Genomic DNA, 576716 nt, shown 5'->3' with positions numbered 1-576716 from the left:
GTTCTTTTAAGAAGCTGGAGGAACTTTAAATTACCTAGAGGGAAATGAGGGGGGGGTATGAAAAATGGTGGAATGAGACCAACATCATTACCCTGTGTACATGTATGATTACACGAATGGTATGAGTCTGCATCATGCACAACCATAGAAACAAAAAGATGTACCCCATTTGTGTGCAATGAATCAAAATGCAGTCAGTAAAAAAAAAAAAAAGAAAAAAAAAAAAAAGAAAAAAAGAAGCTAAGCTCCAAACAGGGGTTTAGAACAGAAGAGAGTGTGCAGAGCAGACTAGACAGGCAGAAATAAATTTAGGAAATTGATTAAGCCTCTTTGATTTCATTTTGAAGAGTTTGTAGTCCTAGAATTTTCATACTCCAGATCCAAGAGAAGTCAAAATGGGGAAATGGGAGGAGATATGACAAAATCAAAGAGGAAAACGTTCCAGGCTGAAATACAAGAGGAAGTTTCACACCTCTTTAAGGGGGTGAAATCTGCATCCATTTGGTTCCTCAGTCTCTGCTACACCACACAGACTGTTAATGATCATGCACCTGTTCTCCTCTGGGAGGCTATTTATGCTCTACCAGAGAACAAGTGGCACTGAGGTGGCCATGTGGCAAAACTAGAATTAAAGCTCAGGCTTACTTCTTGTATCTGCACAAGCAAGGACCAATCCTTTGGGGGAAATTTCAGGGGCATTCCCTTCCATGTCTGATAACAAAACCTCTTCAATACTGGACTGTTACAATTAAAACAACTCCTATGGAGAGGACAGGGTTGTATAATTTTTTTTTAAAAAGGTCTGTATGTGGAGTTATTTGTTCTGGTTATGAATCTTGACCTATTACTTAATACTGTGCTGACCTTTGTCAAGTCAGTTACTTTCTTGGAAATTTAAATTTACCACCCCTAATTTGAAAACATTTATATTTTATATCTTGATCCCTTCTAAGGATTAATGGGATGACCAAAGGAGATGGTATATTTGTTGACAATCTATAAATAATGACATACCTTAGGCATATTGGTGGTCAAACCAGGTGACCTCTGTTAAAAAATATTTTCTGGCTCCGGTGGCACACTAGCTTACTATTTGCCCAAACCTCTAAATTGGTCATGCATCTTTTAATTGTGAGGAGCAACAGTGGTCTCCAATGATATTAAGCAAGTAGATGAAGTACTGCAAATCTCTTGGAGGCTTCAGAATTGATAGGAGATTAAAAGACCAGGCTTGGAAAAATGGACAGAAGCCAAGAGTTTAGCATCAGGGAGTAGTACAGCCATGTTTTCTTAGCAGAAGCAGCGTGTGCAGAATTTTGTCACCATCACTATTGTAGGACAGGCCTTTGCTATTGAAGGGGCAACCTCCCTGCCCCTTTCACCCCCTTGTCAATTAATGAAAATGTTCCTAGTACATCTGCTGCTATAAATGAATCCAAGCAGTACTAGTCCTTTGGTGCAACACATCAGGGTTCAAAGCCCTGGACAGGAGCATTTTATTGGCTTACCCTGGTCACATACCAATTGATATGGCTGGCTTCCACTATTTGTGGGGAGGGGAGGATCTGAGACCCTTAGTTTCTATAGAAGGATGCAGGAAACTGCTATTATCAAGACTATCTAGGCTGGAGAATGCAAGTGTTTAGTTTAAATTTATTATTTGCAACTTATTGATTACTGCATCAAGGGAAAATAAAAACAATAAGGCTTGATGTGAATTCAGGATGGTGAAATATCAACCAAGGACTGCTGGGAAAGAAAGGAAAGCTGAAAGACCAGGGGCTAGGATGGATCAAGTTTTTAAAAAACACACAAAAAAAGAAAGGATGGTAAACATTACTTTGTTTCACGATTTTTTTCCCCTCCCAGACCTCCTTAACCAACACTGGAAAATTTCTGATACAAAAATCTAAAATTTTCCTTAAGTTGCACAATTCAGCGTATTAGATGCATGAGGTGGAAAGAACTGTAGAGTTCCAGCTCCACCATTCTGTGAAGAAACTGAGACTGTGTTGATGTGAATACACAGGTCCCAGTGCAAGTGAAGGGCAAACCCAAGAAAACAGCCCACTCTTCCAGACTCTAGTCTTGTGTTATTTTTATAGCACCACACAGCATCTCTTTCCTACAACTGTCTTTAAAATTTTTTGCTGGCAGATAAAGGGACAAACATGAAATATCTTAATTAGAAAATATGCTCATCAGTATTTACTGATACAGTCCAGCTGGGCCACTGAATTCTGAATTCACCTATAACTCCAGTATGTCCAGGCATGGATAAAGTTGCAGTCATTGTGAATTAATACCTGGATCAAGAAATGACAAGGAAACCTTTGTGATTATCCTAGGAAGAAGAGCTTTATTTAATTAAATCAATACTTATAGAATACTCACTATGCTCAGGGTCAGATGGGTATTAAAAAATGAGCAAAAAGTGTTTCTTAACCTCAAAGGTCTCACATCATGAGTGAAGAAGACAAGTCAGAAATACAATTCAAAATGAACTTAAAATGATAGGCAATGTACTAATTATAAGCTGTGGGATTTCTCAGGAGAACAATCATCTAATACCATGATCTTCTTCCATGCTGAAGACTTCTACTACTTGGGCAGATGTGGTTCTCTAGGTCCTCTGAGCAGCTAGGAGGGTCAGAGCTTGTTTTGCGGCCATAGGACCAGTTATGGCCAAGAGGCTACAAGGACAAACGATATGTATCACTACCTCGCTGGAGTTTTAACTATAGTTGCGGCTTGCTTCTTTCACTGTGGTGACAGTGAGTCCATCAGTCTCAGATAGTGCAGTTGCAAAAAACTGGATTCCCTGTGAGCCTGCATGATTGAGTTAATGCACAAATGTCAGTCTGTAAACTCTCCTGGGCCCATCCTCTATACCCAGAGAGCACAAGGAAAACCTTTGTTGGTTTATATCACAGATAATTTTGGGTTTGTTTGTTATAGCATTAGGTAGCTTACCTTGATGAATACATCTTCATCTTGGAAGGAAAAGAGGACATGTACGTGAAAAATATAAATATGTATTTGTAACAAATACAGTCAATAATTAAAATATTGCTTTAATAAATAAGTATATAATTAAAATAGTAAGTATATTTAGTAGCTTAAATGTGTCAATAATTTAAATATATACATCAATACAAATAAATTTCAGCCATGCGTCATTTATTCTAGTGAACAATTCAGTGCTTATAAAATGAGGTGTCTGTTGAAAGCCCAGATTGTCCCTGGTCTTCTCTTTCTTTAACTTTATCTATTTCTGTGCACTCTGATTTTTTTTTTTTTTTTTTTTTTTTTACTTTTTCTCCTCTTTTCAATACCACCTGATGTCTGGTCACAGAGTCAAGTCTTTTACAGAATTCATCCAACTCTGATTATAGTCTGAAAGGTTTGAAATCAAGGGCACAAAGCAAGCAAATATGGACTGTTTGGGATACATGAGTGGAGAAATACAGAAAATGTCAGGATTCCTAATTGTATCTTAAAGGACAATAAATAAATAAGTAAAAAGAATCACAGAACGTTGTTGAAAGGAACATTCATTTAAAAGACAAAACATTTCCCTTGTGGGAAAAGTAAGCAGTACAGATAGTTAAATTTTTTGCAAAAATTTTATTTTCTTTTACTCTTTTCTGTTTTTCCTTTTGGCAAGGTGGTAATGGGGGTGGGGTGGGAGGATTGTTGGAGGATATGTAGCCAAGGAAATCAAAAGTGATCATTCTAGCCAGTTATACTCTCCAAGAAATGTGAAATCACTCCAAGTTAAAGAGCATCTAATACTGCCTGAGTCTATTGAAATTCTTCCAGAGTACATCCAGATTCAGCTTCCCAAGTTCCATCGCTCTATTGGTGCCGTCAAGTGGAGCAATTGCAAATCATAAAATCTACAGGAACACTGAAGCACTTTTTTCAAATATAAAAATGTGTCACAAATAGATTTATCCACTTGGAAATATGTGACACCAGCAGGTCATTTTTTCCCTTCATACACCATTACCAGTCCTTTGGCCTTGTTATTTTGCAACTTCCTTGGTTTCTTGTCAACTCTCTTGATTGCATCCAAGGGAAACTTGGAGAGGTACTTAAAATAGAAATAACTGGGAAACGCTAGGACATTCTGCTTTTCTTAATGCCAGCACTTAACCTTTGTTGATGTAACGTTTTCTTTGCAAATAGTGCAAATTGGAAATTTCCCTAGGATCACAATCCAGCCCTCCCGAGAGCCAAATTCAGTCTCAAAGTTGCTGTTCTCCAGTATAATGATATTTATTCAGTCCCAGCTCATTTCCTACTTTTCTGTTGAAATATTCTCCTCACAGCATTACCTAATAATGCAGTCATTTGGACCATGCACTATTTGGTTCTGAATTTTGGATTTCTGCAGGAAACATAAATATTTGCCCATGGTTGGTATGTGGGGCATTGATCAAATGCTTTGCTCTGTAATCTGGCTTGACCTTCCACTTCTCCTAGAGACACGTGTAAATTTCTCCCAAATTCCTTCATTTTGTTTCACCTGCTGGGAATGGTGTTTACATACAACAATACTGTAAGAACCTATTGAGAAAGCCTCTGTGCTGTCGTTAATGTGTTTTCATTTTCCTGCAGAGGAGGTTTTTATTGTGTAGTCCTCCACTGACACCCTATTCATGCTTTCTATTATCCCTCTAGCTTTGTCTTGGGCTAAACACATTCTCTCTCTCTTTTTTCTCCTCCAAGTGATTATTTGCATGAAGATTTGCATTTAAATGGATGTGGAAAGTACATTAACAACACCTACACTAACCATGTAAAAGCTGCACAGTATTTGTTGCTGCCAGATATGAATGGGGGAAAAATTCAATGAACGTTTTGTAAGGCGAGTCCTCAGGTAACTGCGTTTTAGACACAAAGACACTTCATTAGATTGTATTTAATACTGATTATGCATATAGAAGTATACGAATACAAATGCCCAATTCCCAAAAGGGAAGCTGTGAAATTCTGCTGCTTTGGTGTGCTCACTACAGGAACCAAACATACTTCAACATTTTCATTGAATCCAAAGGTTCCTCAGTAGGTTGAGTGCACACTCCAGGGTTGGTCCTTTTTGACCCTTGTGTCTTTGCTAATATAATAAAGAAGGAAAGGGAGACAGGATTAAAATAAACTGCATTTTCTACCAACCACTTAGGGATTTTTTCTTGAGCAGCTCAAACAATAAATATTTTGCAAGAAGGTTAGATATCACAAAGAGGAAGGGGCAGGGAAGAGTGAAAGGGAACAGAGAAAGAATAGGAATAGAGAGAAGAATGCTCACTGAAATGTTAGATGTCTATCAAGTTTTTAATTGAAGAAAAAATGGAAAGATGAGGGAAAGGCAAAAAAAAAAAAAAAACAATAAAAGAAAGAAAAATGGTAAAAGAAAAAGGAAGGCTAAAAAGCTGACACAGTGGCTCACACCTGTAATCCCAGCAACTCCAAAGGCTGAGGTGGAGGATCACAAGTTCTAGACCAGTTTCGAAAATATAGTGAGACTCCCCATATCAAAATAAAAATTTAAAAAAGCATGCTAAAACGTAATGCAAATCAGATAAGTCTTCATGTAGAAGATGAAGAGAGATGGCAAGGAGGGAAGGAGGGGAGAGGAGAGGAGAGGGAGAGAGAGAGAAAGAGAAGAAAAATTCAAGAAAGACTGCAAAAGAACTTTTGCACTTATATAAAGTGCAAAGCAAGAACCCTGGGTTATCATTCAGTATTATGAGAGAGAAAATTAAATTGGTCTTAGCAAAAGGATTCTATTAAGGGATAATATCTTCCCTTTTATTGTTAATTATTTTATGTTTACAATAGTCAGTGTAAATGTATATTATTTTTACAGTAACACATGGCTTAGCATAAATAATTTACCCAGGATATATGGCTAATTTCTAATTAACTTCCAGCTCTGCTAGTTTGCTTTAGATTAAAGCCCTTTCTCTTACTAACAAGTCCTTGAAGGGGAGCAGACAACCTAATTACAGGCATTCATTGTGGAATATTTATATTTAGCAATTTAAAAAGGTAATATCAAACGAGAAATGTAGTGGAAAATAAAGTGGAAGTGGAAAAGGTTGCAGTGGAGGGAGGAAAATTTATTGTTTGTCTTTGTATTTTTATGTCTGAATAAGAAAAAAAAAATAAGAGGCCAGAGAAATATATCAGCAGGCTGAATGCAATACGGCACTAGTACCTCTGTGTCCCCAAATACAATTATTGTTTATTGCTTAAAAACAATTTCCATAGGCTGTATGCACTAAAGAGAAATCCATAAACATCAGAAACAAGTCTCTAACAAGTCTTCATTGTTTATATGGATGAAAAAAATCCATATTTCCCTTCCCGTTAATCCAGAATGGACCAGAATAAAGCAAATTCACTGCATCCAATGAGATTTGTAATGCAACAGTAGAAGAATCTGATTTCACACATTATGGTTAGGGTCCTCCATATCCCAGCCATAACAAGAGTAATAAATAAAGTCTACTCTAAAACCAGGCATATAGCCTGAGTAATTGACTTGCTGTCTGCATGAGACGCAATGATTTCTGCATGCAAGAGGCTAACCTGAGTCAGAAGCCTTGCAGAAATTCACCATGGGAATGTTCTGGCATAAACACTCCTTGGTGCATATAGCCTCCTCCTCAGGGCTGACACTTCTTTAAAAAGCAACAGAATGAGATCAGGTTCTTGCTTTATACCTGCATCATTGTAATTGACACAACAGAGGAAAGCCCTCTCCCCCTGGGGCTTTATATCTTGAACTAATCTGAGTCACCTTTGGACTTGTGGTACCACAGCTCTGAATTCATTGAGGTTTAGATAAGTGTTGTGTATTAGTCTTAATGTGCATTTACAATACATGGTGTAATTGCTCCTTTGGAGCTGTTAATGCATTTTTATAGCCAAAAAACAATTTCCCGCATACTGTATGTATTAAGGAGAAATGTCTGCCGGAAGATTTATGTTGAGAATGTACAAAAACAAAGTAAAACATCCTAGCGTGTGCATTTGTCTTGTTAAAGACTATGCACTTGGGTGTATTTGTTCTTCAAAGAGTGTGAGGAACATCAAACACTTTCTTTGTCATTCCTGAGCCTAGCTTCAGAGCTTCCCTGGTCCTTTTCTATTTCACTCTGTATCTTCAGTATATAAGACTATCTAGGGAACAAGTTAGAAAATATAGAGCAAAGAGGTTTATGTGATAATGGTTAAAGAGAGGAGTTTTAAATTCAGCCCAGCAGAGGTGGTCCAAAGTCATATGAACAAAGACAGGAAGAGAATTCTGGAATGTGAACATCATGGTACCAAGGAATACAGGGTCAGACATAAAGTGCTTTCCCCTTCTTTTCCTAATGATTCTTTAATGGTACTGTATAATTTTTATCAAAATAGGGGTAAGTAAGTGTCCTGACTATTTCTCTGCTTTGCCTGCTAATCCTGATTCTTTTTCTGCACTGCTCTCTGCCCCATGGGGCTGCCTGTCTTATGCCTGCACCACTGGGCTCCTTTGCCAGCTGACTTCCAATTGGATTTGGCTAATGGGAGGCACTGGCAGGTGATCAGAGAATTGGGGTCATTTCTTGTTTGCTTCCTCCCTGCCCTGGTGCTGTGTCACTGGCATGCTTCCCTCCATGATCACAGGTCCTGCCAAGGGCCCCTCCAGGGTTCCAATTCTCTCTGTTGGCAACACAGGGTGGGAAAGACTTCTCATTGTGCTAGTCTCTGGGTGCTCATCCCTTGTTAATTCCCCTCATCCCCCTGTAATCAATCACTTTATTAAAATATATATTTCTTGGGAGTAGATGCATAGGCAAGTGAAAGGGTTCCCTAAATGCTCAAGTCAATTTACGTACATGGTAGATCCTGGAAATGAAATCTTATTCTCCTAGCTTATTCTGAGGCTACCTGCTTTATGGCTGGGGGATGGAATACTCTCTGGAATTTGCCTGAGTCATATGCTTATCCCAGAACTGGAGGAAGTGAGGACATTTCTTTTAAAAGTAGATAGAGAAGTAGACATGAGCAAGGGAAGGGGGAGAGAGAACAGGACCCACTCCATATTGAGTGATGAAAGAGTGCTGCACCTTAATGACAGAAAGCCCTGCCCACAAATCTTCTCCTTCATAGCCAGGTAGACCTTCTTAACAAGCAAGGAACAAGGTACAACCTGCCTGAGGGACTTTCCAGCTTGTGCACACACTGAGGCACTGTCATTTGGGGGACTCCAGTTTACTGTAATATCATTTACAACACCCTGGGGATTTCACTAAGGTACAGAGAGAAAATTCTCCAACATGGCAGAATCAGCACAGGCATACTAAGCCAGAGTGGGAACTTGTTGTAACTGCCCCAAACACATAACATGTGAGGCAGGAGGTTTCCAGACCAAATATAAAAACTTCCTACCGGGAAAACCCCAGGCCACTTCTTCTCTTGGGAGGGCCTGCTCCATGGTCTCTGGAGTGTACTTTCACTTCACTAAATAAACTCTTTATGCATATTCACTTCATGTCTCCAGACCAAATATTTCTTTTGAGAAGACAAGAAATGAGGAATATATTGATTGGGAACTGTTCTACTAAATCCAAAGAAGGCGGTTTCTTGAAGGATAAAATGGGGCTGGTGGCAAAGAGGTAACAAGAGATGCATCCTTTATGTTCTAAACTGTTCTCAGAAATAATGTATTGCTGGGGGCAGGAATGATACAGGAAGACCATGTGTGTGTGAAACAGAAGAAACCTGTGAGCAGTTCATACTCAACACACCTGTGACCTTCCTAACTACCTTTTACCACCTGCCTGTGGTCCATGGCTAACTACCTATGAAAACAACTGTGTATGTCTCGTTTCTCCTTCTATGGCAAAATGAAGATAATGGATTTTTGGAAAGAGCACTGAATATATTAACTTATGTCCAGTGAATGCTTGATCAATTTTAATGATCCCACTTATGAATGGGAGGGAAAGATAAGAGATGCAAAGCTTTTCTGAAAAAGAAAACATCTGGCTTGGCAATGTGATGTCAAGTCCAAATCCAGTTCAGGCACTCATTTGTGGACCCTTGGATGTTCTCACAAAAACCTGGGGCTCCTGGTTTTTTTTCTCTGGAAAGTGAGGAGGAAGCTAGAAGTTAGAGAGAGGAGAGGTCCTCTTTTATCCTTTCTTATGACACTTTCATAAATAGTTCAACAGACTTGGGCAGAAGGGAATCAGTAGGCCTTGGATTTACTTTTTGGTTTTACTTCATTACTCAAGAAAGAGATTATATATTTCCTTACAATATTTGCAACCTGAACATTTCTTGCAGGAAAAATAGTTTGGAAGACATGATCATTCCAGTGTCCAAACTCCATCTGAGGCCAGGGGAAGAAGTTGGGGAGGTGATGGTTTCTTGTCATTTCTTACTCGCCACCATGGCTCCATAACTTCTTTGTCTTGTTATGGTTGAGAACTTCCAAGTCCTGATAGAATTTTCTTAACTTTCTGCCTTAATAGATAATTTTGTTCAAAGGTTTTGAGGGCCTAACAAAGGTAGATGTTTTTACAAAAAAAAAAAAAAAAAAAAAAAAAAAAAATTTAAATTTGTGCCTTTTCCTATTTGATCTTGACAGAAAATAATGTTGGTAAATGTTCCCCCTATGCATGAGGGACAGGACTTTGCTAAGAAGCTTTAGGGCTTGTTGGCAGCTACTCTCCAAATATAGCTCCCTCCCCAGGAAAACATAACGTCCAGAGCTAGAGTCCTTGCACAGTCCCCACACCTGGAATCCCAGCTCTCTGATAGAATGAGGCAGAAGTGCTGCTGCCTGAATATTAAAAACCATTCAGAAGTCTTGGAGATTTTGCCACGATCTCTTGAGATGCTTTCTCTGGGGCCGGCCAGCCCCAACTAAGAAGTTGGACTGTCCTAGAAGGAAGCCCAAGCTGGCCATAGGGAGAAGCTTCATGGAGAGAGGTATTTTTAATGTTGAGTAACCTCCGCCCCACTGTACAGCTATCTGAGAAATGCAGCCATCTTAGTTGGCCTGCCAAGTCTGGAAGGTAGAGGGCCCCATCTGCTACCCACTTCCCACTGTGTGAGCGAACATAAGTGCACCCACCTGAGAGACTCACCCACTGAGCTCCATCAGCTCCCAAACTACAAGAGAGAATAATAAATTGTTCACAGCCACTATATTTTGGCATGATTTGTTGTATAGTAATAGATTTTTGAAACAGGGCTCATAGTAGATGAGTGGATGGCTCCATGGGGCCAAAAAGACCCATGAGGGTGGGGAAACTTAGTGTCATTTTGATTTGCTCTACTGGTTGTGGTTGTAAAGAATGAAAGGACACCCTGAAGACTGGACTGTTTCATCTGTTGGTCCTTGTGTTCATGGTGGAGTCCTCCATCCTTTTCTGTTATTTCCTCACCCTCACCTCACTCTTGAACTCCATATATATTTATTATTATTATATTATTATTAAATTACAAGCAGTTTTTCTCTGTGTGGTGTCTCTGACCCCAATCTATTCTTAATCTGTCTGGTTGTATGCTTGTGCTATAAGGGTATTTTGGGGTCTATTGAGAAATTAGTTGGGACCTGGGGTTGTGGCTCAGTGGTTGAGCGCTTGCCTAGGAGTGTGAAGCACTGGGTTCAATCCTCAGCACCACATAAAACTAAATGAATAAAATAAAGGTTTATCAACATCTAAAAAAATTAAAAAAAAGAAATTAGTTGCTTAAAATTTATATATAATAATATATATTCATCAACAATATTACATGCTTCCATAAATGGGCAAGGTAGGTTGGGAGGGGAGTTAAGAAACAGGCAATTAACTACAGACTTTATAGGAAAACATTGTTCAGTTAAGAGAGATGCTAAAATTGCTCTACAAAATTAACATAAACCCTCTACGCCCTTTCCTCACTGTGAAGAGACCACATGATGAGTCCTGAGGATGCAGTGAGGCATAAAATACAACCTCTCTCCTTGATGAATTTAGAAATCGGTTGGAGAGATGATGATGATGGTGATATTAAGAACAGTATTTACTGAGCATGTTTTAGGTGCTTCATAAGCACTTTACATGTATTTATTCATTAAATCCTCATACCAATCTATTAAGTACATAATATTGAGATTAGATAAGAAAAACTGAAGAAGAGAGATATGTAACTCATGATCATGCAGCTAATAAGTTGTGAAAGAGTAGAAAACAACTACACAGTGTTGCCACACGTATAGAAAAACATGTGTTTGGTACTTTTTTGGTATGAGTTAGTATAAGCTTTATGCATTTTATTCTTCGTCACTCAAAGTGTGGTCCTGGGTTCGACGACATCAGCATCCCCTGAGATCTTGTTAGAAATGGAGAATTTCAACCGTCACCCTAGACTTACCTAATCAGAATCTGTGTTTTAACAAGATCCCCAGGTAATTCGAATGCACATTAAAGTTTGAGAAACATCAATCTAGAAAGTAAATGCTAAAAGACTTCTAAGGAAGAAGTTATCACTGTGACCTTCAAAGTGGCGGGAATTGATTTCCTGCCTAGGGAAGTGGGTGGCAAGATTATATGAAGAGGGGACTCATTTTGCTAATTAAGAAGTGATCATGTGAAATGAAAATATGAAAAGTGGTCTTTTAATGTATTTAAAACAAATCCAAAAAATGTGATTAGGTCAGAGAGACATGTTGACTCATTATAATGGCAGACTCTGAGGGGTCAGGCCATGGTTTATACTATCTCCTAAACTCCTTCTGTGACCACCCTCAATAACCCTAGCACGTATACTGTGTCAGCTTGGCCCGGGAAGATGGATGGTCATCCAAGTGGTCATTTGGCTGTATTTGGTGACCTGAGACTAGCTGCCACAGCTTTCTATACAGTAGGAAATGTACTTCGTTGCTTTGAAAAAAAATCACTTCAATCTCGCAAGAAATTTGACTAGGTCATAAATTTACAAGAGACAAGAAAGCATTACATGTGACATTACTGATCAAAGAATGAGATCAGTAAATCTTTGGGTGTGGGAGCAAGTAATAGAGAAGGGGAAGAAGCAGAGGGAGTGAGAAAAGCCACATAACATAACTTGCTGTCTTGACTTTGTATGTGGTTTTGAAATAACTTAAAGAACTGGGACAGATTTTTGAGATAGTTATTAGCAGAAGGTGTGTGGGGGAGAGAAAGCTTAAAAGGATAAGACAAGAGAATCAAGGGGAAGTATATTTTCACTTGTGTATAAAAAACAAATTCACAGACAGATGCTATCTAGAAGTTAACTTGAGACCAAGATAAATAAGTCAATTCTGTGAAGTACAGAGGGGGAAAAAAAATTCTGATCATCCTTTACAAACCCAATAGAGAAAACTTGGTTAAAAAAAAAAAAAACAGTCATATGGGAATACAGATGTCACAGGATTTATGTTGCCTATTGGAGCAGCAAGTGTAATAATAAGGGTTAGTTCTATGAGCAAAAACTGGGACCAGAGAAATAAGGACTGAGATGGCAGGAGGATGTTCACAAATATGTGGGTGACAGTGTTGAAGGTCACATTCTGCTCCACAAACACACCTCATGGAAGAAAACAGGGGCCTCTCACCCAGACAGATGGTTGAAAATCTGGCTTTTGTCCTTTTCCTGCCTTTCTGAACCTTTGCTTTCTTATCTATACAATGACAATAATCTTATTAATCCTACAAGGCTGTTCTGGAAATTCAGTGAATACCAAAGATCTAATCTCTGCATGTTCAATTTATCACCATGTCCTATTTATTTATCCTCTTAATATCTCTTGAATTCATTTACTTTTTTTCCCCACCATTATTTCAAGACACCAAGGACAAAGTTCTTTGTCCAGAACTACTGTAATAACTTCCTTAGTGATCTTCCTGTATTGACCCTCTTGCTTCCTTCCAGACTATTCACATTATAGACAGGGAACTTTTCAAAACACGGTCTGGCCCTGCGTACCACTTCAACACTGTCTTTTGCAACTCTTGGCCTTCTTCCAGTTCACTGAAACTCATTTTATTGCTTGGTTCATATCTGTTTCCATCACTAGAAGTTTAGCTTCACAAGCCCAGAGTCTTACAACTATATCAGCCAGATAAACACCTGCTGCTCATTCAGTGTTCCCAACCAAGTGACTATGACTGCTTAGTAAAATATATCTATCTCTGTGTTCCCTGCCAAGATAACGTATCTCAAAGTCCCATAGGAAAATAGTGGTAGGAGGCTCTCTACTGGTCCCTGGTTGCTGGACCCACCCATCACACACTTGTAGCATAGGGGAAGTGGCCACATAAGTGCTTCACCTTTGAAAACATTCTGTGTCCAGATGCTGTGACCCAGGAAGAAGGTCAGCTGAGGAATTAGGAAAGATATACAATACCTTATGTTAGAATAAATCTGAGTAATAGCAATTTTACTATTTCACGCCCCATTTTTTATAACATCAAATATTTTCCAGCATTCATTGATTTCTTCTTTCTTATAGTCCTTAAGGTAGAAAATAAAAACAAGAGCACAAAATTCACACACACATACACACTCACACACACAAGATCACAAACTACAATCACATAAAATATTACATCTTCAAATATTTAGAGACTTTCAGAAATAGCTTAATTGTTTGATCCATTCTTAATTTTTACTCTATACTTTATGTCTTCTTATTCCCACTTGGAAATAGCCTGTCACTTTAATATTGGCTTTCTCACATTTCAAAATTATCCTATGTAATCTAATCTCTGGAAGTTTAGCTTTTGCAGTTGTTAATAATAATATGATATGATTAATTTCCAAAGACTCTCATTAGTAATACTATTCATTTCAAATCCTCATTAACCTGTCAGATAAGAGCTTTGGATTCTCCACTGCTAGAATCAGGGCAGCTTCCAATAAGCTTTAATTACTTGGAGTGAAGTGTTGCATGTTATCTTTCAGAGTGTTTGTATGTTCAGGGATTGATAACACTTGGCTCAAATTTGGTATTAGATACATATTTTCTGGAATCTGTTGGGTGGTGGCACTATTTATAAAATAGGTGAAAGTGAGATGGTAACAGAAGAAAAAAGTCTGATTTTTCTGAATGCTCCGCCTAGCCCTTTCTGTTGGGGTGAAATCTCTTATTATAACAGCCTTAGTTATGCCACACATGTGTAGTCATAGATGTTAGAAATGTGGCACCTTCCATTTCTCAACTGGTTAGATTTTAATACCGTATGTGGGTCAGCATGGTAGCTCCATAGAGTTCTAGACTCTACAATGTTGCAGAGACAGAGCGAAGTAGTTTTGGTTTTCCTTTTCAGCTCTGAGAGGGTCTAACGCTAGGGTTGCATATTTAGGACTGCTAGCATTTGGGCCTGCTGTGTTTGGTGAAGTCTTCTGAGAATGTACAGTGTTTTAGTCAGCTATTTCGCTGCTGTTACTAAATGACCCAACCAGCACAACTGTAAAGGAGGAAAGGTTTATTTGAGGGCTCATGGTTTTGGAGGTTTTAGTCCATGGAAGGTTGGCTCCATTCCTTGGGGCTCAAGGTGAGGCTGGACATCATGGCAGGAGAGGGTGATGGCAGAAAGCAGCTTACATCATGGTGATCAGGAAAGAGAAAGAGAGAGTCAGTCTCCACTCTCCAGATATAAAATATATATCCCAAAGCCATGCCCCAATTCCAATCTCTTTCAGCCACACCCTACTAATTCAATTACTACTCAGTTAATCCCATCAGGGGGATTAAATCACTGATTGAGTGAAGACTCTCACAACCCAATCATTTCTCCTTCGAACCTTCTTGCATTGTCTTACATGTGAGCTTTTAGGGGACACCTCACATCTAAACCATAACACACAGAATGCAGTCATCTATCCCAAGATACTTCTTTAGGAAAGAGAATTTCTAGAAGATGCATGACTTTATAGTACCAAGTGGGAGGCTATACCTAGACTGAGTTTAATAATTTTGGGAACAATATTTTTCAACAATATAAATGGAGATATATACCATTGTTACATAAGTGAACTGATCTAGCACTGGTTTTAATTTTCATACCCGAGGTAATCCATGGCCAAGTACTAATTCAGGGCCCAAACAAACCAGGGCAATAGACTTTTTGTACTAGGGGCTGCATAGAATGCATCAGGTAGAGCTGGGATGGTTTATTTAGATTTCAAAAAGGATGCTTTCTGAGAAGCAGTGTGTTCTCATTATTGTACTTTTGAAAGAGTTCTCTTTACAGATGAATTACATACTACTAAAATAGGTTTATTATACTAAATTTAGAATATATAAATGAGAAGAAAGGACAGAAAGAATCATCTCTACCTTTGCTATTCTTTCAATCACTCCCTTATTTCTTCCCTTCCCTTCCCTCTTTCTTTCTTGTACTGGGGTTTGAACCCAAAAGTGCTTTGCCATTGGGTTACACTCCCTGTTCTTTTCATTTTTTTCATTTTCAGAGAGGGTCTTCCAATGTTGCTTTGGGCCTTACTTAATTTCAGAGACTGGCTGAAACTTGTGATCCTCCTGCATCAGCCTCCTGTGTCCTTGGGATTATAGGTGAACAACTTCCCTATCTCTTTCTTCATTTAAGTGTGTATGTGTGTGTGTGTGTGTGTGTGTGTGTGTGTGTGTGTGTAATAGTTTGTATGCATGCACAAACAGGCAAAGCGAAATCACAAAATTATATATATTCAGAAAAAAGATGTGCTCTTGTTTTTTTATAACTGATCTTATCTTCCCCTTGAGATCTTACACACTGCCAGTGGGAATAAAAAACAAATTTCAGTTGAGTTCAAATAAATTCAGTATGATCTGATGCAAACATTTAAAATGTCTCTAGATAACTCAGTCTTTTCTTATTTGACTCAAGTAAAATTCAGGTTCTTGAAGTTCTCTTCCTCTCCCTTTTCCCCAGGATGGCATTTGGGTAAATGACCTGGTGGCAATTGGAGGATGGGGTCTCTGGGTCTTTGCTGCAGTACCTGCTCCTTACATTGGAGATCTCAGAGGTGCAGTAGGTCCTAGGTGGCATTGCAGACCATGAGTGGCTGTCACTAGGTCTCACCATCACTCTGGTTCCCTGTACTTCCTGCATACACCTTGGGGAGCCAGGAGCTCTGTTCACGTGCCATACTGGGAATCTTGCTGAGCTGGGTGGGTTCTATCTCTGAGCCTATAGCAAAAAGATGGAGGAGGTTCGAATGTACAAGAATAGTATGACAAGTCAGCTTGGGATTTAGAAATTACTTTCAAGTATCACTCGGAGTGAGAAATGAGGGGTCTAACAATTAAGCTCAGTTGAATCATCTTTTCTGGAAAGGCTTCATTCTACTTTGTAAATTCCACATCACCTTCCTTGCCCTCTCATCTGGGTCAAGATTTGCTCTCATAGAATGTTGCCAGGGCAACAATGCCTGTGGCTTTTCAAGGTATTTCAGGAGTGACTGAAGAGCTCTCTCCATCTGCTGGTGAAGTTACTTGGGGATAAGAGAGAGGCCTTATGTCAATTTGTTTCTTATTAAGATCACATTAATAAGCATCACTCATGTAAATCTCACAAGCAAACAGTAATTCTGGGGTTTGTGCTTCTGTATTTCCAAACAGAATTTTCCTTCTCCCTATCTATGCTTCACGACAACTCAACTCTCAAAGGACAAATAGGTTAATTCACTTTACTTTCACTGTGTTCACTGAAAGTCACAATTTGGCTTGGTTTAGTGACCAGTGAAGACAGCTGGAGAACTGTGGATTCGTTAGGAATTCAGTTGTGCATCAGATTGTATGATACCTGGTGTAAAGGAGGTATCGTTCGACAGGTACCCAGAAGATCTGAGATTAACATCAGGGTGTCACCCCCAGATCAGGATGGATGAGTAGGGGTGGAGGAGGCTGGAGATCCCTGGTGCTCTGTACTCAACCTGGAAGGAACAAATTGCAGGAATCAGTTCTTATCTGGGGCCAACTGTCCATGGAGTGGTTTGGAATTGATGCTAGTGGCACAGGTTGGATAGGGTGGGGATAAAAATGGAACAACCTTGTAGGTGTCTCTCTGTCGGAAGGAGATAGACTCAGGCTCTTCATGGTGTTTGGATTTGAAGGATAAATGAAGAATTTGACCTCCATTTTGCATTTGTGAGTGAAATTACTTTTGTAACATGCCCCTATTTCCTCAAGGAAACAAATCTTTATTAATATGCTTACAAAATATAGTACATAGTCATGAGCAGGCTGAACTTGATAGTAGAAATGCCAGACAAGGAGAGGGAAGCTTATGGCTTTCTGACTTTGACATTAATCGGGTCGTCTTGATTACACAGCACAGCAATGAGAAGCTTGATTAAATGAGTTTAGTTCATTGATGTCTTTAAATAGCTGAATATGTAATTTGCAATTTTACCAACTCGGTTACCTGTAGGTTACCATGGTAATAAAGTATATGCTAAAATGACATTTGACATTAATTTTATTATTTTAATTTACAATCAGTGAAACAATAGCACTTCCCTACCAATGCACTTCATTTTGAGGTAACCAAGGAAGAATAAATGTACTCACATTCTCAGAGTAGTTATGAATTATGGCATATTAAAGAGGAAAAGGTTAAGACCAATTCATCCATCATCCAAATTAAGCTTGGGTTAAATGGGTTCTCTTGAAATAGGTATCTATCTGGCCTTCTAACCTGTGGATGGGTGGTATTTGGTACAGAGACAAGTTACATTCAAATCCACACTACTAAATGTGTTATAATGGGATGAGAACATCTGGGCTCTTTGAGTTGCATTTCAACATAAGATTAAAGTGCACTTGCACTTCGTTGGCAACCTATAGCTGTGAAAAATAGGCCTTGGTTGAATTTTTAATGGTTTAAGTAACATTCTAGGAATAATATTCTCATGCATAATGGAAACATAAGGAATCTTTTTCAATGGTAGATTTGTGGCCGAAAGATGACATCATGAGAGATAACATGAAAGTGTTTTTTTCTTTGTTATAAGGGCTACTAACAATATAGATTGCCAAAGGTGGGCATGAAAAAGGACCTAGAACTTTTGTGCTATTTAGGAAATGACTCACATGGACACACTTTCTCCTGAGCCTGAAGTCACCATGGGTTTTACCATGAGTCTGGTGGGTTTGTCCTGAGTCCTATGAAGACAGTGCTGCATCCTGGCTCCCATTCTTGTCTCTGTTCTTGACCACATCTTACTCTAAGGATGTCCATGTTGTTTCCTTCTCTTTCAGTTCCTTTAAAAATTTGTTGAGAATTTATTTTTTCTTTTTCAAATCATCTCAAATTATTATCATGGTTTCTTTTGCTTTTGGCAAATAAAGGAAACTAATGTCCTATCAGAAGGACTTGCATTTTTCCACGGTTTTCTGCAATGGTACATGTATTTTTTTAATTTTGGAGATGAAGAGGCATAAGAAACATTTTAAATGTAGCTGATACATTTTAATAATTTTTATTTCTTTCCTTTTTTTTTTGGCAGTACTGGGGATCAAGCCTAGGGTCTTGCACATGTTAGGCAAGCTCTCTACCACTGAGTTATATTCCTAGCTCTAATACATTGTTTCGTTAGGCAGGTACAGAAATATTCTTAAAAATAGATACTGTTTTTTAAAGGTAAATGTAATCCCTGTAAGCCTTGAATACTGATAGAGAACATAGAATCCACCTCTTCTTCCTTAAATGTAAAATTTATCTCAGAAACCAACCAAGAGAAAACTGAACTCAGAATACCCCAATAATCTTAAAATTATTTATTGAGAAGTTAATTCAAATTTTGCCATCAAATGCTCACTTGGATTATTTTTTTATCTAACCACTTAGATTGCTAACGGTAAATAATCAAGCAAAAAAATTAATTAGAAGTCATAGGGAAAGAATGATATTAAAAGGTAGAAAATAAATGTATCCATCAACTAATGGAAATAAAACCAATAAGCACTGAAAACAGTAAAGAAAGCATTAATTCAGGCGGTGCCCTTTCAGTTTGCCTTAGGAATCATGAGTAGCAATTTGAAATCCTGTTTTTCTCCTGGGAAGAAGTGCTGCCTAGAATATGATATAAACTATACTGATCAAATAAAGAGGAGAGCCTCAGGCTAAAACAGAGAGAAAGAAGTTACAACAAAGAAAAACAGCTAGTTGTATGAAATGACACATTTATACACCAGCGAAGTAAAATTAGAAATCTCCCCCCACATAAATGTTATATCAGCTGTAGAAGAAAAATAGCTATATCACAGAGACCAGACTTGAAAAAGAGGATAACATAAAATAGAAGATTATTTCAAATAGTTCCCAGAGTATGCCTCTTTAATATCTATCTTTCTATCTATCTGATAAATCTATATATATAAACTAAATATATATAAATAAGTACATATTCATAAATTAGATTTTGATCATGATAAAATAATATTAATTTAATTCTGTTAAATGATGTAGAGAGTTATTTGAAATAAACTGAATGCTTTAGGAGAAATGTAATGATAAAATAATATGAAAAGATACATATTGGAACAAAAAACTTTTTCATGTGTATAGATTATTAAATTTAAACAGGGATTTGACATTCTCTTTCTTCTTTGGAAATGTAAAGCTCTTGATTCAGGCAAAATGGTACCCTATGGCTTGTGTGATCCTCACCGAAAAGCTTAGAAAAGTGTAACTAATGACAAAATGAAATATTGCAGGGCATGCTTGGGACGTGATGAATTTGTTATTGCCGAGTTCCCATTAGAAATTCAATGTCATCTATTAGGAAGGGCAGCATGCCTCGGTTTATGCAGTAGATGGATTCTGAAAGGCAACAGATAAGTAAAATTTTTGTAAATTAAATCAGTGGGCTTGTCATTTGTGGTTCATCATTTTGTAAAACCAGAGTCCATTTGTAATGTCAATGATGGGGCCTAAAATATCTAATTGATTAGATTTTCTAAATCAGATTTTATTAAAGTAAAGCATAAAAATATTGCTGAAAGCAGTTTAAATGTCTGTAAGGATACTAGAACGACCAAGAGGAAAGACAATTATAGGAAATCATGAATGATTCACATCATAGTCAATAAAATGTAAACACTGTTTTAGGAGTGTTTAATCTGCGCATACTAGCAATCACTTTTCTTTATTCCCTTCTTCAAGTCACACTCTTTTGATTCTCAGTTCATATTTTGATCTATTTGACAGCATGTTTACAGTTTAGCACTCCTTCTTGCTGGAATCACAAGCAAGACCCTGCCCTCTGCTACTATTCTTCTGTCTCATTGACTCCTCCTCTTCTTTTCTGGTGGACTTTCACCTCTGGAGTGTCCTAGGGCTTAGTCCTCCACTTAGACTCTATTTGGTCTCATGCACCTGATTATCTCTTTGAGCCTCATGACTTTAAATACCACATATATATGAGCTACACTTTTATGTTGACTATGTAAATGTAAATACTATGTATATGTGAATTCCAGGCTCATACATGCAGCTATATCCTCAACATCTCCATTGAAATGTCTAATAAGCATCCCATGCTTAATACATGTGTGAAACTGAATGTCCAATTACCATGAAATGACATACTTGTTCCTTGATATCATTCCATTTCTATAATTAAAAATTCCATCCTATTATCTACTCAAGCTTCAAACCTAGAGTGTTACTTAAATTGTCTTTTATTCTCACATACCACACATAACCCACCAGCAGAGTTCCACCACTACTAATGGCAACCTGACCTACCCCACTTCCTTGGATTACTGCAGTGGCCTCTTCATACACCTGTTACCTGCTTACAGTTGGTTCCCCCTAGAGCACTCAGTGCTTCTTTTAAAATGCAAACAAGAACAAATCACTTGTCTACTCAAATTCTTCCAACCACTTCCGGTGTCACTCAAAGTAAAAGAGGAAGTCCTCATATCAACCTCTACTGGATCTGACTGCTTTACCTCTCTGGCTATTCCTTACTTCTGGATCTGCCTCCTACACTCTGCTGCTGCCACAGCCTCCTTCATGTCGTACCTGAATCACTCCCACTTCAGAGCTTCTGCCCCCTGGGCCTTCACCACTCTTCACTCAGATACTCACCTTATTTCATCCATTCCATCTTGATGCCAGTGTCATCTTTTCCCATCTTTTCCAGGAGGTTTCCTCCATCCACTCAATTTAAATTGCAGCTCCCATTCCTGTGCTTCCTCTTCTTTCCTTGTCATTCTCCATGGTGTCACCACAATATGATGTACATTTTTTTTTCTCAAACTCTAATTTTTCCTATTCTGACGTACATTCCATAAAGAAAGAAATTATTGCCTTTTTTGTTCCCTGCTATGTCCTCAGCACCCAGAGAAGTGCTTGACATATGTAGAGGGGTTTGGTTAGTATTCGTTGAATTAGTGATTAAGTGTACAACAGTCCTGGGCTTACCTTGAAGATATGAAGAATATAGCCTAGATGTACATTCTATTGTAATATTTGAACATTGCAACTAGCTGAATTAATAATCTGAATTTGGGACTAAGATTTATGTAGTGGAATGTACCATTGATGTAGGTGGACTGAAGACTTTTCAAGGAAAATAGATGCAAAATCAGGAACTGGATAAGGTATTTGGTGACTTATCCAACAGTGCTTCCCCCTTTTTCTTGGTAAAAGACCTCTGATTTTATGAACAGTTGTGTAAATCCCAATCAGCCCCAGAATGAATCATGACTGAGTTGAGGCAATCATGAAAATGCCATTCCTTTTTGGCCAGTGACTAACAAGGACAGTTCTTAGTCAATGTGATGTAAGAAGTTTCCGGGGAAATTTTTCTTCACTCATAAAATAGCAGATGGTACACAGGAGCTGTCTGTATTTACCCTCCTTCCTTTTTTGCTTTGTTGCATTTTGAAGATGTGACGCTTGGAGTTGGAACAATCAGTTTGTAACCTTGAAGGAAGCATCACCAACTTCCTGAGGATTCCTGAGCAGAAACATAGGCTGAGATGAAATCCTTGTCCACATTGTCACTGCCAGCCAACCTCAGAACAACTGTCTGCAGACTTCCTGGTAAATAAAGTAATGATTGTTTATATTGCTTAAGCCACTCTTCTGTGAGTACTCTTTTTCCTGTAGCTAAATAAAAAATGACCTGTGGCTAAAAATAAGCCTTACTGATACAGAGGACTTCAAAAAGTGAAGATACAGACAACATGAATTTGTATAAACCTCAATTGCAATGGTTTATTCAAAGAAAGCAAACACAAGGCTATTCTAGAGAAAGAATTCTTGGAATTGTTTAAAATCTTGATGTCTACAGGGTGATGAACTTGCCCCTGGGTTCTACACTGGTTTTAGTTTCCCCTATGGAATATAAAATATCACAAAGAGGTGTATTAAGTAGTGTTCCACTCTCCTCCATGTTCTAGCCTCCATTACCCCCGCCCCCAATATAATGGTGAGGAGTACAGTCCATCAGCAGGGGTGGTGCCTGACCCGAGTCTGCCTCCTAACTCTTCTGTACTCAGAAGTGAATGGCCTTTCTTCATCCACGTAGGGAAGCTCTGCACTTTACACAGCTATAACAGTGGCCACCCTCTCCTTAGTAGAAATTCTATTTCCCATTATTCTTCCTCTTTGAGTCAGCTCCAAATCCTCTGGCTTCAATAAAATGACTCTGCTCTAACATTTTCTTTACAGCGTTGAGCCATTGTTCATGCTCAATTAAGGATGATGACGAATAATGCAACTAACCATAATTAGTAGACTGAAAGAAAACGATGTCTAAAAAAACAGTAGGGAACTTCCCAGGAGAGTTTGGTTCCTATTTCGACTGGCCGTATGAAAACTGTAGTGAAAGTCTCATCCACCTGGGATGCAGTGGGTCTGGACAAATAGCAAGAATAGATGACAGTGGGGAATTCTGCAATAGTGAGGTAATGAGCTGAAAGACCCAATGGTTTTTTATTCTATTTAATTTCAAAGGTTTAATTTTCACCATTACCAAATGGTGATTATTACATCCCCTAATGACCATAGCACTGACCTAGATACTACCATTTAGAGGTATAACATTTCGGTGTGCAATTTGAGTTGCCCTTGATTTTATTTATGGGAAAATAGCATCTGGCAAAATATTCTGGATAAAGAATCATCTTGCTTCTCTTCCTTTTTCTCTTGCTGCCTACTATGAACAGAATGCCCTGGTCTCTTCCATTGATTCTGCTACTTGAATCCTTCCTGCTCAGAACTTCACCCTACCAGAAGCCTTTTCAGATCCTTCATCCTTTATGAGAATTGTTTCTTCTTCTGAGTTCCCAAAGATTGTTTTATTCTCCCATTCCTAATCTAACAACTTTTGAAAAAGATGCTGTATTACTTATATACAATAAAATGTACATACTTTAGGAGTTCAGTTTGATGAATTTTAAATATAACCGTTAATGAAATTCAGATCTAGAACATTTCCTGAAGGGAAGTTTCTCTGGTCTCAGCTCTGGCTTCTGACACCATAGACCAGCTTTGCCTGAGTTTTATCTTCATGTAAATCAGTGGTTTTCACCTGAGAGGTGATTTTATTTCCCAGGGTACATTGGGCAATCTTTGGAAGCATCTTTGGTTTTCACAATGGTTGTGAGTCCTCTTGATAATCTGGTAGGAGGAACTGGGGATGCAACTACATGTCCAACAGTGCACAGGATAATTTCCCATGTCAAAGAGATTTTTGGCTGAAAATGTTAATAGAACTGAGGTTGAGAAGCCCTGATATAAATAAATTCTTGTAGTATGTACTTCTTTGGGTTTGACTTCTTTTACTCAACATTATGTTTGTGAGACTCATCCATGTTTCTGTATAAACCAATAGTTCTTATTTGTCACTGTGTAGTATTCTACTGTATAAAAAATGAGAATAAAGATGTTTATTTACTCACTCTACTGTTGATCAATATCCCAAAGTCACCTACAAATATGGCACTTTGAATACTTATTTCATTGCTAGATCTATTTGACTAGATTGAAGGAAATCAGCATGGGAAGTGAGTTTAGGTGCCAGATACCTAGACTTACCCCTTGGCTAAATGTCATCATAGCCATGAGATCTTGGTGGCAAGTTGCTTAACCTCCCTGTACCTCATAACTATGATCAGAGATAATGATACCTATTTGTATGGTTATTAAGAGGGTTAAATAAGTAAATATATTTAGCATACTTATAATAATGCTGAATTCACTGTGTTTAAAAAATGTTGGACTATGTGCCCACTTGGTTCATTGATCTTCATTACTGATTAAAAAAGGTTTTGTGTAATAAACAATTACTGGTGAACAGGGTGAAAAAGAAAGACTCATTTGGACATTTATCCAGGTTGGAAAAGGAACTTATGTTTAGGAAAGTATCACTAATGAACTATATCCTTCCCATTAGGGCTATATCTGATAATTGAAAGATCTTTAGATAAATCACCATTACATACATCTTAAAATATAACAAGTTTCAGGAACAGTGTTAGTCAATTATTTGTCGCTGTGACCAAAACATGTGACCAGAACAACTTGAGGAAAAGGTGTTTTGTTTTTTTGTTTTTGTTTTTGTTTTATTTTGGCTCATGGTTTCAGAGGTTCAGTCCATGATCTGTCTACTCCATGGCTGTGGGTTCAAGCTGAGACAGAGAACATCATGGTGGAAGGGTGCAGTAAGGAAAGCTGCTTAGTTCATGACAGTCAGGAAGCAGAGAGCTTTAGTGCAAGGAGCCAGTGGTAACATGATTCCCAAGGGCACATCCCTAGGAACATAGTTCCTCCAGTCACACCTTACTTGCCTACAGTTACCACCTATTAATCCATTCAAATTATTACTCTAACAAATGAATTAATGCACTAAATAGGTTAATGCTCTCATAACCTAAGCATCTCACCTCTGAACATTCCTGCATTTTCTCACATTTGAGTTTTAGGGGACACCTCATATCAAAACCATAACAGGAACTTTAAAAGCTGTCTAAAGAGGAGAATTCAATGTTAAGATTTTACATCTATTTCAAATAGTGTAAAGACTAATCAGAACTTTAGTCAAGATTTTTATGAAACCTTTCTTGGGGTTGGGACATAAATAAATCTAACCCTTCTTGAACATGAGAAATAGTGACACATGGGGGGAAATAGCTGAAACTATTTTAGATGTTAACTTTAAAGTTTCTAGAAAGAAATTATATTAAAAGAAACAAATGATTTGGTTGAATAAGGAGATTATTGAGTGACATTTCTAAATCTGATTTATTTTTTAAATAGTTTTGGAGGAAAATATAATGTTTTATTCCTTCTTTATGTGTTACCTATATTCAGGAAGAAATTAAATGCTTGGTTCTATAACATCCTTTTTTTGGTTCCGCACACTGTAGTCATTTTGACAATTAAGGCTGCATAGCTGGTCTGACCTGGTTCTAAGAAACAATTCAATGCATAATACAGATTGTTTATAAAATATTTTGCTTCATTGTAATTATAATCCTTCTGTGTAAGTGTAGATAGTGGTCAAAAGGTGAACTTAGTGAATACCATCTACTACCTACAAATTCTGGAAGGACCTCCAAACTATAGTCTCTCTAGAAAAGGTCTTTCCTAGGAAAATCTGTGGATATAGACTTTTTTCATTCAGTAATGGTTTCAGGGCTTGTGATGTTGTCTCTGAGCAAAGTTGACTTTTCACAGCAAGTGATTTTCTATAGATGTCAGTCATTACAAAAGTGGAGAATGAGCAAGCTTTTCCCTATGGGACTGAGTGATAATGTTTAAATGATTGAGAAAACATTTGGAATCTGGTCTGTTGTTGGAAGAGCCAGGTGAATTCTGGCTGGGAGCTATCACCTGGTGGAGCCAGGTGAAGCCACCTTGGTGCTTCACAGAGGCCACGAGCAGTGGATTGCAGCTGTGACCACAGAAGCATCCCTCACTATGAAATTGCTCATGTGGCTTCTCCTTTGCTCACACAGTTATTCCACAATGAGCGACCATGTAATGGGGGAAGGGGGACTTTACAAAAAATGTAGACTATTAAAACCAGTTTGTACTGTGAAGAAAGCACAATTTCTTATTTGGTACATGGAAGAAATCAGGAGGAGACAGACTATTCCATATAATCCCCATTCCCATGTGAAGTACTCCCCCGCCCCAACATTCTCCAGTATCACTTGATCAATGACAGACAAATTTGGCAAAACTTGTGGGAATCACTTGCTGATGCTTTTGAGACAGTTTAGGGTACAGCAGAAAGCTATTGCCTCCTGACATACAGATTCTTTCTTCCAGACATGACGAGACTGCTAAAGAGAAAACTGACAGTTACTCACAGACGCCCAAAGCTGAGACCTTATTCCAGCAGAGGTTTGATTAGGAGAACTGCCAACCAAAGTGACCAAGTTCTATTTTACAGAAGAAAGAACAGAGCAACAGTGAAGACACAGAAGGAAAGGAGGTCAATGTGCTTTTCCTTAAAGAAAAAACAAAAACAGAAACAAAAAGCTTGGGTCTGGTTTCAAGTGGATAACAGTTAAAGATGTCTCAAATCCACATGATAATTTACCCTGGAAAGTTAAAGGAAGAATAGCCATTGATTCATTTCATTTCTTTTTCTTTTTTCTCTCTCTTTTTTTTTTTTTTTTCCAGGTATCTCTACTGAGTGCTATTACCCTTGGAACTGAACTTACTTGGATTTGGTCGATGTGCATAAATATTGGTGAATATTAGGTTCTCCTGAGGACTATCCTTCCCTTTGAAGTTGAAGGTCAGGGAGGCCTGCATATCCCTATCCTCCAGCCTCACCTTCAGGATGCCTGTTGCAATGAAGCAGAATCCACCAATCAAACAGACCTTTTTCAGTCAGCAGCCCTGCCATTAGCTCTGAAGAGTTTTCCTTTAGCTTTGAAGAACTCTCTCTCTCTCCCAAGCCTCTCCCCCAGGTACATGGCTAGTTTCCAGCATGCAAAAGGCTCATTTCTGGGAATCCAGACCTTCCAGTGTGTTTGCAGTCTTCTCTTCTGACAAGCAGCTCTCTCCTTATGGAAATGTGTGGCAGGAGGGAGACTTGGGCCTCTAGACAAGAAGTGGTGAGGGTAGTTGATCATCCTATGTTCACTTAAGAGCCATGAATCCTTTCATATCACTCCCAAACCATTTTAAATCTTAAACCTTACACATCCCTTATATTGCTAACATTCTCATGGTAGGAAAGCAGCAGGAACAGGCGTTGATGCTGTTGAGGATTCATTTATTCCCACACATATCACATCATACCACGCACATTAAAATGTTTCAACATGACTCACCACAAATGTTGCACAGGCCCACTGTGTGCCAGGCATACTGTTCTCATGATTATTCTTAAGAATAGCATTCTTTGCAAATATGCTAAAGCTGCTTTTGTGTATTTTCATCTTTTAAAAAGCCCTATGAGCAATACTGGTCATGTTTTATTTATTTTTTAGCTATATATTTCACATTTCATTGCATATTCTACTCTTCAACTTTTTTATTAATATATTTTAATTGTACATATCAACGGAGTTCAGAGTGATACTTCCATATATGCATACAGTGTGCACTGATCAAATGGAACCACACTTTTCCCACCCCCACCTCCGTCCCAATCTCTAGAATCACTGTTCTGCTTTCAGGTGGACTTTTTAAACTTCTGCCTATGAGAGAGACCATGTAGTTCTTGTCTTTCTATGTCTGGCTTATTTCTGTTAACACAGTGTCTTCCAGTTTCATCCATTTTTCTGCAAATGACAGAATATCATTCTTCTTTATGACTAAATATTACTTCACTGTGTATTTATACAATATTTGCCCTACTCATTTATCTGTTGATGGGAACCTAGGCTGATTTCATATCTTAGCTATTGTGGATAATAGCTACAATACATGTGGGGTTGCAGGTATGTCTTTGGTATGACAATTTTATTTCCCTTTGTACATAACCCTGGAATGGCATACCTATATCCTATGGTGGATCATTTTTAGTTTTGGGGGACTTTTTATGTAGTTTCCCATAATGGCTGAACTAATTTACATTCCCACTTACTCTCTCCACATTCCTCCTAGCATTTTATTTTGTTGTTGTTGATAATAACCAAGCTCAAATGGAGCTAGATAGTACCACATTGTGGTTTTTGATTTGAGTTTCCTATTTATTAAAGATATTGTACTTTACCACATGTTTGGTTTTGGTGACTTGGTTGAAGATCAGCTGACTGCAGATATATGGATTTATTTCTGGATTCTCTATTCTGCTCCATTGGTCAAGTGTCTATTTTTATGCCTGTATCATGCTCTTTTGGTTACTATGATTTGTAGCATATTTTGAGGTTGGGTATTTTGAAACCTGTAGTTTTTTTTATCATCTTTTTATTAGAAAATGTGGCAAACTCCTCAAAAAGAAGGTTTAGGGCCCAACTAAAGGAAGGTAGCAGTGCAGTAGCCAGTCTTCTAGGTGGCCCTAGTGATCCTGCCTCCTGTTTCTCATGCTTTTCAGTAGTCCCCTCCATTGGACTCTTTTCTTCTTAGTGCTGGGGATTGAACCTGAGGGTTTAGCAGACACTCTAATACTGAGCTACCTCTTCAGTTATTTGAATTCTTTATTTTAAGACAGGGTCTTGGTAAATGCCCAGACTGGCCCTGGAATTGTGATCCTACTGCCTTAGCCTTGTGAGTAGTTGGAAATAAAGGGGGCACCACTGCTCCTGGGTCCACAGTACCCTTGTATAGAACCAGTGTTGTTCTTCACAACCAATAGAAATAGTGGAAGTGATGGTGTGTGATGTAAAGCTAGGTCACAAATGACGTCAATTTTTCATGCTTTCTCCTATGGCAATTGCTTTGAGGGAGCTACCACCCAAGCATCCAATAGGGATGTCTATGTGTCAAGGCACTGTGGCCTGCTGCCAGCCACTAGTATCAACTTCCCAGTCTGTGTATGTTGTTTGCATGCAGATTCTTCAGCTCCAGTCAGGGCTTAACATGACTGCAGGTTTGGCAGATGTGTTAACTACCACCTTGTGAAAAATTTCAAGCTAGACCATTCTCGAATTCATGACCCACAGAAACTCTGAGCTAATAAATGATCATTATTTAAGCCACTAAATTTTGAGGCAATCTGTCATGCAACAGTGGATAATGGACACAATTAGAGTTCTTAGGACCCTCAGGAACTCTTTGGTGACTGATTTCCTTTTTAATAAAAGCATCCAGTCTGAGGACAACTATGATATTCATAACTCCAAAAACTTCAGGTAAAGCTTCAGACACATTGTTTCATGTAGTCTCATTTAACCCATATAACAGCTCTATGAGGTGGATATTCTTTATTACTACGTTTTATGATGAAGAAATTGGAGTACAGAAAATTCCAAGTTCATTCACATAGGGTTTGCTAATGCAAGGCTGGTGATCTTAACCTCCAGTGCTACATGACCTCACTGTCTAACTCTATTTCCACTCTAGTTATTTTATATGAAATTTTAATTTGTTTTCACCTTTCTCTAAATAAGATACAAAGTGAGTTATATACACACAGGTATTGTCTGAAACTGGAGTAACATAACAAACTGGGCTTCTGTGAAATCTGAGCCCATGACATAGCATCTGTGATGCATGTAACCATTCCCTAGTAAAGCAAACCAGGTGGGCAGGAAATATATTTCTAATCTTTAGACTTTCAGTTAAGTTGCCTAAAAATAGTTTTGCTTATACTAAGCAAAAAATTAAGTTTTCTAGAAAGTATCATTTCAATACATTCACAGAACTATCAGTCAACTTTATTTTGACCCTGCAAAGCAGAATTTATCACACAATCAGAAATTTTTTTCATGTCTTAGACAAAGATAGTACTGATTTCTTCTTTAGTTATAAACTCTTCTCATAATTTTTGCTTTGCTTTATTAATCATTGTTATCTTTCTTATACACCATATAGCTAAGGTGTATAAATGTGCCTTAACACCGCCCCCAACCCCCACACACTTTTTCATGCTGGGTATTGAATCAAGGCCTTGTATGTACTAGGCAAAACTCTACCACTGAGCTATATCCCTAGATTTTAAGCACATAATTTAAAAAAAAAATCCTTGTAAATACCTCTATAAAGTCAATACTAATGCTATACTCAATATGAGTATAGATGAGAAAAATGATGGTCATGGAGATGATGCTGTTGCCCAACAGCACCCAGGACAGCTTGTGAGTGGCAGATGTGGGATTTGAACCCACAACTGAGTAAACCCAGATTTTGTGCTTTTTCCCACTATTACTCCTGCCTCACTCTGAAAGAATTGACAATAAATACTGAACATATAAGAACCAAATAGTCAAATAGAGCAGAAACCCACTACAAATAGCTTTGAGATTCAGATGTAATTGTGGAGTTAAAGGGTTTCCATGGTGGAGGGCAAACTGTCTATACTCAGCTAAAGCAAAACCAGTAACATGGAACTAGTTTTGCTATACGAGGAGTTTTAGGGCTCACTTTCACTTTACTCTAAAAAGGGAATGAGCACTGGAACATGTAGATTTCCTCTGTAACCAAATGACCTCAGGTTGTAATTCATCTGCCTTTTATTTAAAAATGAAGTCCCAGGCAGATGGGGTACATTTGGCCACAGACGTACTTAATGTTAGAGTTGGGACTGGAATGTGAGTTTGCAGGTGCTAAAGCTGGTGGCATTTGCATCACACACATGTCTTCCTTGTAGACTATTTTACACCTAGAAAATAATGATTTTGGGAAATACGGGCCTAATATGTATGCCTTTTTATTTTATTATTTTATTTTTTAATGTTGGAAACTAACAGCTATTTTAGATGTAGATCACACATGTCTGAATCTACTACAGTTTCTGCCAGAACATTCTTTGACTTTTTCCCCCCATAAAGTCATTCTCTCTGAGTCTATAGTTATTAGATCCTGAGGGTAATAAACATATCAATATTTATGGAGGTAAAGTATAGTTTATTTAGTTTTCCCAGAAATAGACTTGAATGTGATTTTCCCCCAACTCATCTTGCACGGTTTCATTTGGACTTACTGTTATTGACACTTGAATAACTCACGGCACACTAAAAGTGGCCCTACTAGGTTTCTTGTGGGAGAAATGAACTTCGCAGGCAAACTTCTCCTGAGAGTCCAGCTGTGACATACTTCAGAGGAGTGAAAATGTAGTTAGAGAATCCTTTTAAAGGAGAGCAAAGTAGAGGAGTTTGGCAAAATTTATCATAAGGGTAGATTATAGCTAGACTAGTTCTCCAGAAACATGGGGATGAAAAAAATCAACATGAGTAACAATAACTTAACACGACTTCCTTAGAATCAGGGATAAATGCAAATTAAATAGCAACTGATCTTTAATGATTTATTCTTCTATTGTATGTTCTTTTTCCAACTTTCATACTACTTTAATTCAGTTTTTTTTCCTTGACTACTTACACAATTATAGAATAGACACATCCAGTTTAATCCAGTATAACACACTTCTGACACCTTTTTTACAATAGGAATAAAGATCTTTCAAATGTGTACAAATAATATTGAGCCTCTAAAAATGTAGCTTCATACATTGTGACTGTGACATACTTTTTGCAAAATGACAAGACTTTGACAATAGTACATGAAATACACTTTGCATGAAGAATAAGTTCCAGAATGGGTCAGAAACTGTTCCCTCTGGACAGTAGTGTGTTTAGAAGCTGGAATAATTAAGTCATTAATTAATATGACTTTGTTTATCAACTTCCTGCTCAGGCATGCTGTGCCACATGTAACCCACCTGCAGTGGCATTGAGTGTATTTCAGATTTGGCAGCTGTCTCCTTCTCCCTGCCCAATTGTGGACCTTTCTCCTAACATGTGCAGAAAGATAACGAAGGAAGTATCCCCTAAATATTCCACAGTTCTGATCAGTAGCCAGAAACCTGGCTAGTCCTTCTCTGTGATTTGTGTATTCTTTGTGTTGGGCTCAAGGACATGATGAAAATCATTTTTATACAGCAAGAAAGGATGGGTCATAAGAGTTAGGGTCCTGATGTCCTCCATACTGCAATCCTGTAGGATGGCAAAGACTGAAATGGGTTAATGATCTGCAACTAGTAACTAGCTATTTTAATTTGTATTGGCAAGAAAGGCAATAATCAAATGACTCCTATGGGGATGAATTATAATGATGTTAGCAATAAGCCTTCAAGTGAATTATACTAATTAATTTCTGTAGGTCAGCATTATCCATCACCTCCATCATAAAAGACAGCAAAGTCTCAATCCCAGAACCAAAGTTGCATATCAAAAGCTTTTGAGTGGGCATCCAGGGATTGGAATTCATAACTTTGCTTTCCAAATGGGATTAGAGTTTACAGAATCAGGACAATGCCCAAGGGGTTAGCTCTTTTCCTTCCCTGTAGAGGTCCTGCTCATGGGAGAGGAGGAGCAATACCTGGAGGACACAGTGAAGAAGCTGTGACTGCTGTCTTGGCTGTACTTGTGCTGCAAATAAACAAACTTCAGTCCAGAAGGCTCTCTAGTGTACAACTTTAAAGGCATGGAATTCACACACACAATGGCAATTCAATAGTCGACTGCCCAGTAGGATTGCTCTTTAAAACTTAAAATAAGATTGAACTTTCTATAAGAGGAAGCAGTTCTACCCAAGAAATTGGCTTCACTCGGCCTTTTGAGAAAGAGCTAATGCAAGTCTCTAGAGAATGTATTGTCTCATAACATTGTATTATGTTAGTATAAATGGGTAAAAAGATTGTGTAGGAAAGAGAATTGAGATTTTAGTCTTTCTTGTAACATATCTTTGTTTTATATTGCATATAATTGATGTGTACCACATGATGTTTTGGTATACATAATGAAACAGTTATATAATATATCCAAAATCTCACATATTTACCCATTTAAAAAATTTGTGGTAAGAGCATCTAAATTCCAGTATTCAGTACAATATTAGTAACAGCACTCCTCATGCTGTGCACTGGATAGATGTCTAGACTTATTCATCCTACATAACCACAGTTTTGTACCTTTGACTTACATCCCTGCATTACCTCATGTCCCTCTCCCTAGCCTTCTCTTCCTCTCCCTCCCAGGCTCCTGGTAACACCATCCTTCTACTCTGGTTTTATGTATTCAAGTTTGTTTGTTTGTTTTTTAATCACGAAGAGGTCCTACATATAAGTGAGATCATGCAGTATTTGTTTTTCTGTGCCTGGCCTATTTCACGTAGTATAACATCCTCCAATTTCATCTATATTGTAGAAAATGACAAGAATCTCTGTTAAAGCTAAAATTCCATTTTATGTCGACATTCCAATTCTTTATTCATTCGTCCATCAACGCTGGATGGTTCCATAGTTTGGCTATTGTGGATAAAGTTCAATGAATATTAGAGGGCAGTTATCTCATCAAAGTGTAGATTGCATTTCTTTTGAGTCTCTATTCACAAGTGGAATCACTGGGTGATGTGGTAGTTCTATTTTACATTTTTTGAGGAACCTCTCTGCTACTTTCCATAATGGTTGTACCCGTTCACATTCCCACCAAAAATGCATAAGGATTTACTTTCCTCAACATCCTTGAAAACACTATTTATCTTGTCTCTTTTTGAGAACAGTCATATTAACAGATAAGATGTGATATCATGTTACAGTTTTGATTTGTATTTCCTTGATAATTAGTCACAGTGAGCATCTTTTCATACATCCATTGGCTATGTGTATGCTTTCTTTGGAGAAATGTTGGCTCAGTTGCTTTGTCCATTTTAAAATTTGACCTTTGGTTATTTTGCTATTGAGTTGAATGATTTCCTTATATATTGTAGATGTTAACCTCACATTGGCTATGTGGTTCACAAACGTTTTCTCTCATTTTGTAGGCTGCCTTTTCATTTTTCTGATTGTTTCTTTGCTATTTAGAAGCTTTTTAGTTTGCTATAGTACGATTTTTTAAAAATGATTTTGCCCAAGTTTTAATGCAATATCCCCCCAAAAAACCACTGCTAAAACCAATGTCAAATTGTTTTCCCCTTGTGTTTCCTTCTAGAGGTTCTCTAGTTTCAGACTTGATATTTTGGTCTTTAATTCACTAAAAAACGGCATTTTAGTGTGTGATATAAGAACCTGATTTCATTCTTATTCATGTGGATATTCAATTTTCCCAGCATCACTTATTTAAGAGATGGTATCTCCCACTGGGTCTTATTGGTTCTCTTGTTGAAAATTTTTGCCTAGATAGGCTTCAGTTTATTTCTGGATTTTCTATCTGTGTCCTTGGTCTATGTATCTGTTCTTATGCTAGTACCATACTCTTTTAATTACAATAGCTTTGTAGCATAATTGGAAATCAAGAAGTACAATGCCTCCAATTTCCTTAAAATTGTTGTGGCTCTTTGGGGTTGCTTATGGTTCTGTGTAAAATTTAGAACTTATTTTTCTAGTTATGTGAAGAATGTCATTGGAATTTTTTAGGGATTATGTTGAATCTGTAGATCACATTGAATAGTATGGACATTTTAACAGTATTAATTCTTCTAATCCAACACAGGATATCTTCCTATTTATTTGTGTAGTTTTCAATTTCTTTCATCAGTTTGTTAGAGTTTTCACTGACCAGCTCTTTTACCTCCTCAGTTAAATTTTTTACTAAGTATTTCATTCTTTTCAGTGTTTATTTAAATGGGATTTTTTTCCATTTCTTCTTTGAATAGATTGTTATTTTTGTAAAGAAATGCAACCAATTTTTGTTATGTTGCTTTTATATCTTGCAACATTACTGCATTTGCTTATTAGTCCTAAGAGTTTTTTTTTTTTTTTTTTTTAATAGAGCCTTTAGGGTTTTCATGCCATCTGCAAATAGTTGTTCTTCCCTCTGCAAACAATTATTTTTTCTTTATGATTTGATTGTCTTTTATTTATTTATAGATTTATTTTTTCTTGTCTGATTGCTTTTGCTAGTGTTTACAACATTATGTTCAATAGATGCTTTGTACCTGATCTTAGAAGAAAAACTGAGGTTTCCCTCATTGGTTATGATATTATTTGTGAGTTTGGAATATATGGCCTTAATCATGTTGAGGAAATTTCTTTCAGTATACATACATTCATGTGTGGTTTTATCAAGAAATGACACTGATCTTCACCAAATACCTTTTCTGCATCTACTAAGATAATCATGCAGTTTTTATCTTCCATTCTGTTTATGTGGTATATCACATTTAATGAGAAGCATATGTTAAAGTAACTTTGAATTCCAGGGATAAGTCTCAGTTGGACATGCACTGGTATCAGTACTGTTGAAGCCTGTAGGTGTTTGTGGCAGTGAGGAGGGCAGCAGGAATCCCTCTGCTTACCCTTTTCCCATAGAGATTGACTGAGGGTTGGGCAACATGGGAAAGGTGTTTCCTACCCTTTTCTGTGCAAATTTCCTTTTTTCTCTTCTCCACAAGGTTTTTGCTACTCCTTTGCTATACTGTGCTTAGCTCCCTCCCTATTTTAATTGGCATGTAATAGTTGTTTCCTTTTTTCTATGGAGAAGACAACCTAGTTTGTCATCTTGCTGATGTTATTCTTCAGAATTAATTCTTTAAGTGCTAAGACATTGACCATTTGGTCTTATTAATCCCAAACAGGTTGTACAGACACATTTACAGTTTTTCTGCCATTTGAAAGGGCATGTATGGTAATAAAACTTATTTGAACAAGATGGAAAACTGCTAATACTGGAAGACTTTCATGTCATATTAGCTCAGGAATTCAACTTCTAGCCATATTGTCTCTAGGACAGATATTCTTGGGACCACAATAGCATAATGTATTTAAAATGTTGCACAATTTTCAAATCGAAAGCCACTATGTTCATACACTCCCTTCCCTGGGAGTACTTGAAACCATTTGCTATGAATAGTGCAAGTGCTCATGTAAAAGCCCTGTAACTTTCTGCTTGGCCATCTATCTCTAGGAGTTTGATAGCATTTTATTCCTCAGTGACCATCAGCTTTCTTTGGAGAACAGTACTTGATGTTACTTTGCAACCAATTGCAAGATAAAGGCATATAATTCATGAGTAAGTTGACTCTCCATTTTGATAATAGGGCTACTTCGGACAGTTGGCTTGAACTTTTATATATGATATTCAGATTTAAATAGTTATTTCTCTTATGTAAAACTTTCATCAACTCTTCCTGGGACATTGATCAATTTTAGTACTTTTCTGTCTCTCTAGAACTGCAGTATTTTTGGACTACTGTCAAAAAAGGCTCTATTGCAATCCTAAGGGCTATATTCAAGGTCATGTGACTGTTTACTGCTTCAATAAAAAGGAGCTTATAAATGCAAAATGCTGCTCACTATTTATTCATCTCATGTATTCATGTAATGCTTGTTGGCTTACTGTGGTGTTTGCTTGATATGTATTCCACAGAACACCTTTTGTTTCTGCAAAACTGCACATTATATCATTTTTGCATTTGACACTGACCTTCTTCTAAAGAAATGTTCTAATAAGAAAGGGAAGATGCAAATGCTACAGTGAGGAGCTACTAACTCTTGCAAATTTTCTTAACTCACTGAAACGTAAGGAGATTTTTAGAGGGCACACTGACCTTGACTAGTGAGGAATCCAACAGCAAAAACTGTTAAACTGTAGTTTATTGCCAAATCTTATTGTATTTTCTAGTTTGCTCGGTTGTTTTCATGTGAGGTTCCTTACTACCCAGCAGAGATACGTCATGTTTACACATGTGAAGCCCCAAACAACCATGGGGAAAACCGACATATTTATTCTTTCTCCCATGATAAATTGAGACTAGTGACTTTAAGGTTACTTCCTTCTGTTTTCAAGACTTTGGATTTGAAGATTAAAAGAGTGATTTCTCTAAATTCAGCAACATCAGACTGCATTTGGGAAGTTCTGCTCACTCATTCACATAATTAATCCCCAGAGATTTGAAGTTTTTACCTTATCTCTGGTATCAGTATGAGATTTGGGACAAAACAGATCTCAGTTTGAGTCTGGCTCCATTGCTGCTGAGTTTGTATGAAATTCATAGGTCATTGTCCTCATCTAAACTGGTAATGTGTGTGTATACAACAAAAACTCAGTAAATGTTGTTTCCTTTCTCAATTTCTTTTTCTTTTAGAAAGGATAAAGTAACTCTTTTTTCATGTTCATTCACATCTCTGAAGTAGTACTAGTCATAACAATATGAATGGAAATTTTCAAGCAATAGAAAAGTAATATTAATGTCTTTTTCAAATCTAATGCCAGAAGCCAAATCAAATGGACGTGAGGTACCTCAGGTATCAGGTGGCGCTAAGAGACCAAAAGCCCAGAATTTATATCTGGGTTCTTCTACACACTAGTTGGGTGACATCTACCAATCCAAGTCTTGATTTCCTCCTTTATGGGAGGGGGATTTTTTTAAAAAAAGAAATTCTAGTAACAACAGCCTTAAAAGTTATGAAGATTAAATTGGGTCATGTGCTAGGCATGTTTAGCATAGAACAGGGGCTCAGACACACTCTGCTCAGCACACCTAGATGCTTGCTTTTTGCCCAGGATTCTGATGGGTTATGGTTTTGAGGATTATAGGTAGAGACTCAGTGATTCAATGTCACAAAATTTAGCCATACGGGTAAAGATGGGGTCAACACCAGGGAAAGCATTTATTATCATTTGTTCACTAAATTTATGCCACTTTTTTTTTTTTTCCCCCAAGTTCAGGCTGCCAGCTTGAGTCAATAGTGGATGTCATGTCCCAGGTCTGGGTGGCTCCACTTCATCAACCTAGAAAGGATGCTTAGGAAGAGGGAGATTTGTTTTCTCTGTTAATTGCTTGAAGATGAAACTCAGTTTTAAATGACACCAATGTGAGCCACAGCGTTTGTTAGCATCTCTTGAATCTTTAGTTTGGATACCTCGAGGGCCTTACTGAGAAGCTGTGGGCTTGCCTGCAGGGACACAGGGTCAGTGTGCATAAAACAGCAGTGACCTGTGGGCTAATGATGAAGGTGAACCTCCGCCATGTTCTAAACATGTTCTCTCTCTCCAAAGGTAAATACTGCTTGGCACTGAAGGAATGACTCTTAGGAGTTCAGCTGCAGCAGAGCTCAGAGTGGTGACTGTATAGAGATCTGGGGACAAGGGAACTTGTGTTGTTCTGTGAACAATGGACTGACAGAGTGCTTATTTTTAACCATTTCCAGAGGCGAGCAACAGAGTCACATGGGAGATTTATTTCTTTTACAACAGAAGTCAATTGGGCATGACACTAATGTATTGTTTCAAGAAAAGTCTAACTCAACTAAATCGAGACTCAGTAGGAAATTTAAAGAGAAGCAATTTCTGTTATCGGTTTTAATGAATACCATTAAGTGATAACCAAAAAGAGAGAAGAAGAAAAAAAAAAAAAAAGATTAGGGATTGCTCAGAAAACATCCTTCCCACTCTTCTAAATTATCATGACAACACAATCTTCAGCTGTGAAGTTAATTTCCTCCGTAATTACATTCTATTTAGAGGTGTGATTGCTTAGAAACACCCTCCTGGCGAGGGAGCTTTTCTATTCTAGTGAGGGATGAAGAAGAAGGGGTCCCCAGCACCATGTGGCAAGTATTTATTTTCTATTTTACCCTTGGGCACTTGCCCATCGGGGTGCCTTTGGAGTTCCTCCTGTCCCCGTGGCTGCCTCTCATCCTGAGAGCAGCGGGCAGAAGGATTTGTGTTGGAGAGACTCTCAGGAGAAATCTTCATCAGCTGGATATGAATGGTACTTGCCTTGAGTTCTAGGGGCTCTCCCAAGACACTCAAAACTTCCCCTGTCCCCAGGATTGCATGAAGGAGGGTTGAATGGGCCCTGGCCTTGCTATTACCGTTGTGTAGGTGAGAGGGCTGTGTACTTAGAAATGTTCTTTACCACAAAAGTAATGCCAGTCTCCTTCGGCTTATAGGAAGCAGTCATATCTTTGCAAGCCTGATTGTTCTACGAGCTGAATGAATATATTTTAACATTTTCATCAGCCCAAATCCTTGTTCATAACCATTTCTCTCACAGTCCATGGAGTCAACGGGCGTGTGGGGGTGGTGGAGAAGCAAAATAACTACAATCCAGGCTGGCTGTTTTTGAACTGGTCACGAGGCCTTCACCCTAAGGACTAAACAATGAACAAAAAAGCTAGGGCAAGATACTTTGTTATGATGTAGGCCAATTTCCTATTTTCCAACCACAAGAAAAACAAAACACAAACAAAAAAAGAAAAGAAATGAGGCCCAGAGGATTCTGATAAATGATTCTAAGAGATGAGTCCCAAGGTCCTCTCCCAGGTTTCACGCAAGATCAGAGAGTGTTCACCGCAGTCCTGAGTCCGGCTCGGGAGCCTCTAATTCTATTACTGCCTCATCCAGGCACATTATTTTTGCTCATTAACGAGATGGCATCATAATGGAGCATGCAGCAGCCAGAGTGATTAGCAAAGCGCCTCCTTCCATTCTTCAAAATGTCATCAACACACTGGTCAGGAAACAAACTCATTTTCTGACTCTGCCATGATTTGCAGGGTTTCAGGCACTGATGATAGCTTGTCTGCTTGGTTTAAAAGAGCTCCTGATATAACAGAACCTGACACTGTTTACTTCAGCCTATTATGCCTGCTGCATTCACTGAATGCTTCACTGGAGAAGAAAAATCGAAAGAAGGCTATTCATTGTAATGCCAGCTGCTTTTTAAAAAAGGAAATCAATTTTTGCTTGAGCTCAGAATGTACTCCGCAGGTCCAGAGTGACCTACCACTTTTGATGTCAACAACAAAAGGATCTGCCTGAATTTTCCACCACAATCGCCCAACAGCTCAAAGAACATTGAAAATCCTAGATTAGTTTCATTTTAGTTTATGTTCAAATTGGTATCCACTCATCCCAACAATATCACAAAATACAAAGGCCTGGGTGACAGCCCCTGCTCAGCAAGGCTAGGGGAACTCTGGGCTTTGCCTTCTCTGCCGAGTTTGTTATAAATTACTTGGCAGGACCATTTTATGACGGAAATAATTAGTTATGTTTAGTATTTATAGCTAGTATCATGATGCCTTTCTGCACTGCTAATTAATTATTTTATGGCCAGTATGTTTCAAATGCAATTAGTTAGGTATGGCAATGATCATAATATTTTGCATATTCATGACAACATTCTGCCTATTTACAGCAAAACTTGGGTGTCAAAATCAGTTATTTTCCTTTTGTTATTAGGCAGAATAATTACAGGAAACAATAACAATGATCTCTTGCATGTGAATAACATTTTACAACTGAGCACCTCCATTCATGTCCCCCCAAGCTTGCACCCCTGTGGTTTCTCATAGGGAAATGGAAACTCCATATGGTGACAAGTTTTGGCTGGGTCTTTAGCCAGCTTGAAGGTCACCAATGGAGGCTTTTGCTCTTTTTACATGTAGTTGGGGCCTTATTTGGGACAGTGGAATGGGTTGTTTGCTAAAAAGGGTGTGCTGAGAAAGAGCATATTTGGGCTGAATAAAAACACGAAGGAGTCAGTTGGTCCTCTGTTGTTTTGAACAAAGCCCCCAATTTTTTCTTCATTATTACTGTTATTATCTTTATAGTAGGCATGGAGTTTCCTCTAAACAAACAGAAGAAAAGTCTCCTTAGTTTTTCTGCAGTGCGGGGGCTCAGAAGACAGATTGAGTTATTGCTTAACCCGACTCTGTATCCAGCAGGCACACTGCCTCGTGTCGAACTATTGAGCACTTCTTAAATCCTGAGAGTCTAGAAATAGTATTGCCCTGTAAAGTCTGGGAATGTTCTCAATTAGCTTGAGACAAGATCAATGACATATGCTCTCTTCCAGATCTGTGCCTATTTCTCTTTATTTTAAGCCTCCCTGACTAGTCATAATCCTCCGTTTCCTTTTCTCCATATGTCTCTGCAAAGTGCTGAAATGGCAAAAATCAAGAAAAATATTGACCACTGATAACTGAGATTTAGTTAAGAATTTCCTTTTATGGTACAGGGTGTGAAGGCTTGGAAAATAGGAATGGGACTTGGAAATGAGATATTTACATCTTTCTAGCTTTTGCTTCCCCCAAACTGGACTACTAAAGGAAAAAAAAAAAAAAAATTAAAGAAAGAAAAAGTGGTTTATGATTTTATATTTTTAAAAAATCCCTTTGTTGGAAACTGCACATACATGTGGACTCCATGACCTCAGTTTGCCATATTTCTCTCCCCAAAGGACATGAAATTCTTCCTTTCCTCTCACCATATTCTCTCCTGTTTTTAATTCAAGCCATTTCCATTCATTGGGTTTGTTGCAGACATGAAGAGCAAACTGGCTTTGAAGTTAATAATCATTATTTTCTCATTTCTTGGGATAAAGGCAGAAGGAATCCCTTTAGCATTCCCTCAGAAACCATTCTTTATCCCTTTAATCATCTTTGTCACGTCTCTGAACTTATTCCAGTTTTACCACATCTGCATGTTACAAGTTTGAGTTCTCAGTGTTCCTAAGCACACCCAAACTCCATTCTCAAAACATCTGCCTGTATACAGGACCAAGTCTAGAATCAATTTTTCTGTTTTAACAACTTTGGTACAGGCTAGTTGTTTTGTTGCCTTTGAAAAAAACCAAAGATAACAAAAACCAAAAGCTAAACCAAAACAGAAAATCCTGCAGGGAAGAAATACTTTTAAGGCGAACAGCCAATTGGGGAATGGTAACTTTCCCCTGTGACCTCAAAGATGGGCTTCCTTCCAGTTTGAGCCTTGAAATTCCAACCAGGCCAAGGCACAGGGTCTAGAAAGCTTGCGTTGAGAGCACCGGTGAGTGGAGGCTGGATCATTCCAAGTGATCTCTGAGAGTTTTGTTCCACTGTGGAGCCAGCTTGGGAGGGTTGAGAGTATAGTAACCACAACTGTTACTGTGTCAGGAGATTCTTTAGTATCTGCAAGACAAACTGAGAAAGCAGAGCAAGAAAAGGGAGAAGAAATTTCATAAGAGATAGGCATTACATGAATGCTTGGAGGCAGATTCAAATAATCCATCCTTGATAACTAATGATCTTTTTGATTTACAGAGTTACAGATTCTACCTCAACAAACTCCTCTGTTCCCTAACTAGGTATGTCTAAGGCTTTCAGTGACCTTCTCCAGCTCCTCCCTTTTAACACTACTATATTCTTTAGGTTAGGGGTCCCAAGTACTTCAGGGACATTTTGAAAAATTGAAAAGTGACTGATACCTGTTGAATACTAGAATTCCTTTTCCTGTAAGAATTCCTGCCAGCTTACTCTCCATAGCCCCAACTGTAGTTGCAGATGTTCCCTTTCTGAGAGAAATTCAAAATACAAACATATTGTAGTCCTGATGAGCTATTCATATTTTTTTTTTGTCATCAAAGAGTAGCATAAAAAGAATAATGCCGGCACCGTGCTTTTAGTAATTGAGAGCCTAATCAATTCCACATTGTAATTGCCCCTGTCATCTGTTTACACACCTTTCATCGGCTCACAATCCTGCTCCTGAAAGGCAGGCTTGCTGCAGCCTTGCAGGTTGGGAAACATCTGTATTCCCACTCTCTGAGCATAGCGTAAAGGTTACGTTGGAAGAGAAACATCAATAACGTTTTTTCCAAACAGGTTTTGTACTCATTTAATTCATAATTGTGAAATATTAGTGCTGGGCATCACTTTCTGCCCAAATGGAAAGGTTTCTTGTTCTTGATTTGTATACAACAGTTGATATATTGAGACAACTTGAAAGATTTTAGTAGATGTATTATTAGTTTACGTTATGCTAATGTAGTTTTGAAAAATTTGCAGGCCAGTTGTCATCAAACTGAATAATTCCACATAGTCCAAGTTAAGCTTTACATTTTTAAGGGTTTCTTTTTCTTCAATTATAATTTTCACACCTCTTATATTTCTAGAAACTCCACAGGCATCACTAATATATTTCCATGAAGATTGACTTGTAGCAGCCTTCTATAGGGATTAGAGCTGACATCTGTGTAACAGTGCCTGAGAGAAAAAAAATATTAATATAGTCCCTGCTATATGATGATAGACATTAGAAAGTCATTAACAAACCAATTTCTGAAATAGAAGCTGACACCATATTGGGCATTCTGATCTTGGTCTTGACCCAGCAGTGTGATCTGGAACCAAGACAAGATTGCCAAAGAACTATAAACAACCGATTTAAGGAGCTTTTTTTTTTTTCCTTCTTTACTCTCTTCAGGTACGAGATATGAATGAAATTTGAGAAAGCTGTGTGTGGATTTTCTGGCTTTCTTGTTTTAACTCCTAACTGTTTTCACAGGCCAACTCCCCTCCCCAAAATATATATTTCATTTTCCTTGGGAAAAGAGGATTAAGAGTAGAAAACTCATTACACGTTTTTTTGTACTTCAATTAATCTGAAATGCATAAAAATGTAGCAAAGTCAAGTGAAAAAGAGAAGCATAGTTAATCTCCTTTGTCCCTAGGCCCTGCTGGTTATTCCCAGAGATGATCCACTTTGTGCTGCTGGTTGGTGTGTCTGCTGGATGCTGCACATCACATCCAGATGTAGCATCTTCAACTTTAATGAGGGCAGGTCAGACTGGCTTATCCTGCAGTTCTTCAGTAGATGTTCCTTCAACTCTTCCAAACTTTAAAAGCTTACAAATACCATTTTAATCAATGCACATGCTTTTAGTCTTGTGTCATCAAGACTAAAAGTATTTATTTTACATACTTTCCCATCAACAAATACACACGAGTGTCTATTACTTGCAAGCCATGAGCGTGATATCTACCACAGAACACAAAGATGCCTCACGCCTGCCCTATTCTTTCAAATTGCTTGTTACCCAGGAGTCAAAAGCTAAATAATTAAATATGTAGTTACCCGGATCTCTCTAGATCAATCTCCTATTTTATAAAATTCCATTTTCTATTATCATAAAGTTGTTTGACTTATTTTGTCAGGTGATCGCCACCTTTGGTTTTATCTATATAAATCTTCTGTGATTGTGTTTGTATTACCATTTTGATTGCATAATTGCCCTTTGAGAAAGTAGAAGTTTAAAAGAGGTACGATCAGCAATTTTGAGAGGAATGAAAGGGTGATTAGTCTCCCTGTTTCACAGGTGAAGAAGTTAAATATCAAAACTCAAAATGAAAGGTCCAGTTGGATACAAATGGACTGTGGCCTCTGGATGCACACACCAGGACAATTTCCCTTCCTCTCGTGGATTGGACAGAAACAAACATTCCAGTAGTGATTGCTTGCAGGCCATGCTAAAGGTACCAGAGCAATTCCCAGCACTGTGATTTCACCACACAGTGTAAACAGATGGCCATGTTTCAGAGGACCAGCTGAATGCTTCAATCTGTCCGTTACAGCCATGAGGGTAGGCAGACCATTTCTGAGTCAGACTGCAGGCCAGAGTGCCATCGCTGCTGTTTGATCATTTTAGATTTAGGGACTTGCAAAGAAAATACCCTTTAGCCTTTTTTGTAATTTAGAAAAGATCTTTAGAAAGTAGGGAGCAGGAAAGTGTCTTTTTTGTTGTTTTTGTCATCTCCATCAACTAAGAATGCGTTTTTCATAAAAGAATTGTGCAAGTGTCCTTTTGTCCTGATCCAATTGTTAGAAATTAATTTCCTATGTTTTCAGGGCAACAATGACCTTGACCTAACGGAAGCCTTTGCTCTTTACGTGCATACAGAGTCATGAAAATCATGCAATTTCGTATTGATACCCCTCACAACATCCATCCAGGGGAATCCATCCAGTTTGGAGTAGTTCAATTTGAAAGGGATTTAATGGCTGCAAACTGTATTTGTAAACTAGTTCTTTCCACCACATCTAACAATTTCATGAAGTAATTGTTAGCAGAAACAAAATCTGTATTTATTAATGTTTATTGTTTTTCAGCTGAAATTAATTTTCAAAGCATACTTTTGAGTGCCATTTACATTCAAAAATAAATACAGCAGATGTGTTATTAGGCCAGCTTCAGGATATTCCAGGAGGCCTAACATGCCAACATTTCCTGCATGAAGGCAAATGAGTAAAGCTCCGGAGGCCTTGGCTCTGCAGAACTAATGTTTTATCTAATCCACTGCTTGAATGAGACATGAACAGATTTTTGCTTTGCTACAATACTGGCAATTAGCAAAGTCTCCCTAAGTCTAGTTCCATTTAGTATAAAGTAAATAATATTTATGATTTGGCCATTTCTGATATATTCCCGTGGCTTCTAAAATTGAAAGAATGAATTAAAACAAGCTGTTGCATAGAGCAAGCACCATAAATGATTTTCCAAAGAGTGGAGGATTTGGGGGTGAAATCTGATGTTTCCTATACCTAAGCAGGGACTTATGCAAACTAATATCCATGGGAGGTCTGCTTCATGTTGTTCTTCAAAACCTCCAGGAAGAACCATGTGTATTTTTAACTACAGGGAACTGACATGTAATGATATAATTTTCAATCCTTTTTTCTGGCCTCATTGCATAGGACCTGTTAGAAGGTTTCTGTCTCCACTTATCTTTGGTATATTTCTAAAAATAAAATGGGCATCTTGTTAAAAGATGCCAAAATGTCCATTTTATTGCAAAAGTCTTCCTTTCCACCTAGAAAATGAATCTAGATGCAGGTTCTCAAATTGCCAACCTTCCTCAACTGAAAAAGGTGACAAGGTGAATTAATTTCCCCTCCTTCAAAATAAAGCTTTCTGCACATCATTGTCTGCTATGACTGGGCCCCACCTCCTGGGCTGGGAGGTCATTCTTCATGATGGGGAGACACCTATAATACCTCCATTCCACCAGAGTTGTCCACCTTCATAAAGTGTCAAAGGCATTGCCGTGAGACTTTTCTAGCTGCTTCTGTTTTGATGCCCAGCTTGTGTTTTGAAAAGAATTTTCCAGTCTCAAATATTCCAAGATGCTTTTTGATTTTCTCTTTTACAAGATGGGGTTTGAATGTTTAGAAACAAAGTGTTGGAATGGTAGAGACCTTTAAATGAGGCAAAAAAAAAGAGTGATAAGCTAAGGAATGGTTTAAGATTTAGGTTTGCTAAGTTTCAGGAGCACGCTTTTTTCCATGTGATGTTGTACAGGAACATTCCTCACTTCAGTGACTTTTAAATGTTGATGTTATTCCCCAGCAAACATTCAAAGTTGGTTTTGTTTTTCTTGCCTAACTGACGATTATAGGGTTCATGTGAAATCTCTATCCTTGGACAATTTCTTCGTGTTTCTGGGTACAGAACAGTAATTGTGGAGTGTCTGCTGGCTCAGGAGTTATGTGTCGTTCTGACGCTCTGACTTAATTCGCTCCTCCACCCTACAGGCAGTGGTACCCCGCAGGGAAAGGTAGGAAAGTCAGGCAGAGAAAGGCTACTTCATGAGGCTCTCGTGGGGACTCAGACGACTGACTGCCTGAATTCATCTTTAAGGCAAAAGGAAAAAAGCCTCTTTCAATATGAAAATTTGTATGACTCCAGATTAGTGTATCTCCTAAAATGTAGGGTGTGTGTCTGTGAGTATGTGTGTGTGTGTGCCTCAGTCTTCCTAGTCACAAACTGTGCCAATAGCTGATGAATTGTTGTAAAGAGTAAATATACCTTGAAGCATCAACTCTAATACCTGTCATGTAATAAGGATTAAATAAATATTAGTTGATATTGAACTGCAAAGTCTTATACACAAAACTCCTTTAAATGGAGAATTTTATATTTTAAAAGTGGCATGGTTCCCTTTTAATGCTGTTGGCAGTATAAAATATGAACGGTCTAAATATTTAATGTTACTATCTTTACCTTTGAAATGAAAGGAACAGAAAGAATGTAAAATATTAGGGTAACTGAGGGTATGTGGTCACAAAAGCAAGAGAATCTGATTTGTTTTGTTTTGATTACAAAAGCAGAAGCAGGCGAGTTGTTTAAAAGGGATAGCAGTATTCAAAGGCATTGATCTTTGTTATTTATTTTTCAAATAATTTAAGACTGTCCAAGCTGTTTATCTTTCTTAGTTCTACATTGCTTGTTCTCAAAGTGGGGTCTTCTGATGCCAGGGAGTCCCAGGACCCTTTTAAGGAGTCTGTGAAGTCAAAACTCTTTTTGTAAAAATGCGGATACTTCATATGCACTTTTTTTCCACTCTACTAATACCCATCCTGATTCTAGAAAAGCAGCAGTGAATAAAAGTGCCTTAGTATAGTCATGGGGACAGCACCAAACAGTGCCAGTAGTGACAGAATCATTTCTGCATACTTGTAGTTAAACAAAAACAAAAGCAAGGCCAGTTTCTCCTGAGAATGAAAGAGTAAACTTATTTTTCTTAAATTAAATCTTGACTCTGAACACATGTCATTTAATGTTCAGTGTGACTAAAGTATTCATAGAGTGCTTTAGCTGCTGAGGTACGGCAGTTCTTGACAGAAAAGCACTGTGCCATTGCGGAGCTGGAGCCTGAACTCTCTGCTTTCTTCCTGAAGCACCATTTTTACTTGAAGAATGTCTGACATTCAAACAGTGGTTATTCAGATTTGAGCTTTTGGCAGGCATTTCGTCAAACATGAATGAAGTGAGCTGGTTACTTCAGGAAAAATGACTGATGGTGCTCATTGCCAATGATAGAATTTGAGCTTTCAAGCAAAAAAATGAAAAATTTAGAAAGTTTGTATTTGCCATGATGGGCTTGACAGCTTCTGGAACCTTAAAGACATTTCTGGTAATATTGATGGTGATATTAACAAATGTGATTATTTGATATTGTGTCACGAAATATGTCAACCTTTGGGAGATCTGCATAACTTAGGAAACAAAAACTTTCCAAAGGACCAATGCATCTGACAGCATCATGCGTGATGAAGATTCATTAAAACTGCCAGCTAGACCAATGGCTTTTAATGCAACAGAGTATAAAAAGCTCACTTATATAGTTTCAGATTGCTTATTACAATTAATTGCTTATTGCAACTAAAACACATCAGCCATTATTTTTTGGTGTGATATTAAAGAAGAGTATTGACAATTATGTGAAAAAGTCACTAAAATACTTTTCCCTTCTCTTTTTTCATTTATTAAAAAAATTTTTTAGTTGTAGATGAACATAATACCTTTATTTTGTTTATTTACTTTTATGTGGTGCTGAGGATTGAACCCAGTGCCTCATGCATGCTAGGCAAGAGCTTTACCACTGAGCTACAATCCCAGCCCCTCCCTTTTCAACTACATATCTGTGAGTGACCAGATTGTCTTCATATTCTTCAACCAATAAACCAAATTGCAACTGACTGAGACAGAAATAGACATGAGGATACATCTGCCTTCTATTATACCAGACATGAAAGTGATTTGCAAAAACTTAAAACATGCGACTCTTCTATTTTTAAAAACAGTTATTTTCATTTAAAATATTTGTTGACATTTAGTTGGTATATTATTATAATTTTAAAATAAGTTGACAAAAATACTTGTAAAACTTTCTAGTTTTTGTTTCTAATCAGATAAATATTAACAGGTGTAACCCACAAAAGCAAATACTTTCTGGAGACCTCAATAATTTGTTCAGAGTGTAAAGTGTAGAAGATTCAGAGACCCAAAAGGATGAAAACACAGAGAGTTGAAAAAGTTTACAAAAGTATTCAAGTTTTGCATATGTAATTTTTACTCTTATGGCCTCATTCATCCAGGGCAAAGGCATTCATTCCTGGAATCAATTAAAAATGGGAAATGTTATAGTTTATGGTGCCCAATACTCTTTCCCAATTCCTCCCCAAATCTGAAGTTCAAGAGAACACACTAACAGATTGTAAACTCCACACAAGAAAGTTCGAGCATAATGAGTGAGGGACTGGTGTTCTGGTTAGTGTACCTTGAGTGATGGATGGTATAGTAAAGGAATATTTTGAGTCCCCGCCCCCACAGTTTTTTTTTTTTTTTTTTTAGTACCAGGGATTAACCTAGAGGTGCTAACCACTGAGCAACATCCCTAGTCCTTATATTTATTTATTTATTTATTGCTGTTATTTATTTATTTAGCTAAGTTGTTAAAGCTGGCCTAGGACTTGTGGTCCTCCTGCCTCAGCTTCCGGAGTTGCTGGGCTTACAGGTGTCAGCCACGATACCAGGCCAAATTTAACTTTCTAGTTTTGTACTTTCTTGTTGTAATGTGCATTATTTTCATGATTTTTGTTGCTTTTGTTATTCTTAAAATGTTTTATTTTTAATTTGAAAATTTCAAAAACTGACAGAAGTTCTGAAATTCTTTTCTAAAGTATACATATATAGGACAGAAAAACAAGGCAGAAAAATGTTTCTCATGCTGGTCAAGATATTTGGTTACATTTTTAGCAAAGCAATGACAAATTCGAAGTATTTAGATCTTTGGACTTCAAATAGTTGCCTAGGTAGGATTTTGGCTCTTTGATTTTGTTTTGCACAGATATTCTAAATAAGCAGTTTATTTATATAAGTTATTACTAAGCCTAACTCTATGTTTTTAACCATAATGTTGAACATGAACCATTGTAAAATGTGGAGGAAAAATATGTTGAATCTAATGAAATTCCAAATCATGTGCATTTCCATTCTTGAAAAAATAGTGCTTGCGTACTAACCATGTAATTGGTCTAGGCAACTATGCGGACACTTTGTGCTTCTCCCAAATTTGTGTGTTAAAGACCCAACCCTGAACGTGACTGTATTTGGAGATAACACCTGAGCAGATAAAGGTTAAATGAAGTCTTAAAATGGGGCTTTACTCCAGTAGGGCTGGTGTCCTGGTACTAAGAGGTAGAAACAGTCACAGTGATGCTCGACTGTGGTCCCAGCGATTTGGGAAGTTGAGGCAAGAGAATCAGTTGTGTCCTGGAGTTAAAGTCCAGCCTGAGCAATGTAGTGAGACCCTTTCTCAAAAAGGAAGGGAAAGAGAGGGTCCAGAGATTTCTTTAAGCCCTGTGAGGATATGGCAAGAGGACTGCTGTCTGGAAGCCAGGAAGAGAGTGTTCAGCAGCAACGTGACCATGCTGGCACCCGAGTTTTGGACTTTCCAACCTCAGAACTGTGAGAAATACACTTGTGTTGTTTAAGCTAGCTAGTTTGTGGTATTTTGTTTTGGCAACAAAGCTAACGTATTCACCTCTGTCTGTCCACATTTGTGGGAGCATTGTAGCTTTAAGAGTAATGAAAACAAGGTCTTCCTGGATTTTGTTTATGTTCTGCATCTCAGAACCAGTGAAGCAAAAATGTTAGTGCTGGAGCGATCTGCTGCCACTGACTGGTTCATCTTCAGAATGGATAGAGTTACTCCTTATGGGGCCTGAGCAGTCCATTCCCTTTTAGTATCATAAGTGCTAATGAATAAAGTTATCACTGTACAATATTATCATTACTATCTTAAAGATGAAAAAACTGACTTGCCAAGAGTCACATTGTTATGGTTTGGATGTGAGGTGACCCCCAAAAGCTCACATGCAAGACAAGGCAGGAAGGTTCAGAGGAGAAATGCTTGGGTTCTAAGAGTCTTAACCCAATCAGTGAATTAATCCCTGATGGAGATTAATTGAAGTGGTAGGGTGTGGCTGGAGGAGCTTGAAATTGGGGCATGGCTTTGTGGTATGTATTTTGTATCTGGAGAGTGGAGTCCCTGCTTCCTGGTGATGAAAGCTGCTTTCCTCTGCCACAGTCTTCCACCGTGATATTCTGCCTCACCTTGAGCCCCAAGGAATGAAACTTCTATTGACTAAGACCTCTGAAACCGTAAGCCCTCAAATAAACTTTTCCTCCTTTAAAATTGTTCTGGTCAGATCATTTAGTGTCAGCAGCAAAAACTTGACTAAAACATACAGAGACTTAAACTACAAATCCACCAATCAGTCTATGCTACACCACCATTCAGTTTCAAAATTCTGTCCTGAGACATTTTATTGAGATGATTTGCATCTCCCTAAAAAGCTCTGATCCCAGGAAAGTTTTGTGCTAAGCAAGGGGACCACAGAGGCTGAGTGAAGTTAAATTGACCTGGATACATGAAGCATTCTAAAGGTGGTGTTATGTGGGGTTATAGTCACTTACAGGAACCAACCTGGAGCCAGTGGGCTACCACAGCTGAGTCAGCAAAGGTAACTGCTGAGGTGGAGAGAGAGAGCAGTTGGTGCAGTGTTTAGGGGGTGATGAATATCAGTCAAGGTCCTGGCAGGAATAGCACTCTTGGGCTGGGTGTTTGGTGAGAATTTTTTCAAGGACATGGACAGGGCTCTCGGAAACTAAGGTTTCAAAAATTAAGGAAGTTGTAGCACCCCCAAGGGATATTAAGAGGGCAGATCCATTTTAACCTGGGGGGCCTGAAAAGGAAAGGGAGGGAGCAGTTCCAGAAAAATTCAGAGAATGTATGGAAAAGCTCTGACGGGAGGTTTGAGTGCCTGTGGAGATCAGTGTCCACAGTGATCCTTCTTCTCTTCACACCCTCTGCAAAGTAGAGCTCACCCCAAAGCTCCAAGTTGTGCCTAACCCAAGCAAAAGGCAAAGGGCAAGGGAGTGTCCTCAAGTAGCCTGCTGCACACACGGTGGACGCAGTGCAGTACGGATGTAGGTGGGCGGGTGGAATCATCAGCCCCTCCTCATCCCTCAGCACCCTGGGTTCTGGCCCACCCTTGCCCTCCTGCTCCTGCGCACCACCCACTCTGCTCGCTACAGTGGCCTCCAGCTATTAGCCATTTGTGCTACACTGTACCTGGCACTGTTCTTCCTCAGATCATTCTCCATCTTCTCAGAGACTTTTGTCTACCCCAGAGTTTCTGCTCTACCTGCTGTTCCCCATTTTCCCCATGTGAGGCCCCACCACTCTTTCCTTACTACCCTGTTTGATTTTCTTCATGTACTTCCTGGTTTCCTAGGTGGTTAATGCCTTCTCCTTGACCACCCCCATCCATAGGAAGCTCCGTAAGCATAGGGCCCGTCTGTCTTCTTCCCTGCTCTATCTCCAAGCCCTGGACAGAGTGGCTGGCTTGGAGCAAGCTCTCCAAGTATGCTTGTTGGATCACTGAAAGAGTGAATGAATGAATAAACGATTGGGATGTTCTGAGTGTGCAAAGTGAAGCATGACCTCATAAGTAAGAGGCTGGGAAGTAGCAAAAGATAAGGTGGCTGAGGGTACTGGGCTGAGAGATGTGGAATTCTGTGGTAGAGAATGTCAAATTGTGTCTTTAGGCTGTCGTGGCTGAATTTCCTGGCCCAGAATTACACTGAGCAAAGCCATTATTGAACCCAGCATTTCAGCAGTGTTGTCCTTTGTTGCCTGTTAGAAAGCATAAACTGGAGGACTTGATAAGTGGCTGCAAATGCTCTTGTTTTCCGTGAGAATCTTGGAAACATCAGGAACAAAGTCAATTTAATGCCTCTTTTGAGAAAGTCTGACAGGGTAGGTAATGCATTTACATTGTTTTTCATACTGCATGATTTAACTCTCCATACTGTGCCTGTATTAAAGAGAGTTTATGATCTTAGTCTGTTGGACCAGAATTTTAAATATTTTCATTAAATTAAATTTCTTATTCACTTCATGGGTCAAGAGGATCCAGGATGCCCCATTAACTGATAGAAGCGGTAATCATGAATTCTATCATTTTTGTCAAGCCAAGCTTCTCTCAACAGTTTGCATTTCTGTTGTGCAAAGAAATCTTCCTCTACCTTCTCACTCCTCACCATCCTGCCTTTACGTTTAGCTTTTTCAGGAGTATTTCTGAATTATTTTGTAATTCACAGAAAACCTGTTTTCCTTTAGACATAGCTGAACCATGAATTTTGGTATTCTTGTCCCATTTAAGACAAGTAAAGAACTTACAGTGAATGCTTTGATTGACTGAGAATTACTGAATGGCTTGACAGTGCTGGGAGCTGTGCTGGGCACTGAACTTCATGAAGAACAAGGTTGACCTGGCTTAGGCCTCACGGAACTTCTTGGGGGTGGGGGACGAAATTTTAAAAACCAAGGAAATGGAAGATAAATAAAAGATTTGTGAGTTGTATAAGATAGAGTTTGCCCATGGGCCCTGCTTTAGGTGGAGTGCTCAAGGGGTCCCTTTCTGAGCGGCGGTCTAAAGGGTGGACAGGAAAACCAGGCAGGGTGGGGCCCTCTGGGCAGAGGAAGAGGACCGAGTCCCTGAGTCAGGGAGGAAACACTGAGCATATTTGTGGCAGTGAAAGTAGGCCAGCAGGGGTGAGTCACAGTGAATTAGGGAAGAGTGGCTTGTGGCAGAGTTGGAAAGAAATACAGAGCCCTGAAGGCCTTGCTGGGGATGCTTGGCTTCCGCCTAACTCTGGTGGGGTGCTTGTGATGGTGTTTAAGCTGGTGTGGTATGATATCATTCCCATTTCAAGACACTGGCTCATCTGTGGTGAGTGGATCAGAGTCAGCAAGTGTGGCAGAGGGTAAATCAAACCAGTTAGGAGGCTGTAGCCACAGGACGCAGGAGACTTAAATGGTGGTAAAGGATATGGAGAGAAGTGGACAGATTCATGATAAATTTCAGAGCCAGAGTTAAGCAGAACTGCTGATGAATTATGTACGTGTGGAAAAGAAAAATGAATAACACTTTTAGGTCTGTGGAGAGAGGACATTATCTTGTATTGGTGGGAACACTAGTCCTTGAATTAGGTCTGGATTTTTCTCCCATCTTGAAGTGGCAGCTCCTTCCTGAGATGTTTCTTTTCATCCTTGTTAATAATTGCAACCATGCTTCTGTAATCATGCTTGGTTAGCAACTATGGCAGGAACCAGAGCTGCTGAAGAAAGAGGCAGAAATCAAGGTTACTTGCATGAGAAAGTCTTGAAAACTGAAAGTGTGTACTGTATAAAAGATACTGAGAACAAGGGGGCAATGCTTAGCTTTCAGAGAGGACACCACAGAGCCCACACCAGAGTTAAATAAACCCTGCTCGTCTACATCTCCAAGTGCTGCTTGTCTCTTTCCAGTACCATAATTTCCATATTTTCCATAACAATCTGAAATTCTTAGTTGCTTGACCATGGCAAAGTTAACCTCCCTGTGTCTTGGTTTTCCTCTCCAAAACGGGCCAGATACAAATGTCTACCCCACAGGAATGTGGTGAGCCCTGAGCTGTGCAGCAGGTCAGTTGCTTTCTGGCACACAGAAAGCGTGGTTGACTGTCAGGATTAATGGTTCTTGCTGAAACAGGAAGGCTGAGTAGGCACTGCAAGGTTAGGAGATGGTTTTGAGGGGAACCATCACGAGTTCTGTTGTTGACACAGTTTGAATTGTTCATTGGAAATACAATGAAAACATCAGTTACCCAGATGAACATAAGTCTGGAGTGCAGGGAAGATGAAAACTCACAATTTGAAATCATCAGCATGAAGTTGATTTTTGAAACACATGTAAATGGATCTCATTTGGGTATGGAGGTTAGGTCCAGGGTTAATACCTGAGCTCAGACAGAGGAGTAGAATTCAGTAAGTGAGATTGGAAAAAAAATATCTAATGTAGGAAGGAAAACATGTGGGAACATAAGGCAAGAACGAGAGAGTACGTGTCTCTATTTGGAGTACTGTTGAGGGTCAAGAAAGGTGTCCTTTGGGTTTGGCAGCATGGAGATCACTTGTCACCTGGACAAGGACAGTTTCAGTGCAGCTGAGTGAAGTGGATAAGGTGGAGTGTTGAGAATATGTTAGGGATGAGGAAGTAAAGAGGGTTCTTATAGACAACTTTTAAGAGGTCTTACTTAAAAAGATGGTGGAGGGGCTGAGCAGCCATGGGGAAACAGATGTTCAGTGCCGTTTGTTTTGTTTCTACAAATGGGCAGCTAGAATGGCATTTTCTATTGCAAGGTGGAAGGTTGGTGATGCAGGGGAGGTAGAGGATGACTGAAGGAGGGAAACCCTTGAGAAATGCTAAGGTCCAGAGCAAGCAGGGAGACATTGGCCTTTAACAATAGGAGGCTTAATGCTCAGGAAAAGAAAAACAATATAATGTAATTGTGGGCTTGGGGTTTTCAGGTGAACAGTTTGTGTGTACTTTCTATTTTCTTAATGAAGTATGAAGTAAAATTGTCAGTTGAGAATGAGGACAAAAAGGAGTTGTGGAAACTTCCAGACAAGGGAATGGCATGAAATAGGCATCCCAGGAAGTGGGTAAAAGTGCTCAAGAAAAAGAATAGAATTGCTGGCTGCTGGAGTCCCTATTTGAGGTTTGAGATACTGAATTTAAAAAAGGGCCGCTATGCTTGATTACACAATCTTCTCTTGTAAGATTCGGTGGCTGGGACTCATGTACTATAAAATATAAGGTTATTCGTGTGGCCTTTAAATTCAGGGACTGAATGAAATTAAGAATGCGCTAGACTAATAGCGAGAGTTGCATTAATGGAGGCAGCCCTTAAAATTTTAAGGAACAATGACTGTCCTTTCATCATCCTGACCTGCTACAAATGCCGCTTCCAAAATGAAACAGATACCAAACAGAGATTGGAGACTATTTATTTACAATGTACTCTGAGCAAATGGAAAGCTAGACCCACAGTCATTGGCACATGGTATCATACTGAAGAGGCACTGTGCTTCCAGGAACATTGAACTGGTCCCGTGGTACAAAAGGAGGCCAAGGTGGTGATACATATATTGAAGATGCCAAGGAGAAATGCCCCAATCAGTTATTTCCATATTAGCCTTTTTGCAAACTGGAAGTTACTGCATAATTGTAATAAAACGACTGAGCTTGCTTTTAATTTTCTTGAAACTTCCCAATGACTCTTGGCTTAGTTTTATGGCAATGTACAAGGAGGAACACATATGCATGAAAGTACATGAGGGTGGTTAGTTTCCACTTTGGCGAAACTAAAGCATCTGTTCTCAACATCAGTTCTTTCCACATATGCACAAAAACAGATAGATCCAGTTGGCTTTGAGAACAGGCCGAGTTTCTAAATATGTTCTCTTCTCAGGTTACCTGTTCAGAGAGCTTTTCTAAACCAGGACCGTGTAACCCTAGTCTGAATGTGTTCTAATTGTCTCTATCCATTATAAGCAGGCAAATTCTTGCTCCTGAGGGTACGTGCACTGTGAGAGACCTTTATTTGATACAACAGCCATTATAAGCTGTAGCTTTGAAATGGGATCCATATGAATCTAAAGTGGACTAGAGCAATGATTTCTACCTGTTGGGAAATATAAGATCCCATGTTGTGAAAGGAGAGGGAATTTCATAAAGAGGCTCTGTTACAAAAACCTTAAGGGTCAGTAGAAATTAGTTTTGTTTGGAGACTTTTCTGATATACCTGATAGAACGAGAGAAATCCTTGTGGGTTGTTAGTCATGACAGTAACTACGAGGCCAGGGCAAAGGACCCTACTGAAGCATAAAGTTGTGCATACAAAGGGCTGCAAGAAACACCCATGGAAAGGCTTCTTCACTGGGTCTCTTCCCATCTGTGGAAAGAACAGAATCCAAACCTCTCCTTTTCTACCATGGTCCTTTGTCCTGGGTAACAAGGCAGCCAGTGTGTACACAGGCAAATATTTTACATTAAGCCTAGTAGCAGACCTGAATTCAGAATGTTTGTGAGATCTTGAGCTCACTTTCAACTGAGAGTTTGTGGGTTGCAGTGTAGCTCAAGTGAGCCGTGCAGATTTGGATGTCGATTTTGGGGATGTGTTGCTCAGTGATTTTCAGCTCTGTGACTTGTCCCTGGTTGGTTTGTCCCTCAACAGTTTCCTCTTGTGCTTCCCTTAGTAGCACCTCAAATGTCTCATCTCAGAAACTTCTGTTTCACAGAGAAAACATTGATTATGAACTCCTCCAGTTTCCTAACTTCTGATCTATAAGTCATCTTTATGAGCCCCATTCTAAAGACCCTCCCTAGGGCTGTTTCTCTTCTGGTTTATTGAGCTGGGCCTCATCCTCACACACTTTAGGCCCTTAAAAATTGTGCTTCATTTTTTATCCCCTTGGTTCCTTTATCAGTTTTCAGCTTCCTGTCTCCTTCCTCTCACAAAATTATCAAGCCCCCCTCCTTTCTATTTATAAAACAGTCTGCCATTTTGCAACAATTTTTTTTTCTTTCTTGGAGGTACCAGGGATTGAACTCAGAGGCATTCAACCACTGAGCCACATCCTCAGCCCTATTTTATATTTTATTTAGAGACAGGATCTCACTGAGTTGCTTAGTACCTCTCTGTTGCTGAGACTGGCTTTGAACTCACAATCCTCCTGACTCAGCCTCCAGAACCGCTGGGATTATAGGTGTGTACTACCATGCCCGACTGTAATGAGGTTCTTAAATTTAAGAGGTAGGAACATCCTAGATTCTTTTTCCCCAAATCTACTTCATCAGGAAATGCTCACTCTCTCTGCCTTCTTTCTTTAGGCACTTCCCTAATTTGGGCCTCATCATCTCTAATTAGAAACATGTCTTCTAGTCTCTTCTCTGTCCTTAAGTCTGTACTTCACGAAACAGACGGAGGTGGGGACAGGCAGTTTCCTAAACCATGGTCATCAGTTTGTGCTTTTCCAGTCTAGAGCTTTAGTATCACTGGGGAAACTGGTGAGACATGCAAATTCTCTGGTCCCAGCCCATACCTACTGAATAGAGACACTGGGGGTGAAGCTCGTTACGATTTAACAAACTCTGAGGTGATTCTGATGGTCTAAGGTTTGAGAATTACTGTTCTCCAAGGTAAATAAGGTACTATGAACCTGGAATGGGAAATAGATGCTGGGAGGTGCCGTTGTCTCCTGCAGCCTTTTTGGTCAACAAAAGCTCTCTGAGGACCTTGTTTGTAAGGGCTGCATCTCCAGGTGAAAACCAGGCTTGTGGTTTCTTGAATGAATGCCTGAGTATGACCAGTGCTTGGCTGTTCCAGGGGCAGAATTGAGGTTAGTTTCTTTTCTTTCTTAGTTTTTTTCCAATGAGTTGTAGAGGTTTGCTCATGCTGGGAAGCAACAGGCTATCACTTGGACTTCTGAGAACAAATGACCTTTGTTGGCTGGGAGCTGTGTTCTCTCTGTAAAGCTTTCTGACAGCACAATCCCTGGAACCATGACCCTAGTGCTCTAACCTTCTGTGGCTCTGTCCCTTGTCACAGTTAATTCTGACCTCGCTTGCTAGATGGCATTTGAGTGGGAATTAAGGGTTAAGAAGGAATTTGGTAAGTGAGGGGAAGGAAATTTCAGACTGAAGGAATGTTATAAACAAAGACCAGAGGGATAAAATTACAAAACATTTTGTGCCACCAACAAAAAGAGAATGGTGTGGGTTGATGGCAAGAAATGAGACTGAAAAAGTAGTTTGGAATCAGTTCTGAAGGGCCTGCTAAGGAATTTGGACTCTATTTGAGAGATCACATAATGGAAAAATAAGAGTCATAGTGTTAGAAGTGTTATATCATGTGTTGGTATCTCAGGGATTATCTCTATATCATTTTATTTCCCAGCCAAAGACATGAATAGACATCCAATCTGTGCATCGGTACATTCAGAGCTGAGTTGAATAGGCTGATAAATCTGCCTGACCCCTTGCCTGGGGAACTGAGTTACAGCTACATACATATCAGCACACTGGGAAACACTAAGAGATCGGCTTTGACTAAGCTGCAGATGTCTGATTTGCTTTGGAGGTGTTGACACTGGTGATCCAGGTGTGGGAATCTTTAGCGGTGACATATTAGCTCAGGGACATGAGGACTGAAGACAGCCATGTGGCTGTGGGAAAGCACCTTAAATGAGACTAGTTTCTTCTGGAACATTATCTCCCCCCTGTTTTTGCTCACCCACCTTGACATCTCTTACTAAGGGATGGTTTTGTTCGACTAGAGTGACGACTGTGACTTATTAAAGAAAAGAACGATTAGGTTCCTATTACACACCTGGTTTTGAACAGGCACCAAGACATCTCCCTTCTGATGGGGAGCACGCTAACCTTTTTAAGTGCCTGAGAAGCTAACTATCCCTAGGTGATCAGTGTGATCCTCAGTCATTAGTTTAGCCTCTGGCTGTTTTGATTTCTGAGTGATAATAAAGAACTCAATGAAGAAGCCACTGAAGAACCAGCCCAAGCACACAGAGGAACTTCAAATGCCTGCCTCTGGTTAAAATGGATTTATCTGATCAGTTTAAAAGATTTGCTGCCCAGATCTGGCTTAAAAGTCTAAGACAAAGATTTAACAAGGAGGAGAAAGGAGAGAAGGTAGCACAAGATTTTTTTTTTTTTTTTTAAATTAATGTCAGTTTTTCTTGTTGCTTAATTTTCCATCATTATATGTTGGGAGATGAAAGAAAGAAGCAAGTCATCCTTTGACTTCTACTGCAAGACATCTCTGCCTCAACTGATAATAATAATAATAAAAAAAAAAAGCCGGATGGTATGAAGCCCTAGAAATGCAGCTCAATCACTCCCTGCAATTACTGTGTCTTATTGATAACTTGCAGCTCTATCCAGCAAATGCCATCTCTAGAACAAAGCCTGTCACAGATCAGACTGAATCCATTAAAAAGCTTTGATTAACATGTCCCTGGGGTGTGCTGTGGAAACTTTTTACGCCAAATGACAGCCTATTGCTGCTGCTTCTGAATTGTCCTCCTGAAACACTCTTGTGTTTTAATCTAGTGCACAGTTTAAATTAAAAAACGGCAATGACTTTGTGTGACCTAAATACGATTCACTTCAATTCAGGGTGGAATTTATCAACTGTTAACAGATTAAGTGTTCAGAGAAGCAACAATTAACCTTATTGTGTGTGACTAATTCTAATTATAAATAAATAAATATTATAAATATACACACAGTTATATATACATATACATTATATGTATGTTGTGGATATAATCTCTGGTTCTTTCGTTTATTCCTAAACAAGTCCCAGAGGAAGGGTCATGGTTAATAAGCTTAATTTAGTGCATAGGAAGCTTTGTGTTCATCCTTAGAGGAAAACAAATTTGTTTGTATTTGTGGAGCACAATAGTCACCACCCTCCCACCAGAGTGCTTTTGTATTGGCTTCTGAAATGGATGCTGTCATGAATTGCAGCCTTTTGAAGCAAAGATAAAGCTTAGTCTTCCAAATGTGGAGTTATTAGAGGCTGGGACCTGCTAATCATCTGTACAAATAACTCCCTTCCATCCTAGGGGGATATTCAGTCTTGAATGTCTGAGGTGTGCATGTGCTTTGTGTGTGTGTGTGTGTGTGTGTGTTTGTGTTGCTATCACACACTCTCCTAAAATACAAGTGTGGAATAGCTACATTTTGAGACCGTCATGAACTATGTTATATGGTATCAAATGATTCTCTTAGATGCCACAATAGGACATGGCGAAAACCACCTACAGAGGGAGGGCAGCTTCCTCCCTCTCTTCACAGTGCTTTATTATTCTTGATGCTAGGAATCGAACCCAGGACCTCACACAGGCGGAGGATGCCCTCCTCCACCGAGCTACATCCCCAGCCCTTTTCACCATATTTGAAGTCTCTGAAACTGGTATAAGACAAAGGTGGTTTTGTTGGCAGGATCCTTATGGCAAATTTATTATTGGTAGCCATGAATTATGGCCAAAGGTGAAAAGAAATTAAACTTGCACAGATGGAGGCATATGAATTGGAGAATATGCAGGGGCTCTGGGGCCCCTGTGCTGCCATCTCAGTGAATGGAGACAGCCTTCACTCTCCCAGCACTGAGGACTCTCCTTGAAGGCTCCCAGCTCACCGCGGACTGTGAGCACGTGGTACTGTCACCTTTCTTCAGAGGAACTTCAAATCTCTGCCTCTGGTTATGTGAGCTACATGGCTAAAGAGGGAGATGGAGGGATCCTAGGGTGAGGGACAGTTTTGATCACTTTTTTTAAAAGAATTTTCTAATTAATTTGGGATGGACAAAAATGTAATGGCCTGCACTGTGAAGCACTGGCTCCTAGTGGTTGGAACAGGCAGGTGATTGTACCAAGTGGGAGGGGCAGTGACATGATTTGTGAGACCCAACAGGTCTGATGCTCTGAAAAGTAAGCCAGTTAACTCAGTGATGAACCAAAAATGTGATATTTTCTTTCTTGGGAATTGAAAACATTTCTCTAGAATCTCACTAGAAAAGAAGCTTCTTGAAGGTGTGTATGATTGTACCTGGTTCATGGCTGCATGCCTTGCTTTTAGAACACTGTAAACACATAGTTAAACACTCACATGCATGTGTTGAATGAAGGAACGACTAGTCTATAATACTTTTATTTGCGTTGACTTCTCCTGAAAGAGCATCTCATGATCTATTTTTATCAAAATGAGCAATTCAAGCTAGGTGGCGGCATAGGCCTGGATTCCCAGAGACTCTAGAGGCTGAGGCAGGAGCATCTCTAGTTTGAGGCTAGCCTGGGAAGCTCAGTGAGACCTTGTTTCAAGTAAATAAATGAATAAAAAGGGCTGGGGTGTAGTTCACTGATAGAGTTCCCCTGAGCTTAATCACCAATAAGGGGCAGGGGCCCTGGGTGAGGGGGCCACTGTGCTTGTTTCTTTCTCTAGGGTTATATCATCATAGAGTGTCAGGCATCCTAATAGCTCATAGGCACATCCTTGTTACCCTTGGACATCTGCTGGTAGATATTCACTAGGAAAAGAACAAATTCAGTTTTGACAAAAGAAGACCTTCAGCAACTGAAGGGCTTCCATCTATGGGTTTAAATACCACTGGGGAGTCCAGCACTTTATATTTAGTCTCTGTTCTGTTACACACCTCTATTAATAGATCATCTCTGGCAACTTAGGATAAACTGGAGTCAATATATTAGAATAAATAGAATAGTGACTGGATCTTTCAATCAGGCTGGATTCTAATCTGCTTAACTCTGACTGACTGCCTGCTCACCAATCTACAGCACCATTTGCCCTCAAAAATTACAGCAGCTGATGGGAGCCAAGCATGAGGCTGCTTGGGAAGAGCCTCCTTGGAGAAGAATAGATAGATGCAAAACAATAGACCTTGCATTTGCAAAACAGAATATCATCCTCAGTTCCAAAGGTTTCCAGATACTAATATTCTTCTGAATGTTTTATATTTGGCTTTGAAAATCTGTTTTTACCCTTGGATCTGGTATTGTACTTCTACTACTTTCCAGTCAAGAAAGGAGTCCAAAGAGGGAAAAATAAGATGTAGCAAAACAGTCCAAGGGTATTCTTCATTCCAGGGAAGAACTGGAGGGAAATGCAGGTATTCCTAATAGTGAATTTTTTTAAAATAAATGATTTTCTATAATGTGATCATATTCTAGATGATTATTAAAAAGATAAGTAATGATATAGAAAAATCTTTAAGAGAAGAAGTGCTTACTAAGCAAGAAAATATAAAACATAGGTTTATAATGGTAAGTTACAATGATACATATTTTTAAAGGGCAAAGGAGAAGGACATTGATAAACATTCTAGAAGTAAGTTTTTATGGAAGCAGAGAAGAGCAGCAATGCCTGCAATCATTGACCCAGTATTATTTCCCAGCACTTGCACGAATGTTCTCATGGTAAGCGGGTGTGCTATTATCATCTCCATCTTATGCAGAGAGAGACTGCCCTTCAGAGGGGTCTAGTAACATACCCAGGAAAACAGTAAAGAATTGAATGTTTATTTCATTGTTTTTCTCTGTAAAGTTGCTTTAAGATGAAATTTTAAAAGTAACATTGATGTCAATGCTTCCAACATTAGTAGATCACGAGTTAGCATTTATGTTTCATTGACCCACTTGAGGCAAATAGAAAATGATGCTGACGAGTATATTTAATTTCCAGTTGGGAGAAAAGGAAGGATGTGAGCCAATGTGGTAGATAAAAATCTTTCTCTGGCAGTGTAACTTTTTTTCCTCCTGGGTGTGGAACACAAGGAAGTGAACTGTGGTGCAAATGCATTTTCTGATGCCCTTTGGGCTACAGGATGCAGGTTCATTTTGGAGGATGTGGTTAATAGCAATAGTTTTAAGTATTAGATTTTGTTGCAAACTTGGAGTTGAAAAATGAATAAGCACCTGATCTTTCAATCACTACTTCTAGCTGTTAGACCCACCCAATTTAGAAAATCAGACTTTTAAGTCTAGATATCTATAAATATTCATTCCCTACAAGGGAATCTCTCTCCACATCTCTCTGCTCTCCACATTACTTTTCACAAGTCAAGCAAAAGATGTTCCTAATGTCTTGTCTTAAAATTTGTCTTAATATCGACAAGCATCCTTGGTCATGAAAATTCTCTCCAAACCTGTTTGATATACCCAATTGTTTCATATATTGCTAACATGCAAAAAATCATTTTTTCCTAAGCAACATATTAAGGCCATGGCTCTATGCCACATATCTCAGGGAATCATATTAATTATTAATGCATATTTTATTACATTGACATTTAGTATAATGCAGATACAGAGTTTATTCTATGAATAGTCACTTTGGAAGACCAGTTGGCCCAAAAGCTTGTTCAGGCTACCGGAAGGGTTTGGGCATTGGAAGTCAGCTCTCAGTTGGGGTCCTGGTTCTGCAGCTTACCATCAGTATAATACTGCACAAATTGCTTTAGTATTTGCAACCTAATTTGCCTCTGCCTTAGGAGGATTCGAAATGTGTCACATGTATGTGAAGAACCTGGGACAATAAATTCTACTTGTTATTTATAATAATAGTACAGCTTGTTGCAGAGGCTTTCAAAGTGCAATTCCCAGACCAGCAGCATCCACATTATGTGTTTTAAAAAGAGGAAATTCTTGGGGTTTAAGCCAGACCTATTGAATCCGAAATACTAGAGATGGAGCCCAGTCATTATATTTTAATAAGCCCTGGGGTTCTAGGGCCTGCTGAAGTTTGAGAACTGTTGGTAAAATGTTTAAGTATAGAGACCTCATCTAGAACATGGGTAATGAACACTTCTCTTTCATAGGTGTGTTTGTCAGCTTTTGCACCACCATGACCAAAATACCTGACAAGAACCACTTAGAGGAAGAAAAGTTTATTGGGCAGTCATGGTTTCAGAGGTCTCAGTTCATGGAGAGTGGATTCCATTGCTCTGGGCCCAAGGTGAGGCTGCACATCCTGGGGGAAGGGCATGGGGGAGGAAAGCTGCTCTCTTTATGGCAGCAATGGTGTCAGGAAGCAGAGAGAGAGGGAAAGAAAGAGCTGCAGGAAGAACATCCCTTCCAGGGCATGTTCCCAGTGACCTACCTCCTCCAGTTATCACTTGACTATAGTTACCACCTGTTCAGTCCTTTTAAACTAGGATCAACTGATTAGATTACAGTTCTCATAGTATTATTTTACCTCTGAGTATGACTGAATAAATGCAAGAATTTGGGGGGGACATGTCATATCCAAACTACAACAATAGCATAGTTGTTAAGAGCTTGTAATAGGGTTTAGCCCTTAATTTATGTATTAGATAAATGTCAGTATCTTTTGTATCTGAGAACCAGAGAATTTATATGCTAGAAAGAATATCAGTCAAATATTCTTAGATAGGCAAAATATAATAGTTGCTAGGTGCATAGACTTGTAACTCGGACAACTTGTTTTAACAGTCACATAAAAGCCATTGGTTTGGGGAAACTCTCTCTAGTGCTCCATGTTCTTATCTGTAAAATGGGGATTGTAATAGTATGTATCTCATGTAGTCATGATGGAACTATGACATGTTTAATGGGTGTTGACAGATATTCTCTTGACCAAACTAGCTGGGCTCCACTGAGCCCTCTACTCAACTAGGCCTGACCTAGTACTTCCAACCTCATCCTAGTAGAGTCCAGATTCAATAAGACACTGGCTATCTGATCACCTTCAATATCTGATCAAATTCTTTTTTATTTTATTTTTTTGTGGTGCTGAGAATCGAAACTGCCATTTATACCATTCGTCCCTCTGTCAAATTTTTGGTCTTCTACCATTCTCCAGGTGATGTCCAACCATTCTGGCCTGTCTCCAGTCAGAATCCTGTCACGTCAGTTTAGACAGAATTCCTTCTTACTCTGTTATTTCCTCTTAGTAATCCCTCCTCAGAATCCCCCACTTTTTCTTACTATGCTAGGAGTGGTCCAATCTTCCCCAACTGCTGCAAAATCTGTAGCAGTAGTAACTACATCTTCCACACTGTCCTGAATAACCATTTTAATTCTGTCAGAAGTTTTCTTTAACAGTGTCTTGGATGAACATATTATTTGTTAAGAATTATTCTTCAGATAGAAGTCATCTAATTGAATGGCAAATGCTCACTCAATATTTTCATATGTCTTAAAATTATCATGGATAATTATCCCATCACACATTCTTGCTTACTCTTGAAACTTCAGTACAATTCTGTAACTTTTTTTTTACTTTAGGTTCACAAAATGTCCTATGACTTTCAATGAGATTAAAGTGAATCTTATTTGATGTTCCATGTTAAAAACAGTGCCAGTGTGCTTGTGCCTCAGAAATAGGTATAACCAGCAGATGCTGCCCTGGATGAGAGGGTTCCTGCTTCTGCACACCTTTTGACAAGGACAACTCCAGGTAACAGTAACATGGCTGTATTCACAGCCAGGCCTTACCCAAGTTCATATTCTCAGGTGATACTTTATTATTCTTGAAGACTGAGATCCCTAAGGTGGGCTGAAAAGCATTTTACCAAAGACTCTCTAAAAGGAAGGTGTACATGCTTAACAAAACTGCCCTTGCTAGTCCCTATTACCTTCCTTCAGCAGGTGTAAAGCTTTATTCTCTGTATTCCTTTCTAGTGCAGCCGCCTGGCTCTAAGCCTTCTTTGTTTCTACCCAGATGCCAGCTTCTAGTTAACTATTCTTTTTTTTAAGCTACCAACCATCTGGAGGAAAACTGATTGGGGCTAGGGTCATTTTTGTACCTTATAAAATTGCTGTGTAGGTAAAAGGATTTGTCAAACCCACGAATGACCCTTCTCAGATCTCAAAGGCACTTCTGATTGGCAAAAGGCTCCTTCGTGGAAAAGCCAAGTCAAGGAGAGGTAGTAACAGAGGTAAAGAGGAGCTTGCTCAAGCTACAAAATGGGTTGAGAAATATAGATCTGCCCAATTATAATTCAAACAAAAACAAGTGAGAAACTGTAGTCGGTTGAGGCACTCTTGGCCCAGCATCTGGGCTTTGCATGCATGCATGCATAATTAAGTTTCAGGCAGCTGCAGGCTTCCACAGTGCACAGGGCGGGCAGGATATCATAATACACAGTAGGTTGCATATCAATGGAACTCTTTTTAAATTCACATGAAGCCTAAGATAAAAAGACATCAGCAAAAATTAAACAGCATTCAAAACGTCAGTGAATTGTGATACAGGCCACCAGGAAAACAATGGAAACCGACCTGGTTTCCCCGCATTGTTCTGTTTCCTCTACACAAATAGATGAGAGCAACAGTGCTGACTTTGTTTTAAAATATACACACTCATTAGATCAAAGGGATCAATGCACATTTAAGCAACTTTCAAGGCATCACAGGAAGAGCGAAATAGTCTGCTTTATTTTGAAAGACAGCAGAGAAAAATCACACACAAGCATTGAGGTATTGTGATATGCAGATGGTTAGCTTTCAGGAGAATTAAATATTCATGGAAGATAAAAATCTCTCCCATTGTATTTTGAATGTATATGAGGCACAATGCCCTCTGTGTTCACATAACAGACAGACCCTGTTCTCTGCACACACAGTTCTGTGCACAAGGACGGCTCAAATCACATCCCCTGATGTCACCCTCGCTCAGTCCAGGCAGGCCCTTACACAGTCGGACTGCCCTGTGGTAGCCGGTGACATCACCCAGAGAACTTTGTCACTGTGGCACTTTTATGTCCTTGGATACACAGTCGATGGCAAAAGACCCTCAGCTGGGTTTTGTTTACTAATTGCCCCAGGCCTTCACTGAATCCAGAGTGCCCAGGCCACAAGAACTCTTTCAGCACCCAGCCAGGTCCTGGGAGGCCTCTGAAGTTCCTGGACACAATACAGTTGCGTTTGCTTCTCTTACTCACCAGGTGCAGCCCTGTACTCTTCCCACTATCTGCTGTTCCATTGCATACCTTTGTTTGACAGGGAATCAAAGGGATTTCTCAGGGGCCTTTAATCTGATTAACCATACACGGGTGACGAGTAGAAGGGTCGAGATGCTCCAGGACAAGGAAGCATTGTTGCTCAGGGCTGCATTTGTCATCTCTGAAACTCCACACCCTCCTCTCCCTGTTCTCTCCCAGCTTCTCCTCTTCCCCACCCCATGTGCCAACTCAGACAGAAAACAGGATTCAAAGAGGAGCTTTTGTTGAGGAGGAATGATGAAAAAGATGTGTTTGCTCCTTACGGGCTGTGGAAATAAAGAATTTATTAGTCATAGATCAGCCAGATGAATGAAAACTAAACCTGCTTAAGAGAAGGCATTAAGAAGGTGGGAACAATAAATATTCCCTTGGATTTCAATTTGATTCTGAATTTAGTTAATTTTAATCCGATTAGGAAACAGACTCTACCTATTGCATTCTTTGGAGTCATCTTCTCTTAAACTATGTAATTATCTTTGCTTCTTTTTTCCCATACTTTCAGACCACGTCCTCTGTAGAAGATGAGTCATTAAAGAATGATAAAGGCAGAATAGTCTCCGAATTCTGGTGGCTCAAGTGATTATATTTGCACGTGAGCTACTTATTTGATTGGTTTCAGTACGCCGTCTTAGTTCATTGCTGTTTTTTGTTACTGCCACAGTTCTCAAATAAATTTCATCTTATTATCCAACTTAAATTTGAAAACATTTGTTTTCTAGGTGTTGTTTTGGTATCCATATTTTAAATACAAGCATAACTAACTGTGCTTACATTACTGGACATCAAGATATATATAGGATATGCAGGAATCTTATCTAACTTCCTCCTTCCCACCTCTGATTTTGGTAAGAAGTAATGCTTCCATAATGGGACTTTTCATTTTTTTCATTTAAATATTCTCTAAAGACTTGGTTTAAATAGGAATCAAAAAGTTTTATTCCAGTGAGTGAACAATGCAATGAAGTAGATATAGGGATCAAAGAGATGACAGAAAGCTTAGTCTGATACCCCCAAATAAACAGCTATTGAATGGAATCAGCCTCCTCAGAGGAGGCACATGGGGCTCAGTGGGTCAAAAGGCGAAGGAGGCAGTGAAGAGGGCATTTCCTTAGGGAAAGTGTGAATAGGCTCCCTCTCCCCCAGCTTTATTGAAATATGATTGACAAGTAAAAATCGTATGTATTTAACATATGTAACATGATGTTTTGATATGCATGTAAATTATGAAATTATCACCATAATCAAGCTAACAACTCCATCATCTCACCCAGTTAGTTACCTTTGATTTTTTTTCTGATAAGAACACTTGAGATCTACTCTCATAGCAAATTTCAAGCACACAGTTCTTTCTAACTAATCATAGTCAAGGTGCTGGGCACCAGGTCTCCCCAATTTACACATTCTATAACTGAAGGTGTGTAATCTTTACCAACATCTCTCCTCCTGACCTCCCATCTTCTGTAAACAACAGTCTACTCTCTGTTCCTTCATGTTTGACTTTTTAAAAACTTCTAGTTATAAGCCAGATCATGCCGTATTTATCTTTCTGTGCCTGCTTTAATTCACTTACATAATATCCTTCAGATTCATTCAGGTTGTTGCAAATGGCAGAATTTCTTCCTTTCTTAAAACTGACTTAATATTCCATGCTGGTGTATGTGTATGGGAGGGTATAATATATAGAATAACATATATATATCACATTTTTTTTATGTCCTCATCTTCTCATCTGTTGTAGGGCATTTAGGTCATTTGTGAATAATACTACAATGAACATGGAAATGCAAGTATTTCACTGAGATGTGATTTTATTTCTTTGGATATAGACTCAGAAGCAGGATTATTGGATCATATGGGAGTTCTATTTTTAATTTTTTGAGGTAACTCCATACTCTCTTCCATAATGGTTGTACTAATTTACATTACCGCCAACAGTGTGCCAAGGATCACTTTTCTCCCTCACCAACGCCTAACTTTTGCCTTTTTGATTAGACCATTTTGAGAGGACCAAGGTGATATCTTATTGTGGTTTTGATGAACATTTCCCTAACAATTAGTAATATTGAGCACCTTGTTCATATATCTGTTGGTCATTTGTGTGTCTTCTTTTGAAACATACAAATGTCTCAAATGTCAGTTTAGCAAAGGGGAATGGAGGGAAGGGAGAGGGAATAGGAATAGGAAAGGCAGTAGAATTAATCAGACATAACTTTTCTATGTGTATACATGAATACAAGATCAGTTAACTCCACATCATGTTCTACGACAAGAATGGGATTCTAATTAGAATAAGTTATACTCCATATATGTATAATATGTCAAAATACATTTTACTATCATGTATATATAAAAAGAACAAATTTTAAAATGTCTATTTAGGTCTATTGTACAATATTGCTTGAGAGTTTTTTTTTGCTTGTTTTTTGGGTTGTATGAGTTCCTTATTATTTGCTATGAACCTCTTTTTGGTTATATAGTTTGCAAATATTTTCTTCCATTTCCCATAGGTTGCCCTGATAATTGTTTTGTTGTTGTGAAAAAGCTTTTTCATTTGATGCAAACCCAATTCTTTATTTTTGTTTCTGCTGCCTGTGCTTTTAGAGTCCAATTCATAACATCATTGTCAAGGTCAATGCCAAAGAGCTTTTCTCCTATGTTTTTTTCTAGGCGTTTTTGTGGTTTGGGTCTTATATTTAGGTCTTTAATCAATTTTAAATATTTTTTTGTGTGTGTACAGTCTAAGATATGGGTCTAATTTCATTCTTCTGCATATGGATATCTAGTTTTCCCAAAAGGACTTATTGAAGAAACAATTTTTCTCCCTCACTGTGTGTTCTTGGCACCTTCGTTGGAAGTGAGTTGACCGTATAGACTTGGGTTTCTTTTGTTGTCGGTTTGGGTTTATTTCTAGGCTCTTTATTCGATTCCATTGGTCTATGTGTTTATTTTTTCTGATACCATACTGTCTTGATTCCTAAACTTTGCACCATAACTTGAGATCTGGAAGTGTGATGTCTCCAGTTGTATTTTTCTTGGCTATTTGGGGTCACATAAATTTTAGGACTGATTTTTCTATTTCTCTGAAAAATGAATTGGAACTTTGATAGGGACCACATTGAATCTGTGGATTGCTTAGGTAGTAAGACTATTTTAAAACTATTAATTCTTCCAATCCATGAACACAAGACCTGTTTCCTTTTATGTGTCTTCTTCAATTTCTGTCATTAATATCATCGCTTTTAGCATACAGATCTTTTACTTACCTTGTTCATTTCATTCCTAAGTATTTATATTTTGATGTTATTTTAAATGGGATTATTTTCTTAATTTCTTTTTTTCTTTGAATAGTTTATTGTTAGGGTATAAAAATGCCACTGGTTTTTTATTTGTTGATTTTGTAGCCTGCAACTTTATTGAATTCATTTATTAGTTTAAACTGTGTGTTTGTTTATTTAGGGAACATCTGACATTTTTTACTTGTGATAAAATATGAGCTTTCAGGGAAAAGAAGCATTTTGGAAAATTATATCTGCCACCATAATATATGCATTTATTTATTTTTGTGATGTCTTTAGGATTTTCTATATGTAAGATTATGTTGCCTATAAGCAGACACAATTTTAATTTTCCTTTCCAGTTTGGATGCAACTCATTTCTTTTTATTGCCTAACAGAGAAATTTTATGATTTCTTCCAAATACTGCATACTCCTATCAATCCACCAAACCACATATTACTTATTTTTTTTAACAAGAGGAAATGGTGATTATTTATACCTTTGCATTTGACCAGTTGCTGTCAAAGGCCTCAAGTCTCTGGGGAGAGGAAGAAACCTAGCTTGGACAACAATCACACTGTCTATTTACAAGCATAATATAGTGCCATCAATTTTAACAGCACTTTGGGAAACAAAGCAAAACAAACAGAAAAACCTCTCACCTTGCTCCCTGCTGTCCTCCTTCCAAGCCCACACACAGCCTTTTGACAGCTCAGCTGTGTGATTTTTGGATCTTCCTTACAAGGATGTTTCAAAAGAGATAAGTGACAAGAATCAATGCACATCATCTTAATTACCAAACACAGTTTACTTTATTGTAAGCCATTTAGCTCCCAATGATTAAGACAAATGCGCCATCCTTACACTAAGGCTGGGTCTACTTTTCCACAACAGGCAGAAATACTATTTTAGGAATTCTAACATTCCCAAACTGACTTTTCTTTTGAAGACATCCAGAATTATAAGGAGAATTGCCTCAGATATGTAAACCCTACTTCTTTGTAAATATCCTAGTGTCCTCTCTGTATCTTCTTCTCCTTGGTATTATATTTCTATAACCCACAGATGGTTGTGGTATGACCTTTGGAAGTCTCCATAGGTCTCCTCTGGCTATTTTTGTAAAGATATTTTTCAAAATGTCTACATTTTTAAATTAGGGAGTAAGACACCCTGATTGTAGAGCAATACAAAATAAAATATCTGAAATACATAGATACAGATATAGACACCACTGTGTAAAGGCTTCTTCAGCATCTGGGAGTCTTTGGGGATTTGACAAGTCATAGACAGGAGCCCAGCATCATGTCAGGGGACTAGAGGTCTGCATAAGCATCCAATGAGCTATTCTCCCAAGGTGGCAACCTGGGGACATTCAGGCACTTTCCTGGGAAGTGAGGTGGGAGGCATTTGCATCTTCTACAACCCAAATTCTACTAATTTTATATCCTAATTTTTTTTTTTTTTTTTACAACTTGAGACCTCTCATCCACTATCTGGACCCTCAAATCTACTTTGTCAGCTAGATGACCTCTGTATATACAGGTCTGGCTTCCTCAGATCCCTATGAAATCCCTCAGTAACTGACTGTCTCCTGCAGGAAGGTAACCAAGCCACATGTTTGCTCTCCACTCCTCATTGGCTTCCTCTTCTGTCAATGCCACCTTGAAGTCCCACTAATGAGGATGCTTGGATTATGCTGCCCTTCTGACTGGACCTTCTTCACCAATCCTGCCAGGCTTGCTCCTGCTCATCCTGTAACACTACCTTGCCTGGGACATCTTTTCTGTTTCCTCAGCTCTCCAGAGGGTACAGGCACTGCGCTATTTCCCCATAATCCTTTGTGCATCTCTCCATTGTTACTGCTTGGATAGATGAAATTCCACTTGGAGCTAGGGTTTTGGTCCTGTCTAGCACATTGCCTGGAAAGGCAATGCTTGATGAATTCCCAGTTATTTCCACCTGCAAGAGGAAAGGGCTAAATTGGAAGGAGAAGGAAGGAAGGAGCTGGAGGGGTTCAGGAAAAATTACCCTCAAACATGGCACCTAGGCATATTAAAGAAATTGGCAGAAGCAGGAAGGCCATTTTCACCTTCCCCAGCCCCTCTTCACTGAAGCAGGTCATAAAACCTAGGAATAATTTTTCTGAACTTCCCCTGAAATAGATCATAAGACCCTCATACAAGAGATGCCCTCCTTATCCCAGGAGGAGGACTATTCTTATTTCTGAAGAGCAAGGGTCATAGAACAGAATCAGGACAAACAGGACTAAGCTCCTCCAGTTCATTACTATTAGCTTCTCCCTCCTAGGCCTGCCACATATATATCTCCACACTGCTCACATTTATCAAACCTGACATAAACATGTGCAAGTGGAATCATTTCCTCAGGTCTTTATTTCTTTATGAAGACTCCTGTGTCACACAAAACTTATTAAATGAATCTACATGCTTTTGTCTTGTTAATGTGTCTTTTGTAATAGAGATCTCTACCATGAACTTAGGATACCTGAGTCCATAAGGTGTGCTGAGACCAAACACTTGAGAGACAATAGACCTTTGCTCAGAGAAACTGGCCCCAGTCAGACCTGAGGCCTGGAAAGACCACTTTGCCTATTCTGTAGAGATTTTGAGGAATAGGTTGCTTTCCTCTTTTCCATTTGCAGAAAGGAGACAGAATTGAAACCAAGACATTACTATCAGTTCACTTTGTGTGTGTATGTGTGAGTGTGCACGCTTTAAGACTCCAATACCACTAGAGTGTTGCTACCTTTGTCCCACTGAACTCTGGAGCAGCAGCCATTGGAGACTGCTACAAAATCACATTTTTTTCAATGGCTAACTTTCTTGCCTTCTTTAGTCTTTTGTAAAATGAATTTGAGCAATGTACATCCCACCAGGAAAATCTACTTTTTAGGAGAAATATTACATGCAAATATGGCCATGAAAATTAGATTCTTTGGTCTATCTAATCTAAATCCTTTTCACTTAAACTGAATTCCAGAGAGTTACAGAGGAAAGGAGCCTAAGGAATCATCTAATCTAATCACTCAATTTTACAAACATGCGAAAATTAAGAGCATAAACTCTGGGGCCAGACTACCTGGGTTTATCTTCTGGTACAAGATTGCTGTGTGATCATGGGCAGATTATTTAACCTCCCTGTGTCACCTTCCTCAAAGTAAAATGGGTATAAAAAGAGTGTCTACTTCATAGACTTCATAGTGTTGTTTGGAGGATTCAATAGATTAATAGCAAATATTTGATAATGTTTGCTATTATAGTTGTTTTCTACCTTTTATGGTAAATTAACCAGGACTAAAATCCAGATTTCCAGTTCCTATCCAAAGTAATTTTAGCAGCTTCTCATTTCCCTAATCCACCTAATTTTCTGCTTTTCTTACTTCTAGAGGAGTGGTTAAAACATGTTTCCCCTCACTTTAGTCCCAGGACTTCTATATCAGGGCCATGGATATGACACATATGCACTTTTCTCTTTCCCTTTCTCTCTCTCTCTGGTCTATTTCTGCCCATCTCTCTCTTCAATTCAATTGATGCCAGCACTACAGAGATGCCCTAGACCAGAAGAGCACTTGTAAGGTACGATGGCTTTGAGGAAACATGAAATTCAAATTCTTAAAATCATACAGACAGGGAGTGATATTGGCCAAATTATATCGTTACATTGTGTGGATGTGCAAATATGTAACAACAAATCCCATCATTATATACAACTACCAATAAAAAATTTGAAAAGAAAAAAAAATATACACAGAAGTATGGCTGAGAACCGTCCTTCAGCGCAGGCCCACAGGTTTTAGGATTAGACTCCCACAGTGCCTTGGGTCAAGGTCCACCCCCTGCTTTGCACACCTGGACCACCCATGCTGAGACCCCAGCCCTCACTGACGTTCCCACATCAGTGAGGCATGACCAGGACCAGGGCCCTTGAAACTAGTCCTACTTCAGGGCTCATGGCTCTCAGGTTCAGAAATCAGAGGAACTGTGTCAAATCTGGGATATTTGTCACCAGCCTCTGAATGCAGTTAACCCTAGTTAGCTTTTTGAGCATGCTTGCTGGGTGGTCTGGGACAATCTTATTTATACTCATTGCTCTGGCATAGTTTAAACAGGGCATTCTTTTACCTGCAGAAGTGCCACCTATCCATCGTACAAGGCCATGCACCCTCCTCAATCATGTATCTTCTGCAATTTATGCTTTTTACACCTTTACAAGTGCATTTTCTGCACAGTCTCCCTTCCTTGTTTATGTAGGAATTCCCTTAACTTCCCCTTTTCCACTTCCTCTCCTGCCCTCTGGTGCCCATTGTGCTGTGAATGACCCTCCCACCCTCTCAGCCTTCCTGGCAAGCTGCTTCTCTGACACACATGCTTCCAGGATGCCTGGGCTGAGATCAGCTTGTTCCTGTGTCAAAAAGCTACCACCCTCCAAAATCTTAGACCTTATTCTCAGGGGAGCTCAACAGTCCATCCACCCCAGTCCTTCCTGGAGTGAGGATGGAGGTAGCTGGTACTTGCTCACATTTAGAAATTTTGGCTTCTGTTAGTCTTGTGAAACCTGTGTGGTAAAGAATTGGATCATTCTTTTGCTCAACTTCTGGAAGATGTGTCATGTCAGAGCTCTCAGGAACGTCTTTGTTCAGGGCAGAGACTGACCACAGCAGATCTCAGGCTAGGACCGGACTCACTCACTCAGCATAGGGCTAGGGTGGACATACTGTGGGAAGAGGTAGTGATGTTGTTAGCCTGAGACCATGTGGGCAATGAGTCCATCTGTCAGTCAAGCCTGCATAATGGATCTCTTAAAATAAATAAATAAATAAACCTGGGCATCTTAGCATGGATGAGTTTTTCTGGCTTTGCCATGTTGCCAATACTCTTGTGCTTATTGCCAAACCTTGATGTCTTGATCACTCAGGGAGTCAACGGCAGCTTCCGATTCAGGACCCTCCAATACCCTGCCTTACTCATCTCATTCCCGAGCTGATTTTTGACCTATTTCCTTTCCCTGTAACCATGAGTATAACTCCTTTCAGTGAGTTTAGGTTTGAAATTCTTCTAATGAGTTATTGAAACTAGGGGTTGTTTTTAAGAGTGCTGTCAACTGGCAGTTGTCAGAAGTGAGGGCTGTCTTGGAAGGAGTCCGTGCTTTCTAACTTGCCCAGCTTAGTTAACTCCAGGCAGGGGTCACCTTTACATCTCTCCATTTTCCTGGGAGATGGGACACGTTCCATTCCTCTGGCTCAGAAGGCTTTGGCTCCTTTCCCAGGCAGAGTTGCCAGGGGAGGGATGTGAAATCCTCCCCTGGCAACATGATGCCTTACTCTTTTTGACAACAACGTCTGAGTCTCATTTCTTAGGCCCAGTCAAATTTTCCCTTGCTTCTGTGCCTGGATGATGAAAACATGTGACCCTTTCAGAGTTGGCACTAGAATCTCTTTTCAAGGCATTTAGGAAATACCTTGATAACCTGAAGCAGGATGTGAGAGGAAGGAAAAAGATGATCTGTATAATATGAGAAAAATAATTATTTTTACCCTTTAAAGGCAAGGGGTGGCAAGGTGTGGTAGTATGCACCTTTAATCCCAATGACTCGGGAGGCTGAGGCAGGAGAATCAAAGGATGAGGCCAGCCTCAGCAACTCAAAAAATAAATTAATTAATTAAAAGGACTGGGGATGTGGTTCAATGGCAGAGTGCTCCTCGGTTCAATTTCTAGTACTGCAGGGTGGGGGTAGAGAAAGAGGAGTTGGTGAGTGAAGATGAGAAAGAAAGGAGAAGCACCCTCAGACAGGGGAGAGGACAGGATTAATGAAAGAAGTGCCAACAGAAGGACTGAGGACTGTGAATTCTTATGCTCTGGATCCCCTTGTAGTCTTTCTTCCTGCCTGCGTATTCCACACTTCCAGGTGACATGCGCCTACTTTTAGAAGCTTACTCCCATTGTGAGAGGGAGCCTGGGCATCTCAACTGACAGACGGGAGCAGCCCTGGGCGGCAGATGCCCTGGAGTCAGCAGAGGTCCTGCAATTTGCAGAAGCCTCACAGAGAACGCTGGATGCCGGAGAATGCACCTTGAAGCAGTAAGGTAATTGCACCTTGGCTCTCCCGGATGGAGCTGCAGGGTGACAGTTTTGTTACATAGATCATTTTCTATCTCACCGTCACAGAACACTGACCACGTGTTTGGCATTGTGCTAAGAGGTTTGCTCACATGGAGCAGGCTCTGTGAGCTCCACTTTATAGTAGAGGAACACGCCGGGCAAATTCACAGCTGGCCTAGCTCCTTCTTCACACATCCCATGGGTTCCGAGTTGCTTATATGTTAAATCTCAATTACTTAGGTGGCCACTGAGACCCTGTGGGATGTGACCCAGCTGGCCTCTCTGGCCTGACTTCTCACCTCTCCAATCCTGGCGCTGCCTCCCCCAGCCTATTGGACACTAGAGTTTAGAGACACTGCCTCTGGGTCCTAAAACCATTGCTTCCTCCTCCTGCCCTACCCTTCCCCTCCCTATTGGCCTGGATAACTCCAACTCTTCTATCTCCCAGATGCTGTCACCATCTCCCTAAGTGTCACTAATACCCACCTGTAGCCATGGTCACCACCTGGTACTGAGGGGCCACGAAGTTCTCCCTGGCTGGGATGGACAGAGAGAACACACTCTGAGAGGGCCCAAGGCAGCTGCATTCAAGTTAGCAAAATATTGATTGTGAAGGAGGGTAAGGTGGTAAGATGGGGCAGTTTTTTTTTTTTTTTTTTCCTAGTTGAGCTGTTAGAAGTTGATAGGAGAAAGCTAGAATTTGGTTATGTTGACTCTCGGGGAACAAACAATAGAGCGGTCAAGCAATGGGCAAAAGTCAAGAGCTGGGAAGTGGATCTCAGACTGCCTACACTCATCCACACAAGAAAGTTCTGCCAGCATCATTTCCTCACCCACTCACTCGGCTTTTTTTTTTTTTAAATTCTTCTCTTATTTATCCTTCTAATTTCTAACACTTTAAATCTACTTAGATTTTTAGATTCCTTACCTGGAACATTAGTGGTTATGAGAAATAGACTAATAGCCCCCAGATATGTCCACATCCTAATCCCTGGAAATAGTGAACATATTTGGTTACATGGCAAAGAAGAGTTAAGCTGCCAATCAGATGACCTCAGCATAGGGGTATTACCTGGGTCTCCTCTGGGGCTTAATGTAATCACAGGTTCCTTAAAGTGGAAGAGTGAGGCAAAAGAGGTTAGAGCCAGAGGGCAATGTGACTAAGGAAGGAGAGATAGAAAGATGTAGTCTTGTGTCATGAAAGCTGCTAAATGTGTAGGAATTTGTTATAGCAGCAATAGAAACCTGATATCATGCCAACTACGGAAATGCCTATGAAAAATTCCTCTTTGTGGACCTGGTATTTAGGAACCTAGGATCTGAGGCTGCCTAGGTTCAACCCTTGGCCCTTGAGATTTTGATTAAACCCCTGTAGCAATATTTTGCCACTTGAGTTAATGTATCTAATGCGCTTAAAATGGTTCCCTAAGGCTCCAGTAAATTATTGTTATTGTTAATATTATTTTTTATATTCCTCTGCTCATTATGCCACCCTAGCCAGGATCTGTTTTAATTTGCAAATAGTATGTGTATTTAGTAAGCATTTACTTTATGTTATATACATAGAAATATTTAAAACCTAGTATCCTAAATAGGAGGTCTGGGTTTAAACCCTAGCTTTGCATAATATTCTTGGCATTGGTGTATTGGAAGAGCTCTCTTTGAGACCCTGAAAAAAAAAAAATTAAAGCTAAGCACATAGAACAAGCTAAAAATGCACAAGAGGTGCAATTAAATCAGGTGGAACCTGGCATTTCACACAATTAGCTGATTGCCAGTGAGGAGATGGGTTTTGATTTTTCTCAAGTTGAGCTGCTAGGATGGTGGAGTTAGAAAACCGGGGTAGGTATTCTTTAGCCCTTTTATAAAGTATGGTAAGGCAAAGAGTTTGTTTAAAAACATACTGAAAGATTGGGTCAGACTGAGTTTGTTTAGAAGCTCATTTGACAAAAAAAGCAAAGACTTTTTAAAGTCCAATTGAAGTTTTTCGATATTTCTATCTACGGATGCAAAGAATATTTGCATTGGTATACTGAATGGTTTTATACTTTATTTGCAAGTCCAGCTGACGGTTTCCAATGCAAATCAGAGTATTTGTACTTGCAAAAGGTACCCACCTGCATTCGGAGGATGACAGACTGGAAGGTTAGAGTCTAATGTGCATTTATATTTGAATTACCTTCTCCTTGGTCTCGCTTCCTACAGCCTTTCTGCTTGTCCTAATTCTCTTTCAAACACTGTTTATATTCCAAGATGAAACACCTGTGTCTGCTTCGCCTGCTCCATTCTCTCCCACCTTTTCCTGCTTCAACTTCATCCCGTTAATGGCAGAGTCTAGACACAGCATAATTTCCACACCTCATCTGTGCCCATCCTTCCTCTCCCTACTTCCCTGTCCTGCTTCTTACCTCAGTTCTTGTCTAAACCATGACCATAGCCTTCCCACTGTGCTCCCTTTCAGCCACTCCCCCTTCTAATGTTTTCTCTATTTAATCTTTTTCCTGAAGTGCATTTTTGTTATTATCATTTCAACTTGACAACACTTTAATGTCTCTTGCTGGCGACTCAATTAAATATAAATCCCTGATCCCAGCATTCAAGACTTCGTCCATTCCCAGTGCATATCTGAGGTTGCTTCTCCATCAGCTCTGAGGCTACTTGGGCACATGAATCTTCCTCCTTCCGAAATGGCTTTCTCAGTTCCCCTTTTGCTTTTTGAAGTGCTATGATTTAACCAAATTTAAATAACATTTCTTGCTTCTCCCTGGTTACCTCTATGCATATTTATTGTATAATTTTATAGAATATTTGTTTTACATCACCCATGTACTTGCATTTCCCCCTAGTGTAAGTTTTTGGAGGACAGTTTCTATACATGTGCCAAATCCATGAATATTTCCTACCTTTGGCACACTACTTTGAATATGGCAATGATCTAAAGGTATTTTATAAATTAGGTTCAATAATATGTGAGGTACCGTGACAAACAGAAAGTTATGTAGTCCATTTTCAGAACACAGTATTTAGCTTTAATTGGATCCAATTGTAGTTGTTTTGATTATAGCCCTCCCCTTTACCCATCCTGATTTTAAAATTAGCTAATCATGTAGATTGTAACCCTGGGCTCCTCCAATCAGGGTGAAGGGCAACACTACGTTAGGGTTAAAAGTAAGTGGACTGCCCACCCAGGTGTGCTTGTTAGCCAGGTTGGATAGCATGCCCTCCTGGCAGGAGTAAAGGTTGCCTTGCCTACCCATTTTTAAGTACGACTTTGATTTCTTGCAGCACCTTGGTATTTCTAACAGGGATTCTTTTCTTTCTTTTAGAAAAATGCAGACAGAAGTTCATGAAATACAAATTTTAACATGAAAGTCCATAAAATAAGTAAGAATGGCATGTTTTGGCATCCCTGAGCTGTATTCTGAATCATGGGTGGAAGAGATTTATAGTTGTTCTCAGCATCCATTCTCACATGCACACAACCCTAGTAAATGTTTGGGCCTAAAATGAAATGACTTTATTTTTGGAGAGGCTGCAAGGTAAAAGGGTCTCCAGATAAACAGTTTAAGATTGCCCTCTGCAAAAGTTACCTAAGTAACAAATGAACCTAAAACTTAATGCCTTAAAAAACAGTAAACATTTATTATCTCACATAGCTTTTGTGATCCAGAATCTGGGAGTGGCTTAGCTGGATGATTTTGGCTCAAGTCTCTTGTGAGATGTGGTGAAGATGGTAGCTGTGGTTGCCGTCACGGGAAGACTAACTTAGTGCTGGTTGTGAGCAAGGGCTTTGTTTTCTCACCACGTGGTCTCCTCTATTGGGCCCTCTAAGTATCCACTGGCATGGTAGCTGGTTTCCTCCAGAATGGGTGATTCAAGGGAAATGTGAGGGGATTGGAAGAGAAAGGAGGAGGCAGAGAGAGAAAGAGAGGGAGATGGTGAAGGACAACAAAAATAAGGTGGCAATACGTTTTATGATTTGACTTCAGAATACATACACCATCATTTTTTCTTATGCTAGCCTGTTATTTATGTTGTCAGTCCCTTATCAAATTGGGGAAAAAGTGCACAAGGGCATGCATATCAGGAGGTAAGGATTACTAGGAACCATCTTGGAGGCCGGCTACCATACCTTAGCAATTATTGGACAGTTATGTCTTTGGGACCCCTGCGAAAAGAAAGGTGTGCTATCTTCCCTTTAATTTCACATTGTTTAGTAAGATCTAAGGGAATAGTTCCCAGAGATGGATGTATAGGCTTGTTCTTCTGGAAAACAGTCTTACTTTCTTTTCCCCAAATCAGAGATGCATACTTAGGGGGACCTTGATTCCTGGAACTCTCAGTCACCTTTCCAACAATGCAGTTGCCTCATAATAAGTTCACAGCCAACAGTGTGCTTTGGATAAGAATTTGATGGAACATTGTAAAATAGGTCCTGAGGCTGCCAGAATGTCCCAAGTACTTTTGACTTTTTTTTTTTTTTTTTTTTTGGTAGGGCTGATTTCTTCCGAATGGAAGGTATTTCTTTTGCTCTCTTTGGAAACAAATTCTTTTAATAAGGCTCTGGATTGGTTTCAGTTATTTACTCTGCACTCTCTCAGCTGCAAGTTGATGATTAGATACATTCCATTTCAGTGACACATGCATTTGAAAGGATTCATGCTTCTAATCATAAAAAGATAAAATTTTTTTTTCTTTCATAACATCTGGAGTCTGATGAATAATTACTATAATTAAACAAGAGGCCATTGTATATTTGGGTATTTTTTGAGCTTCAAATGCCTCTCTGTGTGCAAGATTCACGTTGCGCACTCTTTGTTCTAAAGCATTCTAGTGTGGAGCGCTCACGATCCACTGAGGAGCCTTACTGGCTGGCATTAAAAGTAGGTCATCAAGGCCTAATCTGAATCCTGCCTATTCAGATTCAGGGTTTCTCCAAAACCCTTAATAAGTAAGCCCACTGCTGCATCCAGGATTCCACACCCTGGCTTCCCATACCTTAGGGTGTGGAGGGACCGAGAGTGGACTGGTGCCTTGAAGAGCTATGAGTTCCCTCTCCTCCTTTCCATCACTTTTACTGATTTGGTGATACCATACCCCCAGGTAATACCATGTCCATGGGTATGAAGACAATTAGGAAATATTTGAGAGAGAGCAATGTAAAATAAGAAATTGAAACAACCTGCAGTCAGATTTGTAGTGCAGGTGTGGCACCTTGTATTTTCTAGTTGCCAGTTTCCCACCAGATGACACTAGCCCTGTTGCAATCCCCTCCCCCATCATACCCCCAGGTTGACTTCCCTTGGCATTTAGAACGTGTTCCCTTCTTTACAGAATCCTGGCACTTTGCTAGGAAAGCTGATCTTGGTGCTGGGTCTGTAATCCAAGAACTTGCATCTACCTGTGAACTTGATACACAGCTTTGTGAAAGAAGCCATAGAAACAAACCTAATTACCTAGAGTCCAGGGAGAATCTGGAAACACTGAAATCTTCATGTTTCTATGAGTTCAACATTTGTTAAGCTTTATTGTTGTTTATTGATTGACTGATACGTGAAAAATTACAAAGAATTCTGGAGGCTTTTATGAAGAACTGCTTTGTATTTCCTAAAATCCTTAAATACCTTGTGCATAGTAAATGCTCAATAAATTCTTACCAATTGATTATGATAAATTCTAAATAGGCTGTCATTTGATATTTGCATTTGACCTATTAAATTATGACTCCAGAAGCAGAAATAACTGGAAGGGGAATAGTATTAAGTAAAGCAGGATCAAATTAAGTTTTTTTAAATTGTTACTTTTTATTGTGGTAAAATAGAATAAAATTCCCATTTTGAACTGTTCAGCTTAATGGTATCAAATACTTTCATAATGTGTCACTGCCACCACCACCGCTCCGTGATTTTTTTCCACCTTGTAAAACTAGAACTCTGTGCCCATTATAAATACCATGTCCAGGGGTATGAAGACACTTAGGGAAATATTTGAGAGAGAGCAATGTAAAACATTGCTCCCCATCTTCCTCTACCCGACCCTCTGGCAACCACTCTTCTACTTTCTGATTTATCATTTAGATTATTCTAAGTACCTTGTATATGGGGAATTGTTTAGTATCTTGTTGTTTTGTGACGGGCTCATTTTCCTTAACATAATGTCTTCAAAGTTCATCCACATTGTAGCATGTGTCAGAATTTCCCTCCTTTTTTAAGACTGAATAAATCAAATTAAATTTTGATTTATTAACTTTACAAAATTGGGATGATCATTATAGAAAATCCTTCATCAATCTGTATTAATGTTCAAGTGAATATTTACTACTCTGTAGAATATAATGTTGAGCATATTACAAGGAAATGCATGATAGAAATATTTTTTGATGTACAAACATGGTAACCATGGCATTTGAAGAATTTAGGGCACAATCACACCCAGGAATAAAAGGCTAACGAGCATCTTCACCTCTTCTCACTCACTCTGAAGAGGTTTCATGGAAGTCATGAGGATTCACCACTGGAGGTAATGGAGTGGAATGTTGTACTTTAGTAATTTATAATTTTGTTTTTTCCTAAAATTATCCAAGTGAGGTTAATTAATTCATACACACCCTAATCAGGAGAAATATGCCTGAATGATAAACATTTTGGAAACTATGGCAAACAAGTTATACCTATTCTTAACGCAGAAAGAAAATATATTTTCATATATACTGTACATATTAATACTGCATATATATCCATATTAGATTTTCATGGGAAAAGAACTATGGCTTATATATCATCTTGGAGAAAAATCCAGGTGAAAACACATTGTCTCTTGTAAAGTGTTACTAGCATGAGATGGCAGAGTCCCGAATGAGTGGGGATTCTTTGATCCCCACAATGTAGCAGATGATGAGCTCTCATAAGAACCCCAACTACCTAAATCTCTAGGGTCAATAACTCTAGCTCTAACTCTCAGATTTCAGCAAGCTGAGCTATTTATCCCAATGAGCACATCAGAGTAAAGACCAAACATAAAGGAATTATGAAATACGTGATTTTAATCCTGCATTTGATTGTATCAGCACAATCTTTGTAATAACATGCTTTTGTCACAGAGATGTGTGTGTTTTCATTCTAACCCAAACAAAGAACTTTACTTAACCTCTTCTTGTTCCCTAACTGGTAAGGCCATTGTACTTGATTTAGTTTGATAAAATTGACTGAAACAATGCTCTTGAGACATCATGACAACCAAGATGACAGGAGTCAATCTTGCAGTTGAATTCCAACTTTCTGTGCAAAATCCTCACTCCACCTGCTACTAAAATAGAAATAATGTCAAGGGCTGGATTCTGGGCTTAGGTGCCCATCACATGCCCCACTGAGCATGCCAACGCTCTCTACCTCGTTCCTTTTACAGTAGTCTTAACCCCAAACAACCAACCTAGGGTTCATGGCCACCAAAGTCCAGTGAAAGAGGACTTAGCAAAACGCCTTCTTTCAGATTTAGCAATGGGAAAAAAATAACTTACAGATCTTCCTCTAATGAGCCAATCCATGCTTACATAAATCTTTCTTGTATTTCATTCAACCTTCAATGTAAGTCTATTTTTTATTAGTATTCTCAAAATCCAAAAAGAAAAAGTCAGAAATAGGTTATTTTCCACTGTGCTTGGGTTAGGGTTGATCCTAGCATTACTGTAGGCAAATAATGAGGGAAAAATGTACTCTCCTATAGTTGTACAATTATGATAAGACGATGAGCTGTCCTCAGAGATCATGGTTTCCCAAACCATAATCTTATTCGATAATTATTCTTTTTTATCTGGAGCTGTTTTGATGGTTATTATTTTTGATCAGGAGGTAATGAAAAATGTCCTCAAGAAAAACAACAAAAACAATAAAAATCAACAAAACAAAACTACCCTCAAAGCCAACTGTGTATTCTTTCTTTCCTGGTGGGGAAGCATATGAGGGTGTGGACAAGCACATCCTCCAGACCCAGGGATTTGATGGATAACCATGAGTGAGGTGAAACCAAACTTTTTATGAGAGAAAAGCTGAGAATAAATGAGATGATGGTACAGGGAGGGAAGCACCTGAATTGAAAGCGTTGTCTTCTTTGCTAACTACCAGTCATCCATTGAACAAAAAATCCAGTAACAATTCTTATCTATGAAGAATGAGACATTCACATAACATCCCACTATGAGTACCAAGAGAGCAAATCTCCCTAAGAACTCAGCCATTTCAATGGATGATTGTCACGCTGACTTGTGACCTGGCTTGGGTGAAGACCGTAGGCATCTTGGCAGTTCACGATTTGGTTCTTTTAAAATCATTGCTATGGTTTTGGCCATATGCTAAAGGCCTGCTCCCCAGGGTGGTGTAGGGAGGTAGTGGGACTTTAGGAGGTGGGGTCTAATGAAGGTCTTTAGGACATTGGGACGTGCCCTTGAGGAGGATGGTGAGATACTGGTCTTCTTTCTTTCTGTTTCACTTCCTTTCTGTGAAATCAGCTGTATTACTGTGCCATATGCTTCCATTGATGATATGCTGCATCACTCGAAAAAAGGGCACCAAACCATCCTAGACTGAAACCTCTAAAACCATGAGCCAAAATAAACTTTTCTCTTTAAAAGCTGATAATCTCAGGTATTTGTTATGGCAATGAAAACTGACTAAACAGACATATGCTTTGCATATGTGCTCATTTATTTTGAAGAGAGTCTGAAGTTGGTATATAAGAAAGATGGAGGGGGAACGCTAGGGAACTCTGTATCTACTTTCATGTCTCCAGTCATTCATCTCCACTGGACTTGGACACTCCACTCAGCAAGGCCCTCACCATAGATCCTTAGCTCACTCTTCTTGGAAGTCAGACTTAAAAAATGCCTCGTGGTATCTCAGACCCACCCCAGTATACCACTCCTTCCTAATAAGCAACATGGTGAATATGAGTTTCTCTATCTCATGATATTTCCATGACTTTCTTAATACCTCTTACAGAACAGTGCCCTAGGCAGCAGCCTGCCTGATCCACTCTAAATTCAGCTTTGCTTCTGCCAAAATGTTTCCTAGAAAAGATAATCTTGTATACCAGGTGTTTCCTGCTTCCAAGACCAAAAAGTTGTTATTTGGTTATACATGTATTTCAAGGGTAGAGAAGGAAATTGATCAAAAGCTTTTAAAACTTTAGTCCTTCAATTAAGAAATGAATGCCTTCTGTTTTCTCTTTTCTTTTTTAAAATTCTCTTTTTATTTACCTTCATTTTAAATATGTCCCCCAACTGGGAAAGTCAGTTGAACAGGGCATAAGACTCCACTTACTGAAACACATAAACAGGAGGAAGGGTGTTATTAGTCAAGAAAAGAAGGTGTAATTAACTTTTATTTCAACATTAATTATAAGGACATAGGTGAACCTGAGAACCATTTCCTGGATATACAATTTCTAGCTATATATTAGCCTTAAGAACACTTTATTATTATCAACCAAAAAATTGAAAAGACTTGGGCATTTGTAATGAGGTAATTTTCCTAGATTTATTATTTTATTTCCAATGAAATGGAATCAATTTGATTCAGTAACATTTAAAGGCATTTGACAAAAATTTGTCCAACTTTTGTGGTATTGTAATATTCAAACTATTATTTTGTGGCTAAAAATCTTTTTATTAATTTCAATTATGAATTTGTACTATTTTATTTTTAAATTAAAAATCTGCACAGATATTAATATATATGAAATCTAAGTTGTGGCTATGTAAGTTTTTATTAACTCATTTTCTGTACTTCTTTTAAGTATGTTTGACAGACTTCACTACAAATAATAATAAATTAGTGATTTGAAAAAGTAGAATAATTCTCCATTTGAAATCTATTTTTCTTTAGATATATAACAACCACAATTCTCAAATAAAGGCCTTGATTTTTACTTTAAATAAAACTAATTTTCAGATATACTTTAGTATTTCATATAATTCCCTTTTATGTTTTTAATTAAGCTGATAAAGTACTTCCTAAGTTGATATATTTATTTAGTTCTATTATAAGTTATTGTAGCATTTACCTCAAGATTTTAGGGAAGCACATATATTAAAATTTAAACTGTTATTGCCCTTTCTGGGTAGTCAGAGACAGCAATGATCAGTTTCTTTGCTAGGTTTGTGGCCCTAGCCACCATGCTGGATTGAAGAAGCTGATGTGTCAAGAGTCAAGAGACTGAGAGGGTGGGCAGGAGCAGAGTGGTCTGATCAGTTAGCAAAATGACTGCAATAGCAGGATTGATTATTGGCTATGAAATAGATACTATTTTAGGTGAAGAAGGTATAAAAGTTCTTGATTTCGGGGAATGAATATTTCTCGTAAACAAACAAAAACAATGATTTTCATCACAAAGAATATAACACTGGGCCTTGTCAGAGTGGCTGACATGACAGAATGTGTAGTGTGTGTGTGTGTGGGGGGGGGGGGCCTGGGGTTAATCCCATTCAAAATAGGGAAGAGGTATTTTTTCTTTCCATTTTCTTCATTTCCTTGTTTTCTTTCCAAAGAAAGGTCCAAACACTGATTTGGGATGCAAAAAGATTTATTCCCTTTAGAAGCCAGGGGCCACTCTGTGGGTGAAGGTGGAAAAGGGGGAAGGAGCGGGAGATGGGTTGAATCTCTACACTGCTGAAATTTTTATGCTGGTTACAAATTAGTTTTCTGACTGTTGCATGCATTCTCAAGTCACCAGAGTAAAATAGTAGTACAACCCAAGTGCCTGTATACCTACATATACACTCCCTGAGGAATAAAAATTAAGATATTTCATCTAACTGAAGTGTTTTCTATAGTTAAAAATTACAAATGAAAATAAATGGGAGAATGGCAGTCATTAAAAAGTTTTTAAAATGCTTAGTCTTTGAAAAGTGGTTTAAAATAATAATTTAAAAAAGTCTTTCAGGCCTTTGATGATAATCAGTCAGCTCATGTAGCAGGAAAGCCTGTGCTTAGACTCATTATCATAGCTAGTTAGGTCCGTGCACGCACGGTCTCAGGGTTCCACGCGCTGGTTCCCACCAGGGCAAGAGAGATTAATGCAGGGCAGCGTCTGCACTTCAGGTCATTACTGCAATTAGACTTGTTCTCGTCAGGCTCTATTTGGAAAGGATTAATGTTTTAATGTTTATAGACTGCTACCATGATTTTATTGTGGGCTCTGAGCCACAAGTTACTGAATCAGAGTTTCCCTGGAAAATATTCTTCTTCCCCTCATCTCAAGAAAGCAGGTAGAGGAAGCAGAGCTGTAGGCAGGAGCGTCATTGTGGCACGGGGAGGGTCTCCTCCTGGCAGTGCTGGGTCATCCGATCAGAACACTTCATAACCACACAGACAGGGCCAATAAAGCAAGGAGCTACCTCTCCCCATGCCCATGAGAGCTTCTGTTGAAATCCATTAATCCCCTCCAAGGAAGGGCAGGTAGAGACAATGACAGCACTGAGGTGTGGGCAGACGAAATGTGACCGGCAGCTCTGTTCTGTTTACCTCTGGGGAAGCTTAGGAACTTAACTTAGGCAGCTTTCCTCAGGCACCACAAAGGATCTGAGAAACCTCAACAAATTTAGAGGTTGATTGTGAATATTTGGGTTTCTCTTTAGTCACATTAGAAGGTTCACATTGTTTAATTTGAAAACTCAATGACCCTTGCAAGCTTTTTAAAAACAAAATTCTCTTTACACCTGTGTTCTTAATAGCAATCAGATAAAGGCACTCCCTTCCAGAACCCACGTACAATTTCAAAAGGAAAATGACATAATCTGGGATTAAATAAAACCTGAATAAACACATTTTAACAGCTCACTGAGATTTAAGTACATGTCTTCTGTTCACCCAAGTATAGTTAATTTTAGCAAAAATAAATGTACCAGGGGCTCAGGCCTGAGTCAATTTAGAAATGAGGGCAGTTCTGTTGAGGCGTCTTCCAGGTTTCACCTTGGGTGCTGGCTCCCTCTTGCTGGACAAGACTGCCAGCACCTTTTCCTATCCACCTTCCCTCCTCCCAGGTTGGTTTGCACACCTGTCTTCCAACCCTGGCTCCTATTTAGCCGTTCCCCACCTGCTGCCCGCCTCTTTGCTCAGTCATTACCTAACAGTTCACCTTTGAACAGCTAACAATACACAGAGGAATCTAAGGAGTGAAGTTCAGGACAGAGAGAAAGGAGGGGGGGGGGGAGAATACAGTAGAACAGGGAGGTTGGCAGTGGTCTGGAACTTCAGAGATGATGCCCCATCTCCTGCCTCGTCAGACCCACCTGCTAGTGGCAAGCAGACCCTGACCCGTCACCTTTTCATTCCCATTCCTACCACAGATCTTACTTTTACTATAGAGCTCACTGTCCCTTTTTACCTACACAATCTTCAGAAACCTGGAAAGAGTTAAAAACAAGCAATTAGTAGTCTAAATAACTGAAAGTCATACTTTAAAAATAGGTCTTTCTGACCCCAAGTGTGCTTTCCCCAAGTGTGCTTTTCCATACATGAATAGCATCACTGTCACCTGGGAGCTGGTTACAAAAGCAGACTCTTGTTGGGTGTGGTGGCACAGGCCTGTAATCCCAGAGGCTTGGGAGGCTGAGGCAGGAGGATCACAAATTCAAGGTCAAACTCAGTAATTTAGCCAGGCGATAAGCAATTCAGCAGGACCCTGTCTCTAAATAAAATATAAAAAGGACTGGGGATATGTCTCAGTAGTTAAGCACCCCTGGATTCAATCCCCAGTACAAAAGAAGAAAAAAGAGGAGAAAGAGGACGGGGAGGAGGAGGAGAAGAAGAAGAAAAAATAACAAACTCTCGGACTGAGTTCACACACATGGGATCAGAATACAAGATCCCAGGTAATTCCTAAACACATGAATCTGAGAGACACAGCCATCCCTGGCAATGCTACCCATTAAGGATTTGAATTATGGGTTCTTTCTTGGTAATGGAATATGCTATGGGGACATGCTAAGGGGTGTGTCATTACCAGAGAGTGTTACAGTGACACATTTGGAGGGAGGTGTGGGCTGCAGATAATATAGATTTATTTCAAGTCTGGAGATTGTTTGTAGTTGGAGAAGAGAATTTTGGGGATGTTGTAGTATATAAATGAACAACAAAAGAAAAAGGAAAGAATTATTTAGAGATCCAGGTATGGACTTAATTTTGCCTTTCTGGTATTAGAGAAATCTGAGTCATTAACATGAGTTAAATTTGAAAGCACATTTCTGATGGCAGCACCAAGCCTGGATCTGACAATGTCAATCACTGCTTGGACTTTGGAGTTACAAAGGATGCACTTGCAGAACACCATTCAGGTTCAAGACTATGTTACTGTTACAATTCTGTGAAATATCCCACAAGAAAAGGTTAGTTTTTGGTTAAGCTAGACAGATGACAACAGTGGGGTCCAGGACCCTGTTTCGGTGGGCTGCACCACCCTGGCTCTGGCATCTATTTGAGACAAAAGAAGGCTGTGTTGTGCTTTGATCATTTGCTGGCTGTGTTGCTTCACGCCAGCATCACCAGGACAAATTCTTCTTGTGTTTTATAAGATACCTAACAGTAAACTATAGAACTGGGCTTAACCTACTCTGTTCATCACCACAAGTATACTTAAGCATTTTTGGAAAAAATAATTTACAATTCAAAAACATACATTATTAAAATATGACTTTTTAAAAGCATTCCTTAAAAAACTTTGTGAAAATACAATGGTTGAATAGCTCTTGGGAACTCTATTTGGTAGAGAAATGTCAAGTTGAAGAAATTTCTTCATTTCGCCTTAAAAAAATTAATCTATCCTCGTGACAGATTGTATTTTTAAAAAGGTGTCCAAAAACATTTCTCATCTCATGTGTTTTTCCTAAAATGTGCCACTGACATTCTTTCCAACAAACATTGGGTTCTATGTTGCTTCCCTTTGACATTAGGCAGACTTTGATGACTGTGTTGGCCAATGTACTATGTGGAAAGAATTCCATGTGAATTCCAAAGCTAGGTCATAAAAGACAATTTCAATTCTACCTTACTTGTTGTAATACTAACTCTTTAGCTTTAAGCCTCTAAGTAAAAAGTTGTACTGTGAGAGCATCTAAAGTAGCCCAGAGAGAGACAGAACATGGAGAGGGTTGGAGACAGAAAGAGAGAGGAAGAGACAGAGACACACACACACACAAAGAGAGAGGGAAAAGCGAAGAAGCCGGCTAAGCTCTGGACAGTCCAGTTGTTCCAAATCCATCACAGAGAGACATTAAGTTAGAACCACTCAGTCTAATGCATAACACACAGAAACCGTGAAAGAAGATAAAATAATGGCACCTCTATGAAGTCATCAAGTGACTACAAGTATTTTATTTATTCTTGTGTAACAATATTTTGTGCTTTCATGCCAATTTGCTGCTATGGTATCTAAGAAAATGGCATCGTCCAAATGATAAGGAAGATTGTGGGAAGCTATCCTTATCTAGCAGAATCTGATGAGATGGAGCCACAGGACACAGAGGCCTGACTTCTGGGAACTGGCAGACATAGAGGCCTGTCCCAGATTACAGGGGAGTATGTGGCACTGTGGGACTGGTTCCCTGCCTGGTTGTATAATAGTTTCCCTGAGCAAATTGGCTCCCCTAACTCCACCCCACCCTCTTCATCACAGACGAAGCCCCTCCCCTCTGGGCCCCTTTACCAGTATGACTATAAATAAACAGGGAGTAGTTGGGCTACTCCCTGTTGTTAGAGGCCAGAGCTGGTATGGCCCGACCCATCACAACCTCTCTCATTTAAAAAGAGCATTGGCTCTAGTGTGTTTATTGATTAGATAAGTTTATGGGTGATTGATTGATTGATAGCCAACATCACCTTCTGGCAGTTAACCCTTCTCTTGTCCACATGGGACGTGGCAGAAACCCCCACAGAAGATCTTTAAAGAAGAGCAGGATTGTTGTAATATGGCCAGGCAAGGAAGCACTATGGAAGAAGGTGACGTGGAAATCACTTACGTGGGGATGACTTTCAGTGGGACAGATAGAAGGGGAATTAGGTTACAGAAAAAAGGAGGGCCTGTATTGTAGAGGTTATTAAACGGCATGCTGGGCTTTGGCTTCCATCTGTGTACAAGGAGAACTGATTGACGCTTAGTTTCCTGTAAATGGGTGGGGGTTGGGTGGGTAGTGGTGCTGACCTAATTGCTATGTGGCACTTTCAATTGTGCACAATGTGAAGTGTGTCTGCTGAACTTCATGTGAATTCCGTCTAACTACAATACCAAAGCAGAAAACATGCTTAGTCTTCATAATTTGTTTCTTACGTGGGAAGAGTGCGTGCTCACACTTTATAAAGCAGAGGGAATATTGCTCACAGCTGTATTTGGTCCACTCATACTCCAGAGATTTCACTATTTTTTCTATTTTTATAACCATCTTTGTCACCTTCACTTCTTTCCTTTATTCCCCCTTTTGATTCAGCTGCAGCCGTATCCAATAAAACACAGTGACAGATAGATGGATCTTACAGAAAATCTGCTGATTGCTCTCTCTCTAAACCTCAAATGTAAACAATAGAGGGACATTTGTTTCTCCGTCATGTTTCTTTTTGTACATAAGGATGAAATCAACATTAGGAAAAACATAATAATTTGTGGTTCCCCCCTGGTTGATGTTTTGGTAGCCATTCTCCCTCAAAAAGATTGCAGCAAAAAGGAACTTTTATGTTTTGCCTATCTATTGCACTGTGAAAAGGATTTCTATCTTTCTAATTTTTAAATGTCTTAGAAATCAAAATCCTAGCTACTGAAATTTGCTGTGTCCTTCTGGATCCCTGTGATTCTATGAAATAATGTGGCTGGACTATGACACCAAAAGGACACATTAGAATTGTTATATATGGGATATTCTGGAATCTGCTGAGTTCTTGGTGTGAGAAAATCTAAATGTGAAATGTTTTATTATTTTGAAAACATCCAGGATCTTGACAAAATGGATGAAGTTCAGCACTGTACTTATCTCTCTTTCCCATCTCCCTTTTTAAATAACTCAACCAATAATTGAGATAGAAATGAAAAAGATCTTGAAACTCACCACACCATGGATAATTTCTAAGTTAATTTTGGTTGTACGTACATGCTTATACCCTGGTAAAGATCTGTTAGCTCTACCTGGACACCAGTGTTTGTTTCCCTTTCTGAATATAACATTCATATTTGTACTTTCCACAGCTGGAAAACACATTCCTCGGTCAGTAATGTGAGGCACAGAAATTATGCCTATGTAGTCAAAAGCAGGCAAGCAACTCAGGTCCCTTGTGAAGTCAGAGGACAAGGATCCAAACAGCATTACAGATGGATAATTTAGGCACCATGTGGTCCCTTGGGGTTTGTACTGCTGGAAAACATTTCCAGCCCCAAGTAATAAAAATGACAGACAGTCACTCAGCCAACATGGAATTGTATCCTGTCATCTTTACTCAGGAAAATCTCCCTCTGAAGTCAGTAGAGGTTTTAGACTGAAAACAGCCCATAGTATATGCCCGTTTAAGTGAAGACAATGGAATTAATGTTTAACTGAGCAACTCAAATGGCATGTCTGAGAAATTATGAAAATGTTATTATTTCCCTTAAAAGTGCATCATCTCATTGCTAGGTATCATGGTAGCCACCAATTTGTCTCTGAGGATGCATTTGACTGGCTTAGTCTTAGAGTTCCTCTGGGAAAATAGCTTTTCTTTTCTTGGCAAAAAGTCTATTTAGAACCTCATTCTATCATCAAGTTCTGGCTAGTTGATGGCAGTATGAAGTGCCCAACAGGGATGTAGAAATAATACTCTTCACTTAATACTCTGAGGATTTTTGCTTAAGTACTTACACCAGTATTGAATTCATATTGCAATGAGTGTGGTGGTTGGAACACAAATGTTATTTTCATGGAGGAAAGAGAAAACAAGAGCATCCACAGGAGAGTTGCTGGAAAGACTGAGAGCCAGACCCACGCTGCTGATTTGTAATCTAAATATAGAAGAGGGTTTTTCTTCTCCTTCTTTTCTAACACACAGGCATGACAACATCCTTCAAATAGGCGTGGTACCAACTATATAGAGAGAATCATAATCTTTTGTAATATCACTGTTTATTCATTCTCAAAATAGGAAGCTATTCTTATTTAAGTATAATTTTTTCTTTTAATTTCTTGTTTTCTTTTCATAGCTCTTTAAGTTGAAGACCAGAGGATTGATTTCAACCCCCTCAGTAATCTTAACAAATTTCAGATATATTTCTATGTCTCCCACAATGTCCAACACATTTGTAGAGTGAATGTGTGCTCCATATCTTGGGTGAGAGTGGATTTGATAAAGGTAAGATGCATGTGACTATTTCTTTGATGCCTTAGGTTTCAGTATAAAGTGGTTGTTATAATACTAAAAGTAAAATGACACTAATGTATACAACCATGGAGAAATGTGACCAAGATGCAAATGTACTGTTGTCAAACTTCTGTTAGTACTAGTTTGCTTTTTCCTTGAGATTCTCTTAACTTCTACTTCTCCCCTTGGTATATGGTATATTTTCTCCTTCCAACCTTTCTCTCTCTCTCTCTCTCTCTCTCCCCTCTCTCTCTCTCTCTCTCTCTCTCTCTCTCTCTCTCTTTCCCCCCCCTCTCTCTCTCTCTCTCTCTCTCTCTCTCTCCCCCCTCTCTCGCTCTCTCTCTCTCTTTCCTTCATGCAAAGTTCAGTGATTTCCATCAGGGTTTGGTTGGATGACAGGCATGGATGTGTCCCCTCTCCTCTGCCTTACTGATGGACAGTGCATATTCAGATGCCAGCTCTTGGTAGCAGAGAGATGAACTGGAATACAGGCAGCCCAAGAGATGGTTCTCACTTTACTACTCCTTCCCTGCCTTGCACTACTGCTGACTTTCGTTTTTCTAGTCCTCTGACAGTATCACAGGATTCTGAGATGAGTTCAACTAATCTTTTGCTCAGATTTTTCTCTCTGTACCTGTGTCAGCTCATTCTAGTCCTGCCAAATCCTTTATAAAGCACCAACAATTTGCTAAGCTGCCTAGAAATTTTTTGTTGACATTATAGGTACTGTCTTTTCTGCATCAGATTAATATTGTGGTGGATTTGCATCCACAATAGACAGCAAGGGACAAACATGGGTTGTTAGCTGAAATGCTCTCAAAGAGCAAACAGCCACAGATATCGACCTTGACTGAAACTATAAGATTTGGGGATTAAATATCAAAACAGATCTCTCTGAATCTCTTTCACCTGTAACATGATGGAGATTTGTCCAGTTTCCTTTTGAAAACCAAAGGCTCCCAGATAAATGACTTGCCATTATGTCCTAATGCACTTGATTCTGGTGGCTTAAATTCAAGTCAGAATCCAAGTGTAAAAACAACGTGAGTTAATAGAGCAGATACCTCTGCTCCTCAGTTCTTGCTTTGAGAAGCAGAGTGAGACAGAGTACAGACACTAGATACCACTGTACTTGGTGCCACCGGGTGCTTCTTTCCCTGCCAGCACACTGTAATTAAAGAAGAGAGACATCAACGTGGAACCAGATCCGAGGCGCTGTCCAGTTGAAAAGGTCACCGCTGCAAATGAGCAATTAGTGCTCCCTGCTGCTGCAGAGGCTTTGGCATCGGGAAGAGCCAGGGAAACACAATGCCTGGATAAACCAGCTTTGTAATCTGCTTGTCACAAGTTCAGTCGTCAGAGGTCTGCCCTGAATCTGAGAGGATAATGCTTGTCTGGATTGGGGGGGGGCGGGGATCAGATTTTTAAAATGCAACCATCCACAGAAGAGAGCAAAGGGACATCTCCCACGCTGGCAGCAAGGGTGTCTAGGACAAAGCATGGGGTCTGTGGCTGTGAAATCTCATCGTAAACCTTAAATATTTGGGAGCTGCTTTCTCTGGCAGCCTGAGAGCTCAGCACAAAGCTTTGTTGCTTACTAAATGGGAATTTGAAAAAATGGTTACGAATGCCAAGGTTAAATTGACTGTGTTATTAGCACTTTCTCTAAGAATCAGTTGCTTTATTAGGGATTGTTCTTCAGAGCATTTAAAGCCCAAAACCTCTCTGGGTGGGATAATAAATAGGGGAAGGATTGGAAGTGGTGACAGGCAGAGAGGAGGGCTTGCTGATGGAGGATGAGTGAGTAGGATTGAGTACAGAAGGAGGGGGTGATGGAAAGAGGAGCAGAAAGTGGAAAAGTCTCCCTAAACTGCTCTTGACTGGCACCCTGGGACTTCTTGATCTTCCTACCTGTGCCAAACCTGTGGTTCAGCAAACAGACAGGACTTTCAGGAACCCCCCTGGAGTCAGGGGTTTGACCTTGAAGGCAGGTGACCCACTCTAGACTGTTAGAAACTTCATTTCTTTGCCAGGTGCAGTCAAATCCAGAGGAAGAAATAAGACAAATCTCATCTTATCAGCCCCAAAGGCAAGCTTTTGTTTTATGTTACAGACAAAGCCCTGAAATTGCACTTGACAAGAGAGGTTGCAAATAGTGCATCATCTAAGGTTTTGACACATGTATCAAGATTCCCCCCTTTGTGTTGTAAGGTAAGCTTTCAGATTGTAAGGTAAGATGATCAAGCCCTCTTTGTCTAATACAGAGAGGGAGGTGCTGCCTCTCCCCATCCTTTTCCCTTCAGGGTGTCTCCTTCCAGTCATAATAAGCTCTGCTCCATAGACTCAGTTTTCATCCTACAGTACAGGTTCATGGTTCTGAGTTTTAGCACTATAAACAAATACCTCCAAGACTGGTTTAGAAGTTCCTTATGATGTGCAGTAGTTCATCTCAGGGGAGGACATTTTAATTGTCATTCTACTTCTCCGTATAAACTGGTATGAAATTGTGCCTACACTTTGTCCACATTTTCATATGGGTAAATCTACAATGCCTCCTCTCTCTCATCTATGCCGGAATGAAAAGGTCTTTTGTTGGCAGGTTTATTTTATTTCCCTGACAGTGGTCAAGAGGATGGGAGGTATGATGAGAAAGTAGAGCTGGTCAGGAGGTCACAGGTCACTGGGGCAGCAGGGGCAGGAGGGCAATTCAGGTGCCAGAGCAGGAGGGAGTGTGAACTAGGATGGCAACTTGTGATTTCTACCAGTGCTGTTCCTTCTGCCCATCCCTGAATGGGATTAAGTTAGAGGCTTCCATTGCTCACTTAGCCTCCAACTCTCAAAATGCATTTTCCTAATGTATTCGGGTTTTTGACTTCCATTTATCTGTTCTTATTATGCAACTTGTCTGAGCCCTGTGGAGGCTGGGATGGCAGTTGGTGCTAATTCTTGGCACTGAAAGCTGCTTTTCTTCTCAGGGGCTCAACTTATTTCACAGAGACATTTTATCATCAAGTTCTGAGTTGACAGCACAGTTACCATCACTCAATAGAAACTAAGTTTATAAGCTTGTAATTAGTGCTTAATATTTGATATTTACACAGAGCTTTACAAAGCTCATGACAGTCTACAAAAAGGAAAGCAAAGTAAACCAAACCAAACCAAACAAACAAACAAATGTTAGAACAAGGGAATGGAAGAGCATTGTGTAAAATCTGAAGGACTCATGTATGGAAGATCCCTTTCGTCTGCAGGATCGATGGAAATTTTTACCTGATCATTGAAATATTTCTGGGGCATATTTTTGTTTTCTTTAATTTGCTCATTGCTAATTCATCATTTGGAATTCATTAATTCTATTATTCTAGTAGTAACATAATTACTATTTCCAAGTTAGGTTGAATGTAGATTATGACCATAGATTCTCAGGCTGCTTTCAGCCCAGGATACCAGAATACTCACTCTCTTTCCCTTCCTCTTTCTCCCTTTTTTTTTCTGTTCTTTATTCTGGTATAGTTTTTTGTTGTTGTTACTGTTGTTCAATCTGTTTTAATATTTAAATTCATAATAATATAAAACTATTTCTCACTATAAGGTTACTGATAAAGACACACACCCTGTCCTGGGACCCATCTCTTAAGTCAAATTCCCTCTACTCCTCACTGTTATTTCTAGATTGGTGTAAGTCCTTTGGAACACTTTCCCTAAATGTATATGTGTGTATATATGTGTGATGTGTTTGCATGCACAAAGAGAATATTTGTTCGTGAATTTTTAAAATAATAATAATAATAACTAACATTTCTTGAGTTCTCATTGTGTGTCAGGTACTATCCTAAGAATGTAAAATGTAGTCCCTATAACAGCACTTTGAGGTTAACTATTATTTGCATTGTATTTTATTTAGGAGAAGACTTAGGAACCCAGACAGGTAACTTTCTCACAGTAAATAGCAGAGTTAGAATTCACAACTCTGTTGATACTTCTAGATACTAAACTCTATTACTTTTCAAGATAAATGATCTTTTAGTAGGAATTGTACTCTGTCCAAGCGACAATGTTTGGGGGAGTTTTTCAAAAATGCCCATGCATTCCAAATTGCCTTATTCATATAAATTGTGTAGTTGTTCAGTTTATGGATGACCATACTGATTTTATCTAGCCCATTCTCCATTGCTCAAAATTTAGGTTATCACTAGTTACTTTTTTCTTCCATTTTCTTTACCAATTTTTTATTATAGTAAAATACATATAACATGAAAATTACCATCTTAACCATTTTTGATTAAACACTTCGGTGATGTTAAGTACCTTCATGATGATATTCTACCATAACTACCATTCAAATCCATTCTCTCCATTAAATAATAACTTTAATTTCCTTCTTCCCCTAGCCCTTGGCCTCCACTATGCTACTTTATGAGTCTGACTACTTTAGATTTTTATATATCTAGTTATTAGTATTTATCTTTTTGTAACTAGTTCATTTCACTTAGTGCTATGCCCTCAAGATTTATTCATGCTATAACATGTAGAATTTCTTTTCTTTTTAAGACTGGATGACATTCCACTTGATACATACACCAATCTTTGCCTATCTATTCATCCATCAATGGATGAATTGGGTCTTTCCATATTTTATCTATGGTGAATGATGTTGGTGTGAATATGGATATACACATATCTCCTTGAAACTCTCAATTACTTTGGGCATATATTCAAAAGCAGAATTGCTGGATTATATGGTAATTATATTATTACTATTTTGAGGAACTGCTTTGTTGTTTTCTACAGCAGATTTGTACCATGTTACATTTGAATAGTGCACAAGAGTTCCAATTTCTCTTCCTGAGCGTTAGGTAGTATTTCTTGTAGTTTTGATTATCATTTACCTAGTAATTAGTGACACAGAGAATCCTTTCAAGTGATTATTGACCACTTGTATGTCAGCTTTGGAAAATTGTATACTCAAGTCCTTGGACAATTTTCGAATTAGGTTTTCTGGTTTTGTTGTTGTTGTTATTATTGTTTTTTTTTTTTTTATCCTGTTTGAGTTTTAGGTGTTCTCTACATATTCTGGATATTAATCCATTATCAGACATATGATTTTAAAATCTTCTATCCCTTTCTTTGTGTTGATTTTTCACTCTCTTAATAGTTTCATTTGTTGCACAATTAATTTTTTTTTATGAAGTCTACTTTTTTTCTTTTGTGGCCTATGTCTTTGATGTCATTCCAATAAATCATTGACAAATACGATGTTGTGAAACTTTTGTTCTAAGAGCTCTTCTAAGTCTTTTATATTTTATGCTTTATATTTAGATAATTGATCCATTTGAATTAATTTTTGTATTTGGTGCTACATAAGGGTCCAATTTCATTCTTCTGTAGGTATGTATCCACTTTTTCAACCCCTATTTGTTGAAAAACTGCTGCATTGAGTAGTCTTGGCACCCTTGTCAAAATTATTTGACCATATATGAGAGGGCTTATTCCTGTGATTTCTATTCTGTTAAATTGGTCTAAATGTCTGTTTTTATGCCAGTATCACATTGCTTTGATTATTATTATTTGTGCTGAGTTTGGAAATCTGGAAGTGTTACTCCTCTAGCTTTGTTCCTCTTTTTCAAGATCATTTTGATTATTTAGGAGGCTTTGAGATCTCATAAGAATTTTAGCATGGGTTTTTCTATTTTTCCAAAACACATTTTTGCAATTTTGTTAGGGATTGCTTTGAATCTGTAGAACACTTTGTGTAGGATGGATATCTAACCAATATTAAGTCATTAACATGGATTGGACGAATTAAAATTATTTAACGTATTAGAATTAGAAAGTATTTACATTAATTTGTCTTTTGAAATTTCTTTGAGCAAAGTTTCATATTTTTCATTGGTAAAAAATTTACTGCCTTGGTTAGATTAATTATGATATGCTATTTTCATAATTTTCAGATTATTGATTCTTATGATTACAAGTGGATTAGTTTCATAATTTTCAAATTATTGATTCTAACTATGTAAATATATAAATGCAAATTATTTTTTGTGTTGACTTTATATCCTGCTACTTTCCTGAATTCATTTATTAATTTTAACTTTTTGGTGAACTCTTCAGGGTTTTGTAACATATAAGATAATATCATATGTAAAGAGAGATAATTTTAATTCTTCATTTCTAATTTAGATCCCCCCCCTTTTCCTTGTGTAATTGCTCTGGCTAGAACTTCTATATTGAATAGAAGTAGGAAAAGTGGCATCTTTCTCTTGTTCCTGATCTTAAGCCAAAAAAGCTTCCAATCTTTTACCATTGAGTATGTTGTTCCCTATGAGTTTTTTATATATGACTTTTATTATGTTGAGGTAGTATTCTTCTATTACTACTTTGTTGAATGTTTTTATCATGACAAGTTGTTAAATTTCATCAGATACTTTTTTTGTGTCAATCCAGATGACCATGTGAGTTTTTCTCCCTTTGTTCTGTTAATGTGTGGAGTATTGAAATAACTCAGAAATATTGCAGGTTCAGTTTCTAATTTTAATAATGTTGTTTCTCAGAGAATAAAGAAGCCCAAAGAGAAGCAGAGAATGATAGAGTAGTCAGAATACACATAGAATTTATTAAATTTACATGGGTGTGGTTCATGGTACCCCACAGCGGATATAATAGTAAAACCAAAGATCACTGGAAAAGATTATTAAAGCAGATATAATAATAAAAAATTGAGATATTTTGAGCATTACTAAAAAAGGAGAAACAGATGTGAAGTAAGCATATGTTGTTGGGAAAAGAACATTGATAGACTTGCTTGATGCTAGCTTGCCACAACTGTTAAATTTGTAAAAATCACAATTATCTGTGAAGAGCAATAAAGCAAAGTAAAAATAAAATGAGGTATGTCCATATTACATTGATCAAATTTCCTAGGTTGAATTATCCTTGCATTCCAGTAATAAATCTTGATTATACGTTATAATCCTTTTAATATGCTGCTGAGTTTAATATGCTTGTATTTTGTTGAGGATTTTAAAATCAATTGTCATAAAGGGCATTGGTCTGTACTTTCCCTGTAGTGTCTTTTTCTGGCTTTGATAACAGGGTAATACTGACCTTATAGAATGATTTAGAAAGTATTCTCTACTTTGTAACTTTTGGAAAAAGTTGAGAAGGATTGGTATTAGCTCTTTTTTAAATGTTTGATGGAATTTATCAGTGAAACTGTCAGGTTCAGGATTTTACTTTGTTGGGAGATTTTTGATTATTGATTTGATTTCCTTCTAATTATAGATTTATTCAGATTTTCAATGTCTTCATGATTTAATCTTGGTAGATTTTGTGTTTCTAGGAATTTGTCCATTTAATCTAGGTTATCCAATTTATTGGTGTATGATTGCTCATGGAACTCTCTTATAATCTTTTTTTATTTCTATAGAAATAAAATATCAGAAGTAATATCCTCACTTTTATTGATTTTAGTAATTTGAATCTGCCCTTTTTTTCCTTGCCCATCTAGTTAAAAGTTTGTCTATTTAGTTGATCATTTCAAAGAATCAACTTTTGTCCCTCCTTTTTATGGAGGTGCTCATACTCAAACTCTAGGCCTTGTGCATGTTAGGCAAGGGCTCCACCATTGAGCCACACTCCCCAGCTCCCAAGAATCAACTTGGCAATGGGCTCAGGAGTAGGGAAGTACTATATGAAGAGCAGGCAGTACTATATGAAGAGCTGAAACAGACCAAAATTAACAATGATTTATGGTCCAAGTCTTCTTATGGAGTTTGCAAGCCTTTAATACAATCTAAGTTTTAAATTGTTTTGCCAGACAGATTCTACCAGAGCAGTTGTCTAGCTGTGAACATAGATTCCTGATGATCCCTATTCTACCACCTTCTCAGAATCCTGGTTGTTATTAGTTTTTTTTTTTTTTTTTTTAACCATAAATATTTGCACTAAATAAAGGCATGTTCCTACTTTCATGAATATAAGTATATATATTTCTCAATGACATAGAAAAAAGTAGAATTTCTGAATTGATAAGTGTATGTGTGTATTTCTCTCTCTCTCTATATATATATATCTGCAAGTTGCTTCAAAGGTTGCTCTCATTTACACTTCAAACAAACATTGTATGAGAGTACATATGTCTCTTTCATTTTGTCAACATTTTATATTATTGATGTTTAAAATTTTGCCAATTAGATGAGAGAAAATGATCTATATTGTTTAAATTTGCATTTTTTTCATATGCTTGTTGGTCATATTTTCCCACTTCGATTTTATTTTTATATTTTGCTATTGTGGGAAGCCATTCTAAATTTTAGTGCGACAAAGGTTTTTCCAGGCCATTCCATCTGGGAGTGCAGATGGAGTCACTTTAACAGCAAAACCCCATGCCAAGCACAATGCCTAGAACATAATCATAAATAATAGTTGACTGAAAAGAGGATCCAAATTTTACTGACTGCTGACACTGTCTACTTCAGTAGGATCTTTAACTTCATTAAAATTATCTTCCCTCAAGCATATATAAGCGTACATAATATTCTTAGGGTCCATTTCACTCTGGTCAAAAATATTCTTGTTGAGCTGACAGTGCCACAGCTTTGTTGATCATCTTAAATTCTGGTGACCACATCACCACTTTGTCCACTCTTCAATTCCGGGTCCTTTCTGCACCTCCAAGCACATTGTCCCTTCTGGTTGTCTTTTCTGACGATTGGGACTGCTGCATTGGATGCTCTGTGCCGTAGTCTTGAGATAATACATTAGGAGGAAAGAACAACTCATTGGTTTTCATCTTTTAGTTAGAGGTATCTCTTACATTCTAATTCTTTAAAAGTTTAGAGAAAAGGTTTATTTTTTCAGTGTTTCACTACAATCTTAATCTCTATCACTCTTTTTGTGTCTATCTCCCTTTTAAAGTAAGAAATTAAATGTACTTTATTTTTTCCTTCTGGGATCCCCTTTTTTTTTTGCCCTCAGAATAACCTCAGCTCTGTGAAAATAAACCTTCCTCAGATCTGTGTTACCCATTCATCAAACAACTTCAGACATGGCTGAATGCCAGCATTAGCCAGTGGTGGGCTTCTAAGTCTTGCTGTCTCCCTGACTCCCTGTAACCCCATGCTTTGAGATGTCAGAAAATACAATTATTAATAAAAATAATTATTTAATCAGAGGCAAAAAGCTTAGGATCAAGGCAATAATATTGGAATATTTGTATAAGAAAAAGTTTTGTACCTATTTTAAAACAAGTTTTCCATATGAAAGATTTCTCAATTTATTTGTCAAACATTATATGGTGCTTGTTATAGCATGGAACTAACCTGTAAACACATAGCCATACAGGGATGACAAAAGGTTAAAAAGAGTATAGCAAAGCATAGCTTGTATTCTGATGATCTGGAGAATGGAGAATGTCCCAGGAGTCATAGGTGGGTGAGGAATCATAAGGGAGGTCAAGAAAAGTCTCATTGTCAAGGTGATGCTTCAAATAAAGGACACTTTTTTTTTTAATATGAATGGTTGAGGTCAAACTTTAGCCAAGCTGATTGATGGTAATTCAAAATAAAATTGACATATAGCCTAGAACTAAAGCAAAACAGCTTTTAATAAAATTGAGGGGGGCGATCCAAGATGGCGGACTAGAGGGTGACTGCATCTCCAGTTGCTCCAGAACCCAGGATTCAAGAAGTGGAGGCATTGAGAGACTCAGACTAAACTAGAGCCTCGGGGTGAGTCTCTCCCACTCGGTGAAGCGCTGCCTGGGCGGCAGGCCCGGATTCAGATGGCAGGCCCAGATTCGGGTGGCTTACTAGAGTAGGGCAGAGCAGCTAGAGCCCTCCTCAGGCAGCACTGCGCACTCCGATGGTGAGCTCTCCCACAGGGCCAGATTCTCCAGCATCTCAGAGCAGGCCCCCCAGTGAGAGCCTTTCTGCACAGAACCAAGCTTCAAGTCCCTGAACCAGTGCGGTGAGTTCCTGCCAGCAGGTTGCTTCAGGGATCAGGACAGGGCAGCCAGGAACTTCCCCAAGCAGCCCGCAGACCGGCCCCCTCTGGCGGGAAGCGCCTTTCCAGGCTAGCTTCTCGGAGCAGACCACCCAGTGAGAGCCTTTCAACACAGAGCCAGCCACAAGTCCCCAAGCCAGCGGTGACCTCCGGCCCACAAGCAGCCTCTGAGACTAGGGCAAGGCAGCCAGAGACCTCTCCAGGTGGACCTGACCCCCGGCCACCCTGGCCGCAGGCTTTTTCCACAGGGCGATCCAAAATGGCGTAATAGAGGATGACTGCATCTTCAGTCACTCCAGAACCCAGGATTCAAGAAGGGGAGGCATTGAGAGACTAGGACTAAAATAGAGCCTCGGGGTGAGTCTCCTCCACCCTGTGAAGCGCTGCCCGGGCAGCAGGCCCGGATTGGGGTGGCTTATTAGAGTAGGGTAGAGCAGCTAGAGTCCTCCCCAGGCAGCCCTGCACACTCCAGTGGTGGGCTCCTCCCACAGGGCCAGATTTTCCAGCATCTCAGAGCAGGCCCCCCAGTGACAGCTGCCTGCACAGAACCATGTTTCAAGTCCCTGAACCAGGGCGGCGAGTTCCTGCCCGCAGGTTGCTTCAAGGACCAGGACAGGGCAGCCAGGAACTTCCCCAAGCAGCCAACAGCCCGGCCTGCTCTGGCGGGAAGCGCCTTTCCAGGCTAGCTTCTCGGAGCAGACCCCCCAGTGAGAGCCTTTCCACACAGAGCCAGCTCCAAGTCCTGGAACCAGTAGAAGACTAGCTTTCCTTGGAAGCACTGCATTATCAAATTACTCCAAGACTTCAGGCTACTGAAGGCAGGAAGGTGATACACTGGAAATCTACAGGGACAATATAAGCCAATAGAAGAATTCTGCAATATCACAAGTCCCACTAACATCTGACCAATATGAGAAAACAAGGGAAGAAAATGTCCCAAACAAACCTAGATACTATATCAATAAAACCCAATGATGGCACAGCAGAAGAAATGTCAGAAAGGGAGTTCAGAATGTACATAATTAAACAATCAGGGAAGCAAACGAGGAGATGAAAGAGCAAATGCAGGCATTAAATGATCGCACCAATGGAACAGTTAAAGGAGAAAATACCGGAAGCAGAGATGATTTCAATAGTTAGAGATATTGAAAAAAAACCGAACAGAAATCCTTGAAAATGAAGGAAACAATAACCAAGTTAAAAACTCCATAGAAAGCATAATCAATAGGATAGAACACCTGGAGACAGAACCTCAGATATTGAAGACAAAATATTTAATCTTGAAAACAAAGTTGACCAAACAGAAAAGATGGTAAGAAATCATGAACAGAATCTACAAGAATTATGGGATATCATGAAAAGGCCAAATTTAAGAATTATTGAGATTGAGGAAGGCTTAGAGAAACAAACCAAAGGAATGAACAATCTGTTCAATGAAATAATATCAGAAAATTTCTCAAATCTGAAGAATGAAACGGAAAATCAAGTACAAGAGGCTTACAGGACTCCAAATAAACAAAATTATAACAGACCCACACCAAGGCACATTATTATGAAAATACTTAACATACAAAATAAAGACAGAATTTTAAAAGACGCAAGAGAAAAAAAATTACATTCGGAGGGAAACCAATAAGAATATCAGCAGATTTTTCAATACAGACCCTAAAAGCTAGAAGGGCCTGGAACAACATTTACCAAGCCCTGAAAAAAAACGGATGCCAACCAAGAATCTTATATCCAGCAAAACTTACTTTCAGATTTGACGATGAAATAAGATCCTTCCATGATAAACAAAGCTAAAGGAATTTACAAAAAAAAAAAAAAGCCAGCATTGCAGAACATTCTCAGCAAAATATTCCATGAGGAAGAGATGAAAAACAACAATGCAAATCAGCAACAGGAGGAACTAGTCTAAAGGAATAGCCAAATAAAGGGGAAACCAAACCATGTCAAAAAACAAAAATGAGTCAAATGACCAGGAATACAAATCATATCACAATAATAAGCCTGAATGTTAATGGCCTGAACTCATCAGTCAAAGACATAGACTGGCAGAATGGATTAAAAAGAAAATCCAACAATTGCTGCCTGCAAGAGACTCATCTCATAGAAAGAGGTACCCATAGACTAAAGGTGAAAGGATGGGAAAAAACATACCAAGCACATGGACACAGCAAAAAAAGCTGCAGTATCCATCCTCATTTCAGATAATGTGGACTTCAAGCCAAAACTAGTCAGAAGGGATAAAGAAGGACATTACATACTGCTTAAGGGAAGCATAAATCAGCAAGACATAACAAATAAAAATCTATGCCCCGAACATTGGCTCATCCATGTACGTCAAACAAATCCTCCTCAAATCCAGAAATCAAATAGACCACAACACAATAATACTAGGGCGATTTAACACACCTCTCTCACAGCTGGATAGATCGTCCAAACAAAAATTGAATAAAGAAACCATAGATCTCATAACACAATCAACAATTTAGACTTAACCGACTTATATAGAATATACCATCCAAAAAAGAACGAATACACTTTCTTCTCAGCAGCACATGGATCCTTCTCTAAAATAGACCATGTCTTATGCCACAAAGCTCCTGTTAGCAAATACAAGAAGATAGAGATACTACCTTGTACTCTATCAGATCATAATGGATTGAAATTAGAAATAAATGACAGAATAAAAAACAGAAACATCTCCAATACCTGGAGATTAAATAATACACTATTATATGATGAATGGATAACAGAAGACATCAGGAGGGAAATAAAAAAATTCTCCGAAATAAACGAGAACAAAGACACATCATATCAAAATCTCTGGGACACTATGAAAGCAGTACTTAGAGGAAGATTTATTTCATGGGGTGCATTCAACAAAAGAAGTAGAAATCTACAAATAACGACTTAACATTACAGCTCAAGCCCTAGAAAAAGAAGAATAGACCAACACCAAAAGTAGTAGAAGACAGGAAATAGTTAAAATCAGAGCTGAAATCAACGAAATTGAAACAAAAGAAACAATAGGAAAAATTAACAATAATAGTTGCTTCTTTGAAAAATAAACAAAATTGATAGACCAGTAGCCACACTAACAAAGAGAAGAGGGAGAAAACTCAAATTATTAAAATTCGGAATGAACAAGGAAATATCACAACAGACACAAGTGAAATACAAAACATAATTAGAAGCTATTTTGAAAATCTATACTCCAACAAAACAGAAACCTCAAGACATCAACAAGTTTCTAGAGACATATGTATTACCTAAACTGAAGGAGGAGGACTTACACAACTTAAATAAATCAATTTCAAGCAATGAAATAGAAGAGGTCATCAAAAGCCTACCAACAAAGAAAGTCCGGACCAGATGGGTTCTCAGCCGAGTTATCACAAACCTTTAAAGAGAGCTCATTCCAATACTCTCAAAGTATTCCATGAAATAGAAGAGGAGGAACCCTCCCAAACTCATTCTATGAAGCCAATATCATCCTGATACCTAAACCAGACAGAGACCCATCGAGGAAAGAAAATTTCAGACAATATCCTTAATGAACATTGATGCAAAAATTCTCAACAAAATTTTAGCAAATCGCATACAAAAATATATTAAATAGATAGTGCACCATGATCAAGTTGGTTTCATCATCCCAGGGACGCAGGTTGGTCAACATCAGGAAATCAATAAACGTAATTCACCATATTAATAGACTTAAAGTCAAGAATCACATGATTATTTCAATAGATGCAGAAAAAGCATTTGATAAAATACAGCACCCTTCATGCTCAAAACCCTAGAAAAAATAGGGATAGTGGGAACATTCCTTAACATTGTAAAGGCCATTTATGCTAAGCCCATGGCTAATATCATTCTAAATGGTGAAAAACTGAAAGCATTCCCCCTAAAAACTGGAACAAGGCAGGGATGCCCTCTTTCACCACTTCTATTCAACATCGTTCTTGAGACTCTGGCCAGAGCAATTAGACAAACCAAAGAAATTAAAGGGATACGAATTGGAAAAGAAGAACTCAAACTATCCCTGTTTGCTGATGACATGATTATATATTTAGAGGAACCTGGAAATTCCACCAGAAAACTCATAGAACTCATAAGTGAATTCAGTAAAGTAGCAAGTTACAAGATCAATGCTCATAAATCCAATGCATTTTTATACATAAGTGATGAATCTTCAGAAAGAGAAATTAGGAAAACTACTCCATTCACAATATCCTCGAAAAAAATAAAATACTTGGGAATCAATCTCACAAAAGAGGTGAAAGACCTCTACAATGAGAACTACAGAACACTAAAGAAAGAAATTAAAGAAAACCTTAGAAGATAGAAAGATCTTCCATGTTCTTGGATAGGCAGAATTAATATTGTCAAAATGGTCATACTATCAAAAGTGCTATACAGATTCAATGCAATTCCGATTAAAATCCCAATGGTGTACCTTACAGAAATAGAGCAAGCAATTATGAAATTCATCTGGAAGAATAAGAAACCCAGAATAGCTAAAGCAATCCTCAGTAGAAAGAGCGAAGCAGGGGGTATTGCAATACCAGATCTTCAACTCTATTACAAAGCAATAGTAACAAAAACGGCATGGTATTGGTACCAAAATAGACAGGTAGATCAATGGTACAGAATAGAGGACATGAACACAACCCAAATAAATACAATTTCTCATACTAGACAAAGGTGCCAAAAATCTGCAATGGAGAAAAAATTGCCTCTTCAACAAAATGGTGCTGGGAGAACTGGAAATCCATATGCAACAGAATGAAACTAAACCCCTATCTCTCAGCCTGCACAGAACTCAACTCAAAATGGATCAAGGACCTCAGAATCAGACCAGAGACCCTGCATCTTATAGAAGAAAAAGTAGGTCCAAATCTTCACCTTGTTGGCTTAGGATCAGACTTCCTTAACAGGACTCCCATAGCACAAGAAATAAAAGCTAGAATCAACCACTGGGATAGATTCAAACTAAAAAGCTTCTCTCAGCAAAGGAAACTATCAGTAATGTGAAGAGAGAGCCTACAGAGTGGGAGAATATCTTGCCACTCATACTTCAGATAGAGCGCTAATTTCCAGAATCTATAAAGAACTCGAAAAACTCTACACCAAGAATACAAATAATCCAATCAACAAATGGGCTACGAAAGAACAGACACTTCACAGAAGAAGATGTACAAGCAATCAACAGATATATGAAAAAATGTTCAACATCTCTAGTAATAAGAGAAATGCAAATCAAAACTACCCTAAGATTTCATCTCACCCCAATTAGAATGGCGATTATCAAGAACACAAGCACCATAGGTGTTGGCGAGGATGTGGGGAAAAAGGTACACTCATACATTGCTGGTGGGGTTGCAAATTAGTGCAGCCACTCTGGAAAGCAGTATGGAGATTCCTCAGAAAGCTTGGAATGGAACCACCATTTGACCCAGCTATCCCACTCCTTGGCCTATACCCAAAGGACTTAAAATCAGCATACTACAGAGATACAGCCACATCAATGTTCATAACTGCTCAATTCACCATAGCCAGATTGTGGAACCAACCTAGATGCCCTTCAGTTGATGAATGGATAAAGAAACTGTGGCATATATATGCAATGGAATATTCCTCTGTCATGAAGAATGATAAAATTATGGCATTTGCAGGCAAATGGATGAAATTGGAGGATATCATGCTAAGTGAGATAAGCCAATCTCAAAAAACTAAAGGACGAATGACCTTGCTGATAAGCGAATGAGGACATATAAGGGGGGGGGTAGGAGGGGTTAGCATTAGGGTTAGGGTTAGGTTTAGGGTTAGGGATAAGGAGGGTGGTAAGAATGGAGGAGGAAGGACTGTATATAGGGAAAAGAGGGGTTGGAGGGGTGGGGGGGAAGGGAAAAAAAATAACAGAATGAATCAAACAACATTGCCATATGTAGATTTATGATTTTAATTAAAATTAAAAAAAAGAATCTATAAGGAAAACATGTTGAAATAACAGAGATAAAAGATGTAATAAGGACGTGCAGTTGAGTGATATTGGCCAAATTATCTTGTTATATTATGTGTATCTATAAATGTAAACTATAATGCACACAAAAAAGTGGAAAAATAAATATTAAAAAAATAAAAATAAAATAAAAATGAGTACATTTTGCAAAAGTATAAATTCATAAGTTTTATAAATATTCTTTCATAATAGGAAATATTGTGGTAAAATGAATAGAATGGACTTTGAAAAGCCCTTAAATCACATTTTACTTTGAAAGAAATTTGTCATGATAGAAAAGAAGGAATCAGTGCTATTCATCTGGCATAAAAATTGGCCTATGGTTTTATAGTCAAATAGTCCGTCTTTAAATTTGTATATTCTATATCCTTAAGTGTATATTCTATATTCTCAATGAATATAATGAGCTTTAAAGACAATAAAAAAATGATTTAGATGAAGTCTTTCTGACTTTCTGTCCTTAGCTTCTTAATAAATTATATTTTTAGATGAGATTCTCATAAATAGAAGGTGAAAAGAAGGAATTTCCAAGAGTTTTGTGATAGTTTGTCTTGTTTTGAAGGTCAAAGTATAAATTGTGCTATGTTTATCTGAAATTTTAAGAAACAACTTGAAACCTAAATTGTTCTTTTCATTTTGATGTTCATAAATGAACCTAGGAGTAAGGAGGGTGAGGAGGAGCAGTTAAAATAAGTGAAAATAATATTTATTGGAGAGATATGTGTGTTATAGGCAATGCTTATTTACTGTTACAAGAAAAGTAAGGAGCACATACTGTGTATTAGGCAGTGTGCTAGAGGAAGGGCATGAAAATATTTTTTCTTTTTAAGGAATTTATAATCTATGTCAGGAGACATAGACCCAATGTATAATTAATGCAATAGAATAGGTAGTCTTTTACTCCTATAGACAAAATGTTTGATAAGACAATGTTAGGATGGGAATTATTTACCTCACCTTGGGGACCCAAGGAGATTTTATATTAGTATTTTATTTGCCTTAAAAAAGGGCAATTATAATACCGGAAAAAAATAAAGAAAACTACAACAAAGTGGAATGATGTGTTGTTAGTAATGATTTTTTTAGAAAAGCCCATTTGACTTAGTGTCTAATTCACTCAATCTTTCTCCTTTGAATGGTACAAAGATTCTGACCCTGGACATGTGAAGAAAGAAATATGAACCTAACACATTTCTAAACTTGGTAGTGAACACTGTTTTTTTGTGTTATAAAATTCCAAACACTTTGAATTGGATTTCAGCTTTTTTTTCTAGTTAAATCCTCATCTTCAAGTTAAATTAGAATGCTCAAAGAATATAAATATTTATGTGGGTTTGTCTCTGTCTTCTATTCTGTACCATTGGTCTACCTGACTATTTTGGTGCCAATACCATACCATTTTTGTTACTATCACTCTGTAATATAGTTTAGTCTGGTATTGTGATGCCTCCTGCTTCACTCTTCCTGCTCAGGATTGCTTTGGCTATTTGAGGTCTCTTATCTTCACAGATGAAGTTCATGATTGTTTTCTCTATTTCTATGAGGATGTCATTGGGATTTTAATTGGAATTGCATTGAATCTGAATAGTGCCTTTGGTAGTATGGCCATTTTGACAATATTAATTCTGCCTATCCAAGAAAATGGGAGATCTTTCCATCTTCTAAAGTTTTCATTAATTTCTTTCTTAGTATTCTGTAGTTTTCATTGTAGAGGTCTTTCACCTCTTTTGTTAGATTAATTCCTAAGTATTTTTTTTTTTTTTTTGAGGCTACTGTGAATGAAGTGGTTTTCCTAATTTCTCTTTCAGAGGATTCATTACCTATGAATAGAAATGCATTAGATTTATGTGCATTGATTTTATATCCTGCTACTTTGATGAATTCATTTTATTAGTTCTAGAAGTTTTCTGGTGGAGTTTTTTGGATCCTCTAAATATAGAATCATGTTGTCGGCAAATAGTGATAGCTTGAGTTCTTCTTTTCTATTCAATCCCTTAAATTTCTTTGATCTCTCTGATTGCTCTGGCTAGTGTTTTCAAGGGTGATATTTGAATAAAAGTGGTAAAAGAGGGTATCCCTGCCTTGTTCCAGTTTTAGAGGGAATGCTTTCAGTTTCTCCATTGAATGATTTGGTGGGGGGCTTAGTATAGATAGCCCTTACAATGTTGAGGTATGTTCCTACTATCCCTATTTTTTCTAGTGTTTTGAGCATGTTTTGTGCTGTATTTTATCAAACATTTTCTCAGCATCTATTGAAATAATCTATGATTCTTAACTTTAGAGACACAGAGACATACCCACCTAAGTACAGTTTATCATACTAGACAAAAGTGCCAAAAAACATACAGTGGAGGAAAGATAGCCTGTTCAACAAATGGTTTTGGGAAAACTGGAACTCTACATGCAGTAAAGTGAAATTAAACACCTTTCTCTCACCCTGCACAAAACTCAACTCAAAATGGATCAAGGACCTAGAAACTAGAACTGAGATCCTGCACAAACAGAAGAAATGAAGGCCCCAAATCTTCATCACGTTGGCTTAGGACCAGACTTCCTTAACAAGACTCCCAAAGCACAAGAAATGAAAGCAAGGATCAAAAAATGAGATGGATTAAAACTAAAAAGCTTTTTCTCAGCAAAGGATACAATCAAGAATGTGAAGAGAGAGCCTGCAGAGTGGGAGAAAATCTTTTCCACACACACACTTCAGATAGAGCACTACATCCAAAATTTTTAAAGAACTTACAAAACTTTAAACCAAAAATACAAAGAACCCAATCAATGATTGGCCAAGGACTGGGCAGACACTTTACAGAAGAAGATATACAGGTGATTAACTAATATGTGAAAAAGTGTTCAGCATTTCTAGTAATGAGAGAAATGAAGTTAAAACCACCCTAGATTTCATGAATGGCTATTAACAGGAACACAAGCAATAATAAGTGTTGGCATGGATGTGGGGGAAAAAGGCACACTTGTACATTGCTGGTAGAGTTTGCAAATTGGTACAGCCACTCCATAAGCAATATGGAAATTTCTTGGAAAGCTTGGAATGGACCCACCTTTTGACTCAGTTATTCTACTCCTCTGTTTATATTCAAGGAACTTAAAATCATCATACTACAGTGATGCAGCCACAACAATGTTCATAGTAGCTCAATTCACAATAGCTAGACTGTGGAACCAACCTAGATGCCCTTCAATAGATAAATAGATAAAGAAACGGTGGCATACATATACACAGTAGAATATTATTCAGTCATAAGAAGAATAAAATCATGGCATTTGCAGGTAAATGGATGGAATTAGAGAATGTCATGCTAAGTGAAATAAACCAATCCCAAAAAACGAAGGGCCGAATGTTTTCTTTCTTAAGTGAATGATGATACATAATGAGGGTTGGGTGGGGAGTAAGAGAGGAGTAGAAGAACTTTGGATTACATAGAGGGAAAAGAGAGGGGGAGGGGTATGAAAGATGGTGGAATGAGACAGACATCATTGCCCTGTGTACATGTATGATTATGCAAATGGTATAAATCTACATCATGCATAACCATAGAAACAAAAATTTGTACCCCACTTGTGTATGATGAATCAAAATGCAGTCCGTTAAAAAAATAGAATAGAAATAACTTCTGTATAATTTATTATTTAGACTTGATTAACTAAAAACAAAAAGATTAAGGTGATTATCTCTGGGAAGCGGGACCCTTTGGGAGAGGGATGGGAGACAATGAGAGGGGGACAATTGTCCTGTAAATTCTATAGTATTAGATTTTTAAATATGGTGTGTGTATTACTGTGGTTTTGTTTCTAAGCAAGCATCATTAAAATCCTGACAGTTTATCAAAATAGTTCAATGCAAAGAAACAATTATTGAAAATCACCATCCTTAGCTGTGTGAAATCTACAGATCTAATGAGTAGTTTCATTTTCCACTGTGTGCTTCCAATAGTACTGTATATGGTACTTATCCTCACTCATGGTAGGACACTTCCTGTGCCATGTGGTCTTGTGCATTTAGTATTTCAGAGTCATGCCCTTTGGCCCCATTCCCTCTTTTTTGTTTTGTTTTGTTTTGTTTTTTTCAACCTAAGGCAGGTAGAAGGGAGGGAATTGAAGAAACATGACTAGTAGCCATTTATCCAGAAGATAAATGGTTATGAGTACTTTTGCCACTAATTATGCTAATCCAATCTGTAATCCAATCACTATTTTCTAGATGACAGAGGACCTTAATGCCAAAGGAGCTGTAGTCTATTTTCTCCCTTCTCCCAATAGGTCAATTATTCTTTTTTTTTTTTTCCCCTTGAGGTAAAAGAATAACTTTCCCTGGAACTTGTAAGAATTCTGAAATGCACACTACCCACAGGATCAGCCAAAGTATTATCGCTCCATTAGAACTGGCTGAGATCATAATTACCTAAGAAATGACACTTCATCTCCAGGTTCCTGGACGTCAGCAACTCAGGCACCTCAGATCATTTTGGAGTTAAGGTTGATATATCCTGCCCTTTATTTTCCCTCTGAATTTCTGCGACTTGGGAATTTCTGTGATCCCAAATCCTGAGGAATCCACAGAGCTTGGTCTTAGAGTTAGTTATGTGGAAGTGAAAACCCAACCATTTGGAACTAATATATTATTGTAGTATCCATAAGAAAGGTAGCATGAAAATTTCTTAGTTTTAAAGAGCATGAAAACTTCTCACACTTCAATTCCTGAAATAACACCATACACACAGGGAAAATTAGAAAGGACTAGGAGGTCTCTTATCACTTCGGTGGTTGCTACATATAGAAATTCAGGAATATAACCACAAATATAAAGCACACCTTTTGTACATTAGTTAGACTCAAAGTTGCAGGCACCATGAATATGAAATGAATAGGAGGCAAATAATCTCTCCCAAATTACTGATTTCAAGGAGGTTTTCCCCTCCCCCCGCCCCCCCCCCCGATTTTCTGTCACTGAATTGGCCTTGTTTGAAAGATCCTGATTTGCATTTATGTGTGTGTGTGTTGTGTGTGTGTGTGTGTGTGTCTGTGTAGGGCAGGTGTCTCGATTAGCTTTCTTACATAATCAATACCATTCTGACAGGAGGTGGCTCTAGCATACAGACTTCATTGTTACAGGGGCTTATCAGGAACTTCCCTTGGTCTCTAAGACATTCGGAGAATGCTATCAGTGATTTTTCATCCCTATGGGGATGTGGAAGACTGTCAAAACACATTTGGAGTCAAGCCTGGTGAATAGATGGTGATGCTAAATCTTGGAAACAGAATGTTTAGAAAAATGATAGGAAAAAAAAAGTCCTAAAACTTTGTTTTTTTTTTAGTGATGGGCATTTTGCAATAAATAGAATATATAACACCACAAGGTGACTAGCCATGAGACTTAAATTTGTTCTGTGTGGAAGCTAGAGAGAGGCAATCAGAGGCAGCCTCTGAGAAATTGCCAGGTGGATGGCAATGTTATTTATACAGATGAATAACTTGGGAACTTCCACAATACCCTCTTCAGATAAATGGAGGACATTATTCCTGAGATTCAGCCTTCTGGCTCCTTCTCTGCAGTTCCCAACTCCCAAGTAATCACCCAGTGTTCACAGCAACGTCATTAACCTGGGAAGTGAAAAGAGGAAATCTGACCTACTTCAACTTCTTAGATTCTTAGTTTGTCGGATATGCAAGCAGCAGAGATACAGAAAAGGACTAACAAAGCCAGCAAATCATGGATATTGCCTCTTGGTCATCCCTTTTCTCCTTAAATAAAGTAGAATTTACTTATTTTCTGAGACCTTTATGTGTTCTGTAATTACTTGTAAAACTCTTAAGGAAGTAATGCAGAATTGGAATATTTCAATGAATCTCTTCTTATAATATCAAAATTTTTCTTTCAGAAAAGAACTCTCAAGAAAAAGATATTAATACTTCTTCTTTTACCGCAATTCTGAACCCTCAAAATCACATCCTACAAATTACTTCCTTTGTTTTTCAGGACATTTTATTTTGCTTTGGCAAGGTTTGTCTTACTTATTAAGAATAGTTGTTAGTGTAAAAATATTAACTCTGGTCTTGCTATGCAACAGGGAAAGAGATACAGAAACGAACTACAAAAAGTGCTAACAAATCTCAAAGCTAGAGGAAGAAAACTCACTAAAGGAAGTCACAGTGAAGAAAGTCATCACTTTTGACCTGAAGTCTAGACAGTGTACTAGTTGCTGTTCAACCTTCACTTGAAGAACTATTTAGGGAGCTGGGCGGCATAGTTCAGTGGTAGAGCACTTAACTAGTTTATATATATACTCCCCCCCCCCAACATTTCCCTGTATAAAATAACATCAGATTTTAGTACATAGGAGTTTCAAATGAAAAGTTTTACCTACAAATTTTTATGTAAATTTATGAAATGGCAATAATTTATAAAATACATTTTACCTATGTGGTGTCTTTTTTACTATAAGAGGGCCTTGAAAAGATGGTGACAAGGAGAAATTTTAAGTCTGCATGAATTCTACAAGTGCATGTCTCTTCTCTCATGTCTGTTCTTTCAGTGTGTATAGCTCAATTATTTTGTGAAGGTTCTTTCTTCTAAATTGAGAATTATTATAGGGTAGTAAAGCATGCACTATCATGACTTGCATATTTTCTCACCTTCTATTAAATATTTGCTCCAAGAGAGGAGCCTAAGAGTGATGCTGGAACTAGAGTTTAATATTTTAGTAATGGTATTGGTGAATTCCTGTGCTTTGGGATGATTTCTCAGTGCTATGATTTTAAGCTGAATTATTTTCTTTTGGCATCAAAAGTTGATGAAGACCTTAAATATCATTTCAGACAAATTATGTATTTAGTGATTTTAAATTCCAAATGAATATTACTGGTTTATTTTTTATTAATTTTTATTGGTTCTTTTTAGTTACATGTGACAGTAGAATCCATTTTGTCCTAAGTATACAAACATGGAATATATCTTATTCTAATTTGGACCCCAGTACCTCTCCTTCCCCTTCTGTGACCCCACTCCCTGCTCCCTTCCCTCTCTTGATCTCTCTGCCATTTACCCATAGTTATTTTTTTAATGAATTTCTTGTGTATGTACACGATGGTGAGATTCACAGTGGTGTATTCATATATGTGCACAGGAAAGTTATATGAAATTCATTCCATTGTCTTTCCTACTCCCAACTCCTCCCTTTCCTTTATTCCCTTTTGTAATGATGTCAACAAATCTTGTAATGGTCAATTAATTTTGTGATGCTTAAAATTAGTCCTTACATAGGTAAAGAAAAACTCTGAAATTCTCTGCAATTACTCAGAGGAATAACTCCCAGATAGTTGCTGCTCATGCCATGCCTAATTTTTTATTATTGTCAGAACGTCTTTTGGGAAATGGGCATGTGCATTTTTGTTTTGAGAAAGGCATTTTCTTTTACACTGATGATGGACTTAAGTATCCTTCCTCTAAAAGGCAACAAGTATAGGTGGCATCAAAGCCAATTTGCCATTACTTTCAATATTTCCAAATGTAAATATGTCACTCTGTTGTGCTCTGACTCCATTAACATTGCTGTAGTATATTAAAGAATGTTTTTACATCTAGATCCCTATATGCTAAAAGGGAAATCTTGAAAGATGCCCATGATATTAGTCACATAAATGCTAGCAAAAGAGTGTGGGTGTTTCTAATTAACTTTTCTTCCTTTTGCTGCTTTATGAGGAACAGATGAGACAGTGACACCTCAATTCAGTGAAAAGAACACCGGATGTGAAGCCAAAAGACTCAGGCCTGGGGACATTTTCTTGCTGGTATTTAAACTCTTTGAGTCTATTTTTTTTTTTTTCTCATTTAAAATTAGAACAATATCTGGCCTACTAATGTTGAACTATTGTTGGAGTGAAATTGGGTACAAACTGATAAAATGCATTGTGTAACCATTGTATAACTATTGGTGTGTATTAGTTACATACCTTTAATTACAAGCCATCGAAATGAATTGTGGCTAACTAAGGCTAGAAGGAATTTATTTGGAAGGATACCAGAGACTGAAAGGACTTCCAGAAGCCCTGAAGATATTGGGGATGTGACAAGAAAATAGACAACTTGAGAGGCAAAGTAGCAGGATATTCCAGACACCTCAATGACAACTGTTCATGAGGATGAAGTGAGCTCCATTCATTTCCAGGTTGTTTTACTCTATATTCGGCTTTAAATACTGGGCATCTGGTTGACTGAAATGGAGTTTTATACTTATCCCTTGAGTAAGGAAGGCCACAGTCCCCATTTTCTGTATTACTAACTACGTCTAATGGGAAAGAATAAGTTCTTGAAAGAAAAAGAACTAATAGAAAAAGAATGGATGTTGAACTATCCAAAAATCCACAGATAAAAAGTTGGCATTCCTTACTTCCCTTGTTTGAGATATAAGATCTATACATAGTCAGTGACTCTAAGCCTCTGCACCTTGTGCTGTGATCTAAATGTTCATGCTCATCTGTTGAAATCCTAACATCCAGAGTGATGGTATTAGCAGGTGAGGTCTTCAGGCAGTGATGAGTCATGAGGGTGGGGCCTCATAAGCAGGATCAGTGCCCTTGTTAAGAAAGCTTAAGTTTGCTTCTTCCACCACGTGAGAACATGGTGAGATGACATCAACTATGAATCACGAAGTGGGTTCTCAAACTGCTGGTACTTGATCTTAGACATCTGAGCTTCTAGAACTTAAGAAATAAATTTTGATTTCTGAAACTACCCAGTGTATGGTATTCTGTTATATTGCTAAAAGGGATTAAGACAATATTCTGAAATCAACATTACTTATGTCCTTGATTTAGGATTTAAATTTGTATATCCCAATATAATGATTCTGAGCCCTTGTTACTTGTAAACAAGAGGATGCTGTATTTTTTCTTCTTGATGTTTCATGTAACAACACCCTCACACAGCAGTAATTATGACTCAGACCAAATCAGACCATAGCTCAAGCAGAGAAAAGTGTCTGAGATTTGGCTCAGACTATTGAGGATCCTTGTTTGAAACTAATGTTGATACTGATTGTGACCCTGTTGAAATCCAGGTTCAACTACTCTATGTTGACCTCCTTGTGTACTGCCTGAATTTGGGAATTGGCCTGGTATCCACCATAGATTTGTGTACCTGTGTGCTGAAGAAACATGTTGTCTATCATTAAAAGACCCTGTCCCAACATTAGGTTTTTCTCTGTGTGTAGGGTGGAAGAGGGATCCTGCATCCCCTGTCTCTGAAATCCTTCAGGGCTTGAACATGATGATGTGATTAGAGGATTTCTTGTTAGTCATCTATTGTGCCTATACTACCCACTTCCTCTGATCACAGTGAAGGAAAGTAGGGAGTAAAGGAAGTCACTCCCACTTTGTTTCAATGCACAGTCTTGTGTGCTATCCTAGTAAAAGTGAGTTTGTTTTTTCCCATAGGGAAGCACAATTTTTAAAAGTTATTTAATACAAGAATATTTACTTAAAGACTCAGAGGTAAGTATAAGAATGATGTATGCTAACTTATATGTCTATGCCACTTCTTCAGATGGGAGAGTAATCTTGTTTTGAATAAAAAAATGAGTCAGAGAAAAATGGGGTACTGTTAAGGGTTGGATATGAGGTGTCCCCCAAAGTTCATGAGTAAAACAATGCAGGAATGTTCAGTGGTAAAATGATTAGATTATGAGAGTCTTATCCTCATTAGTGAATTAATCCACTCATGGATTAACTGGGTAGTAACTATAGGGTGTGATTGGACAAAAGAAATCACTAGCGGTGGGAATTTGGGTTTATATTTTGTCCCTGGTGAGCAGAGCTCTTCTCTCTCTACTTCCTGGCTACCATGTCCTGAGCTGTTGTCCTTACACAACCCTTCCATCATGGTGTTCTGCTTTTATTCTGGGTCCAGAGTAGGGAAGTAGGACAACCATGGACTGAACTTCTGAAACCATGAGCCAAAATAAAGTTATCCTCCTTTAATTGTTCTTCTCAGTTGCAAAAGTTGACTAAAACAGGTACTTAAAGACTGAAATGCAGCTAGGGAAATATGACTGGTCAGTTTGCTGAGGCCAGAGCCACATGTATCTTGTTACCTTCTCTGCTCCAATCTGAAGTCCTTCCCTTTTCATTTTCAGTAAAATTTGCCGATTCTGTTTATTTCATCATGGGAAAAGCTCATCCTTCCATGACTTCCTGAAGTTACCTGAGTTTTTAGACCAAATAAAGAAGAAAAATGATAGTGGCAGAGTGGCTGTGGAAGGACAGAAGAGGGAGAAAGGTGAATTTGAGATAAAAATCTAGATAAAATTGGAAAAAGTAAGTATGAAGAGTAGTTTCAAACTGTTGGGGCAAGGTCAAGAGAAATTTTTGGCAAAGAAATATACCCTGTTCCTCTTACCATTTCAAGATAAGCTCCCATGGCCTTTGAGTAGAGACAAAGTTGCCACAGGGAAGGCTTGTTCCCTGTCCTCCTGGGCTGATCTCACACATCAAGTCACTTGCACAGAGGATGAGAACTCTGTATTCAGATGAGTCCTATGGGACATGCAGGAAGACTGGAAATGACCAGAGAAGCTAGTTCTTACTTTGCATTAGGTTAAGTTGCTCCATTTTAGGACTTTTAGTAAAGGTCAAGTGGTTTCAGTTTGTGACAAGAGCAGTGTATGAGCTCATGTCCTTACTCAAGTTTTCTTTTGACCAAAGAAATTCAGTGGATATAAACTCAAGAAATGATGATACCAGGCCTTTTCATAATGCATAACCACAAAGAAATACTTCCAAGGATGCCACAAATGGTTTGTTTGAAAAATTTCCTCTCCAAATGTCAACTGGATCAATGTTTGCTATGAAATCAGAACACATGAGAGTAATCAGATCTTCTGGGAAGATGATAGTTTGGAATTCTTACTTTCCAAAACATTTCCCAATTTCATGTGTGGTTTTCCCTGAGAACTCTATATCCTATGGCATCTCTATCTAGTTATAAATGCCTCCAGGCTATATTCTACAGCTCAGTCGCATGCTGTCCAACAAAAGTTATGTTCATTTATAATACATCTCAACTATTTGGCAAGGGCTTATCAATATGCTTTGGTTTATCAAACAGAACGATTAACATCTAGTTTGTGCATTTACTTTTTTCTTTAACACAGATGTACTTTTTCCCCCCAAATCAAGACATCTTGTTCAAATATTTTTACTCAACTTTGGATGATGTTTCAGAAAAGGTAGAAACGAGGACCTGTGAGATATTTTTGGTGAGATCTAATGAGTCAAATAAAGAACAACATACAGAAATACCTTGTTGTTTTTCAACACATGGAAAAATATGGTCGGAGAATTAAAGGAAAGTACTTGAAACACACTTGTTTTCTGTTTGCTAGCCAATCTTGGCAATAGCCACAATTGTTTACATGGGGAACATGAGTCAGCCTAATTTAACATGATGTCAGTGTGTTTTGGAATAAAAAAATATGTGTGGCAAATATGATGAAATTATGCTCTGGCACTAGAATCAAATGTCAGAGCTGAGAGGGTGTCCAACTCCATCCTTTCATTTAAGAAATGAGAAAATTGGGGCTAAACCATTGAAATGACTTGCCTAAGATCAAATAGCTAGTCATTTGCAGGACTCAAATGAATCTGATCTCATAATCTGCATCTATTCTTCTGAATCTGATTTCATAATCTGCATCTATTCTTCTTTCTGCCTTACAGAGATGGGGATGTGTTTTCTCTGGTCTTTCTCCTCACCTTTAAGTTACCACTTTGAATACCTACTTCAAAGTAGGAGACAAAGTATACCAGAATATACATGAAAGCTTGAAAATTAACACCAAGTGGCTAAATGACTGCCCGGTCCCTACACTTCTGCTTCTCCTCCATTACCCTGGAAAAAATAAACTCTTCGGGAAAATAGGGACTATTCATGTTTTCTCTGAAAGTTCCATCATGATTCTGTGACTGAATTTGGCCTGAATGAGAATCCATTTCTATAAGAAGAAAATAGACCTTCGAGGAAGGGCAAAATTAGAGATCAGGCAGATGGCATTAAACTCTTCTAAAGGGAAACTGAATCTTTTGGAAAAATATGCTTGAAGGAAATAATTTGTTTGTGTCCTGACATATATGGAGGAGAGAATGATTTCTACAGAAGTTTTGGTCATAGCCAGTAAGATTTGCATTTCTATGGCCAATAGCAGGTGTCGGAAAGATCTGGATTCAAACCTGGCTCTGTCTCACAAATGTGCTTTTAAACTTGAGTCCCCATTTCCTTATCTAAAAGATGAACAAAGTAATAGTTGATCTCATCGTATTTAGTAAGCTCATGGCATTGTGGTAAGTAAGACTCCTTTGTACAGGCAGAGCACATTAAATATGACATATGAAGTCTTAGGACACCAGGAAGTATAAGTCTATTCCTCTACCTTGTTGCCTCTGAGCTGAGCTGGTGACTGCCTTTGACGCTGAAAGTAGCAGAAGTGATGCTGTGCGTCTACTGTTTTTATGGAGCACTGGGACTTACCACACACACAGAACAAATGCAAAAAACAAAACAAAAAAAGCACCACAAACCCACCAACAACAATTTAGACTATATAAAACAAACAAACAAACAAACAAACACAACAGGGTCTAACCTCCAATGGGTTGGTGAGCAGCCAGACACAAGAATGAGGTTTTCATAGACCTTCCAGCCCAGCCAAACCTCCGGTTGAATGTAGCTGTGTGTGACAGCCCAGGTGAAAAAGCTACATGTGCATGCATGGCCACATTCACACTTTGGTAGGGTGAACACATGCTCACTTGGTAAGCTGAGTTTGTGAGGTGCCCCAATTCAGTTTTACTTTGGATTTCCCCTAAGGTTGCTTTTTTTTTTGGCAGTCTAAGACCCTATGTCTGTCACTTCCCCCATCTGTATGGTTGGGACACTGAGTATTATTTCTGCTAGTTGCATTGTGCCTTAAAATTTGGGGTATATAGAAGCATTTTGGCCCATTTATAATTTCAGTCAGAGTTGCTGCCACTGATGGTTATACAGCTCGTAAAATACTGTACAAATTAAGAAAAATATTACATGAAGTTGGGGTTCCTTTTGCTAAGTCCCATAAAGACACCAAATTTGACAGAATTGCAGTTCAACCTCAGCACAGAGCAAATATTTAGTAAATGTGAGCAATTTTTATTATCAATAAGTACCAGATAATAGCAATTGACATAGTACTTTGTAAGTTATGAAGTAGACTCAACAACTTTATCTTAATCCTCATAATAACCCCACAGGGAAGTTGCTTTTTCCATCTTATGAAAAATTAAGCCTAATGTTACTGACTTTTAAAAATCCTTTAAAAAAGTTGGAAGCAGGCTCATACTGTGTTCTTTTGATGCCATTTAGTTTCTATGTCCCTGCTTCCACATAAGTGGCATATAAATACATCACTGGTGGTAGTGTGTTAAAGCTCAGTATTAAATAGTAAGTCGATTATGGATTGGATTTCAACTTTTCCTAGTTGGTTAATATGATGTCTACACCCCTAATGTCCTTGCTTTGAGATGACTAAGTTATTCCTGATGAATTTCTCATTTTTCCCCATTGGAGAATGATGTGTTACAGATTGTCATAAAGGTGTGGCCCAAAAGGACCTTCAGTAGCTGTCTTAATTCTGTACATTATATATTGACTATTAGTCATCTTGAAAGCCCAAAGCAGCCAGAAAAAGATATTCTCAGGACCAGGTTTCTAGTGCGTGTCATGAAATGTTTTCTACAATACATGAAGATAGTTTTCTATCAGGGAAGTTCAAATCAAAACCTCCAGAAAATACTACTTCACGACCCTAGGATGGCTGTATACCAAGGGACAGATAATAGCAAGCATTAGCAAGATGTGGAAAAATTAGAATCTTCCTGAAAATTTAGAGTGATTCAGACACTTTGAAAAATAGTCTGGGGGTTCCCCCCAAAGCTAAAAATAATGCAGGGGGAACTGCTCGGTGGTAGAGTGCTTGCCTAGCATACATGAAGCCCTGGGTTCCATCTCCAGCACCACAGGAAAAAAATGCTAAAAACAGAGTTTCCATATAACCCAACAATTCCACCTTAAGTATATACACAAGAAAATTGAAAATATGTGTTCATGTTAAATTTTGACATGAATTATCACAGCACCATTGCTCATAATAGCTAAAAAAAAAAAAAAAAGGAAACAATTCAAATGCCCATCAAATCAAATCATGAGTGGATAAGTAAAATGTGGTATATCCAGACAATGAAATATTATTTGACCATAAAAAGGAATAAAGTCTGATAAATACTACAAAACTAATGGACCTGGAAAACATTATGCTAAGTGAAAGAAAGCAGACACCAAAAACCTACATATTGTTTGATTCCATTTATATAAAATATCCCGAGAAGACAAATCTATAGAGACAAATCCATAGAGACCGAGATTAGTGGTTGCCTGGGGGAGCAGGAGAACAGCAGAATGGGAAGCAATGGCATCTTTCTTTTTGAGGAGGTGAAAATGATCTAGAATCCACTGTGCTGATGAATGTAAACCTCTGAAAATGATAAAAGTCATTGAATCATAACATGTTAAATCGATGAATGTATGTGTATTTTAATAAGTTGCAAAAAGAAAGAAGAGAGACTAAGGATCTCTTAGATATTGGTTCAGTATCTTAGCATGCCAAAAGTCAATCTGGTATGAATGGTATTAATAAGTTAAAGAAGATAAATAAAAAGGGAGTGATCTACCCAAAATTTAGAAAATAGACTTTCAAGCCAAAAACATGGGAAGTTTTTCTTCATTATGAGGCAGGAAAACTGTCACTGGGGACTGGGGTGTGACCTCTGGTCACTGAGGATGCTGTTCCTTCCTCTGGCTGCTCTAGATTGCTGTCAATTCCATTCAACACTCATCCTGATGGTCAGATTCTTGTTCCCCAAACTGCAGGACTCTGTGGATAGAGGTGGTGCTGTTGAGAATCTCGCTAGCAGATTTTTCATTATTTATTATAAATGGGTATTTAGGCCTCTGCATGGGCAGTGGGGGAAGGTGGGTCTGAGAAAGAGGGAAAGAACTAATATTCATTCAGTTTGGCTAATATATCTAAGACGCTGTACCAGGACCGCTGTCTCCCTTTGAATTCTCACAGTGATCCTACATGGTAGGTGTCATTATTTTCAATTTAGAGTTGAACAATTGATGCTGAAAGACAAGCATGGTTTACCTAGCCCACAATGGGCCTCAGCAGAATAGAAAATGGGTCTCTTTCTCACCAAAGCCAGTGACTCTCATGTCCATTAGCATGATTCAAAATCCCCCATTCAGACAAACACAGGGATTTGACAAGCAAGAGTTTGGGGCCTACAGAATTAAGAAAGGACAAAGCACTACACCAAAATTAAAATAGTACTGACTTGCCTTTAACAAGCTCGGATTTGACTAATCCTATTTACCTTTAGTTAAAGGGATCGGGTCATGTCCTGCTGCCTGGAGACAGGGACCCAAGGGAATCCTGCTGACCAACTTGACTTGCTGAGCACATCTGATGTGCTTTGAAGATGGCCAAAGCACTGGCCCATACAGCTACATGCATCCCAGCCTCTGAGTGTCCCCCTGCTGCTTTATGCAACAGGACTCCAGGCAGCTGCTCTGAGCTTGGAGGTCAGGCGAACGGAGGCTGAGGACAGGACATAAGGACACCTGCCTCTTGCATGTGAAGATGGAACAAATGACAGCATTTGTTGCGTTGAATCTGAGCAGCCTGGGCAGCATGTGTGAGCGCCTCACAAGCTCTGTTTTCTTCATGAGCATGGGTCCCTCTTTTCATATCTGGAGCAGGGAACAGATGTTTCATCAAAAGACACATTTAAAATAAAGATAATTATGCAGTAAGAGGCTTAATTACACTCAGCTTATTCAGGTCCACTTAATTGCCTGACAGCCCGAGTGCCTCCCACTTATTTGCAGCAGAGGCTCTTGTGTTTTGCTGGTTTATCAAATCCTTTGATGGCTCGAGGAAGATGTTATTGACTTAGCAATTCAGAAAATATCAATTCCTTATATACAGCTGGTGGAGGAAAATGTAAATATTTTTAACAAGCAATAAAGAGTCATCATTTTCCTGGAGGTGGCTTATGGTGTCCTATAAATGATTAATAACTGGAATGACTTAGAGAGGTAAGCCTGAACTAGATATTTCATCTTTAGTTGTCTCTTGGTCATATTTGCAACCTTTCTGTCATATTAAAATTCCAGGGAGAAAGTGATTTGCTAATTTAAAGAAGCCATTTGGATCATGTGGCAATAAGGCAACTGACCAAAAAAAAAAAAAAAAAAAATTGGTTTTATAGTACTATTTCCATCTCTCTTAACTTTAAAGGCATAGGTGAGTTCTGCTTCAGACTGATGTCCTATCTCCTTTTTTTCCTCCTGTGCATTACAAATCTGTTTGAAGCAATAGTTTTTACTTACTGCCTCGATTTCCTTTAGCAATTCATTTTTGCCACAAACCTTGTAACCTGACTCCTCTTCACATCAGTGTTCTGAAGAAAGAAAGAAAAAATTAAATTCTGCTTCTTTCTAATCTTTATTCTGCAGTCTGCAGCGTTCATGTCAACTCTTCTACAAGGGCTCCCAGGATATTGCACCCTATGAGATTTACCTCTGTCAGTAGGATTCTATCAGGAAGCAGATGGCACTTTCACACTGAGTAATTGAAAGAAGCATAATGAAGGAACAAAGATGGGGCGAGACTTCCATGTTTACTGCAGCACCATTCACAATAGACATGCTATGGAATCAAGCTAGGTGTCAATGAATGGATGAATGGATAGAGAAAATGTGGTGCATGTATATAATGGAATACTATTCAGCTACAAAAAAAGAATGGGACCCTTTCATTTGCCACAATATGGATGAACCTGGAGGACATTATGTTAAGTGAAATAAATCAGGCCCAGAAGGACAAATACCCCATGTTCTTACTTATAAGTGGAAACTAAAAAAGTTGATCTCATAGAAAAAGAGAGTAGCATAGTGGTTATGAGAGCCTGGGAGAGTTAGGGGAGGGAAGATGGTTAATGGTATGGTGATGCAGTTGGATAGAAGGAGGGATTTCTAATGTTCCATTGCACAGTTGCCTAACTATGATTTACAACAATTAACTGCATTTTTCAAAATAACTGATAGGATTTTAAATGTTCCTAGTATAAATAAATGATAAATGTCTGAAGGGATAAACATGCCAATTATTCTGATTTGTTGATCATTACACAATTTATAGATATATATGTATTGAAATACCACACTGTATCCCATAAATTTGTACAATTATTATTTAGCAAAAAAAAAAAAAAAATAGAGAAGATAGGGCAGAATATGGAGGTTAGCAAGGGAGCGGGCAGGACGCTGGAACAAGAGCTAGGCGGTGTCCACCCTTAGGGATTCCTCCCCACTGCTGTATGGGAGGGGTGCCTGACAGGAGCTATGGATTCAGCAAGGGAAGCAGGTATCCCAGAGCAACTCAGTAGAGAAAGAGCCAGGGAAATAAATGGCCACCTTCATTCTCTGCTCAACCATGATCTTGACCAGTGCTTTCCTCTGGTCAAATCAGTCCCAATGCCAGAGGAAAGGATCTCAGTCTCACCTACTGTCACTTCTATCACCCTCTCTGAAGGTATACTTTTCCAAAAGGTTCTGCTGCCCATCTTCTCCTCATCCTGGACAATTTTACCTAGTCCTTTGCTTTAAATATCACCTCTCTGTTGATGATGTGTAAGTTCTTATGTTTAAGTCTTTCTTCCCTAAGTTCCATTTGCTGGGTGTTCTCATATTAAATAAGTGATTAATTCCTTCATTTTAGCATATTCAAATGAAAATCATCCTTCCTTGAATTCAGCCCCCCTGTGAATTAATCTTGTGGTTTGATGTTCTTCTCTCACACACTGAGGGTAGAATATCATCCACCTTTCCTTACTTACAGCCAGGCCATTGCCTACTAAGCTTGGTAGCTTCCATCTCTGAGTGCTCTGCAGTCTTCCTTCCTCCTCCTTCAGCACTATGGGCAAGGCCCATAGGTCGTGTTCACCTATTTTTCTTATGTGTGCTCCAATAACCTCCTAACTTCTACTCTTTTTTTTTTTTAATTTAGCTTTTAATTTTTTGCAGACTGCATTTTGATTCATTGTATGCAAATAGGGTACATCATTTCATTTCTATGGTTTACACAATGTAGTTTCATACCATTGGTGTAATCATACATGCACATAGGGTAATGATATCTGTTTCATTCCACCATTTTTCATACCCTCCACCCTCTCATTTCCTTGTTCATATTCTAAAGTTCCCCCATTCTTCTCTCACTCCCCATCCCCCACCCCTGTTATATATCATTCTCCACTTACCAGGGAAAACATTTGATCTTTGGTTTTTTGGGATTGGCTTATTTCACTTAGCATGATATTCTCCAATTCCATCCATTTATTTGCAAATGCCATAATATTATTCTTCTTTATGGCTGAATAGTATTCCATTGTGTATATATACCAGAGTTTCTTTATTCACTCATCTGTCGAAAGGCACTACTCTTTAACTTTAATATTGTATCCTCCATGTTGCTTCTGAAGTTATATTTTTTTTAAAAGTTTACATTTTACCTAACTCTTAAGTAAAAGCTTTCTTAACATTACCTACAGGACAAAGCTTAGTAGCTTAGGGTGGTTTTCATAAATCTCACCATTGGAGTCCCAACCTTGCCTTCTATCGTCATAGCTTAGTATGTATTCTGTTTAGTAATTCATACTTTATACCTCTCCTGCTTTGATCAGGCTAGATCTTCTGTCTTCTCTATTCCTTTCATTAAGATAGACAAAAACAAACACGAATGTGGGAAGTGATCCATGTTACATGCCGAGAAATCAAGCAGCTCTGTAGGGACTGGAGAGAACACACAGGTGTAAGTTTTTATTCAGGTCCTGTGGATTATTGCCACATGGGAATGAAAGCCTTTGTTTTTACATCTTATTTTAGAAGAGATCCTGAATATTTGAATATTTTTCTATGAAGCTTTTATGGGTGTATCTTTAAGCGACAAACAATCATGAGAGATTATTATTTGTCCAGGATTTACTTGTATTAGAGTCTGACAATTCAGAGCAAGAGAATCATCAGTATACATATCAGGCATTCCTTGAGGAGAATAAGTTTTACTTTCCAGTGGGACTCAATGGCCACATTCCATGAATCAATTGACACACACACATACACACATATACATGTACATCGCATTCCTGCTTCCTGAGAGATTTGGGAAGTCCATCATTTTTCCCAACCTACCATGATAAAAGCATCTAACCATGGAGACCCAACGCTTATTGCTTAAGAGAGAATGCAGTGTACTTCTGAAGTGGTGGAGTGGTGGGAGGTTTGCTGTTTCAGCAAGGTGGAATGAGTGCAGGACTGACCTCAGATTCCCAGTCACAGGATGGTCAAGTTTGACAGTTTTATCAGTCTGAATGGTCAGTGCTATAGGCTTTTGTATACACTCTCCCCTGATTCTCTCCGTTCTGCATTCTCCCCTGATTACCTGAGTAGAATGGTTTAATACCTTGACTTGAGCATTGGGGGAAGTTTTCAGGAAAGTTCATGATAAATTTTTCAGAAATTTAGAATCCCACCACGTCTTGGCATTTTGCAAGGCTAGAGCTTTGCCAAAACTCACAGAGTGGTAACTAGTTACTACAGTGGATGGGGATATTAGATGTGTGCATTCATATTCTGCTTTCAAGGTCTCTTGTGGGCACTTGAAAACTGTATGTATCACCAGGTAGGGACAACAGTGCCAGTGCCTTGGTCAGGCCAGGTGCCTGGTGCTGACCAATCTGTGAGATGGCAAGCATCCTAAAATAATAACCAAGGCCACTGGTGGAGACAACCTCTTACTCCCTCCCAACTCCTATAATCCTCCTGACATTCGTGTGCCAGACTTCATCTTAGATTCTGCATCCTCTGGCTTCTGTAGTTCTGATGGAGCATGTGCTTTCTTACATGCCATACTCTATGTCTTGAACTTCACCTTCCCTCCCTTCTCCCCACATTCATGATGACTTTCACAACCCTCCTCACAAAGCAAGATATCCATCTCCTTGCAGTACTGATATTCCTAATCTCAGATGCTTGCTGCAAGTTCATACCCAGATCATGAGAGCACAGATAAAATTCCTTCATGTCTGCAAACGTGTTTGTCTCCAGCTTCAGAACGAGGGCTGAAAGACGCAACTTTACTGACCCCCCCCCCCCCCCAGGATTCTATGTTCCCACTCATTGTGCGAATCACCTCCAGACACTACCAAATCTGTGCAGAACAACTGGGCAATCCACCCTTCTAACTCTTCCTTCATGTCAGTTTAGTTGGCGTCTCCTGTAGAAGTTACAGACTGCTCAAAAGAACCTAAATGACATATTCTCATAATTCTAAAAAAACATGTAAAACATAAATTTCCTGTCACTGAATCTCAGGAGAGTTCATTGAATAAGATATGGCTTCTGAGTTTGTTCTCAAGAAGTATCTGCATGTACTCAGAACTCTGGATTAGTCCCTGGGGCCTAATCTTTCCTTTAAGTTTGTCTTTCGTGAATGGTCTTCTAAGCCCTCAAGTTCCAGATCTCAGCTCCAAGGATCTGTGAATTATTTGACTCCATCTTAGATTGTATAAATACAGCCAACCATGCGTTCTACCTCTCGAGGGGGGACGAGACAGCACAGCCTGCTCCAGGCTTGCACTCTGCTTACCTGCAGGAGATGGTTCCTGCTATCCTTTCCCACAGAATGCTCAAGCGGCTTGGCTCTCCACCTCTTCAACAGGAGACCTCAACCCTAGAAAGTCCTATATCCCCTCCTTATCCACTGAAATCCTAGGCCATGTTTCATGACCTAGTTCAAATGACCACTTGCTTTGTGAAGTTTTCCCTGGCCACCCAGACAGATTAATGGATTCTTCTTCTGAGGCCCCTTAGGGATCTGCAGCAGGGGAGGGAGAGGACAGGTGTCCAATTGTATAAAGACTTCACAATGTAACCGATCTTGTGCCAATCAGAAATCTTGTGTAGTGTCCCTACATTGTGAGTTAGTACTTTTAACAACATTTGCAGGTCAGTAAGATATAGCCCTAAGAAGAACATTTTATAACTTGCTTAAGATCTTGTAGATATCAAGTGGCAGAACCACAATTCATATGTAAGTCTCTTTTGGATGAAAAATATGTTTCCCTCCATAACATATTGTCTCCCAGTTTATTCTGTGGGTTCAGTTTACATCAGTGTTGCGAAGTTACTTACTTCAGGGGTTAAATGAGAAATACAGCTGTGTGAAGTTGTCAGACATAAGTCCCCAGAACCTGAGTTGCAGAATGCATGACATATAATATTCAAATTACAAACTCAACAAAGTGTGTACCAAATTTTCCTACAAGCTAAAAATTTATAAACATTCATTAAATCCCTGATTCTATGATGAAAGTGTAAGATCTTCAGGTACAGGCCTGCAAACTACTGATCTTAAAAAACTTAATGGCATCTAAATATGTCCTCTTTGAAAAGTAGAGATGCCCAAAAGATGTCCATCCACTAAAAATAAGAAAGTTAAAACTTATCTTTCATCTTCAAATTGATAGTCATTTTGTTTCTATAGACTGTCTACCCCATAAACAGGTAAGTTAAAATTATAAAATGGTTTTGATTACAACCCTCACACACACACACACACACACACACACACACACACACACACTTTCCTTCATTTAGAATTTAGAAATAAGAGATGAGATATCAAGGCAAGAAATTAGATTGGTTTAATTCCTTGTCATTGGCCTAAAAAAATCACACACACATACAAAATTCACACAACAGATGTTTTGTTTCCCAGTGGCCCTTAAGAGTGGCCTGCTAATAGGACAGTATGGTTTACCACAGAGGTACATTTTGTTTACTACCCACAAGCTCTGCTTTAAATGAGGGCATTACACAGTGAAGGCTTGAATGAGACTCAGGTGTGCCTGCTAAGTGTACCTGTGAGAACAATGGCTCTGGCCAGTTCCTCGTTCTAGAGGTTACCCCATCCTCACTAGCCCATACATCAATCTAATTGGCCTCCAGGAGAATCCCAGTCTGTGGTTTTCGAACTACAGAAAATGAAGAGAATTGCTTCAAGGAAGCCAAGATACAAAAACACTGTCAATTATGTTGGTTTTCTGACAAGGAAGATTTATAGGTAATCTTATTTTATAAAATTATAAAGCCTCCAAGCTAAAAATAAGTACCTGAACCCAAACCAGAGGATTGAAAAGATTATGTCATCATTCCAGAATGTGTTTGCCTTCATATTCTATTATTGTAGATTTTGTGTGCATTAACGCATATTAATTTTCTCTCTATGAAGTTTAACTTGCCCTTAAAATAGCAGGCCCTAGTTAAAACAGAGTTATCAAATATATTGTAAAGTAGCAGCAGGATATCTTAAAGTCATTAAAGGTAATGACTTTAAACCCATGCTCATGAACATGCTTCATTTGAGCAAATGTTCATGAATTGCAGAAAACTTTCCCAATGAACTTAAAGTTTTAAAATCATTTACTATCATCCTACAGTACATTAACTACTCTTTTAAAGACCAGACACAAAGATCAATTATTTGTGATTGGAAAATCTTAAAAACTGCTTTCCCTACATTTTAGTGCAATTAGCACATCCTTTGAATCAAGTTTGTGATAGTTTGTCCAGATTTCCTCAAATAAAGTTAATTTTAGACAGTCTACTAACATAATATACAGGACAATCTGTTTTTAACAATTATTGTCTAGTTTTATATTCCTGTATTTTAGCTCACACATTGGATTTCTCAATAAATCAAAGACTGTCTCAGTCTTTATCAATAGTACTTGAGATGTGGGCTGGAGTTGTGGCTCAGTGGTAGAGCACTTGCTTGGCATGTGTGAGTCCCTGATTTTGACCTCAGAGCTATGAATAATAATAAATAAATACATTGCATACATATATACATACATACATACATAAATAAAGATCCAACAACTAAAAAATATTTTAAAAAATACTTGAGACACTTAAAGTCTCTGTTGATCTTTGGAAAATTTGGTGGGGGAAGGGGTACTGAGGATTGAACCCAGGGGTGCTTACCACTGAGTACATACCTAGTCCTTTTTATTTTTATTTTGAAACAGGGTCTTTCTAAGTTGCTGAAAGTCTTGCTAAATATCTGAGTCTGGCCTCCAACATGGAACCTGAGATCCTTTTGCCTCCGCCTCCTAAATTGCTGGGCTTACAGGTGTGAGCCTCAATGCCTGGCTAATCTTTGGAGTTTGATCCCCTTTGACCTCATTTCCTGATCCTAAAATATAGCTCTCCCAACTTTATTCTATTATTGCAGTTATATAACATTTTTGGTTGTTAATATTCAGTGTTTCCATTATTATGATCATGTAAATGTATAAGTAGGTAAATATGATCACATATACCATGAAGTCTATATTATATTATATTTAATATATTTGAAATCCTTTTTATTTTTCCTGAAGCTACGAAGTTTATTATTTTAACTGGACATACACTCCCCAACTCATTCCTTGCCACTTCTCATAATTATAATTACTCACCTGACCCCTAAAGGAATTATTTTCTGTGATCCTATAGCCATACTAGTTCTTTCTGAAGGGAACTTTTAAACTCCTTTAAATCCGGTTTTAACATATCAGTTTGTCAGTTCTTATTTGTTTCTGTCTTAGAAATTTCCTTTCTGAAATCTTCCATCCTCTTCCTCTGATGTGTGCTTCTTGTTCTCAAGCTGTTGTCTGGGAACTTCTGCTCCAGGAAATGGTAGATTACAAAAATGCCCAATATTCCAATTCTATAGGCCTTTGCAATGAGACTTTGCAGCTCCTCTATAACAACTGAAATTCTCTATGCCTTCTCTTGAATCATAGCTGATGTTGTTATTTGCTTTGGCCAATAGCATGCAGTGCAAGTGACATTGTGTTGTTTGACTTCCTCTGAGAACACTTTCTTTCTCTCTTTTCTCTCTCTCTCTCTCCCCTGCTTCCCCTTGCCATGACTGGAGGATATATAACCATATAGACCAAAGATGACCCACCCTGACTGAGGCTGAGGTTGTCCTAGCCTAGGTAACCCCTAGTAAACCTGGAAGCTTATCATAGACACATGTACCATCCAGAAAGATAAGGACTGCCCAGGTGAGCCTCTTTTGACCTGCCAACCATGCAGATATGGAACTAAATAAATGATTGCTACTTTAAACTGTTATGTTTTGGCATGATGGTGCAAAATCTAGTATGACTCATCCAGGAACAGGCCAGATGGGAAAAGGAAAAATGGCATCTTGAGGATGTTGTAATAGTATTGGTCCTCCTTAGGCCCAGGGGCACAGGATTTTAAGCACTCCAAAAGTTTGGTTAAAAAATATGTTTAAGAATTTAAAAAGTATGTTTAAAAGTATTCTGCATCTAATAATCACCCCTTTACAGTGTAGAATCTGGTGTATTTTAATGTATCCATGACCACTAATTTCAGAGCATTGTTTTCACTTCTAAAGCTACTCTGTATACATTAGCAACTCACTCCCCATCTCCTTCCCTCCCAACCCTCTAGGAAGCACTAATTCTGTTCTCTATGAATTTGCTTATTCTGAATATTTCATATGAATTAAATCATACAACATTTGGTCTTTGATGTTTGGCTTCTTTCATATGGCATTTAGTTTTAGCTCTTACATTTGGATCTTGATTCATTTGAGTCAACTTTTACATATGGTGTGAGGTAGAGGGTCCAACTGCAATCTTCCACAAGTGAACATCCAGTTGAAAGTGTTCTAGTTGAATATACTCAATGTGTAGGTACAATCGTTCCCTAGGCAATTCTAATACAAGAGGCAGAGGTTGCAACAAAAGCTGACCAGGGCTTTCTCACAAGATGCTGTGCAATCTTTATTACTACACAGTGCTCATCTGCAAGCAGCAACCCAGTTCCAGGAGCTCAGAAGATGGCAAGTGCAAGTGAAACTCAGTTGTGAAATGCATTGGATGGAAAGTGTGTGCAACTTGAAGAATGCCTTCTGACTGGGTTTGCATCATTTCACATTTCTAAGCCTTGCAACCAGGCTGCAATATCTCAAATGCCATTCTGAGAAATGAGACAACAAGTTAAGAGAGATCACCCAGAGAAATGGTGAATGGATGGAGTTGATTAATGTGTTGCTGGGAGATTTCACCCTGTTGATTTTAAGTTCATAGCTTGTGGATTCTAGAAAATAAGCATCAACTTGGTGGTGATGCTGAACCAAGGATTTTTCATCTATTCTCTTCCCTTCAGACATCATTGAATCTTTGCTGGATGGGCTCTGGAAACCCTTAGAAATGGGTTTTCTGAATTTACTTTTCCTGCAGTAATCGTTTCCAAAGCTGGAGATTGTCTTGTTTTCTCAATTTAGTGCTTGTGGCCAGGGCTAGAGTAATCTTATGTATTATAATGAATTGATTCAGGATCTTAGGAAAGGGATGTATATAGAGAAGTAGCACTGAACTGATATTGTTTTTGATGAACAGAAGGAACCACATTCATCTCAAGGGGAGAAAACCCAGAATGAAGCTGTTGATGGAAACTCAGTTTTACTGAGATATCAAGAAATGGAGGAACTTTAGATTATATAGAGGGAAATGAGAGTGGAGAGGGGGCAGGGGTATGAAAGTTGGTAGAATGAGGCTGACATCATTACCCTATGTACATGTATGATTACAGGAATGGTGTGAATCTACATCATGCACAACCATAGAAATGAAAATTTGTACCCCATTTGTGTACAATGAATCAAAATGCAGCTAGTAAAAAATAAATAAATAAATAACGAAAAAAGAAAGAAATTCCTCATCGAAAACAGGAAAAAAAAAAACTCAATTAGGGAGGATGGATTTTGAACTTTGAGAATTTCTGACTACAGATTGTGAACTGGCTAGGACAAGAAAAACTGATCTTTAACTTTCATGCTTTTGGACTTTAACTTGCAAAGGGCAGAATAATTTGATTTGCACTTACGTTTGGCATGTTATGTCTTTGAATTTTAATATGATAATGGGAGTGTGTTTATATTAAAATCTGAACCAGTTCTGCATTGTTGACATTTTATTATTGGAATATCTTTATGCATTTTTATGGGATATTTTAATGTTGTCACTTAATCTCATTGCTGAAGGTCTCATATATTGTGTCAAACAACACCCCTGGACATTATTTAGGGTGGGAAATTGGATAGTGAATGGATTTTAGACCTTGGATGCAGAGGGTCCCTGAAGTTATTTTAATTACTTCATTACTCAAACTGGTTTTAGAGCATTCCGGTGGGGAAAAACGTCTATTTCTTCCTAATTGTCTCAGGAGGATACTTGAAGAAATGGTATTATGGGAATGATGTCGGGAAAGGCTGTCCTGATGTACCCCTTTGCTCACCTGCTCCTCTCCATCCCCAAGTGACCATACATTTCATGGTTAAGTCCAATGCATTAAGAAAGAAAAAATCAGAGTTAGGGAATTTTATGCAGAAAAACTTCTATTCCAAGGGTTTCTGTCCATGTGGAGGGATCTCATCACAGTAACTTTCTACCCCACTCCTTCTCCACTTTTGTTCGTTCCACAGGGAGGGCTGAGACTTCTCACTGCGTGGTGCTTGCTTTCTCAAAGGCAGAATCCAAATAGCAGGCACTCTAAGAATCTTGGGCAGAAACTGCAAGGTGTATGATAAAGTAGCCTCAGAGGCTCCAGAATGGTATGCCTGCTGTACTCTGCTCATTAAACAAGTCTCCAAAGCCAGCCTAGGTTCAAAGAGAGGGGAATTAGATTGCAGCTTTTGATGTAAGGAGCAGCATGCTTGTCCAGGCAGGTAGGAATGGATGGCAGCCTTCTCTGGAGATTACCTACCACACATTTATACCTTCTTCCATGATTTTACTTTCAACTAGTCTGGGTTTCATAACACTGACATGTTTCTTATAAGACGTATAAAATTAGTCTTGATTGTTTAATCCAAACTAATAATCTCTTTTAACAGGTATGTTTAGTTCATTTACATTTAATGTCATTATTGATAGAGTTGCATTTAAGTCTCCCATTTTGATGTTTTATATTTAATCCATTTGTTCTTAATTCAAATTTTCCTCCTTTTTGTCTTCTCTCAAGTGAATTGCATTTGAGTTTGTGTTCTGTTTTGTCTTATGCATTATCTTTATAATTTTTTGTGTTAGATTTGTATTATGTAATTGTTTTAGAGTTTATGGTATGAATTATTAAAATGTTATCTATTTCTACTACTATATATATATGACAAATACCACATTCATTACTAGTCTTTGCTGTAGACAGTGTTTTAAAGATATCATATATTTATAGATGCGTATATGTACTATAGGTGGATATATTGTATTAAATAGTCATATGTATATTACATATAATTATGTGTGTACATTACATAAAATACTACATAATATAAATAAGCATATGATATATTATTGTATAAAGAAATAACGTATAATGTGAATATGTGTGATTCATAGTATATTAAACCCTCAAGGGACATCTCTGTTAGCTCTCTTCCGTCCTGCTTTTGGTGTATGACTCCTGGACTCCTAGAACTCACAGAGAAGACTCGTGGAGAAGATATAGTAGGTAGTTGGAGCCTTGCTGTGTCTGGAGCACCTTCAGATTGCAATCTGTCATGAGTGCCACATGAAGCTGCTTAAAGTTCATTAGAAGTTGGTTTACTAAGACTTTGGTGGATTTATCTTCCTTCTGCTGCTTTGGCAGACATGAGAGCAATGGTAAGACTTACTTTCTTGCAAAGAGTTCCTTGTTCTGTGGAGCTTAGTTCATTTGGGTTTCTTTGGAATTTTTTTCATTAAAAATATGACTTTTCCAGTCTTTTTTGTTAGGATGAATGCAAAAAAAAATCTGTAATTCTTTACTTTCTTAAAATTATAGTATGTCATTAAAATTGTTCTACTTTGTTATTGGTTATTGTTATCTTGCTACTTTCCGCCAAGTGAATTAGAACAGAGTTTTACAAATTCTTTTCAAGTTATGAGGCTTTATCTTTATGGTTCCCTCAACCCTAGACTATGTTTGACTTACTTCATGTTTATCCCTCAGATTTCATATTAAATATATTTTCTCATGAGAGGTTTCCTCTAATAATCCTTTTATTTCTTTTCTAATTGTAAATCGTTCTCTTCTCGAATCTCAGCAGTTGTCATAGTGATAGGAATAACACCCTGTGATTAATGTAACCTGCAGGAAATAGGGGCAGCTAGAGGATTCTTAGGATAGTAGTTGACTGTGTGTCTGCCTGCCTTGCCTTCCTTTGTTGTCTTCCACAAATAGTGGCCCCTGTTCCTTTGGGGAAAAGCCTGCCTTGCATTTTATGTAGACCCGAGTGGCTATTATCCTACAGCAGTGCCTCTCTGTTACCCAGGGTGGGAGGGTAGGAGATAAAGGTTGAGCCAACCACAGCACCCTGCTCTTATCACTAGTGTAGGGATTATTCAAGCTTCCTGGTTGCAAACAGTATTCCAACTTAAAGATGCTTCATCAAAACAGGGCATGTGTTTTTTTTATATAACTGGTAAGTACAAGGACTGTTTAAAAAATTGAACCACAGCATTTTTTTCTTTTTCTTTTCTTTTCTTTTTTTCTTTGATACCAAGGATTGAACCCAGGGGTGCTCAATCACTGAGTCACATCCTCACGTCTTTTTATTTTGAGAGAGGCTCTTGCTAAGTTGCTTATAGCCTAAGTTGCTAAGACTGGACTTAAAATTGTGATCCTCCCTGCAATCCTCCCAAATTCCTGGAATTTTAGTGTGTGCCACCGTGCCCAGCCATGAGCATTTTTTTTAAATATGTGGGAATTCTCACTTAATAATAAAATCACTTCTATTTTTCTGTTCTTCTACTCTTTTGGATATTTCCTAAGAGGTTTCTTAAGATCTAGTTTCATTACTAGTGCCTTAACAATTGGCCAATATCCTACAGTTAAATTGTTTCTCACCTTCATGTGGGGATAACACTTTGTATTCTAAGTGGGAAATGCCATAATGACTAACAAAAATCAGATTAGTATGGAGAAGACATATCAATGCCAAAAGTCATGTCTTTAATTAATTTCAGATTGTCTAGTTTTAGGGATACATAATCAACATAATATAGACTGTATAGTTTGAACATTCCCTACCCCAAAATCTGAAATTTGGAGTGCTCCAAAATTTGAAACATCTTGGGTGTCAACATAATGCCAGAGTGGAAAATTTCATACCTGACCTCATACAACAGATTGCAGTCAAAATAAGCTGCACTGAAAACATTGTATAAGATTATCTTCAGGCTATTGTACAAGGTATACATGAAACATACATGGATTTCATGAGTAGACTTAGGTCTGATTCCCATGATATCTCATAATATATGTGCAATGTTTCAAAATCTGAAAAAATCTGAAATATGTATAGATTTATTTATCTTCCTTTTTCTTTCCTTTTTTTTTTCGAATTAGGTTGCCTATAAAAACTTCTATTAGAATAAGGGAGACAATAAAAATAAATATAATGGTAGTTTATTAGGACATTACAGGCCAACGAAGAGGCCCTGAAATGTTCTAGTGTCTTCTGAGGGTGGGCCAGTTTCCATTAAAGTCATTTAGTGGAAGGGAATTCCCCAGGATGAGAATCTGGCTAAGCCTGACAGGCTCTGGGGCAGGTAGTAACCTCTCCAGGGCTCTTCATTTGGTGGGTTGTGATGATAACACCAGCTCTGAGTACAGGAGATTTTCATTTGATGAGTGGTCTGAACATCTACTTAGTGGTTATAAAATATCTGCTGCTGAAAGCCACAGAGCATTGATAAACAGATCCTGGACAGCTGAGTTATTGCAATCTACTTAACATGAGGAGAACAAATTATGAGTCAAATGTTCCTGTTTAATAACCTTACTCAGGGCAGAAAGCCGCTCAAGGCTGGCGTTAACCCTGCATGCACTGTGTCTGGCCAGGATCCCAGAAAGGGTCGTGCAGGCACTGAAGCGGTTCAGGTGGATTTTCCATTAGGACGAAGGTACACAGAGAGGAAATTTAAAAAGGTCCATCTGGTGAAGGAAATAAACAATTTGTAAAACTGCTGTATGCTATTGAATACACTACCTAGACTCCCTCTGTGACTTACATTTCATCTCCCTTAGGTTGCCTGTGTTTAGGCTTATTACATCTTGTCTTCAGCCTCATATTGTATTCTTTGACGATATTGGGGGAAGGGAAGGACTATTTGTCTGTTCTCTATTAGTCATTTGAACCAAGGTCAATCATCTCAGCCCAAGTACTATAAATACTTCTGTTGAAACCCGACTCCTCCACTTCCAACATTATGGTTTTCTTTAACACGGTGCAGAAAGGGATGGCTTCATCTCATTCACCGGAAACAGATTAGGGATACATGAAGGAATTTAAAATGATGTTTGTTTCCTAACCAGCTCCAAAACATACACTTTGAAGTATATGTATAGGGCTTATGTAGGAGGAGTCAAACTATTTCTATTGGGAAGAGGAGAAACAATTTCTTTGTTTCTCATGACTTGAAAATTGTTCCAAAAATTTTGCTTGATTGGGACTGGAGAGGGAAGTCGCACTTGTCTTAGCTGGATGGGGATGTCACATTTCTGTCCTGTATTTTCACTCCATTCATGAGCACTCCAGTGCATGCTCCCTCCCCCTCCTCCAGCAACAAGCACACACATACACACAAAAGCACATGCGTGCACCCTGACCCGGGCTGGGACGGCTCCTGAGTCTTTTACTCCTACAAGTCATTTTTCATTCTTTATTTGAATCCAAGGTTGGTTTTGCTGCCAGAAATTTACCTGCAAAATCCAAAGACTCTGCAAGCATAGAGTTGGAAAATAGAGGTATGCACAATATATGTTTTTAAAAAAATACCCAGAATCAAATTAAGGCCCCACAGTATTTTTTTTTTTTTCTTTTGGCATACTCCCAATAGCTTCAAATTGGTTTTCCCGAGCCAAGAATTTCCTTAAATGAAATGCACCATGCTCGGAAGGCTTTTAAGACCTCTTCACCTTAAAGTGCAAACCTCTGAATGGGGCCCTAGAAAGCAGAGTCTAGATTTGGCATGCCACTTAAACCATGATTAGTAGAGAGTATCAGCATGCTAGAAATAGCTGTATTTGTGAACCTCCTGTTCTTCAGTTCTTGACTGCCAGCCAAGCCTCAAATCAATCCCAGAGAATGAAAACTAAGATAATGAGAAAATGGACTTTTCATGCCAAAACTCAGGAAAGCATCTCATTCTCCATATGCTGACTTTGGGCCACATGAAACAGAGAGCAGTGACCCTGGCCTGCTGGTCCTGTCTTCAAGACAGGTTGCTATGTCATTATAGACATACCCCTCTATTCTTTAGGTCTCAGTTTTCTTCACAGGAAGCCAAGGACCAGTTGTGCTCTCTCTCTCTCATGTGGAATAAAATGCATTCCTCATACCTGTGCACTTGGTGATTTCAATCAACTAAGGCATTTTGGGGAGGAAGGATTTTTAGTAGTGCCAGATATTCAGCTTAACTCCTGCTCTGCATTAGCATGAGGCAGTCTTTTTTTTTTTTTTTTCTTTCCATTGAAATATATTCTTGTGCCTTATTTGACAAGCTGTTGTAAAGTGCTTAGAAAGATCTCTTTTGTTTTCAGGCTGTGCTTGCTTGGGTCTGAATCTGAGCTGGATGGAAAGGGACACACTTTTCCCTTTTCTTGCCTATGTAGCCGGGTGGGTGTTTTCTTACTGCTGCTATTTGTTATGAAGCATCAGCCATAAATCAGTACTCATTTCCCATTTTCTTCTTATTGATGGAATTGCTGTAGGAAAACAGCTTGTCTCCCAAGCTCCTGGAGCCCTGCAGGACTGAAAACTGCATACAATAAAAGTTGTTTTGACAGAAAACTGACCAAACATGACAATGGACAGAGGGGGAAGACAGAAGGAAGGAAAGGGGGTGTACATGTTTGTCTGTTTTGAACTGAGGCAGCTCTCTCTCTTTTTTCTTTGTTAAATTACTTTTTCATATGAAGGACACAAAGGGAACAGCCCCTACTGGCAGCCAGAAGGCAGAAAACAAACCCTTTGAAATTTCTAATTTGTTTATAGATGGTCCTCCAGGAGCCGGCTGGAAAATAATTTTGTCTGCCAGAGACAGCGAACAGCTACCCGAGGGTGTTGTGGAGAAAAAAACGACTCTCCAGTTTTGGTCCTTGAATGTCTTATTGTTCAGCACTCAGCAGTTGTTCTGAAATTACTCATCTGGCAGAGAAGAAAATGAAAGAAAAATCCCTCCTCTACTCTCTGGCCTGAGTTTCTAGGAAAAACGATTTAAAAAAAAAAAAACACAAACATTATTTTGATTTGGCTTTAAACCATGTGTCAATTAATTTTAGAGTTACATAAAGGTTTATTGCTCTTGTCCCCTGATATGTCTTTTTCCCTCCAGCGGGGACATTTGTGATATACCTCCCAGATCAGCCACTCCCACTGTTCAGGAGGTGTTCTCCCTCTGTGATATGCTAACAAATTGAGTTGCTTTTCTAGATAATGTCAGGGATACTCTGGGCCTCTCACTCTTCAAGCCTCAACTGAGGGCTTTCTGCATGTGGATAAAATGTGGTTTAGAGGTAGTCAGGGAGCCCCTCTATTCTTTAATGTAAGAGGTTTTCTAGAAGTTTGCCTTTCTAAAGGTTTCTAGAAATTTTGCTCTTGTGAAATGTTTTCTCCAATTTATGGTGACATTGTGAGTTATCTTTGCAACTGGTACACAGATTTCACAGAAATTTAGATCTCTCACATGGAGGAGATTGTTTTGGACAATCCTGTTATTTTATGGATTGGAGAATTGAGCCCCCGTGTCTTGGCAGAGGACAGGAGAGTTTCAGCTATTCCTTCCATTCTCAAGGCACTGTGGGAAGTCATTTTATGTAACGTGTTGATTTTACATGAATGTCTCTTAACCTGTGGATTAGGCTCCTCCCTGAGAGCCCAGGCAAGGGCTGGCTGGTTGCCTTCTAAATCTAGAAGAGGAATCCAAGTAGGCCCTCCAGCTGTCTGCTACTCTGAGCCTACGCCTGTGATGCTGAAAACTGGGAAGATTATGCAACTCCGAGGATGAGTGAAACAGCTTTCCAATCTCTGAAGTCTGTAGCCCTGTAGGGCTCTCCACGCTACCCGATGAGCCTTCTCTGTTTTCCTTACACACTCTTTTTGCTCAAGCTTCTATTCTGCTTCAACTTCCTGTTCTGCCACCTTCTAACTCTGGTTGGATGACCTCACTTTCTGTGTTACAGGAAAAACCGAAGCCATCTGCCGAGGTCTCCTTTGAACTCTGACCTCTGCACCCATATACTTGAATCTCTATCCTTCCTGTTGTGCTTCACATTTCTGAGGAATATTTATCCCTTCTCCCAAAGAGATGTCCTCTCTCCAGGGCTCTTTATCACAATTATTTGTGCTTTTACAGAGGTCTTACTCTATTAGTTGTTCTTCTTTCTTATGGCTTCAATTTTGCTGTCTGTAGTTATTTTTTGCCATTCTACCCTTAAGCCACTCCCACAGACCCCCTGCCTCCCTACTGCATTCTTTTTCTCATTTTCTTCAGAACAAACCTTCCTGAAACAAGAAGTCTATATGTGCTACTTTAATCTTTTCAGCTCTCACTCTTCAACCCCAAATAATCTGGATTTTGCTCATGCTACTCTCCTAAACCTACACTTTCTCCCAAGTTCCTGCTTTCAGTGGAAGGCATTGGAGCTGAGTCCTGAGAATCCTCTGGACCTCTTTCCCTCACCTATGCTTTCCCCGCTGGGCCTCAAGATAGTTCATATGACCCAAACTATTTCTCAAACCCATATAATCTCCTGTCATACCTTTATCCCTCTGACGGTGCTCTCCTGCTTAGATCGCTCCATGGACTTATTTTCCCTAAATTACTCATAATTCATTTTCCACACTGTAGCCAAAGTGATGGTCCTAAAATGAAAGTCTGTTTAAGTCACTGTCCTGTTTGAACAGCTTTTCATCACCCTGAATGGATGATGCTGTGACTCCTGTGGGATTCCTGATCTGGCCTCTGCTCTTGTACTCAGTTTCACCTTATGTTTGCCCAACCTGCTCACTGCAGTCTGAATATGGTGAGTTTCTCTCATTCCCTCCAACATGTCGTCCTTTCTCTTTCACTCCTTCTGTAGGTTATTGAACACGAATTGTACGAGATGTTCACCTGAAGGCCTTTACGTGCCTGTAAGTTATTCTTTCTTCGCTCCTTTATTCACCATGCCTTCAGGGTTGCTAAATCTCACTAGTCGTCCTAGACTACCCTGAGGATTTCTTTCCCAACATCCTCCACGGGATTTGTTCCTGCTCTAGGCTTCTAAGACACCTGCGTTTCTTTCCCAGCACTGTTCTCTGCTCTCTTGTAAGAGCTTGTTCAGTTACCAGTCTTCCACAATAGATTTTATAGGTATAAGAGGACACATCTCAGCTGCATTGTGTACTACTATTTCTATTATCTAGACCAAAAAAAGAAGTGGTTTATTAAATATTTACTGAATAAATAGATAAATAAATATTTATAAAGTTTGGGGCCAGAGATGCATTTCAGTTGTACAGCATTTGCCAAACATGCATGATCCTGGATTCAACCCCAACACCAAAAAGTTTGGGGATAAAATGTGCACTGTTATAAACAGTATCACCATTCAACTAAATAATAATATTAAATAATAAGTTATGATAATAAAGTAATACCAGCATGCCTGTCACCCAGAGAATAAAAGAAAGTTGCTTTTAAATTTCATCCTTTTATTCTGAAGAATTTAGAACATGCCTAGAAAGACTTGGCACCAGGGAAAGGTGAGATAAAGTAATTTGTTGGCGTAGCACAGTTATAAATGTCTACAGAATGTTTCAAACTAGTGCCACATTGACTAATGCAAACGGAGCCACAGCAAAAAGTATCCCTACTCTTCTTCAGTGCTGGAAGATATAGAGCCCCTGATAGCACTTTTGTGGGCGATATGTCCAGACTCTCCCTCAGGCCTGTAGAGAATGGAAACAAATAAGAGAAAGGTGGATACGAAGCGCAGAGGTTTAGAGTGATTGTTAAAGGTCAGCAAACTCTAACATTTTTATTCCTAAAGCTTAATTTCAAAGCTAAATGAGCTATTGCATACCCAACTTCAGATAAAAGATAAAGCAACAGTCATGTCAAGTTTGCTAAATGCAAGGAGTTTTTACTAGTATAAAAATCACCTGGAGGAGCAAGAATAAAGAGTGACAGAAAATGACTTCATAACAGCACAGAGTTAATGAGCACAGGAGTAAAAGGCCTAGGGCTAAAAGGCAAAACTTAATATTTGTGTAAAAGATAGCATGGTCGTCATTAATAAGACTGATAATGCATGGTCAATGGCATCAGAGCTAGCAAAGCAGTGGATTCCACACGATTGTTCTATTAGGTTATTTATAATCTGTGTGACTATTGTAAAATAGCCCTTAGAAATATTCACATATCAAATCTAATCGCAGATCAGATCTAATAAGAACTATACTGTTTATTGAGTTTTATAATATGCCATAAACTGTGCTAAGACCTGAGAAGCATTATTGGATTTAGTCTTCACATCAACCATGGACTAAATATTATTATTCCCATTTCACATCCTGATGTAGGCCATATGTAGTGGAGACGGGATTATGATTGTGTAGCCTATGTTCTGAACACCTGAGCTATCCATTCACTCTCCTTTGCTCAACCATTAAGGAAATACTTGGTGCACATTTAATTCTCAAATTAAAGATCCTTTTCAAATCAGACACTCCATGTTTCACTAAAACAAACGCAAAGCTTGTGAAAAGTTCCTTTCTTGATGTGACATGTGGAGTGGGCATGATGGAATGGTTGTAAGTATGAAAAAAGAAAGTGGAATGTGAACTCTAAGTTTCCTTCCCACCCTAAAATTATGAGTCTTTAATTAGATTAATTTTTTTGTACTTGGGAGATCCACTTATCCTAAAGGGTAGTCTTAAAAATTTACCATAACTTTAAAAATACTGGCCAATATTACAAGTGGACCTCTATTAGTATATCTTATATGGATAATACTTTAAGCAAGCAACTGAAAAAATGCTTTTGGAGAGACCTCTGTGTGTTTAATTTACTAATAGGCATTTAAAAATGAAGTCCAACAAGAATAATAGACAGATACACCACAAAATGTCATGCAAAGTATTAAGTTCCATGCGAAGTTCTGTAGCAGGAATTTGGTAAACTGACCATCCCATCATCTTTTCTCCTTCCTCTGTTGACAAAAATTATTTTTTCTCAAGGGAATCCATTCTGACTGTGGGCATGAGTTGCACAAATCACCAGGGTGAGCCCAAGTCTGACACTCAGCTATCCAGAGAGAAAGTACTCCACTCTCACATCTCTCCCCTTCCAAATTCTTTCAGAAGTGGGCCTGTGGTTCAAAACAAACCAATGACATCCTCTGTCTTAGGAACCTGAATCATTGACTGAGTGGCATGAAGGTAGAGAACAATAGTAGTTCCATTTTGCTGAGAGCACTCTGGAGAGACAGCATATTATTGTCTACCACTAAGATCCTGAAACTGTCCTTTCTGAGGCCTGACAGTCCAATTCCTCCTACCAATATGGGAAACTTTGAGTTCATCAATAAATTTCTTTTGTGTAATTGTACCTCCCTTCCTCCTCTCTCTCTCATATCTTTTTTTCTTTACCCTCCCTTTCTTCCTTCCTTTCTATTTTTCTGTTATCTTTGTTGTATATTTGCTAAAGTCTGCTTTTGTTGCTCATAACCAACAGAATCTAACAGCACAAAAATTGGTGTCAGGAGTGGGGTGTAGCCAGTAACCATGGCAGTCAGGCAGAATGAGGAATGTCCCATTTCTACTTGTTCAATGACAGCAAAGAAGCTTTTATAATGTCTTTCTTGTTTCTTGATAGAGAAATATGCCTACTAAAACTAATTTTGGAAATATGAAGATCTCAAATTGTTGGTTATTTTTTACATTAATAAATTCATATTTTAGAAGTTTTAGGTTCACAGCAAAACAGAGAAGAAGGCATAGTTTTTATATACTCCCTGTCTTGTGCAGGTATAACCTCCCCCTACAGATTAATTTTAAAAGTTTTCAATAAGATCTTAAAAGAAAGGTTACCTCCTAAGGTTAAAGTTGGGCCATCTGACAGTAGAAAGACAAAGAGAGAGCTCTACTGAGAGAACACTTGAAATTGAGGGCTACAGGGATGGACTGTCACAGAGGCTCAACTAAGAGATGGAAGCAGAAAGATAACTCTAACCCTAACCCAGATTTAGAGACCACATCTTGTCAAATCCTCTGACCTAACTTACTAGTCTTTGAGTTTTTTTAAAAAGTTAATTGTGCAATGGTCAAGTGAAGTTTTGAGTTACTTATTTTCATGACCCCTGTGTCTATAGTCTGCTATCCCCTAAAATTTAATCCCATGGCAAGAATTGGAATGCTATGCCAATAAAACCTCAGGGAAAGAAGTGATGCTCATGAAGAGCAATGGACAAGAGTGGTCCTTTCAGAGGAGTCAACCAGAAGTAATTATATTAATCGACCTACAGGCCACTTCACTGCCTAGGTAGGGAATGTTTGCAATCCCTGTCTGGCAGGATATGATGTAAGTTTTAGAGTAGTAACTATGGTATTGTAGGTGGTTTCTACATGGTAGTCTTGCTTAACTGCCCCTACTCTAGCTTAAGTATATGAAGATGGTTAACTTTTAGGCTGCTAAAAAATTAAGAGCCTCTTTTGCTTTGACTGAGATCAGATACCTGATCATGAAATTGGCCAGAGTAATTGGGAAAATTTTTGGATTATCTTTTGACTGTTAGTAGAAGAGTACATGATGAAGGTTACTTGAAATGGTTTGTAGGTTATTTGAGACGTATGTGAATGTGATCCAGATGAGTGGAATGTACTGGACAAGAGTAGAGACAGATTTTGAAGGAAGGGTTTTCCAGTCAGAGTAAAGGAAAAGGCACTTGTGTGGAGGAAACGGACTGATGGAGGTGGAGAAGAGAGAAGACATTCCCACAATTTGATATTTGAGTCTATGAAATGAATGGACAATAGGTAGATTAATAGAGGGGAAAAAAGGCATACAAATTTATTACATACAGGACAATAAAGCACAACAGGGAAAGAAAAGTGAATACCAAATTTTGAAAAGTCAGTGAGATTTAGAAACTTCTTTACCTTCTTCATGAGGGTGAGACATAGAAAACATAGGAGAAAATTATTTGGGGAAAAATGAATAGGACTCTTAGAAGAATAGGTGGTAGTTGGGGACAATGTTTGTTTGAGCATATCAGTTTCTAGCTTCCTCTCTTGTGACTCAAGTTAACTTTCCCCAATTGAAGAAAACATCAGGAAGGAAACTGAGGACCACTCAGTTTCTTTTGGGCAGTAGTCTTTAATCAGATTATGGGAGTGCAGAGAAAGCTTCTCCCTGCCTTTGTTGATTTTCAAATGCCTTCAGATCAAAGTAATCAGTATTCTGAAGCAGTTATTTTAGAGTGGCATTTCCTAAACTACTTCAGAAGGGAGACTAACAAGAATATGCATGATTTTGAGATAAGGAGAGAGAAAAGGCAACCCCTAGTAAATGGAGACCCAAATCTATGAGCATGACTAGCCATACTTATCTCTTTGGTTAGATGAACAAAACCTCCAGTGCATGCTTATATCAGATCAACTAGAAGAAAAGCAGAATCAATTTAAATGGCACCAGATTCAGAATCCCACACATTGCACCCACAACTGATTGATGGCTAGACTACCTAACCAAGAAGAAACATTCTGATTTCCAAATAGCAAGTGATTGACATGAGACTGAATTCTCACAAAAGCTTGTGTGGGAACCTGAACATTTCTTCCCTGGAAAATCATATAAATAGTTAGAGAGCTCATCTCTGGATGCATTACTTGTCTTCCCTGTGAGGTGAGGAGGCTCTGTACCTGCCTTTGGGGTATGCACACATTTGCTGTCCTTTAATAAGTCTTTGCTTATGTGTTGCTTTCAAAACATCTTAAGATTCTTTCCAGAGGTGTCTCAAGAACTCCTTTAGACCAAGTTGAAATATCATTACCCCCTTGAACCTCCTTGTACCCCTATCTGACCACAATATCAAGGGCATGGACATTCCAAACATTAGTATGTAGGGTGGAGAAATGGAGCACAATTATTGTGAGAATGTTAGAAGCTATATTACGAAAATCCTGTTGGTTGTCTAGGTGGTTCTAGTAGCATCTAACTTTGAGGGGTATTGAAGTAGAAGAGTAACAGGATGGAAGAATCAGCTTTTTTTTTTTTTTTTTTTTTTTTTTTTTTTTTGCGGTGCTGGGGATTGAACCCAGGGCCTTGTGCATGTGAGGCAAGCACTCTACCAACTGAGCTATATCCCTGGCCCGGAAGAATCAGCTTTGACAGTCAGCTTGTGGTCAGGGGAAGAGCACAGTTTCAAGGTCCAAATGCCTGGAAATAAATCCTGGCTCTGTTACTTAGTCTCTATTTGACTTTGGGTGAATCTTTAATCATTTTGTGCCTCAGTTTCTTCATCTGTAAATAGAGGGTGAGACAAAGAGCACTTAATTTGTGGGTTTGCTATGAAGATTAGATAAGCCAATGTAAAATATCCATGTAAAAGTTTGATACATGGCCTGTGTAACTCTACATCATGTCCAATCAGAAGAATGAGAAGTTATACTCCATTTATGTATGTCAAATGCATTCTACTGTCATGTATGACTAATTAGAATAAATTTTATAAAAGTTTTTAAAAGTTTGATCTGTGGCAATGGCTCAATAGAGATGTGATCTGTGATTTAGAAATGAATTCTGTGAAGAGAATCGAAGATTTGGGGGAGGATAGAAGGAAAACCACTGATCATTTGCAAGTATTATCCCTTTAATAAGGGGTCTCTCAACTTGTTAACTGTGCCCTAATTGAGAACTCCTAAGAGAGTAGGATGTAGGACTAACATGTTGGTTAGGATAACAGGAACAGGGGAAAAGAGCAGGCTCAGGGAATGTGATGTCACTCAGGAAACTTGGGCAATGCTTCTTGGTTGGGGGTGGGAATTGGGTGGCCAGGGAGTGGGCTGAGATCACTGTGGATAAGGGAAAATGGCTGTGGTCAGGGAGAGGGACTTCAAAATCCAGTAACCAATAGGAAAAGCTTGCCTAGAAATGGCCTTGATGGTAGCAAATCAGGGAAAAGTCTTTGAAGATGTAAGGGATAACTCTTCAATTGAAACTGCAGGCAAGGGTCTACAGCAGGCCAAAGCAATAGCTCTGAGGCTAAGGGGCCAGATCATTCAGTTAACACCACAGTGAGAAATTCCACAGGACCCTTGATAATCGCAAATAGTCAGGGATTCTGTTTGATACCCTGTCACCCAGAACTCAAGTTTAGCAAATGCTTTAGCCCCCAGATGTCAGTAGCAGGTTGGGTAAAGCCCCTGACGGCCACTGTCAGGCTTGAGTCATAGCAGAGAAAAATCTCAATGTACAGAAAGATGGGGGGGGCGGGGGTGCGAGGGAAAGCAAGGAAGAAAGGAACATGTAAACATAGAAAAAGAGAAAGTGAGAAAGAGGAAAAAGAAGAAAGGAGTTTTATATGGTGAGAGTGGATGAGTAACACAAACACTAGAAACATTCTCTTAAAGATCATTTTTCTACTCTGCTGGGTTGGGGGCCATTCTGGGGGAATGTGGTAAAACCAGATAATTTCACCAATAAGACAATTTTCATTTTCCTGCTGCCCTCATTTAAATTATTGCCTAGGGCTGGGGTTGTGGCTGTCATAGAGAGCTTGTCTAGTACCTGTGAGGCACTGGGTTAGATCCTAAGAACCACATATAAATAAATAAAATAAAGATATTATGTCCATTTACAACTTTTATATATATATATATATTTAAAAAAATAAAAATAAATTACCGCCTATCTTGACATTATAGTTGGAATATATGAATGTGTATGTGTGTGTGTGTGTGTGTGTGTGTGTGTGTGTGCATACTTTCATTATATATTAAAAAAAATCAACATTCACCTTCCATTTGCTGCAAAAGCTGAACCTACCCCCAGATACTGCAGGCAGTCATTGGAGCCTTTCCTAGTCATTGAAAACTAGAGTCTCTGCAGACTTCCATGCTTGCACCACAGCTTCTAGAGGTCTGGCTAATAGCAGTTGCTCAAAAAATGCTAAAAAAGTGTCAACTATTTGCTACAACTTAAAACACCATAGTAGCTAACTGAAGGAGAAAAAAAAAAATAGTGGTTGTACTTACCTGGGTTTGAGCAGTCGCTTCATCAGCTGCAGCTCTGTGATCTGGGACAAGTCACTTTACAGCTGCAGCTCTGTGATCTGGGACCAGTCACTTTACATCTATAATCCTTAGTTTCTCCATCTGTAACATAGGGATAATAGCAACACTGAATCCTCAGGTTCTTGCTGAAGATAAAATGAGTTGATGTATAGTTTGTGGTATCAAGTAAGTGTTTAGTATATGTTTGCTGATTGCAAACCAAAGTCTTCCTTTTCCAACTTCTTAAATTGTGGCCAACCACAGTTGAAAGGAAAGTGAGAATGTGAGGAACAGACTTCTGCAACTACTAGCTGTCTGATCCTAAACAAGCTGTTTATTTAAAACCATTAAGTTCCAAGTTTACAATTTTGCAAATAATAAATATTTCAAAATTGCTATAAGTGGCCCAATATAAGTTTTTAGAGATGCTCCAAAACTAGGACAATGGGACAGAATGGGTTTAAAATTCACCTTGGATAATCTTTTGTGCTGGATTAATGTGGTGTTCTCCCTGTCTAGAAAGAATGTGGCATAGAGCATGCATGCAGTGATCATTTGTTGAATCAAAATATCTGTAATTGTTAATGTTTTTTGGATACTTGCTATGCACCAGATGCTATTCTGAGTGCTTGATGTTGGCTAATTCATTGAATTCTCACAATAAGCCTGTAAAATATTTAAGGTTATCATTTTCACTTCATAAAAGAAAAAATACAGATAAAGAGATGGAAGAAATTCAGTGAAATCATATAGCTAGAAAAGACCAGAACCAAGACTTCTCCTAGATAGTCTATGCCTAGACATATAAGGTCCTAAACACAATGGAATACTGAGCAGCAGTGGATATTGTAATTGCCTGTTCAGTCCCTCCTTCTACCACATTTGGGTAACTACTCACATTTTTATTCAGTATTTCAATCTCCCATGTGAAGTCCTTGTGCTTTGGAAAAAGTGGCCAGCTGGTCAAATTTCAATGAATAAAGATTATCTTATTCCCAGAACAAGGGTAGTCTCCAGAATACCCAAAATAGAAGTATCAAAATTAGTATATTAACATTGATTCATTACTTTGATCTTATCCTCAAATCACATTCCAGTTTTGCCAATTGTCTCAATCATGATATTTATAGCAAAATAATCTAGTTTAAAATTTTGCATTGCATTTTGTTTTCCTGCTTCTCAGCCACTTTCAATCTGAAACAGTCCCTCAGTCCTTTACTTTCATGTTCAGGACACTTTAGAAGATGACATGCTAATTACTTTATAGAATAGCCCTTGATTGGAAGTTTGTCTGGTGTTTATTCGTGATGAGATCTAGGTTGTACCTCTTTGGCAGGGGTGTCACAGAGATGAAATTGTGTTCTTGTCCTTGCATCCATTAATGGCATCTTGTCTCCTCATCTTAATTGGTTTCCACTCCTCCCTGTGGGTCATTGCTCACCTAGCAGGGATGCTCTCCCCACCTGGTTAGGCTTTGCTGCTCTACTTAGCACTCCATTCTGGGCTCGCCTCCCTGTCTTTGCTCAGGTATCATTCCTCCTAAACTGAACTATGTGGAATGGAAAGGAAGACAAGATGACAGGGAGGAAGAAGAAATGTAAATTCCCAGGTTTGAACCCTACCCCACTTCTTATTTTTTCAATAATAATAACTAACTGATTCTCTTTGGGCCGTAAGCCAGAGTAATAATCAGTTGATTATTTTTATTACAGTGACATGGGATGCTGAGGCAGGAGAATTGCAAGTTTGAAGTCAGCTTTAGCAGCTCAGCAATATCCTGTCTCAAAGTAAAAAAATAAAAATGGCCAGTGTGTGGTTCCATGGTAGAGCACCACTGAATTAAATCTCTAGTACCATACAAAACTAAAAAGACACAATAAAGAAAAAAAACCTAAAATTAAATAACAGATAGATCAGTAGAACAGAGGGAAGGGAATGGGGAGAGGGAGGAGGAGAGGGAAAGGGGATGCACTGGGGACTAAATTAGAACAAACTGTAGTCCATGCTTTTATAATTATGACAAAAGGAATCCTAATGTTATATAAAAATAAAAAGAACCACTAAAAAGGTAAAATAAATAAAATTAAAAGTGAAAAAATAAAATGAAAAACAATTATATATAAAGTTCATGATAAATGGTAGGTAAACAATAAATGAAAGCTATTATTGTGATGCTGATAAAATTGTGCAAAAAGCATTGGGCTTTGAGTCATAAGACCTGAGTTAAACCTAAGATATATCTGTGTTACATTGGACAGGACCCTTGGGTTAATGAAGTGCCAGTTTCCTTATACACAAAGCAGGGATAACTCTTACTCTATGAATTGCTGTTAAGATAGTTTTATGTGGAGGTATGGGGATGGGAAGGACAGTAGAATGAATCAGACATTATTACCCTATGTACATATATGATTGTATGACCAGTGGGATTCTACATCATGTAGACCCAGAAAAATGAGAAATTATATGCCAATATATGATGTATCAAAGTGCATTCTACTATCATGTACAACTAATTAAAACAAATAAAAAGTTTTAAAAAGATACTGTTATGTGTACCCACCCCAACAAAAAGATATGTCAAAGTCCTAGCTCCCAAGATTCATAATGTGATGGCCCTTGGAAATAGGATTATTGTGCCTACAATTAACTAAATTAAAATGAGGTCATACTGGAGTCAGATGGACCCTTGATTTACTATGACTGGTGTTCATATCAGAAAAGACTATGAGAATATGCAGAGATGAGAAGAATCAGTGTGAAGATGCAGCGACTGGATATATAGAACTACTAGTCAGTTATCACTAGAACATAGGAGAGAGGTGTGGAACAGATTTTCCCTCATATCCTGTGAAGGAATCAATATTATTTATACCTTTATTTTAGACTTCTAGCATCCAGAACTGCATGAGAAAAAGAATTGCTATTTTAAGCCACCAAATTTATCATGGAAGCTTTAGAAAACTAATACAATTTTTTTAAAATTTAAAGATGTATATTATATAAGTGATTATTATCATATCTTTCAAACTTCGCCATTGAACATGCAATAATTCATTGAAAAATTCCAATCCTTTCAAAAGCTCTTTTATTTGTTGCTTATAAAAGTGCTGGAAACAACTTAGAAGATTAGGAACAGCCCAAAAGATGACCTCATTCTTTTTTATAGCCTGTGACACAAAATTGACCCCCCTAGGCCAATCATAAAAAAATAATAATAATAACTTCTTCATCTTTAGGATATTCCTAAAAGTTTAGACCTAGGTGATATTATCCAGACAGGATCACCTTTAGTTCTAAGGAATGCACCATTTTCCTGGCTCAAAATGGTGTTTTTGAACTTCCAGAAAAAACACTAATAGGAAACTTTTATTGTACTATGACTTGGCATCAGACATCTGTCCAAGTACTTTAAACATATTATCTCATTTAATCTCCACAGCAATCTTAAATGATAGGTACTACTGAGTGTTATTATTTTTATAACTTAGAAAACAGAAGCACAGAGAAATAAAGTAACATGCCTCAAGCTGGGTTTCAATCCAGGAATCTGGATCAACAACATGTTCTCAAAACACCACTCTAAATTGCCTCTTATAATCATTTCTGAAAATTAATTTTACCCAGAAACATGGTTGTATGTTAAATCATAATGTCTCAATTTATATAAAATAGCCATTTTGAAAGGTAACAATAGAGTAAGTGACACAATTAAATATAAATGCACAATTTATATGTATTTATATTTATATGTTATACATTAAAGAGTAGAAATATAGAGATGTTATGCAATGATGATTAAGGATATATGTATATGCACATATGTAACAATTGAAAATTTTTGAGTTATGCAAGCTGATCAAATAATGTGCTTGGAATAGTGTACCCTTTCGAATTATTTCTTTTAAAAATTAGTGGGTGGACATGCAAATGCTCAATACAGCTTTATAAAAGTGGAGAAAAGCATTTTGTTTTACTAATATTACAGTATTGATAGTGTAGGAGAAGAAAAAATACCTTTTCCTCACCCATCTTAGATCTATGGCTGAGAGGCCCCAAAAACAAAAGACAGATCAACCAGGGAAAAGCACATGAATTTATTTAATATGAATTTTAAATGACATAGGAAGCTTCTTAAGGAAAAGAGGAGCTGAAGAAACACTTAAATTTATGTATTTTTATGAAGAGTGTATAGTTGTGAGGAGATATGATTGGATAAAGGGGGGGTATAAACTAATGGTAATGGTAATAAACTGGGGGGAAGGTAGAAAGGTCTATTCAGATTTTTCTTTGTGATCCTTTTTTTTGTTTTTGTTTTTGGAGATAAGACTTTCCTTTCCTTGGGGTACAGAGAGGGTACTTCTCTCATGAGGTCTGATGACCTGCTTCTTAGGAAAGTCAGAAGATTCTTCCTCAGTTTTATGACCTGCTTCGGGGGTTCAGAGAGGGTGTTGATTGCCTCTGCAATCCTCATGTAGCAAACTGCCATATTTGGGGTAGTGTCCTGAATCCCATTAACAGGAAGTGTGATAAGACAAATTTTCACCAAGGAATACTGTAGAAAGAGGAGCCTGAAATTCTGATTCCCTCGGGAGAATGTGCTTGTATCTAGGAGGGGACAGGTGACCCCAGTGGGATTCCAGATTTAGAATGAGGAAGATTCTGAGTGGATGTACTTATCAAATGGCTTAAGTTCATCCCCAGCGTACTCCAGTGACAGAATAGATGGCAACCACCAAAGGCTACTGAGATTATACAGTTCAGTGAAAGCCAGTGTGAACATCAGTCAATGACTATAGAGGGGATGTCTTTTTCCTAGTGAACTGCTGTGGGAAGTTCCTTTTAAAATATCCTCTTGGAGAAGAAAATAAACTAAAGAGGAAAAGAAAAATGAGTTGGAGAAAGTCTTGAATTTGTCAATATACCTGAAAATAAAAGCATCTAGAAGAACTAAAGTTATTTCTTAAACTGGAAATATGAATTCTGCCATTTGTTAGTATGGACGATAGGGAGCAAAGAAGTTGAGTTACTGTGTTAGATAACTTTCCATTACTATAACAAAATACCTGTGATAACCAACTTAAACAGAGGAAAGGTATATTTTGGCTCATGGTTTCAGAGATTTCAGTCTATGGTTTCTTGATCCCCTTGCCTTTGGGCCTGTCATAACATAGTATATCATGTCAGGGAGCATGTGGTAGAGGCCTGTGTGCCTCATGGAAGCCAGAAGTAAAGAAAAGCATGAAGGAGTTAGAATCCCAAATATCCCCTTCAAGAGCATACCCATAGTGACCTACCTTCTTTCCACTATGCTCCACTTCTTAAGGATTCCACCACCTACCAATAGTGTCACAGGCTAGTGACCAAGCCTTAAACACACAGGTCTTTGGAGGACATTTGAGATCCAAACTATAAAAGCTAAAGACACCAAAGTTTACACTTTTGCCCACTGAGTTTATGGTGATGAAAATTGCTTTTGCTACATTAATTACCAAGTAAATGTTCTTGAGCTACTTTATTTTTGAGCATCACATTTGTGCTTGGTTTGTGTTCATTGAACTGGGAGTTTATTAAATTATATTACTAGCTGAGATTTACCAATTAGAAAATCACCTGTGTGAAGTAGTGAACACATTCTACCTTCCACTGAGAAAGGAAAAGCCAAAGAGACAGATATTGATTGACAGAGGTCTTAGGGTATCTTATGTTTTGATCTGAAATGTTTTGGAAGGGCTCATGTGTTGCCTACTGCAGTGGTGCACACCTGCAATCCCAGAGGCTTGGGAGGATGGTGCAGGATGATCCTGAGTTGGAGGTCAGCCTCAGCAATTTGATGAGATCTTCAGCAACTTAGCGAGAATGTCTCAAAATAAAAAATAAAAAATATTAGGATGTGACTCAGTAGTAATGAACCCGTAGTTTAAATCTTCGGTACAGAAATAAAAAAGAAAGAGAGAGAGAGAGAGAGAGCTCATGTATTGAAGGCTTGGTCCCCAGTACAGCACTGTTCAGAGGTGGGGCTTTTTGGAGGTAACTGTATCATGGGGCTCTGACCTCATCAAGGAATGACTAACACATTGAGGAATTCATAGCTTAGTGGGGTATTGGGAGCAAGCAGAAACTTCAGGAGGCAGGGCTTATTAAGAGGAAGTAGGTTACTCTTGAAGAGTATATTTTGTCCCCTACCTGTTCCTCTCTCTGCTTCCCAGTTGCCATGAGGTAAGCAACTCTGCTCCACCACATACTACTCATCACGGTATTCTATCTCACTACAGTCCAGAAATGATGAAGCCAAGTGATCAAGGACTGAGATCTCTGAAATGAGCCAAAATAAATACTTCCTCCTTTTAAGTTGATTTCTCTCAGGTATTTTGTCACAGCAATGGAGAGCTGACTAATATGGAGAGGAAGATCCTCTGCGTTCATTGTAGTCACCTCATAACCTTCCTGGTTCTGTTGCCTCTGAGCACTTTGCCTTTTAATAATCCCTCCACCCATGCTATGTATTCAAAAGTGTGCAGCAGTTCATGAATACATGTTATAATCTCTTGTTGTGATTCCTGGGTTGATGAAAACCCAGGGGCACTGCCTCTTCATCATTATTTCTTACAAGTTTAAAGTGTATTTTTTGTTACACAATTTTACAAAAACATTTTTCTTGCACAGGCTAGAGTACCTGTGTCCTTTGAAGAGCCTGGGGGTGGCTCTAAAATTTATCTTGAATTTTTGTTAGAGGTAAATTATACTCTTCATGATTTCTCCTTAACTTACTCCTTAGTACTTTTTCTAGTGAAAGTCTTTTTAATATAGAATGAATTTGTGCATAATAATTATGTTTCTTTGCTTCTGTACTGAACTACTCAGGTCACCCAATTTTCCTTTCTAAATTGCTTCTGGTGATTGCCTTGATCATACTCTTACTCTGCTGCTTCACAAAATCTTTCCTTTTGAGATACACAGAGCTTAGTCTATCAGCTCAGTATTTCTTGTAGCCAAAAATAAAAGCTTATTTCTATTGTCTGCCAAACAGGGGAAGGTGTTTTTACCCATGAGGAGAATTTGCAAATTCCCTTTCCTCAATTGTACCATTGATTTAACCACACACAATGTTTTAAGATATAGATTTTTAGTAGCATCTCTTCATTTGATTTCTCATAGCATACTTTATGACTCACTTGCTTTGGAAAAGATTTCAAGCACAGAGGTCAAAATGACTGTGCCTCTTACAACAGAAAATGCATCTAATAAAAATCAAACTGCCTTCTACTTTGTCAAGTAATTATATAATAGGCTTTTCCTCTAACATTAAAACCAATGATCTGTTTTAGTTTTGAAATTTTAGCCAATCTGGAAATGGTATTTATTAACCACTACCATGTGTTAGGTATTTGTCTCTGTGCTTTATCTGTATTAATTTAATCTGCACAGCCTTCTAAGGAAGGGAAGATTATTAGCACTGTTCTACCAATGGTATCCCTGAGGCTAAGAGAGGTTAAATCAGTTATCTAAGTTCTTGGAGTAAGTGACAGAGACAAGATTTGGACTTGGGCAGTCTGGTTCCAGGCCACTACTTTACATTCTGCTGTAAACACATACACTGTGTTGACTGCTTCTCAAGAGCTGTGGATCAGTTCTCAGCCATGGCATCAGACATGCCCCCTTTCCAAGCTGCTACTTTCTGAAGCCACATCTGCTTGTCATTGATATCAGATGCATTATTATCTAGCTCCATGAAACTTTCTTATTGAGTTGATTTAGAATTAAGTAGTGCATCTTTGAGGGAAGTTCACCCAGTAGAGAACTTTATTTGGACATGTCTCTTTGCATTGGTTTATGTTTTAGCAATAGAGATGCATTCTAATTCCACACAATAAGTTTTTGTTGTTTTTATTGTTGTTGTTTTATCCAAAAGTCAGTTCTATTGCTGGACATATTTTTGGATGGCCTGGTCCATACATTTTACCCATTTTTAGTTTTAGTGATAAGTCCAGTACCTTAAACAAAGGTGCATCCATTTTCCTGATGAATGAAACAGTGGAACTGACCGCAAGAAACCTCCCAATGGTCAAAAGCAAATTTGACAGTAGCAACAAGTTAAATTTCAAAAAGGAGATGATTTTAAGTGTTTTGGAAGGGAATTTTTTTGGGGGGGAGTGGGGGTACCAGGGATTGAACTCAGGGGCACTCAGCCACTGAGACACATCCCCAGCCCTATTTTGTATTTTACTTAGAGACAGTCTCACTGAGTTGCTTAGCACTTCTCTTTTGCTGAGACTGACTTTGAACTCTAGATCCTCCTGCCTCAGCCTCCAGAGCCACTGGGATTCCAGGCATGCACCACCAAACCCAGCTGAAAGGGATTTTTTATTGATTAAAGCTGTGACCTCTTTTTCAGCACTTTTTAATGGTAAAAATAGTATTTTACCAATATAGAAAGGATTAGGTCATTTTTTTTTCTTTTTTTTTCCCCCCACTTATTCAAGTTTAAAGAAGTCAGATTTAAGTTATAAGATTAAGATGAGAAATAAAGAACAAATACCAATTAAAACAAGTTTTCATAGTCTGATGCTGTGTTTGAAAATTACACCTTATGAAAATTACATAATCAAGGTAAAGGAAAAATAACCAAGAAAATTGCTTGGTTTTGAAGTGATAGTACAGGAGAATGGCTCTTGAGTAAAGAATTGTGAAATGGTGTCCTACAAAATGTCAGTTCTTTCCATCCTCCTCTCTAGATCAGAATGTGACGAAAGTTTAAGACCTTCGGTGTGGTTAATTTTACATGTCAACTTCAATGGGCCATGGATGCCCAGGCATCTGGTTAAACATGGTTTCTGAATATGTCTGACGGTGTTTCTGAAGGAGAGTAACATTTGAACTGGTGAATTGAGTAATGCAGATTGTCTTCCCCAGTGTGCGTCAGTCTCCTCCAACCAGTTGGAGCCCAAATAGAACAAAACATGGGAGAAGGTTCAATTTTCTTTCTGTGACTGTCTGAGACTATCTGTTCTTTGGTGGGATTTAGCACCACTGTGCTACTGGTTCTCTGACCTTTATACTTGAACTAGAGTTCACGCCACCAACTTTTTTGGGTCTCCAATGTTTCGACTTGAGCGCAGAGGACTGCTCATGCTCAGAGACCAAGCGAGGTCTCACCCTTCCAAGACCTGCCTAGAATTCATGACTAGATCAATGAGAGGTCATGATGAATAGGCCAAAAGCCTGGTCTGTCTTTACCACCTATAGATGAACAAAATACCCAAAAAATTTAGGGCCAAATTCTGTGTTTGTAACCTTAAATAATGAAAGCGTACATCTAACTACTGCAGAAAAATTCTTAGTGTCAGATAGCCACATGTGTATAATAAGAAATAAAATACAACATAGTTGCACATATTTCAGCAATATCCTAAAAATAATTTTCCATCTGCCCTTTTTCATCTTCCCTACACACACATACTGTTAATTTAAACAGAAGTATAACCAAAGATTTGTTGTGCAATTTCTACAAAATAAGAGAATAATTGAGGTATTCAGTTTAGGCCAGAGGGTTTATACCCATATACCTGAATACATGTGTCTAAAGGTGGAGATAGTCATATATTAACTAATTTTTAAAAAATCAGTGAGAAATGTGATGTTTTAGAAACTGTGAAACCAAAAAGAATGTGGCTTAAAAAAAAACAAAACAAAACTCTTTCTGCCTTGCTGAACCACAACAGCACGTCACTTCAGAGTCACTGGGGCAAATCACACCATGTCATTATGTCATGGATCATAATGAAGCACAGAGGCTGATTGAACCAACAGGCCTCAATGCTAATCTCCATGCCAGACTGGAGGCTTGAAAAGTTTTCTGATGGGGATAAAAGAGAAGAGATTGAAAGCTGAAGTTAATGATTAAAGTCAAATGAACCCCATAGGTGAAATTATTTCAATAGCAACATGTCTCATAGCTAAAGTTTTGATGATTAATAAAACGAATAGAGCAGGTCAGAAATTCCCAGGCCACCTCAGGTCACTGAGGAGAAGGGTCAATCAATGCACAGCAGGATCTCCAACTGCCTGGGGGCTAGGCTAGAGATGCATGGGGAAGTGGGGATATGGGTCATTGCAAAGGAAATGGTTCTTTCTCACCCCTTAAAACTGGAAAAAGTAGAAATATATGAATCTTTTCTTCATGTCCTATTTATTTTTTAAGTTTAAGAAATACTTCAAAGAGAATTTTTACAAAGAAGGATAAATAACATGCAGAAAAGTTTTCATCAGCATTTACCATATATGGCCAGTTTAAAGAATTTTGTTTTAGTTCTCGTCATTTTTTTCCTGAACATAAAAGTAACATGTGACTATTGTTGAAAATATTAAAAAATATACTGAGGAAAAGAAGCTAACAATGACATGTCTGAGTTTAGTAATAACTACTAATATTTAAGTGTATTATCTTTTTATTTTTCTTCCATATATCCAGATTTTTTCCATAGCTAAAACTGTATGTGGACATATAATTATAAACATTTTAATGGCACTATTATATTTCACCATATTTATTGGCCACAGTACATGTATCTGTTCTTATTGTATGGACATTTTTTTTCTTTTTTGTTATTATTTAATTCTATGATGGATTTCTTGGAACTAAGATCCTTGCTCACATTTCTGATAATAATTTAATGATTTATATTAAGAATTTTTTTTTTCACTTATGCTTCTCTTTAGGGAAAAATAGAGAGGGCTCTCAAAAAGTATATGTCACATCTTCTAAAAGTGGAACCATTTGTGGGAAAATTCCTGACTTTATCATGATTTACTGGTGAATGCATAAGATATACACTGGGTAATTTGAAAAAATCTTTCTTCCTCCTGCTTCCTCCACCACCCATAGGAAGGTGCAGAGTCAGCCTAGTGGTCCATGTGAAACTTTGTGGAGTTGTGGGTACTGTGATTGGTGATTCATTGCTTTCAGCATTATAGAAATGCAACCCTTTAGGACTGAGTAACACATTCCATAGATATTCCCACAGTTAGATAAATGATACCTTAGGAAAGTTATAAATTTCTATCACTTGATTTCAACTGGAGAATATAATACCACAATGCTGACTCCCCCAAACTCATTCAGATCACAAACAATGATAGACTTTCCATCTGATTTGACATGGCAGCTGAATCTTCTGTATCCATTTCTGACTCCACAAGACTGTCAATCTCACCACTGAATAATATAAGACCTGCATTTGCCAAGTCTCTTGCTAACATGCCAGATGGAGGAAAACTGCCACCATATCCAATTTGTAAGCTTGAGTCTGATCAGAAAAAAAAAAAAAAAAAAAAATCATTACTCTCGTGGCCAAGAATGGAAAGAACTATGTGATGATCCATGAATGTTGAATTTATGGAGAAGGAAAAGAAGAGGGATATTTAGGTTGACAATATAATCCACCTACTGCTGGACAAGGTTAATACTTACAAACCATATTAATGCTACATTTTATGAAAATCGAGTGTGCTCTAGAAAGTACTTCTCAACTCTGCAAAATTGCTATAGTCCTAAAACCATTTGACAAGCGAGCTTTCTAAAGATATGCTGAACACTTGGTCAGGGAAAAGTTAAATACATTATAGATGAGGGAATTAACCTGATCAGAGTGTAAATATTTTAGAATGTAAATTTGCACAGGTAATACTAAGTTTGTTTCCATATTCCTGTTTAGAGCTGGCAAAAAGTTGTACATTTTAAGGCACCATATTTACTATGTAATGATAATGAACAGAGAGAACAGCAATAATATTTTGAATTTCTATAGGATCTTATAGCAATGAAGTGCTCATATCCATTATTTTATTTGGATGGTACACACAACATTTTTAAAAACCCTCAAGGTAGACAGAAATAAGACTTCCGTATGAGGAAACTGAGGCTCAGATGTAATTCATATACAGCATTTCACAGTCAGTAAGAGATGAGCCTGGGACAGACACCCATGTTTTCTCATTTCATATCTTTTTACCACACTTGTGCAAAATCGTTAAGTTTAGCACTAAGGAACTCAATTTGGAACTCTCTCACAAGGGCCTTGAAGATGATACTTTCCTGCCTATGGCTTAAAGAATTGCAGAACAGAAATGGCCCATTCAACCATAGATGGTTTAAATTAGCATTTTGATGGTTAATAATCAGCAGAAGAAACAACTCCAAAATGCTCGTAGGAGGAGTTTTGTGGTTTGGGTTCTGTGACCATTACCATATTTCCTGTTCCAGCATTCCTTTCCCTCTATATTTAACCTTTATTTCCCACTTAATGTGCTTTTAAGCTAAGAATAAAGTCAGTGAAAGTGTCACTCAATGGTGCCACCCTACTGGTGGGGTTAGAGAAACAATGTGGATTTTGGGTTTGGGTTTTCAGTAATCTTAGAGGGATCAACTTAGAGGGAAATTGGTAAAGATTAATGGAATAACAGAAGTGGAAGTATACTGAAGTTAGAGCAGTGAGTACACATTATTGTGCTGTTGTGACTGGCATGCTATTTTTAAAGGATGTTCTTTCTGTGAGGATGCATGTGTACCTGCATCTGTATGTCTTTGTACACATGCATGTCACCAAAGCAGTGCCTAATAGCTGACCTAGCTCTATTTTTATTCCATCTTGCCTTCCTGATCTTTTCCTTTTTTTTTTTTTCACTTCTTCTGAGTCATTTATTCTCCTCTGCATTCACATTGGATTTCAAAAACAAGAGATCTGATGAATAAACATCTTGTGACAAGAATCAAAACTATACCCTAGACACGAGCAACTTTCTTATTATGACAAGGACCCACCCACAACAAATCTTTAGATGAGGATCAACTAGGCCACACATGATCAAGCTCACCTGCTTTGACAACTGTGCAATCTCTCAACTGCCTTCCTTGTAGAAAATATCAAAATCATTGAAAGCTCCTCAAAGACAGAGCTAAGGATGTGGGTCCTCCCGGTATTCCCATTGTGGCTACACTAATTAAAGCTCCTTTCTTGTTTTTCATCATGGTTTTTCGATTTGGCTTTTGAGGCAACTGGCCCGATCTGATGTGTTGGGTCCCCAAAGTCAGGCCTGTGGCCTAGGACTCTAGTAACATTACCGTGTGTATATGTGTATAATGCCTCCATGCATGTATCACTGTATTAGATGTGTATATGTGTGCATGTGCGTAGTGCATGTTTATAGGTATGTACATGTGTTGGTATTTATATTGCATGCTAAAATGTTTGGATAATTGATTAGACCTATGAATTGATGACCCAAAATGACCTCATGAGACATTTTTATTTTCTTTCACACAAATTATCTTTATAACATTTGACACTGTGAGTAAAATTAACATTTGTACATGCACTAAAAATAAATAATGAAAAATTTCCCTGGACTTTAGTCCTCTTGAAAGCCTTTGCCAAAAATGAGAGAGAAGATCTTAGGTAACATGTTTGCATCTGAGAATATTCTGTGTGACCTGATCACCAATTTGCTAATTGTGTTTCTGCAGAGTTTGTGTCAAAGACATAGTTTTGTGTCCTTGGTTCTGCTGAGTGGATGTACAGTTGCTCTGTGAAGAGTCTGCAATTTTTGTCTTTGTCACACCTTCATCTCTTAATAGATGATCTGGGAGGTTGGAGGATACATTCCAGATTTCACCACCTTGGTTTCCATCATGGAAGGCTCCAAGTTTCCTTCCAATGTGGTGTTTCTTGTGCTAACTTGTGCTGGCACACCTCAACCCCTCTTCTCTGCTCCTGGTCATAGAAGGTGTCATTCTTTGTTGTCATGTTTCACTACTAGGTTCTTTGTACCATACAGGTAGGGCTATCGTATTCAGGCCTGGTACATGGTAGAGGCCACTGACTGAACACTGGCCTGAAGGCAGGAATGAATCAATAGCAGGTGACTGGGGAGAGCTCCCAGGATCTAATGCAAATGCTGAGTGTGAAGAATAAGTCCTGGAGGTGGAATCCTTCTGGTCTGCTGACGAGGCAAACAAAGCCAATTTTTCGAATAACTACACTGTAAATAATATTAGTGGCACAATTGAGTGGAGAAATGAGACAGCCCATGTTAAAAAAAAAAAAAAAAACACAACTCTTCTCTCTATATGAAGTTTCAGGTTATTTTACTGACTATAAAGTTCTTTTAGACACTTTTCAATGAAGAAAGGGAGAATATGTTATTATATAGGCATAAAAGCAGGATGAGGGACTTTGAAAAAAAGAAAAGCAATTGAAATTCCATATAGAATATATTTTAAAAGGCTAATGAATGTACAGTGTCATATATTTGGGAGTAAAGTGACCATGAAAGGGAAAGAAGGGAGGCAGATATACTCTTGTTTGTACCAATAAAATGTAAATGCATGTGATTTCCCTATGAACATCATCATATTGGATTTGTAGGGCACTGTTTTCCAGAATTTAAAACACAACAATTCATAGAGAGAAACTGTTCCTCTGGCAACCAAACCTGAAAAAAAAAAATTAGGATGAAAAGCAAATACACATGAACAGAAACATTCCTTTTCAACTTACATACTAGAAATTAAAGCAATATTCTTTTAAACTATTAGCAAGAAATGCCTTGCCTATTTACCACCTGCATTTTTCCAATAATTTATAATTAGAACCCAGTGGTAAGTATTGATTTCCAATTGATGGATATCATCTGTGCCCTAGTAAACTGACAGACCTTCAGAAATCTATCCGGGGAGACCTTTAGAATACACGACATGAGTTAAATATATTTTATTTAACACCAGAGGAAATTTGCATTTCATCTCTCAGGCTTTTATGAAGCTGCTGTAAATGATTTAGCTTAGCTTTTAGATTTCAGAGCCATTTCATTTCAATTTGGGCACACTCTTGTATAATTCTTAGCCTTTGTTCAACCAAATGTAGACTACTGACATTTAGCATGTGGAATAACATGTCAAAAATATGGGATGCTTAAATTCACGGTTTGTGGATTTAGTAAAGATGTGAAATAAAGCCTTTGATGCGTGTAAAAATCACAGTAAAATGTAAGTGAAACCTAATTGTAAAATGTAAATGAGGTCTAATTGTTTACCATGCTCTTGTAACTGGAATCCTGCTGGGTAATCTGCCGCAGCATCCCTCAGGATGCCACATTCAGTGAAGTCCAGGGAGGCTGAGCATCACAAATGCTAGCATTGCCTCTGAGAAGGTGGGTGGGGCTTGCCTTCCAGCAGGAAGAGCTCCTTTTTATATGGTTGGCATCCTATTCACTGGCTGGCCACTGAGAATAGGAAAGGTTAGCTTTTAAGATAGGAAGCAAAGAATTAGTGTCCTTATATGATTGCTCTAAAGGAACTGAGGTGCCTGGTCTAATGCATTATTTTATAAGCACCTTTTCTAATCTGAGAAAAAAAAATCAGGCAGAGAAGTTCTCATCATTAGATAACAGGCATTACTAATGTGTCAATTTACCGTCACTTTCATATAGATTTGTATAGCAGAACTGGGTAGTATTCAAAATTTGTTCTTTTATCACTCCCCACCCCAATTTTTCAGAAAGACAGCAACTTACACACAGGTTTAAAGGTTTAACACAAAGTGGAGGCTCTTAAGCATTTCTATGTGGATTTTGTTTGTTTTCTGGGGGGAAAAAGATCCTATTAGCAGGTTCATTTGTATAATAATCATTCATTAAAATAGACTCCATGGCAATGAAATACTGTACTTGAATTCCAGCACAAAGCCTTTAAAAAGCTAAAATGTCAAAACAATAAAACTAATTAAGGCAACAAAATAGCTTTTCCCAGCTTAATGACAAGCTGGTCCAAAAACACACTTCAATGGTTTTTCTTTCCTCCAGAGACACTTTAAGTAAAGCAAGGATAGAATTTTACATAATCATTATCCAGCCCAGCCTCATCTAGGAACCCAGCCCAACTGAACTGTCTGGCAGAGGGGTCACATGTCAACTTTGGCTAGCGGCCCTCCCTTCCTCCTCCTCTCCCTCCCTCCTCATCTTCTACAGTTATGAGGGTTTACCAGGCTGTAGGTGCAGCAGAGGGGTAGCAAACTAAGCCAGCTGTGGATACTGAAGTCAAGCAGCTGATCCCCTGGAAGGAGAGACCAACAAATAAATAGCTCTAATCCAGGAGGAGAAGTAATATTTCAGTTTTACAGAAGAGGTGCACAGAACTCCTAGAATCCCCTTCCTCAGAGACTGGATTCAAATTTTATCAATTGTCCCAGGAGAGTCCTTTGTAGCATAGGATTCAATCCAGGATCACTGGCTGCTCCAAGTTGTCTCCTTGCTCCAGTCTCTTTGATCTGGACCATTTCCTCAGTCTTTCTTCGATTTTCACGATCTTATCATTTTGAAGAGTAGGTTGGTTTTTTTATAGGATGTGATCCAATTTCAGACTGTCTTCCAGTCTGATATCTCCTCATGAATAAGTTGAACGTCCCTAACTTAAAAATTCAAAATCTGAAATATTCCAAAGTCAGAAACTTTTGAGTGCCAAAATGGTGTCACAAGTGGAAAATTCCACACATGTGACTGGTTACTGTCAAAATACAGGTGTACTGAAAATTTTATACAGAATTACCTTCAAGCTATGGGAATAAGGTGTATATGAAACAGTAATGAATACTATGTTTGGACTTGGATACTGTCCCCAAAATGATTTATTATGTGTATGCAAATATTCCAAAATCTGAATAAAAACCAAATCTGCAACATTTCTGGTACCAGGCATTTTGGACTAAAGATTCTCACCCTGTAATATGCATTTGATTCTGGACTATCCCAGACACTATGTTCTTATTATTGCATCCTATTGAGAGAAACATGATGTCTATTTCCCCAATTATAGGTGGTATTTACATTTATCATTTGATTTAGATAATGTCTGCTAGGGTTTTCTAATGTAAATGATTTTTTTTAATTTATAGATTAATGAATATATGGGGGTAGATACTTTAAGACCATATAAAATTCTGTTCCTTACCCATGTTTGCCTATAGCCCTAACATCCATTGATGTTTTCTACCTGAAGTATTAATATGATGATTGCCAAGAGTTGGGTTTTTCATGTTCTTATTTCTTTTGTAGTTATTTTTATCTTTACTAGTAAACTTTCTGTTATATGGAACAAGTTTTCTTATTATTGTGCCCTATTATGTATTTATATTTGTGTTGACTCATAGATTCCAATTTCCTGGGTAATCCTATTATTTAATGGCTTTTAATTCTTTGGGTTATAAAATTAGGTTATAGTCAATCAGTTGTAATCCAGCAAGATGTCATCCTATTATTATTGGTAGTATTACTTATTTATGCTCAGTTTTTCCTCAGATTCCTCCAGTAGAAACTCTCACAATCTTGCTTCAATGTGTTTAGATTTGTCCCAGTAGTCCTGAGCATGTCCTTGTTTTCTTGTACCATACATTATTTCAGACTCTTCTTGTGCTATGACAATCATCCATTTTTCCAAGAAGCCCTGGAATATTTAGAGAAGTGTTTGGAAATTAAGATTTAGGCTACTGGAGTGTTAGTGCCCCCTCATCCTCTCTGTGCAGAGTCAGGAGTACATGCAAATATCATACACATTCAAATGAATACAAACACAATTGTGCTCTTTTACAAATACATTTATATTATAGGGGAGAAAAGAAAATGTTTCTTTTATCTACCTTACCTTCCCTAACAAAGGCTAACAAAAGACTGCTTGTTAAGAGAAATACAAACAAATTCATAAATACATGCATTATGCAAATGCACAGGGTCACTTGGAGATGAGCAGACCTGCAATTAGACAGGTAGTTTAAACATGGCCTTATTTAGTACCTTAAGAGAAGAACCCTAAATTTGCAAAGGTTAAGAACTTTGAGCATCCAGGTTGGCAGATTGTGGAAAGGCAAATACTTGGGTGAGCTAATGAGAGGCAAGGCTGGTTGGTTAGTAAGATTTGCCAAATAAGTTCCTCTGGTGCTGTCCCTAATCTGAGAAGGTCTAGAATTGTTGGTGATTAACTTCCGTCCTTCCTGCCAGAGAGGGGAAGAAAGACACCTCCATAAACGTCAGTCCTACTTTTAGTTCAATTGGTAAAGGACAGAAAGTTTTTCTTGTATCTGCTCCTTCTCAACTGCCTTCAGCTCAAACTAATCTTTATGCCAAAGTAGCATATTTGGGGGTGGGACAGGTTCTGTTACCTTGCAGCGTTTATCTACATATGTTAAATTCGCACTGATACCTCCAATTCCACACCAGTACCACGATGTTCTTTCTAGTCCTCTTTTTTCCATAATTATATCTCTCTTTCCCGAAAAGGAGAAAGTGGATGCACATTTGCACTTTCTTCCTCTCTCTCCCTCTCTCTCTCATTGGGGATTGAACCTAGGGCCTCATGCATGCTAGGAAAACGCTTTCCCACTGAGTGACACTATCTCCAACCCCACAGTTTTTAACCTCACCATTTAAACAGTCTCTGACACTATTCCTGTGCACACACTCCACCCACCCAGTGCAGGCTGGAATTTGTTTATCCTGGTTACCTGCTTGTTCAGGTCTGCTTTATGCCTTTTTGACAAAAGAAGGAAAGAAGAATCAAAGGAAGGGAAGTATGAAGGAAGGGAAGGAGATATTTTTTAAAGATTTATTTATAATTTTTGGTATTTGTAGGTTCTTAAACTTGACCCTTGAATGTTTCGTGTGTAGACATGCTTCAGTTTTAAGTAGACTTGACATTGATTTGATAGGTTGTTGTTTATACAAGACCAGTATTTATTTACAGAGTAGTCACTGAACTGGCTTTCCATAATTCACTGGTATATTCTCATAGATAATAGACACTCAGGAGCTCATGGGATACTGAGACCCTTCTCATCTCTTCTTGTTCTAGTCCATAATATCAATAATATTTTGTGGATAGCAAACAACTAATTTTTTTTTGCTAATGCTACTCATAAATTGATACATAAATTCCAAATAAAAACTACTGTCATTATTAGAATGAAATTCCCAAGAATCAGTGGTCTCTCAGGTTCAGCATTAGTGTCTCAACCGGGAGGTAAAGAAGACATCACTGAGGAGGTATTCGAGCTGGATCTTGAGGAGAACTTGTGATATTCCTGCTTTAGCCTCCCAAGTCACTGAGATTACAGGTTTGTGTCACTGTGCCAAGGTAGAATTAATTTCTTAGAGCATTAGTTTCAAAAAATGCTTGAGAGTCAAGTAAATTTGGTAAATGTTTCATCTTTTCGGCTTACTTTAGAGAATCATAAGAGGTTCTGAGAAGTTGCTACAGTTAGGATCTCGACTGTCTCCCTGAGACTCATGTGTTGAAATCTTGGTCTCCAAGGTGGTGTTTTGGGGAGGTGGTGGAACCTTTGTGAGGTGGGACATACTGGGAGCACTTTGGGTCATTAGGGTGTGCACTTGGAGAGGACTATGGGACCCTGGTTCCTTCTTTTCTTTTTGCTTCTTGGCTGTGAGGGGATCAGTCTTATTCTGCTACATATTCTCACCATGATGGCTGTCTCTCCACAGGTCCAAAGTAATAGGGCAAACCAATAACAGATGGAAACTCCAGAACTGTGAGCTAAAATGAACTTTAAAAATTTTTTTTTCTACCAGGGGTTGAACTCAGAGGTAGTAGACCATGGAGCCACATCCCCAGTTCTATTTGGTATTTTATTTAGAGATAGGGTCTCATTGAGTTGCTTAGCACCTTGCTTTTGCTGAGTCTGATTTGAACTTGTGATCCTCCTGCCTCAGCCTCCCAGCTGCTGGGATTACAAGCATGTGCCACCTCACCCAGCTCAACCTTTTCTCTTTATAGGTTGATTCTCTCAAACATTTTGGTATAGTTATAGAAAGCTAAATAACATCGAGTCCTTTGTTGACAAAAGACATTTTTTTTTTTTTTTTTTTTTTTTTTTTTTTTTTTTTTTTTTTTTGGCAGTTCTGGGGATTGAACCCAGGGCCTTATGCTTGAGAGGCAAGCTCTCTACCAACTGAGCTATATCCCCAGCCCTGTTTGACATTTTAATTTAATTTTCCTATACTTGTTTGCTTACATGTATGCTTATTAATCAGTAAACATCTTATTTAGAATTATGGGAAAGGAACCATTAAAAATGAAAAACAGAAAAGTGGGGGAGACTTGAGTATTCCAGGTTGGGTGGAAAAATGTGATAGGAAGCAGTGATACATAAGACTGAAAGTACGAGAATCAAATGACAAATGTATTGATTGCAGGCACCTTGTTTTGAACTTTACTCAAAATAATGCAAAACAATGCATATTAGATAATTATGTTTCCACACTTTATATTTCAGACATAGATTTAAGGAGAAGTAACATTTATTGTGTGTCCCTACATCTTAGCAACACACACACACACACAAATATGTTACTAGTCCCACAGAACAGAGTTTACACCATACATTACTAGTACTCTACTTTTCTATTGTGTTTAGCAACATGATTTTACTACTTTAAGAAAGTCTTTCCCAGGTAAACAACTTGATTGTTCATTACAGAAACAATAGAAAATATCAGTAGTTTACAAAGCTCCAAGGTTCTTTAAATTCCTTGCCTCAAAGATCCTTACCTTGCTATTTTCACCAATCCTAAACTCTTATTTCATGATTCTTATACAGTTCTATTCTGGCCAACATATCGAAAGACCTAATATAAGCCCAATTTCCAATTATTAATAAATTTCAACCTTGCCTTCAGGGGAGAAGTGGTGGGGGCTGATTCGTTTCCATTTCCACCTCTGAGGTACTACCAAAGTACTGTTGAGGCAGAATTCTCCCCTGCTGTGGTAAACAACAAATTTGGCTCTGTCTATCAACAAAGTTTTAGGGTGATAACTAAAGAGCTGGCCTCTTACTTCTTCCTTTCCCTTCCTTCTTTCCATTTGTCTATAATTTTTATCATTTTTAAACTGTAATCTTCCAACATTCTTAAACTGCTAAATAAAGAGGTAGTTATTGGAGGGAATTTTGTAGCAATATGACTCAGTAAAGGTTTAGAGCTCTGAGTTAGTATTATTTTTAGCTACAATATCGGCCTCAGTTTAGCTAGCATTCTCATTTTGTGTTTAAGAAAAAATAAAGAGTATGATTTGGTGGGGCGTAAGAAATACTACCTGAAAAGATGACCCTTTGGCATGCTGAATATTTTAAGATGAAAGAATCTGAGAAACCCACAGAAGCAGGAAGGTCTCCCTACCAATCTCCTGCCCCTCTCCTGAGGAAGGCCTTAAAAATGGAAACTCATCGCTTCCTTCACGGGAGACCCTGAAGCAAGCCATAACTTTTAGGAAAGTGATTCTCTGGCTTTCTCCTTCCTTCCTCCCCTGAGGATCCTCATGTGACAAGTCTTTATAACTTATACATGTATTTAATTTTTTTTTTTTTTTTTTGGCCAGTTTACTGCTGGTAGTTGATATTTTCTGATACTCAGAATCTCTAGATTTTTTTGTATTTAAATCCATGATCATTTTATTCTAGATTTTTCTTTTGCTTTATTTATTTGTTTAGAATAATTTTTATATCCTAAAATTAGTGGATTATCTATATTGGTTTTGTTTGTTTGGGGGAGTTTGTTCTACTGAAACTCTAAATTTCAGTAAAAATTAGAAAGATGTATTAGCTTAAAAAGATCTTAAATCAAACGAATATTACTACAAAGGATAATAAGATAAACAATAGCATTTTGGAGTTAGGTAGAAATTTCCAACTCATTCAACTCAATTTAACCAACATTGATTTCATGTCAGCTACATAATAGTTGTTTTGATGGATATTCCAAGCCAGTGGTTCTTGGCCTTGTCTGCCCACCGGAATCCCATTGAAAGCAGTCAGTCAAGCTGTTGCTTGGGCCCTCCCTCCAGGGGTTCTGGGTAAGCACCAGGCATGGATATTTTGGAAAGTACAGCTCCTAAGTCCTTCCAGCATGCAACCACTGCTGAGAACCAGTGAAGTAGTCCAATCTTTTTCTTTTCTAGAAGTAGAAGCTAAGGCTGAGGGATGACTCAGGATATTGGAGTTTGGGTAAACTTTCAGGAGACTTGATTGCTGGCCTAGCTTGCTTTCCACTACACCTCAGTTGTTCTTTTAATCAGAAGATTGTGAATGAAATGCCTGAGGACAGTTTTCACTATCTCTGAAGGCTGCCTCTTTCCTCTTATCCTGGTAGACAGTTGGTTTCATGTTTCTATTACAGATGCTCCTTGACTTATGAAGGAGCATGTCTCAATAAACCCATTTCAATTATAAATTGAAAATTTGATAAATTAAAAATGTACTTAACATACCTATTCTACTGAACATGTTAGTGTAGCCACACATAGCTCTGTAGAACACTCGTTGTTCACCCTTGTGGCCACATGGCTGACTGGGAACAGGGGCTCACTGCTTTTGCCCAGTACCACAAGAGTCATACTATATATGTACCAGTCTGGGAAAAGATCGAAATTCAAAATTTGAAATATAATTTCCACCAAGTGCATGCTGCCTTTACACCATCTTACTGTCAAAAAATTATGTAAATGGAACTACCATTTGTATTCTTTTTCTGATTTCTTCTGCTGCTGTTATAACGAGCATGTCAATGTCTTCATTTAATATTCACTTCTCACCCTCTTCAGGTAAGTTGAGAGACTTAAAGAGTCATATATTTATTGGACATTTCCACTAATACTTGAAGGTCTGCCTTACCTTTCCCACTTAGCGGTTCACATTGGACTGAAAAAGACCCTGGGATAGAAAACAGATGGATGAATGAAGAAGAAATGGAACAAGATATATGGTGAGACAACAGAAGAACCAGAAAACAACAGAAGGACCCAGTCCCCTCTATGGAGGGATCGTGTTCATGGATGACAAGCTTAGAAGATGGCAAAACCCTCTTAAACCCCAGGAGGAAGGAAATGTTTGCTTGAGCAGAGGGGAGCAGTAGAAATGATTTATGAAACTCAGATGTCTGATAAACTTTATTAATGATAGGGTAATGCTCTGCATTTTCTGAGGCTCCCTGATCACTAGTACAGTGTCTTGGGTCATCTAAGCCTCTACTTTAGAAATAAAGATAGCTCTGAGAAAGCAACTTTGCAAATGAGCTTTAGCTGACTACTTCCACTTCTAAATAGGTGAAAATACACTTAAGCATAAATTTTTAGCCAACCAGATGTGGGTGCTATTGTGTTAACTATTAAAATCCCAGTACTGAGACCTGTGTTTGGCACATAAAGTTGGAACTCAATAAATTATTTAATGAATGGATGAATACCAGGTCTGAGTCATAAACTTAAATTGGCATGGGGTCAGGCAGACAACGTATGTGAATTGATCAGGATGGATGGAGGATGAGAAAGAAAGCTGGGTTTCAAAGCATCATAACTACATATAATTATTTGTCAATTAAAGAGAAACATTTAAATAAAAAAAGAAAAAGAAATGGGTTCTATGGAAAACTGGACATCTATTTTTTTTAATTAATATGTTGTGCCAGTCAAGCAAAGTATGGAAAACAAATTTATGATCTCTGTACCTAGTTACCATAGTATTTGAAATTTTTTCTTGGGTTTAGATTTTAGTGAACCAAGCCCCTTATAATACTCATTTCTCCACACTACAAGGATTTCCACATGTTGCTTAGATCATAAAACACCAACATTTCAGAACTAGATGAGGTCTGAGGGATGACAGGTACAATTTCATTTTTGATCCTAAGGAAGCTGTTGTCCTGAGGGGTTAGGTGACATGTGTGGATGAAACAACCTGGTAAAGAAGAAGCTAATTCTGGGACCAGGGGACCGAAATCCCAGTCTGGCATCATTGCTCCTGGATCACGCTGACTGTGCACTTTATGGAAAAAGCTTTATTGCATTAATTCTCTAAATGATCATTGCTTAACTGGAACCAAGCCTGCCTTTATTTTAATTGAGATTTTATTTTCGCCTGCCTGGAGCAAGAAGAGCATTATGGTATTTTAAATGAGAAGCAAGGAATTACCTGCACTTCAAATATTAGCAGTTATATTCTGCTAAGGACGCATGTGGACTATCTATTAGAAACATGTCGTAGGTAAACCAGAAACATTTCATACTAATTGTTATAAGCGTATTATCCATCAAAATGTAAATTTCCCAAAGTGGGCTTTATGCGGATCATAATTTCCTTTATTACAAAATGGCCTTGAAAACTCTGGCTGGCTCCTTGTCCTTATGTAAAACCTCCATTTCCTGTGGTGCCTCCAATTTATTTTTTCACAGCTTTAACAGCTTTCACACTGTGATTTTCTATATCTGTTGCAAATGTTCAACAATTTACAGAGAGAATTTTAGTCCATGGCTTTCTGCTTTTAGCTTTTCATGTATAAAGATTAAAGAATGAATGTGCAATCAGCAGATATATAGAAAACATCTCCTGCTCGAATAAAATAGATGGTTCAACTTCTGAAACCCCAGTGGAATTTATAATATCTACCTACAGCACTTCCTCTCTTTTGTATTGCGCCTTCTGATAAATAGGTTCCCAGAAGAGACAATTTGGGAAGCTAGAAAGTACTTTATTTTTCTTTATAGCATGACATAGCATTGTCCAGGCCTTGCGGGTGGGAGGAACATCGGAAACAGAAAGGCAGAAAGACACCGAAGGGTGATAGTGACTGACAAATCAAAAGAAAGTTTACGCTGCCTAATGCAAACCTTAAAGGCTAATGCTCTTTTGGAAAATAGCACAGAATTGGAGATTACATCTAGAATATTGATTATCAGCTGTTACTACCTCAGGACTTAAAAACACAATGTGATCATGTCCATGTTAATACATTTAGTTAGAAGCCAGTTCTTATGGTATACAATTGTAACGTGATGTGTGAGAGTGTAGGTGAGTGTGTGGGGGGCATTATTTATTTTTTTTTAGTAAAAATGCTAGCATTTGAAAAAAAGGTTTTCTTTGAGGTTCGATCTATAAAAGCAGAGCTAACACAGAGGGAAGAGGCATATTCCGTCATTCCAGTCAGCTCTGACTTATCCATAGGAGGTATTATGAGTACCTATCGGGCTGCAGGGGCATCACTCACATGAGACCTCAAATCCAATCTGTCTGTCTCTGATCTACCTGACCTAAGGCTTTCTTAGAAACAAGACCTAGTATCTCAGAAATGTATTAACATAAAACACTTTTATTTACATCTTTATTTTGTACCATTTTATTCTGAGGGAAACTGATGGAAATTTGCACACTGCCTCGGGAGTGCTAACCCAGCTCTGGGCCAGCACATGCATTTGAAGAGCCATTGTCACTGCCAGGTTACTCATGAGACAATATGCACAGTGTGCTGGGTTAGTAGGACCAGTGAGGACGAAGCAGGAGTGTCATGAGCTGAATTGTGTTGTCCTGGATTCATATGTCAAAGTTCCATATCCAGGACCTCAGAATGTAGTGGACTGTATGGGGACGGCCATTAAAGAGGTGCACCAAGGTAAAATAATGTCATTAGGGTGAGCCTTACTTTAACATCACAGATATCCTTATGACAAAAAGAGACCAAGGTAAAATAATGTCATTAGGGTGAGCCTTACTTTAACATCACAGATATCCTTATGACAAAAAGAGACAAGGACACAGACACACACAGAGAGGAAGGACTGCGTGAAGTCACAGGGAGAAAGAAGAGGACCAAGTACAAGCCCAGGTGCAAGGAAAACCTGCTGTACCTTGACCTCAGACTGACCTCCAGAACTGTAGGGAATTAAATTTCTCTTGTTTAAGCCACTCTTTCTATGGCACTCTATTATGCAATGCTAGCAAACAAATACATAGAATTTTAAGGCTATATTAGTTTAATTTTAAAGAATGCATTTATATGCCATTTGACCTTTTACTAGGCTTCTCATATCTAGCCTCTCTCTTGTGTTCCTACTGACATACACTTCTAAAGACCATCTTCATTTTTGATTAGAATACAATTTCCATTATCACCTAGGGTTTGTAATTCTTAAGCTAATCCGTTCCACTACTAGTTCTCCTAATAAATGAAGTTGCTGCTGCTCCAGTACCATTGTGGCTCCGTCACCTCCAGATTGAAATCTAAACAACTTCAACTGCAATCTGGGTTGGCTGTCATCTGAGTACACTTGGCCCATCCCTCCTAATTCCCATAGCTCTATCCCTTTATGCAGTTCCTCAATAATCCTTAGATATCCCTGTGTGATATTCCAAGGTGATATTCCTTGAACCTGGAAGGCCTCTCTCCTATTGCTATTTATTTGCTGTCAATCTATCTCCTTCAAATGACACTCTGCTGTGGTTTGCATATGTTTTCCCAAAGTTCATGTGTTGGAAACCTAATCCCCAAAATAATGTATTGATGGCATTGGAGGAGGGTCTCTGGGAAGTAATTAGAATTAGATGGGGTCATGAGAGTGGGACCTCATGATGGCACTGGTGACTTTCTTTCCTTTCCTTCTTTCTTTCTTTCTTTCTTTCTTTTTTTTTTTGGTACAGGGATTAAATCCATGGCTGCTTAACCACTGAGCTACATTCCCTGCCCTTTTTTGTATGTTTTATTTAGAGACAGGGTCTTCCTGAGTTGTTTACGACTATGCTAAGTTGCTGAGGCTGGCTTCGAACTCGCAATCATACTGCCTCAGCCTCCCAAGACAGCATTGGTGACTTTCCAAGAAGAGGAGGAGACACCAAATCTTGCTTGTTCCTGTTCTCTTACTGTGTGATTGATGCCTTTTGTCATCTTATGAAACAGCCAAGATGCCGTCACAAGTGCAGCCCCCTGACCGTGTACTTTTCAGTATCAAGAACTGTAAAGAAATATTTTTTTCTTTATATAGCAACACGAAATGGACAAGGAAATTCACCTTCCTTCAAGTTTCCCCCACGTGCCCATGTCAGAAAGAATTACTCTTTATTTTTCCCATAATATTTGTTTTATTCTATCTTTATGTGAATGAGAAAATATCTGTCTTTATGTGGATGAGAAAATAAAATAAAATTATTAAGTATTCATGGGCAGGTTTTGTGTTAGTAGTATTTGTAAACTCAGAGCCAAGTATAGGGTCTGTGTCCAATACAGGTTTATCACTGAATAATAATTTCCGGGAACTTACAGAGTCAGTCAGAAATCAGGATGACAAAGGGAGCCACTTCTGTGGGGCAATTCCAGAAGTGCACTGTAGGACCATCCCTGTCTAGAAACAGCTGCCCCGCCAGCCTGACATCTCCTTGTTCTTTCCTTCGGTCCCACCTTGAATTTTCTCTTGTGACTTTTCTATGGTGTAGCAGAAGTAGAGATAATGTCTCTAGCAACTCTCCATGAAAATGCCATGAAAATACATGATATAAGAAATGTGCAGGGAGCACTTTTTGATTCTGATACACAACCGTGAGTATGGTCATCAAGGAAGGCCTTGTGGGCAGTGCCCTTGGCCCAGGATACACAGGACAGGCAAATGACAATGGGGAGAGCAAAGTATTAGGCTGAGAGGTGGGGAGGGAGAGGAGAGGAGTCAGTCATGTACTAGGAACCATAGCAACAACAATAATGGCGACATTTTTGTTCTTTACTTTTTACTCTTCAGCAGATATTGTTCTAAGCACTTTGTACGCACAAATCTATTTTGTTCTCATGCCAATTCTATGAGAATAAGATCAGGCACAAGTGGCTAGTGGGTATCTGCAGCTCACCTTGGGGCTTGGGCCTAGGACAGGTAGGCAATCTTGTTTTGGGCTGAGAAGAACCTTAGCAGAAAAGTGATAGAGGGAATGGCTGAGGGAGGTAAAGAGAGTTTGTGAGAAAATTCTCAGTGTCTTATGAACCACATCTCCCCCACCTTTCCCATCTAGTCCCTGGTACTATAAGTGTGGGACATCATATGGGAACATAAAATAGAGGAGTAAAGGAATTATCAGAATTATATATATTTCATAGTCCCATGATTCCTGAGAGTGCATACTTATAAACCAATTTAAAAAGTGCAGAAATCATATTGACTAAAACTATTCTGAAAGTGAAATTTTTAAATTGGGTGTTGAGGCAGTGCCCAGTGAACAGTGATCTATACCCTGTTGCTCATATTATGGTCCACAGATCAGCTATGTCAGCTTCCTCTCAAGTGTTCATGAGAAATGCAGAATGTGAGGCTTTATCCAATCTATTGAATCAGAATCTCCATTAAAACTTTTTTCTTCTTTAATTTTCTGCAGTGCTAGGGATTGAACTCAGAACCCTGAGCATGGCAGGCAAGCACTCTTATCACTGAGCTTTACCCCCCCAGTCCCAGAATCTACATTTCAACAAGATCTATAAGCAAAGAAAACTAAAATCTGAGAATCACTGATTTGTAACATCATATAAGAAACATTTTTCCAGGGAAGGACTCTGGTTGCTGGAGAAAATGGGTGATGGTTTTTCTACCTAAGAGAAAGAGTTTAAGACCTTGGACCTATGGTTTGAGCTTTTGGTATCACTATCCAATGTCTTCAAGGTGGGGCAGTTAGCAGAAGCTTCCTTTTAGGACATTCTTGAGTCATGTCACTGTTATGTATCTTCCCATGAGTTTGGAGCAGGAAAGACTTGAATCCACTGTTTCCCAGCTACCCACTACATATATGTCTCTTCACTCAGCTCTGCTCCCTGGATCTGAAAGTAAGAGGAGAGAGGAAGAATGATGAGAGAAGCTGATTCTTTTTCTTGGATTATTTTATTTCTGACTCACCCCAGAGTAAAAAAAAAAAACTCCAGGAAAAAAATGAAGAAAACTTGATTAACAAATCCAACTTCTTTTCAAAACTCAATACACCAAAGCTTGGAAAATATGGTGGCAGTTTTCTATCACCACTATCATTTCCACTATCTTTTACTACGAATCTGATATAGACAAATAGATTCCTAATCACTTTAACTGGTGACTTCTCATTCTTACCATAACCTATGAAAAGATGTTGTCATCCTCAAATGTCTGATGTAAAAACTTAGATTCAAGGAATAAATAAATATTAGTGCCAGGGATGAGGTTTTAATACAGGACTTAGTTCAAAGCCCATATAATTTATCTTAAGCTGTATTTCTGCTCACCCACCAATCCTTCTCCCTTTGCTTATAATGTCCTGTTGAATAGTCACAGGAAGGACTGCTTCTCCTTCTGAGACCTCGGTTTTTCTCATCTGTGAACCCAACCTGATAGAGTGGATGCTCTTTGCGATACTTTCAAGGCCTACGTTTCTAAAATTTACTGAAAAGACAACCCCACAAGTCAACCCCAGTTCAAAAAATTCATTGTTAAATATAACAAACGAACACAACAGCATGAGGGTCGTCTAGGCTCACATGGAAAAATGGCAATTCCTCTGTTGCATCTCCTTCTCTTTTTCATTCTTTTCCTCTGCTCTGTGCACTAAGTCCGGCACCATGCCTACAGCGATGACAGGGTAAGAGTTTTGGTCCACACAACAGGGCTCAACAGAGAAGTGGAGGGAGGGTTAGAGAGGAAGGTGCAGAGCGGCAGTAGAGGAGTCGGAGATTCGCACTTGCCCTAGTCCTTTAGCGACTTAAAAAGTTGAAACCTATTCATATGATATTTTCTGAAAATGGAAAAGAAATGAGATGGTAAGAATCATGTGTGAGAAGTGGAATGTGCTCCCAAATGGATATTTCCTATATCATGGTTATTCTTCCCAGTTATAAAGCAGGGCTATCCTCCTTCTTTGTTATCAATCCAAAGTATGAAGCACAACTCTTGTCAAAAAAGTCAACACATATTGCTGATAGAATTTTCCTCCAGAGGAAAGACTGTTACCAGTTACATTACTGATAGAAGAACATGGAAGGAAAAAAAAAAAAAAAAAACATTTTAAGATTTAACGTATATTAAAATTTAGAGGGTTGAATTGAGAAAAAAAAAACACAGTGTTTTAACACAGAAACAAAGCTGAACTTGGAAACTGTTGGAAAAAGCAAGACTCAACCTATGCAGACAGTAAACATGGTGTATATCAATGCTTTCTAGTAATATATTGTCCTACAGAGAGCCTTTGATTCTCCAAGCCAAACACTAAGAATACTTAAGCCCAATATATCATGTTAGCAGAAATGCAAAATAAAGCCTATATTGGATCAGATAAGAGTTGTTGCCTCCCTTTCTAATGAGAAGCCAGAGTACAATTAATGAAAGCTATGTAAATGTGCTTCAGGCTGTTAAGATTACAAAGAGAGTTCAGGGCTGGGGATAAAGAATAGGGAGAATAGGATCTACAATCAATTACAGAGAAGGTCCTCCTATCTCGGACAGGCACACACATTTTGATATCTCATCAGGGAACCAATTGCATCCAGACGCCTTTTGGAAGAAAGATGTAGGAACATGCTCCCTCCTATTTGGGGAATGATACAAGGGGGCTATTTTTGAATGATTAATTAAAGGGAATCAATCTTCATTGCTTTGCTACTGACGTGAAAAGCGCCATGCCTGTGCAATAATCGCATGCAATTATTCAACTACCCCTTTGGCAAGGACAACGTAATTAGTCCTGGTGGTGTCGAGAGATTCTCTTTATTCCCAACAAATTGGCAGTTTTAATCAAGTGTTGCTGGAAATTTATCATAACACAGGGAAAACAATAGGTGAAGGTGCAGGGCCCCAAGCTGTGTGACTCCTATCTACAATGGTACAAATTTACAATGCTAACAACATGATAAATACTACCATTCCATGAATGTGTTGATTATAATTTCATATCAGCACCCAGTCTTGGAGGTTCTTATTTGTTTAGCGACACAGATATAACCTTTCCTGTGCTGTCTTGCATTTGCTGAGGAAGCTGAGGTGAACCCTGGTGCTGAGGCCTGCAACTTGAAAGGTTTAAAGTTTCAAAGGACAGGGGAGACCTCTAGGAATGTTCACCTAGTCCAGTCGCAGGAGTCTGGGGTCTGCCCAGAGAAACAGAGAAGGCAAACAGCAAGCTCATCTCATCCTATTTTGTGATTTCCTCAGGAAGGACTTCAGCTTGGGGCCATTTTCCAGGTGTCCAAGGTTCAGCTTTTCTTCACTCTCTGTTTTCCTTCTGTTCATGTATTTTTGTGCTGCCTACAATCTTTACTTAAACATACTGTCTGAGCTGGGCGTTGTAGTGCACGCCTGTAATTCCAGTGGCTCTGGAGGCTGAGGCAGGATGAACACAAGTTCAAAGTCAGCCTCGGCAACTTAGCAAGGCCCTAAGCAACTTAGTGAGACCCTGTCTCCAAATGAAAAATAAAGAAAAGGCTGGGGATATGGCTCAGTGGTTAAGTGCTCTTGGTTTCAATCCCTGATACCAATAATAATAATAATAATAGTTGATATTTATCAAGTAAATTACTTATATGCCAGGCGTTGCAATAAACAACATATTCATGTTTTCTAATGGAATCATCTGCAATACATTACATAAAGGATCTTACTGTTGTTTTTATCACCCCTCATTTTGCAGATGGGGAAATGGAGGCTTGGAAGATATAGACCAGTAGAATAAGGATCACAGCACCAGGTAGCCACTGAGGTCTGCAGGCCTAACCATCGTCCTGGACACCTCCTGCCCCTCTGGCATGACTGATGTGTTCTGCAGTCTTTTAGGATATTCCTTTTACTCTTATTAGATTAGCAAGAAAAAAAGGCAGACTTACTTTATATGCTTTGACTTGATTTAGAATACCACTGCTTGCATTATTTCTGCCTTCTTTTCCCAAGAAGAAATGATCTCTAGTACCTCTGAGGTTTGTAGACTTCATGGCATGCTTTTCTACCTGGTGTATACTTGTGTATTTGTGGGAGAGGTGAGTAGGAGCTGGAGCGGGTAGGTATACAAAAAGCCAGAAAGTCTCCAACTCACCTCATTATAAAGATAACCTAGAGTCCTTGCTAAACATCAGACTCCCAGTTGAGATCCACCAGGGTAGATTCCCCAGGGATGGATGGGCCTGTGAACTGTTAGGAAATGACCCTGGGAAGAGCCTCTGATTGTGCCCAAATAAGGAGGAATATCTCCATGTGTGCTCCCTCTAGGGATTAGTGATATGGAATTTTAATCCTTAAGTGGTAAAGCATTTCCCCTAGCCAAATAATTTAGGGAAATATGGATTAAATGATATTTAACAAGTTTCTTCTAAGAGACTTATTTAATATGCAGTGAGAATTTCAAGAAGGGATTGAGGTGTTGAAGTATTTTTCTAAGCTTTTAGCCATGGTGCAATCTCTTCAAGGAATATATCTAAGACTAGGATTTGAAGAACCTACCCTTGGGAGATCCAGTTCCAAAGGATCTAAATGAATATAAGAATCACCAAGAAATTTCAACTGCCAGCTTGAATAGTTATGAAGTCGTTTAGAGGCATAATCACCAGTATCTCTTCCCTGAAATGTGCTTAAAACAATTTCTAGAAAACATTTATAAAGAAACAGTGCCCAACTTATTCAGGAGTTAGAGGAGGTTCTGAATTACTTATTTCAGGTAAGCTCAAGAATGTAGTCTTTATCCCATGGGGGATTTTAACAGCATCCCCTTAGACCCATGTTGGAATGGTCCTTGGGAAACAAAATCACCATTCCACTTTTCTTTTTCTATTTCTGCCATCATAGTAGCAGCATAGGCTTAGGGATAAAAGTGGTTATTTAAAGGCTGTTCTGGCACTCAGGAGGGGTCTGGGATCCTAGGTTGAAAGGGTTGGAGAGCATATCTCATAAATCAAAGGATGTAAGCCCAAATCCCATTGCTTAAAGTGGAGCCCTCTTCCAAACAAAACCTAAAACCTCCAAGAAGTCATGATCAGCACAGTTAACACTGAAGCTGCTGATTTCTGGCCTTTGCAAAACACAGTATAGTTAAAGGAGGTTTCAGGAAAGAACACATCAAGAACTCACCCCCAAACCCAGCAAAGCTCATTGGTGGACAGGCCTTGTCAGATGCTGCCCTGATCTCACTTTCACTCCTTTGTTCTACTTGTTGCAAGGAGGAACATCTGGCTCAGGGCCTGGAAAGCAGACTCCATCCTCCTATTGCACCTGCCCCAGGAGGAGAAGGAGAAATGCTTTACCGACAAAAGGTGGGATTTTCAGAGTCTCATTCCTGCCCATTAAAGCAGCTTGTTTGATCCCTTCAAAGCTCAAGATCAAAGAGAGGCTTTTCCGGAGCTGCCAACCCATAAAGCTACAGGCAGAGAGAAGGACCTCTTTGTTTTTACACAGCCAGGTGGACTCACCATTCCAGTTCCCAGCCGAGGAGGGGCCCTGAGTAGGTGGGAGGGTTTTCTCACATCTGCCTACTGCCATTGGATACTGAACCTTCCCAGGAAAACAGGAGCCAGTCCAGCAAGATTTTGGCAAATCAGCCCCATGATTTGGCAAAGTATCCTGTAATACCCGTCTCTCCTAGTATTCACCTGGAGCACAGATTACCAGCATTTATTTTATTTCCTAATCCCAAAGGCATAACTAGATATTTCTGTGCCCAGCAAAACCTCCCAGCACCTTCTCTCCCTCAGTAATTTTCAAAACCCAATCATGAGAAAACAATACTGTAGTTTTAAGTGTATTTAAAAATCTCCATTTTATGTGGTGCTTGCTGGCTTTGACTATAATGTACAAAGTAGGGAAATGAACTTGGACTCGTTTTTTCTGAGAAAGTGTGATGAGAGAATTCTGAACCCCCTCAGCCCGCCACTGCCTCCCTGCCAAGGAGCAGAGACCTCTTGGCCCTGGGCCAGTGCCACATGCTGGCCCTGGCTACAGCTCAAAGATAGAGGGTTTTTTTTGTTTAGTTTAGTTTTGTTTTGTTTTGTTTTTTTCTGGTAGAGAGGCAGCCAAATTGTGACTTCCTCTGGCAAGGGCTCCATGGTACTGTAGAAGATTTTTCTTTAAAAATATTAACTTCCTCACACACACAAACATTTCTAAGCATATTTAGCAAAGTCCTCCCAGTCATTGGAAGATGCGCAGGACTGTAGAGAAATTAACAGTGGGTTGTTTCTAACAGATGACACTTCCAAAACATAGAACCTATAGGAAGAGATATGCCCAAGTGAGAGATGCCCAAAGCAATTAGGGAGTACAGGGAGAAGAGAGAGAACTACTCTCTTTATTCCTGAAAATAAGGATAGAAACTAGATAAGCCAAGGCCCAGGAAACAGGATCATGAGTTTCGGGAGGCCTAGTAGACCAGGGTGCAGCACACCAAGGTTACTATTGGTCTGAGGGTTATCATGCCTTGGGACAATTATGTTTTTTCCATAGGGGGAAAAAAAATCTTCATGAAACTAAAACAGGGTTGGGTTATTGATTCTATATGCAAAAGTCTGCAGAAGCTTTTTTTCTTCTTGAAGCTAGGACTCTTTTCCAGCTTCAGTGTATGAGGTCAGCTGGAGGAAGGCCAGAATCTCAAGGCCAGGGTAGTAGGAACAGGGTTTTATGCAGAAAGCCCTGAAGAGATTCACTTGGCAGAAAAGAGGAAAGGTACATTCACTGTGAGGGTCAGCTGCAGTTGGACCTCTGAAAAGTGGCATTATCCATTCACCTGGAGGGTCAGGCAGAAGCCTGAGTGAGCAATAGGGACTCCGCTTTCTGAAATGAGACAAGACCGTGAGGAAGTGAGTTTGGTGAGCCACATAGAAGGCGGGGGAAGCCAGTTGCTTCAGTGTACCTACATGGGTAGAATGCCAATCTGTAAAGGAGCCAAGTAATCAGTCACTGGCTCTTTCTGGGCTTCACCTGGTCAGTTGATCTGTGCCCATTTTCTGGTTTAACTTTTGCTAAGTGGAGAGAGAATGAAGTGCCCAGAATGTATCCTTCTGTAACTTTCTGCATCTAGGAGACACAGAGAAAGAAGTAGCAAAGGTAAATATTCAGACAATGAGATATAAAGAAGGCCTTCTATCAGCAAGGAGAGATTAAGCTAGAATTCCAAGAGGCCAAGTTCCAGGTTGGGCTATGAACCTGACTCTTGTAGCCTGGGTTGGAGAACAACAGAGTTAAGCACCTCACCTCACCAACGTCCTGGCATCGCAAGAAAGTAGCAAAGGACTTTCCCAAAAATAGAACTCTCTTGGGTCTCATTTTTCTGTCAATTGGAGGTAACGCATTAGCAGATTGTGAACCAAAGTTCAGCCATTGGGTTATAGATGTGTTGGCAATCACATATTTTTGGTGAGGGTGCAGATTTAGGGGAGGCCTCTAACATTTCCTGGTTCTAACATTTCTAATTTGAGGAAAGATTCTATGTCCTCTAAAACATTATAGTTCTGTCTCATAGAAAGTAATGAAAAAATATCATCCTCCCCCGTTGTTAAATGAAGGGAGTCAGAGTCTTGAAGTTCAAAGGCACCTCAGTTCATTTGTTTAATCAGACTGCTATGGGGAAATTGAGGCCCAGAGAAAATAATTGACTTGTTCAGAACCAAGGCCATAGGCGATGCATCAGAATTGTGGTAACATGAAATACTGAGATGAAGGAGGTCATTTTGATTGTATGGTCACTTGGTAAACTGGGAAGGGGCCACTCAGGAGCAGCAGACAAAGCCATAAACTCAACAAAAAATAGAAACCCCATCTCCAGCTTCACCATGGCATACCACGCTTAACCGAGCCCTTCACACATAACAGGAGCTCAAGGAAAATGTTTGCCTGTCACCTGCACATCACCCTTGAGCACTGTCTGTGGATTCCACTTTCAAACATGTTCTCATTACAACTACTTCTCACTAGCTTCACCGCCAACCCTCTGGACTCAGCCAGAGTTGTTCCTTTCCTGGATTATTGGGACAATCTCTACATTAGTCAGGTGTCCATCATTCCCACCTCCTCCATGGAATCTGTTCTTCCCATCATGTCCAGAATAACCCCTTGAAAAGGTGAGGCGGATGATGTTCGTCTTGTGTTCCCAGCTCTCCCTTAGCCTCCCCACCGTAACACACACATCACTAACTCTGGCTGCATGCCCTCCCCATCTCCCCCCTCTGCTCAGCCACATGGAACCCCTTGCCATTCCTCCAACAGCCAGGCATTCTACCCCACAGGGCCCTGGTAATTGCTATTTTATCTGCCAGCATCCTTTTTCCCTGGCTACACACTGGCTTGCTGCATTTGCAGGCCTCTCTCAGACCTGTGTTCAAACATCATTTCTGGGTGAGTAAGCATCCTCTCTAAGTCACACCCAGCCCCCTGTTTCTCCCATCTCACTTCTCTGCTTTATTATTGGCCTTAGCACTTATTAGACTTTTAGTCTAAGTTAAAAGAGTATTGTTTATCTTCCACTAGAATGTACACAACACAATGTTAGTTATTTTTGTTCGTTTTATTATAACCTTATGGACTACAAAATATTTGGTCCATAGCAGATACTGGAAAAAAAAAATACACACACATAAGATTGTTAGCCCTTTGGCCACAAGTTTAGTTTGACAAAATACAGAATCCTATCATATATCAGGCAAATATGTCTTATAGCCTTGAGTAGCTATGATTATCACATCAACATTTCTAGCACTTGCCTACTCCCCTCTCTTGTGTGCTGCCAGTCCTACCTCCTATTGTGGTTGTTGTTGTTGTTGTTATTATTATTATTATTTTACCAGGGTTTGAACCCAGGAGAACTTAACCACTGAGTCACATCCCCAGCTTTGTTATTTTTCATTTTGAAACAGGTTCTTCATAAGTTGCTTAGGGCCTCACTGAGTTACTGAGGTTGGCTTTGAACTTGTGATCATGCTGCATCAGCCTCCTGAGCTGCTGGGATTACAGGCATGTGCTACTGTGCCCAGTCCTCCTATTTTATGTTTTAGTAAACCTCAGCCCTTGTGGTTTCTGGGAAACACCATGAAAATTCCATGTCTTTGTTCAGGATGTTCCCTCCATCTCAGTTGCCTTCTCCCTTTCTCCCATTTTCCTCCTTGTTTCCAATCTTTCTTCCTACTCCCTTTCTCCTGCTAAAACATGCTAATTCTTTAAAATTCAACTCAGCCATAAACTTTGGCAGTTCATTTGGGTTGCAACAATCCATCAATCTTGAGTTAGATGCTACTGTTCTCCACTTCTACAGTAGCAACTCAGGAAAAAATTAGAAAAAAAAAATGCTAAGTTGCACTCAGGATGAAAGATAAAGTCACTTTCTAGACTGTAGGGACTGATGCTGGCCCCTGTTCTCATTTCTCACCATGCATCCTGCAAATGCTAGACTTCTTTAGGGTCTTCAAATTCTTCCTATATTCCAAACTTGCTATTTTCTATGCCTAGACACAACTTTCTATGCTATTCCACGTTATCTCCTCAAATGTTTGTGGAATGGCTGACTGTGTCAGTACCCCCAATATCTAACAAGGCTAAAGAAATATTTGTTGACCTGACCTGAAAAGATGCCATCTACAATTTCAGTAAACTACTGTCAACATGGAAGAAACTGTAGCCATTGTTCAGATGAACATTATCCACATAGCAGCATCTGTATAATGTCAAATTGTTGTGTTTTTAAATCCATAGGCTTTTCTAGGTGCTAATTTAAGGGATCTTAGGACTTTTGTCTTTTGGTTTTAGAGATCAATCCAACCTCTTTGTTTTATAAGTAAGAAAACTGATATTCCAATTACAAAATCCTATTGAGACCATTGCACCTTCAGGATTTTTTGAGCAGGAGCCTGAATTCTGAGTTAACAGAAAGATGATGTTCTAGGTACCTAAGTATGCTGATCAAAGCAGGGAAGTAGGAGTCTAATCACCAAGACCCTGAGAATCAGGACTGGTTGTGAATTCTCTGCCTGACAGTCAACCTCTCCACCCCTTTGAATCTCTGTGCCTTGTACTCCCATCCTGCTCCTGCATATCATAAGCCTCACCCACTGATAACACATATGGGAAGGGGGTGTGAAGTCAAGACTTGGCATGAGGCGGCAGGAAGGGAAGCTTTTTAGTGGCCTCATATTTAATGCTCAAGATTCTTCTTGGCAGTTTGGGATTATGTCATGTAAGAGAGCTGAAGACACCTGTTTAATGTGTGTTGTTTGGTTTGAATTTTGAGAGCCTCAGAGTCTTAGTACCAACTGTAGGGCTATTCAGTGTGAATGGCAACAACAATATAGGAATAAAGTCAGAAAAAACCCTCCCAAAGTTGAAAGGATTCAATGTTATTGATTTGCTTGGACTCAAAGACCAGGCAGTACTCCAAGATGAAGCTTCTGTTCATGGCTACCTTAGGCTATAAAAGTGGAGATGTGCAGGTGCAATGGGGACATTGAAACCAAGGCCTCATGGCCTTAGGAAGATTCTCTTCATAGTCAGTTGCAAATAATGGCCAATGTCTGGCAACTACAGTGGTTTTACTAAAATTTTAAATAAATTCCAACAATTAAAGAATCATAGACTTTTCAGAATCATCTGGTATCACGACTTACATTTACAGGAACCTGTCTTAAAATTTAACACAGGTATGATCTATCCTATTGGCTAAAGGAAACCTGGATTCAAAACCAAAACTTGTCTCTTAGTTTTTAAGTTCAAATGAATTCACTTACAATTGTAAATGGAGAGAAAGTTTTGATCGTCTGGACAAAATATTGAAGTCCTTGGTTTTCAAATCCTGCTTTCTAAATTATATTACAATTTGACTGCTGAGTTTTTCTCCCCAGCCAACTTCACCCCAAAACTGGTTTTAGTTGATGTTTTAGTCAACTTTGTGTCTCTATGACTAAAAGACCTAACAAGAACAACTTAGATGCGGAAGAGTTTATTTTGGTTCACAGTTTCAGAGGTTCAGTCCATGGTTGGCTGAGTCCATAACTCTGGGCCCAAGATGAGGCAGAACATCATGATATAAGGGTATGGTGGAGGAAAGTAGCTCAGAACAAGGCGACCAGGAAGAAGAAAGAGAGAGAGAGAGCTAGCTCTGCTCACCAGGGACAAAATAATAACCCTAGTCACATCCCCAGAGACCAACTTTCTCCAGGAAAAACCTACCTGCCTACAGTTACCTCTCAGTTATTCCATATCAGTGAATTAATCTATAGATTAATTTACAACTTTAATAATATAATTATTTTGCCTCTGAACATTCTTGCATTGTCTCACACATAGCTTTTTGTGGACACCTCATGTCTAAACCATAACAGTCAACATGCATTGCTTAAAAATATTGTGAAACACTAAAACAAAATCACAAGATGGTGTCACCACTATCAGCACTATTAAGTATAGTTTTCATCCTACAATTGGTATATTATTGTAATCCCTTCAATTTGTTCATTGAAAAAACATATTTCATGACTATGACTATTGTAATTACAATATACCTTTGTAATTAGAATTTGAGAATCATAGCCAGGTAGGATATCGACAAAGGAGAGGTAGAAAAACTATTATTTCCTTTATTTTAAGCAATGGAACTCAAAGAAACGGAAGGCAGAATAGTGATTATCAGGGTTGGGATGGGAAAGGATATTGGTCAAAGGGTACAAAGTTTCTACTAGACAGGAGGAATAAGTCTTTGAGATTTAATGCATTGTATTGGTGATGATTATTAATAATAATTGTACTGTGTACTTCACAATTGCTAAGAGTAGATAGATTTGTGTGTGAGAGTGTGTGTGAGAGAGCTAGGGATTGAACCAATGGTCTTACATGTGCTAGACCAGAGCTCTACCACTGAACTATGCCCACAGCCTGAAAATAAATTTTCATTAAATAAATTTATTGGCTGGGCACGGTGGTGCACACCTGTAATCCCGTGGCTCGGGAGGCTGACACAGGAGGATCTCGAGTTCAAAGCCAGCCTCAGAAAAAAACAGGGTCTAAGCAATTCAGTGAGACCCTGTCTCTAAATAAAATACAAAATAGGGCTGGGGATGTGGCTCAGTGGCTGAGTGCCCTGAGTTCAATTTCCAATACCAAAAAAAAAAAAAAAAATTATTGGTATGTTATAGTTATACACAATAGTGGAATTTGTTACTATGTATTCACACATGGACATAACATAATTTGTCATTTTCATTCTTGTGTACCTCTTATTTTCCCTCCTGAGGGTAGATTTTTGAATGTTCACACCACATACACAAAAATAATAAGTATGTGAGGTGATGGCTATGTTATTTAGCTTCATTTAATCATTCCATAATGTATACGTATATCAAAACATCACATTGTACATACCCCACACACATTGACAATTGCTATTCATTAATTGAAATATTTTTTAAAGGAGAGTGAAGAAGTGCAATAGAAAGAATTAGGTTCTAGGTCTGGTTCTGGTATTGACTACTGATGTTTGGACACGTTTTCTTATCTTCTCTGAGCCTTAGGTCTCTCATCTGAAAAACAAGTGGTTTGAGCTAGAACAGAGCAAGAGAGTCAAGTATCTCCACAGGATTCAGGTTGGCTACACCTGGACTGAGATTTTGGTAAACTGGTTTACTAAATCCAAAAATGAAAAGAACTCAATTCCAAACACTGCTACACCCTCTAGGAATTCAAAAGGAACCAGAAATAGATAATAGATGTGTATATGGAATATCATCATTAAAAAATAAAAACTTTATTTATTTATTTATTTTTAGCAGTTTGAGGTTCACAGCAAAATTGAGTAGAAGGTACAGCAATTTTTCAGTCATCCCCTGCCTCACACATGCATAACCTCCTCCAGTTTCAACATCTCTCACCAGAGTCTCATTATTTTTAACTTACAATTAAATCAAACTGAAAAGAAATTTTATGAGTCCAAGCAAATGTAGCTGAGGTTATGTTTAGCCTGTGGACTGACTCTTTGTGACCTTTAGATAAAAGGTCACTTAAAAATTTTCCAAGATGGAAAATGTCATGAAGGAAAAATAGGGTCGTGTCATCTTTCAAGTGTCATAATGTCTACTCTCTCAGGAGACAGTGACCTAGAAACCAAAAAAGCATTTAGTCACCCACTGAAGAAAATTCTGGCTGTCTGTGCTGATGGTTCCTTTATTTCATCTTTTGCATTACTGGGACCAGATAACCATGTGATCCAGTAGGACCAGCCCAGTCCAACCCCAGCATTCCATATACTGAGCCTTTTCTCTGCATAAGGGAAATGCCATGACCATTTTGTTCCTGACAATTTCTGACAAATTGGAATACTCAAGAGACTGTCACAACATTATGGATAAGTGATGCACAAATCAGGTATTTTCTCAAACCTGGGTTATTTTTCCAGTCTAATAAACAAGATTGAGGCTATGAAGTTCTACAGTCAGCATTATTTAATCATTAACACCATGTTTCATGCAAATTGCCTGTAATTTTGTGTGCAGTTGGATTAATTAATTATATGTGGAAAGGAAGCTCCAAACAGCTGGGAAGAAACTTTGAAATTCTGTGTCCTGCTTCCCAAGTAATATTATCATTTGACTGATTTGATTTTCTACTTCCCCAGAGTGCCTCTTAAATTTCACTGGGAACAAGTCTTATGGGATAGACTGTGTTGATTCCTTTGAGTTCAGGCTGGCAGTGGATTTTGAGGTCATCAACTAGTTTGAGCATATGTCTTTGGTTAGCATGAAAATTCTGCAGCCACTAAATGCTGTCTAAATAAGCACATATGTGCTTTATGTTCAAATGTTTATCTTGGGCAAACACACATACTGCACTCAGTCTTAACCTAATTCTTCCATTACTGCCATCATCAGAATCTCTGGAAAGAGGTTGTTTTTAATATTCACTGTCTCCAAAATAACCTCTGAACTCTGAATGAAAATCTTTCCTCAGGTTACATTTCCATGTTGAATGTTTTATAATACTGCAAGTGAAACGGTTTTGCACACCACCAGAAACCTACATTACTTGTGGCAAAGTGGTGATTTGTTATACTGAATGACATTTAGTTAAAGATACCTTTTTAAAAAGATGGAGGTAAAAAGGGAGGGAAGAGAACAGAAAAACCATGCTCACACAGTGAGGCTTTGTGTCTAATTTGAATAACTTCCATCCCTGCTGAGGTCTCTTATCTTAATGACTTTGCTAAAGAAGTTGTCTTGTCAAATCTATTTAAAAGCTTTTGCCTTATATGAATAATTTACCAACAGAGGCAGTTTGGGAACATCCTGATGAGATTTTAAAAAATAGCTTAGTGATAAGGAGCAAGCTTGAAAGAGTTGAATGTAAGAATAGAAAAGTTTCACAGAATCCTAAGGGACTGGTTCTCAAAAGGTCATTAGATCTATTCTGGTTTGAGAAAGGGGTCTCCTAATGATTTCTAGTTAAAGAAATGGCCCATTTAAGACAAACAGATTCAAGGAAGGAAATCTATAATGCTCTCATTGTGATTTCATCTAGTTTTAAGCTTACCTAGAAGGAAAATATTATCTATATTCTTGAATTCCGTTTGGAAAACTACTTTAGTGAAGCTAGAAAATATGTTGACAGTTCATCTATATCTTATGATTATATTGACCACCTGGTTGTCCATATTTTTATAAAGTTCATTGTCTTCATTGAACCTTGATCTGATGTGTTGGGTTGGGTGATGAGCTTCTATTTTGGTAATATTGTAATCAGAAAATAATCCCCAGGAATTACCCTGGAAACACCATCTGAAAAGAGCCCCAGTGAGACTCTCTTTGGGGACTTCTGATTTTAGATTATCTCTGGACTTATACTTATTTGAAAGCTGAATGTACTTCAATCAGGGAAAGAAATGAATATTTGAATATCTACTGTGTGGCAGATATTCAGCAAGGTTATTACTTAAACATGTCAGAATAGAGAGGTAAGAAGATCACTCAGAATCACGCAAGGTACTGAGTGATGGAGTGGACTCTGATACTCACGAATATCGCTTTCTGTCTCTACACTCCTGTCACTATCTGTTTTCCAGTGGGAAAGTAGGTAGAGGGGAAATCAGGTCATCTGGAAGATTTCTGGGGCCTGAAAGCTTGGAGTTAAGTCATCAAAGCCTGAGCCATGCTTATCTTAATGTAGTAAATCATGGTGTAGAGCAGAATAACCTAAGTACATAATAGGCAGGAAAAGGTTTCTGTTTACTATTGGATTTTTTTAAGGTTTCAACTAGATTCTTGTCCAAAACAAACATTTCATCAAAGGCATTAAGCTCCAGGATTAGGATCTGACTGGGTATCAAAGGCTTAAATGTAAGTAGAAAATGTGTCAAATGAAAATGTGACCATCTGCAAGGGGCAAGAGAACCTAGGGAAAACTTGGTAGAAGTCACTGTGCCCATGTTGGCTTCTGACCCGTCCAACTCCAGGCAAAGCCAGGCCCTCCAGCAGGAGCCACAGGACTCTCTCACTGATGCTTCCCATGGGCTTTCTTTCTTCTGTACAAAGGAGGCAGCAAAATTAGCAAACCCGTCACACATGTGGCAGAAGACAGAGGACAGAACAAGGGCAGGAATAATACAGGAGTAATGGACTCTATGGAGAGCCAGGAGGCCAGTAGTAAATTGTCTCCTTCTCACCAAATGGCCTTGGTCAGCACTGCTGGCCCTGAACTGGCACCAGGAGCTGGCTCAAGCCACAGAACACTGACATGATGGGCTGTCAGGTGGAGTGGTGTGCCTATAGGATTCAAGGTTTAAATCTTCCACTGCTAGTTCCCAAACCTCCATGAACCTTTGGTCCAAATTAGAAATGCCATTCTGGAGGCATCTAGAATTTGTGAGATTAGGGTTAGGATAATGGTATGATTCCATTTATCCCTCTTAGAAGTTCTCATAATTTAGAGGTTCTTGGCGCTCCAATAAATTCTTAAATTTGATAATATTGATTGAATGTTTCTATAGGTAACGAGAGAAGAGGGTTAAAGTAGACTTTGTCTTGAGGGGCTCCATTAAAGGGCTTGTAATTTTTATTTAGAACTCTTTATTATCCTTAGAAAATTTTATTTAGAAAATTTGGAAAAGTGAATGTTCTTTGTATTTACATCTTTTGGAATCTTTCTTTTTTATTTCCAACCCAACAAATGAATCATTCTAATCAGAGTTGCAGATAAAAATGTAGGTCACGTAGTTAAATTTCAATTTCAGGTAAATAATGAATAATTTTTTAGTATAAAAATATCCCAAATGTTGCATACTTCAAATACAAAGAAGCCTTGTTTCATTAGGAAATCTATTTTTTTTCCTTTTCAAATATACCTATAAGTTGCCAGACCTAGCAAATAAAAATACAGGTTCCCTATGAAATTTGAATTTCAGATAAACAACAAATATTTTTTCAGTGTATGCAATAGCTTAAAGGTTATTGTTTATCCCAAATTCAAATTACAGGTCAGTCTCTATTTAATCAGGCAACACAAATCCCAGTGCTAAAAAGTTGATCCTTTCATCTTTTCATATGGTTAAACTTTGAATCCTTACCGTATACAAGGCATTATAGACTTAATGCTTTTGTCCCCTCAAAATTCATGTGTTGAATCCCTAATTCACAGCACGATGATGTTTTGAGATGGGGTCTCAGGGAAGGAATTAGGGTTAGATGATATTATGTGGATTAGCCCCTTATGATGGGATTATTGTCCTTCTAAGATACACCAAAGCTTGCTTTCTTTCCCCACTCCCTGACCTGTATTCACACAAAGGAGTCACATGACCACATAGCAAGAAGTCAGTCATTTGCAAACCAAGAGGAAAACCCACACAAGGCATCTTACTATTGGACTTCCAGTCTCCAGAACTGTGAGAAAGTAAATTTTTGTTGTTTAAGTCACCTAGTCTCTGGTATTTTGTTATAGCAGCTTGAGCTTACTAACGCAGTGTGAAAATCGATGTTGTGAAGGAATTCCAAATGAGTAAGACATGATCTTTGCCCTTAAGGACCTCCCTTTGTGGAAAAGACAGAGGCCTGCATAATCAGATAGAGTATTCCCTCCTACCCGTATCTCTCCTATATCTGTTTCTTCTTGCTTTGTTCATGGGCTCTGTCCCAGGATGGACCTCACATTTCTTCTGAACAGCAGTAATACTCATTCATGGTATCCTTCTTTCCAGGTTCCTCATGGTCCAGTTCATTCTGGACCACCAAAATATTTTCTAAACTGTCCACTAAAATATTTTCTAAAAGCTAGATTTGATTAAACCGCTCCTTTATGTAAAATCCATCAGTTTTTTCTTATTTCCTGAAAAATAATGCACAAACTCCACAGCATGATATTCTAACCTGCCAACAAATCCTGCCTGATTGCTACCTTTTCCTTTCTGTAAAAATCTTATGTTCAAGCGAGATCACCTTTTATGGGTTAAGTAGTGCCTCCCAAAGAAACAAATGCTGGAATCGTAGTCCCACTATCTCAGAAGGTGAACATATTTATAGACAGGCTTTTCCTAAGTTAAAGTGAGGTCTGTTGGGGGTGGGTGCTAGGTCAGTATGAATGGGGTCCTTAAAGAAGGGGATATGTGGACACAGGGAAGAGCATGCACAGAGGGGATATGGTGTGAAGGGATACAAGAAGAGCATTGTATGAAGACATCAGGTTGGCAGCATCTGCAAATGGAGGAATGACAGTGATCGTTGACAAAGCACAAGATGAAGCAAGAAAGGATCCCTCAGCTGGTTTCAGAGGGAGCATGGTTTTCACTGCTAGCACCTTAATTTTGCATGTCTAATACCTAGAACTATAACAAGAAGATAATAAATTCTTATTCTAAGCTACCTAGTTTGTTGTGCAAACTTAGGAAATTAGTACCCCATCTCTCCACTGACTTACTCCAAGACTCAGGAAAACTGAAAAATCTTCCCTGAGCACCTACCCTCCAAGGAGAATGTTGGTCTCTCCTTCATGCTTATGTAATAGTTTGTTTATACCCCTATTCTAGCACTACCCTAGAGTACTATTACTCTTAGCCATTTGACACTTAATGAACATTTCAAATACATTTGTTTGGAGGGGGCTAAAGTACACAGCACAGTGATACACTTATACACACTTAGATACTGTCATTTAACTTTCACATAGCTCTGTTGAAGTCTGGTTTACATAGTTTTGGTTACATATAGGGAAAAGTTAATGTTAGAGGAGCTAAGTAACTCGTTCAAGTGCCTAGTCAGCATCAAAACCAGAATTCCAACCCAAGCAGTCTGATTCCATAGTTTGCACTCTTAAACACTCTGGTACCTTGCATCCCATGCATGTGTCTTTCTCCCCCTTGCCAGGGCTTTGTGCCCCATTCATAGTAGCACTCAGAAAGTAAATGTGGAATCACAGGGTACTATATTGCATTCAGTTGCAAAAACTAACAATGTACCTTTTAGGTGGAAAAAGTAAGCAAACTGCCAAGGACAAAGTTGTTAGTTAATATTTAGTTAATATTCACTTTTTGTGTGCTAAAGAACACTATTAAATTGTCACTAAGATAGATATGTTTCTTCAACATTTACTACACATTTCTGGAACTTTTGAATTTTGCTTCATTCTAGATACCTTTCCTAATAAGAGATATTAAATTGAGAAAAAGCTATAAAGATATAATATTTCTTTGTGAGACATAAGCTTTGTATGGCCTTAGAAAAGCAGGAGTATTTTTCACTAAACAAATATTTATTGAAGGATTACTAAGTGCAAAGTAGTATTTTAGCAGTAGTGATTAAGGATTTGATTGATATAATAAACACCTCAATGAAGATGATATCATCTTTCCCCCAAAGTGTTAAGATTTAAAAATATTTATTTTGATAAGTTTGAGGTCATAATAATTAATTTCTCCTGTATCTTCACAACACACATCATGATGTTGTTAAAAATCCAAGAACATCTTATGGAAGAGAGTAATGCGCTTAATGAAATATTTTTCAAATTTCAGATTTTAATGATTGTGTTATAAGAAAAATAAAGGAATTGAGTACAGGATGTTAAAGTCGATCAGTATTGTTTTATTTATTCTAATTGCGTGCCATTTTAAAGCCTTAATTTGCTACTAAACATTTCAAATCCTAAAAATGAGAAACTACATCCTTTTGCATATATTTTTAAAATATTTCCTTTTAGTTGTAGGTGGACATGATACCTTTATTTTATTTTTATATGGTGCTGAAGAGCAAACGCAGGGCCTCACCCATGCTAGGCAAGCACTCTACCACTGAGCCACAACCCCAGACCCCTTTTGCATATTTTTTGACCATAGAATTTTTTTCACCTTTACCTTCTCAACAGTAAATGATCGGAGGAAACTGTTTGAAGAACTGCCAGGCTCATACTACTTTGCTACAAAGAAAAGTTTCCCCATTGTTTTCATAGAAGTTTCTTTGTTTTGAGTATTATTTGCTTTGGAATGACCTTCATTTAGTCAATGAGTTTATCAATAATTTAAGATTTATCCACTATACCATCTTATTTACAAATAGTGTACTGGATGGACAGTTTCAGTGTTTCTTTTCCTTGGTGAGGAAATTACAGCTAAGTACTGAATTTTCTGCCTGTAACTGCAGTTTTCTTCATTGAATTTTGTCCAAGAAGCATCTTTTGCCATCATATTCTAATACATGAATGAACGAGGAAAGGAATTAAATACATAGCATATTCAGTGTATGTTGGAGATTGAGGAAGGTATTTGCATAATTACTGATGTTCCGCTAAAAAGCAACAGAACAAGGCGGGTATGGCAGTATACGCCTGTAATCCCAGGGGCTCAGGAAGCTAAGGCAGGAAAATCACAAATTTGAGACCAGTCTGGGCAACTTAGAGACCCTGTCTCAAAATAAAATAAAATTTTATAAAAAGTACTGGGAATATAGCTCAGAAGTAGATTGCTTCTGTGTTTAATCCTAAGTACACAAAAAAAGTAACTAAACTCAGTCTTAATAAGTGAAATCACAAAAATTGAGAAACTCAGAGGAGTAAGAGTTAAAATCAATGCTGCATTTACATTCAGGTATGTCAAGGGATGATAAACAACTAAATAACAAATGAATACTAAGACAATTCAGTCACCTTGCTTATTAATATTATGTAGTAAAATTAAGCCTGTATTGAGAGAATTGAAAGACTTTCAAGTTGGGAACTATTACTATTCCCAAAGAGGCCTTAATGTATTGGGAGGACAAGTGCTGAGACAACGATCTCTGGTTCTAAAAGTTACATTCTTCATTCCGATTGGTATAGTTTGTCACAGTTAGACAATGAAAATCTGAATTTGGTGGAGAGAAAAGAGCAAGGGCAAGAGTATTATTATTATTATTATTATTATTATTACTACTACTATTTTGTATATTTTAACCAACAGATGTGAGAATAGAAAGTTCAGTGGTCCATTTTCAAAATATAGTATTTTGTCTTAATTGGGATGCAAGATCCCAATTGCAGCTATTTTAACCCTAGCCCTTTCCTTTGCTCACCCCAATTTTAAAATTAGCCAATCTCATAGATTGTAACCTGGAGCTCCTCCTATCAGAGCAAGGGGCAATGCTGTGTTAAGGATAAAAATAGGTAGACTGCTCACCCAGGGGCACTTGATAGCCAGGTTTGGTAATAGTCCTTCTAACAGAGGCAAAGTTTACCTTGCTGAAATACTTGTGAGGTCATATTTGATTCCTTGCAGGGCACCCTGGTATTTCTAACAGAAATTATAAACAAGGGTCTCATTATACTCATCTGCAACAGTGATGATTAACCTGCTGCCTTGTACATAAATCAATAAGTCAGCCCAAATGCCCATCTTCCCTCCTTTCTTCTCTTCAGCTCTGATTCCCACCCTCTCTCTATTAGATGTAGTGCATGCCAGGAAATGGCTATTATAGGGGGAAGGGGGTTGCGGGGGTGAGAAAAGAATGGAGGAACTTTAGATTATGTAGAGGGAAATGAGAGGGAGGAGGGGGTGGGGGTATGCAAAATGGTGGAATAAGAGAGACATCAATACCCTATGTACATGTATGTACATATATGATTATATGAATGGTATGAATCTACATCGTGCACGATCATAGAAACGAAATGATGAACCCCATTTGTGTGCAATGAATCAAAATGCAGTTTGTAAAAATAAAAAAAAATTTAAAAAAAGAATTACTGAATACATATTTGTTGTGGGAAACTATGGTACAGAAAAGCAGAACTTACTAGACTGTCCTTTGTCATGGGAGTTGTTCCACATTTTTCCGGTACTGCATAAGTTCTCAATAAAGGATCTATAGCTTTTAGTATCTGAGCAGATAGTATAACTAGCAATTCAGATTGAATAGTCTAAAGCTAGTAAAAAAATAATAGTAATCTTAGAAAAATTTTTAAGGGAAAACAAACTAATGCTTATTAATATCTTTGGTAGTTGTTTTATATGCAGGTTATTTTATAAAATCTCCATAATAACTCTCTGAGGTAGATAGTATCTCCATTTTATAGATAAGGGTACTAACACTGAGAGGAATTATGTAGCATGATCAACTTTGTATATATAGTGTGTAGAAAAGCCCGTGCGCTGCTTTAGGATACATACTTCTTTCTACCAACATGCTTTGTTCTACTCTAGACTTTCAGGCCACTGGTACCATGATTGTGTGTGATTAGGACAGGAATAAAAATCCAAATTGGGGGAAGTCCTGAATGCATAAGATCTGTCTCTTAAATCTCTATGTAGAACCTCATGAATCAGGTTACTCCTGGAAACAGCAAATTAGTTTTAATTAAATAAAATATGGAATAAACTAGAGAAGTACAATGGTACAGAATATCAGAGTCTACTCCAGGATAATTCAATTAATGCTTCATCCCTTGCATTCCCTCCCTATTCCCAATATAGACTTGTATGCCTTGCATGTTAGACCTCATATATTTGGGGAGAGGCTGTAAATAGCATTTGGACTGAAAGATCTCTAGAACCCAAACACCAGTCCATTCTTTCAGGCATGTTTTGATTCACGGATCTCTAGGAGAACAACAATATTTTGTCTTGTTAGAACAGAAGGATTTAATTTGGATCATCCTTCTTCCACGAATATTAATTTTTTTAAATTAAGTGAGGCCAAATTGTCTCAGTGGAAAGTGGGAGAAAGATGAATAAAAATTGCAACCTGGTTGTGAGAAGGGTTGGAGCTAGAGGTCAAGGGTTATAGGCCCAGAAAAACAAAGTCTACCTTATTCTTCCTAACACAGTGTTAGCACGGTGAGAGCTGGAACAAGGAGAGTAAGAACACTGTCAAATAATGTTGCGTTCTGTATTGATTATTCATTTATTCTTTCAGGATATTTGACAAACTCCTAATATATAGCACACACTGGGGATCCAGAGATAAATGAGACCATAACTTTAAGAAGATCACACTTGAGTACAGGAAATGGATACATAAACAACTAGGTATAAATGTGGAGCGACAGATAATAAAATAGAAGTAAGGGAAAATAGTCTATCTAGGGTGAGAAAAGATTGGAGGTGGGAGGCAACACATGGATGGACAGTCCCAAAATCACTTTCCCATAGTCCTGGCAGAGCAGGGACCAAATCTGGGTTTCCTGATTCTCAATCTAAGATGTACTAAGATGAATCATGCCACCCTGTGAAGGGAAAAATGAATGGACACAAAGAATGGCTGAAGGAATAAAGTTGAAATAACAAAGAATTTTGAGAAAAGTCACATTCTAAGGACTAAAATACCAATACAGAAATAGTCACTGGGAAAGGAAGAGTCAGGAAACTGGGTTAAACCTGAAAGGAGGAACTTCCGTGAAAGAGTTGTCCTCCAAAATTAATCTGTGCTAGAACACTTACACGTATCCAGGGCAGCAGACGATGTGATGAGGAGTGGATGAACAAAAATGAGGCCTAGAGAATTTCTCTGAAGAGGCACTGCCAAATTCTTCTGGCAGCCATTTTTTCCATATCTCTGGTGGTTGGGGTTTTCAAATGAATAGTTTAAAAAGACACACATTTCACTGACACTTCGTAGGACTATCCTAAAGGGAAAAGGGGAATGCTAGTTACCATCCAACAAATTTATACGAAGGGCCTGCCTACTTTGTGACATTGTCTACATTAGGTATGGTTCTTTTAACCCTTCCCAAATAATTTATTTATATATCATCTTCTTCAGATAGAAATAGAATTGCTTACAGAGGTAAATAAAATATAAGCTGACGTAATTTAAAAATAATTCCTTCTACTTTTAACTCTTTCAAATTCTTCTATTTTTACATTGGATGAACTGTACAAGTTTCTCCTAATTTTGATAATTAAAATTTAGTCTAGTCTGCTTATAACTTCAACTCCCTGAACTTCAACTTAGATTTCTAGGTTTAACTCTCTAATTTAAATTTCTCCTGGACAGGTTAGCTATCAAGCTACAAGGATTCAAAGTGGAGAAGAGAGGGAGTGGTCTGGCTCTGTACATGCCCTCTCTGTCCCTTTTATTTCTGTTCCTATCTTCCCCTGTGTAGGAGATGCAGGGAACAGATTCATAGAAAGATCACTCTCTATGAATGGTCATTTAAAAGATCCACTACGGAAAGTTCCTCAGCCTCTTAAACCTCCATTTTATGTAGTTTAATTGCTGCTGGAGACCTCTGCAGACAGCATGCTCCTGGGTACCTGGATGTTGTTTTCTTGGGGCTGGATTCAGTTCCAACCGAGTCCCTCTTTTCTACAGGACAACAGAAGCATAGCTGAACCTCCAGCTCCATCTCTGGTCCATTGGCTCATCTACCTTGGTGGTGGTCCTCCTGTCTTGCCCCCTTGGCAGTGCCACAACAGCCAATAAAGTCTTCTTCTTCTTCTATGCCTAGCAAGGGTGCTGTGTTGGGCATCCTATCTCAAGATGTATCTGTGAGAATTTTTTAGGGGTGACTGAACAATGACACAGACAGGTCAATATTGTTGAAAGAAGAATTTATTATGTATATTTTCTGGGAGATAGGGGATGCCATCCCATGTGCAGGGCCACCTGGAGAAGTACCAGGTTTAGGTAAAAAGACCTAAGAGGAAGCAGGGATCTGAACCATTTTAAGGGTTTCAATGGAAATTCAAGTCCGGGCAAGGTAAGCTGCTTAGTTTTGCCTGTTTTGAATAGTTGGTGGACTCTGGGCTGTTGAGCAGGGTTGATTTAAGGTGGAAGAAATATTGGCTTGTGTTTGAAAGTTAGATCTAAGAAGAGACTGGAGAATGTGAGCTCAGAGTGGTCGATTTATAGATGAAAGGCAAGTTCTCAACCAAACCCTTTGCTGTCTTTGAGCACAGGCAAGCCCTGGGAGGATCAATCTCTCCCTGGCCAGAAAGATTTTTAAGATATCAAAATATCATGAGTTACAGAAAATGTAAGACATGATTAATATATACCCTGCCATGTTCTGTCTATGCCTTTCCCATCGGCCCTTACAGATTTCTAGATCAGAGAGGGCATCCAAGTCCATTTCCTATACTTCAAAAGATAGTGTCAGACTCTTCAGAATTCCTCACCATTCCTGCATTAAGTGCATACTGAGTAAAAGTTTGCTCGCAGCTTTTATAACCCAGGTGGATTCCAGCCAGGGATCCAGAGAAGCCATCTCTCCTTTTTGAAATCACCCTCAATCCTTCTAAGTGCTTGAACAATGTGTTTCCATTTCTCACTCCTCAGGAGCAACGAAGTGCTGAGGACCAGACTGTGTCTCCCCACCCACCAAATGATATGTTGAAACCCTAACCCCTAAGGTGACTGTGTTTGGAGGTGATTAAGGTTAAGTGAGGTCACAAGGTCAAGGCCCCAGTGCGATGGGATTAATGTCCTTGTAAGAAGAGATGCCCAGGTGTGCACCAGCAAAGGACTGTGTGAGGACACAGTGAGAAGGCAGCTTCCCCCAAGCCCAGAGAAGAGGCTGCAGAATGAAACCTACCCTGCCAGCACCTTGATCTTGCACTTCCCAGCCTCCAGAATGGACAGAAATAACGTTTTGTGGTACTTTGTAATGGCAGCTGGAGCAAACTGACATACCCAGGCACACCTAACACCCACAAGTTGAGGTGACTATTACAGACTCCTCTGTTTTCTTCTGTATCAGGCTCACCAGATTTGGTGGTGGTGTCCTTATTGGTGCTAAGGCAGCAGCTTTATAAGCTCCAGGAAAATTTGCTCCAACTGTTAGAAGTTGACTTATGGTTTTATCTTGGGTCTTTACTATAATTTTAGAAGAGGTGCCACTCAATACCTCTTGTGTTTCCAATCTGTCCACATGGAAAGGGGAACATAGCATAGCTTGCTTCATGTGGGTTATTTTTCCTGCATCTGTATGTTTTGTTTTCCTTGAGCTAGCATTGTGAAGAGCGTGCTATTGTGCGTGCCAATGGGAAGAAGAAAGAGCTTATTTTGGAAATGGTATCTCAGGTAAATGATTCAGCCTGAGGCTGCATTCCTCACCTGCTGGTATCATCTGGAGAATTTTGCCTTCACACCCAGGAATATTTAAAATGCAATAACAACTTCTTGAATAAAGGAAGCAATCATTAGTCACGTGGAATTTGCTTACAAGTAAGTTCTAACTTGCCCAATACACCGGAATGTGTGTTTCCTAAAATGCCATTTGAAGAAATGGCAGCTCAGCTGAATCCACGGCTTCGTTTCCTTTTTTAATCTTGCTGTCTGGTTGCCCCCTTTCTTTTACAAGCAGACAGTGCCTGGAAGCTACAATCGCTGCCGAGTGGTAACAACGGGTCCTCCACAGGCCACAGACTCTCGAATCAAGAACAGGTGCAGTCACACCCCCTCCACAAACAAAGATATTTTGTTTGAATGGGCACAACATGGAAGAATGGGATGTATTAATAGCTAAATAGTGTCTTTATTAACAGTAGAACAGCTGGCAGTTCTATATGACAGCGCTCATTCCAATCCATTTTATCCAATTGCAGAACTATAAACGTGCTCCACCAGGGAACTAAGGGGACCACACGCAAGCAATCAGCCATTCAACAGCACTCTAATTGCTTCACAGTTGGAAGTGTGTTCTCCTCCGCCACTGTTATTCTTTTAGGGGGAATTGTTGGTGCACTCGCCTATCTAGAATCAAGTGCTGCTAATGCAGATAAGCTCCTTGAAGAAACTTGCTTTGTTTTCCATGGCCTTGTGAGTAGCCCTCTGTGGGGTGTTCCCTGGGCTTGGCTGATCATAAATCCCTGGTGCTGGGTGCCAGAGGGGAAGCGGATGCAGGGAGTCTCAGCCTCTCTGTCATCTCCTAGCAAAGTGGTTACCCTAAAGAGGGAAAAATAAACTCCCAACTCATAAAGATCCTGTTAGACCCTGCTTGAGAACCTTTCTTCAGGGCGTCCTACTGAGCTGAAGAATAGATTCAGTGAGTCAGTGCAGATGTCTAAATGCCTGGGACTATACTGCTAGTCTCTGAGGCTGCACTGGAAGGAACCCATGTCAGGTATAATCAGGTTACACAGGTAAGACAGGAAAGAGGGAAAGGAATTGGAGGGTGAGTAAAGGCACAACTGGGGAAGGAAATTAAAAACAAAACCTGGAATATTTAGGCAGATGGAGGAAAAAATCTTTCTCCCAGTCTGTTTATCAATGAAGGATCTGGCTAAACATTATTAAAATCATTTGCAATGTCAAATAAAGGAGGCCGGGTTACTTTTTTATTCTTTCCAACTACTGTTTAATTTTCTTTGCGTGTTTGTTTTATTTGCAGTTCATCCAGTCTAAGAAAATACTGTTTGCAGAGCATTGTATCTCTGCCTTTTCACAGAGTAATTCCTATTTGGTGAGTTTTCAAAGTATCCTTTGGGGAGAATATTAAAAAGCTCTTGGCTGTATTTAGCCCAGACAAATATAGGCAGATATGAAATTATAAAATCTTCCTGATATGTAATGCTTTCTTTGTTCTTTCTGATCATGCGGGTGATTAAATGACTGAGAGGAATAGGTTTTTGTTTAGGATTTGTCAATCAGGCTACTGATCCCATCTATAGCTTACCCATTGTTGGGACTTCTTATTTTGTCCTTGTTAGCATGTAACTCCAGGTAATAAAATTAGAGGTTACTCTCATTTATCTACCCCCTTTTTGTTAAATTGCCCCCAAAAGGCTTTCCAACAGTATTTTTTCCATCCCTACTGATGGCACTTTCTGAATAAAGAAGCATATCTTTGGACATGACAATAGATTCAGATGAAATGGAAATCATTGTTGAAAATAAAATAGACCCCAGAGAGCTCAGGACAGTGAAAATCACTCGTCCACAAAGAAAGTCGCTAAAGCTTTAATAAAAGGCAACAAAGACACAGGAGGCCAAGCAACAGACTCCAAAAGGAGGCAAAAGGTCGTGTCTTTTATAGAAACTCTTTTATGTAGCTTCCATGATGGGTTAAGTTTTCAGAGCAACATAAATTCCCCACAAGAATCCTTAAATTCTCAGCCCTCCTGCCAAGAAAGTGAAGATGCATATGCATCTGTTTGGAAATCTCCCAAATGCATGTGCAAAACAGGCCAGGCAGCCTTCATTGCCAGACATTCAGTGGAGCCCTGTTACAGCCTCATGCAGAGGACTTCATTTTTAGGCTGAAGGCACCTGCAGATAATGCGAGGAAGGGAGGAGGGGGAGGCGAGGATATTTCTGGCAACAGGATGTCAGGGTATGCTTAGTGTGGAATAAACAAATGGAAAGATTCCTCCCTACTCAAAGGGGATATTTAGAGACACGCCCGGACATGTCCATTTTTTTTTTAAACTAACACTATCCGCATGCAGGACTGAGCTAATCTCTTCTCCCACTTGCTCAAGATTATTTTGTTACTATCTGATTGAGTTTATCCTGAGGGCAAAGATGGCATCCCTGGTCTGTAGGAGTTAGGGTTTCTTGACCAGTTAAATTGGCATCTTCCAGTTCAGGGGATGTGTGGAATAGCTTAGGGAGGATCCAATATCTTCCTCTGCTCAAATGGGCATATTTAAGAGAGTATCTTATTTCTGGACCTTTATTCAAGTGAATAGCATGTGTGATCTTGAGGAAGTTACTTCTGGAAGTTGGTAGTTATTTCCTCTCTTTTAAAATAAAGCTGTGAATTCGTTTTCTTGGTTTCTGCAGGACCTAGCCCAATGCCCTGAATATAATGTTAAATGTAGGTGCTTACCATTTCTGTCACACATCTCATCTGGGTAATATGAGCATCTAGGTAATAATATCATACAGAAGTAGGAAAAGGTATGTACTTTTAATATTTGTTTAATGTTTTCAATGCTTTGAATAACATTCAGAATAGTGTTAAGATAGAAGGCAGCTATTCTACTTGTGGAGTTATTAATGGCTCAAAGGACACCATTCTAATGAATGATACTAGATGCCTCCCCACCAAGGGAAGGTTTTCTTTTCAACAGAGCATGAATTAATTTTTAGTAGAAGCAAGTGTTCAGAGGAAGACATTGAATAAAATTGCATACCTACTGGGAGTGCCTAAAGCTATATTAATCATCAGGATTTCCTGGGCCAGTGATATTTGTCTTTTTGATTTTTTTTTTCTTGTGTCAATTCACCATATATCCAATCAGATGCCATTTGAGCTTTATTTCTGTTCTTCAGGGTCAGTGTTCTCATCTAGATTTACTCCAAGGAACTTTCTATGGAGCTGTGTATCTTAGTTTCATCTTCAACAGGGGCATGCTGATTACATAGAGGTGGCACATCCTCCAGCTTTGAGACTGTTCTATCTCTATGCTGACCACACAATGCTCTTGCTGATGCTGGCATGGCTATTCCTTATTTTGGCCCCGAGTAGAGATAGAAAGCACCATCTGGAAAGAGTATCTGCCCTCACCCATGTGCCAGATTTGCCAGGGAGGTGCTTCCTTGGGTGCCTCAGGTTGGTCTCCTCTCCTTAGTGGTACTGTCCACAGGCTGGCTGCTGGGCAGAGTTCCTGTTGCTACCATGTGGAAGAGGGGTCAAGTTTCCTGATTGCACTGCCTACCTAGGGAGTTTATTCTTCCATGAATGGCTTTGTGATTCTTGTAAACTCCCTTTGTTGATTCAGCTTGATCTTTAATACATGGACTCTGGTGTCTCAGTTGGACAGGGAACTGTCTGCTTCTTTTAAGTGAATCCTGGCTAATGTTAGCATTATCTGGTATAAAACCAGCCTCAGAGGCTGCTGAGGCAATGTAACATAGGCCACCATATTGATTCAGCTTCCAAAAGTGTATTTTTCCAAAATAACTGTTGTATTGACAAAATAAATTATGATACTTCCATTCAAAGGAATACCAAGTCCCCATTAGGAAGAATGATATAGTCCTGGGTTAACTGACTTGAAAATATGTTCATAACACAGTAGCATGTATCCAATTATTCCACTTATGTAAAATTATAGATACCTATGTCCATTTATATTTACATGAGCAGACACATGTCTGGAAGGTGGTTCATAAATTAACAGTAATCAGTTTTGAGTAGTCAATTTTGATGTTTTTTTTTCCTAATGATTATGTATGTAATTTTTAAATATGTTGCAGTGATAAAGTTTTATTGTTAGAAGTAATACAAAATAAAACTCATTTAATTGTTTCAAAAAGATGTCTTCTACTGGTTTTTCATTGAGCAGCTTTGCAAACCCATCCTTTTTAGCAATATCAGAAAGCATTTACAAAGTATGTATTTATGACTGAGGCATTTTTTGACACCAGTAATAGTAATAAATTTTAACCCTGCCCTTCCATAGAAAAATGAAGAAAAACATATACAAGACATATCAACAACAAAATGAAAGCAAAACTTACATATCAAAAAAAACATAGTCACTTTCTCCCTTATTCTATTTGTTATTCCATTCTAAAGTCTGCAAATATACCCGACTCAACCAATTCACATATGTAGATTCTGAGCATGATATTTTTAATTGCTTGTATACAATTGCTAAAGAGGATCTAAGATTTTTCAAAGGTAGATGAGACCTGCAAGGTCATCAAATTCGACCGTCCATAGACTCCTTCTGTGCATGTTGATCCTGTATCTAATGAGAAGTGAGAAAGTTTCTGATAATTTACAGTCTGCCAGAGAACTCAAGAGAAAATAACAGGTCTTTTAATCTCCTTGAGAATATGTCCAGAAACCAGTTTGTGGCATTTGTTTAGAGTTTGAACTGCAGCCACTCCGTATTTCTTCTGCTCTCTTAAAATTAGATGCTTATCCACTCATCAATTGAAGGGCATCTAGATTGGTTCCATAGTCTGGCTATTGTGAATTGAGCAGCTATGAACATTGATGTGGCTGTATCTCTGTAGTATGCTGATTTTAGATCCTTTGGGTATAGGCAAAGGAGTGGGATAGCTGGGTCAAATGGAGGGTCCATTCCAAGTTTTCTAAGGAATCTCCACACTGCTTTCCAGAGTGGCTGCACTAATTTGCAGCCCCACCAGCAATGTATGAGTGTACCTTTCTCCCCACATCCTCACCAACACCTGTTGCTTGAATTTTTGATAATCGCCATTCTAATTGGGGTGAGATGGAATCTTAGGGTGGTTTTGATTTGCATTTCTCTTATTACTAGAGATGTTGAACATTTTTTCATATGTTTATTGATTGCTTGTACATCTTCTTCTGTGAAGTGTCTGTTCATTTCCTTAGCCCATTTGTCGATTGGATTATTTGTATTCTTGGTATAGAGTTTTTTGAGTTCTTTATAGATTCTGGAGATTAGTGCTCTATCTGAAGTATGATTGGCAAAGATATTCTCCCACTCTGTAGGCTCTTTCTTCACATTGCTGATAGTTTCCTTTGCTGAGAGAAAGCTTTTTAGTTTGAATCTATCCCAGTTATTGATTCTTGCTTTTATTTCTTGTGCTATGGGAGTCCTGTTGAGGAAGTCTGGTCCTAGCCCGACATGTTGAAGATCGGGACCTACTTTTTCTTCTATAATCTGCAGAGTCTCTGGTCTGATTCCAAGGTCCTTAATCCATTTTGAGTTGAGTTTTGTGCAGGGTGAGAGATATGGGTTTAGTTTCATTCTGTTGCATATGGATTTCCAATTCTCCCAGCACCATTTGTTGAAGAGGCTATCTTTTCTCCACAGCCATAAAGAATGACAAAATTATGGCATTTGCAAGCAAATGGATGAAATTGGAGAATATCATGCTAAGTGAGATAAGCCAATCTCAAAAAGCCAAGGGACGAATGATATCGCTAATAAGTGGAGGATGACACATAAAGGGGGGGAGGGAAGGGTTAATGTTAGGGTTAGAGTTAGGGTTAGGGAGGGGGGCAAGTATGGAGGAAGAAAGTACTGTATAGAGGGTAAAGAGGGGTGGGAGGGGTGGGGGGAAGGGAAAAAATAACAGAATGAATCAAACAACATTACTGTATGTGGATTTATGATTACACAAATGGTATGCCTTTGCGCCATGTACAAACAGAGAGGCAACATGTATCCCATTTGTTTACAATAAAAAAAAAAAAAAAAATTAGATGCTTACCAACATTCACAACCAAGTAGGAAAAGGGCCTGAATGCTTGTTCTCAGAGGGTATCCAACACACATCACCTAAAACTCAGGGGAAAAAGGATCCCTCTTAGCTTAATTCTCATAACTATGGAGTCAGAGCCATTAGTGAGATAGGGGTGGAAAGCAGCAGAGAAGGAGACGTTCTTAGACCATCATTTCAGGAAGAATTATGATGTGACTATTCAAGGAATAATAGTGATCAACACATTTTTTGGTTATTAATAACAGATAAATAATGGTCAAATAAGAAATGAAGGAAAAGCAATACAGGAGAAGAATAGGAGTATTAATGGAACAAAGGCAGACAAGAAGAGGTAAATGTTACATCCAGAAGGTAGACAACCAGAAGAGGAGAAAGTGAAGTTAACGTTATATATAGAAGAGAAACTGTTTATATTTTTTTTGACAGGAAAAATCCAGGATCCATGAAAACAGATCCAGATTACCTTCCATATTTGTGAAACATTTTCTCTTACCATGTGGACAGAAAGGTCTGTTCGTCATGTGCAGAGACATTAATAGTCTAAAAGGAGTAATAGAGATCTTAACATAGGCCCCTAAAGGGCCTATGAACTTGGATAGAAAACAACTTTATTTTTTACCAATCTCTAACTGAAGTTCAGTGTTTCCTTCAACTATACATGAAGGCAAAATATCATGGCAGTATCAACAGTTCCTTTTTTTCTTTTTGCAGAAATATTGTTTATGCCTGTCACTTAGCTAAAGATTATGACATATAAATGTTTTGCCTATTGTGTTATTTAATGGGTTAATAAGTATGCACATACATTACTATATCACAAACACACTTGTTTAAATAGCTTAGTAAATATATTTTAATATAATTGATTGCCTTTGTAGTCTTCTGTATTTTATTTATTGCATGAAGACACATCTTCTTGAGAGGGGTTCATAGACTTCCCCAGCTAGGATCACCCACCTTTGACTCAAAGAGCAGTCTAAGAGGAAACATTCGCTCTGAGGATATGTAAGCCCACCCTTGTCAAAGTAAACTCTTAGACTGTTCTGCATTTCTTCTTTAAGGTGATTGACCTAAGTGTCACACAGGCAGTCTGGGGCCCTGAATCCTGCTAGCAATACTTGCATGCAGAATGAAAAGAGAAACACTCTTCCTGCCCAAAGGACTTTCTTGGCTTTATCAATAAATTTTGGGGACACCACAATTTGATCAGATTCCTCTGGAAAAATTGAAGCATTAATATATTTTAATAATTGTATGAATATAAATTATATTTATAAAGGAAATAGAAGTCTAGTCATGACAATTAAGACACCTGCTTTGGGGTAGGGATGATTTAAATGTTCACATGGTGATGGGTACATATTTCAGTGCTCCTGCTCTGAGGGACCCCATCCTTTCAGTAGGTGTAATAATCTCATACCTAGTTGAAATCAGGAAAGTTTAAGCACAAAGATGCAAATACCCATTTGCTTTAAGCAATTGTATTTTGCCCACATTGTCTGTACCATCTTGTGCATATAACACTTGTGACAATTCTATCCAAATGGACAGACGGCAATGAAGAAAAAAAAAAAATCCAGGGAAGTTCCATAGCTATGGTTTGTGTGTTTCCAACAAAGGACGTACCTACCCAACTCTGCCTCTTTGAAGCCTCTACAGTACGGAGTTTCTAACAGATGGTTATGCCACGTCAGGCCCACAGCTGTGTGTTCCTGGCACAAGAACAATGTTTGAATTCTGTACAGAAATTTTGTAAGATATGTTTCTTGTTGCCTTTTCATGAATTTTATTTGGTAATTTTTTTTACACCATAAAGAGTCTGGAGACCATATTGAGAAAATGTTGGCAAGGGAAAGCTATTTGTTAGCTAGCCAGATTTATTTAAAGAGGATCAATCACATATAATTCTGGAAAAGAAGCAGCCCACTGGCACTGATTGTGCATCCCAACAAATTCAGAGCTTGAACCGCAGCCACTCTGTATTTCTTCTGCTCTCTTACAATTAGATGCCTTACCAACTTCACAGCCAAATAGGAAGAGGGTCTGAATGCTTATTCTCAGAGAGGATCCAACACACATCACCTAAAACTCGACAGGAGCAGAGTGAAGAACATTAAGGATTTTTTGAGCTAATCAATTTTAAGACTGTTTGATTTCATAGAAATCCTGCCAAGTCATTTCAGAGACAAATTTGGACACTTTTGTCAACCTGACTCTGGGAGATCTCCAAATTAGGTCATGGGACAGTTTCTGGGTCTGCTCTATCCTTCTCCCCACAAGGAAATTTAAACCTGGCAGATGGGGTAGACGTGTGACTTGACTCCAGTTTCATTTCAGCTGACTGCTAAGATAACCCAGCAAGTCAGAATAAACCCAGACACAAGACACAGGCCTCTCTAATCCCAGCCACATGTATAATTCAGCAGGATCTACTGATGTATTTAAACAACACTGAACTGGCCACTTTCTTTCAAGCAGAGATGTAAACGCTGTGTGGGATTTAACATATTTTGTTATTGTTTTTCAAAAAATGTATACTTTCTTTCTGAAAACCATGTCACTTTTTCATGGATTCTTTCATCTTAAATTTGGTGTCTGAAATAAATTTAGGGTGGTTCCCACTATGTTGTTGAAAGGCCCCAGGGATTGTTACCATTATCAGAGAAAGGGGTCTAGTGCCATTCATGGTGATATTCAATAGCCTGTAAGGTTGTCTGCAGCTGGCAGCCAATACTCACTGCAGGCTGTTCTTAGGAGCTGCTCCTCTGATCGACAGTATCCTCTGACCAGGGTCACAGCCGCAGCTTCCTCTCGCTCACATTTGATGGATAAAGCAAAAGAACCTGCAGTGAGATCCATATTAATGGCTGTAACCAGCTTTCTCTTTCATGATTTTCTTGCCTTTTCATTTTGTTTGAGATTGAATTTGAAAGTGAACTTTGTTCCACGCTGTAGCCTATGGCAGTGGGCAAATGAGATGAAACTGCGCGGAGGAATAGCATGCATACTGCACACACCGAAAGTAGATGTATGAAAAATGGAAATGACAAGGGTGGTTGGGGCTGACTGGGTTTTTATAGGAGCTGAACTTCTCCTGGCGTTATAGAGGGAGGGTGCAGAGAGGAGAAACGCTGGAATCTTAGCAATCCTAATCAGCTTCCCTGGAGAGAAAGGAAAGCCAGCTCCAAAGTCCTCAAGCAGACATGAAAAGCAAGGAAGTAACCCTGTCAGCAACCACAACTCTAGTGCTCACTTCTTTGCTGGGTGAGATGCTTTGTTAGTAAACAAGGAGCTTTGCAAATTCAGTGTCAAAAAAGAAACCAAAATGGCTTGGGATGCTCATCTGAATAAGGCAAAACCATCTCCAAGAAACAGAAATCCTCCACCATTCCCTTGGCCCCACTTCAATTCCCACTCTGCCCAGATCCCTCAACTACTGAGACCTATCCTTCTTATGATCATGCTTCTATGACTTCTTTTGCAACTATTTTCTCATAGTCTGTGGCTTATCTTCTCTTCCTTTTGGCAGCATCTTTCACCCAACAGGAGTTTTTAATTTTAGTGACTTCACTTATAAATGACTTCTTTTATGTATTGAACCTTTGGTAAAAAGCCATTGTACTCAAGATCATCTATATTTTCTTCTGTTATTTTCTGGGTTTTTAGATTTACATTTTACACTCAGGTGTATAATCCATTTTGACTTGATTTTTGTGAAAGATATAAGATCTGTGCCTAAGTTAAAGTGTTTTTGAATGTGGATATTTAGTTTTTCCAGCGCCATTTGTAGAGAAGACTTTGCTCCATTGTACTGCCTTTGCTCTTTTGTCACAGATCAGCTGAATTTTGTCTTAGTTAATTGTTGTGATGTTTTAATAGAATACCATAAACTAGACAATTTGTAATAAGGGCTTACAGTACTGGAGGCTTGGAACTCCATGATTGAGGGACTGACATCTGACTAGGACCTTTACCTTGGCCCATTTTGTGTTGCTATAATAATATATATGAGGCTAGACATGTTATAAGGAAATGAGGTTTATCTATCTCTTGGTCTTACAGTTGAAAGTCTAAGATTGATTAACCCATCTGCTTCATCACTGTAAAGACCCTTTTGGCTGCTTGATGACACATGAATGGTATCACATGGTAATATATGAGAAAGAGATGCCACATGGGATGATAGAAAAAAAGAGACTGCAGAGGAACCTGCTTCTTTCTTACATAACTCACAGGGACTAATCCACCTCTGTGGGGCCTCACCCACTCTGTGATTTGGAAATTATTTCATTAGGGCAGTCATGATACAATAACCTCCCATAAATGTCCCTCATAAAGGCTCTTCCACCTTTTTAAATGGAAGACTGAGTGTCACCATGAGGTTTGGTGGGGACAAACTACATCTAATCCATAGCCACATTCTTGTTGCATTATCCACCAAGTAAGGGCAAGGGGAAGGGGGCAAAGGCAAAAATCACCTTTTTATAAGGCAGCCACTCCCATGATAACAGACCTACCACTGTGATAATGGCACTAGTCCATTCTTGAAGGCAGAACCCCTGTGGTCTAATCCCCTCATTAGGCCCCACCACCCAACCCTTGCCCTGGGATCAAGTTTTGAATGCATGGTCTTTAGCAAGTATACTTATTGAGGTCTGATTCTGAGCTCTCTGTTCTGCTCCACTGATCTCCTATTCTCTCGACAATACTTCACATCTCTATGACTGTAGCTGTGTGGTAAGACTTGCCGTCAGGTGGCTCAGTCCTGACTCGGTTCTCTCCTTCAGCATCAGGCTGGCCATCCTGGGTCTTTTGGCTCTTCATATAAACTTTAAAGTCAGTTTTTGGTTCCACACAATTCATTACTTTCCAGGAACATGTCTTCAACATCTCTAACCTAGAATATCTTGCAGTAACTTACTTTAGAGAATTTTTAAAAATTCTAATGCCTAGCTCCTCCACAAGGATTCTGCCCCCATTTATCTGGGGTAGGTGGGCTCCTCATTACAGTTACAGTGATTCTAATAGATCAAAGCAATCTATCTACATATTGAACCATGCATCAAACCATGCGGGATGAAAACCATGGTCTCATCTTCATCACTGTCTTCACAACTGTAAAGCCAATGTGTTTACTTAAAATGTATTTGAAAAGTCACAGCTTCAGTTGAATGTTCTTTGGCCTGTGACTTCTACCTCTGTGTAGCTATACTTTTCTGGATTTTCCTCTTTCCTGTAGCCTTCCTGGTATTGTGGGAATCTATCCTACTTCAGACAAAATCTTGGGAGTTTGGGTCTTCTGATGCCATCCACCCCTTCCCCTCTTACCTTTAACAACAGTTTTCATAAGGAAAAATTCTTGGAACAAAACACAAAACAAACAAACAACAACAAAACACCTTCAACTATGACCTCAGTTTTAGTAGTTGAGGATTTCCTAGATGTCACAGATTAACACATGAAACTGGACCCTGTCTCATGTCCATTTTTTCCCATTCCAGTCTGCCAGCCCTTTTTCCCTTCCTCCTTGAGCGCCTTTTCCCCCTCCAGCCTTTTCTTCCTTTTCTCTTATTCCCTTCTCCATTGTTCTCCTGTCCTCTCTTGCTTGTGTTTGCCTTCCTTCTTTCATTCCCTCTTGGATAGCTTTCTTCCCCCTTCTCATTGCTGTTATCTTCTTACCATCCCCTAATCTGTGTTTCTTGGTGTAGGATCCCTATGCTCAGAGTAGGCAGTTTAATTTGCTAATTTGCTCTAATTGGGAGAGGAGGCCCAGACTTGATTAATAAAACTCTGAGTAATCAGAGACTGACTTGATTCAAGGGACTTGATTCCTGCCTGGAATATAAACACAGGGTTTGGCTGCCCACTGTGAGGATCTTGGAGACATTATTCAGTCACTTTGTGCCTCAGTTTTTTCATTTGTAAATTAGGGATCTGAGAGCATCTGCTGTATTATACTTGTTATGTATATATTAAGTTAACATAGGAATAGTTCAAATGTACCTGGTATAAAGTAAGTGTTTATTAAAAATTGGATATGATATTACTAGTGCTGATTACAAGGTAAGAGTAATTCTCCTGAAGGGGGAAGGAAAAAGAATTCCCTGATGAAAATATAAATTTACAATTTGCATGTGTTATCTGGATGTAACAGCTACTCTATTGCATCAGTTAATATTACCCTTGCTACCCCCATTAATTTGTTTATAAATTCCTTTGCTCATAACACAGGTAAGTTTCTTTTGAACAATTTTTTTTTTTTTTTTTTTGAGTAAAAATATCTCATGTGCCCCCATGGAATTAAGCAGTTGAAATTTTTTAATCAGGGTGTGACATAGTCTCTTTATAACCTGAGCAATAAATATTTCCTTCTAATTTCCTTCTCTCTGCATGAGAGATATAAATGAAACAAGCATCTGGTTATGTGCTATTTGGTTATTGACATGGCAGTAAAAATAGGGGGTGGGGTTTGCAGCTGGATCTTTGGTTCTACTTTTAGGTAAGAATTTATCCCATTACATCTTTCACAACTTCAAAAGCATTCAAACAACAAAAACAACCCATCTATTTCTCCCCCTTTTATTGGTACTGAAGATTTAAACTAGGGTACTTTGGTGCTTTACCATTGAGCTACATTCCCAGTCTTTTTGTTTGTTTGTTTGTTTGATTGATTATTTGTTTGAGCCAGGGTCTTGCTAAGTTGCTCAGGGCCTCACTACGTTGCTGAGGCTGACCTTGAACTTGTGATCCTCCTGACTCAGCTTCCCCAGTAGCTGGAATTATGGGTGTGCACCATAGCACCTGGCCCCATGTACTCCTTGTAAACTCCCAAGTCATAAAACAAGCAGACAGAGCCAAAGTATAGAGGTAATAAGAGCTGATTCTGAACATTTTTCTTCCAGACTTAAGAATTTTCACTAAGTGCTGCAGAGATTCCAGAAGATACTTGGCGTTGAGTTTCCCAACAACCCTCATCACTGTTGGGTGGACAATGATCCCACGAACGCTTCAGGGAATAAGACTCAGTCGCAGCAACTGCGTCCTTCCCTCCTACCCTATAATTTATCTCCAAGTGAAGGGTGGAACAGCAGCAGGGTAAAATCCAGACGTGTTTGGAGGACGATGATGGGGTGGGGACTTTTTAGGATGCCTGTCCTTTCCTCCAAACCATGTAGATTCACATACCAGCAGGGGCCCAACCTTTCCACTTGACCCAGGACTGAGGGGTTTCCTAGGACATTGGAATTTCATTGATTAAAACATGGACAGCCCTGGGCTGATGGGTTTGGGTTGGTCATCATAGAAATAAGAACTACGTATGGGAAGGATTATTTTACTTAGCAGTGAAAGAAAAGATCTCCACATGAAATATAGTCAAGTATATATAATGGTTTGCAAATTTGCACTGCAGCCAATGTTCATTTAAATCTTAGTCTAAAACCTTGCTCTCTCATCCCTATCTATATAAACTTTTACATTAGCAGGTGAAACTTCTACCTGCATGTCAAAGGGTATTGGGTTAACTATCATTGCTGCATGACACATTACCCCAACATTTGGTGGCTTAAAATAACAATGTGTTGTCTCATTATTGTAAATGAGTCAGGAATTCTGATAGGGCACCGTGGGCATGGCTTACATTTGCTCCATGTGTCTGGAGCTTTGGAGGACTCCACTGAAGACTAAAATGATTTGAAAACCTGATGGAGGCTGAGAGTCTCTTTCCAAGTGCCTCCTTCACATGGCCTCTCCAGAAGGCTGCTTGGGGGTCCCCACATGGAAGAGCTAGGGATCTCAGACAGACTGTGACAGGACAGGAAGTGCCTGGCCTGACCTGGCCTTGGAGTTCACATACTCTCACTTCACCACATTCCAGTCATGTCGCTGAGGCTGAGTTTGAACTTGTGATTCTCCTGCCTCAGCCTCCCAAGCCGCTAGGGCATGCGCCACTGCAACCAGCTTCACGTGCATTCTCTTGGTTAAAGTGTACAGCAACACTATGGACTGGTACTGCTATTATCCTGTAGAAATGATGAAACCAAGGCCAAAACGAGGGTAGGTAACTTCCCCAAGGTCACATGGTTTTTAGGGCTAGAGTCAGGATTCAAACACATGCAGGACAGCTTTACCACCCCTTTGCTATATACAGTTATGTTATAGTGATTTTTCTTTAAATTAGAAGAAAACAAGTCTTTTGATCTTATTTGTTTTATTGAATTATCTTATGTTTATTAGTCTGGTGGTATTGGTAAAATCTAATCCTCTTCTCTGACCTCACAAATTCCATTTTATCTTATGTGAGACAACTTTGGTCTTTGTAAGAATTTAAATTTGGGATTGTGAGGAGTTTACAAGTTTTCCAGAACCTTTCAGGGATGGTGAAGACTGTCCTATCTATCAGAAGTGATAACTTTGAACTCAGAAGGAAATAATGAATGCATTATGAAATCTTGTAAAACTCTTTAGACTTAATATATACTCCCCATATAAGGTGGCATCTCTATTTTCGGTTCTATTTTTCTGCCTCACAACCTGAAGCATGACAAAAACACATTAAAATAATTCGGAGAGTCACTATTAATTTGGATTCAGCTCATGAAGACTCCTGTGGATTTCTCTAATGCATGTTTTTCTAGAGAAATTTTCCCCGTCTCCCAGTACTCTATAAACTTACTAGGCAAATGTCAGCAAGACTAGAAAGTCCCAAGATCTTTCTGCTTATAAGTGAGAGAGCCTCCATTGAATAGGCCACTGCTGTGCTCTCTAAGGCATGTTATTGCACACAGCTGGCCTTGCTGGAAGTCTTAGGTTCTGCTAGGGTCTGAATGTCTGTCCCCCAAGATTCATACTGTTGAAATCCTAACTCACAAGTGATGATACCAGGAGGTAAGCCTTTGGGATGTGAGGAGACTGTGCTCTCATGAACGGGATTAGTGCCCCCATAAAAGACCCTGGAAAGCCTCCTTGACCCTTCTTCCATGTGAGAACACAGGAGCACTGGGTACTTACCACCACCTGTCCATGCTGGCACCTAGACTTCCAACCTCCAGAACTATGAAGAATAAATTTCCATTTATAAGCCACCCAGGCTATGGAACTTTGTTATAACAACCCAAATGGAGTAAGATACCCCTGAAACCTAAAGATGAACATGGGCAGGAAAGAAAGTTATTTGGGTACAGAAGGCAATGCTCACTAAGGGGAGGGGACAGCAGGACAAACCAACCATGCACACTGTGTATTTAATTTGCTTAGCAAACATAACACTTACTCTGTATCAGGAACTTTCAAATACTGATCCTCAAAATACCATTATGAGTCAAATCTATTTATGAGCCCATTTTATAGATGAAGATTCTGTTTAGTCACACAGAACTGGTAGGTCTCCTGCCCAAGGTCACACGGCTGATGAGGACCCAGGCTGGAAGTCCAGTCTGGGGAGCTGAACTTCTGAGTCTGGTTTTTATCCACGCTGCTAAGCTGCTTCAGAGTTTTGCTTCAGGGATTGGTCCACCCCAAAAGGATCATGTCACTGCTGATCTCAGAATAATAGCCCAGCTCTTGTCTGCTTGTACAAGTAAGCATTTCCCATAGAGAGAAATGGGGCTGCGGGGTGGGGGTGTGGGAGGTGGGGGAGACTCTTCTTAACCAAATGTCAGTAGCTAAAATCTCCAGCCTGAGCTGCTATATCTTGCGGTATTCTGTCTGATATTTCCCAGATGTGTGGATATAATATTAGAAGAGCATTTAATGTAATAGTCCTTTTGGCATTTAAATATAGGTGACAGGAACTCTTGAAGGCTGCATAAACAGAACACACAGGTGTTAGAAAAACAGCTGTGAATAAAGGCCAGGTCTTTTCAAACAGAGAGAGAAATGGTGCTATAAAAGGGCTATAACCTTATGTTTTTAGGCTTATGACCTTTGTTTCATTAGGTGCACCTTTAACTGTGATAAACATCCACTTAAATGAATATCATTTCCTTACAATTACAGAAGGGTCATACATAATACACTGAGTTCCCCTGGCAGCCTATGTGTTAGTCATGCATATTTCATGAGCAGTTTTATTCGCCGTCACTTTCAAGCAACGCTCAATCCCATGGCTTTGGTGCCTAGGAAATAAAGGTCTTGTCCGTAAAGAGATCTCAGGGCAATTATTGTAGCTCTGCACTTTATCAAGGAAAGCAACCGAATGACCTGCTTGTAACATCTGACCAGCACTATTATCAATTTTCTCCTTAATATACATGATTCCTCTTATTTACCAGTGGAAATGGGAAACATGCGCCTCTCATTTTATTTGCCTGATGTAAATTGTTTGAACGATCCTGAGTGATATAAGGCGATAGGCTCTTAAGAGAATACTTGTAGCAATCTAATGAATGTAAAAAGGAAAAAAAAATAAATAAATAAGCATGTCCCCCTGCCTACAACATGCTCAGCACTTGTGGGGCAGCAAAAAAATAGACCATGGTCCACGGAGCATGGTCAGGCAATTTAAGTGAGTCGACATCTGTTTGTGCAATGTGATGTTTTTCCCAGCTGCATCAGCTGGTGGGAAATAAAGTGTTGGAATGATAATAAGCAGAAAGGAAGTTTGCAGTAACAGTGAAATATAAGCCTCTTTATAGTCTCAATATCTTTTGTGGGCAATTTCCCTTTTTCTCTTTTCAAGACTATTGAGTTCATCTAGGCAGCTTCATCTTTTTTGAGATCTCCCACCACACTTGGAATACGATCGAAGAAACATGAATCCCATCTGCCAGTGTTCGCAGGTCAACTTTTTGAGTGGGATAAAAACAAAACACCATTTTGTTTTTTTAAAATTCTGGCTTTAGACACATTGCCCAAGCAGAAAGTAGCTAGTGTCTTTGTCACTTCAAACTGCCCCCAGTCGGTCGTACTAGATTTACTTCAAAAGTATAACGTGAGCTAGTTAGTCCAAGATTTTGAATCTGTTAGTTCAACATCCTACCTTGCCGCCCCATCTTACCCCAAAATGATTTGGTTTGAAGTCTTTGTTCTCCATTCTACAAGGGAGAGAGAGGAGGGGAGGTAGAGGAGAGAGAGATGTTTTCTCTTAAACCAGCTAAATTAATATTTACGTTGTTAAAATATTAGAGAAGCCACGGAAAATTATTAATCTAAAAAGGTTATAATTATCTTTAAAATGGTGGCAGCCATTGAAATGTAAATCCTAACATGGGAGGGAGAGGGCTCATGTTCTTGGTGCCTGGGGCCGCCTGCCCGGCTGCCACAGCTGCAATTGATCATTACAAATCAAAGGGAGAGGGAGACATCTCTAGTGGCGCAACCAGGGGGGGAAGCAAGCAGAGAAAGATGCTCTGTTCTTTGGGTCTGTTATCAAAAAAAAAAAAAAAACTGAGCTGGAATGTGTTTCAAATCTCACTTCTGTTGAATTTGCAGCCCTTCAAAGCTTGCCCACAATAAATAAAGTTTTCAAAACCCATAGATTCTAAAAGATTCATTGAAAATTCCTCTGAATTAAGCCTCTCTCTCCCCTTCCTTCTCCCCTCCCTCTCTAGCTCTCAGTCTCATTATCAAGGCCAGCACAGTTTGAAACAAATGTGAATTCCATGATTAAAAATGAGGAGAATTTAAACTCTCTAATGCTTTCTGTTGATAGTGTAGTTATTTTTTTGGCCCACGCTTCTGAGAAGTGTTGGTTATGCTGGTCAAGAAGACACCCTGGTCTGAAGAACAGAAGAAGAGAACACTGCGCTGAAGCAGAGACTATAAATGTGAATACCATGTGTCAGAGTCCCAAGCCCAAGCCTTCAGGAGCTCACCAACAAATGACAAGAGACAACTGGAATCTTCCCCAGTCCCTGAATATTACTGACTGTGTAGACATTTCTCAAGGTCCATTAAATTCTATTTGACGTACATTAAAAAAGATTTAATCACAGATGCCAGTCAGCTAACCAACCCATTAATCTAGCTGTTTTTCCTAAGAAAATTGTATTTAAAAAGGTCTTTTTTTCTCAATTTAATTTAGTCATCCTTTTAAATTTCATGTATTTATCATGTAAATGTGCCTTATTTGCAAAAGAAAAGCACAGGATTCAATGAAATAAATAGTTATTTCATTAAAATGGATACAAAAAACCCTGTGATTAGGGTAATTAATTTGCACACTAAAAGCTATCTTCCTGGTTCAGATCATTAATATTGATGGCCTTCGATTTTGTTCTCAGTAATGTTCCTTGAAATATACTCAGAACTGGCACCAGAGCTGAAAAAATCAGCCATCAGAATACAAGTAAAACTGTGGCCTCAAAGAGCAGTTGGGGCCGTCTCCCCCCATCTCCTTCAGCCAGCAGCTCACAATGTGGAGACCTGTGTCCCGAAATAAACTCAGCTGATTTCTCTGAATGAGCTGATGTGGTTTATCTTATCTCAAATGTCAGTTATTGATGCCTGGCACTTATTGACGTGTGTCTTCTTTAGGAGGAGGGAAAAAAAACCATTTAAATTGCAAAATAACATTACAGGAGATTATGTCTAGGTACCACATGCTGTTATGCAGAGCATTGCCAGATAACAAGGCAACGTCTGTCAATATACCTTTCTCATTAGATTTTCATCTGCATATTATGCAAATGGATTCGAGCAGGTTTCCACTTTGATAGCTCTCTGCCACAAGTTTGAGTCAAGGCACAAATTTTGTTTCTGTTCTGTTCAGCAGATGTATTCCACCAAAGACCTTGTAGAAAAGGTGTCACATCAATGTGGTGCACTATCAAATGCAGCTGTAGGCTGCACTCACATGAAAATCAAATCCTGGAACAATTTTAGATTGCCTTACCTAGCTGTGTCAGCATGCTCAACAATCCTGGTGATGGAAAACAAATTAACATTCTGCACTAGATATAGATGCATGCAAACAGAATCATATAGCAACACAGGAGCCTGTTGGTATTTTAACTTGCGTTTCAGGGCTTGCTGACAGGAATTTTGTTAATGCTTTTTAATTACAGATGACAGCATGTTTTTAACAGTGGTTTTTGTTTTTCCCAGCTCCTCTCTCTCTCTCTCTTTCTCCTGACATCACAGTTGAAAATTTTCCTGCAAGAGATTATAAAGTTACCTAAAGTTCACATAATTACTCTCCTACCTCTGTTACTTGGAAGCTTTCTTTCTTTACTTATTTTATTTATTTTTAAATGTAAACAAATGGGATACATCTTGTTTCTGATTGTACATGAAGTAGAGGCATACTATTTGTGTAATCATACATTTACAGAGGGTAATAGTTTTTGATTCATTCTATTATTTTTCCTCCCCCCACCCATCCCACCCCTCTTTTCCCTCTATACAGTTCCTTGTTCCTCCATTCTTGCCCCCCTCCCACCCCCCATTATGTGTCATCGTCCGCTTATCAGCGAGCTCATTCGTCCTTTGGTTTTTTGAGATTGGCTTATCTCACATAGCATGATATTCTCCAATTTCATCCATTTGCCTGCAAATGCCATAATTTTATTATTCTTTATAGCTGAGTAATATTCCATTGTATATATATACCACAGTTTCTTTATCCATTCATCAATTGAAAGGCATCTAGGTTGGTTCCACAATCTGGCTATTATGAATTGAGCAGCTATGAACATTGATGTGGCTGTATCTCTGTAGTATGCTGATTTTAGATCCTTTGGGTATAGGCCAAGGAGTGGGATAGCTGGGTCAAATGGTGGTTCCATTTCAAGCTTTCTGAGGAATCTCCATACTGCTTTCCAGAGTGGCTGCACTAATTTGCAACCCCACCAGCAATGTATGAGTGTACCTTTTCCCCCACATCCTCGCCAACACCTGTTGTTGCTTGTATTCTTGATAATCGCCATTCTAATTGGGGTGAGATGGAATCTTAGGGTAGTTTTGATTTGCATTTCTCTTATTACTAGAGATGTTGAACATATTTTCATATATCTGTTGATTGCTTGTACATCTTCTTCTGTGAAGTGTCTGTTCATTTCCTTAGCCCATTTGTTGATTGGATTATTTGTATTCTTGGTGTAGATTTTTTTTTTTTTGAGTTCTTTATATATTCTGGAAATTAGTGCTTTATCTGAAGGATGAGTGGCAAAGATTTTCTCCCACTCTATAGGTTCTCTCTTTGCATTGCTGATAGTTTCCTTTGCTGAGAGAAAGCTTTTTAGTTTGAATCTATCCCATTTATTGATTCTTGCTTTTATTTCTCATACTATGGGAGTCCTGTTAAGGAAGTCTGATCCTAAGCCAACATGTTGAAGATTTGGACCTACTTTTTCTTCTATAAGATGCAGGGTCTCTGGTCTGATTCCAAGGCCCTTGATCCATTTTGAGTTGATTTTTGTGCAGGGTGAGAGATAGGGGTTAGTTTCATTCTGCTGCTTATGGATTTCCAGTTTTCCCAGCACCATTTGTTGAACAGACTATCTTTTCTCCATTGCATATTTTTGGCACCTTTGTCTAGTATGAGAAAACTGCATTTATTTGGGTTTGTGTCTGTGTCCTCTATTCTGTACCATTGATCTACCTGTCTATTTTGGTACCAATACCATGCTGTTTTTGTTACTATTGCATTGTAGTAGAGTTGAAGATCTGGTATTGCGATACCCCCTGTTTCATTCTTCCTGCTAAGGATTGCTTTAGCTATTCTGGATTTCTTATTCTTCCAGATGAATTTTATAATTGCTTGCTCTATTTCTGTGAGGTACATCATTGGGATTTTAATTGGAATCGCATTGAATCTGTATAGCACTTTTGGTAGTATGGCCATTTGCACAATATTAATTCTGCCTATCAAGAACATGGGAGATCTTTCCATCTTCTAAGGTTTTCTTTAATTTCTTTCTTTAGTGTTCTGTAGTTCTCATTGTAGAGGTCTTTCACCTCTTTTGTGAGATTGATTCCCAAGTATTTTATTTTTTTCGAGGCTATTGTGAATGGGGTAGTTTTCCTAACTTCTCTTTCTGAGGATTCATCACTTATATATAAAAATGCATTAGATTTACGAGCATTGATCTTATATTCTGCTACTTTACTGAATTGACTTATGAGTTCTAAAAGTTTTCTGGTGGAATTTCTGGATTTCTTTAAATATATAATCATGTCATCAGCAAATAGGGATAGTTTGAGTTCTTCTTTTCCTATTCATATTCCTTTAATTTCTTTGGTGTGTCTAATTACTCTAGCTAGAGTTTCAAGGACAATGTTGAATAGAAGTGGTGAAAGAGGGTATCCCTGTCTTGTTGCAGTTTTTAGGGGGAATGCTTTCAGTTTTTCACCATTTAGAATGATATTGGCCATGGGCTTAGCATAGATAGCCTTTACAATGTTAAGGAATGTTCCCGCTATCCCTATTTTTTCTAGTGTTTTGAGCATGAAGGTGTGCTCTACTTTATCAAATGCTTTTTTCTGTATCTATTGAAATAATCATTTATTCTTGACTTTAAGTCGGTTGATATGGTGAATTACATTTATTGATTTCCAGATATTGAACCAACCTTGCATCCCTGGGATAAAACCCACTTGATCATGGTGCACCATCTTTTTAATATATTTTTGTATGCGATTTGCTAAAATTTTGTTGAGAATTTTTGTGTTGATGTTCATTAAGGATATTGGTCTGAAATTTTCTTTCCTTGATGTGTCTCTGTCTGGTTTATGTATCAGGGTGATATTGGCTTCATAAATGAGTTTGGAAGGGCTCCCTCCTCTTCTATTTCATGGAATACTTTGAGAAGTATTGGAATGAGCTCTTCTTTAAAGGTTTTGTAGAACTGGACTGAGAACCCATCTGGTCCCAGACTTTTCACTGTTGGTAGGCTTTTGATGATTTCTTCTACTTCATTACTTGAAATTGAAATATTTAAATTGTATATGTCCTCTTGGTTCAGTTTAGGTAATTCATGTCTCTAGAAACCTGTTGATGTCTTCAAGTTTTTTTATTTTGTTGCAGTATAGATTTTCAAAATAGCTTCTAATTATGTTTTATAATTCCAACGTGTCTGTTGTGATAGTTCCTTGTTCATTCCAAATTTTAGTAATTTGAGTTTTCTCTCTCCTCCTCTTTGTTAGTGTGGCTAAAGGTTTATCAATTTTGTTTATTTTTTCAAAGAACCAACTTTTTATTTTGTCAATTTCTTCGATTCTTTCTTTTGTTTCAATTTCATTGATTTCATCTCTGATTTTAACTAGTTCCTGTCTTCTATTACTTTTGGTGTTGCTCTGTTCTTTTTCTAGTGCTTCGAGCCCTATTGTTAGGTCATTTATTTGTTGATTTTTTTCTTCTTTTATTGAATGCCCTCCATGAAATAAATTTTCCTCTAAGTACTGCTTTCATAGTGTCCCAGAGATTTTGATATGATGTATCTTTGTTCTTGTTTACCTCTAAGAATTTTTTTATTTCCCCCGATGTCTTCTGTTATCCATTCATCATTCAATAGCATATTATTTAATCTTCAGGTGTTGTAGTAGTTTCTGTTTTTTATTCTGTCATTTATTTCTAATTTCAATCCATTAAGATCTGATAGAACACAAGTAGTATCTCTCTCTTCTTGTATTTGCTAACAGTAGCTTTGTAGTTTAAAATGTGGTTTATTTTAGAGAAGGATCCATGTGCTGCTGAGAAGAAAGTGTATTCGCTTTGTTGGATGGTATATTCCATATGTGTCCGTTAAGTCTAAATTATTGATTGTGTTATTGAGATCTATGGTTTCTTTGTTCAATTATTTTTTGGAAGATCTATCCAGTGGACAGAGAGGTGTGTTAAAATTACCTAGTATTTTTGTGTTGTGGTCTATTTGATTCCTGGAATTGAGAAGAATTTGTTTGATGTACATGGATGAGCCAATGTTTGGGGCATAGATATTTATGATTGTTACGTTTTGTAGATTTATGTTTCCCTTAAGCAGTATGAAATGACGTTCTTTATCCCTTCTGACTAACTTTGGCTTGAAGTCCACATTATCTGATATGAGGATGGATACTCCAGCTTTTTTGCTGAGTCCATGTGCATGGTATGTTTTTCCCATTCTTTCACCTTTAGTCTGTGGGTATCTCTTTCTATGAGATGAGTCTCTTACAGGCAGCATATTGTTGGGTCTTTCATTTTAATCCAATCTGCCAGTCTATGTCTTTTGATTGATGAGTTCAGGCCATTAACATTCAGGGTTATTATTGAGATATGATTTGTATTCCTGGTCATTTGGCTCATTTTTGTGTTTTTGAAACAACTTGATTTCTCCTTTATTTGGCTATTCCTTTAGGGTAGTTCCTCCCTTTGCTGATTTACATTGCTGTTTTTCATCTCTTCCTCATGGAATATTTTGCTGAGAATGTTCTGTAGTGCCGGCTGTCTTTTTGTAAATTCTTTTAACTTTTGTTTATCATGGAAGGATTTTATTTCGTCGTCAAATCTGAAGGTAAGTTTTGCTGGGTATAAGATTCTTGGTTGGCATCCGTTTTCTTTCAGAGCTTGAAAAATGTTGTTCCAGGTCCTTCTAGCTTTTAGGGTATGGGTTGAAAATCAGCTGATATCCATATTGGTTTCCCCCTGAATGTAATTTGAATCTTTTCTCTCACAGCCTTTAAAATTCTGTCTTTATTTTGTATGTTAGATATTTTCATTATAATGTGCCTTGGTGAGGGTCTGTTGTAATTTTGTATATTTGGAGTCCTATAAGCCTCTTGTACTTGATTTTCCATTTCATTCTTCAGATTTGGGAAATTTTCTGATATTATTTCATTGAATAGATTGTTCGTTCCTTTGGTTTGTTTCTCTAAGCTTTTCTCAACCCCAATAATTCTTAAATTTGGCCTTTTCATGATATCCCATAATTCTTGTACAGTCTGTTCATGGTTTCTTACCATCTTTTCTGTTTGGTCAACTTTGTTTTCAAGATTAAATATTTTTTCTTCAATGTCTGAGATTCTGTCTTCCAGATGTTCTATCCTATTGGTTATGCTTTCTTTGGAGTTTTTAATTTGGTTTATTTTTTCCTTCATTTCAAGGATTTCTGTTTGGGTTTTGTCAGTATCTCTAACTCTTTATTGAAATGATCTTTTGCTTCTCGCATTTGCTCTTTTAACTGTTGATTGGTACGATCATCCAAAGCCTGCATTTGGTGTTTCATCTCATCATTTGCTTCTCTGTTCATTTTAATTATGTATATTCTGAACTCCCTTTCTGACATTTCTTCTGCCATGATGTCATTGGATTTTATTGATGTAGCATCTAGGTTTGTTTGGGGCATTTTCTTCCCTTGTTTTCTCACATTGGTCAGGTATCTACCCCTCTAGTAGTGAAACTCTGAGATAATGCAGATGTCCTCTATTTACTTATAATGTCCCTGTAGATTTCCAATAAATTGCCTCCTAGCCTTCAGTAGCTTGAAGTCTTGGAGGAACTTGATAATGCAGTGCTCCACAAGGAAGCTGCCCCTCTAGGGGTGGTGGCCTTCAGGTGGGGTGTATTCTCTGCTGGTGGGCAAGGCGCTCCACTTGTTGACCAATGGTGAGTCAAAAGGGGGACTAGACTGTGTGCTGGGGCATGGCTGGTCTGCGCCTGTGTCTCTGGTTCTACTGCCCTGGTGGGAAAGCCCACCCAGCGGGGAAGACTCATCCAGCGGGGAAGACTCACCCAGTGGGGACGTCTTGCTGGGAGCTCTCCTCAGAGAAGTGCCCTTTGGTCCGGAACTACTGCCTGGGCTGGGCAGCCCTCCTCTACGATGTTCCCAGGGGTCCAGACCTACCTCCTGGGCCAGAGAACCTCACCCTGCGAGTGAGTCTCTCGCTGGGCAGCCCTCCCCTGCGACATTCCCTGGGGTCTGGAACTACCACCTGGGTTGCGGAGCCTGACCTTGCCAGGGACTTTCTTGCTAAGTGGCCCTCCTATGCGACGTTCCCTGGGGACCAGTTCTTCCACCTGGGCCAGGAAGCCCTGGGCCAAAGCCTCCTGCTGCGTGGCCCTCCTCTACAATGCTCTGGTTGACTGGGTTCATGACTCCAGCGGGGGAGTCTCACTGGGCAAGTCTACCCCATGAAGTTCCCTGTGTTCTGAGACTACTGCCCTGTCTGGGGAGCCTCTTCCAGTGGGAGAGTCTCGCCCGGCAGCTCTGAGTTGGTCCCGAGTCTCTCAATACCTCCTCTTCTTGACTCCTGAGCCCTGTCAATGGGCCTCCAGTTTCCTGTGAGTGTCTCAGGAAGGGAGCTGCCCTTCCGATGATGATGGCCACGTCCTCAGGAATAATTCAAAATGCCTGCACTAGCGTCCAAAGAAGCTGGGGGACCCAGGGGAGGGTGTGCTGAATCAGCACAGAGGCAAGTGCAGTGTCTTTCAGCGGTAGCAATGGCATCGACCTAGGTGTGGGGTTGGGCAGGCTGGCTCACTCTGCGCAATGGCGATCAACCTCAGTGTTGAAGCTTTCTTTAGACCATTAAATCTCTTCCTAAAATAAGGACATCAGAACACAGGTCTTTAACAAGGTCCCTTGTTGTTTTAGTGTCAGAAGTGTTCATGTTAAAATTTGAGCACTGTTTTATTTAGTGTAACTTGTGTGTCAGGCTCCTTCCCACCTCTGATCTGAATCCTGTGAATTCTGTTGCTGGTCTCGCACAGTCTCTGATTTTTAAAATGCTTTCAGGCATTTAGTTGTGTAGCTTAAACAGCTAAGTAATTCAAAGATTACGAAATGAAGAATGCATCAAGTATTTTTGGATTTCTATAGTGTTTTCTAGGCAAAATAAAACAAAATAAAACACCTAAGAAGAACTTTATAAAACACTGGTGACAACTTCACCTAGGATGGGGAAGAGAGTGAAGGTGAGAGGAGGAAAAAAAATGAAAGTTTCTTAAATCTATCCCAGGAATATTCTTAGGACTTTCATTGCCCATCTTTTCTGTGCAAAGCTTCAAGTGGTCTTCTGTAGGTGCCATGTCATAAGACAGGGAGTGGCTGTGGCAGGCAACAAGCTAATTAAAGAGAGGAGCAGAGCACAAGTCTGCTCGTTATTACTCATAGCAAGTGTGTGGCAGATCACTTGGTTGTTTGCTTTGAAAAATAAAAGCTTTTTTTCCCTACTCCATTTTTCCTTTCCCTCTTTTTTCTTCCTTCCTTCCACCTTCCTTCCTTCCTTCCTGCATTTATTTATTCTTTTTGTTTTCTTTTCTCCCTAATCTGCCTTATTTAAAAAAAAACATGCATGGTCTCGAAAGACTTTTTTTTTTCTAAAGAATGACATTGAAAAGACATTGCCCTGAGATTTAGTACAGCAAAAGCCTGAATCATTTGTACTGTTTAATGTCATGCCTTTTCCCCCTGATTCTTTTTTTTATAAATAGCTATTCACCTATTACAATGTTTTCCACAATATGCTTCCTTTATCCTGTTCCAGATTAACAAGTAGGTGAGATGAGTTGGGAGTTTTATTTAAAACTTTTCTAATATCAAGAAGGAATGGTAAAAAGAGCAGTTTTCTATAATTCAAAATCATTAAATCCTAACATTATGAGGGATTTGCAGCCTGACTGTGAAGCCATGTTTACATTTATTAAGATGCCAGGCTCTGAATAAAGTAGAAGTAGCATTATGTTACAAACAACAGTCAACCAACCTTTTGTTAGAAACACTGAGGTACATGTGTTCAGAAGTTGATGGGCAAGGCAAACTTTACTTCTGCCAAAAGTCCACACTACCCAACCTGGCTAGCGAGCTCACCTGGAAGGGCAGTCCTCTTGCTTTAATCTCTAACGTGGCTCTGCCCTTTTTTCTGATAGGAGGAGCTCAGGGTTACAATCTATGTGATTGGCTACTTTTAAAATTGGGAGGGCAAAGGGAAGAGCTATAGTTAAAATGACTAAAATGGGATCTTACATCCCAATTAAGGCTAAATACTATAATCCAAAAACAGACCACTGAACTTTCTATTTCTCACACCTTCTACAAAACAAAATCTAAATTCCAGACCCATAAATTTGGACTTTGAGATTCCATTTCTTTATAGGAGGCAAACACAACGTATAGGACAATGCTTTTTTTTATTTTTTGGCATTAACTTTCTGCAGTAGTGTTTCTGGAGCACATTCGCATTTAAGAGAAGTTATTATAATTATTATTTCAGAATTATATAATCCTGTTCTTATGAGGCACCTAAGTAGTTTGTAAATGAGCAGTCCGCCTACATATTTGCCATTGTCCCTTACCCTGGGATTCTCATTTTTCAATAGTGGTGGCTTGAAAATATCAATGTTCCAAGTCCTTTCCAGAAACAGTAGAGGAAACAGAACCTTTGCGAAACCACTTATTCTGTTAGATTTGAATGACTTTGGAAGCCATGTAAATATTACCCTTTATGTTTGTTCGTTTGGCTTTTCAAGCAAGGCTCACTCAATAAGAAGTGCATACTTTTTTTGTGGTCATTCTGTTGGCTAGATGAGAGGTCCATTAGTATTTCTGATGTTACCTCTTAGACTCACAAAAAGTATCACACTTTTACACAGGAAGGATATTTTTAGAGGGAAAGACAAAGCTGAACAGTTCAGCACTGGGATTCCCCAGCCCTTTACAAATGGCTACACTGCTTGAGGCGATGGGTCTGTGTTCACTGCTGTGTTCACTGCACTCCAGCTGCTAGGATGTCCTGCTGGCCCCATTCTTTTTGCAGCAGAGTGTGATGTGGGGAGTCTCACTTCGCAATTAGGTAGAATGACTGGCCTGTGTGGATTTGTCTTTGGTGATCTTGCCCTACGCCTTGATGCTATTCAGGAGTGCTCGTGAGTTTCTCAAGGAACTGGATAAGATCATAGTGATAGCTCCTAAAGATCTTGGAAATTTTCACAGCTTGCATCTGTTCATTTTGATCCAAGATTTGCTGCTGTACTAGTGACAACCTGGTAGTTTGAACAATTCAGGAAACCTCTGTTTTTAGAACAAGGACTGGTTTCTCTCAGCCCTAAGTTAGTTACTGAGGGATAAAACCTTCTTGTTTATGTCTTATTTCTCCCTCTTTATGGGCTGAATTTTATTTACCTCCTCTCTCCCCCTCCCCCAACACAAATTCCTGTGCTAAAGCTCTAACCCTCAGTACTTTAAAAGGTGCCTATATTTGTAGGTGGGCCTTGAAAAAGGTGACTCAATTAAAAAACGTCTCTCAGGTTGGGTCTTAATCCAATCTGATGGGTATCCTTATAAGAAGAAAAAAAATGGACATAGAGGGCAATGCCAGGGATACACACAGAGGAGGGACCATGTGAGGGAGCAGCAAGAGGTGAGGAGGGGACTCAAAGGAAACCAGTCCTTTGGGCACTTTGATCTTAAACTTCCGACTTCAGGACTTTGAGACAGTGAACAGACTACCAAGTCTGATCTGTGTGTTTTGTTTTGGCAGCCCTAGCAAACTAATACACCTCTCTTAGAAAATATGGGCTTTCATTTGATTGTAGAAAATCTCTACTCCAACCATAATCCCGACAGGCTAGTGATGAGTAATCCATACAGCTTACTGTTTTACAAATGACTGTCAATGTTAATTTCAAGTTGATGTATGAGAAAATCACTTCTGTGATGCTAATCACAGAATGTGTCCTTATTCTATTAGCTGAAAATCTGTTCTAATTTTCTCTGTGGCAGGCTTATATTCAAGAGGATTCATAAAGCTTTTTCTTTTATTTATTTTTTTATTTATTTTTTTTTGTGTGTGATACTAGGGATTGAGCCCAGTGCTTAATACTGAGCTACATCCTCAGTCCTTTTAAAGTTTATAAAATATCAAGTCTGAGTTTCTCCCAGTTGCTGAGGGTGACCTCGAATGTGTGACCCTTCTACCTCAGCCCCTCTAGTTGTTGGAATTACAGCCATGCACCACCATGGCAGTTCAACTGTCATCATAAAGTCAGTACCAAAGGGAAAAGAGGGAAATCATGAGGATGGCATACAGGTGGGTCAGGGAAGAGATAAAAGTAAGACAAAAAAGCACCAACAGAGAAAAAAAAATACCATAAGCTTGTGGACTGAGCAGAGGGAGAATTCCTCCCAGCTCCAAAATGCAGAGGATTTTGTGTAAATTGTGATTTTTTTGTAAATCACAATTTATAAAATGCTCTGTAAATTATGTCATTAGCAGTTATTATCAAATGTATGGAGTAATTCCAATTTCCCTGGAAGGAGTATAACTTGGGAAATACCCCTTCAAAGAGAAATTTGGCAATGGATATTAAAGTTTGAATTAGACATCCCTGGGACTTAGAAATTCCATTCCTAGGAATGTAGCCCAGGGAAACTCATCTGTGAATGGAGAGGCATATGGAAATGTTCAGTGTGGCCTTGGTTGCAATAGTAATGAGACAGCAAATAACCTAAACACTACCACAAGACTGGATAACAAATTATGGTTTATTCATAGAAAAAAAATATTGTATGGCAGGTAAAACAAATGAATTAGATCTACCTGTCTTGCTGTAAACTAATCTCAAAAATAAAGCTTAAAATGTTGACAATGATTTGGAGAATGTGAGATACGTGTGCATTCAGGTAGGAACGAAAAATAGTAAGCTGCTGAGGAAAACAGCATTGTTGTTCCTCAAAAAATTAAACATAGAATTACCCAAGATACAGGAATCCCACTTCTGGGTATGTAACCAAAATTACTTACCGAAAGCTGATACTCAGGCTTGGACAGATGTTTTTTCCACATGTTAAGTGCAGCATTGTTCACAAGAGTTAAAATGTAGAAGCCACAAAAATGCCAATGGACAAATGAAAGGCTAAGCAAGATAAAGAATATACATACAATGGAATAGTTTTCACCCTTAAAAGGGAAGGAAATTCTGAAACATGTTACAATATGGATGAAACTTGAAGACATTATGCTAAGCAAAATAAGTCAGTCACAAAAGGACAAAGACTCTATGATTGCACTTCTATGAGGTTTCAACAGTAGTCAAATCCATACAGACGAAAGAGTAGTGGTTTCTGGGATGTGAGGGGAGAATGAGGAGCAATCCTTCAAAGGGAATGGAGTTTCAGTTTGAGAAAATGAAAAAACTGTGGTGATGAGGGTATAAAACCGGGGATGAACCACTGAACTGTATACTCATACATGGCTAAATCAGCAATTTTAATTTATGTATATTTGCCACAGTTAAAAATCTGAGACAAAGAAAATAGGCTATAAATGGATTCATTACTTACAACTTGTATAAATTTCATGATTATATAAAACAATACTATCTATTGTTTATCTATTTACAAATGCAGGAAAAACATGGAAACGTTGCAATGAAGGACACATACTACTTTCAGGAGGGTGCCTAATTTTAGGAGAGAGGGAAGGAATAGAGATCATGGTAGGAGATGAGGACTTTCAATTTTTAGTGAAATTTTATTTCTAAGAGAAATGGCTAATGTCCTGAAAATGAATACATTTGTTAAATCAGAAAGATGGTTGCATGGCAAGGATGTGGGCCTTTATTATTCTATTCTGTTCAAAATATTTCATTATTAAAAGCAAAATAAAAATTCTTAAAGGCAACACTGATGTCACATCCTTGGCCTCCTGTCATTTCACAGGCGACAGACAAGCAAGGACCTCCTTCAGGTCCGACGTTAAAAGGCTACCACAGGCTTTAGATGGGTAGTGGACCTCAGTGAACTCAAATGTGCATTTCTTGTGTCTTTGGTACTGGAAAGTAAGACCTTTTTCCTTGATTGCATGGTTCTCTTACTGAGACTAGGAATGAATAGTGGGCACCACAGAAATCACACAAAAGGAGTAGCTTTCCTCACGCTCACCGTGAAGGTCCTGGCTTCCCAGGGATTCTTTAGATAGACCTGTTTAATTTTTGTTAATTAGTGCATCATTGAATATTGTGCTTCCTGTTACAGGCCTAGCCAGTATCAACATTTTTTTTCTGATGACAGTATTAATCTCTGGTGACTACTCAGGCATTGATTCAGATGATATGAATGCCTACTATGTAAAAAGCTTTTTCAGACAAAGTCCCCTCTGGGGACTTCCCAAAAGCAAGAGGAAACAAATATAGTGAAAGCGTGTAGACTGTTAAGTGAGATTGTTGAGTTAAGTAACCCAGCATTGTCAGGATACATAACCACATTGGTCTTCAATTTCTTTATCTGTAAAACAAGGATAATAAAGAGTACCTACTTCATAGTGAACTGTAAATAGATAGATTTGTATGTCAAGCATCATAGCTATCACATTGTAAGTCCTTGACAAATGTTAACTTTTATTATTTCAGACCTGTAGGTTTACTGTGCCCAGAGCAAACTATAGTTAAAGTAAAGGTCTTCTGCTTAAACACACACACACACACACACACACACACACACATATTTTTATGAGATTCTTTCTGCTAAGATTCAGATGGTTCGGGTATTCCCCAAAGTTTTATGTTTTGGAAGCTTGATCCCCAGGATGGCAGAATTGGGAGGTGGTGGGAGTCTTAAGAGGTGGGGACTTGTGGAAGAGCCTTAGGTCTATGGAGAGCATGCCCGAGAAGGAGGTTATGGGACCCCAGACTCTCCACTTTTCTGTTTTAAGATGTGATCCTTTTTCATGTGCATGTTTCTACCATCTGTCATGTCTTTGCCAGAGGTATAACTAAACTCTAAACTTTCAAACTCCCAAACTGTGAGCTGAATAAATCTCTTTATTTATTAAGAGGTATTTCATTCTATCAATAAAAAGTGGACTAATACACTATGTTTTTCAATTATATGCAGAGCTTATTGAGTTGGGAACATTTTTATAGATATGTCCAAACATTGTGTCTTACTATATTCTAAATGTCTTGTAGAGTTTTCATATAGATTGATGTGACCACAGTAAATTCTAGACCTTGTTGTATTTTATTAGTAATCAGTTTGGAGAATTTTCCTTTTTGTCTCATTTTTATAACTAGACCATCTTGGTGTCAACTTGTTTTGATGGTAGGCTTTTCCAGGTAGCTCAATTATATTTCAGTATCCAGGCTTGGAAATAAATCAAAGACTTCTCAATATCAAAATCTACTATTAAACAATCTTCCTTAGGTTCCTCTGCAGTTGACATAAAACATAAGCTATAATAACTGTTCCATTCTGAAATCAATCTGTTCTATGATTCTAGAATAACTCAACTCAAACAGCAGAAGCAACAGTAACTATTACTACTGTTTGTAGGAGTTATATATGGTGGTAGCTAAAAGCACAGGTAAGAAGCAGAGACATGGCATTTAGAGTTCAGTTTCACCATTTATTTAACTACATTGATCCTTAATTTTCTCATTGATAAAATAATGCCAACTTCACAGGACTGCAGCACCATCACACAGGCATAGGTCTAGAAGGTACAAATCATTCAACACATAACATTACTGAAAAGCCATTGCTTGCATCCCTCTTGAAAATACTTATTACTTTCATTTTTTTGGGTCATTTTGAAGTTGTTTCTTCTACTTCTGAGATGGAGAATGAGCACATTCAAATGCCAAACAGCAAGTCCTTTACTGGATTAAAAATGTCAGTAAAATGCTGTCTGGTTCTAGAATTTAATCATTCTTCATGGCTTTAACTGCTATGATAACCTCTTGAAAAGTTAAGTGAAAGTCCATGGAGTTATCATACTTGAGCATATGGGATTTTTTTTTTACCCTCAAAAGAGGAAACTGTATTAAAAATTCATTTTGATACATAGTAATGAATATGTGTGTGATCTGAACAGAACTTTCTAAAGGAAAAAGAAAGGGAAAAAGAACAAAGAAACGGAATTTCTGGATTACGTTTCTGTGTTATTTCTCAGATTACTGTTTGACCTTGAAAAAACAATTCTTGCCTTAATTTCAGTGTTCCCATGAGTCAAATGAAGATGACAGTACCCATTAGCTGTTACACACTTCTACCTTATAAAGAAAGGAGTCGCTATCAGGATTAATGAGATGATGTTTGTAAACAGCTTTGAGCTCTTTGGGAGGCAGATGTTCTATAAATACAAATTATTAATAAAGTATTTATACTGATGATTGCAGGGAATGTTAACAGTTCTGGAGTAAAGAAGTCATCAATTACATGGCACATCCAGTGGGAGAGGAGTGTGGCTATGGGACAGAGATGCTTCACAGGCACATGGAATTCTTGGAAAATGTACTGTGAAATTAGAACAGCTCCAGCTGCAAAGATAGCAAGGAATTGTGTTAGGATATTTTTGGTTATAAGTACAGGAAAATAACAGGTATCTCAATGTTAGTGATGTCTTGTAGAGGATAACTGAAAGGCAGGAAACACCAGATCAACTTCTTTCTTTTCTTTTCTTTCTTTATGTTTTCCTCCCTGGGTATGTGCTGAGGATTGAACTCAGAGGTACTCTACCATTGACCTACCTCCCCAGCCCATTTTATGTTTTATTTTGAGACAGGGTCTTGCTAAGTTGGCCAGTCTGACTTTGAACTTGAGCTCCTCCTGCTTCAGGTTCCTAAGTGGCTGGGTTTACAGGTGAGTGCCCGAGTGCCCCCATCTCCTTCTAAGAGCTGCAGCTGAAAAGTCACATTCTGAAGTAAAATCTCACACAGCCCTGGCTGGGGAGAAAACAGCTTCTTGACATCTCAGAGGACATCTTCATCCCTCTATTTTATTCTATTCTACTACTTTCTGAGTTTCTCCTTTCTGTGTATCAGTATTATGGTTATAATATCATTTCTGATTCTTTTACTCACTGCTTTCCCTCATGATTCCCTTTGATTCCTGGCTTCTACAGCTTCTGGGTTTCTACTTTCTGACTTTTCTTTATGTGTCTTTTGCCTTCCCTTTCTGAGTTTTCACACCCATCCAGAGGGTTTGAGCAGCCTGATCAGGCTGCATTGTCACTAATGAGTATAAGAAGAGTCCACTGGGGAAAGTTATTCAAGGCTACATCACAGTCTGACTCAGACTTATTTACTTCTGTTCCCTTTGCCTTAGACACTGTCATTACATTGAGTTGCAGAGAGCCCTGGAAAAGGAATGAAAACTAACAGAAATAAATAACCTTTGAGTATCCAGCTCAGAAGTGGCCTGAAAACACACTGGTTCCCAGTGCTCTGTAGACTGTCCGCCCATGAGCCACAGTGAAATAAATAAGGAATACAGTTTAGGATCCTGATATTTTCGTAAGTGTTTTAGGTTATTTATATCCTATTTGCTTTGAATAGCCAAGAACCCAGATGATACCTCAGCTTGGCAGCATTGCTTAACTAGTGGCAAATATTTGCTATTTAAAAAAAAAATTTTGTTTAATGGTAGTTTTCATCATAAAATTTTTTTAAAAGTTTGTATTTAAATATGCTAATGTTTTTCAATGTTTTGGATGAATTTTGTGTCGATTTTGAAGTCATTTTCCTTACTAAAATTATAAAAATATTTCTCATAATATTCTTTATGTTTTACTCCAATCGTTTTTATTCTTAGAACTTGAGTCCCTCTTATAAAGTGAGAAAAAAAAATAGAATGAGGAAAATTTCACATGCTGTTACTAGTCTTTGAGAAAATAATAAAGCCAGAGAGAGTTTAAATGGTATAATTAATGACATGTTGAATTTCAGCAATATTTAAAACTTCATATCCAACAAGGAATTCTTTTTATTTAACCTTCAGGAAGCAGTTGTAAAACTCATACAATAGACCACAACGAAACCCCCACTGTGTTCTCCAGGATGTTAAGATCCCTCCACCATGACAATTACTGTGTGTTCCAAAGCAACTGTTGGATGACAGGTTGATCAGAATCCAAACTGAAGACTATTTAGAAAACAAATAAAATGTGAAACACTACTCATAAAAAATTCTGAGACACAACCAAATTTTTATGTCAAAAAATTCACAGCATTAAGGGCTTTTATTATTAAACAAGAATAAAAATCAATAAACTGAACACTGACTTGAGAAATAAGGAAAACAGCAATACCCAATTAAATCTAAGAACAATAAGAGGAATAAATTAAAGTAAGCAAATCAGGAAATGGTGATAGTAAACAGTAAATAGAAATACTTAAGAAGGAAAAGATTAAAACAATTAATTAGAAGGAGGAAAAAGATACATTTAGGAAGTAAGTCTAAGAACTATAAGGAGCTTGAAAATGGAACCCAGAATAATTAAGGGGAAAGGGAAAGAGAAATACGTATTACAAGGAAAACCACAGACCCAGAGGACATATTAAGATTATGTCTTGATGGATAATAAACTTAAAATTTTAGAATTAAATGAATGATTTCCTGGGAAAATGTGAATGACCAAAATTGACTTAAGGGATGTTGAAAACCTGAATTAATAAATGGTTAGGATATCCTAATTAGAAGTGGAAGCAGTGGTATAGGAACTAGTGAGACACACCACTGGTTCAAAAGAAAAAATACAGAAATAGACCTCTGCAGATATGAAATTATAGTAAATAATAAAGGGTGGTGCCTCAAATAAGTTGGAAAAAAAGAGAATTATTTTATGAAGTGAGCTGGGTAATTTAAGAATGAAGCATATAGTACCCTTTCTCCTTCTTGGCTATCATTGCTCTCATTTCTATGAGTAAATCCTTTAGAAAGTCACCTCTTGGCTTCAAAGTGGCAGAAGTGACACATTGCAGAGAACACAGGACTCCCCACAAAATCTATGATCTGGACGGATTCCCCCTCTCTTCTCAACAGTCTTAGATAAATTGGGAAACTGGTTCTGATGGGATGTTTCAGTACAGGCTAATAAAATGAGCAGTGGACACACAATGTTGAGGGGACCTTTACTAGGTGGTTGGGTCATGATGAATGGGTTGATGATGTTAAGGAGTGTGTTTGTTATCTCCAGGGTGGTGGACTAATTACAAAATGAGTTTGACCTCCCCCACTTTCTCTTTCTCCCTAGCCCTGTTATCGTTTGAATATGAGGGGTCCTCTAAAAGCTCCTATGTTAAAGCAAGAATATTCAGAGGTGAAATGACTAGTTTGTGAGACCTGTCCTTCCAAGTTTGAATGGACTAACTGGATGGAAACTGTAGGCAGATGGGGCATGGCTGGAGGAGGTGGGTTGCTGGGGGCATGCCCTGGCCATCTGTCCTGTGGCCTCTACCCAGCCTGCTTTCTGGATGTCAAGAAGTGAGCTGTGTTCCTCCACCGTACCCTTCTGCCTCATCTTGGGGCCCAGAGCAATGGAGTCAGCCAAACATGGACTGAACCTCCGAAACCATGACCCAAAATAAACTTTTCTTCCTCTAAGTTGTTCTAGTCAGGTATTTTGGTCACATCGGCAAAAAGCTGACTAACACAGATATCTTCTGCCATGTTATGACACAGCAAGAAAGCCCTCACCAGATGTAGCTCCTGGATCTTGGACTGCCCAGCTTCCAGAACCATGCCAAATAAATAATATCCAGTCCATGTATGCTGTTATAGCAGCTCAAAACTGATTAAGACACCCTTCATCAATTAGAACCTTCTTTTCTTTTACCTGAAAACCACCTGGGTAGCATTATAGAAACTTACTTCACCTATAATCTTTGGGAGCCTTTTCAGACTCTCTGAGGTCATTTATGGCATTCTCCAAGAGTTTTAAAACCCTGGGGTGGGGACATCTCCCATCAATTTTTTTTTTTTTAGACACAGGGTAGTGCAGTCTTTACCCAAGCTCAAGTTTATACTGCTCTGGCAAATATGCTTTCTTTGGTCAATTTTCCAGTGAAAGACAGAGACTTGTCTGTATGTCTTAATGTCCTCTTAAACTCCAGGCACATGTGTCAGATGCGTCCATGTATTTTCTTACTACCTGTTGCTCAGGACATGGGTGAGTTCATATGTTTTTGCATTTCTTTAAAGATGCTCATTTCCACTTCTCATTGACGTCCCTGAACTCTGAGTTCCTTTTAGGTCTGGTCTCAGGTCACCAATAGAAAAAGTTCATCCCAACTTCTTCAAACTTACATTGAGTTAAAAAGACATGATTCCTAAGATGAAGTCCTATTATTTCATTTTTTTTTCCATTAAGATTTGGTGCTTTACTATATGGAGGTTAATTTTCATAAAAAGAAGAAAGATAAATACATTGTTATGGTATCACCATCTGCCCCCACATTGTTGCAGGGTAACTGGTATTTCACATAACTTCAAAATTCCATAGGCAAATATGTCCAAAGTTGGTGAAGGGAAAAAGACATCGTCAGTGACTGAGAAAATGATATTCCTCCATTCTTCTCTCACTCCCCACCCCACCACCCCCATTATGTATCATCCTCCACTTATCAGGGAAAACATTCAGCCTTTGGTTTTTTGGGATTGGCTTAGCAGTCTGTAAAAAATAAAAAATAATTAAAAATAATTTTAAAAAAGAAAATAATGTTATGTTAACTTTATGAAAATAAAACAGTGGTCTCAGGAAGTTTTTAGTAATTAATCTCATTCAATCCTCTCAAGTAATATTAAACCGAATATTCAAAACTCAATCCCCTCATGGATGCACTATTCATTTGCTTATCAATTAATCTCAAGTCCTAGTTGACTTCATGTAACTTACTTCTTTATCTGAACATGGATTGTCCCCAGGAAACTGCTCTGAAAGCTCTCCATACTTATCCATGTATGGCAGCAAAATGCTCCTTTCTATACTGGAGGCCCACAGAGATGGCCCAGAGGGAAGAATCTACCTGGTCGAGGAAATGGGAAGGCCTGGCTTTCCTTCTGCCACCTGGCTGCATGACCTTGGGGACATCAGTTTACCAAAGCAGACCTTATTTCCTCCTTTGTAAAATTAGTTAATGAATTAGATTAAAATTTCTTCCCTACTGAGCCGTTATACAGATATTACATTTTAAAAAATGAATACTTTCCAAGTATTATAAAAAGCCTAACTAGAGTCTTCTCATAAACAAGAAAACCTATTATTTGATTGTAATATTATAAAATTACATCATGTTTGGAAACATCTACTTTCATGGACAAGGGAAAGGACATAAGTTAACCAAAGCATGAATTACCCTGAAATAATAGGCTAATTTCAGATTATTTACCTTCCCGATTATTTTCTGCCTAAATTAATATGAACTGAATTAATAGTCTATGAGGGAATAGCAACTCAAAATTATTTTTCCAACAGTTATTGATAGGCAACATGTTAATAATTGATGGATTACTTATTTATATTTGAAGCTCGTATAATAGATATTGTCGGATAGATTTTTATACACTATCTTACTTAATTTTTAAATAACCCTTTGAAGGAAGAACCCTTATTTTGCCCATTTATAGGGAAAGAAACTGAGCCTTAGAATGGTTAGGAAATTTGCCCAAAGACACATGGCTGTTAAAGGCCTTGGATTCTGACTCAGGTCTATTATATTCCAAAGCTGACCATCACTGCCCTACATTCCCCCTCCAGTCTCCCATGGGCTTGATGCTGTATTATACACTGTGTATTCAGACTCTGAGCAACCTGTATGCAAATGTTAACCTCTTAAAATAAGGCTCATTAGAATACTCAAGATGTGTCCTCTTACTTTGTGTTTTCACTATATTTTATTTATCTGAAAATATTTGTTGTCTTTTTATCTAGTAGATAAAATATAATCAGTTGAAAATATGAATGAAACAGTTCAAAAATAAACAACCAGCAATCCCACTACTTAGAAATATTCACTTTAATATTTCCATTTCTTTATTCTCTTGTCTTCATTACTGCCTAATCTCTATTTTTTACATTTCAATTTTTTATTTGTTCTAATTAGTGGTACATTTCAGTAGAATGCATTTATACATTTGGATAAATCATACATAAAGGAGTGCAATTTCTCATTTTCCTGATTGTACACATTGTAGGATCACATTGGTCATGTAGTCATATATGTACATAAGGTAATAATATCTGTTTCATTCTACTATCCTTCCTACCTTCATGCCCCCTCCCCTCCCTTCACTCCCCTCTACCTAATATAAAGTAACCTTATTCTTCCCTAGATGCCCACTTATTGTGAATTAGCATCTGCATACCAGAGAAAGCATTCAATCTCTATTTAAATAATCTTTTTTTTAAGCAGTACCAAACTGCACACACTATTTTTGGCCTGCTTCTTTCCCTTCCATTTAGTAATATATAAGCAGTTCCATGCTGTTTCAAATGACGTGTTTGTCAAAAATGTGTTTGAAAGCCAAATGTTAACTTCAATAGTAGATTCATATTATCAGAGTTGGGGGTGGGAGAAGGGGGGTCCATCCCAGAACAAAAAGGTGTTTCAAAATCTGCTATTGTGGTGGTTGCAGGTGTGCAGACTTTCTTAGAAGCAATCCAGCAATTTGAGAGTAGTTTCCCTGGTCCTCAGTAGGGGCAGGAGGTGGTAGCCAGTTTTTTACCAGAATTGGGACAACAGCTATTATGCAGTGACTCAAAGAACTGAAAGAGCCAATTCAGGGCTTTCCCTTTCATTATTGCTCAGTTTTTCACTTCCATACCTCTGTCCAGTCTGGGTGGAAGTTAGGGTATACCTTCATCTTTAATTATTCTTCATCTTTAATTATTTCAAAGATGGCCCATGTTTATAAGATCATGACATTAGATTTTACCACACTTACTTTGAAGGAGCTGATGACTTCTTGGCTTGGCTTGCAATTACTGAACTGAGGAGTGCCCTGAGTTCTCAATTACTAATTCATCCAGTGACTAAATGAATACATATTGAATACTGTATTATAAAATTTTCCTGGGCTGCCATAACAAATGACCACAAACTGGGTGGCTTACAATAGACTGTTTTATTCTGTTTCATCTCTGGAGGCCAAGTTCAGAAATCAAAATGTTGATAGAACTGCATTTCCTCCGAGGACTCTAGGAGAGGACCGACCCTTCCTTGTCTCTCCTGGCCTCCATGACTGTTGGCGTTCCTCATGGCACGTCACTCCTATCCTTGCCTTTGTTGTCACCTGGCTATCTCCAGTTTGTGTCTTCTCTTCTTCCTTCTCTTAAAAGGACATACCACTGGATTTAGAATCCTTTCAGTACAGAATGATCTCATCCAGAGATCCTTCATTTAATTACTTCTTTCCTTGCTGGAATCCAATCATGAGTTTTGTCAGTTAGCTTTTCACTGTGACAAAATACTTAACAGAGAGAACTTAAAAGGAAGCTGGGCATGGTGGCACATACCTGTAATCCCAGCTTCTCAGGAGACTGAGACAGGAGGATTGTGAATTCCAAGCCAACCTCAGCAACAATGAGGTACTAAGCAACTCAGTGAGACCCTGTCTCTAAATAAAATACAGAATAGGGTGGGGATATGGCTCAATGGTTTAGGGCCCCCAAGTTCAATCCCTGGTACCCTCCCCTCAAACAAAAAATAAATAAATAAAATAATGGATGAAAGATTTATTTTGATTCACTGTGGTTTCAGAGATTTTACTCTATGGTCACTTGACCCCATCACTTAGGACTTTTGACAAACCAGAACATTATGGAAGAAGCATGTGGTGGAGCAGAGCTGTTTGCCTCGTGGTGGCTGAGAAGCAGAGAGAGAAAGAAAGGGAGCAGGGCCTCCGTGTACCCTCAAGGGCATACTCCCAATAACCTACTTCATCTAACTAGGTCCACCACCTAAAGTTTCTGCCTCTGCCCAATATTACCACGAGCTGGGGACCAAGCTTTCAACACATGAGCATTTGAAGGGGATGGACATTCTAAATGCAAACCATAACAAGTATCCTATCTTCCCTACTACATCTATCTTTCCTCCAAATCGGTCGTGTTATATTGTCAGTCCCAAATTATATTTAATTGTTTTTGTGTCGGTTCTCTTCACAAGTTCAAAAGTTCCATAAAGAGATTGGCTTACTTATTTTTTTTCTATCTTTGTTCTTTCCCTGGTATTTATTATACAAGGGTACTTAGAAAATAAACAAACTAGGAAGAAAATGCACATCTAATGTACTAGAGTCCAGTTTTATGAAAGGAAGTGTATAAAACCTCAGTCCAAGATTTATCTTCTAATGTCAATAGTGAAATGTCTTAGCTAATGATCATCCACATTGGTCTTAGGCAAACATGTGCTGGACTCCAGGAAAAGCCAATTCCTTCATCAATACTTTCCTAATATTTCTTGCTTCTGCTGTGTAGATACTGCTCCTTATTTCCTTGACTGTCAATCTAGTAAGATTCAATGCAGATTGTGCTAAATCACTTCCACAGAAGACCATGTCAACTGCAGTTTATGACAGTCCAGTTCATGAGACAGTTTTAGGTGGACAGATGAATCAAATTCCAATGTTTGACTAGCATAGATGCTTTTATAATCGTTCTTGATTATAATCAGTAATTCTTATTATAATCGTTCTTATAATCAGGAATCACAAATTCAAATGTAGGTAGAATAAATAAGTGACTGGACTGGTGCTGGACATAAGAGAATGGTGGGAACTATGGTAAATTGGAATGCAGATATACTGATAGGAGCAGCTGCAATCACTTGTTACATTTGAAAGGATGAGTCTAGTGTGGGTATGTTATTAGATATTCGAGTGTTTCAAGGGGAGATAAAAATCTGGATTTTCTGAAATATTTCCAGATTTTAAGAAACATAATGTGGAAGAAAAATAAAGTAAATGGCTTTTCTTTTTCTTTTTTTTTTTTTTTTTTGGTAACTTCCGATCCAAATCAGTGTTCAGCTGCCAATAATTTTCCTCAATTTTATTTAGTATTCTTAGAATTTCATAAAAGCCTGAAAGGTTTTTCAAAACTAGCTTGGAACTTCTGAAACATTTTTCCCCTGTCAAAATTGGGACTTTACAAGATGAACATTTGGAAAAGAATCAGGAAATGAAGCTAAATGGGCAATCAGATTCTTATCAATTGAACCTCAATATCTTATCCAAGAAATATGAAAAATAGCTTCTGAGAGTTACTTTTCCTTAATCTTCAGCTGAAGGAGTCTGACTCTGAACTGGAGAAATTGACTAATGGCTGCTCTGTTCACATTTTCTTGGTGTTGCAAGAATTTTAAAATGATGTAAGTGTCCCTTTAACTGTCATGGCCTCCCTGACAGATAGATGTCATCTTGGTACACACTTTCCACTTGGAGATTTTTATTTTCTCAGTCAGCTTCCCATCCCCAAGGTCCCAGGTGGGGGATCCAACCTGATCCAGTTCTCCAAGGCTGCATATCTATGCCTCTATGCAAACTGATCTTTTCAACTTCAAGACTTTTGTTATCACCTGAAGCTCATCTGTGGGGCTAGGTGGTGTACCCCTGGTCTCAAGTGAAACCTTGGCAGATGGAACTAGGTGACTGTACTACCACTTCCATGTGCCAGGTACCATAATAAGTATTTTATGTGCATTTTCTCTTTTAATCATCAGGATATTCCAATAGGAAAGTCATTATTATTACTACCTCACAGATTGTAAACTGAGATGCACACGTGTGCGCGCGTGCACACACACACACACACACACACACACACACACACATAAATGAGAAAGAATAACTAACTTATCTAAGGGCATTTAATTGATGTATGTCGGCAGTGAGATTTTCATATTATGGTGTTGAAATTAGGAGTAGAGGCTTTGGCTTCAGAAAGAACTAGGTTTGAGATCTCCCTCTGACAGGTTACTTGCCTTCTTGGAATCTCAATTGTTTCATAACGGGGCTTAGAAATTGCCAGGTGCATAATGATTATAATGATGTAATACAATGGTTATGAGTTGGCAAATAACATACTCAGGTGCAGGAAATGTAGTTTCTCACCCCCTCCCCCAAACACAGCCAAATCTGATTCTAGTCCACATTTTGATGATACAGCAAAAAAATTCACTTCTAGTAATAGGGGTTTTCTGTCCTTTGTCCCTGATTTCTAGAGATAGCAGCCTACTTTATTTGAACAAATATGAGTTAGCGTCATCTCTTCGAAAGGTAGTGATGTCTCCTTCTATTGGAATGTACCATAACCAACAAAACAAAACAAAACCAAACCCCATGTGACTAATAAAGAAACTATCTCCCTTCTAGTTCCTCTAAAGTGGCCACAGCTTTTAAACGAGTGATTTGAGTTTACAGTCATGAATCTGAGTGGAAAAAGTCCTATTTTCTCCACTGTAATTTTCTTCACATTAGTTGCAGCTTCTGAGTGAGTGATGGTTAGGATCTGGCATTTCCATGACTATTTATTTTTCAGCAACTCAGATGCTTTATATTCTCTCATTTGCTGAGGAAAATGCCATGATTTGTCATTGTGAAAGAGTCCCTCATGGACAGTTACATTTTCCTCTGTTTCTGTCAGTGTTTGGCTTCTTCTGAGCTCTTATGAGCTCATCTTGCTTTCATCTTGCTGTTAAATTGCTCTGCCTCCAAAGCATTTAAAGATATATGCATATTTTCGTGCCTTTTCCATCTGAAGTCTTAATGATTCATCCTCACGGTTAGTATAGCATCAAATATTCATTTGAAACTGATCACGTGGTATGGCTTCACAAGACTCCCAGTTACCTCAGGAGGACTGGACACTGGTTTTGCCAGCAGTATGTCCTTGTGGTTCTGTTGTCTCTAGGGCACAGGACACCCAGGCCTTCAGGAGCCATAGGCCAATTACCTCCTGCCTGACTCATCCACTGTTGTTCCCGCTGGATTTGACTGGCTGCAGTGAATGGCTTATGTAGATTAACAATGGACTATAAGTGCTGCTCTTTTGAACTTGCTTGTGCTACAATGTGGTGAAGACCTGGTGTGGAATTAGTCAAGGCATTAGGTGAAATGGCACGTGTTAGTCTCTTTGTAAGAATAGTTAGCATTAAGGTCCTGTAGGTTTGCACCACTTCGCTCTGTCTTATTTTGATGGGAAGCCAAAGGATATGGTCAATAAAGAAACTATGCTAGCTGCTCCTTGTCAAACTTTAGGGGAGGCAGTGCCATACTAGTGGTATGTATGTGAGGTGTGGGGGTGTATATCCCTCATGGGCGTGAATAATAAAATGAAGCTGGCCCACTGGGTCTCATTTCTTTTATTTAAACATTTTTACTTTAAAAACAACATAATAAGGAATGTCTTGTGAATGCCATGACCGTAAACCTTAAATTTCCTTGACTGAGATCTAGTAAAGAAGACAAAAGTAAGATTATATAGTCAGTCTCCTCTGTTAATTAATGTAAGTAATTCAAGGGCTTATTTCAAGCATAAATATAGTCTTGTTAAATAATGAAACTCTCAAAAATAAACTACCCTTAATTTCTAGATATAAACTAGGTAATAGAATGCATTAGGGACATGCAATTTCTAAAGTGTCAATAATCTATTCTTAATGAAGAACATGTAGATTCAGGCTTTATATTTAATTTAATGGCATAACCTAAGAATGAGGAGACAGGAATGAGTCGGCCCAAACTGAGCTGAAAAAAGAAATCCAAAATTTGTAGCAGTGAATCACATAAGCATGAAAAAAAAAAAAAAAGATTCAAGATCTATACCCAAAATGATTATAACTTATTATTTTTATGTCTACTCCTAAAGGCAACCTTTGTATTTTAGAAAGTTGCACTTACCCCACAGCAAGTATGTGTTTTTGGAGCCACAGTACATACCTGCTTACACTTTGCTTCCTCTCATACACCAGACTCACACACAACATCCAGAACTCTTAGAGCATGTTGAATAAATAGGTCATCACGTTTATCCTCCAGCCTTAAAACTTTCCATGGCAGCAGACTGATGCTTCTGGAAAAAATGGAATCAGTTTTTATATAAGTTGCATGTTTCCAAATCACCTCTTTTCCTCAAATAGAAGTACTGTAGATATTGGAAAATTGTCAGCAAAATTTCCCCGAAGCGAAACAATTTAAGTTAAAACTCTGTGCCCTTCAATTTGTTCAGATTTCTTGTCTCCTATAGTTAAACTGAAGGGGGAAAAGCGTTCAGTGAAATGTCTACTCAGTGATTCTATCAATTTAGGAGCAGGATCAAACAAGCGAATGAATCATGCAATAAGCCTCGTATGCTGGAAAATGGGTCATCTTTCTGTGAGCAATAAGACATCTGGACCAAACCAGGTTTAGGTGGTTGAAAATGTCATTTAAGTAGATTCTTTTAAGTTGTTCCTGGAAAAAAAAATGTCACTGACAACTATTTGTCTTCTCAAAGACACTACTTTCAAATACCTTATCCCGCAAGCTGAAGAATATATTTAATTCCAGAGAAAAGCCTTTCAGCACCCTGAGAAATCCTTTTTGTTCAAAACTAATCAATTTTTGCTTTGTGCACAAAAGTAAAATACTTTGTCAAACTCTCTGCAGAAATCCTTTTAGCTATCTTAAAAAATACATTTGGTGCAGCCCTGGCTGATTTCTGTTATATGGGCAAAAATTTACTTTGTCAAATTATATTCTTCAGAAAGCCTTTCAACTGACTTAAAAATCCATTTTGTGCAAAACAATGACCATGCATCAGCTCAGAGTGATTGCACAGTAGTTACTTAGCCTGGCAAATGGCAGCAAAATGTCAGCTGAAATGAAAGACACACAGCCCAGGGCTTATCAGGGAAAGTGCAGATGATTCATGTAACATCATAAATAAATAACACCGACTTTGTGTTGAGGTGGGTTTAACAGCAGAGGTTCCTTTACCAACCATAGTATGTTTCAAAGCAATTGTAGTGGGGGCCTTACCTGCTGACAGTGACATGGGCTGAGATAAGGCACGATGTTTTTAACACATGTATTTCAAGGTCACTAAATGCTACGTTTGTGAATGAAAAAGGAAAAAAAAATATCCTCTGCCCAATGATAGGGTGGAACTTAAAGTATCTTCAGAGTAATGATAGTTATGAGCAGAATGAAATTTCTCAATCCAATGCCCAGAAAACCCATATTCTTAAGCACTCCTACCCTCTTGATGGCTAGCTCTATAGAAGGAGTTCCAGAGAGGGAAAAAACGACTGAGAATGTAGATAGGCAGGGTAAAGGAAGAGAAAGAAGCCCTGGTCGTGGCTCCTGAAATACTAGTTTCTAAGACTATCATAGTGCCTTCAATCAACTGTCGAGGCTTAGAGGGTACCGTGCTTGACTTCCTGTTCTTATGTTACCACACTGAGATTCATATTTTGAACCAGGAGCCCTGCCTTGTTCATTTTGCATTAAGGCCATGAAAATAATGTTCATGGCCTAGCAGGGGTTACTAGTTCTGCTTTGTGACTTTCTTAGGTCCCAGGCACTTTGGCCTACATGGATCCCTTCTCCAGTAAAATATGTTAAAATTACATTTTACAATAGCATTGACATAAAGATGAATAGATTAACATTTTCTTTGACCTAAAAGTTCTTTTTTTCTGATTTTAAAACAAATTATAATATTTTCATGGGCCTTAAAACTGTGGTGGGCCCTCACACTGTGCCTCCCGGGGAAGTTGGCTTTAGGTCACAGCAGGAGGATTGGTCGTTAGCAGCCTGTTGCCAGCACTGCCATTGCATTGATGTGTGCTGGTTGAAATCAAAGGCTCCAGGATGTCAATTTTCTCACCAAAAGACAGGGCCACACCCTCTGAGCACCTGCATCATATGATGCAGAATACAAGTGGTTCTTGCTGCAACTAACAACTAAATAAAGAGCATGGTCATTATAGAGAAGCTGCTGGAATTCACATTTTTTTTCTGAAAGGACCCCATACATGGCTGGGTGTGGTGGTACAGGCCTGTAATCCCAGCTCCTGGAGAGTCTGAGGCAGGAAGATTGCAAGTTTGAGGTCAGCCTAGGCAACTTATTAAGATTCTGTCTCAAAATACAAAATAAAAAGGACTGGAACCAGGCATGGTAGTCCACCTTCATAATCCCAGCAATTTGGGAGGCTGAGGCAGGAGGATCATGAGTTCAAAGCTAGCCTCAGCAACTTAGCAAGGACCTAAACAACTTAGCAAAACCCTGCCTCAAAATAAAAATAACTAAATAAAAAGGGTTGGGGATGTGACTCAGTGAATGAGTACCCCTGGATTCAATCCTTGGTATCAAAAAAATGCAGGGGAAGGGTGCTGGAGATAAAACTCAGTAGCCCAGTGGTAGAGTACCACTGGGTTTAACACCCAGTTTAAAAAAAAAAAAAAATGTATTCTGAAAGTTCCAAATCAGAATTATATATCCTCAAAGCTGATTCAGCTTGTGGCAATCATATCCATGTTACACTCCTCAGCCTTGCTCTGCTATCATTTCAGTGTGAGCTGGGCAACATAGCCCCTAAACAAAACAACAATGATGAGCATTCATCTGCAGATACTCTTCTACCTCTTCACCCTCTAGACCCATTTATTTAGACGTGGCTTTAACTGTCCAAGGCAACCGATGACTTTCTTCAGTCTTCTAGAAGTAAGTTTTCCTGGGTAGCCTGCGCTCTGCTCCTTTGGGATAAATCTTTATGTCTTGTGCACTTCACTTTCCTACATCTCTGTGTCTTTCAAAACTCTTCATCTGTGAAGTGCTGACATCTACACCCATGATGCATGAGACTATGAAAGATAAGTGTGACTGGAACTTAAGATTTCTATTTCCTGAGTCCTGAATGTAGAGAGGAGAAAAAAAAAAATCAGATATCCCAACCTTACCCCCAAACTTATTAAATTTGTATTCCAGAGAGTGTATCTAGGCATTTGTGCCTTTACACTATTACCCAGGTAATGCTGTTTGGGTTGATAACCTTTCCAGTCTCCCAATGGGTGAACTGATTGAAGGAGTTGCTTTTATGATCTCCTTGATCTCACTTTGCCCTGCATTTGGGAGAAGAACATGCACAATGAATAGATGTCCAAACATGATCATTTTGTGAGGAAATAAGAATACATAATCCCTCTTCCTCTTTGTCTGATACTATATTACATATAGGACTAAGGGGCAGATTTTTACTAAATTTAAAGTTACATTTGGGATGGCCAATTGAGCACCTAGACAGGCAAATTTTCAGAGTGGGTGAATTGAATACACAATGAGAGACCTACATGACTGCTGTAGGGATGGCATGGAATATATACTGAGAGACTGTGAACAAGAAGACTGGAAATGAGTTTAAATATGGTCCTTAAGTTAAAAGACAGGTGGAAGAAACTCTGCATTGTGGTCATTGATTTGCAATTGGCCTGCCTCTCACAGGGGCCATGTTAGGTAGTTTTGTTTCAGGTGTAATGGTAGGTGCTCAATGGATGTTTGTAGTAGATAATAAATTCTCATTGCTTGGATGAATCATAGCAGATAGTCTTCTTGAGATATATCATCTACAATGACATCTTTGTTAAATAATCACCGGTTTTGATTTGTTTCCAAAGAGAGGTTTTACAACTTTATTTATAAATTTCATATTCATTATTTTCAAAATGTAAATAAAAACTTAAAGTTTCCCACATTTGTTGTTGTTGTTGTTTCTTCTGGACACTTCATGTTGGAATACTTGAAATTAAATTTAAGAAATTTAAGAGAACTCATTATCTAGCATTTACTACTGCTCATTCTGGAATTTTTAGTGCCATATTCTACTGCACTCTCTTATATTCAAACATCAAAAGAGTGTTAATGATATAAAACATTTTAAACAGCACTTAAAATACCAATGTTATTTGCTAAAGGATTGCTACCACCAGAACAGTCTTTGTTTTGAACTGGGACTGCTGGCTACTTGGTGAAAAATCTTTACACTGGAGCCTGTGTCCAGGGAGCTTTGGCCTTTAGTCTCTATTGTCTGGTTCAAAGAGATGAGAGCAGGAATTTAGAACCTAATTTATCAAGTTAATATTCCTAGAGTAGCTCACTTTACAATCCTCTGTCTGCTAGGTCCAGGTCTCAAATTCTTAACCCTGTTGTCCAGGATACCCTTGTAAGTGCAAACATCATTTCTGGTGTGGTTATTCTTAATAATTACAATCTCTCAGGAAACTCCAGTGACCTCAGTATGGCCCTGAACTTTTCTTTCCCCACTTTTCTGCTGTCCCCCATTGTATCTCAGTAGGGATGTCCTTTTGTATTTTTCAATTCTCACTTCAACAATGGCTTTGATTTTGCAGATCCCTCAAAATCACATAACTGGCTGCAGTCACCAAACACCCTAGATTTTCACAATTATCTGCTTTATATTTACAATGTTTAAAAAAAAAAATCATTCATGCAGTGCTTCTTTATGCCAAATTTACTTTCAAGTTTAAAGAATTTTCTGCTTACCTCCAGATCTTTTTCTAGTATATTATGTAAAGTCAGATAGTTAAGACAAGAGAGGAACATGCATTTATAAAACAAGACCTTATAGTATATATAAACAATATGCTTACTCTTTTCACAGTTTCAAAGGCTATGGTAGTGAATTTTTCTTGGTCTATGAGTTCCTTTCATACTTAATGAAAAAGGAACATATTTTGATTATCAAAAAAGAATTTCTAAATGTGCACTTTTCTAAAGGTGGTTTAGAATTCAGTATTAAGTATTCCAGTTTTATTGGTGTTTGCCAGAAATAAATCACACTTTTAGTCATGGACCGTGTCTCTACATTAGTTTTATATATTTAGGTGTGAGTGAATTTGATTTATTTTTCCTGTGCCCACTCAAATTATTCCATCCTATTAGTATTTATGTCAGCTGGGTTGGAGAGTGTTTTATACTTGGGCCCTACACTCTTTTCAGATTCCAGTTTTATTGTGGGTCTGTTAAAAGGTCACTTTAACCTCTCAGCAAAATGAAGAGCATAAAGACATGGAGTTTTTCTGTCACTTTCCCGATACACGTCAGTAAACATTCAGCTGGGCTTTTGCTGTAATAAGTTTGTGAAAGAATAGCTGTCCAGATACAAAGGATGACATGATGAATAATCAAAATAATTCTGAGCTTCAAATCTAATCCTAAAGGAAGTGTTATGATGGAGAGTCCTGGGTGAAAATCAGATGATAATTTCTACGTAGAAGACAACTTATGCTGAATTTGCCTCTGTCTCCACAACACGGTGCTGAGTAATGTCCTCTAGCTCTGGAGGCCCTCGGGTTATAGCCAAACATTGATTATTTGTCAGATAATGCTATCAGACTTACAAAGACATCCACAGTGCTCCTGCAAGGAAATAAATTACTCCAGCATCCTTTAGGGGCTGGGGTTGGGGGTGGGAGGGAGAAAGCACAGTAAAATGCACAGCAGTAAACACTCTAAGAGTTTACAAGAGATTGAATGTGGACTATGTTTTAATAAAACTTCATGTTCATTGACAAGATTATTAAAATGCATTTAAATGCATTTTCTCTGTATAACAAGACCTTTTTATTTTTGGTTTTTTTTTGCATTTCAGACTAAGGACTTGAAATTTGCTGAATTGATCCTCTCTGCCCAGGGTTTAGTTATGTTAGCTCATCCTATTCTCTCAGTAAAATGTGAAAGATAGATATTTTTCCATAATGCCAAGGAAAAAAGAGTGTGATCTAGAGAAGTTAAATGACCTGTTCAAGGTCACCTATAAATAAGTTTGTTGTCTACAAAACTGATAGTTGTTTATCATATATGGTAGTTATATGCTTATAGAAAAATGTTGCTGGTTTGTGTTCCTTTCAGAGTATTTGATTCAAATTTGAATGAAATTCTAAGTGTTTTTTTTTTGTTGTTGTTGTTGTTTTGTTTTGTTTTTTTGCATGTGAGAAGATGTGGTAGCACACAGGATTTTAGGAACTTGGTCTCTGGGCCCACAGAGATTTTTCATAATCCCAGGTATTTGGCCCTTGATTTCTCAGGGCATGGACATCTCTGGGATGTTTTCCTCTGCTTCTTTTGGATAGTAAAGTCACTGGGGTTGTTCTTTGTTGTTTTGAGGCCCTCCCTCTATTTTGTGGGATCTATTGTCACAAGAGATGTCTTAGTCATGAGAATTTTCTCTGTAACTGGTCACAGGCTGAGCAAAGTTATTCTCTTCATTTACACAGGATTAAGAAAACTTGTAAAACTCCCTAAAAAATTAAATAAAGACCTTGTAAATGCAAGTAATAAATAACAAGCAGCAGGGGTGTCTGTTTATGGTAGAATCTTTTCTCTCCCCGGAAGATGGAGAACATCCATCAGTATGAAGGAAGGTAAATTGAGCACTCCAGCTTCACCCCGATACTAATGTAAGAGCAGAATGGGGACACATTTCCCTCCGAGCATTATCGGGCTGCCTTTTCAGCTGTGCACTTCCTGTTCCCTGCTTTAACAAGATTTACACAGTCCTAACTCACTTATTAAAGGCTTCAAAAGCGTTTTAAGGCAGAGATCTTCAAAAGCAAAATGCATGTCTCAGCTGTCAGTCTGAAGCCTACTGCATAGACTTCACTGATTTAAATGTGTGTGCTGGAGTTTAAAAGAAACCTATCTCTAATTTTTCTAGTTCTCATCTCTCTGCTCTATGGCTTGTGTTCCTTTTATCTGATTCCCCTCCCTCAATTTTATTAAAACAGTGATTTTAAAAAGTTTTATTGAGCTAACTGTGAGAATTAACTGATGTTGGATTTTTCAGAGCTGGGTAGCAAGAGCTGGGGGACAGGTAGGAGAGAGAGAGCCCAAGCATATACAAGCCATGTGGGTGATCATAGAAAAGTCTGGAAGGCAGGACTGGGAAGTTGTGCAGACTTCACACAGAGGGTTAAACCTTGCCAGTAGCCCTGTAAAATGTGTGTAAATGTGGCAGAAATTAATTCCCATGAATAGCAATCCGTAAATAAGAAACTCTGAAATGGAAGGGTAATGAAGCAAGCAAAAAACATTTCTCTATAAAGAAAAGCACTCACTAAGCTCATTTGAACGCTTAGTTATCACAATCAGCATGTTAGAAAACCCTATGCTGAGTTCTTGTTGATTTTCCACCAGAGAAATAGATGAAAGAATCTGTATGAAAAAATTTTAAAATATTGATTTGAAGAAAGAGGGCAATAAAAAGAATGGACTGAAGAAAAGGGAATGTCCTTTTGCTTAGCAACTCACACTTCCACACTTCGGACTGACATTACTCTTATAAGAAATGTTTTCTGGAGATGAAATATCACGTAGACTGTGGGAAGGGAAAGGCCCAGGACATGGACGATTCGCATACATTTAGCTGTATTAATATCATTAGGCAGAAGAACCAGGGACAGTGCAGCTAAAAGAGATGAACTAGCTGGCACTTTGTTCCTGTTGCCAAGGAGTACATGGTGAACTCCGCAGTGACCTAAATTTATTACAGAATAGTGCTCATTGCTGCTGTATCAAGCACTCTGTTGCAATTACAGCACATTAGGCTGAGGAACAAATCTCAAGGGGAAATGTCTAGTCTTTTAATCAAGTAGTAGAAAAGTCAGGGTGCATAAAAATCACTCTGTGATTTTTTTATATATGTATGTATGTATCTCCTGTCTCTACACATGCATTTATACCTGACAATAGTCTTAATTTTGCTCAGAAAATGCTTTCATTATATATAGGAGTCATGAATGTACAGTGCCCCCACTTTTCTTTACTAGAGACTAGATTTTCCTTATATTATAATCTCAGCCTTTAAGAACTTAGAAACTCAGGAAAATTACAAAAAAAAAATGAATTAAGCACTTGAAAGAATAATTATTATATGATATTTTTGCCTCTTTTTTTTTTTAAAGTACTTCTTTATTTTTCTTACCTACTTTTTTTAAAATAGCCATTTTCAGCAGTTTGGAAATCCAAATGGCATCATTCCAAAGGATGTATTTTAGAATTTAGCAAAAACAGGAAAGCTTATGCTACAAGCATGTTAAAGCTGATAAGTCATTGATCGTTGGTAACGGGGGTGGGGCGATGAAAGTTGTAGAAACACACTTAGAAGACACAATTAACATGTTTTACATGAGAAAAAAGCAATTGTTTTATACAATTTTCTGAAATATATTCCAAGAAAGATTTAAGAATTTCAAGACTTAAGATTTAATAATTTATAAATTTCAATCACAAAGAAATGAAGTCAATGTAGCTAAACAAAGTTGATCAGGAAAGTAAAATAATGAGATCAGGAAAGAAAACGCAACAGGAGCAATAAGGAGAAGTAGGAAGACTTGAAGAAAGATACAGGTTAGGTATCCTGTGAAGTAGTTTTTTCATCATCCTGTGGCTTAAATAATCTACAGTTTATGAAGTAATTTAAAATAGCCATACCAGTTTGTGTGGGTAATGACAACCCAAAGAGAACATTTCGTTAATTTTTAAGCTATAGCTGTGGTAATTATCCTGATCATAACATTTTAGAATACTACATTGATATCTGTTTTATTATAACTGCATTCACTATCTCAAGAAGCTAACTAACATATGCTTTATGTGAAAGACCCATATTTGCATCTTGAACAGAATGCAGTAAGAAACATCCCATACACCCATAACAGTTATATTCTCAGCAACTCCTGTTGTGAGCATCTAGGTCTTTTGGGTAAATACTCATTTTCAAACCTCATGTGCAATAGCATGATAAATCATGATATATGTGGCTTACATTGTCCTTTCAAATGCTTATATATCTCTCCCACATTTATATAATGCACCCCATGTAGGCACTTCTAAGGAGAAGCACAGAGAATATTTAAGGATTTCGTTTTCTATTGCATTCACATTGGTATGTCCTCCAAAATGTGCATAAGGAGTTGGGGCCTAATATTTTCCTGAAATGTCAGTAATATGATTTTAAGCCCTTTAGCAAATGCACCTCCATCAATATGTCTCTACTCTAACATATAGATTTCTGCTTCTTGGACCTGCAATCAGAGGGAATTTATGTCTTCCAATTTGGTCAATTTTTACTACCTATTGTGCATGTCTGATTTTGTGAGGTACTAAACAATATATTGACAAATTAGATCAGTAGAACACCATTTTAGTAGTAGAAAGATTGGTTCTTTCTATAATTTATAAGCTCACCCTTTACCACTTTAGCCTTTCTGGAGTATTAAATAAAGGCAGAGTGAGGTACATGGGAAAGCAGTGAAAGAAAATGAGATGTCAGAGAGGTGGACAAGTCAGGGTTGAGGAGAGAACCTAAAAAGCCCAATAGATTTTTCAAAGTAAGATCTATGACAGAATAAGGGAAGGTCTGTAGAGAGCATGAAATTAAATAAGATGGACTAACAGAGATGGAGAGATCTGTGGAAAGGAAGCTGCAGACCCAGCAACAGGGAGACATTTTTCTGATATCAGTGGAAGTGAGAACTGGAGACAGGGCTATTACAGTAGAAAGAGAAAGACAAATGAAGCAATAGAAAAAGACACATACATACTAGTCTCTGTGAATAGTCCCCCAAGAAAGATAGCGAAGTCAAAAAACATTCACCAATATATACAAGCTGGAGAGGATGTTATCATTATTTACTTTTTATAGAATGCTTTCCATTCAGAAAGAGCTTTTATTTTATTTTTCTCAAGTGTAAACCATGAGGGAGCAATCAATACCATTAGCTATAGTAGAGGAATTTGAGGCAAAGTAAAAAGTGAGTCATCCCAAAGCAAAAATTAGAAATTAGTGCCATATTCTGAGACCACCTACATTGGCATTGTTTCTTTTTTAAAATATTTGTTCGTTGTTTTGTAAATGGTGGATGTTCCATAGTTGATCAAGTGTTAAAATGGTTTGTATTTTCACCATTTTATAGGGGAGGAGAGAGAGTATAGAGGATTGAAACCAAAGGGTACTTTAGCATTTAGCAACACACCATTCCTTTTTATTTTTTATTTTAAGATAGGATCTCACTAAGTTGATAAGGCTGACTTTGAACTCACAAACCTCCTACTTCAGCCTCTCCAGTTGCTGGGATTACAGGTGTGCACCACCATGCCCAGCTTCTCGCCTTCTTCTTCAGGAATTTTATCAGTACTATAAAAACCTGAAATCCACGCATCTCCTCCAGACTCATGAACTCCTTACAAGTTCTCTATTTAGCTAATGTTACTACATAATGGTTACTCTTTATTTACTCTGAGACTGAAAGAGATCGGGTGAGCACAAAGGAGACCCTCGGGAGCTTCAGGAATGTTCTGCCTGGGCCATGTTGGAGATTTGATGACAGGTTTGTTTGTGGTCAGTTTAATTCTGACAGAGTGACTATGGAAAGGGTTCTCCCTGAGAATTTCTAGGAACTAGAAATACCCCAATTCCTTAGTTCTGGAATTGGTCACCAATGATAAAGGTGCTGCTGGGCATTCTGGTCATGGAATTTCCACCAAGGAGTAGCCCAGGGACGCGACTGCGTCTGAGAGGAATCTTAGTGGAGATGTTTCTAAGACTAACGGCATTCATTTACTTGGCCTTCTAGTAACTAGGAGATAAAAAGTCAAGTGGTTGGTTTCAAATTTAGCTTGATTTTCAAACCTCATTTGCATTTGGTAGGTTTAGATCTATTTGCATGACACTTATCACTTAACCTAAGTATCCCAAACCTAATAAATCATCTTTAATCTCTCATAACCCTTGCATCAAAATACGTTCTCCTTTACATATGTACTGTAATGGTTCAGAACCTTCATATCATGTTCTCTTTTTAAGCTCATTGAGCTACAGGATCCCTTTGATTCAACCTCTTCATTCTCAGGGTATTTTACCATTGTTTTCTCCCCTCACAATAAGTGTTCCAATTGAGGTTGTCATTAACTTGTATCGAGACCAAACTAGCGCAGTTGTCTTCCCTGTTCTTCTAATTCACAGTACCTCCTCATTCCACATCATATGACATGCTTCAACCAAATGACTTGTAAAAGTACAGAACAATCTTTGAATGTAGCCAAATGTATATAGAATAATTTCTGTATTTCTAGGTCAGATAACCATGAATTTCAAGTTCTACCCCTTTCCATATTTCTGACAGGGTGCCCTAAGCTTCAAGAAGTTTCTCGGAGCACTGCTGTATACCAGATGTAATGTGAAAGATGCCCCTTAGGTCATGCTAAACTTGAGTCCTGCTGGTCTTCTTGATTGTTCCACTTACTCTTCAGTGACCATCCAGACCTTGGCTTTCAGCTTGCCTCCTTCCCATTCATGGGAATTTCACAGAGCCACCAAGTCACACTTAAGTTGTACCTGTGCTTTGAGGCTTTTCCACTTTGTACCCATGCCCTTTCTTCCAAAGTTGGGCTAATTTTTCTTTCTCCACTGTACAGAAAATGACTTGCAGTATTTTCATTGGAGATTCTAGAATCTATGTAAGGAAGGGATTAAATTCTAGAATAAAGGGCAAGGGAATATATTCAAACTGTATTTGCTTAGCAAAGCATACAATTTTTTTTTCACCTTGTAAATTTTCAGGGCAGCGTTTGGGATTGGTGGTTAGTCACTCATCTTGGTACACAAGATTTGTTTCAAAGCAGAGCATAAAACATATACAAATGCTCTTTTCAGAACTGGGATAAATTTTATCTTTTTATTCTATATAGAATATAACAGAATATAATGCCCAGTAAGTTGTAAGTTGTGTTTGTTAAAAACAGAAAATAAACTCTCAGCAAATACTGAAATGTTCTAAAACATCAACATTTTGTATAAGGCATTAAGCACAATAAAGATTTTGGTCAAGTGAATTTTAAATCTGTTTTCTATTTTATTCCATACTTTAACCTAAGATAGTTCCCTCCCCACCTTTCTCTCTCTCTCTCTCTCTGTCCTCTCTCCTTTCTCTTTCATTTGAGAAGATTGAAAAAAACTGACCCTTAATAGGCAAGACTAAGTTGATTAGGCAAGACCAAGTTTTCAGGACTTTGTTATATGACAAGACAGTGAGACAGCTGGATTGTGAATAACTTCCCCATTGTCCTTCACTGCAAACTGGAGAGGGGTGAAGACATATCACAGATTTTAACTCATGTTTAATCAATTGTTTCATTTAATTTTCCTGTTATTTTCTCAGGCTATTTACAGATGAGCCCAAGGGATTGTAATATAGAATCCTTCTGAAGTTAATTTATTATCTTCCTGCCTCAATCTGTAGTCTGGTTTTTAGATTCAAATAATATTCCCAAGTCAATATTTAATATCATACACTTTCACTTAAGTATTCATGAAAAATAATCTTTATAAATATTATCTCTCACCAGTTGGGAAATTTAGGAATTTCCAGACATTTATATGTAGAATATTTATTTTTGACCATCTGTTTTTCACAAGAGATAGAAGTCTAGAGCCCACATATGAATATTGCTAATAGCTGCTAACATAACAAATGGGAAAATAAGGATTTTTGTATCAAAAGAAAATGCATCTCCTGTTAATCGTCTGCCTAGCCAAATTGTCATAGACAGTCTTCTCCCTGCCTGATGCAGGGAATTGCCACTTCTTACACCCACCCAGGAAATGAATCAAGTGTGTGAAGGCAAGATTGAAAGTGCACTTAGAAAATTCAGTTGAGTTCTGGCTGCAAATGATGTGCGGCCCTTTCCAATCTGAGTCTTCAGGATATAATCATAGTATCCAATAGTTGTAAAATGTCAAGTTCTTGTTCCTGCTCTTCACTCATCTTAAACAGAAGGAATATCCTTACCTCAGCTCTATCTTAACTGGAGCAGAAAAATGAGCTACAGCCCTTTGGAGAAGAATTTTACTTGACCCACTCTGCTTACTCTTCTAATAGCATTTGATGCTCTGGTGTTGACCTTCAAATGCTTCAACTGTAAATAGACTTGCCTCATGCTCCAGGATGATCAATGAGAATCAACCAAACTGTGTCTCTTCTCCCCGCCCCCCCAATTCTTTTAAGTATTTTCTTGTGTATGAATTCCTGAATCACTCACTCAGTGTGTCATAGCTCTCTGATCTCCTTGTGTTCCTGCCTTTGTTCAGTTTCCTTCTCAGATCACGTATTGTATCTGTCATTTGTATCTCTGGATACTGGAGTCTTTGGACAGGGGCTGAGAGCCCCACCACTGCATTTCAAGTCACCTGTTTTTATTTTCTTTGTCCTTAAGCACTGTTTGATACTTCCTTTGTATGTTTATTGTTTTAGTCAGCTATCTTGCGGTTATGACCAAAAGAACTGACAATTACAATTTTAGAGGAGGAAAAAGTTTTGTGGTGCTCACGGTTTCCAAGGTCTCAGTTCCCGGATAGCTGATTCTATTGCTCTGGGCCTGAGGTGAAGTAGAACATCATGGCGGAAGCATGTGGTGGTGGAAAACAACGGAGAACATGGCCACGAGGAAACAGAGTTCTCACTCAGGGATAAAATACACACCCCAAAGGCATGCCCCCAGTGATCCACTTTCTGTAGTCACACCATACCTGCCTATAGTCACCACTCAGTCAATCCCCATTCATAGATTAATGCAGCGATTAGGTGAAAGTCTCATAACCCAATTGTTTCACCTCTAGTTTTCTTGCATTGTCTTACACATGAACTTTTGGGGGCACACCTCATACCTAAACCATAACACTTGTTTTGTTACTGTATTCCTCCAACTGAAATGAATGTATTGTGAACATACGGTTATTTTTTGTTGTTGTTGCTATTTTTCCTATTTCCAAAGCCTAACATGATGTGGCCTAGTAACTTTTCAGTAATCCCTACAATAGGAAAAGGTCCTCACTGCCTTTCTGCTTAGTATTTGAGTACTCCCTTTCTGATACCTTAGGGAACTCTGTTACTTCTTAGTATTGTGGTGCTAACAATTGTGTGGACACTGCCTGGGGAGTGTCATATCTTAAGATGCCCAAACCTAAGTATCCACCAACAGCTGAGCCTCAGCCCATGGTAGAACTTGTGCCAGGTTCCTTTCTAGTAGGAAGCATCTAGTCCAAGGTTACCAATTAAATGATTTTGATGCCAACATCTTTTCTGTCCCCAAGTATTACACGGCTAATTATTCAGTACTTTTTTCCGTGGAACCAAGCACATCTTCATTGTCATAGTATTTTGGTTAGTATCAATTGATCTGAAGTGACATCTCTATTATTCCAAAATAATACAAAACCTTAAACTTGAGCAATATTAATGAGGAGAAATTTAACTCTTAGCATTTTGAATGATACTAAATTTTAGAAGTTCTCCTAAAGTGAACCTGAAATCTGCCTACTATATGTGAGTCCTAGTTTTTCCCTCTGAATGGACAAATTATAGAAAGAATTTCCAATTTATCAAAGTTCTTTTGATGATTTTTTAATAATCTGCATCCTAATTAATAATAATAACTGACATTTATTAAGCCTTTGTTATTTGACAGGCATTGTCATAGTACTTGTGAATATCTCAATTTCTAGAACATGCACCATTATTACCATTTTGCTGATAAAGAAACTGAGATACAAAGTGGTCTTCCTATTAATTACTTCATTCTCTCCTTGATCCATTGTCCCATCTCTATTATGAGCTTTATCTCATTGCATTATGATTACTTATATACACATTTCTCTCTTGTTAGATTGTAACTCTTTAATGGTATGAATGACATCATTGTCTCAGTGCCTAGCACAGTATCTGGGACACTTGCAGGGATATCTAAGGTTTGGTATTTAGCAAAAGGATATAAAAATTTCAGAAAAGAATTTCAGCTCAGTTTAGTTGAGGAGAAAACTGCTAAATGAATTAAATTATTCTGGATCAGATGAATATGAGTCCAATATATGAAAGAAACATACAGATGTGATCTCAGAGCCAAGCAATATTTGAAAATCATGCATCACAAAAAATTTAAAAAGAGATATTCTAAGTCCCAAGTAATTTTTTTTTAAAGTGGAAGAAATGTTAGATTTGTTAACTTGATGTGAAGTCCCCAGAAATATTTTAGAACATTTTCATCAAACAGATGGTTTATGAATTGTCCACAAAAATTGTGACCATTTTGAGATCCAAAGTTAATTAAGAACAACTTCATCCAAATGAATTTACTTCCTCTTTCGCGGGGGTTGGGAGGTAGCAGAAGCAGAAAGGGGTTCCCGGAATACTAAATTAGAAGTATTTTCTATATACAAGTACTGTACTTTTACTTAGCCAAGTATTTTATAGTCAGATGGTAGTACATCTAAGAGGTTTCTACTTCCCAATTATACCCAAAGAGGACTGGTCAATGATGGTTTGTAAATCATCAGGTGTGGCTTAGTAGAGAGAACTCTGTATTTATTAGGAGACATGGATTTTGTTATTTACAAACTGTCTGACCATAAATAAGACATTTAAAGTCTTTGGGACTGTATTCAACCTGTCTCAGAGGACTAGTACAAGACTAATTGAGATATATGAAATCACCGGCTAACCTTCCAAGTGGGATATCAGGTAGCATACAGTCAACATTGAGGGTGGTGTTTAGGTTAATGTCCTTGGCTTTGTCCTCCACCACTGCATGAGGATTGGGAAGGCATATTCACTGAAGATGACTTCACCTTGGAAAAAATAGCTCATCAAAAAATAAGCAAAATTAAGACTAAAAATGATTGCACTTTCTGGGTTATTTAAGAAAACAAGACAAAATAACAGAAAGATATCTCATAACCTTCGTTTAGACAAAATATCAATTGTGTAAATACCAGACAAAAAATTCCTAACTTAGCACAATTCTTTGAGGGAAGATGTAGTATTAGAGACTAGAGTGTGATATGACCATTAATAACATTAATGTTGTTGACATTTGTTATGGTTTAGCTATGAGGTATCACCCAAAATCTCATGTGTGAGACAATGCAAGAAATCTTAGAGGTGAAATGGTTGGGTTATGAGAGTCTTAGCCCAGATAGTACATTAGTCCACAGATAGGGGTTAACTGGATGGTAACTGTAGGCAGGTATGGTGTAGCTGGAGGAGGTGGGTCATTGAGGGCATGCCTTTGGGGTATATATTTTGAATCTGGTGAGAGTCTCTCTCTCTCTCTCTCTCGCTGTTTCCTGGTGCCACATGCCCAGCTGGTTTCCTCCACAACACCCTTCCACTATGATGTTCTGTCTCATCTCTGGTCCCAAAGAATAGAGTCAGCTGTCTGTGGATTGAGACCTCTGAAACCACACGTCCCCAAATAAACTTGTTCTCATCAGGTCTTTTGATCACAGCAATGAAAACACTTACTAAAACTATTTTTTGTTTTCATTTTCCTCTTGTTGGTGGATGATAGTTCCCAAAAGGCAGAGATATTTTTCATACTCGTGGGCCTATCATGGTTTCTAATAGATAGTTCATATTTTGAGTTAGTAAATTCTTATAAATCTTAAAGCCATCAACCATCCAATCTCTGCAGCATTTTATAAAGTATCAAAGTCCAGTAAAGAAACATAATTTAAATGCAGCTCATGTATACTTTTTTTGTGTGTCCTAAGTCACATTTTGGGGAGCCCATTTATGATCAATATTAATCTTTTTAAAATGTCATTACTCTTCTTCCCAATTCTTATATGACCAAAACAGCCAAGTTCTTTAAAACTCTTTCCAACTCCTAAGGAGCTTATTTTCTGCTGAATTCATGACATCATGCTTTCATTCTTCTGCGATACTGTTTTCTTTCTTTTGGGGCACATTGGGGTAGAAATAAGAGTTATGTTGGGATTTTGTTGGGGAATCATTAGAAAAAGTATGTCTGTACAATAAATTAAATATCATTCCCATTTGAGAATTAATGAAACCCAACACAATGAACATCCTCTGAGTAAATGGTAGAAGAATATTTAGAACATAGGATAGAGTAGCTCCACTGTCTTATGCTAAATATCATATTTGATATAAACAATTCAGTTCTAAGTGATACTGATGATCAAATTAATATTTGAAACACATGTATGAAATTGTTAGGAATCTGATGTGCTGCCATACACAGAATGGATATGGTAAGCTTGGAGAAGAATTTGCAATATTCCTATGAGCAGAATAATTTCCAACCAGAACTAATAATTGGAAGATATAGAGAAATTATTTGAAGAATTCTGGGAGACGTTTCTACAAATATATTCATTCTTAAGGGCCACTCTGTGAAAGAAGGCTGTGTTCTCTTGGTGTAGACAATGGGAAAATCGAATAGGGGAATTGTGGCAGCCCTCTTTCTTACCCACGTGACTCATAAAATTGCTTACTTACAAGAAACTTGAGAGAAAAGTGTTTCAAAGACCTCTAGGTCCAATTCAAAAAGCTAAGTGGATGTTTTATCCAGCCACAAAGAAAAATAAAATTATGTTATTTGCAGGAAAACAGATGGAACTTCAGAATATTATGTTAAGGGAAATAAGCCAAACTTAGAAGATCAAGGATCACATGTTTTCTCTCATATATGGAAGCTTGAGAGGAAAAAGAAGATACTCTGACCAAATGCTAAGTAATGCTCAAAACTGAAGAGGGGAATATCATGAAAATCAAAGGGAGATCAGTAGAATAGAAGAAAGGGACCAGTGAGAGGGAGAAGGGAGTGGAAAGGGGAGATCATGGGAATGATTTTGGCCAAATTATGTTGTTATATTGTGTCCATGTATGAATATGTAACAACAAATCCCACCATTATGTACTTATAATGCACCAATAAAAAATATAGAAAGAAAATACTAAGGGGTTTCCCAAGCTATCAGTAGCTTGGACTAGGTCATCGTCAGGCATTACTGTCTCTTGTATTTGAGTGCAAAGATCTTAAAAATTTGTTTATTAGTCTCCCAAACACTGTCTTGGTTGCTTGCCTAAAATACCTTGTAAGAATTTCATTCTTTCACATGGAAGTTTCTATACTGTTATGATGCAAATGTATTTGCAGAAGAAAGCTCTCAAGTGACTACCGAGCACTTTTACATTACTTTAAGGTGAGCCAGACGAATGTTTGAGAAGGAAAAACATGAAGGGGCTAGAGTCTTAAAGTGGACGCAAAAGTGCCTACTGTACAGGGAAAATGGGCGACTGGGATTTGGGACCAGGAAGAATCAACCAACCAACTTTCCTTAAGTCTGAGCCTAAGACTATAAACAGAACCTATATATTAGTTAACTTATATTTAGGTTTCTCAAAGTGAGGTCAAAAAGTTTGGAAAACCTAGATTCTAGGATTATGAACCACCTGATAAACAGGTTAAAATTCCTATTTCCTGGATGAGTAATCATGGTAGGAAAAGCCAGTGGTTGGCTAACACTTATGAACATTCTGTGGATTTCGTATTCCCTGGAACACAATGTGGGAATCACTGCTTATTCAGCTCATAGAAATATAAATCAGCTGGAGGGTTCCAGCTAATAGTTACCACATTGCATCTGTGAAGGGCTCAAGAAGAAATTAGATTTCTGTGGAAGGCCCTTGTTTGTGAGATTCTTTGTTCACTATAATTTGGCCCAATCCTTGTCTAATGACTTTCTACAAGCTGAACTGTAAAGAACTGAAAGACATATCTCTTTACATTGACATCTTATTTATTTTAATATATGCCAGTTGTTGCTCCACTTTTTATACTTTCTGATTGTTATCCCTTTGAACTTTTGCCCTGAGGCAATTTAATCATGATTGGCTCAATTGTGTAAATCCAATAAACAAATCTTGGCCAAGGTCCCCTGGAGGTATTATCCTGACATTTCTCTGGGTGTGTTTACAAAGTCCTTATAGCCAGTCTTAGAACCACAGCCTCTGCTATGTGTTCGTCTATTCAGAGAAACCCACTACTTTACAGAAAAAGCATCTTAGATCACTTAAAGGTCCTTCATTCCTAAAAAGAACCCATTATTTGCCTGATCTTAAGTCTCTAATTTCCTTCATATTTATACTTTATAAACAGTCTCTGCAGAGGCATAGCCACAAGGAGCCAGTTGCTACAACCACACCCAGCCCTTAAATGGAAATACAACTAGCAACTTCATTTTTCATGGTTCTTTTTTTCCTACAGATAGTTTCCAGAGCTTTAAAAATATCTAGGTGCAGCCTAGTCTAGAAGTATATATATTTTTTCTACGTTTAAATAGGTATTCTTCAAAGGTCAATACTTTTTTTTCCTTCCAGTTGGAGATATTTCAGACCAAATGCTAAGTGCTGCTCAAAACTGGTCTTCCACAATAAATATGCAAACTAGATGACGACGGAGTTTTTATCTATCACCCTAGAGTCACATAAAAGCACAATTTGGGAGTTATATCTAAGACATGCCTCTTCCCCTCTTCCCAAGGAATTGTAAATATAGGTGGGAGATTTTTTATTATTAATTAAGAAACTTGAGGAAATTATCATTTTAATAGCCCTTGTCTTCCCTTTTGAAAGGGAGAAAAATGAGCCACTTATGTGAACATAATTTCATTTCTCCAAGCTGTTTAGAGAGTTATTTTCATGTGGAATATTTATATCAGCTTGTAAACTGATATATAAGAACTTAAGTTAAAATGTTTTCACTCCATATACTAATGTTTAGCTCTGGTATTCATCCAAGAATTGGGCCCCTTACAATTACAGCATCTGTTTTTGTTCGGTTAATTTTATAATCTCAGATGTTTCCATAAATCCTGAATTAAAGAGAAAACTGCTGGGACCAATTTGTGTGGTAGGCTAAGTGTAATAGTAGACCATCAATGCTCAAGGATGTTTTTCTTTGCTCTCTCTCCCTTTGCCTTGTTATTACAGATATCACATTTCAGCAAATGCTCCTATTCTTCTTCTTCTTCTTTTTTTTTTTTTTTAAGTGATATTGCACAGAAAATGGTCTATTTCATCTTTTTTCAGCTAGATCATGGGTATTTGGGATTAAGGCCATTTGCACCATTGAGAAGATGGCAATAAATGAGTTGGTTACTTAAGACTGTGTTGTAAAATTATCTGCAGAACTCCTAGGTGTGTTTAGTTCTTTACATTGATTCAAACAGGGTGAGTGAACAAGACGCCTAGGGATATAGAAATACTTTCTTGTCTTCTTTTTTATAGGCACCTCAAAGAAAAAGCATAAAAATGAAAATGTGAAAAATTGTAAGGAGACGAAAATTCTTTGTCTTTCCGTATTACTGGTCAGATGCTCACATGCACAGTGATGGAGCACTGGTACAGCGTTTTTACTGATTCCCATGTCAACAACAGTAATAAACAGAGCAACTCTTTTTATTTTCTATTCACTTTGTGAAGAAGTGAAGAAGCAGAAGCCTTTCAAGGGGCTGTAAGACTGCAACTGAAATCCAGGACAGCCTAAAGCACATGGGAAATATAGTGCCTTAACAGTGCATCACATTCTCAATTGTAGGGTCCAGCTTACAAGATGGTACCTTGAACTTTAAGAAGTTAAGTATTTATTTGGTCTATGTTAGGGTATTTAAAAAAAAGCCTCATTACTGATAAAGAGAACAGAATCAGTAATAAAAACAGGCATCATCATTAACTAATAATCTTGCTTTCCAGATGAAATCCTCTTTGAATTCTGCTCATTTGTGGGCCAAAGATTTGGGGACTACACTGGAGGCCTGATATTTTTAACTGAAGGCTGAAAAGCCTGCTAGGTCTATCTTGCAAATCATAATAATTTTTCTTAGTAAAATGAAGTTATTTATCTAATTTCCATTTAGAAGACAATTGAACTTTTTCAAAATGGATCTAGTTCTTTTATAAAAATTAATTGATGGCATTCATTTAAGTCTAACTTCTGAATTTTTAATTTTGGAACCAATTTCATGTGCTTTGGAGAACACAGTTTCTTTATTGAGAAATGTAATATAATTTAATTTATCACTATAGCTCTGAGGGATGTCCTTAAAATAATAAGCTATTCTTTATTAAGTTTTCTCCTACAAGTTATTGGGATTTTGGTTATTTTAGATAAGAACTTGCCAGTTTATGTAAGGGGAAATTTGCAGTTCAGTTCAGCTTATTAGACATAGTGGAAAAAGATATAAAATACACTGCAAGAGAAAGTATCACGTCTGAGTACTTGACTTTATAAGCAAAGAGGTGGATTGACGTATATGACACCCTCAGATATAAGACACCCAATATCTTTGATGTTATTAATATTTACAGATGAATATTAATACTAATAATACTAACGTTGAAGGAATATTGTGAGAATTAAGGAAGAGCGAGTGCAACTGTGTCTGTAACTATGCCTGGTATAGTGTCAGAAGTGTATGTTTAATACTTAAACTGAGTTCGTCACTTTTAGCTGTACCATAAAATTTTGCAAGATTGCAATTGAAATCTACGAAAGTCTAAAGCACATGGGAAATATTTTGTTCTTAATTTGTACCAGATTCTCAGTTGTGGGATACAATTTAAAAGATGGGATCTTGAGCTTTTAAGAACTTAAATATTTATTAGGTCAACATCAGGGTAATTTTTGCAAATCTGTGTTGAAATATAGACTAAATTATGATGTAACTTTGTCTAGTACAGTGTCTGAGACACATACTAAATATATAATGTGCAAGTCACTTTCAGCTCTATGATAAAATTTTCTACAGAGTTCATAGGTAGATATAGATACACCAAACTGAAGACAAATGATTTTAAAATATGACATAGATAATGACCAAAACTTCCACAAAATTTCAAGTCTTTCTTTGCCAAGACTTATATGACTTGGATAATGCAAAACAAAAAATTCCAAAGAAAATGGGATCCTTGCTTTTGCATTATAATATGCCTTTTCAAATCTATTCAGAAGTGAATACATGCTTATTCAAACAACTAAAAGGAGGAAGTTGAAAATATTAATAATATTCCAATTAATGCTAACGTTTCATCTAATGTAGAATCCTAGAGAGGAGATTCAAGATGGAGGATTAGAGAAAGGCTGCATTTCCAGTTTCTCTGTGGCTCAGGATTGAAGCAGTGGGAGTACTGCTTCTCAATGAAAGGGTGAAAGACCAGAATTCAGTAAAATTCAATATTGGACAGGGTCTCTTAGAAACTCAGAAATCCAAGTGCATTGAACAAAGAACAAGAAAGAGTACACTGAAACCAAGCTGGTTGTGACAGCGGCTGCAGCAGCGGCTCTGGTTCATCACAGGGGGAGGTGTAACAGAGAAAGAAGCACAATAGAAGTATTTGGCACAGATAAACCTGTAGATCAAAAAAGCCATCTGAACTTAGATGATCTAGAGGCTAAGTAGCAAACTGGTATTTGAGAAGTGCTCTGTGTTTGTCAGAAGGCAAGTGAAGAGCTGAGGTGGGAGCCATCTTGAGGAGACCATGATGTAGCCTGCTACTAGGGGAGCCCAGGAGATTATATCAAACATTTTACACTATCCTGACAAGCATCTACTCTGTGGCGTAGGGTGCACCTAGTAGAATGTGAGAGAAACAGAGACAGAAAAAATTGTGCCCAGGGGGATTCAAGTCAGAAAAATGGAGGAAAGTGTAACTTCCTTTTCCTTTGTGTCTGGCAACTCATGTAACCAGCTCAAGAGGGTTAAGACACTGAGTATGTAGGTGTACATGCACTTAGGGATTAAGCCTTGGAAGGTGGTATTCATGGGCTGCAGTGTTTTTGGACAGTTGGTTCTCCTACACTATGAGTAGAATATTGTGATGCTCTTAGAACCAGAATTCCAGTAAAGATTGGCATTTTCCTGGCACTATGGCTGTATTAATCTAATCTCTACAGAGCAGATACCACCCAGATAAGTTCCTAAGACCTGATTAGACTTAAGTCCCAGCCACCGAAAAACCCAAATAGAACTCTGCAGCAACCCCATCCTGAGAATCAATCTGATCTGTCTAGACAAAAGTCCAATTGACAGTACTTCCCACTTTATTATGCCTTTTACTGATGAGTAACAAGTTTGAGAGTTATTTCAACTAGCCTCAATTTTAGGACACTCCAATGAGGAGCTTGCTGAGCAAGCAAATACAGGAAGGGATTAATAATCCCTGGCACTCTTTTCTCTCTCTCTCTCTCTCTCTCTCTCTGTAAATAGTCCAAGATTAAATGGAAAGAATAGTTGGGCATAGACATGGACCATCCATCCTTGTAAGCTGTTTTGCCCACCTCAGTGGAGAAAATTATTTTATTTCTCATTAAAAATCTTTTCTCCATTTTTTGGCACTCTTGCTATTCTGATTGTCTCATGAAAATATGTACATATACATATTTTTTTCTCTTTTTTTGCATTTTTTATGATAGTTATTTTTCCTTGTCTTAATTTTTGAGCGTTAGGATTTTTGATTCATTTATTTTAATGTTGTTTTGTTTTTGTCTCTTTGTTTCTCATGTTTCTCTTTTTCTTCTGCTAACAGCCAAATTTTCTGGTTCTTTCTCTTTCTCTTTACTTTGGTTTTTCTTTTTTTCTCTTCCTTCTTTATAAACATCACTTGCTATGTCTCTTCTGCATTCTGTCTCTTCACATTTTGAACATTTTTAACTTTCTTCCACATCACTATCACATTTTATTTTCCCCCAATGAATTGGATTTGTATCATTTTTTAGAACTATTTGGTTTATATAATTCCCACTACCCCCATTCATGTTGTTGCAATGATTAGTACTGTGGATGACATAGTTGACACCTGCTGTTTAATGTCAGATCTATTTCAGTTATTTATTGGTTTGTTTGTTTGTGTGTGTGTGTGTGTGTATGTGTGTGTGTGTGTGTGTGTGTGTTGGCAGTTGTTGACCTCACCATTCCTGTGTTTGTTACAAATTAGTGTTGTAGATGACATAGTACAGCATCAGGAATTTATTTTAGTGCTCCATATTGTTTGCTCTGATTGTTGCAAGTGTTTCTATCTCCTGTTTTCAGAGAGGTGTGGGGAACCTAAAGAGACACTACAAGTTCACAGGGTAGAGACTCTGCTGCTGAACTAAGCCCTGCCAAAAGACAGTGCACCTTGCTCCGTAAATTCAGCACACACGAACTTTACCTATATTTTAATACAAAGAATTAAAGAGACAAAACCTCAAACTAATGAGGCCCCAATTGGGAACCTCTAGGCGGGTCCTTCAGGTCCCATTCATGGACATCTGCTCTTACACCAAACCCAGAGATTAACACAAAGACTGTGGATACCATAAGAATGTGGGAGTCTTAATCTAGATCACTCTAGGATCCCTTGGCAAGAGAAGGCTGTGCCTTCCAAAAGAGTGGAAGAGAAATCCATCCCAACAGATTCGTAAAACCAAACATAGAAATATAAGAAAAATGCAAAAGCAAGATGATGCAAAATTTCCTAAAGTTCATAATTCACCAACAACTGACTCCAAAGGTATTGAGATAGATGAACTATCAGATGAAGCATTCAAAAGAAGGATTATGAAAATAATAAATTCCAAGAGAACATAGGAAAAAAAATAGTTGAATGAATTAAGGAAGTCACTATAGGATATGAATGAGAAATACATTGAAGAGAGAGAGATTTAAAAAGAACCAAAGAGAATCTTGGAAATGAAAGACACAATAAAAAAAATGTTCAGTAGAAAGTCTTTTTAATAGAGTAGACCATGCTGAAGACAGACTCTCAGAGCTGGAAGCAAAGTGACTGGTCTTGAAGATTCAAGCAATATTAAAGAAAAAAGTAAGTAACCATAACCAGAATATATAAGAACTCTGGGAAAACATTGTGACCAAGTTTAAGAACCATTGTAACTGAAGAGGATTTTGAGAGGCAGACTAATGGAATGGATAATGTATTCAAGGAAATAATAACACAAAAATTTCCAAACTTTCAGAATGAAACAGACATCCAGATACAAGATGCATTTAAAACCCCAAGTAGACAAGATCAAACAAGAACCTCTCCATGACATATAAAAATTAAAATGCTTAATATACAGAACAAGGAAAGAATTTTTAAAACCTCAAGAGAAAAATGGTCACATTTAGAGAGAAGTCAATCAATTACTTCTGATTTCTTAGAACAAATTTTGAAATCCAAGAGGACAGGAAACTATGTGTCCCAAACCCTGAAACAAAATAAATTCCAACCAAGATTGCTCTATCCAGCAAAGCTATCCTTCAGAATCAAAGAGAAAATAAAAACTTTTCAAGAGAAGCACATACTAAAAGACTTCAGGACCATTAAGCCAACACTACCGAAAATACTTAAATACTTTACACAGAAGAAAAATAAACAACAACAAAACAAAACCCAGAGCTTAAAAATGAACAAGACTCATTTGAAGAGTAGCCAAACAAGAAACAGAATCAAATTAAACATTGGAAATAAATCAAAATGACAAGAATTAATAAATGTCTCTCTATAATAACACTGACTGCCAGTGGTCTCAACCCTTCAATTTAAAGACACAGGCATAGAATGGATTAAAAAACAGAGAAAACTATCTGTTATTTGCAAAGGACTCACCTTATAGACAAAGATAGCAACAAACTGAAAGTGAAAGGATAAAAATGAATATACCATGCAAATAAACTCCCAAAACAAGCAGGAGAAGCTAGTCTGATAACCACGAAAGCATAATTCAAGCCAAAATTAATCAGAAGGAACAAAGAAAGTCACTTTGTACTGATAAAGGAAACAATCCAACGAGAAAATAAAGAAGATATATCAATAGTAAAAATGTATGCCTCAAACATCTGTACACCTATTTATACAAAACAGGCACTACTTGAATTAAAGACTGAGATAAAACTCAGTACATCAATACTGTGTGATCTCAACATACCTCTCTCACATCAGATACATCACCCAGCCATAAACAGCAAGGATTATTTGGGTCTGAAAAATATAAATCAAATGGAGTTAACAGATATCTATAGACCATTTCATTTAAAAACTGCTGAATACACTTTCTGCCTAAAATAGACCATATTTTAGATCACAAAGCAACTCTTATCAAATAAAAAATAGTTGATAAAGTTGATATAATTTCTTGCATCTTATTGAATCATAGTGGAATGAAATTAAAAATTAACACATAAAAAAACCCTATAGAAACTATGTGGATTGAACAATACACTTTCGAATGATGAATGGGAGAGAATAAGTCAGGTGAAGAATTAAAAAATTCTAGAGTCAAATGAGAATAGTGATACAATAGACCAAAACCTCTGGGATACTATGAAGATGATTCTGAGAGGAAAGTTTGTATTTATGGGTATCTACATAAGAAATACTACAAGTAAACAACCTAATGATACATCACTAAGTCCAAGAACAAACCAGTTCCAAAACTAGTTGAAGAATAGTTAAGATCAGAGTATAAATCAATGAAATTGAGCATAAAAAACACAATCAATTAAACGAAGAATTCATCCTTTGAAGAGATAAGACCTTAGCCAAATTAATCAAAAGAAAAAGAGAGAAGACACAAATAAGTAAAATTAGCAATAAAAAAGGAGAAATCATAGACATCTCAAAAATCCAGAGAATCATTAAGGGCTATTTTGAAAACTTATGCTCCAATACATTTAACATATGGATACCTTTATGGACACACACAACCTGCCATAATTTATTCAAGAGAACATAGAAAATGTAAATAGACCCATAGCTAGCAATGAGATAGAAATAAAAAGACTTCCAACAAAGAAATGTCCAGGACCAGATGGATTCTCAACTGCATTCTACCAGAGTTTTAAAGAAAAACTATTGCGAGTGTTCCTCAGATTAGTCCATGAAAGAGAACAGAACACTTCCAAATTCATTCTATGAATACAGAATCACACTCATACCAAAAACAGATAGGGTCACATCAAGGAAATAAAATTACAGACCAGTATCCCTAATGAATTTAAATGCAAAAATTCTTAATAAAATATTAGAAAATCATATTTAACACATATTATGAAGATTATATATAATGACCTAGTTGGTTTTATCCCAGGAATGCAAGGATGGTTTAACATACACAAATCAATAAATATAATTCATCTCATAAATAGAAGTAAGGACAAAAATCACCTAGTCATCTCAATAGAGGCAGAGCACACCTTCAACAAAATTCAGCACCCATTAATGACAAAAACAATGAAGAAACTCAGAATAGAAGGAACATGACTCAATATTCTATAGGCTATATATGACAAACCCAAAGCCAACATAAGAGAAAATAGGAAAAAACTAAAAGCATTTCCTTTAAAATCACAAACAAGACAAGTATGTCCATTCTTACCACTCCTATTCAACATAGCACTAGAAATTCTAGCCAGAGCAATTAGATAAGAGCAGGAAATAAAAGGAATAAAAAAGGAAAAGGAAGACATTGAATTATTACTGTTTGCAGATATGCTTCTATACATAGAAGGTCCAAAAAACTTCACCAGAAGTATGCTAAAGCTAGTAAACAAATTCAGCAAATAAGCAGGTTACAAAATCAACATAAAATAAATTGCTTTCTCATATACCAATAATGAATGTACTAAGAAAACAGGAATACAAACCCATTCAAAATAGCCTCAAAAAATTAAATACCTAGGGATAAATCTAAACAAGAAGGTGAAAGACTTCTACAATGATAACTATAAAGCAATGAAGAAAGAATTTGAAAAAAGCACATGAAGATAAAAAGTCTTCTCATGCTCATAGATAGGCACAATTAATATTTTTTAAATGACCATACTACCAAAATCAATATACAGATTTAATGCAATGCCCACTAAAATACCAATGATATCCTTCACAGAATAAGAAAAAGAAACCCTGAAATTTATTTGGGATAATAAAACACCCCAAATAGCCAAAGAAATCCTAAGCCAAAAAAGTAATGCTGGAGGCATCCCAATATGTGACTTCAAGTTATACCACAGAGTTGTAGAAACAAAGCTGCATGGCACTGGCAAAAACCAGACACATAGACCAATGGTACAGAAGACACAGAGACAAACCCATACAGATGCAGATCCTTGACAAAGGTGCCAAAAATATGCACTGGTGAAAAGACAGCCTTTTTATTTTTTTTCAGTCCATTTTTAAAAATAATTTATTCCATCACCCTGTAGGAGCAGTCACATTGGAAAAGACGGGAGTTAGGAGAAGCCCAGTGGCAACACCAAGACCAGAAGCTCTTTCTGCCAGCATTTGCCCTCCTCCACGGTCCATTAGTCTAGTCACAGGGACACTGCCCACTTCCTCCCCACTCTCACCTCCAAGCCCAGGGCTCAACAGAGCCAAAGCTGCCTGCGAGGGAGAGAGCACAGCGGCCATGAGGACAGCACCGCTGTGCAGGCGGAGGGGCGCTGATACCACTTCAGGAGAAAACAAAACTCAGTCTAAACCTCCAATTTCAAAATGTTGGCATTCTCCTTCCTACGGTACTGCTACGAGTCCCACAGAAAGGCAGTAACGCTGGAGAACGTGTCTGGGAAAGGCACGTTAATCTGGGGCCAGGTGGCCATAGCAAAGGTTCCAGCTGCTTCATAGCACGCTGGACTTTCTTGGCAGTTTCTTCAAATTAAAAGACAGTCTTTTTTAACAAATAGTACTGGGAAAACTGGTTATCTATATGTAGAATAATGAAACTAGAACTTTTTTTCTCACCCTACACAAAAGTCAACTCAAAATGAATTAAAGACCCAAGAATTAGTCCAGAAACTATGCAACTACTCCTAGAAGACTTAAGTTCCCCATTCCAACATATAGGCACAAGAAACAACTTTCTCAATTGCACCTCTAAATTTTACAAATTAATGCCAAGAGTTAATAAATGGGGAGACATCAAATCTAAAGCTTCTGCACAGCAAAGGAAATGATTTAAAATGTGAAGAGAACCTACAGAATGGGAGAAAATCTTAGCTGGCTACTCTTCTGACAGAGGATTAATATACAGAATGCAGAAAGAACTCAAAAAACACCAAAGAAACAAATAACCCAATTAATCAATGGGAAAATAAACTGAACAGACACTTCTCAAAAGAAGAAATACGTAATCAACAAATATATTTTAAAAAGTGTTCACCATTGTTAGCAATTAGGAAAATGCAAACCAAAACTACACTGAGATTTCATCCCACTTCAGTCAAAATGGCAGCCATGACAGATTATTAACAAAAATAAGTGGTGGAGAGGATGCAGAGGAAAAGGTACACTTTTAGGCTGTTGGTGGATTATGAATTAGTACAATTACTATGGAAATCAGTATAGAGGTTACTCAAAAGACTACGAACCTCCATTTGACCCAGCTATCCCACTCCTTGGTATTTGTCTTAAGAACTGAAGGTATCATACTATAGCAATAGATATATACCCATTTTTACAGCAGCACTATTTACAATAACCAAACTGTGGAATCGGTCAAGGTATTTGTCAGTGGATGAATAGACAAAGAAAATGTGATATATATATATTAGAGTTTTATGCAGTCATAAGACTGAAGCTATGTGCAGGAATATGGACGGAACTTAAAAACATTATGTTAAGACAAATAAGTCAAACTCAGAAAGCAAATGGTGGTATGTTTACTCTTATATGTGGAAACTAGAGAAGAAAAAGGAAAAAAATGTTGGAGGGGAGGAAGATCTCATAAAACTCAAAGGGAGATTGACAGAGTAAAGAAACCAGGGGGCGGAAGGAGGAGAGGGAAAGGAAAAATACTGGGAAATGATATTGGTCAAATTATATTTTTTATTATTTGCATATATAAAGACATAGTAACAGTTCCTACCATTGTGTACAATTTTAATGTATGAATAAAAGAAAATGGGGGGCCAGGTATGGTAGTGCACACCTGTAATCCCAGAGGCTTGGGAGACTGAAACAGGAGGATCACAAATTCAAAGCTAGACTCAGCAAAACTGAGGTGCTAAGCAACTCAGTGAGACCTTGTCTTAAATGAAATACAAAATAGGGCTGGGGATGTGGCTGGGTGATCAAGTGTCCCTGAGTTCAATCCCCAGTACCAAAGAAAAAAAAAAAGAAAATGGGGAAGAGAGGTGTGGTGGCACATGCCTATAATCCCAGCAACTCAGTAGGCTTAAGCAGGATGATTGGGAGTTCCAAGACCAGCTGCATCAACTGAGCAAGGCCCTACTTAGTGAGACCCTATGTCAAAATAAAAAAATTTTAAAAAGGTCTGGGGTTGTGGTTCAGCAATTAAGTACCCCTAGGTTTAATCCCCAATACTAAAATAAATAAAAGAAGGGGGGTCATAAAAATGTGCTGGAATCCTGGAATATAAAAGCCCTAAGTTAGTGTCAGAAAATAATTTATTATTAATGATTGCAAAATTCCCAAGGAACCATATTCAATTTCTTTCCCCAAGGATACCAAAGAAATTTAGTTTAATTTAAATAACCACAAATTTTTTGCTTTATGAGACTGAAACTTATTTGATTTTTTTTTAAGTTTTCTTTTACTGTATTTAAAAATTATCTTTCAGGTTCTATCAAACAAAATTTAGGAGTTATGGAATTTTGAAACATTTTGCAATTTACTTTTTTTAATCTACCAAATGATATGCAGTTATGTGTCATTTAACAACAAGGCTCTATTCTGAAGAAGTGCATCTTTAGGTAATTTTGTCATTGGACAAATATTATAAACTCTACTTTCACAAACTAAGACATCACGAGGTGATTTAATATTTTAGGGCCCTGTTATGGTTTACATCTGGATGTCTTCCAAAGGCTTTTGTGCTTGAGGACCTGGACCTGAAAGCAGCAATGTTTAGAGGTGGGACTTTGGGGAAATGATTGGATTATAAGAACTCTGACCTCATCGGTGGTTTAATCCACTGAGAGCTGAAGGGACTACTGGGAGGTGGTGGAAACTGTAATCAGATGGGACATGATTGGAGGAAGTAGGTCACTTGGGCAAGACCTTGAGAATCATATTTTTTCTCTGGCTCCTTGTTCTCTCCCCTTTCCAGTTTCCATTAACTGAGCAGTTCTCCTCTACCACACCCTTCTGCCATAATGTTCTGTCTCAACTCAGGTCCAGAGCAATGGAGATGGCTGACCATGAACTGAACCTCTGAAATTGTGAGCTCCCCAAAACTTTTCCTCCTCTAAGTTGTTCTTTTCAGGTATTTTAGTCACTGTAATAAAAATGTTGATTAGCATACTAACCAAAAAAATTCCCTGTTCCTACATTCTCCTTGAATCTGGAATGGATTGGGGACTTTGATCAATAGAAATGGAAATAATTCTGTGCCATCTGAGAGCCTGGGCTTGATAGACCTGGCAGCTTCTATCTATTCATTTGGTACACTCTTGCTGCTATTAAAGGAATCCTAGTCTACACTTCTAAATGATGAGAATTATGTCAAGAAAGGAGTCCAGTCATCCTCTAGATCCTAGCTGAGACTGTCCCCAGATGATTCATCAGTTGAATTCAGCTACATGAGTAAACTCAAAAGAGCAGCAAAAGAGTCAGCCAGAAGGTGAATCTATAGAATCTGAAGAACAAAACATCATTATTGTGTCAGGCCACTAAACTTTGGAATAGTTACTCATTAGATGAGTAAGTGGGACATTAAGTCTAAGCCCCAATAGATTTCAGACATTTCTAGACAAGTCAGGAAAACTGGTAGAATGTTTGCCAGCTGTCACTTTAAAACATCCCAGCTTTGCAACACAATGCACTGTAGAGTGTCTGTTATTCACCATTGTGATTATGTTGCTGACTGGGAACTGGATGTCACAGTTTCTACTTAGTATTATCATAGAGTATAATATGACATCTCACTAGCTTGGGAAGAGACAAAATTTCTAAATCTGTTTTCTCCTGAATGTATGTTACTTTTACACCATCATATAGTAAAAAAATTGTAACTTGGCTTATCATAAGTTCAGACACACACACACACACACACACACGCAAACATGCATGCATTCATCTACTCACATACATTCATTCTGTAGACATGTAGGAAAAATATTTGCAAACAAAATAGTATTATAATATAAATTATTACCCTATATAAAAATGGATATCTCCCAATCTCCTGTATTGTATATATTAATACTGTGTGTAAAAATATTTTGCTTCTTCTTGTGTACTCATTTCTTAAATATTATTCTTGAAAACACATTTCTTGCATCAAGTGGAGTTTTTTAGGTATCTTCACTACTGATATAACGTTGGCTATGCATCAGCAGTTTCCACTGAAATAAGCTGTCATCAGCACATTTCCTTGTGAAATAATATTCATTAAAAATAGGATATTCTCTTAGCTAAAATGACAGCTCATCACCTTGTCAATTTTCTATAATAATATACACTTTACAATACGGTGCTAACAAGACAGAAGGTAACATTTCAGTCATCTACTATAGTGTCAAAATGGAAAGTAGCTATACAGTACTGCATTCAAAGAAAAGATGCCAATTAAATGGATTTTCTCTACAGTCAGTGCTCCAGTATCTATAATAATGTGATCTGTACCCTTGTTATCCAATATTAGACTCTGGTGTTGCACCACATTCAGTTCCTCTGTCTCCTTTTTCAGTATTAACCCATGCATATGATGTAACTAGTACAAGAATTGGCAGTGAGATTGTCATTCCAGGAATGCTGGACCCCAGAGCCTAGCCAGACCCCCAGGAAAGGAGAAACAAAAAGAAAAAAAAAAAGCAGACAGGAAGTAACAAAACATATAAGATGAATATGTTGGAGTCTGTCAAAATGAAGTTTGACTCTTTCCCACTGTTTAGTTGTCTGGCTTTCTACAAACATTAAACTTTCCAAGCTTCAATTTTCTTTTATTAAAATGTAGATATTAATTCTACCCCATTAGGAAGATATGGAGTTTAAATGAGGCTATGTTTGTAAAGGGTTTACCTCAGAGTCTGGCACATGATAGGAGTCCAATAAATGCTGCCTCTGTCCATGTGCTTCACTTTTAAGATGTTACTCCATTCATTTTTGACTTTCATCATTTCTGTTGAGAAATCAGCTCTGAATCTTATCATTATTTTTCAGAATGCTTTTAGAAGTTTTTGAATTTATTTTTAATAGTTTACTTAGGTTTATCTAGTTAATAGTTTACTTAGGTTTATCACAACTAGATTTGTATCTATCCTGATCTTTGTATCTATCCTGCTTGTAGTTCAATGTATTAACTACATATGTGGCTTAAAGTATTTCATCTTCCTTGGAAAATCCTTATCTATCAGCTTTTTTATAAACATATTATCTTTAGTCCATTTTCTTTCTCCTCTAGAAGTTCAGTTATACCTGTAGTAGTCTTTATGATTGAGCCTAGTATCATTTATGCCCCTTTCAATATTTTCAATTTCCTTTTTTTTAATTCTATGCTTCAACTTGACTAAACCTCTCTTCAACTATATCTAATTTTCTGATAAACTCCTATATTACATTCCTTTTTTCTCTAACATTTTATTATGAAAATATTCAAACTGAAGAGTTAGAGAATTTTACATTGAACACTCATATGTCCACCAACTATATTCTACCATTAATGTTAAATTATTTTTGTGTTATTACATCTCTCTCTGTTCATTCATCAGTATTACTTTTTGATGTATTTCACATTAAATTGCTTATATCTGTATACTTCCTTCTAGATACTTTAGAATGCTTATCAACTGGAGTTTGTTATTTATTTAGTAGATTTTCTTTCTTGAGAAGTATAAGTTACAGTGAAATGCACAAATCTTAAATATTCAATTTTTGAACATCTGAATTTAAACATTTGATAAATGTAAACACTTGTATAAACGTATCTTTTGGGGGAACACAATTCAACCCCACAAAATGTAGAACCCTTTAGATATAAAGCATTAGCACCACACAGAAAGTTTCTTCAGGCCCCTTCCCAGCCAATCCCAAACTCCACACCCGTTAAGAACTACTTGTGTGATTATTTTTCTTCCATAGCTTACTTTTTGCCTCTTCTGTACTTCATATAAAGTGAATTATTCAGTATGTATCTTTCACGTGAAGAATTTTTACTCAGTATACTGTTTTTGAAATTCATACAAGCCGTTAAATGTGTAAGTAGTTCTATTAGTCTCAGGGTGGTTGAAACAAAGGATCAAAAACTGGGTGGCTTCAAGGGACAGAAATTTATTGTCCTCCAGTTATGGAGGACAGAAATCAGAAACCAAGGTGATGGCAGGGCTATGCTCTCTTAATGACTAAGGAGAATCTTTTCTTGCCTCTTTTAAATTATGGTGTTTACCACAACCCTTGGGTTTCTTTGGTTTGTAGATCCATCCTTCTGGTCATATGGGAGTGTTATCCCTATGTGTCTTTATATCATCTTCCCTCTGTCCATGTATTTGTCCATATTTCCCCTTTTAATAGGGCACCAGTTGCAATGGAGTGGGACCCACCTGATTAACTCATTTTAACCTGTTTCCTCTATAATAACCATAGTTCTAAATAAAGTGACATTTTATGGTACTAGGGATTAAAACTTTAAACTTCAGCATAACTTTTGTTTGTGGTAGGATGCAGTTTAACCTATAACAATAGTGCATTCCCTTCTACTGTTGAGTATTATTTAATTGCACTAATATTTCACAGTTTATTTTTAATCCATTATGTTGATGAACAACTAAATTGGTTTATTTTAAGGAACTACAAACAAAGCTGTCATAAGTATACTTGTATAAGTCTTGTTTTTTGTGATTGGATATTTCTTGCTTCTCTTGGTTAAGTTATCTAGGAGCAGAATTGTTGAATCTTAGGAAAAGTGTGTGTGTGGTTTTATTGTCATGTCTTTTTCCAAAGTGGTTGTGCCATTTTATATACTCATTAACAATGTGCAAGGGTTGTTCGACATTGTCAACATAGTAAGTAGATTTAAAATGAGCTATTCTCATGGATTTGAGGTGATTGGTTTTGTATTCTTGGTTTCAGATATTATTTTTTAATTTTGAATTTCCATTTTATTCTTTTGATAAATTCCAATTTTCTGGTTGCTTTCTTCACTTTGTCATCAATTATCTTTCATACCTTATTCAGTTACTATAAAGTCTGTGCCTGAAAATCAATATCTGGATCATGTGTGTACAGTTTCTATTGCTTCTTTCCCCTTATTTCTTACATGTATATCTTATTTTATTTTTATACACTTAGGGAAAGCATGTATGAAAATTACAGAGTTTCTAGAAAATGTTATCCTTCCCTGCAAAGGATTTCTTTAGCTTGTGGAGGTAATTAGCACTAGCTTGGATTACTTTAATCCAAACAGAGACTGAGGTTCTTCACAGCTTGATTTCAGTCTTTGTAAAGCTGGCCTATTTCCAGCTTAACCTCTCAATGGTAGGATTGAGGTTTTTATCAGAAATCCATCCTTTTGGTGGTCCTTTCATTCCATTTTTTTATCTCCTCAGAATCAGGACACTGAGCCTCTTTTTCTCCTGAGGCAATTGCCAATTTGTAAGTAGGGTGTAGTCTAAAAAGTAGAAAAGCAGAGCAGAAAGCAGCTGCTATGAGATTAAGAAACCTAGCAGTATTTTTATCAGAGTATTGGGCTCAATTCTTTGAGCTCTTCTCTTTAGGATATTGGTCCCTTAGGAAAAAATTGAATAATGAAAATATTATGAAAACTCAAAAGAAGATAAGATTAGATGAACACTGGAACAAGAAACAGAACAAATAGGAAACAAATGTCAAGATGGTAGAATTATACTGAACTAAGCAAAGTCATAAATTACATTAAATGTAAATGGACTAAGTACTCCAGTAAAACTGAAGAAGCTATGAAACTGGATAAAAAGCCCATCTACATGTTGTTTGTAAGAAATTTTCCCCAGTATCTAAACACAAGCAAGTTAAAAGAGTAGAAAAACAAACACCATAAACTCTATTCATAAGAAAGACAATGATAAAGCAAAGCATATATATCCTATGACATAACAATTCCACTTCTAAGAATTAAACTAAGGAAAATAAAAACATGTGCCCATAGAAAGGTATATAGAAGAACATTCATAGCAGACTATTCATCATAGCAAAATTTGAAAATAATACAAAGATCTCTTATAGGAAAATGTACAAAAAATTATTGTGGTTCTATTTTGTATTATGGTATATTTGTATAACTGAATACTACATCACAATAAAAAAGTAGAAAATTTTGCTTAATGCCTACAACATCAACAAATCTCAAAAATACTATCTTTGAAAGGTAAAATAGTATGATTTCATTTTACACAAATTCCCAAGATAGGCAAACCTATATCGTGCTAATAGAAGTCAAGGATTGGTTAACTTGGAGGAGGGCAAACTCACTGTAAAGAGAGCATAAAGGACATTTTCAGCATGATAATATTCATATTCATATTCATATTCAATTGGCAAAATCATAGAACTGAACTCTTAAGATATGTGCACTTTCTTTTATGTGAGCTGTAACTCAATAAAAATTTAAATAAGGTATAGCATCACTTTAAAATAAATATGAATGAGACATCTTTCAATTGCTTTACTTAAGAGAGAAGATAATAGTTATACAAAACTTTTTTTAAAAAAAATAAAAATGATTTAAAATATAGAACTGGGCTTATTTTTATCTTATTTTGGTGGGTCAGTCACTGATACAAATAATTAAATATCTTATTGAAATTAATGAAAAAATTAGTAGACAATTCATTTCTTCTTACAACGATGACAATACTCACAGAATTTTTAATCTTAAATTCAGTAAATATTTAAAAATAAATATTCATAATATTGAATAAACATGGATGGAAAGAATTTGTGTGTAGAGGGTTTGTGCTTCAGTAGTACATCAAAACAAAATAAATATACTCATACCAAAATGATGTGTAATTGCAATTATTTTATAATTCATACTGCAAGGAAATTTAACTAGGGCCTTTGGGCCACCAAAAGAGTTTTACTATATTATAAATATTTGCAAAGATTTAAGGTAAAGATGAATATAATGTGGGAACAGATTAGCAGTCACAGTGAATAAATGGAAGTTACAACCAAATCAAAATGAAATAAAAGAAGTGAATTGAAAATTTACTGGCGGCTAGAGCAGATTGGACAAAGATTAGTGAACTTTAAGTCAATAGAAAAAAGCCAACCAAAGACCAGAGCCAGAAAGAGAGAGAGAAAGAGAGAGAGAGAGAGAGAGAGAGAGAAGGAAAGGGGTGGGGAAAAATGTATTGGCCTTTTTATTTTGGCACAATATCAAGATAGCTTACATCCATGAAATTGGAATCACATGAGAAGGAAAGGAAAAAAAACATATTAGCAAAAAAATATTTGTGTACAATGTGTCAAAACACAATGTAATGTCATACATAACTAATTAGAACAAATAAAAAATATTTGAAGAAAAATGGTCAAAAATTTTCCAAATTTAAAAAAAAAAAAAAAAACCACGAAGTGTAATTATCAAAGAAGAAAGCTCAGTGTGACTTGCAAAGGGATCTTTCTTTACCTAAGAAACTGAATTGCCATTTGAAAGTTAGGGTTTTTAAACAACTTCACAGAGATATAATTGATAAAGTCAATTATATGTATTAAAAGTATATCATTTGAAAAGTTTTGATATCTGAATGTACTCACATATTTTCCTCACACCCATTTGTAATTCTTCCCTCCTAATCTCTCTCCCTAGTGTCCAGACAGCTAGTGATCTGCATTCTGTCACTAAAGATCAGTTTTAATTTTCTAGAATTTTATGTAAGTGGAATAATGCATTTGTTTTCTTTCGCTCATAATTATTTGGACATTCATCCATGTCCTTGTGCTTATAAATAGTTCATTCCTTTTTATTGCTAAGTAATATACTTCTATTTAATGTATTATTAGAACAGGTAAAACTAACTGTGGTGACAGAAATCAGAACACTGATTGCCTCAGCAGGAAGGGTGAGACAATTAGGAAGGACCATGAAGGAAATTTCTACTGTGTGGGTGTTATTAATATGAGTACACCCATTTGTCATGACCCATTGAACTGTAAACTTGAGACATGTGCATTTCACTGTGTGTAATTTATACTTCAAAAAAAGTAAGAGAAAGGGAAGGACATGAAAAAAATCACCAAGTTTGCTGCCCTGTTGTCAAACTAATTTGTTGATGTGGTCATGTGCTTGAGTAAATTATTTATTTTCCCCTTTTCTCATTACCCACAAGTATCATCTTGTGACATCTTCTTAAGAATTAACCTATGAATTAATTGCTTTATGAGTGCAAACTTGTGAAATGTTTATTCTAGGAAAGACTTTCCCAACACATTCTAACTAAATCAATCATTACTTTTCCTAGTTATCTTCCCAGAAAATATATGACCGAAAGTTAGTATGTACCTTGATATTGTTCAAAATTATTATACATTTGAATGGAGTAACTAATGCTAAAGTCATAGATTGATAGATATTATATAATTACACATGTAATTGTTTTTATCAATTATATTATATGCATTCTTTTTATCAGATAGAATTAAATTCTGTCATTAAACTTAAAAAATTTCAAATTAACTTCCAACTCAAATAATTTCAATTAATAAATTTTGTTGAATGGTAAATGATTGAAGTTTACACTTTCACTATTCAAACATTTATTATCTATCCATTTTAAGAGCAGGTGTAAGGTTTTTACATTGTCCCCACCCCCAGACATCTTTAGTATTTTCAATAACAAACATTAGCTTATATAGAAAAGCGATTATACTTTTCAATAATTTGGTATTCATAATTCAAAATAAATCTATATATAATTAAACTACACTCAATATTTGAGTATTATTGAATACTTGATATTACATTCAACATTATACTTAGAAACCTAAATAAAAAAGGTTGAGGTCAGAACCCACTGGTGCATGGGCCGCAGCTTATAACAGCTTGTTTTCAGAGTATGCTCAGTCTTCCATTTGGTTTCAGTACCACTCATTTTATTAGAACAAAAATGTACATTTTGGTATCTGCGTACCTTTGAAAATAACTACTCAGCCAGCCAAACAAACCTCTAGTGTCCCTAGCATTGGATTTGCTTCTGCAAGGATTGGATGATGAGTTCCCAATTAGAAGCTCAATGAAGTAATCACTATTCTTTGTAACTTATCTCCTTACTTGCTCTTCTTACCTCAAACTCCCACCATTTGATGCTCAGAATCATTAGGAATTGAACTGAGGGTCTCAGTGCTGAGCTGCTTTTGTGCTGTACAAAACTCCAGCATCACACCTCAGATAGAAATTAATTCTTCAGGGGCTTCCTTTTGCCTTTAGAAAAATGACCTATCAGACCTTCTGAAGAGTGGCCCTTTCTATCCTGTGACCTTGCTTCTGTTGGTCCATCCCCTGCTCATCCCTCTACGTGGGGCCTTCTCTCTGACCCCAGAGACTGCCAAACCCATTCTTGTGTCTCAGAATGTTCTTCCTCCGATTTTCACACCATTCCCATTTTTGAAACATTACTTCTTTTTATTTTTAGTCAGGGCCTTGTCATATTGTCTAGGCTGGCCTTGACTCTTGAGTTCAAACAATGTTTAGCAGGACCTTCCCTGAAATTCCTTGTAATATGTATGTAGAGTTTCTTCTTTATCCTACTCCAACTTTATAGTGGTATTTGTTTTATTTTTTTAATCAAACTTGTAACTCTTAACAAATGTGCCAGTTAATTTATTTGTACTTTCTCTGTCTCTTCTATGGCAGGGCTGTGAGCTGTTCAAGCCAGGGGTCTCCTCTTATACTGTGAGATATGTGGATGGTACTTCTGGAGCAAGGCAGAGCCAATCTGCAGAGCCTCACGTGGTGGCTTCACAACAACAGCTCTTGGTAAATGCTGTTTTCTCTTATTCCTAAAACAGTGCCTGACACACAGCAAGTATTCCAAAAATATTGTTGAAAAATGAATTCTTAAATTTGATGATTTCAAAAGAGCTTAGAAAGCAAGAATTTATTTCAGCCATAATACTTTCCATTTCTATTGCTCTGGTGATTTCTTGCAAAGAAAGCCTACATTTAAAACAGTGAAGATAACCAAATTTCTGATATAAATGACAGAAAAGAATCAATCATTTAACTGAACTGCCTAAGAAAGTAATTGCTTAAGGATGATGTGTTCAGGTTACTGATACTTTTAATGAGCACAGGCAGAATGTATTTCCTTATCTTATCCATTAACATTTGGATCTATGTTTGTGTAATTAATCATAAATAACTAAAGATCTATCAGTGTGTGATATTATCCATATTTATAAATTTTTTGGGATAAGACCACTTTGCTGGGCAGATTAGGTTTCATAATAATTTATATGAGAACTTGAACTGAAAAATATGCCTCATTCTCAAACATTGAATATGCTGATGAAAAGTAATACTACATTTTATTTAAAAGGTAATTTAATGATTTCTTCCAAAAATTTAAGCAAACACAATAATATAAGACAAATGAAGAGAATCTGGATTTGTGAATTAAAATTTGAAATGACCAGGGTTATGAAATTTAAAATAGATTCTCCATCATGTCACATACATCTATTCACTGTTTGCATGAAGATCCTAAATAAAATCTTTTGCATTTTCAATTTTCTAAAGTATTTTGCATTACAAAGTTAGTTTTTTGTTTCTTTTTGTTTTTTTTTTTTTTCTTTTTTTTTTTGTTGTTGTTTTGTTTTGTTTTTTCATTCTTACTCACCTTTGGACTCGGAAGAGTGGCCAGGAGAGCTTTGGTCAGATTGGGTGAACTTGGTCAATGTGATTAGTAATGAATCCTGCAAACATACATTACATTCCTGGGAATTGATAAAAACCACAAAAAAGCCAAGCCTTCTGCTTTCCAAACCCATTTACAAAATACAAATGCTGCAGCTCGTGTGTGTGTGTGTGTGTGTGTGTGTGTGTGTGATTGTGTGTGTGTGTGTGTGTTGTAAGTAGACATTTTATAACACCACAGCATTTCCTCCTTTTTCTCTGTGGTATCATTTGAAGTCTGTTTTTTAAAACAGAAGTTGAACAAATGAATCCTTCTGTCCTCACTTTCAGTTGTCAGCAGTGCTTCAGTGTGAGATGAAATAAATTGCCAACCCCTTTCATCTTCTATAATCAGCTCTGCACAGCTGAGTACACCCACAGCCCTGCATGCCGCCTCTGCCAGCACTTATTCTACGCGGAACAGGAAGTCTTTGTTAGTGCCACATTTCCAATGCTCTACACAGGAGTGGGTTTATTTTCGTTCCCTCCTTCCTTTCTTGTTCCCTTGCCTCTTCCACCTCATTTCTCCCTACTTGTACAACTAACATGCTGTCCATTTCCTGGTAGGAAAGAAGTTTCCAGAGGGTAACATTATATGTTTAAAGATACGACTGACATAGTTTTTTTCTACCCTGCAGTATAATCATGCTGAATATTAATGCTTTAGTTGTACACATGTCAACAAGATTTACCAAATGAAAATCATTTAAAGTCTTAAACCACACCCTTACAATATGTATAATCTTTAAAAGCTGAGAAACAGTGTATTATACTTAGGGCACTCAAATATAAATGGAAATTTACTTATTACAATATAGACTCTATCTTTCTAGTACCCAAACTATGTGGAAATCTAGCAAGAAAAAAACCTGAAAAAACAAACAAAATAACAAAAACAAAGAAACAAAAAAACAGAGCATAGCAGGTTGATGTAAGTATTAGGAAAAAAAAAGTGTTAGTCTTGAATCTCATTTTTTTTTTTTTTCCAGTACTGGGAATTGAATCCAGTCACTTGCCCGTGCTAGACAGACTCTCTACCACTGGACTACATCCCTGTTTTAGTCAGTTTTTTTGCTGTTGTGACTAAATGATCTGACCAGCACAATTACAGAGGAGGAAAGGTTTATTTGAGGGCTCATGGTTTCAGAGGTCTTAGTCCACAGAAGGCTGGCTCCATTCCTCAGGGCTTGAGGTGAGGCAAAACATCATGGTGGAAGAGGGTGGCAGAGGGAAGCAGCTGCTTCATCAGGAACCTGAGAGAGAGAGACTCCACTCTCCAGGTATAGTCATGCCCCCAATATCCGCCTCCTCCAGCCACACCCTACCACTTCAGTTACAGCTCAGTTAATCCCTAATGGGGGATTAACTTACTGATTGGGTCAAGACTCTCACAACCCAATCATTTCTCCTTCAAACCTTCTTGCATTGTCTTACATGTAAGCTTTTGGGGGACACCACATCTAAACCATAACAATCCCCTACATCCCTACCTTTTTTTCAATTTTATTTTGAGACAGGTCATAACTAAGTTACCCAGGCTGACCTTTAGTTTGTGGTCTTCCTTGCCTCTGTCTCTTGAGTAGCTGAGCCACCATTCTGGCCCTTTAATTATTTTTAAGACTTTTCTTCCTTTATTTATGTGCTTTTGGTGGGTCATCTGTTTCTGATTGCTCCTTCTTGTTCTCCTCTTCCTCTTATGTCCACTATCACCATCCTCATGCTTGCCGCGGGGGCACAAGATGGTGTACACTGTTCTAAATGCCTTAGATATACCAACTCAGTCATGACACGCAACAAAATTATGAGATGGTACAATTATTTACTGACTCCATTCTCCTTCAATTTCTCATGCAGAAATTGGAATTCAATAATTAACATTATTATTGTAAGTAATAGTAAGTGGTAGAGTTGAGATCCAAACATGGGTAGTTTATCTCCAGGTTTCCGTTCATATTTAACTCACTATATTGCTTTTCTCAAGGTGGACAGGCAGATGACCTATACTCAGGCTCCTTGATATAGGGCTGGACATGTGGTTGAAGAAGAGGGAGAAGGTGCAGGTAGAGAGAGGCACATGCTGTCTTCTTGCAGGGGCTATACGTTCAGCAGGAGAGGAAGCAGGCTGTTAGGGTACATTGTACCCACATGTGCAGAGATAGAGCCCTGATGATATTTATTGAGTTCAGGTTCACTCGTCCCCAAATCCAATTTATCCCAAGTTCTTTTTTTTTTTTTTTTAATGTGAGCCAATAAGTTTCCTTTGTTTGTTCAAGACAGCTATTTTGAATTTCTGTCACAGAAGAGTGTTAGAGGAAAAAGGTGAAATTTCAAAAAATTCCAGGACAATTCTAAATGTTCACCTTGGACCTTGCTTGCGGTAGGTCTCCAGGGTCATATGCAAATGCACTTAGCTCTGAAAAAAAATGATAATGTACATTTAGCTAATCCACTGGCTTTTTCAAAATAAAAAACAGCCTTTTTGAGGTGAGAGGATATGTTGGCCTAGAAACATTTATTTGAACTTATAAATTTGAACTTATAAATTCAACTTTTATCTCAAGCAGGAAGGGACTATAAATGAATTAGTATTTCAACCACTTTCTTCTGAGAGGGATCAGCAACACTTGGAAACCAATTATAACCACAACAGACCGAAAAAGTACTTTCCAGAGAATGTTTTTGAAGGACGACTGGGCACCAACAGATGAGAACTTATTTCACCTTGGGCTTTTATTCAAATTAGTCTTTTCCTCAAGACCAAATTCTCCAAATTAAAACAAACAAATCAACAAAACAAACAAAAAACCCAAAGCTCTAACACTGTGTAAATGATACGTGTTGGAAGAATAAAATAAATATCTCTTATTTTTTCCTCTTACAAGTTAACAATAAAATGCTTCCATTTGGGATTATGGAGAAGACTAATTGATGGCTATTTGTCTGACATTTGGATAATTGCCTTATTTTGTGGGAAGAAATTATGTTGTCCTCATCCTGAAAGCCCAGCACCAAAAAGCACCTTTCAGACCATAATAAATTAGCTAACATTTATCAGGTATCCCCCTTCCTACGTTAGGACTTTTTATGTTCTATGAGATGGAGATTATTTTAACAGCATTTCCATTTTGCAGATGAGGAAACTGAGTTGCAGAGTTGTTCAGTCACTGTAGCTATCATTCAGAGACAAAGCAGGTGAACCAAAGATTGGATCAGGTAGTTAGCTCCTGAGGCCACACTGTTAACTATTATGCTGTGCCAGATACCCTGTGGAAGGTGCCTAGTAAATGTTTTTTTATTTATTTTTTTTTGGCCTGTCCTGAAATTATGAAATTTACCATGCCTCTCAGCTAGTAGGAAATAGGCTTTTTGTTTCATAAAAAAGTCAGTTGAAATTCCAAGTTATAAGAAGTAGCCACAGTCAAAATTCCTCTATTCTCCTGAGCTTTTGATTACCTTAAGATAACTTCAGGCTGCCGAATTTCTTTACTGTTATCAGCATACATTATAAAATATTTATTAATAATATTAATATATTTAAATTCATTTAAAATTAAGTTTACCACTAATAGCTCTGCTCCTCAGTAGAGAGTTTATATATTGTTCTTCAGCTAAAGAACATTTTAATGACTGATAAAATTGCTCCCCAGATCCTAGCAGTTTTCAGATTTTAAAAGTCTAGCTGAAGATACTGTTAATCATTTCTAAATTACCAACTGCTCACTACTGACCTGTAAATTGTCTAGTTGATCTTTACATTTGAGAAATAATAAATACAATATTCCCTGAGGTACTTTCTTCACAGGGCAGGTATACTTTATATACTTGTGTATATATTTAACACATAGATAGCTATAAAATAAAAGTCAACTTACTGTGACTCTATGTATATATTTGAATGTAATTAAATCTATGTTTTTAGCTAATTTGGGGGGAAGGAATCAAAAGATGTATCAGTCAGTGTAAAGTTGCTTACAATAATGGCATGATCCAATTGTTTCCGTAAATAAATGGATTTTTATCAAGTTTTAAAAATACTAGTATCTATTTCTATTTTATTCACTTAATATATTACCTATTTAAGGATAGGTTTTTAACTACTCATTCCTACTAGTAAAATGTGTAGAACAATAGGCATTTGCATAGATATCTAATCACTTGGAAATTAAATATCAATGAAGACTATTTATCTCAACTAGTTATTCCATCAAAAATTTCCTAGCTATAAGCCAGACTTGAAGAAGTACAGAAAATAACAGTGATTGTAGACAGACATTATGGCTTCTACATGTAAATATACAGTAATGTATTCTGAACTTTGAGGATGGAGAGGATGATGCTCTTGAATTATGCTTTCCAAATACATTTAAATTTACTGATACCACTATACCCTTCAGCAAAGGAGCAAGGCTTCTGATCTAGGTAGACTATGCCGACATTGGGTAACTCTTATATCTCCTTCTGGGGGTATTTCTATGACTTTTAAAATCAGACTAAATGCACATTATTTTATCTGGCTAAATGTATTTACTCTGAAAATTCCATGATCATTTTTATGACTCCTTTAAATGCAGAGACTAAACATTACCAAATGCCAATTCTGTGCAAAATAATGTGCTTTGCGCTGTGAAAGATGCAAAGATGATCAGAAGTGGACTTTATCTTTTAGGAGTTTAATCAAGAAGACATACCTGCAGTAATTTAATTATGAATGTATCTGTGCTATAAGAGAGCTGCAAAGTCTATTAGGAATAAAGCAGAGGCAGAGAGTGATCCTGCTGATTGAGGAAGGGCAAGCAGCATTTGAAGTGGACAAGAAGATTTATGTGTGAAGAGACTCGGGTAAGAGCTCCCTGTGCATGTAATATTTTTTTCACATGAATTCCGGTACTCTTCTACACATGGGGAGGGAGCACATGGTGTACCAATTAAGCAACCAGGATAATGCGGAGGCCCTACATACCAAAAATTTCCATTTGTGTGCTCTTAATTCCAATATCTACTATTTGACTTCTCCCTGTGTCTGCTTTAAATCACAGTACATACACATAATTTTGTTTGGCCTACTAATGACTGTAAGCCTCCTCTTGAGGCACAGAAAGAGTTGACATCATTAGTTAACTGTTTAGGCCTCCTATTCCACCATCCAGCTCACCCACCATCCTGTGCAGACAACTCAGCAAGGCAGAGACAATTTCATTCCCAAACATTAAGTCGTTAGTACCGTGGAAGTGGTTAGAATATGTCATAGCTTGAGGGCCTCATACCTGGGGACCTCAGCTAGACACAATCCATGCTCCCAAATCAAGAATTAATCCCTTCAAACTCACCAACTCTCCCCCACTGACTACAGTAGGCCAGTAGGTGAAGAGAAATGGGTGGAACCAACTGTGAAGCAGAAGGAAGGATGGACATTGAGGCTATCTTCTATCTCTTTGTGCTGCAAATATGCCTCATTTAAAATAGGTGGCACAGGCCTGTAATCCCAGTAGGTTGGTCAGCAGGGGGGAGGCTGAGACTGGAGGGTCACTGGTGAGTTCAAAGCCAGCCTCAGCAATGGTGAGGCACTAAGCAACTCAGTGAGACCCTGTCTTTAAATAAAATACAAAATAGAGTTGGGGATGTGGCTTAATGGTTGAGTACCCACCCCTGAGTTCAATTTCTGGTACCCGCCCCAACCTCCCCAAAACAAGAATATTTGAATTCAGCTGTGTTTTATCATGGTTTTTGTCTACTTGTACCATCTATACCATCTCAGCTCAAGGCTGCCAATGTTTATATTCAACTTACAGTTTTTTAAAATATAACTGTAAGTGACCATTGAGTCATTTCAATGCTAGTTTTATTTCTTATGAATAAGAAACTCTAGTATAAACATTTAACTATTATCTAGAAGGTTGGCCAGGTGACTTCATGTTCTTTGATTTAGTGACTGCCACCTCCCTGGCTCTTCTTTCCTCATAGTTTTAGGTCCATAAAGACTGAGTGATCTTTGGGGTCATTTCTGTTTTATCTATTAAAATTATGTTCTTACACTTCTCACATAAACAAAAATTAGATTATAAAACAATTATTTCAATGGGAGCTTTAGGTTTGTAATCATCACATTTTTTCCATTGTAAATTCTTCAGTAATATATTATTTTTATTAGTAGAGGTAAATTTTGTTATTACCATCTAAAAACAATACTTTGGTTCATCAAAAATGATGAAACATATATTTGGAAGCTTCCTTATTTACCTAATCACTTCTCAGAAGTCATCTTTGTGATCTGATCATTCTACCTGTTGTTCTCAGTTACCTTGATCAAAAATAAACAAAATAAAAGAAGTAGTTACAAGCATAGTTCACAGTCAAACAATGCAGTAATAAATTCTACATTTCATGAAATGTATTTTGCTACTCAGGTAGGACTACATCCACACAGGGAAAACTATAGCATTCAAATCTTGATAAACATAAGCATTACTATTTATTTTTAAGTATTGATTGCTGGCCCAGACAATCAGTACAGTAGATTTGGGGGTGGTCAGCAGAAATCAATGTCTTAAGTTTTTATAACTTCCCCACATGGTTCTAGAGCATTGATTTGCCCTTTGAGGAAAAATACAAAATGACTACTCCTAATTAATCCCTTTGTATCCAGTTTGTTTTTTAATTAAGCTAATGCTGCAGGAGAAACATTGGTTTTGTGATTTTTAATGTAAATCTAATCTGCATGTGAGAAAAACACTGAAATGACTTATATGCCCACAGTTTTCTGTGACTTGTCCTTTCAATAGCTTCAGGAACCAACCAGAATACTTTTGAAGATTTCCAATAGGCTGTGGACCATACTTTGAGAATCACTTTTCTCGGCTGTCTTAAAATTATGGCGAAATGCCCAGAAGCTGATATTTAACAACCATGGAAATATATTGACTTACAATCTTACAAGTGAAAACAACTTTGGGAAGCCAGTTTCCATTTCACTATTTGGCACAGGATAAAAGTTTCACATTCACATTAGAGATCCACATTCAAACACAGAGACACTTCACTGTTCACATTAATTTCATCTACCTAAAAATAACAGCAAAAGAAAATGCAGCTGATGTTGATCCCTGGTGGCATTTAATTTGTTTACATACTCTTGCTTGTGCCCATCATCATGTCTACAGCCTTTGGACATATTTTGCATATCCACACAAAATTACAATCTAGAGAAGTATAAAAACAAAAATCTACAAATACTGAAATATTTTAAACAAACAAAATTTATATTTGCTAAATTTAAAAGCAGCCAAGTGAGTAAATAAATACATATGAAATTATACAATTATCTGACTTCAGTTTATTTCAATGTTTCACTTTAAGTTCTTTTAAAAAGATGAGTGTAGTATAAATGACATACAATTAATTGCACATACTAAAGTACACAATTGGATAAACCAAGATGTATGTGTGCATCTGTGACAAAATTGCCATGAAATAATTAACATCTCCATCACCTCCATAAGTTTCCTTGTGCCCCTTTATAATCTCTCTCTCCTCCCTGAGCTCTACTTCTCTGCTCATCCTCAAACAACCGTTAATCTAAAGCGATCTTTCTGTTTCTACATGTTAGTTTATATTTCCTAAAATTTCAAATGTATGGAATCATACAGTATATATTCTTTTTTTATCTGACTTCTATTTTTCAGCATAATTATTTTGAGATTTATCTGTGCTACAGTAGCTAGGTAGCACTTACATGAATAGCACACTGGTTTCTTAACCTAACCTTCGAGTTCTTGTCAAATATTTTACTTTAACACATGTTACAAGCCACACACATTTTTACTTTTTAAAAATCATTATCTGTTGCAGAAATTTAAGTGATATGAAGAAAACATATATTTACCCATTTCCAATATTCTTCATTTGTATAGATGTCCATTTCCATGTGGAACTATTTTCCTTGTGCCTGAAGGGCTTCTTTTAACATTTTTGAAAGGCAGGTTGGCTGGTGATTAGATCTTTTGGCCAATTTTTGTCTGATAAAGACTATATTTTATACTTACCTTGTATTTCATTCTCATTTTTCATTCTTGAATTTATGTACATATGTATTTTTTCCAGATACTAGTTTCTTGTCAGATATATGGCTTGCAAATATTTTCTCCCACTCTGTAGCTCTTTAAAAATATTTTTAATACTTCTATCACTTTTTGCAGAACATTTGAAATTCTCGAGTCTGAACCATCAATTTTTCTTTTTCTGCATCATGCTTTGTAGTATTAAATCTAAGAACTTTGCCTACCAGTAGGCCCAGAAGATTTTTTTTTTCTAGAAATTTGATAGTTTCACACTCTGCATTTACCTTGTGGTTCATTTTGAGTTAATTTTTGTAAAAGCTGTGAGACTTAGGCTGATCAATATATATGTTTTTGTTTATGGATGGCTCATTGTTCCTGCACTGCTTCTTGAAAAGGCTTTCTTCTATTGAATTGCTTTTGCAATTTTGTCAAAAATCAATCAAGCATATTTGAGTGAGTCCATTTGTGGGTTCTTTATTCTGTGCATTGACCTATAACCTATGCCTATCCTTCTGCAAATACTATATAATCTTGATTACAATAGCTATATAAAAATCAGGCAGAATTCTCATCCTTTATTAATCTTTTTCAGAATCGTTTTAGCTGTTCTAAATACCTTGCCTTTTACATAAATTTTAGAATTTATTGGCATTTTCATTGCAATTGCAAAAAAACTGCATATCAATTTAGGAAGCATTGACTCTTTACTATGTATAGACTTCCATCCATAAGTGGTATGACTCTTGAGTTACTTAGAAAGCCTTTGCTTTTTAAAAATTTTCAATCAGACTTATATAGTTTTCAGCATACAAGCCCTGTACATATTTTGTTAGATCTACACTTAAGTATTTCATTTGCTTGAATAATCATACATGGTGTCAGATTTTAGCTTTGGTGGTCACATGTTCATTGCTATTCTATAGAAATAGAATCAATTTTTGTATGTTTATCTTATATTCTGGGGCCTTTCTGAACTCCCTGATTAGTTCTTTTGGTTTACTTTCCTTTTTTTTTTTTTTTTTTTCATAGTTTTTAGGCATTTTTATGTAGATATTATTTCTACCATTCTATTTGATGCCTTATTTCCTTTTCTCCTCATATTGCACTGGCTAGAATTTCTAGAAGAGTGCTGAATAAGGCTGATGGAAGAAGACATACATTCTTTTTTCCTGGTGTTAGGGAGAAAGTATCCAGTCCTTCACTATCAAGTAGAATATTAGTGGGGTTTTAGTAGATGTTCTTAATCAAGTTGAAGAAGATTCCATTTATTTCCATTTTCCTAAGAGTTTTAAAAATAATCATGGCTACAGAATTTTGTTAAATGTATTTTCAACTTTGATTGATAGCATGTGCCTTTAACCAGTATCTTTTAGTGAATTACATTGATTGATGTATACTGAATATTCTATTGGCCATATATCTCTGGAATAAACCCTACTTGGTAATTGTTTTTTTTTTTTTTAACGTGCTGCTAAATTCGACTTGCTAAGATTTGATTAAGAATTTTTTTCTCTTATTTGTGAGAAATATTAGTCTGTAGGTCTCTAATTTGCTCTGTGATTATCTACTTTTGAAATCAGTATAAAACTAGTATTTAGAATGGATTGGGAAGTATCTTGTCCTCTTTCATTTTCCCAGAGAAGATAGTATAGTGCTGTTAATTCTTCTTTAAATATTTAGTGAAAACCTCCATAAAATCATCTATGCCTGAGATTTCTTTCTTGGGGTAGTTTTAAAATCTCATATTTAATTTTCTTCATAGTTACAGGGATAGTAAAATTATCCGTTTCATACTGGGTATGTTGTGGTGATTGTTCCTAGTATTTTCTTATTCTCCTTATGTCTTTAGGGTCTGTAATGATATATCCATTTTTATTCCTGATATTGATAATTATTTATTCTCTCTTTTTCATTGTTAGTCTTGCTAGAGGTTTGTTAACTGTATTAATCATTTCAAAGAACCATCTCTTTGTTTCATTGATTTTTTTCTGTTGTTTCTTTTTTCAATTTCATTGATTTCTTCATTTTATTACTTTCTTCCTATTGCTTCCTTTGGCTCTTTTGCTCCTTTTTTAATGAATTATTTTCAGGTGAAATAATTTTAGGTTTTATATTATTTATTTGATTTTTTCTTTTTTATAATGTATGATTTCATACTATAAATTTCCCTCTGAGTACTGCTTTAACTGTGCCCCACAAATGTCAATATGCTGTATTTTCACTTTCATTCAGTTCATTGTAACTTATTAAAACTTATTTTGGGTCTTCTGTTTTTAATCCATATATTATTTAGAAGTATGTTGTCTACTTTTCAAGTGTTCAAAGATTTTCTATTATCTTTCTGTTATAGATTTCTAATTTTATTCCATTATGGTTGGAAAACACAGTATAGAGTTCAATTCTTTTACATTTTTGTAAATTACATTTTTGTAATATGTATTTCATATCTTGATATGGTTCAGGATATGCCTTATCTTGATAAGTATTCCATGGACATTTGGAAAGACTCTTGTGTGTTGTAGTGTCCTATAAATGTTGATTAGTTCCTGTTGGCTGTTGGTGTTGAATTGTTTCATATCGTTGTTAATTTTTCATATAGTTGTTCAATTAATTTTTGAGAGGAAGATATTGAAATATTTAAATATGGTCATAGATTTGCCCACTTCTTATTTTAGTTTTATCAGTTTTAATTCACATATTTTGCGATTCTATACTTGATGCATACATATTTAAGATTGCTGTCTTCTTTATTTACCGACCATTTTAATATTATATAATATTCTTCTTTTTATTTGGTGATTTTCTTTGCTGTAAAGAGAACTTTATTTGATAATTAATATAGTCACTCTTACTTCAATTTATTAATGTTTGCATGATAAATATTTTTCCATCCTTTTGCTTTCAACCTACCTATATCATTATATTTGAAGTGGGTTTCTCATAGGCAGCATACAGTTAAAAATTTTGTTTTGTTAAAATCACTTTGCTAGTCTCTTTTAATTAATGTATGTAGACTATTTATATTTGACACAATTATTGACATTTTAGGGTTCAATCCTGATGTTACATTTTGTTTTGTGTTTGTTCTCATTTCTTTTTTCTGTCTTTATGTAGGTTACCTGAAGATTTTCTTAGAATTTTATTTTGCTTTACTTGTTTTTAAGTGCATTTATTTGTATGATTTTTTTTGGGGGGGGTGGTTACTTTTGGTTTTCTATAGATTGTGTGTGTGCGTGTGTGTGTGCGTGTGTGTGTATTCTAAAATATGCATTTTATATGGATATATATGTATATATAATTTATTACAGTATTCTGCTTTGTGATTTTTACATTTTGGGCAAAGTATAGAAATATTACCTACTTTTATGTACTTCTACCCTCCCCCACTTAAAATTGCCTTAGGTATTTCCTCTACCTGCATTTAGAAACATCTCAGAAAGCATTATAGTTTTGGTTTTGATCCTGAAGCAAACTTCAGAAAACTCAAGAGAAGAATAATCTCTTATGTTTAATCATATTTTTATTTTCTGTGTTCTTTCTTTCTTTCAGATATTTCATGCTTTCTTCTAATTTGTTTCTTTTCTTTTTATTGAATTTTCTTTAGTCATTCTTTTAGGTAGGTTTGCTGGTGACAAGTTTTCTTAGTTTTTCTTCTTCTGAGAATGACTCCATTTGTCTTCCTTTCCTATAAGGTATTTTTGGTGACTGAAGGATTTGTTTTCCTTCAGCATTTGAAAAATATTCTGACACCTCCTTCTTGTGTCCATGGTTTCTGCTGCTGCCTATAGGTAAAGTATGTAAATATGTTTGTGCATTTTGCTAAGTTTGTTTCAGGGATTTTTCCATTGAGTACTTCTTCTGCCTCACCTTATTTTCCCCCTCCTGTCTTTCTGGGACTCAAGACATGAATGTTAACTCTGCTGATATGATTTCACAAGTTACTAAAACTCACCTCATTTTTATTTTTCAGTCTCTTGTTCAGACAAAGCCATTTATACAGGTCTATCTTCTAGTTCACTGATTCTTTCTCATGTCTCCTCCATTCTGCTGTTGAGTCCATTTATGGAGCTTTGATATGTTATTTTTCAGTTCTAAAATTTCTACCTTTTTCTTTATATCTCTTATTTCTTTGTTGAAACTTTCTATTTTTGGAGTAAGGCATTCTGTCTTTTCCCTGGTATCAAATGTATTCCTGATTTCTCTTTAAAAAAGCACTTTTATCAGGACTGCTTTGAACTCACAGCCAGATAATTTTAACTTTTCTATATTTTTCAGCATTTGGCATCTAGTTTTTTCATTCACTTTGAGATTTTTCTGGTTCTTGTATGAGTGACTCCCAGTTGAAACCTGGATTTTTCAAATTATGTTATTAGATTCTATACTGAATTTTACCTTCTGCTTTAGGTATTTTTCTTTGATACCTCTCTGGCAGAGGAAGGGACAATGATGTTACATTAGGGTGGAAAGTGGTCAATTTGGTTCCCTACTGGCCTCCACTAACACCCTGGGGGAATGAGGCCTTGTCCCTAGGTTACAGTGATAATGGATCTGGCTACCTTCTGGACCTCTGACATCATCACAACAGGGATCCTATGGTGCCCTGTTAAAAACTTCCACAGGAGGAAGTCTAGGCTCTTTGCTGAAATGGAACGGGTGGGATTGCAGTTGTTTTCTGTGATGTCTGGATGGAGTGGAGTAGAGCTGTTTTTGTTTAAAAGTTTTCCATCTTGTATCCTATCGCTTTCATGGCCCTTTGGTTACAGAGAGCAGACTTTGTTAAAATTTATTTATTTATTTTTCCTACCAATGTTGGTAGTTTTGACTTGCCAACTTGTTTAGCACTGAATCTTAGATAGAGGAGGCTAAAAGCAAACTCATGGGATTCACCAACATACTGTTCTTTGGGTCCTGAGTTCCCCAGCTGGTTTGTTTTCTTCTTTCTGTCTTTCAGAGTCTTCTTCTGGTTGTTTTATATATCAAGTCTACATTTGCAATGGAACATAACAGAATAAAAAATTGGTTGTTGTTGCTGCTGCTAATTATGAGCCATGATTTCCTGTTTCTTTGGTGCTTTTTGTTTGAATAACATACTTTGTGGTTTTGAACTTTCTTGGTTCTTGGATATTTTATATTCTTATACATATCCTTGAGTTTTTAAAATTTGTTTGTTTTGTTTTGTTTGCATGTGTGTTTTTGTTTTGTTTCAGTTTGGGGCTATTTAAAGTTACTTGGAAATAGTTTTAACCTTTGGGTATATATTTAAGACATTTTAATCAGGATGATATTAGTGCATAGTAGTCTAGGTATAACTATTGTCCACTATTATGGAAAGACTCTTTTGTGTACTCTACTTAAAAATCTTGATTTTTCTCCACCTTGATTTTCCATCTGGCTCATGGGAATAGGCACTAGTCCAAGTTCTGTCTATCTCTGGGTGTGTTTCCCTCTCACTGTTTTGAGTGTTCTTTTCCTTAGCTTCAGACAGTTTCTTCTTGTACACATGTAGATAGTTCTCAGCCAAATACTTCAGGGAATCCTCTGCTGATCTCCAGAATAGCATCTCCCTTCTATCTCATACTCTGACTTGCCAGTCTAGCCACATTGGTCCCCTTGGCCTCTCAACTCTACTTCCACTACTGAAGGATTCTGCTGAGCTCTGCCTGGAAGTTCTGACAAGGCAGTAAGATACGAAAATTATAGGGCTTTCCTTATTTGTTTCTAATCCCCCTAGGGTCACTGTTTTTCATGGACTAATGTCACAGTGAAAACTGTTGTTTTATATATAATTTTGTGATTTTCAGTTGGGAAGGTAAATCTGGATCCTGTTATTCCTTTATGGCTGTAAGCTTAGAATTTGTTTCTGCTACCTGCAAAATACATGACTGCACTACACCATCTCTACACCTTCTTTTCTCTCAACTATGCCATGGTTCTTGCTCTGAACTCAAGCCTATGAAGTAAATATGGACATGACCACCCTTTTAAACATACATGAAACACTTAGTCACATATAGTCTTTTAAAAGATAATAACTAAACAGAATTGCTAAGTGCAAGTTAGTGTTCTAAGTCAACAATTCCTTATCTGTAACCCTTGGAGTCAATTTTGCACTTCCTGTTTTAGAAAGTTAAAGATACCAAATATAACCTTATATGTGAAACTGAAGTCTAAGGCAGCACTCTGTAATCAAATACATTTTCATATTTCTATATCAAAAATATGAATATTAACATTGAGTAGGATAAATAAGGATTATACATAGTCTGTATTCAGTTCAAGTTTTCCTGCCAAATAAGTTTCTCAGTTCTTGCTTTAAAAGAGCACAGAAATCCTTTATGTTTTCAACAGTTTTGGTTCAAGAATTTTTCATAAGGTTCATGTATATGCATTCATTTAATCCTCACACTCAATTTGAAGTAGGCAATATAATTATGGACATTTTACAAAGGAGGGAAATGAAGCATTCATAGTTAAATAACTTGCCTAAGGTTACACAGTCAGCAAGGGATACATCCAGGATTCAAGTCCAAACAGTTAGCTCTCCTTGAGGAGCTTCCAGTCAGCACAATCAAGGGACCCCTGACCCAGGATGTTTCCTGACCAATGGCTTCTTGGAGACTAGGTTAATTTTCATTAGCGATCACACTCTAAACCCCCAAGTTCTAAGTACATATATGTACTTGGCTTAGATCCCAGGTAGATGTGGCCTATGCCGTGACATTCCTATATTTCCTTCAGGTAGACACCAGGATGCTTGGGGCCCTAATCTTATCTGAATCTTGAGTCTAATGGAATCTCAGTTTGATGTCTAGCATGCCTGATTACCTAGCAGCTATCCAACCTGCAAGTTGATATTTCAGGATGGGTTTTCACTGTATCCATATTTGAAAATTGGCTTCTGATTGTCTGTCTTTGCTGAGAGTCCTGTTTGTCATTACTGATATCCCAAGATGTCCCCGACTTCTCTTTAGATTCTTCAAATTGACATTTTGTTGTACAAATTGTATCCTAAAGTACAAATAGAGTAATTAGGGACCAAAATTGAGTCTGTGTTCTCTTTCAAAAATTCTGTCACTCTCCACCCTAATGTACAGAGCCACAGCCACTGAGAGGGAGGAACAACTTGTTCGAGCACAAGCACAAGTTACTCATGGGCTACGTGTAGTCAGTCCTACCCTAAGTCTTCCCTAAATCTGCTATGGACTGAATTTTGTCCTGCCAAAATTCATATTGAAGCCCCAATCCCCAATGTGACTGTTTTTGGAAATAGGCTCTATAAGCAAATGATTAAGGTTTAATAGGATCAGAAGGGTAGGGCCTTACACTGATAGAACTGGTGTCCTTATAAAAAAAAGGAAAAGATATGAGTTCATTCTCTTTGCAATCAAGCACAGAAGGACTCAGTGGAAAAGTGGTCATCTACTGACCAGGAACAGAGCCCTCACAGAACCCACATTTGCCAGCACCTTGCCTGTGGACTTCTAGCATTCAGAACATGAGTATCAGCTGCTCAAGCTACCCAGTCTGTGGCAACTTGTTATGGTAGGCCAGCAGACAGATATGCCCTGTTACCCTGGAAACAAGGTAGAATGACCTTGGGTAGGGATTCCCCAATAAAAGGGAAAAGCTGAAATAGTTCTTAAAATTATCCTGATGTTTCCTTATTAATATGTTGCACTAATTATTTAAGTTCAATGTGTACCTCTTTTACTGCAGCTTTTTCAAGAAGCTAGATAAATACCAGGAAGACTCTCACATGTCCTATTCCTAGAGGTCTATCTTCTTCATAAAGCTCTAGTATTATGACTAATCCACATTTAATACTATCCATTATTAGTTACTGAAGAGAGAAGTAGAAAAAACATGGACACACTTATAATCAATTTTCTTTTGGAGGACTATTTGGATTTACACTTAATATGTTGGGGGAAAATCAATCCATATTTATCTTTCACCATTTTAAATCATATTACAGGATATATCTTTTCCCCTTGTTTTCATTGTTGCTACAAAACTTTAGTTTGAATGCTGGCTTTTGTATCAACTCTTTGCCCATAACCTTATGTTTTCAGCCTGCTTTCTTTCATTTAATGCCATTCTTCTAAAATGTATTCAACAAACATCATTTCCTTTTGGTTCTTCTATCCTTCTAGGGTTTTTTTGTTGTTTTTGGTACTGGGAATTGAACCTGGGTCACCTTGCCACTGAGCTACATACCCAGCACTTTTTATTTTTTTATTTTGAGATATGGCCTTCCTAAGTCGCTTAGGGATTTACTAAGGCTGGCCTTGAAATTGCGATCCTCCTGTCTCAGACTCCTGAGGCACTAGGTCTGTTTTTATTTTTTTTCTTTCTTTCTTTCTTTCTTTTCTTTTCTTTTCTTTTCTTTTGTGTGTGTGTGTGTGTGTGTGTGTGTGTGTGTGTGTGGTGGTAATGCAGAGAAAACCCAGAGCCTATGCATGCTAGGGAAATGCTCTGTGTGGAGCAGGCTGTGCTCTGCTGAGTCACCCCATAATGTATACAACATTAGTTTTCAGTCTTTGCCTAACACTGGGTTATTTCAATTTTAAAGCAGGAGTTTGCCACAAATTACTCTATTTTGAGTACAAGTGCTAAGATAGAATGACTCTACACCTTGTGTGTACAAGAAAACAACCACCATTTGCCTACTACAACCACAAGGTACAAATTAATTAATTAATTAATTAATTGTTCTAATAAAAATGACCACCCATGGACTTACCAAATTAAATCAGAAGCACATGGATGCATGGATGTATCAAAGTCATATCAGAGAAACCAGGCCCATGGGCTTATCAAATATATCAGACCTTCAAATGAAGAAATCCCCTCACTTAAGACCCAAAAAAGAAGGGACATGCCAAGACTGGTTGCATCAAAACACCCCAACCTACCATCAGACAATTCAGTGAATGTGTCTTGAGAATAACGGGACAAACCTCGATCTCTATGTCCCCAGGCTTCACCTCAGCTCTGTCTCATTTCATGTGGCCCACTCTGAACCTGCCTAGTTTCAGAACCTGGTCTAGAATATTTTCCTTTCTCTGACTGCTCTGCACCCTGAATTAGTTCTTTGCTGATCCATAATCCTATCTGACCACCTGCATCGACCCTTGCATTTGTATCTGCTCTCTGCCTTTGCTCTCAGTTCTGTCTGCTGAACCCCTGTGGCCACATTCACCATTTCTTAGCCTTTCTCCAACACATATGTGCACACACACACACACACACACACACACATGTATTTGTGTAAAGTGTAAAGTATAATGTGTGACATGTTCTAGACATTAGAAATTAAGATTGAAATGGAATAAAAGAACTTGTGATCACTTTTGTGTAAAGTGTAAAGTATAATGTGTGACATGTTCTAGACATTAGAAATTAAGATTGAAATGGAATAAAAGAATTTGTGATCACTTCACCTATGACTACCAGGTGACCCACAAGGACTTGGTGAATAGCAACCAATAAAAGTGTAGCTTGTGGATTTATTGTTATTCAATAAATTCTGACATTGTGGAAGCAAACAAATGGGTCTGCTCTATGTTAATGGCATGGATCACTCATGATACTCGACCACTGAGCCACACCCCAGCCCTATCCTTCTTAAGGGGGAAAAATATACCACCATTGAAAATCTCTTCTACTCAAAAAATATTAATAGTCCTATATTCTATCCATAAGCGCCTTGGGTTTCCTTCCACCTCTGAGCTGTGGAGAAGGTAGGAACCATCAGAAGAGTGATCTGATCAGGCCGTGTGGGGTATACTATTGATGGTGAGCTATTCCATCAATTTCAGAAAGATAGAATCATAATTCATCACTAGCTGTTTATTTTCAAACCATGTGGTGGGATGCAATCTTAATTAAAATGCAGATTTTGAGCTGTCAAAGACCTTCAGGATCAGAGTCTCATATTCACTGAATGACAACTCAAAGGCTAAAAAGACAGGTACCATTTCTTTACCATTCGTCATGGTTCCTTACTACTGGAGATAATGAAATGCACATGGTAGTTGCTAAACAAATGTTTTGTTTGAATTTCCTTTTATAGCATTAATGTTAGATAAGGTGGACCTATTTTTGTTTCATGAATAAACAAAGTATGTTATTTGTTTTCAAACTGAGTTTTAGAAGTCTGTTAACTTCCTCCTGCATAATTACTGCTGAAAAGTATCCTTTACCAGCTCACCACTATTGACAGTGACAAAGAAATTTGCTTCTCAATAATGTATTATCACGGAATGTGCAAGTGTTTGGAGGGTGGAGGCAAACAGTCTTCTCTTCTAGACAACAATGCCTTGTCATAACCTTGACATGATGCACATTAATTTTACATTATGCCCTGTAGTCAATTAAAGTTAGTGGTATTACCTCCTCAAAAGGGCTGAAAACCTTCTGGCACAGGCCCAGGCATGCCAAGATTGTGCCTGCATCATCTGTCTTTTACTGATCAGTTAACAAGAGTGGCAGCACTTAGATTGAGAATCCCTGACATATTTACCTCTCTGGCTTCCATTTTAATGAGCATTTATTTAGCTTCCATTAGGCAACATTTCAGTAAGGCTATGAAATCTAGCTTTAACCTAAACCTTCTGACGTCTTCTTTTTCATTACACAATTTTACATATGTCTAGATTTAATTATAACCTAGGAAACATACAGTATGAGGAATCTGGAAAACAGCAATAACTAGATTTCTAAAACTAATATTAAATAAATCAGCCTAACGAAAAAGAAAACTTAATTAGCCTATGCTTGATCTGCCATAAGCCAAAATGTCTATAGTTAATAATAAGGTAAAGTAGGCGATTTTGCTACTCAAACCTAAGTCCATATATTTGTTGAAAATAGCAGAAGAAGTAATAAAAGATACTTGGTAAAGGAAAACAGTTAATATTTTACAAAATTTCACCCCAAATAAATTAGCAGTTTAGGGTATTATAGTATTATGTGGTTTCCTACCAAGCATTCCAATGAGATTTTCTTTGAATATCTTGCTAGTTAGAAGTTAGTTAAAAGTGCAGTGTGAGGTATCAAGAATTTCTGGTTGGAACATGACACTTTATAGTAATGGGCTAATAATTTCTCAGAATGAAAGAGAAGTGAAAAAAAGGATTTTACGAAAACCCTGTTTAGTCATTCCAGTTTTAAGTTAATATGGTACAACAGCATTCCATTTGTCTAGTTTTTTTGTGTGATGGATGTTTCTACTATAAATGTGTGCTGAATTGTTTTGTAACCCATCTAGAGGCAACACATCATGAGCATGGCAAAAACTTGGGGCCATGTTTGTGTGCTGTTAGCCTGGAAAGAGACCCAATGACTCCTCAAAGAGAAACAGAAGTGGTCATTGCTTCCAGATGCATTTTAGCCGATTCAAGAGACACTTCAGAAAATAGGATTCTTCTTTTTCATGAAATAGAGTTCTTTTTTTACTTTTTTTTTTTTTAACTGATGAGGTTGTTTGTGTCTATATTGGATGTGCCAGATGGAAAGGTTTACTCATTAGAGGCAGCTGTTTTAGCAAATTACCTCACTACAGCATAATGACAGAGTTACAACAGACTATTGAAGAAAATCCTTTCTCTTCCCAGTGAGATCATGAAAACTAGAAACAATTTCAATGAGATTTTTTATTTACTTTGGAAATGGTTCAGTTGGACACATGGGTGAAAAGACGAAGTATTTTCCATACATATTTCATTCAATATTTATATATAACAGCACAAATATAAGATATAGATTTACAATTTGATTTCTCTTTCAACTAATGGATTCATTATCTTTGGTGGATGATCTCATTAGTTTCTTAAGTATGAATGATTCTACTGGGAAAGATGTTTCCCTTTATAATATTCCATTTCAAATATACGTATGCCTTACTCAAGATCATAGATTCATCTTTGATGTTGGAGCCTCACAATTATAGCATCACTCCTGAGATGCTTATAACGGGTGCTCTCCCACACAGAGCTCCTCGCCTGACAAATCCCCTTAGTTCTTCAGGGAAAATTTCCTCAACTGGATGCAATAAAGGCCTGCTTTGTACTGAATTTCCATTGTTGTATGGAGAATTTTAACAAGAATGTGTGTGTTTGTATGTACATAAAAGATATTATAATTCATAAATCAGACTGAATGCTTGTATTCCTCCAGGGTTCACATGTTACAGCTCTGATTCTTCAATGTGATAATACTTGGAGAAGGGACCTTTAAAGGTAATTAGGTCATGAGAGGGAAGTCATGGTAAGATATTAATCTCTTATAAGAAGAAACTGGAGAGAGATTGTGTCCTCTCTCCACCATATAAGGAAACCAGGAAAAAGGGCTGTCATTATGGGCCTTACTCTTTTGGGCTGTTGCCCAATCAAATGATAAAACTTTTCCAGAAAGGGTGGAAACCCTGCTACAACAGGCTGTCTTGGGTGTCGACACAACAGAAGAACACTGGCTCATTACACCTGCAGAAGCAAAGGAGGTGGGGCAAAATCAAGTAAGCCACAGAGGCTCTCTGCAAATCAGGTATTACATGGGGGAAATTCCTACTCATTCCAGAAAGATGTTTACTGCTAAGTCTCTCTCTTTCCATACTTTCACATTCTCTTAAAATATAAGATGTCAGAGCCCATAATGCTGCTGTAGAAACCATCCCTGTGGTCACCATCATCAGAGACCAAAGTGGAACAAAGAGGAAAAGGTTGTTTCCAGACCTAGTGCTGACCAGTGTTAAAAAAGGACATAAGTGATCCACCTGCTAGCAAATGCTTCTGCTGAGAATATGAGCAATTCAGGAAAGCTTCATATTAACCTACAATTTAGAGTTTTAAAGCAAATTTCCAAAATCTAAGGCAACTTTACATTCACTGGACCTAATACTTGGTGCTTTCTTTCCTAGCTTGGTCCTTCAGAAAGCAGGCAGTCCATTCTCTTGGCTCCAAATCTTGTAGAAGTGTTTTGTGTGCAAAAGTTATAGCTGGCATACCCCTCTGGAGACTTGTAGCTATGTCTGAGCTAGGTGCTCCATTTACACACAAAGCAGCAAAACTGCAGAGGTAAAATATGAGTTTCAGGGAAATACATCTTGGTGGATGAGTTAAGGAAGAGGTCTTGAAGTCTAGAGGTGATGGAGAACTGAGAACCGTCCTGGGCTGGTGACTATATGGTTAAAGCTGACTTACTTTCCTCCAATCCAGAATGGATATCTATTAGTTTAGTTAGTCCTTATTTGTGAACAAAATTCTTCACAGCAATTCTGAGTCCTTAATCAGACTTAGTCTGCTCTTGAACATTTATAAAAGTCTTCTTTAATAATACACAGTAACTTTCATATTTTTCTTTCTTATTTTTTGCGACACTCTAGTGTATCCAGGTTCCTTCCTTCCTTCCTTCTTTCCTTCCTTCCTTCCTTCCTTATCTTGTTTATCTTAGTTTAATATGTGGCTTGCTCAGATTATATCTCTGCAGGAGTTCACTATCTTCCTTAATCTTTCAATTTTGTCATCGACAGATTCAACCACTTCTTACCTCATCCATCTTCCAGGTTGTTAATAAATATACCAGAGAACAGTGGCCTGGTATTGATTGATCCCAGGGGAACTTTCCTATTAATCACTTCAATCTTAAGGTTAGCCATCCATTCTCTCTTCGTGTTCTCCCCAATAACTACTCTTTTTTCTATGTACATATTTTAAATATTCACACCATAATAGTTTTTAAAAAAATATTTTCTAGGTAAAATCTTGTTCAGGAGCTGGCTCCTTGTTTTTCTAAGAATGAATCAAATTGTATCACTTATTCACAACCTGGCTTTCCAGACAATTTTATTCATGGGTTCTATGCCCTACAAGTTCATCTTCCCCAAATATGCTCCTAATTTTTGCCTGAAATGTCTTTCATATTTTTGATATCTCTACCTTATTATACCATGTATCTCTTTTTAAAACTGATAAATCATACTTGGAAAAAATCTTTTTAGCATTTCTTATGCCAGAGCATCCTTAACTGATATGTATCTTGGAGTCTGAAACCATGTGTGTATATAATGAGGGACTGTCCTGGACTGCCTCCTTACTCTGACATTCTAGGATCTATCTTTGCCTCAACTAGAATCCAAAGAGTTGGCAGGGTCTGACTCAGAGAATAATAATTAGCAGATCCCATTAACCTGGTTCCCATTAGCACACCTAAGGTTGAACTCTAATTATAGGTAGATTTCAACTGGACTGTACTCTGTATAAGTGACTGTTAGTAAGTGATAGTATATTTGATGTGACATTCATCATACATACAGAGGAAAAGCCTCAATCAACTTTCATGCAAATGCTTATATAAAAGCGGAAAGTTCTAAGCTAACAGACAAATATATCTGCAAATGGCACACACGTAAAATCATGAGATTAAGGCAGAGTATTGGTATTTTTGACAAGTCAAAACGTGAGACTTATATGTAGTGCCCTACTTTTGAAAGTGTTTATTAAGAGTGGTTCAGTTTGACCTCTTTCATAAGGTTATACAGGCTAGTATTAGTAACAAATCTATAGACTCTTCAAAATTATATGTTAATAAAAAAATATTAAAACCAATGTTCTCACATTACGTACAGAAGTTGTGTGTACATTTTTGCTATTACATGAAATCATGTCATAGGAGATTGCATGATTGAGTTCATGTCATGGCAATGCTGTTTTTCACCTACACAGAGCTCCTGGTGTGTGCTTGATTCCTGGTGTGATAAGAGTCACAAATCATAAGTTGTGTCATCCTGACTGAGAGACTGGTGTCCCTTAGAACCCTTCCCACAGTGGATGCTACAAACACTGCCTAATTCAAAGTCACTTTTGCCCTTTTCTCTGAAACATAGCACTTCTTTTAAAGGAGATCCCTGCTGTATGTGTGTTTGCAGCTCTGACCCATTTATAATCTGCAGATTATTCTAGCCACTAACAGTATCTTTTGGGGTACTTAGTAAGAGTAACAGAGCACCTTCTCTGTCCAAATCTGCTCATTTTATAAAAGTGCATGGCATATTCCTTGAAGTTATATTGCTATGAAATCAGCAGTGCTCATTGTTATATGGATAACATTAATAATAGGCATCAAGTATTGAGGTCTATGGACTAAGCCACTGTACCTTATTTCAATGTTCCTAACAAAATCTCCATTTTTCCTATTCCTTATAGTTGACTGCAATGAGTCATAGGAAGTTTTGATAACTTACAAAATCTGAACATTAGCCCTCAGTGGGGCTGGGCCTGGAACCCTGGCTAGAGTGGTTCTAAGTCTTTCTATGTACTAGACAAGCCACCAAACCACATAGAGCTTTCTAGAAAAAAAAAATCCCAACAACAATCAATGAGTTACAACAAGTGGAAATATTTCTTTTCTTTTTTTCTAAAAGTATCATTAGAAAAGATTGACAATTTTTTTATCAAGGAAATCTTTCTAAAATATATTACCTACTCTCTTGTATCATTTGGACATACTTTTCAGGAATGCCCCAGGGAAAGCATCACATCTGCTGGGGAAACCTGGACTTTGGAAGCAGCCAAATCTGGGCTTTGAAGGCTGAGCTTACTGATTTACCAGTTGTGTGACCCTGACCAAGGATTTAACCTCTTGGAACCTCAAGTCATTTATCAGTGGAAACTGGAAACAATACCAGTAACTTTGTGGCTCCATTCTGACAAAGCAGTGAGATGATATATGTCAAGCCCCAAAAGGAAAATAACAATTACTCTCCATTATTGTAAGTCTGAACTACAGTGATTATTTCCATTTGCCTTATGGATTCTTTTGTTCTGAGAAGGCCATACAAAGAATGGATGTAAGTGTTTAGTGGCAGCACTGGTCAGGCAGAAATAGATGTTTGTTTATTGTTGTAAACCGTCTGCTAAAGCAGTACCCAGCAGAAAACAGGCAGGCCCCACTCCAGCATCTCCCACCCCTTCTAACAGCTCCTGTGTTACCTGCTCTACCTACAGCCAGCTAAGGGATTTCATCCCAGATGTATGGGACCTTGAGCTTCCTAGCTAGTCTATGCAAACACTGCTGGGTCCAGGACCCCCTTACAGATGTATATGCGAAATAGGAAGAGGTTTAGCAGACTTTGGAGACCTAAGCAGGTCTCCATTGCAAGTCAAGTTCAAGTTTATCATGCACTTTGGGCCACAGAGTCACAGCCTACTCCTACTGCATAAAGAGGGGATTATAATTGTTCAAGTTTTATAGCCCAGAGGAGAAACAGATGGGAGACATGAGATCCAGTCTCAGTATTTCTATGATCTGTCTGTGTGACCTAATATAAGTAACTGTGCCTTACTTTTCTTTTCTATAAAATGGGCATAGTAAGTCCCATATCACCCTATTGTGAAGAGAATAAGGGAGAGAGTGAACATGAAAATGCTTTCTGAAGTATAAATTCTTGAAACTGTACATACCTTTAAATCACTCTACCTGATGTACTATCTTCTGAAGTGGTTAATTGTTATTATGATAGTATCTTCAACTATTGGAAGGCTAGAAGTAGGGACAAAAGAAGTTAAGTGACTTGCTCAGGGTTGCATGCCTGGCAAGCTAATGCCAATGGTTCAACTACAACCTGCTTTTTGATCCTACAAACTGTAAGTGTTTTTGCCAGAACAAGGAGACCCTGCTGAAGCCGTCCTTGCACACTTGGTCGCCTGGCATGCCGTGTGCATCTTCCCAGAACATTTGGTCTCTTTGTGCTGCTGATGGAAGCAGTTGCCTTACACAGATGTCTGAGAACTCTCACTGTGGATCTCGCTCTGGAGATCTGGGCCATAACCCTTCCCTCATCTTTCATAAATAGCAATGAACCTGGGAATAATCACCAGACACTGACCCTCTCCTTAACTCTTGCATCTCCCCCAGTTACCCTTTCTTTCCCACAGTGCACATGTCATGCAAATTTACAGGTGACTGGCACTTTGGGCCCTGAATGGCTCAGTGCGATGCCTTCAGCACTGAGTTCTCTGTTTCCCCCACCACACCCCAACCCATCCACACCTCCTTTTGTTGGTACATGTGTTTTCATTTCATTAATAAACTTTTCTGGGAGTGGAAGTTATAGGTTCCCAGCAAAACTGAGTTGAAAGTAGACAGAATTCCCATAAACCACCACGTCCCTACACACCCACCTTCTTTTTGAAGCTATAACAGTGCACTTTCCTATGTACTCATAGATGAAAAGCTACTTCTCTGTTGAACTGCCATAGCACAAAGTAATAAAGAATCCATAACAATAGCTGTTGTACTGCATATTACTATTCTAATCATCTATTTTATTGGAAGTCATATGCTTCTTAAAGCCAGCATTTCATTTGCCTCCTTTGCCTTATAGAAACCCTGCCCCTGTGATGACGGGCAGTAGTAAAGGTAATGGTCTTTTCCAAATTCCTTCTTAGATTCAAAGCAAGAAAGGAAGTGTGAAAGAGAGAGAGAGAAATCACACAGTCATTTCCAGCCATTTGTGTTAAAATACAAAGAAAACAAGGCACATTCAAAAATGGTATGCCAGACAGCCTCCATTAATATTTATTTTGGCATTAATATTGATAAGGAAGTACTTTGTAGCTGGGTTTTGTTGCCTCCCCCAATGTCCTCAAGCTCCCTGTTATTCAAGCTGGTGGCCATTAGCTTGCATCTTTCTCTGTACCCAGAGCCTCCGAGAGGCTTGGCGGGCCTCCAGCTCACTTATGCTTAAATGGACACTCAAGCTCCGACGGACACACAGCTAAATAGAGGCCAATAATTCAATACAGTACGACTGTACTGGGGCTGCTAGTAAATCCATCAAGCAGTAAATATCATCTGAAGCCAATGCAAGCTTTTATCTTTCCAATTTTTTTGTATGTCTGAGCGAAGCCCAGGCATTCAGCGAATCATGTAATTTATTCTGCAGTGCCAAGCCTGGGCTGTCTCAGACATCATATTGACTTTTTTTTTTTTTCCATCTGTCAGGGGCAGTCAGCAGCCCTGCTATTGTGAGAGCGCATCACATTACATCTATTTATTTATTTATTTCCTCTGCTTCTTTGTAGCATGATTGGGCAAGAACACATTATCTCAGATCAACGAATACTAAGAAAAGCATCTGAACATCATTACGACAGCATGTTAAACATTTGTCCTACCCAGTTTGTTAAATCAGCAAATGTATTTCCAGCAAATGCTTGTAATTGTTCATAAAGGGCTCCCTACTGCAGGATTTTACTAAGCTGAAAATATGGCCTGTTATTTTCTTCAGCTCTTTAGGTCAGCAGCAATGCCAATATATTGTAAATAATGCTGAACAGCTGGTGTGTTGACTTGACGTGTGTGTGTGTGTATCTTCACACAGCCATGCACCTAGCAGTAGCTCTGAATGTGCACATACATTTTGTGCACATGTAAATGGTTGTTGGTCAATATAGTATAAAGTACCATACATTAACTTCATAAAGTTAATAATTGGTTTATGGTTTACAATGGTTAAAAGATATTTAGCTTCCTACTCAATCTAAATTTAGACTTGGAACAAAGCTCTTTTGGTTACTGTTGCTGTCTTTCTGAAAACTCAAAAAAGCGTGAATCCTAAATTTAATTGTTATATGTGACTCTCTTGTTCTTCTTTCTATATAACCTACAAACTGGGGTGAGAAACAAGAGGAAGATGGATTTCCCCAGAGTTCTCTCTTTGTAATGGGGTTTGGGACTGCTAGAGCCAGACATAGCCGTCAGACATTTCATGTTTGGCTGATGACACCCAAGTACAGCTGCTTCCCCCAGGATATTCCAAAGCCACCAGCCCTTTCTGGAGAGCCAATCACTGTGTTCCTGAGATTCAGCTTGACTCTGAGTTGACTTGATTTGAATTTGATTAGAGTGTTCCACCCTGGAAGTATATGCTACAGAAAAGTATTATAGAAGTTTCTTGATCTTCTTTAAGTAACTATGCATCATAAATATACTTCCTAGAAGCACCAACACAGAATATTCAAGCAGAGCTGCCTCATTTGCTCACCTTCTCCTTAAAAACAATATTTAAGCAAAAAGAAAAAATGACAGATCTTTTTATATATTGCTATAAGTGAGATAATTAGTATTTTTTAAAGCTACAGAATCAGCCTTGTTGCAGAAACCTGACTCCTCCACATGTATGATCAATTTGATGTTTTTATAATAAGACCCTATGTCTTTGTAAGACTTTGAATTCTTTGAAAAAAAAGAAAAAACCTTGTAGGTTTTATGTGATAGAAAGTATCATCCTGTGAACTTATTGTGAAAACAACTTTGTGTTTCATACTTCACTATTAGTGTCACTCTCTCAGAAAACATCAAATTGGTTTCCACAGTCACCTCCAACCAGGACAATCTGCGTACACGTGAGTTTTCTTCTGGCATTAGATAAAAACATTGCTCACATCCTGGGCGTATAGTTAGATTTATTCTTCTCCTCCACATGGTAGAGAGCATCATTGCATATGTTCAATTTACTTTTATTAACCTCTGGTTAGAAAGTCCTGCACAGTACATGCTGCTTTTAGTATTCCAAAGAGCAGCCACACTGTCTTTCTAAAGAAACACATTAAAAGGCAGCTCACTGAGCCATTTTCTAACACCTGAGAGCAATTAATGTAAGCAGAGACAGGAAACATCATCAATTATTTAAAATAAAATGAATATGTAATGTTGACCTTCTCCAACTGCCATCAGTTTTATACTTACACCTGAATAAACTCAGGGGCACACAAAACCCACACCGCACCTCACATTGCAATCTGTGGTGAGGCACTGGTCACAGAGAGAGCTGGTGGCTGGCTGGGTTCAGCGCTGGGAAGGAGGTGGAGGAGCCGAGACACCTGACGAAGGGAGGTGGACTTCCAGCTGCATGAGTACATTACCATTTGGGGCCAGCAGCTTCATGTCTGAGCTCTCTCTGCCTTCAGTCTTTCCCAAGTATGTTTACTTACTTCCAATTTCTTAATTTATTTTATATTTTCACCATCATGAGCAGGGGGCTAACATTCCTACTATCACATCTCTGAATATATAAGTATGTGTGTGCCCATATATATCCTATCACATTCATTTACTTGTTTTTTAAATATTTCTTTAGTTGTCAATGAATCTTTTTTAAATTTAATTATTTATTTATACATAGGACTGAGGATCGAACCCAAGGGCCTCACACATGCCAGGCAAGCGCTCTACCACTGAGCCACAACTCCAGGCCTTCCTTTACTTATTTATATGAAGTCATTAGTGCTCTTCTTTTCCTTTTTAGAGTTATCCTTTTCTATCCTGGAAAAAAAAAAAAAGTGGCAAATGTAGGCTATGCTTATTTGGAAAGTCCAGAGAGATGTGTTTATACAGCTATAATAGCTAGTTGCTAGAATTAAATGAATCATCTGCTGTCAGAACAGAGGACTTTTCTGCAAATATGAAAGCTTAGACATTATCTAAGGGCAGTGTCACCGACTGGAGATTGGGGAGATACATTAAGGGAACATGGAGCTGATTACCTAATGAAATTGCTGTGCATGACATATGGCATGAGCCAGGATTTAGCACAGCAATGACCAAAGTTTCACAGCTAAGTCTATTAGACAAAAAGTACAAACAGTCCTTTGTGGCTGTTCTAGCTAAATAAGGTTTGAAGTCTTGGTGTCTATTTTCCCTCTGACTTGAGTTAGTGATTCTAAGAAAACTCACAGAGGGCTTTGTGCAGGAGGACCAAGCTTCCAGTGAGGTCATCCTCTTAGGATCCTCCTATAGATATTCTGAGACTTTGGCATATGGTCTCAGTTTGTGAATTTCAGTCATAACTACAAAGCCAAAGTTGATAATTAGTTTCTGGGATCAGAGCTCTTCCTGGCTATCCTCAGGTTGTTAGTGAGTTTCTTCCTGATTTTCTATCATAAAGCTTTTATCTTGTTTAGGAAATTGTGCATTCACATTGGCACAGAGTCTAACCACAAACATTTCATCAGAGAAGCTTACCAAAAAATTAAGGGGACACATTCACTAATGCTCTCTGCAGTAAAAACAGCAATATGTTCTTTATGTCTATCTTCATAATTCTATGACCAAAAAAGGCATCGTTTCTTTCAATGTGGCATTATACATCTTAAACTTTAATGTGAGCAAGTGGCTTTGGGGAGAGAGCAAACATGAGAAATGTGTTTTCCAGTCCCTTCTTTATTACCAGATGTCCCATCACATGCAAAGAAAGAATCTAGGTTTAAGAAATATGCGCCAAGAAGCAGAGATAGGAAATAGTAAACAAAATTCAAAGATAACATAAAACTATCTTTTTATTCCAGAATTTCTGATTAATTAGCCATCTGTGCTACTGACAGGGTAGGGACACTAGCACTGCTGTTGTGAATCACCCTCGCCGTAGGTGGAAGCACAGCTGTCTGGTAAGTGGTGGACTCTCGAATATCATAAAACCAGTCATTGCAGTGATAAGTACTCTACAGTGTTCATGTTTGGGCATGAATGGTTAAAAAGAAGAGCTTATGTTTCTAGCCCATTTTGGTTGATGAATAGAGAATAAATATGTTAGAAACAAAGGGTTATAAAATGAAAGATTCTGGGACTGGGGATATAGTTTGGTTGGTGGACTGCTTGTCTTGCATGCACAAAGTCCTGGGTTCACAAAGCCTTGGGTTCAATCCCTAGAACCACCAAAAAAAAAAAAAAAAAAAAAAAAGAAAAAGAAAAGAAAAACATGATTCTGGGTAATTGGGGAGTTTTATTTGGGATAAACAAACAAGGAAGTTCTACCTCATTTCAAATGCTATAATTTGTAATAAAACTCTCATAGATTTTGAATTGCTCAAAGCTCCAGAACCCAGAAAACTTGAAAATAGAGAGAGGGGCATTTCCCTGGTTCAGAATTGCCAACAGAATTTTAAAGGATTTATTAAATGAAAACTCAGCTTTTTAACTGCTACTATTGTAGAAATCTCTGTAGAAACTGTTATTCTAAAACCTAATTCCTGAGACTCTGCTCTTGAGTCATGGCAGAGAGCAACTGTGCATGAAGAGACTAAGAATTATTAGTTGTGTTCCAAGTCTTGCCAATGTAGGCATGTACGTGGAAGTCATGATGTGGGTCAGAACACAGTGATAGGTGCATGAATGGTGAGGGACAGCACTGGGGTGGACAAAGTCATTTCCCTTACTTACACAGGAAAGTCTTTCCCCTACTAAGAAGATGTTTTCAAAAATATCTTACCAACTAGAGCAGAAACTTGGCTTGGTCTTAACATTAGAGGAAGCAAGACTAGGTAGTTGGGAGGTGGGTAGGTGGATAGGGGGATTAGGGACAGAAGCCAGACATATTTGTTTTAATTTTATGGAGGTGAATAAACACACACACACACACACACACACACACACACACTTTTACACATCATTTAGATTTGAGCTTTCAGTGGTGCATTTCATCTTCAACTTAGTCTTTACATCATATCTGTATATTTGCTTTTTTGTTTTGTTTTGTTTCTGAAAAGATGCCATTACATTTGAAGAAGGTGTCCAGCCCCTTCAATAATACTCCTGTTTAAAGAGTTAACATCCCTAAAAATTATTCTAATTGCCAAAAATCACCTTGTCAAGATGGAGGCCTCCTGGAGAATGGAGACTGAGGAAAATCACAGATGTGTCAAGGTCCTCAAGGACAGCCAGCTCCAAAGCCAAACAGTGGCTGGGAATCTCCTTGCTTTTCGTCTCCCTTGGATGTTGGGGACTGTGGTGCTCCACTGTGCCGTCATCTTTCCCATGAGTGTCATATTATGCAGCTAAACCACTTCTAAAAGCCTTTGCAAATAGGATGACAAATTGCTCATTTCAGTATTTGGGTATAAAACATAAAGCTACACTCTTAAGCCACAACTAGGAACACTTCAGTGGATGAGGGATTACTCTATATTATTGGTAGTTAGAATAAATGCAGTTACATATATTCTATTCATTCTTATGTTGACTACCTACTAAACTGGAATGGTTAGCTTTCTTTTCAAAGTATACTTTAGTTATTGTCAATTAATGATGCTGTCTTTATGAAGTTCTGAGTGGAAAACTCCTGTAAGCATGTAGAAGTCTTCTAGGAGGGAGGCACATATATGGAATGACACTGCAGAGTAACATGGGCAGCTTGTGTTGGAAGGATGGGGAGGAAGCCTGCAGATAGGGGGTCTCAGACAGAGAGGCAAGATGGTGGGGACAACAGGCGGCGTCCAGTCTTGTGGAGTCCAAGTCAGACTTTGTTCTCCATGTTATAACAATGGGAGACGCTGCAGTGATTTCCACCCTATGCTGAAAAGAGAAAGGTCTGTCTATTGATAGGACTTGGTCACGGATTGAATAGGGGGGATGAAGGAGAGAGAAAAATGTTCAGATTTCTGGCTTGATTAGAGAGATGTATGGAGTCATTATTCACTGCAATAGAAGACTAAAAGTAGGCTTTTGAAGAAAGTTCATGACTTTGGTTTTGGATGTGATGGATAGCTTTGGAGTATATCTAAGTGGAGATGCCAAGGGGGCAGTTGGAAAATAATGAAGAATATCAATCCCCATAACACACAGAGTTACACATCATGAAACTTGCTAGACAAAGAAAAATTCTTCAAATGACAGAGTCATAACATTTTATTTGACAAATACTGTGTGGGCTTTCAAATGCATATCAGCTCTCCTCTCACTAGCCCCTTAGAAGGTTGCTGACCAGGCGGTCCATCCTCTCCCTCCCTGTTTTGTTTCATTAGACTCCTCAACTTGAGTTTCATAGCACTCTGTCTTCCCTAGATTACATCAAAGAATTCTTCAAAATTTTTCTGATAAAAGAGAGGATGTGATTTTGAGGAAAACAAGGTGAGGTAGTTGCCAGACTTTTGGTTGGTGAAGGGCCCCCTTTATTTCCTTACAGGATGAAGATTCTCAAAATCTTATTTTAAACACTAGATTTGACCTTATATCCCCACAACAAGCAAACAAATCGGTTCTGATGCTTAAAAGGGAGAATTTGTAAATCGCCTGCATACAGGTGGTAATTGAAGCTGTGGCCCTGAATGAAGTTGCCTAAGATAGACTAGAATAGAAAGAAAGAGGACTCCTCTTAGAGTTGACCACAGTTTTAACCCTTACTATGTAAATGTCTCAGTCATTGAATGAGTTCGAGATAATGTCTGCATGTTGAATTTTACCCCTTATTTTATTTATAGAATGATATGATGTGAGTTAATAGCCTTTTTATATGATTTTTTTTAGATGTGTCAGATTGCCTATGTATTTTATCTAAATATGCTTGTTATACTTTGGTTTCCCATTTCAGTAAAAAGGAGAAAGCATATGGCTGCCATTAGGTCTTTTTAAAAGAGAGGTATGGATATTGGTATATCCAAAGAATCAATTTCATATAATATGATACCTGCTAATAAATGGAAGATTTAACTGCCAAAAAAATATGTCTCTTTTCCTCTCTGTTGAAACTTTGTCTTTATAAAATAGAAACAGAGAGCACGGATAATCTGAAAATTAGATAATCCATTACGGAATAATCAAGAAGTGACTGCATATGCAAATATTAAGGATTTTATACATCATTACCCATCAAGACTCTTCTTTGAGCTTCTCGAAGCACACAGTCTCTTCTGTGCACATAACCCACAGAAATGTGAAGATTCCCCTGAGAATCCTATAAACGACTTTTCACAGAAGCAAATAGAGACAGCCTCACTGGTCTCAGGAAGCAGATGCTCTGTAACTGGGAGCTAACAGCATCCAAAAGACCTCTGTTGTAAACAAATCACACTCTCTCATCCAATCACTGCTGGATTTGGATTTTAAAACTGGGCCTACTGCGATCTAACTGTGTGATGTGGTTCTTCATTTATATACTACTTGCTTTTCATCTGCCAGTGATGGATTTTGTCAAAGTGGCCTCTGAAGACCCTTCTGGTCTGGATGCTGTCCGGTTCTAATAATCAAATGTGGAAGATGCTTGGAACATTCTAATGGATTCCTGGATAATTTAGGCCAAATGAACTGCCCTCTTTTAACCTCCTGTTTAGTTATATATGACCTCCCATGTTTGTGCAGCTGGCAGCTGAATTAGCCCATTATGTCTCTAACATGTTCACAGACTGATTGGTTGATATTAATTTCCATCTTAGAAAATTAATTGTGATTTAGGATTTTAGGATAACTAGGCACTATCCACAGTCACCATTCTTTTCTCTGATTACTCGTTCTAACCTGTAATCATCTTTTTTTCTTCTTTTTGACTCTGTTCTTTCCATATTGCCCTAATTTTTTTCAAAAACTGAAATATTCTCAAAAACTTTAACCAAATTTCAAGTTAAGAGAGGCATAAGAAAAACTCCTTGATATGCTGTTCCAAGTCCTCACTTTCTAATTCCAAAGCATTTTAAAAGCTTTGGACTCTCTTGACCTCATGGGCAAACTATCCTGGCCTCCTCTCTAGTTCCCCAAATGTTCCCCTTAGCAGTATGTTCAGTCTATCAGTTTTTCTGGGAGTTTTCTTCTGCCTATTTCCTACTAGCAAAACTTAGTCTACTCTTTCAGGTTCACCCCAGACATTGTCTATCTGTGAACCTCTCCTTACCCACCTTGCAGAATTAATTTCCTTTTCTGTGACTGGATTCCATTCACTTCATATATTCTTCCCTCTAGCACACTGCTTATCACAGTTTGAGGTGCTTTATATTCATTCTAAGGTGACTGTCTCCCAGAGTAGAGTATGGGATCTTTGCAGACAAGAAGGATGACTTATTTATCTTTGAACCCTCAGCACCTAAATCAGGGCTTATGAAAAAGCAAATGCATTGAATTAGTTTTGGATCCCAAAATGCACTTGAGGAAGAAAATGGAATTTTGTTCTCATTTGTAATGAATTCCATTAGGAAAATGAAGGAATGAATCTTCCATAAGGTACTTCCTAATTACTGTGTTGAGGAAGATCTTTTTCATTACAACATTTTCCTCATCTATAAAATGATTTCAAGATAATAATAATTGCTCTTCACCAATCCCTGATTTTTCTCTGCTTCTGGGCACATGATCTTTTGTATTTCTTAGCTCCTGTGAAGTAAGTGGGGCCATGTGACTAATCCTGGAAAATGATTTCTGAGAGGAAGAAACATACTTTGCTTCCTACCCACACATTTAATTGTTGGTGCAAAGTCCTCAGGTTTTCTTTTCCTTCTATCACAATAACTACAAGCATTCAAGAAGTAACCCCTTACACAAGTATGGGACCCTGATTAAGTAACATACAAACCACTTTTGTGGACCCAAAATGCATATATAGTAGGATCAAGAAATAAATCTTAGTTTTGTTTTGTTTTGTTTTTCAATCACTGAGATGTCAGGCACAGAGATCAGCCAGATAGAAATCCCTTTGGCTAAAAATGGTCCTTTCTCCCACATTGTCTGAATTTCTCCTACAGTGAGATTTACCCTATACTATAAGAATTTGTAGAATTAATACATGTCTTCCGTAGGCTTTTGACCAGCATTTCTGTTATTTCTGGGAATGTCAGCATTGATACTGACTATCAAAAATTCAGATTTCAGGGTAAATCACCCCTGGGTTCAATTCTCAGTACTGAAAAAAAATTCAGATTTCAGCGCTTCAATGCAGTTCTAATGAATCACAGTCTTGGAAAGTCTGGCCATGGAATCTGTATTTTCAACAAGTCTTTTCAATGCTCTTGTAAATTTCATGAAGTACTATGTGTCTCTGGTTGAGGTGAACTAAATGAGAATGTCATTTCTGGAGGACAGGGACTTATTTATCTTGTTCAGCTCCTGACCCAGCACCCAGCACAAAAGTCATGAGATGGAAGGTTGATAATAAATGAGTATTTGTTTGGTGTAGAATAGAGGACTAGAAATTCTGTCCTGACTCACAGACATTCTGCAAGGACAAAATGACATAATGTATGCAAAATCACTTTGTGTACACAAAGGAACATATCACTACATCAAATGACACAGAAAAAACAATCATTTAACCAATATTTTTTTGTTTTTTTAAATTTTCTATTATTTATTTTAAAAATTTTTTACAGACTACATTTTGATTCATTGTACACAAATGGGGTACTTCATTTTGTTTCCACAGATATAATCATACTTGTACATAGGGTCATGATATCTGTCTCATTCCACCATTTTTCATACCCCCCCTCTCATTTCCTTCTACATAATCCAAAGTTCCTCTATTCTTCTCTTGCTCCCCCCACTCCCTATGCCCATTATATATCATTCTCCACTTACTAGGGAAAACATTCAGCCTTTGGTTTTTTGGGATTGGCTATTTCACTTAGCATGATATTCTCCAATTCCATCCATTTATTTGTAAATGCCATAATATTATTCTTCTTTATGGCTGAATAATATTCCATTGTGTAGATATACCACAGTTTCTTTATCCATTCATCTGTTGAAGGGCATCTAGGTTGGTTCCACAATCTAGCTATTGTGAACTGAGCTGCTATAAACATTGATGTGGCTGTGTTACTCTAGTATGCTGATTTTAAGTCCTTTGGGTATAAACCAAGTGGGATAACTGGGTGAAAAGGTGGGCCCATTCCAAGTTTTCTGAGGATTCTCCACACTGTTTTCCAGAGTGACTGCACAAATTTGCAACTCCACCAGCAATGTAAAAGTGTGCCTTTTTCCCCACATCCACACCAACATCTACTATCGTTTGTGTTCTTGATAATAACCATTCTAATTGGAGTAAGATGAAATCTCAGAGTTGTTTTAATTTGCATTTCTCTAATTACTAGAGATGTTGAACACTTTTTAATATATTTATTAATTGTCTGTGTGTCTTCTTTTGTAAAGTGTCTGTCCAGTTCCTTGGCCCATTTATTGATTAGGTTCTTTGTATTTTTGGTGTAAAGTTTTGTAAGTTCTTTATAAATTTTGGAGATAAGTGCTCTATCTGAAATGCATGTGGAAAAGATTTTCTCCCACTCTGTAGGCTCTCTCTTCACATTCTTGATTGTATCCTTTGCTGAGTAAAAGCTTTTTAGTTTGAGTCCATCCCATTTATTGATTCTTGCTTTGATTTCTTGTGCTTTGGGAGTCTTGTTGAGGAAGTCTGATCCTAAGTCAACATGATGAAGATTTGGGCCTACTTTGTCTTCTATTAGGTGCAGGGTCTCTGGTCTAATTCCTAAGTCCTTGATCCATTTTGAGTTGAGTTTTGTGCAGGGTGAGAGGTAGAGGTTTAATTTCATTTCACTGCATATGGATTTCCAGTTTTGCCAGCACCATTTGTTGAACAGGCTATCTTTACTCCATTGTATGTTTTTGGCTCCTTTGTTAGTATGAAGTGACTGTATTTATGTGGTTTTGTCTCTGTGTCTTCTATTCTGTACCATTGGTCTGCCTGTCTATTTTAGTGCCAATACCATGCTGTTTTTGTTACTATTGCTGGGTAGTATAGTTTAAGGTCTGATATTGTGATACCTCCTGCTTCACTTTTTCTATTCAGGATTGTTTTGGCTATTCGAGGTCTCTTATTCTTCCAGATGAAGTTCATGATTGCTTTTTCTATTTCTATGAGGAATGTCATTAGAATTTTAATTGGAATTGCATTGAATCTGTATAGCACCTTTGGTAGAATGGGCATTTTGACAATGTTAATTCTGCCTATCCAAGAACATGGGAGATCTTTCCATCTTCTAAGGTTTTCTTCAATTTCTGTCTTTAGTGTTCTATAATTTTCATTGTAGAGGTCTTTCACCTCTTTTCTTAGATTGATTCCCAAGTATTTTATTTTATTTTATTTTTATTTTTGAGGCTATTGTTAGTGGAGTGGTTTTCCTAATTTCTCTTTCAGAGGATTCATCACTTATGAAAAAAATATGGAATGTTTCATGAATTTGTGTGTCATTCTTGCTCAGTGGTCATGCTAATCTTCTCTGTATGGTTTCAATTTTAGTATATGTGCTGCTGAAGCCAGCACTAAAATTGTTACCTTTGAGCCACAATGGCTTCCCTGAGCTAAAGCTCATTGACCACTGACTGTGTGCTGGGCACTCTTCCAAGGGCTTCCATGAATTTAAACATTTTTTTATCTTCTCAAAAACTCTTTGAGGAACAGATTGTTACTTTCCTCCATTTTACTGATGAGAAAACCAAGACTCAAAATGAATATCCTGTCAAGGTCTTTCAGCTAGTAAGTGCTAGATCAATGGTTCTTAAACATTAGTGAGCACCAGAATCACTCAGGGGGTTTCTTAAAACACAAATTGCTCAGCACCACTGCAGAATTTCCAATTTAGCAGGTATGGGCTGGGTCCCAAGAATCTGCATTTTAAATAAGCTTCCAGATGATGCTAATACTCGATCTGGACCACATTTGGAGAACCACCATATTAGGGCTAAATTTGGACTCAGAAATTCTGACTTCAGGACTTCTATTAGTAATTAATATGTTTTTTTTCCTATTTTACTATGATCCTTGCTCTTAGAAATTACATTCAAAATATATTTTTTTCATTTATTTTAATTGAAAATAGTAAGTATATAGAAGGTCAACATCAACTACAATTAGACATTTATTATTTTTCTTTCTTTTTATTGGTGCATTATAATTATACATAATAGTGGAACTTGTTGTATCATACACATTTATTATTTCTATTTTAGAATTGGAAAATGGATTTATTTCCTCTTGGCATTCTTCTAGGTAACTACCTTTGCCAGATTTTTAAAATTTTATTTTTGGAAATTGAAAGCAAGAATCTTCCCTGGGAATGAATCTTAGCCAAGAGTTTCAGCTTTATTAGTTGCATGTGCTGTGCCCTCTTGGTAAGATGCCTTTATCAGGGGTGTGTTTTTTTCCCTTAAATTTCCAATATATCTCAGTTATGAGAAGTTTTTATGTTATATGAAATTAAGGAGACATTAGTAAGGCAATTTTTTTTAAAAAATGCAAATCTTCCCTCAATTCTTAACTGAGCATAGCTAAATTAGGTTTATTTCATGTTTTCTCTTCAACTAAATGAAATATCTAAATTACTATTTCGTTAGTCAGTTTTCCATTAGTTTTATAAAATACCTGAGATAATCAACTTAAGATAAGGAAAAGTTTATTTTGGCTCACAGTTTTAGAAATTTCAGTCCATGGGCACTTGGCCCTGACTGCTTTGTACCTGCGGCAGCACGCGACATCATGGCAGAACAGGAGGCCTGTTCGAGTAGTGGGAACCAGGAAGCAAAGAGAAAGAGGAAGGGCTTGGGGGCCTAACATTCCCTTCCAGGTCAAACACCCCATGCTAACTCTTATCCACTAGTTTTACCTCTTAAAGTTTCCCCTACTTTCCAATAATGTTGAGCTGAGAACCAACCCTATAACACATAGGACTTTGGGAAACATTGCAGATCAATTTATCATAATTGTTTAATGAACAACTTCTTTGTTTGCAAAAAGGACTGCAGAGTTGAGATAAAAATTTGAGATAATCCTTCTAAATTTAAAACTTACCAGTTGGCCTTTGTTCCTTACAAATGTCACTGAGCTTACACCAAATCCAAATTCCAAATAGAGTCTGGTCTTCCTTGCCATGAGTGTCAAAAGCGATTAATTCACATGTAATCATACAGAACACCTTTCACATCAATGTTGAATCAGGAATGTATTGTTTGTAAGCCAACATGAATGTGCACATACCCCAAACTCTGCATTTATGCCACCATAGTTAATGAAATAAAATTTTTGTAAAATAACAAACATTTACATGATTTTTAAAAACCCACAGGCAGTTATTCTGTCTAACATTTCTTACAGTATGCTATTATTCAGTATTGGACCGCAACCTTCTGATAATTAAAACTATTCTGCTCTTATGTTCTAAGTGATAACTCTGTAATGAACAGCAACTTTCAAACAGTGAAGCTGTGCTAGTCTCATATCCTGAGCCTGGATCCCAGATCCAGGCTGGTGCCAACAGATGATTGTGGAGTTGCCCACTTAGAACACCTACCAGCATGCTTCTGGATAGGTGAAGGCAAAAAACTCTCCTGTATAAAGTGAGTTTAGAAAAACTACTTTTCAATCAACTCAAACCAGAAGGACAGGATTTAAAAAGTTAATTTTTTATTAATTAATTTTTCACCAAATGACAATGTTTCATTTATATATCCTGTATCTCAGCTGTTGCAAAAAGAAAAAACGAGTTTGTTAAAACAGATTTCTACAGTATTTTTAACCACAGCTTCTTCCAAGTTAAAGAAGAAAGCAAGTTTTTTTTAATATGTTAACAAATTTTTTTATTTGTTCTTTTTAGATATACATGACAGTAGGATAAATTTTGACATATGATACATCATGGAACATAACTTATTCAAATTAGGGTCTCTTTATTGTGGTCGAACATGATGTGGAGTTACACTGGTCATTTATTCATATATGAACATAGGAAAGTTATGTCGAATTCAGTCTACTGTCTTTCCTATTCTTGTCCCCCTCCCTTCCTTTCATTTCCCTTTGTCTAATCCAGTGAACTTCTATTCTTCCCTAACCCCTGAAGCAAGTTTTAAGAAGATATAGTATGAAAGGAATTACATAACTGATTGTAGTTATATGTTGGAATCTAAAAATATAATTAATATTAAGAAGAAAAACAATTTGAAAAATGTTCACGATCTACAGGACTATATACTCAATATCCTCTTAATACCAAAAACTGAAAGAAAAAAAAAAAAGCTTCCTCTTTTACTCCTTTGTTTTAAGTTCACAATTCAGGGACTCAAAACAATTCAAATAAAGTAAAATAAATAATACAACAATGACAAAAACTAAGTAACAATAGCAGTAAACACTGAATGGTAATGATCTGAGATTCTATTTGCAAAACCATTTCCAATGTTTAGAAAGAGTTAAAAATTGCTGATGACACAAAAAATAAAAATCAAAAGAAACATAAATGACTTATTATCACAGAAGATTCTTATAGTTGATGCATTTGTTAAATGCATCAGTTAGACAACATTTTTATGATAAGAAAAGGACGGCTGAATCTGTGAAAACGACACTCTTGAGCATTGTCAGGGACATTACTGCAGTGAAAGTCACCTCTGCTAGAAAATCCCTTGCTATAAACATTGCGTAGTTAGGACTGCATTCTGCTGCAAGTGACAAAATCCCTTACTCAGAAGTTTAAACTTGTCAAGTTTGATATGCCTCGAATAACAGGAAATGTAAATAGCCCAAGAGCGAGACTTGGCTCAGTGGTGCAGAGTACCAGGCTTAAAACTTCCTGCTCTGTCATCTTCAATTTAGGACTTTTGTCTTCATGGATACAAGATGGCTGCTGTACTTCCAGGCATTAAGTTTTTGTTCCACGCAGGATGAAGGTGAAAGAAAAAGTTGTGACATCTAGTAAGTGGTTTCCTTTTCACTTGAATGTCTACCCTGGGATTTCCAAAGATACTTAATGACCAAGACTATGTATTAGATATGGAAAATTGGAAAAACCCCAAACAGTGAGGCCTGAGAAAAGAGAGTGAAAATGAAAGCCATACATTGATAACTTTCTCAGTGCATTCCTTCCCAATGACAGAAAAGTCCCTAAAAAGGAAACCAAAGTATTGGGTCTTCCCCAAATAAACCCTTTCCCAGTGACAGTACAATGGGACCCTGAAGGGAAAGAGATAAACACTGAACACTGACCCTAGACCCTCCATTCTTCTCCAAGTAAAAATTTTGCCCAGTAAGAACAAATTTTTAAATTCTCACAAACATGTTTCCTGAGTACCCAAACTGATATGCTCACTAGACTACCCCTCAAAAATAACCAATATAAACCCAGGCCCTTTCTTTGTTCAGTGGCTCATTTTCCACCAGGAAAGTGGGTTCACCCACACCATTCCATCCCTGCACCCCCATTTCTGAATAAACAGCTGAGATGATCCATGAGGTTTGCATCCTGCTTGGTCTTTTTGTGCTAACACTGTGACTCATGGCCACCCCCAGATGTGAGGATGATTATGTTAGTCCTTCTGCCTGCTCAGTACTGGAAAGCGAAGGTAAGGGAAGCCATGAGTGGCTTTTGATGAACCAGTCAGTAGTGTACATCAAAACACTCTGCTCACACCCATACCAGGCACTATTTTACTGGAGATATCCTTGCTTCCTGGAAACTCTTGCCAATGACACCCTATACAGAAACCTTTTGTTAAGGGCATGCTCTTTGAGGACAGCTTGGTGGGCAGTCCATCTTTAAGAGATAACCTGGCTAAGAAACGAAACTTTTAGGGACACTCTTACTTGGATACTCCTGCTATGGTTGTACCAGGGATGGTTGGAAACTGTTGAATTCAACACTGATACATACCTAGAGCTGCGAAGGTTAACACTAATTCTCAGAGACACTGCAGCCTGAGCTCCTTCAGTGAATAAGGTGATTCTCCATACAATAGAGTCAGTACTTCACAGAATTAAGGAGAGCAATATCGCTTCTTTTCTTTCCTCTCATTCTTTTCAAATGGTTACACTAAAGACCTGTCAGTTATGGAAGAGGGCCCACTGCTAAGCCCGCTACCCATTACTGACCTCTTCTTCAACTTCACAAAGACCCCGTCATAGCTTTGAGCTGAGCGTGAATAAGTATTTGATTAAATCCTTAGCTGAGTGCACTCCAACTCCTTGTTCCCATCTGAGGGAGGTGGGATTTTATTCCCCAAATTGCATCATATCCCCCCGTAATTTATATAATTGCCTACCTGCTGCCTTAGGCTGGATGACACATGAGCTAAAGGACTCTGACTGATCTCATTCAAAGTCTTGCCCTAATATTTGTAACTTTTTGGCTGCTCAACCTTTTCCAATTTGAAAGAATGTTATAACGTAGATGCCTTATTGAGTTAAGCTCTTGGCCTCCAGCAAAAGGAAGCCCGAGTTCTGGGGTAATATTCAAAATGCTAAACAATTCATACAGCACAGGCAGAAGCCAGACAGAATAACTCCTGGCTGTATGTGTTCCAGTGTTTGAGCAGGAGCCCAGTTCTGAGGCAGGGCTCTCCCCTTCTCCCACCTGAGACAACTGGAGAGAGTACATCACCTTGGTCTGCCAACTGGATCCTCTTGCTAAGGGTTTTTCTGCTTTGTGTGAATAGTGCAAAGGCAGAGGGCTGGTTTGAATCCATCTAAAGCATTAGTAGTTGTATCCAATGGGGGCAGTATGCAGTGGTGGTCAGGGATCCTACAGCCAGCCTACTGTGCCCAACCTTTGTCCTGCCCAAACTGTTTCTGCTGAAAAGATCATTGCAGGACTTCCTGCTCTTGGTGCTCCACAGCCTCCTTAGTACAAGTCTTATTAAACACTGAAACGTACCTAGAGCTCCCGGCAGCAAATGTCAATTCTGAGAGAAGCGGCAGCCTGACCTCCGGCAGTGGGTAAAGTCTTGCAGTACCTTTAGTACCTCAGTTCCTGTCATTTTCCAGCGCTGCTTCTCCCCTCCCATCCACTCTCTGAACTTCTGACACCTTCTCAATAAATTCCTTTTTTCTTAAGATAACCAGCCCTTGTCAGTTTTTGGTCAGACTTCCAAGAGCTCCGGCTGATCATTAACTGAAGACAGGCCTTGACTGTCTGCTTTATGCTTCCTTTCCCATGGGCCCAACTGTGTCTTTGCTTGGATTTGGGAAGTAGGAGGAAGAGCCTCCTAGGAAGAGGGAAGACTGTCTTTCTGCTCCAGACACATGATTTCTAAGAAAGAAAATTATTTCTCCCCATGTCTCTCACCTCCCCTTTCTTAGGAACTGTGAGCAAGAAATGTCTGCGTTTTTCACTCTGCAAATCTCACATCCTTTTGGGAAGATGTAACCAGAAGACTTCATTTGATGTTTCTGTAGAATATGTCATTAATAGCAAATAATTTTGCTTTTGAGGGTGGGTGAGTTTAAAAATGTTTATCCAAAATTTGTCTATACTGATTGAGTTTCCCTTATCCAAAATGCTCAGGACCAGAAGGGTTTCAGAGTTCAGATTTTTTGGATTTGGGAATATTTGCATATACACAATGAAATATTTTAGGAATGGGATCCAAGTCCAAACATGAAATTCATTTTGTGTCTTATATGCACCTTGTGCACATAGCCTGAATGTATTTTTATACAATATTTTTAGTGTACCTGCATGTTAACTGTGACCATCACATGAGATCGGGTGTGGATTTTTCACTTCTGACATTGTGCTGGTACTCAGAAAGTTTCAGATATTGGGCCAGACCACCGTGACACATGTCTGTAATCCCAGTCACTCAGGAGACTGAGACAGGAGGATTGTGAATTCAAGGCCAGCCTCAGCAACTTAGTGAGGTCCTAAGCAACTTAGTGAGACCTTGTCTCCAAATAGAATTTTAAAAGGGCCAGTGATGTGGCTCAGTGGTTAAGCACCCCAAGGTTCAATATCAGTTACCAAAACAGAACGAAAAGAGAAAGTTTCAGATATTAGGTCATTTTTGGTCTTGGATTTTTGGGTTATTGATGCTCACTTTACAGCATCTTATCTTCTATGGCACCCAAAGAGTTGCTCTATCTCAACACTATTTTATTTCTGTATACCCTCCCCTCAGGACAGAAAGGATACATAACATCGCCTAGTATGAGATGCATATTAACTTCTCAAAATCAATTTAAAGATTTAGGTAATAGATGTTTCCTTAAATAGACTAGACAATTTCTTTTCTTTTCTCCTACACCTAGATATCCTGTCACTACCAGTCCTCAATATGGTATGACCATTTTCCTGTCCTATGATCTCTAGCTGTCTAAACTGTCTTATGATCTGATGGCAGCCCCTAGAAATAGCTTTAAAAATCATGAACTCAGGGGTTTTCAAGATGGCGGCCTAGAGGGTGGCTGCATTACGTGTTGCTCCAGAACTCAGGATTCAAGAGAGGAGATATTGAGACGCTTGGGACCAACTCAAAGTAGCCGGGTGACTCTCACCCCCTGGGGGGGCATCCCGGATGGGACGGGGGTCCCGGAACGCAGGAAACTTTGTGAAGTAGAACTGCCGGCGAGACGCCCCTCCCCCCGCTGGAGCGCCATAGAGGAGGCCGCTCGGCACAGCGCTGGGACTCGGAGCAGCCACTGGGGCTCCGGCGGCTGCCCGGGGGAGGAGTGGCGGGGAGAACTGTGTGGACTCAGGACACCGGGGCCTGCCCTGAGGAGGAGGAGAGGAGCGTGGCCACTTGGATTCGGAGAGACTGTGCCAGAGCTGCAGGCGGTTGCCAGAGGAGAAGCCGCGCGGCGAGCTGTTTGGAATCAGAACGACGCTTCTGAACACCGGGGCCTGCCCTGAGGACGAGGAGGAAGAGGAGCAGCCGCTTGGATTCGGGTGACTATACGGGAACTACAGGCGGTTGCCAGAGAAGGGGCTGCGTGGCGAGCTGTTTGGACCCTGACCACTTCTGAACCCCGGGGCCTGCCCGGAGGAGTAGGAGAAGGAGGAGAAGGAGCGCGGCGGGTCCTTTGGACTTGCAGTGACTGCATTAGCGCTCCAGGTGGCTGCTCAGAGGAGAAGGCGAGTGGTGAGTTGTTTGGTCTTAAAGTGACAGCTCCTGAACACAGGGGGGCTGCCTGGAGGAGAAGCGTGGTGGGACGCTTGGTCTTGAGGGACCACACCAGAGCTCCGGGCGGTTGCCCAGAGGACCCGTGCAGCGGGTCATGTGGATTCAGAGCCACTCAGAGGGACTGCTCCTGAACACCCGGGGGGTTATCTGGAGAAGGAGGAGGAACGGGGAGGGTCACTTCGACTCGGAGTGATTGATTGCCCCGGGCTACAGGTGGTTGGTGGGAGGAGGAGGCACGAAGTGAGTTTCTTGGACTCCTAGTGACCGCACCGGCATACTGGGCGGCTGTCTGGAGGAAGAGGCCTGTGGCGGGTCTCTGGGACTCAGAGCGATTGTTCGGGGCCACAGGTGGCTGCTCAGAGGAGGGGCCACGCAGCCAGGCGATTAGGTGCAGAACAGGGTCCCAGGATCTAGGAGGCTTCTGGGTGGAAGAGCCGCACAGAGACAGGCTTAGGGCGGAGCGAAGGTTCCAGGCCTATGGGCAAATTCTCTGAGGAGGGGCAGCCTAAGGAGATTCATCTGCGAAGGGTGAGGCTCCCAGGCCCAGGAGGTAGGGCCGGGCCCCTGGAAACTTTGCAGAGGAAGGCAGCCCAGCCCAGGCAGTAGCTGTAAATTGAGGGGAACCTCTAGGAGGAAACTGACCAGCGAGACCTCCCCACTGGGTGAGTCTTCCCTGCCTGGTGAGGTTTCCCCACAAGGACGGTAAAACCAGAGACACAGGCCCAAACAGGCCTTGCCTCAGCCCACAGCCTAGGTCCCCTTTGGATGACCATTGGTCAACAAGTGGAGGCACCTCTGCCCACTAGCAGGGAATATACCCCACCTGAAGGCCACCACTCATAGAGAGGCAGCTTCCTTGTGGAGCACCGCATTATCAACCTCCTCCAAGACTTCAGCCTACTGAAGGCTAAGAGGGGATATATATAGAAATCTTCAGGGTCATTGTAAATCAACAGAGGAAATCTGCAATATCTCAGCGGTCCACTGATATCTGAACAACATGAGAAAACAAGGAAAGAAAATGCTGCAAACAAATCTAGATGTTACATCAATAAAACCCAATGACAGCATGGCAGAAGAAATGTCAGAAAAGGAGTTCAGAATGTACATAATTAAAATGATCAGAGAAGCAAACGAGGAGATGAAAGAGCAAATGCAAGCATTGAATGATGAGATGAAAGAGCAAATGCAAGCATTGATTGATCGCACCAATCGATAGTTAAAAGAGCAAATACAGGAAGCAAAAGATCATTTCAATAAAGAGTTAGAGATATTGAAAAAAAAACCAAACAGAAATCCTTGACATGAAGGAAACAATAAACCAAATTAAGAACTCCATAGAAAGCATATCCAATAGGATAGAACACCTGGAAGACAGAACCTCAGACATTGAAGACAAAATATTTAACCTTGAAAACAAAGCTGAACAAACAGAGAAGATGGTAAGAAATCATGAACAGAATCTACAAGAACTATGGGATATCATGAAAAGGTCAAATTTAAGAATTATTGGGATTGAGGAAGGCCTAGAGAAACAAGCCAAAGGAATGAACAACCTATTCAATGAAATAATATCAGAAAATTTCCCAAATCTGAAGAATGAAATGGAAAATCAAGTTCAAGAGGCTTACAGGACTCCAAATACACAAAATTACAACAGACCCACACCAAGGCACATTATAATGAAAATACCTAACATACAAAATAAAGACAGAATTTTAAAGGCTGTGAGAGAAAAGAACCAAATTACATTCAGGGGGAAACCAATACGCATATCAGCAGATTTTTCAATCCAGACCCTAAAAGCTAGAAGGGCCTGGAACAACATTTTTCAAGCCCTGAAAGAAAATGGATGCCAACCAAGAATCTTATACCCAGCAAAACTTACCTTCAAATTTGACGATGAAATAAAATCCTTCCATGATAAACAAAAGCTAAAAGAATTTACAAAAAGAAAGCCAGCATTACAGAACATTCTCAACAAAATATTCCATGAGGAAGAGATGAAAAACAAAGAAGCAAATCAGCAAAGGGAGGAATTATCCTAAAGGAATTGTCAAATAAAGGAGGAAACAAGTTGTGTCAAACAAATAAATAAACAAAATTTTAAAAATGAACCAAATGACCGGGAAACCAAATCATTTCTCTATAATAACCCTGAATGTTAATGGCCTGAATTCATCAATCAAAAGACATAGACTGGCAGACTGGATTAAAAAGAAAGATCCAACAATATGTTGCCTGCAAGAGACTCACCTCATAGAAAAAGATACCCATAGATTAAAGGTGAAAGGATGGGGAAAAACATACCATGCACATGGACTCAGCAAAAAAGCTGGAGTATCCATCCTCATTTCCGATAATGTGAACTTCAAGCCAAAGTTAGTCAGAAGGGATAAAGAAGGTCATTTCATACTGCTTAAGGGAAGCATAAATCAGCAAGATATAACAATCATAAACATCTATGCCCCAAACAGTGGCTCATCTATGTATGTCAAACAAATCCTTCTCAATTTCAGAAACCAAATAGACCACAACACAATAATACTAGGTGATTTTAACACGCCGCTCTCACCACTGGACAGATCTTCCAGACAAAAATTGAGCAAAGAAACCATAGATCTCAACAACACAATCAATAATTTAGACTTAACGGACATTTATAGAATATTCCATCCAACCAAGAGTGAATACACTTTCTTCTCAGCAGCACATGGATCCTTCTCTAAAATAGACCATATATTATGCCACAAAGCTAATGTTAGCAAATACAAGAAGATAGAGACACTAGCATGTATTCTATTAGATCATAATGGATTGAAGTTAGAAATAAATGAAAGAGTAAAACACAGAAACTATTCCAACATCTGCAGATTAAACAATATGCTATTATATGATGAATGGATAACAGAAGATATTAGGAAGGAAATTAAAAAATTCTTAGAGGTAAATGAGAACAAAGAAACATCATATCAAAATCTCTGGGACACTATGAAAGCAGTACTTAGAGGGAAATTTATTTCATGGAGCGCATTTAATAAAAGAAGTAAAACTCAACAAATAAACAACCTAACACTATAGCTCAAAGCCTTAGAAAAAGAAGAACAGAACAGCACCAAAAGTAGTAGAAGACAGGAAATAGTTAAACTCAGAGCTGAAATCAATGAAATTGAAACAAAAGAAACAATACAAAAAATTGACAAAATAAATAGTTGGTTCTTCGAAAAAATAAACAAAATTGATAAACCTTTAGCCACACTAACAAAGAGAAGACGAGAGAAAACCCAAATCACTAAAATTCGGAATGAACAAGGAAATATCACAACAGACAGGATGGAAATACAAAACATAATTAGAAGCTATTTTGAAAATCTATACTCCAACAAAATAGAAAATTTCGAAGACATCAACAGGTTTCTAGAGACATATGAATTGCCTAAACTGAATGAGGAGGACATAAACAATTTAAATAGACCAATTTCAAGTACTGAAATAGAAGAAGTCATCAAAAGCCTACCAACAAAGAAAAGTCCGGGACCAGATGGGTTCTCAGCCGAGTTCTACAAAACCTTTAAGGAAGAGCTCATTCCAATACTTCTCAAAGTATTCCATAAAATAGAAGAGGAGGGAACCCTCCCAAACTCATTCTATGAAGCCAATATCACACTGATACCTAAACCAGACAGAGACTCATCAAGGAAAGAAAATTTCAGACCAATATCCTTAATGAACATCGACGCAAAAATTCTCAACAAAATTTTAGCAAATTGCATACAAAAACATATTAAAAAGATAGTGCACCATGATCAAGTGGGTTTCATCCCAGGGATGCAAGGTTGGTTCAACATCAGGAAATCAATAAACGTAATTCACCATATTAATAGACTTAAAGTCAAGAATCACATGATTATTTCAATAGATGCAGAAAAAGCATTTGATAAAATACAGCACCCCTTCATGCTCAAAACACTAGAAAAAATAGGGATAGTGGGAACATTCCTTAATATTGTAGAGGCCATTTATGCTAAGCCCATGGCTAATATCATTCTAAATGGTGAAAAACTGAAAGCATTCCCCCCAAAAACTGGAACAAGGCAGGGATGCCCTCTTTCACCACTTCTATTCAACATCGTTCTTGAGACTCTGGCCAGAGCAATTAGACAAACCAAAGAAATTAAAGGGATACAAATTGGAAAAGAAGAACTCAAACTATCCCTGTTCGCTGATGACATGATTATATATTTAGAGGAACCTGGAAATTCCACCAGAAAACTCTTAGAACTCATAAGTGATTTCAGTAAAGTAGCAGGTTACAAGATCAATGCCCATAAATCCAACGCATTTTTATACATAAGTGATGAATCTTCAGAAAGAGAAATTAGGAAAACTACCCCATTCACAATAGCCTCGAAAAAAATAAAATACTTGGGAATCAATCTCACAAAAGAGGTGAAAGACCTCTATAATGAGAACTATACAACACTAAAGAAAGAAATTAAAGAACACCTTAGAAGATGGAAAGATCTTCCATGTTCTTGGATAGGAAGAATTAATATTGTCAAAATGGCCATACTACCTAAAGTGCTATACAAATTCAATGCAATTCCAATTAAAATCCCAATGACGTACCTTACAGAAATAGAGCAGGCAATTATGAAATTCATCTGGAAGAATAAGAAACCCAGAATAGCTAAAGCAATCCTTAGCAGGAAGAGTGAAACAGGGGGTATTGCAATACCAGATCTTCAACTTTACTACAAAGCAATAGTAACAAAAACGGCATGGTATTGGTACCAAAATAGAAAGGTAGATCAATGGTACAGAATAGAGGACACGGCCACAAACCCAAATAAATACAATTTGCTCATACTAGACAAAGGGGCCAAAAATATGCAATGGAGAAAAGATAGCCTCTTCAACAAATGGTGCTGGGAGAATTGGAAATCCATATGCAACAGAATGAAACTAAACCCATATCTCTCACCATGCACGAAACTAAACTCAAAATGGATTAAGGACCTTGGAATCAGACCAGAGACCCTGCAGATTATAGAAGAAAAAGTAGGTCCAAATCTTCACCTTGTTGGTCTAGGACCAGACTTCCTTAACAGGACTCCCATAGCACAAGAAATAAAAGCTAGAATCAACCACTGGGATAGATTCAAACTAAAAAGCTTTCTCTCAGCAAAGGAAACTATCAGCAATGCGAAGAAAGAGCCTACAGAGTGGGAGAATATCTTTGCCAATCATACTTCAGATAGAGCACTAATCTCCAGAATCTATAAAGAACTCAAAAAACTCTACTCCAAGAATTCAAACAGTCCAGTCAACAAATGGGCTAAGGAAATGAATAGACACTTCACAGAAGAAGATCTACAAGCAATCAACAAACATATGGAAAAATGTTCAACATCTCTAGTAATAAGAGAAATGCAAATCAAAACCACCCTAAGATTCCATCTCACCCCAATTAGAATGGCGATTATCAAGAATACGAGCAACAACAGGTGTTGGCGAGGATGTGGGGAGAAAGGTACACTCATACACTGCTGGTGGGGCTGCAAATTTGTGCAGCCGCTATGGAAAGCAGTGTGGAGATTCCTTAGGAAACTTGGAATGGAACCACCATTTGACCCAGCTATCCCACTCCTTGGCCTATACCCAAAGGACTTAAAATCTGCATACTACAGAAATACAGCCACATCAATGTTCATAGCTGCTCAATTCACAATAGCCAGACTGTGGAACCAACCTAGATGCCCTTCAATTGATGAGTGGATAAAGAAACTGTGGTATATATATACTATGGAATATTACTCAGCCATAAAGAATGATAAAATTATGACATTTGCAGGCAAATGGATGAAATTGGAGAATATCATGCTAAGTGAGATAAGCCAATCTCAAAAAGCCAAAGGATGAATGATATCGCTAATAAGTGGAGGTTGACACATAATGGGGGGGAGGGAAGGGTTAGAGTTAGGGTCAGGGAGGGGGGCAAGTATGGAGGAAGGAACTACTGTATAGAGGGTAAAGAGGGGTGGGAGGGGTGGGGGGAAGGGAAAAAAATAACAGAATGAATCAAACAACATTGCTCTATGTAAATTTATGATTACACAAATGGTATGCCTTTACGCCATGTACAAACAGAGAAACAACATGTATCCCATTTGTTTACAATAAAAAAAAAAAAAAAATTTGAAAACTTAGAATAGTTTGCAAATCAGTAACAATCTTACATTATGTTGATGTTTCAAGATAAATAAAAATATATAATAGAAGAAAAAAAAAAAAAAATCATGAACTCAGATTCGTTGTTACGATGACCTATCAGGTGACTTAGACATTCAATCCTCCTTGGCTAGGTTTTTCTCGGGCTTTGAAGCATCTAATGGATTAACATGTTTTTACCTTTCAATTCTGTAAGTATAATAAAGATGAAGTTGTTTGTAAACTGCATACAATTTTGTATTTAAGATCTGTTGGCTAAAAGATAACAGTTACTTGATTACTGAGAAGCAAAGTTGTTTTTTTGAGAAGGTTGTAATTTAGTTCAAATTCTACCCTCAGATGGAAATTCTTGTAATACCCCTTTCTAGAAACCCACACCATTATCATGTCCATTAAGAGACAGAATGGCACGACACACATGCTAGCAAAGACCGTGGACACCAGGTAAGCACTGGTGACTCTGGTGACAAGCAATCTGCAAACAAGTTCCTGTGAAACACACAACCCACCTCTTTGTGTCTTTATATGTCCCAGGGAGAAGTAATAGATACCTGGGAGGGTGGTGAGGGTGGGACTAAATAACGTATTTATAAATTACCCTCTACAGTTTCCGGCCCAGAGTAGGGGCACTACGGCTGTTTCTTTATCCTTATAACCTAATGCAATAAACCAAGTCCTTGATAAGTGTACTTGTACCAAGCAATGTGGTTCTGCTATACAGCAGCACTTGGTTCACACTACTGGTCCCAATTTATACTAATTAGGGTTTGAAAACTACTAACACTATTGTTTAAAAGTTATGCTAACTAGGGCTTGGACGCTACCAATGCTAATTTGTCAATTCTTAAGTCCCAACTTCCAAGTCTGCCCCACTTCCATTTTCTGGTGGCAGGTCAGGAAGTGGGAGGTTGAGGTTGTCAGAAGGAGCTTCCGCCCTGAGTGGAGAACTTCTGCAGCAGGTGTCAGTACCATGGCCAGGCCTGGCTGCTGGGGGATGACAGGTTGGTGGGCCTCGGCTCACCTGGGCATTGGCCTACCTCAAGCAGTTCCAACTCACGCAGGGCCACCACTGAGTTGCTCCATAGCTCTGTTGCTGCTTCTTGCCAGGGACCAGTAAAAATACATAGTGATACCCAAATCAACAGGACCCCAAGCCTTTTTTATGCATAGTGTCTCCCAATCCATATAGAAAATGTTCAGGTTTGATATCCTAATTAATCTCTTCCATTAAAAGTGAAAACTGGTTACGGCAATGAAATAAAAATCTTTCGTGAGTAATGAAGAAAAGATGCATTACCCTGTGAAAACATTGTCATTTTATACATTTCTTTGTGGATTGGAAACATGTTGATCATAAAGCAAAGGTGGAGTCCTTAGTTCCCCCCTCTGCTTCTCTCTCTATAAAATCTCTTTCCCTCTCTTCATTGCTATCATTTTTGTGTGTGTTTTAAATACCTAAATAATGTGTAAGTTTTAGAGGATTCTAGCAACATTCTCAGGAGGAAAATTAATAGCAAGGATGACTGCAACTCTACTTCATTTAGAAATTCCTATTTGCATCAATCTATGGAACAGTGGCTCTCAGCCCTGGCTATACATTAGGATTACCCAGGGACCTTTTAAAGAACACTGGTGCCTGGGCTCTATCCTTGGTGACTCTTATGAAGTGCTCTGGGACCTTAAATTTTAAGAAGTCTTTAGGTGGTCGCTAATGTGCAGTCAGGGTTGGAACTTGGTATGTACATATTTGTCGTTGATTGTGTTCCTTTATGTCTCTTGCTTCCCAGATAACTGAAGGACAGCTGTCCCTCTCAGAAGTCTTCCTGCACAAGCACATCCCTCCTGATAGGACTGAGCCGGGTGCCTGTGCTATTTTCTTTCCTAGGATCCCGAACTTTGCACTCCCCTTTTATTGCACAAAGCACATTCATTGCAGTTACCCCCTCCCCCATTAGACTATTGGCGCTGTGTGAAGGTAGGAACTTTGCTGTATTTTTCACCTTTGTCTATCTTCTTGGCATGAAGGAAAATGTTTGTTGGTGAATAATTCTGTAAATATTTCTTCTCAAAGGAATCAAAGTATTTCCCCATATCTTCCGATGTTTTAGTGTAAGGAGCTGTCAAACCTGGATGCCCGGGAAGGTGAAGATGAGGGTGAATGTGGTCAGGAGGAGGAGGTCAGGAGGTTATGGTGAAAGCAATGGGAGAAGAGGGTCGGGACAACCAGGAATATTAAGCCTGGTAAAAAAAAATCAGAGACATGGGCAAGAATTATCTATCAATTTACTGGACTGGGAACTGTCTTACCCTCTGCAGAATGAACCCCACAGAGAGTCTTGGGATTTTTTAGCTGGTGTCTGTATTTTTGGTGAGTCAGGGTAGAGTGAAACTGGTGAATTTTTCATCACTTACCCAGGTGCCTCTCAATATGTTGATTTAGAACCTTAATTAAACCTGCCCCACTTTGCAAAGGAGTCACCAGGGACGGCACCGTTTTGGTTTATTGGGGACCTTGGTGGTCTATTTGCAAGTCAACTATCGACTCTACCTCATCAAGGGATTGAATTTTCAATGTCTCAGTTTACCCATTTATAAAATAGTAATATCTGCAGTTAAGCTGTGCAAATCCAATTCACTGTTGGCAGAATACTCATGAACTTCTGACAGATTCATTTAAAAAATGAATAACATTTTACTGATTTGATTGCAATTTAGCAGATACACACTTAACACTTCAATTATATTAATCAAAATGAAGGTTTTTCACGTGACAGTTTCAAGCCAACAGTTTCAGTATTTGAACCTATTTCACCCTCTTCATTAGAGTGTAGAGTTTGATAACTGAATAGTTGTAAAATAAAACCAGAGAACTCTACTTTGAATTTTTTTTTTTTAATTCAGGCTTTCTTTGCAGATGAGTGGGTATTTCTATTTTGTCCATGAGAAGAATAATTCTCTTGCTCACTCATTTCTCCCTTGCCCGTGATGCACTATTTTGTATTATTTCTATGTATTTGTCTAACTTAAGTAAATTATAAAGTTTCTTTATGCCAGGAAATGTGGCAAAGTTTCATATTGTAACTCTTCACTTGATTCTAATCTCCAAGTTTTTTTGGACTAGCCTTGGTTTCTCAATTCCTACATCCATCTGTCATAAATTCTTGCCACTATCCCCTCCTATCCCCTGCCTTTAAAACTCTGCTCATCTCTCCTGCCCCACTTACAGCCATCATTCTAGTTAAGAACTTTCTCTTTTGTCACCAAGAAAATGGTGACAGTTCCTGCCTGGAGTCCTGCTGCTGGTCTTGTGCCTTTAAGTTCACCTACCAATGATGTCCCAGAAACTGACTTATGATGCAAATTATAATGTACATCTATGGCTCCCAATTATTTGGAAGCTTCATATTTGCTTTACTTAATGAGTTTCTGCATTAGTTTTTGTTTAAATAAAGGTTTTTGTGATCAAGGCACTTTGTAATCTTGGCTTCTTGAGCTAGCGCAACAAATGCCACCCACCCCCCGGGCCACTGCACCAGACTCTTAGTTGGTCAAAGGAGCCTCCCAATTATACCAGATTTCTTAACAGTTCACAAATAGCCCATGAGACAGGCAATTTACTTGTTCTGATTCCTACTGCCTGGAAGATTCCTGCACCCTTTTCTTTGCTCAATTTTTACTCTTCTTTGTCACTCAGCTAGGGTATAGTGTATTGTAGAAAGCTTTTGCCCTTTACCATGCACCAGGCTGGGTCAGGAGATGTTGGGTCAGGCAGCTCTCGACACACAGGTGCATGCTACTGGCTGCACTTGCCACATTATATTGAGGGAAACTGGTGAAAACATCTGTCTCCACCCCTAGATTATACATTTCTTAAGGTCCTGGAACCCAGTTTTATTCCTTTGTATATCCTCAGTGCCTAGTATAGGAAGCTACTAAATAAATATTGAAATGAATGAGACTTTTTATTTATAGATTCCAGTGCAGTATGTAGGGTCATAATTCCATAACTATACATGGTTTTTAGCTTTGTAGACTTTTGCATAAGGTAAGAAAGGTAGCAAGATAACCATCAGCAATGTTAAATCTGGCATTATCTTCTGGGGACATGGGTTGGAGAAATTCAAGATTGATTAATCACTGTATTTCCTAATCTAAGATTATGGGCCTTGGAGTATTCCACATTGGAGGATATTATAATCAATTATATTTTATGTTAAGAACAGTATTGAGAAAGCATATAAGAAAGAAAGCACATGGAGAAAAGGACCCTCTCCTGCTATTCCTTCTTGGACTATCTTTGATCACAGCTGTCCACAGCTCTTCAATCTACCGACCTTTCTATTTCAGCCTTTGTGAACTTTCTCCTTCCCCTGAAATGCAAGCATTCCCCTCTTTTCGGTGCATTTGCTCCCTTAAGAGATTCTCTGGCATTCTTCTGACTTCGACAAATGCCTACACATCAGAAGCTTCTTAATCTACATCCCAACCCCAAATGTCCAACAAAGCACAAGGTGGATATTAAATACTTAAAGTCTTGCATGTCCCACAAGCACCGCAAACTCAATACACTCTAAACTGAACTTTTTTTCTCTCCCAAACGTTTCCCTCCTTCTATTGTTCCCTATTTTTGTGAATGGAAACAACATTCAAACAATCACTGCAGGAAGAGCCTTACCTTATTTCCTTTCTCTCATATGCTGTACCAAACTCATTTCAAAGCCATTGGATACTATGACTTTAACACTTTAATATCCTTATAGCCTTATTATACCAGGAGTTGAACACTGTCAATCTAGCTAGATCCAACTCACAGAAATTTTTTTTGTTTAAACTTTGGATAAAAATGTGTTCGGGGGGCATTGTCTCTCCAGGTTGCCATTGGTTTGGGGTAAACCCAGGCCACTCCCTAAGCCCAGATCACCCACCAGGTCCCTTTAGTTTTCCCTGGCTCACATCCACATTGGGTCTTCTGGATGGGTACATAGTCCCTGACACCAACAGAGTGATAGGATAACCCTCCTCTCCTACTTACAACTTTCCAAAGGCTTCCTATTGCCTAAAGCAGTGGTCTCCATAATCCATACTGCACATCCAAAACATCTGAGGAACTTAAAAAAAGTCTCACCCTAGAGCAACTAAATTAGAATCTCTGAGAATAGTGTCCAAGTGTTTGTATTTTAAAATGTTTCATAGGAATTCTAATTTGCAAAAAGGACTAAACCACTGGCTCACAGAAAAGTTCAAAATCCTCATCTGACAGGGTGGCTGGCCAGACTTGTCCATGTGTTTGTAGTACCAACTCGAGAAGTTCCCTCACCCACACTAACTTCCCTGGGTTCCCCAAGAACACTTAGTTGTTTCAAGTCCTTTGAGAAATTGTGGCTCATGCTTCCTTCTCTCTACCTAGGCTATCTTTACTTCTCATTTCCTTGGCAAACTCCTACACATTTCAAAAACAGCTCGGGCATCACTCTCAATAAAGCATTTCCTCCAATACCTACTCCAGCCCTAGAGGAGTGACCATGGCTTTCTTGTCTCCCACTGTAATATTAGATGCACATCTATGACAATGCTATCTTGCACTCAGACTTTAATGTGCACACAAATACACATTTGTTAATTGTAGATTGAGATTCAGTAGGTCTCAGGTAGGGCCTGTCTTTCTGCATTTTCAACAAACTCCCAGATGAACCACACATGAGTGGCAAGACTTTACAGCACTAATTTGTGTTTGTACCTATTTCTCTTTGATTTACTTCATATTTCCTGGGGGCAAAGACCACATATGTCATAGTTAACTTTTTATCTGAGTTCAATGTCTGACACAGTAGTCGCCCATTAATTATTGCAAGAATGAAAAAATGCATGATGAATGATTGAATGAGCTATGGAAGGAAGGAAGGAAGGAAGGAAGGAAGGAAGGAAGGAAGGAAGGAAGGAAGGAAGGAAGGAAGGAAGGAAGGAGACACATTATTATGAATGTCTCTTAATAGGCAAACAATTATGCCTGCTCAAAAGGCAACTTTTTGCAGAATCTTTTTCAGAGATATTTGGCAATCATGCCAGAGTGGTAATCACTCTAAAAGCAACTTATTTCTGCCCGTCAAAGGAAATACTAGCAATATTTTCATAAAGAAATACCCTGGTTTATGAAAATAAAGGATAATATAGCACAAGGTATTTTATGGCTCTGGAGGAAAGCTACATATTGCAGGAAAACATGAATGGTGATAAGATGCATGATGATAACTCAAAACCAGACAGCTCATAGCCTATAATTTTAAGGCGATGTCTCCATTTTTCCTGGAAGAGTTACTCACTCAGTTTATGTTTATGTGGTCAGATGGGAGGAAGTGAGTCAGGGTCCCGGAGGGCACCAGCTTTGTTGCTTCTGTGTGATTTTTTTTTTTTTTTTTTTCAGCAAATTACCAACTATGTTACTTTGAGCAACTTACTCAAGCTAGTTTCTTTGTGTGTATAGCAGGGTAGTATGACATCAATGTCAAAAAATTTAATAAGGATCAAATGAGATATTGCATGCAAAAGACTTAGCACAAATTTGGACATATTAAAAAAGAAAACTCGGTAAATGTTAGTTAGCAATGGTAACTGTTAGGATCCAGAAGTAAAGAAGACCACACTGATTCTTCAATCTACATGGATGTCCAGATAACAAAATTCAGTCAAAGAAGAACAAGCTATGGAGTCATGCAAATTCAAGTTCAAATGCTATCCTTTGCTCTTCATTTGCTATGTGACTGTGAGCAAGTTACTCATCTGTAAACTGGGCAAAATGTTATTTATTTTGCAGAGTTGTTATAAAACAACAGTTAACATTATAAAGGTTTGATTTCCTTATTTGACTTGAAGTTGTATTGGAAAAGTTTATATGTATTTTTCTTGCTACCCACAAAGAAACAGTCTGAAAAATAAATGCACTTTGTAATTCAACAATATAATGTACTATAACACATGTTCAATACATTGTGATGAGTTTAGATAAGGATTAACCATTCTGCCAGTAGATAGAAGAGAAATATGTTCATGATTTAGAGTGTAACTGAGGTCTCCAATGATCTAAACCAGGAATCAGAAAACTATAATCTTAACACCAAATATGACCCTTCACATGTTTGTGTAAATAAAATTTTAGTGCAATACTAAACCCTAGCTATTCACTTATGTATTACCTATGACTGCCTTTATGCTAAAAGGAAGAGTTAAACAATTGTGGCAGAGACAGACCACCATGGAAAGCAAAATATTTTTACTGTTTTATAGGTAAGTTTGTTGGCCCTTGATCTAAATCTAAGAAGTATATGGAAATATTTCAGGAGGACAGAAAAATTGGGAACACATACAATTTTTAATTTTAAACTAAAATTCCTAAATGGCCTCTCTTACCCATTAGACATGACTTCTTCCTTTTTGAACAGATATTCATCATCACTCATAATCACTCATCACCACTCATGATCAAAACTTTAGTTGAAAATGAGAGGCAATTTTTACCCATCCTATTGGTAAAATTAAAATGTGTGACAATACCAAATGTTGGAAGGTTGCATTATAGGTTGATATATAAATTAGTGCAACCACTTTGGAAAATATATTTCCCCTAAAGTTGAACACTCATTACTTATGACCTGGCCATTCTACACCTACTTAACGTATTCCAGAGAAAAATCTTTGTAGGTAGAATAGGATAAATTAGTGGCATTAATGTTCACATTAAGGGGGGAGAAATAACCTGACAATAACCTGACAATAACAATTATCTAACAGGGGAAGAGTAAATGAACAAACTTAGAACACAGAATTCTATCAAAACAAATGCAATGTGGTATCATGCAAGAAAGTAAAGACATATCTTAGCAATATTATATTAAGTAGGAAAATAGTAAATTCCAAAAGATTACATATGTGTGTATATATATGTATCTATATGTGTATACATACATATATGTGTATATGTGTGTGTGTGTATATATATGAATGAAGATGGAATTAAAGTCCATAAAAGTAAAGTGAGGGGTTGATCAGTAAGGGATTCAAGACGAGGTTTACTTCAGTATCTGTGAACCAAGAGATAGCATAGAAGATCACCTGGCTACGTTTTGCTCATGGTAAAGATCTTGTGTTTTGAACAGTGAAATTCTAGGTGCTTACTTTATTATTAAAAGTAAATAAATAACCAATTAAATAGGTGAAAGTTAGCCATGGCCATGCCGGACTTTGGACTCTGCAAAGAGCAGTTTACCAGCTTCTAAGCTAAAGATTTATCTTAAATATAAAGTCTGAATGCATTTTTATTAGTTAATTTTAGGTATATGGAATAATGGATTTCATTGTGACATGATATTTGTAATGGCATCTCCCTTCCCTTTCAAACTTCCCTCCTTCTCTTGGTAAAAGTCAACTAAACAAAACAGTAATATGATCTAAAGTCGAAGGAATTCAGGCAAAACCATGTTAATTCTAGTGACTATGTTTGAAACCATCTCCAAGAACCTTAGTTAATGATGACCTGAGGTGAAATAGTCGGCATCCCCAAACTCTTTTGGATGCATGTCCCACAGGGAGCAATCAGAATAATGTCACTTTAACATCTATCATCTCAATCAAGTGCAAGGCTAGGATGTATGCATCATGTGGTTGATAACAAACACTAAGCGATGCCATTCTATCAAATAATGACTTAAAATGGCATTCTATCAATCAGGAGACAGTTTAACACTATAGACTTCAATAAATGCTTCTCATAGCTTTTCATATTCACCATCTGATTTTAAGAATATGACCTATGTTTTTAAAAAATTATTTATTTGGGAATTAGGGATTGAACCCCATGGACTTTACCACTGAGCTACATCTCCAATATTTTTTATTTTGAGACAGAGCTCCCTAAGTTGCTGAGGGCCTCATTAAGTTACCCAGGCTGGCCTTGAACTTGGAATCTTCCTGTCTCAGTCTACTGAGTTGCTAGAATTACAGGCTTGCTCTGCCATGCCTAGCTTGACCTTGCTTTTTAAAGTAATAAGTTAAATTCCAGTGTCTTCGACTTAAGTTCAACAGAAAATTTAGTAGTTCACACCTGGTTGGAAATATTTGATCTTTATGTCTGGCAGCATTTTGTGCTTCCTTTTCTAACACATTGTGCTACAACATCTTACAAGTAATAACATTATTGACTTTTAAAATAAATTGTAAATGTCATCATTAAGGAAGCCAATTTAAAAACTAAAGTGAATCATGGCTATGAGCATGGAGTCACAGTTAGATCGAGTTCAAGTTTCTGTATTCGCAGCTTATCAGCTTTGAATCTGGGTTGGTTATATAATTCTCTCCCCTGGGGTCCTCATCTGTAAAACTGATAATAGTAATGTTATCTACTTCAGAAAATGGTTGGGAGGATTACATGAATGTATATATGTACACATACATCTGTATTTATGTATCTATACACCAACCTTTGAATACTGTCTAGTGTCCTCTAAATATTGTACATCTTTGCTATTATTATTATTATTATTAAATATACAGTTATTATTAGCTCCTGAAGTATATATAAAAGCATAAGTAGAAGGATCCCAAAATGCCATTGCTTCATGATATAATAATAAAGCAAAAATAATATAGCACTAGGAGAAAGAAATTAACCTTCACTGAGACCCTACCATATAAGAACATGCTAGGTCATTAACGTGATCTTGTTTAATCCTCTCTACATCCAGTAAAATCGGTGGTACTACCCCACATTGTACATACAAAATAAAACAGATGAAAAATGAAACATAATAAATGGGTAAATGATGACATAACTTTATGAATGCAAACAACCAGATGAATAAATTAAGCATCAATATAATTATTTTTAAATTGTTTTGACCACATTGTTACTATCATATATAAATATAATTGAATGCTATTTTAGCAATGATTTCTGAAATCAGACCTGTGTTCAAACTGCTGCGCTTACTAACAGTGTGAATTTATCAAAGTGGTCTGTTTTTCTGAAACTATTTCTTCCCTTTCAAGCAGGTATCACAGTACCTAATTTATAAGTCTGTTGTGAGAATGAAATGAGGTAACACATGTAAGGCTGTCAGCATAGACCCTGCTATATATATATGCTGAGTACATAGTAGGTAATAGTCTTATTTTTATTACATCATTGTTATTTCTACAATTGATCTTAACAAGTATCTGCAAAGTGACTCATACATACATGCACATGCACACACACGTACACAAATCACTTCTATACAGATGGACTTTTGGTGGTAGATAGTGTGGAATGATGGGTGACAGAGGAGCTAACGAAGCATTAATGACTACTATACACTAGTACCATTTTCAGTTCTATTAAGCCCGAGTTCTTTGCTTATCAAAATCTATGGTTAAGGCTGGGATGTAGCTCAGTGGTAGAGGGCTTACCTAGCAAGCGGAAGGACCTGGATTCAACCTCTAGAGCTCCCCCCCGACCATACACAAATCTATGACTAAAGTGATGCAAAATCTTTTTATTTTGGAATAATTTTAGGTTTATGGAAAAGTAGCAAAGATAATAGATAGTGTCCCCTACATCCTTCACTCATGATGTATTTGTTAAGAAATTAACCTTGATGCCATACTATTATGTAAAGTCTTTATTATTTAGATTTCACCAATATTTCCACTAATGTTTTATTTTCTATTCCTAGATCCAATCTGGGTTACCTCAGCGCATTCAGTAAGTTTGAATTTGAATCAACCTTTTCCTCAGATCTCTTCCTCCTCCAACTCACCTCCTGATTTCATAATAAAGAATACCCACAGGAGAAGGGGAGCTATATACTCACATTGAAGAGGGCTTTCCAAAGAAGTAGCTGCAACAGGCCTTTGGAGTATCTTTGTATGGCAGCTCTTGTACATTCCTACAATGATATATGAGAAGGAAGTCTAGTTTGAGCTAAAGAAATACAGATGAAATATGAGAGACGAGTGGAAAATAATACATTGTATAACACTTGTAAAATTTACTTAATCATGTATATTAAAATTTAAGAGTAAATACCAAAAATTGAGATAAGATCCATACTTTTCCAATGAAGAAGGGACCAAAAAAAATGGAAAAGGGAACATTAGAAACAAACAAGTAAAGAACAACAAGATCTAAAAAACAGTAAATGGGAAAAATCAAAGCATAGTAAGTAGGAACCATAAAATAATATAGCTAGAGTAACCTAAGAATAATTCCTAATTCAAATAAATGAGACTTAAAGGTGATTCTAGAGAATGGGAAATATGTTGTAGGGTTAGCAGTAAGGAGGGCAATGGGAATTATTTTCCCTAATAATCCTTGGAAGGCACATTCATTACTTAAACTGTAATATATAACAGTGGGCAAATTTTAAACATACAAACAGAAATAACTAATCAAAAGTTTAAAATGCAAGTGGTTGTATAGGCAAGTTCTATGTAACAGTTAAAGCTCTGAATGTTTCTCTGCTATATTAAATCTTCCCTGCAATGAACACTAGCTTCTCTACTTTCTAACACTTTCCATGAGGTCAGTGTTAAATAGACCTGCACAAGGCCAATATTACATATGACAAAGACCTAGCAAATATCTAGATAAACTATTTGCATATGGAATCCAGTAGATTATTATAAGAATCAGATTTTAACAATAAAATGTCTCAGAAATGTAAGGATGGTTTAACATCAGAAAATCTTTGGATGCAATTAATCTGTTTCCAGATTAAATAGATAAATGGAAAAAACCATATGACAATTTTTATAGGTGCCTAAAAAATCTATTTGATAAAATTCAGCTCTCAAAAAAGATCTACTAAGGAAGAAAACAAACACATTTCCTAAAACTAACAATAACTTGACAGAAACCTGTAGTAGATAATATATTTAATAATAAATTACATAAAGTTTCCCCATCAAAATCAAGATAGGCACAAAAATATCCATTAAGACAACTGCTCTCCATCATTCTATTCCAGGTACTTATCAGTGAAGCAAGGAAAAAATCAGAAGATATCAATATTGAAAAGACAGAGAACCAACCATAATATTTGCAGATATTAATTATGAATCTAGAACATTCAAAATATTGAAAAAAACAATAATAGGAATAGAAAAGGCTAAATAAGTTGCTTGCTACAAGATGTATATACAAAAATAATAGCTTTTCTACATATGAAAAATAATCAGTTAAAAAATCTTGTGAAAAAAGAGCCTGTTCACAGAAGTTGCAGAAAAAATACCCCACACAATATCGAATAAGATGAATGTAACATATTTCAGGACAGTCATAATACTTTAAAGGAATTCTAATAAAATTATTTATTCCTTTTTTATTTATTTATTTTTTTATTGTAAACAAATAGGATACATGTTGTTTCTCTATTTGTACATGGAGTCAAGGCATACCATTTGTGTAATCATACATTTACATAGGGTAATATTGTTTGATTCATTCTGTTATTTTTTCCCTTCCCCCTACCCCACCCACCCCTCTTTTCCCTCTATACAGTCCTTCCTTCCTCCATTCTTACCACCCTCCTTATCCCTAACCTTAAACCTAACCCTAACCCTAACGCTAACCCCTCCCTCCCCCCATTATATGTCCTTATCCGCTTATCAGCAAGATCATTCGTCCTTTAGCTTTCTGAGATTGGCTTATCTCACTTAGCATGATATTCTCCAATTTCATCCATTTGCCTGCAAATGCCATAATTTTATCATTCTTTATGACAGAGGAATATTCCATTGTATATATATGCCACAGTTTCTTTATCCATTCATCAACTGAAGGGCATCTAGGTTGGTTCCATAGTCTGGCTATGGTGAATTGAGCAGCTGTGAACATTGATGTGGCTGTATCTCTGTAGTATGTTGATTTTAAGTCGTTTGGGTATAGGCCAAGGAGTGGGATAGCGGGATCAAATGGTGGTTCCATTCCAAGCTTTCTGAGGAATTTCCATACTGCTTTCCAGAGTGGCAGCACTAATTTGCAGCCCCACCAGCAATGTATGAGTGTACCTTTTTCCCCACATCCTCGCCAACACCTATTGTTGCTCGTGTTCTTGATAATCGCCATTCTAATTGGGGTGAGATGGAATCTTAGGGTAGTTTTGATTTGCATTTCTCTTATTACTAGAGAAGTTGAACATATTTTCATATATCTGTTGATTGCTTGTACATCTTCTTCTGTGAAGTGTCTGTTCATTTCCTTAGCCCATTTGTTGATTGTATTATTTGTATTCTTGGTGTAGAGTTTTTTGAGTTCTTTATACATTCTGGAAATTAGTGCTCTATCTGAAGTATGAGTGGCAAAGATATTCTCCCACTCTGTAGGCTCTCTCTTCACATTACTGATAGTTTCCTTTGCTGAGAGAAAGCTTTTTAGTTTGAATCTATCCCAGTTGTTGACTCTTGCTTTTATTTCTTGTGCTATGGGAGTCCTGTTAAGGAAGTCTGATCCTAAGCCTACGAGTTGAAGATTTGGACCTACTTTTTCTTCTATAAGATGCAGGGTCTCTGGTCTGATTCCAAGGTCCTTGTTCCATTTTGAGTTGAGTTTTGTGCAGGGTGAGAGATTTGGGTTTAATTTCATTCTGTTGCATATGGATTTCCAGTTTCCCCAGCACCATTTGTTGAAGAGGCTATCATTTCTCCATTGCATATTTTTGGCACCTTTGTCTAGTATGAGAAAATTGTATTGATTTGGGTTTGTGTCCATGTCTCTATTCTGTACCATTGATCTACCTGACTATTTTGGTACTTTCAATACCATGCTGTTTTTGTTACTATTGCTTTGTAATAGAGTTGAAGATCTAGTATTGCGATACCCCCTGCTTCGCTCTTTCTACTGAGGATTGCTTTAGCTATTCTGGGATTTTTATTCTTCCAGACGAATTTCATAATTGCTTTGGTACATTGCTTCTGTAAGGTACATCATTGGGATTTTAATTGGAGTTGCATTGAATCTGTATAGCACTTTAGGTAGTATGGCCATTTTGACAATATTAATTCTTCCTATCCAAGAACATGGGAGATCTTTCCATCTTCCAAGGTTTTTTTTAATTTCTTTCTTTAGTGTTCTGTAGTTCTCATAGTAGAAGTCTTTCACCTCTTTTGTGAGATTGATTCCCAAGTATTTTATTTTTTTCGAGGCTATTGTGAATGGGGTAGTTTTCCTAATTTCTCTCTCTGAAGATTCATCACTTATGTATAAAAATGCGTTGGATTTATGGGCATTGATCTTGTAACCTGCTACCTTACTGAATTCACTTATGAGTTCTAAAAGTTTACTGGTGGAATTTCCAGGTTCCTCTAAATATATAATCATGTCATCAGCGAACAGGGATAGTTTGAGTTCTTCTTTTCCAATTCGTATTCCTTTAATTTCTTTGGTTTGTCTAATTACTCTGGCTAGAGTTTCAAGGATGATGTTGAATAGAAGTGGTGAAAGAGGGTATCCCTGACTTGTTCCAGTTTTTAGGGGGAATGCTTTCAGTTTTTCACCATTTAGAATGATATTGGCCATGGGCTTAGCCTAGATGGCCTTTACAATGTTAAGGAATGTTCCCACTACCCCCATTTTCTCCAGTGTTTTGAGCATGAAGGGATGCTGTATTTTATCGAATGCTTTTTCTGCATCTATTGAAATAATCATGTGATTCTTAACTTTAAGTCTGTTGATATGGTGAATGACATTTATTGATTTCCGGATGTTGAACCAACCTTGCATCCCTGGGATAAAACCCACTTGATCGTGGTGCACTATCTTTTTAATATATTTTGTATGTGATTTGCTAAAATTTTGTTGAGAATTTTTGTGTTGATGTTCATCAAGGATATTGGTCTGAAATTTTCTTTCCTCAATGTGTCTCTGTCTGGTTTAGGCATCAGTGTGATATTGGCTTCATAGAATGAGTTTGGGAGAGTTCCCTCCTATTCTATTTCATGGAATACTTTGAGGAGTATTGGAATGAGCTCTTCTTTAAAGATTTTGTAGAACTCGTCTGAGAACCCATCTGGTCCTGGACTTTTCTTTGTTGGTAGGCTTTTGATGACCTCTTCTATTTCATTGCTTAAAATTGATTTATTTAAGTTGTGTATGTCCTCCTTGTTCAGTTTCGGTAATTCATATGTCTCTAGAAACTTGTTGATGTCTTCAAGGTTTTCTGTTTTGTTGGAGTATAGATTTTCAAAATAGCTTCTAATTATGTTTTGTATTTCACTTGTGTCTGTTGTGATATTTCCTTGTTCATTCCGAATTTTAGAAATTTGAGTTTTCTCCCTCTTTCTCTTTGTTAGTGTGGCTAAGGGTTTATCAATTTTGTTTACTTTTTCAAAGAACCAACTATTTGTTTTGTTAATTTTTCCGATTGTTTCTTTTGTTTCAATTTCGTTGATTTCGGCTCTGATTTTATGTATTTCCTGTCTTCTACTACTTTTGGTGTTGGTCTGCTCTTCTTTTTCTAGGGCTTTGAGCTGTAGTGTTAAGTCGTTTATTTGTTGATTTGTACTTCTTTTGTTGAATGTGCCCCATGAAATAAATCTTCCTCTAAGTACTGCTTTCATAGTGTCCCAGAGATTTTGATATGATATGTCTTCTGTTATCCATTCATCATACAATAACATATTATTTAATCTCCAGGTATTGGAGGAGTTTCTGTTTTTTATCCTGTCATTTATTTCTAATTTCAATCCATTATGATCTGATAGAGTACAAGGTAGTATCTCTATCTTCTTGTATTTACTAACAGTAGCTTTGTGGCATAAAATATGGTCTATTTTAGAGAAGGATCCATGTGCTGCTGAGACGAAAGTGTATTCATTCTTTGTTGGATGGTATATTCTATATATGTCCATTAAGTCTAAATTGTTGATTCTGTTATTGAGATCTATGGCTTCTTTATTCAATTTTTGTTTGGGCGATCTATCCAGTGGTGAGAGAGGTGTGTTAAAATCGCCTAGTATTATTGTGTTGTGGTCTATTTGATTTCTGGAATTGAGAAGGATTTGTTGATGTACATGGATGAGCCAATGTTTGGGGCATAGATATTTATGATTGTTATGTCTTGCTGATTTATGCTTCCCTTAAGCAGTATGTAATGTCCTTCTTTATCCCTTCTGACTAGTTTTGGCTTGAAGTCCACATTATCTGAAATGAGGATGGATACTCCAGCTTTTTTGCTGTGTCCGTGTGCATGGTATGTTTTTTCCCATCCTTTCACCTTTAGTCTATGAGTATCTCTTTCTATGAGATGAGTCTCTTGCAGGCAGCCATATTGTTGGATTTTTCTTTTTAATCCAATCTACCAGTCTATGTCTTTTGATTGATGAGTTCAGGCCATTAACATTTAGGGTTATTATTGTGATATGATTTGTATTCCCAGTCATTTGACTCATTTTTGTTTTTTGATATGATTTGGATTCCCCTTTATTTGGCTATTCCTTTAGGCTAGTTCCTCCCATTGCTGATTTGCATTGTTGTTTTTCATCTGTACCTCATGGAATATTTTGCTGAGAATGTTCTGTAATGCCGGCTTTCTTTTTGTAAATTCCTTTAGCTTTTGTTTATCATGGAAGGATCTTATCTCATCGTCAAATCTGAAAGTAAGTTTTGCTGGGTATAAGATTCTTGGTCGGCATCCATTTTCTTTCAGGGCTTGGTAAATGTTGTTCTAGGCCCTTCTAGCTTTTAGGATCTGGATTGAAAAATCTGCTGATATTCTTATTGGTTTCCCCCTGAATGTAATTTGATTCTTTTCTCTCACGGCCTTTAAAATTCTGTCTTTATTTTGTGTGTTAGGTATTTTCATAATAATGTGCCTTGGTGTAGGTCTGTTGTAATTTTGTGTATTTGGAGTCCTATAAGCCTCTTGTACTTGGTTTTCCATTTCATTCTTCAGATTTGGGAAATTTTCTGATATTATTTCATTGAATAGATTGTTCATTCCTTTGGTTTGTTTCTCTAAGCCTTCCTCAATCCCAATAATTCTTAAATTTGGCCTTTTCATGATATCCCATAATTCTTGTAGATTCCATTCATGATTTCTTACCATCTTCTCTGTTTGGTCAACTTTGTTTTCAAGATTAAATATTTTGTCTTCAATGTCTGAGGTTCTGTCTTCCAGGTGTTCTATCCTATTGGTTATGCTTTCTATGGAGTTTTTAATTTACTTCATTGTTTCCTTCATTTCAACAATTTCTGTTTGTTTGTTTGTTTGTTTTTTCAGTATCTCTAACTCTTTATTGAAATGATCTCTTGTTTCCCGTATTTGGTCTTTTAACTGTTCATTGGTGTGATCATTTAATGCCTGCATTTGCTCTTTCATCTCCTCCTTCAATGCCTGCATTTGCTCTTTCATCTCCTCGTTTGCTTCCCTGATTGTTTTAATTATGTACATTCTGAATTCCCTTTCTGACATTTCTTCTGCTGTGCTGTCATTGGGTTTTAGTGATATAGTATCTAGGTTTGTTTGGAACATTTTCTTCCTTGTTTTCTCATTTTGGTCAGATGTCAGTGTGACTCTGAGATATTGCAGTTTTCCTCTATTGGCTTATAGTGTCCCTGTAGATTTCCAGTATATCACCTCCCAGCCTTCAGTAGCCTGAAGTCTTGGAGGAACTTGATAATGCAGTGCTTCCGAAGAAAGCTGTTCCTGTCTGCTACTGGTTCCAGGGCTTGGAGCTGGCTCTGTGCAGAAAGACTCTCACTGGGCTGTCTGCTCCGAGAAGCTGGTCGTGAAAGGAGCCTGCCGCCGGAGGGAGCCAGGCTGCTTGGGGAAGTCCCTGGCTGCCCTGTCCTGGTCCCTGAAGCTACCTGTGGACCAGAGCTCGCCGCTGGCAGGACTTCGAGCTGGTTCTGTGCCGAAAGGCTCTCACTGGGTGGCCTGCTCCGAGAAGCTGGCCATGTGGGAGTGCGCAGGGCTACCTGGGGAAGACTCTAGCTGCCCTGCCCTGCTCTGATAAGCCGCACCTATCCTGCCGCCCAGGCCGAGCTTCACCAGGTGGGGGAGACTCACCCCGTGGCTCTATTTTAGTCCGAGTCTCTCAATGCCTCCCCTTCTTGAATCCTGGGTTCGGGAGCGACTGGAGATGCAGTCACCCTCTAGTCTGCCATCTTGGATCGCCAAATTGTTTATTCTTTAATTTATTTATTTCCACAAAGTTCTATGTATTTAAGTTAATTATAACAAAAATTCCAACTGTGTTTGTAATACATATACTAATAAATAGATAAGTTCCTATATTAGAGGAAATATGCACAACTACTTCAATTATGACTTTGAAAATAACTATCAACATGGACTTTGAGGTTAGAATAATGACAACTATAATCTTGGAACATGAATGTATATGTACATCATAAACAGAGTGAACAACCTGGAAGCAGACTTTTTACATGGGAATTGTTTTATGATAAATGAGGCATTTCAAATCAGTGGAGACATGATAAAATTTTTGAAAAATGTTTTGTGACAAATACATAATAAAATTAGACCTTCGGCTAACACATAAATATTTGATGAATGGAAAAACAAAACATCATAAAAATAAAAATGTATCTAAGGTATTTTGTTAAATCCTAAGAGTTCTTAAATAAGATCAAAAAACCCTAAGTATGATAGATATGAATTGATAAAAATTTAAAATTTCTTTACAAACAAAAAGTACCAGAAACTTAAAAGGCAAATCAGAGATTGAAAAAGAAATAATATCAGCATATTTAATGGACAATGGACTAATTAATGAAGTGTTTATAGAATTCCAAAACTATCACTAGAGACAAAAACAAAATCAAAAAAAGAAAAATATTGTCAAAGAATCAAAGTGCTCTTTGGAGAAGAAATACAAATAAAGGCAAACCCATAAAATACTTTTCAACCACATTAATAATCATTGAAACGCAAACTAAAATAATAATGAGGTAATGACCCTCACTTTATTGGTCTTTTTATCAGGTGGTAATGAGAATTCAAAACAACAGACAGTTCCACACCATCAATGATGCAAAAAACAAAGCCATTCTGGAAAAAAGACAATTGTCCAACAATTAGAGATTATGTCAGACATTCTTTGGACAACATCTACAGAAAAGTATGTACTAGAATGTGTACACAGAGATATTCAAATAATGTTACTTCTATGTTCAGTAACATCACTTGAGTTGGCAAAAAATTAGAAAAGTTATAAAAACAAGCCAATGGAAATTAAATATAATATAATATTTTAATACTTGAAATGATATTTTGCCATTAAAATAATGATATTAAAAGGAAACTTCTGAAAAGAACCAGTAATTGAAAGCATAGATTTGTGGGGAGAGACAAGCAAGGGACATTTATTTTCAAAATTCTTATGGAAGAGGATACTTGTATAACTTATACCTTATCTAACTCATCAAACGTTTTCTACAAAGCATTTTTCTTCAAAATCAGCATAAAGGAAAATTTACCTTATAACCTCTAGTCAAGCTAAGAAGACAATAAGGCATTGAAGGAAAGGAGTAAGAAGGTTGCTTCTCTTTCTCTATTCTTTGGGTGCAGAAATTATGGATTCATGCTAACATCCATTGATAAATTTCATCTGCCATATTGACTGCAACCTGATAATTTTCTTCCATATTTAGATTATAGAGACTTCTATGCCTACAGATCAATTAAGATTTTCTAAACAAGGGGACTTTATACAGGGATTTTCCAGGTCTTTCAAGGTTTTTCTCAGTACAAAACTACATTATCTTTTAACAAGTGCAAATTATTAATGTATATTTTACTTTAAAAAATAATCCCATAGTGGGGTATGGTGGTACATGCCTATAATCCTAGCAGCTCAGGAGCTGTCTCTAAGCAACTTAGTGAGACCCTGTCTCAAAATAAAAAGAAAAAGGGTTTGGGATGTGACTTGGTGGTTAAGCACCCCTGGGTTCAATTCCTAGTACCAAAAAAAAAAAAAAGAAAAAAAAAAGAAAAAAAGAAAAGTTATCACATATTATTGTCTGATATATTTCCAATTGTCTCATTTTTATACGGTGGAGCTAATTTTGCTAAGAATTTTCCATAATATATTTTTAATAAATGCAGAACAAATATCTTTTTCACCTCTGTATCTTTAGCGCCTGGTAGGTGCTCAACAAATATTTATTGACTATATGCTAAATTGATGTAAAACTAATGGAGAAGAGGTATATAAAATAATCTTAAACAAATATATCTGTTGAATATCATTATAAAAACATACACACATCAGTTCATTAACAATTATGAACACCTGAGTTTTCTGTTAGGTAAACTGAAACAGTTTACTACCTGTTTACCATCTTAAAAAGCAGATGTTAAAGAACTCCTTTAGGTATTGTTAAAGATAGCCCTCACTCTCAAGTGCATCAAAAGAAGCGTAGGGCCGATTTTCATATTCAGAGCGGGTACACCAGGTGAGCAAGATTCCTCTTCATACCTTACTACTATGGTCTCAAGTTTTATGCCCACAGTTCATTTATCAGTCACAATCAATAAGGGGATGATATCAGGTGAGGCCTATGGGGCGATTAGATCATGAGCAGAGCACTGATGAATGGAATCAGTGTCATTATTAAAAAGACCCAAGAGAACCCCTGCACCCCTTCTACACATTAAGTTAGAGTAGAAAATTGGGCTATGAGAAAGTGAGTCCTTCCTAGACACCAAACCTGCCAGGACATTGAGGGTGGACTTCTCAAGCTCCACAACTGTGAGAAATAAACTTCCCGTGTTTATAAGTCACTCAGTCTGTGATATTTTGTCATAGCTGCCTGAAGAGACTTAAGGAGTTTACAAAGACTCTCAGATTGGTTACTTCATGCTTGATAGAGTTCACATTTTACCAATATGAATATCTCTCAGATTAACATGATAAGACAGATGTTTTTCTATTTTCTCTTTCTTATTTGAAAATTTTAATGAGGTAATAGTTTTCTTTTGTAAATCTGCATTGGCAAAGGGCTATAAAGGAAAAGCAAACAAACATGACTTCTCAGTCTTATTTTAAGATGGTTGTGGAAACCAGAGAAAATGGTAAGTTTGATTATATTTTGAATCCCTTATAGTTTTAACATGACTAGGTGACTACTTCAATGAATTAGACCAATTAGTGTTTATTAGATTATAATCTATATCACAAATTTCCTTTTAAACACACTTATTTGTCTTCAAAGAATCATTCTCAGGTATTCAGTCTAGCTGTAGATCAGAATAGGAACAATCACTTAATTAGGCTCTGATTTGAAAATCTTAGGTTAGTTTCTCAACAAAGATGTAACTCTCTTTAGTGGACAAGCAAAAGTTCTGCCATTTAATAGGCTATGGTTCTAGTTCAAGTTTCGTTAAATATTAGGTACACGGGCTTCTGAGCTTCAGTTTTCCACCTTATAAGATGGAGATGGTGACACAGGTCCTAAAGGGTTGTTGTGAGTATAACCCCAAGAAGCTTTGGAGGTCCTTGGATTTTTAAGGCAAATTTAAGATCAGTGTGATCTTAGCACTACTTGGGCTACACAAACACACAATGGTCAAACAACCCAGTAACACATGCACTCCACACCATGCCACCAAGGGCATCATGGAAGGATCAGCAGGAGCTGCTTGGGTCACTAATTTATCTTGACACCCTGAAACAAATAAATCCACCTCTCTTCACAATACTGAAATTTATCTGAAAACATTAATGGCAAATTGACAACGAATTTTAGTCCTGAGAAACTCGATATTCTATAGTTCAGTAAAAAAAAGCTAGGAGGCTTAGAGGAGTTTTATCCAGGAACTAGAATCCAGGCATTTATTTGCTCAGTCTTAGCATTTTCTTGTCTGTCACCTCTAAAAAAAAAAAAAAAAAAAAAAAATTATTTTACCCATCTGTTTTTCTTTTAAATGTGTCCCAAATTAAATCTTAACATCAAGAAATAATCTTAAAGTTATATCAGAAGTCAGGTAGATTAGTATCATAGAAAACTGAATATTTAAAATAAGCATTTCACTGAGAAATAGTAATAGAAATGGTCAATAGTCCTAATTGTTGCCCCAATATATAGACTATCTCTTAATTGTGTTAAATTATGCAAAAAATTAATGTTTAATTGTATTTCCATTAATTTATAACAACTGCATGATTTTTTAGGCATGTTATATTTAATAAGAGAGGCAAATTAATGTCAAGAAGCAATATTCCTAATATTAACAGTAAATAGTTATTCACAGAGATGTTATTAGAATATTAAGTTTTAGATTACATACGTTATGATTATGTAAACTGGAATTTATTACAAAGTAATGAGACTCTCCTTTTAACAATACATAACTCCAATGTGTTTTGGCTGTGATCTACAGACACAATGCATTAGAAGCCTATTCTTCCAACTGAGCCCCAAATACGCTCAATACCTTTCTTTCCTCGGCCAATAAGTGCATGTAACTCTAATAACTGCTAATCCTTGTGTAACAATATAATGTATACAAAGTACTTAAAAATTCTTAATTAAAATCTTGTCACATAATCTTTAATCAACCCATAGTATTATGCACAATAAATACAATAAACCAACATAAATGCTTCCAATAAAAGCTATCATGCTTTAGTAACTCAAGTTTTTTTTATGCTCTTTTATGAAATTTTGCTTTGTTTTGTTTATTTACATATGTTATGTATATGCATATAATATCAATATTTGTTGTAATACTTGTATTCTCAACCTCTTTTAAATTATAAGGTCACTTGAGGACTTAGCTTGGCAACTGTGTGATTTCTAGAACACTGTCTTCCAAATAATTGGAATTCAATATATAGCTGTTGAATAGATGATTCAAAGCATTTAAGAGATAAAGCTGCATACGACTTGTCAAAGCAAAGCCATTGGCTGCTTTTTAATCAATACCTATATACATGTATCTTTTATGGGTAGGTTTTATTTTCATTCTTTGAATATCAGAATTACATCTGAGGCGAATCAGAAGGTGTTATTTTTAATGGCAGCCATGATCCATTTCCAGCTCTGTGGTGTGTGTGTGTGTGTGTGTGTGTGTGTGTGTGTGTGTATGTATATGTGAGCACATGTATAAAATTGAGCAGTTCTGCCGGTTTCTGCTAATGAGGACCCTAAGCATGGGAGTAAAGTTATTTCTACAAATCAAACTGTAGTGTGATTTATTTGGAATGAACACTTTATTTTGATCCTTTTCCTCTAATGTCTTATACAAGGTGCTGCTTTCTCTCTTGAGTTATCAGACATTCTCATGAGACTGAGCTCTAACAACTGCTTGAGAGAAAGTTTCTCAAAGTAAAAGATGTGTGTATAAGAAGAAGTAGCAGGGTTAGGGGACTGCTGTGGAGGGGAATAGAGAGAATGAGAGAACATATACATCTCCCAGGTAGAATCTTCCAGATTAAATGAAGGACTCTAAGTGAAAATGCACAATAGGTAGAAACATGCAATTAGGTTGACATAGATCAAGATTCTCAGTTGAACCGAACAAGCCTTTCATTCTTGGTATTGTACAAAATTTACTAACATTTCATAATCAGCCATTCACTTCAGTCACAGAGTCTGAACATACACATGTTTTCACATTATCTGCCCAGTAGGAAGGTGATTACCATAAAACTGAAGAAGCAGCAGCAAATGGAGTGATTACAAAATATATCACGTCCTTTATAAGATGAATAACAACATACACATTTAAAGTCACCCAAAAGGAGAAGGTAATGTTAGCACTAGTCTTGGTGGAGAGATTAGATTATTTGCCAAAGAGTGAAAATAGCAATTGAGGCTGCTAATGCAATGTGCTCACACCCTCTTCACAAACAACATGTAAGTGTTATTATTAAATATCTGCTCACCTCGACTTTGCCAGCTTTTTATCTGGTTATATATAATCCTAGCTGTTTTCTCCACTGAAAACTGCAAATCATTTAGCAAAAGGCTCTTAAAAATAAGATGTTAGAAACCCAAAATAAGGCACAAAACAGTTCCATGTTTCCATTCCTATGGAATAATATTAAGGTCCCCAAAGAGGCAAGCCTCTTTAATTCACAAAATAAACAGAGATGAAAATCTTTTCTTAATAAAAGCGTGCTCCAGCTACACTTGCTGAAACCAAATAAACAATCGTGAATTGACACTCAGACAGAAATGTGTATAAATTATTCAGAATGAAATGTTCAAGTAATATTAACCTAAAGGTATAGTCATCAATTTTGTCCTGACGGATGACATTGGGTAGTTAGTATTCAAGTGTTACTACATAAATAAAATTGATTTATGCTAACTGAGAAGACTGAGAAAAAAAATTTTATCAGGATGCCCAAATTCTGTTCCTTCTGGCTTGATCAATCACCTCTCTACTGAACTGTGTATCGTTTTCTTGCAAAATTCTTAGCCGAGAAATTGGGCTAAGGCAAAATGAATAATGCATTTGCTGCAGTGTTAGACTAATGACCCTTAAGTGCTTTTAAAAAATGAGCAGCAATGCCTGCTTCCCTTATGAACAGATTCTCATTCTCTCTCCCTCTCTCTCTATCTCTCTTTCTCTCTCTCTCAGAAAGAAAATAATTAAGTCTTGAGTTGGCTGACTGTTTTGGAGGTAGGAGTGATGAGAGGGTGAGGAATCAATAAAGCCAATCGAAGCATACATGGAGTACATCCATTTGGTTTCCTTTCTCACATCCCACCCCCGCCCCATTACCTTGCTCCCTACTCCCAGCACTTTCAGCCTCATTGCAGGTTGCAGAGTCCTCGTTTGTGTTAATCATTTTTGTATTTCCTTTTACTGTTTTCATACTGCTATTGTGTTATCATAAAGACATTGATCAAATGGAGACAGGCAAGACAGAAAGCTATTTACTTTGCAAAAGTAGGAGGGATTTCTGACAGGGCTGCATGGTTAAAATCTGCCTTGGCTGGCATTTGTGATGCACGAACAATTTTTATCTCTCCCTGAGTGGGTCCCTAAAGAGATATGAGAGTGGCTCAAGTTTCTGTACCCAAATGTCTTTTTAAAATCTGCATAAAGCAGCAAAGATAAGACAAATGCCTACATTAAACATGCCTAAAAGGGAGCTTGCCCAAGGATCATTAAAGGGAAAGGCAAAGCCCCTGGTTGAATATTACAGGATAATTCTGAATTAACTTGCTCTAAACTCACTGAAACAGCACTTGGAGAAGAAACTGAGAAATTCTGGATTTAAAAAGGAAGGGAGGTACAGACACCCCCCTCGCTTTTGTGTGTGTACGTGTGCACGTGCACATAAGAGGTGTGTGTGTGTGTGTCTGTGTGTGTTAGAGGAGAATGCAGTTGGTAGACAGATGCTGAAAATGGAATTGTTCTGTAAGAAAGCAGTCATTTACAAACTAGTGTGGGGTCAGGTAACCTCATTATTCCCTTTGCAGTTCCCATTAGGTCAAAATAGCAATCCTCCTGCCATCACTTTCATCTTAAGAAGCATGGGTCAGTTTTGCCCTTTTAACTTGAGCTTTTGATTCTAGGGAAGGATTAGACTCTACATCACCACTGTTTCTTTTTCATTTCATTGCCATTCTATCTGTAGGGGAAATCAGCTTCACATTGTGTTATTCTTATGTCCCCAAGTAATGTTTCTTTAAAAATAAAAGAGATGAATCGCTTTATATAAAGTGGCCCCAGTTTGATGGAACAACTAAAGTAAAAAGAAAAGGAAAAAAAAAAAAAAAAAACTTCATTATTTGAAAAGGGCACACAGTATTATAGCAGTCAAATCCCTAAAGTCTAATGGTGAATTCATTGATGCATTATTATTCTTAAGCTCCTCTTCTTTCAAATAAAAATGTAAAGGAAATGATTTAAAGCTTAAATGATACCACTGGACAGCTAAAAGACATACTTTCTATTCCCTAATGCTGAAGCAAAGGAAACATACATCTTGATGTATGTTTAGGTGTTAGGCTCAAAATCACTAATTTTTTTCAAATTGGAAGTCCTCATTTTCAAGCTCACACATACAACCAGTCAAATACACACAGACTTTCAGATGGACCCGTTCCCAGAGCTTCCCAGGTTCCATTGCCCCACTTTTTTTTTTTGCCTATGCAAGAATGAACAAAACATATTACTAGTTATTAAATTGGAGCATAATAAGACCCTCCAGCTAATAGTAACATAGCAACTGCTTTCATCCATTCTGTAGAGCTACATAAATGTCTTTCAAACACCTGTTTCCTTCTGCCATTCTCCCATTTTATCTGTCATTATGGTACAATGGTTTTACCATAAGGATATGTCTTTCTACAGAGGTTGAATATTCTAATACAACTTTCCTATAATGGTGTCTTGGTAGAGAGGAGTGGTGGATGGAAAGGGTGAAGAGAAGTGACTACCACTAGTAATTTATTTACTAAAACCCCCTCCAAAATTTTGAACAATTAAAAGCTGCTTTACTGACAAAAAGTATGTACTTATGTATATAAGTAAGTGAAGTGTAAGTACTATTTCCTTTGTATAATTTGTTTCTCATCATAATAGATTATAAAAGGGTGAATTATATTTTGGTTTCTGAGCATAGTACCTTTGGGCATATAGATTTTTAACAACATAGCAAAGTTTCCATTTACTATGGCTGGCGGAAAATAGGTTTTACAAGTGGGGGGAGAAAACCTAAATCTTCACAATTTTTTCTAAAAATCTGACGAATGTGAGCATTTGTAATTTCTGTTTAGTCATTGTAGTAGAACAGTTAGAATCCTTTTTAGGAGGGTGGAGTGGATGTGTTATGTATGCCAAGGTTTTAATGTCCAACTAAAAGAACACATGAATAAATAAAATCCCAAGAGAAGGTTAAATAACTTTTGTCATGGTTACTATGTTGTCAAAGGAGTCTCCGAGTTGAGGATCTTGTGTAGTAGGCACCAGAGGAGTGTTCTGTGTTTTGGGAACTTTGGCCTCTCGCTTGTAAGAAGAAGGTGTACTTGACTCTCTTGTGTGGGATTTTGCAGGCAGGTGGAGCTTCCTGGAGAAACTGACCCTTGGTAACCCAACTAGCAACTGCTTCAGCAGGACCCTCACAGAGTCACACACGTCACTTACCACCTCTCTCCTACTCCAGCCCTGCCACCATGCAGAGACTTTCTGTGCTGAAAAGATCCCCTTGGTTGACATATTACGTGGCTTTGATTACATCTTATCTTATTTTAGCTTAATGCTTTCCAGAAGGGAATCATAAAGTCTTCCAGTATTAAGAAAATTTAGGAGATACCTTCATTCGAGCAGCAAAACATTTACAAATCATTTCCAGGACCCTCAGTTACTTCTGCAAAAAAACTCGTCTTGGCCATTGTACTTTGATGCTCATTATCTTAAATTTTAGAGATTTTCAAATCTTGACACCCATTCAAGGGGTGCCCACCATATTGACTGATATTCTTCAATTTGTAGATGCAGATGAGATGATTTGGAATAAGTGAAATAATAAATGGAGTGTTATGTGACGCTTGGAGGCAGAAAGAATAACGTGGAGATGCACCATTGATGTTAGTTGTAGATCAAGATTCAGCACAATGTTTTTAACCTTCACTTGGCTTCTCTGGTTGAGATAATTGAAGCCTCCCACTGTTCTTTTTGGCTTCCCCAATTTTGCTGTTAATGGCCTCCAGCTGTAGTTGGCTAACTTTAACAGTTGAGTTTCATGCTCTCATCTCTCATCTCTGAAGTAATTGCAAAGACAATGGAACTTGAGACCCTGCTTAAGTGAGTAATCATGATAAGTTAGTCCCTTGGCTTAGTAGCAGGCCACCCTACAGTTTCATCTGTTTTTATAAATCGTAAAAGAAAGAAGAAAAATCCAAGCAGCAATTCAACAGCTACAATTTTATTTCGTAACATGCTTATGAAAACGGTGTCTAGCTTTTTATCAATATTACTTAGATGTGACTTCACTACGTGAGTTCCTTTGGAAGTCGTAAATTCAATCTACTCAGTGAGTGTGGGTACTTACTTCCATTGATGCACAGATGGTCTGAAATTTCCTTCCATATTTTAAGATTATACACCCTTGGAAATCCAACTTATCAGACTCATTTCCCTCTCCTAACTCCAAGAAAGTCAGTAATTATTTAAGTTGCTATTTTATTTGTCTGACAAACATTTATTGAGGCTCTACCATGGGCCAAGGGCCATTCTAAATACAGAGGTGAACAATTGCTCTGAAGTCCTCCTTTAAGGAGGCATACAGTTAAGTGGGGCATCTAAAATGGACTTAGAAAGTGATAAATACAGTGATTGCAGATGGCTTAAGCATTATGGAGAAAATGAAACAAGTTGATGCTATAGAAAATGACCAGGTGATGGGAGTGAGGGCCATGTAAGATTTGGATGATCAGAAAAGGTCATGCTGAGGAAGTGATACTTTTCAAAAAGTGACAGCAGAAAAACAGAAGCAAGAAGCAAGAAAGAGAAGTGTAGGAGAAAGAATTGAGGAATGGAAAAAAGCTATGTATAAAGGGCATAAAGTAGGGAAGACCTGATTTTTTTTTTAAATATGTTTTATGAATCAGGATTATAAGGAAAAGTGAGAGAACTTGCCATGGAAAGATTATCAGAAATCCAACCAGTAGATCCTGGAAGTCTTGTTAGGGAGTTTGAGTTATGCTGCAGTAGGAACTGGAAAACCTTGCAGTGTTATAAAGAGATGTGATATGATTGAAGTTAAGTTGGGAAGGGGAATGCTGGCTCCATTGAGCCTGCAGACTGATGGTGGGCTGTTCAAGAGTTCTGGGTAAGGGATGGTGATCCTTTGGACAACAAAGGCTGGTAGTAACATAGAGGGAGAGGAAGTGGATGGATCTGGACATGTTTTGGAGTCAGATTCCAGGAGACTTATGATTGGGTGGATGATGGTGCCATTTACTGAGCTGGAGAACAATGGAGTAGCAGCAGGTTGTGGGGTGGGGATTGGGCAAAGGAACTCAGACATTTAAGCAGAAATGCCAAGTAAGCAAGCATTTAGGTAGAGCTTGAGTTTGGGAGCTAAGTCTGGACAAAAGTACACATTTATGAGGCATTGTCATAAAAAATCGGGACTAAATTAGATTTTTTTAAGTTTTCTTTTATGAATCCCATATTTTTAAAAATTTTCCCACTCTATGCCTCCATTTGTATTCAGGTTACTCTTAAAAGTCCTTTTTAGACATTAAGTTTTTCCTAGTTAAATGGGAAAAAAGTACATGCTGGTGTTAGTGCCTATTGAAGTCCCAATGGCTGTATGATCACTAGTTATTTCTCAAATAATGAAACCATAAAGTTAAATGTAACTGCCAACATAATCATGTCTTAAGATGTTTCAATAGAGTATTCAACTCTGTCCCACTCTGGGCACATTTTCAGTGGTGTCTGCTGCACTATGTGTGATCCTAGTAGGCAAAAACCTGTTTAATTTGCTTTGTGGAGACTTCAGTCTCAGGTGTGTGTGGAGGTATCATAGATGTTATTGAACAGAGACAATAACAAATGAATACTAAATAAATAGCTTACACTTTCAAAAGGACTTTCAAAGTATTTCTTTTATCAAACATGAAATCCAATTTATTTTCAATATGCTTTTGCTTTGAGTTGTTGGTAGTTTCTATTAAATTTCGGTAAAATAAAAACAATCTTTTTCCTTCCCACAATGGGGAGAGAAGGCATGCTCTTAGGTTACTTACCAAAGTAATCACCTAGCTAATTTATTAAGTAATGACTTACTACAAACCAGGAGAAATGAAACAAGTACTGAAACTCCTGTACATCTTATGCTGTTGTGTAAGTTGGTAGATTTTTTTCACATTTTACATTTATTAGGTATCATTCAATTTCTCTATGGCCCTCCCCTATCTTTACTGCATATTTCTAATGAATACCATCAGATTATAATTTATAATTTTCTAATTATAATTTTCTAGTAAAATATGAGCAAACATCATTTTGATATAATACAAAGCAAACTTTTTAAATTGGTGCATTATAGTTGTACATAATGGTGGGGTTTGTTGTTACATATTTGTACATGTACATAATATATAATTTGGCTAATATGATGCCTGAGCACTTACCCCTTCTTCCCCATTTCTTAACCCTTCATCCTTTCCTCTATTGATCTCCCTTTGATTTTCATGGGATCACGACTCACCCCCTTTCTTTTCCTTTTTCCTCTCTAGCTGCCACATATGAGAAAAAACATACAAACCTTGATCTTCTGAGTTTGGCTTATTTCACTTAACATAGTGGTCGCTAGTCCCATCCATTTTCCTGCAAATGATATAATTTCATTTTTATAATATTTTATTTTATTCACATTTTTACTGGTGCATTGCAATTGTACATACTGATGGGACTTGTGGTTATAGTTTCACACATGCACACAACACACAATATAACAATATCATTTGGCCACTATCACTCCACAGCACTTTCCCCTTCCATTCCCATTTCCCATTCCTTGCTCTCTTTTTTATACTAATTTCCCCTTGATTTTCATGAGATCTGCCCCCATCTTTCTTTTCCTCTCTAACTTCTGAATATGAGAAAAAACATATGGCCTTTGACCTTTTGAGTTTGACTTATTTCACTCAACATAATGCTCTCTATTTCCATCCATTTTCCTGAAAATGACATAATTTCAGTTCTCTTTATGACTTAATAAAATTCCATGTGTATGTATACCACAGATTCTTTATCCATTCATCCATTAATGGATACCTAGACTGGTTCCATAGCTTGGCTATTGTAAACTGTGCTGCTACAAACATGGGTACGCATGTATCACTGAAGCATGATAACTTTAATTTTTTAGAATAAATACTGAGAAGTGGTATAGTTGGGTCATATGGTGGTTCTGTGCCTAGCCTTTGGCAGAAACTCCATAATGATTTCCATAGTGGTTGTACTAATTTACACTTCCACTATCAGTGTAAAAGTGTTCTTTTTTCTCCACATCCTCTCCAGCATTATTAGTTGTATTCTTGATGACTGCCATTCTGACTATGTGAAATGAAATCTCAGTGTAGCTTTAATTTGAATTTTCCTAATTGCTAATGATGTTGAACACTTTTTCATGTATTTGTTGGCTATTTGTATTTCTTCTTTTGAGAAGTGTCTGTTTCATTCTTTTACCCATTTATTAATTGAGTTTTTGGGTGTTAAATTTTTTGAGTTCTTTATATATTCTGGATATTAATTCTCTGTCAGAAGAGTAGATAGAAAAATATTTCTCCCACTCTGTGGGTTCTCTCTTCACATTCCTAATTATTTCCTATGCTCTACAGATGCTTTTTAATTTGAGACCATTCCTTTATTAACTCAACATTATTTCTTAGCGTTAGGGATCCTATTGAGAAAACCATTGCCTGTGCCCATATACTGTAGTGTTGACCCTACGTTTTCTTGTAGGAAGGAGTTGCATGGTTTCTGGTCTAATTCCAATTTGAGTTGACATTTGTGCAGGGTAAGAGAGAAGGGTCTACTCTAATTCTTCTGCACATGGATAACCAGTTTTCCAAGCATCGTTTGTTTAAAAGCTGTCTTTTCTCCAATATATGTTTTCAAAGCAAGCATTTTCAAAACTATTTCCTTGGTAACCAATTTTTTTGTGAGGCCAATCTAATTATGGTATCCACGCAAAATGATCAGATGCTGCAGAATTTAGTACATGTTTCAGCTGACACTGATATATTAAGAATTAGTCAAAGCAAATAAAACAAATAAAAAGCCTCATAGGCAGGAGCATGCACCTCAACCATGGCAGGTAATAGCATCAATCAGAGATGATGCTTCTGGGAATAAAATCCAATGAAGCCAAAGCACTGGGCGAAACCATTTGTCTTCAAGTGAGCAATCTGATCCGGAGACTTCCAAAGAGTTCCAGGATCCAGGATCCTAGAAACTTTATGAAACAGTACATATAAAACGATCATATCCTTTACATATTTCACTTAGAACTCTCAAAAGAATTCTGGAGATATTCCGATATAACAGTGAAAGGAACTGAATATCAAGGTAGAAATTCAGAAGAAAAATGTGGAGCTAGATACATGCCCTGAAAGCAACAGGGCATCTGAGACAAGAGCCTAAAGTTGAAGATCTAAATCTCTTGGTCTCACTTCATTGCACAGAGTCACCCTGCACGCTGCAGAACCTCATTGACTCTCCTATGCAAGACGAAGACTAGTAATCACTGCATAGGTCTTCTCAGTGGTGCTTAAATTAGATATTGCAATAAATCACTATGACAGCGCCACACACTAAACACAAATATCATTTATATTATCATTGTTAACTAGGTCAACTGGGCAATATAAAAGGCAAAAACTTCAAAAATGACCTTAAAGCTGTGGAGCTATAAGAAAAGATTATAAACTCTAGACAAGACGTTTTTCTCACACATCGTTTAAATGTTTTTGTTTGATTTTGTTATTTGCAGACGATCCCCTTGAATGTTTTCTTCACTGCCACCAAAATTATGGATTTGCTCCATTAGTATTTATCCATCTACTCTGTTAAGGACAATCAGGCATTTGCTCCATGCCCAGCCTGTGATCAACTGTGATCACCTAAAACAATACAGCAGCATTTCTGTCATTTAGGAATTTAGACAAGGAAAGAAATTATTTGAGTAGTAAGATAAATAGTCTAATTTAATACAATGCATTGGAAGCATAGGAAGATTAGTGCTTAATTCTGTAATGGGAATTAAAGAGAAACTTCTAAGGGACGTGGTGTTCAAACTGAATATTGAGCTTTTCCAGGTGGATACTAAAAAAAGCCTCTCTCTGGTAGGTAGAATGTCATGGAGAAAAGTGAAAGGAAGACAGATGCTAATGGCTTTTAAAGGCTGCCATCAGTTTAACAAAGAGTTGAGTGGGAAGGGAGGACAGCAAACTGGAGAGGTGGGTGAGGACCGATGTGTTATGCTCAGTGGTTTCAGCTCTGTCCTGCAGGTAGTCCTCAGTCACTAAAGGACTTGAGCACAGATCAGTATTGCCCTTTGGAAGAACACTCAGACTGCCAGATGAAACTCATGCTGGAGAGGAAGAGCTAAAGAAAAAAAGGAGACCAGCACGAGAGGCCAGGGGAGAGCTGGTGAGACTCGAATCTATGACCATGATAGTGGAAATGGAGAAGCAATGGGTGTTTGAAGTAAATGTAGAGGTCAAACTGACAGAACAGTCATTCTTTAAATATGACATTTGAAGGAACACAAAGATATTTGTCCTGATATTGGGTATATGTACAGCAGAGTTGTTGGAATAATCCATAGGAGTGTGGGGGAAATACTATTTTATTCAAAGAAATTTTTAAAATATCATTCCTTCATCATTTTGATTTTATGATTTATATTGCATACAATATAATTAAAGTAGTATGTGGAAATAATCCACGTAAACATATATGTAAATTGGGGCATACATTCAGAAGTTTTTACCTAGAAAGATGCACAAAGGCTTATAGATCATTGCTTCAGTCTGAATTGGGTGAGAGATGGGGCTATTAAAGAAAACTTTATCAAGTATCATTCTAAAAGACATAGCAGTGTATTTTAGACTTATTCTCCATTCCCTCAAAAGCATACAGTCTAAACTAAGCACCTCTCACTTGTCACTTACCTGCTGGCTAACATAAGCAGCAAGACGGGCATGCAGACCCTCTCCTGCTTTGCCCACCACCAGCCTCAACTCTATATTATCACAAATGTCAGCCTTAACAGACCACTTGGATTTTTTTTTTTTATTGCTATTCATCCTTTTGCTCAACAGTTTCAATGGATGAAGGAGCTGTACATTTGGATATAAGTACAAAGAACTACATGGACACACAAATTAAAAACTGCTTTCAGTTTATGTCCATGGTAGCTGGTGAACAGAGGTTGACAGGTCAACAGAGCATCTCAGGTAGGTGTGACAAATACTGTGCCAGGATTGAAGTTGGTAAGTTTAAATGGAAAGGGGGACAGAGCTGAAGAAGACTCAGGAAGATGGCCTTTGATAGGATGATGAAAGGGATTCTGAAGAAAGAGGGAGGGGACTGTCTGGGCTTGTGGAGGTGAAAACTCTAATTTAGATCTGATCCCCCCACCCTTCACCTCAATATCCTTACTTGCCTCACCTCTATAAGTACTAGTTAGTCTTTCAACTTTTTGCCTTGAAACAACTTGAACTTTTGACAAATCCCATGTTCAAATCAGTGAAGTTTGTGCTAATCACTGGGAATTCCTTGGCTCATAAAAGCAACAATAATAAGAGTAAAAAAATAAAATAAAATCTCTAAAGAAAAAATTAAATGGAACAGATCAGGAGCCTTCCAAAGAGTTCCAGGATAAACAGAAAATGTCTGTCACTGCTGGAAAATAAATACAGAAGCACAGGCTATTAGTTATTGAAGGAAAGGAAAGTACTAGACCAAATTATTCACAAATGTTGAACTCTAGGTAGAATCACGGGAGAGAGTTAATGAAATAGTCAATAGTTTACTGAACATAGTAATATAGAATAAGAAAGGAAGCACAAAGTAGCTCTGTCTAAATGACCACACATGGGCTACCCATGATATAGGTCGATAATCCTGGTGACACTGGAGGCTCAGGCAAGAGGATCATAAGTTTGAGGCCAGCCTTAACAATTTCATGAGACCCTAAGCAACCGAGCAAGACCCTGTCTCAAAATAAAATGTAAAAAGGGATGGGGATGTAGCCCAATGGTAAAAGCACTTCCATGTTCAATCCCCAGTTTCAAATAAGTAAATAATACACAACCAAACATATGAAAATCTGGATAATCAGAATCCATCAAGATAATAGATGAGAAATACAAACTGTTGAACATCCACTTTACAAATACCTCCAAAAAATAAAAGCGTGACAGGATCCATTTCCATAAGCCTTCTTTCCCAGTGCATAACCCACCCTGTACAAAACTGTTTGGATTACTGTGACAGAATAAGATCTGCTTGGATGAGTTCAATGTGATAAAATTTGAAGCACCTCTTGATCAAATCAGACACATCAGGAGGTCAGAGGTAGATCACCACAATTATGTGTGACTAGACATTAGATTCTTAACATTCACACAGATGACAATGTTATCAGAGAGTTAAGAGAGAAAAAACGCTAAAACCTCAGGAGTGTATTAGAGTAATGCATGGCTTCCAGAAATCAAAGTTTATAGACTGTAGATTCAGCAAAAGACACACAGGGCCTTTCTGGGTTGCTTAGGTCTTAAGAAGCTGGTGATCCTCTTGGCCCAGCTCCCAATGTCACAGGGATTATAGGCATGCATCACCATGGGTAAAACTTATCTTCTAGTCAGATCTCACCAGGGAAATTAAAAAAAAAAAAAAAAAAAGCTTCTTGTTTTAAAAATGTCTTTAGGTATACACAATTTTGAGAAGGGGTATGCAACATAATGCTTTTCTCTCTGGCAAAGGAGGCAACAGAGAGCCATGTGAGAATTTGGAAGTCATACCCACAGGAGATAATCTAAACATTTTTATAACTTGGGCAGGGGGAAATAAATGAACAAGAAGTGCTTCTCTGGTTTACACAGTGTTGCCATACGTGCTATAACATCATTGATGTTGCCAAAATCCAAGGAACAACAGAAACATGTGCTTAAAAAATCAGTAGAAACTCACTTTTTTTTTTTTTTTTCAATCTGCAACATTGAATTATTTTCCTCCAGAGAAATAAGCAAGCCTAGCCTCTCTTCTCATTCTCATGAGTCTAAGGAGACCCCTAGGACAGTATGTCTTAAAGGGAAGAAGTGGTTGTCTGTCCATATCAGTGGCTGCAAACAGAGTCGCAATGAACTCAGAAAAGAACATCTCCAAAGGGAAGGGAGGCATCTGTGACAAAGAGATATTTCACAATTAAAGGCAGGAATTATCTGATCTTTAAATAGAAGTTGATCTTACCCCTCCCATAATAGTGACATCAGCCAAGAATTAAATGTCATATTTCCATGAACACAGAGATTGCTTTTTAAATTGCTGTCTGTATGAGATATGATTAGCATTTCTATGCTAGCTGAGAGGCACAAACTCAGGTGCAAATTCAAGTGGTAAATGCTGTGCCATTATGGTAAGTGTTGATTCATGTTGGATTAGTGATTACAGTGCCACCCATCCCACCTAATACACAGACTATAAATATGAGTGGGCGAATTGTTACCGGCTCCTGGGTGAGACTTTCATCTGAAACACGGGTGGTGCCTGGCATCTATTTCAACATGAGCAAGAAATGCTAGGGGTATGAGGTATCAGACTGGTAATAAGGCAAATGTTCTCAGTGACTCAACTACTCCCTTACTACCAGTAGACAACATAGGAAACGACACTCTGTCCTCCAGCTTACCCTGCCAGCATTTAGCAAGGTTTTCATTTCAGTAAATTGTCTTTGCAGTGCACTGAATTGTGCCTGGGAGACTGGAAATAGTGAACACAGCTTCCCCAAAGTGTCTAGTTGATAATCAGGTAGTAACCAAGAAATTAAAAGAATATGGCTCCACTGAAGAGCAGCAGAACCAAGTTGTCATAAAGACTCTGTCCGGTTGTCGCATTTTTTCACAGCACTGGGATCAAGAAGAGATAACCTATTAGATTGTTCATTTATTCATTTACTCTGACTGCAGGGCTTAAGCATAAGGCTTTATAGCTGAACTATCTAGTTTTTCATCCGGGCACCATGAGGAGTCAAGGCAAGCTATTTACCCTATCTGGGGCTCAGTTTCCTCAATTGCAAATTAGAAATAAAAACTATACCAGTTAAAGCATTATAGTTAAGGTTAAATTAGCTAAAATAGGTAAGGATCTTAGAGCATAGACTGATAAGTGTTGCCTGTTACTATCTGTCAACAAAAATTTATTATTTGCTAATTATATATATTCCTTGACACACAAAGTTTAATCTTTATGATGATAGTATTTCATTTTTCACCTAAGCTTCCTAAAATTTTAAATTGATTTTTTTTTAACATGTATAAATGAGTGTCAGGGTGAACACTGGTTGGTGCCTAGAAAAGTTTGTTACTCAGTACAGTGAAATAAGGACCCCAGAGAATGTGATGATGTAGGTAAGGAGAAGGGAAACTGACCACTTCCCTCTTGCCAGTCTTCAGGTGGGAATCAGCAGAGTGACCTTGGCTGTAAAGGCATGTGCTCATAAAGCACCTGGAGAGCCCCACCTGTGTAGAGGCGTAGAGCCATCCTACATATGCCCCTGCACATAGGGCGGTGCACTCCTTCGGCACTCCTTCGTCTTGCCCCGGCTTGTCACAGCCCAGGAGCTCCTGACTCATAAATATCCAAACCCTCTCTGTTGAGTCCTCCAACTCCTTTCTTTAGGACCAGTAAACAGTACTCTGAGCTTTTTGTAGTCCCAAGGTTGAACAATGAATTAGTTCGTCCTTATATTAATATTATATCTGACAATAATTGGGAGAAGGAAGATGGAGTTTTATAATCAAATGACAACTTGTTTTGACATTTAATGTCCTTAAACTGTTGAAGCTTCCAGGTAAGAGCCATGGGGGGGGGGGGACAATTTCCCTTGTGTTGTTCAACAACAATGCTAACTCTTTAAATAAATGATAAGGGGACCCACAGAAATTGTCCTTCAGTAAGTCCCTTTTCCCCAGGTGTCACATCTTACTTTTGTCCCTTACTTTGATTATCTCTAACCTTTGGCCTTATACATATCTCTGTCACTGCATCATCAGTCAGGATTCTCTCTGTTGCAAGAGGCAGAAGAGCCAACTCAAGGAAAGCATTTACTTCCTTGGGTACATGTAAAGTTCAAGGACCGGGTGGTTTTAGTGTCGCTCACAAAAACCCACCAGTACTCAGGCTCTTTGTCTCTCTCTCCTCTGTTCTCCATATGGGCTTCATTCTCAGACTCCACACTGTGGCAAAAGCACCTGCCACCTGATCTAGGTCCACAACCTCCCGGATGGATTGACAAGGAAGACTGTGCCCCTCCAACCACATCAGCAAAAATCTCATTGCGTTTCATTGGCTTTTTGGAGTCCATGTAAATTTTGAATCAATGTCGGGGGTCAGGGAGGAAAATTCTTTAGGTACTAAGTCTAAGTCATCCCAGCCGTAGTTGCTGAGAGTTAAATGGTTCCCACAAAAGCATGAAGCCTAAGAGAAGGGTAAGGAAGAAGCAGAAGATAATTAGTCAATGCTGTCACTAGATCGATAAAAAGACAAGAACAATGCTGGTTCACTACACCCACCCTGTGGTTCTGATCCTTTCAAATCTACTCAGAGGCTCCAAATACCTTTTGATCCTATTGTATGAGGACAAGAATCTGTATGTGGCACTCAAGACTCCAACTATCAAAATTGATTTCTTACCATGTTTTCTCTTGCTTCCTAGGCCCCAGCGTGTTTGCAGAATGTTTTCAACCTCTTTTCACCTTTGAATTCCTTGTCTACCTCCCCCATCCATTCTATTGCTGTTCTCTATATTGTTGGAAGTCCAGCTCAAATGCTACCTCACCACAAACCATGGAAGTCAGTATTATTATTATCCTCATTTTACAGGTGAGGATGTTAAAATGCAAAGCCAGTAAGGAGCTTAGTTCAGGTCACATTGCCAGAAAGGGACAGAGTTTGGTTTCTTCTCAGACCTTCTAGACTCTGAGTTGTTCTTCACTGTACTATCTCACCTGCAGGGAACCAGGTGGATACCTCAATGACATTATTTCCTACATCAACATCAGGCACATGAAATCATATATGGAAGAAGAAAATACCTATATTTTGAGTTCTATTTACCCTGATTCTGCTCTACAAGGACATCAATATTTCCCATGGGTACAGCATTTTGTTCCTTTCTTGGTTACACTTTATAAAACTTAACAATAAAGCAGATTAATGAGAGCTGCATGTAGGTTTCAGAAAAATAAGACAAGGTCAATATTTTAAAATTCTACCATCTCATTAACATGAGTTTAAAAGTAAAAATCATTGCATAAATATTTGTTGACTATTTGCTCTCTGCCAACTATTATATATATAAAGAAGAACAAAACACAGTTCAAAGTCTGAAATTGCTTGTTTCTAGTTAAGGAGACAGAACTGTAAATCAAATCAACTCTGTTTATTGTTATTCTTAAAATTTGAAGAAGGATATTGCCTTTTGGGGGGAGGGTCTAATAGTGATAGTACTTCGGATGATATTTTTTTGCTGTCGTAGATGAATGGTAAATTATTGTTATATATTTAACATTTAATCATTTGTTCATTCAACAGCTGTTTATTTCAGACATGATGCTATGCATTGGGTTTAAAATGTTGAATGAAGTAGACATGGTCTTTGCTTTCCTGGCATTCATCATAGGGTAGGGATGGCCTTACATGAAAACACAGCTAAATATATCATTGAACACACTATGAAAAGTGCTATGAAGATGGGAAACTGAGGGCTGTTATCAGGAGCCAAAAATTTGTGTGTGTTATCAGTTCTTTGAGGCATTTGTTTCAATCTGAGATCTGAAGAATGAATGGAAGGAGCCAGAAGACGCCCAAGAGGAACAGTATACCCCATGCGGAGACAAAGGTGTATGGGGAAGGTGCTGATGTAGAACAGAACCTGGTATGTTCAAGGAGGTTCAGGATCTGCAGAGCAGGGTCAGTGTTGGGTGTGTGACTGAAGATGAGACTGGAGGTTGGGTGGGAAGAACATGAGACATAGGGCCTTGAAGTCATGGGAAGAAGTGTGACTTCTAAGTAGAGTGGCAAGCTATTGACAACTTGAAGCAGCAACCTCTTCAGGTTTTAGCTGGATAATCCTGAGTGCCCTGAGAAAATGGTTAGGAGGTGGACACACTTGAGCTCTACTTGAGAGATAATATCAAGAATGACATCCAGGTTCTTCTTTTTAGTTACCAGGTCCTTAAAAATACCATTTACTAAAAGTAATTTTTTTTTTTTTTTTTTTTTTTTTTAAGAGTAGTCCTATCCCTAAGGGGTAAGGTATATAGCCTAGGTCAAGGTAAAGAAATTTCAGAACAAATATTCTCTACTGACTTCCCTTCTGGTTTTGAGTAAAGATCACATTCAAGAACTTCCTATTGATTCTATGACTCCTGGAGTGGAATCTAATCTTTCCCAAACTGATCCTTTCCTGCCACCACATTGTTTTTCTTATAATTTCAGACTGAGAACCAGCTGGAGAAACAGATGCTGTATCTTCTGAGAGGTTTCTGTTGTGAGTCTTGACATTTACTGACAGTCTGCATATTGGAAGGGTCTATGGTGCTTCACCTGCTGGTGTCCCCCCACCAGCCCCCCATAAAGGCTGTCCTAAGCATTTGCCAGCACTCTGTCCATTATCTCTTGGCTAGCAGGTGTAGGTATGCAAGACCCATGTTCCAACACTGTTCTGAACTTGCAACCAGACATTCTTTGCCAAAAGGACTGATAATCTTTTCCTATTACACTGGTTCTAGAGATAGACACTTGTGGATTTATGGTGCTATGCCTGGGAAATTCTGATTTCATTTTTAGGAGATATTGTTCTGATTCAGTTCTCTCTCAAATACCATCTGCTTCTTTTGTAACCTGTTTTGACTTTATAAGACATTAAGACTGTTAGAGAACTGTTACTATTTCCAGTACTGTGAAGTTTACAAGTCTTATGTACCTCATTATAATATTATTTCAATAATACATATTTAGATGTAGCCATTATTATTACCATTGTTATAGAAGACAACCTAAACTCAGAGGAACTAGGTTAACTGTCCAACATTATACTGCTTGAAAATGGTGCTATGGATCCTTAAATTCATGGGAAATCCCATGCTTTAATTTTTGTTTTGTGATAGCAATTTAATTAATGTAAGGGATGAAAAGATTATAATTCAAAATATTCACTATTTTCTATTCAGACACTACTATTTTCTATCAAGGTCTCCAGAAGTATTTATAGCAAATGTACTAATGGTTTCAGAGTAGGTCATTTGAAGCATTAGAGACAAGCATTTAATGTGTACAAGAGTTAGTTTTCTTTGCACCACAAAAACTTTTGTTCCGCAGCAGTAGTTTTGTCTCTTTAGGAAACTTATAAGTTTATTTCTTAAGTTACTGTGAGAAGCAGGAAAACAGTATAGGCTATGCACTCCTGGGAGCAAAATTCAGAGTATAAGCTTTGCAGCCAATAGGTCAAACAGTTTCATTTCATTTAGCAAAAGCAACACTTTCCATACCAAATGTCATGACCACCCACCTCTACTCAAGGGAACCCAGGACCTCTTATGATGCCTTTGATTTAGAAAGCAGAGCATTGCCCTAGGGAAATCTCCTTGACCCTCTTCCAACAGTAGGATATATTTTTTTTTTTTTTTTTTTTTTTTTTTTTTTTTTGCTACCACATTTTCAAAATTATGTTTGCCTGGAAAAGAAATAAATTCTTGAAACTCTTTGGAATTAAAAATATTTTGTAGCACCCCAGTATGTTTATGTATTTATTTCAATGTTTGTTTTAAAATTGTTCAAGTGTTATGAATTTCAGTTAAAAAAATGTATAGATAAGAGTCTAACCCTGAAATGTTTCTTTTGAGGCTCACATTGTTTAGGTCACTGGAAGACAAGGTAAGGAATCAACATTACCCAATGACTTTGCATCCCTTCTGGGGAAAGAGTTAACTTTTCGTTGTATACTAGACATTGTATCATGTTAGATAAGGATTTGATCTTTACATTGTCTATATTTTGAGATTAAGTATGATTTAAGGAAATGTGTATAGCTGCCAACTGGACAAGTCTACACTGTGATGTTAGTTTTATGTGTGTCTAGGCTGAAGTACTCAGTTACATAGTCAATCGCGAATCTAGGTGGTGCTGTGAAAATGTCTAATAGTGGTTACCATCTATATTCAGTTGGTTTTGCATAAAGGAGTTTACATTCAGTAACATAAGTGGTCTCATGGAAATTGTTTAAAGCCTTAAAGAGCAAAATCTGAGTCTATATTGAGTTCCATAGAGACAGCACCAGGAACAAGTGAGAGGTCAGACAGGCACTAGGCAACTCTGTGCCTCACTGAGGAAAAACAACTAAACATGGGCAAAGGGGATCCTAAGTAGCCCAGGGGTAAAATGTCATCATATGCAGTCTTAGTACAAACTTGCCAGGAGAAGCATAAGAAGCAGCAACCAGATGCTTCGTTGAATTTCTCAGTTTTCTAAAAAGTATTTAGAGAGGTCAAAGACCATGTCTGCTAAAGAGAGAGGAAAATTTGAAAACATGGCAAAGGCAGACAAGGCCCATTATGAAAGAGAAATGAAAACCTATATCCTTTCTAAAGGGGAGCGAAAAGGATGTTCAAGGATCCCAGTGCACCCAAGAGGCCTCCTTTGGCCTTCTTGTTCTCTTCAGAGTTGCCAAAAAATCAAAGGAGAACACCCTGTCCTATCCATTGGTGGTATTGCAAAGAAACTTGGAGAGATGTATAATAACCCTGCTGCAGGTGACAGGCAGCGTCGCATAAAGAAGCTACTAAGCTGAAGGGAAATATGAAAAGGCTACTGCTGCCTGTCCAGCTAGAATACCTGATGCAGCAAAAAAGGGAGTTGTCAAGTTGCAAAAAGCATGAAAAAGTAGGAAGATGGGGAAGATGAAGAGGATGAGGTGGCAAAAGATGAAGATGAAGAAGAAGATGAATAAGTTGGTTCTAGCACAGCTTTTTTTCTTGTCTATAAGGCCTTTAACCTGTATACAACTCATTCATTTTAAAGACAAAAATTGAAGTGTAAGGCTGGTTAAGATTTGTTTTGAAACTGTACAGTGTCTCTCTCTCTCTCTCTCTCTCTTTTTTTTTTTTGGTCTAGTTCACACACTACCAAATGTGTCTTCAGATAGCCCTGTCCTGGTGATATTTTCAATAGCCACTAACCTTGCCTGATACACTACGTGGGTTGTAAATTGGCATGGAAGTGTAAAGCATCTTCTTTTTGGTGTACAGCACAAAGTACTTCCATATGGAGACAGTACTTTTTCATCTTCAATTGTCTGTTATGTAGCTTATACAAAATAATTGTTGTTCTGATAACTGAATACCATGTTGTAATTGCAAAAAAAAAAAAAAAAAAGTGGCAGTTCTTTTGTTGACATTCTGAATGTGTTTTAGTCAAATTTTTCACTGCTGTGACTAACAGACCTAACCAAAACAATTTTAGAGTAGGAAAATATTATCTAGAGGCTCATGGTTTCTGAGGTCTCAATCCATAGAAGACCACCTCCATTCCTCAGGGTTCAAGGTGAGGCAAAACATCAGGGCAGAAGAGTGTGGTAGAGGGAAGCCTCTCACGTGATCATCAGGAAGCAGAGAGCCTCCACTCTCCAGATACAATATATATGCGCCAAAGCACACCCCCAATGGCCCACCTCTTCCAGCCACACCCTACCTGCCTTCAGTTTCTACTCACCACGGGATCAATTCACTGATTGGGTAAGGCTCTTATAACCCAATCATCTCTCTTGTAAACCTCCTGCATTGTCTCACACTTGAGCTTTTGGGGAATTCCTCACATCCAAACCATAACAGAATACTTCTAAGTATATATACATACATATATATATATAGCTACATATATATACATATATATGTATATATAACATATATATATATGTGTATTTTTATTTAATTTAAAAAGAAAAAAAATAACAAGTTTTCTCAAGGAGAAATTCTACCTCAAGAGTTTTGTCTGAGTTTCTAGCCTGCCAGCCCAGCCTGCAGATTTGTGATTTACCAAACCCATAATTCAATCCTTTAAAATAAATCATTCAAACTATATTTATTCATATATTTATATAATAATTATGTTTATATCTGAGGTATTATATATAAATAAAGTGTTTACATATAAACATATCCACACACACATGAACACACACCTCCTACATATTCTGTTTCTTTGGAAAACCTTCTTGGATATACACCTATAAATGAAAGCCCCAAAATGAAATGCCTTTTTACCCTCTTTTGGATTTACTACATTTTAATTACAAAAATAATACAAGCTTATTTTAACAAATCCAACAATACAGAGTTGTAGAAACAGAATGCTAATACTCTCCAGTTTTCCCTCTAATCCTACCCTTTCATTATGCAAATTTTCATACCTTTCTCCAAAACACACATGAGCACACATTCGTATTCCTATATCTAGAATTCATTTTGTTTTATTTTAAAAGGTGGCCACTCTCTACATACACTCTAACTTGCTTTGGGGCCATTAAACAATGCATTATATAACCTGCTATTGGTAAATACATACAAAGCCCTTTTAAATATTGTTGCATATCAGTCACTATATTTATCACATAGCTTAAACAAGCATTTTCCTATTGATGGTCTTTTGGGAGTTTTTAAGTGATTTTTTTGCCAATTCTAATAATGCTGCATTAAACATATTTGTAATTTCAATGTTATGTACTTGTGATTTTTGGTACATTCTTAAAATTGAAACTTCTAGATCAAAGAGTATGAATATTTTAAGGTTTGATTTGTATTGATAAATTTCTTTAGTAAAGATTGTCACGATTCTTTGTTCTGCCAGCAAAACATGCAGTCGTATGCTCACCAGCACTGGATGTTAGTTTTCAATATGATGGATAGAAAAATGATTTCTCATTTATATTTTATTTTAAATTTCCTTGTTGCTAAAACAATTGAACATATTTTCATATGGTTGAGGTGGTTGGTATTTCTTTTGCTATCACTTGCTTCTTCATTTAGTGTGCCAATTTTTCTACAGTATTTCATTCCTCTTTTTTTTTTTTAATCTAAGAGACTTTCATCTTTCTGAATATGACCGTCCAATCTGCATAATATGTCCATAAGCATGAAGGAGTCAGGTCAATATTTATATAGATCATTGCAGTTTAATTGCACTGACACCATCTTCCCACACCCAGTGAGAAAGGAAAAGGTCCAGAAGGAAGGTGAGGTGGTGGTGAACCTTGAAATTTCTGTCCACAGTGGTACAGCAACTAAAGAAATTCTAAAGAAAAATCATCTTGTCAACTTCTTCAAACTAGAAATGTATTTAGACTGCAATATAGATCTAATGCCCAGCTTGCAGAATTGCAGAATTTTCCAATTTGGTGTTGCTCCAGGTTAAAAAACATACCAGCTGAAAAATGTGAATTGGAATCATTTGCCATCCGTTCCTAATATAATGACTGATTTGCCACTCTGGATGCAGCGAGCTGCAGGCAGTGGGTTTGAACTGAGTCCAGGTGGACCGGGGCCAGACACATTAAATTTAAGGCTGCTATTGCACAACTCCCTACAGAAATTGTGCAAATAATATAGCTGAAGTGCTTTCTGCATGCTGTGTAGCCCAACTCTTTTGGCAACCTGATTAATTCTTTGCCCTTTTCTGTAGTATGCACAGTTAGGAAATATACTAAAAGGTGATCGAAACCATAATAGAAACTGTCAAGTATTATATTTAAAATGTTATCCTCTTCATTCTTAGTTTAGAAAATAATTTTTCAAAAATGTCCCGATGAAGCTAGAATATAGTAATTACCCCTTGGTGCTAGTTTCCTTTAGTTAATACCATTAACACCAGTAGTACATAAGTCCAACCCCAGAGATGATGGCTATTCTAAATTTATGTTGTATTCTACAGAACTAAGTATAAATGCACTCATGGGCTTATTAAAACCTGGCTTAATGTTTTAATTGCACCTACGTTAAGCTGGAGCACCACATCCATGCAGATTTCTCTGTTTCTCATAAGGGTGTGCGTAGTCTTCAGGGTTTAAACTTTCATGCACCTCCATCCTGGTTTTTGTGTTTTTTTCTGAAAAGAAGGTCTATGATTCAAGGATAATTTTTGAGGGCAAACAGTAAGACACTTAACTGAAGATTTGTACTAACTCCTGTTTTAGTCTTTGCAAAGATGGAGGTGTTGGTGTGGTCAAGGTTCCACTGCGAAAGTAAAGCCAAGAATGACACATCATGTTCTACCCAAGTCATCTAAAGCTAAGACTTTATAGAAGGAACTAATGTGCTAAGTATATGCTAATTTTTTTCCTAAATGGAAACCTTTTGGAGGTGACATATACCATTCATTTTTCCGTGTAAATTCTTTTCCAATTGCACATTAAGAGCAATGGGATATTTAGAAAATTGGCAAATGAATTCTAACCTATGACTTGGAAGTCAAATTGGCAAAATCAGGGGTTTAGCCACTTGATGCCTTAACAATCTGGAGTAATGAGTGCTTGAGAAACTCAGTAAGGATTGTATTACAAACCTTGGGGGAACTTGGCATAGCCATTGGAAGCTGAAGAAAACAGTCAATGGATTTTGTTAGGAAATGCATAGTCACAGTTGAATTTTGCTTTTGTTTTCTAGATTTTTATTTCTAAATATTTCCTTAGAACAAGTAACTTGGTTTAAATGGGATTTGAACACACTTGGCTCTAGGAATTAGTAACCAATTTGCTTTTAAGGGTCATATTTCATGTTACACTTAATAGGTATCACATGTTTTTAGTTAGTCTTCTCTATATATTGATGTTGGATTAGGGGAAAAAGGAATTCAAATAATAAAGCATCATGATACTTAGAGATTGTATCTATGAATCATGATTAACTATAACATCAGAATATGTTTAAGAATATAATTATATAGTATACCATAGATTTTTTTTTGTGTGTGTGTCTGTGTGTGTGTATGTGTGCATATATTATTCATGTCTGAAAATATTCTTTTTGGGCATCAGTCTAGTTGCTGGCCTGCTGACCTAAGGAAAAACATCTGGCAATTAAATGGAAAAAATTGTAGGTTAATTGATAGGGGAAGACTAATAGGATTCTGGCTGTGCTTGGGATCAGGATATGACCTCTGAGATATCATGGGTTGGAAACTGGAAAACATTTTAGATCTTGCACTTGAAAAAATATTTGAAGCGGCACCACATGCCAGAGTTAATCAGTGTCAGAATGTATTGCTCAATGTCGGTAGAAAACAAGCAAGAGGTAAATGTGATGGAAATATGTTTGCCCCTTTATTGCAGTCCCCAAATTAATATGCTGAAGTCCCAAACACCAGTGTGACTGTATTTATAGATAGAGATTTTTGAGAAGGTAATCAAGGTTAAATGAGGTCAAAGAGTGGGGCCCTCATTCAGTATGACTAATGTTATTCTTTCTCTCTCTCTCTCTCTCCACCACCTCTCTTTCCCTTTCCCAGAGCACAGAGCAAAGACCACATAAGGACACAATGAGAGGAAGCCTCTTTCAAGCCAGGAAGAGGGTCCTCACCAGAAACTGAATTGGACAGGCATCTTGAACTCAGATTTCTAGCCTCCAAACCTGTGGGAAAATAAAATTGCTTAAACCACCAGGCTGGTATTTCGCCATGGTCACTGTAGCACATTAACACATCCTTTGTCTAGTTGTCTGAAAATGGGTCTAAGGTACTATGGATAAATAAAGTATATTAGAATATCTGTCGTGCCAAAGCAGACATCTTGCTTTTCTTTAAATTATCTGGGGACAGACATAGTTCTAACAACAGTTGGCTAGAAATTCTCTTGGTAGTGTCTCACCTGGTTGTAAAAACATCAGAGTAAGTGGAGCAGACACTTGCTTCTTTTGTTCGGGCACATTTATGTTTTCCTTCCCTCCAACATCACCTTGGCTTTTCTGCAAGGGAGGACTTCTCTTTCATTCTTAGTCCACATGCTTTGGGTGTGGTTGAACCCGCTCCATGGCTCCAAGTTGAGGAGATGAACAAGACCTAGACTATGAGACTACTCAAGCTGCTGTTGAGTTGATGATTCAGGGTGGCCATGTGGCAACTGCAGCCATTTAGCACTAGCTTGGGCTTGCTGCAACCTCTGAGAAGGAGACACACATTTTCTGATGAATTTACTAATATGAAGGGATATAGGTCTGGAGTTGCTGGCAGCCACTTCTCAGAGAATTAAGTCAAAATTGGAAGCCCCAGTCAAGAGGAGGAGAAAAGGGATATTTCTTTTTTTTTTTAATGACTTCTTTTTTTTCAGGGCCGTGGACTGAACTCAGGGCCTTGTGCGTGCAAGGCAAGCGCTCTGCCACTGAGCTAAATCCCCAACCCCGAAAAGGGATATTTCTGATAACACTTTTAGTGAAATAATATCCACCCACCTCTGGGATTAAACTTGGACTTTTCCATTTGTAGTATATTAGTTAATTTTGCATGAGCCTTCTTGAGTTGGGTTCTGACTCTTTCAGAAAAAAAAGACATTTTGGTTATCATTGTGGTTAGAAATGAAAACAGATTTTAAATTTTGACTCAAAGGTCCTCTCACTCTTTCTAAATCACCAGAACTCTTTTAAGCTTCTATTAAGACTAAGTTCAAGTTCCACATTCTCTATGGCTGGCCTCTTCTGGCAGGCTTGGTACAAATCTTGAGGTGCCCAGCAAACGCTATAAAGAACAATTATTTTTGTGTGTGTTTGTATGCTTATCCTGAAATTCCAAATTTAATTCTTGGACGAAAGGTCATTGAAGAGCCTAGAAAATGAGCACAGAGACTTCTCTAAGAGTTAGTGAGTTGATCTAGTGAGGGGATGGAAACAGAAGACCATCACAGGACTGAAGAGGGAAACCTCAGGACATGATGAGGTAGATAGCAATGGAGCAAAGGCATAGGGACAAACATCCACAAGTTCTGCAGAAAATAAAGGGGCTGGAAGTGAGAATGGAACACATGCCATCAACCACCTGGATGTGGGCAGGGAATTGCTGGAGCAAAAGAGCAACATTTTAGGCATATTCTTGTTTTTGGTCTACTAGTTACTGTGGAATGAAAATTGTTCTCCTAAATTTGTGTCCACCTGAACTTTATTTAGAAATAGGATCTTAGTTATAATTATTTAAGAATTTCAAGATGAAATCATCCTGGATTTCTGGTGGGTTTAGATCCAATGACTGGTGATGTTATCTTTCATATCTTTCACAACATTGAAGATATAACATCACCAGTTTGATGTCCTCTCTGGACACCAAAACCTAGGGGAGAGGGCCATGTAAAGAGAAAGTTACGCTGCCACAAGTCAAAAGAACATCAGGAGTCATTGAAAGTTGGAAAAGGAAAGGAAGGATTCTTCCCTAAACCATTGGTGGGAACTTGGCCCTGTTGACATCTTGACTTCATACTTTTGTTCTCCAGTACTTTTAGGAAATAAATTCTTATGGTTTGTAGACACCAAACTTTGGGTAGTTTGTTATGGCATCCATAGGAGATTAGTATACTGACAAAGTAGGGGAAAGTGGGAAGAAAGTTGAAAACTGATATAACTGCTCAGAAAAGGGGGAATCCCATCAGATTTCATTAGCATTGAGATCAAAATTACTATTCCCCATATACAGTCTACCTTGTGTCTCTAATCTTAATGAGTCAGATGCTGACTTGGACTTGTATGGCATCTGATGGCCATTCTTAGGAAAAGCAAGGATTTGCTGGGCTTTTGCACTTTTCTAAGAAGGGACTGAGAGAAACAGGAGGTCTGTTGATTTTACTATAGAAATTCTACAGTGTTCTCTGGCATTGTGACAATTTGGCCATCTGCTTTGTGGAGGTAATCCAGCACCATCAAAGAGACAGTACAATTTCTGTCACTTCTTAGAAAGGCATTCTTGTAACACAACAGTCATTTAGCATGTTCATTGTGTGACAGTGTAAATTGTCATGATTAGGGTCACCAATGATCTCAGTTTGCCTCGGACAGCCCCAAGTTATGCAGGTGGTCCCAGCCTAATTAATTATAACTCCCCCTTTTCATTTGAAAGGGCCCCTGTTTGGACAATAAACTCTACAGCCACCTTAGCTGTGATAGAATCCCTCTGTTTTGTTTAAAAAAAAAAATTGTAAATTGGTTTAATTTTCTTGCCAAAACTGCAAGATTTGGAAATAAAGATTTGGAAGTAGAGATTCATTTATTCAAAGAGAGTTTTGCTTAAGAGTTGGGAAAGGGAAGTTTGTGATGTATTCGTTTCCTGAAACTCGGTTGTTTCCCCCTAAAGCAAGCCCCAACCCATTTACTCCTCCCCTATCTGCTTTTGCCATCCCAGCAGAGCCTCTATTCAGTAAAAGGGATGTGGCAGTGTGACAACTGCACACATTCACATCTGCAAAGCAGGTGTAGCTGGCACCTGCCCAAGCCTGGCCAGACAGCTTCATAAATCCTGCCCTTACCGCAGCCCGAATTACTTTTCATGACACAAAGCCAAGCTGTGTTATTCACCTAATGCCCCGATTTACAGTTCCCAAGACAAAAGAGCATAGAGATAGAGTTTCAGGGCTCTGTTTGCCTTCACGTTTATCCAAAGGTCAGTTTCAGGTCAAGCTCAAAAAAATCTGACAAATGGTGGTGAATAAACCTAAAAATAAATTAAGTGCAAGTGGGAAACTTAAGCATTCCTTGTTCTGGTGCCAAAAGAAAACTCAACCCAAAGCACATTCCTTTAATATCTGGAACAACAGCTGTTCTCTTATTCATGGTACACTGGGAAAGTATGCTCTCTCTCTTCAGCTTACGTGCATATGTACAAGGGAGCTTACACACTTGTGCACACACACAAGTCCGAACAGTCCCCACTGATGTATTTGTTCTTGTATCTTCAAGGTCCTGAGCTACTAGAAGATTAGACTAGCCTAGTGAGAAAAAGCTCTTACCTGGAGAAATCCCCTGTTGGCCAGGAGTGCTGCCCAATGTCCTGCCGGACCCAAGAGTACAAGGACTTCAACTGAGAAAGCTCATCATTCCATGTACAAGAAAAACAGACCTGGAAATGCAGGAGCCTAGAGAGAGACACATGCTTATAAGTCATATCCATGAGAGAGAAGGCCACGTGGGCAAGCTGAATGCTTTATGTAGGAGCCTTAGAACAACAGAATAAAAAAGTGCTGGAAGCTTCTATGAATACCTGGTTTGCAAATTAGTTTTTCTAGTTTTGTTTTGAATGGTATTTATTTTCTTACCTACCATTTCTACTCCCTGGATCTCTCTTTAATCTCTCTGGATGTCCCTCCTCCTCAACCACCTCACTACCAATTGAGAAATGGGAAATGCAATAGTGTAACTGGCAGTATAGAATTAATTAATGTTTTCTCTGAGCAAGGCTAATGCATTGGTTTAAGTAAATAAATGGAGAACCAGGCAATGAGTAAATCTCTCAATGTATTTCTCACTAGCTAAGAGAACCACCACGTAGCAACCTCAGTATTGTCTACAGCCAAGACGTTGACCACGGTAGGGCTGCAAGGGCAGCCCCTATGCCCCAGGCTTGCATGAAGGGTGTTTCTAAGGAAAACAATAGACAGCAATGAAAGTCTAGCCCTTCAATTTCAAAAAATTACAACTGACCTTGAGATTTATCCCCAACTATTTTTTTTTTCCTATAGGAAAACTTTCTCTGCGGTATAAGTTTTCCTTCTGGTCCTCTATCTCAGCCCTCCTCTCTTCACTTTTCTATTCAATTTGTGATTGAAATTTCCCTCAAGGAAGTAAAACATTTCCAGAGAATAAACATACTGATCCCATCACATTTCAAAGTGGATTTGTAGATTCTAGCTGCCTCTGTTACAGATTTACAGCACAAGCTCAGATTTTTCTTTTTTTTTTTTTCCTAAAGACTGAGTCAAGTAAGACTGATCACTGTCAAGCTTCTGAATGCAAAGAGGAAGGATGGCAGATGAAATGTGTTTCAGTGACTGGTTTGACAAATCTGCCATATGGCTGGTGGACAGTAGCACTTGGACAACTGAGGCAAGATGGAGTTTGTCAAGTGAATGACTCAGAGGACTGAGACAACCAATGGCACCATTAACAGCCACAGTTGCTCTCCTAACAGCCTCTGGGCTCTCACTCTTCCCACACATGCTGATGGGGCCCTACTGCAAGCCCTTCTGGCTTTCTTCCTAGCAATTTCCACTGACTCACTAACAAAGCAGGCCTCAAATGCTGAGATTTCATTCTCTTGGAAACAGCCTCAACCAAGGGAACATGGGAGATGGTGAACGGATACCCCAGTAGGGAAAGCAGATCTGTTTTACGCTAGCTCCCAACTGTCTCTGGCAGGATGCAGTCCTATTGCCCCATTGTGGGCTAGCAGCTCTGTTGCACATAGGCAACCCTTCAGTAGCTTCTTTGCCTTCTTTCTCTCACTTCCCCATCCCTCTGCAGGCACTTCCTGGATTCCCCCGGAAATAAATTACTTGCACTTGAACTCTTTTCTGGGGTCAGCTTCTGGAGATCCTAACCTAAGGAAGTCCAATAGTGGTAACTAGTTCACTGAAACCACGGGGAGACTATGTGGCTTGATTCTGAAGAGCAATCCCCATAGCTGACTGGAAGATAGCACCCAAGATGCTGCCCCCAAATTCCCAAGTATAGGGCTAGGGGTTATAAAATGTTAACCTCCAGATATAAATACACTAGTAAAAATATATATTACTGGATATGTGTGTGCGCTTGCATGTGCATCCATGTGTGCGTGTCAAATCAGAGGTGAGGAGTATGGTTTGTGGGGAGAGATGAGGAGGTAAGAATTTCTAGTCTTCTATTATTAGGATTATGACTGGGAAGACAAAGCATTGCTTTAAGATTTGTCTGTGTGTTTGAAAAGGTGGGTGAATGTTATTAATGTATTCCAGGAAGTACTGAACACCAACTAGAAGCTTTTATCAGCTTTTCTTTGCTCTAATTTCTAAAGCAAAAATGCCTTCCCTCCAAATACTCTATTAAAAGAACATATGAAATTAATGAAACATATCATTACTTTTACAATGGCCAAATTGTAGATTTGTCACAGTACAGAGACGGAAACTCATTAAGCCATTGTGCTTCTGCTTCACATTTTATAGTGTATTAAAAGAAAAAGAATTTTCCGAACCTACCAAACCTTCTTTTTTCCTATTGTCTCTCTGAAACTTCTTTTATAGTTCAAGCTGCAAATCATCTGACTTATCTCTCCATGCCTATAGTATTGGTAGAACAGAAATTTAGAATAGCTACAGCTGAAAATGAGACTCTCAATTTGGGGCTGGGGATTTCACGGTTTATTTGAGAACTAGGATGGAGCTGACAAGTCCTTGTGTCCTTTGGAAGCTATAGAGTACAACAGCAATCTTCTTTATCAGCCCGTCAAACCCCTTCCCTCATATCTTTCAGAGAAACTGTGAATTATTTATCCTGTGGGTTTGGGCATTTTAGCAAACCTCAGCACAGTTGCAGTGTGAGGCCAAACTGATCCTTCAGTTGCCCTCTGCGTTCTTTTGAACCATACTGCATTTTTTGAGAGGGTGCTATGAATTCAAGAATGATAGAAGAAATCTAGTGTGAATCAAAGCAGAATTGGTCAGTTCTCTTTGCAGCCACTACCCTGTACTTAATTATACTTGAACTTTTCAGAAGAATATAAAAATCATCTTGTGCCAATCCAAACAAATGCTGCTCAGTTGATTTTGTTTAGTTGTTATTACCAAAGTCAATTTGTATTTTTAAATTATTGCACAGGAATATTTGGCAAGAATCATTTTAAAACATTCACAAACTTTTTTCACTTAAAAAGTAAAGGAAAAAATTTCTCATGAGGCACTTGACAGAAAAAGCATCTTTCCGACCTTCATCATGGAATTTTGTATTTCTTGTCTAGGAAATGATCTGTAGAGGGAGAAATATATGAGAAATATATTTCCTTCGGTCCTTTCCCACATTCTCCTGGGTAGTTTTCAGTTACTCTTTCTATCAGTCAGAGTTCTACAGAGAAATAGAACCAATTACATCTATATAACTGGAGTGAGACAGATTGATTTGTTTTCACTTCTTCTAATTACATATAGAAATATAAGAAAATTATAGATAATGGATGACAATATGATCTTTATATCAAAATGATTTCTATATATTTGTGTATATATATATATATATAAATTGGGAAGACAGAATTTAAGGATTTGATTTGAATGATTGTGGGGCTGGCAACTCAGAGCTATAGGACTGGCTGATAGGCTAGATGTGCAGGCAGAATTTTTATGTTTATCTTGAGGCAAAAGTCCTTCTTTTCTGGGAAGACTCAGTCTTTGCTCTTCCGACCTTCATCTGATTGGATGAGATCACACACATTATAAAGGATAATCTGCTTTATTTAGAGTCAACTGATTGCAAATATTGATGTTAAATACATCAACAAATACCTTCACAGTAACATCTCAACCACCATTTGATCAAGCAATTAGACACTATAGCCTAGTGAAGATGATGCATAAAATTTACCATCACAGCCCTCAAAAGGAAACCACAGCCTTCCTGCCTTTTGTAGTACTGGGAGGAATATGGTATTCTGAGAAAGAGAATTGGATTCAGATTCCATTCCTGCCACTTCCTAAGTGTTCCTTTGCAAGTGTGAAACTTTCTAACTCCAAGTTTTCTTATTTATAAAACCATGCAGGCCAATTACATTTTTTCTATTGCAAAACACAAGAAATACAATACAAACTCAAGAAAGTAAAGGGAAGACATATTGTCTCAGGGGACGAAGAATTTCAGCACTGACTGAATTCAGAGTTCAGGTTCAACATGGGCCCAAATGATGTGTGGCGACTCAGGATTCATTCCTCTCATGCATATCAGCTCCCCTTGCTGCCCTGTGCTGTTTCCTTCCAGGCTCTTTTCCTGGGGTGGCAAGCTACTCCTAGCAGCTTCAATATATAAACTTTCAGGTTGAAGATCACTTTTTAGCTCTCCAAAGCCATGCACAAGTCTGGTCTCTTACTGTGTCCTTCAGCATAGCTGAGCTTGGACACTTGCTCTATTTTCAGGAGCTTGAGGTAAAGCCCCATCCAGAGACACATGAAGAGTGAAGAATGGAAGAGTTCCCAAGAAGAAATTCTGCTTAAATAGAAAGGGGAAGTAGAGGGACTAAAAAGGGAAGAATCATCCACAGCATGAAGATGTGGGTACTTAACTTCCAAGACTGATCATTGAAATTTAGTCTCTCTCCAGTCAAAGGTGCTCTGATTTGTCTAGGTAGGTACCTGGTTAAATATTTGCAGGCATTTGAGTACACTGAGTTAGGACAGGAATGACACATGTTTTAGAAAAAAATATTTCAATACTATTAGGGAATTTGTCTTGGTCTTATGTAATGGCCAACATCATCTTGCTATATCAATCTTGTGTAATCAACCTGTCCTAAAGAAAATGAATACAACTGATTGGAAGTGAAATTTTGACAATTTGGAGTGACAGTAGAGGATAATTTTTAGTTGAACTTGAAGGGAGTTCTAAGCATGGGGAAAAAAAATCCATAATGAGGATTCTGGAAGGTTCAATAGGACATTTTATCTTACACAAAATAATTAAAAGCCTTTAATGAAAGATATTTGAGCTGAAGAAATAGCTTGTTTTGGAGAGAGCTCACAGAGCATGCACAAGGGCCAGGGTTCGAATCCCCAGCCCCTCAGGTGGGAAAAAATTAAAAAACAAAACTCTTTTAGAGCCAAAGCAATAGCTCGTGTTGGAGAGCACTTGCCTAGTGTGCACAAGCACGTTCAAATGGGGATATAGCCCAGTTGGCAGAGTGCTTGCCTCGAAAGCACAAGGCCCTGGGTTCAAATCTCCAGCACCACAAAACAACAACAACAACAAAAAAGAAATTGGCTTCTAGAGTGAACTTAAACACAATACCCACCTTTCAGTTTCTTTCTTTCTTTCTCTGTGTTTCTTTCTTTTTTCTTTCTTTTCAGTACTATGCCCCAACTTTCTTCCTTCCCTTTCTAACATTTTTTCTGGCTCTTTTCTTTATACTCCATTTCCAATGATGCTCTTTGGCTTATAAATAATACCTATGCTTGTGACTTAACTCATATGCTTCAGGGCAAAATGGTGTGTGTGTGTGTGTGTGTGTGTGTGTGTGTGTGTGTGTGTGTGTTGGTGAGGGCGTTGAGTTAATATTGGAGGTGCTAGAATTAAACAGTTTGCACATAGAAATTATTCTATTAGCAGCATTATTTTGAGCACATTAGAGTGGGAAGAAATAATATTTATATAAAGCACTATGATAGTCCATGCACCCAGAAAAATCTTCAACCACAACTCTGAATGAGACCTAGCTAGATAAGTATTATTGTTAATGTGAAACAAGGAATGTCACATTTCTACAACTACCTAGTAAGAAATAAGGAGGAAATCATCTTTAGGGGAGAGGGAATAAATGAGGTAGCAAAAGACAGTTAATACCTAGGAAATGTTTTATGGTAGCCACATTGATTGATTGATGGATGGATGGATTTTGTGATTCTGGGGATCCAACTCAGGGCATGTCAAGCAAGCACTCTAGCACTCTACCACTAAGCTACATCCTCAGATTCAACCACATAATTTCTTTGCCCAAATACCTCTGAAGAGTTTTTCTAATCCTTCTATTTTGTTATCTCAATTCTCAATTTTTGAGAGTTGAAAATATTCGCATAAGGTTTTTCTCTACAATACCACCAACCTGGTTAGACATTTGAGGATTACCACTGGTTCCTGGGCTACTGCACCAGAATTCAGTAGGTAGAGGAGACAAATGCCTAAAATATTGACTTAGAAAAACCCTAGAGCTTTAGGAACAAATATTTAAAGGTAGATTACATTTCAGATCTACCAACCTTGGCAGAATTCTACATACAGAGAATTAAATTATAATGGAATACAAATCAAATGGGGGGAAAGGAAGAAAAACTTCAAGCAAAGAACTATGTTGGTACTGTTAGAGTAGATTGACTTGCTTGTTTTTATCTTAAGTCATGAATAAATAATGATTAGTTTAAATGATGATAAAATGTCAGTCTGTTAGTAAACATTTCTAATACTTTATATTTTTCTAAGCGTCTTAGCAAGATTTTTGTCATCAACACTGTTACAGATGCCATTCTGAACATAAGTCAATGGACCATGGCACTTTTCACTGGAGCCAAGCAGAGAGGTGAGTGTGCTGGTGATAAGTGAATTTTACCCATGACCATGACTGCCATCTAGAAAGACAGAGAATGTTTTGTTTACCTCAACAGTGGTATATTCCACTGAATATTTATATCAACCCTCTGAGGCATAATTATCTCTTCTTTTTCAGATGAAGAAACTGAGGCTCTAGTAGATAAGAGTGACATGCCTACTAGCAGAATTCTGTCTTAAAACCATCTGATTCCAAAGCTCATAGTATTAACTACTTATCCAACACTCAAGAGTAGACCTTGTTTAATACTTCATTTTTTTTTTTAAACAAATTAACATGGCTGTGCTCTGTTTTAGAGATATAGTCACTTTAAGGTCTGCTCACTCTTCTAAGCTGCGGGATGAAGAATCCAGATGCCTTTTTCAGTTCACAATAATGTGTGTCAACCTGTTTGTTGAGTATTTTAATGAGAGCTCCCCAAAATTGTGCTACATGGAAAATTCCCATTTTCTATAATAAAATCTTGGTCAGATTTTTAATTTTTCAGTGATTTGTGGTTCCAGATATTCTCAACTGCTTTTTAAAGCTCAATCATTTTCATTGTATAAAATCAGTCTGGCACACAATTCCAGATTATTTTCTTCTACTAACCCTTCCTCACTCACCTCACCTACCCTTACCATCCACCAGAACCAATCTTGATTGTGGATTTAGTGGCTTGAGCTATGTGGGAGAGAGGCATCATCTTCTAACTCTCTAGAAGACCTTTCCTTTGGATTTTATCTGAGTCATCTTTTTTTATCCATAATCAGTGTGGAGGAGAATTCACTAGTGGGTCAGTCATGAGCATGACAGCTTGCTCCAGTCTAATTTGATTCTGTTAGGTACTGGAGGCTGTGGTGGACTCGTAGTCCTCCTCCTTCATGGAATAATATTTTTTCTCTGCACCACCTCTATTGAGTCATCTTCCCATCCAAGAGCCACTGAGCTACTTCTTTGTCTTTGCCAGCATCAATCAGTATATGACACAATCCATTTCTGGGCTTGGCGTACTCCAGCTTGTCCCAGTGGTCACACAGGTACCAGCCTTGGTTTCTACACTGTCACTCTAAACTCTCAATGTAGGGAGCCTTAGGACATGTTAGGGCATCCTTCTGTTATTGGATATTAGAAAAGACTGGGCAGGTACTCTTTTCTTTCAAAGTACCTGACTTTATGTTTCTTCCAGTCCTGACACAATGAACTATTCCATCAGCTTTACAGTTAAAAAAAAAAAAAAAAAAAAAAAAACCCTAGACAAGATTCTTTTTAAAATAAATCTCCAAAATATTATGGCACACATTTCATGTTTTCTTTTCCCCTCCCCATTAGATAAGCAGCGCAAAAATTACTTAAAATGACAACATCTCATTTTCAGGCCTTAGTTCTAATTAAAAGAATACCTCCAGCATGACATTTTATACATTCACTTTTCATTGTGCACTTTGATCTCTTTCAGTTTAGAAGATTTCCCAGTGAACTGCTCTCTAGGTCTGTACACATTGTTCAGGAAACCCCTATTGGATATGCGCCTATCAGGACACATATTTTAGGGTCTTGACACTCCTAGCAGAGATAACACCTTAGGAAGGTAAATGAGGCATAAGGTTAAATTTAACTGTGTTTTTGGTTTTTTTTGTAATTATCGACAACCTAACATGGGACACTAATGGAAAGGATACCAAGGAGACCACCCTCTTCTTCACTCATGAAGACTTTAAAGTGAGTCTCCAATTCAAGTAGATTTTAGCCTTATTTACTAGTGCAATTTTTTCCAGAGGCTATAGAAACATAATCTTTAAGTGTAGTTACATGTGAACCTAAAACTGGTTCTTGTTTTTTGTTATGTTCAATTTAAGTTACTGTGACCCAAGAAATCACACCAAACGCTAGAACTCGCAACCCCCAATGACTTCATCTTTGAATTTTCTGTGTTAAAAATACAAATTATTGTCCCTAAATTTTATGAGACTTCATGGGTGGTTTCCACAGTACCTATCAAACACCTTCCACTAATCAACTCTGCTATGATAACTGCCTTATTTCACTAAAGGTCATGAATGTGTTTTCTACCACACTCTGCCTATTCATCTCTAGCTTTCCATTAAGATACAGGTCAGATGTCACCACCACCACCGAATGGGACCAGGGTCTCTGCCAAGGTTAGTGAAGTTCAAACAGAAGCAAAGTGCAGAGCATTTGTTAGAGAAAGCCCAGGACTCATAGGAGTCACTGCAATCCTCAAGAAAGGAAGATGAACGTGCATACATGCATGATATTTTTGTCTTATCATTGATGATTGTCCTATAAAGAAAAGAATGATGAGAATGCAAAACAACTAATCGGAATTAGTAAAGACTTGTAGGAAAATGAAAAGAAAATGAAAGACTGGTTGAAATATGAAAAAAAAAAACATAAAAGAAAAAATATAAAAGGAATAAAGAAACATCAAAAGAAATTGCAAAGATGAAAGACATTAATTTTTATTTAAATTGGAGTAAAGTTTCACAGAGTATAAAAAGATAGGAGCATTAAATAAATTATTGACTTTAGCAGGAAAAAATAACAAAATAATGGAAAGGAGATTAAGGAAATGTTATTAAAAATACATCTAAAACATTTGAAAATTTAAAATGTTGTAAGCTGATAGACTTGTGACTACAAAGTGAACAAGAAATCAGTAAAAAATTTGCAAAGTATTTTTTTAATTCATTGAAAATCATATATACAGAAATTATACCTAATATATCAAATACAAACAGGAAAGATGACATTGGCATTAAAAACTAAAGATGACAATTCAAATTGTTGGTGAGGTTTAGAGAAGAGTTTTAAAAAGTATTTTAGTGTGTACAAAAGTGTAAGACACATATCTGTGAGAATCCAGGATATTATTGTCTAATGAATCTAATTATAAGTCCAATAATAATAATAGAAAACATTTGAAGAAAACAAATCTGTAGCCTAAGAACACAAAGTGATTATTGTTAAATGTGGACAGCAGTGAGCCAGGACCTATAAAATTTCAGCTGGCATGTGTGGCTTATTTGGAGAAGTAACTATCTTAACCAGTAGGGAGCAGTTTTGAAAACTATCTGTTAATCTTAATTTTTTTTTTTTTTTTGTAGAAAGATATTAGATGTCAGGTGTGGAAAATCTAGAAATACAACTGGCCACAATGACATATACCTGTAAACCAGCTATATGGGAGGCTGAAGTAGGGGTATCACAAGTTCATGGTCGACCTGGGCATCTTGATCTCAAAATGAAAAATAAAAAGTGTTGTTGGTATGGTAACTCAGTGGTAGTGAACCCTTGGGTTCAATACCCAGTATTGCAAAATGAAAAGAAAAGAAATAACCAAAGTACAGTTTTTCTTTCATACATATAAAAATAATCCTTTCAGAAAGTTCTGCTTTCTGCCTTACTTTCCAAATAATATATTGCAATTTGCATGTTCTTATATATTAAATAAAATTTAGTTAAGTTATCTACTCCTGCTATTTATTTTGGGAAATCAGATAATTTTCACTCTAAGAAACAAAAATGAAAACTAAGACTTTTGTGTTTTTATTATTTGTAAAAGTTGAATTGCTCAGGGGATAAGAATGTTTAAATGTCTTTAAGAGAGTTACTCTTTAGTTTACTCACACATTTGCAAAACTCTTAAGTTATTGCCTGGTTTAGAAAGGCTTACTATTTGTTGGGACTTTTCAGAATAACTTGGGGAAACCTAAATAACTGAACTAAGAGCATAACCCAGATCCCTATACACTCTGCTCTCCTTATCTTTGTTTCTCCTTGCTCTGACACACATCAATAGATCTTTTAGAGGGTGTGTCTGAAGTAAGCATTCCTTCCCAGAAGAGGGGGTACTGGTGAGTTACCTCTTACCTATATCTATATATATAGATATATAGCACTATCTCTATCTCCATGTTGCTTATGGGTGGTAGTAATATCCTCCCAGTTTAATTTCACCATCCATTCCCCCTTTTAATATTTTATTATTAAAATGGAAATCTTGAAAGTTGAATATAAACTCATTAGTTACTTATAATTTTTTTCTGAAATATGGTATTCAGATATATAGGAAATTTAATAATGGTTTAAAAATCTGTATATTTAAAAGCCATGTCTAAGACATAATGTCAGATTATGGGATATGGGTGAGTTTAAAATGATAATATTTGTTTGTCATAAGAGTTCTAATTAAGAAACTTAGAGAAAACATATTTTTGACTTGAGTTTTTCCTAAAATCTGCATTTGGAGATAACTTTGTAAAGAGTAAATCTTTCATTTGACTCCTATCCTTTGACATAAAGTTTCGATAAGAAGGCAGGATTCCAGAACGAGACCAGGTAGCCTCGAAATCCGCAGGTCCCAGCTACACAACTCTCTCCTCAGCGATACAAAAATCTAAGAAGCCCATCTTCCAAAGATGGGTCATTGTTGATTGGAAATGGATGCAAGAGTAATTAGAATCAATGATATCAACCTTAAGGCAATTATTTAGATAATTAAAACCAAAACTAAAAGTTTTTCTACTAAAGAATGTAAGACAAAAAGGAGAATGGGTAGCACAGTCATGCAGTCTGTTTGCCTGCATCCATGAAACCTCTTATGCCGCTGCTCACCTCTGCTCTTCAAGGCACCCCTCTCTTGTCTGTCTTTACTGAGGCTCCTTCACTAGTTTGGGTTTACTCCCTGCCCTCTGCCTCATGCACCTATTTAGCTTCTGTCTCCCGTATCAAGCCCACTGACACAGTCCTCCAGAATCCCATCTTGTCTCCTATTCTTTGGTAAGCGAAGTGTTTTCACACTTCAAGTCCTTGGGTATATTTTATTTTTCTTATTCTTGTGGGAAAGAATGAAACTTGCTACAATTTTCAGTAAGATAGTGTTGAGAGAGAGAGAGAGAGAGAGAGAGAGAGAGAGAGAGAGAGAGAGAGAGAGAGAGAGAGAGAGAGAGAGATTGTTCAACCCAGATAGGTGAAACACAATTTGTGGGGGAAATCTATGAATTTTCTATGCTTATTTTTTTAACTGCATCAGTGATTATCTTAATTTTCCAGACTACCTAAAATGAACATGAAAATTTATAAGGATGTTGACATAGCAAGTTATACAAAGCATGATCTCTGCTAAAATTAAAAGAACATTGCGATCTGACCTGCTTATAGTAGAAGCCCTTTAGTTTGGCTGGATAAAGTATCATGTAGCTCTGAAAGCATATTTTTATAAAACACTTTGCATTTTTTAAGTCCACTATGGATGAACTGTTTCAAGAAAGCTGGATCATAAGGTTATTTCAAGGCTTTTGAAACTCAAGATGCAGAGTAGGCTTTGCCAAATAGAGCACTATCTAGTCCAATAATCAAACACTGTGTTTTTGGAAAGCAGAGCTAAAAGTCTGCTAATTGTTTGTGTATATTCATGACAACCAGACAGAATATTATCAGAACCTTTTTTTTCCATGTGATTTGTGCTTTCATTTCTTCTTTTTGAATATTTAATTCCCTTCATTTTTACCTGTTTAACTTTTATCTCTAAAAGTGTGTTGATAGCAGTCTTCACAGGCACGTGTTCTAAAGCTTCCAACAATTGCGCATTTCAGGGCAAACTCCTTTGGTGATTTTTCTGATCTCTTATGGGAAGTACCTTAGGCCAACCACATAAGTTTATTTATTGGTTTTATGCCTGACTGTCAATCCATTTTTGCAAGCTTGTTCTTATTAATTCTCAGCTTCACTTTTTCCTCCTTGAGTTGCTAAACAGACATACAATTGTTGTCATCTTTAAGAAGTAAATAGTAGAACTATAGGTTACAAACTGGCAGCCTTTTGGCCTAATCTGGCATGTAGGCTGGTTTATTTGACTTATAACACATTTACAAATACAACATGCATATACAAACATACACAAAAATAGAAAATCCATATACATGTACATATATACATAAAAACAGCTCTTAACAATAAAAATGATTGATTACCAGTTTATGGGGACTTGACTTTGTATCTTCCAATGTATTTCAACTTTTCTACAGTCAACATACATTTCTCCTATAATTAGAAAAAAACATAGTTTTAAAATCTTCAGGTCCCTGCTTGCAGGACATATGCTTGCTTCAGAAACAGAGTCAGGCAGATCAGGACTCCAAACCACTGTTAGCTCCTCTCAGAAAAGATCAGCACTAAAAACCCCAGCAAAACAGAAAACACCTCTACAAGCATGCTTTTCTGGGGACAAGAAGCTTTTAAATTCCCATTGTGTCTCTCAAAGGGCCTTTATCATGTGGTAGAACTTGGAATTAGCATGCTGGTAGGCCTACGTCATAAGTAGAGACCTACATGAAATCGCCATTTAAATGTTATTTAATTTTATTTACTGATGGTCTTCAACATTCTCATTGACACTTTTTTTTTTTTTTAGTCATTCAAAAATGTGAAGACAAAATAACATACTCTCTTATTAGGAAATCCTCATAAACACCTTGCAAAACAAAATTGAACTTTCTCCCCAAATTTCCAGTTAAACATTATGGTTTGTAAATCTCAGAATAATTGTTTGAAATGAACCATCATTCTTTGTAGATATTTGGAAAGCATACTTTTTTCTCCCCAAAATCAAGATTTTCTGTAGAAAATATTAATGGAGGGGTAAAAAAGGAAAGAAAACCAAAGAGAAAACAAGAGAAATTCTCTCGGAAGAATTTTAAAAATCAACAAAAGTAACTTTGCTCTTGATTTTCATTTTATTTTTCAGCTCTCAGGTCAAGAATTGCTACTTTTCCCCGCAAGAGCCTCATTAGAGTGTCCACAGTTCTTAGAAGACACAGTTGGTACTGCCAAGGAAGTGACGCTTGCGTATCAGTAGTCTCTGCCAAGTCTGGTTGTTCTTGGCAAGAAAAAAAACCAAAATCACTTGGATGTGAACTCAGATTGAAGCTGTTGTCCAAAATCGTGGGCCTACATTTTAAAGAAAAATTTCAGAGAAAGGTAGAGGAACTAAAGCACCTCACCAACGGATCCTGGATCTTGCCCTTTTCTTTTAAAAACCAGCCTGTTAAAAGAATTGCCCTATTTTATTTTCACCAATTTTCTTAAGTTTGCAACAGCTAGTCTATACAAGATATTCAATTTCAAATTGCTTCCATATTGAGGTTGAAAGGAAATAATCTGTTTTGTTTCAGCTGTTATATCTATATAATTTTCATCTTATCATGTCTGACTCATATTCAATGGGTTGTCCTTTTATTTTGCTTAACGAGGGTTCCATAGTTTTATAAACCTGGAGTCTAAACAGTAAGATTTCAATACTGTGATAGAAAATAAGGGGCATTGTTTTTATAATTCACTAGCATGTGCTAGTTCCTGACTCATGGTAGATGTGCAATAAATATTTGTTAAATGAATTATGAAAAACTAATTAATGAAATAAGCTGCCATTTGTGTAGGTCAGAAACTTCATGATTCAACCTAATCCTCCATAGGAATATTGTAGGGAGTAAACAACATATCAGTTGGAAATTGTGTAGGCAACAGAAATGCAATTAACAGTGGCTGAAAGAGTTAGGGATTTATTTAGCACACTTAAGAAGCCTGGATTTTGGCAGCCAGAGACTATGGCATCTAGTCATGTGTGATTTTTATATTTACGGTTGCAAAGTTGCTGTTCCTGTTACAAGTCTAACATCAACAGTTCATGCAGGAAGGATAAGAAGGAAGCAGCATCAGTGAAGTACAATCTTTTTCAGAAATCTTTGCAGTAAACTCTGGCTGTGTCTCAGAGGCTACTCCATGCAATGGTGGAGATTGAAGCATTAGGGGAATTTTTTACTGGACGTATTTCTACCGCGAACAAAATCAGAAAGAACAGATCATTTATTGGGTGGGCACCAGCAATGCCACCCAGAAATAAGATGCTCCATGGAAAGGACTCAGTGTCTGACACAGAAGAATAACCACTGAGTCTATTGTAACTGTCATTTCTTATTTATCAATTAATATTATTTCCCTCTTGCACTTCTCTCTGTAACCAAAACCCAAAATCTGCATACTTGACTTGTTTACATTTTAATTTTGTTGCTTTCTGTCCATGAAATTCTGTAAGAGCAATTACACTTTTAAATTTGACAAATATTCCCAATATCCTTGTTTCTTCTTCAACAAACTAAATTCCTCGAATTCTTCTTTTCTCAGAGATGTAATATAAAAAATAAGATCTACAGACATATTTTGGTGTAATCTCAGAGGAAAAGGAAAGAAGAAAAGGGGGAGTGAGGAAAGGAGGAAAAGCAACATGAGGGATGGAACCATTTCCTACCTGGCACCCTTGTGCAGGTGATCACTCAGACATTCCAGAAGTGTTCCGAGAAGCCATACAGACTAAACTGGCCTCCACACAGCCTGTCTATGGCAAAGGAGAACAAAGAACTTATCTGTTGGCTCCTTTTTATTCACTAGTTCCCACTGTTCCAAGTCTTCTCACGAAGTATTAATATTCATCCATTTCTTGATTCGCCATTAAACTGTTATATTTAACAACTGGAAAGCAAAAGCCCCCAGTGCTATAGTAGTTTGACCAACAGTGATCAATGTTGTATGTGTGCATGGGGGTGAGGGGCTCTATACTTAGATTCATATCTGCAGAATAGTGCAAGTCATTGCTTGGCTTTGTCAGCAAACAAACAATCAAAATAAGGCGCACATCTGGGATTGTGCCAAAATTGTTCCCATATAAAGAATAAATCTAGATTGAGAAAGTAGACTCCCCAGGCAATATAGAGTGCTTCCTTCTCTGTTTGTCTATAGCAACTAATATATGCCAATATTGTTAATTTTAATTCATTGTATCGTAATTACTCATGTGTATGTCTGCTTCTGCCTAAGAGTGCCGACTCCCTCACTGGATAACCTTACTTTGGAATTTTCCTGGAAGAATTAAACTCATTCCAGTTTAGTTCAGTTAGAATTTGATAAATATTTTAAAAGTCAAGATCAACTGTGCTTCTCAAATATTTTATTAGAAATTTGTCTGTTAAGTTCACAAAGTACTATCCTTGTATGATTATATCACACCAACTATATCACCCCAAAATTAAAATTTTAAAATAGTTTTGAGCAACTATTTTTACATTTCATATAAAAAAGGAAATAGATTTAAAGCAGAAATTTAGCAGATGCATGGAAGAATACATACAACAAGCAATTGTTCCAAGTCAAAGAAATATTTTATTTTTTAAAAAATTTCAAATAATTACAAAATAAGTAACAAGCATAAATGTGATGCTCTACAGAACAAATGAAATATTATATAACCCTTTTATCATGTCTCACTATTGTTTTTTGTTGCTTTTTGCAATTTGTTACTAGTGATTACATCTTTCTTTTTTTAATTAACTTTTAATTTTTTTGGTACTAGGAATTGAATCCAGAGGCACTTTACACCGAACCTCATCTTCAGCCCCATTTATTTATTTATTTATTTATTTTGGAATGGACCTCACTGAGTTGCTGAGTCTGGACTCAAATTTGCAATTCTCCTGCCTCAGCTTACTGAGTTGCTGGGATTACAGATGTGTACCACTATGCCCAGCTAGTGATGGCAGCTTTGTGCCTTGTCAGTGGAGGCTAGCAGTTTTTAGAAATGTTAATCATAAAGTTAACACAGGCACTGGACATCTGTTTTTTATAATCTTGGTGTCCTACATTATTAAGTTATTAATCTCTGAAATACATTTTTAGCCAGTATTATTATCTGTTGTGAACAAGAATAATATTGTACTAGGAAGGGGAGCATTAAACTATCCCAGTCATTGACATTTCAATTGCCAAAAGGGTGTTTCTTGTATTTGCTTTGTGAATATCTGAAAATACTTCAGTTGGCATGCACTGAATAAGACATGACCTATATCATATGAAGATGGTGATCCTATAATTCATCATCCAAACCAGCATTCTTTGACAGGGAAATAGAGAATTATATTCTTTTTGGTAACTTCCAAAGCCATGACAAATTCTGCCTGAAAAAGCAAAAGGAAAAAGAGACTAAAAGAAATCTTAATAGAGAAAAAATCGGAAAATTACTTTGAAACTGTATGTGAGTGAAGAGACAACTATAGAAAAGTAGAAAGAGGAAACTGGGTGATATTTGCTTTTAATTAAGTCTGAATCCTCTTCTTCCCTACCTGGTGTATGGTTTAGATAAGTCACTTAGCTGAGCATTTTTATTGGTCTTGGGATCTATTTCATTGCTCACTACAAATTCCAAGGTGGTTTTAATGTGATTTATATATCTGTTACATTAGAGGTTAACAGTCTCCTAAATTAAATTAACGTCTCACACTGAAAGAAAAAAGGGTCTTTTCAGGTAAAATTGCATTTTATTCAGGTGAAATAACTCCTTTATAGTTTTCTTTTTCCAAAGTAGATTTTTGTTTTCACAAGTTGCCAACACTATAGAAACAAAGAAAGGTAGCCAAAGAAGTCATTCTCTATGATTTATTTTAAATATTCTTTTCCAGAAATATCTTTTTTTTAAAGGTTGCCATGGACTTAGTTTTTTTTTTTCTTTAAAAATAAAAAAAGACCAAGTTTGATTTCTTTGAAAAATATCCTTCGTAATAAGAACATTTTCCTTCATAAGAATTTGGTAAACTGTTTTAGTCAGTTTTTTCACTGCTGTGACTAAAACACCTGACCAGAACAATTGTAGAGGAGGAAAAGTTTATTTAGGACTCACGTTTCAGAGGTCTCAATCCATAGACTGTAGGCTCCATTCCTCGGGGCTCAAAGTGAGGCTGAATATCATTGCAGGTGAGTGTGGTGGAGAGAAGCTGCTCACATGATGATCAGAAGGCATATCAGGAAGCAATCACCAGATACAAAATGCATACCCCAAAGGCATACCCCAGGGACCCACCTCCTCTAACCACCCACTGCCCACCTTCAGTTACCATTCAGTTATCCCATCAGGGATTAACTCACTGATTGAGTTACGACTTTCATAACCCAATCATTTTGCCTCAAAACCTTCCTGTGTTGTCTCACACATGAGCTTTTCCAGGACACCTCACATACAAACCATAACGTTGTCCTAGAAGACTTACGGACTTTCCTGAACACAAATAGTTCAATGGGTGAGAAACAAGGTAATGGATCAGAGGTACTCTCCAGAATCCTTACTTTCCTTCTAGAAGGAATAACTGCATCAAGAATGCTGATTAGATGCTTAGTACATGAGGGATTTGGGGTCAACACTGTGGCAGACACACAAGAAATATTTATGGAATGCATGTTCAATAAGTAAATATACAAGAAGGAAACATTTAGCAAACAAAAGCCTATAATGTGTCTCTTGCTACTGTCTTCTTCTGGGGACTTAAGTCACTTTCTTGGGAAAAAAAGGAACTTAAATATCACTATAGAGTACATTCCTGACAAAACAAGGGGTCTCCAATGGACTTGCTGGTTAGTTGCTCTTGCTCCTCCTGTACATATTGTGATAAGCTGCTCTTGTCCTTATGTCTATTTAGCTTCTCCCTTTACTAACAAGTAGGAACACATGGGCTGTGACATGATACATGTAAGATGCATGCTATAGTCTACCATCTCTCCCAAGGTCTGAGGATTTATTTTTTCTATCTTGAGAAATATACACATTTTTACACTTAGCTGAGGACATAATTAATGTGTTGCAAAACTTATGTAGGTTTTTTTTTTCAAGTATTTTCACAGAAGTTGTCACATTCTCATTGTTGCAATTTCTTTTTTAATTTGATTATTTAATTTAAATTGACATATGGTAAGTAGATAAGGATTGGAGAAGGGATTGAATCCATGGTAAATTCCCATTTCTAGAACTCATGAAGGGTGTTCTTGTTCTTTGAATATCCAAAAGCCTGTAACAAAATAAACGCCAGTTAGATATTTAGATATTTGTTGAGTTAGTTAGTTAATATTTCTTAAAACAGGGTGAAATGGATTAAAGAAGGATTTTTTAAATTGATAGCAGGTTTTTGCTTTAGTCATATTTTCCTAGGTACTCATTTTTGTGGATGAAACCCATTTGGTAATTGTTCAGCTCTCTTTAATTTTATTTCTGAAGGCAGAGTAAATATCCTCAGGAATGTTGTACTTATTATTAATATTTGCTCAAGTATTTCCACTAAGTATGAAGTAGATAATGACAGTGGAAATACCTGGGCATAATTTTGATTGGTAAATAGAAACATGATTCTGTTATTATTTCCCAAGCTACTGAACAAGGTCACTTTTTGGACACCAGATGTATCTTCTACCACAAAAAAATTGTAACGTTTCTTCTATCAGAGTTGGGTTAAAAGGCATTGCCAGATTTTTGCACAGGCGGAAGACTATGATAACATTGATACACTGATGTATTCTTCTAATGTGAATGGAAAAGCAAATGCAAAACTGGGAAATTAAATAACTAACATGATAAAGTGGTGAAAACATGAAGAACACCAGATTAGAAAAAATAGCTGAGCTGGTGTTTTCTGTTCCCTTAACAACCGAGTAGGTGACTTGATTAATGGTGCAGATTGCAGGCAATTCAGTGGCCACCTGAATGAACATAAGCAGATCATAATCACCTGGCGAACTGCAGTCTGAACTTTTGCTTTTTCGCTTTTGCAGTGAGAACAACTGACATTAGCTCTTAACTCACCTGAACCAAAACACCTATTAACCTCAAATTAGACCACATAAAATACAATTTTTAAAACTTCTAAGATATGATCTACTTAAAATGCATATTAACTTACTATATTATGAGAAATATAAATTGACTTATAAATAAGAAGTCTCGAGTGGGAAAACACAGAATCAATCCCATCAGATTATTATCCTCTTTCCCAGAAAAAGGAAAGACTGAAATTCTACTTCTGGAAGACTATTTATATATTCTACAGTCATTGTTTCTTTTGTTCCATTTTTATATTCTTAACCATTTATCAAAAGCTAAAGAGACCTATTAATCATTTTCTCTAACTGCAACACTACATAGGGTATCAATTGTAGTCTTGAAATAAAAATAAGATAAATGATTTGACATGAATTGTGGCCTGATGAACCAAGAACAAAGATCTGACACATGTTAGATCTAATGATTCCTGTTCTATGATTAAAATGCACACTGACTAGACTCTTCTGACTTGCCGTTTCCTTTATATGGGCATTCTGAAAGAAGTACAGGTTACAGAAGAGAGAAGTTAAATCTAAATTAGATTACATATTGCTTGTAAATGAGAACAAATGCACTGGGTAACAGTAACACTATTATTTCTACTGTCTTTTAATCTTTGATGAAGAGGTACCCAATCATGCCTACACAGAGGGCACCACAGTTGTTATTGATCTTATGTATGAGGCAGGCTTCTCTGCAAGGTTACACAGCACTGTGAGATGAGTGATTACTGAGTGACCAAGGACTTACAATAAATGCTATATTTTGTCTGAGGGAGTCCGCAAAAGATATGTTACTATAAAAAAAAAAAAAAAAAAAACCTTTAGAAGAAGAATTATTTTCCTACTAAGTTCTTATAGCAATTGAATAGGCAATAAAATGATAGGCGGGTATCTAAAATTATGAAAAAGGGAGGTTAATGATATAGCTAATTTACCATGTTTAACATTTGAGACTACATCTACAACTGGTGTAGGGAGTTATGCAATTGTCCAGTGAAAATGTGACTTTCTAGAGTGCTGCCCTGGATCATGAGGGCCAAACCAGAGTCATCATTTTATTATTTCCTTGACTTTCTAGTATGTGACTGGTAAATACATTCATCATTACTCTCCACTTCTCCATCTACGCATTGTCAGGGATATTGCTAGGAGATTATTACCTTGGCTCCTATAGTGCCCTAATACCTTTAGCATTCTTCTCCAAACACTACTATTTAATGAGAATCAGCATAGACTTGAGAGACCATTCTTTGATCACTTATTGTGAGCTAGAGCAACCAACTCTTCATGACAATGTTCTCATCTCTTAAGAGGCTACGAGGGGTTACAATAACATAAAACATCAAGAAACAATGCAGTGATGTCCGCAAGATTGCTCACTAGTTGTAGTTGCTTCCTTCTACAAAAAAAAAAAAAAAAGGACCCCAAACAAAAGAAAAAATGGAAAAAGAAAACAATGACTATTCTACTGGAGTGTTTGGTGCACTCTAGTGAAGTGCAGCAGAGACACAGTAGACACATCAAAAAGCACAGACACATGAGGGCTCTCAGACATAGACTCCTGAACCCCACTGTGAGGCATGTTCTGGAGCAACTCCACGCCTGAAAGGCCTTTGGACACTGACAAGTGGCCTGCTCCCACTACTGCCTGGACAGGCCTATTAGAGCAGCTCTGCCCACGTGACCTGCGGAAACTGATGGGTGCAACCAGGAGCGTTGCACTTAGAGCCAACAGTTAACCTGCTGCACCTCACAGAGCGGTGTTCCTGCAAACCCCTGCAGCCCAGGCCACTGAGACCACCCCAGGAATCACTGACGTGGACTACAGCTGAGGAAGCTACGTGGCCACAATACTGCTTCACCTACCAAACAAAGACAGCATAACTTACCTGCCCAATGGACACCATAGGACAGGGCTGCTGGAGAAGGGCTTTTATTACAAAATTCACCCTATAAAATTGGTACAGGCAATTGTTCTACCACATGCACAAATATCAACACACAGACAAGGAAGAGTAAAAACAGTAAGGTAAGAGCATGTCTCAAAAGGATCACAGTAACTCTCCAGACCCTAAAGGAAAGGCAATTGAATAGCCGGAAAAAGAATCCAAAATAACAGTTTGAAGGCAACTTGATGAAACATAAGAGGATAGCAAAACTTAGGAAAAAAATTCATGATCTGAATGAAAAATTCAGCAGAAATAGAGATCATATAAAAACAAAACCAAAGAGAAAATTTCTATCTAAAGAACTCAATAAATGAAATAAAAATACAGTTGAGACTCTCAACAAGAGATACTATTAAGCAAAAGAAAGAATTTCTGAACTTAAAAGGCAGAGCTTTTGAAAAAACCCAGTCTGGAAGAAGAAGAAGAAAAAAAATAAAGAGAAGTAAAGATTAAAAAAAAAATGAAGAAAGTCTATGAGATACATGATACACCATAGAGCAAACAGTATTTATGTAGAGGAAGAGAAATAAAAAAGAAATAGAAAATCTATTTAATGAAATAATATTTGAAGGCTTTTCAGACCATGGAAAAGATATTGACATCCAGGTCAAGTAAGCTCAAAAGACCTCTAATAGATTCTGACCAAAAAAAGGTCTTCTCCAAGGCGTATTATAGTCAATCTGTCAAAATACAGAGTTCTAAACACAACAGGAATAAAGGAATCTCCAGAAGGGTAGCAGAAGATTTTCAGCACAAATCTTATAGCCCAGGAGAGAATGGGAGGTTATGTTCAAAGTCCTGAAAGAACAAACACTACCAGTCAAAAATATGGTACTCAGAAAATCCCTCCTTCATCATGGATGGAGAAATAAAGTCTTTCCAAGGAAAACAAAAACAGGGAATTCATCACCAGATCAGCCTTACAAGAAATGCTTAAGGAAGTGGGGTGATATGGCACCCACCTGTAATCCCAGTGATTTGGGAGGCTAAGACAGAAGAATCTTGAGTTTAAAGCCAGTCTCAGCAATTTAGCAAAGCCCTAAGCAATTTAGTGAGACCCTATCTCAAAACAGAAAATAAAAGGGCCTTGGGATGTAACTAGTGTTTAAGTACCCCTGGGTTCAATCCCTGGTCAAATAAATAAATAAATACTTAAGGAGCCCTACATTGGAAACTAAACAAATCACAAAATTTATTTTTCAAAATGTCTTAAAATTTTGATAAAACTTTAGTTAGATTAACCAAAAAAAAAAAAAAAAAAAGACTCAAATAAATAAAACCAGAGTGAGCTGAAAAAGGGCACATTATGACTGATACGTCAGAAATACAAAGTATCATTAGGTACTACTACGAAAAACTAAATGCTAAAAAGACCTAAGAAATGAATACATTTCTGCCCATCTAAAACCTACAACATTGAATCATGAGCCACATGTGGGGCTATATGCCTATAATTCCAGCTACTTAAGAGGTTGAAGCAGAGCAATCACAAGTTAGAAGCCAGCCAGGGAGGGCAACGTGGTAAGACTATGTCTCAAAATAAAAATTATCTTCAAACGCTGTAGTATTATTCTTCTTTATGGCTGAATAATATTCCATTGTGTATAAATACCACAGTTTCTTTATCCATTCATCTGTTGAAGGGCATCTAGGTTGGTTCCACAATCTAGCTATTGTGAATTGAGCTGCTATAAATATTGATGTGACTGTGTTACTGTAGTGTGCTGATTTTAAGTCTTTTGGGTATAAACCAAGGAGTGGGATAAAAAAGGTGGGTCCATTCCAAGTTTTCTGAGGATTCTCCACACTGCTTTCCAGAGTGGCTGCACCAATTTGCAACTCCACCAGCAATGTAAAAGTGTGCCTTTTTCCCCACATCCACACCAACATCCATTATTGTTTGTGTTCTTAATAATAGCCATCCTGATTGGACTAAGATGAAATCTTAGAGTTGTTTTAATTTGCATTTCTCTAATTACTAGAGATGTTGAACACTTTTTCATGTATTTATTAACTGCCTGTATGTCTTCTTCTGTAAAGTGTCTGTTCAGTTCCTTGGCCCATTTATTGATTGGGTTCTTTGTATTTTTGGTGTGAAGTTTTATAAGTTCTTTATAAATTTTGGAGATTAGTGCTCTATCTGAAGTGTGTGTAGAGAATATTTTCATGCTAAGTAAGATAAGTCAATCCCAAAACACCAAAGGCTGAATGTTTTCCCTGATAAATGGATGATGATATATAATGGGGATGGGGGTGGGGGGGTGAGAGAAGAATGGAGGAACTTTACGCAGGGGGAAATGAGAGGGAGTGGGGTATGAAAAATGGTGGAATGAGGCAGACATCATTACGCTATATACATGTATGATTACACAAATGGTATGAATCTATATCATGCACAACCATAGAAATGAAATGATGTACCCCATTTGTGTACAATGAATCAAAATGCAGTCTGTAAAAAAATAGAAAAATAAAATGACAACTTGAAAAAAATTAATTTTTAAAGAGGACTTAAGATGTAGCTCAGTGCTAGAGTACCCCTTTGTTCAAACCCCACTATAAGAGAAAGAGAGAGAGAGAAAGAGAGAGACAGAGAGAGAGAGAGAGAGAGAGAGAGAGAGAGAAGAAAGTTGGACCATGAAGACATAGAGAAACTGAACAAATTAATACAAGTAATGAGTGTCCTAACTCAGAAAAGTCAAGGACCAAATGGCTTGGCTGCTGAATTTTACCAAACATCTAAAATTACGTATCAATAAATTGTTATGTCAGTAAACATAATACATTTCACCAACAGAATGAATGACAAAAACTATGTGATCATCTGGATAGATGAAGAAAAAACATTCCATAACATTCATGAAGAAACTTCAAAAATAGATGTAGAAAGAAGGTCCCTTGACACAATAGTGACTATATATGACAAACCCATATCCAACACCAACTGAATGAGGAAAAACTGACATTTGGTACTGGAAATTGAACACCAGGTGCTTAAACACTGATCCACAGCCCCAGCTCTTTTTATTTTTTATTTTGAGACAGCATCTCACTAAATTGGTTAGGGCCTCACTAAGTTGCTGAGGCTGGCTTTGAACTTGCAATCCTCCTGCTTCAACTTCCTGAGTTGCTGGAATTACAGAAATGCACCACCATGTCTGGCCACTTTCACAATTCTTATTCAATACAATATTGGAAGTCTACCCAGAGTGATCAAGCAAGAGAAAGAAAGAAAAGACACCCAAATAGGAAAGGAGGAAGTCTAATTATCATTGTTGGTGGACAATATAATTTTCCATTAAAAGATCTGCTCCAAAAACCTTCAAAATAATGAACAAATGTAATAAAGTTGAGTACAAAATCAACACACAAAAATCAATACCTTTTTCATCCACTGGTAACAGTGGTAACAACCTTGCTAAAAGAGAAATCCCATTACTAATAGCTTCAAAAAGTAAATAAAGTACCTAAGAATAAATTTAACCAAGGAATCAAGTGGTATCTACAAAGAAAATTATAAAACACTGATGAAAGAGATTGAAGAGGACCCCACGTTCACGGATTGAAAGAATTAATATTGTTAAAATGTCCACACCACACAAAGCAATTTTCAGATTTAGTACCCCTGGGTTCAGGGATCAAAACACAAACAAACAAACAAACAAACAAACAAACAAAAAAACACAAAAAGTTCACCAGTCCTGGGAATCAGGAAAATATATCTATTATTTAAAAGACAAAATATAAGAAATACTGAGGAGGATGTAGAGAAAGGGGAAATCTTATACACTGTTGTTGAAAATATAACTTAATATAGCCATTATGAAAAACGGCATGGAGTTCCTCAAAACTTAGCAACGAACCTACCACATGTTCCAAAAATTCTACAATAGGGTGTATATTCAAAAGAAATGAAACCAGTCCATCGAAGAGATACCCCTCTCCCATGTACATTGCAGAACCTTCCACAATAGCCAAGATACAAAATTAACTAGGATATCCATCGATAGATGAATACATAAAGCAAACACACATACACACACATACACACACACACACACACACATCATGTACAAAATGAGAAAGGCAGGGGGAAAGCATGGAGATTGGAAGAGAGAACTTCAAATTTCCCAACACAAAGAAGTGATAAATATTTAAAGAGATGGAGATGATGTCAATTTTCCTGATTTGGTCATTATACATTGAAAATGTATATGGAATTATCATACTGTGCCCATAAATATGTGCAATTATTATCTTTCAATAAAAAGTGAAATGTCAGATTTAAGTGTATACGTATTCAGTAATTGATCTGGAACACAGGAACCACTCTATGCACTCCAAGTAGAAGGAGTTTTAAGATTACAGTTAGGGACTTACACTGGAAGAATTGGGGAAGTGTCATCAGACTAGCTACACCTGACAATCTCAGTCTGAAGTTTTGAAGTAGGTCATGCTTGGGAACTCCCTGGACAGATGCTACAAATCTCATGTCTGTCCATGTCTCAGGAAAATAATGCCCATGTGGCTCTTCCTCCCTATATTTTCATGAGAATGCCATCACTGACTAATTTTAAACTGAAATCATGGAGGAAAGAGGATTCTGGGAAATGCAGTTCCCAACTTCTCTGTGATGCAGAGAACTTGCAACTGGGGGCTTCTGGGGATCTACCTATCTTCAATTTAGTCATCTCTCTCTGACAAAATTTAAGTAAACTCACCAGCTCTTAGAACTTTCTACTTCTCTTTCTGTGCCCACTTTGGCATTTGTGTAATTCACTGATGTTTTTAAGTTCATTTTTAATTTCCAAGGCTTCTAATGATCTTCTTTCATAACTATGTTTTCATGCTTCATTTCTCCACACCTTATTTTAATTTCCCTTCCATACTGAAAAGATGGACTGAGCATCAAAGTATCCTCCTTTTAAAGACAGTCAAAGTTCTCCCTAAAATTAATTTTATTTGGAATAAACTGATGTTCTAATTGCTGATTTTCTTGGTGGTCAACCATTCTTTCTTGGGTCTCCTTTTATAATGGGTTTGAAGACAGTCCTTAAAGCCCTGGATGCAAGTCATAAAACTGGATCCTGTCTCCCATCCAATAGAAGGAATTTGGAGTTCCTATTAATTTGCAGTAGCCAAGATTTTAACCAACCTGCCAGAACCAGAAAGTACTGAGATTCAGCGGTATATGACTGCTGTTTTTCGATTTACTTATAGTGCATGCATGCACACATACATACATATACACAAACATACATATATATACATGTACACATGCACACAAACATATTTGTTCTAAGACATTCTTATTTGATTTTATCTGTTTTTGGTCTGTTATAGAGGAAAAGAATAAAAAGATACAATGCACTTAAATGTGAACTTAGAGAGTTATCTTAATCAGAAGCCTTCTTGAGACATTTCAATGTCTTGGATTTATACATCTCTTTTTTTAGTGATTTTAATAATTCATAGCCAAAGGTTTCCTGTTGAATATGTAAAATGATCTACAGATATTCTGGGACAATCATAATTTTAGGAGCTTTATTTCAGTAGTAACTAAATTTGCCTATTTATAATGTTCTTTGTTCCTCCACAAATGTTAAATGCAACATCAATGTGATTTAGGTTGTATTCCTTTCTGAAAAGCTTTCACATAAATTAAAAAATCAGAAAGACTTTCTTTGGCAGAATACACAGTGTAGTTTTTTGTTGCTATCGTTGCTTTTGTTTGGCTTGGTTTGGTTCTATAAAAGTACCTTTAAGATCCAGAGCTACTCTACTCAGCTCGCATGCCTCTGTCAATAATCTCCTCTCACTTCTCACTCAAGTTTCAGCCCTTCCCACGCCATTAAACTGAAGGCTGGAGTGTCTGTACTTGTAACCTGACTGCTCTGAGCTCTGTCAATCTTCCCACTCACCACTACTGAGGGATTCACTGGTGAATCCTGCAATCAGCCAACCACTGTTCAGAATATCTGAATTTAAAAACCTATTTAGAAAAAAGTAATCAATTTTCAATGCAACTGGAGACCTCATCATACCAAGACTACTGTGGAGAGGCACTCCATGAGAGTTCCTGGTTCCTCCCAATTCAGGAGAAAGCACTTATAGTACAAAAGAACAATTCTCATTTGTGCGAATAAATGTGTCTAACTCATCTGGAGCAAGTATTCTCCTCTATCTCCTATTTTGCTCCATTTTCAATTATTTGGGTCATTCATAATTTTCAAAAGATAAAAGGCTTTTGAGGCCTAGTCATCATATAGGGTGATAAAAATACTCTCTTGCAAGTTGTATAGCAAACTTTGACAGGTAAAAGTGAATTAATCAAAGAGAAAGGAGGTTGTTTTTATACTTAAAAGTAACTTCTAAGTTTTTAATTTAATTTAATTTATTTATTTATTTATTTATTTATTTATTTATTTATTTATTTTTAGGTTACTCAGAATCATAAGAAGTGGTAACATAAGACCCTAAAGAGAAGGAATCATGAAATATTACTTTCAATTCCTTATAATAAACATTAATCTCAGTCAGAACATTTGCAGGGGTAGTGGGGGCAATACTGGAGATTGAACTCAGGGGAGTTTGACCACTAAGGCTGGCCTCAAACTTAACCATTCTCTTATCTCAGTCTCACAAGTCAAAGGTATAGTCCTGCACCACTGTGCCCAGCTCAGCCAGAATTTTTAATGTTATTTGAAAATTTGTTGTTTTCATTTTGAATACATATTTCTGATTCATCACACTCTAGGATTTAATTTGGAAAAATACAGCTCAAGACCTCAAATCAAGCAAAGTAGACAGACTTCTAAAAAAATGTTCTTATCTAATTGGTTGGAGTATCTCCTAGTAATGTTTCAGAAGAGCAGAATCCTCAGTAGAGTGAAGCTTCGAGGAAACCCTCACTGTGCATCCATAGGCCATTTCTGACAGTTTATCATGTACTGAGCTGGGAATCCTCATTACTAGGCTCAGCAGGCAATAGGAAACTGCCTGCCTGATAGCATTTCTGTTATCTCTTTTAATAAAAACTTAATTTCCTTTCTTCCTTCTTATACTGTCAGATATCAGCACCTTATTTATTTTCCTGACAGCTCCTGGTCAACTTGTAAACACCTAACACTTGCTGTTTTGACTCCCGTGGTTTCTTCCTCCCACCTTCCAGTCGTCCTTTCCCAGCAGAGCCATAGGAGAATGATTTGGGGCTGTCCCTCGGCAGGGCCAGTAGTTTCCATAAACACATCACTGCTTGGCATAATGAAGATGCCGAAGGAACAGCCAAGCATGTACAACCAAACTCACTTGTGGAACTCCTAGGAATGTCAGCCCGGGTCCCCGCGGTCTTTCCGCACAGCACACTAAGCACGCTGTGGCTGGACCGACCGATCCTTCAGCTGCGCGGAGCTCCTCAGCCTGGGGCTTGAAGCCTGACAGGATGTGGCAGCCCTGACTCTGGATAATGTAGTACGAAGCAACAAAATGCACCAAATTAGAAAATGGAAACTTTTCCTTCCCCGAACTGTAATTTAGCTGTCACTTGGCTTTAAAGCAGCTGAAAACAATTTCTTGAAAGTGAATGTTTGTTTCCTGAAGTTTCGTGAATAATTATAGGCCTATTCTCTACACGTTCGACATTCCACTTGCATTTCCCATAACTCTTGTCAGCAGTGCGAGCTCCTAGCACATGCGCATGGGAGTCCTCTGTTGGGAGACGTTATCGGTGGGTGCCTGGCACCTTTGATCCGAAGCATGAGACATGTTTTACCTAGAGTTCTCTCCTCGAGTTCAACCACCGTCAACCTGTTTGTGTGAGTGTGTATGTGCATTTGCAAGTTCATTTTCTAAATGCTGTGAGAAGGATCTACTGGGGAAAGTCCTGACTACATCTGTCTTTATCACAGAAAGCGAAGGGCAATACAATGAATTTTTTATGAGCCATGCTGCCTAGCACTCACTGAGAAAATTTTGTCTTTCTAGGGAAAGCCTTTGACCCCACCTGGTAAGAGAGTTGGTAACCTTATGCCATTGTTAGAATAATTATTGTCAAAGGTCTTCTTGTTAGCACCCAATTCTTATATTTCTTCCTTTTAAAATATGTGCTCTGCAAAACCAGGTGTTCAAAGGCTAATGAATTGCTCATAAAACAGCATTTACCTTGCTGGAAGAAGTGGCTTAGGATGTCTATGTGTATGAGTAATAAGTTTTATAAAGATAAGTATTATACATACTTAATAGAATTATCGACAGGGTTTTTACCAGGATTTCCTTATATAGGAACTCAATGTATCCAATGAATATTAAAGTTAATATTTGTGAATGAAATATTTAGTATAATTAATAAAATAATTCATATCCTGGAGTTGCATGGTATTTTAGAGAAATACATTTTATGATGTTCTTTTTTCTTCACTACCACCTTTCTGGGCAAAAGTTTTTATTAGTTTATTTTTCAGAGTAGTTCCTAGTCTTAGGTTGAGCATGCCTCTGAGAGGACTTCAGGGTGCTCCTCTTAACACATTGGTTTGCTATTGAAGCAAACAGCCTTTGCGTGTCACCAAATCCAACATGTGTTTCCTGGTATTAGATTGAGAATGAGTAATGATAGTTTCCTACTTTGTTTTTTATTTTGCAACATTTATGTGCCCATAAATGTTTGTTGCTCTGTTGTGTGTTATTTGGGAACATTTTCTATATTTTGAATTATTTGAAAATCATTTGATTCCAAAACCTATAATCAAAAATTTTGGTAGCAGAAACTTTAAACTAAAATGTTACTCTGCAAGGCTAAAGTTACTTAAAAATTAGCACAACTATACTAATTAATTTTAGTACTAGAGCCATCTTCTAGCTGGTAACATGAACAAAGTATATTTTAGAAAAGTCACTGTTGGGAAAATGCATCACTTAGTTTTACTCCTACAACAATGAAGGACGATGTTTTACTTTGTCAAACCGATTCAATTGTAATAGACTACCACTTAGGTAGTCATCTCCAAGATCACATATCTGTTATGTATAGAAAAATCAGACATCTGTATCTATAAGACACTAGCATAGAGGTATGAATGCAGACTTCTAACTATCATTAAAAACTCCTATAAAGGAGAGATGGATTGTTATTTTTCATCCAAATAAGTATCATAGGAACTAAACTCTCATTCTGGGGGAAATATTTTTTGATTCCATTGTTTTGAAGAAAAACCTAAATCAAGGAATGGTGATCAACATAAGAAACAGATTTGTCTATTTAATAGTTGTTCCAAATTTATGTAGAATCTGGTGGAAGAGGTCTCACAAACTGTTCTGTTCCTGTTACAGCCCTGACAGTTTCACTCGAATTAGTCCAAAATTGGGTTGGAGACGACCATGTAATTACTTCTCAGTTGAAGGGTGGGTTGCTATTGGCCACTCTGGTTTAAAAAGCCATGAGTATGCTCCAGCTCTGATCTCACATACACATTTCAGGCTTCTTTAGCTATTTATTCAGTATCTCTGTTTGTCTGATAGAAATGTCAAAGTTAGTATGTTCACAACCAAACGAGTGACTTTTCTCTTGGACATTTGCTCTACCTATAGGTTTCTCCATCTTACCTGAGTGGCAACTGCAGCCTTTGAGTTGCTCAAGTCAAAGCCCTTGAAATTACCCTTGTCACCTACCTTTTTTATACCCTATATTGTTGGTTCAGGTTGCCTGACTAGGTGGCTTAACAGTTATTTTCTCATGATTTTGGAGGCTAGAAGTCTGAGAAGAGGGTGCTACCATGGCCTGGTTCCTGTGGGGGTTCTTTCCTGGCTTACAGGTGGCCACCTTCACACTGTGTCCTCACATGGCAGGGAGAGAGAAAGAGAGCAAGTCTTTTCTCAAGAGCACTAATTCTGTGAAGTGGGTACCACCCTCATGAGTATTTCTAAATCTAATTACCTCCCAAAGTCCCTATATATCATCACACTGGAGATTAAGATTTCAACATATGAATTGGGGCAGGTGGCAGACATAATTCGTAAGCCACCCAACCCTAGTCTATCAGAAAATTCTCTTGATTATACATTCCAGAGACTTCTAGAACCTAAACTACCTCTGTAGAATCTCAAAAATGTCACATTAAGGCCACTGTGGTTCAAGATACTCCTATCTCTTAATAATATTATTATAGTTCTTTCTTAATTGATCTCCCTCCTTTGACATTGTCCCCACACAAACCAGAGTGGATCTTTTAAAATAAAAGTCAAATCATGTCATTCCTCTGCTTTAAACCCAGCATTAGCATTAGCTCTCTACTTCACTTGACAGAGCTTCATTTCTTTCCAGTTACCTAAAAAAACCTCACATTGACCCCACCTCGACTTACATGCAGGTGCATGCACCTGAACCCATGCACACCTACACAGGCACAGACATTCCTTACTAGCTCTCTGACCTCTTCCTCTGCTATTTTATCTCTTGCTTAAGTTCGAGTCATATTGCACTTGAGCTTGACATGTCAGACATAATTAAACCCCAGGCCTCTACACTGGCTGCCACCAATTCTTACAACATTCCCAAGTCACCTGGCTTTCTCTTGCCTATTTCAAGCCTTTGCAAAACTCTCACTTTCACAATGAGGCCTTCCCCTGACCTAGAATCTCCACCTATCAACTTTCCAATGCTATTTATGCTGTTATTTTTCTTCTTCTCCACCACAATCTTCCATTATATTTTGTAATTAACCTATTTGTTACTTTTTTTATGTATTTTCTACATCATTCTACTTTAATGCAAGCTCTCCAGGAACAGAAACCCTTGCTCTGTTTTGTGTACTGATATATTCTGAGAATATACTCAATAAATATCTGTTGAATAAAAGAAGGAATACAGTAAGTTTGGGTTGAACCTGTGTCACTTGCATTTTGGAAATTCCTATGACATTCTGTCACAATTATGATGACACTTCTTTTCACACTTTGTCCCCTTTCCCCTATATTGGTCAATACAGACATGAATTCTAACTCACTACTGCATATTATACAATGTGCAATAGGACAGAGAGCTAAACTAAAAGATACAACTCCAGCTCAAGGAGGGCCAGGTGGTTGACCAAGAACAGAAAACAATTGTACGTATACTGTATTTATTCAATAAAAATTTTTAATTTCTGTAAAATTTCGGAGGCAAGAGACATCAGAAAAAAATTAGAATTGTAACTAAAGAACACTTTCTGGAATAGAAAGGATTTTAAAATTGAAAAGTAATATAAATAATGTAGAACATTATGTAATTATTTTATAATGTTGTGAAATGTATTATATTCATTTTCTTTGTTGTTAGATGAAGTAATTCCTTCCATCAAATTACTGAGACTAGCCTCCAACTGGCTGACTAGATCCTCTAACCAGAAAAGAAGGCTTGTCAACAGCTTTCACATTCTGCTAAACTGACTTACCACAAGAATAGGCTGTTGGGAGGAAGTAGGGAGGTGTATGTGATTTTCATTCAGTAGTAAATCAGCCAAATCAAAACCCAGGAATATGATGTGGCAAGGAAAGTAGGAACCTCAGGCATGTCACGTTTTCCCCCGAGGGAAGCAGCATAGTCAGGCAAGCACAAAAGCCACATAATCACCTTATTCATGACTTTGAGTTCATCTCCGCTGGTATCGATTGCAAGCAGTTGCAAAGAGAAAATAGTGAATGTCACTCTTAGAGAAAGCTTAAATATATTAGCTAGTTAATTGAAAGGCTTCAACACATACCAGGCTTCAAGCAACCCAAAAGTAAAACTGGCTGAATTTTTCATAGGTGAAAATAGAAGTGAGTCAGGATTATCACCAAATACCTATGTTTCATAACTTTAAACCTTTGTTTAAGTAGTACCTCCTATTTCTTGCAGCTCTTGTCTAGTGTATAAGTTTATGAACATTTTTCGTGTTTGCTCTGTTTTTATAATAGAAATTTTAATGCAAGAAAATGTGACCCCCAAAGCAGTTGCTTTTGTAGTCTTCATTAGAATCCAAACACGAAGAGCTGCTGGATATGATCATTTTATTAATAATCACATTCTGCAGTTTAAGTCTTCCTGACCTATGAACAGAAATTCTGATAGCTTGGCACATTTAGTTATTTACAGTGATTCAGTGAGCTACAAAAGCAAGTGACCCTAGTTTATCAACATAACAAAACAGAAGATAACTGTGGTTTTGATAGAATAATAAGGAACTTCTTGTTCATGGCACAGAATATATGTTCACTTGTTCATTCATTCATTCAATCAGAAATATTTGTTCAGTCCCTTCTACTGCAACAAGTAATAAGTGGTTCTGAGAAAAAAACATGAGATCCTTAAAAGTAAGATTGAAGAATTAAAAGTTCTGTGTCTAAAAGTAAGGAATATTAATTCTTTGAGCAGAGAGTTGTCATTGTGTTATAACAGGGATCTTGGACAAGAAGGAGGGTGTGTGCAATAGGGGCAGGAAATGGAAATGGCCAGATTAAGGACAGAGCAGGGAGAACGAGGAAGGGTGAGACGTGATATGAGACAGCTATCCAACATAAATAGGTCATAAGAAATGATTGGGTGAGAATGATGGGAAATTCTTTTTTGAGAAGTGATGAGACAGAAGCCTGATTCTGGGGCATGTCAGAGAAAATGGAGGCAGTGGATATAAGCTGCTTATTTGAAAAGTTTGACAGTAAAAGGGTAAAAAATATAGCAGTAGCTAGAGAGGGCAGCTGGGTCAAGAGAACATTTTCTAAGACAGCAGAGAACTAGACGTGTTTGAAGGCATAGGGCAAAAGCTGTGAGGAGAATTCGAAGATTCCTGTGAGGGCGGACAGAAGCTGATATCAGGGCCTCGATGGCACTCGGAAGAGAGGAGCCACCAGGCACAAACAGGGGCTCTGAGCCACAGAGAAGGACTTGTTTCCTGAGACCGAGGCAAGGATAAGAAATGAGAAAGTGGTGTCGCTGAGTCACTGCAAGTAAATGTGCCAACAGATAATGACTTGATCTTACTAGTGATAAAAATGCTCAAGGCAGTATCTGAGGAGGTTAATAACTTCCTTCACTTTTATTACAACCTTATCTGACAACAAAAGCATCCATGCCCACCTGTACTTAAAATATCTCCTTCCCCAGTGTGATTTCCACCTGGTTTCCACCTCTGATTTTTTTCTTCCATTTCTTCTGGGAAGCAGTCTCCATCTTTTCCTTCATCATTTTTACAGATGTGCCAGGTCAGCCACGTGGTTCTACTAAATTCTGCTTATATGTGCCTGGAATCACCTCACGCTCCCATGTGTTACTCTGACTTCTCTTCTAGGAAATAAACTGTCTTGTCTCTTCAGATAAAGATCACCAGAAATTAATGTAATTTGATCCTTGCTGGTGTTGTCATCTTTTCTTGATTTTTCAATTTGATTTTTTTTTTTTCCTTGGAGCATGATGTATTTGAGAATTAATAATAGCACATTCCTTCCCTTTAATCATGTTCTGTTTTTCCATTTTCAAAATTGAGTCATTGAAGCCTGTGGGCTCTGAAAGAGAGGACACATAACTCAGTGGGTAAGCAAGATGAAATACAAAAATAACCTATTAGAATGTCTCTCATTTCAATACAAAAATATGAAATATTTTTTTTTCCAGTATTTGGCATGTGAATTGAATGAGGCTCTCTTACCCAGTTCTTAACACCACACTGTTGCATCACATATACATACAAAAATTCAGTCCATTATGGAGTAATGTAGTTCTGCTTGTTTAAAACTGTCTATGTATTAGCATCCTCTTAAAGGACCATTCTTCCTTAAGAAGTATAACTGCCTTTAAAGATTCTGGCAGAAAAACCACAGATTAAAGGTTGTCCTCATCATGTAAGCACAAGCAAACCACTAGAAATTGGCAGAGCTGTCACTACTACCTTTTAGTGACTTCAACATCAGCCAATATTACTCAAAAAAAAAAAAAATCTAGTAGCTCACCAACAAAATTGAAATTATTAAGAAGACTTCTGACTCTTCAAACACAGTTTTGTACATAACATTATTAGAGATGACTGCAATCCCAAGCATACATTCTGCCTTTAGATACTAGTTAATAATTATAGCACATGGATATAAATAAAGGAATATTCATGTATGGAGTTTTTTTCCCCTTTGACATCATTTTACTAATAGAAATATACAATAATAGATTACAGACTAATTTTTCATAAAAGAACAAAACATTAAGATCCCCATAACTATAAAATGTTACTTTGAGAATAATGGAAGATTAGCATGACTTTTGGAAACATACTTATTTTTCTTTAAGCCACACCACAGGAAAATACAAAAGAAGCATCTTCTCATGGTTTACATCTCATGTGTTAGGCAATGCAGCAATATTCAGATGTGAACTGATCAGATTATGAGGGCCCTGGCCTCATCAGTGGATTACTGTCTTTGGTGGGTTAATAATTTGAAAGGACTTACTGGGACGTGGTGAAGACTATAGGTAGGGGATAGTAGGTAACTGGAAGCATGGCTTTGGAGATCATCTTTCTTCTGGACTTTACCTTGTCTTCCCTGCCTCTCTCTCTCTCTTTTTATCTGCTTCCTGGCTGCCATGAGCTAAGCAGTTTTCCTCATCCACACCCTTCCCCCATGTTGACCAAGTTGGATGGATATGGACAAAAATCTTTGAAATCAGGAACCAAAATAACATTTTTCTCCTCTCTGTTGTTTATGTCAAGTATTTTGGTCACAGCTGTGAAGAGCTGTCTAACACATCTCTCTGCCAACAAAAATTAGTATGATACCCCAAGACTGAAGACGGACACTCTGATGGAGTGCAACAGCACAAGTACTGATTTTTAGATTGAGTTACTATTATCTCCATTTATTACAGAGTATTTAAGTAGCCACTCAAAAGTATGAGTCTTGATAGGAAGGAACAAGAGACACTCCGTGGAAATTTCGATTTCACCATAGTTTTAAATGGCTTACTCTAAAGTAGTGTTTTAAGATTCCTTCAATAATGGATATGTCCTTTGGGACTTTATTTTTTTTCCCTGAAATACTTACTATGGCATATGAAAACATTTCTCAATGGTCCCTCGTGCTGGGAAATACACTCATAACTTGGTCCTCAAAGAGAATAGAGCCCTTACCATGCATTTGGTTGCCAACTACAGTCCATTTTCTAAGATGGCATGAGAGACATCCTCACCTCCCATCAGTTAGTATGGGGACACAATCACAAATGCAATTCCATGAACTAGTATTGATTCAATTGAATATTATATTCAGCAGAATCTCCATAAATCATATTTTCCTTCCCAATTTTTAAAAGCTGCATGCAGGCTCACATGTGTAAATATCAATACATTCTAATATCAAAGTGAACCAGTTTTGCATTTATTAGTGTTTTGTTTAGAAATCAAAAAGCTGGTTCTATGAGTCATAAGCTAGTCTTTATCTGCCTGGTAACAAATACTACAAAACTGAAAAGTCTATTTTGATTTTTTTTGAATGATACAAACATTTTTAAAATGGAAAATGTCTACAGTAATGACTGCTTAGCTTTACATGGTACCTCTCTAAAAGTTTTCAAAGTACTTCAGAGACTTATTAATTCTAACATTTCTCCTTGGAGTGGATAATGAGCAGACTGAGAAAATTGAAAGCAATGAAGTCACATGATGCTCCCAAGCTTCATTAGTAAGCAATAAAGAAGCAAAGAATATGATCAAGAATCACCTTGTGACAAACTTCCACTAGACCAAGAAGCTATCTAAGCAATAAAGTTAGAGTGTTTAAATAATGATATTTTAATATATTCTAGTCACCTAATAAAACTATAATGTCCACTATGTTGTCAAACTGTCTTTGTGCTGACTGCATAATTTTTTAAAGAAAGATTTCTTATGGAGTACTAATATGATGTTATCTCTATGCAATCTTTTTGAGACTTTCTTATTAGGATAACACTTATACAAAAAGCTAAAATAATTCTCTTGAGATAATATAGACTTTCAAATATCTTTTTAAAAGGACCTGACAGGAGAGCTCAGAGGACTTTCTCTCTGCCCAGGCACTCTAACCTTTAGTTATCAGAAACTATAGGTAGACAAGAGACTAAGAACCATTTCAATTATTAAGGTCCTTCATGAATATATGACACTCAACTGTGTAAAAGATAGAGAAGACATGGGGGAAAGGTTGCGAAAGATCTCTTTAGGCACAGAAAGTAATTGGGGGTAAGACTAAATCTGGAAAGAGACTCTCCAGTGATATTAATATCTTTGAACTGGTCAGTAAAATACATTGATATCACCCACAATTCTGAAAGCTGGAAATTTGGTCTTGCGGCACCAACCAATCTCAGGAATGTTGTCAATTCTCAGATCTCAGTCCAACTGATGGGATAGGTATACTCTTACCCACTAAATAGTTCACGTCAGTTATAAATTGAATCAAATTAAAATTGCAGTGAAGTCCAGACCCAGTTAACCCACTGAAAAGATTGATTCATCTCATCTCCAACAGATTTACAGAAAAGAGGCATGCACCTGTCTAGAACTAAATATTATTTACTTTAGATTCTACTGTTTTCTTATATTAATGTGTGGAAAATACTTAAAGATTGCAAAACATGCAAGAAGATAAGAAAACAGTATCTATGATCAAGAGATGAAAACATCAACAGAAGTAGATATAAAGTTGGATCAATTATTGGAAAAATCAGATAGGTACTTATAAAATTCATATGAAAAACAGATAGCATAGTTAAAATGGTACACAGTGTTCATGGAGAAATGGAACACATCAGAAAGATACAAGAACTATTCGAAACCAAACTAATAGATATATTAAAAATGAAAACAGCATAAGAACTGAAGAACACATTAGATGAACTTAAGAGCAGAGTGGTCATAGTTAGAGGAAGCTATCAGTAAATATGAAATAGTCAATAGAAAATATTCCAAATTAAAATTAAATCATCTTTTAAAAAGGAAACAATATCTGATATATATGGAATAATGTCAAATAATACCAGAAGAAGAAGAGAACGAGAAGGGGGAAAGGAATATTTGATGAAATAATGGCTAAGAACTTCCAAAACTGATGAAAGATTCAAGTTACTTAGCAAATCCGAGCAGGATAAATGGCAAAGAAAACAATATGGTTACCAGTTTCTTAAAAAAAAAAAAAAAAAAAAAGATAAAGAGTAGTACTTAAATGTAGCCAGAGTAAAAAGACACATACATACAAATGAATAATGGAAAGAAGGGATAAATTTTCACAAGAAATAATGAAAGGCAGAAGAGGAAAGAAATACTTACTAAAACTGCTGAAAAGAACAAAATAGACTTGTCAACCTAGGATTTTACATACTGTAAAAAATTCTTCAAAAAGGAATACAAAATAATGAACTTTTCAGATATAAAAAATATGAAATAATGCATCCTCAGAAGACTTTCATAATATGAAATACAGAAATTCTTCAGTTAAAGAGTGTGCTGCCACGGGTTTTTCTTTAACTACCTTTACATTTTAGTTATATACTTTTAAAAAATTGTATTCTTAAAACAATAACAGGGTGTCATGAGATTCATAGCATATATAGGAGCAAGATATAATACAAAAAGAATATAAGTGTGGGAGGACTACATGAAATTATATACTGCAAAATTTTAATACTGTTTATAAATTAGTATCTATTATTTGAAAAAAGTAAGATAACTTAAAGTTGTATGTTATACTCAAATCCACTATTTCAAAACAGATTGAAGTTACAAATTAAAAATAAATGCATAAAATAAAAGAAAAATTTTCAATAATATTAATCCCATTCTTCAGAAAAAGACAGAAAAGGAGGAACAGAGATACAGAGGATAAATAGAAAAAAATAGATAACAAATATCAAGTTGGGAAATGACAACATAACAATATTGGTAGTTATGCTAAATATAATTTGACTTAAGACATCATTTATAATGCAGACATATGTAGATCAGATTAAAAATACCCAAATGCTATTGTCATATTATATGCATATATGAATATATAACAACAAATCTCACTATTATGTATAATTATAATGCACCAATAAAAATAAACATATAAAGAATAAAACAATATATTTAAGCATCACAGATAAGAGAAAAAAGACATCAAAATACATATATCGTGTCAGTTTTCTGTCATTGTAACAAATACTTGAGATAAATGAAGTTAAAATGAGGAAAGGTTTATTATGGCTTAGTTTTGGAGCTTTCAGTCCATATTTGGTTGGCCCCATTGATTTGGGGCCTGTGGTAAGGTAGCACATCATGATGGGATTATGTGGTGGAGGAAACTGCTTAACTCGTGGGAGCCAGCAAATGAAAGCAGGAAAGAGAATGAGATGGGATACCACAATTCCCTGTGAGGTCGTACCTCTAATGACTTAACTTCCTTCCACTAAGCCCTCCCACTTAAAGGTTCCATCACCTTCCAGTAATGTAATGGGCTGGGGACAAAGCTTTCAGCACACAAGTCTTTGGTGAATATTCAAGATCCAAACTATACTGCATACCATATAAGTACTAAGTATAAAACTCAGGTGGCTATCTTAATGTCAAATTCACATCAAGATAAAAAAAAAAAAAAAAAAGGAGAATCTATGTTAGTAAAAAGATTAATTTGTCAAGAAGACAGAAATTTTCAGGTTAAAATCAGCATACATTATTCAATTGCTTTTCTCTATAATAGCAATGACCAATTAAAATAAAAATTGAAATAGTTTAATTTATGATAATAACAAAAGCCAAATATTATGTAGAAATGAATCTAATAAAACATGGGAAATACAAATTATGAGACATTGCTGATTGAAATTAAAGATTATACACTTAAATGGTAATCTCTAAAATGTTTTTGAATGGGTAGAACCAACATTATTTATTTTCCAAAAATTGATATATATATATATATTCAAAACATTATCTATCAAAATTCTTGCATACTTTTTTTAGGAAATAAGATAAAAATAAAATTTATATGAAATGCAAAGATGCATAATATCTAAAACAACGCTAAAAAAACAATTTTGAAAATTTATACTACCTGATTTAAAGACATATTATTTAGACACAATAATCATAGTAGTGAGTTTGGGTACAATGTTAGAGAGTAGGTCAATAGAAAAGACCTAGAATTTTAGAAGTGGACACACACACACACACACACACACACACACACACACACACGCACCCATTCTAACTGATTTTTCATAGAGGTCCAAGTGAATCCAAAAGGGTATTAATTTCCACTTAACAGATATTGCTGGAATAATTTGAAGTGAACTGTAATTGACTCCTCAATCCATTCACAATATTAATTTATAATAGTTAAAAGAGCAAATGTGAAACAGAATCATAAAGCTCCTTGAAGAAAACATTAGGAGAATATCTTTATTATCTTGTGTCTTAGTATATTTGTGCTGCCATAACAAAACATCATAAAGGGTAATTTATGAAGAATAGAAATTTACTTCTCACAGTTTTGGAGGCTGGGAACTGCAGGATCAAGGCCCCTGCACATTCTGTGTCTGGTGAGGGGCACTGTCTCCAATTCCAAGATGGCACCTGGCTGCTGCATTCTGTGCAGTGGAGGAATGTTGTATTGATCTGTGGCAGAAGGTGAAAGGGAAAGCTAGAGGAAAGCTGCATGAAGCTTCTTTTCTAAGGGCCTTATTCCCTTCATGAGAGAAGAGCTCTCATGTTCTAATCACCCATTATAAGCCCTAACCCTTAATACTATCACATTAACCTTTAAGTTTCAATATCTGAATTTTGTAGGGAATACGTTCAAACCAGAGCAACTGAGAGTACAGTTCTCTTAGGACACAAACACTGTTATGCATAAAAAACAAAATTGATAAATTGGACCTTATCAAAATTAAGATATCAACTCACTAAAAAAAAAAAAAAAAAAACATTAAAATTATCGGGCAAACTACAGACTAGAAAAAAGTAACCCAGTTATCCCACTCCTCAGTTTATACCCAAAAGACTTAAAATCAGCACACTACAGTAACACAGTCACATCAATATTTATAGCAGCTCGGTTCACAATAGCTAGATTGTGGAACCAACCTAAATGCCCTTCAACAGATGAATGGGTAAAAAAAAAAACTGTGGTATATACACACAATGGAATATTTTTCAGCCATAAAGAAAAATACTTTATGGCATTTGCAAATAAATGGATGGAATTGGAGAATATCATGCTAAGTGAAATAAACCAATCCCAAAAAACCAAAGGCCAAATGTTTTCCCTGATAAGTGGAGAATGATATATAATGGGGGTGAGGGGTGGGAAGTGATAGAAGAATGGGGGAACTCTGGATTATGTAGAAGAAAATGAGAGGGAGGGGGTTATGAAAACTGGTGGAATGAGACAGACATCATTACCCTCTGTACATGTATGTTTACACGAATGGCATGAATCTACAACGTGTATGACCATAGAAACGAAATGATGTACCCCATTCGTGTACAATGACTCAAAATGCAGTTTGCAAAAAATTAAAAAATAAATAAATAATTTAAAAAATATATAAATAAAAAAGTTACTAAAGTACCACTATACAAATATATAACTCTACAATAGCTAAAGCTCCTATAAATCAATAACAAATAATATGATAAAAAGGCAAGCAAAAAATCTAGTGATTTCAGGAAAGAACATAAGAACGGCCTCAACAATCATGAAAAAGCACTCAACATCATTGGTTACTGGGGAAATACAAATTAAAACCACAAAAAGATAGTTATAGACATGCAAATGGCCAAAATGAAAAATAGAGATTAAGATCTCTAAACACTGATCATTAAAACTAAATTAAATCTTTATTTTTATCTTAAGTTTCATTAGAGGATAAATTGCTTATCTGTGTGTGCAGCTAGATTTTTTTTTTTTTTTTTTTTTTTAGTCTTCGTTGATCTCCAACTACCTGAAAGTCTGAAAGTTTCTTGTCTGTAATAACAAACCATGATAAGATCACTGGAAAGGAAGAGATGAAAAACAAAGAAGCAAATCAGCAAAGGGAGGAATTATCCTAAAGGAATTGTCAAATAAAGGAGGAAACAAGTTGTGTCAAACAAATAAATAAACAAAATTTTAAAAATGAACCAAATGACCGGGAAACCAAATCATTTCTCTATAATAACCCTGAATGTTAATGGCCTGAATTCATCAATCGAAAGACATAGACTGGCAGACTGGATTAAAAAGAAAGATCCAACAATATGTTGCCTGCAAGAGACTCACCTCATAGAAAAAGATACCCATAGATTAAAGGTGAAAGGATGGGGAAAAACATACCATGCACATGGACTCAGCAAAAAAGCTGGAGTATCCATCCTCATTTCCGATAATGTGGACTTCAAGCCAAAGTTAGTCAGAAGGGATAAAGAAGGTCATTTCATACTGCTTAAGGGAAGCATAAATCAGCAAGATATAACAATCATAAACATCTATGCCCCAAACAATGGCTCATCTATGTATGTCAAACAAATCCTTCTCAATTTCAGAAACCAAATAGACCACAACACAATAATACTAGGTGATTTTAACACGCCGCTCTCACCACTGGACAGATCTTCCAGACAAAAATTGAACAAAGAAACCATAGATCTCAACAACACAATCAATAATTTAGACTTAATGGACATTTATAGAATATTCCATCCAACCAAGAGTGAATACACTTTCTTCTCAGCAGCACATGGATCCTTCTCTAAAATAGACCATATATTATGCCACAAAGCTAATGTTAGCAAATACAAGAAGATAGAGACACTAGCATGTATTCTATCAGATCATAATGGATTGAAGTTAGAAATAAATGAAAGAGTAAAACACAGAAACTATTCCAACATCTGGAGATTAAACAATATGCTATTATATGATGAATGGATAACAGAAGATATTAGGAAGGAAATTAAAAAGTTCTTAGAGGTAAATGAGAACAAAGAAACATCATATCAAAATCTCTGGGACACTATGAAAGCAGTACTTAGAGGGAAATTTATTTCATGGAGCGCATTTAATAAAAGAAGTAAAACTCAACAAATAAACAACCTAACACTACAGCTCAAAGCCTTAGAAAAAGAAGAACAGAACAGCACCAAAAGTAGTAGAAGACAGGAAATAGTTAAACTCAGAGCTGAAATCAATGAAAGTGAAACAAAAGAAACAATACAAAAAATTGACAAAATAAATAGTTGGTTCTTCGAAAAAATAAACAAAATTGATAAACCTTTAGCCACACTAACAAAGAGAAGACGAGAGAAAACCCAAATCACTAAAATTCGGAATGAACAAGGAAATATCACAACAGACAGGATGGAAATACAAAACATAATTAGAAGCTATTTTGAAAATCTATACTCCAACAAAATAGAAAATTTGGAAGACATCAACAGGTTTCTAGAGACATATGAATTGCCTAAACTGAACGAGGAGGACATACACAATTTAAATAGACCAATTTCAAGTACTGAAATAGAAGAAGTCATCAAAAGCCTACCAACAAAGAAAAGTCCGGGACCAGATGGGTTCTCAGCCGAGTTCTACAAAACCTTTAAGGAAGAGCTCATTCCAATACTTCTCAAAGTATTCCATAAAATAGAAGAGGAGGGAACCCTCCCAAACTCATTCTATGAAGCCAATATCACACTGATACCTAAACCAGACAGAGACTCATCAAGGAAAGAAAATTTCAGACCAATATCCTTAATGAACATCGACGCAAAAATTCTCAACAAAATTTTAGCAAGTCGCATACAAAAACATATTAAAAAGATAGTGCACCATGATCAAGTGGGTTTCATCCCAGGGATGCAAGGTTGGTTCAACATCAGGAAATCAATAAACGTAATTCACCATATTAATAGACTTAAAGTCAAGAATCACATGATTATTTCAATAGATGCAGAAAAAGCATTTGATAAAATACAGCACCCCTTCATGCTCAAAACACTAGAAAAAATAGGGATAGTGGGAACATTCCTTAACATTGTAAAGGCCATTTATGCTAAGCCCATGGCTAATATCATTCTAAATGGTGAAAAACTGAAAGCATACCCCTAAAAACTGGAACAAGGCAGGGATGCCCTCTTTCACCACTTCTATTCAACATCGTTCTTGAGACTCTGGCCAGAGCAATTAGACAAACCAAAGAAATTAAAGGGATACAAATTGGAAAAGAAGAACTCAAACTATCCCTGTTCGCTGATGACATGATTATATATTTAGAGGAACCTGGAAATTCCACCAGAAAACTCTTAGAACTCATAAGTGATTTCAGTAAAGTAGCAGGTTACAAGATCAATGCCCATAAATCCAACGCATTTTATACATAAGTGATGAATCTTCAGAAAGAGAAATTAGGAAAACTACCCCATTCACAATAGCCTCGAAAAAAATAAAATACTTGGGAATCAATCTCACAAAAGAGGTGAAAGACCTCTACAATGAGAACTATACAACACTAAAGAAAGAAATTAAAGAACACCTTAGAAGATGGAAAGATCTTCCATGTTCTTGGATAGGAAGAATTAATATTGTCAAAATGGCCATACTACCTAAAGTGCTATACAAATTCAATGCAATTCCAATTAAAATCCCAATTGTGTACCTTACAGAAATAGAGCAAGCAATTATGAAATTCATCTGGAAGAATAAGAAACCCAGAATAGCTAAAGCAATCCTTAGCAGGAAGAGTGAAACAGGGGGTATTGCAATACCAGATCTTCAACTCTACTACAAAGCAATAGTAACAAAAACGGCATGGTATTGGTACCAAAATAGAAAGGTAGATCAATGGTACAGAATAGAGGACACGGACACAAACCCAAATAAATACAATTTTCTCATACTAGACAAAGGGGCCAAAAATATGCAATGGAGAAAAGATAGCCTCTTCAACAAATGGTGCTGGGAGAATTGGAAATTCATATGCAACAGAATGAAACTAAACCCATATCTCTCACCATGCACGAAACTAAACTCAAAATGGATTAAGGACCTCGGAATCAGACCAGAGACCCTGCAGATTACAGAAGAAAAAGTAGGTCCAAATCTTCACCTTGTTGGTCTAGGACCAGACTTCCTTAACAGGACTCCCATAGCACAAGAAATAAAAGCTAGAATCAACCACTGGGATAGATTCAAACTAAATAGCTTTCTCTCAGCAAAGGAAACTATCAGCAATGCGAAGAAAGAGCCTACAGAATGGGAGAATATCTTTGCCAATCATACTTCAGATAGAGCACTAATCTCCAGAATCTATAAAGAACTCAAAAAACTCTACTCCAAGAATTCAAATAGTCCAGTCAACAAATGGGCTAAGGAATTGAATAGACACTTCACAGAAGAAGATCTACAAGCAATCAAAAAACATATGGAAAAATGTTCAACATCTCTAGCAATAAGAGAAATGCAAATCAAAACCACCCTAAGATTCCATCTCACCCCAATTAGAATGGTGATTATCAAGAATACGAGCAACAACAGGTGTTGGCGAGGATGTGGGGAGAAAGGTACACTCATACACTGCTGGTGGGGCTGCAAATTAGTGCAGCCACTATGGAAAGCAGTGTGGAGATTCCTTAGAAAACTTGGAATGGAACCACCATTTGACCCAGCTATCCCACTCCTTGGCCTATACCCAAAGGACTTAAAATCTGCATACTACAGAAATACAGCCACATCAATGTTCATAGCTGCTCAATTCACAATAGCCAGACTGTGGAACCAACCTAGATGCCCTTCAATAGATGAGTGGATAAAGAAACTGTGGTATATATATACTATGGAATATTACTCAGCCATAAAGAATGATAAAATTATGACATTTGCAGGCAAATGGATGAAATTGGAGAATATCATGCTAAGTGAGATAAGCCAATCTCAAAAAAGCCAAAGGACGAATGATATCGCTAATAAGTAGAGGATGACACATAATGGGGGGGAGGGAAGGGTTAGAGTTAGGGTTAGGGAGAGGGGCAAGTATGGAGGAAGGAACTACTGTATAGAGGGTAAAGAGGGGTGGGAGGGGTGGGGGGAAGGGAAAAAATAACAGAATGAATCAAACAACATTGCTCTATGTAAATTTATGATTACACAAATGGTATGCCTTTACGCCATGTACAAACAGAGAAACAACATGTATCCCATTTGTTTACAATAAAAAAATAAATAAATAAATAAAAAAAAAAAAGATCACTGGAAGATACCAATTTTGTCATGGGTGTGAACTTGTTGAGAGGCAGCACACATGAAAGAAAATTACTTCAACCTTAAAATTCTACTATTTTATCTGGAGGTTAAGATACATACACTTTGTCAAAGATGAGAATTGACTTAGATATTCTTTCACTAGATGTTATGTAGAGTTATTTTGTTTATATGACTTATTTATCTATAGAAAAAAATACGAGTTTTGATACTCTGCCAGTGACACATAAGGAAGACAAATGGATGAATAAAATGAGAAAAGAGTATGAAATTCTCTCATAGCATAAAGAAGAAAGATAAGAAAAACTGAAAATCATTAAGAACATAGTGTTCTTTTGAAATAAAACAAAGAATGAAAGAAGATAAGGAAGAAAGGGAATGTTGGTGTTCATTTATTCAAGATAATTTAATTTGTGTAAATGAGTCAAATTCTCATCATTTGGGGAAGGATACTAGTAAGGAATCAAATCAAGGGTCTGGGAGGTTCCTCCACTTACTGACAAATAGGCTGCAATGAGAAATATGAAGTATTTATTAACACAGAGCTATTGAAGAGTTATTGATGAAAAGGAGAGATCCATTACACAATTCCCATGGCTCTGAAGGAGATTCTGCTTTATTGATTCAAAAGTTAATAGAATCAGTTGTTTATATGACCTGTTAAAAATGATTTATATTAAAATGATGTTTTATTTTCTCACTTTAAATATTTCGGAAGCAAGATAAGAAAGCATGCTGTTAAAATGAATATTTTGCTCATTATTTTTAACACTTGTAGTTAATTCACCTGACATGAATGTGAAGAATAGTGAAAACAGCCACAGAAAAGAAACAAGTGTGTCTTTACCAAACATTCCTGCTTGTTCAAAGAGCTGAGTAACCAACTATTATACTTTCCCTTATTCATATATTTTATTCTTCCTTTAATTTCTCCCTTGCCTTTACTGCAATAAGTAGATTCAAAACTTTAAGTGGGTCCTAAATGTCACTAATAAAGTATCACAATGTTTCCTTACACAACTAATCTTATCAGTTTAGTTTCTTATCATTGAAAAGACACATTGTTTTGGGCTGATGGCTCAAATGTGTCCTATATGCAGCATCTAAATTTGGATGGAACTGGTTTGAAGCTCTAGTATAGTTCATCTAAACTGGTTCCTATAATTGAATCTGGAAAGGCATGTTGATTGATGAGGAGCTGAGTAAGTATAAAAATTATTCCCCAAGAGTTTTTATAAAGCATTTCCAATTACCTGAAATTTTCAGTCTAATCATGCTTGAGAGTGTCAAGATATACATGTGATAACAGCTTAACCACAAATTTCCTGAAAGCCATTTAGGAAAATATATCACCATTTCCAGAAATCCTAGTACACAACCTGTTATTACACAACTATAATCATCTCAGAAAAGTATAAGATAAAAATGAAAAACTTAGTCATCTCATAAGCTTTGCAATAATTGAGATGTGTATTCTTTCTTGAAATGATTTCACAAAATAAACATGGTAATTGACCAAGAGGTTTGGTCACTTCTCATAAACATGTAAGTGATTTTGATAGAATATATTGAATATTCTGTCATGTTTCAACCTCTTATATCAAAACTAATCATAGAATACTTGGGTAATGTTTTCATTCCAAAAGGCTGAAAATTATTAGATTATGTAGCCAAGCTAATAAAATGACAGATGTTTGAAATAATATGAGGTCCTTTCCCATAAAATTATAGTTTATGGGAAAATAATAGGGTTAATATCTTGTGAAAAAATTCCTCAGGCAATGTGGTTAATGAAATATCCCCTTTAACACATCAGGTGCCACTGTGGGATCCTATGTAGTTGATTGTGTTATACGGTCAGCTTGAAAATGTAGCCCTAGAATATCTTCTTAGATCGTTGAGAAATCAATAATTGCAGAGGAAGTGACTTAACATAATTTAGACTCTTCCACAGCAGGTGATTCAATACACCAGAATTTGACATTTTTCTTGCAAACAGTTATGTAAGCCTTCTGGTCTGAAAAAAGATTCCAGTGCTGCACATTTGGTGACAGAGATTCAATCAGCATCAGACAGGGTTTGACAAGAGAAGAACCACTCTAGGTGGTATAAAGTAAGGAATGCATTTGAGGGGTTAGAATTGAAAGGACCATAGAAGCAGGATAGCAGTCCATGGACTTCTTACTGACCTTGGACCTGGAGTCGGCAGGCCTGACCACTAGGTTGAAAAGATGGATTTGAGTGAGTGGATGGTGAGGACAAACCCATGGGAAGGACCTGTGAACATAAGCTGATCTGACTGCTCCCCATCGTTTGTTTCAGGAAACCAGTGAGATGAAGTGGCCCCCATTGTCCCCGAACCTCACACAGAGCTAGGCTAGAATTAGAGGGAGCTACAGGAGGACTGGTATCCAGAGCTGCAGTCCTCCCTCCTGTCCTCTGCCAATAAGATGAGCCAGAAATCCAGGGAAGTGAGCAAACTGATTAGACCCTTGCCCTAAACTGATTTTAAAATATAAAAAAACACTATACTTCAATTTTTCTTCTCTAACCTCATGTAAATTACTCTTGTGGCTAACTCAAGCCCAGACCTATGCAGGGAGGAGAATTCTGGGAAATGTAGATCCCTCCCGGCTTAGTTGATGAATTATAAAAACATCTTAATTTGAGTACAGAATTAACCCCAATAAAAAATTGTGAATAAAATGTAGTCTAAACTCTTAGATTAAATGATAAAAGGAAAGACTTTTGGGGATTTTGCTTTATTTGTTCACTTTTATAGTACTTTTAGAAATTAGTCTTGAATTTGAATATTTTTCACCTCTAGGCCACTTCATATTTTCAACATAATGTGGCACCATTGAAATGTGTTGCCACCCTTGGAGTCTCTGAAAGCCAAGTTTCTTAAATTGTTAGAAAATTTGGGGATACTCCAGAAAGTTTCAACTTAAGAACATAGTTAGGCATGTTCCTCAATAACTGTTAAGTATTTTCAGAAAGCTCAGAAATGGTTACATTTGATAAATTTGTACAAAGTCAAACTTTGAATTATTCATTCTTGAAATCAATACTAAATTGAATATCTATCCTGACCCAGGCATTAGGTAAACAAGAGTTATTAAAACAATGCTTATCCTCAAAATGCTTAAAGTCTAGGATGAGAAGCACAAAGAGTAAACAGAAGATTGCAATCTGACACTTTGATGCTATAATAGTGGTGTACAAGCTTCAAGAGGAAACAGAAGGACACTTCATCTTGATTAATGGTGAGAAATGTTTTAAGACAGGAACACTTCAAGGGTCCACAGAAATTTGTGACAGAATTTATCTTGGTTATTAAGGTACTTGACATTCATTAAGATAGGCAACACAAAAGAAGCAGATTTAAGGTCATAGTTGAGCTCAGATTTCCAGCATCCATGGCACATTCAAGTAGCATTTCCTAGCGGCAGGTAGATGCATGCGGGTCTAAAGGTCAGGTAAGCAATGCCGGCTGGAGTTGTGGAAGTCAGCCTAGCTGAGGTCTCTAGAAGGTCTCAGGCTTATGTATTGAGAGTTTTGTGTGGCACACTCTCCAAAACATCCTCCACACGTACGAGTTTGCTTCTCCACCTGGGTCTGGTACAGTCAGGGAAGCCCCAGAGAAACTCATCCTGGATTTCAATTCTGATTATCCTGCTTACGTGAACATTACACTCTTTCGAAGACAGTAAACACTTTCACGAAATGATATTCCCTTGTACTGGCTCATGGCTGTCATTGGTCACTACCACTTTGCCCTCCAATGAGAATTTTCCAACTCCAGAATTCCAGGTCATCTGACAAGTGGGTAAATAATACCAGACACAACGTGCTTTCCAGTTTATAGGAAGTTATTCAAGGCCCTGAAAGTTTGACAATCCAATAACTATAAAAAAGAGAATACCAATCAGTTCTTTAATAGAGTACAGTTAAATCTCTGTAAACATTATGAGTAGGCTGTTATTACAGTAGGATTTTCCTGCAGCAACTTCCTGTATCTCACACATACATAATGATTCCCTGTTTGTTGTCACTGATGCTGCTTCTGCTACAATTGTTTATCCCTTTATTTTACTGAAAAACCAGCAGTTATAAACCCTAGGTTCCACTCAGAGGAGACTCAGACACATTCTCTACATGATCAAAGACTGGAACAAAAATCACAGGCAGGCCCAGATCTCTTGGTAGGACATGAGAACAGGGAATATTGTCTGATTCACTCTTGACACTTACCAAAGACTGTTATAGGAATTTAGAACACCAATACCTAGCAACCCTGAAGTAAAGAAGACTGACAATTCTTTTTCCTTCAGAATCCAGTTTCTCCCTTCAAAATTTCCCTCCACAACTCTGTGAAATATTCTACCTCCTAGTTGTCTTTCTTTATATTTTGGTTAATCACTTCCACCATCAAGAATTAGAAATTAGCATTTGTTGTAAAGGAAGCAATATGATTACCTTGATCTAGAGCAGCGAGAACCCATCTCTTTGTCCCTGCATGTGCTGAAGTGCTATAGTATAAATGTTAGGAGCACACACTTTGTTACGGGGCAGTCCTACTGCTTCTTAAGACTGTGATCTTGGGCAACTCACTTAACATTGTGAATTCAGTTCCCTTACCTACCAAATGGAGCACATGATGACCACTGCAGTTGACTCCCCAATATCATTACACTTCTAGTGGTTTTCTAAGGTATCTGTGACCATCCAGACCCCTTGCCAATGATTGTTTCTTGGATGGGCAGGCATCAGCTACTTGGGGTCAACAAGATACAAAAGAGAGGTTAGTACTGTTGAATGTGGACAAGGAATTAGGAGGCTGGTTACTGGTGGCAAAGAATCATGCCCTTAGGATGAAGCTGACATTGCAGAGGGAGGAGGGCGAGACTCAAAAATTCCTCAATAAAGCTGCTGAGGAACTGATAGGCCTGAAGCCTGCTCTTTCTCTACAGTTCTAGCTAACATGGTCAGATTAAGCTGCAGGGTTTGTGTGTTTTACTTGAACTAAAAAACTCAGTAATAACTGGGAAAAAAATCTAATAGACCTACGTCATAAAGTTTTGTAGTGCTTAAAGGAAATAACACATGTAAAATATTTATTCTTTTTATAGCACTTAGGTTCATGGCCAGTTCTCAATTAAACATAGCTACTTTTATAGTCGTGTTATTGTTGTCCCTACAAAGAAACTGGGGGAAATTGCCAATCCACTTTGATACTGGAGCAGTCTTAAGAAGATGAGTGTCTAAACCAGCACTCTTTCTTAGGCACCCTTCTCCTAGCTACAGTGGGAGTCTCTGTTGTGCCCTCTGACTGCCATTTTAATTTTCGAACTTTCCCCTCTCTTCTAGTATCTCTTGATTTCTAGTAGGTTTTCCTCTCCCTAGAGTTTTCACTCTGCCAAATGCCCTGAGATGAACACAGAATGGACTTAATGATGAAAAACATCAATGAGTGCTTTTAGCGTGTGTGCGCGCTTTATGTTTTCAAAGAATCACAAGGTGATTTTCTCATTCGGGAAATGCCAACAGTGCTGCAGCTCATAGATTCTCTCCTGCCTTATGCCAGCTAAGAACAACAGCATTTATCTTTCAACACCAACAAAAAAGGTAATTTTGCCAGATACTTGCCAAATAACTGAAAGTAGGATATGTTTCTGAAGGTCATGGGAAAACTAAGAAAATCCACGTGGATTTTTCTCAGGATAAAATCTGGACCCTGGGTAGTCAGGAGAAGAGAGGAGAGAGGGCTAACCACTGAGAGAGGGCAAATTGCATTCCTGTGGCCTGGGTGGTAGGAGCACAGTGGGTGGCTGCAGGACTGGTATGAATCTGCTATTTCTGTGACTGGTGGAGATTCCATGCCCTCATTCAGGACTCTCTGACCAACAGATGCCCTAGCCTTGGGAGCTGGCACCAGGTTCCTGTGCGTGGGCCTGCCATAAAAACAGCAGAGTTGCTTACTTGCCGTCATGGGAATCATAAAAGCCTGAGCAACAGGCTAAGCAACAACTCAACAGTAGCCAGAAAGGACTGCCATCAGAGGCTCCACCACCATCTCTTTGACCCCATAACTCCTGGACGCTTTGCTATCACACTAGGAAGGACACAGGAATCATAAAATGTTAACTCTTCCTTTGATTTCAGCCATGGACATTTCATGTACCTCAATGGCAAAGGCAAAATCTCTGTTTCAAACCCTAGGTGGATGGCTTACCTGATTATGCAAAATCATCCACTGTTTAATGTTTTGATGTCTCCAACCCAAGCATGCTCACTCCTGGACAACTCTGAATACTATTGTTTTTGTTTTTGTTTTCTTTTACTAACTTCATTTGTGATTGGTTAACTGCTGGATATTAAAATTTCAAAAGAAAGATCTTGACTTTTTTCTGTCTTTATCCTGTTTTCAGTTTTCTTTCAATTTATGAACTGAAGTTTAGGGTCAGATATTAAAAAGACAAGTCAATTCTCCATACCCATTAGGTAGGAAAACAGTTATTACACCATTAGTAACATAGCCCATCCAGAACATCTCTCCACCTGACAAAGTGTTTAAAGAGGAAACACTTAGTGAAAGCTTTAAGAACAAAATGCATTTCAACTAAGGTAACGTGGTGTGCAGAGCGTCAAAATATGGAGATTAAAGCATGCATCAACTTTTCTCTATCACAAAACTGTCCTACTTGTCATTTTAGGGAACTAGCCTATGAAGTATGTGCTTTGATCATTTATAATAGATTCTTTGTGACTGGTTGTCAACGTGAAAATTAAAATGCCTAGTTGAGAAAGCACAACAGCAACTTTGGTAAAGAGAGATTAATCATTTGTTCCAAATAATAAAGACATCACCACTAGTATAAATCAATCTAAAATCATTAGGATCTTCTATTTTTTTAGAAATCACATCACATATGACATTTAAATTAAGGTAAACTGGCTGTGCTTAATATCTATAATGTTCCTTCATCTATAGATGCAGAGATTGACTATGATGTATCAAAGTGGTAGGGATATTAGATAACTAGAAAACATCCATTTATGAAGAACTAAGTTATTCACATATTTTAATTAATTGTACTGTTGAAACAATATCATATCTTGTATTGTCTAAAAAGTTAAAAAAATTAAGGAAACAAGATCAACAAATGCAGCTGGGAATTTATTAAGAATAATCCTTTAACAATAAACTTCAATGGGGTTGGGGAGATAGCTCAGCTGGTAGAGTGCTTTCCCTCGCAAGCCCAAGGCCCTGAGTTCGATCCCCAGCACCACAAAAAAAAAAAAAAAAAAAAAAAAAAAAAAAAAAAAAAAATAAACTTCAAATGGTTCCAAAAATTAACCTTTACCTACAGAGTTTTGAATTTAGAGAAATGACCCTATGGGTAAAGGGAAAAAAATCAATAGCATAATTCTCAGTATTTACTAGTAATAATTAAAAAGTGAAACATATATTAACTATTTAAGATAATCATTCACATCAGGGATGCATGGCCTTCTCTTTATCTCCATTGTTTATATAAGAAAGAAAGTGACATGTAGATACAGTTTTTAAATCTGTGTACCAAAATTGTCATACGTTACCTATCACAACTTTTTTTCTGTTGCAATTGTAACCTAGCACAAATGATTCCTATCATTGTCCCAGCTTATCACAAAGGAGTCATAAGTGATATAGACAAATGGGCATTCCTGATAAAAGCATGTAAACCAAAAGCACAGAAGTGGGCATTACAGAGAAATAAGGTAGTTGTCTGTTTAATAGACCATTTTCTTTTGTAGTACTGGGGAACCAGCTCTGGGGCTTCAGCCATGCTAGACACATACTATGCAACTGAGTTGCACCCCAGCCTCTTGATAACTACATGTTTAAACAAGAACAAAAATGACAATATCAAACCATCATGGAAAATAACCAAATATGTCATTTTCCTTGCTCTAGACTGGATAAAACACTTTATATTTTACATTTTTACCCCTTCTTTACAATATATCCTGTCAATTATTAATAAAGGTATTTCTTTAATTTATTTATATTGTATATTAAATTAAGTGTAGTTAATAGAAGACCATATAAAGACCTTTCCCAGAAGGAAAGTTATGGAAGAATTTTTTTTTCTATTTTTCAATACCATTTTCCAAACTGTATTGTTTGAAAAACTAGTTTTAAAGATGTTAAGATTTTTGTGTTTAAAAAGCTGTTGTGGTCAAATAAATTTAAGAAACACTCTAAACTATCCAATCCCAAGTAAAGGTGCATTGTCAAGTTGTTTAAGAGACTCAAATAAATTTTTTTATGAAATTTTATTTATGAAAATTTTAACAAATAGAATAAAAAACATACTAGATGAGATTAACAGCAGGTAAGATGCTACAGAGGAAAAGAGTAGTAAAATCAAAATTCAATAGTAACTGTGTTAGTCAGCTTTTCATCTCTGTGACTCAAAGAGTGACAAAAAGAACATAGAGGACAAATGTTTATTTTGGCCAATTGCACACTGCTTAGTTTGTGGTTGGCTGGCTCCATTGCTCAAAGCTAAAGTAAGGCAGAACATCATGGACATTCTGCTCCTGACTACTTAAGACCCATGTTCATCTCATAATGCAAAATGCATTTAGTTCATCTCCAGGCATCTCCATAATCTTAACAGTTCTAGCATCGTCCCAATGTTCAAGTCCAAAGTCTCATCTGAAACTCAAGGCAAACTCTTTCCTGTGAGTCCCTAGAAAGATCAAAAGCAAGTAACTTACATATATCCAATATATGTTGGCATGAAATTGACATCCCATCCCAAAAAGGAGGAATACGCGTATAGAAAGAATGGATGAGACCAAAGCAAGACCAAATTCCTGCTGGGCAAATATTAGATCCTGTGACTCCATGCCTGGCATCTGGGGCATATGGTGATAGCAAGATGTGCTCTTCAAACGACTTGTGCACTCCCACCTTTGGCCTTGCTAGTTGCAGCCACATAGCTTCTCTCTTAGGTTGGCTCTGTTCAGGGTCAGCAGCTTTTCTTAGCAGATGTTCTATGTTGACATCTCTTAAGGCCTGGAGCCTCCATTGCAGCTTCAGCTTCATTCTGACAGCTTTGCGCATCACCCTCTTAGGAGCTGTCCACAAGAATTCTGACAACGCTACACTTTGACTGAACTCCCAGGCATTCCTTTGGTATCTTGCAAGATTTCATGATCCCCTAATTCCAACATCCTGCATCCCTGCAGACCCAGCACCAGGTAAAAATGCCAATGTCTACTGCCAGCTAAAGTAGAAGCCAGCCCCTCTCAGACCATGCATTAGCCTCTGAGTACCTGGGAAGCTGAAAACAGTGAAACAAGTTCTGGAGAAACAACTTCCTAGGCACTCCATGCAAACAAGCTGCCCTCCAAGCTCTGAAACGTTTCCACTTTTACACCCTAGAGCCTGCTAGGGCTGTGGTCTTGGTGATTCCTGAGATGCCCTGAAGGCATCTTTCCTAACTTCTCTGTAAAATGTACTCAGCTTCGCTTTAGTGGTGGTAATCTTTCCAGAAATCTATCTTCCATTGCCACAGTTTTACATTTGCATTTCTGACCAAACTCTAAGATTTTCAAATTTTTTTCTCTGCTTTTTGCTCGCAATTACCACAGTAAACATAAGAGCTTCCAGCAATACCCATCCCACTGCCTGAATACAGTGTGTTTTGTTCAGCTTTTTCACTGCTGTGACCAAAAGACCTGATGAGAACAATTAGAGGGAAAAAGTTTCTTGGGGGTTCATGGTTTTGGAGGTCCTATTTTATAGATGAACAACTCCATTCTTTGGAGCGCAAGATGAGGCAGAACATTGTGATAGAAGAGCGTGACGGAGGAAAGTGGCTCGGGACATGGCTCAAAGAAGCAGGGGAATGGGGAGACTCCCCTCACCACAGTCAAAATATACACCCTCAAAGGCAAACCCCTAATGACCCACCTCCTCCACACACCCTACCTGCCTATGGTTACCACCCAGTTAATTCTTATCACTGATTGGGGTTAATTCACTGATTGGTTAAGACTCTCATAAACCAATCGTTTTACCTCTACATTTTCTTACACATGAGCTTTTGGAGGACAACTCATATCTTAACCATAATACTGTGCTTCTTTGAAATTTCTTTGGCAAGATTAATTTGTCCATCACCTTTAAATTCAGTCTCAAAGAACATTTTAGGACATGACAAAATATAGACAAGTTCTTTGTCAGAATGCAGTATGAATGTCCTCTAGTTCAATTCCTAATTTATTCCTCATTTCCCTTTGAAACTAACCAAGCACAATCTTTACTCCCTGTACTCCTGTTAGTATTCTTGTTTTCTATGTTCCCATCACAATCATCCTTTAAGCTCTGCTTACAACATTCTAAGGCTCATTGGCCTTCATTTCCAAATGTTTTCAAGCTCCTCTCACAAACTAGTTCCAAAAAAAAAGTACACGTACATATTGCTGGTGGGACTGCAAATTGGAGCAACCATTATGGAAAGCAGTATAGAGATTCCTTAGAAAACTTGGAATGGAATCACCATTTGACCCAGTTATCCCACTCCTTAACATATACCCCAAAGATTTAAAATCAGCATACTATAGTGATGCAGTCACGTCAATGTTTATAGCACCTCAATTCACAATAGCTAAGCTATTAGGCACCAACTTAGGTGCCCTTCAACAGATGAATCAATAAATAAAATGGAATATTACAATGGAATATTACTTATTCATAAAGAAGAATAAAATTATGGCATTTTCAGGTAAATGGATGGAACTGGAGACTATCATGCTTAAAGAATTATACCAATCCTCAAAAATCAAAGACCAAATGTTCTCTTTGATATGCAGATACTCATGATAGGTGGGAGAGTGGAGGTTCACTGGATTGGACAGGGTGAAGTGGGTGGAAAGGACGAGGGATGGGGGATGTAAAGACAGAATAAATCAGATATAACTTTTCTATGTTTATATATGAACATACCACCAGTGTAACTCCTCATCATGTACAACCATGAAAATGGGAAGTTATACTCCGTGTACATATGATAGGTCAAAAATACTTTCTACTGTCATGTATAACTAAAAAGAACAAAGAAAAAATGAAAAATAAAAAAAAAAAACAATTTCAAAGATTTCTTAACCACTTGGTCAAGTACGTCATAGTAATAACCCCACTCCTGGTACCAGTTAATTCCTAGTTAGCTAATGTTTCATCTCTGTGACCAAAAGACCTGCTAAGAACACCTTATAGGAGGAAAAGTTCATTTTGGCTCATGGTTTCAGTGGTCTTAGTCGTGATTGGCTAACTCCATTGCTTTGGGCACAATGTGAGGCAGAACATCATGGCAGAAGGGCTTGGTGGAGTAAAACTGCTCAACTCATGGAAGCTGGGAAGAAGAAAGAAAGAGAGTTGAGTCAGAGACAAAATTAATCCCTTCCCACACATCCCCAGTGACCTAATTCCTCCAGCTACTTCCTACCTGCTTACAGTTATTACCCAGTAATTTATTCAATTTATTAATGAATTTATCTACCGATTAGTTTACAGCTCTTAGAATCTAATAATAGCAGCTCTGAATATAACAATATTACCACATGAGCTTTTTGGGGATCTCTCATTCCACAACACAACATTAACAATTAAACAAGATGTCTAGAGAGAAGGGGGGAAAAATGACTAGAGAAAAAATGAACAGAGTGTCAGGGCCAATGGAAAAATAGCAAGCTTTCCAATGTATGGGTAATAAGAGTCTTGGAAGAAGGGATGACATGAAAAATATTTAAAAAAATAATTATTCAAATATGTTAAAAATAAACACTCACAGGTCCAACAAGATCAATTAACATGAAATCAAGTAAATCTAAGGAAAACGATGCCAAAGCACGTCATCATCAAATTGCTAAAAATCAGCATTGAAAATCGTAAGAATAGCCAGAGGTTAAAAAAAAAAAAAAAAAAAGCAACATTACCTAAAAAGGAAGAAACATAAGATTGACAGCAGGCCTCTTGTCCAAAACAAAGCAAGTCAAAAGAAATGGAGGGGTTCATTTTTCAGCCATGATGGAGAAATAAGGACTAAATTTATCCTACCACTTTAAAAAATTAAAAACAGACAAAACATATAGGAAAATAGTTTTCAGATCTTGGTACATGATGGTAATTACTGAGAACAGGGGAATTTACAAGCTTCAATAGAGGGAGGGAACCTAGAAACTTAAGTTATGGGATCCAAATTGGGAGATCCAAAGTGAGCATTTTATATTTAGAAGTTTTGAAAAGTTTCAAAGAAAACTTTAAAACCAATTATCTAATTCCTCATTACTTGAGGTTCCATATACTCTGAAGGTCATTGATAATGATGAATCATTCTTACCACTATCTGAAGGAAATACAGTTTATAGTTAAAAGTTTTTACTTTGATTATATAATCTGAGTTCTTCCTCAATATTTTCTTGCATATCCTGTGCATTTAATATAATTTAGAATAAATTTGTCAGTTCTCTTAAGAAAGTGTCCAAGGATGCAAATTGAATAGCTTTCTCAACACAATTCCTACCTACTTGAATTTGGGTGTCCATAAGACTTTAGATATTGAATCAGTATTTTTAAATCAATCTCTGTATTGTTTAATTATCATTATTTAGCTCTCTGAAACCTTGTCTTTTCCATGTCTCTGATTTTGCTCTACTCCATCCCTTAAAAACCACAAACTTGATTCTCTTAGGCATTCCTCTCTATATTTTCAGCATGTCAGGGTGCAGTGGGACAAAGCTGTTAATATTTTTAGAAAACTTTTTTCTGTGTGTAACTAAGGGAGGGGAGTTACCTACCCAACACTGCCTTAAATCTTAAATATTTTAGAGGTTTTAAGAAAGTCGTAGGCATACACTTAATTTGATCTATGCCCCAGGAAATATTTCTCTTCAAGAATCTCTTCACAAAGGAGCAAGTGAACATGAGAAATAGTTATTTTTCTTCCAACTCAGCAATTCCTAGTCCCTCTGTAGTCTTCTTAAATTTTTCTTATAAATTCTGAACACTTATTTTTTAACCAATCTCCCACATCTATTTAATTAAAAGAATACAAGTGACACTTTCAACATCTTTCTTGAAAATCAACTTACCGAGTTCCAAGAGAATATTAAGTATATTTTCTTTCTTCCATGTTTCTTGAGACATGAGTTCTCAGTTGTTTCACTATTATGTAACAGGGGTCACCATTTTTCCAACCTTCAATAAAAAAAAGGTTTCAACATTATTCCAACCTTTGTGAGTTGTTCTCTTACCATGGTTATGGCCTAACAATTTCTTGCTGTTATTCTGCCTCTACTAACAGTTTGCTCTCTGACTATGGAGAGTTACTATTTGTTCTCTAGAGTGCTATGATATTCTGGTCAAAGTCCCAGATTTCCATCCTGTACGCTGTTTGATGGCTGAAATAGTTGCCTATACTTTCTTACTTTCCACACATCCTGAGAATCTCATCTTTTCTGATAAATTGCCACATAATTTCTTGTCCCAACCAGGACTCCTTCGAAAGTGAAAGTGGACCCCATTAACATCTATTTGCAGATAACAGGTAAACAGAGGCACTCTCCAAGGAAGAAAAAGATGTGTTTTTACCACATTTTTAGATAACTTGAGCATTTCTTTCTATGAAAGCATTAAATTTAGCTGGAAAGAACATTCTTAAATGCACCAATGAAATTTTCCATTTAAATAAATAGTCTTAATACTTGGAAATACTTTTGAGACAGTTACATTTTAAAATATATCTCTACTTCTGAATGCAGATTTGGTTGGGGTTTCCTATGCATTTCATAAAAAGGTTGTATAATCTTGGGCCCCAACACCTTTTTGAGTTGTATTTAGGCAATTCAAGCTTTTATCAGACCCACTTATGGTAGTGAAATATTTGTCTTTAAAATTAAGCTTAATGCAAGCTAGTAAATATTATTTAATATATTAATGAATACACCAAGGAAAATTACCAGATCTCTAAAAACTTAAGAGTGAAAGATAATACCATGAAAAATAAAGACATAATTCAATTCAAGTTTCAGTCTCTGAGCATTCAAATGGCCCTGCAGAATATAAGAATTTCTTCTGTTTAGAACAGGATAAGCCAAGTGGATTTTCTTTTCCAAGTGTTTTAGTCTGCATTCTGTGTGCTGAGAAAGCATGGGGATTTTTCAGAAACTCTAGAAGCTAAGATGACTATGAATAGCCCTATAATTTAGAAGAAATAGTACTAATTTTTATAAATGCATGATTTACATGGGATTTGTCTATATTTCCATGTTACACATTGTAGTGCTATTTGATTCCATATTTGACTGTGGTGCTAGGAAATCTGTGTGTATGATTTGCATAATATTGGTATTACCAGAATCTGGTAAATGTTCCAATTGTTCTACCTGCTATCGGATGCAATTTTCTCAAAAAAAAAAATGACAAATATTTCTCCAAACTAAAATGTGCTATTTACAGGAACTAATTGTTATACTACAAAGTGGCCCTGACACTGGAGGAAATTAGTATGAAAGAACTTAATTTTAGGTAAATGTTTCATCATCTGAGAAACAGTTACTCTTCCAGAGCACTAGGTACTCAACTGTAGTTTGCCAGTGAAAGCACAGTTTATATTAGAACTCTTTGAATTTCATCATTTGATATTTCTTTAAGGTTCCTAGCCATATAAAATGTATGGTCTATATACACCAACCTGGAAACAGCTCAGAAAGAATACTATCATAAACTACTTAATTACTCATAGAAAACTTATTCCTGTGACCAAGTTACATATAAAATATTAAGTCCAAGGTCAATTGAGGGCCATGAGAAACTTTATAAAGGTGAAGTGAAGGCAAATACTTTCAAAGAAGTTGTTTCCTCTAAAGATGTTGATAATAGATTAAATGATCTCAATGTTGCCTTCCAGGCTTAAATTTCCAAATTATGCAGGTGTTAGTATACCTTCTGAAAAATAGAAATAGGATCAAACATTGCTTCTGTCTTCCTTGATTTTGGCAATACTGTGGATTGAATACAGGGATGCTATACTGCAGAGCTACATCCACAGCCCTTTAAATTTTTTTTTTTTTTTTTTTTTTTTTTTTTTTTTTCAACAGGATCTCACTAAATGGCCCAGACTGGCCTTTAACTTTTAATGCTCCTGCCTCGGTCTCTGAAGTAACTTGGGATTATAGGAGTAAGTCACTATACCTGGCTCAGACACTTTCATATGTTCTTCATTTCTCAAAACAGAAATTGTTATTTTGTGTGTATTTCTTCCGTAAAAATATACATATGAATACAATGCATGCATATAAATATGCTTCGTTATTAAGAAATATAAGTGTTGTATTCTTTTTCCACCTTCAAAAACTCATTTTCTTTTTTTCCAGTCAATAGTGCAAAACTGATGTGGGAGAGGCTCTGCTCGGGGATACATGTGTTGTGTAATTTGGATGAAGTGGACATCACAGGCAGGTGGTGAGTATGTGCCATCTGACTCACCTTGGGGGCAGCTTGGGAGTCCTTCGTGGGAGGAATTTCATCCTCTTGGTTTACTCAAGAGTCAGTCTTGGCTTACAGGATTTCCTGCTAAGGTGCAGCTATGTCCCTTGGGTTTACTCTGTACAGGTTACAGTGTTTCAGGTTTTGTCTTTGCTATCAACAAGGTTTCAGGGACAGTCTCTAAGGACTTTTAAGTCCTGACAGGATTTAATAATGGTTTCAACTTAAACTCAGATCTTAACATACAAATCAAAGGGCTTTTGCTATATGATGAACATTAAGAGGATACTTTACAGACTGACTGTTGTGTATGAACCATGAAAATTACTGTGGGGTCATCGACCCAGAATCAAATGGAATTCAGAGCAGTCTCCATAATAATCACCAACATCCTCTAAGTCCCAATTACATATATCTTCTGCCACTTTACATGCATCTCATGCTCGGAATAGTCCTGAAACCTAAGAGTGGTTCAGAGAGCCAGCTTGACTAACACGGTGCAGTGTGGGCTGCTGAGCTGTGTGATTCAAGCCCAGTTCTCACTGAATGAAAACACCAGATTTTTCATTACACCACATGTTCTCTCAGGATATCATGAAGAGGGAATTGTGAAGTCATCTCAGGAATCATTTACCTCAAATCCTCCTTCCACTCGGAAGCAAGAGAAAGCCAAATCTTTGCCCAGAGTATAACAGAACAAAACCTGGACCCACAAATGCTGTTTAGTACCCTTTTACCTAGTGTGAGATTAGTGCAAAATGTGAGAATAAATTGAATTTTTCTTACACAATAATTATTTTCTAAGTGACTGTCACCTCCACAGTTGCCTTAACATGCAGTAGTTCTATTCTAAGATTAATAGGAAATACAACAAAATGCAATTAAAGCCATTATCACTCTATGTGTGTTGCTAGTAAAAACCTGCTCTGTGCTGTGCATGCAACATTGATGATTTTTCCCTGGGGACAAAGTGGAGATCATTGAGTTGGAGGATGTCAAGCCTAGAAAGGGTCTTCAAGGAGCCTGATGCCAAGACCACCCTACATAGGTGAGGGAGAGAGGCCCAGGGAAAGCAATCCCACCGCTCCAGGTCATGCAGTAAATTGGTGTTTCGGTTTGCACTTTGTTCTTCTGGTGCCCTCTTCACCATATCACCTTTCTTTCCTGTATCTAAATGTGTTTGTTTTTATGTCTACACCGTCACAGCTAAGAAGATGAAGGAAAAAGAAAAAAAAGAAAAAAAAACACTCTAAGGGGAAAAAAAGTACAGAATAAAAAAGATAAACCATAGAGAAATACAGAAATCATTGATGTATGGGTTATAAATCTCAGTGCAATATGATTTCTTACCCTTGTCTCTCTTAGTGGAGAATTTACCCAGAAACAGCCTCATATTAGAAATGTTCATTGAACTTGCTTCTGGCTCTTTGACTTCTCTTTTCTGTATCCGAAAAACAGCTCTGGTATTAAACACGGAATCTCCTGTGCTCACTCTTTTATTTCCACTAGCTATGGCAAGGGCATTTTTCTTCCATATTCTTTTTAAAATTCTCTAGTGTCATGAAGCAATCCGAAAACATTATTTTAAGGATAACTAACCCTAAACCTTTCACGGAGCCCTTACAGTTATATTACTGCTTATTTTCCAGCACTGTGTTCTCCTTCCTCTGCAGATGTCATTGCACCGAGTCTTGCGATGTCTGTCTTTTGGAAGACACGTCATCATTTTTGTTGGTTATAATCGTGGTTTCTTTCTTGACGTGAAAAGGAACCATAACTTCTTTGTCTCACTTAGAGAAGAAGATCTCTCTAAACCTTCTGGATAAATGATATTTAATTATTCCATGAGTAAAGAGCTACAAACTTCCTTCGTTTGTGATTCAGTCTTCCCTACCTTAACAGCATTTTCTTTACAGGTGGGTCTCTGAAAAAGAAAAAGTAACCAACCAATTCTTAGTTTAGTGTACTTCTGGTTTTAAAAAAATTCCATGCCTCAGAAAATAGACAGGCACCCTCCCCAGCTATCCACTCTCACCCCAAAAGGCTTTTACACTCTTTGTTTGACCTGGACACTGAACACTCAGGCACTTGTCTCCGGATTTCTCTTGCTCTCAACCGTCATTTTCTCCAGACTCTTATTATCTGCAATATGAAATGCTGTGTGCTGATAGATATTGGCAGAACCTGGTTAAAATTCACTCCACATAGCTTGCTCTTACTTCAAAGGAACAAAGGTTTTTTTTTTTCTTTTTTCATTCTTTCCTTTTTTTTTTTTTTTTTTAGGTTTTCTTTTTCTTTTTTGTTTTTTTTCCCCCTAAATCCTAAGAACAGAAAACCAAGTTATCTTTGTGGTGTTAAGCATGAAACTGGGTCTTTGTTTGAAAAGCAACATCTGATGTTGCCTCTCTTTTCAACTCAAAACAACTGGGCACTTCTGAATGACACATCCACACACCCTGCTTTAGGATTTTGTTGTGTCAGGCACTGCTGACAGCTGACAAACTGCTGTGTGAAGGGCGATGTTTACCCTCACAAAATTCCCGTGCCTGCCAGGGAAGGAAAGGCCTCGGCCTCAAACAGGGAGAACATATTTGTACGGATTCTCTGCTCCTTTCATGTAGCAGGAATCTGTTTCAGAGTAACATGGCTATCCTCCATCCCTAAGCAGAGCATTGTCTGTCCTCACCCCAGCCCCCCCTCAGCCCTCCACTCATCTGAAGACATATATGCACTTCAAATTTCTAACCACTCGCACAAAACCCCAACAAATCTCTAGCCAATTCTACATCATAGGAGTTCAGCCCATAAACAATCATTGAAAATGTGATATGTGAGCAAAACATAAAAACCCAACAAATGTAACAGCCAAACTGTTTAAAGCAATCAAAGTATTTTGTACTGATTGATTGACATGCACAGGGTTTAAATTAAGCAATCGAAATGAAGATGATAAAATTAATTATTGCTCAGGGTAGGAGGCTCAGCACAGAGTCCTGCTGCCTGCCTTTTGTCAGTGCACTGCATTAATATGGGTCAATAGTTACAACACCTCTAATGTCTAGCACATAAACCATCATCTAAGAAGTGTTTGACTTGCTTATCACCATCTGTCACTTAAAGGGATCTTATTTGATCTCCACTGCTGTCAACCTCATAAAAGACTAAAATTCTGTACTTGGGATTCTGAATAGACTATGGGGAAATATTCCTGCAGCATTGCTGATTGGTCTCTTTTCCCTCTACCTACAGGAAAAGGATGGCAGGTCTACTGACATGTCAAATATAACATCCAAGCCACCACAATCAAGCTTGGACTGGACATTCTTGTCAACAACACAGTGCAGTGTTGATCACTGGCTTTACATTTGTTTCTGTGCAGTGCTGCCTATGAAATCCTTGAAGCCAAATAAACAAACAGAATAAATAACAGGACGCACTTAACGTGCTTACAGAATTATAGGGTTTTGAGAGATGGCATGGTATCCCGCTAGAAGCCGTAAAAATACCCCAGCTGTTTCATAGTGTGCAGGAAATATATTGGTTTTACATTTTATAATTTCAAACTCTGTTGTCAACAGGCAACTTATGTTACTTTATATCCACTCATCACAACCCACCATAATTCCTCATGGCAGAGCAAAGTAAAATATATCCCTCTGTGCTGACACTACTTATTGTTTTTTGTCTCCTATAAATGATTTGTGGCCCTGCTTTGAATTTTGGTAAGAAAGTGCATTTCCAGAAGCTTTTATAGAAACAGCACATTCTACAGCTCCAGAGATTCAGTCTCTTAGGAAACAGGAAAAGGCCATTTGGCTCTTTCTCACAGCCATTTATGTTTTCTCCCATTTCTTTCTGCCAATGTCCTTCAGGGCTCTCTCTGCAGAGAAATTCATCAAGCAGCTATTGAATCTATTAATCCCCTGCTTTAGTGCCCATCAGCCTGCATCTTCCTCGGGTAATCATTGTAAGCCCTCCACAGCCTCCTCTTCAGGTCCAAGTCAGACTATCTCTTCCATTTCTATTTTACTGTTGATTCAAAAACTATCAAGTTATAATTGTCAAGAGCAGAGGAGGAGTTGACACCATTGTCCAGGAACCTTACAAAGATTACAGTCTCTGCCCAAGGTTTATACTTCATTGGTTTCCAACATCTGACCCAGACATTGGCTATCCAAGGCATAAAGAGGCCAGACCTTTTTTAAAAAAGGAGATTTGTACATCCCACACTAAGATATTGTATCTTCATGAAACTTTCCTTTGGGGTCCTGAAGTCATAACCTCTTTCCATAGTGCTGCTTCTCAGGTCCTCCAAGGTCATGCTGAAAGAGGGAACTGAGAATGGAGCTTTGAACTCTGGTTTTCTTAGGGGGTTGGTTGAAGCATTTCAGGGGGCAACTCGAGAGTCCCCAGGAATAACAACGTGGCACCACACCGAGAATTACAAACGACACACTTTTCAAGGTCTAACTGGCTCAGTCTAAACCTAGCCTACAGGATTTTATGGAGCTCATACTTATCTAAAGAAACAAGTCTTACGGTAAAGAGGTTACAATAAACACAACCACCCACTTTGGTAATAAAATTAGAAATCACAGTGGAAGTTTCCATTGAAAACTATCGTTTTTCAAAAAAATGCTTCCTTGTTTGAAATTATACTTATGGCAATCCAAGTAATAATTATAAATAGCAACATGACTTGCTTTAAGTTTTTCAAAGATTCATTTAACACTCTCTACAATTCTGCCATTTGGAGGATTGGTTGCTAATTATTTGCCCATTTGACAGATAAGGAAACAAAGTCCAGAGAAATTAAACAACTTGCTGGAAGTTATCCAGCTAGAAGGAATGAAGTTGGGATTTAAACTGATGCACTGGATCCAGAGACTGCACTTTAATTACTCCCTCCCAAATTACTGTTGGGAACTTCCCTTGTACTTTGCAAATTACTTGCTGTAATTTCTTATTTCGTGAATTTTCCCAATAAATATCTGCCTATTCGTCCAGATCTTCATTTTTGATAATAACACATAAGTGACTTTTTAAAGAAAGGAGCCAATCTTCCTTCTTGAAGTTAAAGGGTGCGTTTTTGTAGAAGTACAAACAAACTTTCTATTTCCTTTTATTATTTGTCTAGTCACCCTGGATTCATCCACCGTGGCAGGGGGAGATGAGGTGGCAGGGATAATGAAGGGAAGCAGCAAATGAACCTAAAATTAGCAGTGGCTACCGTTCATTGCAAACTGACCAAAGTTTTCACAAACATATTCTCTTCCAAATCTGCCCTACAAATATTTTGTCCCTTTTAAAAATAAGGAAAATGAGGTTGATTTTTACACAGTAGTAAATCCTGAAATCAGATTTCAAACCAGGTCCCTCTACCTGCAGACCCAGAGTGCTTCCCCTACCCACTGGTCCAAACTGATTGTAGTTCTGAAGAAACACTCAACTCCTCCATGCCATAATCCCTAGGTCCCTTTCAGAAATGTGACAAGCAGCAGAATGTGGTCTAAAAATTCAATGAGGAGAAGTCATGCTATACATGTGAGGCTTAAATCTATGTGGTGGGAATTAATTTTTAGTCTGCTTCTTCCGGGAACGTGTTCACTTGGATTTCATTAATCTGAAGTAAGCAACTCATATTTTCACACAACCTTGTTTCCATTCATTCAGCAGCATTGAAGCCCATTTCTGTGGTTGGCTTCTTCATTGTTCAGGAGAGATTTCATCAACTAATTGAAAGGAACACAGCTCTGTCCTCAGCAGAGCTAAATACATACAAACAATTTCACCACCAATGCCAGACACATTATCAGTGTCCTGATCTTTGGCCTTTGATACTTTCAAGAGATGTCCCAGGGGAAATCTTTCACTGGAATGTTAATCTGTTGCTTCTCTGACCTTCTACACATGTACCACATTATTATTACAACCCACATGCTTCTCCTTTCACGCTGTCATTTTGACAATAGAACCATCGGGGGCAATTCATCTTTAGACTAGATAGCTGGAACAAAGTGCACACCAGTAAGTGAAATCAGATTGGCTAATGGTATTGTTTAAATGCAATAACATTTCTCTTCTGAATCCACCCAGATTTCAAATGATATGTCATGCCTGTGGGATGTGCTGCGACAATTAGCTACTGGTGATTCATCAAAGGGTCCCAGTGTGGGGATTTCTTTTTAACTTTTTTCTCAACATGCTTTGGAAACATAAATTAGTCGCTGAATTGGATCGGTGCGGATTTTATCACTCACATTTCCTGTCTTTACCCTCTTTCTTCTTTCATGTGGCAGATGTTTGTTTCATCTTCAGATTTACTGAAACTGGTGTGGGGGTCTAAGAGCATTCAGCAAAACTGAAAAGCCATTTCTTTTAAGACTGCTGAAATGTTAAACGTCACCTCCTTGGAGAAGCCTTCTTTTGACCACTCCATAGAAAACAAACCCCACTCCTATTAGTAGCTATCCTCCTTATCCTGCTTTATTTTTCTTTATAACACCTATCATCACCTGTCACAGGATGTACTGATTCATGGTTGATTGTGTTTCTTCCCACTGGAAAGTGAGTTGTGTGACCGCAGGAACTTGGTCTGTTTGATCACTGTGGTCTCTTCTGGGACTAGGACAGTGCCTGGCTTACAACAGGGGTGCACTTTGTTGTCTTTCATGAGGTGGTCAGGCATGGCCACACATAGGAGAGGCTTAGAAAAAATGAAGGTTATTACCATTCACAAGCTCTTAGAAACAAGCATGCCTCACAGGGCCCCATGGAAAGACACCTGGGTAGTCCAGAGGCAGAAGACAAGAGTCACAGAAGTTTCATGTCATTGCCTTTATTAGATTTCTGAGGAAAAGGCAAATCAGGACAAGGGGAACATTTAGTATTTTCTAGGTGGAATAGTAGTGATCTTTGAGTTTAAGGGGTGGTCACTAGTTGTATGCCCCTGGAGCTGGGATGATGAAGGCACAGAAATATTGCCTCCTGGGGTGCAGGAGTCCGCTAGAGAAGGGATGACTCTGGATTGGCTAGTTTGCACCTTGAAGGCCTACTTCTGACTAGGCCCTTTTCTGCCTCTAAGAATTTGCTATCTCTGGGAGTTATAGGCTATCCTCTGAAAGAAGGTGTTATTGGGTTTTTTTGGTTTCTTCTTAAATGTCATGACATCACTCCGTGCAGAAAATTTTTTAAAAAATTTATAGTTGTCCTTGTTTCAAAAAGATTTATACTTGTCAAGTGATAGAGAATCTTCTATCCAGAGTAGACAGATAGGATGATGTTCTTATTGAGGCTCACAAGTTGCAGATCTCACCAATAATCCTGTAGTATTTCTTATTACACCCTTCAGATGAAAGCAGAGGAAAGAATATCATATACAGCTATTGCTTCTTTCTAGCCCAACCTTACTCCTTTCAGTGGTATTTGGAAAAATATGCCATTGGAAAGCTCTAGTCTGTTTTGGTTTATTTATTCATTTGCTATATTTCATGTCTTACCATCATATTCAAACATATAGGGAGTAAGTAACCAAAGATGATTTTAAAATATTTCATGGTTAGATTCTGGGAAGGTCTGAAAATACTACGAAACAGAACTTTTATCGACATTTTGTGAATCAAATAGTCTTATTAACTGGAGAATCTTCTGAGATTGGAAGATGGCGTGCATATGTGCATGTGCATACAGTGCATACAAAAGTACCATCTTCAAGCCCCTCTCCAGTTACCTAAGAAAGCTTCCAAAACAACTTCAGTTCCTTTACAAATGACCCAACAAAACCAATACTGTGAGCCATATTTACCTTAGCTCATGGGAGTTATGTATTATTTTCAGGGTGATTTAGTGACCTGAAAGAGTTCATTCTGGTTCAAAATTAACAAACTGGTTGTAAGTAACAACTTCTGGTAGGAAAAGCTTCAAGAAGAAATTAGATAGGAAAGGTATAAATGATTTATATTCTGTAGGTCCTGTATCAACTATAGTATTTTTCTTTCCTTACTGAGAAAATGATCAGTGTTTTTGCAGTTAGGGTAATCACTGAATTGACTTAAAGACAATTAAGGACAGTTGCTGCGAACATCCACAGTGGTGATCCTAAAGGATGGAGAGCATTGCACCAGCTGAGGAGCCATGAAAAAACTCTACTACATGACCATAGGATTATCTTATTTGAAATGATTTCCATCTTCTTATTTAACAAGTCTACTTTTCAACCCTACCACATCTCCAGAACAGATTACATACTCCCTCAAATACTCCAATTAAATATGTAGTCAGGATTAATGTCAAATTCTTAGTCTCATTGACTGGAGGCAGTAACAGCAAAGAAAGAAGAGAGTGGAAGCAAAGAAGGAGAAGAGAGATGTGGAATTATGATTAAAACGTAATCTTTTAAAATATAGTATAAAATGTTTGAGGAAGAAAGGTGATTCTCAAAACACTGTTCTTCAGAGGTGGAAGTAGTCTCCAACCAGCATCTTTTGGCTCATGAGCAAAATTGCCCAGAAACATTGTGGAAAGAAAGCAAACCATACCACTGAGTTCAAATTACAAGTCTCAAGGAAGGAAATGTAGAGGCTGAAGAAACATGAATGCCAGGCCCTTCCTCCACTCCTGGAAGCAATTCCATCTGCATTTTGAATTTATCACAATGGCCACTGGTGAACAATGTATTCTTTGAATGTGGAATTAAAGGACATGGTTGCTGCTTTCAAAGAATGTCAGGGGGAGCAAGAGATGAATACACAGAAGACAGAACTCTCAGCCTCAGGGACTTTTCTTTTTGAGCGGGAGCTTGTTGTGTCCTTTAAATTTTGCTCCAATATGGACTTTGAGGAGTTATTGCTTTTGATCTTTATTGTTAGCTCCCTCTAAAGAAATTTGTAAAAATGTAATGACAAATCCCGGAGCTGCTTTAACCTGCCCAGAAAGCTTCTAATTTCTCATTCATCTCAATGGAGATTGAATTGTTCAGATCAACTTTTCGTTTAAAGAAGAGAGAAATGAGAGGTGTGTTTAAATTAGTTTTTCTGAGAAAATGAAATGGAACTCATCAACTTAGTTTTTTCACACTCAGCAAAACACATGACAATTAAAAAAAAAAAAAAACAACTTCCAGAGGAAATAAAACAGGCTTTGAAATGGCTCTTGGCTCTTGCATAGTCATCTGTAAAAGTTGAAAAATGTTTGTGAGATCAAAGTATAATTTTTAAAAGCTCTTTAAATTTTCTGAATTATTAATCTATTTAGTGCTATGGTTTGAATGTATATGTCTCTTCAAAATTCATGTTGAACTTACACCCCAAGTTGATGGCATTAAAAAGTAGGGCCTTCAAGAGGTGTTTAGGCCATGAGGGCCCTAATCTTATGGGATTAATTCCCTTATAAAATAGCTGCAGACAACTGCCTGATCCTTCATTTCTTCTGCCACATGAGAAACACAACAAGAAGGTACCAAATTGCTGGCACCTTGATGCGGGATTTCTCAGCCTTCAGAACCATGAGAAATAAATGTATAAGATTTATAAATTACATAGACTATGGTATTTTGTTACAGCAGCAAGAATGGACTAAGACATTCGGTGTATGTTAATTGAGCATCCCCTATGTGTCAAGTATGGTTCTAGGTTCTAATCACAGCCATGATAATCAGCCACTTGAAAATTGTCTGGGAGACTCTTTACCTACACGAGCTGCTGTTATATACATCCAAGCCATGTGTGATTCTTAACCTGGGCTCTGGATATCACCCCTCTCCTCTGGCCAACTCTTAAGGGACTACATTAGTCCATTTTTTTGTTACTATAGAGAAAAACTTGAGGCAACCTAAACTTATAAAGAAAAGAAAGATTTTAGCTTGCAGTTGTGGAAGCTAAAAGTCCAAACAGCAGAGCACGTGAACTGGCAAAGGCCCCATGCAAATGGTTGGAGGAAAGAGGGAAGAGAAATCACATTGACAAATGGGAAACCAGAGAGATTAGGGTCCTACAGTCCCTTCTGAAGACACAATCCCTGTTGACCCAAGGATATTTCCCTAGGTCCCATCTCCCCAGCAATGCCACACTGAGAATCAATCTCCCAATATACAAACCTTTGGGGAACAAACATTTAAACCACAGTTGAGATTGTACTTGTTTCCTGTTGCTGTGGTAACAAATTCCACGAACTTGGTGGTTTTAAACAGCATAAATGTTTTCTGACAGTTCTGGAGGCAAAAGTCCAAAATTAGTTTTATGGGGCTGAAATTGACCTGTCAGCAGAGTTATATACCATCTACAGACTGTAAGGTAGAATCCCTTCTTCACCTCTTCCAACATTGAGAGGCTGCTCACGTTCTTGGGCTCAGGGCTGCATCATTTGATATCTGCTCTGTCAACATATCTCCTTTCTTGACTGGTCCTCTCACTCCCCTCTTAGAAGAATTCTTGTGATTACATTGGGTCTACTTGAATAACTCCAGATAATCCTCACATTTTAATTTAATCATACCTGCAAAATGCCTTTTGCCATGTAAGTTAATATATTCACAGGTTCCAGAGATTAGTCTATAGACATCTTGGAGAGACCATTGTTTCTGACTTATTTTATCTTTAACATCCTCATCTTCTGGAGTCACTGCAGTGTGCTTTTGGCATGCTTGGAAACAGCCCTCCACTTTCACAGAAGCAATTGCATTTCCTCAGGAACTGCTCCTTACAAGTCACCTAGAATCTTATCATTGAGGTATCAACCTGATGTATATTTAAGGCTTATCTTACTTCATACCTGTTAAGTATGATATGTTGATCATCCCCACCTTCTTAATAATAAGGCAACTCTCCCTCCTTGGTGTTTACTATGCGCTGGGCACTAAACACTTTATAAACATTATTTCATTTGTTCTTTTCAACCATCCCATGAATTAAGCATTGCTTTCCATACTTTGCAATTGACAAACCACAGGCTTAGAGAAGCAACCTCACATACTACCTAGCACTTTCTAAACGTCCATCACCAACCCCACTTTTTCCTCAGGTGACAAATCTAAACCACCAACCAGCCCCTGGATGTGTTCACGTGGCTTCCCCAAGGCACCTGCATTCATTCACCCAGTGAAATGCCATCATTCACGTTTCACCAGTCAGAAATCTGGAAGCTACCTTAGACTTCTTTTCTTCCCATGTCCATGTTGACAGACCTTGTTAACTATAGTTCCTAAATGCTCTTTGAATTTTTCCCTTATCTCCATTTTTTTGGCCCCCAGATTGGTTGTGGTTTGTGTCTGACTTCATTTCTTCTATGGATTACTATACAAGCTTCTTAATTCACTTTCCTGATCTATTGTTACCCATGCATTCTACTCCCATTTTCATAAATTTGTTCAATACTTTGTCCAGGATAATCTTTGGACATGTAATTCTTGTGCTGTGATTTCCATACTTAAAATCCCACAGTGGTTCTCACTTGCCTTCATGTCTTGCGACTCAAACCTCGACACCTCTGTTTGGCCTATTCTCTGCTTCACACAGTCTCCCCACTCTTCCCTCCTCTTCTTCCTCTCCCACAGGATTAAATTTTAAAATTTAGGAAAAATAGTGAAAAATCTAGAATTTTTAAAATATCTGATAAGAATGAAGCTAAAATGTTTTTGAGATAAATTTTCAAATTTAATTGAAAAACTCGAAATAATAAAAACACTATGTTCAACAAGACAGGCAAGCAGTGGAATTTTTTAAGACAGTGTGACTTGTTTTCTGCTTTTCTACAAATCATTTTCTTAATACATATCTAATGACTTAAAAATGCCTGTACAATTGACATAGCATTCCCATTTTTAAAATTATATGCTCATAAAATAATCAAGCATAAAAAATTTAAAGATTATATTTTTAATGTACATCTTGATATTCAAGAATATTGAAATTTTGTTCATTAGAGGAAGTGTAGACACATGTCCAACAATAAAGCGATGACTTAAAAATTAAGGTATAGACTAGAATATTTCACACTAATTAGAAACCATGTTTCCAAAGATAAAGCACAAGAAAAAAATCCAAAGTAGAATTTTAAATAAAAGAACAAAACCAGTTTATTATAAAATACATATATATGTATACATATATGCATATAGTACATATATGTGTGTGTGTGTGTGTGTGTGTGTGTGTGTGTGTGTACACCTTGCAGAACAACGTAGAGAAGGAAATCTTCATTTTAGCTCATGGTTTCAGAGGTTCTATTCGTGATCAGCCAACTTCAGAACTCTGGGTCGGTGGTGACGCAGAATACCAAGGCAGAAGGTTATGGCAGAGAAAAGCTGCTCACCTCATGTCAGCCAGGAACAGCAGAGAGAGCGAGAAGCCAGGGACAAAATACGATCCCCAAGTCATGCCCCCAGTGATATAGTTCCTCCAGCCCAGTCCCACCTGCCTAGAGTTACCACCCAGTATAATCCTTTCACATTAGTAATCCATCAAGTGGATTAATCCACTGATTAGGTTACGACTTTAATAATTTAATCATTTCACCTCTAAATATTCCTGCATTGTTTCAGGAATGGAAACTTTGCCAGGAATGGGAGCTTTGCCAGGAAGCACCTCATAGTCAAATCATAGCATTTATTTTTTGAACTTATAAAAATAAATGAAATGAATAATAAAAAATATGGAGGTTGAAAATCAGGAGAATCTATTTGTAAACCCTTATTCAGGGCCCAAATTAAGACCGAGGAGGAGGAGAAATCAGGGAAATGACTACAGTGTCATCCCACTGGGAAATTTTGTTTTTGAAGAACATAGATTTTTGCTTTCTAAGGAACAAAAATTAAAGCAAATGAGCTCCAAGTTCAGAAATAAAGACATCAAAACATGAAGGAGATCATGTTCACCTGGGCAGATATTCCTGGGCAGACTAATCTGAACAGAGCATTTTCTTAGCATAACTCTTACAGAAGGGTGGAAGGAATATATTTGTTATTACTGAATAATGAGTTACTAAAAGACTTAGCAGGTAAAAACAATATACTTTTAAAATTACTTTGCAGTATTTCTAGGTCAACGTTTTAGCTGAGCATCTCAAGATGGCCATAGTAATTTCAAGGCATGATTGGGAAGAATATCATCCTAGCTCATGCTTATAGTTGTTTGCAAGATTCATTTCTTTGGAGCATATTGAACTAAAACATAGTTCCTAAAATGCTATTGGACATAAATTGCCCTTGATTTTTCATGACATGGACATCTTCACTGAACATCTCACAGCATGGCAGCTTGCTTCATCAGAGCAAGCAAGCTGGAGGGCAGAACACAATATGAGCATCAGAGTGTGCCTTGCTTTTACCTAATCAGGGAAGTGAAGTGGATCACTTTTGTCATATTCTATTTGTGAGAAGTAACTTTCTGGGTCCAGACCACATTCAAGGAGAGAGAATCATAAATACCAATGGGGAGGAATAGATTGTTGAGATCCATATTAAATGTTGCCTAGCATGAATTCATCCTCTATTACTTAATGATATATGACCTTTTCACCCCCTACTAAGACCCTGAGACATCTCATCTTATCACAATAGCAGTTCAGATGCCAGAGACTTTATCTTCTAAGTCAGGCCATGTATAAATGATGCTCCTTCATGTAGTTCCTCATCTGGAGATCTGCAAAACTACACAGACTGTGATCTGCCCTACACATTTCAAACAAAGTGTCAGGAAAGGCATGGAAAACTATTTTAGACCTCCCTTCTTCAAAAGGAAGAAAAAGGTATACAGAAGGGTCATGAGTCCACAGCAATTCTGAGAATCAGCTGGACAAATGCTAAACACTCCTCAATTAGGTTTCTCATCCTGAAAATAATCCTCTATGGCTATAAACCCTTTGAGATCTTGGTCCTGTTTTCTGAGATTTCATTCTCTTCTCATAAAAGAGAGCATAACTCTGTAGATGAGTTGTTTTCTCGCCTACCTATGACAGAAGAATTTGGGGTGTACAACTCCTCTTGACATTTTGTATTCTCTTTCTGTCATACTGTCAATGTGTCTGTGACTATAGTATTCTCAAAGATTTTGTGGACCTCCTATGAATGCTGTTGGGGTTTTATTTCACTAAACAAAACCAAACCAGTGAAACAAACAACCACACCACAAATGTCTGAGAAAAGCCCTCCTGGAACTTGAGTTCCTGTTGAGGTGACTGAGGGACAGTACTCTTAAGCTTCCTAGAGGCCACGTTGCCTTTTTGAGAGAATCTCTGAGACACAGCCTTAATCTCCTAGTAAGACTGAATATTAATTCAATTGATCCTTTTTTATTATTTTCACAGTAGTAGATGGACACAATACCTTTATTTATTTATTTTTAACATGGTGCTGAGGTTTGAACCTAGTAACTCATATGTGCTAGGCAAGAACTCTACCACTGAGCTACAGCCCCAGTCCCTCCAAATGATCTTTATTATATCTTAAAAGGTTGCAGTTACACCTCCAACTTTTTCTGTAGACTGGGTTTTATCTTTAGGCCAGTTTTGCTAATAGTTCAGTGCCACTTGTTAATTTTAGAATTTTTTTTTCCTCTCTGGAAAAATTGAAAAGTTTCAAAACCATTAAGTTACAGACCTTCTTGCTATCAATTCTACTCTCTCTTACAGTTCACTAAAGCAGTGAAAAGAATCCAGCCAGCAATTACAACACTTTGCTTGGAAATATTTTTAGCTAGGTCACTAAATTCATTGGGCAAATATCCTCTTTCACATATAACTATGGATAACAGTATCATTAATCTTTTTGTCTTCTATGAAAAGGATTTCCCCTTCCTCTATTTTCTAAGGATATATTCTCCCTTTCTTCAACCTCCTCCAAGTCCAGATTTCTACTTATAGTCTTATAGCCTGTTCTAGACAATTTAGCTTTCTTTATCATGAAGTTCAACATTCTCCCATATCCACCAGTACTTAGTTCCAATGTCATACTCACATTCTTAGATAACTGTTTAGGAAGCACCCCACTCCTAGTACCGAAATCTGTATTAGTTATCTATAGCTTACCAAAACTTAGTGACTTAAATGAATACACATCTGTTACCCCAAAACTTAGTGACTTAAATGAATACACATCTGTTACCCCAAAACTTAGTGACTTAAATGAATACACATGTTATTTCATACTGTGGGTCAGAAACCTGAGTGCAGTTATCAGGACCCTTCACACAGCTGCAGTCATCTATCTTATGGATCAGCTGGGAAGAATCTGCTTCCCAAATCACTCTTACAGTTGGTGTCAGGCTTAAGTTCTTCATGGGCTGTTGGACAAAGGCCTCAGCTTCTCAGAAGGTTTTAGCCAGATGTCTCCCTTTGATCCTTGTGAAGTAGGCCTTCCCATATAGCACAACATGGCAACTTGCTTCATCAGTATGAACAAGTGAGAGGGCATGAGAGAATACTATTGAGAAAGTTTTGACAAGAATGAAAGTCAGTATCTTTTGGTAAACTAAGGGCACCCATCACATTTGATGTGTTCTATTCACTAGAAGCAAGTCACTAGATCCAAACCACACTCAAAAGTAGGAGGCTAATATGCAATGGCATGAATGCCAATAGTCATGTATAGCCATGTTTAAAGTTGCTCACCTCAAAGACCCATTTAGTACCCAACGACAGCAACTACCTAAACTGCTATGATGAATGAAATTAATTTAGAAGAACATTCATTCAAAACAATGAGTCAAACTTAGGCATGGTTGGTATTTGAAAACTGATAATAATTACAGTAGATCTTTCTTAGGGCTGCTCCATTAGTGGTACTGAACTGAGAACAGGAAATTCAACTTTCCATCTAATCATATAATCATGGATTATTCAATACTGCAGTGCTAACAAGCTATGTCTTTAAGTTGGTTTTTTTTATCTTCCTGCTTTTGCCAAAATAAATGAAAAATGACTTAGAGGAGTGTTATAAACTCTTTGTTTACCTAATGAAAAGAACATGAGGGATGAAAGGATAGAGAGCAATCCTGGCCCATATTAAAGACTCAGGAAAGTAATACATATAGCTAATTTTCATATGTGAGAATTTTTGACCATATGGCATCCAAAAGTGCCTAGAAGAAATTAAGCATGGAATAAACAACATGTGGACAAGGGTTCTTGCAGCTATATCAAAAAACATTACCCTCAGCAGTTTGAAAATTCAGTAGTATTAAAGCCTCTTAATTATGCCAGGGAGATGCTGGGCACTGAAGGAGATTTCAATCTTCCAGTCATTCCAAGCAAGCCCTCAACACCCTTCCCACTGATTGAAGCACATTCTTTATCCTTTGTACATTTGGAGAGAATAGGCCTGATTTTGAACTCTTAGGCTTATAGGCTATGAAACTATTTAGAAGCAAATACTGTGGCCTCTACGAGGCTCAAGAGCACTGTTCCTCAATCACCTCAGCAGGAACTCAAGTTTCAGGAGGATTTTTCTTGAACATTTTTGTGGTTGTGGGATTTTTGTTGGTGGTGGTTTTTTGTTTCATTGTTTTTGCTTTGTTTTACTGGCATAAACCTCAACACAATTCATGGGAAATCCACAAAGTTTTGAGAAAAATATATTAGACACATTGCCACTACAAATGAAAGAGGCACAGAGATGACAAAATGTCAAGAGGAGTTGTACACCTAAAATTCTGCTAGTAGAGTTAGGTGAGAGAAGAACTCATCCAGAAATGTGTGCTTCCTTTTATTAGAAAGGAATGAAGTGTCAGAGAAAGGGACCAAGAACTCAAAGGGTTTAGAGCCATAAAGGATTGTTTCCAGGACTGGAAACCTAATCAAGAAATGTTCAATATATGTCCAGCTATTTTTCATAATTTCTATTAATTAATGACCCCTTTTGTGTATTATTTTCTTCCCTTTGAAGAGGAAGGTCTAAAATGGTTCTTATACACCCACATTTTGTATGTGGGTGTATATGGGCCTCCCTGATTTGGGAGGGTCCATCTGGAATGAATGCAACATGCCTAGTGCCAAGTATGGTACATACCACATGCTTAACGAATGATAAATATGAATGGCAGTTAGTGAAGGTTTTTGGAACATGAGTTTTAGTCTCAGACAAGTTGATGTACCTAGGGTCAAAGTTTAAGTTTATTACTTAATGTCCATGAAACTTCAGGCAAAAAAAATTGCCATGTTTCCTTATATTGAATAGACATAGTAGTACCTGTTAGAAAGTTATTGTAAGGATAAAGTAAATATTGTAGAAATGTATAGAGTTCCGTGCCTAAAATATGGTAAGTCATCAAAAAACTGATTAGTTTTCCCATGACTGAGTGAAACCAAAGTAATTTTATATAGAATTTTCATATTTCTGAATAAGTAGCAAGGGAAAAATTCATAACTGATGATGATTGGCCAAAAAAACAAAAAACTTTCCAAAGTCAAGAAGCTAATAGTTAGGAAATAATGGTCAAAGTCATGGTTCTCTAAAGTTCAATGAGTCAGTTACTTAAGAACATATCTAGTAAACAGGACTTGGAAGGTCAACATCACATGTAACTAATTTCTGCTACAGATTGCTTTTCACATCAAAAATGCTGAAAATCTTATCTAACAGATCTTGTGTCATTCAGGGTTGACTTGAAACATGTGGTTTCTCTGGGAACACTAATGATTTGGCATCTTTTATACTGCATTTTCTTTAAATATTTTACATCCTTTTCATGAAAGTTAAAATAAAGGTCTTATGGTTTTGTTAACAAAGACTATATATGAGAACAGTCACTAACTTTACCAGCTGTAGAAATGTGTACTTAAAAAACAAATGTAGCCAGCAAAATATTTCCCACATTTTCTGCAATTTTCTCTCTTAAATTTATTTTGAAATTTCCTGATGAGACAATATCTTCAGAGGCAAATTAAGGGGTTTAACATTTAGATAATTAAACTAAGTCACTCATTCCTGGTAAGCAAAACAACATGCATTATTGATTTTGGAACTGAGCTGATGGCAAGCTCATGTGTGATTCACAAAAGTACTCAACACAGACAGGTTGACACCAGCGAGGAGTGAAGCCAATTTACATTTTGCCAATTTATTCCAGTGATGTCTCAGTTCCCCTTTCAGATCTGCATCCTAGGTGGATACTCAGCTTGCCTCCTCATTAATTTGGCTCTGAATTCTACTACAAAATCTGTAGGTTGTTGAAACACATGAAAAAATATTCCAGGGATATGACTCTCTCCTGGGGAAAGTGATTCTAAGGGAAACACTTCATAGGAAATTCCTGACATGGGATTATCAAAAAGCATTGCAGGCAGGAGGGCAGTAGAGAGGCCCCGACTTTTATGGTAACCACAGCAATTAGGCTAGGTCAGCTGTCCCTCCACTGAGCCCTGCAGTTAAATCCACTAATTTTATGGTTTTCTCTTTTTCCAAAAGCATTCCCCTAGCTAGGTAGGACAATCTGCCTAGGTGGAGAAAACACAGCCCTTATTCCACTGGCCACATGCACCTCTGATCATCTTATGTTGCTGAAGTGGTGAGGGGGCAAAAATGAGAGATTCAAAATAAATTCTCTGATGAAAGATTATCAAGACACAATGTGATAAGCTTGGAAGAAAAATTTTCAATAGTTACACTTTTCTCTATGCTTTTCCAAATATTTAATAAAAATTAGAATTTATTTCCCAAGGCTTAAATCTCCATTCTCCATTCCTCCTAATGATCTGTTCCCCCACTTTCAGTTGCAAGTTTATGCACATGGGAAAAATCAGGTTCAAAAGATGTCATGCTAATCTGCTGCCAATAACAGAATGTCTTCTTGAAATTGGGAAGGAATGTGGGAAGGAAATGACAAGTGTATAAAACATGTCCCCAAGTTCCCTGCAGTGTAGTGTGTCTCCTCTCTGCTGAGGTTAGTTCTGAGTGGCATATTATTACATAGAGAGATTCACTATTTAAAAGAGAAGAAGTTATTGCCATTTGCAATACACTCAATGTTCATGTCCCCTGAAATTCATATACTGAAATCATCAGAAGCCTGCCAGTACTGGTATCAAGCAACATTCCAAAAGGCTGAAAATTATTAGATTATGTAGCCAAGCTAATAAAATGACAGATGTTTGAAATAATATGAGGTCCTTTCCCATAAAATTATAGTTTATGGGAAAATAATAGGGTTAATATCTTGTGAAAAATTCCTCAGGCAATGTGGTTAATGAAATATCCCCTTTAACACATCAGGTGCCACTGTGGGATCCTATGTAGTTGATTGTGTTATACGGTCAGCTTGAAAATGTAGCCCTAGAATATCTTCTTAGATCGTTGAGAAATCAATAATTGCAGAGGAAGTGACTTAACATAATTTAGACTCTTCCACAGCAGGTGATTCAATACACCAGAATTTGACATTTTTCTTGCAAACAGTTATGTAAGCCTTCTGGTCTGAAAAAAGATTCCAGTGCTGCACATTTGGTGACAGAGATTCAATCAGCATCAGACAGGGTTTGACAAGAGAAGAACCACTCTAGGTGGTATAAAGTAAGGAATGCATTTGAGGGGTTAGAATTGAAAGGACCATAGAAGCAGGATAGCAGTCCATGGACTTCTTACTGACCTTGGACCTGGAGTCGGCAGGCCTGACCACTAGGTTGAAAAGATGGATTTGAGTGAGTGGATGGTGAGGACAAACCCATGGGAAGGACCTGTGAACATAAGCTGATCTGACTGCTCCCCATCGTTTGTTTCAGGAAACCAGTGAGATGAAGTGGCCCCCATTGTCCCCGAACCTCACACAGAGCTAGGCTAGAATTAGAGGGAGCTACAGGAGGACTGGTATCCAGAGCTGCAGTCCTCCCTCCTGTCCTCTGCCAATAAGATGAGCCAGAAATCCAGGGAAGTGAGCAAACTGATTAGACCCTTGCCCTAAACTGATTTTAAAATATAAAAAAACACTATACTTCAATTTTTCTTCTCTAACCTCATGTAAATTACTCTTGTGGCTAACTCAAGCCCAGACCTATGCAGGGAGGAGAATTCTGGGAAATGTAGATCCCTCCCGGCTTAGTTGATGAATTATAAAAACATCTTAATTTGAGTACAGAATTAACCCCAATAAAAAATTGTGAATAAAATGTAGTCTAAACTCTTAGATTAAATGATAAAGGAAAGACTTTTGGGGATTTTGCTTTATTTGTTCACTTTTATAGTACTTTTAGAAATTAGTCTTGAATTTGAATATTTTTCACCTCTAGGCCACTTCATATTTTCAACATAATGTGGCACCATTGAAATGTGTTGCCACCCTTGGAGTCTCTGAAAGCCAAGTTTCTTAAATTGTTAGAAAATTTGGGGATACTCCAGAAAGTTTCAACTTAAGAACATAGTTAGGCATGTTCCTCAATAACTGTTAAGTATTTTCAGAAAGCTCAGAAATGGTTACATTTGATAAATTTGTACAAAGTCAAACTTTGAATTATTCATTCTTGAAATCAATACTAAATTGAATATCTATCCTGACCCAGGCATTAGGTAAACAAGAGTTATTAAAACAATGCTTATCCTCAAAATGCTTAAAGTCTAGGATGAGAAGCACAAAGAGTAAACAGAAGATTGCAATCTGACACTTTGATGCTATAATAGTGGTGTACAAGCTTCAAGAGGAAACAGAAGGACACTTCATCTTGATTAATGGTGAGAAATTTTTAAGACAGGAACACTTCAAGGGTCCACAGAAATTTGTGACAGAATTTATCTTGGTTATTAAGGTACTTGACATTCATTAAGATAGGCAACACAAAAGAAGCAGATTTAAGGTCATAGTTGAGCTCAGATTTCCAGCATCCATGGCACATTCAAGTAGCATTTCCTAGCGGCAGGTAGATGCATGCGGGTCTAAAGGTCAGGTAAGCAATGCCGGCTGGAGTTGTGGAAGTCAGCCTAGCTGAGGTCTCTAGAAGGTCTCAGGCTTATGTATTGAGAGTTTTGTGTGGCACACTCTCCAAAACATCCTCCACACGTACGAGTTTGCTTCTCCACCTGGGTCTGGTACAGTCAGGGAAGCCCCAGAGAAACTCATCCTGGATTTCAATTCTGATTATCCTGCTTACGTGAACATTACACTCTTTCGAAGACAGTAAACACTTTCACGAAATGATATTCCCTTGTACTGGCTCATGGCTGTCATTGGTCACTACCACTTTGCCCTCCAATGAGAATTTTCCAACTCCAGAATTCCAGGTCATCTGACAAGTGGGTAAATAATACCAGACACAACGTGCTTTCCAGTTTATAGGAAGTTATTCAAGGCCCTGAAAGTTTGACAATCCAATAACTATAAAAAAGAGAATACCAATCAGTTCTTTAATAGAGTACAGTTAAATCTCTGTAAACATTATGAGTAGGCTGTTATTACAGTAGGATTTTCCTGCAGCAACTTCCTGTATCTCACATACATAATGATTCCCTGTTTGTTGTCACTGATGCTGCTTCTGCTACAATTGTTTATCCCTTTATTTTACTGAAAAACCAGCAGTTATAAACCCTAGGTTCCACTCAGAGGAGACTCAGACACATTCTCTACATGATCAAAGACTGGAACAAAAATCACAGGCAGGCCCAGATCTCTTGGTAGGACATGAGAACAGGGAATATTGTCTGATTCACTCTTGACACTTACCAAAGACTGTTATAGGAATTTAGAACACCAATACCTAGCAACCCTGAAGTAAAGAAGACTGACAATTCTTTTTCCTTCAGAATCCAGTTTCTCCCTTCAAAATTTCCCTCCACAACTCTGTGAAATATTCTACCTCCTAGTTGTCTTTCTTTATATTTTGGTTAATCACTTCCACCATCAAGAATTAGAAATTAGCATTTGTTGTAAAGGAAGCAATATGATTACCTTGATCTAGAGCAGCGAGAACCCATCTCTTTGTCCCTGCATGTGCTGAAGTGCTATAGTATAAATGTTAGGAGCACACACTTTGTTACGGGGCAGTCCTACTGCTTCTTAAGACTGTGATCTTGGGCAACTCACTTAACATTGTGAATTCAGTTCCCTTACCTACCAAATGGAGCACATGATGACCACTGCAGTTGACTCCCCAATATCATTACACTTCTAGTGGTTTTCTAAGGTATCTGTGACCATCCAGACCCCTTGCCAATGATTGTTTCTTGGATGGGCAGGCATCAGCTACTTGGGGTCAACAAGATACAAAAGAGAGGTTAGTACTGTTGAATGTGGACAAGGAATTAGGAGGCTGGTTACTGGTGGCAAAGAATCATGCCCTTAGGATGAAGCTGACATTGCAGAGGGAGGAGGGCGAGACTCAAAAATTCCTCAATAAAGCTGCTGAGGAACTGATAGGCCTGAAGCCTGCTCTTTCTCTACAGTTCTAGCTAACATGGTCAGATTAAGCTGCAGGGTTTGTGTTTTTACTTGAACTAAAAAACTCAGTAATAACTGGGAAAAAAATCTAATAGACCTACGTCATAAAGTTTTGTAGTGCTTAAAGGAAATAACACATGTAAAATATTTATTCTTTTTATAGCACTTAGGTTCATGGCCAGTTCTCAATTAAACATAGCTACTTTTATAGTCGTGTTATTGTTGTCCCTACAAAGAAACTGGGGGAAATTGCCAATCCACTTTGATACTGGAGCAGTCTTAAGAAGATGAGTGTCTAAACCAGCACTCTTTCTTAGGCACCCTTCTCCTAGCTACAGTGGGAGTCTCTGTTGTGCCCTCTGACTGCCATTTTAATTTTCGAACTTTCCCCTCTCTTCTAGTATCTCTTGATTTCTAGTAGGTTTTCCTCTCCCTAGAGTTTTCACTCTGCCAAATGCCCTGAGATGAACACAGAATGGACTTAATGATGAAAAACATCAATGAGTGCTTTTAGCGTGTGTGCGCGCTTTATGTTTTCAAAGAATCACAAGGTGATTTTCTCATTCGGGAAATGCCAACAGTGCTGCAGCTCATAGATTCTCTCCTGCCTTATGCCAGCTAAGAACAACAGCATTTATCTTTCAACACCAACAAAAAAGGTAATTTTGCCAGATACTTGCCAAATAACTGAAAGTAGGATATGTTTCTGAAGGTCATGGGAAAACTAAGAAAATCCACGTGGATTTTTCTCAGGATAAAATCTGGACCCTGGGTAGTCAGGAGAAGAGAGGAGAGAGGCTAACCACTGAGAGAGGGCAAATTGCATTCCTGTGGCCTGGGTGGTAGGAGCACAGTGGGTGGCTGCAGGACTGGTATGAATCTGCTATTTCTGTGACTGGTGGAGATTCCATGCCCTCATTCAGGACTCTCTGACCAACAGATGCCCTAGCCTTGGGAGCTGGCACCAGGTTCCTGTGCGTGGGCCTGCCATAAAAACAGCAGAGTTGCTTACTTGCCGTCATGGGAATCATAAAAGCCTGAGCAACAGGCTAAGCAACAACTCAACAACAGTAGCCAGAAAGGACTGCCATCAGAGGCTCCACCACCATCTCTTTGACCCCATAACTCCTGGACGCTTTGCTATCACACTAGGAAGGACACAGGAATCATAAAATGTTAACTCTTCCTTTGATTTCAGCCATGGACATTTCATGTACCTCAATGGCAAAGGCAAAATCTCTGTTTCAAACCCTAGGTGGATGGCTTACCTGATTATGCAAAATCATCCACTGTTTAATGTTTTGATGTCTCCAACCCAAGCATGCTCACTCCTGGACAACTCTGAATACTATTGTTTTTGTTTTTGTTTTCTTTTACTAACTTCATTTGTGATTGGTTAACTGCTGGATATTAAAATTTCAAAAGAAAGATCTTGACTTTTTTCTGTCTTTATCCTGTTTTCAGTTTTCTTTCAATTTATGAACTGAAGTTTAGGGTCAGATATTAAAAAGACAAGTCAATTCTCCATACCCATTAGGTAGGAAAACAGTTATTACACCATTAGTAACATAGCCCATCCAGAACATCTCTCCACCTGACAAAGTGTTTAAAGAGGAAACACTTAGTGAAAGCTTTAAGAACAAAATGCATTTCAACTAAGGTAACGTGGTGTGCAGAGCGTCAAAATATGGAGATTAAAGCATGCATCAACTTTTCTCTATCACAAAACTGTCCTACTTGTCATTTTAGGGAACTAGCCTATGAAGTATGTGCTTTGATCATTTATAATAGATTCTTTGTGACTGGTTGTCAACGTGAAAATTAAAATGCCTAGTTGAGAAAGCACAACAGCAACTTTGGTAAAGAGAGATTAATCATTTGTTCCAAATAATAAAGACATCACCACTAGTATAAATCAATCTAAAATCATTAGGATCTTCTATTTTTTTAGAAATCACATCACATATGACATTTAAATTAAGGTAAACTGGCTGTGCTTAATATCTATAATGTTCCTTCATCTATAGATGCAGAGATTGACTATGATGTATCAAAGTGGTAGGGATATTAGATAACTAGAAAACATCCATTTATGAAGAACTAAGTTATTCACATATTTTAATTAATTGTACTGTTGAAACAATATCATATCTTGTATTGTCTAAAAAGTTAAAAAAATTAAGGAAACAAGATCAACAAATGCAGCTGGGAATTTATTAAGAATAATCCTTTAACAATAAACTTCAATGGGGTTGGGGAGATAGCTCAGCTGGTAGAGTGCTTTCCTCGCAAGCCCAAGGCCCTGAGTTCGATCCCCAGCACCACAAAAAAAAAAAAAAAAAAAAAAAAAAAAAAAAAAAATAAACTTCAAATGGTTCCAAAAATTAACCTTTACCTACAGAGTTTTGAATTTAGAGAAATGACCCTATGGGTAAAGGGAAAAAAATCAATAGCATAATTCTCAGTATTTACTAGTAATAATTAAAAAGTGAAACATATATTAACTATTTAAGATAATCATTCACATCAGGGATGCATGGCCTTCTCTTTATCTCCATTGTTTATAAAGAAAGAAAGTGACATGTAGATACAGTTTTTAAATCTGTGTACCAAAATTGTCATACGTTACCTATCACAACTTTTTTTCTGTTGCAATTGTAACCTAGCACAAATGATTCCTATCATTGTCCCAGCTTATCACAAAGGAGTCATAAGTGATATAGACAAATGGGCATTCCTGATAAAAGCATGTAAACCAAAAGCACAGAAGTGGGCATTACAGAGAAATAAGGTAGTTGTCTGTTTAATAGACCATTTTCTTTTGTAGTACTGGGGAACCAGCTCTGGGGCTTCAGCCATGCTAGACACATACTATGCAACTGAGTTGCACCCCAGCCTCTTGATAACTACATGTTTAAACAAGAACAAAAATGACAATATCAAACCATCATGGAAAATAACCAAATATGTCATTTTCCTTGCTCTAGACTGGATAAAACACTTTATATTTTACATTTTTACCCCTTCTTTACAATATATCCTGTCAATTATTAATAAAGGTATTTCTTTAATTTATTTATATTGTATATTAAATTAAGTGTAGTTAATAGAAGACCATATAAAGACCTTTCCCAGAAGGAAAGTTATGGAAGAATTTTTTTTTATTTTTCAATACCATTTTCCAAACTGTATTGTTTGAAAAACTAGTTTTAAAGATGTTAAGATTTTTGTGTTTAAAAAGCTGTTGTGGTAAATAAATTTAAGAAACACTCTAAACTATCCAATCCCAAGTAAAGGTGCATTGTCAAGTTGTTTAAGAGACTCAAATAAATTTTTTTATGAAATTTTATTTATGAAAATTTTAACAAATAGAAAAAAAACATACTAGATGAGATTAACAGCAGGTAAGATGCTACAGAGGAAAAGAGTAGTAAAATCAAAATTCAATAGTAACTGTGTTAGTCAGCTTTTCATCTCTGTGACTCAAAGAGTGACAAAAAGAACATAGAGGACAAATGTTTATTTTGGCCAATTGCACACTGCTTAGTTTGTGGTTGGCTGGCTCCATTGCTCAAAGCTAAAGTAAGGCAGAACATCATGGACATTCTGCTCCTGACTACTTAAGACCCATGTTCATCTCATAATGCAAAATGCATTTAGTTCATCTCCAGGCATCTCCATAATCTTAACAGTTCTAGCATCGTCCCAATGTTCAAGTCCAAAGTCTCATCTGAAACTCAAGGCAAACTCTTTCCTGTGAGTCCCTAGAAAGATCAAAAGCAAGTAACTTACATATATCCAATATATGTTGGCATGAAATTGACATCCCATCCCAAAAAGGAGGAATACGCGTTATAGAAAGAATGGATGAGACCAAAGCAAGACCAAATTCCTGCTGGGCAAATATTAGATCCTGTGACTCCATGCCTGGCATCTGGGGCATATGGTGATAGCAAGATGTGCTCTTCAAACGACTTGTGCACTCCCACCTTTGGCCTTGCTAGTTGCAGCCACATAGCTTCTCTCTTAGGTTGGCTCTGTTCAGGGTCAGCAGCTTTTCTTAGCAGATGTTCTATGTTGACATCTCTTAAGGCCTGGAGCCTCCATTGCAGCTTCAGCTTCATTCTGACAGCTTTGCGCATCACCCTCTTAGGAGCTGTCCACAAGAATTCTGACAACGCTACACTTTGACTGAACTCCCAGGCATTCCTTTGGTATCTTGCAAGATTTCATGATCCCCTAATTCCAACATCCTGCATCCCTGCAGACCCAGCACCAGGTAAAAATGCCAATGTCTACTGCCAGCTAAAGTAGAAGCCAGCCCCTCTCAGACCATGCATTAGCCTCTGAGTACCTGGGAAGCTGAAAACAGTGAAACAAGTTCTGGAGAAACAACTTCCTAGGCACTCCATGCAAACAAGCTGCCCTCCAAGCTCTGAAACGTTTCCACTTTTACACCCTAGAGCCTGCTAGGGCTGTGGTCTTGGTGATTCCTGAGATGCCCTGAAGGCATCTTTCCTAACTTCTCTGTAAAATGTACTCAGCTTCGCTTTAGTGGTGGTAATCTTTCCAGAAATCTATCTTCCATTGCCACAGTTTTACATTTGCATTTCTGACCAAACTCTAAGATTTTCAAATTTTTTTCTCTGCTTTTTGCTCGCAATTACCACAGTAAACATAAGAGCTTCCAGCAATACCCATCCCACTGCCTGAATACAGTGTGTTTTGTTCAGCTTTTTCACTGCTGTGACCAAAAGACCTGATGAGAACAATTAGAGGGAAAAAGTTTCTTGGGGGTTCATGGTTTTGGAGGTCCTATTTTATAGATGAACAACTCCATTCTTTGGAGCGCAAGATGAGGCAGAACATTGTGATAGAAGAGCGTGACGGAGGAAAGTGGCTCGGGACATGGCTCAAAGAAGCAGGGGAATGGGGAGACTCCCCTCACCACAGTCAAAATATACACCCTCAAAGGCAAACCCCTAATGACCCACCTCCTCCACACACCCTACCTGCCTATGGTTACCACCCAGTTAATTCTTATCACTGATTGGGGTTAATTCACTGATTGGTTAAGACTCTCATAAACCAATCGTTTTACCTCTACATTTTCTTACACATGAGCTTTTGGAGGACAACTCATATCTTAACCATAATACTGTGCTTCTTTGAAATTTCTTTGGCAAGATTAATTTGTCCATCACCTTTAAATTCAGTCTCAAAGAACATTTTAGGACATGACAAAATATAGACAAGTTCTTTGTCAGAATGCAGTATGAATGTCCTCTAGTTCAATTCCTAATTTATTCCTCATTTCCCTTTGAAACTAACCAAGCACAATCTTTACTCCCTGTACTCCTGTTAGTATTCTTGTTTTCTATGTTCCCATCACAATCATCCTTTAAGCTCTGCTTACAACATTCTAAGGCTCATTGGCCTTCATTTCCAAATGTTTTCAAGCTCCTCTCACAAACTAGTTCCAAAAAAAAGTACACGTACATATTGCTGGTGGGACTGCAAATTGGAGCAACCATTATGGAAAGCAGTATAGAGATTCCTTAGAAAACTTGGAATGGAATCACCATTTGACCCAGTTATCCCACTCCTTAACATATACCCCAAAGATTTAAAATCAGCATACTATAGTGATGCAGTCACGTCAATGTTTATAGCACCTCAATTCACAATAGCTAAGCTATTAGGCACCAACTTAGGTGCCCTTCAACAGATGAATCAATAAATAAAATGGAATATTACAATGGAATATTACTTATTCATAAAGAAGAATAAAATTATGGCATTTTCAGGTAAATGGATGGAACTGGAGACTATCATGCTTAAAGAATTATACCAATCCTCAAAAATCAAAGACCAAATGTTCTCTTTGATATGCAGATACTCATGATAGGTGGGAGAGTGGAGGTTCACTGGATTGGACAGGGTGAAGTGGGTGGAAAGGACGAGGGATGGGGGATGTAAAGACAGAATAAATCAGATATAACTTTTCTATGTTTATATATGAACATACCACCAGTGTAACTCCTCATCATGTACAACCATGAAAATGGGAAGTTATACTCCGTGTACATATGATAGGTCAAAAATACTTTCTACTGTCATGTATAACTAAAAAGAACAAAGAAAAAATGAAAAATAAAAAAAAAAACAATTTCAAAGATTTCTTAACCACTTGGTCAAGTACGTCATAGTAATAACCCCACTCCTGGTACCAGTTAATTCCTAGTTAGCTAATGTTTCATCTCTGTGACCAAAAGACCTGCTAAGAACACCTTATAGGAGGAAAAGTTCATTTTGGCTCATGGTTTCAGTGGTCTTAGTCGTGATTGGCTAACTCCATTGCTTTGGGCACAATGTGAGGCAGAACATCATGGCAGAAGGGCTTGGTGGAGTAAAACTGCTCAACTCATGGAAGCTGGGAAGAAGAAAGAAAGAGAGTTGAGTCAGAGACAAAATTAATCCCTTCCCACACATCCCCAGTGACCTAATTCCTCCAGCTACTTCCTACCTGCTTACAGTTATTACCCAGTAATTTATTCAATTTATTAATGAATTTATCTACCGATTAGTTTACAGCTCTTAGAATCTAATAATAGCAGCTCTGAATATAACAATATTACCACATGAGCTTTTTGGGGATCTCTCATTCCACAACACAACATTAACAATTAAACAAGATGTCTAGAGAGAAGGGGGGAAAAATGACTAGAGAAAAAATGAACAGAGTGTCAGGGCCAATGGAAAAATAGCAAGCTTTCCAATGTATGGGTAATAAGAGTCTTGGAAGAAGGGATGACATGAAAAATATTTAAAAAAATAATTATTCAAATATGTTAAAAATAAACACTCACAGGTCCAACAAGATCAATTAACATGAAATCAAGTAAATCTAAGGAAAACGATGCCAAAGCACGTCATCATCAAATTGCTAAAAATCAGCATTGAAAATCGTAAGAATAGCCAGAGGTTAAAAAAAAAAAAAAAAAGCAACATTACCTAAAAAGGAAGAAACATAAGATTGACAGCAGGCCTCTTGTCCAAAACAAAGCAAGTCAAAAGAAATGGAGGGGTTCATTTTTCAGCCATGATGGAGAAATAAGGACTAAATTTATCCTACCACTTTAAAAAATTAAAAACAGACAAAACATATAGGAAAATAGTTTTCAGATCTTGGTACATGATGGTAATTACTGAGAACAGGGGAATTTACAAGCTTCAATAGGGAGGGAACCTAGAAACTTAAGTTATGGGATCCAAATTGGGAGATCCAAAGTGAGCATTTTATATTTAGAAGTTTTGAAAAGTTTCAAAGAAAACTTTAAAACCAATTATCTAATTCCTCATTACTTGAGGTTCCATATACTCTGAAGGTCATTGATAATGATGAATCATTCTTACCACTATCTGAAGGAAATACAGTTTATAGTTAAAAGTTTTTACTTTGATTATATAATCTGAGTTCTTCCTCAATATTTTCTTGCATATCCTGTGCATTTAATATAATTTAGAATAAATTTGTCAGTTCTCTTAAGAAAGTGTCCAAGGATGCAAATTGAATAGCTTTCTCAACACAATTCCTACCTACTTGAATTTGGGTGTCCATAAGACTTTAGATATTGAATCAGTATTTTTAAATCAATCTCTGTATTGTTTAATTATCATTATTTAGCTCTCTGAAACCTTGTCTTTTCCATGTCTCTGATTTTGCTCTACTCCATCCCTTAAAAACCACAAACTTGATTCTCTTAGGCATTCCTCTCTATATTTTCAGCATGTCAGGGTGCAGTGGGACAAAGCTGTTAATATTTTTAGAAAACTTTTTTCTGTGTGTAACTAAGGGAGGGGAGTTACCTACCCAACACTGCCTTAAATCTTAAATATTTTAGAGGTTTTAAGAAAGTCGTAGGCATACACTTAATTTGATCTATGCCCCAGGAAATATTTCTCTTCAAGAATCTCTTCACAAAGGAGCAAGTGAACATGAGAAATAGTTATTTTTCTTCCAACTCAGCAATTCCTAGTCCCTCTGTAGTCTTCTTAAATTTTTCTTATAAATTCTGAACACTTATTTTTTAACCAATCTCCCACATCTATTTAATTAAAAGAATACAAGTGACACTTTCAACATCTTTCTTGAAAATCAACTTACCGAGTTCCAAGAGAATATTAAGTATATTTTCTTTCTTCCATGTTTCTTGAGACATGAGTTCTCAGTTGTTTCACTATTATGTAACAGGGGTCACCATTTTTCCAACCTTCAATAAAAAAAGGTTTCAACATTATTCCAACCTTTGTGAGTTGTTCTCTTACCATGGTTATGGCCTAACAATTTTCTTGCTGTTATTCTGCCTCTACTAACAGTTTGCTCTCTGACTATGGAGAGTTACTATTTGTTCTCTAGAGTGCTATGATATTCTGGTCAAAGTCCCAGATTTCCATCCTGTACGCTGTTTGATGGCTGAAATAGTTTGCCTATACTTTCTTACTTTCCACACATCCTGAGAATCTCATCTTTTCTGATAAATTGCCACATAATTTCTTGTCCCAACCAGGACTCCTTCGAAGTGAAAGTGGACCCCATTAACATCTATTTGCAGATAACAGGTAAACAGAGGCACTCTCCAAGGAAGAAAAAGATGTGTTTTTACCACATTTTTAGATAACTTGAGCATTTCTTTCTATGAAAGCATTAAATTTAGCTGGAAAGAACATTCTTAAATGCACCAATGAAATTTTCCATTTAAATAAATAGTCTTAATACTTGGAAATACTTTGAGACAGTTACATTTTAAAATATATCTCTACTTCTGAATGCAGATTTGGTTGGGGTTTCCTATGCATTTCATAAAAGGTTGTATAATCTTGGGCCCCAACACCTTTTTGAGTTGTATTTAGGCAATTCAAGCTTTTATCAGACCCACTTATGGTAGTGAAATATTTGTCTTTAAAATTAAGCTTAATGCAAGCTAGTAAATATTATTTATATATTAATGACTACACCAAGGAAAATTACCAGATCTCGTAAAAACTTAGAGTGAAAGATAATACCATGAAAAATAAAGACATAATTCAATTCAAGTTTCAGTCTCTGAGCATTCAAATGGCCCTGCAGAATATAAGAATTTCTTCTGTTTAGAACAGGATAAGCCAAGTGGGATTTTCTTTTCCAAGTGTTTTAGTCTGCATTCTGTGTGCTGAGAAAGCAGGGGATTTTTCAGAAACTCTAGAAGCTAAGATGACTATGAATAGCCCTATAATTTAGAAGAAATAGTACTAATTTTTATAAATGCATGATTTACATGGGATTGTCTATATTTCCATGTTACACATTGTAGTGCTATTTGATTCCATATTTGACTGTGGTGCTAGGAAATCTGTGTGTATGATTTGCATAATATTGGTATTACCAGAATCTGGTAAATGTTCCAATTGTTCTACCTGCTATCGGATGCAATTTTCTCAAAAAAAAAAATGACAAATATTCTCCAAACTAAATGTGCTATTTACAGGAACTAATTGTTATACTACAAAGTGGCCCTGACACTGGAGGAAATTAGTATGAAAGAACTTAATTTTAGGTAAATGTTTCATCATCTGAGAAACAGTTACTCTTCCAGAGCACTAGGTACTCAACTGTAGTTTGCCAGTGAAAGCACAGTTTATATTAGAACTCTTGAATTTCATCATTTGATATTTCTTAAGGTTCCTAGCCATATAAAATGTATGGTCTATATACACCAACCTGGGAAACAGCTCAGAAAGAATACTATCATAAACTACTTAATTACTCATAGAAAACTTATTCCTGTACCCAAGTTACATATAAAATATTAAGTCCAAGGTCAATTGAGGGCCATGAGAAACTTTATAAAGGTGAAGTGAAGGCAAATACTTTCAAAGAAGTTGTTTCCTCTAAAGATGTTGATAATAGATTAAATGATCTCAATGTTGCCTTCCAGGCTTAAATTTCCAAATTATGCAGGTGTTAGTATACCTTCTGAAAAAATAGAAATAGGATCAAACATTGCTTCTGTCTTCCTTGATTTTGGGCAATACTGTGGATTGAATACAGGGATGCTATACTGGCAGAGCTACATCCACAGCCCTTTAAATTTTTTTTTTTTTTTTTTTTTTTTTTTGTTTTTCAACAGGATCTCACTAAATGGCCCAGACTGGCCTTTAACTTTAATGCTCCTGCCTCGGTCTCTGAAGTAACTTGGGATTATAGGAAGTAAGTCACTATAACCTGGCTCAGACACTTTCATATGTTCTTCATTTCTCAAAAACAGAAATTGGTTATTTTGTGTGTATTTCTTCCGTAAAAAATATACATATGAATACAATGCATGCATATAAATATGCTTCGTTATTAAGAAATAATAAGTGTTGTATTCTTTTTCCACCTTCAAAAACTCATTTTCCTTTTTTTCCAGTCAATAGTGCAAAACTGATGTGGGAGAGGCTCTGCTCGGGGATACATGTGTTGTGTAATTTGGATGAAGTGGACATCACAGGCAGGTGGTGAGTATGTGCCATCTGACTCACCTTGGGGGCAGCTTGGGAGTCCTTCGTGGGAGGAATTTCATCCTCTTGGTTTACTCAAGAGTCAGTCTTGGCTTACAGGATTTCCTGCTAAGGTGCAGCTATGTCCCTTGGGTTTACTCTGTACAGGTTACAGTGTTTCAGGTTTTGTCTTTGCTATCAACAAGGTTTCAGGGACAGTCTCTAAGGACTTTAAGTCCTGACCGGAATTTAATAATGGTTTCAACTTAAACTCAGATCTTAACATACAAATCAAAGGGCTTTTGCTATATGATGAACATTAAGAGGATACTTACAGACTGACTGTTGTGTATGAACCATGAAAATTACTGTGGGGTCATCGACCCAGAATCCAAATGGAATTCAGAGCAGTCTCCATAATAATCACCAACATCCTCTAAGTCCCATTACATAATCTTCTGCACTTTACATGCATCTCATGCTCGGAATAGTCCTGAAACCTAAGAGTGGTTCAGAGAGCCAGCTTGACTAACACGGTGCAGGTGTGGGCTGCTGAGCTGTGTGATTCAAGCCCAGTTCTCACTGAATGAAAACACCAGATTTTTCATTAACACCACATGTTCTCTCAGGATATCATGAAGAGGGAATTGTGAAGTCATCTCAGGAATCATGTACCTCAAATCCTCCTTTCCACTCGGAAGGCAAGAGAAAGCCAATCTTTGCCCAGAGTATAACAGAACAAAACCTGGACCCACAAATGCTGTTTAGTACCCTTTACCTAGTGTGAGATTAGTGCAAAATGTGAGAATAAAATTGAATTTTCTTACACAATATTATTTTCTAAGTGACTGTCACCTCCACAGTTGCCTTAACATGCAGTAGTTCTATTCTAAGATTAATAGGAAAATACAACAAATGCAATTAAAGCCTTATCACTCTATGTGTGTTGCTAGTAAAAACCTGCTCTGTGCTGTGCATGCAACATTGATGATTTTTCCCTGGGGACAAAGTGGAGATCATTGAGTTGGGAGGATGTCAAGCCTAGAAAGGGTCTTCAAGGAGCCTGATGCCAAGACCACCCTACATAGGTGAGGGAGAGAGGCCCAGGAAAGCAATCCACCGCTCCAGGTCATGCAGTAAATTGGTGTTTCGGTTTGCACTTTGTTCTTCTGGTGCCCTCTTCACCATATCACCTTTCTTTCCTGTATCTAAATGTGTTTGGTTTATGTCTACACCGTCACAGCTAAGAAGATGAAGGAAAAAGAAAAAAAAAGAAGAAAAAAACACTCTAAGGGGAAACAACGTACAGAATAAAAAAGATAAACCATAGAGAAATACAGAAATCATTGATGTATGGGTTATAAATCTCAGTGCAATATGATTTCTTACCCTTGTCTCTCTTAGTGGAGAATTTACCCAGAAACAGCCTCATATTAGAAATGTTCATTGAACTTGCTTCTGGCTCTTTGACTTCTCTTTTCTGTATCCGAAAAACAGCTCTGGTATTAAACACGGAATCTCCTGTGCTCACTCTTTTATTTCCACTAGCTATGGCAAGGGCATTTTTCTGCCCTATTCTTTTTAAAATTCTCTAGTGTCATGAAGCAATCCGAAAACATTATTTTAAGGATAACTAACCCTAAACCTTTCACGGAGCCCTTACAGTTATATTACTGCTTATTTTCCAGGCACTGTGTTCTCCTTCCTCTGCAGATGTCATTGCACCGAGTCTTGCGATGTCTGTCTTTGGAAGACACGTCATCATTTTTGTTGGTTATAATCGTGGGTTTCTTTCTTGACGTGAAAAGGAACCATAACTTCTTTGTCTCACTAGAGAAGAAGATCTCTCTAAACCTTCTGGATAAATGATATTTAATTATTCCATGAGTAAAGAGCTACAAACTTCCTTCGTTTGTGATCAGTCTTCCCTACCTTAACAGCATTTTCTTTACAGGTGGGGTCTCTGAAAAAGAAAAAGTAACCAACCAATTCTTAGTTTAGTGTACTTCTGGTTTTAAAAAAATTCCATGCCTCAGAAAATAGACAAGGCACCCTCCCCAGCTATCCACTCTCACCCCAAAAGGCTTTTACACTCTTTGTTTGACCTGGACACTGAAACACTCAGGCACTTGTCTCCGGATTTCTCTTGCTCTCAACCGTCATTTTCTCCAGACTCTTATTATCTGCAATATGAAATGCTGTGTGCTGATAGATATTGGCAGAACCTGGTTAAAATTCACTCCACATAGCTTGCTCTTACTTCAAAGGAACAAAGGTTTTTTTTTTTCTTTTTCATTCTTTCCTTTTTTTTTTTTTTTCTTTTTGGTTTTCTTTTTCTTTTTTGTTTTTTTTCCCCTAAATCCTAAGAACAGAAAACCAAGTATCTTTGTGGTGTTAAGCATGAAACTGGGTCTTTGTTTGAAAAGCAACATCTGATGTTGCCCTCTCTTTTCAACTCAAAACAACTGGGCACTTCTGAATGACACATCCACACACCCTGCTTTAGGATTTTGTTGTGTCAGGCACTGCTGACAGCTGACAAACTGCTGTGTGAAGGGCGATGTTTACCCTCACAAAATTCCCGTGCCTGCCAGGGAAGGAAAGGCCTCGGCCTCAAACAGGGAGAACATATTTGTACGGATTCTCTGCTCCTTTCATGTAGCAGGAATCTGTTTCAGAGTAACATGGCTATCCTCCATCCCTAAGCAGAGCATTGTCTGTCCTCACCCCAGCCCCCCCTCAGCCCTCCACTCATCTGAAGACATATATGCACTTCAAATTTCTAACCACTCGCACAAAACCCCAACAAATCTCTAGCCAATTCTACATCATAGGAGTTCAGCCCATAAACAATCATTGAAAATGTGATATGTGAGCAAAACATAAAAACCCAACAAATGTAACAGCCAAACTGTTTAAAGCAATCAAAGTATTTTGTACTGATTGATTGACATGCACAGGGTTTAAATTAAGCAATCGAAATGAAGATGATAAAATTAATTATTGCTCAGGGTAGGAGGCTCAGCACAGAGTCCTGCTGCCTGCCTTTTGTCAGTGCACTGCATTAATATGGGTCAATAGTTACAACACCATCTAATGTCTAGCACATAAACCATCATCTAAGAAGTGTTTGACTTGCTTATCACCATCTGTCACTTAAAGGGATCTTATTTGATCTCCACTGCTGTCAACCTCATAAAAGACTAAAATTCTGTACTTGGGATTCTGAATAGACTATGGGGAAATATTCCTGCAGCATTGCTGATTGGTCTCTTTTCCCTCTACCTACAGGAAAAGGATGGCAGGTCTACTGACATGTCAAATATAACATCCAAGCCACCACAATCAAGCTTGGACTGGACATTCTTGTCAACAACACAGTGCAGTGTTGATCACTGGCTTTACATTTGTTTCTGTGCAGTGCTGCCTATGAAATCCTTGAAGCCAAATAAACAAAACAGAATAAATAACAGGACGCACTTAACGTGCTTACAGAATTATAGGGTTTTGAGAGATGGCATGGTATCCCGCTAGAAGCCGTAAAAATACCCCAGCTGTTTCATAGTGTGCAGGAAATATATTGGTTTTACATTTTATAATTTCAAACTCTGTTGTCAACAGGCAACTTATGTTACTTTATATTCCACTCATCACAACCCACCATAATTCCTCATGGCAGAGCAAAGTAAAATATATCCCTCTGTGCTGACACTACTTATTGTTTTTTGTCTCCTATAAATGATTTGTGGCCCTGCTTTGAATTTGGTAAGAAAGTGCATTTCCAGAAGCTTTTATAGAAACAGCACATTCTACAGCTCCAGAGATTCAGTCTCTTAGGAAACAGGAAAAGGCCATTTGGCTCTTTCTCACAGCCATTTATGTTTTCTCCCATTTCTTTCTGCCAATGTCCTTCAGGGCTCTCTCTGCAGAGAAATTCATCAAGCAGCTATTGAATCTATTAATCCCCTGCTTTAGTGCCCATCAGCCTGCATCTTCCTCGGGTAATCATTGTAAGCCCTCCACAGCCTCCTCTTCAGGTCCAAGTCAGACTATCTCTTCCATTTCTATTTTACTGTTGATTCAAAAACTATCAAGTTATAATTGTCAAGAGCAGAGGAGGAGTTGACACCATTGTCCAGGAACCTTACAAAGATTACAGTCTCTGCCCAAGGTTTTATACTTCATTGGTTTCCAACATCTGACCCAGACATTGGCTATCCAAGGCATAAAAGAGGCCAGACCTTTTTTAAAAAAGGAGATTTGTACATCCCACACTAAGATATTGTATCTTCATGAAACTTTCCTTTGGGGTCCTGAAGTCATAACCTCTTTCCATAGTGCTGCTTCTCAGGTCCTCCAAGGTCATGCTGAAAGAGGGAACTGAGAATGGAGCTTTGAACTCTGGTTTTCTTAGGGGGTTGGTTGAAGCATTTCAGGGGGCAACTCGAGAGTCCCCAGGAATAACAACGTGGCACCACACCGAGAATTACAAACGACACACTTTTCAAGGTCTAACTGGCTCAGTCTAAACCTAGCCTACAGGATTTTATGGAGCTCATACTTATCTAAAGAAACAAGTCTTACGGTAAAGAGGTTACAATAAACACAACCACCCACTTTGGTAATAAAATTAGAAATCACAGTGGAAGTTTCCATTGAAAACTATCGTTTTTCAAAAAAATGCTTCCTTGTTTGAAATTATACTTATGGCAATCCAAGTAATAATTATAAATAGCAACATGACTTGCTTTAAGTTTTTCAAAGATTCATTTTAACACTCTCTACAATTCTGCCATTTGGAGGATTGGTTGCTAATTATTTGCCCATTTGACAGATAAGGAAACAAAGTCCAGAGAAATTAAACAACTTGCTGGAAGTTATCCAGCTAGAAGGAATGAAGTTGGGATTTAAACTGATGCACTGGATCCAGAGACTGCACTTTAATTACTCCCTCCCAAATTACTGTTGGGAACTTCCCTTGTACTTTGCAAATTACTTGCTGTAATTTCTTATTTCGTGAATTTTCCCAATAAATATCTGCCTATTCGTCCAGATCTTCATTTTTGATAATAAACACATAAGTGACTTTTTAAAGAAAGGAGCCAATCTTCCTTCTTGAAGTTAAAGGGTGCGTTTTTGTAGAAGTACAAACAAAACTTTCTATTTCCTTTTATTATTTGTCTAGTCACCCTGGATTCATCCACCGTGGCAGGGGGAGATGAGGTGGCAGGGATATGAAGGGAAGCAGCAAATGAAACTAAAATTAGCAGTGGCTACCGTTCATTGCAAACTGACCAAAGTTTTCACAAACATATTCTCTTCCAAATCTGCCCTACAAATATTTTGTCCCTTTTAAAAATAAGGAAAATGAGGTTGATTTTTACACAGTAGTAAATCCTGAAATCAGATTTCAAACCAGGTCCCTCTACCTGCAGACCCAGAGTGCTTCCCCTACCCACTGGTCCAAACTGATTGTAGTTCTGAAGAAACACTCAACTCCTCCATGCCATAATCCCTAGGTCCCCTTTCAGAAATGTGACAAGCAGCAGAATGTGGTCTAAAAATTCAATGAGGAGAAGTCATGCTATACATGTGAGGCTTAAATCTATGTGGTGGGAATTATTTTTAGTCTGCTTCTTCCGGGAACGTGTTCACTTGGATTTCATTAATCTGAAGTAAGCAACTCATATTTTCACACAACCTTGTTTCCATTCATTCAGCAGCATTGAAGCCCATTTCTGTGGTTGGCTTCTTCATTGTTCAGGAGAGATTTCATCAACTAATTGAAAGGAACACAGCTCTGTCCTCAGCAGAGCTAAATACATACAACAATTTCACCACCAATGCCAGACACATTATCAGTGTCCTGATCTTTGGCCTTTGATACTTTCAAGAGATGTCCCAGGGGAAATCTTTCACTGGAATGTTAATCTGTTGCTTCTCTGACCTTCTACACATGTACCACATTATTATTACAACCCACATGCTTCTCCTTTCACGCTGTCATTTTGACAATAGAACCATCGGGCAATTCATCTTTAGACTAGATAGCTGGAACAAAGTGCACACCAGTAAGTGAAATCAGATTGGCTAATGGTATTGTTTAAAATGCAATAACATTTCTCTTCTGAAATCCACCCAGATTTCAAATGATATGTCATGCCTGTGGGATGTGCTGCGACAATTAGCTACTGGTGATTCATCAAAGGGTCCCAGTGTGGGGATTTCTTTTTAACTTTTTTCTCAACATGCTTTGGAAACATAAATTAGTCGCTGAATTGGATCGGTGCGGATTTATCACTCACATTTCCTGTCTTTACCCTCTTTCTTCTTTCATGTGGCAGATGTTTGTTTCATCTTCAGATTTACTGAAACTGGTGTGGGGGTCTAAGAGCATTCAGCAAAACTGAAAAGCCATTTCTTTTAAGACTGCTGAAATGTTAAACGTCACCTCCTTGGAGAAGCCTTCTTTTGACCACTCCATAGAAAACAAACCCCACTCCTATTAGTAGCTATCCTCCTTATCCTGCTTTATTTTTCTTTATAACACCTATCATCACCTGTCACAGGATGTACTGATTCATTGGTTGATTGTGTTTCTTCCCACTGGAAAGTGAGTTGTGTGACCGCAGGAACTTGGTCTGTTTGATCACTGTGGTCTCTTCTGGGACTAGGACAGTGCCTGGCTTACAACAGGGGTGCACTTTGTTGTCTTTCATGAGGTGGTCAGGCATGGCCACACATAGGAGAGGCTTAGAAAAAATGAAGGTTATTACATTCACAGCTCTTAGAAACAAGCATGCCTCACAGGGCCCCATGGAAAGACACCTGGGTAGTCAGAGGCAGAAGACAAGAGTCACAGAAGTTTCATGTCATTGCCTTTATTAGATTTCTGAGGAAAAGGCAAATCAGGACAAGGGGAACATTTAGTATTTTCTAGTTGGAATAGCTAGTGATCTTTGAGTTTAAGGGGTGGTCACTAGTTGTATGCCCCTGGAGCTGGGATGATGAAGGCACAGAAATATTGCCTCCTGGGGTGCAGGAGTCCGCTAGAGAAGGGATGACTCTGGATTGGCTAGTTTGCACCTTGAAGGCCTACTTCTGACTAGGCCCTTTTCTGCCTCTAAGAATTTGCTATCTCTGGGAGTTATAGGCTATCCTCTGAAAGAAAGGTGTTATTGGGTTTTTTGGTTTCTTCTTAAATGTCATGACATCACTCCGTGCAGAAAATTTTTTAAAAATTTATAGTTGTCCTTGTTTCAAAAAGATTTATACTTGTCAAGTGATAGAGAATCTTCTATCCAGAGTAGACAGATAGGATGATGTTCTTATTGAGGCTCACAAGTTGCAGATCTCACCAATAATCTGTAGTATTTCTCTATTACACCCTTCAGATGAAAGCAGAGGAAAGAATATCATATACAAGCTATTGCTTCTTTCTAGCCCAACCTTACTCCTTTCAGTGGTATTTGAAAAATATGCCATTGGAAAGCTCTAGTCTGTTTTGGTTTATTTATTCATTTGCTATATTTCATGTCTTACCATCATATTCAAACATATAGGGAGTAAGTAACCAAAGATGATTTTAAAATATTTCATGTTAGATTCTGGGAAGGTCTGAAAATACTACGAACAGAACTTTTATCGACATTTTTGAATCAAATAGTCTTATTAACTGGAGAATCTTCTGAGATTGGAAGATGGCGTGCATATGTGCATGTGCATACAGTGCATACAAAAGTACATCTTCAAGCCCCTCTCCAGTTACCCTAAGAAAGCTTCCAAAACAACTTCAGTTCCTTTACAAATGACCCAACAAAACCAATACTGTGAGCCATATTTACCTTAGCTCATGGGAGGTTATGTATTATTTTCAGGGTGATTTAGTGACCTGAAAGAGTTCATTCTGGTTCCAAAATTAACAAACTGGTTGTAAGTAACAACTTCTGGTAGGAAAAGCTTCAAGAAGAAATTAGATAGGAAAGGTATAAATGATTTATATTCTGTAGGTCCTGTATCAACTATAGTTATTTTCTTTCCTTACTGAGAAAATGATCAGTGTTTTTGCAGTTAGGGTAATCACTGAATTGACTTAAAGACAATTAAGGACAGTTGCTGCGAACATCCACAGTGTGATCCTAAAGGATGGAGAGCATGCACCAGCTGAGGAGCCATGAAAAACTCTACTACATGACCATAGGATTATCTTATTTGAAATGATTTCCCATCTTCTTTATTTAACAAGTCTACTTTTCACCCATACCACATCTCCAGAACAGATTTACATACTCCTCAAAATACTCAATTAAATATGTAGTCAGGATTAATGTCAAATTCTTAGTCTCATTGACTGGAGGCAGTAACAAGCAAAGAAAGAAGAGAGTGGAAGCAAAGAAGGAGAAGAGAGATGTGAATTATGATTAAAACGTAATCTTTTAAAATATAGTATAAAATGTTTGAGGAAGAAAGGTGATTCTCAAAACACTGTTCTTCAGAGGTGGAAGTAGTCTCAACCAGCATCTTTTGGCTCATGAGCAAAAGTGCCCAGAACATTGTGGAAAGAAAGCAAACCATACCACTGAGTTCAAATTACAAGTCTCAAGGAAGGAAATGTAGAGGCTGAAGAAACATGAATGCCAGGCCCTTCCTCCACTCCTGGAAGCAATTCCATCTGCATTTTGAATTTATCACAATGGGCCACTGGTGAACAATGTATTCTTTGAATGTGGAATTAAAGGACATGGTTGCTGCTTTCAAAGAATGTCAGGGGGAGCAAGAGATGAATACACAGAAGACAGAACTCTCAGCCTCAGGGACTTTTCTTTTTGAGCGGGAGCTTGTTGTGTCCTTTTAAATTTTGCTCCAATATGGACTTTGAGGAGTTATTGCTTTTGATCTTTATTGTTAGCTCCCTCTAAAGAAATTTGTAAAAATGTAATGACAAATCCCGGAGCTGCTTTAACCTGCCCAGAAAGCTTCTAATTTCTCATTCATCTCAATGGAGATTGAATTGTTCAGATCAACTTTTCGTTTAAAGAAGAGAGAAATGAGAGGTGTGTTTAAATTAGTTTTTCTGAGAAAATGAAATGGAACTCATCAACTTAGTTTTTTCACACTCAGCAAAACACATGACATTAAAAAAAAAAAACAACTTCCAGAGGAAATAAAACAGGCTTTGAAATGGCTCTTGGCTCTTGCATAGTCATCTGTAAAAGTTGAAAAATGTTTGTGAGATCAAAGTATAATTTTTAAAAGCTCTTTAAATTTTCTGAATTATTAATCTATTTAGTGCTATGGTTTGAATGTATATGTCTCTTCAAAATTCATGTTGAACTTACACCCCAAGTTGATGGCATTAAAAAGTAGGGCCTTCAAGAGGTGTTTAGGCCATGAGGGCCCTAATCTTATGGGATTAATTCCCTTATAAAATAGCTGCAGACAACTGCCTGATCCTTCCATTTCTTCTGCCACATGAGAACACAACAAGAAGGTACCAAATCTGCTGGCACCTTGATGCTGGATTTCTCAGCCTTCAGAACCATGAGAAATAAATGTATAAGATTTATAAATTACATAGACTATGGTATTTTGTTACAGCAGCAAGAATGGACTAAGACATTCGGTGTATGTTAATTGAGCATCCCCTATGTGTCAAGTATGGTTCTAGGTTCTAATCACAGCCATGATAATCAGCCACTTGAAAATTGTCTGGGAGACTCTTTACCTACACGAGCTGCTGTTATATACATCCAAGCCATGTGTGATTCTTAACCTGGGCTCTGGATATCACCCCTCTCCTCTGGCCAACTCTTAAGGGACTACATTAGTCCATTTTTTTGTTACTATAGAGAAAAACTTGAGGCAACCTAAACTTATAAAGAAAAGAAAGATTTTAGCTTGCAGTTGTGGAAGCTAAAAGTCCAAACAGCAGAGCACGTGAACTGGCAAAGGCCCCATGCAAATGGTTGGAGGAAAGAGGGAAGAGAAATCACATTGACAAATGGGAAACCAGAGAGATTAGGGTCCTACAGTCCCTTCTGAAGACACAATCCCTGTTGACCCAAGGATATTTCCCTAGGTCCCATCTCCCAGCAATGCCACACTGAGAATCAATCTCCCAATATACAAACCTTTGGGGAACAAACATTTAAACCACAGTTGAGATTGTACTTGTTTCCTGTTGCTGTGGTAACAAATTCCACGAACTTGGTGGTTTTAAACAGCATAAATGTTTTCTGACAGTTCTGGAGGCAAAAGTCCAAAATTAGTTTTATGGGGCTGAAATTGACCTGTCAGCAGAGTTATATACCATCTACAGACTGTAAGGTAGAATCCCTTCTTCACCTCTTCCAACATTGAGAGGCTGCTCACGTTCTTGGGCTCAGGGCTGCATCATTTGATATCTGCTCTGTCAACATATCTCCTTTCTTGACTGGTCCTCTCACTCCCCTCTTAGAAGAATTCTTGTGATTACATTGGGTCTACTTGAATAACTCCAGATAATCCTCACATTTTAATTTAATCATACCTGCAAAATGCCTTTTGCCATGTAAGTTAATATATTCACAGGTTCCAGAGATTAGTCTATAGACATCTTGGAGAGACCATTGTTCTGACTTATTTTATCTTTAACATCCTCATCTTCTGGAGTCACTGCAGTGTGCTTTTGGCATGCTTGGAAACAGCCCTCCACTTTCACAGAAGCAATTGCATTTCCTCAGGAACTGCTCCTTACAAAGTCACCTAGAATCTTATCATTGAGGTATCAACCTGATGTATATTTAAGGCTTATCTTACTTCATACCTGTTAAGTATGATATGTTGATCATCCCCACCTTCTTAATAATAAGGCAACTCTCCCTCCTTGGTGTTTACTATGCGCTGGGCACTAAACACTTTATAAACATTATTTCATTTGTTCTTTTCAACCATCCCATGAATTAAGCATTGCTTTCCATACTTTGCAATTGACAAACCACAGGCTTAGAGAAGCAACCTCACATACTACCTAGCACTTTCTAAACGTCCATCACCAACCCCACTTTTTCCTCAGGTGACAAATCTAAACCACCAACCAGCCCCTGGATGTGTTCACGTGGCTTCCCCAAGGCACCTGCATTCATTCACCCAGTGAAATGCCATCATTCACGTTTCACCAGTCAGAAATCTGGAAGCTACCTTAGACTTCTTTTCTTCCCATGTCCATGTTGACAGACCTTGTTAACTATAGTTCCTAAATGCTCTTTGAATTTTTCCCTTATCTCCATTTTTTTGGCCCCAGATTGGTTGTGGTTTGTGTCTGACTTCATTTTCTTCTATGGATTACTATACAAGCTTCTTAATTCACTTTCCTGATCTATTGTTACCCATGCATTCTACTCCCATTTTCATAAATTTGTTCAATACTTTGTCCAGGATAATCTTTGGACATGTAATTCTTGTGCTGTGATTTCCATACTTAAAATCCCACAGTGGTTCTCACTTGCCTTCATGTCTTGCGACTCAAACCTCGACACCTCTGTTTGGCCTATTCTCTGCTTCACACAGTCTCCCCACTCTTCCCTCCTCTTCTTCCTCTCCCACAGGATTAAATTTTAAAATTTAGGAAAAAATAGTGAAAAATCTAGAATTTTTAAAATATCTGATAAGAATGAAGCTAAAATGTTTTTGAGATAAATTTTCAAATTTAATTGAAAAACTCGAAATAATAAAAACACTATGTTCAACAAGACAGGCAAGCAGTGGAATTTTTTAAGACAGTGTGACTTGTTTTCTGCTTTTCTACAAATCATTTTCTTAATACATATCTAATGACTTAAAAATGCCTGTACAATTGACATAGCATTCCCATTTTTAAAATTATATGCTCATAAAATAATCAAGCATAAAAAATTTAAAGATTATATTTTTAATGTACATCTTGATATTCAAGAATATTGAAATTTTGTTCATTAGAGGAAGTGTAGACACATGTCCAACAATAAAGCGATGACTTAAAAATTAAGGTATAGACTAGAATATTTCACACTAATTAGAAACCATGTTTCCAAAGATAAAGCACAAGAAAAAAATCCAAAGTAGAATTTTAAATAAAAGAACAAAACCAGTTTATTATAAAATACATATATATGTATACATATATGCATATAGTACATATATGTGTGTGTGTGTGTGTGTGTGTGTGTGTGTGTGTGTGTGTGTGTACACCTTGCAAGAACAACGTAGAGAAGGAAATCTTCATTTTAGCTCATGGTTTCAGAGGTTCTATTCGTGATCAGCCAACTTCAGAACTCTGGGTCGGTGGTGACGCAGAATACCAAGGCAGAAGGTTATGGCAGAGAAAAGCTGCTCACCTCATGTCAGCCAGGAACAGAGAGAGCGAGAAGCCAGGGACAAAATACGATCCCCAAGTCATGCCCCCAGTGATATAGTTCCTCCAGCCCAGTCCCACCTGCCTAGAGTTACCACCCAGTATAATCCTTTCACATTAGTAATCCATCAAGTGGATTAATCCACTGATTAGGTTACGACTTTAATAATTTAATCATTTCACCTCTAAATATTCCTGCATTGTTTCAGGAATGGAAACTTTGCCAGGAATGGGAGCTTTGCCAGGAAGCACCTCATAGTCAAATCATAGCATTTATTTTTTGAACTTATAAAAAATAAATGAAATGAATAATAAAAAATATGGAGGTTGAAAATCAGGAGAATCTATTTGTAAACCCTTATTCGGGGCCCAAATTAAGACCGAGGAGGAGGAGAAATCAGGGAAATGACTACAGTGTCATCCCACTGGGAAATTTTGTTTTTGAAGAACATAGATTTTTGCTTTCTAAGGAACAAAAATTAAAGCAAATGAGCTCCAAGTTCAGAAATAAAGACATCAAAACATGAAGGAGATCATGTTCACCTGGGCAGATATTCCTGGGCAGACTAATCTGAACAGAGCATTTTCTTAGCATAACTCTTACAGAAGGGTGGAAGGAATATATTTGTTATTACTGAATAATGAGTTACTAAAAGACTTAGCAGGTAAAAACAATATACTTTTAAAATTACTTTGCAGTATTTCTAGGTCAACGTTTTAGCTGAGCATCTCAAGATGGCCATAGTAATTTCAAGGCATGATTGGGAAGAATATCATCCTAGCTCATGCTTATAGTTGTTTGCAAGATTCATTTCTTTGGAGCATATTGAACTAAAACATAGTTCCTAAAATGCTATTGGACATAAATTGCCCTTGATTTTTCATGACATGGACATCTTCACTGAACATCTCACAGCATGGCAGCTTGCTTCATCAGAGCAAGCAAGCTGGAGGGCAGAACACAATATGAGCATCAGAGTGTGCCTTGCTTTTACCTAATCAGGGAAGTGAAGTGGATCACTTTTGTCATATTCTATTTGTGAGAAGTAACTTTCTGGGTCCAGACCACATTCAAGGAGAGAGAATCATAAATACCAATGGGGAGGAATAGATTGTTGAGATCCATATTAAATGTTGCCTAGCATGAATTCATCCTCTATTACTTAATGATATATGACCTTTTCACCCCCTACTAAGACCCTGAGACATCTCATCTTATCACAATAGCAGTTCAGATGCCAGAGACTTTATCTTCTAAGTCAGGCCATGTATAAATGATGCTCCTTCATGTAGTTCCTCATCTGGAGATCTGCAAAACTACACAGACTGTGATCTGCCCCTACACATTTCAAACAAAGTGTCAGGAAAGGCATGGAATAACTATTTTAGACCTCCCTTCTTCAAAAGGAAGAAAAAGGTATACAGAAGGGTCATGAGTCCACAGCAATTCTGAGAATCAGCTGGACAAATGCTAAACACTCCTCAATTAGGTTTCTCATCCTGAAAATAATCCTCTATGGCTATAAACCCTTTGAGATCTTGGTCCTGTTTTCTGAGATTTCATTCTCTTCTCATAAAAGAGAGCATAACTCTGTAGATGAGTTGTTTTCTCGCCTACCTATGACAGAAGAATTTGGGGTGTACAACTCCTCTTGACATTTTGTATTCTCTTTCTGTCATACTGTCAATGTGTCTGTGACTATAGTATTCTCAAAGATTTTGTGGACCTCCTATGAATGCTGTTGGGGTTTTATTTCACTAAACAAAACCAAACCAGTGAAACAAACAACCACACCACAAATGTCTGAGAAAAGCCCTCCTGGAACTTGAGTTCCTGTTGAGGTGACTGAGGGACAGTACTCTTAAGCTTCCTAGAGGCCACGTTGCCTTTTTGAGAGAATCTCTGAGACACAGCCTTAATCTCCTAGTAAGACTGAATATTAATTCAATTGATCCTTTTTTATTATTTTCACAGTAGTAGATGGACACAATACCTTTATTTATTTATTTTTAACATGGTGCTGAGGTTTGAACCTAGTAACTCATATGTGCTAGGCAAGAACTCTACCACTGAGCTACAGCCCCAGTCCCTCCAAATGATCTTTATTATATCTTAAAAGGTTGCAGTTACACCTCCAACTTTTTCTGTAGACTGGGTTTTATCTTTAGGCCAGTTTTGCTAATAGTTCAGTGCCACTTGTTAATTTTAGAATTTTTTTTCCTCTCTGGAAAAATTGAAAAGTTTCAAAACCATTAAGTTACAGACCTTCTTGCTATCAATTCTACTCTCTCTTACAGTTCACTAAAGCAGTGAAAAGAATCCAGCCAGCAATTACAACACTTTGCTTGGAAATATTTTTAGCTAGGTCACTAAATTCATTGGGCAAATATCCTCTTTCACATATAACTATGGATAACAGTATCATTAATCTTTTTGTCTTCTATGAAAAGGATTTCCCCTTCCTCTATTTTCTAAGGATATATTCTCCCTTTCTCTCAACCTCCTCCAAGTCCAGATTTCTACTTATAGTCTTATAGCCTGTTCTAGACAATTTAGCTTTCTTTATCATGAAGTTCAACATTCTCCCATATCCACCCAGTACTTAGTTCCAATGTCATACTCACATTCTTAGATAACTGTTTAGGAAGCACCCCACTCCTAGTACCGAAATCTGTATTAGTTATCTATAGCTTACCAAAACTTAGTGACTTAAATGAATACACATCTGTTACCCCAAAACTTAGTGACTTAAATGAATACACATCTGTTACCCCAAAACTTAGTGACTTAAATGAATACACATGTTATTTCATACTGTGGGTCAGAAACCTGAGTGCAGTTATCAGGACCCTTCACACAGCTGCAGTCATCTATCTTATGGATCAGCTGGGAAGAATCTGCTTCCCAAATCACTCTTACAGTTGGTGTCAGGCTTAAGTTCTTCATGGGCTGTTGGACAAAGGCCTCAGCTTCTCAGAAGGTTTTAGCCAGATGTCTCCCTTTGATCCTTGTGAAGTAGGCCTTCCCATATAGCACAACATGGCAACTTGCTTCATCAGTATGAACAAGTGAGAGGGCATGAGAGAATACTATTGAGAAAGTTTTGACAAGAATGAAAGTCAGTATCTTTTGGTAAACTAAGGGCACCCATCACATTTGATGTGTTCTATTCACTAGAAGCAAGTCACTAGATCCAAACCACACTCAAAAGTAGGAGGCTAATATGCAATGGCATGAATGCCAATAGTCATGTATAGCCATGTTTAAAGTTGCTCACCTCAAAGACCCATTTAGTACCCAACGACAGCAACTACCTAAACTGCTATGATGAATGAAATTAATTTAGAAGAACATTCATTCAAAACAATGAGTCAAACTTAGGCATGGTTGGTATTTGAAAACTGATAATAATTACAGTAGATCTTTCTTAGGGCTGCTCCATTAGTGGTACTGAACTGAGAACAGGAAATTCAACTTTCCATCTAATCATATAATCATGGATTATTCAATACTGCAGTGCTAACAAGCTATGTCTTTAAGTTGGTTTTTTTTATCTTCCTGCTTTTGCCAAAATAAATGAAAAATGACTTAGAGGAGTGTTTATAAACTCTTTGTTTACCTAATGAAAAGAACATGAGGGATGAAAGGATAGAGAGCAATCCTGGCCCATATTAAAGACTCAGGAAAGTAATACATATAGCTAATTTTCATATGTGAGAATTTTTGACCATATGGCATCCAAAAGTGCCTAGAAGAAATTAAGCATGGAATAAACAACATGTGGACAAGGGTTCTTGCAGCTATATCAAAAAACATTACCCTCAGCAGTTTGAAAATTCAGTAGTATTAAAGCCTCTTAATTATGCCAGGGAGATGCTGGGCACTGAAGGAGATTTCAATCTTCCAGTCATTCCAAGCAAGCCCTCAACACCCTTCCCACTGATTGAAGCACATTCTTTATCCTTTGTACATTTGGAGAGAATAGGCCTGATTTTGAACTCTTAGGCTTATAGGCTATGAAACTATTTAGAAGCAAATACTGTGGCCTCTACGAGGCTCAAGAGCACTGTTCCTCAATCACCTCAGCAGGAACTCAAGTTTCAGGAGGATTTTCTTGAACATTTTTGTGGTTGTGGGATTTTTGTTGGTGGTGGTTTTTTGTTTCATTGTTTTTGCTTTGTTTTACTGGCATAAACCTCAACACAATTCATGGAAATCCACAAAGTTTTTGAGAAAAATATATTAGACACATTGCCACTACAAATGAAAGAGGCACAGAGATGACAAAATGTCAAGAGGAGTTGTACACCTAAAATTCTGCTAGTAGAGTTAGGTGAGAGAAGAACTCATCCAGAAATGTGTGCTTCCTTTTATTAGAAAGGAATGAAGTGTCAGAGAAAGGGACCAAGAACTCAAAGGGTTTAGAGCCATAAAGGATTGTTTCCAGGACTGGAAACCTAATCAAGAAATGTTCAATATATGTCCAGCTATTTTTCATAATTTCTATTAATTAATGACCCCTTTTGTGTATTATTTTCTTCCCTTTGAAGAGGAAGGTCTAAAATGGTTCTTATACACCCACATTTTGTATGTGGGTGTATATGGGCCTCCCTGATTTGGGAGGGTCCATCTGGAATGAATGCAACATGCCTAGTGCCAAGTATGGTACATACCACATGCTTAACGAATGATAATATGAATGGCAGTTAGTGAAGGTTTTTGGAACATGAGTTTTAGTCTCAGACAAGTTGATGTACCTAGGGTCAAAGTTTAAGTTTATTACTTAATGTCCATGAAACTTCAGGCAAAAAAAATTGCCATGTTTCCTTATATTGAATAGACATAGTAGTACCTGTTAGAAAGTTATTGTAAGGATAAAGTAAATATTGTAGAAATGTATAGAGTTCCGTGCCTAAAATATGGTAAGTCATCAAAAAACTGATTAGTTTTCCCATGACTGAGTGAAACCAAAGTAATTTTATATAGAATTTTCATATTTCTGAATAAGTAGCAAGGGAAAAATTCATAACTGATGATGATTGGCCAAAAAAACAAAAAACTTTCCAAAGTCAAGAAGCTAATAGTTAGGAAATAATGGTCAAAGTCATGGTTCTCTAAAGTTCAATGAGTCAGTTACTTAAGAACATATCTAGTAAACAGGACTTGGAAGGTCAACATCACATGTAACTAATTTCTGCTACAGATTGCTTTTCACATCAAAAATGCTGAAAATCTTATCTAACAGATCTTGTGTCATTCAGGGTTGACTTGAAACATGTGGTTTCTCTGGGAACACTAATGATTTGGCATCTTTTATACTGCATTTTCTTTAAATATTTTACATCCTTTTCATGAAAGTTAAAATAAAGGTCTTATGGTTTTGTTAACAAAGACTATATATGAGAACAGTCACTAACTTTACCAGCTGTAGAAATGTGTACTTAAAAAACAAATGTAGCCAGCAAAATATTTCCCACATTTTCTGCAATTTTCTCTCTTAAATTTATTTTGAAATTTCCTGATGAGACAATATCTTCAGAGGCAAATTAAGGGGTTTAACATTTAGATAATTAAACTAAGTCACTCATTCCTGGTAAGCAAAACAACATGCATTATTGATTTTGGAACTGAGCTGATGGCAAGCTCATGTGTGATTCACAAAAGTACTCAACACAGACAGGTTGACACCAGCGAGGAGTGAAGCCAATTTACATTTTGCCAATTTATTCCAGTGATGTCTCAGTTCCCCTTTCAGATCTGCATCCTAGGTGGATACTCAGCTTGCCTCCTCATTAATTTGGCTCTGAATTCTACTACAAAATCTGTAGGTTGTTGAAACACATGAAAAAATATTCCAGGGATATGACTCTCTCCTGGGGAAAGTGATTCTAAGGGAAACACTTCATAGGAAATTCCTGACATGGGATTATCAAAAAGCATTGCAGGCAGGAGGGCAGTAGAGAGGCCCCGACTTTTATGGTAACCACAGCAATTAGGCTAGGTCAGCTGTCCCTCCACTGAGCCCTGCAGTTAAATCCACTAATTTTATGGTTTTCTCTTTTTCCAAAAGCATTCCCCTAGCTAGGTAGGACAATCTGCCTAGGTGGAGAAAACACAGCCCTTATTCCACTGGCCACATGCACCTCTGATCATCTTATGTTGCTGAAGTGGTGAGGGGGCAAAAATGAGAGATTCAAAATAAATTCTCTGATGAAAGATTATCAAGACACAATGTGATAAGCTTGGAAGAAAAATTTTCAATAGTTACACTTTTCTCTATGCTTTTCCAAATATTTAATAAAAATTAGAATTTATTTCCCAAGGCTTAAATCTCCATTCTCCATTCCTCCTAATGATCTGTTCCCCCACTTTCAGTTGCAAGTTTATGCACATGGGAAAAATCAGGTTCAAAAGATGTCATGCTAATCTGCTGCCAATAACAGAATGTCTTCTTGAAATTGGGAAGGAATGTGGGAAGGAAATGACAAGTGTATAAAACATGTCCCCAAGTTCCCTGCAGTGTAGTGTGTCAGTCTCCTCTCTGCTGAGGTTAGTTCTGAGTGGCATATTATTACATAGAGAGATTCACTATTTAAAAGAGAAGAAGTTATTGCCATTTGCAATACACTCAATGTTCATGTCCCCTGAAATTCATATACTGAAATCATCAGAAGCCTGCCAGTACTGGTATCAAGCAAAGGTGCACTGTCCACTGCACACTGAAGCCAAAATTAGGATACCAGATTTTTGCAAAAAAAGAAATAAGAAAAGAAAATGTTTTATTGGATGGTCAATCAGCAGGGAGGCTAGGAACTAAAAAAGGGCTCAAACCTGCTTGCCTGATCAATTAGTAGTGAAGGAATTTATAGAAAAGGAGAGTGGAGAAGTTGTTTTTGGATTAGATGGCAAAAAGGGGGAGATTTGGTGTTCTTTGTGCCAATGTAGATGATCATCATGCCTCTTCATGACTTGCCTGGTTTCTGTGGGGAGGATTATTATGGGGGAGGGGGGCAGTTTGAGGTTATGACATTAGAAACTTTTTGACCAGAGCTGGCTTTTTCAGCTTATGTCCACTGATGATTTTCAGCAATGGTTCCAAACAGCCCATGAGGTGATTGTGGGGAAACATTGGCACCAAGAGCTCCAACAGACATGTCAGGTTCTTGATTAGCTTTGCTGTCAACAGCCTCAATAGTATTCAGACTATTAGATCTGTGAACTAAGTACAGATCTTTTTTTTTTTTTTCTTATTTTTTTTATTAAAATCTTTTTTTATTTTTACAGACTGCATTTTGATTCATTGTACAGATCTTCTTAAAGAGCAACTTTCTCATTCTTTTTTGATACTATCAAAGCTAGTGTAAGGAACTGTAAATACAAAACATACAGATTTATTTGTTTTCCAGCAAACCTCTTCCAGGGGAAAAAGAAGAGGAATTGTGTGCCCAGAAACTCCACTCTTACAGTCTCCTACCAGAGAGCAGATGTGGACAAGATGTAGCCTTTGATTATAGAATGTGGCTTTTGTGATTGTTCCTCCAATGTGAAAAACCACGGCTCTTTTCTCATCAAGCAAAATTCTCTCCCTACTACCTTTCCTTGGTGCTGATGCTAGAAAATTCGGTTTCCCAGTACGTTTTGCATCCCATACATTGTGCTGCTGCCAAGTCTGTGAACTTTCGGCCACCCACCAACCTCTCCTGCTACCATCACTCCGTGGCTCTGTTCTGGAAGGGAATCTCAGGTCAACCTAAGTTTCTTATTGCTTAGTCCTGAGTTATATCTGATCATATGAATGCCCCTGTTATAGTCAGGACTCTTTATTTCTCTAGCTTTAGGATGAGATAAATGGTCTTTTGACCCGTCCCCAAGTAGACCCCAAGACCTATCCAGAAGATTTAACTAAGAGTTCATTTTAAGACATTTCTTAGCAATGCCTGCTGTGATCCTAGGTCTCTTAAAGTGAAGTGAATCACAGCTCATCTCATCCTAAAAATCTCATCATGAAACATAATTTTTGTGTATTTATATTTTAATCCTTCCCACGAGAAGGGTTTCTATGTTTTCTTTGCCAAATTATTATGGGAAAATCATGGTCCTTGGAACCAGATATATCTGTGGTAGTTGTATTTTTAAAAGTCAATGACAAAAGAGTTCCCATCCTACATACTCTTCTAAAATCTTACCACTTTCTCATAAAGAAGAAGTACCTAGTCCTTTTCCCATTCAAAATCGTCATGCTACAACTTGCTCATAAACAATAAAACGCAAGTAACACTGACTGACTTCTGAGGTTAGATCATAAAAGAAAATGATGGTTCTGGTTTGTTTGCTAGAATACTCATTCTTGGCACCTTCTTCTGCTATGTAAGCACTCCAATGACCGCCAAAATGTCACGCTGTGAGGCAGTCCAACAGCCTGTGCAGAAAGACCTCGTGGAGCACTCAGCTACAAGAGGAGACTGAGATGCCCAGCTGGCTCCAGCTGTTCCAGCTCCAGTCACAATGTAACTGTAGCCTTAAGAATAGCCACAGGATAGCTGCCCAGCTGAACCCTGTAAAGCTCCTAATCCACAAATACTGTGAAAAAGAAGGAAATGACTGTATTGTCTTAAGACACGAAGTTGGCAACAGTTAAGGCTGTGGTCTGAACATATGTTCCCCCAAACTTATGTGATGAAACCTAATCCCCAAGTAATGGTTTGAAGAGGTGGGACCTTTGGGAACCTTCCTGAATGGGATTAGTTCTCTCATCACAGAGACCTCAGAGTGCTAGCAAGCCCCTCTCACCATGCAAGGACACAGAACACACCATCTACAGGGAGGGGAGCCCTCACCTAACAGTCTCTAAGCACCTCCATCCTAGGCTACCCGGCCTTCAGACTGTGAGAAATATTTGTTGTTAATAAGCCATCCAGCATATAGTATTTTTTAGCAGTCTGAATGGGCTGACAGCTAACTAGAAAAAGGCCTGTATTAGTCAGCTCAGTTTGCCATAACAAAATACCACTGACTGGTAGCTTAAACATCAAAAATCCATTTTCTCACAGTTCTGGAAGCAAGAAGTCCAAGATTAAGATTATTAAACAATTCAAGTTTGGGCAAGGGCTCTTCCCCACTTGCATGCCCAGCAGAGTAGAGAAAGAGCATGTCCTCCGGTGTTACCGCTGGTGAGGACTCTGCTTCTGTCAGATCAGGGCCCTACCCTCGTGACCTCATTTAACCTTAATTACTTCCTGAGAAACCCATCTCCAAATACAGACACTTTAGGCTTCAACATATGAATTTTGAGGAGACATAAACATTCAGTCCATAATAATGTCTGAGTCCAAATTACAGTTTGACCTCTGTAAAATTTATTTAACTTGAGCAATTAATGCCTTTGAGCTTCAGTTTTCTTTTGTGTAAACATATAAATCATAATCTCATCAGATATTTCTGAGAGCTAAATGAGAACAAGTATGTGAATATTTTATTCCTCTCTGGAGAGTGGGGATGACAGCCCTACCCAGCCTTCTCAGCCACCTTCACTGCCTTCTGGTCTCTGAATGGATGAGGGACTGAGATGTCCTACCATGGCCAAAATTGGGTCATTGCTTCTATTGAGCTGGACAGTAACCATCACATCGTTCAAAAATCATCAGCACACTCAAAAATAAATAATAATACCTATTAGGATGTATTTCTTGGTTTTGACAGAAAATATGAAAATCTTAATTCTGTTCTTGAGGAACACACCTTCTGATGAGACCGGCAGATTCACTGACAAATATTTAAATTGCAATTTGATGAGTAGTTAATGAAAAGCGACTCATGTCACTGTCCTATTTAATCTTCACCAGAGTGAAGAGCACTAAAGTTCAGAGCAATTAAACAATATCCTTGCCCCAAACTATAAAATTTAAAACTGATGAAAACAGAATCTGATCCTATAGGATAGAATCCCAGTCTCAGCAGTTTTATATTACATGAAAGAAGGAGGTCACCTGCTCTGGAGCAGGGACTTTTATTCTTTCAATGACCAAGGATAAGGCTGATGGGAAAGGCACGTTTATATTCTCTTGTGCTCGAGACCCTCGGTTCAATCCCTAGCATAACCAAAAAAGAAACAACAACAACAACAACAAAAGAAATTTGACAATAATAAAGCTTAGCAAAACTGATTTTTAAAAGTATCTTTACTGCTTTTATTAAAAATAATTATTTGCTCACAGTATATAGCAATCAGTAGCATAATTGATTGCACTTTCATCAAGCCAAAGTGCACACAGAGCACATAGAGAAATTTATCAAAGGCAAGGGTTGGGTGGGGGAGTTAGGGAGTGATTTTTAGAGCAAGGTGGTATTTACACCTAAAATTTATTCTCCTTTTTCTATTCCACACTTGACTCTGAAACATACCAATGAGAGGGAAGAAAGTTGAAGTACTTCCCTACTTAAACAGAGCTCCCTTGGGGACAGAGACCACATCTCTCTTATTCATATCACTCCTGCCTCTCACATGCTGTAGCCACCAGTGGTCACTTAATATATATTTTGTTGCAGGATTGTTCTTTATTAGTCAGTGTTCTCTGGAGGAAGAGAACCAATGTGTATATGAATAGATTTATTCTAGGAATTGGCTCATGCTATTATAGAAACCAAGAAGTCCCATGATGTGAGGTCTATAAGCCAGGCAATCAGGAAAGCCAGTGGCTTAAGTCTGGTCTTGTACTAAAGACCTGAGAACCAAGCGTGTTAGTGTCCATGAACGTGAAGCAATGGATATCTTTGCTAGATATCTACCTTTTTGTTCTCTTCAGGCCCTCAACAAATTGGGTAATGTTCACCCCCATTGGTGAGGGCAAATCTTCACTCAATCTGCTGACTAAAGTGATCATCTCAATGTGTATATATTCAGCATAATATTTTACCACTTATCGGGGCATCTCTTGACCCAGTTGAGTTGATATGTAAAATTAACAAAAACAAAAAAGAATCACAACTTCCAAAGTGAAACTCATGTTGCAGTTTGATTTGCAGAGAAATGATAAATTATCATTTGATAGAGAGTTGACTGAACTTCCTTAACCCCACCTTCGGCTTGTCTCTACAGTGAAGTCCCTATTTGTCCACAACTCAGGAATTTCCCAGGATGAGAATTTCAGTGGCAGAACCAGGAAGATTCTGGCAAATCAGAAGATAGTCATCTTGGAGTTGTATAAGAAAATTAAATATTGAATGTGATTGAAACTCAATCTGATGTGATAAACTAACTAGTTAATTCATGCAAACCTCAGTGTCTCATTTGCATAAAATCGCAAGTCTCTCAGATAGCCTTTCTCTCCTCCTGCCTCTTCCCCTGAGAAGGGATAGCTGCTGGGGGGGAGACAGAAATGTCTTTTGTGACCTCATAAAAGGGTAGGGGGATGAAAAGCCATCAGATGTGGTGTTCCCATATTGTTCTAGGTTTTTCTGGTTGCTGATGGTTTCTGAGGTGGAAGTCTGAAACACTTGAAATGTTGTTTCTGGTTTCTCTTTTGCCTTGCTCAAAGCATAAGTCACTTCCTGGTTCCCTCAACCCCCATGACTCCCATGATCTTATAACTTTCCAGCAAGTCTGTCATTCCTTCTGTCTGTATCATTTACTTGATAGCCACACTCAGCCTCTAAGTCAACCTACTTCCCTCCTCTGTGGCTCTCAAATCTTCCATTCCACATATTGGTATCCTGAGGTGAAAAATTGGAGGATTGTCTGGGGCTTCATCTCATAGACAGAAGATGTGACTTTTTAGTCAAAGTGAAGACTGTAAGCTGGCACTACCCCGCAAACTCCATTCCTGCTTCACAACAAGATGGGTACAAAACTTTTGTGTGTTTATAGATGCTGTAATAGCAATTTGACAGAGCACTTTTTGTCTGTTGAATCTAATAATAAATCAATTGAGGATTGTATTTTATGCCTATTTTCCTAATTTGATTTTCCCAATAATGGGTTTTGATTGTGTTTCACAAAATAATTCATCCTTCAGGGGTCTGGGGAGGGCAGGGGGAATGATGCTCCTTCACCACAGATATTTTGAGAAATACTTCTCTACACTATAAATGAATTTCTGGCTAAGCTCTTGGTATGTTCATGGGGACAGAAATTATAAACAGAAAGTTTGGCAAATCATTTTGAATGGGAACAGCCAGGTTTGAACAGCCACCAGGTTCTTTAAGTCTGTTTGCATGCCCCAAATTTGCATGTCATTTACCTTTCTTTCTCTACCTTTCTAATCACCCATAGGAAGACAGACTAGAGTGAAGATTTTGTATGCAGAAAGGCATAGAAGCAAACACATTAATAATATCAAAATAGTACATAACTACATTTGCTTCATAAATGAGTGAATGAAGAACCATGATCCTGAGACATCATATGTTAATGAAGGAGTTTTAATGAAGGAAAGGAGTAAAAGACAACCACACATCGGTGACAAAGAGACCACTGTGTAGTGGTTTGCTGTTTCCCGAGTTGTCATAGAACCTGCAGTTGCAACCATGCAGTGGGGCTGGGGGCTCTTATATAGGACAGTAAGATAAGCTATTTTATTTTCTCTGTGTGTGTGTGTGTGTGTGTGTGTGTGTGTGTGTGTGTTTGAACATGATGGAAAAGGAAACACAAATAAACGCAGCACATGTTTTTAAGACACAGAGGGTATTACATCATCTCTTTTCCTCTGGAAAAATCAGAAGCTATAAACACATATTTAGGACTGGAAGAAAAACATGAGAATCACAAAGAGTTTTTGCTGCTGTTGTTGTTTTGTTTTCTGGGTTTCTTTTTTGTTTAATGTAAGTAAAACATCCAATATCGTTTTGTGGCACAATTAAATGCTGACCTGTTTATAAATTACATGCCACCGCAGATTGATTTTTTCTTTGACTACTGTTTCATATCATTAAAAGCAGGTCAGTGTTTCAAAAATCTTTTCCTCAGTTCATGTACAGACTAAATCTTTCTCCATCAGAATGATGTTTTGCTTCTTACTCTTCCCTTAATTCCCTAGAGTGAAAGCACATTTAAAAATGACTCACATGTTCACCAAATGATGCATAAGAAATTTGCCACACTAACACAACTTAATCCATACACACAGACAACTTTAGACACCCGAACAGCCCAGTAAAGGAAAGTAGCTAATAACCAGTCTGGTTGTCCACTCATCAAGGAGAGGTCAGGAGATACTTTTAACATTTGAATATTCATGTTCCCATCTGTCAAATGGGACTCCATTCTATAGACTCCCTTCTTCCCAAGATGAGTTCAATAAATTTTTTAATTACATTAAATTTTGGTATTACTCAACAACCCAAAAATAGATGATTCAGACCTTCATAGGTGGGTTATATAGAACCACACTAGAGATTGACTAGTATTTCTCATGCTTTTTAGTATTCATGGTCAAATGATATAGAATTAATTTTTTTAAAAAAGCAGTTGAGAGTATGAAAAAACAAGCCACATACTGGGACTTGGAGAAAATATTTTCAAAAGACATATCTGATAATAGACTGTTATTCAAAATACACAAAGAACTCTTAATGCTAAACAGTAAGAAAATGAAAATCTCTTTTTTAAAATGATCTGAGTAGACACCTCACAAAAAAGTGATAAATACATAGCAAATACACATATGAAAAAGGTCCAACATTTTCTTATTAGGGAATTAGCAATTAAAACAATAGGATACCTTAACACACCTATTAAAATAGCCAAAATTCACAATACTGACAATATCAAATCCTGGTGAGAATATGAAGCAACAGGGACTCTCATTTATTGTTAGTGGGATGCATAAAGGTACAGCCACTTTGGAAGAGAGTTCAGAGTTTTCTTATAAAACTAAACCTACTCTTACCATATGATCCAGCAACCACACTCTGGAATTTACTCAAGTAAATTGAAAATGCATATCTCCCCCCCCCCCAAAAAAAAATCTGCACTCAAATATTTATAGCAGCTTTATTCATAATTACCAAAGCATGAAAGTAATCAAGACATCCTACAATAGGTAAATAAACTGTAGTGCATCTACCAATGAAATATTACTCAACCCTAAAAAAGAAATGAGCTATCAATTCATGAAAAGATATGGAAGAAACTTAAATGCATATTACTAAGTGAAAGAAGCAATTTTAGTTAGTTTTTGTGTCCCTGTGACCAAAATACCTGACAGGAACAACTTAGAGGAGGAAAAATTTATTTTGGCTCATGGTAAGCCAACTCCATTACTCTAGGCCTAAGGTAAGGCAGCATATCATGGCAGAAGGGTCCAAGAAAGGAAAACTTCTCACCTTATGGTGTGGTCAGGAAGCAGAGAGAGGGAGGGAGGGTCACAGAGAAGAACAGCTCTTCCAGAGCATACCACCAGTGACCCACCTCCTTCAACCATGTCATACCTGTCTACGGTTACCACCTAGTCAGTCTGTTCAAACTGGGATGAACTGATTAGGTTACACCTCTCATAATCATTTTATCTCTGAATATTCCTGCATTAACAGCAACCTTGGGGGTTGGGGCTTACATCCACCATAATAAAAGCCAACCTGAAAATGAGGTATAACTGTAAAATTCCAATTGCATGACATTCTGGAAAAGGCAATACTACACAAAAAGTAAAAAGATCAGTGTTTTCAGAGTTCAAGGAGGAGGAGTAAGGGATGAACAGGTGGTTCTGGAAGGATTTTTAGGTCACTGAAACCACTCTATGTGATACCACAATGGTAGATTCATGAAATACATTGGTCCAAACCCCTTAAATACACAACACAAGAGTAAACCCTAAAGTAATCTGTAAACTGGGTGATAATGATGTTCAATGTTAGTTCATTGATTCTAACACATTTATCCCCTGGTTGGAGATATTGATAACGGGAACGGCTATGCCTGTTGAAGCGGGAAGTGGGTAGGTGGGAGCTCTAAATTTTCTGTTCAACTTTGCTGTAAACCTAAGAGTACTTTAAAAATAAATTAACTTATTGAAAAAAGGAGGAGAAACAACCTGACTCCACTACTAATTATCTTGCTCATTATTATCATGAATTTCTTGGAAGCAGGACACATGGCTTTATCTTTGAGAGTGAAGCAAAAATCATATATGTGAATCTACATTGTGTACAACCATAGAAGCAAAACGGTGTACCCCATTTGTGTACAATGAATCAAAATGCAGTCTGCAATAATAAAAAAATAAAAATAAAACAAAAGAAGAAAGTGGCATTTCATGAGCATAAAATGTTTCTCATTCCTTTCCCCAAAAATGTGTTCTGAACTTAATTATGTTTAACTTTTACAAGGAGTTTACATAATCCTTCCTCTAACTTACATAGTCAAAACACTGTACCTGAATCAGAATGGAAATGATCAAGAATACAAACAATGTATTGGTGAGGATGTGGGGGAAAAGGTATACTCATACAATGCTGGTGGGACTGTAAATTTATGCAACCACTATGGAAAGCAATATAGAAATTGTTCAGAAAACATGGAATGGAACTACCATTTGATCCAGTTATCCCACTCCTTGGTTTATACACAAAGGACTTAAAATCAGCATACTACAGTGACACAACCACAGTAATGTTCATACCAGCTCAATTCATAATAGCTAAAGTATGGAACCAACCTAGCTGCCCTTCAACAGGTGAATGGCTAAAGAAAATGTGGTACATATACACAATGGAATATAACTCAACCTCAAAGAAGAATGAAATTATGGAATCTGCAGATAAATGGATGGAGCTGGAGACTATCATGCTAAGAGAAATAAACCAAACCCAAAAAACCAAAGGCCAAATGTTTTCTCAGATAAGCAGATTCTGGTTCATAATGGGGAGTGGGAGGGTGGAGAATGAAGGAACTTTGGATTGTGCAGAGGGGAGTGAGGGGAGAGGAAAGGGTGTGGGGATGGGAAGGACTGTGGAATGAGACAGACATTATCACCCTATATACAGGCATGATTACACTACTGGTGTGGGTGCACCATGCACATCCAGAATGCATTCTATTGTCATGTATAATTAGAACAAATTTAAAAATAAATAAATAAATAAAAACATTGCCCTGAAAAGCCCTTTTAAAATGGAGCTCTTGGTCTTGTTGTTGCTATATTAGATTTGGTGATTGTAGTGAGGTGAGACAGGCAAGAGCAAAGAAATGTCCATAAATTAGTGGGATTGTGGTAACACACTGCTGATCTGATCCAGATCATCCCTCAGAATGAGCTGGAGCCACAAAATTTTCTGTTCTGGTGGTACCATTTGCTTTAACACTAAGGGCTTGAGTCTGTTTTATGAAAGGATATTATGGTTAGAACTACTTCTCCTCAAACATATTTGTTTATTTAGGGTGGGCATGAGAGAGAATGCCAGGAGAAAATGAGTTTTCAAATATGGAAGATCATATGTAGGAGTATATAAAACTGGATCCATATGTATAAATAATATGCAGTTGGAAATACTTGTATGACCAGATGTATCTTTATGGTTTCATTATCTCTATGTTATTTCTTCTTCTTTTTTAATGTCAAGCATTAGAGAAAATTACATAAAAGGGAAAACTCTACTTACTATAGAGATTCATGTTATGTACTGATTTCTGCGTTCTATGTGTTTACTGAGAGAGTTATAGGCAAAATTAAGCTCTATCCTAAGAAATAATCATCAGTTTTTATTCTACTCTCTCATCCTGATAGCAAAATTTTGTAAGGAATTTCTAGGCAGAACTGTGTTTAGTCCGAAGTTTACTTTATGTGTGTGTGTGTGTGTGTGTGTATGCATACACACATCCACTTGACATGGGGTATGTGATGTTGACTTTAGACTTCACTGAAATCTTTGGAGCATCTCCATGTGGTCTTTGGGTAGCTATAGGAATTACTGTAAATTTCAAAAGAAATGGTTCCCTTAAGCTACAATCTCCATTAGCTCTGAGAAAAAATACAGAGCGGGTCATCCTCAGATGTAAACGTGTGTCTCATGTGGCTTGGTACTAGTACTTGAATGTGAATGAAATATCAAATAGTATGATGGGTACGTTATTGAACACAGACTGGCCCTTCACTAGGAGGGGCCTGGGCACTTGCTCTCTGCCTCAAGGAGGTGTTTTCTCTCTCAAGTCTACCCAGATCGTCCACTGGGACAGACACACTGTCCCACTGACATTGGCCTAGATTGTGACCAGTCTGGCTCTTCATTTCTTTCCTACCTTCTTTCACACCATGCGCTGAGATTAACTGACCATTTTGCTTCAGAATTCAGGAAAACCCTGGGAGCCGTATGATCAAGAGATTTTGAACTGGCTCAATTTCACTCACTAGCCTGTGACCTCTGAAGTATAAAAGCAATGGCGAGTCAATAGTCTGTCTCAAAAGTTGATACTGCACAGCTTCTTAGAGTAGCTGCTGTGAGCATTTTTATTCTGAAGTCCTGTTCAGGCTTTCACAAAGCATGAATGGGAAAATAATGAGGAAGAAAAAATAGTCTAATGTGGGGGGGTTCGTATCAGAACAAGGGCAGTAAGAACAAGAAATGGCCTATGCTGGCCTCAGAGGGCTTGTCTGTAGGGGGACAGCCAGCATGTTCCCTTTCAAGGTGAAAGATAAGGGGGTCAGCTGTTGAGCAGAGAAAGGGTGATGAATTGAATAAAAGCTTGTAAATTTAAAAAGTCTGATTCAAAAAAAGGTCTGATAGACTGTTGGAGAAATGCATGAACCGTGCAGCAAAGGAGGTAGGTCCATAGCCTCCTTGCTCCACTTCCAGCTTCCTTTTATCAGTAAGAAATCATTTCTTCCCCCCAAACACTTCTGCACTAAAATCAAGTTTTCATTCTCATTGGCCAAGGGGATAGCAACATCTTTGATCTTCAACTTACTGAAGCAGCTGCCTACTGTTCTACTTCAAAGTATGCTTTTATGACTTAAGGGCATTTTAATAAAGAGTTCTCCAAAACCCAGTTGCGTATCATCCGGAATAGTAAGGAGCTGTGTAGCTCATCAAGTGATACAATGCTAGAATCACAAGGAAACTTCTATAAGGAAAAAAAAAAAAAAAAAAAAAAAAAAAAAAAAAAAAAAAAAAACAGCCCGCAATGGTAGAGAATAGCTTTTAAAACGCTCATCCTGACTTTGTAGGAATACATGCTCCTATACTTTGTCCCTCTGCTTATGCTCGGACTGCTGTTTAGAAATCAAAGTTACACTATCATAAAAGGATAAAGAATTGGTTTAAAAGGATGAAGAATTGGTTTAAAGGCTTCCATTCTCAAGAACATGTGAAAAAATGGCTTATAAAAATTTCCATTACATTTATCTAACATATGTGAAATGCCCACAATGTGGTAGCAGTTATTTAGGTCAAGAAAGGATCTCTTCTGTTTTGAAATAGTTTACAAACCAGTCATGAAATCTGTACACTGGGAGCTATGAGAGGTATTTTCTTTGCCTGAGTGAAGAAGACATTTCATTAAATAAAAAAGAGAGAATACCATACAGTATTCATTCTAACAATCTGCTTATAGGGGAGTGAAACTTCAAAGCAGTCAGAAAAGAAGGAAAGAGAAAATATTTCCTAACTAGAGATCACAAAAGCCAATTACTTGAAATCTAAGTTGTGGGGCATTTAAAGCAACTTTTAAAATATCAGCAATACATTAATATTTAAAAACAGATAGTAAGAAGAATTTTAGGGTTTCAGAAGATAATTGGCTAACATTTGGGGGGAGTTTAAAGTGCCAAATAGATCACTGCTCATCCCGTACATGGTGAAACCAACCATCCACTCAGAAACACAAGGAAAGCCTTCAGCCATCAAGTTTACCTTTCACTTACTTTCATCACAGGTTCATATAAGTTTCCTTCACTTTCTTTCTTTTTCTCTGTGTATCTTCCCCCACACTCTTTCCACCTCTCCCACTTTTCTGCCACTGTTTGAAAGCAATCTGAAGACATGATATCTCAGCCCCAAATACTCTTCAGACCAAGAGCTTGCTTTCACATAACCACAATGTCATGATCAAATCTGTTTAGTAGGAATAAATTAACTTTTTATTAATTTTTATTAATAAATTAACTTTTTATTTTATTATTAACTTTTTATTAACTAATAAATTAATTTTTTATTAAAATATCCCCTTTGCTGATTTCCCTCGTTCATCCAGCATCCAATCAAGAACAACTCATTTAACCATCATGTCCCTTTGGTCTCCTTTAGTTTGTACTATTTTACTAGCTAATTTTTTTCTTTCGTGACATTGAAAATTTTGAAGAATCCAGGCCAGTTTGTTTGAAGAATCTGTCACAATCTGATTCTTTCCTCATGTTTATATTAAGATAAAATTTTTTTGTAGATAAGTTAATGTTCTTCTTACTGCTTTACATTTATTGGACCAGGATGACAATTTATCCCACAATTATTGGTGAGGCTAACTTTGAGCTCTTAATTAAACTGGTGTCTGAGACTGCTCCTTTGTAATGGTACCTTTTGTTTCTTTATAATCATTAAGTAATTTGGGGATAAGACTTTGGGAACATAGAAATTTCCTTCCTCCTTCTGGTAGACAAAATAATGCCCCCTTCCAGAGATATCCATGCCCTAATTCCTGGAATGTGTCAATGTTAGGTTATGTTCTTTTTGTGACTAAGGAACAGTTAGAAAGATGCAATATTGCTTGCTTTGAAGATGTAGAAAGGGGTCATAAGCCAAAGAATGCAGGCCATCTCTAGAACTGGAAATGGCAAGTGTGTATGGAAAGGCAAGCAACCCTGCTGAAACCTTGATTTTGTCCCAATTACAGATCCATGTCAGACTTTCAACCTACAGAACCAAAGACAATAAGTATGCATGGCTTTGAACACTAAATTCTTGACAATTTGTTGTGGTAGCAACAAAAAAAAAAAAAAAAACTAATAATATAACCTCTAAAACTGCTTCCAGTTTAGCATGGATCAACAGTCCTTGCTTGATCAATTCTTACATTGGAAGTTGTAGTGATATTTATTAATTCTATCACTATTTCATATTTATTACCTGACATTCTTCTGAAAGAAAAGCTCCCTAATATTTTTCTTTCTTTTTCACCCTCTTTCTCTCATGGCATTATGGATGCACAGATCATTTTTTAAAATTCAGTGTGTTATAATCCATTATTTTTATTTCTTTTTTTTGATGCTCTAACAGTTACACGTTTGACCACTGGTAACCTCTTCAAGCTGACTCCTGTACAGATCAGATATTGCTCTATTAATCCTAGAGCACTGTCTTGCTTTTTGCAATGTACTATTTAGGGTTAACCTTATCCTTTTTCTGTCCTACCCTGAAATCCACCACTGCACCAAAGATCTCTGGTTTTACTTAGTGGAGAATGGTATTTAGAAACCTGGATGACTGGATTTAAAAGATGGCGAACTGGAGGGAGGCTGTGTTCCTTGTTGCTCCGTAACTCCAGTTTCAAGCAGAGGATATCTATTTCTTGATTGCTCACTGTCAGGGGCCTATCATCAGCCATTTGCCTGCCTCTTGCCTGTCCATCGCCTGCCTTTCACCTAACCATCACCCACCACCGAGGTTTACCTCCCAATCGAACAAAAGCTGCCAGCATACTGACCACAGATGGCCAGTGGAGCACCAGCTGCCTGCTGTTGCCTGGAAGTTCACTGTTACAGTACCTGCAGGTTTGATTACACATGGCTGCCGCCATTTTGAGACAACAGCCAGGCCCCATAGGACCCCTGGCCGGACTGACTGAGCCCCATCTCCAGGATCCCTCAGCCCCACCGATCACTCCCTGCCTCTGGGGCCCTCACATCGACTGGCTGCTCCCTGCCACCAGGACCCCCAGACCAAATGACTGTGTCCTACCACCGGTACCCCAGACTGACTGATTACACCCGGCCTGCAGGATCCCACAACCACACCAAACACACTCGACCTCCTGAACCCCTGCCTGCACAACCACACCCCGACTCCAGGACCTCCAGCTGACCATGTCCACACCCCAAACTGAAGCTTCCCATTTGCCAACACATTTGGAAGCCAGAGCAACCATCTTGGATAATCCTGGAAACCATAGCTCCGACCTTTAGGTGGGGCAAATCCCATCCTGAGATGCCTGCAGGACGCTAGAAGCTCATAGTCAGGTACCTCTCATTCATCAGGCTACTGAAGACTGGGAGGTTTCATTACTATATGACTGTTATACTATAGATTTTCTTTCTTCTCTTTATTGAACAATTTTAAGTTTTTATTTCTTTACTTTTTTTGGCTCGATTTTCCTTTTGTTTACCTTTTCCCTCAGAATCTCTTTCTCCCTCTTTGCATACTAACATCCAGTTTCTTTTGATTACACTCTCACCCTTTCTATTATCTAGAACTTCTGTAGATTCTTTTCTTATCCCATTAACAGCTACATCCTACATCTCTCTGCATCCTCTTTGTCCTCCATTAGAAACTGCAGACCTTATTGCAAATCTGTTTGTTTTACTGAAGATAACATTTGAACTCATTCTGTTTATTTTGACAATTTTGTTATTGTCCTCATAGGAGCTATTTGGTCTAGAATTGCATAGTGTCTGAATTGGGCACTGCTAATATTGATCTCCCCTTAAAGAAAAGGTTTTGAAAACCTATAAGCCTATAGGGGGAAATCTGCAATACCCCAGATCTGCACTGCTAGAGGGGAAGATACATGAACAAAATGAAAAAACAAGGGAAGAAAATGATCCAAACAAATCTAGATTCTATATTAATAGAATCCAATGACAGTATGGTAGAAGAAATGTCAGGAAAGGACTTCAGATTATACATGATTAAGATGATTTGTGAAGCAAAGGATGAGTTAAGAGAGCAAAAGCAGGCAATAAATGACAATACCAATAAGCAGTACCAATAAGCAGTTGAAAGAGCAAGTGCAGGAAACAAAAGATCATTTCAACAAAGAGAGAGAGATTCTCAAAAAAAAACCAAACGGAAATCCTTAAAATGAAGGAAACAATAAACCAAATAAAAAACTCAATGGAAAGCCACACCAAAAGACTAGACAACTTGGAAGACAAAAAGAACCTCAGACAATGAAGACAAAATATTTAATCTTGAAAATAAAGTTGCCTAAACAGAGAAGATGGTAAGAAATCATGAACAGAAACTCCAAGAACTATGGGACATCATGAAAAGACCAAATTTAAGAATTATTGGGATTGAGGAAGGCACAGAGATACAAACCAAAGGAATGAACAACCTATTCAATGAAATAATATCAGAAAATTTCCCAAACCTGAAGAATGAAATGGAAAACCAAATACAAGAGGCTTACAGAACACCAAATGCACAGAATCACAACAGATCCACACCAAGGCACATTATAATGAAAATGCCTAACATTCAAAATAAAGATAGGATTTTGAAGGCTGCAAGAGAAAAGCATCAGATTACATATAGGGGGAAACCAATACAGATATCAGCAGGCTTCTCAACCCAGACTCTAAAAGCAAGAAGGGCCTGGAACAACATATTTCAAGCTCTGAAAGAACATGGTTGCCAACCAAGAATCCTATACCCAGACAAATTAACCTTCAGATTTCAACATGAAATAAAATCCTTCCATTATAAACAAAACTTAAAAGAATTTACAAATAGAAAGCCTGCGCTACAGAATATTCTCAACAAAATATTCTATGAGGAGGAAATGAAAGGCAACAATGTAGGTCAACAAAGGGAGGAACCTTAGAGAAAAACCACTCAAAGGAGAAACTAAGCCAAGTTAAAAACCAAAAATAAGCCCAAATGACTGGGAATACAAATCACTTCTCAATAATAACCCTGAACGTTAATGGCCTAAACTCATCAATCGAAAGACACAGACTGGCAGAATGGATTAAAAAGAAAGACCCAACAATATGCTGCCTGCAAGAGACTCATCTCATAGAAAAAGACATCCACAGACTAAGGGTGAAAGGATGGGAAAAAGCCTACCACGCAAATGGACTCAGTAAAAAAGCAGGGGTTTCCATCCTTATATCAGATAAAGTGGACTTCAAGCCAAAGTTAGTCAGAAGGGATAAAGAAGGACATTTCACACTGCTTAAGGGAACCATAAATCAGAAAGACATAATGATAGTAAATATTTATGCCCCAAACAATGGTGCATCCCAGTACATCAAACACATTCTTCTCAGTTTCAGGAATCAAATAGAACACAACACAATAATTTTGGGTGACTTTAACACAATGCTGTCACCACTAGATATATCTTCCCAACAAAAACTAACCAAAGAAACCATAGAACTCAATAACACAATCAATAACCTAGACTTAATAGACATATATAGAGTATTCCATCCATCAACGAGTGGATTCACTTTCTTCTCAGTAGCGCACGAAACCTTCTCAAAAATAGACCATATGTTATGCCACAAAGCAGCCCTTAGGAAATGCAAAAAAAAAAAAAAAGAGAGATACTGCCTTGTGTTCTATCGGATCATAATGGACTGAGAGTAGAAATCAATGACAAAATAAAAAACAGAAATTGCACCAACACCTGGAGACTAAATAATATGCTATTGAATGAAACATGGATAACAGAAAACATCAGGGTGGAGATAACAAAATTCTTAGAGATCAATGAGAATGACGAAACAACATATCAAAATCTCTGGGACACCGTGAAACCGGTACTAAAAGGAAAATTCACTGCATGGAGCGCATTCCAGAAAAGAATGAAAAGTCAACAACTAAATGACCTAACTTTACAGCTCAAAGCCCTAGAAAAAGAACAGAATAACAGCAAAAGTAGTAGAAGACAGGAAATAATTAAAATCAGAGCCTAAATCAATGAAATTGAAACAAAAGAAACAATAGAAAAAATTGAGAAAACAAAAAGTTGGTTCTTTGAGAAAGTCAACAAAATAGACAAACCCTTAGCCACACTAACAAAGAGAAGGAGAGAGAAAACTCAAATTACTAAAATTTGTGATGAAAAAGGAAATATCACGACAGACACCACTGAGATACAAAACATAATGAGAAGCTACTTTGAAAATCTGTATTCCAACAAAATAGAATCTACCGAAGACATTGACAAATTGCTAGAGACATATGCTCCTCCCAAACTGAACCAGGAGGACATACACGATTTAAACAGATCAATATCAAGCAATGAAATAGAAGAAGCCATTAAAAATCTACCATCTAAGAAAAGCCCAGGGCCAGATGGATTCTCAGTCGAGTTCTACAAAGAAGAACTTTAGTTCTTCAAAGAAGAACTCATTCCAATACTTCTCAAAGTATTCCAGGAAATAGAAAAAGAGGGTACCCTGCCAAACTCATTCTATGAAGCTAATATCACCCTCATACCCAAACCGGGCAAAGACACATCAAGGAAAGAAAATTGTAGACCAATATCCTTGATGAATATAGATGCAAAGATCATTAACAAAATATTGGCAAACCATATCCAAAACCATATTAAGAAAATCATGCACCAAGATCAAGTGGAGTTCATCCATGGAATGCAAGGATGATTTAACATCCGTAAATCAATAAATGTAAGCCATCATGTCAATAGACTTAAGGATAAGAATCATATGGTTATTTCCATTGACGCAGAAAAAGCATTTGACAAAATACAACACCCCTTCATGCTCAAAACACTAGAAAAAATAGGGATAGTAGGAACATACCTGAACATTATAAAGGCTATTTATGCTAAACCCAAGACCAACATCATTCTTAATGTTGAAAAACTGAAAGCAATCCCTTTAAATACCGGAACAAGACAGGGATGTCCTCTTTCACCACTTCTATTCAACATTGTCCTCGAAACTCTAGCCAGAGCAATTAGACAGACTAAAGAAATTAAAGGGATATGAATAGGAAAAGAGGAACTTCGGCTGTCACTATTTGCTGATGACATGATTCTATATTTAGAGGATCCAAAAAACTCCTCCAGACAACTTCTAGACCTCATCAATGAATTCAGCAAAATAGCAGGCTATAAAATCAACATGCATAAATTGAAAGCATTTTTATACGCAAGCGACGAAACATCTGAGAAATGAGGAAAACAACTCCGTTTGCAATAGCCTCAAAAAAAAAAAAAAAAAAAGAAAAATACTTGGGAATCAATCTAACCAAAGAGGTAAAAGATCTCTACAATGAAAACTACAAAACATTGAAGAAAGAAATTGAAGGAGACCTTAGAAGATGGAAAGATCTCCCATGTTCTTGGATAGACAGAATTAATATTGTCAAAATGGCCATACTACCAAAAGTGCTATACAGATTCAATGCAATTCCAATTAAAATCCCAATGATGTACCTTACAGAAATAGAGCAAGCAATCATGAAATTCATCTGGAAGAATAAGAAACCCAGAATAGCTAAAGCAATCCTTAGCAGGAAGAATGAAACAGGGGGTATCGCAATACCAGAACTTCGACTATACTACAAAGCAATAGTAACAAAGACGGCATGGTATTGGTACCAAAATAGAAAGGTAGATCAATGGTACAGAACAGAGAACACGACACAAACCCAAACAATTTTCTCATACTAGACAAAGGTGCCAAAAACATGCAATGGAGAAAAGATAGCCTCTTCAACAAATGGTGCTGGGGAAACTGGAAATCCATATGCAGCAGAATGAAACTAAACCCCTATCTCTCACCCTGTACTAAAATCAACTCACAATGGATCAAGGACCTTGGAATCAGACCGCAGACCCTGCATCTTATAGAAGAAAAAGTAAGTCCAAATCTTCAATTTTTTGGCTTAGGATCAGACTTCCTTAACAGGACTCCCATAGCACAAGAAATAAAAGCAAGAATCAATAACTGGGATAGATTCAAACTAAATAGCTTTCTCTCAGCAAAGGAAACTATCAGCAATGCGAAGAGAGAGCCTACTATCAGCAATGACAGACAGAGAGAGTGGGAGAAAATCTTTGCCACTCATACCTCAGATACAGCACTTATTTCCAGAATATATAAAGAACTCAAAAAACTCTACACAAAGAATATAAATAACCCAATCAACAAATGAGCTAAGGAAATGAACAGACACTTCACAGAAGAAGATCTATAAGCAATCAACAAACATGTGAAAAAATGTTCACCATCTTTAATTAGAGAAATGCCAATCAAAACTACCCTAGGATTCCATCTCACCCCAATTAGAATGGCGATTATCAAGAACACAAGCAACAATAGGTGTTGGCAAGGATGTGGGGAAAACGGTACACTCATACATTGCTGGTGGGGTTGCAAATTAGTGCAGCCACTCTGGAAAGCAGTATGGAGATTCCTCAGAAAGCTTGGAATGGAACCACCATTTGACCCAGCTATCCTACTCCTTGGCCTATACCCAAAGAGCTTAAAATCAGCATACTACAGAGATACAGCCACATCAATGTTCACAGCTGCTCAATTCACCATAGCCAGATTGTGGAACCAACCTAGATGCCCTTCAGTTGATGAATGGATAAAGAAACTGTGGCATATATATACAATGGAATATTACTCTGCTGTGAAGAATGATAAAATTATGGCATTTGCAGGCAAATGGATGAAATTGGAGGATATCATGCTAAGTGAGATAAGCCAATCTCAAAAAACTAAAGGACGAATGATCTCACTGATGAGCGGATGAGGACATATAATGGGGGGTAGGAGGGGTTAGCGTTAGGGTTAGGGTTAGGTTTAGGGTTAGGGATAAGGAGGGTGGTAAGAATGGAGGAAGGAAGGACTGTATAGAGGGAAAAGAGGAGTGGGAGGGGTGGGGGGGAAAGGGAAAAAAAATAACAGAATGAATCAAATGACTTTGCCCTATGTAAATTTATGATTTTTAATAAAATAAATAAATAAATATACATATATGTATATATTTTAAAAATAATAATATATAATATACAATAATACTCATATATTTTATATATATACATATATATATAAAATTTGGTGGGGGGTACTAGGGATTGAACCCAGGGGTGCTTTTACCACTACATCCCCAGCCCTTTTTTATTTTTTATTTTGAGACAGGGTTGTTTATGGCCCTACTGAATTGCTGAGACTGGCCTCAAACTTGTGATCTTCCTGCCTCAGCCTCCCAAGTCACTGGGATTACAGGCATGTGCCACCATGCCCAACTATTGTATGTTACATGTGTTGCAATTTGCTCAATAATTCTCATTTTTTACTTTGGTGATTATAAAAATCATACAAAAGTTCTGCCCCCCCAACAAAGTAGTAGAATTTATTTATCTTTTCTTTTTTTGGAACTAGATTTTGAGCTTCACCAGAAAATTTTTCTCCACATCTAGATTATAAAGAAATTCCCCCATGTTTTATTCTAGTACCTCCACATCCATTTTGACATTTAAGACTTTTGGCAATTTGGTATAAGGTATGAGTTCAAAATTATGTTTCACTTTTCCCAAGAACAGTTGTCATGAAGTCTATCATATCCCTCCAGTCATTTGTTATCACCCAATCTCTCACTAACATTTTATACATTTGGGTCTATTTCTAGACTATTTATTCTGTCCTTCTGGTCAGTCTATTCATTCACCAACACCACACGTTCTTGGTCAGAGCCTTGATAAGCTCTTTTAATATATTAGGGCTACTCAACCCTATAGCTAGGGTGTTCCCTAGCTATACACATTTTTTTTTAAACATGTGAATGTAAGAATTTTCTAGTCTCATTCACAGCAAACTGGCTGGATGTTTATAGGATTTCATTAAACTTATATAGTATCTTAGGAACAATTAAAGTATATATGATGGTTGTTCATCCTATTCCAGATGAGGAAGAGCCTTTTTATTCATTCACTTTTTCTTTCTCATATGAACTATACACATTTTGTGATTAATTTTTCTCAAGTATTTACCTACTTACTTGCTATGAGTATTTTCCCTTCATTTTAATATCCCTTTTTATATCTATACCTCTACCTCAGTGTTTTTCAACCTTCTTAGTACATTGGAAACATCTGGAAAACTTTAAAATTCTCAGGACCCAGTTATATCCCAAACTGATGAAATCAAAATCTCTGGGTAGGAGACCACAGTATCCACATTTCTAAGTTCCTTGGGAGAATCCAACGTACAACAGAAATTGAGAGCCACTGGCTGACTTCAGAGGAGAAGGATCTTTTGGAAGCTTGATGTAAAGTGAAAGATGAAAGCAGAAGTGTTTTAAAGTACCAATTATTATAGCAACAGCTCTCTATGTGGTGCATATATATTCATAACTGTTACATGCCCACTGTGAACTGGAGTTCTTAGTGTAATGGAGGCCTTTGTCACAGTGTCCCGGTCTGATTTCCACCTTCCTTGCTGTCAGGAAGGCCAGCCATGCTTTCTTATTGTTTGTAGTCTCACGGTTTGCATTTTCCATTCCTTTCTATTTAACTTTTCTGAATCCCTTCTATTTAGATGTCTCTTACATTCAGCATGTACTAGAATTTTACCTTGTGAACTGATCTGAATTTTTAAATATATGTGATATTAGCCCATTTTGCATTATTTGTATGGCTGATGTATGTGATCTCAGCTTGGTTGTTTCAGTTTATGTTTCCTTGAACTTCTTCGTGTCCTCTGTTTTCTTTGTCCCCCATCTCTATAGAGCTCTTTGTTATTAGGAAGATTCATAGTTTTGTACTAAGGTTATATTTATGTTAACAATATATATAATATCCTTAGTCTTTCTTCTTTTCCCTTATTTCATTGTGTTCTATTTGTTTGGACAGCTTTAAATATCATCAATTCGCATCTATTACATGACTATCAATAAGCTTATCTAGTTTCACTGTGTTTTCCTCCTCCAATTTTTGTTGGATTATTTCTATTATGTTAAAATATGTAATGTTTATACACTATTCTTCCACTTTCACCTCCTACATTTGCTTTAATCTTAGATCTCCAATTAAATATGTCAATTCTATTAGACCACTGCTGAAGTTTCTCCTATTATCTTGGTTGGATGAAGCTTGTCCTCTTATATATTTCTTAGGAGTTGTTCATGAAGGGAGTATTCCCCTGACTGTTTTTATGCTAATATTGTCTTATAATCTTGTTTGAAGAAGAGTTTGACTAGATAGTAAGATTCTCAGCTCACATTTTCGAGTTTCTTTAAAACGTTGCTGTTCATCCGTTTTGACTTCTATGCTGTTATTTTTAAAAGTTGATGTTAAACCTGAGGTTTTTAAAAGTAATTTAGTCTTTTTTACCTTGAGACCATAAGAATCTTTCTCTACTTTTAATATCTAGTAGTTTTACTACACTACATCTTAGAATTGATTAACCCGTTTAAATTATCTAAGCCTTACAGTGGGTCCTTTCTATACCTAAGATCATTCTTTTATTTCTAGAAAGGTTTCTTAGATCATAACTTTTCATTTAAACATTCTTCCTATTCCATTGCTTTGCTTTTTTTCTTCAAACTCCCTACTTATGCATATGTTGAATTGATCATCTGTATCTTTCATTGTGTTTCTGATCATTTTTGTCTCATTGCATTTATAATCTCTTGTCTATTTTTAGCCTTTTCTCCATATCCTGGTGTAATGTTTTCAGTTGAATCTATTTTTCTCTTGGATATTTTGTAATTTAGTCTTTAAAGTTCATTTTGTATTTTACTTCCATCTCTTGTTTGAATTCAGTCACTCTAATTTTATATCTATTTTTTGGTCCATTTTGGTCTCTTATCTATCAGCTTAATTTGACTTATTTTATTTAAGTCTACAAATGCTTGTTTAAAAAATATTTATTTCAAGATGGTGGAATGAGACGAACATCATTACCCTATGTACATGTATGATCGTGCAAATGGTGGGACTCTGCATCGTGTATAGCCAGAGAAACGAAAGTTGTGCTCCATTTGTGTACAATGAGTTGAAATGCCTTCCACTGTCATGTATAACTAATTAGAACAACAACAACAAACACCAGTCTTGTATAGTATACAACACTTGATAATGATAATAAACTGTTACTAGTTTAAATAGTTTAAAAAAAATTTAGTTCAGATTGTAGTGTTATGTTTGGTTTCAACCTACTTTATTTTTGTGGGGGAACTTGCCAACTAGGCTCAGATTCTCATCTTTTGATTCCCATTTCTCTAAGTATGTTTTGCCAATTTATGCTAATTCGGAAATGCCTTAGCTTTCTCTGGATGGGCAGAAATGGTGTATGCAGGCAGAGGAGAGTGGCATGTTCACCTGACAGGGTTTGTTAGGTTGTAGATACCTTTTTCCCTTTGTATATTGAACTGCGTTTTGGGGTTTTTTTTTTTGTTGTTGTTGTTGTTGTTTTTTAATTTAATAGCACTTGTTTTGAGTAGGGAAAGGGCATTCTACATCTTCTGATTTGGGGAGTCTTTCATTTCTGTAGATTCCTAATTCCTGAGACTTGCTTTCTTCTTTCTTTTCACCATCAGCCTCTGGCCCAACCCACCCTCCAAGCCATGCGCTGTTCCTGGGGGTGGTGTCTCCTCCAGGTTCCTCCCACTGCTCCTGCACATCCTCAAGCCTCTTCCTGTGGATTCCCAGGTGGGATTGGGGTGTGAGGCCCTTTCCCGGGGAGGAGACGGTTTTCACCCGTCTTCCATCAATCACATCATGCCTCTGATCTGCCGCCTATTCCCACAGAGCCCTTGCACTCTCCACCCGGGGTTTTCCGGGGCTCACTCTGCTGCTCTCAGGTGTTGATTTCCCACTTGCTTGTCATTGGCAGTCTATTGTATCTCTGAGCTTTAGGTTCTAAGTGTGGGTTCTGAACAGCTTCATTTTCTGTCTATGCTGATTTGAATTGTTTTTAAGAGTAATAAGGTAACTCAAGTTTTCTACATATTCCTAAAGTTGTTATCTTCACATGATTTCTTCATGATATTAATATCTTGCATTCATAGAGCATATGATTTCATTCATAGAACTTTTATATATGGTCCTTCATTTGCTCAATGATTCTTCGAAAGAATATAATTTCACATGAAAAAACTAAAGTTCAGAGAGGGTAAGTGAATTTCAATGTCACACAGTTCATATAAGAATTCAGACTGAAATTCAGGTATCCTAACTTCAAATTTATTTTTTCTTTCCATACTTTTCCCTACTTTCCATACTTTTGTCATTTTCACGGGAGAGTGATTTATGGAATTTCTCCTGGAAAAATTTAAGAGAGAAATATTTTCCAAAACACTCCACAATATCCTCGAAAATAATGACTCCCAAGTAAGTTATTGGAAACAGTGAAGTATTACAATGCTTTTGTTAAAAAAAAAAAATTCATGTTATGTGAATATCACTACATTTAAGCTACTCATTCTGAACAATGCAATGAGATTAAACGGTGAAAGGCAATATTAAGAGGTCAATGCAATCTCACTTCAGTGATCACTCTCCATCCACTTCCATTCATGAATGGGTAGTTGCAGAAGCGATGATATACACCACAGCTGATCACCAAGAACCACTGACTACAGTGTGTGCAGAAACAGTAAAAACTCACAGCAAAGAGAGAAGAGAGAAGTTGAAAGATATTCTGACCCATGAGCTTCATGTTTAATGAAGGACATCGTGTTAACTTTTACCAAATATAACTGGTGCTAAATGTTTATACCTTTAGAAGAAGAGGAAGAAATTAAAAAATGAAATTATGAACTTCAGATAACAAAATTCTATTCCCACATCAGATAATAATTCCACTCACTTGACTAAGTGACTTAATTTCCTTGGGCCTTGGGAAACATCGTGACATTTTTGTACTTCTAACAGATAAGTTGGATTAGGACAACTCTATAAATGCACAGCTTTTTGAACAAATGCCCACAGAATGTCAATTCTCTAATTAGTATCCGCTTTCTGAGAGGAACAGAGGAGTGACCCCGTGGAGCTCTCTCCCTAGTCATTTGTAAAATTTATGATTAAGAACTAGAAAAAACAAAGTTCAAATTTAGATATGACTCAGTTGGTAGGAGGTGCTTGTTCCTGGATGACTGAATTAGAATAAAAAGCATAGAAACACAATGTATACTTAGATTTAGAAAAAAAATTAAACCAAGTAAATACAGTTATATTTTTAAAAAGGCATAAGAGTATTAGCTACTTGCAAGCTCTTGTGCCAGCTTTGTGACACAGCGCTTGCACAGATGAAGTCATCGTAAGGGACGAGATGGTTTTGTACTTTGAATGCATGAAGGTAGCTGTTTCATTGAGTCTGAATTCACCAGAACATGTCTGAAGTATGACCTGTTCTGAGTGGTGATTTTAGGAAACCTATTGGCAAGTATTATGCATCTGGGAAAAGTTGGGGCTTGGAAGTCACATTGCTCAAGGAACTGTTGAAGGACTTGGGTATGTTTGCTGTCATTAAAGAAAAAACTGTAATACAATGTAAATGCTTCCAATATTTGAAGGAATGACATCTAGAAGACAGATCAGATCTATTCTTTTTTACTCCAGAGAAAATCTTAGCCAGAAAAGGGAGATATATTGGTTCAATTTAATGAAATTTTCTAACAATGAGAGCTCTTAAATGAAAAAGTCATGTGCTGCTTAATGACAGGAATACAGACTTAGAAATGTCTTGGTGCAAATTCACTGTTGCATGAACATTACAGACTGTACTTAAGAAACTGAGATGGCTGTACTGTCACCAGGTGGTATGTTTTAGGACCACCGTCCTATTTGTGCTCAGTCATTGACCAAAACGTCATCATGTAGCACATGACTTTGTTTTGCTTTTTATTTGTTTTTCTATGCTCTGGATCAAACTCAGAACCTCAAGCATACTAGCCAAGTGCTGTACCACTGAGCTACATCACAGAGTCCCTGTATGCTTCTTTTCACGTGGTGACTCCCACAGCCCACCCATCACCCCACCAGTCCCCTGTGCGCGTGCACACACACACATACACACACACACACACACACACATACACACTAAAAATGTCTAGTTAGAGTCTAGGACATTATTTGAAATATTTCTGCATTATATAGGCTAAATATTTTCTGACAATGGTGTCCAACCATTCATGGCTAAATGAAACTCACATTGTGCTACTTTTTAAAAAATATCATCTGAACACCTAATCCATAGATTTTACATCTGAAAATATAAACCCAAATTACAAAAGTGTGTTTTAAAATTGTTATTCATATATTCATTTAGTCAGTTAGTCAGTGAATGGACTGCTAGTTGAATTAGATATACCCTTAGGCACTGAGATAGAATAGTAACCAAATATCATAGCTCCTGCTGTCATGGAGATTATGGTCTCATATACAAGAAGAATATTAAATTAGAAATTACAATATTGATTAAAAAGGATAAAATTACAAACCCACATACGTGATCTGAAAGAAGGAATATAAAAATAATATAAGAGGAATGTGACTTTGCCTAAGAACTAGAGAAGGCTTCATTGACAAAGGAAGACTTAGATAAGACCTAAGGTATGAGACTACTAGTTAACCGGAAAGGGTTGTAGAGAAGGGCAGAACTATATAGCACGTACAAAGGTCCCGTGTCAGAAATGAGAATGAAGTGTGGGAAAGACCAAGAGAAGAAAAGGATGGCTGGATCAAGAAGGAGGTGGAGAGGCTGAGGAATAGGGTAAGGATTGATTTAGACAGAGGCTGATCCATGGAGGAGCCATGGATATTTCAAGGATTTTGACCTTGATCCTAAGAGAAAAGGAAACTGCTAGATTTTAAGATCTATACATGACACGTGGGTGCTAAGTACCCTAACTGGAGTTGTATTTTTTAATGATAATTCTTGCAACCTTGCAGAAAATATATTGGCAGTGCACCAGAACAAACATTAGATATTATGCTGTCATAGACTAGTATGATGTGGAATTAAAGAAAAAAAGCTATATTTGGGATCATTTAAGAGGGAGAGAGCAAACAGGACTTTGTGATGAATATGACATGGATGAGGGTTATAATGTTCCCAAACATAATTTCTGGGTTTCGGATACGTACAATTGAATGGAGGACAGAGTGATTCATTGGGGCAGGGCCACCAAAACAGAACACAGTGTGGTAACGCATCACGGCTCACTCTAGAATATGTTGAGATTTGAATGCTTTTGTGATGTTGAAAGGGACTTGAATAAACTGTGTTATATACAAATCCAGAGTCCTAAGGAGAAGCTAAATACATGGCTCCACCCCACTGCAAAGTGTCCTGTAAAGAAAAATGTCCCATAGAAAGAATCCTTGGATAGTCTTAAATAGCAGTATAGCAACTTAAGAGTCTGTTTAACATTAAGTATCAGGATTATTGACATCTACTGTGTGAGTGTCATCTATTAATTAAATCAAACACATTTTAAAGAACAAAGATAGAGCCCAAAGCCCTGGGAGCTGTGGTTAACATGCACGGCTGTGTCTGCAGTTGCACTGCAGTGGATTTTTTTGATAACGGGAGAGTGCATACCCTCTCGTGGGAGCTCAAAGGACTTCAAAGAAGACTTCACCCATCTTCCTTCATTTCTACAGGAGAGAAGGAAGAGCATGTGGAGTGAGTGAATGGGATGTGGGAAGGGAGAAAGCAGAACAATTAAACTGCAGAACGATAGAAGTGAATAATAAAATATCAAAGAGAAAAAACTAAAAAGAGAGAGAGAAGGAAGGAAGGAGGGAGGGAGGAAGGGAGGGAGGAAGGAGACCCTACACATAGTGTCTGTGGTAAGCAAGTAAGTTTTAAAAGAATTGGAAAAACACAAGAACCAAAAGGGCAGGTGCCAGCTGAGCTAGAAATACCCCTCTCTGACCGTTTCCCTCTTGATTATTTGGCAGTCTGTGTTAAGATGTGGTTCCATTCACACCATTCCCTAATAAAAATTTAGCTGGCAAAATAAGCATTGCTAAATTCAGAGAAGCATCTCTAATTAGAAAGCCAGGATGTTTCTGAAGGAAATCGTTCCATGAGTTTCCTGGGCGATTGGCTATGGAAAGCAATGTTCAGCTTCTGTTGGGTGTTGGATTATCTGTGGTTTAAAGAGATGGACTAGACATCAACTTGTGTGGATTAACAGGAAAAGTGAAGCTGACTGACCACAAACTACAGGAACTTTGAAAGTTGGTCACACTCTTCCTGGGTACGATTTCCCACACTCGCTTTCTTTTAGTATATTTCTATTCCTTGGTTTTTATCCTATTCATGCCCTTTCTGGTGAATCACCTTCTATTCATAAAGTGGCTCAGATAGTGACCTGTGTGCAGGGGGCCTGAGTCGGCATGAGTCTTAGCTGCACATGTGGCCAAAATCTGTGGTGATGGTATGTGGCCTTCCCTTGACATGTACCCACGCGAGCTCACATGCTCTGATCTGTTACTACTCTCTGGAAAGGAACACTCAGTGAAGTATCTGAAGGTGATAGACAAGAGAAGCCGCCAGGCAGTGTGAACATAATGTCACTTTTAGTCCCAACGTAGTCCCAGGGGACCAGGGTGGGCAGTTAAGCTTTTCAGTGCACCAGGGTGAGCGTCGGTCTCCCCCAGCTGGGCTGATAGCCCGAGTCTCCTCCTTGATCCATTTTTGCCCTGCTCCGAGGCAGGGAAGGAGCCCTCACAGTGTTCTCACTAATTATCTCTGATGTGTGGTTGGCAACCTTATTTGTGAGGCTGTCTATATTGCACGCTAGGTTGGCCTCACCCCTTGGGAGATAAGAAGATGTGTGTCTTTGAATCAAAAGATCTGAAAATACAGTCTAGATGTACTCCTGTGATCCCTTAATGTACTTCAAGCCAGGGCCCCTTTTATTGTCTCTCAAACACCATTTCCCAAATGTACCGCAGCGTCAGCCTATTCTTCAAAGTGCCCTGACAGAGCACCTGACGTCCTCTCCAGCTGGAAGCAAAAACAGAGGACAGACTCGGCCCTGCTGCTCATCACTCAGGGACAGGGACAGCATCAGGAGGAGGCCTGCTTTTCCACTGAGACTGGGGATAAATGCAAGCGGTCTCCCAATCCCACAGTTTTCTGATGCTTCCTGAAGATAGCCGTGTGCGCTCTAGTATTGGAATGGCACTGGTTACACCAACGACATCTCTTACATAGAAAATTAAAATTAAACTCAAAAGGCCAGCTCTCTTGCTTAAAGGAATTTGAGTAGGAGGATGCTCTCCCTCCTCCTCTTCCTCTTTCTCTTCTTCCTCCTCCTTTTCCCAACCCTTTCACAATATTACACCACTTATTAACTCAAAGGTCATATAGAAAATGGTTGCCAGTCACATTTGGCCCTGACTGTAGTCAGAAGACCTCTATTTTAGATTTCTTGACTATAACTATAACATTATCTTAGCTTTGTGGGGGAGGGGACAGGTACCGGGGATTAAACTAAGGAGCACTTGACCACTGAGCCACATCCCCATTCCTATTTTGTATTTTTATTTAGAGACAGGGTCTCACTGAGTTGCTTAGCACATTGCTTTTGTTGAAGCTGGCTTTGAACTTGCTATCCTCTTGCCTCCACTTCCCAAGCTGCTGGGATTATAGGCATGCACCACCCAGCCTGGCTATTAGCTTTTAATTCAGAATATGGAAATAAGGAAAACACTACAAGGTACTTATCCCCCTTCTAATCTCCCCTCTGTGGGCTAGGAGGTCTGTGACCTGCTGTACCATGTCCATCCTTCTGTTCCTCTCCTCTTTCTGCTTTAGAGGAAAAGCCAGGCCTAATCTGATGGTTAATCTGGAGGGAAGTAAGCATGCCTGGTTCAATTCAGGCCCTTCTTCTCCTTAGACATGAGCTAACCACTCATTCATCACCAACACTGTTCTAGCACTGAAATTATAGCAGTGAATAGACAATGATCTCTTGCAGTCTTATAAGAGAGTAAGGAATTAAATGTAATAGAAAATTATCCATAAGTGGTTTTAAAATGTTAGCTGTTGATTAAAGAATTAAATCAAAGACTAAAAAACATAACAAGTTGTGAGAGGGAGGCTGAAATGTTAGACGACTGTCCAGGAGGTGATTTTAAGTGAGAGAGAAGTGTCCTGACACGAGGGGAAGAGCATCCCAGGTATGTAGTTCTGGAACAGTGCAAAACTCCTGCTACCGTCTAAACATTTGTGTCTCCACACAATTCATATGCTAAAACCTAGTGAGCAATCCATGGTATTTGGAGGGTCCTACCAATGGGCCTACCCTCCAAATACCATTGGATGTGATTAGGCCATGAAGGTAGAGCCCCATGAATGGGATAGGTGAGGCCTTAGAAAAGTGGCCCAGAGAGCTGCTTCACTTTGTCTACCACGTGAAAACACCAGGAGAAGGCTTCATCCAAGAGCCAGAAAATACCAAGAGAAGGCTTCATCCAAGAGCCAGAAAACACCAGGAGAAGGCTTCATCCAAGAGCCAGAAAATACCAGGAGAAGGCTTCATCCAAAAGCCAGAAAGTAGACCCTCACCAGTCAATCAATCTTGGACTTCTCAGCCACCAGAATGGCAGGCAATAAATTTCTGTTGTTTGTAAGTCATCCAGTTCATGGAACTTTGTTACGGCAATCCAAACAAGTGAGACAGGCCCTGAAGCAGAGTGTGAAGAAGAGAAAGGAATCCAGAGTGGTTGAAATGGGGAAATAATGTAATATGGCTTTTTTTTTTTTTTTTTTTTTTTTAACAAAATCACTTGGTTCTTGAGATAAGACTTGTTGGGGGTGGAAAGGGAGGAACAAGGAGTTGAATGAGTAAAGAACTTTCAGTAATTCAAGGGGCCATGATGTTGCTGGTGGTGAAGGTGCTGAGGATTTGGATTCTGGATGTATTTAAAGTAGAGCAGACAATATTTGCTGACAGATTAGATGCAGTATGGGAAGAACCTCAGAGGTCTTGATCTGAGCAGCTGAAGAATGGATTTGCCTTTAATTGAGAAAGGAAGGACTAAAGAGGAGCTGCTTGAGAGGGGATGGGAAGTAAAAGTTAGGAGTTAGGGTTTAAGCACACTGAACTCACAAGGCCTGTTAGATATCCAGGTAGAGTTACTGAACGAGGGCATTAAATACGTGATTCTGGAGCTCTGAGGAAGAGCCACCTGAGCTTGACATGACCTCAGAGATGCGGGTAGAAGTCAGGATTCAGGGTGAGATCATCTAGAAAGTGAGCATAGTCAGAATAACAGATGTGATCCAGGCCTGAATCCTGGGCTGCTCCCACATTTAGAATGCAAAGCAAGAGGAAAGAACAGTAAAGGAGACTAAGAGAGACAGGAGGAAACAAGCCAAGTAAGGTAGTTTGGGGACAGGCTCCACGTCTCATCCTCCGGGGGATGCCAGACTGGCTCCAAACCTCTCCTGGACTATGGGGATAGTTCTGCCCAATGCTGGTGTTCTCAATTCTACTTTCCAATGAATGTGGATAAAGTCATTTCTTTTTACCTGATCCCAAATACCACTTGTGTTATTTTCTAAAAATTGTTCAGTACTGGGTAGGAAAGAATGGAGCCGTGTACTAGGGCTCCCTGTGATCTCTTAAAAAAAAAAGAAAAACTGACTAAGTACATTTGGTTTGGAGACTCAAACAATTATCTTTAGTGATTTTTAAACCAAAAGTCAAATTTATCATGTATTAGGGTAATATGTTTTAAAGATATAGTATTTTGACTTTGCCTTTAATGTTTATTCTTTAAAACTAACAAGCTATTTTTGACGCTCTTTGGAATCTTATAATTAAATATTTGATTAAGATTATTGGGTCAGTTTTTTTTTTCCAGAACCTTGACCTATAATACATATGGTGAACGTTTTTGAGAAGTGGAAACAAATAATTCTTGAGCTCAACAATATATTTTGGCAGTGCTGGGAATTGAACTCAGGGCTGAGCTATACCTCCAGCCAAAAACATTCTCTTAAAAAACTCTGTCAGTGAGCTATATCCCCAACCAAATACTCTCTCTTTTAAAAAAATAAACAAAAAAAAAAAAAGGAAAGAAAAAACAATTTTGAATGTCCTTTTATTCTTGTTAATGTTTGTTCTCGTCTTAAGTGAACCTGATAATTCACATGACATCACCTCCAAATTCATCAACTTACCTTCCATACATTTGTTATTTTAAATTTTTATTTTTATTCCAGGTAATTTTCACAAGGCAAAAACTGGCTCCATGAATTGATATTCTGAATCATCAGAACTAAAATTGTGTGTAAGCTTTAAACTTTTACCTCTGCTTCTTTTCCAGTTCACTTTGCTATCTATCCTCTTGTGCTCCATTTATTGATAACTTTTGCAACAGGGTCAAAGAGACCCACAGATGGACTCAGAGCCAACACTGAATCTCTTTCTTAAAGGGAATTTGGAGTTGGGTTTTGATGTGTCCATTCCATTTTATCTAACTGATTGTCCAAGAGCCTAAAACTCCTTCCCTTTGTGCTCAGTACCCAATGATGATGTGGTTTTTCTTCCTCTATCCTTTTAAAAAGTGCCTCTTTGTTCATAATTTTGTTGCGTGTCAGAGGAAAATGGGTCTGTCAACTTATTTTTACACTGTCATCTTTTCTAGAAGTTCTCAATTTCTTTAAGGAAAAAAAGAAAATGCTAGAGTAAAAACCTTAGCTCATTTTCCCTGGCATCATTTAGCTTTTCAAACTGAAATTGATAGGTGGATATAACACAAAATAGCACCAGCAGGAACATCAAGGGCAGCAATCTCGAAGTGAGTGGTTTCTCAGCTGTGCTCTTTGCACGATCCTGGTGGGCTCTTTAGTTTGGTCTGTCCTTTTTTGATAACAGTGTCTGAATTCTATTATAATTAGAGTGCATGTAATTACCGCTTGGGAAGATACGCACCAGGGTTGTGCTTATGCACTGTCTACCCCAGATATTACATCAACCAGATGAGCAGACTGATACCCTGACCCAGTTCGTTGAAACTTTATAAATTGTGTGTGTGTGTGTGTGTTTAACTAACTTGCTTCTTTGGCTCACAGGAACGTATTCAATTGGTAATTTTTCCTTCTTTCGTCTTTCTCTTTCTTAAAATCGATCCATCTTATTAATAGCTATCAAGACTGAACAATTATACACTTCTCCTTCCCTCTCTAGTTTTGAAAGAACCGACCACAATGCCATTTCCCCTAAAAAATTTAATAAGTCTTATATTTTTGCTTTAAAGTCATGAAAACACTTTCCATATCAAGTTTATTGGGATTTTAAGTCAATCATCCTTTGCATATCACTTTATTTTTTTAGAGAACAGTTATATGAAAAATCCCAAATTTAGCTGTTGTATTATTTGCTGTGGGTCAAATTAAAATAATAGTAGGTAGTTTGTTTTTGTTGTTGTGGAAGAATGAGTGACCTGAGTCCTCTAAAAGTGTGTCTGTCTCTGTTGCCCTTTCATTTTTTTTTTTTTTCTGTGTATTCTGGGAAGGGTGGTGTGGTAAACAAATATTTCCCCTAAGATCTCTGTCTTTATGCTATAGTACAGAAGAAAACATGCTTAATAGATGCTCTTAATATTACTAATCAGGTATTCTTAAAGCAGATTACCCTGGATTATCTTTGGGTTCAATATAATTGTACAAACTTTATAAAGTTGAAGAAAGAAACAGGCATTGCTGGTGAGACTGAAAATTGGTGCCACAACTCTGGAAAGCAGTATGAAGATTCTTCAGAAAACTTGGAATAAAACCACCATTTGACCCTGTTATCCTGCTCCTCAGTATATACCCAAGGGACTTAAAGTCAGCATATTACACTGACACATCCACATCCATGTTTATAGCAGCTCAATTCACAATAGCTAAGCTATAGAACCAACCTAGGTGTCCTTCAACAGATGAAGAAAATGTGGTACATATACACAATGGATTTCTACTCAGCCATAAAAAAGAATGACTTTATGACTTTTGCCAGTAAATGGATGGATCTGGAGACTATCATGCTAAGTGAAATAAGCCAATCCCAAAGAACCAAAGTTGAATGTTTTCTCTGATATGTGGATGCTAACATACAATAAAGGGAGATGAGAAGAACAGAAGTTCATTGAATTAGACAAAGGGTAATGAAGGGAAGGGAGGGAGGATGGGAATAGGAAAGACAGTAGAATGAATCAGACATACTTTCCTATGTTCATTTATGAATACATCACCAGTGAAACGCTACATCAAGTACAAACACAAGAATAGGGTCCTAATTAGAATAAGTTATATTCCACATATGTATAATATATCAAAATACACTCTACTGTCATGTATGTCTAAAAATAACCAAAAACAATAATGTAAAAAAAGTCAGGGGGGGAAAAGCCAAGAGATATTCAAAGTTTGAGGAGGATTTGACACACCATGAGGTTTAACAATATAGTGGACCACAGCAACCTCTGGGAGCAGACAAGGGGACCTAGACTGACCAGGGAGTAAACAAGCAGGGACTCTCCCCATACAGGCCTCTAGAGAAGAGCCCAGCCCTCCTGACACATTGTATTTAGCACCCAGAGCAGAGTGATTGCACTCAAACTTTTGACCTACAGAAGCTGCAGAATAATAAATCTAAGGAAGGAAAAAGGTAATAACTGAGTATCCTTGGTCACTATGTTTATTATCATTTGTGTCCCACCTACCAGAAACCGGACATTTCTGCTAGATATAGAAGTGACAAACCTAGACTGAAGAGCACATGAAGAACTAAGACTGATGCCAAGACCTCTCAAAGAGAGGCATGACTTCAGGTAAGGGAGTGACTTCCTGGTGACTGACTTAGGAAACCCCAAACAAATTTCCTATAGGGAGGCCCAAACTCTCAAGGAGTAGAAATTGAACTAGTGGGACTCCCTTTCAGAGGAGAAAGTCAAAGAGTGGACTCAACAGCAAAAGCACCTAAGAGGATGGGGTTCTTCCTAAGGGAACGAACAGGAAAAGAAACAAGAAAAAAAAAAAAAAAAAGAGAAACTTGGCCTTTTAAAATACTCAAAGTTATTTTAAGGAGGAAGTTTTAATTTGATTCATTTTCTAAAAAGATTCAAGAATATGGCACATGCATTTAGGTATAAAAATTTTATTGCATATTTTAAAAAGCAATTGACATAGAGAATAGCTGCAGGACAGAGGGAGAATAAATTACTGCAGGCAGTAAAAAGACAAACAACACAGAAGACCTAAAGTGGGGAAAAGGCGATGAAAAAACTAAAGAAAAGATGGAAGACATTAAAGAAAGATCAAGCACATGTATATACACAATAGATATACCATTTGGCATGAAATGGCAAAGAAAGAATAGAAAAAATGTATTGATAAAAAATTTTAAAGTGGTAAATTGAATATGCATATTGAAAAGATTCAACAACAAAAAAAATTAATGATCAGGTAGTGAGAACTATCACATATGTTCATCGAATGAAAATAATTCTATGAACATAAGGGAAGGTATGTTCAAATAATAAAAAGTTCAAAGGTTTCAGATTTCTTTCCTGCAACACTAAACACCAAACAGCAAGGGATTACTACAGTGTTCTAAATTACACTTTTCCTTATTAAAACACAACATTGGTGTGAGAAGAGAGGAATCGATATGCAGAGAAGACCAAGGAAACCATAAGAAAGATGGGGATAGTAGTCAACCATATAGTCCCAGAGTCTATACTGTCTCCCTGAATATTTTTATGAAATTACCTTTAAATAATACTTGTTTACATGTTCAGTTATTTTTTAATGCTTTTCTTAATTTTTGTCTTTAGCTTTCCATGGATACAATACCTCCATTTTGTTTCTTTATTTTTACATGGTGCTGAGGATCGAACCCAGTGCCTCACACATGCCAGGTAAGCACTCTACCACTGAGCCACAACCCCAGCCCTGTACAGTATTTTAAGGTCACCAAGAAGGAAAAAAATCCAATCATTATTCCACCCCAAAATAACTGCCAAATAACATTGTGTTTTACATACAGTTGCATGTCTTCACTGTAACTGAGATCACAGAATACATAGTTTATTATGTGTTGATTTTTCTCACTTAAGTATCTACTGACAGCTTCCTAAATCAGCCTCAGCCTCGACAACTCCAGCCCCCATTAGCTTTAAACCCAACTTCCTGCTTGGCCTCCCCTCTTGGATATGAAGATGAACATATCTAAAACCAAGAACTTGATTTATAGCCTCCCTGTTTCCACACTTATCCCTCTTTCCGTATTTCTTACCTCAAATATCAATATCACCCTCCACAAACTTTTCCCGTAAGCCACAAACCTGAAAATGAATCCTGGTTTCTTTCTTCCTCACACTGTCATCCAAATTATCAGAAAGTCATAGCTATTCAAAAACAGGTCTCAGATTTGCTTCTATTTATGATACAGACAAGCAATCTATTTGACCCACTTTTCTTCTGCACCTAGACTACCAGGTAGCCTCCCGTCTGGTGTTCTCACTTCTTGTGCCTCTTTTCCATCCATTCTTCCTTCAAAAGAGATGCTTTTTTTGCAATCACATGAGCCAGATTACACTTAAAATCTTGTTCAATACTTAATATGAGAAACACTTGCAGTAAGAAACAAGTCCAAACACTTTACTTTTGGAGCCTGGTTAACGTTCTAAAGCTGTGAATGAACAGGTTCCTGGCTGTACTTCTGAATCCCAAACCCCCAGTGAGCTGAACACACTTCAGTGACTTTTCATTAATTCAAAAGCCATATGAAGCTCCAGCACCGTTCAGGATCTTCTCAATGCTGTTCCCACTGTCCGAACTGTTATTTATTTCCTGCCACTCATTACATCTTTCTAATTACTTACATCTTACTGTAGCAATCAGAGACTTTCTTTTTATCAGAGATTTGCATCCTTTTCATTCACTTCATATTCCATCAATGTTTGTGATCGGATATTTGGCGACTTCTTTGTGTTTTCTACAGATCAAAGCTCCATTCAGGTAGGAACCATGTGTATTTTATTTGTCCATGTACAGGCATCCCCTGATGCTACAATATTTGGAATTTAATGGGTGCTCAATAAATATCTCTTAAAAGACTAAAATCTGAACATTTCCCGATGTTAGGCTTCAAAATGTGGTTTTTTTTGCTCCTAAATATTTCAACATAGAAAAGTTATGATGTATTTAAACCATTCATTATTATTAAATATTGTTTTCTCCAGTTATTCACATAACAAAAAAATGCTATTGTGTTTAAACATTCTTATTTTTCAATATATTTTTAAAGATCTTGGTTTGGCTAAAAGTGGGAACCAGGTCAAATTGTATAAATATTTAAGTGGAGATCTGGACTATGTTTCAGATGATAAATTCAGATTTTTTTTGAGGTAATGAATTTTGACAAATGATTAAGTAGCTTATTTCTACTTTCCAAGGAAAATTCCAGTGGGGAACGTTCCTGCCAGTTAAGAATTGGAAAGCCAAGAGGACTGTTGCTCCTATCCTAAGAGTAACAGCAAGCTAGGTAAGCAAAGAGATCTTAGCTGTGCTCCTTTTGTAAAAGAAAGCCAAAGGCAAAAAGATAACTAAATGACTTGAAGTTCAAATATGAAGGGCCCATCCTAGGGGGAAATTTTTCAGATTTGAGAGAGCAGTAAGAAAAGAAATGCACCAAAGACAAAGGCAGAGATATCAGCTAAAATCGTAATGAACTTTTAATGCCCCTGTGGGTTAGACTCCCAAGGATCCCAGCCACAGACTGGCTCTATGCTCCCCCAACAGGTGAAGCCTTTTGGTGGAAAAGGAGAGTTGAAAGAAGTTCTTCCAAGTTACTGTGGAAGTCTCTGCTGCAGACTGCGGAAGACAGGAGGAAACAGAAACTGACCAGGCACCCAGACATCCACAGAGTGCAGAGGGCAGGGCAAGAAGAGTGAACTTCTGGAAGGCTCACTGAACCTTCACCTACAGCAGCAGGTGATGAACACAGGCAGAGAAGCAAGGTTGGGAAGAGTCTTTCAGAACCCAGAAAGGGAGGACTGGAGAGGAAAAAGTAACTCCCCAATGACCCGCAAAGCCGTCGGCCAGCCTGTAAAGCTGAGAGAGATCTGGCCTCTAGGATATAAAGTAGAAAGACATCCAAATTCTAACTAGTGCTCATATCCCAAGCCCTAAAGAAATGAAAGTCTTAATTCCATCCTCAAAGCATCTGAAGCCAATAACAAACTAAATTTAGCTAAAGCTGTAACATAACCCCAACTGAGCTAAGCCATAGATTAGATGGATTCAGCCCACCACACTAGCAGAATGACAAAAAAAGAGGTAGGCTCCTTTCTAGGGGCAAATAATATTTACTGCCTGGCATATGATCAAAATATATCATAAAAACAATGGCTGATGTGTCATAAAATATGACACATAAAGAATCAAGAAAATGTAGGGCAATATAAAGAGATAATGAGATGAAACAGTGGTTTAATTATTAGAAAGAGATTTCAAAATAATACTGATAAAATTAAACAGAAAGCTTATAAAAAAACAAACAAAAATCTTGTGAGTCACAAAAGAAATCCCAAGGGTAATTTTAAAATATTTTAATTGAGTAAAAATAAAAACACTGCATAAATATTTGTAGGATGCAGCTTTAGCAGTTTTGTAGAATGTAGGGATACATGTAAATATTTGTGGGATGCTTAGATGAAACTTTGTGACTTTAAGTATTTATACTAGAGAAATTAGTAGATTCAAATCAATATTGTAATTTCCTTTTTAACAAACTAGGGAAATAAGAGACAAAAACACAAAGTTAGTGAAAAGAAGTCAATAATGATGAAGAGAATTTAATAAAATAGAAGACAAAACAGCAATGGAGAAAAATCAATAATCTGGTTCTTTGAAAAGTTCAATAAAAATAAAAACTTTCTAGCTAGACTGATCAAAGAATTAAAAGTGAGAAGAGACTAATTACCAGTATCAGGAATGAAAGAAGGGATATCACTATAAGCCTTACAAATATTTTAAAAATATTAGGGTAATATTATGAATATACTTATGCTCATTAATTTAAATATTTAAATTAAATTATAATGTTTTTCTAAAAATACATAATACCAAAGCTCAATTTTTAAAAATTATCTTAATAGCCTTACATCTGGTAAGATATCAAATTCAGGCATAACATCTTTCCACAACAAAAACAAAAGCAAAATACTTCACAATCTGCTGACTTTGGAAGTGAATTCTACTTTTAAGGAAGAAATAATGTCAATTCTATGCAAAATCTTCCAAAAAGTTAAAAAGCAGTAAGCATCGTCAACTTATTTTGTGAGGTCAAAATTGTAGGCTGTCTTTGATCCAAATATCGGAAATTTTGAGATGCTTCAAAATCTGAAACAAAACTTTTGAGTCCCAGCTTGATGCCATGAGTGGAATATTCCATACCTGAATTCCTGTGAAAGGATACGGTCCTGATAGAGGCACACAGCACAGTCCATTCAGCATCCTTAAGGGGTGAAAGACCTTCCCAGCCTACCTCAGCCACCATGTGTCTTCTCTGCACTGTCCAGATACCCATGCTCTGGCTCCCATATGAAGGTATAAAGTGGCACCTGTGCAGGCCTGGGCATGGAATGGCAGGTTCTCCAGGATGCCTCAGGTGGGGCAGAGACCTCTTTCACGTATCAGTCACTGTTTTATTTTAGTTTTTGTTTGCGATTATTTTCTGCCCTGTGGTGTAAAGATATTATTGAAAGTGTCAGAAAAGTCTGCAGCTGCACCTAGGGGTAAGAGCAACTGGAAAAAAGAAAGTATTTATGTTTATCTGTAGCACAGAAGGTCAAGCTGTTGGAGAAACTGGACAGTGGTGTGAGTGTGAAAAAGTCTTAGCAAAGCATACAGTGTTGGAGTGGTGGCCCTAGAAATGACCTGAGGAAACAGAAGAATAAACTGTTGAAGTTCTGTGTTGAAAGCGATGAACTAAAGTTAATGAAAAATAGTAAAACTGCAGTATTCAGCTAAAAATGAAATCTCAATGGCATCTTGAAACCATAGATCCATCCCATCACAGTGAACACACACCATAATGGTATGCTGGTCATGAAATAAGTGAAGATCTACCACATTAACTGAAGTAGAAGTGAACTGTGAATATTTAACAGGCTATTGCAGAAATTTAAACATAACACATGGCATTTAATTTTTAAAGATTTTTGGTGAGAAAGCCTCTCCTGAACACCAAATACTGATGAGCTTGCCAAGGTCATCACTGATGAAATTCTGACACCAGAACAAATCTACAGTTCAGATGAAACATCATTGTCTTGCTGGAAAGACAATGACTACAGGTGATGAGACAGTCACTACAGGAATTTAAGGACACCAAGGATAGAATAACTGTGTTAGGATGTGCATTAGCAGCAGGCATTCATAAGCATAAGCTTGCTGTGATGGGCAGAAGCTTGTGTAAGGATTGAACCTCTTACTAGTCCAGTGTCATGCTAACAAAATGAAATGAATCACCAGGGACATCTTTTCTGATTGATTTCACCAATATCTTGTACCCACAGCTCATACTCACTACAGGGAAGCGGAACCAGATTGCCATTGCAAGATTTTCTTATTCCTGCTCATCCTCCAACTGAAATTCTCATCAAAAATGTTCATGGCATGTGTTTTCCATCAAATGTGACTTCATCGATTTCAGTCATGTAACCAAGATATCTTCAGATCAATGAAGAGTAAATATTAAAACACTTTCTTTTTGTTTGTTTTGTTCTGCAGTACTGGGATTCAAATCTAGAGCCTCACTCATGCTAGGCAAATGTTCAACCACGGAGCCACACCCCTGGCTCCCTCCTTTCTTAAACAGCATGTCAGCAGCAGTGAACAGAGGTTTGGGTATAGGAGGTTTTCAAAAGGAATTTAGTATGAAGGATGTTGTCCAACACTTGGGGCACATGTGACTAAAGACACAGTTGTGCATACCTCGTATAACCTCTGGCCTATAACTTTGCCCAGTGATGATGATAAATAAAGTGGTGACTGAAGGATTCCATATGTCACCTGAGAAAAACAAAGTCTGACCTCTTAATACACGCAAAAATATATACTTTCAGCATTCATCAGTAAGCCACAAGAAGTGAATGTTTTGAAAGTTTTGAACACTGATAATGAAGTTTCAGTTGTTCATTCATTAACCTGTGGTGAAATAGCCAGAACATTCTGAATTATCATGATATTAGTGAAAATGAAAACAATACCACCACAGAAAATACCCGTAGATGACATGATAGGAATGTGCTATGGGTTTGTGAAAGGACCAGAGCAGTGAATGTTCACAACAGAACAAGAAATCATGCTGGTTTATGAAATCAAAGAGAGGCTTCTAAGACAAAAACTGTTGTTAATGAGGCAGATGACTCTGGAGGAAACAATTTAAAAAGTTATCTAGCGGAATGCCTCCCATGTTAGAGGACCCACTTCTTGGACCTTTAACTGCTCCTGATGTTTCTTCTCACCAAAAAAATAAAATGCAGCACACAAAACCTTTTGATCAAAACACAGCATCACAGGTGGAGAATGAAAGCTACTGTTGCTTGTTGTCACTGTTTAGCAGATAAAACATGGTTGCTGGTGATGCCACTGAGCTACTTAGCTGGCCTGAACACATTATGTTTTCACTGTATTAATTGTACGTCATAATGTTTTACTGTTAAGTATTTGGGTGTGAGTAAGTGTAAAAAGATGATTGCTTATTGATAGCTTATAAATTCAGAGTCAGGGCAAGTGGTATAGATCAGTGGTAGAGCATTTATCTAGCATGGACACGGACCTGGGTTTGGTCCCCAGAACTGCAAAAAGCAAAACCAAAATGACCTATGGAGTCAGGATGATGATGACACTCAACACCCAGATTGTCCACATGGGTGGCAGAGACAGTGATGCCTTTGCTTTCTGGTGGTTCAAAGTATACGAACTTGGTTTCATACACAAAATTATTTAAAATATTGTATAATATTATCTTTAGACTATGTATGTAAGATATACATGAAACAACAAAACTTCGTGTTTAAATGTACCCCATCTCCAATTATGTATGTGTATCTCATGTATTATGTATTAGGTATCCCATTATGTTTATTCAAATAGTTCACAATCTGAAAAAAGACAAAAGGTGAAACACTTTTGGTCTTATTTTGGATAAGAGATATTTAAAACTGTACCTTGAAACCAAAACCAAAGAGATTATAAGAAACAGAAGTTACAGACAAATATTCCTCACGAGCATAGTCACAAACATTTCAATAAATGTCTTCAAAATAAATGAATCCAGCAATAAATAACAAAAGTAATATATCACAATAAAATGAGATCAATTCCAGGAATAAGAACTTGGTTCAATATTTGAAATGAAATCAGTGTAACTTGTATTAGTCGTGTTAAAAAGAAAGAACATATGATCATCCATACACGTAGAAACAGTATTTGACAAAATTCACATCTATTTCACGTTAAAAATCTCTCTGCAAATTGGGAATATAGAGTACTTCTTCAGTTTGATAAACGTAGTGTACAAAAATCCTATAACTAAAATTCATAAGGAAAAAACTGAATTATAAGATCAGGAGCAATACAAAAATGTTCATTCTTAGCTTATCATTTAATCTTTTACTGAGAGTCCTGTTAGCATAATAGGCAAGAAATATAAACAAAAACATTCTGTTCAAAAAGCAAGAGTTGGAACACTATTTATTACACAGACAACATTATCATTTTTGTAAAACATCCCACACACCTCTATTTTTCCCCTGCAGAACCAGAAAATAAAATTAGCAAGATTCAAAATCAACATGCCAATATTCTTGTGTTGTATATACCATTGGAAAAAAAACAGTTGATATTTAAAAGAAATGAATTACATAAAAATAGGAAGTACTTAGAAATATTTCTAGCAAATTATTGGCAAAATTTGCACATTGATAAATATAAAATATCACCAAATATTTTTAAAGAACACCTGAATACAGTCATGCACCAAATTACAATGTGGGAGACAGCAATGGACTACATACACCATAGCAATATCATAAGATATAGTGCCATGTGACATTGTAGCCATCTTAGTTTTTATAAATGTATGCTATGATGTTTTCATAATAATGAAAATTTAATATTAAAAATTGTTTAAGATCTTTTCTTTCATAGGGTACCATGGTCCATTCTTGTAATTCCAGCTACTAGAGAGGCTAAGGCAGGAGGATCACAAGTTGGAGGCCAGCCTGGGCAACCTAATAAGACTTTGCCTTAAAATAAAGTTTAAAAAAAGGAGGGTTTGGGATGTAGTGCTATGTCAAAGCACTCCTGGGTTCAATCCCCAGTACCACACATGCACACACACACACAAAAAAAGACATCTCTCACCAAATTGATATATCTATTGCTTTAATGAAATCCAAACAAAAAAATCATCTATAGCTTTAACACATCCAAAAGTCCAGTCATTCTAAAATTATATATGATACCAATGAATTTAAAATGCATGCAAAAAATTTGAAAAAGTAGTTCAAAGTTTGTTGAACTCATGCTGATATTAAGATTTAACATAGAGCTACATTAATTAAGACAGTATTCCATTGTATAACAATAGATATTTAGAATAATAAAATATAATCAAGACTCCAGAAATAGACTCTCACATACATTAGAAATTGATCTTTGACAAAGGAAATAAGATAAAGCAATTGGGGGAAATAATTTTTCAACAAATAATTTTGAATAACAGAACATCTATTTACAGAAAAGAAAATATTGACCCATACCTCACACATACAAAATTTAATTCAAAATGGATCATAGACCAAAACAGGACTAATACAAAGAATATTATGTTTGGTGTGCCATAGTCGAATTGCTAAAAGTTGTTGACAAACAGAAAAAAAATCTTAAAAGCATCCAGAGAAAATAGTAACATTACCTAATAGTGAACAACAGTCTGAATGAGAACCAGGGAACAAAGAAAAGACATCTGTAAGTGCCAAATGAATGGCAAGAAGAAAATCTCTTAAAAGTATATTTATCACTGTCAAAAATAAGTTAATGAAAAAAATAAATAAAAGTTTTTTTTTTTTAAATGGAAAAAAAAAAGTAAAGGCAGAATATCAGCCTTCATAGACAAACACTGAGACAATTTCTCTCCAGTACACCACACCACATAAAACCCTTTAAAATTCTTTAGATAGAGGGAAATAATGAAAACCTGGATCTATAGGAAGGGAGGAATTACACCAAATGTAGTATGTATATGAATAAATACAAATTCATATTTTTATCTTATCTCATGTCATATGCAAAAATCAATTCAAAATGGATTAAAGATTTACTTGTAAGATCAAAAGCTGTAAAACTACCAGAAGAAAAAATAAGGGGAAAGCTTCATGACATTCTGAGCAATAATTTTTTTTAATCATGACTCAAAAAAGAAAGGCAACAAAAGCAAAAGAAGATAAATGGGATTATGGAAAACTAAACAGTTTTGACATAATAAAGAAAATAATCTGCAGAGTAAAGATACAAACTGCAGAATGGGAGAAAATGTTAGCAATCCATATAATCTGATGAGGGGTTAATATCCAAAATATATAAGGAACTCATTAGCAAGAAAACAAAGAACCTAATTTTTTAAGTGGGCAAAGTATGTCTTCTTTAATAGACACATGTTAAAAGAAGTTGTACAAGTAAATAGCCAACAAATTTATGAAAAATAGTCAACATCATTAGGAAAATGCAAAGTTAAAGCCACAACAAGATAACATCTCACCCCAGCTAGAATGGCTATTATTATAAAGATACACAATAAGTGTTGGTAAGAATTTAGAGAAAAAGGAACCCTTACACACTGTTGGAAGGAATGTAAATTAATATAACCATTGTGGAAAACAGTATGGAGTTTCCAGAAAAATTAAAAGTCTAAAGACCCTATGATCCAGCAATCCCATTACCAGGCACGTATCCAAAGAAAATTAGATCACTGTGTTGAAGAGAGAACTGCACTCTCGTGTTCATTGCAGCACTATTGACAATAGCCAGAATATGGAATCACTCTTAGTGTCTCCCAGTGGTTGAATGGATAAAGAAAACACACACACACACACACAACCACAGTGAAATGCTATTCAGCTACAAAAATAAATGAAATCCTGTCATTTGTGGTAACATGAATGAACCTGGAGGATTTATGTTAAGTGAAATAAACCGGCACAGAAGTACATATATTGCATGACCTCATTTATATGTGTAATCTAAAGATGTTGAACTTCTAGAGGTAGAGAGAACACTGTGGTTACGAGAGACTGGGGAAAGGGAGAAGGTGAGGAAGAGAAATGTTGGTCACAGGGTACAAAATTATCAGTTAGGAGGAATGAGTTTTTGTGATTTATTGCATACCATGGTAATCATAGTTAATAATAATGTGTTTTATATTTCAAATTGCTAACTGTGGGCTTTTTATGTTCTTATCATAAAAAGTGGTAAATACGCAAGCTGCTGGATAGTTAGCATATGTCATTCCACAATGTGTGCATGTATGCAAAGCATCACACTGTACCCCATAAAACACATGTAATTGTTATTTGTCAATTAAAAATAAAAACTAAAAAGAAATTTTAATTATCTCAAGTCCAGAAAATTATATAAATATAAGGCATTCATAAGATAAACTATAATATAAATTTGTAAAGTCATGTACTGTGGACTAAATTTTGTCACACCCCAAATCTAATCCCCAGTATGAATTTGGTGATAATTAAAGAGGTAATTAAGGTTAAATGAGGTATTAAAGGTGGAGCCCTAATCCTGAAGGCTAGTATTCTCCTAAGAAGATAAAGGGATATCAGGGCAATATGCACACAAAAGAAAAGGTCATGTGAAGGCACAGTGAGGAGGTGGCAATCTGCAAGCCAAGGAGAGAGGCATCAGGAGAAACCAAACCTGCTAATGCATTTTTCTTGGATTTCCAGACTTCAGAATTGTAATAAATATTTGTTGTTCAAGCCACCATTCTCTGGTATTTTGTTATAGCTGCTCTCACCCTCTAATACATTGTGTGTTCAAAATTATGTAATATCATAATACATATTGTTATAGGCAATATGGAAAACTGTATCTCTGTTTCTGTATCTTTCACACACATATGTACACACACACATATAAGATATGCTCAAATTTTACTTGGTGTGGATGGCTTCCTTATAGGTATGTTTAAATTTTTTAAAGTAAACATAGTTTAATAAATATAAATAAATTAAATTTTTAGACGTTATTGAGTTCAAATCCTCAATTCCTGTGAATTTTAGAATGTCATGGAAAATGAAACATGATCCTGCTGATGTGATAATTGAGACGAGAACTTTTGTACTACAAAGCTGCACTGACATTAATTGCTCCTTGCTTTCCCAAATATAATTATACCCATAAAATAACTTTCCTATCTCTGCAAAATTTTTTTAAAAATAATAAAAGGTGATATAATTATTGGAAAGAATTAGTAAAGATGAAAAAATGTGAACGCAATGCTCTGATGCCAAAATAGCTATTCTAAACATTTGTGCTTGCTGTGGCTTGCAGTTAAAATTTAAAAATAGCACTTAAATATGCGTGTTAATAACATCCAGAAGGCATTTCTTTCAAGCCTGTTTGGGCTGTTGAAGGGTTTAATTTAACCACAGCATTCATTTATGTCTAGCAGTTAAATTTTTTCTTTTAAGCTCAAAGGAACTGTGAGTTGTAACTATGATCTAATTGGTAAGGAATGAAGAATGTTTTTCATGTTTTATAGACAACATGAATCCTGATCATTTTACAGCAGTAAATTATGAAGCACTCCACTTGCTGTGTCTCCCTGTGGAAGCGGGGCCTAGCTCATTAAACTATAAAAATAACTTGCTGGGTTCCCAGCTCCTAGAACAGCTCTCTGACAAGGTGGGTTATTTTTATTTCACTAATGCACATTCACTAGGCAGTCCAGAGCAAGTGAGATTCTTTACCATCCCCAGCTAAATCAATTTATAACTACATCTACATGTCAGAGGGGACGTGCAAAGAACCTAAACTGCTGTATGGGAAGATAATTTATTATTGATTTTTTTCAACTTTTTTTTTATTTTAAAGTGGCTACAATTCACTAGTTCCTTGGTTCTTTTCTGCAACACAGATTATCTACGACACTTGTGACCTGTCAATCCTGGTTTCTGTGGTGAGGAAAAGGACATAAGAGACAGGAATGCCTAACTTCCTGGTGGCTTAAACAGGAATAAAGAATGACCTTGTGGTTATTTAAAACAAGGAGCAACAATCATCTGTCTGCTTTGTCCATTGTGAAAACACTTAAAAATAAAGTGCTAATGATCTGTTATTTAAATAGGCATACTAATTACCTCTCACCTGATAAACCAACTTACTGTAATTTTAATGGGAAAAAAAATGCCACTAATTTCATGTTTTTTTCTCTTGGCCTTAACTAGGCAAATATCCAATTGCAAATACCTTGAAGGCCGTGCTCAGAGCTCATGAATGGCGGAAGTGAGAAAAAGACTGTGACACAAAATCTGTACCTGCTGTGGAGCCCTGTAGCAATTGATTCTGCTCACTTCCCTCTGGTTCTACAGAGAATAGACTCTTAAATGAGGACCTAGCAGCAGCAATTTCAACAGAACAGGTTTCCTTTTCCATGATTAGAGCAAGGGCCATACCTAGGCTGCATTCCTGAATTGTTCCTACCACAGAGTTACCTTACCTCTATTCTTTACATGCATAAAGCCAAATAAAAACAATCTCTGTCAACAGAATACTCTTGGGATTTACTGGTTGTTTCAGTCACCTGTTTCCCTGCTGTGACCAAAAGACCTGACAAGAGCAACATAGAGGAGGAAAGGTTTATTTTGCTTCTCAGTTTCAGAAATTCAATCCAAGGTTGGTCAACTCCATACCTTTGGATCTGAGTTGAGACAGAACATCATGGCAGAAGCAGCTCAGGACATGGCAACAGGAGAGAGAGAGAGAGAGAGAGAGAGAGAGAGAGAGAGAGAGAGGGGCTTACCATGAACGAAATGTAAATCTCAAAGTCATGCCCTAGTGACCCACCTCCTCCAGCTACATACAACCCAGCTACCTACATTTACCACCCTGTTAATCTGTCAGTATATTAAACCACTGATCAGGTTACACCTCTCATAATCTAATCGTATCACCTCTAAAAATTCTTGCATTATCTCACACAGAGTTTTGGGGGACGGCCCATATCTAAACCACAACACCCATAAAATAGTAAATTGTTTCTACCATTATGGTAGGTTACTCTAGTAACACACACCCTGTAAAGACAGATAAAATGAAAATAACAAAACCTTTGCAGACATGTCCTAACCAATCTGGGCAAAAAAATCAACCAAAATTTACCACAGTTCTTACCCTCATTACAATTCTGCCACTCTGTCCTCCTTACTGGCAGGGTTGTTTTTATTTTGTACATTCTTGCTACATTTGTGAAAAAATTTACAAATTGTGTTTTCCCTCCCCTTGATTAGAAAACTTCCTTTTGTATCAAAATGTTTTCACAAGTAAATGGGAATTACAGGATTTAGACCCTTGACATAGTATATTCTGAAACACTTAGGAATCATAAGACCTGGATTTGAATCCTAGATTTATCACCTATTCGTTGTTTTTATCTTAGCTATATAATTTTATTTCTATTTGCTAATCTGTAAAATGGTAGCAGTAAAATATAACCATTTTATTGGCCCTTCAGATTTTGGGAGACAATTAAATAAGGTAAAAGATATGCTATGTGGTTCACATAGCACTATAGAAATACTAGCAATTATTAATATGTCAGCCATTGCAACATCCTACGATTAGAAGGTCATACTTTAGCTAGCCAAGCCATGTGGGAAATTGTAACAGACCTGTAAATCAGGACAAAGCAGGCTTGCATATATCAAGGAAAATCACTGTCAAAGAAGTGTGCTTTGCTCTGTGGGTACTAATCTACTGCTGAAAGAGTGATTTATATCATAAACTAATCTTGAGTCTAAGGACAATATTAATACTATTGGTCAAAAGAAAAAAATGTAACTTCAGGATTTTTTTGATGAGCAAAGATGACTAATAAGATCACAGAGGATAGAAACAAGTGAACTATGAAATGTCAACGAAAACCTCTCCCTTCCTATTAATATCCGCACCTTCATGTTCTGTGGCCACTTCTGCCAATGTGGATGAGGTGCTCCACTCTTCATTCAGACCCACCCCGAATCTGTGCACCCTCCATCTCCTCTAACCAACTCCACAGGATGACTCCAGCAATAATTAGATTTTCCCCTCTCTACCAAGTTATTAGCAACAGCAATCAAGCATGCTCTTAATTTTTACGTGAAAAAAAAAAAAAACTCTCTCCTTAAACCTCACTCCATTTCCCTCTTTGCCTTTTGAATAAAACCCCTTGAAAGTTTTGTTTTTGTTGGATATCTCCAATTTATTCCCTTTTAGTGTCTCCTAAGCCCACTCTGTAAGCATTTTACCCCCATCCAGTCACCAAAGATGCTTGCCTATTTTGAGGAAGATGTCCACATTGCTGAATCTAATAGCGATTCTGATCTCGACTGAGGCTTATTTCAGTTCTCATCCAAAATGTCCTGGAGCATGACGAATCACATCTTCTAAAATGTTCTCCTTGTTGAGTTTGAGGACGCATACTCACCTGTTTTCCACCTACTTCTTTGGCAGCTTCTTCATAATGTTTCTTGCTGATTCCTACTCATAGTTTTGTTCTGTGCACCTTCAATTGCTCCAGAGCTCAGTTGTTAGTCCTCTTCTCTGTGGCAATCTCATCTGATCTCACAACTTTAAATACTATTCAAATGTAAATGCTGATGATCCCCTAATTTGTATCTGCAACCTATAACCCCCACTTCAAGGTGCAAGTGTGTGTATTTGCACAACCTGCTTGACTTCTCTACTTAAACGCACAATCATCATTTCATTTCAGGCTTAACATATCCAGAATTTAACTCAGTATTCCTTCCTGTGATGGTTCCTCCTATACAGGAACTCCATCTTTCTAAATACATAAGCAAAAATATTCTTCCTTGACCCACTCTTTTCTCTCACAACCCGAATCCTATTTGTTCCATATTCTAACTATATTAAGAATTCAACCATTTTTTCCATCTGTAGTGATAGCATCTGGTTTTAGGTACCATTAAATTTTGCCTGAAATGAAGTACTATCTTCTCTATTTGGTCTTTACCTTTTAACCTGGTTCTCCCTGCCCCCACCAAACTATTTTCAACACAGAACACAGAGGTCAGAGATTCTGTCAAAGCATAAATCAGATCAGGTCAAGCTTATCCCCCACCTCAAAACCTTCAAACATCTTCTTATCTTTCTCATAGCAAAAACCATATTATTCTATTCAAGAATGCCCTACTTGTTTTGGCCACCTGTTATCACTCTGATTTCATCTCCGTTCACTGTTACGGCTGTTGGCTCCATTTCAGTATACAAATTCCTTTACTGTTCCTCAGGTAGACAGGCCCAGCCCTTCCTTGGGGATTCAGCTCCCTCTGCCTGGATTCTGATCTGCCAGAGGCACAGTCCCTGGTTCCTTCATAAATTCTCCTGCATGTTACCCATCCTTGGCTCCTTAAGCAATTCATTGTCTTGGTCTTTCTTTGTATGAAATTGTCTTTATTTTGCCTTCATTTTTAAAAATTAATTTTGCTTTTCCTTTAGCACTGCGAATATGCTATTCTCCTGTCCTCTGGCTTCCATTCCTTCAGTTGAGTAGTTAGCCATTAATTGCTTAGATGGTCCACTGTATGTTGCAAATTGGTTTTCTCCTGTTGCTTTTAAGATTTTTTTTTTTTTTGTCTTTTATTTTCAACAATATTATGTGCCTGGGGTTGAACTTTTTTTTCTTTCTTTTTTCTTCTTTCATGGATTCATTGTACTTGGGGTTTGTCAAACTTCTTGGATATATAAGTATTATTTTTCATTAAATATGAGAACTTTCTATTCATTATTTATTCAAATATTTTTCTCCATCCATGTTTTTCTCTCTTCTTCTAAGTCCCTAGTTATACATACATTGGTTGACTTAATGGAGTCTCATATATGTTTGAGGTCCTGTTCATTTTTCCTCAATCTTTTCTCTCTTCATTCTTCAAATTGAATTCTCTTTCTTTACCTATTTTCCAGTTCATGACTCTTTTCTTTCCTTCCATTTCTCATATGCTGTGGCTCTATTGAATTTTTATTTTTATTAATTGTACTTTTCAATTTCAAAATTTCCATTTTATTTTCTTTTTAAAATTCCTGTCTCTTTATTGAGATTCTCTACTTGTTAATTCACTAATGTTTTCCTTTAATTTGCTAACCGTGACTTTTTTTTTAGTTTTTTTGAATATCTTCATAATAGTTGCTCTGAAGTCTTTGAATACTAAATCTAACATCTCCAGTCATAGTGATAATCTATTGCTTTTTCCCCCTTACTCATACTTTCCTATTCCTTGCTTGTCTTAAATTTTTTTTTGAAAACTGTACTCTTTAAATAATATATGGTATCAACTAGAATTCTAATTTCTCCTCCAAAGTTCTTTTTGGTGCTAGTCATTGGTATTCTGTATTTGCTTTTTAAAACAACATACTTTGTCCAAATATGTGAAATCTTTTTCATGTGCCATATGTGACTATTGATATCTCTTGAATTTTTAAAATTATTTTTAAAATTATTTTTTACATTATTATTGTTTTTATCTTTAAGATTAGAATGCTGGTTGTTGTCCCTGTGTTTGCATAGTTTGTTACCCAGTGATTGGACAGAGGTTATTTGAAAGCATGTCAAGGTTTATAGAGCTTCATTTTTCACCAATAGATAGATATGTCTGTAGGGGAACAAATTCAAAATTCAACTCGTCTTCAAGACTGCCCTGATTTTTCTGTTGCTGGTCCTTTTGCATTTTGCCTTCATTTTTAGATCTGGAATGGTGATTGAAGAGAGATTCTATCTTCAGCCTAGATTCCCCACTCCAAGATGCAGGTTGTCCAGAAACTTGCATTTCTGGGTTTGGTGACATTTCTAAAAGGTAATATGAGAGAGGAAGAATTTGCAGTCAAGAGTAGCATTTAAGAATATAACATCCTTCTACATAATCTAAAGTTCCCCCATTCTTCTCTCACTCCCCACACCCCTACCCCCATTATATCATTCTCCCCTTATCAGGGAAAACATTCGGCCTTTGATTTTTTGGGATTGGCTTTAGATTATAGAAGTAAATTGGCTTTAGATTGTAGAAGTAAATGAGAGGGAGAGAGATGTGAAAAACGGTGGAATGAGACAGACATCATTACCCTAAGTACATGTATGATTACACGAATGGTATGAATCTACATCATGTACAACCATACAAACGAAATGATGCACCCCATTTGTGTACAATGAATCAAAATGCAGTCTGTAAAAAATTTAAAAATAAATAAATATTTGTTTTTAAAAAAAGAATATAACTTCCTCCAATTGGAGGGGATATTCCTTTGGGTCATGACCATATCATACACATTTCATCTTTCCATGAATGATCACTGGGGACAGAAATATGAAGGTAGCTAAGTTTCCCACAAATGTTTCTTTTATTAATGACAATGAAGAAGGTGATGTGAAAAACCATAGAGGCATCATGCTAAGTGAGCAGAAAAACTTTGTTTAGGAAAGAAGAGCAGAGTAAAAGGAAAAATCTTTAAAGTTGAAAATAGACAGTTTGGATTCATTCACACTGAACAAAGCAATGTGGAAATTTTTTAGTTAGTGATTATGAAGAATTATAAAATGCTAACACAGTTGTCAACATTAGCAATAGAGCTGTTCAGAAAAAAAAAAAAAAAAACCTAGAAAAAGCATTTTCCCACTGGAAAGCATAAAGGGGACACATCCTCACATTTCCATTGTCTTCATCCCAAGTATCATTTGCATAAAATCGATGTATGCGTCTGTGTTTTCAGTGAACATTTAATGAGTTCCTTTATACTAAAAAGGTGCTTACTCATGTCTTCCTTACATCTCAAACAATTCATACCTCAGTTAGCAAAAGCCCATCTGGATGAAGTAGTCCTAAGATAAAACATTCATAGCAGGAATACTATGGTCTTTCTAAGATTCTTCAGTGTATATTGGTATTTGCAAAAATGTCGTTACAAAATGTGTTAAAAACTTAAAATTCAACTATAAATGCTTTTACTCTATTAGCCCTAAATCAAATTACATTCTTAAGAATATGGCCATAAAACGTTTCAGTATTTTATCCCAAGACAGCATTTTCCATAATAATAGACAATTCTTTACGCTACCTCCAATGATCATTTCTTTATGCACAATTCTTTTCTCAAATGTGGGCTGGAGAAACTACTTTATTTCAAATTTTAAGTTTCAAAGAAACTGATTTGCTTTTGCTTGGTAACACAAGCAATTTAAACCTCCTTAAGTCCCCAGTGATATGTAAGCAATACAGCTGTCCTTCAAGGACATATCAATACCCATCTTCTTGATAAAGTTTTATTGAACACATCTTTCTTCTGCAGAAAAATGCAATCTGGTTTTGATGAGTAGGAAGGATAGTGGACAGAAAGGTGAAAGTATCACTCAGCTAAAACACAAGTATGGTTAAGAGGGAAAGAAAGAACTGAAACCATAGTGTGAATACTGCAAAGACAGATGAAAGTTCTCAGAGTAAGGAAGTGGGGTCCAACCATAAAATACAAGCAATAGCTGAGCATAATTATCCAAAGCACATAAGCAGTAACATGGTGGAGAGGGGATGAGACATAAATTTAGAAAATCTTGATTAATATTGGCTCAGTATTACAAAGCATAACCATCAAGCGTGAGCCAATGTAATTATGATTTGCAAAACTATAATTTACTCAAATTTGAAAAGGCAGTGACACAGTATGTCATAAAAATATACAGATGCACCCACCAAAATAATCTCAGTGACTTAAACACTTATAAAGTATTTTGTATTTAATTTTGTGCATGCCCATATATCTGTAATCTATCTGAGATTTCTGTATGTATGAGTCTGAAATAAGTTCAGTTCCAGCTGAGCAAGATGCTTGCTGAATGTTAATGAGACAAATTGTCTATTTTAATACGTGTTTTTGTACAAACTGATTATATTAAAGTATGTTGTAATTGAATTATTTTCTACACTATTATTTAGGAGTACTTGTTATTTTTGAGCTCTGGTTTTTGCATACCAATAGTGATCTTGAAATATTTAAAATAACACAGTTTGTAAGATAAATAAGATCCTATTACCAATAAAGATTACTTGCATGACAGTAAAATTAGACTTCTTGGAGGATTTTATATTTCTCTTTGGAGGTTGTTTCCTCATGATTTTCTATTGCAGCAAGATGATTTAGAGTCAGACCAAGCACTCCACTCTCTTCAATTCACCAAAAGCCAAACTTTTCAAATTAGTTAAATCTGTGGTCACATAAAAAGCAATGTATCATTAAAGTTCTTGTTTCACTCACCTGCCAAATTCTCCCACTTGGGCAATATTCTGAATTATAAAACCATCTGCATACATATCATTGAAGTCAGTTTCCCATAGTTGGTTCTCTTAATTTGTGAAGGTTCAATTCTAAGCTAGTAAAATTAATTATATTTGCATCTGTAAGGCAATAGAGTAGCACAACACTTTCCATTTTCCTTCTTAGGATAATGTTTCTAATTTGCACATATTTGCACACATTTGAACACATACATATCTAATAAAAGGAAAAATAAACAATTGTGATAATAAAAACAGGTATAATTTAATGAATATTTACCATGTTATAGGCAAATGCTAAGCATGTACAAATATTATTTTATTTTAACTCCCCAATAACTCCTCATCAAATAGCTGATAGTATCCCTGCTTTTATCATAAGGAAATAAGTTCAGAGAAGCTTGGTGATGTATCCAATTAAACAATTTAGATGTAGTATATTGGTGGAAAAAGGGGGAAAAAAGAAAAGAAAAAGTAAGTCCATGTTTATCTTGAAAGGAATCTTGATAAATAAGGAAAATTTCTAGCTTCAAAATATATTATGTTAAGTAATTTTCAAACTGTGTTTTATAGGTGCTGAAGGTATAAAAAAGAATTATTACAAGCCTCTAACGTTCTGGGTGTAGTGACACATGCCCATAATCCCAGCTGCTCAGGAGGCTGAGGCAGGAGGATGGCAAGGGCAAAGCCAGTCTCAGCAATTTAGCAAGGCTTAAGCAACTTAGTGAAACCCTGTTTCAAAAAAAAAAAAAAAAAGGTTGGGATTTTCCTCAGTGGTTAAGCACCCCTGGGTTCAACCCCAAATATAAACAAACAAAAACCTCTAATTTGCACATAATTATATAGTAATTAATATTCTAAACCATAAAGTTTATTATATTGTATAATATAGTAACATATGAATGTATCAGGTATATTGCTTTGACAATATACCTGAGATGGTCAACTTCTAAAGAGAAAAGACTTATTTTAGCTCATGGTTTCAGAGATTTTAGTCCAAGATCACTAGGCCCAGTGTTTTGGGGCCAGTTGATGCCATGTGGCAGCGAGCATGTGGTGAAGGAGTCTGGTCACCATGAGATAAGTAAGTAAATGTTATAAACTTAATTCATAAACTAGACATAAAGCAAACAGAGGTAGGAAGAGGCCAGAGTCTCAATGTTCCCTTCAAAGGCTTGCCACCAGTGACCTAACTTCCTTCCACTAGACCTTACCTCCTAAAGGTTCCACCACTCCCAATACCACCAGAGGCTGGTGACCAAACCTTTCTTTTCTTTTTTTAGGGGGAGGGACCAAGGATAGAACCCAGGGGCACTTGACCACTGAGCCATATTTTCCAGCCCTATTTTGTATTTTTATTTAGATACAGGGTCTCACTAAGATGCTTAGGGTCTTGCTTTTGCTGAGTCTGACTTTGAACTTGTGATCCTCCTGCCTCAGCCTCCTGAGCAGCTGGGATTACAGGCAGGCACCACCACACCCGGCTGGTGACCAAACCTTTAACACATGGGCCTTCAGAGTCAAACTACAGCACAGGAGTTAATTTGCACTTTGAATTTAACTCGATTTTGGAATAAAATCTTCATACACATACAGGAGATGTGTTTGGACTTGTAAATGTGCTACTTATTGGGAGATTTGTAGTGCAGGATTGACACTTTTGAAATTTCAGTGTAGTAAATCTTTGTATTTTTAAACTGAATATCACATACTCTCCTCTAGTTCCTAACATCACTCAAAAAAGTAGGCTTGAGCAACAAGTATATAATAACTAAACAGTTCACTGGCAATCACAAGAATGTGTCAACCCTATGTCACTATATTCTGCATAGTTATGGGGTCATTTACAATTTAGAGAGCTAAGCTGTATTCTATATTACACTATACTTATACCTCATGATATAGTTGCTAGTATCCATAGAACCCTAACAGTGTGTTAGGGCTCTAGCAATGAGTTCATTTTACTGATGAAGAAACAGAGTTTTAAAAATGTTAATTTGCTCAAGTCATATTTTAAAAGAATTAATATTTGAAGACCAACAGTCTGGCCACAGAAGGCTTCTGATATCTTACACCTCTCAAGGATAAGGAATGTGGCACTCATTAGTCTTAATGACTCAACATGGACACAAGATAGCCCTATTCCACTTTGAAGCTACTGAATCAGTGTAATTGAAGAGTATCCACAGATTAAAAAGTGAACTTTTAGCAAGTATCATCTACAGAAACACATATAAATCATAAAAAAAAATATGATAGGCTGAAATGATATGCCTATAAATGATATTTAAAACTACAAATTCAAAATTTTGTGTCCAGCACCAAAGAAGCTTCATTGTTCTCATTAATTGATACCAAAGTAAGTAAATGTTCTAAACTTAATTCATAAACTAAACATTGTTTACTGCTACGTGCTTTTGGAACTGTATTGGAATTGAGTGCCCCAAATGACTTCAATAATTGAGAGTTTTGAAAGCACAACTAGTAGAAAGAGAAGAAGGTTTGGAATCAAGAAAGCTGATGATTACATGGTGCTGGGAAAATGACTTAACCCCTCTGAACTTGAGAAGAAAGAAAGGGGAAGTTCGCTTATTAAGAGTTTTCTGTGGGCCAGGTGCTGCTCTCTGGCCTTCATCATCTTCTGATTTAATGGGAGCAGCAATATCTGCTTCACAGTATTATTTTAAGCAATAGAGGAGAAACTGCATGTAGAAAGGACTCTGAAATGTGACAATGCTCAAATGTGGGGGAGATGATAAAGTTCAGCAACTGGGAATTGTGCATTCAACAACAGTGATGAGAAAAGCCATTGTAGACAAAAGGAAGCAAACTAATATCTAAGCAGGAGTTCGGTCTGCCAGTGACATTCTAATTCAGAAGGCAGTTGCTGCAATGAAATCATTCAAGGGTCCCAGATCAATGTGAGTTGAAATCCCTGAGAGTGATTCCCAGAGTTAGAAGAAAAACAGCTACTACTGGGCACAGTGGCAGACGACTGTAATCCCAGTGACTTGGGATGCTGAGGCAGGAGGATGGCGAGTTCATAAACAGCCTCAGCAACTTAGCCTGGCCCTAAGTAACTCAGTGAGACCCTGTCTCTAAATGAAGTATTTGAAAAAGGGCTGAAGGGCTGGGGATTTGGCTCAGTGGTTAAAAAACCCTGAGTTCAATACCCAGTACCAAAACAAAAACAGCTTGATCTCGGAGAGGGAATACTCAAAAAAGTATTTTTCCAAACTGTGCCTTTCTTGGGGGTAAAATGAGATTTGTTCATTAGCACCAGCTAGGCAACAAATAATCTGAGAATCTCTCTGTAAAACAGAAAGACAAAAAAGCAGAAAATATAACTACCTTAAAATATTTGGAGGATTTTCATTCAAAGGAAGAATTGGACTTTTTTTCTATTAATTTGTTAAAGATAAAGGTAAATAAGTTATTGGAAATTATAGAGAGACAGTTTGGGACTCACTACAAAGAATCATTGTCTTTAAGTGTAAAACGCAGAATGGGTTATAAATAAGCTCATTTCTAATGAAGAAAGTCTCAAGTTGTTATTATTCAAATCTCCATGAAAGGTGACTTGCTGAAATTAATATGCTTACAAATATCTGAAAGCAGTCAAGAGGAGTCGAAACTATATTCCTGATGATTGGAAAAGGGTAAATTTGGTCTGCTAAATGCATCCTTCAAAAGGGATATTGATCACCTAGACTTAAGGTCATAGGTCATCGGAATCCAAATTTTGTCATGGGCACTAGTATAAGATCAAGAGTCAAACAGACTTGAAATCAATTTTTGGTTCTGCCAACACTTAGTTCTTACTTATTTCCTTTGAAGTAAGTAAATATTCTGCCATTCAATATCATTTTTCTCATCCATAAATGGGAGTGACACCTACTTCTCAGGGTTGGGTAAGAGGAAAGTGAGAAAAATAAAAGTATGCAAAACACTTATTGGAGTGTCTGGCACAGAAAAAGCACTAAAAATGATTGAAATTAGCATAGGAGGAAGAAGAAGGAAAGGTGCTAATGTTATTGATCCTGAGGGTAAAAATACAAGTAGACAACCTTTCTGATGAGTTCCAGAATTATCTATTCTTCATTAGGCAAGTGACCTCATCCAGGGCAGAAATACTGCTCCCACTAGGACAGGGCTATATTAAAATTTTCTTCCTTTACTCTAAGTGAAGTTATGTAAGGCACTGCTTTAGCCATTGTATAATCCAGGGCATATTCACACAATTTTATAATGTATAATTGAAGACATATTCTAGGTAGTCTCTCATCTCTCCACAAGTAATAGACTTTTTTATACTTGACACCTGACAGCTTATTTTTCTAGTACAATTTCACAAGAAAAGAAGAAATGGAACTGAATGTCACTGAGATAGAAATACAAAAGAATTACATCAGTGGTAACAAGAAAATATAAATTGTCATCTTTCATCTATTTCTGACTGTGCTAACACAATATTTTGACTACTTCTAAAAAGAATGCACATGAGCCCTCAGCAGATGTTTCAAATATCAAACGCTACTGACCCTCGACTGTCAAAACAGCAAACCTTGATTTTGAAACTCTTTTCTGGAATAGGACTGGTTAGAATTGATGTTTTGACCTTTCACTCCTTTCTTAACGTCATCACGTACAGTGAAACCTTTTGGGATTCCTCAGTTATCATTCCTGTTCTGGGGACCAGCTCCTTCCCTGTCTGTCTACGGATCTCCCCAGCCACTTCCTTGCCAATTGCAGTACCCAGAGATCCAGTATGTTTGACAGTCCAAGTTTACACCTGTTGTGTCATCAGGTTTAGCATTGATCCAGGGTTTTCCACTTGTCAATCGGATAATCATTATCAAAAAGTGCATTGAAATAAGCCAGGGGAGATATGGCGGACTCCACTTTTTACTCTAGCTTCTGCCATGGTCACATGTAGTGGCGTGTGAGGGTACCAGTAGCAGACAGATTTCTCACCACTGAACACATGACAAAATCAGAACAAAGATCAGCAATTGAATCTTGATAAAAACAAAAGAGAAATGCAAAACTGGTATGATGACAGCTCAAGCAGTATTACAAGATCCAGATTTAAATGACATAATTACATTGTTCTTCACCAGGGTGAAATATTTAAAATTTTAAATCTGGAAATAATTTCAAGCTTATAAAAAGCTTATAAAATATAATAGTTACAAGGAACAGTCAAAAGCCCATTCCCCTGATTCATTTATTGTTAACATTTTACCTTATCATTCTTTCTTCCTCTTTTCTATTTTCTTCTCTCTCCCTTTCCATCCCCATCTTCTTCTTCCCCAATTCCTATCTTTCCTCCCCCCACTTTTATTTTCTTTTTCTCCATTTGAGGACAAATCACATAAATCATCACCTTCTACCCTGAAGTTTTCAGTATATTTCCCTACAATTGGGAATACTCTGGTAACTACAGGTTAGTTATCGGTGTTGGAAACCTACATGGCTATGATGCTTCACTATCATATTCTCACTTCAGTGGTTGATGTAATACTACTTACTCTTCACAGTATTCTCACCATCCAGTAGAAGACCCACTCTAGCATCATATATTGCTTTGTCAGTAGTCATTTCTCTTCAGCGTCCTTTAATCTGCAACATTTTCACAGCTTTTCTCTTCCATGACATTGACGTTTTTTTGAATAATCTCTTGAGCTTCCTCTATTTTAATATAATATTAGGGAGAATATTGTGATAGAAAATTTTTAAATGAATAAATTCAACTTCCATAATAAAATAGAATTAAATTGAGACACTATGATTTGATGGCATATAAATTTGGAAATATATTTAACAAATCATAAATAGTGATCATCTTCACTTATCAAATTTCATCTTTTAGCATTTCTCAAAGAAAGAAATCATAAATAGTGATATCATCACTTATCAAATTTCATCCTTTAGGATTTAAATTTTTTATTGTATTTATTAATGTACCTAATTGTTTTAATTAGTGGGTTTCACTGTGACATTTCCATACTTGCATATATTAAACTTTGATCATGTCCCCTCTCACCTCTTCTGTTCTCTCCTCTTATCCCCTTTCCCCAAACCCTTTCCAGACCCTTGTAGTTCCTCTTCTGTTTTCAGGTCACCTTTATTTTTGTTTTTTGGAGATTTTTTGTTGTTGTCTGTTTTGTTTTTAGTTTTTACACGTGAGAGAGAACATGTAATATTTGGAAAGACACTTGAATGTAGGCAAAAAGACAGGACTTGTGAATGTACTTTATGTGAAATATTTTCATGTTCTCACACACACACACACACACACGCACACAAATAAGGAAGTAATATTGAAATTGAAGTCCTTCATTTACAGAATTCTCTTTCTCTAATTCAGGATCTATAAAGAGAGTACTTTCTCAGTTAATAGTTTCATGGTCTATAAATTGTAGTTATCCAAAAGTGACAACAATTTCAAATGTATTAATGTGAAAAATATAACTTGAAAAATTACAGACCACTTAGGAAATTAAAAACAAATGAGAACATACTAAAATACATTCTATTGGAAAAGTTTGTTACCCCCATTCAAGACAGATATACCTAGGAATTTTTTAAAGTACATAAGTATATACAAAGGACAATTTTCTGGTCCTTTTGTGGGAAGAAAATACAAAACCTATTCATTAAACACCTAATGAATGCCCAGTAATGTCAGAGTTTACAAGTACAAGATCCTCATGAGTACAAATCATCTAATGGGACAAATCTAAAACAAACAAACAAACAAAAAGTCTTGGATTTCAGTAAGGGAGAAACTAGACTCTATACAAAATCCATGAGTGGGGAACATCGTTGTGCCTAACCTATAAGGAAGATTAGTTTTTTTAGTGATTTGCAGAATGAAAGTTCCAAGGGGGAACACTGAAAGCAGGAGAAACATTTATCTGTGATATCAAGAAGGGCTTCCTCACTTGGCTGGTTACAGGAAATATTTTTCAAATATTCATCAACTCATCTCCAGGAACTTTGGAAATATTAGCAAATTATCAACATGGACATACATACCATCTTGGTAGGTGCTATAATCACATTTTAAATAAAGGATCCTATAACTTTTGTTGAATTTTTCTTGCTTCAGCTTAGAGAAAGAAGAAAAAGAAAAACTAAAGTCATCCAACACATTTTTATTAAGTTCCCACTATTACTAGCCTCACAGTGCACAAATATGTCATCTTATTCTTTTAGAAAGAATATTCTAGAAGATAATTTTAGAATAAGATCTTTTTAAAGGGGTGCCATCACAAACCAATTTGTAGATCAGTAAATAATATTTCAAAAATGTACACAATTGGGATAAGAAATTATTTGCTCTTCCTAATAAATATGACTGTCTCTTGGACAAAGCCCACTCTTCTACAAATAGCCAGTTTGAGTCAAACAGAGTCCCTCCCTAGGAATACTGGAAATAAAACTTAGAGAAAATGAATTAAATCTATTTTAAGTGGTGGAACTATATTAGTGGCATATTACTTATCACATAGATTAGGGGAGCAAAGGAATCATATCTACAAAGAATGAGATAAAACTTTAAGTAGTGAAAAGCTTTTGCCTATATTAAGGCTCACAAAGACCCAGAGAAGAGGGAGGATGAGGAGAGGGAGAAAAGTATCACCCTCAAAGAAATTCTGCTACTCCGGCAGATCTTAGCTCTCCTGGCTGTGGCCTGCAACCTCTGATCTTACTTTGCAGCTCTACCATATTCTGTTGTCCCAGGGAGGTAGCACAACTGTTGTCCTCTTGTCAGGACCATCAACTTCCCTGTGGCCCCTGTGGTTTAGATAAAACTGCTAAAAACTCCTAACTGCCTTTATGTTCACACCCCATTCATAATATATTGCAGGTGCAATAGAGACTTGTGCATTTTTCAAAATATACCTCTTGAAGAGAAAATCAACATCATCTTTCTCCTCTCTCACTCAATAATTATTTGAGCTTCTGTGTACTCAGTCCCTTCAAGAAAACCAGCACCTCTGACATTTATTTAGGAAAGACAATAATTAAATAAGACAGGTAGTATGCCAGATGCTAGTAAGTTCTATGGATTACAAAGTAGAGAAGGCAGGAATGGAGTACTAGGACTGGAGGATTATAATTTCAAACAAAATGCTCAAGAAAACCATCCCAGAGAAGGGGGCATCTAAGCAGTAGATAAGAGAATATTCCATGAGATCCTGACAAGGGGAGAACAAGGGCCAGGCTGGAGTTGTATGACAGGCTTCCTTTAAGCCTCTATTTCCCCTTTTATCCATTTTCTAAAATCTGCTTTCTATTCTCAATCTGTAACTATTCAAGTTACCCAACAGCTGCAGTTTTTTTTTTCTTTTGCTGCAAAAATAAAGTCTTGCAATTTATGTTTTAGCTAAACAGACACATATGTCCATATAAACTCAGTAGAAAATTGCTTTTAGCAAAGAATTAGACTGATGCTGATTGGAAAGTAGGATTCACTGTACATTTTCCAAAGCAGCATCTGAAAAGCTTGAGCTTCCACCAGTACCGTAATCTCTGAGTGTTCATGTATTTAACATGATTAATCCATTGTAGATTGTCTGGTTTGGGGGCAGGAGGGCTTTCCTTTTTTTTTTTTTTTTTTTTTTTTAACAGTGAATGTCAAAAACATTACCGTAAAATCAATCTCCATAGAGCAAGGGAAGATAAGCATGCTTAGGACTCAAAACCTGGAAATTTTTTCAAGTTCTTAAAAAATCCCTGGTTAAAAATAATAGACTTTAGTAAAAACTGTGTCTTTCAAGTTTGTTAGCATTTATTGGTCTTCCCAAACTGAGCAACACTAATACAAAAGAATCCCTAATTACTGTGATTGGTTGACCTTTCCTATGGGAAGTGGCTGTAAAATAGTACCCCTGCCCCAGCTGTCAAGTCAAACTAACTCACAATTGCCACTCTGTTTAGTTGACATTCAACTTCACAGTGCACTGTATTGAGTACATTATAGTCAAGGGCACCTGGGGGATTTGCCTTGCTTCCTGGAATTCCAAACATTTTCTTCAGTTCCCTTTTTTCATCTTCATTAAAATTAGACTGCAAATGAGAAATCCTTTGCAGAACTGAGTGAACAACAAAAACAGTTACCTAATTTCCATAACCCTCTGTATGGTAAATGAATCCGGAACAAATGAAATCTAAAATCTCAAGAACATTTTGTGCTAATTTTGTTTTGGAGATGTCATCCCACTCAAGACTTTCATTTCACCTATGGGTCTAAGTACAGGAGAAGTAATAATATTGAAGTTTAGAAAAGTCAAGCATAAGCTGAGCATAAGCCAAGCATCCTCAACCCACCGCCACATCACACTGCCACACCTCCACGGCCTGGCCTTCCACTAGAGTTCATATCCTCCAGTTTCCACTCTGTTGGGTTCAACTCCTGATTGCTCTATATCCCCTGATTTCTCCTTCTTTAAACCCACAGTTATGATCTACAGCACTAATTTGACATATTCTAATTGTTGTGTCATCAGTTACTAGCTTCCCAAGTTTGTTGTAAGTTCTTTGATGATGGTCTGTCTTGCCCAGTTTTCAGACTGATTAGTTGATGCCATAATAAAATGGTATTTGGTTAAAAATGGAAATGATTCATCAGCAATGAACCAATTTATTCTAAAAGAGATGATTACCTTCTTTGGTAGAATCATTGCTTGCCCTTTGAGAAGAGAGTACAAAAAGTTCCAAAGAAAAAGTTCTTTCCATTTAGCAGTAGCAGCTAAAAGTACCCAAGGAACAGTTACAAAAACTACAGTGATTTTGAAAATTATTCTTATTATTTTAAATAATAAAAAGCAGATAAAGAGGATAAAATGCCAGACTAGGAAAAATTCTACTCAAAGTAGAAACATCTAATCGTTAATACAAAATACGAAGTGGTAATTTAGTGACAAGTTCCTAGTGATAATGTAAAACAGGAGAAAAAGGACAAATAAACGTTAAACTCTATTATATGAATTTCATTGCTAATAGCAAGATAATTGCCTTTGCATTGTGAATGTCTTTGATAAAGTAGAAATTAAGTCTAGTAGATTAGGCATTTTGTAAAACAATGCTACTAGAATCATCTGTAAAAATTTTATTACTTGATGCTTAGATGTTGTACCATGAAAAGTAACAAGATTCTTTTACCCCCAACTTTGCTTTCCCACATATGACCCTGCTATGCAGATTGAGTTACTACAGCCTTCCATGAAATCCTCATTGTAAAAACTCCAAGTTGCCTGTCCTGGGAAAAGGTATTTCAAGGGCATTTTATACATTTCTCTAAACCATTTCATTTCTTAGCAGTGATGTCAGTGTCAAGAACATAAATTTATATTTGAGAATCAAGAGGCCTATTCTCATATTCAATTCATTCAACAAATATTTATTGAATACTCACTACATATTATATTCCCATATAAATAAATGTAAGCTACTTATATCTGTCAAGGTTGTTATTTGCAACCAGTAGGACTGATGCAGACTCAATCAAGAGAAAATAAAATTGTCGCAACTTTAATGGGTAGGTGACACACTCACTGAGAGTACAGGACAATCTGGCAAAGAACAGAAGGAAGCCACACAGCTAGAGCCACAGCCCAAACATGTCATGGCCCCTGGGCAGTGAAAACATCATGACCCTGCTCTTGGACAGTTTTCTAGAACTTGTGCCACCAATACCAATTCTAAAAATACTGCCATCCCAGGAAATGGGTGCAGATGGATTCACCACCATCACCAAAAAATAGTTTTCTACTGTGCATACTAGTTTATGGCACTAGAGTCAGAAGCAAAGTCAAGGGTCGGTGCACAATGAGCATCTGACCACATTTGATCCCAGTGATTTAGTAGGCTAAGGGAGAGGCATCACAAGTTTGAGGCCAGCCTGGGCAACACAGCAAGCCCTGTATTAAAATAAAAAATGAAAAGGATGTAGTTCAATGGTAAAGTGCCCTGGGTTCAATCCCCAATGCCCACCCCCAAAAATAAAACACCCAGAATATCTGGCATTTTGGAGCTTCTATATTTGGAAAAAAGCAGCATGCCAAAACTATTAGTCATAGGATGATCTATTCACTTACCATTTCTGTCATGTGACAAACCTAATGCTATTAATGGGAAAACAGCAATTTGAAACGTATTTACATTAGATCTGCAATACAAATTTGGACTTACTCTTCCCAGTAAGGCAATCGCAGGCAATTGGATGGTCATGGTTTAAACAGTTCTCCCTGCTCACCTCTCTTCTCTGAGGTAGTATCACGTCAGGACCTCAAGAGCAAGTGAGTAGTTCCATAATCAAACACCAAAATCAATAAACTTCTGAGACTTTATATTATATCTTGAGGCTCATAAAAGAAAATGTGAGAAATAAATTTTTAAAAACTAAGTAGATATTAAAACAGTTCTGTTGAAATCATACCTGTTGAAAATACTAACATATTCCCAATTCCGGTCAAAGTAAATTTTCTATAAACTACTCTTTTTGAAAACATAATAATCAGCAGTTGAAAGGTGTAGTTTAATCAAAAAATTTCCCTGGACAAAGGAACAGAGCTTTGGTTTTTATTTCTTTGCTAACAAGTCTTGCTATTGTTTTAGCCATCTCACAACCAAAATCAAGAGTCTTCTTTAGCAAGCTGTCATTGCTTCTAGCAATTTTCTGCTCACTGATTCTCCATCTCACTTCCAGGCAGTCAGACATCTTTTCCCCCTCGCCTACTATTATCAAATTCATTTAATATCAACTCTATTAATGGAAATTCCCACTAATGGGAAAGTTCTTTTCTTATTCTCCAAACTATTTTTTATTAATTTAATGTAAATGTTAATTTAATATCATTTTACAAACTTTTCCTGTTTAATGTCAATTAAGAAGTCACTGGTTTGCTACTCAAAACAGCACTTAATGTCAATTACTGCAATCAGCCTTTCATTTGAAAACTGAATTTTTAAGTGAAACTGATTTTAATATGTCTTTAAATTTGCTCGGTAATGAGTTGAGCAGATTTTAAAAGACAATTCTTTAAACTTTTTATTATTGTTAAAGAACTGAAAATGGCTACTTGCATTTTCTAAGTGATCAAAACTATACATCAAAAACTTAAATAATGAAAAATTGCTAGCATTAACTCAGGTAGTTCTTTACTGGATTAGTCAAAGTTTTGTTCATTCTTTCAGATAAATCTTTTCCCCGTATTTCTACCAAATGTCATTTTGAGTATTCTATCAGCCCTTCTTTTGTCAGGGTTCTTTCCAACTTATTATGCTTTACACAATCACAGCAATCATACACAACTTGATTTTACAGAAAAGTTCAAAGGTATGTTCTACCTTTAGTCATGTAAGCTATTATGAACATATTAATTTGCCACAAGAAAAGGAAGAAGATACAATTCTACTTAATATGAAGATGAAGTAGTCAAGAGAAATACCAGACATATATCATGACAAATTATGAAATCAGAGTAAAGAGTGTAACATGTATATTAACATACTGTGGACTGCCATCTCTCTCCATGTTCCACCATGAGAGGATGGACTGTTTCACCACTCTCACCTAATATGACTACTTTTTAACATTAAAAAGTTAATTATTTTACAAGTTTAATAGTATAATGAATTTAAATCTTATTTTAAAGAGGCAAATATGTCCATAGAACACTAGATTTTCCTTTTGTCATATACTTAATTCTTATCTTTCGATCCAATGATAGACATTAAATTACATATTCCCAAAGATTATTTTCTTTTCTTTGGTTATCACATATAGATTCAAAATTATATCTAGGTAAAATAGCTCTTGATTGGGCATTGTATTTAGTTATTGCTTATAGTTATTTGGTGGTCAAATAGACTTAGAAATTGCATATGGTATTCATAGCCCTTACACTCAAATTATACTCTATAATATTCCTAATCTTCATCTATTTTTGTTTGAAAATACTAGAGTTCCTTTCACTATAAACAAATCTCATGTGACAAAAACAATGAGAAAAGGTTGCAATTCTAGTGAGTCAGGAAAAATGTCATAAGATTGACAAAACTATTGATGTTAAGGCTTATATAAGTTACAATAGTAATGTCCTTCAATTGACCATAATATATCCTTCCTGGTGAAAAAGGAATTGTCATAGGTTACAATCAAAGTGAACATTTTCAATTTAACATTAATTAGTCCATGTTCAACTAAGAAATTTCAGGTGTTGCTAAACTAACTTAGGTCTCTCCCATGACTAATCCCATTCCTCAGCAATTGAGGGAAAATGGAGAAAGAGAAAAAATAAAGAACAGCTGAAAACTACTGAGGTTTTTGTTTTCCATCTTTATACTCCCGTGATTTAAAAAAAAAAAAAAAAAAAAAAAGCAATGCTATAACTTATGTGTGATCTGCAAACTGGAAGGAAAAGTGTGAAGATTTGGATTCTAGTTCTAATTGTTCAGTCTTTCTCTCTCTTTTTTAATAACACAATTTTTATTTAACTTAATTTTTAACTGACACAAAGATAAAAATTATGTATAATGAATCAAAATGTGGTCTGTAAAAAATTAAAAAAATTTAAAAATTGCTCAGTCTTTATGGGATTCATTTCATCCTGTACATAATGAAAAATATACACTCATGTGGTTAACATAAAGCTTTAAACTGAGAATTTCAAATGAACTAATATAAGAGAGCATGATGTTAATGCTGAGAACTAAATATACATAGAATAACAGATGGTTCCAAAGTCCTATAAAAGATATGAAATTATAAACCTGCATGAATTACAACATAAATGTCCAAGGATATAATGTTTCATGTATGAAAAAAATTGCATGGTATTTAATATAGTATTAATTATTGCAACCATTATGCCCAAAATACTCCACAAATACCATTTTTCCAAATTTAAAGTATGCCACTCTGTGTCATCAAACTTCATTGGTGATTTCATTATACAATTTAGGAATGGAATTAAAATCAGAGGAAGATAACTAAATCAAGATGTAGTTTGTCTCCAAATTATTTAATGTAGCCTTATACAATTTCCTTCATTTTCCAGGAACCTGCTTTCTCATCTATAAAATAAGGAGATTAAATTACATAATCTTTAAAATCATTTTCATTTCAACTTGAAGATTCTGTATGACTTCTTGATCCTATCTGACTATTGACCAATGCCAATTATTTCATGGACGTTTATGTATTTAGGTGAGGGGAACTTTGAAGTTCTGCCCCTTATTATAATCTTTGAGATTGGAATGCAAAGTCACAACAAGTGACAGACTGTGTCCCTGTGATTTTCCTCAGAATATTGGTTTTCCAGGTTGAGGACAAGGCAGCTGCATTTCTCAAGTGGTGAGGATGTTTGAGCTGAAAGTGGACTCAGAGAGAGTTTTCTACTCAACACAGCCCAGCCAGAAAATGCTTTTAAGTATTAATTTTGTCCTGCTATGAGACATGAAGCCATTCAGCCAAATGTATTTAACTCCCCTTTCCTATGACTGGAACTCAAAAGGCTGGAAGCCAAAGGGACATCAGTCTCTGATGTTGATATAGCAGCCTGGGAGGAAAAGAATCACAAGACATGGCCTTTCTCTAGTGAGCAGAAACTGGGGTCAATAAGAAGTTTCAGGGGTTGGCTGAGGAGAAGTATGATAAAAGTTTTTGAGTTCTAATCACAGAATAGGCAGACATGGCTGAATGTCACTACCTAGGTCCCAGGGGCTATGTTAGTATCATATTTACCCTAATACTTCCATCCTGTGGGAAGAATTCCAAAATCTAGACAGATGTTACCTCTCACCCCACCCAAGAGATGGAAATTTATAGATTCAATCCCACGTGTAGTGTTGTCACATTTATTTGTTTTCCTGCCTGCCCACACAACCAATAGTAAGACCTTCATCCCTATTTAAGTTTCTGAGATTGAAAAATGATTGTACTGGCTACTGTACTTGGTATCTAAGGAGAACTATGTAAATTCCAGAAATCATTCCTCAATAGCTATAAAATAGATATAAAAACATAAAATGTGACATTTTCATTTATAACATCCAAAGTTTAGCATCATTCTATGGGGTTATAATTTTATTGGGTTCTTTAAAACAGAGTAAGAAAATTATTGAATGCTTGTCATGTTTTCCTGAAAATCCCACTTCAGTGTAAACTTGGTGAGAACACAGTGGGAAGAATTATTTTGATTTGATGACCCAAGTTAAAAAATAGCTAAAGTTAGATAGAAAAGTTTCACTAAATTCACTTGGGATACTATCTAGACTAGTTAATTTTCCCATCGGTAATTTTCAAATAACCTTAATGATAATCTAAGAAAGAAATATATTATTAAAGTGAAAATGTCTCTTGGTCATGCATTCTAAGTTTAATTGCCATACAGTATGAAATGTCCTTCTTTATCCCAGAACTACCACCTGGGCTGGACAGCCCTCCTCTGCCACATGCCCAGGGGTCTGGACCTACCGCCCAGGCCTGGTACCCTTGCTCTGCACCTAAGCCTCTTGCTGTGTGACCCTCCTCTGCAATGCTCCTGGTTGCCAGGTTCACGGCTCCAGGGGGGAAGTCTCACTGGGCCACTCTACTTCACGAAGTTCCCTATGTTCTGGGACTACTTCGCCATCCGGGCAGCCTTTCCCAGTGGGAGAGAAGCGCCCGGCAGCTCTGAGTTGGTCCCAAGTGTCTTAATACCTCCTCTCTTGAATTCTGAGTCCTGGCCTCTAGTCTCCTGTAGGTGTCTCGGGAAGGGAGCTGCCCTTCCGATGATGGTGGCCACGCCCTCAGGAATAATTCAAAATGCCTGCACCAGCCCCCAAAGATGCTGGCCAGCTGCAGTGAGGGTACACTGAGTCAGCACGGAGGCAAGTGCAGTGTCCCTCAGCAGTTAGGGGGGCAGGCAGGCAGACTCAGCGATGGTGTCCGACTTCGGTGTGTGGGGGACTTCATCTTGACTCCGCCTCTTTCCAATCCTGTGATCTTGGTTGAACCACTAAAGCTATTGAATCTGCTTCCCAGTCTCTAACCTATGGACTAACTGCCTATCTCAGACAGCACTATGAATGTCACTGGGTAGAATGCCTGACACAGAGAGAGACATATAATCGCTACTCAACAACTGCTGATTTCCCTTTGCCTTTATCGTTCTAATTTTCTCTGATGTTCTCCCAAAGGGTCATCCATTTAACCATAAATTTTCTCTTTAATGTTCAGCTTACCTGTTACATAACAAACAACATGAAACTATGTTTTCATCACATAAATATCTGACAACACAGTCTTCCCACCCCTTTCTCAGCCTCCAATAACACCATCACTCCAAAAGTGACCATGTCTAACAGTTTCCCATTTATTTTTGTATCTTTTCCTG

Source organism: Sciurus vulgaris (genome assembly GCF_902686455.1).
Source record: "Sciurus vulgaris genome assembly, chromosome: 6".
Lineage (NCBI taxonomy): Eukaryota > Metazoa > Chordata > Mammalia > Rodentia > Sciuridae > Sciurus > Sciurus vulgaris.
Note: the sequence above shows the minus strand (reverse complement) of the source record.